This window comes from Pectinophora gossypiella, chromosome 16 (assembly GCF_024362695.1).
Source record: "Pectinophora gossypiella chromosome 16, ilPecGoss1.1, whole genome shotgun sequence".
Taxonomy (NCBI): Eukaryota; Metazoa; Arthropoda; class Insecta; order Lepidoptera; family Gelechiidae; genus Pectinophora; species Pectinophora gossypiella.
In genome coordinates, this window is record NC_065419.1 from 10,244,941 (window position 1) to 10,821,656 (window position 576,716).

Consider the following 576,716-nt stretch of genomic DNA (forward strand, 5'->3'; position numbering starts at 1 on the left):
TTGTCTTCTTATTCTTTATGTGAGTTTGTTTAAGTTTTTTAGATAATAAAACTTACTGCTGTTTGTATAACGAACGAACTGAGGAGACTGGTACCTAGACAAATCGTATTGTGGTTTAACGGTATCAGTGGCTTACCTAACTATGTAATACTTTAATTTAATAATATAAAAAAAATACTAAAATGAGAATTTATTTTTTTTTTTTTTAATTAAGATGGGTTTGCTCTTGACTTCGTTCTTCTACAAGAAGAAGAGATCGAGATGAATTTCATTTCATCATAAATGATATGCTTCTTCAACGTATCATGATTTAGTACTTACTTACTTATGTTTATCTAGCAAGATGATCGTGTTAAAAAATTCTCGAGGACTGCGTTTACATACAAGCGACACTCGGTTGACGACGTCATAGCCTAGCGTTGGACACGTCTACGACACAGTCACTTTGCTGACGTTCCTTATGGCGGCGGCGTCGGTCGCCGAACCAGTATCATTGGTTAGTAAGCGCCTTGTTAACCGTTTCATTATTTAGATGTTATCATAAAGTCGTAAGACCGAATGTCCTTTAAAATCCAAACCCTATTCTTTAACAATTGTATCTGGAAATCTCGGCCTACTAACCTCTCAGGTTAAAGACTAGTCTTAATAATATAGCTATATAATCACGCCTATTTCCCACCGGGGTAAGCAGAGACTATGGACTTCCAATTACTTCGATCCTGACACACTTCTCTTGCTTCCGCCACATTCATAAATCGTTTCATACACGCACGCCGGTTCAGAGTAGATCGTACTGAGCCTTTTCTAAGGACATCTCTAATTAAGTCAATGTACGTCCTTCTAAGTCTTTCTTTCTTAATAATAATTGTGCTATTTGGATATAGGTTGTAAACTATTTATACCAGCAATTAAATCGTTTTTGTGTGTTTTCGTGTTGATGCGCCGGAGTGTGTGCCGCGGCCTAATCGCTGAGAAACGTGAAAACGTACACCCACCGCGACGCGTGCGCCGTGCGCTCGATCAAAAAAGAATTGATTTTTATATCTGGAAATTATATAGAGTTGCTACTACCTATATAATTTCCTGATTATAATGGTGGCGGAATTTCAATTTTTACGCTAGTTGTTGCAACGTATTGCAAGTTACTTATTGTGGTTGTAAAATGCTTGGAATATTCTATATGGGTAGTTGTACTATTATTAATGCCTATTGTATAGAATACCTTACACCTTTTCCCCCTTTTTAGAATCTGATATGTGACATAGGTGAAATTTAACTTAAACTAAGTGTCTTTATAAAATTCCAAAAAAGTACTAATAAAAATGCATAGAGAGCTTTCTTGCTAACTATGAACTGACTTGTACCCGTATTTACACATACAGAGTGTTAGTGACACCGTAACGAATACTAAAGGGGGACGTTACAAACCATGATTCTGAGGTGGTATTAATTAGAATCATGGTCAAAATCATCTCTCAAAGTTTTCGTTATGATGTTACTAACACTCTGTATTTTAATAAAATAATATTGTTTAAACATGTTCAAAAAACGAGACGTGTTAATGGGAGATGTGTTATTTTTTTGGATGTGGGTGGAAGGAGAGCAAGCACAAACTTTAATTTTCCATTAATTTGTATTTTTTTAGAAATTATTTCCCATTTTGTCCGGAAATCTTCTTTCCAGGAAAATATGACCACATTTGGTCGGAAAAAGTAAGTTCTTTTTAAATAAGGTAATCTTTTTGTCGTTTTAACAGCTCTATACAGTTACAACCACGATCCGCTCTATAATCGACATTGTGCAGTATGCGTCCGGCCAAATTTTGTGGAATTTGTTTTCTTATTACATTGTTTATTGCGAATATTTCCCACGCCAATCAGAGGTCCATTGATGGTCATTTTCAAACCATCAGGCAAAGGGTAAATACATTTATTACCTATACGGTCATAAAATAAGGAAAAATCTGAAGTCAACTAATTAACCTATATTAGGTTAATTCTAAAGTGAGAAATGAAGAGTGATTTAAATTCTTGTAAAAACATAATTATAAATAGTTTCTTTCGTCGTTATAGTCACTTTTAACACATTAATTTAAGGATATTTTGGAAGAGTTGAGTTTTAAATGCAAAGACAGTCTGAACGCAGAAAACATAGAGCTTATTAAAAAGCACTAAGAAAGGGCATTCATTTATTCATTCAATATTTAAGAGCTAGGCTCTTGGCGGTGGAGTTCTTTCTAAATTTGACGATTCTTTGTAAGTTCCTTGACTTCCTTATACGACGTAACATCAGCGTTTTCTTTTATCTAGTATTTACCTTTGCCTAGGCCTTCCTCTACATCGTTTACCCTCTAACTTGCCCTCTAATATAACTTGGATCAAATTATCATGCCGTACGAGGTGACAAAATATTTTACTCCGTATAAAAGACTGTAATAAAAAAATGAGTTTCTTTTTGTTTTTTTTTTGATGACTTATTGCAGATTTTGAGCGGAAGGCAAGAGGAAAACCACTGTTTTTCTCTAGAAAGTAGGATGGAGAATGCTACATTGACAAGAGCGTGGCTCTTAAACTAGTGATGATAATGATGATTGTAGATTTGCCGCAAATTCCGGGACATGCATAACGTGATTAAGCTATTTAAATAAGCAAAATCAATGTAACAGTCAACTAAACAGTATCACCTCCAACTCAACAATGAACAGTCAGAAACAATAAAATAAATCATCTCATCTAATGACAGCGTACTCCAGTGGGAATGATATTGATTGTACAGTAATCGGAAAACCATTAGCATAGTCCGTTTGATTGAAGTTCTCAGGGTATTGTGAGAACAGGCTAATCGGAAGCTTATTATGTTGTGAACTGTATTTTTATTGCTGAGAATCTGTGGTCCTTTGTGATTGGAATTGAAATAATTTAATGCGACAGACGTCTTGGTATGTCGGTTTTAATATTTGTGGAAATGATTGTTTGATCCTTCTTGTATATGTGGACGCTTTCAGTTACTTTAGTTTGCCAAACGAGGCTTTAATGGTTTCGATATTAACATACAACAAGTGGATCTGAGCGCTTACAACTATAGTATTTTAAAATAAACATACATACATACATAAACTCATGCCTATTTCCCACCGGGGTTAGCAGACGGGGCGCGGGGGGCGGGGTATTTTAAAATAAATTAGTAGTTAATTTATTTTTTTACCAAAATTCTTCTACATTTTACGCGCAATCTTTGCATGGTCAATTTGAAAAAAAAAAATAATAACATAATGACATCATTAGAAGAATTTGGCGCGTAATGTCTTTTTTGGTGCGTAATGTAAATTAACACAATAAAATTAACATTTCCTATTCTATGATAGTGATAATAATTTTCTTTGGCTGTCACCTTTATACCAGCCATAAAATCTTTACTATCTTTTCAAAATTCCAAAATAAATTCGACTTTTCAGTCCCAGATTTAATTTGTCACAAACATTCTTTACTTTCTAAAGCTTACTTACTACAGGGCATAATTTCTCCTTTTAATGCCATTATACAAGTTAATGCGTTCGAAAGAACCGAAAACAGCTCGGGGGCGTTCAAAAACGTTGCGTGCGAACACGAGTAGCGTTCAAAACACGCAACTAGATGGTCAGAGTGATTTAAACACTGCTTTATATGACTAATAGCCTATATTACAGCAATCAATTCGTCAGCTTCATCGATTGAGATGTCCTTAAGGATGGCGATTTACTCAGTTCAAAGTTGGAAATTTTGTTGAAATCTTATTACTTCACATGTTATTCAAAATTGTTAATAAAACACATTGACATGTCTGCCGTCGCCAACAGGCAACTTTGCAGCCAAGTTTTGGTACGTACTGTGAATTACATTTGTTTCGATCCTGACATACTTCTCTTGCTTTCTGAACACTCGTCAATTCGTTTCATATAAGCATGCCTGTTCAGAGTAGATCGTGCTGAACCTTTTCTAAGGACATCTCAAATCATTTAAAGCTAAGTACTTAACAATTATAACGATCTAAATTCAGTTGTATTCAGTATCCGATTTTAGTGTGGCTCTACCTTTAAGCCTTCTTCAGAGCCTGTACGAGGTAGCGTTTATTAAGTGGCGACAAACACGCAATCCAATGCCTTTTTGACCCTTTTTAATATACAATAAAGGTTTAATTTAATTTTCTCTGCTAACAAATTACGATTAATGTGTGAAATTTGTTTAAGCCAGAGCACAGTAATGTTAATTAATTATTTATTTGTAAAAGGTATAAAGTCGTGCGTGTGCGTCTTATAATGTATTGAACATTATTATTTTATAAAATTATTATTATTGCTTGTGATGTACTTAATTAATATATTAATTTAGGGTAAGGATGTTTTTTTTTGACGTGAATTATTGTTGGTTTGTCTCAGATGGAATGAATTACTTGGCCAGATAAAGGGGAGGGCTGAGGACTCTCATCACGGTTGCGCCATCAATAATATGTATGCTGATATATAAAGAGTGAATATCCTAGTTGCGCAACCAATTTATTTCTGGCTACGGAATCCCGAATATTTTTTGTTTCTCAGTCAGATACGGCTACCTTACGGGTATCAACCCCTAGTGTTCTTACCTGGATAGGATATCCCTTTTGGAGCTCCAATATCTGGATCTTCTGATGGTTTATCGGATTGAATAGAGAACCTTGAAGAATATATTAGATTCTGTCTTTCAAAACTCTTTCAGTCAGCGTTTCTTTTTGTACAATAAATTAAATTATTATTTATTGTACAAATTTATGGTTTTTGTACAATAATTATTTATTGATGGATTTCACTACCTACTTGGCAGTAGTTGCCAACCAGCGAAGCGTGCGTAGTTTCCATTAAAAACTGCTTTACACTTATCTCTACGCACCTAGTTCGCGTGCTATAACGTACAATTTGAATTCCGAATGCGAAGCCCGCCCCGCGCCACGCCCCGCGGTAGGACTGTTATCTGATCGAGCTTATGTAAGACTGATTATGCATTTTCTGACCCGACTGTACTTTTACGATGATGCTTAGAAGATATGGGTTAGGTAAGGGGAATAATAAGTAACTATTGAAGGTTAGGTTGTGGAGTAAAGAGGTAGAAAGCGTTAAAGGCAGTGGTTTTAAACTCATACCATCGAAACTAGACGAGTTATTAAAAATTATGTACTTAAATGAATAAACTGATGATGTCGTATTTAGTCCGTTTGACCTAAAGACAGGCTCATGAAATTTGCGCTGCAACCTTTGAATCTTACGTACTAGGGTTACTTACAACTAAATTGAGAACCACAGACATTGTCTATGAGTAATCATGTTCCCAAAGGTTTAAACTGTGATGACTTAAAAATAACAAAGTCAGAAATAGGCCATTTTGCACCCTAGTCAAACGAGATAGTTTTTATGTCGCGTTTAAACGAAAACTCTAAAACTAAAAAAGAAACTAATTAAAATTCGTTAAAAAATCATAAAAAATGGGATTGATTTTTGATCATTTTAAACTGGCTCTTATTTCTAGATTATCATTTTCTCATTTATCTTTGACTCAGTAAATACTCTATTAAAGTAGGTACTAAACTTCTTTAATAGGGTATTGACTATCAAAATCAATCTCATTCACTTATGGTCTTATTTTAGAATTTTATTTACATTACATAACAATATTTTTTCTATGCTGCTTTTCTAATTGCTTCTATGCTGTTCTGGGAGCATATAAAAAACATAGAACACGTTCAGCTGCTTCTCTTCCCGGGCATGTCGTAAAAACCGACAGAGGGATTGTGTCCTCTAACATGATGGACTAATGTTATGGGCGATAGGCTGATCCCTTATCACCATAAGGTTCATCATATCCATCTTTGGACTTCGTATCAACAGTGGCTGCAAGTTGTCTTTGATTACTTGTGGCTCTGCCCACCCCATTAGGGATTACGGGCGTGAGTTTATGTATGTATGTACATAACAATAAGAACGACGTATCACCGGTTTTATTGATGACGTCACAGGACAGAATTTTTATACTAACTCCAAAGAAAACTTTCGTTTTTACGTTCCGTAAAAAGTTTCTCATTTGACTAGGTTTTTCAAGTAGCCTATTGTTTACACATTGGTAAAACGACTCCAAAACAAAACTATTCCGCTTGTCACTTCAAAAATCATGAGGCAACAGAAAATGAAACGTCCAAAGTGACCTTTTACCAAAACTGTCATTACAACACAGTACGTATACATGATGATACGAAAATTACTGTCAAGCGCCACACGTCCGATGCCGACTTGTAATTTGTGCATAGAAGTAGACGTGACGGGCCCGGGTTCGAGTCCCGGCGAGGCTTTCCCATGGCTCCATCGGCTATTAACAGTAATTTGACTGCATGATTTCTTTATTTGCCAACTTAAAACGTCTCTCTCACCTAGATTTTTTGTGATGTATTGTGACCTCTTGAAAGTGATAAGTTTATTATATTCGGTAAGTTGGAGATAAGTACTTAGTTTTATGATGATTTATCTTGATATGATATTATTTTGAAATGAAATTCGGCTTTAATATAGGTCTTCTTCTATCGTGTGGGTTGTGAGGTGGAGTACCAACCTCATCAACCCTGGTGTCAGGGTTACTTTTGAGCCGCCAAGGCTTCTGACATAGCTCATGTATCGACTACTTACTTACATCAGTAAGTAGTAACCGGGACCAACGGCTTAACGTGCCTTCCGAAGCACGGATCATCTTACTGAATAATGTTATGTTATGTTTAATATAGGTAAATACATGCCAGGTTTCACTTCACTCTTCTCCAAAATAACGTAGGAAGAGTTTAAAAAAAATATGTAATAAAAATGTTCTCATAAAATATATAGGCTTTACTTGGATTGCTTATCTAGACACGCGGTAGCGTGCCAAGCCAAGTTCTAGAAACAGAACTGGCGAGCCGCACCGTGTGTAATATTACACGAACCATTTGGAGCCATTATTATTACGTATTTAGTTAATTAAGTATGTAGATCCACACGGACTAAGTCGTGGAGTGGTTGCGGACATCATGGGCAGCCATTTTGTCATCATCATACTATATACGTATATACATAAACTTACGCCTATTTCCCACTGGGGTAAGCAAAGACTATGGCATTCCATTTGCTGCGATCTTAACACTTCTCTTGCTTCCTTCACATTCATCAATCGTTCCGTACACGCACGCCGATTCAGAGTAGATCGTACTGAAACTTTTCTAAGGACTCCAATTTGGTCAATGTGAACCGGCGAGCATCCATGAAGACTTTGATGAGAGTGGCTGATACGAAATAGACGTGTCAGGATATTAAGAAGAGAGAAGAGATTCCGTGGTCTCTGCTTACCCCAACGGGAGATATCTGTGATCTTATGTATACATATACGGCACGAACATTAATATGTATACACTTTGGTACCATGTCACATTAACTTTTTTGACAAATTGAACTGTAAGTCTCACTAGATGTCAAATATGTTAGTGCGACAGAGTCCTAATGTGGGTACATTATATTGCTCATGACTGTACATAACACTCACACTTCATGCGCTTTCTAAGCCCCACATATGTAAAACACATAGTTTACTAGATAAGCTAGTATCAGATCGGGGTAAGGGGCGTAGTCGAGCTGTGAAATGTAGCGTACTTCCCCTCGTTACTGCGCCTAGCCGCTGTGACGGGAGCTCTGACTTATCTAGACACGATCTACTTTCTAGATCTATGTTGCAACCCGAATAATGCTTTCTGAGTTCGGTTTTTATGTTTAAATTCATATGAAGTCTTTAGTTCATATATTTCTTAGATTACGTTAGAGTGATTCAGGATCTTTAGTCTTTTGTTCTTATATTTCTTTAAATCATTATTTTCTTAGAGGACGTTGTTAAGAGGAGACATTCAAAAGTTTATAAGGTAAGCTTGCTCTAACATTATCACGAATAACATTATTGTGATATTTTAGAAAGGCAAACACATTTTGGGTAATAAGTAAAATCCTGTACTACTGTCTACTAAGTATATAAAATAAGAATGTTTTCATAGAAGTCCACTGAGTTACGTTTGTAACAACTAGCGACACCTATTGAAAAATAGCTTCAACTTTATAATAAATAATGTATCATGTCTGAAACGTTTAACAAAGTTGGTAAAAAATGGTAAAACTTGCCGTTAAACAGTGCTTCGTAATACTTAAATGTATCTAAGTAATTAAATTTTTTGAGGGTATCACTCACTCTTTAAGTACTTTATTTTGAGTTTCACGTAGATACTACTGCTGGTATGTAAACTTTATTTTATAATCAGTTAAAACACATCAATAAAATCACAAATCCATACCGGTTACTGACTTTGACAAATAGTTTCTTAAAATTCACATCCAAACGTAACTAGTAATTAGCTACGCTCTTAAAAGCATATCCCTCAATTGAACTTGCGAAACAAACCGTCAGTTTGACACTAACGACGTGTCTCTAAAGCGCAATGAATCAATGCGTGCGCGCACCTATAAATACACGGCATAACGTAATTGGTCGGTAAATATCCGAACCAAATGAGCAATAATGAGGCGGCTTCATTCTCAAAATATTTATGTCCTCATTTTGTAAATTTTCAGGAATGCGACGCGAATTTCGATTTGAATTATGCATTTATTGTTGTTTCTTTTTGGATATTTGTGTAATTTGTGTTAGAGTTTGAGGAACACGAGATATGCAAGAATGGATTTTTCATTACTTCTCGTAGGTTAATACGCGTCAAAAAAAAAAACAATTGAAGACCGAAAAGGATTATAATATGACTTGGGTATTTTCAATTTCAATTGTTAAATTATTATTTTTTTGGGCGGAAGGTAAGAGAGTAACCACTGCCCTATTTTTCCCTAAAAAGTAGCATAGAGAATGCTACACCGACAAGAGCGTGGCTCTTAAATTAGTGGTGAATATGTTTCAGGCGACAGGCTTCATAATATTACCAAACTACCTTGAAGACTGTTTTGCAACGTTTTTTTTTTCATACTTATTATTTCATTTAAACCGTTATGTATTTCATTTTTTATTGTGTAATAATTATTCCTAAATATTAAACTGGCCCATTATACAGTCGAATAGTAGTGATTTTTTGTCGTGGCATCTTTTGACCCACGTGTCCTCAGGCGAAACAGTAAATAATGATCCCGCTGCGTGTATAAATTACGAAATGAAATCATAAAACTTAGAGCCATTATCTGTATGGAGCTGTTGATACCACATTTTTAAAACCCATGAAAATAAAGCACCTTAGAAATAAATTAAAATATGTCAATTTTATATTTTGCCTACTTTTTATTTTGATGAAATATTGCCCGTTAGTTAACACATATTTCGTAAAACTCTCATTCTAAAGTATAGTTTTCTTTCTCCATGCCCGTTATTATCAAATAATATTATACACTCAATTATTCTATTCTTTTTAAGAACACACCAATTCAGCTTTCTGATATTCTCAATTTTCCTTTCCACGTGAGATATTTTATAAATTTTCAAATGTTTTCTTTCTTTCGTTCTTTGATACTTTTTCATATAAGTATTGTTTTATATTGCACCTAATTAAAATTACTATTTTCTTACCAACTGTTTCTATCTATCTGTACCCTTTTCTGACACAATGTATTTTCCATAAAAAGTATTTTAAATTTTTTCAAGTACTTTTACGTTTTGCTTTTTCTATATTATTTACACAGACACACTAATTTACTTTTCAGAGCTGATATAACCAGCTCTATATAGTATGAGATGGCAGCGTGTCAGCGTTTTGCATAAAGGTCGTTACGAGTCTGATGGATGGGTATCACACGATCTCCTTTACCGAACGAAAGGAATAGACAAACCCTGGGGCAAGTGCTATCTTCGTTCCAAATATTAGGAAAATGAGTTAATTGGAACTTTTTGTTTTTCTCGTGAAAAATCTCGACGGAGTGCTATTCCATACTATTGGCTACTACACACAAGGGTAAAAAGACTACGGAATCCGCAATTAGTTTCCAAGTTTCATCGAATTTTACTTCTCTTAGCTATCAAATCTAAATTTCGCTTTCCCCAAAAAAGTCTTGATATTTTATTTGTGAGAAGTTTTGACATAGACATTATTGGCGATTTACCAATAATAAACCGGTTCTCGTGCAAAAGTCAAAGCCGTTATTAAAAATACAAAGACAATAAAAGATTAAAAACTATATCAAAGAGGTAAATTTCTATAAAAAATTGTGCTTTCTTGCACTATGGATACCTACCATCTTCAAAAAGGCGAGCGTAAAAACAAAACACCACCGCCCGCAGCCGCCACGTGGAATGCAATAAAATCGTGACAATCATCTAGAGGCAGAACGTAAACGATGCCTTATAATAATACCTGATGATACCGCCGTAATATCCATACAAACTTCAGCCCCAAATGTCCTAAAAAACCCGCAAGGCACAGCGTGAGAAATCTGCCGTCGGCGTTGCAGTGACTCTCCTCCTCATGATATATGGTCCTAAACGTGCCATTTAGCGCTTACGCGTCCATTCTTAAGTATAGTGGGCTAAATTAGAAAAAAAATGTAAACATAACATTGTACGAATTCAATAATTAGATTAAGTTTATAATGAGGGGGTTGGCGGCCTGCGGCGACGGCGCGTCGCGCGCCTCTCCCCGCCCCGTGGCGCCTCGGGCGGGCCCTTTTTTGACCCTATTTGTTTTAATTACCAACCAATGATCTTTAGGACAACACCGAACTTTTGTACTAGCCGAAAATTGGCCCTAATTGGCGGTAGGCTGCAACGAATCGAGTTAATCGAGCCGCCACGACTGAGGGTGGTAACGCGCGCCTTTTAGTTAACGATTCTGTGAACGGACTTGACTTTCCTTGAAGAGGGTAAATTTTATATAAAGTGGATTCGCAAAGTACAGAAAAAGAAAAAGAAACTTCATTAGGTGAGTAACGCATAAATGACTGGTTAGATAAACAGAAAGTAACAATCATTTTCGGGCTACGTTCTGAAAATTACATTATAAAAAGTAAAATTATCATAATGAATGTTCGACAAATAACGTACCTAATTTAAAACGGTCTACCTTTAAAACCGCGCAATTCCCCGAGGAATTTTTATTGAGTAACCACGATTTAACATTAAGTGCGGTAAATACTATATTTACAACAAAGAATCTCTTGACCCCGTACGGTCCATTATTACTGTCGAGGCTGACGTTCCGAAGGAATTCTTTAAATTTCGTCCCTGTGTTCCCAAGTATTCCCGATTCCCAATATTACCGCGTGCCCGATTACCGAATGATCCGGTAAACGCTTGTAATCACCTCTGTGGCTTAGTATCGATTACCGTGAACGGTGCTATTACATGTCGAATTATGTTTTTACTCGCCAGGAATCCGAGGAAAGGAAATAAAACAGTGTTGGCCACACCAAAATTGTTTAATTTTGTTTAATTTCTTTACGAAGCCGCATTGAAGCATTCCTTTGCGAAAACATATTATAGCTAATAAATAATCTACGATTGCTAACACTTCTGCTTTGATTGGACTTGTGAAGTGGTGCGGTCTTAGCAAAGTTTCAAAAGATAAAACGATCACAGACCTAAATTAATCAAACAAAGATTCTAGACAACGCCCAACGAAATTTCACTTATCATTAACGAAATCTTTGATACACTTGGGTATGGTCAAAATCCCACGGTCATAAAAGGCTAAGGTGAGAACCAAGATCTCTTGCCTGGAGCAAACGGTAGATCCACTGAAGCAGCCACGGCGTCCGTATGTGTCCTTACACACTACAAAGGTACCATCAAACTTAAAGCCACAGCCTAAAATAATAACATAGATTCGGTCTCTTATACCGGCGAGTTTGAAGAGAATGTTTAGGAAGTTAAAATGAGGTAAAGGTGTTGATGAAGTAGGAGTGGTGTGTACAATCATGGTTGGTAAGAGGTCGCACGCAATCCAAGCATTCAGAGCACGTGGGAAAGCCGTAGTCGTCGAGGCGGGGAGCCCTAAGGCAAACGCCACGGTTGACGATCACCCCGATAAATATACCAGACATTAGCGCACAGAGCAGCGAGTCGGATTTATGTGGGATCATCAGGTTGAGGATTGTTTTTAATATCAATCTTGGGTTGGTTGCAAGGAAAATTGCAAATAATACGCCTTATGAATGCGTTGGGAAATTTAGCTTTTGAGTCGGTGAGTTACGTTGGAGATATTATGTTAGTTCGAGTTTATTTTGTTGAAATTTAGTTTCCGAATCGTACAGAATAACATTTACTTTTAAAACCTAAGTATTTTAATAAAATGTTCAGTAAAACGAAAATATTATTTAAACAACTCCAGCTCCCCCATCTTAAAATCTCCATTACGATTTTTTAATAATAATAATAATAATAATAATAAACGTTTATTGCATGAAATCAGGTTAGGTACATTGCAGATTACAGTGCATAAAAATAGTATCACCAAATTCTACTTTTTCAAGCATACACAATGAAAGAACGGAACAAGTTACATTACGTTAACTACTGCCTATATAATAAATAACAATTTTCGTCGTAATAATATCATAATGAGCAACATGATACTACTCTGTGCACTTTCATCTCGGACTCGGGACAGGATGGCCGGAGGGCGAATTCTCCAAAAAACTCGGGGTCAAATGTCGAAGAATTTATTGCCTCCGCAGTAAAGCCTCAACCGTTTGGCTTTCGGTCCGCTTTGGGAAGATGTGCAAACCTCTAATTAGGAGGATTATGGAAATATTCACACAGGTGCATGGTACATCCTTAATAAGCGACTTGGCTTCAGGCAAAATCGTGCAGGACCTTCGGCCTAATGTTTTGGGTGTTACTGTTGCAGGTGATTTTTGAGTCGTTTTTGGGTCGGCGAGGTAATCTAGGATCGGTTGAGCTTGTTTTTTATTTGTACTGCCGTTTGTAGGCATTTAAAGGAACATCTTTGTATAATTTTAAAAGCGTAATAAATCTATGCCACGTATACGTATTAATATTTACTCGAATGATATACTTTTTTACAATTAATGAAACCTTATAGATACATATTTTTTGGATTCACATTCATTTCAATATTCAATCGACTTTACAGCTTGCATCAGTGACTTTGTTCCTTCTCTAAGTTCTTCCTTTTAAGGACTTCCAACAATAATTATTATCATCATCTGTCGCGTGCTATTAACATTAAAATTGTTATCGCTGAAAAGTAACCGTTTACGGTAGTTAGGACCACCGATGTACCCTATCTCAGCAGTTTATCAGTCATATGAATATCCTTAGAGATGTGACTTCATAATGGATGATGCTACCAGATGTGAAAGTTTATTTTATATTCGTGACGGTTTAATGTGTGTTTGATGTGAGTATAGTATGGATGAAGACATTTTTCTTTGTGCCTATTTGTATTAGTACTTATAAAAAGTTGTAACGTGTTCTAAAAAACTTTTGTTTTCTATGGACATAGCATAAAAGTCGACTATTGATACTGTTTAACATACATGACATAAACATTCTATTATACATGTGCACGCCCAACTGCTGCGCACAGGATTTCCCTCAATCTACTGTGGGTTGGTGGAGGTATTTTCAGCTACTAGCCAGGATCAACAGTTTAACGTGCCTTCCGAAACACGGAGTCATATTACTTTTCCAGATAATGAAGTGATTCAGCCTAATATCACGGAATTATATTCGACGAATTTAAGTAGGCTTCATTAGCAAAAAACAGCAAAAGTGGATGCATAATTATCTATCACAATCAGGATTGGGGTGTAAACCATAGTAAGTATATATAAAATACTCTAATAAAGTAAAATACCTTTTATTATCATATACAAGGAAACAAAAAATTAAGCTTCCCCAGCCCAATGTTAAATTTGAAACGATTTCATTTAAATCTAATTTCTAGTTTTCGCATCATAAAATACAATGAAATGATATTTGAAAAAAAAAATTGCAACCGAAACTATGAGAGTCATTCATAAATATGGCACAAAAACTGCGACTTCTCGTTTTAATGATAGGTGGTCAGTCGGAATGGATACCACAAATGAAGGACCGGCAAAGGACTCCATAATTTTTGACATGTCTAACGTAAACACCTTACGTTTTGGCAAAGATTCAATATAGGTATTTGTAGAGGGGAAATTGTGTTTGAATGATACATAAGTAACTGAGTGCAAAGCTTGAAAAGCGTTATTAGTGACTTATATATAAGTATAAATATTTCAGAAAATCTAAAATGTTGCACATGCTTTCATCGAGGTCAAAATGAGTAAAGAAGATTGTTCAACTCAATTACTAGTTCCTAATAACTTTGTAACAAACAGGTAGACCGGATCTATTGAATTCTATCGAAGAAGTTTGAAATCAGTATTTTTTTCCTTAGTTTCTATTTTTTGTCTTTTTTTTCTTTTTTTTAACATCGTGAGGAAACCCACATTCCCGAGATATGTGACCTAACCTGTATTGGGCTGGTTTTTCCTTTGCTCTCTCAGAGGCTGGTAATTTATAGGCAATATCTGATACTTATCAAATATTTTCCCCCTGAAATCTCCTCGCAACTTTTACTCGACTTCATTGTCTAGCAGGGTCGTCATTTCCAAAAATGACGGTATAATGACTGGTTGTTTGATTAGTTTGCGGTTGGACAGTGGGCCCAAACTGGGGCCACACGGCCCAAATGGCCGCCAACCCATATCGGTGGCGCCAATAAATTAGTCATTACTACTGAGAACCGTCGGCTTTACTCAGATCTTCTCAAGCTAAGTTATCTAATTTTAACCACTTGATTTTAAAGATGTATAAGACTATAAATTAGTAAAAAGGATAATAAAGTTGAAAGCAGATTTCTCCCCATCTTGTTGCGGACTGATTTCCCTTAACATTACGTTGTAGGTCTACTTAAGGTTTTACGAGTGAAATTCATCTTCGATAACATCGTAACTTTCCTTCCACCAAAATAAATTATGACGAATATGAAATACAAGCTACGCACTGTTGCATAAAAGCTATTTACCAAGGGAATTCGAATTCAAGTATCAAAAATATTTTTTTTTGGATGGACGGGACATAGTTTGCCGTTGTATCCGAAAAGTGGGCTGAAGTGACATCTGATGAGACCTCACAGAACTGAGGCAGACCTGGATGACCTTGATTGTCAGACCTTCCGGAACACTTGTTAAGATTACGCACAGAACAGGGGTGGTTGGAAAGAGAAGGGGAAGACCTTTGCCCAGCGGAGTGACGTATAAAATCATCATTGCATCACGTCTATATCCCTAAAGGGCAAGCAGAAATGTATAGTATATACATCCAATTTTCGTATAAAGGCTAAAAAAATAGTTAAAAATATCAAAAAGAAATTTTTGACGAATGCCTGCAACTACATAATAACATGGTTTTATTACTAACAAATGACACTAAAATTGGCTCATAAATCTTACATTCCACCAAAATTTTGAAACATTAAACTGTCACAAACCTCACATTATTGTAATGAAAACGTCCTTTTGGGATCCCATAGAAAATAGCAACCGTAATTGCAGAGAATGCAGCCGATAGCTTTTTTCTGTTTCTGTGGTTGCAACCGTAAAATAATTTGACATTTTATTTGCAACAGAAGGAATATAATTAATAACAACAGCTGTTTATTGAATAGTAATTTGTCAAACAAGGTTTATTCAATTTACAATATAACTCATTAATTGTGCTATAGGAGACAAAATACAGAATTATATAATTAGTACCTAAGAGGTATAAAAAGAAATCTGCAAGTTACAGACAGAGTGATTCCTAGAACAATACATTCTTATTATAATAGAAGAAATACAGAAACTTCAAGAAACATTTGCGAATTCTGTCTAGAGTCACAACAAAATTACTATCTTTCAATCCTATATCACTGGGGACCATTATAACCGCATTTGGACCATTTAATAACTGCTTCCAATGTAGCTCAAGTTTTGATCTTCTATAATTATAGCTTTGTCAGTGTTTCGGTTTTGAGTTTACCTGGTTTTACTCGGAAGGATTTGGATTCGATTCTGATTGAGAGGTTGCTCTTATATTTTACCCTTCCGACGATTAGGTATCTGTTAATTGTTGGGTCTAAATCTTGGTGATTACAATAGACGATTTGATAAGTAATTAAGTGCACGCGATATGATTTCTTGTCCTTTTTGACCCAGGATTTGCTGCTGATGCTATAATCGCAGTCTTCTGCCATTTCGTCTAAAAACTAAATACGAAAAAGTGCTACTTTTAGGAAAAAGAAGACAGTATTTTCATATACTTACTGCTCCAGTTGTTGATGGAACTAAAATAGAAAAAATATTCTCTAAGTTAAAAAGAAATACCTACCGTTCAGTCAGATATAAAAACATACGATAATCTTTAATAGATACGAATCATTGTAATCACGAAAACTTGCTACACATATCAAAGTGACTGACGGCATAAAATTTTAATTTTTATCTCATTTTTATCCCCTTCAATTATAATAATTCAAACCGCAGCTGAATCCTTTATAATTATTGCATGGAATACCCAAAACTATGAGGTAAACGCACCAAATAATAACCCTTAGAGCGTTTCTGTCAAACTTAACTATTTATATTTTATTTTTATTTGTTTGACGGGCCCGTGTCAGTAGTAAACACCGTTACCTTATGAACAAGGTTTCTTTCCTTTCGTTTCAAATTAAGAAGTTTTTATTCGGTTATATTTAGATTTCAAAATGCAATGGCGATGGTTACGGTAACCGCACCAATCATGGTCACCCGCTTGTCAATCTATTTATTTGACAGGGGTACAGCAACGTATTCTTGTGGTCAAAGATTGTTTGACTTTTAGTTTTGAATGAAAGCTATCTTAGTCATCGATTCGATAGTTAATAAGTTTTTATTTCTATTTCTAAATAATACACATAGGATTTTATTATTTGTGTGTGTAACTTTAGCTACCCTTAGCGTAAAACTACCATTTAGGCTAACCGTTAGTTCCTTTTTACAGCTTTTTACAGTACTTAAGTTTTAATATTTTTTATTAATTGCGAAAAATCGAATTTCATAAATATTATTTTCTCAAGTAAGAATTTTAATTTTATTGCACTAAGTAGGTATTATTTTATGAACATTGGTAATATTATTCGATAGTTTAATTTGAAAGTCTATTAAAATTGTCATAATCAGTGTCGTGATCTTTATGTTTTTGACTGTAAACGATTTTAATTACAAGTAACTTAATAGTCTACGTCTACTTAACTGATTTCCGGAAACAGAAACCAAAGATGAATATACTGTACTCTATACAACCATATCTCATCGTTTTCGTGCAATGCAATTATTAAATAAATACCATTTCAGGAAGTACAGTTACCTACTTCACGCCGACCAATTATAAAATCGATTACAACCAATCAATTGGGAAGGCTATCGATGTGAAGGAAGGCAAACATCCCAACATCAATCATAACAGAAGTGACTTTAGGAAGTAAAGGAATCACGCAATCTGTCAAAAAAATGTTTTTAGTCCCTCAATGTAAATGGTATTGCGTGAGACACACCAGCTTTGAGAATGAAGAGCATGCAAGTATTGCTAAAATAAATAGTACTGTAGTACCTAGTCAAAGTTTCTTGCCTATCATGGACCTTTACTTATTCTAACGGTATTTTCGTTGTAATGGCATTAACTTTTTCGGTCTAGTAAAAATGCGAAGAAAATGTACGAGTCATATGAAAAAAAAATACCTTTAATTTTTGAGCAATACATAATATAATCTAACATTCATGTTGGTTTTCGAGTGTTTACTCCTTCCGAAGAACTTAAGTTAATTTAACGAAAATCGATTTGATTTGATAATTGTTCGTTTAATTTTCAAATAAGCATTGCCCGTCATCCTTTCCAGCCTTAAGTCCGATCACTTACCGTGTATTAGCCATTATATCGTCTGTTTTAGCTTTTCATCGTTCAGTGGGTGCGACTGAGGGTCTAATTGGCCGAAATGAAACCTATTATACTCGATGATTTGTGATGATTGACAGCTGCCAATCAAGGTTGCGTGTATGAACCTCCAGGTGGCGCGTGCGCGGGATTTGAGTGGCTTTTTACGCATAATATCGCATCGATTGTTTTTTTTTTATTGGCTAAGGCTTTTTAAAGATTGTTTTGGATTGTGTTGAGATTTTTACCATACCCATTATAACATGTTGGGTACACTACCTATTTTAGAACTATGACTGATAAATGAAGCTCTACATTAAGTTTTATTTTATGTAGAATTTAAAAAAAAATATGTAGTAACGACAAGGGAAGTTGCCGAAACCCAAGGTGGTAATAATTTATACAATTATAATTATTGTGCTAACCGATTTAGGACGATTGAAAAAAAATACTAATATGCTTATTGTTGTATTTATACGTTGCAAGGTTGAAAAAATAACAGCAGACAATACAGGTGTAAGAAATATTAATTTTCCAAACACAAGACATCGGTTTATTATTTTACTAAACAGGTGCATCAAGAGCCGAAACGAAATTTATTATCTCTAATTAATAGACACTGCAACTTCAGCGCATCGAAAACGATAAATCATTTTGTTCTCATCCCAAAAACGCGATCTTTGTTTCAAAAATATCCCTTCAAGCGGTTCCATAAATCTCCTTCAAAAATATCAGTATGGAAGACAATTACATCGTCTAAGTAGTAATAAATCTCCAAATAATGCCCCTAAGATTTAGCTGTGCTACTTCAGATGGTCGTTACGTTAGTCTTCGCTTGGGGCCAAATGCAATCTTCATTATAAGATTTTTATTGTTCACCCACGCAATAGGTCTACACTATGTCTGGTGTTTGGTAACGCTTAGTGTACAATCTCTAAATCAAAAATATCTATCTCATTTCTTTTTTGCGAATGACATTTTGTTGGCTGTGGATATTTTTTGGCTGAAGGCTGATCTGGCTGGTCATACTTTTCAGTGATATAAAGTTTATAAAAGTATATTATTCATTTCCTTGAGAATTTCAAAAATCTCTAAATACAATCGTCATCCTATATGAACAATAGCGACAAAATCCAACGTACTCTGAATGTGCAAAGGCAATTGAGATCAAGGTAAATTGTGTTTACAATGAAGCAATACCAGATTTCTGCAATTAAGCTTTAAATTTACTTAAGTTGGCATCGTTTGCTAGTCTTAGTAGACTTAAAAAAGAAGATGGCTTTAAAAATATTTTGAGCTTAATCAAGGACGAAGGAGCATTCAAACATAAACCTTGTGGTGGCCTTACAACCAATTTGAAGGAAATAGCTGCTACAATAATTACAATACACTATTTTCTATTACCAGACTTTACTATAAACTAATTACAATAAGGGCTACCGGAACTATCAATTACTAAAACTAAAACGAACGCTGTTAATTGAATAGAACTGCCTGTATTAACATCGATAAATCAATGCATCATACTCATAAATCAAACAAACTCATTGCACTTCTACTGACATAGAAAATCACTCGAAATAACATCGATTATTCTCCCAAATTCAACTTTAATACCCGAATTGCTTTAATTGGTTCAAAAAGAAGATTTGGAATCAAACGATTTTGGAATAGTCATGGGAAAGTCTTTGGTGCGATTAGACCTCAATCAGAAGGAATTTGTTGCAATTTTCATTGACTGGCAAATTGCAGCTAAACTAAGCTTCGGTCATCAATCGCGGAGTCGATCAATTAGGAAATGTTTCTGGTAATCGATCCACCGATCCTTGTGATTCGTTTGAAAATAAACAACATGTTATTCTAAAAGTTTTAGTTATTTTGGTGATATGAGGCAAAAATGTGTTCGAATGATGTGACCAACAGAATAAAGCAATAAGTTATAACTTATATAAATGAAGAAGTTATATGAATTACCATAGGTATCTAAAAAAATATAATGGACGATATTGTATTCAGGGTTCAAGATAATGATGAAGATGGAAATAATGATGAATACGGATTATTCAGAAGTGGTCCCGAGAGATCAAAGTTGAGCACAGCCGCTTGTTTGCTACGGGTGGCGACATCGCGTTGCGACAAGTGACATATCGAAGTTCCAGCATTTGCGCCTAGATGGCGCCACTTTATCCGGATGAGGATGACCAAAAATAATTTGGACGGAATTTTATAATTTGAACGATAGATGTGAACATACTAATTTTCGGTCCTATAATAGATTAATTTGAATAAAGCGCTGCTCTAAGGAATTTTGAATTTCTCTTTATAGTTAACAGCATTCGTTTTTTGTGATGAAATCAAACATTTAGACGCTGTTAAACTTTCCGTTTTATTTCATTAGATTACCAACCATTGGACGAAACAAGTTGCCGATCCCAAAATTGCTCGTCAGATCATCATAGCAAACCTATAATTACAATTAATTTTGTCCGTTACATTATCTCTGTATAATGAGTGTGTTGGTATAGCACGAACTATGACGCCATACACCATATACTACTCTCTAATATTAGTGGCCAAAACACGCTATCTTCATACCGTTATTTTATTATTGCTTGCAATTTTTCCATTCGTCTTTGTAACTATGATTACACTCAAGTAGGTATTTGTTTATAACCGTTTCGTCGTGTGCATGAATACTGACAATACTTATGTAAGTAGTTTTATGTTTGGATGTTCTATTGTATGATACATTATTTAACGGTGCATCTGTTATTGTTGTGATCATTCATTGCTTACAGTTATAAAGTTTGAACTGAATAGTAGGTAATTGAGTGTCAATTGTGTTACTAATACGCATCTTTCTCTAATGTAGGTTTCATAAATATCTTTCACTACGTTGGTATTGCTGTTATTGACTGCCTTGGCAATTTTATACAGTAATTTCTTTAATCTATTCTATGATGTATATAATGCCTTTGTAATCGTAAACAATATACAGGGTAATGAAACAAAGTAGTAGTATTCATTTCTCTATTTTCTTTAGTATTTATTTTTTATAAGTAGCCTCATGAAATTAACTTAATATAACTTACAGAAATATTATTTACAAAAATTTACATGTAATCCTTAAATTAATTATACTTAACATTTACATAAAGTTTCTGTACTGTGAATATCTGATCGATGTCATAGCCACAAATTTGGAATGAAATGACTTACAAATACAGGTAATACTTTTCGGTAACTTTAGTCAACCATTAACATAAGCCTAAAACAACAACTATCACAATAAATAAAATCTTTAAAAAACATAACAACAAAATAATAAATTCAGTCTTTACAGCATTGACAGAAGATCGAACTATGTAATTGTAAATTTTGAACAAAATCTTTTAATACTGAAAGGAAAAGATTGAGTAAAAAAAAAAATAAATTTAAAGCATACTAATCAAAAGTGAATCATTATGAAAATGTGTCAACATTGGCATGTAGATAAAGAAATTCTAGTAATCAGTCGATGATATAATCTTTGGCAAAATGTAAATAAGTAGCACAGCATGACAAAATATGATGTATCGTTTAGAAAATTATTCGAATATTTGATGATTTTAATGAAGTGCGATTTACTGTACTGTATTTACAAGTCTAATGCATATCAAGATCAAAAGTGAACCTAAAATGTATTTAGCCCTACGACTAACGTTTCATAATATCTTCTATTGAAAACCCTAAGGTTCTTTTGGGTCCATCAACAGGTGATTGTTGGGGACTGACTTCTGGTTGGGGATAATGTTGAGCCGGGGGCGGCGACGGTTTGTGTGAGAGATCCAAAAGAGAGCTATCGGCAACCTGACTTGTTGAAGAAACTTCTTGACAACCTTCTAGATGGTCCAAGTGATGTTTACTCGCTTCACTGTGTGTCAGAAGGTGTGTCTTCAAGTTAGATCTTTGGTTGAAACTTTTGTTGCACACCGGACATTTGTGCGGAGATTCTTCCATGTGCAAAATTTTGTGCACCGCCAATGTCCTGGATTGGCAGAACCCTTTGCCACATTCCGTACATTTAAACGGCTTCTCCTTTGAATGGATATACCTGGAAAAATAGAAAACTGATATTAGATAGATATGAGCAGCTTTCACTTGAAGAGAAAACGGCTAAACGCGACTAATGTAAACAAGCACCAAAACTTGTCGTTACGGTTCAAGATGATCACGAAACAACTTCTAATGAAAATTGAAATTTAGCCCATAGTAACACCACATTAGTAGGCTAATATATACTGAGGATAATTCAAGAAAAAAGTTTGTCTCGTAAAAGTGAAGAAATATAACGTGTAATTTGTTCGACGGCGGAGCAAGACAGATATGGTGATCGTAAAGAACCAAACCGGTTGTCAGGAGAGCGCGTGCGGCCGCCGCCTCGCGACCTCACAAAAAGGTTTACACTTTTAATTTATTTTTTTACTCTCTTATCGTCAACAAAGGCTCGTTGAAACATGTACTAAATCATGTTGTAGGTGTTAGAAGAAAAAAAATAAAATCTCTACCTGATAATACCTAATATTTAACATCAATCAATGACTTAAAAATGTTTGGCTCTATCACTAAACTGAATATCGTTTTAGTATCGTGTGACTCAAGAACATTATCCAAGCTCGTAACACTGTCACCAAATACTTAAGTGACAATAAAATATATTTACCTGTGATCTCTGAGGTGGTCTTGTCTCCTGAAGGCTTTCCCGCAGATGTCACACGAGTATGGTCTTTCGTCCGTATGCGTTCTTTCGTGGATCAATAGATTATAGGATTTTGTGAATTGTCGATTGCAATATTTGCAAATGAATTGTTTTTTCGGTCTAGTGCCAGGAATTCCAGGGGCACGTAAAGGAGGTGGGTTGCGTCCAGGCATTCTTTGGGCCATTACGCCGGGGTATCGTAGGGAATGATGATACAGGGCAGCGTTTCGGATCCACTGATTGACGAGCATCGCGTGGTAAGGGGCGGACGGTGGTAGCGTTGCGACTTGAGCTTGGACGTAGGCCGACATCGCAGGGTGTGAGTAGTTTGCGACTGGGACTTTGTCGTAGGGGTAGGGTTGCATGGCGGGTCGGGGGTACGGGTAGGGTTGAGGAGGGGTCCAGGGTTGGTGGCGGGAGATGACGACGGCGGGGGGCGTGTCGTCTGTGGGCGTATGCGGCGGCGTCGGCAGCGGCGGTGACGGACGCTCAAGCTTCACCAGAGCTTCGATCGGGAAGTCCGGTGGATAGCCTGAGGAGGAAAGATTGTAACCTATAATATCCTATTGATTAATACTGTTGATTTTTTATGATTTAAAACTGGTCCGGATGTAGCGCTAGAGATTGAAAAAAATGTAACAGTAACAATAAATGTAGGCATAACAAAATTTATATGTAAATTAAATTCAAAAGCCTAGAATACGCAAAGAATGTCATAAAAATTACTATAAATTAAAACAAATTACCTAGTAGTAGGGAGTAATAATCAAAATTAATATGTGTTTCATTTATATGATCTAAGATTTACGCCTACTTTGTGTGCATTCATAAGATAGGCAAAGGAATCAACAGAGCTAAGTTCAAAAATATCAAATAAACAAAACTTATCAAGAAAGCAAAATAAAAATATAGGTATATTTTTTCATGATATGTACCTAAAATATATTAATAATACAAATACTTACTGTGGTTCTCCTCAACATGTTCCTCTTCTTCCTCCTCAATGTTGATATCATCAGAACTGTCAACACTGTAAGGCTTCTCCTCCATTTCACTCATTATAGTACAATCCATTGAAAACTAAACACTACTCAGCACTTTGGTATCACTGGAGCTGTCGTCACTGCCAAACCGGTTTGTGGACTGACAACCGGCTTGAGAGAGCGCACGAAGCGTTATGAGCTTGTGTGCGTTCGTTATCGAGGCTTGCGCCTGCGTGCGGAGCGGGGGGAGGACATCAAACGCGCCGCTCCGTTCGGCGCCTGTGTCGGCTCCCGAGGCAGCCGCGCGCCTCCCAGAAGGCGGGGCTTACCGAGTTCTGCCTTCAGTATCGATCGGCAACAATCGCGAATCGCCCCAACCAGCTCTACTCTTTACACCAACAAAGTTCTATCCTTAAACTGTTGTCTCAACTTTTAGAACCCTGTCAAATTTATCAAAGCTTACACTTGGACCGTTTTGGTGTTGAGTTAGGAGAGTAACTTAATGCAAATTTTTGGTGACACAGCGTCCCTGGTGAAGCTATTAGGTGAGCGAATTGCTCTCGTAATTGTGTTTCGTAGGCAAGTCTTTGTGCTGTCTGTAGTTGGCTTTGTTCGGTCTCTTTGTAATTTGTATCACTCTATAGCGAGTAGGTATTACAAGCAGTTTAGATAACGTCTATTGTGTTCTATTTGGAATTGGTAGTGAAAGCTGGATCTGTGGTTTCACAGGCTTTATATTGGTCATGTGAACCAAGACGTGCTTGAGTTCGTTTCATTTCGTTTCTAGACAAAAGATGTCTGTTTGCAGTGTGAGAAAAAAGATTTGTTTCTTAATTTTATTTCAACTTACCTACAGCACAAAAAGCTTCAAACTCTTCGTCAAATGCTCCTTAAAAAGTAGCCTTTTAAGTGGGCATTTGTTATTATTACCCACTCACTTGATATAAACAATACTTGCGGCAGCAAAATGTGGTAGGTAGGTATGTTAGTTTGCTTATCATGTTTAGTTTGGTACCTATCTAAATTAATTTATTTAAACGAAGAGCCTCCTTGATGGACGATTAGAGTAGTTTTGTTCTATTATTCTATGATGTTTCATTTCGATGTTCAATATTAAATACTCTGCTGTAACTTTAGCAATTTTTCAAAAATGTTACTATATAAACAACCCGACGTACCTAATATTTTTTGTTACTTTCGTCGTACTTAATTTGTTTTTATACCTTTATACTTTTAAAGAACTCATAACTATCATCATCATTATAGAGTACATAGAGTACTAAGTAGAAACTCATAGTTATAATAGTCTTAATCTCTGTTATAATAAAATTATACTTTACGCAAATAAAGTGATAACATATGCAACCAAAACGCCAATTAGCAAGATGTCTGATGATAAATAAATTATGTACTTACTTATTAACATATTTAGGCACTGACTCAGTCATTATTCTCTTCCATCAGGTAATTACCCCATTTTGTAACAATTACAATATTGTTTATAATTATTGTGACTACTGCTAAGCACCTGTTATTTAATAAATATATTAGATTAATATCATTATAGGTGAGTACTTCATTAATTTGCCATTAAATGATGTGTCATTTTTGCAAAGCTACAACGCCAATTACCTATACTAAATCACATTGTCTCTACCATTGACACACTTCTTTTGTGTCATTAACTTTCATGTAGATAACACAAAAAAAATACATTGATAGGTTATTTTACTAGTAAATTTCAAAGCTTCAGCTCGTAAACAAATTAAGAAGGGGAAAAGACAAAGGTTGTTACACCACAAAAGATAGAAAACTTATCAATTCGATACATCCTCTAAAGGAAAGAAAAGCAGATGCTAGAGAAAATTATAACAAGGATGAGTCACCAGATAGTTAAGCATCCATTGATGAACCAGCTGTGAGCTGACCGCACACAATCGTAACGACCTCATGCTACAAATGTAAACAACGAGTCTTGTTTCTATAAACCACATCAATAGCCAATTGAAACCTGAATAAGAAACAATCCTAAATAACAAACTTGACATGTAGACATTCTGGACGTATGTCATCACGTTCGAGCATGTTGCGTGCGCGCAAACACCGGTCAGGTGGGCGACACACGTGGCGGCGCCCTTTGTGCTACGATCAAACGGACCGACACAAACATTGACCCCTCGATGCAATAACGACGTAACTCAAACAAACTCAGTTTGACATTCATATGTAGGTAAATCTTTCTAACTTATGTCAGTTGTCGGTTGTCGGTTCAGACGTTTTATCAACTCAAAATTGTTGAGTTAGAGCTGTTTTAATACGCATGTTAATACCATTGCAATTGCATTATCGATTGAGCTGAGATTAGATTCTGCAAGCAATGGTGCTTATGTCTTTCTGAAATCAGACACCGCGACTTGCGTATTGCCACTAGACACCTTGTTAAGTCTAGAGTTAGCAGTATTGCCTGTTATGTTGACTGACCAAAACAAATCATACTCAATGGTTGATAACGAAGCTTTTGTATGTATTTATGTGACTGGTTAGTTGTTAATAATGCTGTACATATTTATTTCTAGATACTTAATTTTATAGTTCTGTGTATTAACGTTTTTACTACTTTTAAACATAACGTTGTGATTATCTATTAATTCACATTCTTACATAAACAGCCTATATACGTCCCACTGCTGGGGCACAGGCCTCCCCTCAATCAACCGGAGGGGGTATGGAGCGTACTCCACCATGCTGCTCCAATGCGGGTTGGTAAAGGTGTTTTACTGCTAATAGCCGGGACCAACGGCTTAACGGGCCCTCCGAAACACGGAATTATCTTACTTTTTCGGACAATCAGGTGATTCAAGCCTGAAAAGTCCTTACCAAACAAAGGACAGTCTCACAAAGTGATTTCGACAATGTCCCCATCGGGAATCGAACCCGGACCTCCAGATCGTAAGCCTAACACACATCTTTTGGACGTTGCTTGCCTCCCACCGTCACGGCAACATCAATTTATAACCGCTCCGCGCTAAGAAATTCGTTAAAAATAGTAAAAAGTGCGCGAATACCAATAAGCGATATATCACCGGATGCGGGAAGTGAATAGCTACACAGTGGTGAAAAAATTTTGGAAATCGGACCATAAATAGTGAAACTGTGAACAAAAAACACCCACCGACACGTGGAAACAACGTGTCGAAACACGTTTCAGCGTGCGGCGCCTGAAAGTGATCGGTGACCCAGTGATTTTCAGTGTTCAACCTGTCAGTTTTTCGGTGCTCCACGTTCCAGCCGAAAACCGGATTTTTAGCGTCAAGGAATAGGGAGTTATTCCTTATAAACAATTCGTCACGTGGCGGCTGAAAATCTGAAAACAAGGAGTACCGGGACCTCAACACTGGAAATCGACAGCCGGGACCCAGCACTGACGATCGCCGTTTACCCGGGATTTTTAGGTAGGACAGTTCCCCTAACAAACACTTTTTGCGGTTTTTTGTCGACCACCCCAAACTTCAGAAAATTCTGGAGCGTGAAAGCGATCGGTGACCTACTGCTTTTACCCCCGGGAAGCCTGGAGCACATCTTTGGGAACCAGACGACACCAACCGAAACCGCCCGCAACCACAGCTTGAATTTTTCCGAATTTATTTCGAGGGGTCTGCCAGAACCGGCATTACCGAATAAGTTGGTTTTGCTTATAACTCGAAAAGGGGTGGGTTTTTCGAAAAAATAAGCAAATCCCGGTTCAGTCATCCTGAAACGATCATTTGGACAACCAACCTGTGGACACCCCCAAAAACCACCCCCTGCGAGTTTTTTCGGAGAAACTTAAAAAATTCGGGACTTCCGAATTTCCGGGACGGGATTTTTTGGGCTCGTCTGTAAATTTGGACCCCAGCGAAACACAGAAAATTGTTTTCGAAATTGAAATCGAAAAAGGGAGCACAAAGCCAACCTTCCGAAGCTGACAAAGAACCACCCCCTAGACTTCGGGCCTCCCCGGAACCGCCCTGGGCAAGCAACCCCCAGCACAAAATTTTGTACGTCTAGCCCAGCTAGTGACCTGTCCGGAACAGTTTTCAGCATCCCCCTGGTGCGCGCCGTTTGCGAGTTATAGCGGCCACCCCCCCTCACCCCTAACATTTGCGTTATCAATAAATTTGCCTCTTTTCAAAATTAATACCTACCCTTTATAACTAAACAAAATCCCAACCCCCTACCCCTAGCTTTGTAGGACGGCCAGCGTGAGTTGAACTCTCAACCCAAACGGGTTGGGCAGCCCTACAAAGTTGGAGATTTCACGGTAACCATCCCTCATCTTGATCCCATATTAACATCACCTAACCCACAACCCCACCCTACACCTTCCCTTAAACCCTCCCCCCCTCTCCTCCACCCCCCCCCCCCCTCAAAAAATTTTTGTTATTAGTAAACCTGTCTTTTCCAAAACTAAAACCTGCACCTTTCATAACTTATCATATCCCAACCCCCTACCCCTAGCTTTGTAGGACGGCCAGCGTGAGTTGTACTCTGAACCCAAACGGGTCGAGCAGCCCTACAAAGTTGGTGTTTGTACAATAAGTATCCCTCACCTTGATCCCATATTTACACCACCTAATCCCACAACCCTCCCTTACACCGACTTCCTAGAAGCGGGACAAACGACACCGCTCTACATAGAGTCCCCACAACACAAACTTGTTTTTTGTTTTTATTTACTTGTTGTACCCTCATTCTCTTAAACTGTGTTTTAAAACGTGTCTGTTGTATAACTCGGAACTCTACATAGAGTCCAAAAAATTTTACTTTATCTCCTTAATTTATATATTTGTTGATTTAAACTTATCCTTGTTCGACTGTGCATAATTGTGCTCTACTGTGCACTGAAGGACTCTACATAGAGTCCAAAAATTTTATTTTTATTTCTTAAACTATAGAGTGCGTTCACGTTGTTCCTTCGAACATACATTTATTGTGACACCTGACTGCTCCATCTCTGTTGACCTAACTCTTCTAGCGACGACCTGGAAAAGAATTGAAAGCTGATAAGTTGGTAGCGTTAAACACAGATACACCCACACGAGCCGCGCAAACACTCACATACACGTAATAAGCGCACACACAAACACGTACACATACACGCACACACACATATACGCGCACACACACGCGCACACGCACACACACACACACGCACATACATACGCGTACACACACACACACACACGCACACACGCACACGCACACACACACACACACACACACACACACACACACAGACACACACACACACACACACACAAACACACACACACACACACACACACACACAATAGAAACTTACCTTAAGGGCCGTCATCCCGACCCATATCCTACCTGCAGCTGGACCGGAACTGACGGCTGCTGAGCGGCAAATCTGAAAAAGAAAAATACGTAGGTTAATAGAATAGAGCATAAAATATACACAACGACCTCCCTATTGGAGTCTTAATTTAGTTTTACTTTTTACTTTACCTTATACTATTTACTGTGTTAAATTATTACTTGATAGCATTTCTTCTTATTTTTATATTCTTCGTTTACTTTATCCTTACCTTTTACGTCTTTTTATTTTATTTTACACATTTACTTGACGCGATCCGACAAACATGTTTGGATACAGGACACCCATAAAGGTGCCAAACTCGGGTCCCCAACCTCCAAAGGCGCCAGCAAAACCTGGCACCACCGACACCAGTCCCAAGCCAACGACGTCAAGGGTGAGGACGAGTATCGAAGCCTGGGATTCAGGTGACCTCCCCAACTTGGCTCAGACCACCCCTTCCCCCAAGCCAATAGTAAAACAAGCTCCGAAGTCCACGCAACGTAAGAGGCCGGCATCGCAGGCGACCCCAGCGCCGTACAAAAGTGCCTCCCCGACCTTGCCTTCTTCACCCGCCAGTCGAGCGGCGAGCGCAAGAGCCTGGATCACGAAAGGGAAGACATACCTAAGTGAGTCCAGGAATATCAAAACAGAAATTAAAAACGGTCTCGTAACTGCTCTAGACAGCCTATATAGGCTGTACAAGGAAGCCAAAGCAGGAGGGAGAGCAGAGACTAGTGGCTTGGGTGGAGCGGACGGAAACGCAGAAAGTGTGCCTAAAACCGACAGGAACGCACAAGACCGTCTGCTGTTGGGCAGGATTGAGGAGCAAACCAGACTTATCCAGGAACACGGTCGGAAGCTCGATGAATTGAAGGAGACCGTGGAAAAGAAAGCCGAAGACGTGCAAAAACTGTCATACGCGGAGGTTGCAAGATTAAACAAAAGCGTCGCAGACCTCAAAGACGAGATAAACAGCCGGGAGTGTCCGCGGCCTGAACGCGTAGAGGCAGAACATCCGCCATATCAAAACCACAGGTCACCAATGCACTCCATCATAATAACATCGGAAGATAAAGAGGAGAGCGGACAGGAGGTGCTCTCAAAAATTAGGAATGCATTGGATGCAAAAAACACTGGAATACGTGTGGACAGGGTGCGGAAAGCAAAGGACCAGAAGATCGTCCTAGGCTGCCACAACAAAGCTGAAATAGAGAGAGTTAGTGAGGCGGTGAGATCTTGCAACCTTCACGTCCGTGAGGCACAAAATAAAAACCCGCTGGTTGTGCTGCGTGACGTTCTGGCCATACACACCGACGAGGAAATTGTTAAAGCCATAAAAAACCAAAATGGCCACTTACTTGCGGGAATCGAGGACAACAACCTCAAAGTAGCCGTAAGGTACAGGCGAAGAGCTCGAAATCCTCATGCCAGCAACGTCGTAGTGGAGGTATCCCCCACGGTGTGGCAGAGGCTCACAAAAGCGGGTCGGCTGCACATTGATTTACAAAGGGTTCGCGTCGAGGATCAGACGCCATTAGTGCAATGCTCGATGTGCCTGAGCTACGGTCATAGTAAACGCCTTTGCAAGGACACAGTTGAGAAGTGCAGCTACTGCGGAGGCCCTCACAAGTGGGCAGAGTGCGAGGATCGATTGGTGGGGGAAACACCAACCTGCTGCAATTGCAGCAAAGCGGGTCTAACGGCCACCAACCACCACGCCTTCAGTACCGAGTGTATCACGCGACGCAAATGGGACGCGTTAGCACGCGCAACCACGGCATATTGCTAAGGGCGACCACGATGGCCAAGTGGTGGATGGTGCCAACACTCCACCAGCTAAGAAAACATACCGCGTCTTCCAGGCAAACCTCCAACGAAAACAAATAGCCACGGATGAAATTATGCTCGAGGCAAGTAATAACAAAGTGGCATTTGCACTGCTCCAGGAGCCGTACGTGGGCAGCACAAGTAGCATGAAAGCGTATAGGGGCGCGAGGATCTTCCAGAATACTGAACAGGAAGAGGGAAACGTGAAGGCAGCAATTGCAGTCTTCGATCAAGACATGAGTGTCACACAGTTCCCAGAACTCACCACAAACAACATCTCTGTGGTGGGGATCCGGACCAGCGCCTGGGAGATTGTCGCGGCCTCATGCTACTTTGAGCCAAACCAGCCCATGGGGCCATACTTGGAGCAGCTGCAAAATATCTACAACATGTTAAAACCCAGATTGTTTCTCGTGGGAGGTGATGCCAATGCGAAGAATACCTGGTGGGGTGGTGGCACTATAGACGATAGGGGCAGAGAAATGTCTGGGGCAATCGAAGAAATGGGGCTTCAGGTGCTCAACGACGGCGAAATCCCCACTTTTGACACCATCCGGGGCAATAGGCGTTTCACGAGCTACATCGATATCACGGCCTGCTCAGCGGAAATGCTGGACCTAGTGGAGGACTGGAAAGTCGACGAAAGGATTACGAGCTCCGACCATAATACCATAGTCTTCAACGTCAGGCTCGCAAGAGCGAAAGGCACGGGCATCCAACGAACAACGCGTGTCTATAGCACCAAAAGGACCAATTGGGTTCAGTTTCATGAGAAACTGAAACAATTGATAACCGATGGTGCTATAGACAAAGCTAAAATCGAAAGCATCAAAAATACAAGGGAATTGGATGACTTTTCGGAGGAGTACACTGGCATAGTCAAAAAGACATGCGAGGGTGCTCTTCCGAAAAGGAAGTCCAATCAAAAACTTACCCTGCCGTGGATGTCCGAGGAGCTTGACGAGCTGAAGAGGAAGGTCCTTACCTGGAAACGTAGAGTCCGTTGCGCAGCGCCAATCCGTAGAGCCCGCGTCGTCGATGAGTACCTGAAACTGAAAGAAGAGTATGAAAGGGGGGTGAAGAAGGCACAGATTGAAAGTTGGAAGGGGTTCTGTGGCAAGCAGGATAAGGAGGGGGTATGGGAAGGTATCTACCGAGTCATCGGTAGGACCGCCAAACGACATGAAGATCTACCCTTGGAAGTAGACGGAAGGACTGTAGATATGCGCGAGTCAGCAAGGATTTTGACCGAAACCTTCTACCCTGAGGATTCGGCGGGCTGTGATACGGCATACCACCGACAAGTGCGAGCGGAGGCCAACAGAGTGAACGGTGATTCCCAAGGCGAGCCTCGGGACCCACCGTTTACAATGGAGGAGCTCCGAGCAGTGGTGGAAGGTTTCAATCCCAAGAAGGCACCGGGAGCTGACGGTCTTACGGCGGATATCTGCAGTCAGGTTATCTCCTGTGACCCAGGAGTTTTCCTATCACTGGTCAACAAGTGTCTGGAGCTTGAGCACTTCCCGACCATCTGGAAGGAGGCCACAGTAGTGGTCTTACGCAAGCCGGGGAAGGATAACTACAGGACCCCCAAGGCATACAGGCCGATAGGACTGTTGCCAGTGATGGGAAAAATCTTTGAAAAACTGGTCGTAGGCAGACTGAAATGGCACATTCTCCCCAGGATTAGTACTCGCCAATATGGCTTTATGTCCCAAAAAGGCACTGAGGACGCCCTCTACGATCTAGTGAATCATATACGTCGTAAAATAGAAGCAAAACTGCTTGTCACGTTAGTCTCGCTAGACATAGAGGGAGCCTTTGACAACGCCTGGTGGCCAGCAATTAGAGTCAGATTGGCTGAGGAAAAGTGCCCTGTAAACATAAGGAGAGTGCTTGACAGCTACCTACGGGACAGAAAGGTCACAGTGAGGTACGGGGGAGTAGAATACTCAAAGAGTACAACAAAAGGTTGCGTGCAGGGGTCGATTGGCGGTCCTATCTTGTGGAACCTTCTCCTAGACCCTCTTTTGAAGCAGCTTGAGGAACGGGGATACTATGTCCAGGCATTTGCGGACGACATAGTCCTCGTGTTTCATGGGCACACGGCTCTCGAAATAGAGAGACAGGCCAATGCTGCACTCGCCCATGTCCGGAATTGGGGCATTCAAAATAAACTACACTTTGGTCCTCATAAGACCAAAGCAATGACCATGACCAGGAAACTTAAATATGACAACCCAATTCTGAGCATGGGTGGGGTCGGCATTGACATGTCTGTAGACATTAAGATCTTGGGGCTCCACATCGACAGAGGACTAACCTTTAACAAACACGTGGCTGAAGTCTGTAAAAAATCAATTGGCATATATAAACAACTTTCAAGGGCGGCCAAAATCGACTGGGGTCTTCATCCTGAGGTCATTCGGACCATATATACCGCCACAGTAGAGCCAGTAATACTGTATGCCTCTAGCGCTTGGGTCACAGCAGCCAATAAGCTAGGTGTGCAAAAACACCTAAACAACATCCAGAGAGGCTTTGCGCAGAAGATTACTAAAGCGTATAGGACTGTCTCCCTCAACTCTGCCCTTGTGCTGTCCGGGCTACTCCCTCTTGATCTCCGGATCAAAGAGGCAGCCGCCCTATTTGAGGCCAAGAGAGGGGTGCCTCGGCCAGCGCAAGGGGATAGAGAAATCGAGAGAGTCGTTGCATATGCCCAAACTCCACATCCGGCGACGCATATAAACCAGGAGTTCACTTGTCTGGTAAACCAAGAGCAGGTCGAATGCCAAAACAAGCGTGCAATTCGAATATTTACGGATGGGAGTAAAATTGACGGCAAGGTCGGAGCAGCCCTATCCGTGTGGGATGGAGATGCTGAGACTAAAGCCGTCAAGTTGAAGCTCTCTCCGTATTGCACGGTTTATCAGGCGGAGCTTCAACTTGACGGCTTTAGTCTCAGCATCTCCATCCCACACGGATAGGGCTGCTCCGACCTTGCCGTCAATTTTACTCCCATCCGTAAATATTCGAATTGCACGCTTGTTTTGGCATTCGACCTGCTCTTGGTTTACCAGACAAGTGAACTCCTGGTTTATATGCGTCGCCGGATGTGGAGTTTGGGCATATGCAACGACTCTCTCGATTTCTCTATCCCCTTGCGCTGGCCGAGGCACCCCTCTCTTGGCCTCAAATAGGGCGGCTGCCTCTTTGATCCGGAGATCAAGAGGGAGTAGCCCGGACAGCACAAGGGCAGAGTTGAGGGAGACAGTCCTATACGCTTTAGTAATCTTCTGCGCAAAGCCTCTCTGGATGTTGTTTAGGTGTTTTTGCACACCTAGCTTATTGGCTGCTGTGACCCAAGCGCTAGAGGCATACAGTATTACTGGCTCTACTGTGGCGGTATATATGGTCCGAATGACCTCAGGATGAAGACCCCAGTCGATTTTGGCCGCCCTTGAAAGTTGTTTATATATGCCAATTGATTTTTTACAGACTTCAGCCACGTGTTTGTTAAAGGTTAGTCCTCTGTCGATGTGGAGCCCCAAGATCTTAATGTCTACAGACATGTCAATGCCGACCCCACCCATGCTCAGAATTGGGTTGTCATATTTAAGTTTCCTGGTCATGGTCATTGCTTTGGTCTTATGAGGACCAAAGTGTAGTTTATTTTGAATGCCCCAATTCCGGACATGGGCGAGTGCAGCATTGGCCTGTCTCTCTATTTCGAGAGCCGTGTGCCCATGAAACACGAGGACTATGTCGTCCGCAAATGCCTGGACATAGTATCCCCGTTCCTCAAGCTGCTTCAAAAGAGGGTCTAGGAGAAGGTTCCACAAGATAGGACCGCCAATCGACCCCTGCACGCAACCTTTTGTTGTACTCTTTGAGTATTCTACTCCCCCGTACCTCACTGTGACCTTTCTGTCCCGTAGGTAGCTGTCAAGCACTCTCCTTATGTTTACAGGGCACTTTTCCTCAGCCAATCTGACTCTAATTGCTGGCCACCAGGCGTTGTCAAAGGCTCCCTCTATGTCTAGCGAGACTAACGTGACAAGCAGTTTTGCTTCTATTTTACGACGTATATGATTCACTAGATCGTAGAGGGCGTCCTCAGTGCCTTTTTGGGACATAAAGCCATATTGGCGAGTACTAATCCTGGGGAGAATGTGCCATTTCAGTCTGCCTACGACCAGTTTTTCAAAGATTTTTCCCATCACTGGCAACAGTCCTATCGGCCTGTATGCCTTGGGGGTCCTGTAGTTATCCTTCCCCGGCTTGCGTAAGACCACTACTGTGGCCTCCTTCCAGATGGTCGGGAAGTGCTCAAGCTCCAGACACTTGTTGACCAGTGATAGGAAAACTCCTGGGTCACAGGAGATAACCTGACTGCAGATATCCGCCGTAAGACCGTCAGCTCCCGGTGCCTTCTTGGGATTGAAACCTTCCACCACTGCTCGGAGCTCCTCCATTGTAAACGGTGGGTCCCGAGGCTCGCCTTGGGAATCACCGTTCACTCTGTTGGCCTCCGCTCGCACTTGTCGGTGGTATGCCGTATCACAGCCCGCCGAATCCTCAGGGTAGAAGGTTTCGGTCAAAATCCTTGCTGACTCGCGCATATCTACAGTCCTTCCGTCTACTTCCAAGGGTAGATCTTCATGTCGTTTGGCGGTCCTACCGATGACTCGGTAGATACCTTCCCATACCCCCTCCTTATCCTGCTTGCCACAGAACCCCTTCCAACTTTCAATCTGTGCCTTCTTCACCCCCCTTTCATACTCTTCTTTCAGTTTCAGGTACTCATCGACGACGCGGGCTCTACGGATTGGCGCTGCGCAACGGACTCTACGTTTCCAGGTAAGGACCTTCCTCTTCAGCTCGTCAAGCTCCTCGGACATCCACGGCAGGGTAAGTTTTTGATTGGACTTCCTTTTCGGAAGAGCACCCTCGCATGTCTTTTTGACTATGCCAGTGTACTCCTCCGAAAAGTCATCCAATTCCCTTGTATTTTTGATGCTTTCGATTTTAGCTTTGTCTATAGCACCATCGGTTATCAATTGTTTCAGTTTCTCATGAAACTGAACCCAATTGGTCCTTTTGGTGCTATAGACACGCGTTGTTCGTTGGATGCCCGTGCCTTTCGCTCTTGCGAGCCTGACGTTGAAGACTATGGTATTATGGTCGGAGCTCGTAATCCTTTCGTCGACTTTCCAGTCCTCCACTAGGTCCAGCATTTCCGCTGAGCAGGCCGTGATATCGATGTAGCTCGTGAAACGCCTATTGCCCCGGATGGTGTCAAAAGTGGGGATTTCGCCGTCGTTGAGCACCTGAAGCCCCATTTCTTCGATTGCCCCAGACATTTCTCTGCCCCTATCGTCTATAGTGCCACCACCCCACCAGGTATTCTTCGCATTGGCATCACCTCCCACGAGAAACAATCTGGGTTTTAACATGTTGTAGATATTTTGCAGCTGCTCCAAGTATGGCCCCATGGGCTGGTTTGGCTCAAAGTAGCATGAGGCCGCGACAATCTCCCAGGCGCTGGTCCGGATCCCCACCACAGAGATGTTGTTTGTGGAGAGTTCTGGGAACTGTGTGACACTCATGTCTTGATCGAAGACTGCAATTGCTGCCTTCACGTTTCCCTCTTCCTGTTCAGTATTCTGGAAGATCCTCGCGCCCCTATACGCTTTCATGCTACTTGTGCTGCCCACGTACGGCTCCTGGAGCAGTGCAAATGCCACTTTGTTATTACTTGCCTCGAGCATAATTTCATCCGTGGCTATTTGTTTTCGTTGGAGGTTTGCCTGGAAGACGCGGTATGTTTTCTTAGCTGGTGGAGTGTTGGCACCATCCACCACTTGGCCATCGTGGTCGCCCTTAGCAATATGCCGTGGTTGCGCGTGCTAACGCGTCCCATTTGCGTCGCGTGATACACTCGGTACTGAAGGCGTGGTGGTTGGTGGCCGTTAGACCCGCTTTGCTGCAATTGCAGCAGGTTGGTGTTTCCCCCACCAATCGATCCTCGCACTCTGCCCACTTGTGAGGGCCTCCGCAGTAGCTGCACTTCTCAACTGTGTCCTTGCAAAGGCGTTTACTATGACCGTAGCTCAGGCACATCGAGCATTGCACTAATGGCGTCTGATCCTCGACGCGAACCCTTTGTAAATCAATGTGCAGCCGACCCGCTTTTGTGAGCCTCTGCCACACCGTGGGGGATACCTCCACTACGACGTTGCTGGCATGAGGATTTCGAGCTCTTCGCCTGTACCTTACGGCTACTTTGAGGTTGTTGTCCTCGATTCCCGCAAGTAAGTGGCCATTTTGGTTTTTTATGGCTTTAACAATTTCCTCGTCGGTGTGTATGGCCAGAACGTCACGCAGCACAACCAGCGGGTTTTTATTTTGTGCCTCACGGACGTGAAGGTTGCAAGATCTCACCGCCTCACTAACTCTCTCTATTTCAGCTTTGTTGTGGCAGCCTAGGACGATCTTCTGGTCCTTTGCTTTCCGCACCCTGTCCACACGTATTCCAGTGTTTTTTGCATCCAATGCATTCCTAATTTTTGAGAGCACCTCCTGTCCGCTCTCCTCTTTATCTTCCGATGTTATTATGATGGAGTGCATTGGTGACCTGTGGTTTTGATATGGCGGATGTTCTGCCTCTACGCGTTCAGGCCGCGGACACTCCCGGCTGTTTATCTCGTCTTTGAGGTCTGCGACGCTTTTGTTTAATCTTGCAACCTCCGCGTATGACAGTTTTTGCACGTCTTCGGCTTTCTTTTCCACGGTCTCCTTCAATTCATCGAGCTTCCGACCGTGTTCCTGGATAAGTCTGGTTTGCTCCTCAATCCTGCCCAACAGCAGACGGTCTTGTGCGTTCCTGTCGGTTTTAGGCACACTTTCTGCGTTTCCGTCCGCTCCACCCAAGCCACTAGTCTCTGCTCTCCCTCCTGCTTCGGCTTCCTTGTACAGCCTATATAGGCTGTCTAGAGCAGTTACGAGACCGTTTTTAATTTCTGTTTTGATATTCCTGGACTCACTTAGGTATGTCTTCCCTTTCGTGATCCAGGCTCTTGCGCTCGCCGCTCGACTGGCGGGTGAAGAAGGCAAGGTCGGGGAGGCACTTTTGTACGGCGCTGGGGTCGCCTGCGATGCCGGCCTCTTACGTTGCGTGGACTTCGGAGCTTGTTTTACTATTGGCTTGGGGGAAGGGGTGGTCTGAGCCAAGTTGGGGAGGTCACCTGAATCCCAGGCTTCGATACTCGTCCTCACCCTTGACGTCGTTGGCTTGGGACTGGTGTCGGTGGTGCCAGGTTTTGCTGGCGCCTTTGGAGGTTGGGGACCCGAGTTTGGCACCTTTATGGGTGTCCTGTATCCAAACATGTTTGTCGGATCGCGTCAAGTAAATGTGTAAAATAAAATAAAAAGACGTAAAAGGTAAGGATAAAGTAAACGAAGAATATAAAAATAAGAAGAAATGCTATCAAGTAATAATTTAACACAGTAAATAGTATAAGGTAAAGTAAAAAGTAAAACTAAATTAAGACTCCAATAGGGAGGTCGTTGTGTATATTTTATGCTCTATTCTATTAACCTACGTATTTTTCTTTTTCAGATTTGCCGCTCAGCAGCCGTCAGTTCCGGTCCAGCTGCAGGTAGGATATGGGTCGGGATGACGGCCCTTAAGGTAAGTTTCTATTGTGTGTGTGTGTGTGTGTGTGTGTTTGTGTGTGTGTGTGTGTGTGTGTCTGTGTGTGTGTGTGTGTGTGTGTGTGTGCGTGTGCGTGTGTGCGTGTGTGTGTGTGTGTGTACGCGTATGTATGTGCGTGTGTGTGTGTGTGCGTGTGCGCGTGTGTGTGCGCGTATATGTGTGTGTGCGTGTATGTGTACGTGTTTGTGTGTGCGCTTATTACGTGTATGTGAGTGTTTGCGCGGCTCGTGTGGGTGTATCTGTGTTTAACGCTACCAACTTATCAGCTTTCAATTCTTTTCCAGGTCGTCGCTAGAAGAGTTAGGTCAACAGAGATGGAGCAGTCAGGTGTCACAATAAATGTATGTTCGAAGGAACAACGTGAACGCACTCTATAGTTTAAGAAATAAAAATAAAATTTTTGGACTCTATGTAGAGTCCTTCAGTGCACAGTAGAGCACAATTATGCACAGTCGAACAAGGATAAAAGGAGTAAAATTGACGGCAAGGTCGGAGCAGCCCTATCCGTGTGGGATGGAGATGCTGAGACTAAAGCCGTCAAGTTGAAGCTCTCTCCGTATTGCACGGTTTATCAGGCGGAGCTCCTGGCCATATGCGAAGCCACAAGGATGATCCTGGCACGCCGGGAAACGAGTTTTGGCATATACAGCGACTCTCGCTCCGCCCTAGAGACAATCACAAACAACGCCTCTACGCACAACCTAGCCGTCCAGACCCGGGCAAACATTCAAGCCGGACTACTCCAAAACAAGGAGATATCACTGTTTTGGATCAAAGCACATGCAGGACTAGAGGGGAACGAAAGGGCTGATTACCTGGCAAAAGAAGCGGCCCAAAGGATGAAGACAAAACCGGATTACGACCTGTGCCCACAGTCGTATGTCAAGCGCCAACTTCGCATGGAGTCACTGGAGGTGTGGAGCGCAAGATACAGAGAGGGCGAAACAGCCGGCACAACTAAAATATTTTTCCCCGAGGCCATAAGCGCGTATAGAATAATTAGAAAAATAGAACTGACAGGAGCGCTAACACAAATACTAACGGGTCACGGTGGGTTCTCTGAATACTTGCACAGATTCAAGTGTAAGGAGAACTCATCGTGCATCTGTGAACCTGGTGTCGAGGAATCAGTCACCCACCTTCTATTCGCTTGCCCCACGAATGCCCCACTAAGGTACGAAGTGGAACAGGAACTGGGCGAAACAATTAATGTCGATAACGCAAACCAGCTTATCGCTAGCAATAAAACAAGGACGCTTTTCTTGAGATACTGTAAAGTAGTAGCAGATAGAGCAGTCAAGAGAAATAGTACTAAATAAAAAGCATGTTGCTGACATACACTTCTCATCAAAAAAATCGAAACACCTTGCAAGTTTACGTTTTGTCAGGATTATCAGAAAAATGTGTACATTTAGGAATAAATGTTAAATGTCGTTTAATAGTGAGTAATATGAGCTTATCAAATCTTAATGTTAATGTTCTAAATTTAAATGAATTTTTCATAGGTTTCGTATTTTGTTAAATGAGTCATTTTTATTCCGTTTGGAGTATAAAGGAAATGGATACAACAACACACGTAAATGAAAAAAAAAGCTAAAAAACGTTTATTTAATAACTTGTATTCCCTCCCCGAGCTCTAATTACTGCTTCCATACGGTTCTTCATCGATCGGATGAGAGTCACGATCACATGCTGTGGTATATTGTCCCATTCCTCTTGGATTGCATCTTGCAGCTGGCTAAGTGTTTCTGGGGCAAGATCTCTTGCTCGAATTCGTCTCTTTAATTCATCCCACAGATGTTCAATGGGATTCATGTCCGGGCTTCTTGCTGGCCATTCCATAATAGAGATATCGACTTCGTTAAGATAATCTCGTACGACGCCCGCGGTGTGAGCCCTAGCATTGTCGTGCATGAATATGAAGCCGTTGCCAATAAAATGTGCATAGGGCATCACATGAGGCTCGAGACACTCTTCGACGTACCGATGACAGTTTAGTGCAGGCAGACGTGGCCCAGACACGAAAGCAAGCTCTGTCTTACCGTCGGCGCTGATTCCTCCCCAAACCGTCCACGAACCGCCACCATAGCTGACCTTTTCTTCAATGCAGCATTGTGCATAGCGTTCTCCGTCTCTTCTGTAGACCTTGTTCCTTCCGTCGTTACCATACAGCATAATTTTACACTCATCAGAAAAGAGAACTTTGCTCCACTGTAGGTATGACCAATTTAGGTGCTCACGTGCAAAGTTAAGGCGCGCTCTTCGATGGTCTGCAGTTAATTTCGGCCCATTTGCTGGCTTATGCGGTACCAGTCCACGATCCTTCAACCTTCTTCTAATTGTAGAGTCACTTACAGCCACCCTTCGTACAACACGAAGCCGCTGCTGCAGTTGAAAAGCGTTAAGGCGTCGATTTCTTAAAGAAGTTGTTACAATAAATCGATCATCTCGCTCAGAAGTGACCCGATTCCTGCCAGATCCTGAACGGCGCGTGAACAAACCAGTCTCCCGATAACGTTTATAGACTCTATGAACAGATGACAGGCTTAGATGCAGTCTTGCAGCCACAACACGCTGACTAAGGCCAGAATCCAGCAATGCCACAACTTGGGCGGCTTCTGTGGGCGAAGTATCCATACGGTTTAGAAAAAAAAACCTTTTTTCAGACGTCCCAAAGTCACAGTATTGAAATAAAAAACAAAAAGTTTAAGGATAGGCGCCAATTTTTAGTTTTTAAACGCTAAATGTACTCCAACCCTAAACACACATTTGTCTCAAAACAGTGATTCATTTCGTTTATAAGATAAACAAATGAAATTCTAATTTTGAATTTAGAATTTTCGCTTATTACTGTAATGGCCAAACTGCCAGCTATACATTTATGTATTTTTTTTCATCGTATGAATTCTTTTTTGTGTTAAATTCGGACAGAAACAATGAAAACGGAAGTGTTTCGATTTTTTTGATGAGAAGTTTATATTGGGTTATATGTCAGCCAACATACACTATGTACAATTAGATAGAACTAATTAGTAAGTAAGCATGTGGTGTCAAATAGAATTTAAGCTACCTGTTAAGCTAGAAACATAAGAAAAAAAAAAAAAAAAAAAAAAAAAAACAAGGAAAAAAAAAAAATTGCTATAGCAGCCCTACGCACTATATTAAGACATTAACACAGCCCAAATAAAAAACCCCACCACATACACCATCGAATAAAAAACATAACACACAAATCCGAGTTGACGAAAGATCAATACAAAATTGTACTGACTCTGGATCAACTCTGTAGAGCAAAACGACCGATTACCATTGTGTAAAAAGTTTAATTTTCCGCTTGACAAAGGCTCTGCCGCCCTATGGTAGAGGATAGCCAGCGCAAAATAAAAAAAAAAAAAAAAAAAAAAAAAAACACACATCTTTTTAAAAACCACAGGTTCCTTTAGAAAGCAACGCTCTGTTATTTCTGTAATTGCATTTGCATTATCGATTGAACTGAGAATAACTAACTGAGATTCTGCAAGCAATGGTGCTGACAAAGTCAGTTTGTGAAATCAGATACTGCGACTTGCGTTTTCCACTATACCTTGTTAAGTCTAGAGCTTTTGCAGTACCGAGAATTAGCTGTACAATTTAGTCCTTTGCTATATTTCGTCATCATTCATCATTAGCTAGACATCAATTATGTAAGTAGGTTTAATAGGTACTTCGGCAATTTCTAAACCACAGACGTAACTCAAATAATTAGCGTACAGTAGTAGACAGCTGTTTATATTTGTAACACAATCGTTAAATGCTAGGATAATCATTATTCTGAGTCTACACTCAAGGTCTTAAATACAAAGTCCAACGAAATGCTTCCACGTTCTTTTTATTGTCTTTGTAGGAGGAAAGAGAGGAAGGCGAAGACCAAGAAGAGCTTACATGGAACAGATTATAGAAATAGTTAACGTCATGTCTTATAGGGAAGTCAAGGAGTTGGCCTTTGATAGACTGGAATGGAAAATGCTACACCGACAAGAGCGTGGCTTTTATGATGATGATGTAGGACTTTCCAGCTAGCAAAAGAAATCCTCGAGTTCGGACGCGCAGCGAAGAACAGGCCTACAATTAGTAATGCACTTGTATAAAAAAGATCTAAATTAGGATAGTCACCGTACCATGTGGTACACCGTCTTGCTTCTCAGTCGTGTTGCACCCCCGGTACCGGACTTGAACCAATGAGTTGTAAATTGTTCTCAGTACAGTTTCGGCCTCTGTGGTCCAGTGGTTGAGCGTTGGACTCACGATCCGGAGGCCCCGAGTTCGAATCCCCGTGGGGACATATCACAAAAATCATTTTGTGATCCCTAGTTTGATTAGGAAATTACAGGCTGATCACCTGATTGTCCGAAAGTAAGATGATCCGTGCTTCGGAAGGCACGCTAAGCCGTTGGTCCCGGTTACTGTTTGCTGATGTAAGTGAGTAATCGTTACATGAGTCATGTCAGAGGCCTTTGGCGGCTCAATCATAACCCTGACACCAGGGTCGATGAGCCTGGTATTCCACTTCACAACCCACATGATAAGAAGAAGAAGAAGTACAGTTTTGGTCTAACAGAAAGCTCGGCAAGGTATGGGTATTTCTCTTTCTTGCCATGGATGTAACTACCTCTGATTACCCCAATTGGGATATAGTCGTGATCTTGTGTTTTGTTATAAATAAATAAATAAATTTAAATAATTTTTTATTAGGAACTCCAACAGTTTGTTACAATTATTATTACATACAGGTTTTAGGATACTGTGTCAAACCAATTACAGGCGTTCACTCTTAGATACACTGGTCTGCGCAACCAAGAATCACACCTTCAAGGTTACCTATAATATTTTAAGTACAAGACATATAAAAACCACAAAAAAGAATTTATTTTTGTATCACTAGTTTCAAAGAGTTCTGTAAAATATTCTAAATAAGGCCCTACTTTTTTACATTTCATTTCTGAGGAAATACCAGATCTGCGTGAAAAATACATATAACCTGAATTTTATTATGTATACTACTTATTAAACAATTCATCATAATATATTATACCAGTGACTGTTTTTATAATATTTACATATGGCTTCTGTTTCAAAGACAAGATATTTAATAAACAAACTAACTATACTACCTAAAGAGATAAGGGCGTTCACAGCTGAATTATCTACTGTTTTTTATACTTTGTTACCTAGTAAAATGATATATAATGATAATCTTTATAGACACTTGTTTTTCTCATGTTTTTCTATATCTATACGTAAATAAGATATGGTTTCCTAGGCAGTAGACTTAGTTAGCCTTGAAGTAAGTCACCCAGTTTTCTGAAGGAAATACCTACACTATTAGGTAGACAACTGAATCAGGTTGTACTCCTTCAAATCTAGCCAATTAAACATTTGCGGCAAATCTACGATAACTCTCATCAAAACAAATATCTCAATCGACTACAATAAAATGAAGGTTGTTTATGTAAAACACAATTAATAATATGAGAGGATGTTATGATCCTCTCAAAATCTAAAATGTTTACTATAAACACTTTAGATTTTCACCAACTTAATGGTTTACTTATGTGATGAGTGAATGTAGTCGCTAGTCACAGTCCTCTTTTACTAACATAACTTTGTCACCGTTTAAACAGATATGATCTGAATAAGTAGGTACTTCACATTTACTCGTAACTTTTGCATCAAAGGACACTGGCAAAATACAATTTGTGTTTAAATTACTTTGTTATGCATGCAAATGTACTTTTCATTTTTAAATAATACCACGGGGAGGGTAGTTCTTTGATATTCACGATAAACAACGTTACGACAGTTTACAAATATTATCAAATTAGCCAAGCTCGCAAATTAATACTTTATTGCACACACAGGAAATACAAATAAAAAGAGAAATAGTAAATACGTACAATAGGCAATCTCTTCCACAGCCAACCTTTGAGTTTAGAAGATCATCATCCCCTTAGCATTATCCAGGTTTTTACAGGGTCCGCTTACCTAACCTGGACTTATTCTAAGGTGGGCAAAGGCCTTCCTTTTCGCTAAGAGCGATCTCTTCCAGACAACTTTCCGCAGAGGATATAGGTAGTACACTTGTACAGCTGTGCAAGAAAAGGAAAAGAAAATGGTAAAGATAAAGATAATTTATTTGGTTGCGTTCTAATTAATTTAAAGAGATACAGTATTACTACAAAACAAAGACTAAAAGATAAACTATGTTTAAAATATAATCCGTACACGAAAGAAGTCCCACAGGCCGCGGCGCTACTGTCGCAGACTCTACATAGAATTATTATGACTTGTCAAGTTAGTTTCATCAAAATCCGCCGACTTCTTTCGTGGCGCGAAATACTATTTTAAACCTAGTTTATTTTTAGTTTATGTTTTGTAGTAACACTGATAAAGTTTATACATTGTTTAAGGTTAACGCGGTTATTATCATAATCAAAACACATAATACTGGGTTTCAATAGAGAAGACAGGTTTAAATTATCGAGTATGGGAATCCAGTGATAGGTATTGTAAAAAACTTAAAACGGTCTAATGTGGTGAAAAAACGCGAGGACACAGTGAGTGCCATTTTTCGTACTGAGTTTTGTGCTAGTTCAGATGATTCCGTACATTCCGACATCAAATGTAGAAACAAGCGACAAAGAAAGAGGGTAGACAGATATGTTTGCCCTTATAAAATTATGGATCTACTTACTCCAATATCATTAGTCGTCCCGTGATCATAGCACTTGCAACAGTGTTGAAATATCGGGTGTCTCATATCCCTGATTAACGCGGTAAGAACCCGGTATTATGTGTTTTAATTTAGATAAAGTTTCCTTCATTGTCACTTTAAAATAACCCAAATATTTTACAGACGGATTAATCAAAAACCTTGGCCTCTTATCACAATTAAGACAAAATGTTCTAGCAGTATTGTAGTAGTAATTACAAGATTAAATTAATCGTTATCTAACTAAGTAAATTAGGAAGTTTAATTGTTTTATAATGAGTTTATTACTGTCTTTATTTGAACTCCAGTTTTGATAAGTGGAATCACGATGACACATGATATGATAATCTCACTCTCATCAAGTCATCACATCAGACACCAGGTTACTTGGATAAAAAAAGCAGGATGACACCATCTAACTTTAAGTTATACCTGTCCTTTTCTTATCGGCCAAAAAGGAAAGGGACGGATATTGACAGCTACATAAAACTATACACCTAATTAAATAAAAAAAAAATATATAATACTATACTAATTAGAGATTATTTATTATGTGCAACTTTTACTAACAAAGTTTGCACGGTCATTTTGTACAGACGGCGATACCGCTTATCACATATCACATGGCTCTAGCAGAAAGCTCGGTAGAAGCGTACCGTACTTTGGTCATCTTGCGATGAATGTATCTCTGACTACCCCAATTGGGTTATAGTCATGAGCTTATATTACGTTTTTATAAGATGAGAGGAGAAAAATACTTTTAATATAAATATGAAACTTTTATAAAATGTAATTTTCGCCCAATTCACGCTGTTCCAAAACCGTAGTACGTCTTTAAAAACCCGAAAAATATTTACATACAATCTGCTCACAGGTAATGTTACTCATCTAAGCACACAGGAAGTTAAATAGCTATAGCAATTGGCCCAGATATGCTTCAAAGGCACCGCCGCACAGACTCACAAAAAAAACAATTGCTAAGAATGTAAACAAGCTTTTTGTTTACTGCGCAAAATAATAGCATTAAGGCGCCTTACTTGCCACTGTTCTTCTTTCAACTCGCCGACACTATCCTGCCCTTGGCAACCTTATCAGAGAATATGTTCAAACAAAGAGATCTATTTTGACCTCTCAATATCTAAAGGTACTTTGACACACATACCTTTCGTTCCTTCCTATTGTTTCCCATTGTATAGCGTGACCTTTGGGTTAAAATTAAATCTGCATTTTTATAAATGTGTTTTACTTCTATGAATTGTATGGAAACAAACGTGCGCACAGCTAAAAATGCACGTGTAAATTAATTGTTATTTTAAATGTTTTCTTGGTAAAGTTGTTGCTAACGACTGTGGAGGTCTTAGAGAATCCTAGAGTTAGAATAAATTTTATCACATTGAAAAGCCAATTTAAATTACTTATTTAAATTTTATTCCATTAAACTGTCGCTTTTCGTAACAAGATTAATATTCGATCATTTGAAGATATTCAGGGACACTTTGACATTTATTTGAAACCAACTTAAATTATACCTAATATTTCAGAAACTCCTTTCTTCCATTCCACAGTAGAAGTTCCATTATAACGTCATCGAGAGCGAAAAACCTACAAGTTAGCAAAAAAACACAGTCATTAATTTATTCTATATCTTAATTCATATTCTGTGTTTTATAATTATTATCTTCTGTAATCACAATAAATAAGTGCATCAAAATCAAATAAAATTATTATGTAATAAGTACTTAATTTGAAATATTTTATCCTTTGCATTACGAGTATAATGGATATAGATTAAGACCTTTCTAGATAATACGTAATTGTAAATTAATTTAATTGATTTAAAAATAGAACTTCACTTTACATAACCTGTGACGTGTGTAGACACTTTTAAAGATTCATGTACATACGTAGATACGCTGCATATTCACTTATTAAAAAAATTGTATGTGAGGAGGTTGTGTGAAAGATATCTTGTATCGATGCGCGAAGGACTTAATATACGATCCCAATCAGCTCGCAACAACAAACACTTAAAAACCCCAATACTGACCTCGCCAGCGTGGTGGACGTTCCCTCATTCAGAGCTTATCGCTATCGACCCACTAGGGTCGGCTAATTCTTTCAAATATTATCCTCTCTGACGACGCCCTGAGCCGAGGTTCGCGCCCAACTGGGCATCCTCAGGCCTGCTGTCTTAAATTTTCTTCAGCGCTCCCCAAGTCCGGTCAAGTAGTTAATGCCTTTTCCGGTAAATCTATAATAAGTCACTAATGAAAAGAAGGAAAAAGAAAGATCTTAATGGCAAAAATAATATTTTCAGGTACTAGGTAAGTACCTATTAAGATTAGACAGATTATAGTAAGTTATCCTACTATTATATTGCTTTGTTTACGAAGAGCGTGCTGTCTAAAGAGCTGATAAACTATTTTTTTAAATATCTGTAGACACCTAAAAATATAAACATTATAACATAAATAGCGTACCTACATATGCCCCAATTGAGCACAGACCTCCCCTCAATCAACCGGATGGGTGCTGCTTCAGTATGTACTAACATTGCAGGTTAATGATTCCGTGAAATTTTAATGATGTCTTCGTGGTCTAGTGGTTAGAGCTTTAGGCTCACAATTTGGAGGTCCGGGTTCGATTCCCGATGGAGACATTGTCGAAATCACTTTGTGAGACTGTCCTTTGTTTGGTAAGGACTTTTTAGGCTTGAATCACCTGATTATCCGAAAAAGTAATATAAGCCGTTGGTCCCGGCTATTAGCCGTAAAAACACCTCCACCAACCCGCAGTGGAGCAGCGTGGTGGAGTATGCTCCATACCCCCTTCGGTTGATTGAGGGGAGGCCTGTGCCCAGCAGTGGGACGTATATAGGCAGTTTGTGTGTTGTTGTGTGTTAAATCAAGAACAGTCTCATAAAGTGATGTTCGATAGTTTTCTCATCAAGGTTCGATCTCGTACCTCTAGATCGTGAGTATAATGTTCTAACCACTAGACCAAGGAGGCCATGAAATTAAAGTACAAGTACTAATAAAATTGTTCAAGATTTTTCCCTCTACTAAACTAAATATGGAGCGTTAAGAGCGTTTGATCAAATCATAAGTCTACATAGGTATTATTGTATATCATACTATAACATTACACACATCAAACGCTTATCAAAGTACATTATTATCTGATATATATTTGTAGTGAACAATACACAGGTAGTCACAGATATGACTTCAAAGTGATCGATAACAGATTAAAGCGTACCGACAGTGATAACAGAAGATCTGAAGCGCCGACAATCGTTACAGTAGCCGGTATAAAACGAACATTATTTTTATTACAAACCTTTGATGTCGCCGATTTGATAATAACACGTTGGTTAATAGAAATCAATCGTAAATTGTGTGACTATCACGGATTTGATAAGCAGTTCTTTTAATCCAGAATACTTTGTTATGTTGGAAGCGATAGATTCGTAGATTTCACTATGGCCAAACTTGATAGGAAGTTTTTCAAATCAAATCAAATCAAATCAAATTTTTTATTCAGGCAACTAGGCCCACACATTGCATTACATTGTTTTTATACCACAGAATTCATTTTGCTGCGATTCTAAATTGAAAACAAATTGTCTGTAGACAATGTGAGGCTCTACGCGAATAAGGTGGTTCAACCTCGAAAAGCCCGGATTTCCAGGTACAATAATTAATAAAAAATAAATAAAAATAGTTTATTTCTGTTAATTTTAACGAAGTTTGTTGTCGAGACTTCCCAGTAAGTAATTAGAGTACTTTTGTTGGGAATGACTCGCAACTCCCCTTTGGTATACATAAGATTTTAAAACATGGCAAATATATAGTATATAGTATATATAAACACATTAAAAAGAAAAAAATGAACTAAAAGAAAATGTGTGAGAGCAAATGATCAGCGTGGGTGAGTGTGGTATGTATGGGGGTGTGTGAGAAGGTGAGTGTGTACTGTGTGTAATTAAACAACTCGATTACGATTTAAAAATGGATCTGGGCCTTATGACCTAAATGTGTGTATGGTCGAGATCCAAGATACAGCAATCCAGCACTGACTATTTCCCTTACATTGCACTTATGCTAAATGTACACTCATCATTTGGCATTATGTTATCACTATCACAAAAGACAGTTATAAAAATAACAGCCGTGTCAAGTCTATTGTGACAGCTGTTATCAAACCGGCGTTTATCAACATTATGAGGATGGTGTAAGTTATAAGATTCGACACTTAAATATAGGTAGAATGTGATGTGGTTTAGTAGCTGTGATTTAGTTTATGGTGGGTTTATTTGAAATTTTGTATTTTTGAATTTTTTGACAGGAGCCGGTTGTTTTTGCTGGCAGAAAGCCCATTTTCTGTATTTATGTAATTAAACAAATATATATGCCTTTTTTCATTTCATTTTTCAGATTGAAACCCGCGACACCCGAGGCCGAACATACAAATTTTCTCTCAGGCGTTTACACACAAAAAAAAGTTTCACTCTTACAAACAGTCGTTACAAAAGCCATGTCCCGATCAGTAGCAACCCTGACACTAAGGTTGCTGAGGTTGTTCATCTAGCTCTTAAAAGTAATATTATATAATAGCTGGAATTAAACAAAACTCAATACGTTAAGCTGTTTATAGTCGCAAAATGGTCGCAACCGTGTAGGTGTGAATTGTGTTTTCTGTAAATACCTACGTATAGTTATGATACTCCAAAATAAGACAATACACTTCGTACGAAATACGACGCGACTTAATTTATGAAATATTAACTCCAACATATTACGATAGAACATTATAATATAAATATTTACAAAGACACGGGACTGTGACGTACCGCACTCACGCATTCTAAGTATTCATCACAAAATAAGATTCGTGTCAGAATGTTTCGATTCTATTTTTCTCTATTTAGTACGAGTAAACAAATGTACTTCTTACCTGTATAATCCGAAGAATTTGATTGCACTGATAATAAACATTTTCGACGTTTTTACTTAAGTTTTCGTTTTAATTTAATAATTTCTTTGAGAATATTACAATAATCATCACCTTTTGACCTAGAACTTTTCCGTTTTGGCATGATAAACGCGAAAAACAACATAATGGTGAGCGAATTATGTGTGAACTTGATGACACAAAATCACGTAATGATCGGGACGCATGGGCCGCTAGGCGAGGCGGGAGCGAGACGGGAGATCATAGTTTTCTTTCTAGGCTTATACTCTAAATGTGTGATGAAGATGGTACATGCTCATGTACTGCTGCAAGTAAATATGTAATCGTCTTCGGTTGACACCCTCGCATAATTGGAATCAAACATCACTTAACAGGTAAGTTCGTTTGAGTCCTAATTATATGCCTTAGACAAGTTTTTATCATCATCATTAATTTAAGAGCCACGCTCTTGTCGGTGTATCATTCGCCATTCTTGTCTATCAAGGGCCAATTATTTCACTTCCTTATAAGACACTGGTCTTCCCTGTCCTCTCTTTCCTTGTAGCTTCCGTTCTATGATGTATTTAATAAATTCTTCAAGTCTTGTTATGTGTATTTATAGTATATGAAAATCTCGACAACGAAGTCCAAACTAAGCCTTTAACTCTGTTGTGATCGTTAATCGCTTTCTCTCATACCTCAGACATCTCGTACATGAATGGCAGCGCCTAATGCGTCGGTGTCGCAATATAATGGATAGCCGCAGTAATCAGCACACTATTACAGCTACGAGTGCTTTTCACTGTGATATCACACCAGCAATAGTAAAGCCTAGTATAGATTTGTAGAAAAAAGTTATTAACTCAATCGTACAAAATTATAATCATCATCTCCAGCATTGTCTTGCTTTTCACAGGGTTCGCTTACGTAACCTAAAGATTTGATAGGACTGGTTTTTTTACAAAAGCGACTGCCTATCTGACCTAACCCGCGAAGGGAAAACCAGCCTAATACAGGTTAGATCACATACCTCCGAAAATGCATTTCTCGGGAATGTGGGTTTCCGCACGCTGTTTTCCTTCACCGCTAAACGTACTTACATCAATATCAAGCATAATAATATGCTTCTATGAATCATATAATGTATGGCCTGTATTTCCTGTTGGAGCCTAGAGCCACAGAACAGGAGAATAAGGGCCATATCTAACTATGACACCATAAAACGTATGCAGCAGTATAAACGTTAGGTACCAACTGCATACATTTTGTTGCTGGCTCTACTCCAGTAACGCTACCATGGTTTCTTAGTGAGATATATTATGGTCTTAAGCTAATATAAGATGGGCAGAGCCAAAAGTCATCGTAAGGAAACGTGAAGTCCTTTTTGATATTCAACGTGACATAACAAAACATACATAAACTGCCTATAAATATACGTCCCACTGCTGGGCACAGGCCTCCCCTCAATCAACCGGAGGGGGTATGGAGCATACTCCACCACGCTGCTCCACTGCGGGTTGGTGGAGGTGTTTTTACGGCTAATAGCCGGGACCAACGTCGTGCCCTCCGAAGCACGGAATCATTTTACTTTTTCGGACAATCAGGTGATTCAAGCCTGATAAGTCCTTACCAAACAAAGGACAGTCTCACAAAGTGATTTTGACAATGTCCCCATCGGGAATCGAACCCGGACCTCCAGATCGTGAGCCTAGCGCTCTAACCACTAGACCACGGAGACTGTTATATATATTTAACGTGATTAAGTTCTAAATTTACAGATGACCAATGCCTAAATAAGTTCAACATATTTGGCAGGACACTCTCAGAAATATTGACAAGTCTACTTAAGACGTGTATCGGACAAAACCCCTAACTGCTTTTTCTTCATATTTTTTTTAAACTGTTCTAATTTAATTCATCAACATTCCTAAAAAGATATTGCTGATAGTTTGCTAGACTATCAATATTTTATTTATGTGCATGAACCTTTAATCACCGACTCAACCTTTGTTGTACCGACCACTACCGAAAGTGTTCACTGACAAGCTTCACTGACAGGAGAGACGAGTGTGGCGTAATCTGTTAATTGTCATATTTTATCATGAACGGTAACAAGAGAGTTCAATCAAATGCAAAATGCAATTTTAGCGCCTACTGCATCACTTGTTGAAAAATCCGGACTATACTGCTTAGCGAAATGAAGTAGATACCCACATGAATCATGTCAAGGACCTTGGCTTTGGTTAGTAGGTAGGCCTTTGGTTCAATCCTAACACAGAGGCTGGTAAAAAGAAGATCAGACAGAGAAAGAGAAGCAGTTCAGCGTGCGCTGAACCTCTGCGACTTTTAAAATTAAAAACTTTATTTTGGTAAATCCAAACTCAGTACCTACTTCCTTAACTATAAAAAAAAAACTAAAAATGCATATCATTTTCACAGTGTCCTCTAAAATTTTGGGTTTGGAAATTTCATTCATAAAGACAGTCGAAAAGTAAATATTTGCTTACGATGTTGGGTCAAAACAATGTCGTATCTTGTTCGAAACCAAACCTTATTTTAAGAGCTTCAAAGTGGAGTTTCGTGTCGAGGTAAGTGTGGTAAAAATGGTAAGAATAGTTAAATATACAAACCGAATGTTGCATGGTCTGACGCCACTTAGGACCACCCAGGGTGTGGTTTTTGCACACGGATTATCTTACAGTTTGCTTTTGACCAGAGCAGTTCTGAAAGTAAAAATTGGCTCATGTTTACTATTACTAGTTTCACGTGTTAAAATTGAACTTTTTTCTTTTATTTACGACCATGTGACTTCAGAGATGAATTGAACCAAATTAAGATTTATAATAAGGATGTAAGTGGTAGGGTTGGAAGAGAAAGGTCTAGGCGTACATACCGCAATCAGATCCAGGATGTTTTAAAATAGGCCAGATCAAGAGTACTCTAAACCGCCGAGCATGCATGAAGTCTTTGATGAGAAGCGAAAGTGGCGTGTCAGGATCGTAGTAAGATCGTAAGGATTCCTTGATCTCTGCTTACCCCGGCGAGAAAAAGGCGTGAACTTATGTATGTACCTAATTAATATAGGTTAGGTATCAATATTTCGAGTGTATATTTAACAATAAAAAACACATTCGATAAAATCTATGAACATGCTCACGCGAAGAATAATCACAGGTAGAACCTAGTAATTGGTATGACAGTAAAAAAGGCAGAAGAAACTGCCTCTCACGTCATCCTGGAATGCGTGGGAGTTGCTGCACATCGGGCACAAATCCTACAGCAAATAAGGTGCCAGGAGGCTTCTGAGCTTCTGGAAGGAGCTTGGTTGGCTGGTATAGCCAAAACTTATTATACGCATTATGGGCCATCCATGTGGCCATCCATCCACTACCATACCATACGACAGTAAAAAATAACATTCAAAAGTAACACAAACCGTACTTTTCAAAACACTCTTCCGCAAAAACTACTAAGTGCTTCACTCTAAAGATGTGGCACAAAATCGTCAAAACAACTTTCACACTCAATTGCTCTAAGAAGTGGAGCGACACTGCGTTTGAATGCGTTCGTCACTCAACGCACCACATTTGACACTCGTGAAGTACAAAAAAATAATACCCATACAATAGTGACGCAATTTCATGCAATTTTCATTTCAATTGTCGTTAATCGTTGCCACTGACATACGTAGACCACACAACGTATGACAATAAATAAATCGGGAAATCAGGAGTCCTGCTAACATTAAAAGGGGTCCGTACTTTCAAAATTTGTGCTTTATTTATACATGAGTAAAGAAGTATATTTATCGCATATTTTTCTACAAATAATTGAAATGGAGTAACTGCCTTAATCTCTATGAAATAAAATCATTGCGGAAAAACGTTTTCAAACATTGTTTTATTAATTACTCGACGGTTTGCATGCAATTTTCATAAAACTTACCGAAACCGAAATAGATACGTTGTACGATTTGTATTAGCTGACTTGTTTTTTCTACATTGTTTTAAGTTTACGCGGTTATTATCATAATTAAAACACATAATAACGGTCATCTCATCACTCATCCCGTGATCATGGCACTTGCAACAGTGTCGAAATATCGCGAGTCTCATATCCCTATTTTAAACGCGGCAAGAACCCGTTATTATGTGTTTTAATTATTTTTTTCTAGTTGAACATTTCGCAGACGGATTCCTAAATAGTTTAACAAATGAAAAATAGTACTTACAATCCAAACTGCTTATCACCTGAACGCTTGATCACACTTGGTTTTTAAGTCGTCGCAATAGAATTGAATACTGCTCAAAAGGCAAGCGTTAGTTCGTTGATACATGACAGTATTGACAGTTCACAGTAGTGCGACACTCCAGTGAATAACATCTATTGACACCGAATATTGCGGTATTTCTGGCCATTTGTCAGTTTCGATTTATTTTTCCATTCATTGACTATCGAAAAATATTTAAAATGCATTGCGAATAAAAACTATTTTTTGTTCAATCATTGAAGTCTGAATCTGATATTGCGAATGATAAAACGTGGTGTCAGCTGCCTGCATTTGTAACTGTAAAATGTTTTTTATACGACTAAATCCACGCTACATTTACTAATGTCAAATTGACAAGTAAGATAAATTGCAGCCACTCATAGATAGATAGATTTATAAAATACTTTATGAGCACAATGGACACAAGATACATAAATAAGGACAACAGATACAGAAGTGCACAACAGGCATTTGGCTTCAACGTTGATGCCAACGTATGAACTTCTTGATATTCCTGCGATCATCCATTTCTATTTTCCAAAAATATTTGAATTCGTTAAAGCCAGTACGCATTATATAAAACCCATCTTACAATAATTACTCAATAACAATTAAGAATATTCAAATCCCGACTAAATCCGAAAAATCAGAACGAAATCACGGACTTTTGATACTACTTTAGCTTGCCTTTGTGTTGACAATGAAGCAAAAGTGACAATTGGGTTCGGTACATGTCAAACAGAATACCCTGCAGTTTTGCTATTGACAAAAACATTTGCTGTTGCAGAAATACGACTTTTACCAGAATTGGTTCTTATAGTAAGAGGGATAAAACTGTAGTAGATGTTACTAGGACGAATGACAGGGTCTGTATGAATAATGTTTGTGTATACAGAACCCCTGTTTGAACAACAAATTAGTTCCATTATACGCTTATAACCGGGGAGGAAGTGTAATGGCGACCAACTTGGGGTGAGCTTAATTCGGCTGAAAATATTGCTTGTTACTTAATAAAGGGAACCTTGAGTACATAGCTATTGCAAACTGGGGAAAATTAATGGTTCTTCCGACCTTCAATAAGAATATATAAAAAATGTACTGTATTCATGTGTTATGTCTGATTGTTGAAATTTAGTTCTGTGCAATAAAGTATATTTCATTTGATTTGATTTTGATATAATTAATAGAATTTAATATTTGAATATAAGTAAATTAGTTAGGTTTAAATAGCAGTATGTATTAAAAAGGTTTTTTCTCGTCGTTGATAATAATCGTTTTTATATTTAGAAATAATTGCCATTTTAAAATTTTCACGTTATCAGTAAGCTTCAGCGCCTATTAATAAAAATGGGTGCAAACTGGCACACGCACTACAAAAAATCGAGCTCATCGGCACCTTTACATTATTCAGAATAGAAACATTAGACAATCGAACAAAAGGCGATCGTAAACCTCTATTTTTGCCTGCAATAAAACAATTGTGTCCTACTGTTGCGTAGCATTGTAAACTTCCGAAATTTTTAAGGTAATTCAAAAACGCATTAGCGGCTTCTCTAAAAGCGAAGGGAATCTTAAAAATTGTTATCTATGATTCAGCTTTTTGGCAAAGGCGTTGCGTAAAGTTTTATTACAGAAGGCAATGCGAAAAGAAATGTTTATTGCGTAAAAGGTACCGGAGAAATTTTAATATGATATTTTATGCTGCGTAAGATGTTTGTTTCCATAGTAATAACTGGTTATAAAAAAAAAATCAACTTGAACAGAAGCCGTTTAAGAACACATTTTGTGAACTTTTTAATTTTCAAAAACAAAGCGATTCGTATTCCCAGTCGGTTTGTCATTCGTAACACGGTTACAAACTTATCTGGAATGTACTTTATTTTATAGTCTGAAGTTTTTACTATAATGACGAATGTTAATATCATTTGATACGACCTTCAAAAAAATATTCTGTCATACGTTGGCTAAAACTCTATTTTTGTGACATGCCCCCACCGGGATTTGCATCCGGGGCCTCCGGATCGTGAGCCCAACGCTCAACCACTGGACCACGGAGGCCGTTGATAGACTATCGATATCGATAGTAATGCTGTGTAACGATAGTATTAATCCTAATGAGCTATCGATAATATCGATACTACTGGCTTTTAACCTATCGTATTTCGATTGTGGTCTAAGGCCACAAAAACTCGCATGAATGTAGAGAAGAAGCTTTGTTAGATACTTGTATACTTGTAAGTTCAATTTCCAAACATCTCTTTTATGAAGGCGTATTATAACATCCATGAATATCTAACAGATAATAACCTTACATAATAGGCAGGTATCCTTAAATGGACATATTTGCTTAAAATCCTATTGTATAAAATTGCGAATTTTTATTAAATAAGTATTTAAATAAAAAAAAAACAACAACTATTTGTATGCCTGCATAGACTATAGAGCTGAATACAGAGATCAAATAATTTAACATCTTGGTGTACATTGTTTTAAGTTTACGCGGTTATTATCATAATTAAAACACATAATAACGGGTTCTTACCGCGTTTAAAGCAGGGATAATGATCGCGTGATCATGGCACTTGCAACAGTGTCGAAATATCGGGAGTCTCATATCCCTGCTTTGAACGCGGTAGGAACCCGTTATTATGTGTTTCAATTATCTTGGTGTACACCTGTGTTCACAAATAAAGAACTTGATTTGATTTGAAGCAATATAAATCTTAAATATGTAATTATGACTCTTTTTCATAGTATTCGCGGTGCTACTCGTATCTCATAATGAGTTTTTTAATGAATGCAACGTCAAGCAAACAATTACACAAAAACATTTCCAGTCTGCACTTTTTTTCAAAAATAATATCTCAATTTCTTTTTACGCAAATTGCTTCATTTTTAACTAACTTTCTTACAGGGCAGATGCAGAATAACTGTAATATTTGAACCTCACAGACCTTAACAGTTAGAAAGCGTTACGGTAACAGCAAAGGATCTTTATGGTTGTTACAATAGTTTTATAACCAGCTACTTTCTTCCGTTAGTCTAATTATACTCTTTGAAAATGCCGCCATGCCGTTGGGAGCAGTGTAACAGTATCTATAGTAAACAAACACGTCATTGCCTCTTCGCATTTATGGTAGGTCAAAATATGAAACTCTGCTATGATAAAATAAAGTGCCTACCTATTGAGATACTGAGTCAAGACAGAGAAAGAATACATAATATAGGTGTTGATGTTCGAAGACAGCGTGTTTTGTTTCAGTATTTCCAACTATATTTTGTAATTATTTAAATTACTCAGACTTCAGACCTTTTAAGTGGACTAAGAGAGTGGTTTTGCAAATACATATAAGTGTTGGAATGGCTGGCTGTTAGGATGTCAATGACTTTACAACGTTGACAGCCTGCAGACAGATATTCAAAATTCCGTATAATTTCTCACTCTCGATATAAGCGCGATACGGTGAACATATAATTTTGTTTATAGTGCACAGGGAGGGTCGGAGCCCTCCCTGCTTGTATGTTCCTCATGTGATCTAATACACCTCTTTACATTCATTCGTGTTTCTTGTAATCAAACCCTGCCTGTCCGAACAATAAGTACCCGTACTATTTTAGACAAAGTTCGCGCAAAAGATGCGAAAGCATTTTTCAAATTTAAATCTAACGAAAAGATGTAAAGGTCATAGATATAGAAAGCATCCAATACTAGTCGCGAAACGTGAATCGCATTTCGCGAGCGATTTATGGACACCTAAGTGCAAAATATTATGAAGTTAGCTATTATTTTGCACATACAACCTACAACATCACATCTCCATGATGACACACACACATCTACATGATGGACTAATGTTATGGGCGATAGGCTGATCCCTTATCACCATAAGGTTCATCATATCCAGCTTACGACATCGTATCAACAGTGGCTGCAAGTTGTCTTTGATTACTTGTGGCTCTGCCCACCCCATTAGGGATTACGGGCGTGAGTTTATGTATGTATGTATGTATGTACAACCTACAACTTAATCCTTTTAAAATAAAATATTACAAAGAGTTTTTTTTTTGCGAAATTAATTGTATTTATTTCAACACTTTTGTTACTAACAGTTATTTTTACTTTAGTAATTTTTTTACATAACTGTGGTAATCAAATATAAAACAGTAATTATGTAAAAAGCCATTCTCAGAAACTGCAAAAACTTTAAAAAGTACCGTTCAACCCTTTTCGCAATCCTTTCGCCAATTGTCTTCAAACCTTAATAAAAAACAAATAGTTTTTAAGATATAAAAAACGCAATTTCTTTTTAAAAAGTAACGTGTTTAAAAAAGGTTTTATAGCCGAAGGGGTTGCTAAATTCCGAAAACTCGAAGGCCAAAACTGTGCAATATAATCGCATAACTGTTAGCACTATTGCTAAATTACATTAGAATCAGCCATTACGGAAATCTCCGACAACTCAGCTTTACAATTTTCCAGTGTTCTGCTAATAATTTTGCTTCTCTAAGGCTCAAAATAGTTTGGAACTTTGGAAGCGTCTCTGTAGTGGTTAACTGTTTCGAAATACAATTTCACCCTTTTCTTTCCGTAACTAAGACCGTTTAGTTTACGGTTCCTTTCTTGACAATGAGCAAAAGGGACCGCTATGTGAAAGAGTTACTTTAGTTGCATTAAATGAGATGGCCTTGTGTTTCGACATTGTGCCTTTTGCGCGAAACGGTGTGATCATAAATCGTATTCTGCACCCCTTTGTGGAAGAAATTTGTTAGAGAAAGGGTAATTAGGATGTAAAAGTGAAATTCTTGTATTCAGCTACCATTAGTAACGGTCCATTATGTTAGAGAATATAGGAAGAGTTGTAATTTATTAACTTTCACTGGGAATACCAAGCGACATTGTATTGTCTTTGTGGATTTATGTTAAACTAGCTTATGCTCGCAGCTTCGTCCATGTAAAATTTCACCCCGTCTTTGAAGGAGATGGGGCAGATTTCCACAAAGAAAAAACATTATTATTTTATATTTATATTTGTAATTTAAATTAAATTTAATGACAACAGAGAAAAACTTTGGCTGTAGTAAGTTAAATGAGGACATATTAAATATAAAATGCAATAAGAAAAATACAAATGTAATCAACCTGGTACACCAAAACATACAAGGAATATTGGGCAAGGAACTTGAAATTGAACTTTTTTTAAACAGTAATTATGTTGATATTATGTGCGTAACTGAACATTGGCTAAAAAAACATGAGTTCGTTTGCTTCAATAATCACCAGGTTGCCAGCTCGTACAGCAGGGAGACGGCTATCCGTGGCGGTTCATTAATATTAGTACGTAATTGTTTAAAATATAAGGAACGAACGGATATTGTAAGTCTCTCAGTTGAGCGAACTGTTGAGCTAGCCTGTATTGAACTCAGCCGGCTTATTGTATTGAGCGTATACAGACCCCCCGCTTCATCTTATGATCTATTTGAGAAAGTTATTGATGAAGCTTTATGCAAATTATGTAATAAAAGCAAACATGTTATCGTCTGCGGTGATTTTAATATTGATATTCTGGAAAATTGCTCATTAAGTACTACATTCAAATCTTTATTTCTGTGTTATAATCTTGTAAATCTTTTTTCAGAACCAACCCGAATCACGTCACAGTCCGCGAAATGTATCGATAATATTTTTAGTAACTTAGAACCTTGTGATAAATTAATAATTAATAAATTAAAGTCAGATCACTGTGGTCAACAAATATCTTTCAACTTATTTGTTGACCGCTCACTGAAAAAGGATGTTACATGCAATCCCATATCAAGTAGTCGTTTAGAACAATTCAAAGATAATATGTCAAACAAACTACCAGAACTTCCTTACTGTGATGACCCAAATTTGTTATATAACTCCCTATTTAATCTAACAAAATCGGAATTTAATAAAGTATTTAAGGCAAAAACAATTAAGAAAGCAGACACACCAATTTTTAGTGACTGGGCGACGGTAGGAATTTATAAGAGTAGAAACAGGTTGTATGAACTTTACGAAGAAAGAACATACAATCATAGCGTAGCTTTTCACGACTATGTAAAACAGTATTCAAAAGTTTTCAAACGTGTTTGCGTTACCGCGAAGGCAATGTTTGTTAGCAGTAAAATTAAAGGTAGCTCAGATATTATTAAAATGACTTGGAAAGTTATTAATAGCGAAACTGGGAAAGTCAAAGCACGCGATCTCGAGTATCAATTACAAATTGACGGTAAACTACTCACAAATGATAAGCAAGTTGCTGAAGCTTTTGAAAAATTCTTTACTGACATTCCATTTTCGACTACCAAGGACTTGAAGTCATCTCCTGCACTCGCTCAATCACTTGTAAGGGAGCACATAGATACGTCCAAAGTAGATAAACTAACATTTACACACGTGAGTCCTAGGGACGTCTTAAGAGCTTTTAAATCTTTAGAAATCAAAAAGACTGCAGATCTTCATGGTCTCTCTGTTAAAGTCATTAACTCCGTGATTGATTGCATAGCTCCCTATCTATCATGTATATTTAATAAATGTGTAGACAATGGTGTGTTTCCAGATTTAATGAAGCACAGTAAAGTCATTCCATTGTTTAAAGCTGGTAGTACTTCTGACCCTACTAATTTTAGACCAATATCTATACTACCCACGCTTAGTAAAATATTTGAAAAAATTTTATTACTGCAATTACTTCAACATTTCAATTTAAACAATTTAATGTCTAATAAACAATTTGGTTTCACAAAGGGTCGCTCAACAACCGATGCTGGTGTTGAGTTAATAAATCATGTTTTTCAGGCTTGGGAGGAGTCCAAAGATGCTATTGGTGTCTTTTGCGACCTTTCCAAAGCCTTCGATTGCGTTTGTCATGATATCTTGATCGCGAAACTTCGTCACTATGGAATAACTGATAATGCCATCGCTCTTTTGGAGTCATACCTTAGTGGCCGCGTTCAGAGGGTTGATGTGCATGGCTGCAGATCGTGTGGATCTAACGTCACTATAGGCGTCCCGCAGGGCTCAATTCTAGGTCCATTTCTATTCCTAGTTTACATAAACGACCTACCTAGTCTTGTAAAACATGAGGTGGTGCTGTTTGCAGATGATACCTCCTTACTTTTTAAAGTAAAGAGACGACAAGATTCCTTTGACGATGTAAACAACGCCATTTCAGAGGTAGTGGATTGGTTTACTGTAAACAACCTGCTACTTAATGAAAATAAAACAAAATATGTTTATTTTACGTTATCGAATGTTAGTAGGCCCCTCGATTCTATTATTGTAAAAAATAAGGAATTGGACCTCACGGATACTGCTGTATTTTTGGGAATTACTTTGGACGCTAAGTTGCAATGGAGTCCTCATATTGATAAGTTGTCCAAAAGGCTCAGCTCAGCAGCATTCGCGGTCAAAAAAATTCGTTTAATAACCGATGTAGAAACCGCGCGATTAGTTTATTTTGCCTACTTCCACAGTCTAATGTCGTACGGCATCTTGCTGTGGGGTCATGCTGCAGATATGAACAGCATTTTTGTTCTGCAAAAGCGAGCCATTCGGGCGATTTACAAATTGGGACCCAAGATGTCACTTAGAAATAAATTTAAAGAAATTAATATTTTAACTTTGGCATCACAATATATCTTTGAAAACCTAATATATGTAAAAAAACATATAGGATTATTTGCAAAAAATAGCGATCGGCACATTGTTAATACCAGGAATAAAAATAAACTTGCTTTACAAGTCAGTCGATTACATAAGATTACTAAATCTTTTAAGGGGCAATGTATACGTTTTTACAATAAGATTCCCATTGACATTCAGAATTTGCCTTTCAACTGTTTTAAGACAGTAGTTAAACAAAAACTTTACAAAAAAGGTTATTATAAAGTTAGTGATTATTTAGAAGATATGAATGCATGGGATTAACTGTCTGAGAACTGATATTAGGCAGCTAAATTACTCAATTGTATACCAATATTTTATGTTTATTTTTATTTTTTTAAAGAACGTCTAGGGCCCTGTGCCGAGGTTTTTCTTGCAGCTTCTTTTCCCCGGCTATACAGGTTGTGAGAAGCTGCAGTAGTTTTAGGCGGATGAGACGTTCGTTATGTAAAATTGACGATTCAAAGTGTAACTATGTTACCTACTGAATAAAGATATTTTTGAATTTGAATTTGAATTTGAATTAGTTTCAAATGGTCCGCATACCAATTATTAGCTTTCTACCTTGAAAACTGAAACATATACCTCGGAAACATACATACAAACTTTCACTCCCCCATTAAAGGGTAGTGGGGGGATAGAAACAGAGAAAATATAGCCTGTGTCACTCTCCATTCCTTCAACTATCTCAATACTAAAAACAACTATATCTACTCGTAAAAACATCACATCAATAAATTCGTCTCTCCGTTTTGACGTGAATGGCTCAGCCATAACACATTGCGAAATGACGTAGGTGTTTTTTAAGAATGTCCTTTAACAAGTTTATCCGAGATAATTACGTCGTTATTTTTTGTTACTTATTTGAACCAAAAATTAAACATTTTTACAAATAACATTCTCTCGCCAAAGTGACACCGAAACTGATGATTCTGATTTTGAAAAATTATTTTACTTAATCGACCCAGAGTGAGGAAATTGTAATAAGTATACTGTAGTGTGTGATTGTCCGAAAAAGTAAGATGATTCCGTGCTTCGGAGGGCACGTTAAGCCGTTGGTCCCGGCTATTAGCCGTAAAAACACCTCCACCAACCCGCAGTGGAGCAGCGTGGTGGAGTATGCTCCTTACCCCCTCCGGTTGATTGAAGGGAGGCCTGTGCCCTGCAGTGGGACGTATATAGGCTGTTTATGTTTATACTGTAGTGTCCTACGAAACTCAGTTTCCGAAATTAACATTTTGTACGTACGTTTACACATAGCTAATCATTTTTAATTCGATTCCTAAGAATATATATACATTTTACACGAACACGTGGTTTCATTATAACAGTTATACTTCTTCTTTATAATATTTGTAATTACAAATACCTATGCGATGTTTTAGGGAGCTTAATTTAAAATATCTATAAAGCATTGCTGTAAATTGTCCGAGTACCGTTAAGGTACGCTATTCTTCAGTGAGTCATCCCAAAATTCCTTAATTCTCCACGACCTATAAAAGCGAAACTATTTATTCAAAAACAAAGCTTTACTTCTTTTGTCGAACAAACATTTCGTTGAAAGTAAGAACAGTTATTGACTACCATGGGAGTCGTCTAATAATATGTTCTACTTTTGAAAAATTTATTGGTTCCCATAAAGTGCAGTTTGAAAAAATCTAACTGTCGAAAGATGCTTGGGATTTGGGAGTTGTATAACGGGGCGTCAGGACACATTATGAATGCCAAGAATCGTTCTAAGAAATGGAAACCGAAATTTTGACAAACTGCGGTGCCAAATCTACCGTGAAGTGTCACAATAGGGCACAGGACATAAGCGTGCCTGTTTTGACCATTCCAATAAGGGTATGAAAAGAATAGTTACCAGAGTAATTATGGTCAGAATGTCTTCGTAACTGTGACTTAGCGGGGAGTCGAGTTTGTCAATATGGGACTGATACACAGTGCAGTTTGGACTATGCCTATTTGTTTCAATTGGACACGTTAGTGGAAGTACAATTATGTTATGCACAATAGTAATTATGTATTTTGGTGGAAGGCAAGAGTGATTGCTGTTAAAAGTGAGTTGGAATCGTTTTTTCAGGAAAAAATGCTTAAAACTGTTAAATTTTATTTATTTAACACCTCTTTATTGTTAGTTTATTAATAGTAGTAAAGTGTACCTAATGCTGCAGATATTAGAATACACCCGCAAAGCAGCATCGATGGTCATAGGTACTCGTAATATTTAAATTTACGTTAAGTACATAAAGGTTGCATAAATAATATGGTCGGTAATTTGTTTAGAACATAATATATTTAGGACTCAAACGAACTTACCTTTTAAATTATGTTTCATTCTAGTTATGCGAGGGTGTCAACCGAGGACGATTACATAATACTTGCAGCAGTACATGAGCACGTACCATCTTCATAACACATTTAAGAGTATTAGCATAGAAAGAAAACGATGATATTTTATCCCGTCTCGCTCCCACCTCGCCTAGCGGTCCATGCGTCCCGATCATTATTTTTTTAAGAGCTGAAGAGTTTGTGACGTAATTCATAGACAATTTATTATACTTAATAGTTCTTTTGGGGTTTGGGAAGGTTTGGACGGTGTAATCGTCTTCGGTTGACACCCTCGCATAATTGGAATCAAACACCAAACAGGTGAGTTCGCATGAGTCTTAATTATACTTCAGGTGTCAACCGAAGACGATTACATATTACTTGCAGATGTTTAGGGTAACTTATAACTTGTCCAAGTTCAAATTCACTATGAAACTTCATCGGCCTAAAACTACCGTAGCTTCTCACAACCTGTATAGCCGGGGAAAAGAAGCTGCAAGAAAAACCTCGGCACAGGGTCTTAGACGTTCTTTAAATAAAATCATGTCGTAGGTACCACTGTATTTCCCGTAAAACTCAGTTCCTTCACATGACCATAATTAGCACCAGTGTATTACGGTAGCTAGACAAATTCCAAATACCCGATGTCCCAGCAAAAAAGCTTTCCGAAAATTCACAAGAACACACGCAGCATGTCACAAAAACATGCACATGTGACATCTATTTGAAATTTGACACGTGGGACTTCTGTCAATCGGTAGTTTTGATATTGCGACGGAATTCAGCGAAATGTCGAACTGATCGGTTGGCCTTTCCAGTGCCAATCGCTCGTGAAATTTGTGTCATGCAAAAACACTTGTTATGAGTTAGGGATTTTGCAAAGTGGAATTTTAGACATCTGGAATCGATAATTTAATAGAAATGTGTCAGTGTCACTTATTGAGCATGAGTAATTTATCTGAAGCAAATGAAAAGGTGATTCATGTTTGTGTGCTATTTTTTCCTGCCTTTGTGGTCTACTGATTCTCACGATCTGGAGGTCACGGTTCGATTCCCGATGCGAACATTGTAAAATGACTTTATGAGGCTGTTTACTGAGGACATTGCAAGGCTTGAATCACCTGATTGTCCGAAAAAGTAAGATGATTCTGTGCTTCGGAAGGCATGTCAAAGCGTTGCTCCCGGCTAGTTAGTCGTAAAACAACTCCACCAACCCGCAGTGGATCGGCGTGGTGAAGTATGCTCGATATCCCCTCCGGTTGATTGAGGGGAGACCTGTGCTCAGCAGTGGGACGTATATAGGCTGTTTATGTTATGTTATGTAGGTATGTATACCGATTCAAGTGAAGCTGATATTTATCTTCTAATTACTAGAAGCTCTCTGGCCATGACTTTATATAAAGTCAAATTTTAAATCTGTTCTAACAGACGCAAACTCATTCAATAAAAAAATACATTATAAATAATCTAAAGTAACTCTACGATGACAAATACCCTCAATAAACTACAAACGTCCAAACACACTCATACACAATCTAAACAACCATCGCAATCAGTGAAACGCGATCAGTGGGCGGAGGTCTGATGAAGGCAGCCATCTGGTCGATCTGGTCGTTATCTGCTCAGCCGCCCAGTTGTAGTCTCTGCACTGCAGGCGGTCAACGGTTATTAGTGATTAGTAACTCTGATATATGCGTATGGGAAGTACTGATACGTGAGTAATACTACCGGCTAAACGAGAACTCAGTGTGTCGTTAATGAGGGAGACAAAATATTTTCGCGTTTCATTACAAATTTTACCCTTCAGCATGGAATAAAGAATAATACTACGTATAAGTAGAACGGAAGCGCCCTGCCCCGCACCGTTTCGTATAGGTATCGAGGTAGCCCTGAGTCTCACTTTTGTCATAGAATAAGGAATAATTAAGAGATTAAACGAACATACCTGTAACGAATATCCCAATTATACGAAGCTCGTTTTTCGAGACGGGACTACGGTTTCTGTGACAATGCTGGAGCATTAGACGTGGACTACACTGTTAATCGTCTCGAACAAGGAGCGAGTATAATACTACGTATAGAGTGGTAACTCTCCACTCCTCATCAGCGTCTGAGCTAGGTTTACCTCACCGCCCCGCGAACTTAGTTTAGACTTGAATCGTAGGGTGTCAGACGTCACACACACAGATGCGCGTGTACGATAATGTCAAATGTGTCTGTGTAAAACGAGGTTTTTTTGTATGAAGTGTCCGGGGTGTGTTTTAGACTAAATAGCCGTAAGACGTTAAGGAGTAGGAATCTCGTGCGGCCTGTCTTTTTATTGTAATAATATAGGCCCGCGTTTGACCACAATCTCACCTAATGACACTTGTCTTTCTCGCTATCACGCGATAAGACGGCACACGGTAGAAAAATGTTGTATGGAGTTTCGGGGCTGTGCCTACGTCTATAATCTTCTACCGCATGCAAATTCTTTCAATCGTTCTCAAGATTAGTCCAACTGCTTATACTGTAGTCATTCTCCTTTTATATAATGTATAGATTGATTGAAAATAAAAGTGATTTCCAGTTTGAAATCTTTACTGGATTTGACAATCCTAAGCGTTGTTGTAGGGAGGTAGGTTAGTAAACTATTATTGGAATTAAAAAATAAAAAGTAAAATCAATCAATAAAGGGACTATCTATGTAAGTTTAATCGACTTACATATATACTCCCTTTGTATTCTCTTCGGGCTATGCTCTTTCGCTACTCACTTTGTAATCGATTAAAAAGTTTAATCGCTATTAATACATTTATTATTAAACTTTAAAAGAGAGAGAGAGAGAGAGAGAGGCATAGCCCAAAAAGGATATAATCACTCCGTGGCATAGCCTACATTATGACACTGATTTTCAGCTAGAGTCGGTTTAAACTTAAAATAGCAGCCAAATTTAAAAGGAGTGTCTATCTCCCTTGTTTAAAAGATAAACCAATGAGCAAAAACTGTGAACGTATTCTAACCAGTTCTCGTCTTGGGCGTTAAAAATATGCACTCAAAAACCAAACACCTTTTCTGTGAACTTTTTCACTCTTTTATCGCGCTTTTCTAAAATAGCTGTTATGTGACAATGAAGTGGGTGAAATTGTAATACAAAATTCAGCAGATGTAGCCGCTTTAAGCACTTTGAACAATTCAAGCAGATGATAAAAACTGTTATAGCATCGATAGTTACCGGCTGCTTAGCCCGATTAGGTTTTTATCGTATGCTTTTTCAGGTTTATAGAAACACTTACACCGCAATCAATCATGATAAAAATAACTAAATTTAATATAATGTTGGTGGCTGATGGTTTACAAAAAAAAAAAATTTTTTTTAAAGAAATTGTTTAAAATATAAACAAGCTGATTGTTCTTATTATGTATCTAAAAGCTACAAATCGGAAAAAATACACATTCAAAAGTTAAGTGGGTCATTCTTCTTTTTTATCGACAATAAGAAGTCATTTTCTCGTTATATCGGATTTAACATCTTTCATTATAACGGCAATAAATATTTAAAAAACATCATATAGAGATGTGTCTGTAGAGGAGTATTTAGTGTTTCTCTTTATCTTGGTAATATACTGTTCCTTGCAGGCGCATTGCAAAATATATTGTGACAGAGTGGCCCTTTTCATCGGAGACAGCATTTCGATTTACCACTCTGTCACAGAATTTTGTGAAAAACAACCAAGCTACGTTAATCACTAATCGAGGAACCGATTAGTATTTCGCTAGTATTTTAAGTATAATAAGATAACTATATTTTTGGACAATGGAAAGAATAAATAAAATTCTAAAACATATAACATATCAGAGCGAAGGACAGATCATTGTCGATAAAAAAGAAGAACGACCCAAGTATAAAATATGATATAATGACACTTTTCAAGCGCTTAAAGCAGCTTAAAGATCTCTACATTACTAGTGCGACTGTTCTCGCGCGAGAGTGGATATTATCAGCCCTCCTAAGTGTAAGTGAGTTGCAGATAAGATGGTGTAATGGTGAGATGACTGTCACTTGACATGTGTTTCACATTCCTGAAGAATTCTAAGTAGTTCGATGATTACATGTGATGCTACTTGAGTGGTTCAGTTATTTTTTTATCCTATAATTTAATTGTTAGAGTTCGAAGTGTTTTTTTTCACCTATGCGCCACGCTCTTGTCAGTTTATGTCTAAAATTAATTTGTGGTAGAAAACATTATTTATTTAATATTAATTTTAAATGATCTGTATGAAGTGGTATTGCTATTTTTTTTTGTAAATTGCAGAAATTGTTTGCTGGTAAATTAAAGACACGATGTAATTATCTCCTAAGGAAGATCAGAAAGAGGATACATCGTGTCTGAAAGCAGATAAGGATTCTTCCGAATCGTACGCGATGTCAGAATTTTCAAAATGTGCGGTGTAAACTCCGCGAATTCGGCGCATAATGTCAAAAACATTCATATAAACAAAGCAAAACTGTATACTTTCTGTTGTGTGAAACTGAAAAATCAAGTAGATTTCGCGTAGACTTTTTAGACGTCTGACAATATCGGATGCAAACCTACGTTTTAGAAGAATCGATGAAGTGCTTTCAGAATTTTACGGCTTCTACAACTACGTAGATCCAGATGAAACATAACACTATATGTTCCAGGAGTTTCATTACGTCCCCGAACATTTATTATTTTACCGCTAACTTACGCAAAGCGGCTTGTATGTTACTACAACATAATCGCGCGAAATAATCGATTTGGAACAAATAGTTTATTTAACTGTAACCTATTTTCCAAACATCAGCAGGAGGCGTACAGTCGAAAAAATGTTTTCAATACTTCGTAACACGCGTTAAATGTTCGAAATCACTTTGTATGTTTCGCATAAACGGACAGACGGCCCGCCTATTACCGTGGACACATTAACGTTAAACAATGTAAACAATTGTTTACAATAAGTTGCTCGTGTCGTCTCTTTGTTTAGCCAGGAAAACCATTAAAAATTATTGGGTGGACAAGTAGAAACATTGACAATTATTTTGCTGGTACTCGGAATTTGCTAGGTGTCTCAAATAGTCACAATACGGCGTAAAAAAGAAACTGATCGTTAAGGCCCTGCGCAGACGACAGACTATCCGTGACGCACTTTTTAGTCTGTGAAAATATAACCTATGCAGTAACGCGCCGGACTTTTTGCGCGTCGTGTGCGTTACTGCATATAATTGCATAGGTTATATTTTCACAGACTAAAAAGTGCGTCACGGATAGTCTGTCGTCTGCGCAGGGCCTTATTATGAGATTTGTCAGTGTATTGATAGATAGGCCTTTTTTATTTTGTATAAAAAGTACTAGACTCTTGTGGACAGAAACGTATTGTTTCTATAAGGTTAGTTCATAACTGAAGAACTTAATCATCATCATCAATTTAAGAGCCACGCTCTTGTCGGTGTAGCATTTTCCATTCCAGTCTATCAAAGGCCAATTCCTTGACTTCCCTATAAGACACGACCTACTTAATAACTTAATAATGATTGTTGAATGAACTTAATAATGGATATAAAAATAATTTTCAATTTCAAAGTAGAATTTCGAATGCAGGTAGATCTAGGATAAATATAAAAACTTAAGAGTGTTCTGTGATAAGTAAAATGCTTTTCAATAAAAAAATAAAAGTTGGCTGCAAGTGGCTTGACTACCCATTGAGTACTATTAGGCAATACTTTATGTAACTGACTGTAAATGTAAAAATTCAAACAAAACACAAATTCTTGAAAAAAAAAAGTTTATTACTTGAAAATTCGTCCTACCGTTTTTACAGGCATACCACCTCTTCAGTGTTTATCGTAAATAAAATCGATTCCAAATTTCGGTTCGGTTTTATAACCGAGCACTGGAGAACAATTAGTTCCTCTTTTTGCTCTTAAAATGTCAAAAAAGTTTATAGTTCGATTTACTTAAACACATTTTGTTAGCTACCCTTTGATTTTAGCAAAAACTTGACTAGAAATTCGGCTACTCAAACCAATTTTGAACTTTAAAAGCATTTATATAAGGTTGTGTTACGAGTAAAGCAGCGGAATTACTAACTTTGTAAATTAATTCACGGTGTGCTTACATGATTGACATTTTATGGCTCGTCCTAAACTTAATTTATGGTTTTTAAGTTCGCGGAACATTTTCGTCGTAAACCCTTTTCCGTAGGTGTTTTATAACTCGTTTTGTTAATTTTATTCTAAATCGTGTGACAGATGACAACGATTGTGTAAAAAGCTGGTTAACTTAGGTCTTTACCACATTGGTTTGATATACTGAGCGATTCGATATGCCATGACCAAGTGAAATAAAGCAAATACAAATGGCATTCTATAGTCTCTGCTTCATCATCATCAATTTAAGAGCCACGCTCTTGTCGGTGTAGTCTCTGCTTACCCCGGTAGGAAATAGGCGTGAGTTCATGTATGTATGATCATGTGAAAAATATTGTTCAGACGTGTCCTTCTTTGACACTAAGTCATAAAGTCTTCTTCTATCGTGTGGGTTGTGACTGTTGTAAGGCTGATTACCAACCTCATCAACCCTGGTGTCTTGTCCTGGTGGTTGACATGACTCATGTAACAACTACGTACTTACATCAGTAAGTAATAACCGGGACCAACGGCTTATCGTGCCTTCCGAAGCACGAATCATGTTACTTTTAGGACAATCAGGTGATCAGTCTGTATTGTCCTAACCAAACTAAGGATCACAAAGTGATTTTTGTGATATGTCCCCACCGGGATTCGAAGTTATAAAGTGAGATAGTAAGTATATTTTATTTATTTATTTATTTATTTAGGTACACATACAGCAATACATATTAAACTTTTACAGACAACATTATAAATAGAAAGAAATACTTGGTATATATGCTTGCCAATTACATGCGTACACAGCATTCACCGTAAATGAAAACAAACAAACTATATTAATACTAAACTATATAAATTATAAACTATATATATATATATAGTTATAACACATTTTTCAACAAAATATTAGTGTACTTAAGTACTGTTTAACGCTTATAGCGACAACCAAAGTGATTTAGCACTTTACTTTTGTAGCATCGAGGGGAATCATTAAAAATATCTATGTTTGGCAATTTGTCATTAACTTCGTTGAACGTCGCACACATCCTGGCAATAGGATAGTGTAGGCCCAGATTAGTACGGTAACGTGCTATATTAAATAATTTAGATATGGGCTTCCGAGGATAGTTATATGGTACGGTGAGATTTATTGAACTTAACAGATTTGGGCATGCTATTTTAGTGTTGATGATTTTGTAAAGGAACACAAGATCTTGTAGTTTCCGTCGAGTTCTCAGAGTGTTGATTTTGAAGAAAGACAGCCTTTGGTCATAGGTCCTCTTGTGAGAAATACCTATTCGTATGTTGATAATTTCACATATAAATCATTCAAAATTATTTTAGGACGGCAATATTCCTCTTCTTCTATCATGTGGTTTGTAAGGTGAATTACCAACCTCATGAAACTTGGTGTCAGGGTTACTATTGAGCCACCAAGGACCCTGACTTGGCTCGATGACTACTTACTTAGATCATTAAGTTGTATAATACTAAGAGTCTCAAAGAGTGATAACAAATTAGAAACCGTAGTTAGAACTGAAATGAGATCACAGAGAATATTTTTCTATTGTGAATTATATCAGAACATTCTTAAATATGTAATTATTTTAGTAGAAAACATTTAATTTACTATGTCAGGGGGCTCTCGACAAATACAGAATACCATTCGGGATTTCCAGACTTACTACTGATAAAATAAGAACTTCGTGGCTTACAAATAAATCTTACTTTATCCATTGACGCGATGACGTTTATTGTTGCAGTTGCAATGTGTTAGAGCCCTTATATCGGTTTTATAGTGACCATGTTAAAGATAACAGAAGCATACGCACATGTGTAAATTTATAGCGACTTTGAATTGCATTTCATTGTCGGTGTTATAAAACTGCAAAGTGCTTTTAAAATAAACGATGCCTACTTACTCGTAGATGTATAGAGAAAATGGATTTGTCATATTAGTGATGCTTTTAGCTTCTAGGAAAATAAGCATGTTGAAATCGTTATTGTGTTTTCGAATTAAAAATAATTTTGTACCGATTTACTTTACATTATTAAGAATAAAAACAAAAAAAATGGTATAAAAGAAAATTAAAAAAAAGTCTTTTTTTATTGATTTGGAATGGAGCAAATGGAATTCTATAGTCTCTGCTTACCCCGGTGGGAAAAAGGCGTGAGTTTATGTATGTATGTAGGCATGTATTACGAATATAGACTATAATTTCAGTCACTTCTTTGAGAATACTCTCAATAATCATCACCTTTTATCCTAGACCTGTGAACTTTATGATACGAAATCACGTAATAATCGGGTCGCATGGGCGGAGGCGGGAGTGAGACGGGAGATCATAGTTTTCTTTCTAGGCTTACTCTAAATGTGTGATGAAGATGGTACATGCTCATGTACTGCTGCAAGTAAATATGTAATCGTCTTCGATTGACTGAAGTATAATATAGATTATATTATAATATAGACTATATAGTATAATATAGATTATAAGTTAAGCATATTTATTTTGAGCAGCAACAATAAAACGTCATCTGATTGTGGCTTTGATGACCTACCCTGAGGATTATGAACCTTCAGATTTTTGTCTGTGAGCCTATTAATTAATGTGTTCAGTATTTGGCCGTGGTAACTATTTATCAGTAACTTGTGGTTTGGCTTTGACTGACTCGAGTTACTTAGTAGGTACCTAAGGAAAAACACAGTGCCCAGAAAGTTATGTGTTTCTGGAGGATTACTTACGTAAAATATAAGTTTATTTTAGGAACGTCTAGTATAAGATTACAAAAGTAGCATAACGTCAGATTCATCTATCGCCAAATATAGCGAAACTCCTTTTTAGTTGAAGTCCACCTAAAAAGGACATACACTATACAGGGTGTTAGTGACATCGTAACGAAAACTTTAAGAGGTGATTCAGACAATGATTCTGAGTTGACATCAACTGGAATTTTCCGTCGCAAAAGTACGGAACTGAAAATAATTACAAAAAACACTAAAATTTTCATGATTTTTTTGACAGGTTATTCCACTTGATATCAACTCAGAATCATGGTCTGAATCACCCATATACCCTGTATCACTAACACTAATTGTATGGCTTCTGTACGTACTTGTAAGGGGTGTAAGTGATATCATAACGGATACTGAGGGTGGTGATTCAGCTCATTATTTTGAGTTTTAATAAAAATAATTGAAAATACACATCAGATGCATGAATTTTGCGACGGAATATTCCATTTGATATTAACTCAGAGTCATGGTCTGAAACATTCCAGTCAGTATTCGTTACGGCGTCACTAACAACCTGTATACAGCTGGGATGTGATGATCGATAAGCAAATGTTTTGAAATAGTTCATCTTTGCACCTCTATCTGTTACCTACTACTCCAATTTGGCGAAAGTCGTGACCTTATGTATGTATCTTTGTAGATATATTATGATGCTGTAATATTCTGGATAAACAAATGCATGTTGCAACAAAGAGGTTGCAACGTTGGAGGAGATTGCTTTTGTACCTATGTATAATATCATAGACCCTAATGGACAAGTTGCTGTACCTAAAGTACATCCTGCTACATTGACTTTAAAGCATAGTTTGAAATAACAAAGCCAAATCAGAACTCATCACCGGGATAGGGAAGTTTAAAAGTATCAAAACCTATACGAACTATGCTACTACACACAACTACAACTATATACTATTGTGTTGTTATATAATATTCATAAATTGATAGTCAAATGTGAAAACAAATGCGAAATTCGTTGAAAAACTAAATATAGCAATAAAACGAGTGACGTCACTTGTTCCTGGCATCATACAAGATACAATTGAATGTCCAAAAAAAAATAGTCAACTCCTATTATTGATCTCTGAGATATAGGTAAGACTATTCAATTTTGACTGAAGAAAAAGCTTAGCGACCAAAAAATAGAGTATGAAGATGGTATATGCTCACATATTGCAGCATGTAAACATATAATCGTCTTCGGTTGACACCCTCGCATAAAACATCACTTTACAAGTAAGTTCGTTTGAGTCCTAATTTGTACAGAGCACACCCTTATGCACTCTTTACAAATATGACCAAAGCTGCTCTTAAAGTTAATTTGACAAAATGGTTGCTACAACATTGAATTTCTAGATTATAAAAACTAAACTTTGACTTTATTAATTAGAGTTTTATTAATTATTTTATTTTTATCAACGATCTCCGTGGTCCAGTGGTTGAGCGTTGGGCTCACGATCCGGAGGTCCCGAGTTCGATTCCCGGTGGGGACATATCGCAAAAATTACTTTGTGGTCCCTAGTTTGGTTAGGACATTACTGGCTGATCACCAGATTGTCCGAAAGTAAGATGATTTGTGCTTCGGAAGGCACGTTAAGCCGTTGGTCCCGGTTATTACTTACTGATGTAAGTATCAGTAGTCGTTACATGAGCCATGTCAGGGGCCTTTGGCGGTTCATTAGTAACCCCTGACACCAGGGTTGATGAGGTTGGTACTCCACCTCACAACCCACACGATAGAAGAAGAATTATTTTATTTTATGATTGATTTGTATGATATAATTATTATTTAATTGTAGATGCATGTGTAGCACAACAGTATAAATTTGCATACTTAGTTGTAAGCTGAAAACACGGACTACTGTATACAATAACATCTGTAAACACTGTTTTCTGGCAAATAAATTATTCTATTCTTCTTCTAAAAAATTACTTGCAAAATTAATTAATAGTAATTTTACTAGTCACGTGGCTAAAGTAAAAAAGGTTTTAAAACTGAAAGTTGCAATAGCCTCCTACCGAGAATTGCAAACCGACATTATGGTTGTTTTGCAATTTTTTTTTACGAAATCTTTTTTTTTCCTTTCATGGTCAAATTAGGTGTATTTTGGTTTATTGTTTGCACTGTGCATTGTAGCCTTAAGTTATTTAAGGATCTGACTTATTTGTTACTTAATTGTTTTCATGTTTTTTTTTACACTACAACATTAAAGAAATCATATAAATCATACGGTTGTAATATTTTTTACGTATTATAGAGCTTACGTATTATTTTTTTACTTATTTGTTAATTTTGTTCATATAAAGTATAGTACAGTGCAATACAATGTTTCATAGGCTAATAACATATTTATAACAGGTAAGGTATAAGCCTCTGCAGCCGAACTAGGTGAAACCTGTATCTCAGCATGCAGCGCCTGTTCCCAACGGATAATAACAACTTAGCCAAATAAATTGTCTTTATGTAGTACATACTTGTTTAGGTAATTATAATTAAAGCACATAATAACGGGTTCTTACCGCGTTTAAATGGGGATATGAGACTCCCGATATTTCGACACTGTTGCAAGTGCCATGATCACGGGATGACTGATGAGATTGGAGTGGAGTAGGTAGATCCATAATTTTCTACGGGCAGACATATCTGTCTACCCTCTTTCTCTGCCGCTTGTTTATGTTTTTGATACCGGAATGTTCGGAACCATCTGAACTCGCACGAAACTCACTACGACAAACCGCACTCACTGTGTCCTCACGTTTTTTCACCACATTAGGCCGTTTCAAGCTTTTTACAACACCTACTACTGGATTCCACATACTCGACAACTTGAACCCGTCTTCCCTGTTGAAATTTTTTATTTTTTATTATGTGCTTTAATTATGATAATAACCGCGTAAACTTAAAACAATGTATAGGTAATTATAGGCTAAAGTTTGAGAATGTATCACTTTTGTCCGGCCAAATAGTTAATGTTATTTGCGGCAAAACTACCATAAGTCACGTCAAAAAAAGTATCACTACTCAATTCCTATTTTATAATATCGCACCCCCCGTGGAAAAACGCAGTAAGTGGACTAGCGACATTTTTTTTTTATTGCACCATTCAATTCAGCGTACACGAATACACCTTCTCACAAATTTTCATTACGATATCAGTAAAAATGAAGAAAATATAACAAAAATAATGAAATTGTGCAACATTGATAAAAATATTTTTCCCCCATAATAAGAAAGTAAGTATAAATACATGATTTTTTTTTCTAATTTTCCCATATAGTAAAGTCATAATAACACTTACGTCGATTTTACACGAAAGTTTTTTAGGATGGTCGAGTGGTAAGTAAACGTACTGACATGTTTCACGACATTATACGACACGACTGTGGTTGTATGTCTAGTTACTTCGTTATTCCACGAATCTTGTAGCGTTACTATTTGGTGTAACTCCAGCTACTTGCCTATTCTGCGAATCTTTTAGCGTAACGGTTTGGTGTAACTATAATCACGTAGTTTTTTCCAAGCAAGGTTTGATATTACTATTACGTTATTTCATTTAACTTCATTTTTCGATGACATATTTTACACTATACTCTTCGTAAATATGAATACAACTCTTTTAAAGGCAATAATTTGAATCATTTGTCGTGTTATTCTAATTACCTACAAATATAGACTACTTATTAATGTCCTAAATAAATATACTTACTAATCACTAGCGTAAATCCCTACGTTTTATTTGGTTACTGTACTTGCGCCGTGCCGGCGGCGGCGGGCTGCACACTCAAAGAGAGGTATTAGAAAGATATTAGAGAGGTATTACATCTATCCACCAATTTTTCGTCAATCTCGACTTTTTATTCAACCAAAAATCGACCCTATCATTATTGCACTGTGATCGTTATTTGTAGAGTGAAAGCTGATTGTCTATTTGTGATCGTAGTTTTACCACGGTATTCCGTCAGTCAGCATACGACCCTACAAATAACGATCGCATTGTAGTAATAATAAGGTCGATTTTTGTTAGAATAAAAAGTCATGATTGACGAATGTTGGATAGATGTAATAATTATCTCTCTATTTAATTTGTTCATGGTGGCTACTCGAAGCGTGCATATCTTTGTGTGAAAGTAAAAAACCCAAGGATTATACGTATGCTCAACTTGGACAAAATCAAAGATGGTGAGTAATTTACTTATAAATAGACTAGCTAGATTTTAGGTAAGTACCTATTACCTTACCTACTTAGTATATTACTATTTATTAGACTATTAATATTAAATATTTTGTGTTGTAAGGTTTACACAGAAGTAGATACCTACCTACTCGACGTAAGTTGGTTTGGTTAATGCGTGATGATGATTGCACTGCTCTGTACTAATTATTAAAGTAAACTAAGCATGCCTATGTGCCTATTCGGTGCTTTTAATCTATAAACTTACTACCTATTTAAATTGGGGTGTGCCGTTTTTGTAGATTCGCTATCACCTGGCATAGCACCTGGTATATGAATAAAATAAAGATATTTTAACAAAAAACTGTTACGTGATCAACTGTAGTATTTCGGCGTGGTTGTGAATTATCTACCTAGGTATATAAGTTAAATTTTGCAAAAACACCCTTGATTTTGTTGTTATTTGTTCGCTTAAGTTTGATATGCATTTTATTATTAACGCATTGGTACTAACCTTCTATTTAATACCTAAATAACGATAAAATATCTAGGTTTGTGTCTAATTATTAGGGTGATTTGGTAATGTCCTTTTTATTGCTTAACGTCTATTATGTACCTACCTACAAACAATGTATTTAAACCATTATGTTACAATTAACAGATTCCACTAATACTGCAACCCAATCCAGTACAACCCAGTGGAAGAATGACCAGAAATGCAAAAATATTTCAAGAAACTATGGGATATCTTCTCGTCGTAGTCAACATGAGACACATTCTCTTGAAGGTTCGTATGTACCTATCCGTATCCTACTAAAGTCGAGTAAACTTCTTCTTCTCTCGTGTGGGTTGAGACAATAATTGACTGACCTCATCAACCCTGGTATCAGGGTTACTACTGAGCCGCCATAGGTCCTTGACATGCCTCATGTAACGACGACATACCTGCATACTTAATTAAGCCGCAACCGACTGCCTAACGTGCCCTCCGACGCACAGATCATCTTACTTTTGGGCAATCCGGTAACCAGACTGCAATGTCCTAGTGATCTCGCCGCTCGGCTGCGATATGGGTGTCACTTTGACTACTTATGTATGTCGGTAATTAGGAAATAGTACTAATATTAAAATTAATATTAGTACCATTTCTGATTTACGACTTGGCCGGGAAGATAAGCAGCTGAAAACGTTCCATGTTTTGTATGCCGAAATATCCTTTCAGTATTTGTATTCTAGATTGATATAGGTATTTACCTACTAACCTGGAAGCGGCGCGTGGTAAAGTTTCTCTGAAATAGTCAGTGCCTGTGTATTTGTGGTATAATTATTCTGTCATTTTCCTCTTATCATAACAACCACAGATATATTTTTGATTTGCTTAATGTAGTTTTTTCTAGAGTTATCTCTTATGCAAACCAACTGGCTTTTATGGGGTTTTAGCCAAGTTGCAAACGGTAAAGTACGTAAAACGTCAGTGACAGTGATTTGAGAGATTGACATGTAACCTTATGTCAATCACATACATTTTTATCACTGACACTGTCGCTTTTCGGATACGTTGGAAAATTGGCTCATCTCTAAGCTTACTATAATAGGTATTAATGGTTGTTTTTCTTTTTAGTAATTTATTATCATACTTAATTGTTTTTTATATTTTGTCATTTGCAGGTTCTACCGAAAAGCAAAGAGGGGGTGATCGGAAAGGAGCAAAATGTTCAAGAAAACTCTTAATGACTAACTGTAATAACTGAAAATGAAGGTTTTTCTAATAAAGGCAAGTGCCATACCGTATTAATATATTTTGTGATTATGCATGTAATAATTAATAAACGTTTTAAAATTAAAAGTTGGATTTTAATTACAAACAGAAATAACTCCCTGAAAACTAAAAACCCATGCGGGTCTAACGGCTTTCGGCACAGCTAGTAAATAAATATTCATTTTTTAAATACAAATTACTTACTATTACACTTAATTTAACACTGATTTAATTTATTTCAATATACATGGTGGCCCAAAAATTCACGTTCAAAATGAAAAAATTGATAGAGGGGCTCATTAGCTACCAGAAACACCCCCATGTATGTTCAGCGATTATTTACGGTTTAGGAGATATGACCCATTTTACACCTTTTTCTTAATTTTCTATCTTACTTCAGAAATCATCATTTTGTCGCTATCCCTTTCTTAATAATTCTATTTTTTTCTTTCTAATTTCTAATTATTTTGCTTCATAACTATGCCTAAGGATGTGTATCGCTAGGTGAAAAAATAAAAACAGTCGAATGAAAGATAAAAAGTCATTGGAAGTTGGAAGTCAAAGTGAGAATTCGTCTAAAATTGTCACAGTTGTTAAAACTTCGCCGAAGAATAATAAACACATGAGATTTTCATGAACCCTGAAAGTATTTTTAAAAACTGCTCCATTTAATAGGCTTTTAGACACATCCAAAAAAGTACTAAAAAAAGGGCATAAAACTAAGTAATTAGCCCTCAAAGATTGCAAGACAGACAGATTTTATTTTAGTATCTCATAGTATGAATCACCAACAGTGTTTGGGGATAACTTTTTCCTTCATTACAATATGAATACCAAAAGTGGCTGCAAGTTTTGTCTTCAGACTGTTGCTATGTCTACCCTGTTAGCGATTATGAGCGTGATTTTTTTTTATTGAAAATGTGTCTTTGAGCACCTTTAACAACGTTAGAAAGAAGCAGCTACCTAAATTGTATGAGAATGTAAATTTTTCCTTCAAATCTGTCTATCTTGCAATCTTTGAGATCTAATTACTTAGTTTATTGCTTCTATTAAGGGTACTTTTTTGTATTTGTCTAAAAGCTTATTAAATGGAGCAGTTTTTTAGAGATACCTACTTTCAGCGTCCATGCCAATCTCATGTGTTAATTATTCTTCGGCGAAGTTTTAACAACTGTGACAATTTTGGTCCAATTCTGACTTTGACTTCCAATAACTTTTTTTTGTCTTTGATTTGACTGTTTTTATTTTTTTACCTAGCGGTATATATCTTTAGACATAGTTATGAAGTAAAATAAAATAATTATTAAGTAAGGGATAGCGACAAAATGATGATTACTGCAGTAAGTTAGAAAATCTAGAAAAAGGTACAAAATAGGTCATATCTCCTAAACTATAAATAATGGCTGAACATACATGGGGGTGTTTCTAGTAGCTAATGAGCCACTCTATCTAATTTTTCATTTTGAACTTGAAGTTCTGGGCCACTCTGTATAATGTATGAGCATACATACTTCTACTTTCTAGACTAACCCCTGCAACAAACAAGTATTTAAAGATACATACAATTATTTTGAGATATTTCCTTATTAAAAAAGCAATTTCTATAGTTACACTATCAAAGATCATTTACTTTCACGTGGAACAAATAGGTTTCTCAACTTACGCAAAACATTTTGTTAAAATTTTTCGTGTAAAAACGAAGTAACTAATACTTACAACATCCGAGTAAGGCGAAATCGGAAGGTGAACAACGTTGTAGGTAAAGTTACAACTGTCAATGTTGTTTGCACTACGTAATAATAAAGCAGTGTCTGTACTTACAACGGAACGTTTGATTATAGTTTCGTGGAATATCTACGCAATCGTGTTTTTTTTATTTTTTTTCAAATATACACAATTAATTAAAAATTAATAAATGTGGGTCGATCCGGGCTACTTTTTGCTATTATTTTCTCTTTGAAGGTTATTTCCAGGACTTATAACTAATTAGTAGGACAGTTTTTTTTAGCTCCTGAAAAGTTGATAAAATCAACTTACTGCGTTTTTCCACGAAGGGTGCGATATATTTAAATAATACCATGCCACAATCTCATTCGAATTTGGAGTGCATTTTTAATAGCTTGACAAAATTATTAAAAAATGTTTAATAACTCTCCGTGGTTTCATAACTTAGGAGCTATTACCGCTTCCTCGTCGAGTTAATATTTTAATACCATGGAGCAACACGGCCCTTCCCTAATCCACATTAAAATATTAGCCATCATTTTAATGACACTTTTTTACCCATAAAAATATAATTACCTATTTGCACCAAAAATAATGAGCACTATGGGAAAACAAACATCGCCATAAACATCGATCTAGTAAACTAAAAAAGTTTTTACTGGAAGGTCCAATAGACTTCTTAGACCTTCCGAAATCATTGTCTCCAGTTATGATCCGTAAAGAATTACATTTTGTGTCATTTTAAGTATTATTTTTGGAATTATTTTATGACAGCAGCGGCGCGTGGACGGAGCACGCCAAACGCACAATGAAGAACACAAGTCACTCCAACTTTGAGAATAAGCAACTCTATCACTTCATGACACTGTCTGTAGTTTAGCTTAAAACTGTCGGTGCACACTTGGGTTGGTTACCGTACCTAACGGGGAGGATTCGTTCAAAAGCTTTTGTCTTGTGTAATGTTTTGCTGTGACATTGGATGTTTCTCATAAAATGACAGACATTACTGTTACAATGTACTGTACGAAAAAACACCCATTTTAATGTGTAACGGGTGTACGCTTCTACAGTTCAAGGAACTTAAAAATTTCGTGGGTAAAATACTAGTTAGCAGGTAGTGTTAGACATTATCTAGTCCGCCTACTTCACAATTCATATTTGATTTTGAATAATTTAAATCATGGTTTTGATAATTTAAAATTAATTTTGAATTTCTCAAAGCTATTTTAATGAAAAATATTTCAAAATTAATAAAGAAAAAATATTTCTTTTGAATTATTTTTATCTGTAACATTGGTGAGTATAAAACAATTAATACCTACTTAAGTAACCAAATAGAAATTATCATAACTAAACAAACACTCATGATATTAAATTTCCCACAAGGTAATCGGATTAGAACGATAATAGATGTTACCTATAATTTGGTCGTAGGTAAGCGTAATAATTCTCACGATAGAGAAATTATGTTTGGTTTGTAAATATTTGAGATGATTATCAAATAATTTCGAGGCTGATAACGCACACAAGCTGAATAGTGATTCGTGTGGACATTTTAAACAAGAAAACTTTTCATAGGTATTCTTCTTCTCTTCTATCGTGTGGGTTGTGAGGTAGATAACTAACCCCATCAACCCTGGTGTCAGGGTTATTATGGATTATTAACATGACTCATGTAACGAATACGTACTTACTGATGTAAGTAATAACCGGAACCAACGGCTTAACGTGCCTTCCGAAGCACGGATCATCTTACTTTTGGACAATCAGGTGATCAGCCTGTAATGTCATGCCAAACTAGGGGTCACAAAGTGATTTTTTCTGATTTGTCCCCACCCGGATTCGAAGCCAGGACCTCCGGATCGTGAGCACAACGCTCAACCACTGGACCACGGAGGCCGTGAAGATAGAAGATACGATAGAAGATAGCGCGGTTGATGATTTCCCTTTCAACCCTCATTGCTATCGGTCCGCTGGAGTTGATTAATTGTTTCAAATATACAAGGTGTTAGTGACATCGTAACGAATACTCAGAGGGATGATTCAGACCATGATTCTGAGTTAATATCAAGTGGAATTTTCCGTCGCAAAATTCATGTTATTTTTTTAGTTTTTTTAAATTATTTTCAATTCTATACTTTTGCGATAGAAAATTCCACTTGATATTAACTCAGAATAATCAGCTGAATCATCCCTCTCAGTATTCGTTACGATGTCACTTACACCCCATACTAGTACATACAGTAGCCATACAAGTAGGTATGGGTGTTAGTGACACTGTAACGAATACTGAAGGGGATGATTCAGACCATGATTCTGAGTCGATATCAAGTGGAATTTCCTGTCGGAGAAGTCATGAGAATTTTAGAGCTTATTTAAATTATTTTCCGTGCCATACTTTTGCGACGGAAAATTCCACTTGATATCAACTCAGAATCATGGCCTGAATCATCCCTCAAAGTTTTCGTTACGATGTCACTAACACCCTGTATATCCCCTCTGACGACGCTCGGAGCGTCGGAGTTCGCGTTCAACTGGCTAAAGCCTGTTTGTTGCCTTAAATTTGTGTACGGTCACGAGTACTAATATGTATACACTTTGAAACCATGTCACATTAACTTTTTTGACACATTAAACCGTAAGTCTCATTAAACATTAGGTTTGGACGCTGCTCGGATGCAGTTAAAATAACCCTTTTTAGAGCCTACTGTACGTCCTTTTATTCCAGCACCCTATGGACCAATTATACCAAGAAAGCCTACAGTGCCCTACGAATTCAATATAATAACGCATTCAGGAGGTTGTTGCGGCTGCCGCGTTTCTGCAGTGCATCGGCAATGTTTGCGCTAGCGGATATCGACAGCTTTGAAGCTATTGTACGCAAGAAGTCAGCATCATTGATGCGCAGACTGCGCGACAGCAGCAACAGCGTCCTGAGGGCGGTAGCCGAGAGTGGGGATTGTCCACTGATCGGCTGTTTGATTAATAAAACCTTATCGATATTTAAGATAATTTACTAACATAGTTCTTAAGTTTGTTACTAACCAAATGGATCTAGTTGTTCGATAATAAAATATTTTTATTTTTATTTTTTTTTAAATGTCAAATATGATAGTGCGACAGAGTTCAAAAGTGGGTACATGATATTACTTATGATTGTACCAGGTGAGAGCCTTCAGCGGTCCCCATTTGTACGCCTAAGTAGTTAATTTCATCTAAGGCAAACCTAAAAGTCACATAAAAAAATATTTTTTCCGAAGAATAAAGTATAACATTAATACGTACTTAATTGATCTTATCTACAGAATTTAATAAGAAGCAGATACTGGAATGTAAAAAATGGTTTTACAGAGAATAGACTAAGTATATTTAATTAAATCTAAAGAATTTTAGTTTTAAATCCAGGTGCGTGGTAAATACAACGATCATTTCCGTCACCATTATAGACAGCGATACGGCTCACCACCTATCACGTTGGTCTAATAGAAAACTCGTCGAGGTGTGGGTAATTAGTTCATCTTGCGATGGATGTAGGTACTTACTGGGATAGTCGTGAGTTCATGTTATACGAGGTACAATTTTGAATATGATTTTTAAGATTTTATGTATTTTTTTTAGTTTTTTACGTAAAATGTGTAAGTAACTGACACACGTCGGAGCCTGGGAACTGAATGTTTATCATCAGCACCTTATCAGTCAAGTGGTCACCGACGCCGAAACGAAGACGTGACTTCTTCAGATTCTATAGGTTATCGCCATGGGAATTTGGTGTTAGTAGAATGTGGAAATTTGACAATTCTTTCACTCATCTGTTAACTAAAACCGAACTCCGGACACTTCATACAAACAACACAGACACTACACATTGAGATTAACGTACACGCGCATCTGTGTGTGTGACGTCTAACACCATACGATTCAAGTCTAAACTATGTTCCTATGTTCGAGGGGGGGGGGGTGAGGTAAATCTAGCTCAGACGCTGGTGGGGGGCGGAGAGTTGCCGTTCTATACGTACTATACTATTATTCCGTATTATATTACATAAGTGCTTGCTTCGTGCACATTATCCAGTCTTTTCATACACGCACGTCAGTTCAGAGAGATTATAGTTGCTCCTTACTAAAAAAATATTAGCGCTATCGAAATTACGTATAGAAGCACTTTCAAAAAGTAATCCAACTAATTCACAGAACTGTTGACATCATAACATTACCTATCTAAAAGGAAAAGGATTTCTAATAAGTTTTCGTAGTCAGCGTGTCTACCAACCCATATCTTTAATGCAGGTAATGATAAGTAAAATGTTATCAACAGTTGAAACAATAGCGAATAAGTATATGTCATTCTGAATCATAGAGGAAACACTTCCTTCTTACATCAATAACGTAATAAGCGTTGAGGAAAAACAGCGATAAATACGAGATTGCTAATACAGGGATTGATTGTCAAAAATCGATAATAAGTAATAATAAGAGAGTTTTTCTAACGACTCTCTAGTCGTTCTACAGTTATTATCCTCTTAGGTACTCTTACCTAGGTACTCTTACCTCACACTTACACGCATCTTTTCACTCTCTCTTTCTCTCTCTCTGATAGCAAAGTGACAGGAATTATAAACTTCCAGAACAGGGGGGTAAAAAATGCCACATCGAAGGAATTCATTTAAATAAGCAATATTGCTGTTTGACATTTGTTTGCATTGCGCACTTACTTTTATACCTGTGCGCAAATGTCAAATTGTAATATTGCTTTTTTAGATGAATTGCTTCGATGTAGCTTTTTTAAACCCCCAGAACTTCAGACATTGAAGTTTTAAGATGGTTACACGTAATGGTGGCAGATTAATAATCCATCGCCCATATTGATAGAGTTCACGTAGATGTAATTACGTCTCACCCAAATCAGCCGATTAATGTTAACGGCTGATTTGGGTAAAGACGCTTGCAAGACTTTCTATCATTTGAAAGGCAAACTAAATCTGATCGGGCATTTTATTTCTAGAACCATTCTTCTTAAAAAAGAGAGAATGAAATCGAAAGAAATTCTGACTCTGACTTGACTTGAACCCAATCGCGTTGGCTTAATTACGATACATAGATCGAAAGAATTTCGAATGGACAGGAGGAAGACCCGGTGGTGTAATGGTTACACGCTCGTCCCAGCTTGAGAAGACCGGCAGGTTCGAGCACGGGCGAGTGCTATAAAAATAAAAATCATTCTACCTAAGTATATAATTACAGCCTCCGTAGTCCAGTGGTTGAGCGTTGGGCTCACAATCCGGAGTCCCCGGGTTCGAATCCCGGTGGGGACATATCACAACAATCACTTTTTGATCCCTGGATGATCACCTGATTGTACAAAATTCCGTGCTTTGGAAGGCACGTTAAGCCGCTGGTCTCGGTTACTACTTACTGATGTAAGTAAGTAGTCGTTACATGAGCCATATCAGGGGCCATTGGCGGCTCCATAATAACCCTGACACCATGGTTGATGAGTTTGGTAATTCACCTCACAACCCACACGATAGAAGAAGAAGACCTAAGTACATAATTCTATATTTACATTAATAATACACAACTACATTTCCTACACTCATCTAGATTAAGATAATACTCCCAATTTATCTCCACGTAAAGGGAGCGTGAGAAAACGTATCAAATAGTATTTACATAGTTTTATCTTGACAAATTCTCATCGAATAGACTACCTCCATAGATAATACATTTATGGTACTTCTAATCCTACGAATGTGCGACGAGTTATACACAAGTCACCTGTCAATCGGATGTCGATTCAAAGGTTTATCCAATCTGCTTGTATGATTTGTATAAGATAATATTTGATAGGTAGGTGAGCAAGTAGTTTATCTCTTGTCTACAACACTTTAAGTAACAAATATTTTTCCGTGTTTACAATTTGAAATAACAAATACATACATACACATACATAAACTCACGCCCGTAATCCCTAATGGGGTGGGCAGAGCCACAAGTAATCAAAGACAACTTGCAGCCACTGTTGATACGAAGTCCAAAGATGGATATGATGAACCTTATGGTGATAAGGGATCAGCCTATCGCCCATAACATTAGTCCATCATGTTAGAGGACACAATCCCTCTGTCGGTAAATAACAAATACTTAACTATTTTCCTCTTAACAATTTGACATTTTGACTTACCTATAAGACTTATAAGAGAGCTTATGGTCAAACTTGGGCCAATAATACATAGTGACATCGTTACGAATACTGACGGGGATGATTCAGACCATGATTCTGAGTTAATATCAAGTAGAATTTTCTGTTGCAAATTTCTTTTCCTTGTGTTCTTTTAAATTATTTTCCATTCTATACTTTTGCGATGAAAAATTCCACTTGATAATATTTCAGTATAATGTACGTAAATCACTTCCCTCAGTATTCGTTACGATATCACTTACATCCCGTATAAGTACGTACAGGTAGCCATACAAGTACGTATGGGTGTTAGTGACACCGTAACGAACACTGAGGGGGATGATTCAGGCCATGATTCTGAGTTGATATCAAGTGGAATTTCCTGTCGGAAAATTCATGAAGATTTTTTAGGTTTTTTAAAATTATTTTCTGTTCCATACTTTTGCGACGGATAATTGCACTTGATATCAACAAAAACCCATGGGCAGAATCATCTCTCAAAGTTTTCGGTACGATGTAATAAACGCAAATACCGATTACAACCCGTCGCGGGTAAAAATGTAATTATAAAAACATTAGTAAAAATGTAATTTAAATATATATTAAAAGCTTCTTAAGACCAGCCCTTCGTCCATGAAAAGTTCATAAGATTATAAACATTTTGTAATCTGAACGTAGATTATTTACAGTCAAATGAAACATCCCTTCATTTGTGCTCTAATTGACGCAAGGGCAAATTTTAGTTCGACACGGCGGGTGGTTAACGATATAGCGCGATACGCGATGTTTCGCGATATGGCTGTTCAGTGATGATTTGCGATATGCCGTGGCGTTACAGCGATAAGCGATAACGCCAGTGTAACGGGCATCTGTTGTGACGTCATAACACATGCTGTGATTTGAAGGGCGTGAGGTGTGCTCGAGAATTCTTAACATGTGGGATGGGGCATGAAGAAAACGATTACTATTTCTAATAAACTTTGTTTATTTTGCAACGTTGTATGAGTTTGTACTTTTCCGTTATTCAAAAAACACCGTCGGCCATTTCTCTGTCATTCTGCCACCCCTTTTTCTCTCGCTCACTCCTCGCTCTCTTTCACACACTTTGCGTTACGTTTCATTCAGCCTACCCTCTCTCTCCTTGGCATTTATTATTCCCATCTGATGGTGGGGTCTGCCTTCTTCGTACTTCTCTTCCACTTCGCTCTATCGGACGTGTCGTTCTCGGAGACATTGCACATACACAGGTCCTTTTTGACCACATCCGCCCATCTTGTTTTTGGCCGTCCTCTTGGTCTAAGCCCTGGTATGTTTAGATTGGCTGTAACGTTACCCACATAATCTGGAGGTCTTCTTTTTACGTGCCCAAACCAACGGAGCCTGCTCTCTTGTAGCTTTTCGGAGATGTCGCGTACGCCGAGACTGCCGCGCACGTATTCGTTACGGATTTTGTCGAGCATCATTTCGAGTTTCATTCAGCCTACCATTCCCACATAATGATGTTGCAAAGTTTTACGCCGTGTTCCCTGTCAAAGTAACATGATTCTTTGGATTTCGCTTACTAGTTCAGGTATTTTATATACATCAAAGTATCTACCCACTCTAGACAAAGCTACTAGGAAAAATGGGGCAGTTGTTTCTCTCTTTCCTTTCGCCACGCAGTACTCTGTTTAAGGATGAGGTAGTCTTATAAATATTTTGTTACTTACCCAGTTCACCCAAATGATTCATATATTATATTTACAGAAATTATAACATTGCTTAGTACGAAAGAGATGAGAGATAAATGGCATTCTAATTATGCTACGTTAATTAGGAAGCTGCTAATCTCAACTCTACCTTCTATCCACTGGGATAGAGATAGGTATAGAACTACACCTCGACAAATGCGAACGAAAGTTAAACTCCCAGTCGAACCACTTTATAACCATATAGTCTGTTCACTGACTCTGAAATTCTGAAAGCAAAAGATGGCTGGCGGCTACCAAAACTCATTCACCGGTACAAAATCGAGTTAAACCACCCCGGAGTAACCCCGCTTTCGAAATAAACCAATCTTAAACCTTCCCTGGTTCCAGAAAGACTTACCATCCAGATCACAAACCTACAATTTCAAGCCGAAACATCTATCAACTAGCGATCATTTTTGTTTGAACCACAGCGATTTTCTTTCATAAAATTGGGGAACAATTTTATGAAAGAAAATCGCTGTGAAAATGTAAAATTATTTTGTAGCGTATTGTCTGGAGCTTAGAGTAGGTTTTCCAGCGGATACAAGGGGTATGACGGGAATAAATGTGAAAGAAAAGTAGTTATCAACAGTGAGCCTTTGAAGTGGCGCTTCTGCATGCAAATTTTGCGAAACAGCGCGCTCGGTGAAATAGCCAATTTTATCGTAAACTTCCAGGGATATTGAAAAAACAATAATGTGTATACCTACCTATATAAATAGGTAAATGATCGTAACTTTTGTATACGTACAGTAGAATTTCCGCAAAAGATTTCAAACTAATCAGCGCCATCTACCCTTTTCCAAATGAAGTAAGTACGCAGCGACTGTTAAAACTGTGTATTGATCCATAGCTCGTAGTACTCATAATAAGTGACAGCTTTCGTGATGCTATTTACTAACGATGAAACAGTATCAGTTAACACCGCTAGATGGCGGTCAAAAATAAGCGCCACCTGTGAATTTTTTCTTACAACATTATCGATTGCGTGCCACTTGCTGGGTTAAGGACTAAGTAATAACTACTAGAAACGGTAGATGTCTCTGTTGTATAAATAGCAGTTTAAAAAACCAAAGTTATACTTAAATAAACGTACCTACACCTACAAACCGGAAGATAACTTGCATATAATGTGATGAATTAAGTTACTAAATGTGAAGAACCGTATGGCGAGCCTGTCCAAGCGCTCATGTAATGTTCCTATATAATATTATCATGTTAGAAAGGACAATAATTGGGGGACGCCTATGCCCAACAGTGGGCGTCATACGACTGATGATGAAGAAAGGACACAATCCCTAAATAACATAAAATAAAAACCTATTAAGTATCCTTCGTTTGTAATTTTGAATTCAAAAGTCAAAATCAATGTCAAAAAAAAAGCTCTTTGGAATCAATATCTATTTATAAAAGTTTTATTATGACTCTACATACCTTCATATCTTTTGGGAAATACCTATAGGTAGGTAAGTTTTTGTGTGGATATCTATTTAAAGATATCATAAGTTAGTAATAAATACCTAACCTACACAAAAAAAGCCAAGAAAAAAAAACACCTAAAAATCTTTTTTAAATTTAAAATCAGGTACAATACAAACTAATATTTAAATAAACATTATACCTACTACATGAATATTACAAGTACCTAAGCTTGTTCACATCAACAAAATTTCACTTCATTTATAATTTACATAAATTCCGAAACACCACCGGCCATCGAAATCGCGCATCACAAAATCACAACATAATTATCTCGCGCTAGCCAATCAGGTATCGGGTGAATCCATCAATTATTGTCATCCATGATTAATACTCGCACCAAATTACCTCAGTGTCGCTCGTTCTGAGGCTACTTAATCAGGTTCATTACAGAGGTCGGTGTAGCTGACGAGGAGATATTATCTTTCAAGTGTGACAGGATACGCTGCATTAGGTTCGATGGTTTGTAGATGTTCTAAATATGCATAGGAGTCATAGCAGCAAATCCTAAAAGAAATGGCAGCGTGACGAACATGACGCTTATCGGAAAAAAGAGCCTGAGTACGCAAAAGGTTGCCAAAAATGAAAAAAAGGAGCTTTTTGTCGAAAAGTAGGGATCTTAAAGCGCGTCGATCATGATCAAGAATACCTCCAAATAGCATATAAGTATGAAACAAAATGACAAAATGAAATGGAATAGAAAGAAAATGCAACAAATCAATGACGATGGAATATATTGCAGGCAGTGATCTGCTAACATGGTGACCGACTATCAAGAGTCGACTAGTGTCTATACTTAAATACCGATTCTATCATCCAATGCTTACATACCTCCGAAACGCATGTTTCGGGAATATAGGTTTACTTACGATGTTTTTCTTTAACGTTGAACACGTGTTAATAAATTAACATCCAAACTTGTATTTGTGTTTTCAAATAAATTATTTAATTTCGATAAATAAAAATTGGTTTAGTTTCACCACCTGGGTAACACATTGATGATGTGTGGGTACTTAGTTCATCTTGGATGGATGTACCTCCGACTATCCCATTTGAGATATAGTCGTGAGCTTAAGTTATGTTTGTTTGTTCAATTTTCTGTTATCCATAACTAGTTATAATATAACATTAATAAATAAACGTTGTTGTGTGTTGTTTTTTAACGTACTACAACTTCGTCCTATCCAGTTACTACACGTCACTGTCGGCAAACGGATCAATCTGTTTACATTACGCTGTAGGCTTTATTGCCAAATCGATAGGCGGCTAATTTTGGCTGGCAGTGTAGTCGCAATAGCCGGGGGACTGAATTACTGTTTAGATAGCGTTAGTTAGGTAGTGTTTTAGCGCGATTACTTTTTTTCCAGATGCATTTTTTTATTACAGATAAAAGTTGTCGTCGCCTTAAAATGAAAACCAAATAAGAACTTTTTTTGAAATACCGGAAATCAGAAATCAGAATACTCGTAATTTATGCAACGTAATTATCATGGATAAACTTGTTGAAGGTAAATGTAACATTTTTGAATTTATTATATTAAGTCATTTCTCAAGATGTTATGGCTGAGGAGAAGAAATGACAAGAAACTGCAACAGCAACACATCTTTTAAATCAATGAGGCATATACATTACAAGTTATTTAGTAACTAGAGGAACACATTTAATACGAAGTCCAAATAGGTACCTTCAGGCCTGTTGTCTTAAATTTTGTAGGTACTGGGAGAGCCTTTAGCGCTCCCCAAGTGGTTGATGCAATTTGTGACAAATCTGCAATAAGTCTAAAATACGTAAAACAATAAGTAATCAAAAAATAGGTACGATTTTTCCATAAGGAGAGGGAGTATAATTATTATGAGATCTTTGAGGCATCATCCTAGCTGGCTCAATTTTCGTAATTTTGAAAATGATGTCAGGTGAGAGAGTGTCGATGCCATGGCGCCGTGCTTCGTGCTCAATATTTTCTATACAGCTTCCACCTTTTTATAGTTAATGTTTGATAAAAACAAGAAATGGAGCAAGTAAACACAATAAAAGGACTCCACATCTTTGATTCGTAAGTTCGGATCGGTACATCACAGTACCTATCTCTCAAAATCCACAGCCCTTTCACAATAGGTAGTTAGGGGATGAGGTACCTATCACCCTCATCCCCTATCTCGGGGTGAGGCGGGGCGGCGGCGCGGCGGGAGGCGGTCTGCCCTGTAATCTGGCAAAGATGGCCGCCCGAGCAGATATTTTGATGGATTGACGCACCGCCAGCGCGCAGCGGCGGGGCGTTTGACGACGATAATTTTGTTTTTTTTTATAATCAAAAAGAAAATATTTTTACTTATTCTTTTAATTAAAACACCCCTGACACCAGGTTTGATGACATTGGCAATCCACCACACAATCCACACGATAGAAGAATTATAAAACACACAAATATATAATTCAGATTATCTGCTTTTTTGGAAAATAAATCTTCTTCTTCTATCGTGTGGGTTGTAGTGGAGTACCAACCTCATCAACTTTGGTGTCATTATTGAGCCGCCATAGGCCCCTGACATGACTCATGTAACGACTACTTACTTACATCAGTAAGTAGTAACCAGGACCAACGGCTTAACGAGCCTTCCGAAGCACGGAAAATAAATAATGTGTATTTTGAGAATTATTCCACAGTTTATTTAAATAATTTAACTTTGGAATATTACACAATTAATAATTGAAATATTTAAGTACTATTATATTTTATAACTATAGTTATTATGTACAAATGAGGTCTTCTCTCCTGCTTAGTGGACAAGATATCTATTAAATAAAGGTAAAAAGTTGAAATAAGTAAGTGAATATTTTGTCTAATGCCAAAAGTATAAGTAGGTAGTTAATGGTACCTACTTAATAGTTCCATACCTTTAGAAAAAAAAATAGGGTCAGTAAGCTAAGTACCTATTTCATAATTAATAACACTTTTAACATAAAATTTCCTTACTTTTTACGTTACTTACGTTAGAAATTAATATAAAAAGAAACAAATTCATTTTAATAATACCATTTTATTTGGCCTGATATTTTGTCTGCCATATTTGTATTGTCTCCGGCCCATTTTACTGATTGCCTGAAATTACATATCTTCTTATAACTTAATGAAGGTATACGACTATGTTTCATTGGCCGATGTAAGTCTGTAATCTTTTACAATTTCGTATAATATCATGTCTGGATAAAATATGGATAAAATGTAAGTGAATTAGTACCAAGAACGTCCCTAAAATCAAGTTTTAAAATTTTCTTTCCATCTTTTTGCACGATTAGAAACTTACTTCGAACTTAGGTCTTCCGGTTTGGTAATATACGTTTTTAGCGATGTTCGTCATTTTAGTACTTATGTAGGTTTCATTATAACAAGACTACCTACCGATCTTCTTATTTTGTAAGATCGATGAACGACCTCGTCAACTGTGGGTCAGAGTTACTAATGAGCCGCTAAAGGCCCATTCGACTACATACTTACTTAAGTAAATAGTAACCGGGATCGACTGCTTAAATCCTTAAGTGTTAGGAACCTCCGAAATATTTTCGAGTAATTTACATTCTTCAAAGAGATTATGTTAGATATTCCAGTCTGTCATAACTTAAGTTAAACGGAAGAAAATTTGGTAATGGCGCTGGGATAGGGTTTCAAAAACGCTCAAATATGCGCCCTCCATACTTGCCGGGCGCTGGTGCTCAACCTTTTTAATGTTTCTTAATAAATAAACGGCCAAAACAATCTTAGGAAATTATGTTTATGGAATGTTTGATAAGGTTCGTTCCATGTTTTGTGAACTTACCATGCATAACCATGCATTCGTCTCTATAACCATAGAAACGAAAAAAAAGTTTTTGAATGTTCAATGTAGGTATTGCAATCCCGACTCGAGATCCCGGGATGGGAAATATCGAACTCGCGAGATCCCGAAATTTTCGGGATCACGTCTAGTTCATAAACATATTATGTAAAGTTAGGATGGCTGAAAACGAATAAAACTGCTTGTTTGTGATAGTGAGATTAATTAAAACAAAATATTTTGTGAAAGGAAAAAAAAACATTTAGTCTTCAATATTATTAACTGAATAATTAAGTTTTCTTTCAAAATAAGCATAATCAAAATAAAAAGTATAACTCAAGGAGATTAGAAAGTAGTTACGGGTGATTTCGAAAGTAGCCACATAAAAAACAAAGCTGCCTACGTAAAAAGTCTATTGCTGCCCATTCCCGTCAATCTCGAACGGGATCTCGTCATATTATGCTTCAGGATTGATCCCGAAAAATATGACGAGATCTCGCAAGATCGGAAACCCGCGGGATCGGCATTGCATTCTTTAGTTCTATGCCACGTTTAATCATAATATCATCCCAGAGAAGACGTAGAAACCGACTAAGGGAATGCGCAATGTCGAATTTAATGCACCTATACTAAATACAAATAAGATAGAACTTGTCGTTAGGTATGTACAGTCATAAGCAATATAATGTACCCACTTTAGGACTCTGTCGCACTAACATATTTGACATTTAGTAAGACTTACAGTTCAATTTGTTAAAAAAGTCAATGTGACATGGTACCAAAGTGTATACATATTAATGCTCGTGACCGTAACTGCCTCTCTGTTACTGTGACAAGCAGTTCACCATTGGACCTTCTTGACAGTAATTTTAGAGCGAAAATAACAAAACAGGTTATTAATTACTTATGAAAGTACTTAAACTAAACTTTAAATATTATGGCTAAGCATAAATAAAATTTCCGGCCGTGACACTTTGAGATCCCCTGCCGAACCTCACAATACATTGACCGTCCGGCCGTTCTGTGACAAAAAAATAATAACTCGCTCCGCGGCAGTGACTTACCGACCGACAGTTTTTTTAGGCTGCTCGTGCACGATAAAGTATTTTTTGTGGCAGTAGCCTGGCCTAGAGCAAGGGTTGGCTAGTTGGCTGCTTGTCGATGTTGTTGGTTTAAAATGGGTTTAAGATAGCGAAGATCCGCGCTGGATGTGTACTGGCGACATAGAACGACAAGACAAGAGCGTACGGAAAATTCCACTTCATATTAACTCAGAATTATGGTCGGAATCATACCCCTCAGTATTCATTACGATGTCACTAACACCCTGTATTAGGTATATAAAAAGTATAAATTATTTATTAAATAAAAATACATAAACAAGTACATTCCATCCAACTACAATTGTAACAACACACATATTATTAAAAACAAAATATAAAAAAGGATAAAAAGCTATAAATAAAAAACGAAAAAAAAAAATTTAATGAAATGAAATATTAGGTATATTAATTTAATGTGTGTATATTTTAATGTTGTAAATGTATACAGGGTGTTAGTGACATCGTAACGAAAACTTTGAGGGATGATTCAGGCCATGATTCTGAGTTGATATCAAGTGGAATTTTCCGTCGCAAAAGTATGGAACGGAAAATAATATAAAAAAGGTCTAAAATTTTCATGACTTCTCCGACAGGAAATTCCACTTGATATCGTCTCAGAATCATGGCCTGAATCATCCCCTTCAGTATTCGTTACAGTGTCACATACACCCATACCTACTTGTATGGCTACTGTATGTACTTGTATGGGGTGTAAGTGACATCGTAACGAATACTGAGAGGGATGATTCAGCTGATTATTCTGAGTTAATATCAAGTGGAATTTTCCATCGCAAAAGTATAGAATTGAAAATAATTTAAAAAAACTAAAAAAATAACAAGAATTTTGCGACGGAAAATTCCACTTGATATTAACTCAGAATCATGGTCTGAATCATCCCTCTGAGTATTCGTTACGATGTCACTAACACCCTGTATGTGTGTCGTAGATTTTACCTAAATAAACTTTTTTTATTATTATTATTAAGTACTACTACGTAATGGAACGGTAACTCTACGCCCTTAACTAGTATTGCACGCCCAACTCACCCCCCTGGATCTTACTTTATTGTTAAATGGCTAAGGAGTAAGGGGAGCGAGCAGACTATTTGTCTTGCTCGCACTTAAAAAATAGGTTTTGTGTTGTGTCCGGGGTGTGGTAAGAGTGCGAAGTTGAGCGAGTTCTTTTCTAAAAGACTGCGAGACAAAATAAATAAATAATGACAGGGCGCTAATGATTTTTGGCTCTAATATAATTACATTAACTACCTGTATCTATCTGTATAACTATCTGTATAACTATCTGTACAATGTGTGTGTGGCGGAAGGCAAGAGGGAAACCACTGCCCTATTTTTTCCCTAAAAGTAGCATGGAGAATACTACACCGACAAGAGCGTGACTCTTAATTTAGTGATGATGACCTATAGGTACATAATATAATGTGTCTTTTAACGCCAATTCTTTTACATGGTTTAATTCCTTAGGATACTTATGCATAAATTAGGAGAATAAATCATATCTACTTACTTAACTATTTAGTACGTAGGTATGGTACAGACTAAGCAGATTTCGTATGGTGCTACATTTAGCTGTAACTATCGACTGTCGATATTCCTCCATAACAAAACTCGATACACTATTTCCGACTTTTCTTTTTATTTTACTACGGCATTGTTTGTAGACAAAGACAGATGATACTTGCGATAGTAGGGTTAGAAAGAGACAAACACTGTACCAGGATTGTCGTCTGTTTTCGATTTTATATATTTGAATACTTACTATAAGGACTTTTCTTCTTGTCGTAAGTACTTAGAATAAGAACACTTTGAACCTGCAAACATTCGAAAGGTGAGTATTTTTAATATTATTTTAATGTTGTATTAGTTCTATTCACTATGTTCTATGACATAAGACACGATACGAAGATGAAACTGGAAGTAACTTTGCTTTTAATTTGTATAATAATAATATTATATAATTTGTATTATGATTTTGTAATTATGGATTTGTGAATTTAGAATTAGGAATAATAAATATTTGAATTTGAATAAATTTTATTATTATAAAATTTAATTATTATAAAATTTATACTACCATAATATTACCATAAGTCTATTAAAGATACTAATAACAGAACTACTGATGGTGGGTTCGCTTGCCCCAATAAGCGGGTGTGAGTTAATTACATACTGTACCTACTATTCTTTCAAAACCATTTTATGTACTAAATATATTCTAACGAAATACTCTTTCTTATAACCATAATTTACAAAATAATGAACCAACAAATAACTAGGCCCATTAATATTATCTATCTCCTATTTAATTCTAAACCGCTTGATAGTAAAGCCTAGGTTAGGAAAATAGCTTATTTTAATTCATTATAGTAGTCCCTACATGCACTGGGCGTTAGGGTGACCATGTTTAAGATTTATACTGGACTAGATTTATACGTGACGTAATATTGTGTGTATTACTTAAAGAAAAAAACTGGTATTTTGTCCCTTAAATCTTTTGAGTTGACATTTTCATATCAGAATATTCTTTGCAATATTATTTAATATTCTTTGTAACGAACAAACTGTTTTTTTTTTATTTAGATAAACTACACACTCACCTTGCATTATGTTATAATATAACAATCCTCGTTTTTATTCCGAAAATCGTGTACTATAATACTTTTCAATTTGTCCGCATAACACTTTAACAGAGCAGTGGAGCTGCGGGATAGAGTATGCTATGCACCATGTGATAGCCCAGATCGGAGAACGCATAACTTTCATCGGTCGATCACGGGTTCGAATCCCGACTTGGGCTCTAAACTAAAAATTCATGCTTGGATCATTAATAATTGGTATCACGGGGTTTCTAGGATTTATGCCCGATTGATGGCAATAGGCTCGCCCCTTATTGCCTTCATGGGTCTTAAACATAGCTGGCGACGAGTGGGTGTCTATACTATACACCTATACCTACCTCATCAGAGTCATAGGCGTGATGCTGATATGTTAAGTAAGATTTATTGTTTAAAAAAGTTATCCTTAATCATCGTACACGGGAGGTCCACTCAATGACAGTCATATACATTAAATACATAATTGTATACATTAGCATACACATGACATAACTGTCTTTAATGTAACATAATCTAATCGGGGAGTGAAAAGTCAATCAATCAATCAATAACACTTTATTGCACAACGACATATACACAGGACATAAACATACGAATAAAAATAAGCACAATAGGCCCAAGAGTTATATATTACAGTATAGTAAAATGTGCATTTTGTCCCGTTTACCACATGGCCGATGGTCACTATAGGCAAGCTGCAGCGCAGGCGGTCTGCACCATAAAGGAACCAAACTGGTTTCCAGCCAGAACCCGGCGGTGTAACTTGTCTGCAGCCATACTATACACACCACGAATATATTGGCTATTGTTTGAGTATTACTTATTGGTTAATGGCCTCCGTGGTCCAGTGGTTGAGCGTTGTGCTCGCGATCCGGAGGCCCCGGGTTCGAATCCCGGTGGGGACAAATCACAAAAATCACTTTGTGATCCTTAGTTTGCTTAGGACATTACAGGCTGATCACCTCATTGTCCAAAAGTAAGATGATCCGTGCTTCGGAAGGCACGTTAAGTCGTTGGTCCCGGTTACTACTTACTGATGTAAGTACGTAGTCGTTATATGAGTCATGTCAGGGGCCTATAGCGGCTCAATAATAACCCTGACACCAGGGTTGATGCGGTTGGTAATCCTCCTCACAACCCACACGATAGAAGAAGAAGACTTATTGGTTGAATATTTCCTGTAGAATAGAGTAATATAACAAAATACAGCATCATCCAGGTGTAGATAGAGGTGTATAAGTACACTCACTCCTTGCAGCTATGTGTAAGTACTAATAGGAGGTGAGAATATTGCCAATAAGAAAAAAAGAATAAGAGTCACTTACCTTGTTTACGCATCACAAACTATACTTAGGTACTTACCTAATAATACCCTTACCTTATAATTCAATTCGGCTTCTAGTTGAGCTTATTTTTGAACAAGAGATTTAATGTGCAATGTTTTTTAAATGTGATTTTTTTGAGTCAGAATGCTCGTGTAGTTATACGTATTACCTACACATACATGTGTAAGTGTTTGTGTTTTGTTTTGTGTTTTGCATTTTGTCACTAAGTTCTTACTGAAATAAATTATTTTTAGAACACAAAAATTAAATTAAAAAATAGTTGCAAAGTTCTATAATCTACCTACGCAGAATCGATAAAAATGCTTTCGGGGAATTACTCGTATATTTTCGGCTGCGTAAACTTAATGGGATTGAAATAGATAACAACATTATAAAAGGAAGACAGTTTGTTTACAATCTATGACAATCTTATCTTTATATCAGAATCTAATCTGAATCTGATGAGGATTTCGCAATAAAATAATAAAACAGTATAATAGGTTACCTTTATGCCGTAATTCCTGAAAAATAAACTAATCAGACTAATAAATATTTTATCTGTTTATTTCACACTAAAACTGCGCCACATTCGTCATATTTCGTTATTTTATTACTTTATTACAACATCAAATATGCCGATTTGTAAATATTTTTTTAACATGACCACTAGCCAATTCAATTTAAGATTACTATATGGATTATTGAATGCATTCTCTAGAAGTCATAAAACTTTATTAAAACTTAAAGTTATAAATGCAATTAATGCTATATTGTTAGAAAAATGTATTACAATTTATAGTATTTAATTAAAAGTATACCTTTTTTCTAATAAAATGAGAAAATTTCTATTAGACCGGGCACCTGTGAAGTTTCGGCCGTTTTCAATAATCTATCTATGGTTTTCGCTTGGGTACCGGCCTCTGTGGTCCAGTGGTTGAGCATTGGACTCACGATCCGGAGGCCCCGGGTTCGAATCCCGGTGGGGACATATCACAAAAATCACTTTGTGATCCCTAGTTTGGTTAGGACATTACAGGCTGATCACCTGATTGTCCGAAAGTAAGATGATCCGTGCTTCGGAAGGCACGTTAAGCCGTTGGTCCCGGTCACTATTTACTGATGTAAGTACGTAGTCGTTACATGAGCCATGTCAGGGGCCTTTGGCGGCTCAATAATAACCCGGACATTAGGGTTGATGGGGTTGGTATTCCACCTCACAATCCACACGATAAGAAGAAGAAGCTTAGGTACCAAAGTTACTTATTGACAATTATTGATTGTTGGTTAAGTTACTTCAGTAACCAAAAACCATGGATAGTAAAATTATTAAAAACGACCGTTAGTAATATAAGTAACCTAAATATACGAAAATTTAAAGGACTTTTAATCCATTCTTCTTTTGATGACGATGATGACGACACGGTTATACGGCTCACCGACTATCAAGTTGGTCTAACATAAAGCTCGGTGAGGCATCTTGGGATGGATGTACCTCTGCCTACTCCAATTGGGATATAGTCGTGTATATGTACAGGGTGTTAGTGACATCGTAACGAAAATTTTGAGGGATGATTCAGACCATAATTTTGAGTTGATATCAAGTGGTATTTCCGTCACAAAATTACGGAACTGAAAATACTGAAAAAGACTACTTTTCATAAATTTTCAAACAGGAAATTCCACTTGATATCAACTCAGAATCGTGGTCTAAATCATCCCCCTCAGTATTTGTATAGAAAAAAAATATGAGTATAATTTGTGTAAGTAATTGGAATTTGATCATTTCATCAAACCTCAATCAAACCTCATTGGTTTTTAAAAGATGTGTTGCTGTTGCAGTTTCTTGTCATTTCTTCTCCTCAGCCATAACACCTTGCGAAATGACGTAAATTCAAAATGTTACATTGACCTTCAACAAGTTTATCCATGATAATTACGTTGAATAAATGATTCTGATTTCTGATTTCTGATTTGTATAAATAATTTAAAAACCAAAAAGAAACATGAATTTTGCGACGGAAAATTCCACATAACATTAACTCAGATGTATGGTCTGAATCATCCCCCTCAGTATTCGTTACGATGTCACTAACACCTTGTATGTATGTCTTCACTTGAACGGAGGTGTCTCTCCAGTAATTGAATTGACTTGTAGACGTTGCACAATAACGCTTTATACTGTCTACGCAAGCGTGTTTTCCACCACTTCGAGCAAGCGTGAAGAAAACCATAAGGTTTACAATATATTCAACATATTTGATAAATATTACGCATTCCTATTGGTAACGGATGGATAAGATATATTAAAAAAGTAATTTCATTGCGTTGCATTTTAGAACGATAGTTAATGATAGGTACAAAACTTATTATCAAATGATTAGGACGACAAATAGTTCCCCAAGTAATACATTACAAAATTTGATTAAAGATAAAGCGGCACTTTAAATGTCAATATCATATTGTCGCAATTTTCGATTCCAATTTTAAAATTCGCAGCAGCCTTTCACGAGTTATATCGGATCGCAGCGGACTGCTAAAACATGGGGTATGAAAAGTGAGAGAGTCCGTATTAATCGTTTTTGGGTTTAATATTTGCTTTAATTTCGATTCTCAGGGCGTTCAGGTATTTTTTTTATTAAAGCTAATTGGTTTTCGTTGACGTAATAAGCAACCTTTTTATTAAAATAAGAATCTACATTTTATTTCAGAATACAATATTATCTTAAAGTTTTCATTATACATCGTACTATAGATATAGTAAGCAAGACCGTAATTCCTATTGGAAAAGGCTGAAAATCACCTGAAAAAAGATAGTAAGATGAAGGCTCACTGCTTTCAAAATTAAGCAGCTTTTTCTAATGCAATAAAAATAAACATTTTATTTTAAAGATTTAAAATATTAAAACTCCACCAAACCCGCAGTGGAGCAGCGAGGTGGAATATGCTCCATACAACATCCGGTTTATTGAAGGTGACGCCAGTGCCCCCAGCGGGACGTATATAGGCTGTTTGTGATGATATGATATGAATATCATATCACACACACATACATACACATAATAATATCATAGACATACACACATACATATACATACATACACATATGATACATATAAATATCTTTCAGCTTACTCCAATAAGGCCGATTCAGATCACTCGACCGAACCCGAACTCGCCCGAAACAGCCCGAGTGTTCGCGTGTCACTCGGCAGTAACCGTATGTTTGAATAAAAGGGTCTCTTGGACCGTTTTAATTAGCCCGCGTGCACCAGGGTTGCAGGGATTATGCACTGTTGACATTACACTCGTTCGAATTTACATTAAGCGATTTAATATAAATTCCATAATTCAATTTGGCAAGAACTAAAAAGTTGAGCTTATTTTTGAGCAGGTATTTTTATGTGCAAGGGTTTGTTGCTTTCTGCACAAAAAGATTTTTTAAATATGTTTTTTTTAGTCAGAATGCTCATGTAGTTAAATTAATTAATTAATAACCGGAAAGTTCGTCACGTTTTAAATAAGTTTGATTAGAAATTCTCCCTTAATTCAACTATTAATTATAACAAGCTTCATAAGACAAAATTATATCTGTTAAGTTAATGTGTGTCAAAGGATGTAGAACTTAATTCAAATAATGGGACAGTTTCTGGACACTAAAATCTCTGCACATTCTAAGTCTAAAATTAAAAAGGTTTTTCATTGACTAGATACTTAGGTATGTGTTTTTTTTTTTGTTGCAGGCGTATTTTTATCTTCAGAAATAATACATTTATGGTAACCCTAGGGCCCGCAAAAGCGGTCCACAAACGCTTGCGATTCACCGACCAGCGCCGTTCAGCTAATGCGTACCTACCTACCTACTATAAACTGCTCTTGTATAAGCTGTGGACTTGATACAAGAAAGTTTCAGTCCAAGCTATAAGCACCAGATCTCATTGACTTATTACTATGCTTTGAATGACACAATCGACCGCACGGTTACCTACCATGTCGCATTGATTGAGAAGAGTTAATTTCATGAACTATGCTTTCCCTGTTAAGCGTGTCTTCCGAACGCATTAGGAACGGTAAGGAATGGAATGATCTGCCGTAGACTGTTTCCTTCTCACTATAATCTTGGAGCCTTCAACTCTAGTTGAAGGTTCTCGCTCATTCTCTCACCCACTCACTCGCTCACTCACTCACAGTCACTCACCCACTCACTCACTCTAGTGAATAGTCATTTTACTTGACGACCACGTCACCTCCTCATCCCATCATGGTATATACGCTTACCATCAAGTGATATTGTAGACAAAATCAAGACTATTTTATAATAAAAGAAAATTATATGTATAAGTATGTTTACAATTGGACCACCGAGGCCGTTACGTAATGAAAATACTATTAATAGATAGAACGTATCCTATTTTTGAGGATAAAAATTCTTACTGCCACAGTTAGCGCAGTCAACCTCACTTCACCACAGTTGTCTGGTTTAGCCCTCCTGGACAATGTAGTCTAGATCCCGCGATAGGAAGCAGCGAGCGATAGAATTTGCTATTGTGAGCCAACTCTGAGAAATCAACTGTCTACTGCAAATATTTTGAGGACCTTACTCTGGTATTAAGTTGAAATTGGGTTTACGAGGTTACCTAATGTTCCTAGAAGCTTGGTATATGAGGACGATACATGACTAGCGAGGTGGAATGACGTAACTGTAGTACAGTGACTGCAGTAAAATATGTTTGTTTTTGATAATAATAAATCGTTCTTGTTGGATCAAACAGCTTAACAATTATGGGTACAGTTTTGAAGTAAGAAAACCAACAGATATGAAACACTGTTGCTTCTTACAATAGGTAAAACCTGTGCTTAATCTACTCGCATTTACAGACTTATTAAGGCATTTTTAAGGCAAATATTTGTGTGTGTTATGGTAAATTACCCATCATCATCTCTCTAGCGTCATCCCCTTTTTCGCAGGTGAAGTACAAGTCTAATCTTAAAAACCACGGGATGTAAAGTTGCATTTTACAAATATTGTTTGAACTCTTTAATCTACGTAGTATGAAACTACTTAATAAGGTAGTTTCCGTCTAGTCAAATCAGTTATTTTTTAGTAAACGTCAAGACACGAAATTACAATGGAATTTGTGTGAAAAAGCAACCTGTGACGTCATAGAAAAACCTGACAAAATTACATTTTTCTTTAGGTACTTATTAAAATTAATAAATTTGTTACATAGAAAAAAGAATACGGTTTTCATCAGGTCTGTCTTTATTTAGTATTCAGAATTTCATAATTTATATTTGACCTAGGAAACTACCCAATTATGCAGCTATGTTTAAGTTCCAGGTACAGCGAACCTATCGCCATTAATAGGGCACAAGTCCTGGAAACAAATAAAGATAGAACTTAAGGATGGTAAGGGGCAATCAGAAAGACATCTCCGGCCAAGTAGTTAATGCCATCTGCGGCAAAACTACAATAAGTAACATCAAAAAAAGAAAAATCTAAAAGACATCAGTACATGGCGTACATGCATAATAATCTAAGATTAAGAAATTTCTTCTAGGGGCTGCGCAAGGTCTAGGGTTAGATTGCCGTGTGTAAACTCATGACCGACTTGTGGTTACAGCTTATTTCTTAGGATAAGCCGTAAACTTTTACGACTACAGATAGCATATGCACATGATTGGGATTTGATTACACCTCATAGTTTATTGTAATTGTACTGGAAACGCCGGCAATTTTATTATTGAGGCGTTTTCTTTTTGTAATTAAAGTCAAACTTTTTTGAAATACTCTGCCTATTTTATTAGATTGGCCGAGATAACATGTAGGTACCTACGTAGTATACAGTAATGCTAGAGAATATACACCCCTAGAAACATCACTATGTACTTATGTTCAGCGACTATTTGAAGTTTAAGAGATGTGATACCTTTTTTACCTCACTTCTAAAATCATTATTTTGTCGCTACTCATTGGGTAAGATTTTTACCGAGTTTAAGAATTATTGTATTATATTGTATTGTAATAATTATTATAACAATATAGTTTATAAGTAAGCAGATACACCTCTTTCAACGCGCCAGGAAGCAGGTGAATGGAGATGGAGGTGAATGATCCATACCCTATGCAGTCAAGGAGAAGAGCCATGTCAGGGGCCTTTCACTCAACTAAAACTTCATATGACAGGCCCCATAACTCCCCAGAAGCCGCCAGATATATACCCTTAATAAGCATATTCAAATTCAAATATCTTTATTTAGTACGCAACGTAGTTACACTCCGAGTATGAATCGTCATTTTTTACATAACCAACGTCTCATCCGCCTAAAACTATTGCAGTTTCACACAACCTATAGGTACAGCCGGTATACACACACCACACCTGGTTTGACATACTGGCGAGCAGGAGAATGAAACGCCATCAAACAGACAACAATCCACCAGTCGGAGACTTCTCCTGCAGAGTGTGCGGTAGACTTTGCCGCTCTAGGATTTAAGTTAGTGATTATTTAGAAGATATGAATGCATGGGATTAACTGTCTGAGAACTGATATAAGGCAGCTAAATTACTCAATTGTATACCAAAATTTTGTTTTTTTTTTTTTTAAAGAACGTCCAGGGCCCTGTGCCGAGGTTTTTCTTGCAGCTTCTTTCCCCGGCTATATAGGTTGTGAGAAGCTGCAGTAGTTTTAGGCGGATGAGACGTTTGTTATGTAAAATTGACGATTCAAAGTGTAACTATGTTACCTACTGAATAAAGATATTTTTGAATATTGAATTTTGATTGGCTTGCACAGCCATCAAGGAAAGTGCATTTCTTCGAGGCAATGACGTCATAAATCGTCTGAAACTGACGTATAAGGCCAATGATTAACGTTCTTTCTTTATTATATACCTATTTTTCTTTCCGATCGGTCTATTGTCTTTTAAAAAATAAAGTGGAAATTACTACACCTCTTCATACACATTAGGTGAATCATTGAAATAAAAACTGCGTATGTATTCATCGCGAGTAAGTCGGCAGTTGAAAAGTATAGGACTTGTGACACACTGTTAGAAAAAACTGCTAACAATTTGTTTAACATATAATTAAAAATTTGTTTCTTTTTTCTATAGAAGTCGTCTTATGCGGGAATAATAATGTTGGAAATAATCCTTTTTAACATTATAATAACTTAGAAAACGGATTCAAATTCTTGGCTAAAAATTCTTTGGTGCCAGCGAAAAACTCCATCTACCATAAAAAAAAATCAATCGACACAACGTAATCGCGCGCGTATTTTTAAACAAAAAAACGTTATAAAAAATGAGGAGGATAAAATCTAATAATCTCATCTAAAACAAATTGACAGTGAACAATGCTGCTTCCCAGAATATCCAGGGGTCAGAGAAAACAACATACTGAAGAAATCGTGTAAGTATCTATCTTTACATAATTATTACATGTAATGGGCTGTCAACCTGTCTCTGCGTATGTTAGAAAGCTAAATAAAATAAATATCAAAAGTAGATTCAAATTGTCTTCTCACGTTTGGTTTGAGTTGTATCTGATATATTAATTCTCATCCAAAAACATTTTTAAATTTTTGTTCCACAGAAAAAAATTTGAATTTGGAACTGCCTCTAAACGTAATTTATTTTTTATTCCTTATAAATTCTCCATCACAATTCTTATTTAATATTTTTCTTCAATCACTTTCTTTTTTACTTCTTTGCGTGTTCCATTTTCAAATATAAGACGATTTTATTCGCATTTTTGAAATGTCAATGTGTATTAAAGCTAAAGTTTACGTTATCACTAAGTTTTCTGATCACGTCCTGAGCAGTGGTTTAGATTGCCTTACGGGTTTCCCAGACGACAACGTTTCTTTGTAAATTTCAAGACACTCATAGTTAGTAAGGATTCAGTGCACGTGGTAGATGTATGATTACAAAGAAATGTTTGTTGGGTTTGGTTTCGTCATAAAATTTCGCATATGGGTGTATCATTTACATTTAGGATAGTCATATTATTACTCCTAACAATCTTAACGTACCTGAAGCAGTTTTATTGTATCTTTGTGTTTTCTTGTACCATTTTTTATTAATCTGTATAGCTATTTTCTCATCTTCTTCTATCGTGTGGGTTGTGAGGTAGATTACCAACCCCATCAACCCTGATGTCAGGGTTACTATTCACCCGCCATAGGCCCCTGACATTACTCTTGTAACGACTACGTACTTACATCAGTAAGTAGTAACCGGGACCAAAGGCTTAACGTGCCTTCCGAGGCACGGATCATCTTTTTCTTCTTATTTTCTCATATACCGCGAGATAACGCGGGTTTTCTTATTTAAAAGAAAAAAAAAAAACAAATGAAGAAAACGTAAGCAATCTTGTGTAATCGATGTTAAAAATGAATGATAAATACATTAAATTAACTTATTCCTTTCTTTTTCAAAGATTAAATAAGTGGGTAAGTATTTAATTGATCAAGTAATCTTTTTTTTTTTTTTTTGACGTGACTTATTGTAGATTTCCCGTAGATAGCATTAACTACTTAGCCGGAAATTAAGTAATCTATTTGACCCACAACTTAGGTAAGTAGCTTCTAACAAGAGAGCAACTACTCTTCCAACTCATGTCGCCTGTAAAAGATCCATCAGACTACCTATATCGCGTGCGGCAAGGCGCGTGAATTCTCGCTTCTCAATTTCAAGCCACTAATAAGATTCCAGCCAATCCATTCAGACGATGATCGGATGCTAAAAACAATTATTCACAGTCTTCAAAAACGCGAGCACTAAATTTTTGATTGCCACTGCGCTAATGCTTTCACTTCGATGCCGGATTAAAATATCGACTGACTTCGGTCGTAAAAAAAATCTTAAAACTTTTTTTGAAGGTTTTGCATAAACTTAAACTCCCAAGTAGCCGTCGGAAAGGATCAGAGGTTCGGAGGAGTCGTAAAGGAGTGGTCGTAAAACACACCATTCTGTAAAGGCGCTTTTGTTTTAACAGAATGGTGTCAAGGTTCGGAAGAGCAAGGGTAAGCGAAGTACTTAAATGAAAAGTGGAATTGACGTTCACTGATGTACTGGAAAAGTCAAGATTCCTAGCTAATAAATAAACCTATTGACGATATATACCATAACACCATAGTTGAGTATTTACGATTGCTTAAAAAGATAATTATTGTTTCTGAGATTTGACGGAATGCAAAAGGGAAACCACTGCCCTATTTTTCCCTAAAAGTAGCATGGAGAATGCTACACCGACAACAGCGTGGCTCTTAAATTAGTGATGTGAGAAAGATACTCTGATAACCGTGTGGTCTCATAAAGCTTTAAATTAATGAACTTGTTGGGTGATAAGCTAAGGAAATGTATTTTTTTTGTGTAGACAATCAGTATTATGTATGTTACTGATAAAATATTATCAGACGAGACACATTGAGCTGACCTGGCTCTTTGGCTTGTCATCTTTACGTAGGCAGGGTTTTCTCTGCCAACGTATTTGCACATTTAGTTTTAGTTTGCACAAATTTTGTTTTGGCAACTAACTAGTTCTGGATTGATAATTGGTACAACTACAAAGTGACGCGTTGAAGTGACTTAGTCCTAAATCCAAAATTTACAATCGCTTTTGATAATGTTATTTTGATATACTTACGAATCTATTTTAAAACGGCCATCACAGCGTACGGCACTTTAGTTCATGTTAAGCTTCCTGTGTTTTGAATAGAGCGGATTTTAAATGAAAAAGAAACAAACATATTTTTTCTCATTATTTATTTTAATAAAAAATACGAATGTTTATTATAATACATTAAGCAGTAATACAAAAAATATCTGAGCAACAATTATAACTAAACATTGTGTTTTCTAGTAATCTCTGCTATTTCAAGGATCATATCAATTTTAGTAACAGTTTATATTATTTTAACATTTCGAAGGTGTGTCCGAACTTGTTGGTAAAAAATAAGTTATGAATTTTGAAGTGAGAACAGACCTGATTCTTGGTAAGTTTATATATGTACTTAACGACTTTATTATCGAAAACTGGAAACCAGCGATGGGCTGCATATTCATGACATCAATGATTGAAAGAATCGATTTTACTCAAGTTTAGTTACATTCTGTGTATTAGATTTATTAACACCTCCACCACTGTTGTTCTCCAGTTCGCTGCCTTAGTTCTGCTTACCACAGTAGGAATTACGCGCGTAAGTACACGTACTTACCTACTTATGTAATGACGACGATAATATCAATAAAGATTATTATGAAATAAATGGCTTAGCTAATGCGGCTCTACGCACATTATTAAATTAATTCAGCTTCGAAAATATACATAGTTACAATATTCAAGGCGTGAATTGCAATCGTATAATCAACAAAAATACTTAATTTACTTAATTATATGTTCAATACATAAGAACTTAAATGATAAATACCAGATCTACGTTACTTAAACTACTGAAGTAAAAATGAGTGACACCAAAATAAAATTATCGCACTGTGTATATTTTCCTAGCCGATTACAATAGCTTTTAATAACGAAATTCTTTTCCATAGATACAAGTAATTATGGTCAAAAATATAAACTGATACTAAGTACTAAAATAATTTTTAATATTTACAAGATGTTGGCTTTAAATTAAATCATGATTCATATCGTCCTAGAATAAAGTTCTTACTTAAAACGTCACTATTATGAAATACATAATAACTAAATAATAAATAACATTTCTTAATGCATAAACTTATGAACCAGTCACATTTTAATTTACTTAATGTGGAATATAAAATTAAACTGCATACAAACTGTTCCTTTCTAAATAATACTATTACATCCAACAATAACATAGCGAATAAAAATAAAAATATTGCCTAAAATTTTGATAAACTAATTTTTTAAAATTTGGAGGTAAACAAAACACTGCACAAACAAACCTTATGAGATCTTTACGAAAACCAAATCCACATTGCAATACGTACAAATGCAAACATACCTCTAGCAACTTTAAAAATGTATCCAAACTTGCACTAATAATACTTTGCGAAAGTAACACTAACCTTAAATACATTTACATGCATTAATTGTAGCCTATACAGTAAATCTATCTAAAACGCACCGTTAGAACTAAACTTATCATACTTAACGTCTCATTATGTCTTCTATACTGAAGCCTTTCTTAGGGCCACTTGATTGGCTCCCTCCTGGTTTAGGGTTTGCATTCGGTTGAATGCCAACAATATTCTTTATCCCATTAGCAATAGAACTCGAAGTGGCTTCTTCACTTTCTTTTACGTTACTCTGAGGACTGTCCTTGCAATTTGTCACACAAGTCGAAGTACTCGGAGCAGTATCCTTAGGAGGGGCATGTTTCACGATCAAGTCCTGAGCACAAGTCTGTTGCGGACCTAATACAGAGTGAGACAAAGGCCCATAAGGAATCTGAGGATGAGGTGGAGGCATTGGCAATCCAAACTTATGATACGAAGGCATCCCCATTATCGCTGGAGTTATTCCAACCACAACATCTCCATTACCAAGTGTTTGTCGCGGCATAGATAAATTCGTAGGTTCTGGTGATCGACTTCTGTATATGGCAGCACATGATCGCACGTTATCTCCAATATCTGGCGGATGACTCCTCTTTCTAAATGGACTTATGTACATACCAGATGGCCCGGGATCTATAGGTGGACTACTCATCTGATTCATTTTCGATGGATCAGGTTGAGGAATTTGATGCAAATCTCTGCGAATCTGAAGTTGTGGATGTCTTATAGGTTGCTCTGGTAATTCAGTATAACGCATTTCCTTTTCAATAATTTCATCAGATGTGTACCGCCGCTTTTCATACGGGTCTGATGGCAAACGATGCTTATCTGTATGTTGTGGACGCATCGTGTACGGGCTGGCTCTGTTAGTAGCCTCATTGTGGTGGCAATGAGTGCGTTCCACTGCAGAAGGTGAAGACCGTCTTGGTCTTTCTTCGCTTTGCTCTCGTCCAATACTTTCAATAGATGACGATCTCGCACGTCTTACAGGAGAGTGCTCAGGAGAAGAGAGCTCTGGATCTTCGTCGTCGTATCCCGGCTCGATAGGCGAACCTGGTCTTCCGATGTCCTCTTCGCCTACGTCTAATACATCTCCAGGAGGGACGTCTCCTACAGCGTGGGTTAAAGCATGACGCCGCAAATCGCAATTTCTTCGGAACACTTTTCCACATGAGTTGCACTCGTAGGGTTTGTGGTCCGTGTGAGTAAGCAGATGAGTCTTGAGGTTTGACCGCTGATTGAAGCTCCGGCTGCAGACTGGGCATTTGTGTGGGGACTCCTCCATATGAAGAATCTTGTGAACTGCCAGAGTTCGCGATTGGCAGAATCCTTTCCCACATTCCGTGCATTTGAACGGTTTCTCCTTGGAGTGTATGTACCTGTAACAAGAAAAGTGAAATTGAATTCCTGAGTTATTTTTAGTCTGATGTTGGAGATAGAATGAATAATACCTTATTACTTTATGAACGTTCGATGAAAACGATTTAAATTCGCACCATAAAATATCGCGGTTTAATTAAATGCCTGGGGAGGGGCGGGGTGAAATCGAACACAAGTTCTGCAGATCTTTAAATGAAACGTGCCTTATTTATGAATCTTCGTTGCAACACGTAGATAGAAACGCAGCAGGGTATAATTGAGTTTAACAAGTGGCCATTTAGCAATTATCTTTACAATAGTGTCTGCTAACGAAGAGTTGGTCGCCAATCAATTAAATAACTTATTGACTTTATTCGCAAAAAGTTAGCTGGACGAGGAGACGCACATTTAAGTGTCAGTAAAAATCTAAATATTGGCAAAATTTTAGCGTTATGGCCACTATCCTGCGTCGCCGCACCTTGAACGTGATCCGAGTAACTTGAGCCTTCAGTCTCAAGGCAAGACCGACGACGCATGCGCGAGACTCGACAGTTAACCAGTCAACTTAGACCTTTGCAAATTCTTTTCGCTCCCCTTCTTATCGCGCCATTACCGTATTGAAGACGAGATGAAGAGGCCAACTTAAATTGGTTCCGTTCCACAAGAGTTCCAGTTCAGCCGAATCGAATTACGTTAAAAGCATTTTGTGGCCAATCGCTGCGATTAATAATTACTATTAACATCGACTGTATTGAGTTTCTAGAGAACAGCTTGAGTACCTACACGAGTAATATCGTGAAAGGAGACATCCAAGTACTTTAAGCGTGATTGAAATTCTATAGCAATGATGCAAGTTTTTGTTTTTAGATAACTCTTTAATACCGGACTGGGCCGTTTCTTTTCATGCCTTAACACATTTTGAGGTGGTAGTAAGGTCATTGACATGAAAATGAATTTGTACGTATTTAATTTGCAATAAACGATTAGCCGGTAAACTTTGCAACTACATGCCAATCGGTTCTACTAACTTAAACTGACGGGTACTTTAACTACAAGAAAAAAGTCTGTAATAACTCTGTTTATCGCTAAGCACTCATTTAACTATATACTAGATCATTAGCGTTTGTAGCTATTATTTTTTTACTTCATCAACATGAGTACCTATTATTCGACGATATTGAACTTTTTTTGAAGGAAACGAACCAAGTCGAAGGTAGTTTGCAAATTAATAAAGGAAGTATGCAAGAGTTGTGCCATCGTTATAGTGATCGTGAGGATGATAATAACCTGTTCTAATGTGTTTTAAACATTTCATATGGAAATTTTATGCGTTATACGCGATATTGCGCTAAAGATGAAACTACATCATCATCTAATTGCCTTTTTCACTGTACCTAATATCAATTATTTACTTTTGGTTATGAAGTTGTTTCTATAATTATTTTTTCGAAAGGTATGTGTTTTCGAAGGGTCTACTTTATCATGGAGTTTTCTAGAAGTTTGTTTACTATCGTAGAAACATGTTTAGCATTTTTATGAACACGAACGTATAGAGCGGTTTGTAATCCTCGTAAGTTCAAGTGAAACAAGTCAACAGATTGAGCAAATATTGTAAGTCCTAGAGAAGTCCAAGAAATGTGAACTAGTACTATACAGTATTTCTTCGAAACCAGAAGTCGTTTTCCTTAAACTAATTCATTTAATTCATAAAAACTAAGCTCATTTAACGCTGCTTGCTAATCCTGCTATCATGTAAGTATCTTACCTGAAATTATATATTTATTTTGGAAATACAGGATTGAGATTTTTAAATTGAATAATCCCAGCAATGCGGGACCAACAACTAATGATGATGACTCCAGACATTCCTGTGCTTGTCATGCAAAGAATGCTCAGCATAAATATATATCATTACCCTACGAATAAACACAAAAAGTTGTAATCAACGTGGGTCCCCTCATATTTTTCAAAGAATTTTGTACTGGTGCCTGTAAGGAATTTTTATAATTACTTATTATTATTATGATAAAATGAATTACTATTTCTACCTTAGTATACATTAAAATAATCCTCCTAAAGGCTTGTACCAGAGCTTTTGTGGTTATTTCAAAATGGATTTTTTTAATCAGTGTCAACGTTACATTGTATCAAATACTACGTTTTTATTGCCCACGGAAGACTAAGATTCATTTTGGCTTTTATATTTTTTATGCATGTTAAGGTTAAAAGTTCATATCAAGATCGTACACGATATAATATTAAAGATATTATATATAATTATTGGATTGCAATACCATATTTGCCTGTCTCGTCTTTTCAAATATTGACTCTAGGTGATTTCCGCAAATTAGCGGACGGCCTTATGTTTGTTTTCACGGATGATTTATGCATAATTGATAAAAACTGCTGACATCATAGTTCACGCAAACAATTGCATTGAAATTAAGAGAATGATTAAAGATGCAAATGAAAGGTAATAAGGAAGAAATATTAAGTACTTATAAACAATTTCCGCACATCTCAAAAGTATGACTGCATAATTCAAGAAGTAAAAAAATAAGATTCGTGCAGTACGAAGATTTTAAATACAACGTAAGTAGTATAGACCAGTATATTGTAAAAATAGTTAACAATACTAAAACTAACCCATATATGCAAAATGAAAGTAAACAATATGATACGAAATAACGAGGCGACAGAAATTAAAATCCACAAATCGATGTAAGAGGTAAAGGGAAAGTTCATTTTATAACCAACAAAATGAATGAATGGAATCTACTAGCTGGCACGAATCGCGTCGCTGCGTCACGCAAATATTGTGACGGACAGACAGACCGGTTTACAAAGTACACATAACTTGGTCTGTCAACTCACGAAGGTTGAGAACATGGTAACTGGAGATTTTGATCAATGTTGGTGGTATTTTTAATAACACACATAGATGGAAATACTTAAAATAGACACGTATATACGAAATAATAATAATGACTACTAACTTAGTGCTCTATAAATTAAAGCCGAACATAAAGCTAGAGTAATATATAACTTTTGATTTAATTAAATCGATGCAACAACTATAATCAAAATCGTAGTACAAATTAGTGACTATAAATAAAATGAAGACGATAAGTTTTAATTTTAAAATGAAATTGAGAACTCTATCAACGATTGACTAAGCTCGATGACGGATTCGGAAACACCCGTCAGACAACTTCACTAAGACATCAAAGCAACCGCCAACGGATTCAAATTAACAAGGCAATTACAAAGTTACTTTGAAACGTTTGCTTCGAGCCGGCCGAAACTATAAAATCTACAATTCACACTGTTCAAACAGTAAGAAAGCCAAGCCGTGGAAGGCATAAAATTGGAAGAAACATTTTATAAATGTCACTTAAATAGTGATATTAATTGTAAGTTAAAAAGAGGCAACGTTAAACATACAAAAAAGTTAGGATAATCGTAAAGAATACACATAATTAATGACATAAACAAATCTTTCCCTCCCAACTGTCTTATCGTACCAGTTTGATCAATTCTGACGTTAAATAAAATATAAGTAACGTCTGTCTCTTCTTATTATACACTGAGATAAAGATCGCGATGGACAGTCGCTCAGAATCCCATCAAGACACGGAGCAGAGATAAAAAAGTGAAGTTCAAAATTACAGAGAGGACTGAGGTCCGGCGCTAATGGGCTACATTAAAAAATATTTTCCATTACGGTTGCCGGTCAGATAATGTGTTTTGGTGGAAGAAACACTTACTGAGGCGCCAGTAATGAAAATCGGGAAGTGACTCATGATAAAATAACGTATAAAAATGTTACTGATATTGATAATAAAGTTGGAAAACCTGTAACAAATAGTTTTCAAATTACTCGTTTAAGGCAAGAACTGAAAAATACTGCAATAGCAAATAGAAACGGGTTCCGAAATGTCCCCGTTTCATTTGACAAACAACTACAAGCATTGTGACAAAACGCGAATAAGCACTAAAATATCTCAGAAAATCATTCGCATCGGTCAACGTTCATAGACACCCGACACAAATAGCTATCTCGAAAGATATTAAGTCCAAGAGACTGAAGATTAGTATTTCATCTATCGATTCAGGTCAAAATCGATGTTTTTTTTTTCCAATCCAATCGTATGTTCGATATTGCCTATCGACTGGCGATCAAGAGCTCAGTAACAATCATAGAGCGAAGATCGATATAGAACTGTCAAAAATTATTGAAATAGTCGTAAGTCATGAAACGTAGGTTGAAGAATGTTATCATAAACTTGTTTAAAAAAAGAAACAAATGATGAGAGCATTTTTTTTGTCCTCGCCACATTCATGTTAAGTAAATTACGCAAGTTTAAGTTTTTATCAGTCTTGAACAATTATACAGAAGTTTAAGTACTTCTTAATGCGACAATTCCCCAGTTAATAATAGAATTGATTATTGGACTGTAACTATCTAAATTTATAATAAGTCTATAAAGCATTCGGTTCTACGAAGCAAATCAATTTCTCTCAATAGTTTTTATTGTAGCTGAATGGTAGGTAGACTGGACACCATACGTGTACCGCGGTATTGGTAACTTGATAATATAATATTGTGCATACATCAACTCTTTGTGTTTGGTCTCTATTAAAGCTTAGATTATCACTTTTATTAATGTGTATAATAAATTCAAGCATTGTCTCTTTTTCTGACATAGAAACATTTATAGGACTATTTTTATTGTATATCTTGCATCTTAACCAGTTTTATAAAGCGTTTGAAATGGAATTTGATATCAAAATAGAAAGAGGATTTCTCATTTTCAATCTCATATGAAGCGTTTTTCTACTTAAAAGTAAAGAGAGCAGGTCCGTCGATTGCGCGCGTTGGAATGCTGCGGCGTGGGTCACTGCCCGATCTCCGTCCCCCGCCGCTCCTCTCGCAAGCCCATCTCAACATCTAAGCCTCCTATCACCTAGATTAATCGTCCCAAGTCTTTTCTCATTAAAACTACTAATAATTACTTAAGAAATGATTTACGACATGACATGTCTTTTACTAAAATCCGGCTTATCAGTTGAGGACCAACTCCAAATGTAAATTCCATCATTTAACATAAAACCAGGGCAATACACTTAAAACACAAAGTTAAAACGAATATTCAACGAAATGACATCACAGCAATTAAATAAGGAAACTTAAAATTTAAAAGAGACAAAAGCACCGTATTTATGATAATGTTTGTTGCAGCTTTAATTAGGTAGGTATTAGCAAAACCCACACAAGTGCAAAACGGTAGCGACAGATAATACATTAAATTTATTCTCAGAAACGGCTACAAGTCCAATACCACTTGTAAGTAAATCAAAACCGCTTATAAATAGCTTTTATTAACATAATCTCGCGATTTGTATAATGAAGTGGCGGATTTTGTTATTCAAAATCACTCGGTTTTCAGGGAGATGCATTGGAATGTGATTTTATTGCTCATTAACAATTTTCTGTTATTGTTACTATTTTTGTACCTACATTTAGACTAAAAGCTTTAGATTTTATCTTTATTAATGCAAAGTTTATTTAAATTGTGATTGTGTTATATACAGTGTTTATGAATTTTGCATTTATGATTATAAAGTGGTATTCATGGCATATCTGATCGTGGTCTTTTGAAACAAATCATTCTGATACGGTCAAAAGTCTTCATTCTTAACCCGAATCCGTGGAAGGAAAAATGCCGAAAGGACTGAAATAAAGATTGGTATAAAAAATGTTGGATCCCGCTGCGTTTGGTGTACATTTAAATCCGTACGGTGTCTCACAGAAGACGCGTATGCCGTATTAGGGTACATAAAAGGTGTATTTAAGCAACTGCGCTTGGTTGCGCTGTCGGGCCCACGCAATGTTTTATCTCTTTACAACCAACTGAGCTGGTTTCCTTTAAGTCGATTTATTGTTATGCTACTAATATCTCAGCCTCAGTACAAACGCCAACGCCTCGGTTGCTCTCAGCTAATTAACATTAGAATAGCAGAATTTAGTGGGAACTGTTGACTCAGAAGCTTTACGAAAGAGCCTTTGTGCTTTTGCCTTTGTCGTTATAGCTAAGAACAAACTAGGTAAGTATAACAAACCTAGAAATGCTTATATAGTACTTGAGGTAACTACACAGTATTTAACACTTAATTGGAAATTGTATTGTATAGTTTAGCTTCCGTTATATATTTTTCCAACTAGAAATAGTCTCTCCGGTTCCATAGGAAAGCAAACCTTAACACCTTTGCATCAAAGCCACTTGAAAGTTCAAATAGATCTTACTTGAACAACAAGGTCTACATTAGCATAAAAGCTGTACGGCATAAGCATAATGTTTCTAAATTCTCAATATCGGAACCCGTATTGGCAGTAGCTAAACATTTTCATGTAGTATATGACAGAATGCAAATGAAGCAAAGTGTCGTTCACATGAGTATTTTCGCAACGGGTCGGCTGACATTAGCATTCTCATTAGACACCGTTTTTTGCAACTTAACAAAATGGAGATGTCAATACACTTAGTTCTGTTTTTATTTTTGATATTATAACGCTGTGCAAGACGGTTATTTGAATTAAATCAGTCTAAACGTATTCTCGTTTGTTGGTGTCTTTAAAAAAGGAAGAATAGTAGTCCCAAAATACAGCCTTGAGGCGTAAAGCTTGATTGGAGAAATCATAAAGATCGGGCGTTTTTTCTTCAATATACAACGTACTGCAACATTTTAACGCTATAATCAACTAATTGAATATGATGCGACCGAAAATAGTACGTCGTTAATGAGGTAGTTTCGTCTGCGTACGTTTAATAGATTCTACGTGGGCGTGTTGCTTTCAATCGTTGGTAGTAGTACAATGAGTCATTACCGTGCTAGACGGTGGGTCTCGGTTATAATGATCTGGGCTACCTACGTCGGCGAGAGTTGCTCTTTATGTGTGACAATGGAAGCTTGCTTTGACTTAATGAGCTTTGCTGATTTTCGAAACGGTTTTGCTAGTCTAACACCGTTAAGACTTATGCTTGATTGCTATGTGAAGATCCTTTGCTAATGCCATTAAAAGTATGTAATTTCAAAAGAGTTTGTATACACGACACAAACTGATTTACGGATCAATAAAGAAGAGGAATAAAAATTACAAAGCTACTTAATTGTCAAAGGCTTTTCGGTACACCCTTTTGCTGCAGCCCCAAAAAGTTAATGGAAAAATAATACAGTCCACGTAGAGTTGCATAGCTCCACGCAACATCATTTATTTTCTGTTGTTATACCAAAGAAATTTTGTATTCGTCGCGCGGCGGTATAAAAAGTTGACTCCCCAAAAGTTGGACAGGTACGTGGACAAAAAATAAATGAAAAATACTAATGGAGCGACGCGTGGAGGTTGGAGGCCGCTCAGAGGTAAGTAGCCGATAAAAAACTAAATGCTGATGTTAGAAATAGGTTTGGAGCAAAGCCTTGTCAGTGTAAATGAATAGATCCGAAAATGAAATTCGAAATTTTAATACAAGAAGGATCATTAACTTCGGAATTTCTGCAGCTAACGTTTAATTCACCGCCTTAAAATAATGACTAGGCGTAGGTATTCCATCTATTTGTGGTAATTGAAAAACAATTGCGCAGTAACGATAAAAAGGTAGTAAATACAGAAAGGGGTAATAAGTGTCAACCATTTATTGCAAGACCGCTTGCGGGCAAATTGCAAAGTGTTTAGTGGCTGCTTTAACAGACTTCCCGAACCAAAGATAATTTATTAAGCTTGCATTGAATTAAATATCATATTCAATACTTTATTACAACAAAAGAACTCATATTCAGGGAGTATCTACATTTAAATTATCAATGTAATTCAATTACATTTTGCATACTATGGACATTGTGTCATAATGTCGGGGAAAACCTTGACATACACTTATATAATAATATTACAATGTATTAACAAGGTGCAAAAGTAATCCTTCAGGAGGCGCCAGAATCCAATTGGAAAGACATAATGTGTTTCATTGGCTCGAGTTTATGGCTCGAACATTCACTGACACTCGGCAACATTAACCCACGTGGCAATAGCCTACTATACAGCGTCTGTAGCCGGTTTGCCAGCGCTGGCGCAGCCCAAGCGACGTATTGGGAGCGACGGCTAGCCGCTGCCGCTTCACACTCAATTTCACCTCTGACTGACGCAAACATTCATTCTGCTGTGTACTTGACGTCTTGTGTTGGCGTGTCAGGTGCTTTAGTCTTACCTACCTTCATATAAACCTTTTTTGATACTTCCAAGTATGATATAAATCTTATGTCTGTATCTCCCGCTTCATTCCCTACACAACTGGTTCGAAAGCCGACACAGCAATTCAGCCTTCCTTATCTGCGATCAAGTACGCTCTGTAAGTGCTCTATATAGCCTTTGAGCTCGGACGACTAGTCATGATTACTTCACCTGACATTTCCTAATTGATTAACTCTTCTTTTTATATCTATAATTAAACATGCTTTTTTATATACGTTTTACCTGTTACGATATTATCGAATTTCTATTATAAAAAATTGGCGCCTCAATTTTGTAAAAAAAATATAATGAAATATAATACTTGATCGCGCTTGAATAGTTTCAAAAGACGCTCACGGATCACGTATTGTTTGATGATATTTGATACCTAGATTGGTATAGACGTACATTTTGAATATGAAAAAACTGAAACCTCATGTACTTTTAACACTTGCATTTTAAGATTCATACGTTGAACACGGGTAGGTAATTTATTTTTACTGTCTCTAGTCCCGTTCCGTATACTCATTAAACAAGTTGATAAGATAAAAATATCAAAACAGATAAGGCTAACACAGACAGTGTCGGTGTAGACGGTAGAACAGACACGAGACTGTCCCACGAGCGAGTAGCATAGGAAGCAATATTATTCAACTCGTTCAAACTAGTCCTACTATCAGATTTATAACTCCGGCTTTTGATTCATGACGGTCTCGGCTGGCAATTAAGCTGAGGTCTCCGATACCATTAATCAAAGCATATTGATAGGTCCAGTCTATGTACAAATCCAATTAGAGTCTGAATCCTTGCTACAATTTAGTTCCATCTTCTTATATGATTTATGAATGTGTAAAGGTACAATTAGGCCGCGGAGGCGAGTGTTAATTTTGGTTTCGTCGTAAATTCACTTTTAGTGGTGTATGTAATTGGGTGTAATCGTCTGTAATCGGTCCGTATAGGCGATGCTTCGAAGCTTTTCATGTGGGGAACGTAACGAGTTTTCTTTGCTTATGTTTACTGTGGGAGATTAAGATAAATCGTATAAGTCATCATGGGTTACTCTACTTGCTTATTTACCAGAACCTATTTTTATTGAGCCTGGGTGCTTTGCCAGCCTTATTTAATTTTCATGCACTGTATCACTGCGACAATGGGAAGGAATTTGTGATCGCTGCCTTATACTATACTAGTTCGCTTTTAAACCCTACCTATTGTACATTTGTGTTAACATTACATTGAATTAGTTGAATATTTTGGTATAAGTATAGGATATTTCTGTTCTCTTGAACGGGTGAGAGCCCTCAGCTCTCCCCATTTGTCCGGCCAAGTAGTTAATGCCATCTGCGGCAAATCTACAAGAAGTCACGTCAAAAAGAAAAAAATACTGTTCTCTTTTTAAACAGACCCTTTCAAGTGAAGTATATAAATTTTAGTGATTCCGCATTTTAATATGTCTTTACTTACGTAATGATTAATTAATATTATATGTAAGCGAAATGCTGAATGCAAAATGTTTCCCATTCTGTTTACAGAAAGACAGTACAACCTAAGGGCATTATAAATAAGTCGAATGCATCTAAATTCAATAAGAAACTGGTTCAATACAACTTCGTTTTATGATCATTCGTTAGTACACAACGTTTTTTATGTTATAACATTTTAGTATCACTGAATTTCTTTATGATATTAATAACGGGCAAGTAATCTAAAGTACACAATATTATACGTATAATGATGTTATTATATTTGATATAATTATTATTATAGTAGGTGTATAATATATTATTAGTAAATTAATCATGAGAAAGTTGCATCATAAATTCTAGAATTCTATCAGCAAACATTTTTCTTTTTTATTTAACTGTAGCTGGGGTTGTGATGGAATACGCTCCACAATCTCTCTCCTTCTCTCTCTTATTCTCTCTCTCTCTCTCTCATAATCCCCTCCGGTTGACTGAGGGGAGGACTGTACCCAAGGCACATATGTGGGCTATTTATGTATGTAAGTACGTATGCTATGAACTTATAATTGTGATTTTCTGTAATATTATTTTTTTCCCCTACTGTGTTTGTATTGTTACTGTGGTGTCCTCTAATAATAAATACTTTCTTTCTTTCTTTCTTTCTAAAATTATTACTATAATATATACTTTAATGCGATATAGCCTAATGATAACTCAATGTGATATTATGTTTTCAAGTATATGATATACATAAATTAATTCATAAATTCTAATTTATAACTTTCTAATCATTTCTTCTCTGCATCGTAAGATCAGATAGATGTCAGCGTAAATGTAAGTGTGTTCTCCGGCATTCGTCTATAATTAATTCTATGATTGGTTTCTAAGATGACTAATCACTAGTAATCACTGTCGATATACTTGTACACTTTTAACTATTAAATAATACATCATTTTTCGACGATTTGCACATGAAAACTGTATTTTTGGCATGAATATTCGTAATATAATACGAGTACATAATCATATGCATACCTAATACATGAAATGATTGTACCCATGCCATAAAGAGGTACCTAGCCATAAAAGAATATTGAGTAATTATTGTTTGTTTTAAAGGCGACCTTATCTTCTAAGGTTCTTTTAGAATAGAAAGAACAGGCGGTTTAAAAAGGTCATATTCATACAATTCACCTAGAAAATACAAAATTGCTATTTGACATAATTTGTTGACTTTGCAAACTTACTTTTATACGCCAAAAGACAAATTGCAATATTGCTTTTTAGACGAATTGCTATAAACTTTGTAAGTCTCCTAGAATACAAATATAATCACAAAGCACAGAACATGAAGCTCGGTGAAACGTGGATACTTAGTTCATCTTGCGATGAATGTATATCTGACCGTTAGTATTATATGATCTGTGATCTGACTACCTTTTGGGATATAGTCGATGTTGATGTTTTCGAATAGAATAACACAACAGTTTGTAATTGCTTTTCTACAATGAGATCCCTTTGCTGAGCGAAAATTGAAATATTATGCATTAAGTACCATTATATGAAGTTATACACTACTAAATATATAGCGACTATCCATTAAACACTCGACCCGAACTTTTTATCACAACAGATTAGTTCAGTATAGCATAGTAATTGGTCTCATTAAGTCAGATATCGACTCAGTCTCGACTAATAAATGTTTATGACTATTCGAAAATCTTTTAAAAAGTCGATCAATGACTTTAATCTCTCATAAAATCTGGCTATACGTGCTTAGAACAGATTAAAGATGTTTCAAAGCCCGTTGTAATAAATAATATGATTATTTCCTTTTGAAACTGGCTTGCTCTGACATTTTTCGTGTGAAATCAACCGAAAGAGGCTCTTTGTTAAAGGATTAAGATGAAATGGGCTCGGGTTGCCTTCGATTCGTAAAGCTACTTGTCATTCGTGTGAAATTTAAAAAAAGGCAAGCAATGTACTATTCGAGAAGCTATCGAAATAGATCTGTACTAAAGAAATAATTATTTTATTACTAAGTTCAATTAAAGGTACTTAATACAATTAAAAAAAAAAAACATTCACTCATTGTACTAACACTATACTTCATAGGTAGGTATTACTTTTTTTGTTGCCAAGTAGTTACATTGTGAAGTGTTTTACCTATTTATACAGATTTAACGCTGCATAACATTGTATTACACTTGTTAATTATATTAAGTATAATAAATTACTTACTCTTACGTAATTAATCAATGCGACACCACATGGTGTTTTAAGAAGAAAGCAGACCAAAATTCTTAGGCATTGTACGTGCTCTCAGAGTTATTATCAATGCTAAATGGAATTTTAATCACTAGGACAAAACTTATGAAGTCTAATTTTGTTTTCTTAAATTGAGAAAGTCCGATGACGTTATTAGATGAATTCGGCGCGTAATAAGTACCCAGTTCAGTGACTAGGATTATCATACCCGATTTATTACGCAGCTCGGTTTTATTGTAAGATTTCCTTCACAAGAAAATGCAGCGAAAGGTACAAAAATCACAGACTATGACAATAAAAAACTACCTTTTATACCCTCAGTTTTCGAATCGAAAATCAAAATAAACGTAAACAACACCATATGCGGGAAAGCCATGGCGAGTCAAGGGTTCAGCTCAGCCCACCAAGGACAACCGGTCTATAGCGTATGGGTTTAGTCCCGTGGATAGCGCCCGTAGAGATGCGTACGATTGTTGCTGCAGTAACTAGTATGGGTATCTGTTATCGCGTATCTATCTTAGTATTAAGTTTATAGGGTTTAAAATTTCCAAGTAAATATATTATATACCTTAAATGAAGACAGTAAGAATAATGGTTATTGTCGTAAAGTGTGATTTTATCAGTAGGTAACTAGATAATATGTTCAATTCTATTTATTTATTTAGCTTATTAAATTCTATGGAAGAGAATGTGATGGGTACCACTTAAGTTTGATTCGATTCGATTCGTCACTTTTGTTACTATGTTAATATGAGTAAAATGAAGAATAAGGTGTATAAAAAAAATAAACCTTTTGTATCTTTTCAATATAATTGGGTTGAAGTTCTCATTCTGAAGTACCTAACCGATTAAAAAGTTTAACTACGATTTATTTAATCATTTTATTGAGTACGTGTAGTAGCGAGCAAACATTTTTTACTTATTTTTTATTTAACTAACCATATACTTAGTAACAGGTATAGTTGACTCTATCCAAAGCAGATAGCATCATCAACTCCGTACCGCTTTACTGTCCTTCCTGCGAGTCACGTAGGATTCCGATGTTTGTACAGATCTTGATGCAAGTGACATATGATTTATAATGTTTGTTTTGTATAATTTGTAAGTCAACAACTTGTGGAGTTTCTTGTAATTTCTCCTGTTTAGGCAAAGTGCTTTTCGAAATGGCAGAGTATCATGTTGGCCTTTGATAAATTTATCGTTGATGAAAAAGAGATTGGCAAAACCAGTGAAAACGAACCAAAACCTTGTCGATCCAAAGTCATTATTAACAAGTTAGAGAAATCACATCCGTTTGGATAGAAAACTGAAAGAAGAAAAGGGAGATCTTTGCTAATAGATAAATAAGTAAGAGAAATGCGTAGTTCATATTAATTCATTGGTTTAATTGATAACATCAAATATAATTTTTATTTTCAATGTAAAAGATATTCTTCATAAACTCGACGACAGGGTTAAGACAAACAGTACCTTTAAAGCTGCAAGCTATTAAGCTAATCAAAACTTTGCGAAGCTCAAACAAAAATTTTGTTACGACAAAAACAGTTATTTACTAAGAATTCCAAATAAGGCAGTTTGAGGATCTACCTGGCATCAAGCAGGTTGTGTGTGTTCACACACACATACGCACATGATCATACACATTATGGAGGCATTGAATGTGTGTGCCTCCACGGATTTTATCTGAGAGACGTCGTCCTATGATTAATGAACGGAAAGTCTCTGGGACCTTTCTTTCCATATGTTAATAAATAACAATAGCGACTTAGGAATACTTTCGAACGAGTTTTGAGCATTGTCTCGTGGTCGTTTCGGTGACAAATACTACGTCACAGGTCAAAGGATTGAATTTCAAATTAGTTGTGCCTATATAATATAAAAACGAATATTCAGTGAAGTGGACGTAAGTTTTATATTCTTTGTCAGAAGTTTTAGAAGTTTTTATTACTCCACGATATTGTACTATAATAATTGATATTATTTTAATAATAGTTTTTGTTTGGCCTTAGTCTTATTTTATCTTTGTAACATGATTTTATCTTAATAATATTTCATTTATGTTCTTAGATTTATAAATAGTTAGATAGACGTTATCATGTTGCTGCAATTTATCATGAGTTTATCGTTAAAGTCTTCGCCGTTCTTGTACTTTCAGTATTTTCAGCCGCTCAGTATTTTTTACTCTAATTATTTCCCAATATAGATCTTTTTATGCATGTTTTGATTCTATTTAAGAGAAAACTTCAAGAAATCTAAGAGAGATAGAAGACTCATTGTGCTTTATGTTTTGTTTTGTTAATTATTTGTTAAACATTGTTATAAATATTTTTTTCATTTTCTTTTTTCATGTTGAGAATCTGATATTTCTAACATGAAGTCAAGCATTTCTTCTCAAGAGTTAGTGTATGAGAGGATTCTTCACATATTGTGAGTGTGCGTAGAACCCCGATGTAAAGCCAACAGTGTAGTCACGTACTACTCAACTCCGTATGACTTTGTACTTAAGAGGACACTGTGAGGCCACACAGATAGTGCAGCCAACTGTAAAAACTAAGGTTCGATTGTCAAAAAAGGGATTTCACTGTTTATTGAGGTACAAGAAGCTTCGTGAATTGACGTTGCAGTTCAATTTAATAATTGAAATATACCTACACAAACCTAATAGCTATTTAAATTAACTAATTATTAATTTACAAGACATAGAATACGTTCTGCTTGTAAAGCTGGTAACAATAAAATGTTATTGGTCCACAATCTACAATAAACTGTTCATTTTAGGAATCTCTTGAATAATCGTCAAAGCGTTTGCATAATTGACATCAATGCTTTGCATCTTACTGAATCATTATTAAATACGATTTGGTAAACACCTGTTGTTTTTCCACAATCAGGCTGTCCTTCTACTACCTATGTCATTGTGCAAAAAACGTTTCCAATTCAAATTGCCTGATTTGAAACTTCCCAGTGAACACAATTATTGGCTAGGACCCTCAAAAATTCCACCTCTAAGTGTTGACTATGGCACAGTCGTTTGTTTGGACAACCGACCGGTCACTGTTTGCTCTGAGCTCTTCGAAACCTCTCGGGAAATATTTTAAACGAAACGGTTGAGCAAGCGAAGACGAGTGCCGCCTGCGCATATGAATATTAATGGAAACGAAATGTACATAGCGGGAATTGGGTATGTCTAGGTTCGATTTTTTTGAGGTAATAATAATGTTAGGGTTATTTTCGAGGAGAAGGACTGTTTTTTTTTAATAGTGAGTTTCCGTTTTGGTTCATTTTTTATTGCCTACAGCAGTATAATAAATTTTATTGATAAAAAATTAATATGGAAAAAGAAACAAAGAGAAACTGAATACAAGCGTGTGTGTCTCATGGTTTTGAGTTTGAATTAAAACTTACTTAAAATATAGACATGACTGGTCAAATTAAAATGCTGCCGCTAAAATCATACAGTAATCTATCCACCCAAAATTCAATCAATGCATTCAATGTCAATATATTGATTTTAACTTGTTAAACAACTTATATAAAGCAAAAATTCATGATCACCATACCGTAAGTGAATACCATAAACCAAGTGGGCCACTAAATACGTGACCATAATAGTAATACAAAACAACATATCGCTACTACAAACTTAATGGCTTTAAAAACTGGATTAGTAGCAGAGAAATGCTAAATCGACGATAAGCATACATCTTGTCTGCCCACGCCTCAACGAACAAGACACGATAGTAATGGAAATGTGAACTCTAAAGTTGTTGATATTGCAGCTAAAGTTGATAGCGAAGACTTTGTGAGATAAGTAAAAGACTTGACATTAGACGAAGAGTTAAAAATCCCTATTGTTCCGAAGACCACTGTGGTCTAACTTGACATGCAAACATTTGTTATCAAACTCAAAGATATGAGAATGGATGGTTTTGTCTTTGTTATTTCCTAGCAATGGTAGATTAATACTAATCATAACTCTGATATATGAAAAAAACTATTGATTGATATAAATAACTGGGCTTTTCTACAAAATCTTTTTGAGTGACTTTAGTTTTTAGCTATAAGAAAGAAGTCATATTTGATACCAGAATAAGCAACAGGAGATGCATGTAATTAGTAATTCCACCAACATGAAGTAAAGACACACGCGTAGCGTTTTAGTAATTTACTAAAGGAATGCGAAGGACGAGTAGTCGGATTATAAGATTCCTCTATAGATTACCACGCATCATGTAATGAATAACCTATTAAATGTCGTGTTGGTAACACGTAAACTTTGCGACCAAGAATAATTGATTTACTCTACAAAACGATAAGGAGTTTTTCTTTGTTATTTTCATTTGTTAGTACTACAAAGTTTCTGATATTGTTTTCTAAAATTTATGGTGGAATTTGTTTATTTTCACGCAACTAATTGTCTAGACAGTAGACTGTTTTGGTTCTCGTTAACTATGCACTTATATTTCAAATAATATAAAAGTAGGTCGAGGGTATGACTTACTGAGGACTGTCTTATTATTATATTGAATATTAAAAAAGATTGGAAAAGAAAGATGACAAGGTAAAAAGAAAATGCATATTAGACGTGCCCACCGGGCAAGGGAACGAATAAATGAGATTATAAGGCCTCCATCCCATCCCACGGAACTCTGAAAAGACCACAACGATAATGCCGCTCCGGCTTAAGAAGACAGGTTCTTGGATTAAGCTGAATGTTACTTTCCGTTTTTGCGATAGCTAAAGTATGATTAATGGACGCCATCGTATCGAAGGAATTTTAATTGAAAATACTTCTTATAATCTGATTATAAATTACAATTTACATTTGAATAAACATATACAAAAAGCACGGGTAACGCATGTGACGTCTTAAAAGAGTATCAAGTACCAAAACGTAATGCGTAAATCTCAAGTTTCTTTGAACTTCCAACGTTGTTGTAATCAGATATATGTATTTTTAAATTATGCCAGTATTATACATAACGAGCCATGTGTTGGATTAAAAGCATATCTGAGAATCCGAATCACGCGAATATTTAAGTTAATTGGCTGTATATAAGGACAAAAAAGTGTTTTGCAACCAAACACGCGAACTCTGGGAGTATAATTTGAATAATTCCTTTACCTGTTCGCATCGTATCGATGCGAATAATGGCATCTGAATAATCTTTGCTGGAACGGCAACTGGTAATATACGAGATTGTTTGAGATTAGACGTTCAGCAAAAGGTTTCAATAATTAGTACTCTTCTACAACGAGGTTATATTTTATACGAAGTTGAATAGATGAACCAATTTGCAAATTACTTCCATATTTTTGAATTCCATCGCTAAAAGATTGCCCTTCAGATATCGCGTTGCCTTCAGCGATATTTTGACTTATTTCTCAATAAATAAACAACCGACTTTATATTGAAGCCGCAGGTGTTTGCAAATAAAAATGCGTCCTCAGTCAAAATGAGTGTTTAAAAATTGCGCAAGACTTAGCACGGTCAGAAACTTTCAAAAGCCAATAAGATACTGTGAAATCGAGCTTGTACCGCAGTGTTACTAATTATTCTACAGGCTCAGTCACGACTATATTTAAACACACGCTTAAGTTTAAGAAGCACACACAGCGATTAGTCTAATCAAAGCTTTTTCTATATGAAAACGAACAACCGTTAAGGCGGATCAAATAGACACTTGAAATGTTGAAATGTTATAGATAAATTAGAATACTTAAGGTTCTTTAAGAATATTCTAAACAGATTAAATCTAAAAGATCCGTAATTCAAATTCTCGGAAATTGTAACATACATACATAAACTCACGCCTATTTCCCACCGGGGTAAGCAGAGACTATAGAATTCCATTTGCTTCGATCCTAACACACTTCTCGGAAATTGTAAATTTTTGATTATTCAAATTTCCCTATCTTCTGGACCCGTATCAATGAAAATAAGGCATTTAGAATGTCACAAACGGAACTCATTCCCGTGATATTAAAATTGCTGTGATCGCGTGACAATTTCTCGGTCGCCTGCAGCAAAATTGGAGGAATATCTGTAGCGATTCGAATATCACGAATTCTTGCCACCAAATTAGAATATTTTGTATTGGAATTTCTAAACAGACTTACGATTGGTCTGAGCACACCAAAGATGATAATTTCTAAAGTTGTCCGTAGGCAAAACTCTTGTTCTCGCGACCGCGTCCACCTGCCCGGGTTGATTTATTATGGATTCAGTATTAATTTGATATCCCTTTTTGCTGTAGCCCCTTGAGCGATTGGAACGAGTAGAGGTTTGCCCGGTCTCCATTATATGTGGTCTCGGTCGAATCATAATTGCATATGAGCTCTCCGATAAAATAATATTCAATGCAGAAATTATTCTTCTTTAGACTTGTTTGGTAAACGACACTGTCGTATTTGATAAATTGTTTTTAATTACCAACATCAAAAACAAAACAAACTAATCGAGAGATAAAAAGGTATGCTTACAAATTAAAGCTATTGCGTTTTTAAAGGACTGCTAGAGAAAGGTTTGTAGTTGATTGCAAGATCTTATGTTCGAACCAGTTTTTCATAAGAAATTGCTTGCTGTATACACTCGATTTCTTAGTACGTCTATGTGTGTATGTTTTTATAGCTCGCAACTTGTAACAGGTTTATGGTGTGAATGTTGTTGTTCGTACGTTGTGTTTGGCCACATCTCATTTCTTATGGGAAACGGCTCGTGATGGTCTTTTTATTAATGGTCGGATTTTTGTAAGCCCCGTCGATTGGAGGCGTATATTACTTCACCGTAGTAATGGGAATATTTTTGTGAAATTACATGAGATTTTTTTCTGTTGATAAGCTGTATTTGTATGAGTAATATAATTGATGTACTTACATTGATTGACCTTTCATTACACGTGTTTTATTTAAAAGAGATCAAGAACCTCGAGCGTTGTAAAGGAACTTTGCTGTTACAATGGCTTTTTGTGGATAACAGATATTTATGTTTCTTACGTCTATTTATTTAATGTTGTTATGTTCTGAAGAAAAGTCTCGTTAACATAGTCCTCCTTATTTAATTTTTATTAGCTGCAATAAATGTAAATGAAAATACATTAAGCGAAGCTCTTCTACTTCCACGACGTATAACTGATAGGTTCCAACCAGTTTGTGGTAAGTAAATTGTCAGGAATGAAGTACAAGCCCTCATTTGCGTACGAACATAATTACACATACATTTGGCTCGGCGCATCTCTCAGACGCCATCATTACTTCGTGGTCAGTTTTTTTCTTAATTTTCGTTAAAATTATTCCGATCACACTCTCCGATCGATTTCGGATAAGCTGTTCCCCAGTTATTTATTTACGTAAGATGGTTAGTGGTTATCTTAATATTCATGGAAAACTTTTTGGCAGAGAAAATGGTCATGTTTAATAATAAGTTTGGTCCTCAGTCGGATATTTTGTTACGGTTTTTGTAGAGTGTTTTCGGGGAATCGCGAAATAAGCGTGTGAGGCTGTCCTCTTAAGGTCAAAGGCGGTGGAGTTTCTTTAAGGCTGTTAATTACAGCTTGCAATATAATAACCCAGTATTATAAAAATATTATGCAGGTCTTGTGCAGCAAGTTGGTCTTGGTAATCAAAATAATGATTGCGACAAAAAACTGTAACTGCATATAATTACGATAGGGTGATGAGTGGTGAAGTCATATCGGTGCTATTAGATTTAATTATGTTTCCAAGTAATCACCCAGAAACCTTAACTCACAGAGAGTATAAACTCAAAGTTATTTCAGTGAATTTCCTGTTACGAATTACTTTGCAATCGCCAGACCAAAAAAGCTAAAGCTTTTTATAGTGCTCTATTCAATGCCTTTATCGGCAATTTTAAAATGATAACACGGAACAATTGAGAAGAGATGTATTATAAAACTAGTCTAATGTACAGTCGACGACAAACTAAGTAACGAACTATACTTAACAATTTTTGAACCAAATAATTTCGTCAACAAAATAGAACTTGATAATTCTGAAAATGTTTTTAAACAGCTTAATTATACATAAAAACTCACAATTTAGAAAGTAACCTTTAACCTGTACATTATTACGTGATTGGCTGAAATAATTATATGATATAGATAAAATAAAGTCATTCAGCAATGAGATGTTTAATAACACATTTAAAAAATAAAAACCTTTGTAATTATTTTGAACCGATGCTATAAGTCGAGATGCTCGTGTTAGTATATAACTTCAATGTAATATAATTGCAAATTATTTTCATTATCCTTTATTTAGATATCTTCAAGCCAATAATTGCGGACTTGGAGCTCTACCTATCATTTTTGTATATGTTCTAAATGCATTTTATACAGTGATTTATATATTTCTTTTATGTTCTGAATCTAGTTCGGCTGGTAAAATATTAATTACGTTATGTAAAGGGAGACATAAACCATTGTGTCATCTATCATTCGAGCCAAGCCTATTAGTTCAAAAGATTTTTACTTCCCCAACTGTACCAGTTCTTTTCCATTACCGGCCAGGCAATAGATTCCGATGAGTCATCAGAATTTAAACTAATTACGGGCCAGAGTAAAAAAAAGCCTCGTAACTTAATGTGAGACGAAATCCCACTCAGGCATTTTGGTCCATCAAAAATTACAGCCTTTTTAACACGATTTTGGTTAGTTTTAGATTTGATGAGATTTTTTCAATGCTACTTTCGGACCGGAAGTAAAAGAAACAGTTGTACCATATGGTGGTTTGAAAATGGTCTATATTGTACATAAACTTTAGCAACAATCAACGAGTCTATTCACTGAACGCTATTGTCCTGGATTGCAAGTTTTAAATTGCTTCGCTAGAGAAGTAACATTAACGTTTTAATTAAACGTAGTATGCTATATGCAAGCATGTTATAACATGGGTACAACGTTTATGTCGATACTCTATGTATACAGTTTGTAATTTTCGTTAACAAGATACAATATCTTCTAAAGATTTTTATGTAAATAATCTTTCGTGGGAATATAAAAAGATGCACCTTGTAATGATGCAGAATCAATAAACTGATGATACAGAGTAGGAACGCGTTCTGTTTTCTATTTAATAGCCCCTTTCCTTTTACAATCACACACTTCCTCTCACACGCTACATGTTTGTATTCAGTCAATATTTGGTAGCACTAATTCTTCGATCGGCACCAACATATCGACTCTGACCAGTTTTATGGCATATAATAAAATGGTTCAAGGCGCTCCAAAACCCGTCGATCCAACGCTCTTAACGCACGTTTTTAATGTGTTATATTTTATAGGATTTAGTCAGATTAGAGTCAGCTGAATAGACATTTAATTCCAATTCTATAAAAGACTTGAAGCTTCAATCTTTTGAAATGAAATTAGAGTTTCAAATGAGTCAGAACTAAGCTACGAATAGGAACTCAAAATATATTTTATTATACTTAATTTCAAATCAAATTTTGTTTTGTCCGACTTCAACGAATCGAGACGCGAATATATCATTTGGCGCTTATCTTACATCGGAATGAATGACCAGACATTGCCCGCATGTCGTGCGGATCACTGTGCCGAATCACCTCTTCAACATTTTGAAGTAATAGAACAAGACTCATGCCACTCTAATGTCCGACCTTTTTTCAATCTTATCAATCAAGGTAGACTAATTTCTGGGAAGCACGTACTAGGATCAAGAAACTTTATAAATATTCCATTTCCAAGTAGCCGAGCGGATGCGGCCACACTCGGCTTCACATCTGCAACTTGAGTTACACCGGCTGCCTGTTAGTTGCATATAAATTAGGTCTTTATTCTACGATCAGCGTTGTAGAAAATTAAAATGTGCAAGAAAGCGGATGCTCCATCAACGGGTGCACTGTAATTACTGGCTATTTGTAGATATGAAAATTAATGCATTATAATGTCTTACCTGTGGTCTCGCAAGTGGTCTTGTCTCCGGAACGCCTTGCCGCAAATGTCACAGGAATAGGGCCGCTCGTCGGTGTGTGTGCGTTCGTGGATCAGCAGGTTGTAAGACTTGGTAAATTGCCGGTTGCAGAATTTGCAGATGAATTGCTTTTTAGGCCTAGAAGCACGTCCAGGGGCTCGTAACAACCGCCGGTCTAAGTGTGGATGCATTTGATGGGGACCAGCCCCCGGTGGAAATAATCCGGCTCCAGGAAATGTAAAACTACTTGTAGCTGTCGGTGAAGGACCTGGCGCACCTAAAAATGCTCCAGGTGGCCCGTAAATAGGGGGTTGCGATGAACCATCAGACATCATTCCTTCAATAGATGAAGTTCTATGATGAGGAAGTAACATAGCTGCCGCTGCTTCGCGCAACGCCACTTCTTTTCTCTTTTCAACCATCATTGCCATTAAATCAAAAGAGTTTCTTTTAGGGAAGTTCCCAGATGCTCTATCAGGGGATCCTTTTGCTGGTTCTGCTCTGTCTCTGTCAAGCATTCTTTCTCTTTCTATGATTTCTGATGGAATTAATGCTGGATGCATTTCATTAGGATACATGACAGGATGCATAGCTCTAGTAGGTACAACAGGAACAAAAGCCGAAGATTCTCGATGAGTTGATGTAAGTAGAGAGCCTGTGGTCATCTGTCGGTGGTAAGATATTGGCGGGGATTCGAAATTGCCGCTCGGATTTCGACCATTGGAGGATGGTCTTTGCTGACCTCTCTCAGCGGAACTTGCAAGGAACTGATCATGTCTGGACCTTAAAGGCGCAGTCACTGGAGCGTCGTTGACAGGGCGTGGCGTAGATGCCCTGGATACTACAGCTCCAGCGTTGTCGGACATCGCGGTTCAAAATACATCTGCAAAGAAAACGAGTCGTTACAAACTTCATACTTATTCTTTTTTTACTAAAGATTATTTTTATAAAAATGTAAATTCTCATTTATTAAAGGGCAAAGAAATGTCGACCAACCGTACAGTATCGAATTAAATTGTACTCGAAAAAAATAAATTTTAAATTTAAGTTCACCAAACTGTAAGTGCGTCGATTCTTATCTTAGTGCCTTTCACTGCATCGCTTTTGATTGGCTCAATCTGTTGCACAGTCTACCAGCGTTCAAGCGCAGGTGCTGAACATTCAGATTTATGGATCGAGAAACATGCTTAATTAAGTAGCTCTACATTGTTTCCACTTATCTATTAGCATAAAATACACATTATTCTCACGCAATCTACCTACGCTTCGACGAAACTTCACAAGTTAGTGATATTTTGAAAGTGATCGAGAAATTATTGAAATCAGATCATTATTTGAGTTTAGTGTGATCTTTTCAAAGCGTTGTTAGTATTTGACTTTAAAATAATAGACGGTATATAATTTGGATATTACCTTTAAAGGTAAAGACTATTTTATTTTAATGTTATAATATTACAATATCTAATACAATATCGCATTTAAAGAATATATGTCTCATGAATCATTCATTGGTTTACAATCGCATCGTTTCTTAGCTTCTGGTGATATCAGAAATGTTAATAGCAACCGGATTTGGTTTCAAATCGATATTAACGTCAATACTTGATAAATTATTATCGATAAATCGGATACAGCCAGTTGCATGCATTAAAGAAGTGCTTGATACAGCCAGTTTGAAAAAACATTAGGTGAAGTACATTGACCGTATAAAAACTTCACTTTAGAAAACACCTTGTGTGTCACTTCTCAAGAGTGCTTATAGAGCTCCATCTACTAGGACACCATGATTGCCCCGGTAGTGGGAAATTAATTAGGATTCGGCAGACGGCAGCAAATTAGTTGCGCAACCAAGGTACCCTTTGTACAACAGCACCATGCCACCATGGTTGCACTACCGTTGTTGCCTTACCTTAGTGAGATAGGACCCTAATTAAACAAGGAAAATGGAACGGTATTGTAAATAAAGTACATGTGTTCTTTAGAATAAAATACAGCCATAGTAGTTTCTTATATTTGTATAATAGTAATAACATCACTGAAAAGATTATTATTCTAAGATTTACGATGCTCTGACTATTTCCAACTGAAATCATGGACAATAAAACTGACGTTTTGCTTTACTACCTCGGTTGTTAGCGTGTGTTTTCTTAAGGTTTCCGGTGCCTGCAACTTGTACAGCATTTATATCTGTCTTATGACTCTTTTTTATTTCGGACTTGTACGGCTCTAAAAGCAAACCAACCAACTTTTTTCTTAATTGGTAAAAAGATTAAAACATAACACAAGTCAGTTACAGCAACTACAAAAAGATTAATCTTAGAATCAATTTATTCAAGCGAGATCGAAAAGAAGGCGAGCGGCCGGGCCCACATTTCACTACGCGTTGCCCGTTCTACCGTAAAAGCCTTCTGATCTCTCGTCTCACTCGCACGCACCTGCAACATGATGTCTTCTCGCTTGCTCTTAGGTTGAGCCTGATCGAGTTTCTACCATCTTACTTGCTCCGAAGCTGTAAAACTAATTTTATCTCTCTTTTGGTTCGAGAATTTAGAGATATGAATATGTATGCAAGCACTGCAGTAAGTAATGGACTCTGGGATATAATACCGGTCATTTCAATAATATAAACTTTTAAAATAATGTGCAGTTCCTTTATTTTATTCTCAACAGTTTTTAACATCGTCTTACAGTAGGTAGGTATGTGTATCATAATTCAAATTTGTTTACAGCAGTTTACTTCATTAGCACCCGTGTTTTAATTAAGATGAATGAGATGAAAATGTATTAAAATTTATAGACCGAGATCTAAGTATGCTAACGTGTGTAAACTGCTTTCATTGCTATTCACACTGAATATTTCATTTTGATCTCGATATTATTCAAACAGATCAAACTGCATTAATGTATGTAAGTATCATTACATTATGAAACGCACACCTTCTGTACTCAAACCCATATGGATTCTACTTAAACAAGATTTATACTAGAATAGGTATTGTTCAACTTTTTCTAACTTATTAAAACATTGATTTTGCGAGGATGTGTGTATGTCTCAGATTGCATAACGTAAGTATAAAGCACTGCAGTTTCAATTTCAATTGTTTGGTCATCAGACAATCGATTTGTATTAGAAAATGCAAAATTTATTATACATTGTCCAACCAAGTCTCACCAGCTAGCAAGCACACAGAAGAAGTTGCTTATAAAACCTGTCAGCAAGAACGATGGGCTGTTTAAATACCAGAAAGATATTTTCCACTTGAAGTAAGACAGCTCTTGGAAGTTTTCTTTACAGTATTATGATCTGTGTCTATTATGTTTGTTGAAGCAGTAGATTCCTCGTTTGACATAGCAATCTTCCCAAAAATAATACCTCTATTTCAACTTAGAACATCCATCATCCTGTATTGGTCAAGGAAACCGTACTAACGTATATAAAGAAATTACTGTACCCATGTTTACACATTTCTGTGAAAAACCAATACCAGTATGCAATTAACGATATCAAAGCATTTGAAGCGGCAACGCTTTGTCTCGATAACAATCATTCGGCTCGCATGTGATAAGATTGGTGTTATCACTTGATGGCGAAGATTAACTACTATTTGCTCAGCAATTATACCGCAAGCCGCTTCTACAGTGTCACAGTTACCCTTTGTTGTTGTCAGTTGAATGATAAAAGCTGATATTGGATGTATATCGTCGAGGCCTTGTTGATGTTCTACAGATATTACTGTTTGTTTTAGCAATGCAACCGTTATGTCCAAATTCGAATCGACCTTTTGGAGAATTAAGGCAATTAAGGGAATTTTTTGATCTTCTACAATCATTAGGCTTTTGATGCTGCTGCTCATTAGGGCTCACACTTACTCCCAAAAGGTGCTTTGACAAATTAACAATGTAAGAAAATTATGTCACAGTTTGGCTAAAACTCTATCAACATTAATGTATACCTAAATTATTTTAAGTTTAGACAAAGGAATTCTCATAACTAAGTACTTCATTAATTTTGGATTTTCGTTGTTTATATGTTGACTGAGGAGAAGGGGTCATCAGTAGTAGTCGACGACTGTACTAGAAACCGTCATCACAACATTGAGGTTGCTGTTTGGTTTACAACATGTATCGTTGTTTAAATATGAAGTCGCTTTTGCTTTAAGAATTTCAAATAGTTTTTCATAATTATCGTATTAGGGTAAGTATACACTTATTTTTTGTTGCCGTTAGCTGTGAAGCATGTAGGTATGTCATCAATGATGCAAACCATGAGTGCAATAGCCAAAGAAAACTATTGATAGAAGTAGAGTTTTCAAAATCAGTAGTCTTTAAATTTTAAGACCCTACAAGTAGTCCAAATAAAACAAAACCGTGACTAAATTGCAAAGGACATTTACCTATTTAGGAAAGCTTGTAAAACCACATCTTAATCTAGCATCATAAATCTCCCCACGCAGTACAATGCTACTTGATAATTACTGCGAAACTCAGTGGCAGGAAACGTTAAACACTGGCGTAAAACAGAACAGAACAATAACGCGAACCACAGGCCCGTTAGTTCTCAGAACTGTTTTATTTCTGATACATCTACGTCGAAAACAATAACAAACATAACTCCGGTTAATCTACCAGATGACGATAAAACAGGTAGCGATGCGCAAGCGCACCCAGCCTACCCAATTTATTCCACATCCGCTGTATTAAATTACTTATTCCATAAAAAAGGGAACTCACAAGGCGTCCGATCGAACGTCAGATGTGTTGTGTCCAACCCTCAGGTAGTTGGAACCCGCAAAGTTTACAAACCAGGGCTCCAACCGGGCACGTCGCAATTTTTTGTCACATTTCACAGTCCAACCGCAGGCGCAGTGGCATAGAGACAGGTGAATAGGAGATTAGTGGAAGCGCACACAACAATAGACGCACTGTACAGGCCATAAAACAGTTAATAGACACAGTGGTGAGCGAAAAAGTTATTGCCCGTTATGCGTCAATCACTGTCAACTATCACCATCCGCAGTTTGGTATGCACTGTAATCCACGGTTGTAAATTGTAATGTCACTGGAGTAATAACTGTAGTAATGTGATTAATGTTGATAGCACTTGGCGCGAAGGCTGCGTGTGCGCAGATGGCGCGCGACTGGTGGGAGTAGAGCGCGCGTACTACCGCGCCTGCGCCATCGGAGGCAGTAGCGCTCCCGTGCCGCTCCCCTCCCCCGCGCCTAACCGAAGCCTTCCATATTTTTACTTTGGAGCGATAAAAAAGGGAAGGATATCGCTGGATTGTTTATTTTTCGTGTTAGTAGCTTATAAGTCGTGTAAATTAACGCCGCCCTCGACTGTTGTAGGGACCGTGAATTTCGACTGTTCGTGCTAATTGATAAATGTTATTTTAATGTTCTTTCTATTTGCCTATTCTGAAAAATGTTAGTGTTCATTATATAGACAAGATTTTGTTTTATATTATATACTGTTGTATACAGTACAATCAGAAAGAAGGAGCTGTTTATGTAGATTTTTTACACTGTTATAAAATTATGGGTACCCATCTACAAACGAATTAAGTTAAAAGATACACATTTTTGTTTTATCCTTTATTACAACGAAGTCTATCGATACAGTCACATATATATATTTAAAAAATCGTCTATTTTAAGATTAGTTTTACTCCAATCGTCTTTGATTATTACTATCTCTCCCTTCGATCCAATAAATATTTCATTAAATTCAAATTAATAAAGATAAACAGTATATAGATACTAGTATTTAATATTACACAATGAATATAAGTTAGATGATTTAGCAAATGTAACGATTTTTGGCAATTTACTGGCTTTATAAATAAATTGTAGGGGATAAAATATTTGAATAATTTCAACTCGTACTACTCTCTGCATACTTATTTACTGAACACATTATAATGACTATTTTTATCTTTTTAAATGTAGATAAATCTAGGATTTACCAATATACTATTTTTAATAACGTGCATTTTATAAATTTGCGATATTTTAAACAAAATGTTTCCTTAGACTTTTAACACTCACTAATGTACAAGGCTACTCTAGTATAAGCATTTTAACGATTCTGTTAATATCAAGTCTTTTTATTATTTATATATACTTGAGCTTTTACATGATTATTTATATACATACCTCAATTGTATTTACTTTTTACTATTATTAACCAGTTTAATGCACACTTTTAAGTCACCTAGAATGGACCGCGTTCTAAGGGGATATATTCGTATAATATTATATAAGATTCATGAATCTCAAATACTTTCACGTGAACGACAAAAAAGTCTGTAACCCTTTCACAAAATTTATATTTACAATGCTTAAAGAAACATTAAACAATGAAGCTAAAATTACGTACAAATAAGTTTTAATATCTTTAAAATTCACAACACTAATAATAATCACATTTATAATTAAAAATACAAGGGTTACAGATAAAATTACTTATAATTATATAATTCTTTAAATTGTGCTTCCCATCAATCACTAACTACACGTATTCTAATAAACCAACTTTGGCACATCAATAATGTTTAGTTCACTATTACCTTTATCTAATGTATCTACGTTTCACTATTAGTAAATATTTTTACTAATAATAGGAATATTTTGTCCACTTCTAACTAAATAAACGCCTTGCCTCCACAAACGGTACAATTATGATTGACATTTAAAATAACACTGGCTTTTATTTGCAACTCGTGTGAAATCTAAAAAAAAAAATAACTTTCGATAGTGAATAACCACACGTATTTTGAAAAATGTAGGTACTTACTTATTTTTTAAAAGAAATGCAACTTGATTGACCAGTTGTACAGAGTTTCTTTCACAAAAAAGTAGCGAAAACAAGGAAATATTATTCCTATCAGAAGTACTTGCGAATTGTATTGTTTTATCTCTGATATGCATAGTGCATAAAAGCCAGTTCAATAAGTACACGATATATTCAGATCAGAAATTCTATTACACATTTTTAATAATTCATTTAAACGTTCATTATCTCTATCTATATATTTTACGCATTGAAGTATAATATAAGTATATAAATGGTAAAATTAATAGTAAGTAACAACCTACTACTAATTTTACCATTTACATACTCTACAGATCTTGGTAACATTTTCCATGTTTAAAACAACTTTTCGCTCTTTTTATGTAAGTATATTTTATATGCCGGAACCGTTTATTAGTTCAATAATCATCATATTCACAAGTCACATAAAATAGCACAAGCTCTATTGATGACAATTTTATTTGCTTTTACAATGTTTAGATGTCGCAATAGATACCGTAATGAGTATACAAAAGTGTAGTTTAGATTTATATATGATAGTATCTATCATTGATATATTTTTTACCTATTTAGATTTACATAGATTAAAGCTATGTATTTGTTTTAGCCTTGGATGAATCATTTTAGGGTGTTTACGTGCAACTTGTATAAATAGTTGTATTTTATTCCACATGTTATACCCATTTATAATTTGATAACATTATGATAAATATTATATTTTACTTTGAATATCTCGACCGTTATTATAACTAATAATGTTATTAAATAGAAGATCAATGTGTGTCTTCCAAACTTTTTTAATATAGGTATGATTTTGTTTATTTGTTGCTGTTTGTCAACTAAAACAACTCTTAAATAACTCTTAGCTAAAGCTAAAATCATTTGGAGTTCTAAGTCGTGAAATTATAAGATGCACATTTATTTACGTAAGTACATAAAATATACGATAATTACATTATTTTGTGGCTTAGTACAGGACCTGCCTATATCAACCAAGACTGAAAAGAAAACTCTATATATGTTTAGCTTAAAATTCAATTTTATGACATGTACCAGTAACTTTCGTACTTCCGTTCAATACCTACCATAATCTTTCCACTAAATAGGTACTTAAATTTAAACTATTAATTTTACTTAAAAAATGTAAGCGGCCATTATCAGGACGGGAATTAACGTTGTTTGAATGGTACCTAAACACTAAGAGCAGCTAACTAAATAAATATGTCTTCCTAAAATATTAACGAGAAATTGATAGCAAAATGAATGCAACATAAGTGTTTGATACAGTACATATTGAGTGGACCTAAAGGTTTTTTTATTGAACGTAATTTGAATTATCATACGAAATTTGCTTGCAAGTAGATTTGCTAAGAGTATACGATGCTTGAGCTTCCTGCATATACTTGTACACAATTAGCTCAAACATCAAAACTAAGTAAATACACAGTAAATTGTCGTCGCCTAAGGCGCTTTGATTTCGATTTTAAAGCGAAGTTCCTGTTATTTTATTTATATTAAGATTCTGTTACTGCTAAAGACCCAGCGCTTACCGCTATCGGACCTCTGGAGTCGATTATTTATTCAAATATGATCCTTTCAGACGACGCCCTGAGCCAATGTTTGCGCCCAACTTGGTACCGTCAAGCATGTCGTCTTAAATTTTGTACCGAGTGAGAACCCTCAGTGCTCCTCATTTGTCCGAACAAGTAGTTAATGTCATTTGCGATAAATCTACAATAAGACACGTCAAAAAAGAAAAACACAAAAGCCTGTTCAGCACCCATACCCCCGCGAATGTGTCCTTTAGACCCTATTACATTTCAAGTGAGCGTATAAGTCGTTTAAACTTCAAGCTATAGATAAGTTACGGGTAGACACGGGGAATTTTAAAGCTCCCAAGAACGCACTCAATATGGTTGGACAGTTAGAACAACGTCAAAACTGCAGATCCACAATTCACTTGCAATTTATTATAGAGCTTTTCAATATTATCCACAACATCGTCCATTTAGAGCCACTAAAAATGCACTGTACCTCAATATCACAAGAGTGTAGGTTGAAAAGAAATAAGTAAATAAATAAGGAATAAATTTAATGGAACTAAATCATATGAAATCAAATGAATCGTCTTTGGTAATGGTTCTTCGTCAACCGGCCTTCATCCATCTGTCTATGGAGTATTCCAAAGCTGCCATCCACCTGAAAAATAAAGAAAGTTATACGAAATCACCGTAACCTATTTTAATTTTTTAATGAATGTTCTAAATGATTAAAGAACAGACTCCTCTTCTTTCGTGTGGGTTGTGAGAGCAATGACCGACCTCATCAACCCTAGTATTAGGGTTACTATTGAGCCGCCAAAGACCTCTGACATGGCTCATGCTTAACGTGCCAATCGAAGCACGAATCGTATTATTTTCAGATAATCTTAAGCAGAGGTGTATATACAGGATATTAGTGACATCGTATCAACGTGGCAACTTTGAAGGATGATTCAGACCATGATATCAATTGGTATTTTCCGTCGGAAAAGTATGGAAAATAATTTAAAAAGACACAAAAAATTTCATGAATTTTTCAAAAGGAAAATCCACTTTATATCAACTCAGATTCAAGGTCTGAAATATTCCCATCAGTATTTGTTACGACGACTAACATCCTATCTACTTGTATGGCTACTCGTGTGTATTTGTACAGGGTGTAAATGACATCGTAACAAATATTGATGGGGATGATTCAGCTCATTATTCTGAGTTCATATCAAGTGGAATAAACTCTTCGCCAGCTACGAGCCTAATTGCCATTACCCGGGCACAAATCCTGGAATAATGGATTAATCCTGATATCAAGTGCGTATGATCCAATCATGACTCAAAAAAGTCGAATCTAGTGGTTTAGACCCCGACCCGATATCTAAGGGACGCGTTCTCCGAACAGCCACCCGGATTATCCACGCGGATTTTTGAAAGATGATAATTATCCTTTTAAAATATAATGTGATAACCGTACCGTTTCTTGTCCATTTCAGACTCAGTGTGGAAGTAAAAGTGTCGTTGTTTGGGCTCTGTGGGCATCACTTCGAAGGCGTATTTCTTTCCACCTGGTGCACACGTCTGGATTCTGTAGCCGTGGAGGCAAGCCATACCTGTTGAGGATTAATATAACACTCGTGAGGGCTTTTGAAAAAGTAATGTCTAAGATCAACAGAAGATATGATGCATATGATTAAAACAGGAACAACGTTGTTCTTAAAGAAGATAGATCCGAGAATACGCTTGTTGGGTGTGAGCTATTGAAAGATATTAAGTATAATATTATATTCTTCTATCGTATGGGTTGTGAGGTGAATGAACGACCTTATCAATCCTAGTTTCAGGGTTACATGGCTTATGTAACGACTGCGTACTTACAGCAGTAAGTAGTAACCGGGACCAAAGGCTTAACGTGTTTTTCGAATCACGGATCATTTTACTTTCGGACAATCGGATGACCAGCATGTACTTAACCAAACAAGGAATTACAAAGTGAATTTTGTGACATATCCCCGCCGGGTATGGTACCCGGGACCTCCGGTATGTGAGCCCAACACTAAACCACTCCATCATGGAGGCTATTAGTCGGGGAAAAGATATTATAATTATTAATAGTTGTATTATTTACCCAATCTTACTGTCAATGTTGCTTGACTTTAAGTAGCTAGTGCAGTAAAACGTTATTATTTTGCACTTATGACATGTGTGTGGGCTATTAGCGTCGCTGTATTAAAAGTGAAATAAAATGACGTGTATCTACGTCAATGGTGCGCTAGTAGGTAGCTCATCTACAATTTAAGAGCCACGCTCTTGTCGATGTAGTATTCTTCATTCTTGTCTATCAAAGGCAATTCTTTCACTTCCTATAAGGTACTACGTTCGCCTTCTCTTCAATCTATTCCAAGTAAGCTCTTCTTAGTCTTCCCCTTCCTCTCTTTCCTTGTAGGTTCCCTTCTATGATGTTTTTAATAAATTCGTCGTGTCTTATTAAATGTCCAATCATCTTGCCTTTTTGGCCCTCAATAACTCTCAATATTTAGTAAGTAGATACTATAATATACTAAATCGTCATTTTGTAGTGAAAACGTAAGCGTCTTTTAAAACTGACATTATGAAGCGATTGTAATCAACAAAACTCGATCTTATTTAATTAAATTCATTTCGGGGAAAAAAAAATATTACCAATTTTTACCTGAATTGAAACCAACGAAGTTTTGTTAGTAATAATCACATGCGAAAGTATTTTTTTCAAACAGATGCTTACGAGGTTTTCGCTGTAAAATACTGTGAAATACAAAATCCTTGTATTAAAATATAATGCAATACTTACCGAATGCACTCTTACTGTTAGCATCATTGTAGAAGTAAAGACAAGCATCTTTGAGGACGCAGTAGCGTTTGGCCCAGGACTTCCATTTGGAGCCAAGCTTCATCAGGTAGCCGAAGCAGTCTGGTCGAGGAATAGAAGATGGTGGCAGCTTCATGTTCCTCATTGTCACTTCTAGCCAACCGTCGCGCTGTTAACAGAATATTGACAATGTAGCAATTGATGTAGTTTTTTTTTAATTTCTCGGTAAGTGTGGGCTGGAGGTGGGAATCCTTGATTAAAGACTTGAGAGATTAGTGGGGCTGCAGTACCAACTTTTGTTTTTAGAGCTGCAGTCTCCAAAATAAGAATAGCCCTGCAGAAGAGAGGCGCGGCGCATTGATCGGCATCTATGCCTACTCGGTACGATAGTGCACTTTATGTGTATCAGAGTGCAATTGTGGTTTATTATAATTACATTAAGCTACCTTGTGTATATTGTCACGTATGTGATTCCTCTAAATGTTTTTATTTTTTTATTTGTTTTAATGCGACGAATGGGTGTCAAAACAAAACACTGTGGTTTAGAGGCATCATTCAAACCATGTACATAGATTTAGAATTTAATGAAAATAAAGCAAAAAAGAGGAAGAAAAGGCAATAAATTAATATTTTTGTTATAATTATTAGGCACTGGTTACTACTGTCAGTGGTATAACAATTAGCTTGGTTGGAGAGTGTCCCGACATTAGTTATTCGAAGTAAATTATATAGAAAGCCATTATTTATTATTAATATTCTGAAATAAATAACCTAGTATCTGGTATCCAAGTCCAGATCGGCAAGTGTCATACTTCGTTGGAAGAAATTTTAAGTCAATAGAAAGTTTGGGCAGTAATTATTGATGTATGCAGCTTGGTTGGTACCTATTTTAAAACTAAAAATTGAAAGCTGCCTATGGTCTTTTCATGGAAAACAGTAAAATATACGCAATTTTTCTTCCTATGACATAATATTTCTCTTCTAGATGGCAATTATAATGTTATCAACATAAAAAGAAGATAAAAAGTAACAAATTCGCAACATCGTTTGTCATACTGAATGTAAATTGTTGAATTTTCCAAAAACATTTATAGCTTTACGACTACATGCTTTAGCGGAAGTGCGAACCAGTATACAAATGTTCAACTCGACAATAATCCGTAGCCGCTAAAATTGGCGGCAATAAACGCGAAAACCTGTTTTAGATGAAATCTTTGCACCGGACAAGCTAAGCGGCCACAATTTTTATCTGTTTATACCATAGCAGCGCCATCTAGCGAAACTGCGTTGAACTACTTGGAGTATTTGAAAAGGAAGTGGTACACCGTAGAGTATGGTAGAGATTGAGAGAGTGTATGCTACTTCAAACATAAAATAGATGGAATTCCATTGATGTACAATAATATAAGATACTATCATAATTCAGTAACTATTAAGTAGGTAATATCAAGCGTGGCGTTGTATTAAAAAAAATGTTGATAAGTAGTGTGTAAAAAATGATATTTATTAGCTCTATCATATTGACACCTCCTATTTTACATTCCAATTAGTCTGTTAAATCTATCACATATTTTGTATTTAGTAATAAAACTTATCACAATAATATCAAAGTACTGCCTGCTTTTATAGAAGACTAAGTTAATTTCATATAAGTACCTAAACATTTACCTGGTTACTAGCATCAATAGCGTGTGCGAGCACCGCGCGCCATCTAGCGGACGCCTCGGCAGTGTCGGCCGCGAGTTGCAACCGCGTCCCGCCGCCGCGCTGCAGTCGGAACCCATGAGGCCTACCCGTATCTTCCTCTGTCAGCTGGTAGTTGACCAGCATTAGTGCTCCTACTGGATGGATACTCTGGAATTGGGAAAGAAAATTTTAGCTTACACTTTTATACGTATAAATGTTCTGAGTTTATATATAGAAATATATATAGAAAAGTAATCGTCGTCATCACCATTTGATTATTGACCTATTTACATTTACTAATTTTAAAATATGCTAGTTAATGCCCTGAAAAAGAGTTGGTATATATTTTTCAAGATCCTTCTGAGGTTAAAATGGTGATAATAAGGATGTTTACTATTAAATTAATGACATGTAAACTAGGACTTACAGAATCCGTCTTATAGTAGTATAAGCAGTTATCCCTCTTCAAGACGAACCAGCGGCGGGTCCACCGAGGGGGGTGGTGGGGTCGGAGAGGGGCCGCTCTCCATAGGTACCCGGAGTACAGCGCTGCTGGACCCCCCTCATGGGCTAGAGACGCTACCACTTCGCATGTTCTGGCAACCTGGTACGTAGAAAATGAGACATAAGATTACGAATTCAGAACATGTAAGTTAAAAAAAGAATATAAAACTAGGTAGACTTTCATCAAAGAAAAATCAATATTCATTTCGCGGCTTAGTTTTGGAGAGTACAAAACATTCGATAATTAAATAATCAAACATGGAAATGTTATAGAAAAGTAAAAAAAAGCGTGCGGAACATAATTTTTGCTTGATTTACATAAGTACATAAGTTTTCCTTAAGTGAAGTGACATGCATTAGTTATAAAGAACTAAGAAAACGTTTTATCTTATAATAGATTCGCAGAATTTTAAGAAGGTATTTCCATCAACCGTGTCAATACCTCAAGGATTAACAAATAAGTAAATACTTTTGAACAGGAAAGAGATTACAATAATATCATAATAATGATAGTGAACTCGTGACTAACCTCCAATTCTAGTATTTCCGAACCGGAATGGGCTATTTTTACCACTTCAGAATGTGTCTTATCTAAAACATTGATCCCTGTGAAACAAACAAGTCGATTAATTTAATATCTTATTAAAAAAACTTGCTACCTACCTTATCTTTATTAGCATAAAATATGTTGTGTAATGTGTATGGTAGCTATCATTCATGTAAACACAATATTCTATAAGTATTTTCTGTTTGTCAGAAGATTCTAATGCATGTTAGAAAATTAAAATTAGCTTTAGTCTTAAATTCATCTTTGTTTTTAAAATGTACTATATTGTGGTTCATAATATCTACGGAGTCAAAGATATAATATTATAATATCGTTTAAAGTTAATCACATTGTTCTATAATTACTATTTAGCTTTTTGTAACATTGAATATAATTTTCATTAAAACCATCAATTTATTATTTAAAGGTAACATCTTCTAAGGACTCACCATTAACAGCTATGACGATATCTCCGACTTCAAGACCAGAAGTCTCGGCCGGCGTGTCGGGTTCGATCGCTGACACCACGACTGGCTTGCTGCCGTGAATCCTAAACCCAAACTCCTCATTGCCTCGTCTTACCACTACTGTCTTGTCGCTTTCTGTTGGAAAATGTTAAAAAAAATATTATTTTTTAAAAACCACCACCATCAACCCGTAGTGGAGCAGATTGGTGGGAGTTTGCTTCATACTCCCTCCGCTTTACTAAGAGGAGGCCTATGCCTAGCAGCGAGACATATAATGCTACCTATATATGTATGTGATTAAGAAATTCATACATATCTGACAATCTCGAAGTTCCTTTAGTCTGTAAGATTTAGATAATTTCAAAACTGAATCCATCACGAAAGACTTCATATACGTACTCAAATGACATAATATTAATCTACTTAATGTAATTGACATCGTTTCATATCACGCGCTTTAAAAACTTAGGTAGCTTCAATTCCGTTAACGCTAACGATTTTGAAAATAAGTGATAACTGAAAGAGCCTGAGTTACACACGGAATGTACATCATTGTCGGAAAAATCTAATAAAACCCGGCTTTGAAGATTCTCGAATGATTCAAAATATATTTTCCTAGTCTACAAATCACACTCGACCTAAATATCGCTTATCTTATACTACAACGGCATAGAGAAGGTAATAAACTTTAAACACATGAGTTCGCATGACCATGACATACATTGTTATAAATTCAGGACGGTTATATCCGCAAAATTTGACTTTCGCTAAATGCCTGGCACAGTGCCAGATCGTTAAAGTTTAGTTTCATTCATGACTCCATTAGTGGCGGGTATTTACTACACGTCACGTTAATGATAATGAGACGTAACAACTATGTAAGGCACTGATAACAGGTGAAAATATACGAAAAGGAAAAGTGCATTTAAGCTTTTAAGGTAATTATCTAACTTTAAAGAACTAAAGCATTTAGTTGAACGATTTGGAAAGGAGTTTTAGTTCAGTAACCGAAGAAGTATCTTATTACCAATAGCATGTTAGAAGCTATCAATTGAAATTGCTAGCTTGATTAATTCTTGGTCTTATTTTGTTTATCCATACAGCACATTATGTGTAACAAAGTTTAGTAATGCATAATATTTCGGATAATTTATTAGTTTATAAAGTGTTCAAAATTTGTGAAAGCAGAAAAAGAAATGTACGAATGAATTAAATATTATTAGTGGCTTGGTTACTAACGGGGAGCTCTGGTTCGAACCCCGGTAATGGACGTGTAAGAATGAGTTATTAACTTATCTTAAGTGCAGTTTTGGCAAACTACTGGGCTGAAAAAAATCTGAATGCCATCGAAACGACAAGAAAAAGAAGAAGAACAGTTTTCAATAATACAGTTGGGTCGACTATTATAGACGGCGATACGGCTAACGTTGGACTAGCAGAAATCTCGGTGAGGTGTGGGTACTTAGTTCATCTTGTGATGGATGTACCTCTGACTGCCACAATTGGAATATAGTCGTGAGCTTATGTTGTGTAAAGTATTAAGTAAGTTCACTAGGTTTAATCAGTAATCAGTTGATTGATTATAAGATTCACAAGTAAATAAAGTGTCGATAGTGTGCATAAATGACTACCAATCTTCTTCTATCGTGTTGGTTGTGAGATGAAGTACCAACTTCATCAACCCTGGTGTCAAGGTTATTATTGAGCCGCCAATAGCCCCTGAAATGCCGCATGTTACAACTACTTACTTACGTCAGTAAGTAGTAATCGGGACCAACGGCTTATCGTGCCTTCCGAAGCACGGATCATCTTACTTTTTGGACAATTAGGTCAATGACTACGAATGAACAATTACATAATTCTTAGCTGATCAGGGCATGAGTACCTGTCGCTCCTGTTGAACCAGTAACTGACATGAATAACACAACATCCCGGACTCCTCTTACATTGGCTTCGGCAGTTAATATGTCATTTTAATACGATAATTTTCCTATAAATGCTTAGCATAAAACGTGCACTAAAACATCCTGCAGGCCTCACACGCTGTATTATAAGCGCGACGCGACGCGACGCGAGATAAAATAAGGTCCTTGGTAGACGCGACTACCGGGACCTCCGCGAATTTTTCAAGATGTCGTACTCCAAAGGAAATATTAATACTGTATGTTGGTTATAGAAGAGCTAAGAAAAAGAAAAAACATACCTTTTTTCATAGGTAATGAGAAAATTGATAGTTTTTAACATCATTTGTTTGACACACTTTTCATATTCAAGTCGCGATCAAGTCGATGCGTGAACGAGGAACCTTAACTTGTCAAATTTGACAACGCGCGTTTTGACATTTACTCGCTCTACTCGCGCCGTTAGCGTGCTAGGCATGCTGGTGATAAACTCGAATGAGTATCTCTACGTATTACTACGAGTCATGTTTATATACATTAGAGGGCAGTGAAGCTTAGAAATCATTTCGGGAGTTGGAGTCGCTCACGTCCTTAGGTAAACCATCGAGACCCTACACGTCACCTCTGGACGTTAGCAATCGAGCGACACATTTACCAGTGGTAGACTTCGACTGTGTTTGGTTACTTCACTTCAGACAGACTTGTCAGCAACAAAACTCATGTTCTGGCATGTGTACCAACCATAGTGCCCTGGTGTACAAACCGCTAGAACGGCATAGCCCCACTATACTTTCACCCTGCTTATTCAATCTTCTTCGAAACTAGAGCGAATAGGCAAATGTGAAAATGTGGTTAGGCAAATGATTAGTGACCACTAAGTAAATGATTGTACTTCTCTTTGTAGCCAGATTTTGAAAGCAACGTTCAAAATAAGGTGGATAAGTATTTACCACAAGGTTCTGAAGCAACTAATCTGTTTACTTCGGACTGCCGACACCAAAGCACCAGCATCAATTTGAATATCTCTTCCAACTTATCCCTCAAACTCCCTTTTGGGTTCAGTATCATTTCTTTAACTAAAAAGAAAAACAAAATACTTAAATTAATAAAATAAAAAAGACCAATTAAATAAAAATAAACAGCCCATTTAAAACACAAAAGTAACCAAAGTAATAAAAAAAATACTTACAAATTCCCATGGCGAATAAAAAAACAAGAGCACTATCGAAAGATCTTGAACTTCAGTCTTCGTGACCCGGTTTTGTCGCCAAATTCTTATTCGCGCATGCACTGTACTAAAATTACGTCATGCACAAATATCTAAGCACGTCGCCGATGTAAAATCAATACAAACTGAAACATTTCGGATGGGAAACGTAAAAATACCCGACAACAGTCGCGTGCTTCCAACAACTGGGGACTGACGTTCCGAATGCTTTGAGAATTATATTTAGTTCGGCCAGTTATATCTATCTATACATAGACGACTAGACGTAACTTTCGTTACCTTCTCTCCAGATGGCTATTAACTTATCAATCAATATGAAAATGTACAAACTGAAGGTCAACAAATTAGGGCAAATATTTTTGATACACATCGCACGTCAATTGAATATGTTGATAGTCCTGAGATGTAGCCTGGTAATGATAAAACATCGGCTAAATAATGACGTCAGAGGAAGGCGAATTTTTGTGCCAATGTCGAAGATAAACTTAAGAATTCACGAGATACTCTTAAAATAATGGGTGACGGTGTTGAAAATAGTGAGAGTACTAGAAATAGGCCTAACGTCACACTTTCTGAAAGTAGAGCAGTTAACACGTGCTTTTCGTAATGATGTAACCTGTTAACTGATGTTAAACGTAACGGTAAAATTGAAGGGAATAATGTAATTAATAATACAGAACAGTAGTTCAATATTTAGGATGCGTTGGTATTATATATTTTTTTTGTTATGAATAAGTATTTTATGATACCTACACTTAGCAAATTATTATTTTCTCTTTCACTTTTCAAAAATATTTCTAGTAAAAAAACTAAAATCTATGTAGACTTTGTTGTCAGTGCATCACTACGAATAGATATAAACATAATATGAACAACACGCGTTTGAGGAATGCAGAGAAGTTGTACAATTCTTTTTAACGCCTTTAATTCTGTCACCTTTATCAACTGTTACAAATAAATCGATCTTATTCTGTGACTCATGCCAATGACCTTCTCGACATTGGGTTTTATGGATTCTATTTCCATTTGATGGCTTTAACGTGATCTTACAAAAGTAGATGTAAGTTTTACGGATGTTACAGGCGGTTATACTTAAAATATTTATAGATTGAAAGTTTGGTAACGTATTTAGTATTTATACACGTTAATCGCTGTCTTTAACCACAGAACTGCACAACTATCTTAAAATAAAATTTCAACAATATAAATTCCTAGTTTTACTTAAGTAAGTTAAGAATATAGCTTATAAATCTTTCAAACCAACCACTTTTATTCTCATTATAAAACACATAACTTTCTGGTTCAAGGGTCAATTCTGAAATAACACATTTTTTCTTATTCTTTTTGTCATACTGCAGACCAAATTTACAGACACATTGATAGGACCCGGGTAAGTTCAAACAATCATGCCACATCAAGTCACAGTTGTGTTCACCTGTGGAACATTCATTGACATCGACACACATTCCATGACGAGAGCTCCACTTAAAACCAGGTTCTTTGCAGTGACATGTAATATTCCATCGATTTAGTACAATATCTTTAAGGTTCAGATTTTCACCGCGGTGTAGCGTACATTGCCGTTCTGAAGGATCATCTGCATTCTCCAGATAACAAGGGTTTACTTTTGCTGCATAACACTGTGCTTTGTTTTTCAAATATTTAATAGGACAACAAGGATCCGGACAAAAACTGTGCATTGCACATGCAAAAGATTGCCTGTCATCAGCTCTTATATCATGGTTATGGTAACTGACAGGTTGTATACAATTAGCAAAATTATCGCATGATTCTCCTATCATTGATAAATCTGGTATACCCAGCATGGTGTACCAACACATATAGTAGGAAGCAGTTGTTCGCCACTCAAATCTTTCTAAAACGTTTTCGAAGGGTAAACCGCTTTTTTCTGAACTAAGAAGTCCTTTTTTGCAAATATCCTCTTCCAAAAATTTTACTGATTCAAAATTTTCATCTGGTGACATAGAAAAATCTAAAGCCATGACTGTATCAGCACTCCTAGTAAAAGGAGCTGATGTAATGATGCTGTGGAGGTAGACGATACACTTGTAGAAATTATCTGCACAGTTTTCGTAAACTTGCCAATGTAAAGACTTCAGGGGAGGTACAGGAAACACATCAAAATAGCCTATATTCTCTGGTTTATCCTTATGATACCTTCGATCCCATTCATTATACTTGTAATTGCGTAGATAGTAAGCTATGTCCTTCAATGCTGCCGAAACCCATTTCTCGTCGGGAATATGAAAAGTGGTCCGAGAACCTTCGTTGATTCTGAAGGAGGTTGTTAAATCTTCTATAAAACCATCGTCAACATCCGCTAAATAGTTAGCACAACATAAGTTTAATGTAGAAAAGAGTAATAAAATAAATTGATGCATTGTATTTGCATTTTTGTATTTCATTTTGTTAGTAGAATGCTAAATGACGAGAAGAAATCACAAATTGGATATTTTTGCCAGTTTGTGTCAATGTCAAGTCGATGTCATAATAAATAAACACAAAATATCACTGGTCTCTCAAAAGTGGCTTTCATAAACAAACATGAAAATTCTTCTAATAGTTTTAAGGTGATGTGTTTCAGTCAGCTAGGTAACGCTGCGTCAGTAGATGGCGTTACTTCTGCAGTTTTCGTATTTTTTTCCATTTATTCGTTTAGTGTTGAGTTCTGACCCAGTGAAATGTTAGGTGGCGAAATCTTACATACATTATCTTTAAGTTAAGCTACAATTTTGAAGTATTTACTGAAGATATCATATTGAAACATTGCATCAAAAGTTGGTGTCATTTCAATTTGTGTACAAACACGAAGCTGTCACACACACATGCGAACTAGGTTAGCTATTAAAAGAGATGCATAATTTGAAGTCTACTTCCAACTTCTAAATGGCGCATTTGGTAAAGCAGTAGCCGCCATTCATAAAGTTCACGGTTCAAACCCAACTGCATGTTTTAATTGTTTTTACTTTTTGTATTTTTTTTTACAATTGAATTTGGCGAACCCGTGTATTTGTTACGGAATTTTCAAAAAGTATCACTTTTACCAATAATATTATAATTAAGTATACAATAATTTACTTTGCACTAAAGTACCTTCCGTAATTTCCGTATTTTTTATTTTGTAAAATTCTAACAGGCATTAATCGCATCAGTGAACATGCGGCTAACTAAAAAACTACTGAACGGATTTTCATACGGTTTTCACCAATGAGTAGAGTGATTCATGGGCGTGCTTTAGGGTTTATAATTTATACAAGTATTTTTTTTGTATAAAATGGTTCAAAAATGATGATGAATGTCAAACATAATTATCGTTACAAATATAGCCGACTTGGAGCTTTCGGCGAAAACGCTGCCTGAGCCCATTGAGATATAACAAAACAACGTATGGTTGAATTGTTCCTTTTTTGTAGGTATACCGAAAAGTCCACAATATGTCATAATAATTATATTGTGTATAAAGAATTGTGTATATGTATTGTATGATTTTACAAATAACGATCACAGTACAGTAATAATAAGGTAGATTTTTCCTAAATTGCGTAGGTTCAAACTTTGTCGCATCGCGTTTGAAAGATGTAATAGCGCTTCAGGACGTCCTGCAAGCACGGCGCTGATGTCGCAGTATCCGCATATAATTATTATGACTTGTCATTTAGTTCCAATAAAATCCGCGGGACTTCATACGTATGTCAGTGACAGCTGGTGATAGCATGCGGGACACTTAGCACCTAATCGAATTCTATGTTGTTTTCGCGCCCAGTCCAGACGACTCACAGCGCATTTCTGGACATATATTTACGCGTGGTGTTTATTGTTAGGTTAGTTAGTTCAGGTTAGGACGTCTTTTTATAACGAGGACGTTAAAAAAAGACGAGGCTGGGACGTATTGAAGTAGTATTTCCATATATACGCGGCCTGAAATGGGCTGTTTCGGGGACCTGAACTGGTTGCTGTCGAACTTATTATCACGTTTTCTTGATTAAAATTCATAAATAAGTCAAATAGAAAAAAGAAAAAAGATTTTATTTAGTTTTAGATCTGTCATGATGTCTGTGATGTTTGTTTATTATACATAAGAATTTCAAAATTTATCTTATTTTTTTTTCCCAAAGGGCAAGGCAAAGGGAACTATGAACATACAGCCATGTCTTGTGTTTTTTTTTCTTGATGATGATTAATGAAATGATGAAACCTAAGCCCCCACCCTCGGAGCAGACTCCTACTCCGATCCCCAAACGAAGTAAGCGGCTTGTTGGCGCAAAGCGAAAATAGATAGGTACACTTTGTTTATTGAATATTCCGATTTAATAATACTATCGGGAATGTTTTCCGACTAATGTGATCATTAACCACAAAACACCACTTCGTATTGATTATTTAGATTATTCAATGAAGAAAGCAACCTTCCCGTTCCTGGTCCCACCAAAAAGTCCGCGGCAAAGAGAATATAAATAAATCTGTATGTTGGATGGAAAAACAATTAATTATAAATGACTACTATTTAGGCCGGCAAATGCAACAACTTCTTTTTTGATTTGGTTTTCCCCGAAGGGTAAGGCAAAGGGAACTATGCCCATACAGCCATTTCATTTTATGTATTGATTTTTTATTATAATATATGTCCTCTTTTAAAACACGGTATTTACCCATTATTTAAAAATGTTTAAATAAGATACGTTATTACAAAAATATTTTTCCAATATTCCTTTTCTCAGATTGTAGTATTTTTAGTTTTTTATTTATATTTATTCTCTTCATACAAAATCTCTTTATAAATTGTCACTGACATTCTATTACACTTGTCAAGTAGTCAAAGCCTTTAGAAAAAAAAAAACTATCACGCACACAAACTAACATTGACACCTCTACACGCTCAGCAAATACACTGTAATCTGCACCACTACAAATGTAGAATTGATCAAAATTGAGGGTCTGAAATATGGTACTTCTCGTATTCGGACCCTAAATTTTTGTTAATTTGCGAAAATAATACACCAAAATATTACTATTTATCGGTTTTATAACAATATTCCTCTATCCGTTTTCCTGTAGCACTGCATCAACTTTTGTATGGAAAACGAATCACCTTAAATTCATTTCTTTTCAAATAAGGTTCATCAAACTGTACCTGCTTATTACCTCCATTGTCAAATACAAATAACATCCAGGATAAACATTTCCTAAAGAGTAGGACAAACAGAGCTTCCAAAATAAACTTACATAGCTATCCATCAACTGACTAACCAGAACCGTAAGTTCTTGAAGTAAATTTCCACAATATAAATAACCCTATTATAAAGACAAAATATAATATTGCTATTGAAAATACGTAGGTACCTAAAATATTACTTATTAAATTCTTCCTGGTTTGTACTTACCGAAGGTGTTGTCACCCTGTCTTCGGTTAAGCTCGATGCACGCTCTTCGGTGGACGAGTCTATGCGTCAGGGCGACGTACCTCTTGTTGAATTCTGTTTCGGACTCTGTCGGGTCTTCTTGACCTCCATCTACTGTGTCTATTACATCTATAGGAATAAATGTATCGTATGTTACCAGGGTAAAAGAAGTTAGAGTTAGAGCGTGCTCATTTAGATAATTACGGGCTATGAGTGGTCTTAACTCTCACTTTTTTGAGTATAATAGAAAATTGTATCTGGAAATGAGATTTCAAATTGTGATTGTAATGAAAATATTAATTAAGTCTGTTTCAAACTAAACTGTATGGACCTTTACATCTGCAAATCAGCCACCTTTATAAAATACTTTCTATATTCCAAAAATCTGAGTCTTCCTTCAAAAAATACAAATTAAAATGTTCTTAAACATAATTGATTACCTGGTGGAATCCTGGTCCAGTGATCATCGTTTTCAGACAACAGTATCCAGTTGCCACACCACCAGGGCGCAGCGTATACCCCCCTCTCTTCTTTACCTCCCTCAGCCCCTTCTGAGCTGTTTGAGCATTCTTCTTGTTCTGTTTAGGAATAAACCTTCGGTTTAGGAAGACTGGTAAGAATTATTCGACACCAAACATGTTAAACAACAACGCTGACGAACAACAACAACAACGTTGTTGTGTTATTACGCAATGTTGGAAACTAGTTCAATTCTATTTGTAGTATTTACCTAAAATCGGAAGTTAAAAATTTGTCAAATGTGTTTTTTTGTATTAAAAAGTATAAATACAGATTTTTTTCGGAAACCAATTAGGTACTTAAATAAGTATAACAAAAGAATACTAAGAATAATTTAAATTTAATAGACGGGTTACGTGATAAAGCTCCTCTTTTCATTATTCAATGGCGCCTACTGAAATTACCAGAGCAAACTTTTATTCTAAATGGCTTTTCTTAACTTACCGTCAGGATCGTTACTGGAGCCAGCTAACTTATCAAGGCTGTTACCAGCTGACCGCGCGATCCGAGTGTCCTGTGGTTTCTCTGTTGCTGCATACTCTTCTTTACCTCTTTCTTCAGACTGATGAATACGAATTGACGGTTTTAGAATACATTCATAATAGTAAAACAACAAATGTAATTTTAAAATAATGAAAATTATATTGTGTTACCCTTTTATTTTATTAAAGTTACTGGGTTCTTATAGAAAAATAAACTTTTAAGATTTTCTTTAATTAATTTAAGTATAAGGTGAATACACTATAAGCTTTAGCAGTGCTGGGTGAGAGCTGTCGGCAAGTAGTGAATCTGAGGCAAACCTATATAAAACATAAAAAAGGTCTTAGCACCTTAGCTCGAACATCCTGCCTATGTCGATAATGATGTCGCGTTTTGTCTTCAGAGCGGTATCTCTTCTCCAATTTTTTATAAAGTCGGGCCCCACTGGAATGCTTTTTAGAACTCATACAAGATGGCGAATCTGCAAAGCCTGCTGGTGCAGGAACTATGTCTGGTGTAGCATCTGCATAGGATTCCTGCAACCATAATAACATTTTATTAAAATAACTTAAATATTTCTGATACTAGGTACATTAAAGTTCCATTTTGTCGTCTAATCATAATATTCTTTAATAAAAAAGCATATCCAGTTCTAGTTCCTGTGTAGAATCACCTTTGTGGTCAACCCAACTCAGATAACCACACTCAGCGAAGTTTGGAAACGAATCTTCTATTTAATGTATTGCTATTTAACCATATTTAACTGTGAATACTTCTAAAATTTCCAATTCCCTCACCGTGCTAGCATCCGTGTGAGAAGTCCTGGACGCCCGACTGTCATGGTCATGGGCCGCAGTCACAATATGGACTTCTTTCCCACAGTGTAAACAGTGAGCCTTGGCTTCACACTCGGCTGTTACCATGCTGTGTTCAGTTTGTTCTGAGTAGAACACTGAATCAGAACCTGGAGATACGGAACGGAGAGATTCAGCTGATGCTGCTTTTGCAAATTTGCCATCTGTAATAACAAAGTAACATGTCAAAAAAACGTTTATATTTAAACGCTTATGAAAATTCCTCAGGTTAATTGAATCATTTTTTTATAGATTTTTCGAATTATTGGCCATGTTAACCTTTGTGAAAGTTGATTTTTAATCACATACATACAAAGACATTATTAGTAATACTTTTATAACAGAAACTAGCATTACCTTTGTCTTTCCGTTGATGTCTAGGAGAGGACGTGGGACTCTTGACATAACGTAGAGGAGTCAAGCGTGACCCTGCACTGGTCAATGTGCGGGTAGTTTCAATATCCTCGGCTTCCAGAGAACTGAGACACGGCACTGTTGGTATGGATTGCTTTCTTCGAGGCAAACTGCCGGGGAGTGATATGCTTTCGTTGGAGCCGCTTTTCCTTCGAGGTCTAATAAGAGAAAAATACATGCATTAATAGTAACTTACTTAACATTTAAAGTGAGATTTTTTTAGATTTAATTGCCATAAATACCTACCTGTAAACAGCGTGACTGTTTCCTGAAGTAGGTGATTTAGCTAATGAAGAATTATTGCCAGATTTCCTTCTTGGGCTATCTCGTAAGCGCCTATGTTTTCTGGGAGATACATTTCCATTACTTGGCCCTGGGTGTGAAAAATAAAAATGTTAATTGGTCAAAGTGTTTACTTTATTATTATTACGCGTATACGGTAACATTGTATTTATCTGACTAACCTTCTTTTCGATACTGCTCACTAGAATCATCTGAAGTTGGGATATTAAGGTGCAATTTCATGGAATTAGCACTTACAGCACTCTCCCTTCTATCGTAATGTTGTGGTCTATAACAATGTCCGCCATCCACTGTCTTACTTTGAGTGGGACTTTTCGCCTTCATTTTAGTTCTCTTAACGTAGCGTTCTCTTTCCATTGGTCGTTTCTCTACTTCTTTTTCTTTCATATTTTTTTCTTTAATAGCCTTTTCAACATCAATAGGTTCTCTTGGAGAAGATTGAACGCTCTTTGGCTTATCGGCAAAATGCGTTTTCTTTTTCCTAACCTCCGGAGCTTTTTCTTCCGACGGTGATTTGATACTTGTAGGTTTGAAAGAAATGCGCTCTGAGCGATGACTATCGGGATCTTTATCTTTCTTGACCCAATCGTCTTGTGATGTTGAAACTGAATCGTCGTAAGATTTGGAAAATTCTAAAAGAAAGGCTGTTTTCTTTTTTCTTCTTTTATCTTCTGCTAGCCAAGACTTTGGTCTTGAAGTAGATCTATATTTTTGTGAATGCTTGTAAGCTAAAATATACAATAAAATATATAACTAACGTAGAAGTTCTATTACTAGTAAAATATGCAATATAAAAACTATAAAGCAATAATATCTTACTCAAACCTCCATCATCGTCATCATCAACAGGACTTTCGTAATATCCGGAAGAAGAGTAATGAACACTTCTCTCATCATCCGAAAGAGATCCCTAAAATTTAAAATTATCATCACATAACACAGGTCATTTTAAAAGTATAAAATGATACTTGGTTAATTAACAATTCGTTATGTAAAATACTTATTATTATTATTACCATCATCTTGGGTACCAGCTGTTCTTTATCATGCATGGGACTAGTCACTTTATCTTCTTTCTTTACAACAGGTTCCACTTTTTCTGGTAGATCTTTTAATTTTTCTGTCGGCGTTTTGTCTGTATCTTCAGTGACATTAGGATTTGAACCACCTATACTGTAGCTTCCACTGGAGCTACTCTTTCCGCTTATTGTTCCCCTACTTGTGCTCTGAAAACAAATACATAGAGGTAATTATGTTGAAATAAATCTTCAAGCACAATCTCATTAATTTTATAAAATTGAACTTACAGGTTTCGGCGCTTCTTCCCTAGGTTTAATATCAGTCTTTTCTCTCTTTTTATGTTCGGTGATTGGCGTGATATCTGCTTTGACTACAACTTTTTCAGATAGCTTTGGTAGTCTTTCAGGTAATGGCAGTGGAGGTGATGATAAGTTTGGCACAATAAAATCATCGTTGATTTCTAATGGTGGTGAAAAACTTGGCACGATTAAGTCTTCAGCTATATTGTCCGTTTTTGTAGAAGAATACAAACTCGATGCGCTTTCAAAAGACGAGCCTTCTTGCGCTTTATTGTTTTCCGGAGCTGAAAGTATTAAGTCATCTGTAAAAAAACCATTTGCAGAAATTGAAGAAGAATAGAAATAGAAAATGGAATTGAATTACTTTAAGATAGGTAAGCATAAGCTTAGAAATAAGAAAGTCATGAAACTAAGCTTAGAGAAAGATATTTTTTGATATTTTTACTTACTTTGGTTCTTATTATTACTTTTCTTAGAACTATCGGAATTAGCAGTGACGTAATCTTCAGTAGTAGTCGTACTTTCAGATACGTCTGTTGTATTTATTTTGCCAGAATCAGTTCTAGCTAAACTCGTTTGACTTCCAGCAGCTTTTGCTAATGATGGTTCTGAAGGCGATTCTACAATTTGATGTGGAAGTGTACCGTTCGGTTCTTTCTGTTGTGTTTTCTGTTGTGCTTTCTTTTGTGTTAAATCCCGTCTTCTTGAAGGACTGAGCGCTCTTTCTCTTTTCTTGTTAATAAAGCTTGGAGTTCGTTTGAAAGGAACGTCGGCTAAATCCAAACTGGGATGAGTGATTGCAATTGCAGGTGTATGATTTTGTATTTTTGGTGAAACTATAGGTGATATACTTTTTGATGGTTGTTTAGTGATTGGCAAGGTAATATTTGGTACTACAGCAGGTGGAGATAATGATGCTCTAACTTGCTGTGCAGAACTTGTACTTGCTGTATCTAGTTTGTTTCTTGGAGATGTTGGTGATTGACTCTGTAAAAAAGTTCATTTTAATAAATTTCTTTAAAATTTTAATAGAATTAGTATTTATAAGTACTTCTAGTGTTCAGCTAGAACATAAAGACACGTATTGACCCGATTGTTGGCATAATAATATGACAACAATCGGGTCAATACGTGTCTTTATGTTTAATAATATAGTTTTTTTTACCTGAGAAGCGTCAAATTCCTCATCCAAAGCGTCCGTATCTAAGGAAGATCTTTGTTGGTGTTGAAGTATTAGCAACTGTTTTCTTCTTGAAGTAGGGGTCAATAGCGCTAATGCTCCAGGCGAAGCGGCAAGAGAACTAAGATCAGAAGAGCTGAAATTGGACAAAAACACTTTTGATGAAATTGCGGTTAAACGCAAACATATTTTTAATAAAAAAAAAAAATAAGTCAAAGCCCCTTTTGACAAAACTAATAATAATAAACATTACTCAATTAATGTAATAGTTACCTAATAACAGTTCCATTTTCAGTCCCGGAATCCACTTGCAAAACAGTCGTTTGAGATTCATTCCACATGCCATCGGAATGATCCCTGAAAAATACATTACTAAATTAGATTATGTAAGTGCTTTTTCGAGAGCAAATTGGATCTCTATTACAAATGGTAGGTACCTGCTATGATCAACTGTTAGCGATTCATTCGACGCACAGGGTGATGATTTTTCCAAAGGAGCGAGGATGGTCATAACGTTTTTGCATATTGTTGCTCGTTTTACTTTTGGGTCAGCTACAACGTCTAAACTGACAGGTTCGGGTGAGCCAGGACTGGATTTGGCAGTGCTGAAAGGTATTTCGGTTTAAGGTTTCATGCGATAAATATCAAATTACGTATTGGGACATGTCATTCGATACATTTATTGCCGAGTCACAAATAGTTAAGGTGTTACATGGTAGTAGGTACATGTGACGCTCTGCAAGGGCACAGCAACATAAGACATATAACTGCATAATTTTATTCGTTTAACATCGTTAGGGATAACAGAGGTAAATGAAGACATCACAAGGTCAAAGGCTTTACAAACATGGTAGTTATTACAAAGGTACCATAGACTGTTTTCAAGTTTAATACAAACTGCTGGACTTAGTGATAGAACAAAACACGATTGTTGCAGCTGTAATTATCAACTTTTCAATAAGTAGTCCCGAGTAGATATTGCAGATATTCACCGTTGCAAAAAAAAAACCTGTTGCTGTTCGTGTTGTACTTTTGTTTATGCAAATCTAACACTAATAGCATTTGAACTACAATTGCTTAAGTCTACTTCTAAATAAAAATAGCGTGCATACCTGTCTTCTTTATCGGGAGCATCGTCCTCTTTAGTTTCAGATTCTGATTGTTCTTCAAAGCTTACGCTTCGAATTCTAAATGGCTCATGCTTGAAATTAATGTACTTTTCATGAAAATCTTCATATGGACCATTCCCGTCTGAAGAACTATGAAGAGAAAATGTATGAAAATGGATGAGAGCACGGCATACATAATTGTGAAGCTAAAAGTCGACAAATGCAAATAAAAATCTAATAGTTTTTGTTCTAATAATTGTTTAATTTATGATTCAGTGTAAAATTATTGGTCTGACTGTGATTGTGAAGGGTGCATGTTTTGTGTGCAATGCATTTAGTTCCTACGTGCATTTCTATTAGTGTAAAAAAGCATCAACATTGTCATTGTTATAAATCTTTACCTAAATGATCCATCTGGCTCAAATCCAAATATACCCTCGTCTTTGATTGGCGTTTGGGTGTAATTCTGTCCAATATATTGTCTGTAAATTGCTTCTCTTTCCCGGTCCTCTCTAGTCATATTTTCTTGACTCGTAGACATAACAAGCGGGACATCTTTTCCACCATCGCCGTTGCTAATTTCACTTTTTCGTCTGAAAATATTAATATTGTTATTATTTTTTCTCATATTGGTTACAGTAAAATATACAAGTGCAATGTGTTACTTACGCATCCAAAAGAATTTCTCCCTCCGACAAAGTTTTCTGCAACATTCTTCTATTTTTCCTCCGCAATGTCGTGAACGGTATAGCTTCATCATCAGGTCTTGGTTCAAAATCTATGATTATTTCTTTTTCATTCTTTTCACTATCATCAGTCGTTGTCGCTGAAGTTTCCGTTGAGGGTTCAGATTGGAAAGTAGGAGTTTTAGAATATGGATGTGATATTGTCCTTTGAGACGCATCGCTTGTACTTTTAGATAAAATTGATCTCAAAGATTTATCACCTTTAGCTTGCTTCGCTATTTCCTGTTGTAAATATTCTAAATTCCTACGATTGAGAGCCATACTTTTTTCTATCGTTTCAATGTCGTCGTCTATCGTGTCGTCCCTATCGCTTTCGTGAATAAATTGGAAATTTTGTTGGAAGTACTCCTGAGCTTGTCGTTGTAATGCGCTAAGTTCGGAAGATTTGTCTACTTGTGAGGAAGCGACAGATTTGACTGACGACGAGGTGACGTCATCTGAGTCTCCTCTTTGCAGGAGAGGCGAGCTTGGTATCTCCGGAGGGGAGCGTGGCGATCTAGGTGGTTCTTCAGATTGGGTTCTGTGTAGTTTCTCGTGATCAGTCCCGATGAAACTGGAAATGTAAAGGTGTCATTTGAATAAAATATAATTCATTTTATTTTTTAAAAGCTACCTTTGGCTTATTAGAATATCTAGATTACTTAAGCTGCTTATTAAATCAAGGTTTTTAGTAGAAGTCGATTAATAATATTAATGTACCTAAAATGAATGAATGAAAACCTTACCTTTCAACAGTGGTTGGAATCTCACTTTGACTTTCTCGACCAGCTAACCTGTCGCCTCCAACTTCGGAGAAGGACTTCGTCAGTCTTCGCGCACCAACCGTGTACCCATTCGTCTGTACTCCTGCCGCTACCATTTTTACCTGGAGATAATAATTCATCAATTATCAAACTGAAATATAATGGAGCAGCTAACTTACAGGCAATTGAATATGAAATAGATGAAGATATCTACCTGATTATGTAATTTTTGCCAATATTTCAATGATGCTACATAATAAATAAACAGACTTAAGCGCATTACTTTATGGGGGTTCTTTGTTACCATAAGTGCTTCTTTTGTGCTTATGTATATCAGCAAATATTGAACGCTTTTTTTTAAATGTATTCGAAGCCGAGTATTTACAATGAAATAAAGGTTGGAATTACCCTTTTGATTGTTCGAGGGCTCAAAGACAAATAATTTGGCGGCAGCGGTTTCCTTCCTAAGCACACTTCTGTTTGCGTAGCTTGAGTTCTCATAACTCCTTTCTTTATTGAATCTGAAATGAGAAAGTTATTACAATTAATTTATTAACTTCATGAGTTAGTTGGCTGGCTAAGTTTATTATAACTATTGTGTCGAATGTGTTTTTTTTCTTTGACCCTAGTGGGAAAAGCAGACTGTGCCTCAGTCCTCTTGTCTACTTGTACATTTATTTATCTGAACGTGTTATTTAATTATGATACTTTTCGTGGAGTTTCTTAGTTACTTACTCTTATGTAGAGTTTTATGAGTTTCGTAGAAGATTTACGGGTAGGTGCAAAAGTAAGTTAATATTTTTATGTGTGTAAAAAGTGTGTGCCAAACTATAGATGGGTATAGATTGTCGACCTTGAAAATCATCTATAATATCCCCTATAAGTACAAATGATAGCAACGATAGTCATTACAATAGTCAGAAGCAATACTGTAGATAGTATTGCTGTGTAGCGATAAAAAAGCATAGGCACTTACCTAAAACTACGACTTTAGGTTGTTCAGTTTGAGCGGGCCTCTGCATAGGCGGGGCGGGGTGCGCGGGGAGTGGCATTGGCGGCGGGTAGTGGATCGGCGCGGGCGTCTGCGCGGATATGAACTGCGGGTAGGGGGAGAACGGCTGGAACATTATCGGAAGCGTCGCATATGGCTTCGCTTCAGGCTGGAATATAGAAAACATAAATTTATTGGAAAACCATATCGTTGACCTGAGATGCAAAGAAAATATATTATTATAAAGTTCTAATCCGCTTAACATAGAATATGAATTACAACCGAATAGCTTCTTATCAATGATGGCCTGGTAACTTATCATATAAAATTGGTTGCGTCTGTGTATGTAAACGTAGCTCCAGCTACTATTTATTTACATACAGGGTGTTAGTGACATCGTAACGAAAAAAAAAATGGAACGCCTATTTTATTGTACTAAAAATAATGGTGGGTGTTTTTCTTGTCGCAAATGTTTAATTAAGATTTTCAATTTTTACTGTGCCGCAATGTAAGTCGAACAACGCGCCACACAGACGCTAAACTTACGCGCGGCTACGTTACGCGTGCGTGATACGATGTTGATATCTAGGTAGGAGTTTTCATTCTCTTGTATTTAGATGCTTAGTGGTTCAACGTTTAAAAATGTTGTTTGTTGAAGTAGAACACCTACTGCCACGATTTTTCACGCACGGTACCTACCTACCAGTTATTAAAACGTTCCTAACTTATTAACAATAAAAACCCTACTCTTGCCTTACCTTAATTGTTATTCCTTCGGATGAAGTACCTAGGTAGGTACCCTAGAACATGTCACGTCACGTAGGTATGCAACATCGCGTTTCCTCCGCGGTAGGTAGGTATCACACGCACTCACAAACACAACACCTTGCTCTTTAATAAACATCAACAATCTTCCATACTTTTGCGCAGTAAATGGTCTATGATCTATCATCATAGTCGACACTACTCATTTACAGAATGAAACAAACACTCACAAACACGAAAAAAATATCCTCGAAAAACATCACGCGATTCGGGTCAAGCTTAGTATTCGACTGAGCGGAAGCGCGCGGCGGCGTTAGCGCAAAGCATCAAAGGCGCCGACTAAGGGCGCCGACGACGCACCGGCCGCGGCCGAGTCGAGCCGACGACTAGAGAGAGAGAGAGAAGTATGTTTATGGTGCAAGTGACAGAGAAAGAAATAGTATCTGTTCGTATCCCTACTTTATTGGCGAGCGTTGCCCTTGACCCGTGCGCCGGCTATTCACCTGCGCATAGCTGAAGTTGTAGATACGTTATTATTATTATTGATGACATTGATAAAATTTAATAATTAGTAATTTTTATTTGTTTATTTTAAATGTGCGTTCTATGCAGCTTAAAACACAATATGGGACTGAAAAAATCTAATTTTTTTATGAATTTGGCGACAGGAAACTTCACTTGATACCTATCAACTCAAAGAAATACCTAGTATCTGTTCGTAATGCCTACTTTATTGGCGCGCGTTGCCCTTGATCCGTGAGGCTATTCACGTCCGAGTATCCATCAAGACAGATCAAACAAGCCCTAACTCGGAGGTCTTGCGTCCCAGGATCCTTTAATTATGTCTTAGAACCTTCTTGGCCTATGTGGTCCAGTGGTTGAGCGATGGGATGCGGAGGGTCCGGGTTCGTATTCCGGTGGGGACATATCACAAAAATCTGTTTATAAGGCCTTTGGTTGGGACGTTACAGGCTGATCACCTGATTGTCCGAAAGTAAAATGATCCGTGCTTCGGAAGGTACGTTAAGTCGTTGCTCCCGTCTACTAGGTACTTATGTAAGCACGTAGCTGTTACATGAATATTGTACACAGAACAGGATAGGTTTAATTAGTTCTTTACTGATGATTTAACAATGAGATTTAAAACCACGAATAACTTAGTACTTAGTACCTCGGTACCAACATGTAACAAGAAAAATAAGATCACTCCTCTCGACAATTTTTTTCTTTGAACATGCCGACATTGCCTACGCGGCGGAGTTGCCGAACTATCGATAGGTAGATTATCAATTGTTGAACTTGAAAATTGTCTAAACTATCGAAAGTAGTGATAGTACATTTAGATCGATACTAGCGATAGTACCGATAGGTCTTGCTTTGTAATAATAATGGGTATTGATCTAAAAGATCTATCGATAGGTACCTACTATTGGTTTTTTTTAACTAGGTATCGATAGAATATCGATAGGCAACACTCTGGCGGAGTGTCCGCCCAATTCTAGACGCGATCTCGCTCGATTTTTGTGTAGCGAGGTTTTGCGTAGGTACTTACATACTAAGTTGGTGGATGGTTGACATAGTAGGTAACTAATTACCTAATCTGTGGTGGTTGTGTTAGTTGGTTGTTAGTTATTCTAATGACAACAAAGAATACAATTATTTACTGTTTCAACTATTTTAGGTAGATAATGGCCCCGATTCCTATGAGTAAATGAATGAATAACCCGGTCGAATCAAAAAGGTATCTCGCTGGTATGCAAACCGTTTGACGTGTGCTGTCAACTTAATTCTGTCGGTTGTTTTAGATTTCTGCTTAAAATTGACGTGTATTCCATAAATTTTATGCCTGTTGATTATCCGTCCATTTAAGAATAAGAATAAAATAAATTTATAAATTTACGATAGACAGAGAAAGAAATAGGATCGGTTCGTAGTGCCTACTTTGTAGGCCGCGCCGCCGCCGCGCCGCCGCCGGCGTGCGGCGCGGGGCGCGCGGAGCGGGGCGTGCGGAGCGGGGCGCGCGGCTCGGTGCGTGTGGCCGTTGACCCGTTCGAGCAGCTGTTGTCTCCATTACATCGAAAATTTTCGATAATTTGTCATTATTGTTTTTTTTATTGAAATTTGGGTTCTATGCAGCTAAAAACACAATATGGAATTGAAAATAATTAAAAACAAAACTCAAAATTTCATGAATTTTGCGACGGAAAATTCCACTAGATATTAACTCAGAATCATGGTCTGAATCATCCCTCTCAGTATTCGTTACGATGTCACTAACACCCGGTATATAATTTATACATAAGGCATGCAGGTACCTTTGGTAAATCGATATTAGCCCTGTCTCTTTTTAGGGTCAGTGAACTCGGTCATATTTCAGAAAATGAAGTATTATACTTCAAGTATAGTATCAAACCGACCTTAACAACTCTTCCGTCGATGAGCCTCTCACAGTCTCTTCGGAAGCGGCTGCCTCCAACCGCTGCAGGCATCACGGAGTCATCAAATGTCGTCAGGGTGTGCGACCGAGCGAATGACACGTGTTTCGTTCTGGAACGGTTTAAATTGTTTTGTGATAAAACGAAAAAGAAATGAGGAAATTACTCCAAATATACTTAGCAGATTTTTTGGAAATACAATATTAGCTAACGCTGAAATGATAATTCATAAAGCTCTATTTTCATTTATATTTTATTTAAGAATATCGAGTGAGGGATTTCATCTTCATAGTCATAAATAAGCATAAATAATAAAGCTGAAAATTATATTAAATCACGAAATTCAAATTCAGAAAAACGGAAAAAAGGGAATATAACCACTGCGTTTTAGAACGGAAATCCAACACTTAAAATACGTAGGGATGGTGATAAATTTTAATAGGAAAGTTCTACCTATATCTGCAGTCTAACGGCTTTGCAAATATTCCTAATGGACCATACTCTCATGAATACTCTAAACTGTCTCCCTAGCGTTATCATGTTTTTCACATCGTCCGCTTACCTAACCTGAAGTATTGACAAGTCCGGTTTTTTACGGAAGCGACTGCCTGCTTGACCTTCCAACCCGCGACGGGAAAATCAGCCCAATCCAAGTTAGGTCACATACCGCCAAAACGCATTTATCTCATAAATACTCCATTGTGGTTTATTAGAGCTGATAAAGTTGTTTTGAGTTTTCAAACTCTCTGGAGGATACAAATCATATATCGTATTTTCGGTACATGCTACAAAGTTTTCTCAAATAAAGAAAGTAGCACTTGTATCATGCACCACTCCCATATTTTACTCAGTGTCATCGCCTCAAAATGTAAGTAGATAATGAATCCATCAATCTTTTATTGAGTGATCTTCTCGACGTACGACTACGTATTAAAAGGACGTCAAATATTGAGGGTTGCGGAAACTTACGAAAAACTACTGAAATATGAGTGGACATATTCATACAAAAAATATTTTGATAGGTCGAACACACACAAAAAATATAAATGGCAGTTATGCAATTGTATTGTATGAATACATAATGTATCAAACATAATAATGTATTATAAGCCTAGTATTTCGCCTCCCATGGCTCCAGAGAATATTATAACGCGGTCGCAAAATAAATGTTTTCTTCATTTTTTGATTCGAAACTTTGATACTGCTTGAACTGGCACGCTATGATGGGCGTTTTGACGTTTGTTTCACTCATCAAGTTTCGTATTAATTAATAATTACGTTAAAGGAGCAAATAGATGTCGCTAGTTTAGCTTCGAGTAACGAGAATAATGAACAAATATGTTGGAGAGAAATACGAGTTCAACAAAATGAAATTGAAACGTAAGTGGAAAAAGATAATAGGTACAATATATTATAAAATATACAAGCAGCATTGTATCTCTAACTACCTGAATAACTACTTGCTTAGATCTGAAGTTTAAAATAAAATAAATTATTAAATAAATAGGGTGTCAGTGACACTGTAACGGAAACTTTTACAGTTGATTCAGACCAATGTTCCTGAGTTCAAAATTCCATTTGATATTAATTCAGAATCATGAGCTGAAACATCCCGCTCAGTATTGGCTACTGTGTCACTTACACCCTGTATTTTATTCAATACACGTACTAAACAAGAAACTACAACTAGTTCGGTACATTAACTAGAATTTCACATAAAGCCGACCTACAATACTTGAGAGACTAATCCGTTGTAGATCGTAATACATTGGGATACCCTAGGTGGTCTAAAAAGCTTTGGAAATATCTAGAAATTGAATTACCTGTGTGGTGGTATCGTTAAAGGTGGTGGCGGGGGCGGTGGGGGAATCGGCGTGTGTGCAGGACAACTGAAAGGAAAAACACTTTTTAGGATTTATGTGGTGCATCAGGTTAGACGGTGAGTGGTGACGTCATTCAAAAATGGAAACTCATTTCGGAATCGTCCTATGTTTGGAGCTCCAGTTTTTTTTGACGTGACTTGTTGTAGATTTGCCGCAGATGGCATTAACTACTTGGCCGGACAAATGGGGAGCGCTGAAGGCTCTCACCCGGTACAACGTTTAAGACAACAGGCCTGAGGGTGCCCAGTTGGGCGCGAACCTCGGCTCAGGGCGTCGTCTGAGAGGAAGAATATTGAAAGGATTAATCGACCCTAGTGGGTCGATAGCGATAAGCGCTGAATGAGGGATGAGCTCCAGCAAAAAGTAATCGCCGTGAGGTGAATAGCTAAAACCTGCTAAACATCGGTATAGTCGGAAGCAAATAGTTAGTGACAGTCAAGGTATACATATAGTTAGCACCACCCAGAATTCCAATAATTAGGGACGTTCAAGGTGACCGTATAAATAGTAACACAAAGTGACCAAAAACATTTGCACAACCTGCGTGTTTAAAAACTTTGTAACAACCTAATCGTCAAGATTCGCGAGACGCTTACAATGTCAAAAATATGTGGACAATTTGAATACGCAGGTTGTGCCGATGTTTTTGGTCACTTAGACTGTCACTATCTATACGGCCACCTTGAACGTCCTAAATTATTGGACATTCTGGATGTTGCTAACTATAATGTAAGTATACCTTGACTGTCACTAACTATGTGCTTCTGACTGTACCATGAAATAAACAATACATTACAATTCTAACACTTTAAAGGACAATTACAAAATACCACCACCTGATTGTCCGAAAGTGAGATGATCCGTGCTTCGGAAGGCACATTAAGTCGTTGGTCCCGGTTACTACTTACCGATGTAAGATGTAGTCGTTACATGAGCTATATCAGGGGCCTTTGGCGGCCTGACACCAGGGTTGATGAGGAGGAATCTCACAACTCACACGATAAGAAGAAGGAGATTACAGAATAACAACATAAGTACAATCGGTGGCCTTATTGCTAAATAGCCATTTCTTCGAAGCAGCTTTAGGGTGAAATCCCTTTAGATTTTGCATATTAATTTTATTGACATTAGGACAACAGTTAAAGTTTTTACAAAACGCTGTTCTGAAAAGCTCAAAGGATTATCTGAAGACAGTATTTTTATGAACAAACGATTTAACTTTGAGTCCACGAGTAACCTTTATCTTAGTGGAGTTAGCTTGGCAGTTAGCAACACTGACCAGAATATTAAAGAGCTATTTCTCTCCTGCTCTCTCCTAGAGACCTGAATAGTTCTCTTTCATAATTATGTAATACATAGAAAGATTGTGTTCACACAGCTCAGAGTGAGACGTACCTAATAATAAATATGTGGAAAATGAAACTTATAGACAACGGAATAACTAATATATTATTTCATATGCAGGATGTTAGTGACATCGTAGCGAATACTAAGGGGGATGATTCAGACCAGGATTCTGAGTTAATATCAAGTAAAGATTTAAAGAAAGAAAGGAAGAAACGTTTATTATAAAGGGACACTACAGCAACAGATAAAAAACAAAAAAAACGGAATAACACATAATTTACAATCAAAACACGTAATAAAAATAACTTACACAAGAGAGTACAAATAAATATAAATAGACAATAAACAGTGTGTAATTTTCCGTCACAAAATTCACGTTTTATTTATATTTTTTTTTAATTAAGTACTTTTAATTCTTTACTTTTACGATGGAATATTCCACTTGATATTAACTCAGAATAATGAGCTGAATCATCCTTCTCAGTATTCGATACGATGTCACTTGCACCCCATACAAGTGCGTACAGGTAGCCATACAAGTAGGTTTGGGTGTTAGAGACACCGTAACTAATACTGAGGGGAATGATTCAGACCATGATTCTGAGTTGATATTAAGTGGAATTCAGTTTCATACTTTTGCGACGGAAAATTCCTCTTGATCTGAATCATTCCTCAAAGTTGTCGTTACGATGTCATACCCTGTATATTTAACCATGACAAAACTAAGTATTAGGAGTGCTTGCGCGTTATTGAAAGGGATAAGGGGATGACAAGTGTGGTGAGAGCCAGTCAGTGAATAAATTCTTATTAGGTACTTATACTCCACTCCAATCTCATCAGTCATCCCGTGATCATGGCACTTGCAACAGTGTCGAAATATCGGGACTCTCATATCCCTATTTTAAACGCGGTAAGAACCCGTTATTATGTGTTTTAATTATTTACTTATACATAAATTGCTCCCCACAAAATTATACCTAAAGGTATCTTAATGAACAATTTCAAACATTAAATGTATATAATTATCTAGAAGGCTATTTTCGTGTCCCTTCATCCTAAAATCTGCCAACCTTGAAATCATTCAACCGAATACACAATGTTGATTTTAAACGTATTTGGAGCCTTATATTCTCGAATGACGTCACAGGTTCGGAGAAAATTTAATTATAGCAACAGGGTTTGTTTCGTAATTAATCATAGACGAAGAAATAATATTAATTTATTTACTTAGAGAGATTGAGTAAACAAAGTTAAATTGTAGTTAAAATTTCGTTGCGCGATGTTTATCTAAAATTCTATATACTAAGACCTTGTTTTTTTCTACGAAGTAATAAATCAAAATTAAAAAGCACAGTACCTACCTACGTACTTATTATACAGCGGAAAAAATTGAAACAATATTTATTTTTCATCTCAACAAACCGTGACATTTTGACATGCTATTGAATAAGTTGTTTTTTTCCATAATTTTTATATGAAAACATAAATGCTAAACATTTTAGTTATTTTTACTAGTTCGAACAATTTACGTGAATTAAGTAAGTACTACTTGGATTTCAGCTATCGTTCGCGGCTAGTTTTTTGTACTAGGAATGTTTTGTACGACGTAACTACCGATGCAAAACTTTACTAAAGAAACGTTGAAAAATATTAAAACGCAGTAAAACTAAAGAGAATTTTTACTCTTACTTGGTCTACAGTCGGACAAATGGGAAATAATCTCACTAGCTTGATGAACGAACTAGTGAGATTTGAAGTCTTATTAGTTCTACTGCACTTGAATACTTTTATACATCAAGTCTAAGCTGCGAGGAGAGTGCAGTAGTTGCTGTAAATACTACAAAAATGCTCCTCAAAATAACAAACTCTTCAAAACGAATAATCGATAAAAATGAGGTACAATTAAGGTACAACGGAACACACTTCGGGTGTGTCCATTAGGACCATAACACGACAAGGTTTTCCCTCGAGCCTGTAATCTCTGAGACTCGAGTTTTCAGAGAGCGTTGTGTTTCAAACAGTAGACGAGATGATGTGGCTTCGGACCAGACTAGAACAATTTTAGCGTAACATTTACTAACATTTAACATTTATCGAAGTCATTTCTGTCTCGTCTTCCATTTCTATGATCAATGTTTTTACTCGCCTATTGTGCTCCTTCTATTTCTCTTTTGTTTTGTAATTTTGTATTCACTGTGTGTGCCATAAGGTATTTGTTATGTTATGTATTGAGATATGTTTTAAAAGCTATAAAGCTTTCGGATATTACATTGTAGAAAGCGCATAAGTGAATAGATTTTTAAATAGGTTGCATCAAATACATATGAATATTTTGTATTGTTTCGCACATCAACCATTTGAAAATCTTTTTCGCATACATTCGATTGAACATTTCTATTTGTTAGCAAAACACTTTTTTAATGATTTTCAGGATCTGCATGACAACCGCTTCAACCAATAAACACAGCGAATGCTATCTATGTAGATAGACGTCGAACGACTATTCGCATCGCAGAGCAGAACACAACGACCATAACACACACATATACCATAAGTACCCATTTGTAATGCGAAGACATAGACAAGATCACCGTACTAAATCCGAAAGACTGTATCCTATAGAAAACCGTAATTGTACGTATGTAGGTGTAATTAATGATCCCATGCTGTTACGTATTGTAGCTTGTGATGTCTCCAGTTGGAGAGATTTTTTAGAAATAATAGCCGTTGTTGGTTTTATAAGCCAGTGCTTTTAGAAGATATGATGTTTCTTTATGACCACCAATTATTTTAAAACATGATACCTATAGGTTCTTTACATCGGTATTGTAGTTTCTTTTCTTTGTCATTTCTAAATTGTAATCTTCTGTTATAGTAGGTTTTATTGTACGGGTCTTGGTATCTAGCAGATTATACTATATTTGAGTATTAATAGTCTCAAATTAATTTCGTACATTATCAAAGACGATCTTCTAATGTAAATTATGTAACGGCACGGGAATCCATGCATGCGATTCGATACCGTTCTGAGAAACACAAATCATTACCCACAATTTAATACCTTTTTGTTCCAAAATGTAACTAAGTAGGTATTTGTGTACTTATCGATAATTAAAGCTTTCTATAATAATATAACAGTTGATAATTGCTTCAATTTTGTTTTGTTTGTTGCACTTTATTGTTATTATTGTTTCGAATAAAATAACAATAAAGTACATGGTTTTGAATTCAAATTCTGATATTTACACGATAAATCTTATTATTGATGAATACGGAAATTAGCATTCGCTTGAATTCGGAACACGGACATTCAGAACACAGAAGCGCTGTATAACTTTGAATTTTATGATACAAAATCCGATGAATCCGTTCTACTAAAGGTGATCAATACCTGAAAACCAATTGGAAACGGCTACATATTAAAGCTTTCAGCAGTTCAGTGGTAATATCAAAGCTGATGATACAGAATGGAGCGTTAATAATAGACGCCTCGTTAGGGTAACTGTACATTGTAACAATTTTAGACTTTCCCTGACTTCCAATTTGAACAATTTCAGGATAATGCTATTTTGTGAGCGTGGTGCAAGCTCCGGGAAAAATACCAGGAGGTTTTCGAGCCGGGAAACGAAAGTTTATGTGCCACGTCGCTGCGGTGGATTTCTGTGTGACCGGTTGCATTAAACTCGAATACCTGGATCGAATACAAATTCCCACTTCCGAAGCGCTCCCGTTACCACATCTGTGTACACTGAGATTCTCTGTGAGACTGGGAGTTAATAATATACAGGATGCTAGTGACACCGTAAAGAATATTGAAGGGCCCGATCTCCCTATCCATCCATAGGGAAGGCCCGTGCCCCAACAGTGGGGACTTTAATGGGCTGGTGATGATGATGATATCAACTCAGAATAGTGGGCTGAATCATCCGTTAAAGTTTTTGTTGCGATGTCACTAACACCCTGTATATGATACATGTAGGTATCGAGTTTTGTCGTAAAAGACGACAAAGGGTTCCTCTTCAATAATTATGATAGACCATCAACTGCTTACCCATGCATAACTAAAGGAGATCCAGTCCTGAACCAATTAGTATATTGTTTCCTATCAGTAAAACAATTCCTACAATTTCCAAAACCTATCTACATGCTTCGAAGCTAAAAGGTATCTTCATTTAAAAGGATAATTTATTCGCCGTCTCTAGAGAGTTTCCTTACAAAACGCTAACATAAATTGTCTGAACCAATTTTGTGTTGGACCTTAGAGAATTTCAAATAATTTATTAATAGTAAGTGCCAACATTTAATTAAAGAAAAGGGTTTCACTCCCAGGAGGACAACACCACATCTGAATTTGTTTTCGAATTCATATTAAATTATAGCTGAGACGTAAATAGTAAAATAAAAATGCTCATAAATATTTGTTACGAACAAAAAACCACGCTTGTATTTATCATCATCACCAGCCCATTAACGTCCCCATTGCTGGGGCACGGGCCTTCCCTATGGATGGATAGGAAGATCGGGCCTTAAACTACCATGCGGGCCCAGTGCGGATTTGTGGTTATTAACTTGTATTACTTGCGGAAATATCTTGCTAAAATTTTTAACAACATATTCTACCATGTCGAATGACTGTAGATTGCAACAGCGGAAAAGTTTTTGTTTCGTTGCTGCTAAAACTTTCATAAAAGGACTTCGTGCAACATAGTGTTTCCTCAGGAAATTTCCTTGCTCGAATATCCTGAGTACTCCTGGAGTATTTTCAAGGAACGCCGTCGTTTCATGTCCGTATCCTTGCATATTGCATAATATATATATATATATATATACAGTCCGCATTAAATCTCCGTTTAGAAGATTGGATAGCCACCGTAGCGTCATTCAAAGCGGTTGGTCTTCATTTATTATTTAATGGATTCACGGAAATGGAACGGTGTGATGTTCTGATTGAAGCGCTAAGCCTATTATGGGCATGTTTAATGGAGGCTGAATTTATTGAAAACTAACGTGCACGTGTAACGAGCTCTTTGAACAAAACTCTGATATTACCTTAGCCAAGTTGCAGACGATTATCACAATGAGGATAAAAACCAGAAGCTCAAATATAGCCGGCAGCACTGTTGAGTGTTCCTAAATTTTGTAGTCTAGCCAAAGTTCATGATAAATTGCTATAAAATATAGAGCAACGTGAAGTGTATCCTGAAAAAGAAAAGCCATCAGATGGAAAAAGGTAGGTTTGATTGAAAATAAGTTTTTCCAAGTTTTCTTCTTTTCGATAAGATAACAAAGCATAACAAATACTTTACTGCACAAACAGGAAATACAAAACAAAAGAGAAATAGGAAGAGTACAATAGGTCGATCTTTAGGGAATATATATCACACTATGATTTTGCTGACATTGACAGTGACAGTAAAGTATGTGGTTAGTATAACATTTATCTTTACTTTTAACTTTATGTCAATATGCCGCTGGTCCCGGCTATTACTTACTGACGCAAGTTACATGAGCCATGTCAATCGTTACATGGGCCTTTGGCGGCTCAATATGAACCCTGTCACCAGGGTTGATGAGGGTTGGTAATCCACCTCACAACCCACACGATAGAAGAAGACTTTATGTCAATATAACATTTGCCAACATTTTTTATCCAGCGCTAACTTTGAAACATGTAGATATCTAAAATAGTGTAGCGAAATAAAATAGCGGAGCAAATCACGAATTCTGTTTTACTGTCGCTGCAGGGGCCTCTGCTTGTATGCGGTCTGGTCAACCACAGCTGACAGTAACTAAACTGGGGTGGGTACAGAGTCCTATGCAATTCTGCAGTGTTGCAGTTTTGGTACCTACATAACCCAAACTTGTGGTCAGTCTCGTAGAACACCAGAAGCAAGTTTTAACTTGGTTAAACATTATGTTGTGACTGTTTACACGTATGAAAAGGTTAACGACAGTATTATATTTAAGTAAGTAACTAAATATGAAAGGATGGTCATCGATGCAAAAACTATCGCAGGCATTCTTGATTTAAGGATTTTTGTTTTAATAGGACTCACTCGTGCTTAGGGAAACGCCATAGAGGCGGCCAATTAGCTCGCGACAACAAACTTTTATTTTTAGAACCCCTATATCGACCGCGCCGGCGGCGTGGTTGACGATTTCCCTCATTCACCTTTTATCGCTATCGACACCCTAGGGTCGATTAATTCTTTCAAATATTATTCTCTCAGATGACGCCCTGAGCCGAGGTTCGCGCCCAATTGAAGTAATGAATGCGAATATACTTAGGTCTATTTTCCAGTCTATTTTTTCTTCACGCCTAAATCTCTAGATCGATTTAGTAAAAAAATGCCATGAAGCTAGACTGAAAACTAAGAATTGATTGAGAACTGAAGATAAAAGAAAACAAGACGAATAAAGTTGTGGACGAAAAACTACTTGTACAAAAGTGACAAATGGTCAAATCAAGGTCAATTTGACACCAGATTACATGATGTATCGCCGTGGCTATGCGGTTTTAACTTGTAATTTTGGGTTGACTTACGCGATGGTCGGTTCGGATTACGCCCCAACTTTGTTAATTTGTTTCCATAACGCATAATTTATTACGAGGAAAACATTTTTTGGAGCACTTAATTTATTTTTATGGAGAGCGCTTTTAATGTCTTTTAAAGTACGTAAGGTCTGAGTGTCGTGTCGGGATTTACGTTGTAAACGTTGAGCTCAAATGGGTACACGTGTTGATAATAATAATAATATATAGGCACGTTTGGTACAGCTAAATAATGTACCTAAGTAAAGAAAATTACTGATATTAATACATACTATATTATTCGTAATCTTAGTTCAATTCTAAAACTCGTTTTCATATAACGATAAACTGTCGAAGCATTTTCTTGTTTACTTTACTTCTAAAAACATTTATAGTTATGGTAAGTTACAACTTATATTGATTGAAGTGAATTCAAAAACGAACTCTAAAATGAAAAAAAAAAAAAAAACGGGTTTAGTCCCGTGCCGGATTCGCACCTGCGACCTCATAATGATAGTCAAGCGTTCTTCCAACTAGCCTAGTTTTTTTTTCACACTTCATCCTTCGAGATTAGCATGAGAAAGGTACTTGTAAGTATTGTATTCGCGTATGTGTGGCCGCCGGCTAGTAACACCATGCTTCACATTTTGCACTATAATTGAGGGTACATTCAGAAAAAAGACGAATATTTTTGATGAGAGTGGTAGTTCCTCTCGTCGTTTGCATCATTTGTTTTAGAGATTGAACTGATTCGATATTTCACGACAGAGAGGGAATAATGGGTGGGAGGGATGCTAATCTCTTCGGACAAAGCCACGAAGGGCTTAATGAAGGACTTCGCAGGCCACGTTCCCCAAAAAAGTATAGATGGCGCTCTACAGAGTTGCTCTCGTTTAATATTCTAATTTCATGGTTAACAAACATTATGCATCTATTATCTTTGTTTTTGGGTATAATGACAACCCTTGGTATTACACCCAGGCTAAACATATCTCCCTTCCATTATTATTCTAATCGAAATAAAGAGAAGCAATATAGCAGCAACATAATTCTATTACATATCTGATCCAAATATCAAGCAACAATTATTTTTATATACCTATGCCTCTGCTTTTACATTACATTTTTGAATAATTATGTACCCAAGCAATGACAAAATAGGTAATTATTACTTTAAATCTGTACAATGTTATCTTAATAGTATTTTATGCAACAGTTGTATAAGAAGGGTCAAAAAATGCGAGTGGCGTGAGTTGCGATGTGAGCCTTGGCGAACATCGCAATAAGAGACGCCACGAGCATTTTTTGACCTAGTTATACAACGTTGCATACAATACTTTTTCTACGACGACGTCATTTTTCCTTTTTATTTTATACTTTTTAGTGTTTTGAAACGAAACACAAAAAATTTCCAATTTATTTTCCAACGCGCGGGAAAATGGCGGCAAATGTAGACTTTTTTTTATAGTATATCTATGGCACCAAACAAAGTAAAGGTGCCAGTTTCCAGGTCAAAAAAAAAACAACAACAATGCTTTTTTGGCGACATTATATGTAGTACAGTTACACTTTGTAAACAATGCTTTTATAGGCCATAGAGCGTACACTTTTTCAAAGAGTTTAATTATGTATGTACTTATATTAGACTTTTTGGTTATTTAAATGCCAGATTAAAGTAGAGGAGTAGAAAAATATAATATCGTTTTTGGGGAACGTAGCCTGTCCCTATTATGAACGAACTTCACTTACAGGAAAGTTAATTGAATCACTAATTATAACGGGTACCGGCGTACGTGTATGCAATGATTGATGAATGTGGAGGAAGCAACAGAAGTATGTCAGGATCGAAGCAAATGGAATTTCATAATCTCTGCCATGGTATAAGACGACCAGGTATGCTCAAAACTGACAGCTAGCATTTCAACGTGAGCTCAGCTGATGTCATCAGATCCTGCGTTGCCATTTCGTAAAAAATAAATTGCCCTAGTTCAATGTTTTTAATTTACCTTGCAAGGAAACTTTGTACTTTTAGTAAAAAAAAACACGTACAGTTTTAATGATTTTCATATATGTGACAAATAATAGTAATTAAATACATTAGTCAGTAATTCTCTTAATTTTCAATAATAAAATTTACGTCATTGGAATGTTGGAGATACCAATTGAATGGTAACATTTACGTCATCAATGGGCTAGCAATGGCTAGCATAGCAATGGCGGATTGTCATAGGATTGAGCATACCTGGTCTTCATATACCATGGTCTCTGCTTACTGCGGTGGGAAATAGGCGTGAGTTTATGTATGTATCATCATCATCAGCCCATTAACGTCCGCACTGTTGGGGCACGGGCCTTCCCTATGGATGGATAGGGAGATCGGGCCTTAAACCATCACGCGGGCCCAGTGCGGATTGATGGTTATTAACGACTACTAATGCAGCCGGGACCAACGTCTTAACGTGCCTTCCGAAGCACGGAGGAGCTCGAGATGAAAACTTTTTTTTTTTGTGGTCACCCATCCTATGACCGGCCTTTGCGAAAGTTGCTTAACTTCAACAATCGCAGACCGAGCGTGTTTACCGCTGCGCCACCGAGCTCCTCTCAGTATGTATGTATATGGGTATAGTATTGAATAATACTCACGGTATAATAGAAGGTGGTCTAGGTAGGGAGCCTCCTCGGCTTACAGACGCGATTTGGTCCAGATTGTAATTCTGCGGCCAACCCGCGTTATCTTCTATTACCGATCTGAAACAAGACCGCAAAAAAATATGAGACAACCACAAAATTCAAATCATAATAAAAACACACACATTGATTACTCATAAAACATAATTCAGTTCAAAGACGTTCCTATATTTAGTACTTGCTTTTGAATTATGATAAATGCTATGAAATTCGTAAGTTCGCGATCGTCATTTTAAAATCCATACCATAAACATATTATTGTTTAACTATTGCGTCTGGAAATCTCGGCCTTAGGAGGTTAATGTAAAACACACTTTCCTAATAAGTACCTAAATGCCTGAATAAAAGTCAACAATAGCAAATTCAAAAAAAAGTCAAAAAAAGTAAGTTTGCTTCATTTGAGAAATATTCTCCTGTACCTATTTATTTATTCGAATTCTTTGTTGTTCGTAAAAGTTATGAAATGAATATTCAATGTACTAACCTTTTCTTCAACAAGTGTAAGTATGTAAGTAAGTATCATACATAACGTCTTCTCATCGTGTGGATTATGAGGTGGGCTACCAACCTCATCAACCCTAGTGTCAGGCTTATTATTGAGCCGCGAAAGGCCCCTGACATGACTCATGACTACATGCTTACATTAGTAGGTAAGTAGTAACCGGGACCAATGGCGTCACATGCCTTCTAAAGGACGGGTCATCTTACTTTCGGGCAATCATGATCAGCATGTAATGACCTAACAAAAATAGGGGTCACAAAGTATTTTTTGTGATAGGTCCCCACCGGAATTCGAACCTGTGAGCCTCCGGATTGTGAGCCCAACGTTCAACCACAGAGGCCGCTATATAACGTTATGAAATACAGACACAGTAGCAATAAATACATGTACTTTCAACACATTTTAAGTCCAAGAATCACATGGAAGGGTTAATTTATGCAACCCCACAACGGACTTTGGTTTCAGGGGTTTTGAAAGTGAAATTGTCAACAAACGGCATAAAATAGCAGTTGACGGTAGGTATAATTAAGCTTGAGTGACCATTTCGGTGTCACTGCGTCTCTATTTTTAGGTATAGTTAGTGCTTTCATAATCAAACTAGCTGTGTTCCCGCGACTTTGAACTCGACGAACTCATATTAAATCCTCTCTGAAATTGGATGAGCACTTTCGGAGTATTTACGTGCAAACTTTAGATGCCTCTAATATTTGTTTAGTCCCAAAACACTAATATTATAAATGAGAAAGTAACTCTATATGTCTGTTATCTTTTCACTGGTATGAAGAAGTTTGACACAAAAACATAGGATAGTTCTTATCCAAGAAATCACCCCCTAAAGGGATGAAAAGGGGATAGGAAAAAACATGCTGCGCGCGAGAACCGACTACTATGTGGAGAAAGTCGCGAGAGGAAAGACAGTATAACATAAGCCTAACAATATCCGGTTCACAGCTGAACGCAGATTTTCCTTTTACGATGGAATAAATTTATTCAAAAAAATGGTTTCCAATAAGCACACTTCAGTCTACCTTGAATCAACAAGGATACCTTGTTAGATAAAAAACCATTATTTTCCCCATGGTTATGTAAATTTCATCTTACCTTACGCACCTCCATATTTCGAGACAAAATAAGTCATCAACCCGTCTGCGAGCGTTTAACGATAAGTAATTTTGTTTTTCCATGCAATGTATCAAAGATTCGTACAAGTAATTACCTGAATTATTTTGGGAATAAGGGCTGTTGAAGACCTTACGTAATAGCTCCAAAGCCTTCAATTGATACATATTTGTATCTACGTTTTCTTGTAACTTTTAAAAGGAAACTATATGACAATAGTGCTCTGTAAGCCTTCAAGTCGTTTGGAGACTGCGCAATGAGAACCGGCAGATTTACCATTTTTTTTGAAGAATCATACAGCGTTTATAAACTTTGCTACACGCTTCTCGCTACAACTGGCATAATATCCTTAGGGATCCAAAATTTTATTAAGGATTCCGCTGACACGGTTATTTTCAAGGGTCCTCAAGGGAATCTTAATAACGTTCCGCCCTTAGTACAACTAATTAAATGGTTTTGTCGGTAAACATGGCTTATTGATTTCATACGAATCCATCGTACAGTTTTTTTTTTTTGACGTGACTTATTGTAGATTTGCCGCAGATGGCATTAACTACTTGGCCGGAAATCGTACAGTCATGATCAATATTATGTACCCACTTTAGGACTCTGTCGCACTAACATGTTTGACATTTAGTGAGACTTACAGTTCAATTTGTCAAAAAAGTTAATGTGACATGATACCAAAGTGTATACATATTAATGCTCGTGACCGTACCTAACACATCCTTGCATCTACTTTAAAACGTATCTGATCTATTTTGTCTGATGGTAGGCGGATAAATTGTATGTACTTATAAATAATTAAATAAGCGGTCCATGATTTTGAAGGAGCAGGGAAATCTAAAGGTATCCTGTTGAAATTGTTTAACCATAAATAAACAAGGCTTGAACAAAGGGTTTAAGATTTGTATAACTAAGAAAGTTAAGGGTGTAGGGACCCTAGTCTAGTTCCTATCCGTTACCTAGATGGCGTACGTATAGCGAATTCGGTGTAAAACGTAAATAAATTAGTCTTTTTCTCATTTACCATTATTTCTGAGGCTTCATTTTATTTGTGCCACGAGAGGTAAAATAATGACGTATTTTCTTTAAATTATTGATTAAATATAAATATAATAATTTAAATGGTGTGGCTACACTTACGCCATCTATTGTCGCCGAAAATTATATACCGAGATTCGTCTGTCAAATTAATTCTGTAGTAGTATGTGTGTGCCTTGCATTTATTGAGTTATTTTTAATTGTCTATACGTCCATGTTTGACTATAATTTAATCTGGGGCCTTAGTCAAGTTGCAAACGATTACGAAAAACGGCTATTTTCTTTTTATTAACGTGACTTATTGTACATTTGCCCTATATGACATTAACTATATATACATGCCTATGGCATTAATGCCTTGTTATTGTCAGCTTGTGGTAACTCGTCAATCCCATATATTTCATTTCGATTAAACTGTCGTGTGGCCTAAGATAGAACAGGCTTACCCAGTAAATGCCTATTCACTCTGAGTTTCTTAACGGCAATTAGACTTTAGGATGAACTTACTGTGGCCACTCCATCCGGGTGAAGTCTTCATCCTCTGGCATCCATGTGTATCGTTTGGGGTCAGGCTGACTGCACACGGAGCGTGGCCTCCGGCGAAAGTATGAGCACTCCAGGTCTGCATCATAGGCACACAACTCGGGCGGTGCTGGGGTTGGTTGGCCAAACCTGTTGGTGGAAACGTCAAATGTTGATTTTTTGATGGATTTTTGTGTGCGTTTGAGCTGGTTCTTCGATGGTTAAGAATTACATTTGATCCCGGTAGGTGGCGCTGTAAGCTTATAACGGACAACGTTTACCGGGTTCCCTAGTTTTTACTATTGTTGAAGTGTTGGTGTGTGTTGGCCAAACTTATTGCCAATAATTAATTTATTTGCTGCTTATAATCCCGTGCATGTCAGGTTTTTTTTTTATTTTTCTTTATGAACTCAATAGTACATACTTACTTGGGACTATAAGAAACAAGCCAACTAAAATGACGTGTAAAATAATAATATACTATATTTACCTAAGTACAACGAACACCGAGATACTCGAGAACATATTCATATGTCATCGACACGGCAGGAAAAAAAAGAAAACTGTTTTTTTTTTCACAAAAGGACACACGGTTCATCCTCGTAAGTAACTACCAGCTCTGCAGGGGCTAAAGTAACTTTGCTGCCCCGGGCTCATATTAGCCATCATAATAAGGTCACTGAGTAACGGCTTTCCGCTGAAATATGGCAGGTTTTCGTTGAAATATTGCCAAAATACGCCACTAGTATTCGTACCGAATATCTTGCATTATGTATGAGTGAAAAATGTTGTTGAATCGACGCGTATTAAGCCAAATGAAATGGGTCGTAAGTTAAGTTTCATTTTGATTAAACACGGGAACTGTTAAAAAATCATACATACATACACAACTTCACGCCTATTTCCCGTTGGGGTAGGCAGAAACCACGGAATTCTACTTTTTACGATACTGACACATCACTTTACATTCTTCCATTTTCATCAAAGACTTCATGCATACTTGCCGATTTAGTAGAGTAAAAAAAAACTATGAAAAATAATACTCCATTTTTACCCTTTTAATAGATGTTGGCTTATATGCTATTATATCTATCAGACAGTATGAAAACAGAATCATTTATTCAACGTAATTATCATGGATAAACTTGTTAAAGGTCAATGTAACACTTTTGAATTTACCTCATTTTGGAAGGTGTTATGGCTGAGGAGAAGAAATGACAAAACTGCAACAGCAACACATCTTTCAAATCAACAATCAATCATCATTATAAGTTATTTAATAACTTCACTACCAGCAAGAATATCGTAGCACCAACACCCTCAAGATAAAAAAAAAAAACAATTATACAGTAAGCATACGAAGCCAGCCAATCACAACGAAGAGCCAGCATCGCGCTAATGAAGTTTCCTGCCGCATAAACACGTAGTATAACTTCCTATGCACTCTAATAGAACCGAAGAACCTTCTTTTCTTTCACACATAAAACTACTGACGATAGACAAAGACAACCAATATTGCCTTATGGCAGCCTAGTTAGACTTAATGAAATGGTCATGCAGATAGAATTAATGAAAAAGGATTGAATAAACAAAAGGAACAGATTGTTGGGTAGAGTTATTGGACTGGGGAGCTCATAATAACCATAGAACATCAAAAAAATGAAAATAATTAAAATGAACACACTAACACCCTGTCTTGTTATGTAACCAAGTATTCGTCTCATTTGTATGCACCAGATAGTTTTGGAAAGCTTACTCATGTTCTGGTACTAAACTATGTTGGTATTACTAACGTAACAGTTTACCTCTGAGGGTAACTGTGAACGAGTATGTGTCTGAATAATAAATACGGAGAAACTAGTATTTGTCGGAATCTATCGGAGGAGCAATCGGCAATATATGGAAACTAAGAACCTACTGTTTTGGAATATTAATTTTGGGATGAAATGAATATTTAGCAGATGAAGGTACCGCTGGAATTCTCATTGGAATTTTAGACAACTTTTAACCGTTTGATATTTAAATTAAATTTTTATTTTAGATCAAGTTTCATATCCGTTTATTACAATCCATACAAACAGACCACCCACACACACACACCACACACAAATTGTTTTTTTATTACATTTGTACGCAAAAAATGTCAGTAAGAAAAATAATAATTATTATAATTTAAAATTTGTCGTTATAGCTACCTACTAAGACACTTGAACCCAATGTATTCTTGTCCGGGATCCAAAAAATAATAGGGTGGCTCGTCAGCAATAAAGGATAGAACAAATAGGTCATTGAAAAACATTGAACTGGTTGATATTTATTGAATTATTTTCGTTAATTTCTTATATAAGTTATATATTATTTTTGATGTTCACTTGATTATTCATGCTGTGACGACTATTGGTACCTACTGTCACACAATTTTCGCATTAATGATGTACGACACTCCATCATAGTATAAAGGAAGTTGTCATCCTAAGAACCACTGAATGGATTTGCATGCGTTACTGTTTTGTTATCCATTTCATTAAATTCCTAGGAATAACAATCCCTGAACAGCATGGTGTAGTGCTGTAATGGTGTTCTTTTGTAAAGTGATGATTTGATCATCATTAAACGCTGTAAGCTATGAGGATGGCATAACCACCAAGAGTGGCTCAAGTCTCGATAAAAAATAAAGTAAAAAAAAGTACCCAAGTGAAGCCAGATCGAGTCGCTAGTATTATACAAACTTATAATAGACCTCCCAACCTTAGCGAAATAACTTCTTCAAGTGAAAATCGCCAAAGAAAAACTTTGAGACGCGACAGTACACAAGCACAATACATTTATTATTGCATTGCGCCAACTTCTGACGGGTGTGAAGTCGAGGCGAGAGCAAACTCACGTACGGCACAGTCAATTACGTGCCATGCCCCCACTTGAACCAAAAGTTCTTGGTCCAAGTCGCAACTCAATACTAGATGGCGTGTCTGCGTCATTGAACGTCTGTTCAATTGTACTCGAGTTTCACTCTTTCAGTTCACGGGAATCAGGGACTTTCCAGGCTACATCATGGCGCTGTACAAATTTTACTTCGTTTAACCTTCAAATTTCATGGATAACAGACATATTATGCATCCTCCACCCATTATTATTCGGATTAAAATAAAAAGCAACATAGGCAGCAACATAATTCTATACATAATGTGTTCGAAATATCAAGCAACATTTATTTTTATATATGCTTTTGCCATTACATTGTAAGAAAATAGGTAATTATCACGGTAAAGCTGTACAACGCCATCTATATATTGTTTTTGGTGACAGTAATCTGGAAAGTCTATTATTTTGTAACGACATTGGTGCTAATTCCTGTAAATACCATCTAATTTTATTTTAAGTTATATCTGTCATTTTCTTATCCGCCGAAAAGGAAAGGGACGGGTAATCGACAAGCATAAAATTTATGGAACACACGTCAATTTTAAGCACAAATCTAAACCAACCGTCTAAAAATTTTACATCCGTCAATAACCCGACACAGTTAAGTAGACATCACGTCAAACGGATTGCATACCAGCGACGTACCTTTTGATTCGCCCGGGTTATTCATTCATTCACTCATTCTTCCTAAAATTAAGAGCTGTGAATCATCCGTCCCTTTCCTTTTCGACGGATATGAAAATGACGGATATAACTTAAAATAAAATTAGGCGGTGTCTGCAGGAATCGGGGCCATTACTTGACTAGACAAGTCTTTGTTTAGTCTTTCAAAGAATGCCTCCCGAAGCAAACCTACAATAAGTCATTACATAAGCTCACGACTATAATAGTGAGTTTTGGTATGTACTTACCTAAGGGTGGTATTAATAAACTATTCTCAGCTGAGACTGCTGTCAAGATCATGCTCAAGTCCTTGTTTTTATATAAGAACTGTCACATTGACATGATTTTGAGGGCATTCTCAAAGCAGAGATTATGTAGTTGTGTTTTTTTTTTTGTACTTAGTCTGGAAAATTCTTCAGTATTGACCTTGGATACCGCTGTATTGGTGCATAATCGGTGTTGAGATTCTCATCCGAGGGTACCCGACGGCGGACGCACACGGATAGAAATGATGTTCTGAAAGAAAACAGAAAAGAAATATATATTAATTTATTCGAAAATCATCTTCTGGAAGCATCTTTTATTGTGCAATAGACTATACAGGTGTTAGTGACATCGTAACGAAAACTTTGAGGAATAATTTGGACTATGATTCTAAGCAGTTACTTATGAAGTGGAACTTTCCGTCGCAAAGGTATGGAATTGTAAATAATTTAAAAAGACACAAAAACATGATTTTGCGACGGAAAATTCCATTTGATATTACCTCACAATAATTATGAGCTGAATCATCCCCCTCAATATCCTTACGATGTCACTAACATTCTGTTACTGATTTTACGAACAAATTATTAAAAGTACACACGAAAATTACAATCTATTCGTTGAAGGCTAACGATAAACTTGCAATGTTTGTAATGCAAAGATTTGTTTTCCTATGAAAACAAATCTTTGCATTACAAACATTATCCTATGATAATTATAAATATGAAAGGATCCATGGGCCTCATACGTCTTCTGAAGATAATTCAAGCAATGTTTGTTTCATAAGTACCTACTTAATTATCGTCTCTTTGTTGTTAAGAAAGAGGCAACACAACACAATGTAAGTAAGTATATGACGGCGACGTGTCGGGGCGGTGACACTAGCATTTGGTACATTTTTGTGCATTTTCGTATCATTTTATATTTTTCTAGAACTTCATTGTACCTACGAGTAGTTTATGTCCATAGTTCATATATGCAAATACTATACGGTTGATTAAACGCTTTATCCACCGACAGAGTTCTAATCGATACATGTCTCTTGATTGCGATAGAACATTTAAACATAATTTGAACAATGACTGATGAGCACGGTTAATCGGAGCCTATTAATCAGATTATGTACTGTACGTATATTGATGTCCGTTTACTGGAAAGGTCATTAGGTCAGTGCTATAATACATTGAAAACAAATTAGAATTTAAATTCTAAAGTCGGCGCACGCATCCAGCAACCTTAATTACCTGCAAACCCCGCAAATGCTTCACTGTGGTGGCGCATTGGTGGGTGGTGTGGCTCCACACAGGTTTTGTAGGTTTACTTTTTTTATTTTTGTCGTTCCTGAATTTCTGGATGTAAAAACTCTTTGGTGGGATTTAAAAGATAACTGTAAAAATAACACTAGTGCGGTAATGTCACATTAAAGCAATGTTTTAATAGTTTGATTTATGTACCTACCTAAAAGCAGTACAATAAGAGCTATCTACGAGCCAGTGTGTTGAAATAGTATTTTATGCAACAGTTGTATAAGAAGGGTCAAAAAATGCGAGTGGCGTGAGTTGCGATGTGAGCCTTGGCGAACATCGCAATAAGAGACGCCACGAGCATTTTTTGACCTAGTTATACAACGTTGCATACAATACTTTTTCTACGACGACGTAATTTTAAATGAAACAAATATTTTGCAATTTATTTTCCAACGCGCGGGAAAATGGCGGCAAATGTATACTTTTTTTTATAGTATATCTATGGCACCAAACAAAGTAAAGGTGCCAATTTCCAGGTCAAAAAAAAAAACAACAACAATGCTTTTTTGGCGACATTATAGTACAGTTACACTTTGTAAACAATGCTTTTATAGGCCATAGAGCGTACACTTTTTCAAAGAGTTTAATTATGTATGTACTTATATTAGACTTTTTGGTTATTTAAATGCCAGATTAAAGTAGAGGAGTAGAAAAAGTATATTTGTATTTGTAAGTCCCATAGAGATCTGTTAGAAGCTTTCGTAAAGCAGTTTGCACGCGTAGATAAACCATTTGCACGTGTTAGGGATTATCTATGCACGGGTCGCAGGATGTTCGTACGATTGATCGGGCAGAACCGTAGGTGATAGTGCGGTATAACGAAGTTGGTATAAAGGTGAATTTATAAAGGCAGATAAACGAATCGTTGGGCAAACGTTTGTAGATGAGATTGTAACAGAAATTGTTTCAATTGGGGTTTTCTTAGTAGTCAATACCTTCTGAGCGTTTAAGCATTTACGCGTGAAATAAAATATACACAGTGTACCGCTTAATGAGATTTTGTGGCACCAGAGTACCTTCAAGACACTAATAAAGTTAAAAGCTATACAAAAATCGCTGTCTCATTTGTACCTTCTAATACGATTACAAGGGTGCAGAATAATAAAATGCTCGATTTGTTACCTTTACCTTAGCTAAAAGGCATCCATTTATCGCGGAAATCAGGTTAGGTCGCCGGGAGTTAGAGAAGCCATTTCATCTGATGAAACCTTTGATGAAAGCTAGAAACGAATTGGACAGACGTGACCCACTCGAAAAGGCAACGATGTATATAAAAATAAGCGTACTTTCCGGGATCAGTGAACGCGAAACTGTAGAAATTGAACAACAATGTGTCTTTAAAATTTCTACAAAGCAATTTTCTAAAGAAATAAAGTCGTCAACACAGTTTTCCGTTTACGACCGCGTCCGCGTTCCAATGTATGAGACTCTGAGGGCCCGGTGCGAACGTCGAAACCATGTGACATTTAATATTTTACACATGGATGGTGTCCAGTGAAGCTCGGAAATGCGAAACAATATGAGAGCGAAATTGTGTTCCAGATCCAACACGGGCAATTTACAACGCAGAGGACCTATTTGTATTGTAAATTATAATGTCACAAAGGCGTGTATTAAATAAACAGCCAGGATCTGATATTAGCGGCGTGGGAGTAATATTTCGACTCGAATTGAAATGGAAATGTAAACGTGTGGGCTCGTATCTTTTGGATGGCTGACGATAGGTCACAGGGGAGTGACCCAAGACCCATAGCAGACAGACTCCGATCACGAATGTCCAATAAGTTTTTCGGGACCATCCCGGCCAAATTTATTAGACGGTGAAAATATACGTTGGAGGAAAATCGTCTGGAGATGAGCGCGGCAGTCAATAGATGGATGCCATTATATAAAATCAATAATCAACGACCAATAATAAAGAAAGGTCAGGAGCTTTTGACCTCGAGTCAATCAGCTGATATCTTAATCTTAAGTTTAGCTTCTATTAACATGAAAACGTATCAGAGAATTCCATTTCCAAACGTTGTATTACTATTTAGTAGTTAGTATTCTATATTTATTTCAAAATTATTTAATTAATTGTGGAATTATTATATTGTGTTATAATTTCTAACAATTATTTATGAATGTAAAAATTGCTAATCAGATATACTAAGCCCTTCTAAAATACGTCTTTAAAATACACTACAGTTGAGACTACAAATTGTTACAAGTTTTTTTTATTATTATAAATGAACTTTACATTATGGTATACATTACCAACAAGTAACTATCGAGTTCGCTAACTGCATCTAAGTTCTTTCCACTAACTTCAAGAGCAGATGCTCTACTAACAAGTTCTCAGTATGCAACTTCGTACTTTGTTCTTGAATTTATAATTAAGATCGTATCCGGGCTTTTAATAGTGTATAGGGTGAATTGCAAAAGCGAAAAAAAAAGTTGTCTTGGCTGAGAACGGTAGTGCAAAGTTCTGCTAAATGATTTTGAATATTTTTTCTGGGTAAAGTAAGTAGTCCTCTACCTTGGCAAAAAAAATCATTCAGTTTCAGCAACTGTAACACGCTGAAAAAAATTTTTAAAGTGTCATTTTATCATTTCGGTAGCTTGTCCGTAACCCATTATCGCTTATAAAATGTCTTGCTCTACAATTATTTTCTATTATTGGGATTTAAATTGATAGAATTTCGTTAAATTATTAAATAATCTAACAACAAAAACTATTTCTGTCTGTTTACCTTCCTTCTCATACATTTGACAGGCAGTTAAATTTTGTCCGAAAAAAAGTTATTATTTCAGAGGACAGTAAGTTTTGGTAGAATAACTCCGTCAACATTGCGTCTATGACACCTCCTTACCTGCCAACACCTTGCATTGGTTCGGCTCGACCGCTAGACGTGAACATACCCGTCACAGCGTGTAATGGTTTCCCGCCAAAAAAAGAAATTTATCATTTCGGTGATAGGGGGACAAAAAAAAATCAGTAAAAAATCATTTCGGTAGCCATTATAACTCGTGTTAGATTAGTTCAATTTATTTCATATTGATGTGTTAAATCGGCTGCAAGTACTGTTTTGTTTGAGAAGTGTCGATTTTTCGATAGTTATTTAAATTCACAGTTTATACAAAAATAACCTGTTTTTTATCATCTCGGTGTTATCATTCCGGTGGATTCGGTGGACTGAAATGCCAATAACAGTCCATGGGAATGATAAGTAACACTGAAATGATAAAACCGTTAAGTTTTAGAGATCCGTGTGTTAAATTTTAGTTTCGAATTAGGTATTGTTTTAAGGGCCTTTTTAACAGTTCTGTGGAGCTATTTTATTTTTCCTCGAGATGATCTCATGGTTTTCCAAAACCATTTTGGGTGATTGGAAAACGTCATATAACCTTCTATCAAACTCCTCTTTCTGCTTTTCTCGGTAACCTTGAATACCCAGACTTATCCATTCTTTAGATCCTGGTGGACACTGGCCTGGATAAAATAGTTTACACCAGTGTCTACCGATCGCACAGCGGTAACTCTGAGACAAGCAGGTTATTCACCTACCTCAGTAGGACAGTGGAGTTGGCACGGCGGAGGTATCTCTCAGCGCAACTTGTTCTTCTCCGGGACTCCAACGCCCACCAGCAAGAGTGGTTGTTCCCATTCCAGAAGACCAACCATGCTGGCAAAGAGGCGCTAGCTTTTGCCATGTGTGGCAAAACCTCTCACATCTGGTGAATTGCGTTACAAAGATACCTGACGTTGCTAACTATAGCGCCAACTGCTTGGACTTTTTGCTGATAACTGATCCGGACCAATATCAATCTCTATCAGTGACTTCCCCCTTGGGAACATCCGACCATTGTCTGGTGAGATATGTGTCTGTCTATTCCTCACCTGATTCTAGCCCCAGAGGATCGAGGCAAATATGGTGACACACGCTAGCAGATTGGGATGAGATGCGGCACTTCTTCGCAAACCTATCCTTGGCGTGAGGTTTGCTTTTCTTCAGAAGACTCGACGAGCTGCGGAGATGCCATATTAGTTGTCAGGAAATGGAATACTCCCAATCCCATTTTCTGACATATCATCTGACGATAAGGCTCGCTCATGGTACATCGCGGAGTATGCTAGTGCAGAAGCTCTAATATGCCTCCGTAGTCCTGATGATATCCCAGCAATAGTACTGCGGAACTGTGCACCTGAATAGTCTCCTACTGACACGCCTCTACCTGCTCTCTCTGGGTTCAGGACAATTCCCGAAACCATGGAACCTTGCCAATGTGCAGTGTATGCCCAAAAAAGGCACTCATACCAACCCTGCTAACTACCGCCCCATCTCGGTACAACCGCCGCTCATCCTGAACAACCGCCTCCTGGCGTACCTTGAAGCCAACAATTTACTCAGAGATAGGTCAACTGATGTTCTTCTTGTGTATGCTACACGCTTATGGAGTGAGGCAATCTAGAATCAAGGCGAGGATCTTGTTATGTCCTTTGATATATTCAGGATCCCTTCTAGCCTATGTAATTGGATAGATAGGGATAGATTGATTCGGGTAGTAGTTGATGGGTGCTTGTCTGATCTACATGCTATTAATGCCGGACTCCCTCAGGGATCTGTTCTCTCCGCCACGTTTTTTCTATCAATGATCTGCTGATTATGCCGGCATTATCATTATTTATAAGCATTATTTAGGCATGCAGACGATAGCACAGTGACGGAGAGATACATGTCCAATGCACGCGTAAGCACCAGAGATGATAGTGCCCTCAGAGAGGATCTTGTGAATCGTGTGAAACTGCCCCTTAAGTCCGTCTCAGACTGGGGTGACAACAAGTAGGTTGGACTCAACGCTTCCATGACCCAGGCGTGTCTGTTCACCGCAAAACGGAGTCCTTTCCTCCTGACTGGGACTTTCCGGAGTGAATTACCAACCATCTCGAGCTCTTGGGTATGGATATAACTTTCAACTCGTTATAATCTAGGAGACTTCAAGACTAGGGTGAATAGGCATTTGCTAGGTAAGTGTGATCCACCCTACACCACATCGTCATTTACCATCAGGTGAGATTGTGGTCCTACGTGAACCTATATTATTTAAAAAAAATGTAGGTAAGTAATAAAGAAGCAATGACAATAGCCACAAAAAGACATATTGACAATAAGCGTCATCCCCCTAGCATTATACCGATTTTTCACAGGGTCCGCTTACCTAATTTGAAGATTTGACAGGTCCAGTATTTTACAGAAGTGACTGCCTGTCTCACCTTCCAACCCACGAAGGGGAAACCAGCCCAATACACATTAGGTCACATACCTCCGAAAATGGAATTTTCGGGAATGTGGGTTTCCTCACGATGTTTTTCTTCACCGCTGAGCATGTGACAATCATTTCTGATCTAAACATGAATTACCTTACCACCCACCCATTAGCTACCACGGCTCCACATATTGACAACAACTAAATGCATTTTTTATTGCTCGATGAAAGAAACGAACAACAATCTATTACTATTAGTAAATAGTATTAAACTATTTTTTATTTAGCAAGTATTGAACTATTTATCTAAGAATGTATAAATCGATCTCCACCAACCCGCAGTGAAGCAGCGTGATGGAGTATGATCCATACCCTCCGCCCCCCCCCCCCCCCCCCCCGGTTAATTGAGAGTAGGCCTGTGCCCAGCAGTGGGACGTATATAGGCTATTTATGTATAAATCTAACTTCACTTTGTACGGAACCCTAGCTAAGCAGCACAATTTTTCTTGACTGTATCATTTCCGTGGGTTAATTTCATTTCAGTGGACTCATTATCATTTCAGTGTACATTTATATCATTTCGGTGTATATTTATATCATTTCAGTGGGTACTTATCATTTCAGTGGACTCATAAAAATTCAATTTTAAATATCTCAGTAAGTTTCGATCGTATTTGATGCCCACTCACGCACATAATTCAAAATAGGTTAAAGTTTTATTTGTCGTCAAATATGTGAAGAAAAGTATTGAAATAAAAAATCTCACCGAAATGATAAAAAAATGAGACTTGTTGAAATTCACCCTATAGCGATTAGTCAATATTGGAGCAAAGACTAAGTAACTTAAGTGCTGGAACACTTTAAGTTAAAAGCACTTTTAGATTCAGAAATGTTTGTATATATAAAAAGACGATATATTTCCAAAGATTATACTTTGGAAGAAGCATGAAAGTAGGAATAAAACTGTGGAAATTAGCTCATCGCGTAACATCTGCGCTGTTAACTTGAGTGACAGAAAAAGAAACGAATAGAATAAAATTTAGGAGATAAAATAGAGAATAAACTTAGAAGGGCTTACATTGGGCAAATTGGGGTTGTCCTTAAAGAAGGATTAGTGGGATTTATTTTGAAAGTCGCGCCTATATCGCGTCGGGGTAATCAGAGACTAAGGATTTCCATTTGCTTCGATCCTGACATACTTCTCTAGTTTCCTCCACGTTTATCAATCGTTTTATACACGCGCGCCGGCTCAGAGTAGACCGTACTAAACCCTTTTTAGGGACATCCCCAATTCGGTCTACATATATTTTAACACAGGCGATATTGAGATTCACCGCGATATTTTATTCTTCACATATTACCGGTTGACATCATCATAAATACCTATACCTACTTATATACCTGATATTTATCTTTATTATTTAGCTTATTTTTTTTTCAAAAGACACACTTTCTGCTTAACCTTGGATATGAACGTGACTTCAAAAACTCTTTTAGTTTCAATTAACTTTTAACCTTATTTTATACCTACTCCCTCACTCTACTCATATTCTATACAGAAGAAGGTTTATTTTATTCCATTAGCTGTTTTGTATTATAATTTTGTATTGTTAATATCCACCATACTATTAACTCTGAAAAGTTTCGTTTGTACTTTGACCAAAACACCATCAGGGTTAATGAAAGTTTTAATGGACTCATTGTGAATTCTGATGGATCCATTATTCCTAACATTCTTACTTCTGAAAGGTTTCTTTCATTTTTGTGCTGGTGTTGCTATTTTAGGATTGAACTTTTGGCACAAAGATCGATCATTCTTTTATACGCTGGTTATCTTTTATGATTGATAGACGACAGATCATTATTGCCAAGCTTAATATTTGTAAGAATTTGTTACCTGTATTATATTGTCACAATCGAACATTACAACAACGTAAGGGCATAACTCACCGAGACGCCATGGCCACGTCGCGAGCAACAAGTCATATTGAAATGTATGCCGGTAACTCGCTTGGCGACGCTTTGGAAACAAAGCCATTTATATCAATAAATGAACCAAGAAAAACCCAATACAATATATTTTTTTTAAAAGCAAATGTTATTCACCCAAATTCAGTCCAAACTCTATGCATTAGAGAAATTGACACATTTTCACTGAAGAAATGTAAACTCGATATAAATGTAAACAGGCGACATTAGAATTATAATTGGACAAAATGATGATTGGTCTGGGATTTAAATTGCAATCTAGATATATGTATAAAATCATATAAAATCAAATATTTTGTACATATATGTATTTTTGATTACGTTTGATTATCTTGTTAAATTATGACGTCATACCAAAGTATATTTTCATAGACATTTTTCATATTTGGCCTAGCCTATTGTCAAAAGTGTGAAAAATACAATACAATACAAAAACGCTATATTGCCTATATAAACACGACATTAGAAACAATTACAAAATTGACAAGAAAAGCACAATCGGCGACCTTATTGCTAAAAAGCAATTTCTTCCAGGCAACCGCAGGAAAAAATCTGGCTGAAAACAAATGGTGCATGGATATAGCATACCTATTGGCTCTGGAGCAGGGGCTCTCGATGTGGTACTGTGAGAGACATCCGAGGAATCTGTCCTTCTTGGACTTCTCCAATTCCAGCAGATCCAGTTGTTTGTTGTTGATGCAATATTGCTCTCGGAATTCCTGGTGAGAAAAAATATCAGTGATGAGCAGTGATCGCGATAGGTAGTGCCATTTGCGAGATTTGTCGTAACATGGATATGCCTCCCAAATGTTCGATTTTTTATTAAACATTTATTTTTATTTGTCCATAATGTTTTATCACGTCTTAACTGTTTGGCTGGATCAACAAAATTTCGGGATGTTAAGATCGTTATAGCTGAGCACAACCCTCATTGAATTCTACCGGAGGAGGTTTGTATCATACTCGACTACGCTGCACCATTGCTGATAAGTGGAGGTTTAGGATAAAGATACTACTTCATAAAGGGTGCCCTAGCTGCTTCCCAGGTGAATATTTTGTTTCCAGCAAAGCGATTAAAGAGTGTTCTGAAAGTTTTTCTGAACTTAGGGAATTTGTTTAGGTTTAAGGTTTACAAGTACGAACATTAGCAAAAGTTTTAAGACTCCGATTTAAGTTTGAAAGAACCAGCTTAAACTTGATAGTGGATATAATGATATAAGTACTTAAAATTAATGACAAAATCCACTTTCGTAAATGAAATTATCGTAAAAACTTGCACAGATTTCGAAAGTGTGAAAAATTTACTTTGGTAACATTCGTTATGTTAGATCCTTGAAAATTAATGGGACTTTTTCTGCAAACTTGGATTCTCTGGAACTTCAAGCGCACGAAAGGTATTAGTTACTGTCAAAGGCGGTGATTGAAGATCTTCACAATACTTTCTAAGAAAATACATTCCTACACACGTCAGGGCAGTGTTATAACAAAATTGTTCATTCAAAGTAGACAACTAGTTTAGGTGGGTACTTAAAGTTGGTATTGCTGATTCTGATCCACAGATTAGAATTTTAAAACAAGTTCGCGTTTGACCAAAAGATGTGGCCGAAGGCACACTCTTACGTAGTAAAAGCCTATCCTTTTTAATGTTGATGTTTCTAAGAATATAATGAAGCGGAATTTCAGGTTCAGTACCGTAGTCTGTCAATTCCATACCTTAGCCGTTTTTATAAGGAATGACCATACGACGCGCTTCACCCGGATTGATAATTTCAAGTTTACATAGTGTAGTGTCGAGTATTTAACTTCAGAAATAATGAAGTATAGTTTTACTTATTGCAGATTTGCCGCAAATGGCATTAACTACTTTGCCAGACAAATCGGGAGCGCCTTAGCTCTCACCCGGTGCAAAATTTAAGGCGACAGGCCTGAGGGTGGGTGCTCAGTGCTCAAGGCGTTGTCTGAGAGGATTATATTTAAAAGATTATATTTGAGGGAGTAATGAAGTATAGCGTAAGCATATAGTAAGGAATAACACCACGTGTAGAACGGCAACGCTCCGCACCAGCGGCTGAGCTAGGATTACTGATCACCTCCTCGGTGATATCGATCTTTAATCGTATGGGCGTCAGACATCATGTCGTACACACACAGAGATGCGTGTGTACGACAACGCCAATGTGTTTGTGTAAAACGAGGTTTTTTTGTGTGAAGTGTCCGGGGTGTGGTGTAAGTACAAACCTGCTTGGAGTACATGGTGGTCCGGCTGGCTGGCCGCTCGTCGGTGGCCCTCTGCCGCTTTCTGCCTGCGTTCTCATCCTCTGACTCGTAGCCTTTGGCCGAATGTGCTATGTCAGCCTGCAACAACACACATTTGAATTGTAAATCAGTATGGAACAGTCGTGGGCGGCACTTCACGCTACGCTGCACATGGTTTCAAACTGCGCTAAGAGTGACTTAGATTCACTAGGAAAGAATGAATCGGACGACGATAGATGGAACTGGTAGTGTTGTAGTGGAATCGTTTCGATGCTAAATGATGAATATTAATAATAAAATTATTTTTAATAACATAACATAAATATAACATAAGCTCACGACTATAGCCCAATTGGGGTAGACATTCATCGCAAGATGAACAAAGTACCCATACCTTGCCGAATTTCCTATTAGACTAACTGGTTGTTAAACTCATTGGTGCAAGTTCGCTACCGGTACCTCGTATTGAGAAGCAAGTCGGCGTACCACAGTGGACAACATTATTATTTGGTGAAAACATTTAATTATTTTTTTACGGAAACTCTTTATTTTTCGGAACGTATTGTAATTTATGTTGTATGAAATATATAATTTTAAAAGCTTATAGCTTATAGCTTATAGCTGGTAACAGTCTGCGGACGGTTTAGTCGGTAACGCAGACTGGCCGATCCTTTCACCACGATGGCGAACAAATGTGGCTCACCTTTTGTGCTGTCCTAAGTGCCCTAACACCTGCACTATTGAAGACCTGGTCGAAGCCACTGACAATGCCGTAAGCGTGGCCAATTATTGGTCAGCAAAAATTTAGCTTCGATCGCCATCGACTCGCAAAGAAGAAGAAGAAGAAAAGCTTATAGGTAACCGTAACCGGCTTTAGAATTTCACGTGAACAATTTAACCGTTCCATGAATTATTATATTGTTTTTGCATCCAGCAGCATTAAAGGACTACCAAGGAATTAAAAAATATCTAAATTTTTTTGGCTTTAAACAGAAAGACTTATTTACATCTAGAGTCCCGGTAAAAGAGTATGTTAAAATAGTTTTAAGGGTGCTACCGACTTACTTAGTCGTGGGCAGAGAATAATAATAAGGAGCGTCTCGACTTATGATAGACTTTCTCTGGCTATAATTAGTACTTTGGCAGACAAATGGGGATCGTTAAGTGCTCTTGCCCGATAGAGGTCAACATCTTTCACGGTCTAGTGGTGAGAGCGTGCGGCTCACATACGATTTTAGAGGTTGGATTTTTGGGACATTGTCTAAATCACTTTATGCCTGTCCTTTGTCGCAAGCTGATCGCTTGATTGTTTGAAGAGTTGCAGATGTTTTTTGTATTTCGAAAGGCATTTTAAGCCGTTAGTCCTGAGTACTATTTTATTTACTTCAATAAATCTTTTATTGTTACATAAGTCGTATCAAGGGCAATTACCCAGAATCTACAATTACTACTAGAACCTATAAAATTCAATTGCAGAAATCATCAGCAGAAAATCGATTCAAAATAAACACAGCATTAACAGATGCCTTTGAACTTCTATAAGGTGTTGGTGACACCGTAACGAGAACTTTGGGGGACGATTCAGAAGATATTTTGAGTTGATATGAAGTGAAATTTCCTGTCGGAAATTTCATGAAAGTTTTTATGTCTCTTTTTAATTATTTTCCCAGTCCCATATTGTGCTTTCAGCTGCATATAAACCAAATTTAAAATTGAAATGATAGGATATTTACAATCGTCAATGTACAACAACGTACCTACGAAGTCTAGCGACTGTAAGCGTTGTTCAATTTACACTCCGGTGCACTAAAATCACAAAATTTTAATTAGATATTTCCGACAAGAAAAACATCAACCATCGTTAATGACAACTACAATCAACTAAACATTCTACTATTTTTTTTTCGTTACGGTATCACTAACACCCTGTATTAAGAAGAAAGTGAATGATAAAACGTAATGTAAAGTTTATCTTAAATTTTCACTAACACAGTTGGCTCGACCGTTATAGACGGCGATACGGCTCACCACCTGTCACATTAGTCCAACAGAAAAGAAAGCCCGGTGAGGTGTAGGTACTTACTTAATCTTGCGATGGATGTACCTTCAATTGGTTTTTTTCGTTATGGTTTCACTAACACCTTATATTACCTACGGAACAAGTTTAACATAAGTTAAGTTCGAGCACGCTTTCCATTTTGAAGTTGCACCAATAATCGCATGCCTGGAAGTTTCTCCATTTGCATTTTAGATTGCAACTATCGGAGTCTTTAGTGCCGGAGTCATTGCGACTCGAGCCTCGATAGACGAAGTTTGGGAGTTTGCCGGAGACGCTTTGTGAAAGATAAGCATCTTTCACAAAGTGTGGTTGTGTTGTGTGGATGGAGGTTTTATTACTTGAGAACACGAGGGCGAAAGATTCATGGAAATAGTTGGAAGTAAAAGGAAATGGCTTCTTAGATAAATAGATCAGATGACATAAATAACGTCGATTGGTTAGTATAAACATACTTTATTTATATAGGAAAATCTGAAATAAACAAAGTACTGTAATAATGTCATAAAGTACCTAAATCAATGTCATCATCCCGTTTTTCTCAGCGTCCGCTTGCCTAACCTGAAGACTTGGCCGGTCCGTTTTTTTACAGAAGCCACTGCCTGTCTGATCTTCCAACCCGGGAAGGGATAACCAGCTGAATGCAGCATACATATACCTCCGAAAATGCATTTCTGGAAATGTGGGTTTCTTCACGATGTTTTCTTTCATCGCTGAGCACGTGATAATCATTTAAGATCCAAACATGAGTTCGAAAACAAATTCAATAATTATTGAATTCGAAAAGTGAGAGGCTAGCGTTCTACTCACTGGGCTACCACGACTATTCAGTAAGTAAATCAATCTTAAGGATATCAAGATGAGATAAAACTTATCCTTCTGAGGCCCAGATTTCCAGATTCAATATTTAGTTATTAAAATTTTAGTAGGATTTTGATTTTAATATGACTCGGGCCTTAATACCATAAAAAGAAAGATATTGCTTTACACTTAGTTGTTTAAAATAGACAGAGACAATTGTAAGAGGCAGTATTGCGACCATAAATAAATGTTTCACATATTTAATAGGTAAGTAATGTTTATTATTGATAAATAAACTCACACTTTACACGTTAGCATCGATGAAAGACAATAACTTGTTTCCAGGTCAAGAATTAAGTGTGCTATCACTGACTTTCAGACAACCCATTACTGTTTTAAAACAAAAGACTCAGTAATTCTTCTCGGATGGTATTACCTATCCTATGCAAATAGTAATGGATCCCAGGGAAGTCATTTAAGTTAGGTCATTGAGTGAACTTAATTACGAACTCGTTTGCTATCTTGGTAGTCTTATTTTAAGTTCCATTTTGGTCCTTGATGTTCTGTTCGCTTAATTTCGCTTTCATTTCCTTGTTTAACATAAACTTCTAGGGGTTGAAATGGCCACATCGAAGCAATTCATCTAAGAAAGCAATATTGCTATTTGAAATTTGTTTGCATTGCGCACTTTCTATTATATGCGCTTCGTTAATACCCCACCAGCTCGTACGAAGCGTTTCGCTTCCTCGTTTCTTATACGAACGGCTGAGGTTTGGAATTCGATGCCTGCGAATCTGTTACCCATTAAGTACGATCTGGACCTCTTCAAGGCAAGAGTAATAATACTTTTTGGGTAAGCACGTCCTATCTTCGGCCACATCACCAAGTGGAATATTACGTCCAAATATTCATGTATTTTTTTTTAATTATATTCTGTTCCATACTTTTGTGACGGAAAATTCCACTTGATATCAATTGAGAATCATGGCCTGAATCATCCCTCAAAGTTTACGTTACGACGTCACTAACACCCTGTATAATAACATCTTCATCTTTTTCTAATCTTTTCAACTGTTAGGCTGTAAGGCACAAATAACAGATTTCCACTTCTCGCGACCTTTTTCGGCTTCTGTAGCTATGTATCTATATAATAGTATTTTATACAACAGTTGTATAAGAAGGGTCAAAAAATGCGAGTGGCGTGAGTTGCGATGTGAGCCTTGGCGAACATCGCAATAAGAGACGCCACGAGCATTTTTTGACCTAGTTATACAACGTTGCATACAATACTTTTTCTACGACGACGTCATTTTTCCTTTTTATTTTATACTTTTTAGTGTTTTGAAACGAAACACAAAAATTTTCCAATTTATTTTCCAACGCGCGGGAAAATGGCGGCAAATGTATACTTTTTTTTAATAGTATATCTATGGCACCAAACAAAGTAAAGGTGCCAGTTTCCAGGTCAAAAAAAAAAACAACAACAATGCTTTTTTGGCGACATTATAGTACAGTTACACTTTGTAAACAATGCTTTTATAGGCCATAGAGCGTACACTTTTTCAAAGAGTTTAATTATGTATGTACTTATATTAGACTTTTTGGTTATTTAAATGCCAGATTAAAGTAGAGGAGTAGAAAAAATATATTACGTGTATATTATACGTATATTGTCCTAACATAATATACTGCACTAAACTGTAGTCCCACAACACTCTTTAATTGCAGTGATCTATCACTCAGTGTCACTGTTTACTTACGTACTTACCTAATTAACTACATTCCCATCCCTTTTTGGGCTGATAAGGAAAACGAAATTCGGTACCTACAAGTAAATGTATTTAGTAGTTTATTGTACTTTTTTATTTCATTAACCGTATGACTGTCTCAACGTCGTCGCTAAAGTCTTAGTGTTTTAACTAAGTAAAAACTCTCTTGGGAAGTAAGAAGCGATACGTCAGGCGTAATTTAATGCAGATCTATCTTGGACGGCATTTGCGAGTCCACTTGAGCTGCTAAATAGGCCCCTGGCCTAAACTTATGCAACGACTACGAATTTATATAATATCAGTAAGTAGAAACCGGGACCTCGGCTTAATGTGCCTTCCGAAGCACGTGAAATGTTCAAGCTAACATAAATATCTATACTTTCACTATATTACCTATGTTTTTAATTTACGTTTTCTAGCTTATTTCCAGTTAGCCAGGCACTCGGCCCGATTGATGACCTGTTCAGTTAATCTTGGAGTATTTCTTCGTAAACTCAATTTAGTGCCAGGAGAATTTACTGGGGAACTGTTTAATTCTATTTCTCGGTGACTTTTACAGTCTGAAGGTTATTTACAGACAAACCACTGCAACTCTCGTTGATTTATTTTGGTTGTTATTTGAATAAAAGATATAAGTAAATATAATATTCTTCGGTATATAATTTTATGTTGAAAGAACAGAAAAATGTACAACGGTTTGGTATGACACAAAAAGGAGGGAAGAACAACAGCGCCACACGTGACGAAAATAGGAACTAAGATTGCGTTCCATTTCAACAATTTTATGCATTTTTTTTTATTCAAAGTAATAATAAACATTTTACAATCAAAAACGGTGTCTCATAAACCAATGAACGTGTATATAAATGTAGAAAGTAAGTTACTTTCTAGACAACAAGAACAAGGTTCTTGTCTGTTTTACTTGGTGTGTCTCTCATACATAAGTACATACGTGATCATCCCCCTAGCACTATCCCGTTTTTCACAGGGTCCGCTTACCGAACCTGAAGATTGGAAAAGTCCAGTTTTTACAGAAGCGACTGCCTGTCTGTCCTTCTAAACCGCGAAGGGAAAACCAGCCCAATACAGAGGTCACATGCCTCCAAAAATCCATTTCTCGGGAATGTGGGTTTGTCAAACCGCTGAGCAAATGATATTCATTTATGATCCAAATATGAATTCCAAAACAAATTCGACAATCATTGGTTTAGGCCCGTGCTGGATTCGAACCTGCGACCTCAAAGTGGGAGGCAAGCGTTCTACTAACTGGGCTACCACGGCTCCACATACATACATAGCAGTACAACCTTTATACGTGTCACTGCTAGGCACAGGCCTCCCCTTAATATTACGTAAAAATCATAAATTATAAGATGACCTGAGAAAGGAACGATACGGATCTTTATAAATTTTGTGTATGAATTTTGTACATCTTATAAATGGTCGTTTTAATTGTAACTAAAGTTGTTAAATAAGCACCTAATGAGCCATAAGATCCTTCGATTAAATATAAAGTGACGTAACCTACCTTAATCCCATTTCAACGCGGGTACTGCTCTCATATAAATTACATTAATTTATATCCTTCACTTTAATAACAAGCGCAATTTGTCACCCTTTTGAACCGTGTCATCCTTAAGGATTTAATTTGTTTCGCCCTACAAAGAGAGTCATCTCCATAACAGAATTAATAACAGAACTTAATTGAAAAATCCTCGCCAGTGCACTGCAAATTTTCTCCAAGAAAATAAGCTTGGAATAAATAAAATAGCCTTATCTTTTCACCCGATGAAATGGAAACTAGATATCTCAAATTAATTCAAAGAAACAGCGATGCTTGAGTTTTGAATTACAGTTGGATAATAGTTGAATGACAGTTGGGTAACAGTTACATTGCAGTTGAGCTGAAGTTTCCCAAAGGCCTGCAGCTCGTTCTTAACTTTTTGTTCTGCTACACAACAATGCTTTTAGCTTGCATTACAGGCTTTTACTCGTCATGATTGGTTGTGTTGTTTGAATCCTGTTTGTTGTGTTGAATTCTCGTTGAATTATACTAGCTGAGAATTTTTTAAGTACTTAAGTAACAAAATTCAGTTTTAAACAAATTATTCGTCATAACCATATTTTGTTTATAGCTAATGTTAAACCATAATTGTTTCGGTCATTTTAGAACTTTTTGACTGACATCAAAATAAACAAGATGTTCTCGATTTGTAATTTTTGATACAATGTCGAATAAAACTTTATATCTCATATCAAATAAAAACAAATCAGGCTCCTTATCTTTATTAACAGAAATAATAAAATGTTTTATATAGCCGGCACTTACCAAATTCTAAGGCCCAAATTAGCCAAAATATGAAGATAAACTTTCGCCAATTATTCACTCATTTAAGCGACATTTTTTCAACAAATTCCGCACGACTTTTTACAAGATTATTATGACAAGGAAAGGTACAGAACGGTGAATTCTTTCAAAAAATTCCTAACATTTTGTTATGTAACAATATCTATTACATAATAATTATATAAAAATTAATCTTAGAAAACAAACATAAGAGACTCTAGCGTTGGAGGCGATGTTAGCTCAATGTAAAATAAAACTCTAAGTTGTGGTGATAAGCGGGCTGTACTGAATAAACTAGGATATTATTTACATTAGTAAAAGATACAAGAGAAATGTTTGCCGTCGGCAAAGTCCATGGCTTTAGTGAAAAGTTATTGCCAGAGCAAAAAAATAATACTTAGTAAAAAAAAATTTTGACATTAATGTTTGCGACATCCAATATATAAAAATGTAAGTGTAAAACTTACTGAGATTCAGAAATTTACTTCTTCACTGGGATTTCAGATATTTACTAATTGCCACATATGAGCCACTAGCGTGAGCAGTGGCAGATAACCTAATTATTCATCATATTATTAGTTCACTAAAAGTAGACACGTGTTTCCTTGTCAACTTCCAAAATAACAATGTTTGGAATAATCAGCGTTGTGCATTCTTATTTTTTATCGTCTTTCAAGTTCATTTTGCGATGAATGCACGTCTGACTAGCATAATTTGGAAATAAATTCGTGAGTTTATGTTACGATTATCATATCCACACATGAACCGTCCCGGGTGAGAGCCTTCAGCGCTCCCCATTTGTCCGGCCAAGTAGTTAGTGCCATCTGCGGCAAATCTACAATAAGTCACGTCAAAAAAAAGCATGAACCGTCGAAAATAATTAAAAAATCAAGAAAACCCAAAAAAGTGGTGTTATACTTTGGATTCTGTTGGACGAGATATTAAGGAAGTTGCAAAAGACAGTTTGACCAGATAGGTATACTTTGTAGTGAAATAATTGTAAGAAATTCAGCCTCATTGAAAATCGCTATGGAAAATTCCTATGTAATAATGAATAGTAATTAAAATGGATGCAAGAATGGAAGCTTCGCTCAAACTCGAACGACCTTTTTACAACGGTTTAAGTAAAACAGCTTCAATATTGAGTTTTATGCAAAGCTGTTCTTTAATCCCTTTTATTAAGTTGTAGGGAAGTGCCGATAAAAAATGTTACTGTTCTCATATGCTTCAAATTTTTCTCGTTTTTTTTTTCCTTGAAACTAAGATTGTGAACGGAATGTTAAGTTGGTTTGGACACGTAGAACGAATGAAGAATAGGATTATAAAAGCGGTCTAAAAGGCGAAGGTTGTTGGTGGGACTGGCAGAGAGGAGGAAGACCTAGAAGGAGGCGCATTGACCAATTCGGGTAGTCAAAAGTACATCCATCGTAAGATGATCTAAGAACCCACACCTAACCGAACTTTCGGATAGACCAACGTGATAGAAGGTGAGCCGTATCGGTACAAAATTGAAGACGACAGGCCTGACGGTCCCCAGTTGGGCGCGAACCTCGGCTCAGGGCGTCGTCTGAGAGGAAGCATATTTGAAAGAAGACGAAAAGCAAGCAGATATTTATGTGTTGTTCGCGAAAAACTTTGACTTCTATTTTTCAATCTTGCGCGATGTTTAATAAAACCGTATATAACGTTACGAACGATAGAATGGTGGTAACATAACAAGGCACAGAAGTTTCAAAGTGGATGCTATTTTACAACAATACGAGTATCTGGTGCCACCAACCCCAATAACTTTATACAAATGTTCAAAAATCGGTTATTCGCGTCTCGTCTCTTACTTAAATCTCCATAAGAGCAAACACCTGGGGCCTTGGAACAAAGGGTTTCACTCTTTATGCGCTAGACGGAATTTCATTAGGACGAAATCACATTTTAATGGATTCCAACAACAGCTTCAATAAAGCCTTAGAGATTAAGAATTCTTAGTAAAATTGAAGAAAAGGAGGAGACAAATGTTCGCTATATCTTTCTACTTTTGTATAAGTTTCTATGAGTATGTAGATAGGAACTAGTCTACGGGTCAGGGCAATTGTCTGAAGGGAGGTCCTGGGTTTGATTCCCGGTGGGAACAATCACAAGGTGAAGGTAACCCGTTAGTCTCGGCAACAATTTCATCTTTTTCTTATCGTGTCGATAGAAAACTAAATAGTATCGACCCAAAACTTGGCAACACGTATGGCGCTATCTGCAGCGCTCATCAGATCCTCCTGCGTGCAGGTGTTCGGGCACGCAGGACACGATGTAAGATGTTCCATCGTTTGGAGAATAGTGCCGCACTTGCACTTTAAGTCCGAGCCATCCGAGAAACGCCACCTGAACAAATTGTCCTTACTTCGGCCCACCTGAGTCCGAAGTCTATTAAGAGACTTCCAGGTAAGCCACGGCAAATCAAAACCTGGCGGAGGTCCCTCGGACGACGAAACAAAAGGGTTTGGGTCCTGCCAAATACCTGAATCTTTCTCGAAGCGGTCATTATCATGTAGAGACGACACAGAATTTAATTACTCAGTAAATACATAAGTAGTAGTTTTCTGCGTAGAATATTATAAAATGTGTTACTGTTCTTTGAGTATTGTTATTTTATAGAATAACATCTTTTTAAACCTTACCTGAGTGGATACCGATACACCTTGGCCTCCGCCACCGCCACCTGAAACAAAAAAAATAAAAATTTGTAGGTATTTTAATACAAAACCAAGGAAATATAATATAAAAATGAGGTAATGAGGTACGGTCTACGTTATTTTACTACTAAGTGAGGCGAATATTTCACCATTTTCACCGTTTCAATAGGCTAGTTTCCAACTAGTCAAGTCAGCTACTAAACTTACTAAACGTCAATTTTTGTTGATTAATATTCATAAATAAGTTAAATAGAAAGAAAAAAATAATGTTTTCGTTAGTATTAGACGTGTCTTTATTTAGTAATCAGAACTTCCTAATTTATCTTGAATCTAGTACAGGACTCCATTTTTAGTTTTTTGAAATTATTTTTGAAATTATTTTATGTATAAGTAAATAAAAAAAACAATATACTTAAGCAACAATGTAACAAAGTCCGAGATAAGCCAATTCATCATCATGAATTTAAGAGCCACGCTCTTGTCGGTGTAGCTTTATCCATTCTTGTACCAAAGGCCAATTCCTTGATTTCCTTATAAGACACCACGTGCGCCCCCTCTTTATGCTCCAAGTAAGAAAATAAATTAAATTATATAAGTACCTATGTAAACAAATGATCAAAGTTTACAATCGATAAAGGAAATAACCTTTTATGAAATTCAACTCAAAATTATAAAACTTTTATCAGCGTTGAAAATAAGTATAGAAAGTCACTAACTAAATTAAATGAGAAATCACGCTTCATGAAACTTAAGTAAAGTTCATAACTCGAAAAAACTAGCAGGCACTGAAATGTTCACTGGTAGATTTTTAATGACCGAAAACGTTTTCTTCCTAAACTATTATGCTCAGTATGAGCCTTCTATTAAAAAGTTTCCCTGCGAATAAAACATGAATGCAGATGAATTCATATAAGCACACCTTGGGTATACATAAATAACCTATATACGTCCCACTGCTGGGCCCAGGCCTCCCCTCAATCAACCGGAGAGTATGGAGCATACTCCACCACGCTGCTCCACTGCGGGTTGGTGGAGGTGTTTTTACGGCTAATAGCCGGGACCAACGGCTTAACGTGCCCTCCGAAGCACGGAATCAACATATTTTTTCAGACAATCAGGTGATTCAAGCCTGTAAAGTCCTTACTAAACAAAGGACAGTCTCACAAAGTGATATCGACAATGTCCCCATAGGGAATCGAACCCAGACCTCCAGATCGTGAGGCTAGCGCTCTAACCACTAGACCACGGAGGCTGTTTACTTACCCTGGGTACTTCATACCAAAAATCTCGCTTGGCACAGACACTACACATTGACGTTATCGTTCGCGCATCTGTGTGCGTGACGTCTGACGCCCATACGATTAATATAAAGTGAGACCGAGGGGGGGGTGAAGTAAACCTAGCTCAGCCGCTGGTGGAGAGCGGAGAGTTGCCGTTCTGTACGTTGTATTATTCCTTATTCAATGATAAGAGTGTTACTTCCACCTAAAGTTATTAAGTCTCGTCTCCAGTAGGCAACATTTCTCGAGTGAAATGTGTCTCCGGAAACATAGGACGACGTGGCCAGACTTCCCCCGACATCTAATGAGGAGTTTTTCAGTAGTTAAGAAGAAGAAAAATACTACTTATAAATAATTTACTTGTATTTAAAATATTCTTGAATTGTTAATTTATAATTATCTCTCTCTGTGTTATAATTATATTAATATTTAATTTGTAATTTTATTAAAGAAATTTTTGTTTAAAATGTTTACTAAATTATCCTCTTGCGGCTCATTTCCAGACACAATAGTTAAACAATGGGGTTTGGTTTTTAAACGGACATTCTATTATCGGACAACTGCCCTTGAATATGGGAACGCTAAATATTATCAAAAGTAGTAGAGCGTGGCTCTTAAATTGATGATGATAAAATAATTATCATGCCATAGAAAATTCCTAAAGTGATGTGAGCCAGCTCTGTATAATAATGAAAATCACTGGAAAACTGCTCATTGTCATACAGTTAAAGCCTTATTTGGCGACGTCGTCGAATATCAGCCCACATCTCCGGGAACATTTATAGCTCGACTGGTGTCGCCTAGTTGAGAGGTTTCAGTCAATAATTTTTCTTTTCTTGAATTCGACATTCTTAGTACGTATTGAGTAATGAGTCTGAATTCCTAATAACATAATTATATACATACACACATAAACTCCCGCCTATTTCCCACCGGGGTAAGCAGAGACTATGGAACTCCATTTGCTTCGAACCTGACACACTTCTCTTGCTTCTTCCACATTCATTAAGCGTTTCATACACACAAGCCGATTCAGAGTATATCGTACTGAACCTTATCTAAGGTTTTTTTTCTTTTTTTTTCCTATTTGGTCAAAGTACATCCTTCTAGATCTTCCTCTGCCAGCCCTACCACCAACTTTCGCTTTATATACTGCTCGTAATCCTATTATCCTTCATCCGCTCTACGTGTCCAAACCAACTTAACATTCCCTTCTCAATATTAGTCTATATTGTCTTTAACACCACATCTCTCTCTTATCATGCTGTTTCTCACTCTATCATTCAATTTAACACCGCAGATGCTACGCAATGACCTCATTTCTACTTTTAAATATGGATGATTTAAATTAGGATTCGTATTGCCGTAATAGTTTATTCCAGCAATTTCCAATTTGGAATAATAATAATTCGTCTTATGTAACATAGCTCCTACGTTCAATTTGAATTCCATATTGATTTGTGGATATTAGGTTTCAAACTACGAGTAATTTGAACCGTCGCAGAATACCAGTGTGATTTAGTTTCAGTAAACTGCAACGAAAATTCTTTCTAAATACTTTTATGAGCCACTTGTTCTATCTTTTATATTTCTGTTAATACGAGTACCCAAGGGAAACACACCATAACACTTTATGCATTTAAAAAGAAAACTAATAATTAAAAACTTTTTACTTTCGTGTGTGTGAATCCCGACGGTGATAGTGACTTTTGTTTTTTATGCTTTTATCGCTAATACGTTTTTTTTTCCGCAAATATTTAAAATAATCCTAAATGTACCGCCGCCGCTGAATAATTGCAAATGAAAAGACTGCCGTCATTTCTACTTGTGCTGTCAACAAAAAACAGGCCTGGTGAGAAGAATACAGAACCTGTTCACGTGAGTGATTCCTTTTTTCTTTAAGCTGGGCTATTTTCTTATTTTTCATTCTGCATTAATGTATATCATACAATACTTCTTGAGCAATACATGATTGGAAACTCAATAGAGTGTTTAGAAAAGAACTTGAAAACATTGATCGTAACTAGCACTAGTTCCGTAACTCAAGAAACTAGGAAGCACGTATAAAGGTTTATAGAGTTACAAAAAGTTGAAATCTAGGAGCAACAACGCTTTTGTACTACAATAGAATAGTGTCGCGTAATTAAGAGCACAATGAAAAAAGTGTATTGTACCTAACTTTCGTTTTATTTTCGCGTAAAGCTTCCTTTTAATTAAAGTATTAGTTTTTCAAAGCATTTACCTAATGCAGAAGCGCCTTTCTTTAAACAATTTTATCTACGTTACACCACTTAACTTGATAAAATTACCTTTTAATACTTCTAATCTAATGTAGCGTACAAGATCCCACTGCTGGGCAAAGGCCTCCCCTTCCTCTTTCCATTTTTCGTGGCCCTGTGCGTACTTCGTCCCTTCGGCAAGCGTCCAAGTCGTCACGCCATCTCTTTCGAAGTCTACCACGACGCCTGTACCCGTCATGAGGCACCCAATGCGTGACGATCCGTGCCGACCGCTCAAGGTGCATACGACAAACATGTCCGTGTTTTAATACTTAAATACGTGACTTATTTTTATTTGTGTTATGATACAAAAACCATTAACTCAACATTTTTTTGACATACTTTAATAACTTTTTTTGTACATTTGCTGCAACCGGAGCGCTGTGCTCTCAGCGCCCGAAATTTTAATAACCGAGATCTACAGTTTTTCATAATGTAGGTGACACTTATATCATCTTTGATATTTTTTAAAACAAAACTTGACAACAGATCTATCTGCTCTTTGCCGTACAATCAAACATCGAGCAAATGCACTTAAATAACATTTCCCGCTTTTCCAGACCTCTGCACGCAGTTGAGCAAGTTAAAGCAGTTTCAATGCATTTTACTTAGAACATGTGGTTGAACACGGCCAAAGACTAAGCTAAGGCTGTATACTAGATAGCGGACGGAGGCGACAACGATAATGTGGCCGCGATTCGTGTGATTCTCTAAAGACCTGTAGTCAGTCAGCGCTCCCCATTTGTCCGGCCAAGTAGTTAATGCCATCTGCGGCAAATATACAATAAGTCTCGTCAAAATGCGGCGACTCAGGTTTGACAATTAGTCGTTGACGGTTCGTCGACGGATGGACAGCGACTTTGCTTTTAGAGAACCGCCTAGCTGGATAAAGAGACAGCTGGATCAAATGCACCTATAAAACTATTCTGGACGGCAACGGGCGAAACGAGCATGTCGAATGCTGGCATTCAGTTTAGCCTAAATGCACACCGTCATAACGCCGGTGGGTTTGTTACAGGCTGGAGGTGTAATTCCCTAAGCGGCCTAAAGTAAATGCAGGTAAGCATTCACACCTATACGGTACTAATAGACTACCATAAGTTAACAAGTCAGCGATGAGAGTAATTATGGAGTAGTTTTTTTTTAATTCTTTTATTTACTTAAGGGCTTTTAACAAAGATTGTTACGCCAGCCCTATCGATCAAGACTGACTAAAACTGATATAAAATCATATTTAGTTCATGCCCCCACCCACAACAGCCTAAGATGTGATGCTGTTCTGAATGAAAGCAATACATCAATAATATGATTCTCTGCTCGTAGGCTCTGACGAAAAGGCCTACAAGATAGAATAAATTATTACTACTCTGACTCCTAATTTTTAGTTGTTTAAGTAAAAACAGACTTTATGGGGCATTCCAGGTACATATTTGGAGTTGTTAGAATCATGTACTTATCTGGACGACAGTGGGGAACTCAATGAAACGATTTATAGTTTCAAGCCCCCAGAGCGACATTACTAGCTGTAACTTTTAACTACCAACACCTTAGTGACAACACGCTAGCACCCCATAATAGAATAGACCATCATTCTACGTATAGAGGGGATACTCTTCCCCGCGTCGGTACGTGCTCGATTACCCGATCCCTATTTGCGAACCTACTTCATCTGTAAGACGTACCTAAGGAGTAAGGACTGCCTCTCAAGATACAGGTCTCGTAGTTTGAGAGACAGGGTTACCTTTTGCTTTTAAATAGCCACCAACAAAATTTTATTTTATTGTTAATGTAATGTTTAAAAATATGTAAATTGTTGTTGTTGTGTGAAATAAATTTATTTATTATTTATTAAGGAGTACGTGTGAACAGTCTGACCTGCTCGCATGCACGAGTTAAGGCGGCATGCTTATTTGCGTCTATACAATACTGCATCATGTGTAGTGTATGTGCAGAAACGACATTTGTGTATGTAATAATCGCAAGGGCTTTTCATATCGCCCCGCTTCCCGCTGTGCTCCTACTCACACCCTTACACTAAGCCAACTTGAACGTGGACAACCACTTACCCCTAATGACGTTACAGACTCGCTCTAGAACATTCCACGCCTATTTTATTGTGCTCAAAGCTAAAATTTTAAGACAGATCATTATAGTTAAAATGCTGAAGCACTGTGTTTTAGACCGTCAAGAAAATACGAAATAACTGCGAAGAAAATGTACCTACGAGGCGCAATGAGACAAAATGCTTAAAACGACATAAAACATCTATCTTAATTGAAATCTTCTTCTGGTGTCAGGGTTATTATTGAGCCACTAAAGGCCCCTGACATGGCCCATGTAACGACTACTTACTTACTTTCCCGGGTTTAACGTGCCTTCCGAAGCACGGATCATCTTACTTTTTGGACAATTAGGTGATTACCCTGTAACGTCCTAATTAAACACAAAGTGATTTTTGTGATATGTCCCCACCGAGATTAGAACCCGGGACCTCCGGGTCGGATTTCTGCAGCATTGAAAGGGTACTTTTGTTCTGAGCTACTTATTAAATGTTACTTAAAATGTTTTTCACCATTATTTTATTACCAGTTCGAACCCTGTTGTGTAAAGATTGACACAATGTCTTCAGTTCCTCGACTGCACTAGCACAATAAACAGCCAGCAGCCATTTCCTTATCATAAGTATTATTCTCTCAGATCATTTACTTAGCATCATCCCTCTCTTTAGTTAATTTCCATCCTTATTTTTCCACACTCTTCCTTATATCCTGCAAGTAAAGCGGCGTTATATATCTTCATTTGGTCGCGCAATGTATGGCGTTATAACAGAGACAGCTTCTCATAATGTTTCTATGAAAATATTATGCTCTGTCAGCGCTTTTGCCTTAGTAGTATTAACGTGTGGAAAATATTAGCTTATGTATTTAAGAACTCGATTTCTTGACGACACTAATACACATATATACACAAATTCACGCCCGCTATCCCTAATGGAATAGGCAGAGCTTCAAACAACGAAAGCCGACTTACAGTTGATACCAAGTCCTAAGATGGATATGATGAACCTTATGGTGACAGGACACTTGCAAATCGCTTATCATTTATACAGGGTGTTATCACTAACACCCTGTATAAATGATGTTATTAGCGATTACGGTGTCACCACCGTAACGAAAACTGAATAAGGGGGATGATTCAGAAATTTCCCACAGAGAAAATACCTACTGTCGTTTTTAATAGATATAGTCAAATAGACGTACTAACTTTTTTCATTACGGTGTTACTAACACCCTGTATATAAGCTGTAAGAAATATCGATCAGATCTGGTTTTGACAGTATTTGCTTCTTGGCAGTTACGCCCATTATGTTATACAGTCATGCGCAATAATCATGTTCCCAGTTAGAACGCTGACGCTTTAAGATATTTGGTATTTAGTGAGACTTACAGTTCAATCTGTGAAAAAGAAATAATGTGACATGGTACTCAAGTGTGTACATATTAATATGGTGACGACATACATTCAGGATTCGCACCCCATCAAATGAAATCAAATCAAATATACTTTATTACACAGAACTAAATTTGAACAATCAGACATAACACATGAATACTGCACAATTTGGGCGGCATTATTGATCTAGAGCAATTTCTTCCAGGCAACCACTACCAGGAAACAAACATTTACCAAACTTTAATGCGGATTGATGCAACAAGACATAAGTAGGCTTGGTACCTACCTAAAAATAAACTAAAGTTTATATAATACATACTCTAAACGTACATAACTATGCCATCTACCAGGCCAAGTTTGTATGTAGTTCATGCCATATGTAAAAAATCTACGATAAGTCACCTTAAAAAGTATGCCATAAGATTCATAAATGTCATCATCATCATCATCATCATCATCATCATCATCCAAGCCGTGTCCGGCGACGGCGACTCCTAAATGTCTATCCCAGGTCGATGTTATGGTAGGCTCTAATGTGGCTAGCAAAACCGAACTTCGATTTGAAGGTTTGGCCACATGGCGCACTGAATAACTGGCCAGCAGAATTAAACGTACCTATAGTTGCAGGAGGGCTTGTAATTCGTAATTCTGCTGGCATGTCCGGGATAGAAGCGCTCATTATGAAGCACCAGCTGAGATGGTGTGGGTACGTCTTGCGAATGGATGACAGCAGATTGCCGAAAGCAGTTTTCTATTCTATAAATGTATTATGGGGATGTTTAACGTGTTGTGTATATTATCCACTATCAGCTTAAGCTTTCAGTTTCCCCGTAATAGCTCAATATTGTTATGAAACTAAAAGCAAAATACCACGTACCACTTTCATGACCCTTTTAGCAGTTATTTGCCGTGTCATTATATTTATGCTTCTAATGCATTACATGGGGTAAACGTAGATTGTTCAACAGGAAGTAAATATTATACGACTATAAAGTTTTATAACGGGTTCGGATTTTGTATGAAAAATCGAAATTCCATATTCGAAATTAATTCTTTCAAATATTATCCCCTCAGACGACGCACCCTCAGGCCTGTTGTCTTAAATTTTGTACCGGGTGAGATCCCTCAGCGGTCCCCATTTGTCCGGCCAAGTAGATAATGCCATCTGCAGGAAATCTACAATAAGTAACGTCAAAAGAAAAATGGATTTAATAAATAAGGATAATAGAACTCGTGACAAAGTTAAAAAGTGACTTTTAAGTACTGTAATTTACGACATACGAAACCGTAAAAAATACGTCTAGCTAATACTTCTAAGTCACCGTGGTTCTATAGTTTACCGGCTTGATTCTCAAATGAAAAACGCCAGTTTGATACCCGGTACCGGACTTGCACCAATGAGTTATTTTCACTAACACAGTTGGCTCGACCCTTAAAGACGGCGATACCTACCTGTCACGTTGGTCTAACAGAAAGCTCGGTGAGGTGTGGGTACTTAGTTCATCTTGCGATGGATGTACCTCTGTATACCCCAATTGGCGTATGTTTATTGATTCCTACCTCGACCACAAGTGGCTTGTAATTAATTATTCCGTTTGTATTCAGCAAAGAATACCTTAATCAAAACACATAATAACGGGTTCTTACCGCGTTTAAAGTAGGGATATGAGACTCCCGATATTTCGACACTGTTGCAAGTGCCATGATCACGGGATGACTGATGAGATTGGTGTACAATGGTAATGGGTAGAATGGGATTGGAGTAGATTGGTTGTGATTGGTGGCTCATATCCCTACTTTAAACGCGGTAAGAACCCGTTGTTATGTGTTTTAATTATGATAATAACCGCGTAAACTTAATACAATGTATAAATAATACCTTGTTTGGCGACCCGAGTTTCCTTATTGTATATCAGGCACGGTCTTAATAATATCGAAAGTTATTTGGCAAATATTTTCTGGGCGAAAAAGATGATTGTAGCCAATAATAACATGTATTATGTATTTGATTTATTAGGTATGTGTATTAGGTTAGATGATTTCGGTAAATCGGATGAACAAACAAACATACATTTATACACGAGACGGGATAATTATGAGAGTTGTCTGTGAGAGACGTCTGTAGCTAATGATGTCTCGATGCCAAATGGGTAAGCGTTGGGCTCACAATCTGAAAGTTTTGGGTTCGAATCATGGAGGGACATATCACAAAATTCACTTTTTGATCCCCAGTTTTGTTTGGACAGATTGCAGGCTGGTCACCCGACTGTCCGAATGTAAGATGATGCGTGTTTCTGATGGCACGTTACCCAGTCGGTTTCAGTTACTATTTACTTAAGAAAGCATGTAGTTCTTACATAGAGCCATGTCAGGATCCTTTGCCGGCTTAATAGAAACCCTGATACTAGGGTCGATGTATCGGTGATTGATCTCAAAACTCACAAAAGAAAAGAAGTAATGATGAACATGATGTATACATGATAATATTCTATTCTAATCTAGCCAACAAGATCCCACTGCTGGGCAAAGGCCTCCCCTTCTTCTTTTCATTTTTCGCGGTCCTGTGCGTACTCCGGACAGTCCCTCCGGCAAGCGTCCAAGTCGTCACGCTATCTCTTTCGAGGTCTACCACGACGCCTGTACCCGTCATGAGGCACCCAATTCGTAACGATCCGTGCCCACCTGTGAGGATGCATGCGTTAATATGTCCGGTCCAATCCCATTTGAGTCTGGTGGCTTTTCGTCCCACATCAGCGATTCCCGTTTTTGAACGCAGTGTTGTGTTTCGGACTCGATCAATTCGTTTGACACCTAACACACTACGCTCAATCGCTCTTTGGCAGACCTTGAGCCTGGAATTTTGATTTTCTGTCAATGTGGTCATTGTGGCCATTAGACCTGGTGGTCTAATGGTGTCAATGGACAGGTAAGGTAATATTAATACTAATATGTTGACTACCGTGCAGCTACGTGGGTAACCGTGTAATAGCTACAATTCCGCATACAAAATTTAATTCCATTCCACATTTTCTAAACATACGTCCCCGACATTATTTCTCGTAACATTTCAGAAGGGACTCATCAACATTTTTATCTCACATTTTCAGCGTTATTGTGAAAAGCTGGGAAAGGCCCCACTCACCACTACCTAACAGTTCCAGCACAAAAGATTGTGAAAATGCTTGAAATGAGGACTAGGCAAAATACGCTTTGATCAAATAGAGATTTGAGAGAGGATAAAATCTCGAAATGTTATATTCCGACTCTGTGACTGTAAAGTTAATAAAAGGTAACATGGTTATCGTTATGGGTAAGTTCCTAAAGAAATAAGTCGATGAAAAATAAATATGCTTAGAAAGACATATTCATATATTTTTTTTCATTGCGTGATACTGACAGATTTTTGATCAAACCAAAGCCATTAATCAAGAACTGAATTGATATTGATAATTATGATAATGATCTCTAGTATGAAAAAAAAACCCATAAAAAATTAATTTAAAAATTCAAAACACCGCTGATCAAAAAAAAAGTAAGTACGCAATTATTATTATGACAAAAGGTTAAAAATGGTAAACGCTATAAAAAGCAAAAATAGCTAAGAACACTCTCGACTGATATACCTTTTAAACAAAAAAACCGCATTAAAATCGGATCATCCCTTTGGGAGCTACGATGCCACAGACAGACACGTACACATTTACACACACACAGACACGTCAAACTTATAACACCCGGTCGTTTTTGCGCCGGGGGTTAAAAATGAACATTAAATTCGTAAAAATATTGCCACGTGTATTTAAAGGAATCTCACAAAATTCTCTAGTTTACAATGAGAACATGCCTTTCTCAATATCCAAAATTTTAGGGAAACATGCCTAAATTAAATACATATTAAATGAACTATGACAAGTATTCCGAAGGCTAGCTCGAGTCCAAGGCATGTCTAATATCGGCTTCATAGACATTTTGTGATAAAAGCCGGCTTATAGCGAAATCGTTCACATTTTTCGCCAATATACCTGAGAGGTTTACGAAAGTCCTTTTTATGTCCATGCTGGACCTTTATACAGACGACAGGCTAAAATAAAGTACCTGCCACCATACGGTGATTTCATATCCATCTATCATCATTACGTCATCGTAACGAATACTGAGGGGAATGATTGAGACCATGATTCTGATTTAATATCAAGTGGAATTTTCCATCACAAAATTCAGGTTTTTTTTTTGTGTTTTGTTCAAAAAAAAATTGTTCTTAATGCTATACTTTGACGTGATGAGATGAAAAAAAAAATGATATTAACCCAGAATCATGTTGCTTATACCATGTACAAATACTAACAGGTAGCCCCGGGTACGTATGAGTGTTAGGGACATCGTAACGAAAACTTTGGGGGATGATTCTAACCATGATTCTGAGTTGTTATCAAGTGAAATTTCCTGACGGAAAATTCATGAAACATTTTTTTTATAATTATTTTATTAATTTATTTCAGTTCCATACTTTTGCGATGGAAAATTCCACTTGATATCAACTCAGAATCATAGCCTGAATCATCCGTTAAAGTTATCGTTACGATGTCACTACCACCTTGTATACTATAGAAACAACAATTTAACAGTACCTATGGTTGAGTAGCTACTATACATTGACAATCAAAACTAATTGCTCGAACAGTGTACAGACATTAAACTGTGAAAGCTGTCCAAATAATTTATGAGATCTATACTGCAGCAATGGGGCTTATCAACCTGTATATTGCTATCGTACTAGATAATTAATCAAGTTCAATTTGTTGCCCACAATGTATTAGATCCCAGACGATCGGTATTCACATTGAATTTGTAATTAACATAACAGATAATGGAAATTCGAATAGGTTTACCATTATACAGCATAACTTTCAACAACATCAAAGCGCGCGGAAAATAGAACTGGCAATGTGAAAAGTAGCGACAGTACCATGGTAACTATTATAGCGTGGTTAAAATTAATTACATAATGGTCCTAATTCCTATAAATTCCATCTAATTTTATTTTAAGTTATACCTGTCATTTTCTTATCCGCCGAAAAAGAAAGGGACGGTCGATTACCCAATCGACAAGCATAAAATTTAATACCTGTCATTTTCTTATCCGCCGAAAAAGAAAGGGACGGTCGATTACCCAATCGACAAGCATAAAATTTATGGAACACACATCAATTTTAAGCAGAAATCTAAACAATCGTCTAAAAATTTTACACCCGCCAATAACCCGACAGAATTAAGTTTACAGCACACGTCAAACGGTTTGCATACCAGCGAGATACGTTTTTGATTCGCTCGGGTTATTCATCCATTTACTCGTTCTTCCTAAAATTAAGAGCTGTCAATCAACTGTCCCTTTCCTTTTTTGGCGGATAAGCAAATGACAGGTATAACTTAAAGTAAAATTAGGAGGTGTCTGCAGGAATCGGGGCCAATTCATACATACATACATACATAAACTTCCGCATATTTCCCGCCGGTGTAAGCAGAGACTATGGAATACAATCACGATCCTCAGCAGTGAGGGAACGACAAGAAAGAAGAAGAAGCAGAGACCATGGAATTACATTTGCTTCGATTCTAACATACTTCTCTTGTTTCATACTCGCAAGCTGGTTCAGAGTAGATCTTACTTTTAAAATTAATTATGTTAAAATAACATAGCATCAAGGCTATAGGTATCCCCGAATGAAGTAGGAGAAGTATGGTAGTAGTGGTATGTTTATTGCACCAGCCCGTGCTCCAATGAATAAACTTCTTTCACCTTAAGGTTGCCTGGCAGAAATTGCAGTTTAGCAATAAGGCCGCCTATTGTGCTTATGTTTTATTCGTATGTTTATGTCCTTTGTATATAAAGTATTATTGATTGATTGATTGAGAATTTTAGCGGTTATTACATTACTCTGTCCACCGGGCTAGATGCGTAATATAAACTATAGCCATGGTCCTACTTATTTGTCCTATTAGTAGGACCATGTGGGAGACCTACTTCTGTCTGTCCTATTACGTGAAGAATCATAAATTTACTTCCTGTATAGGTTAGAAAGAAAGTATTTATTCGTTAGGTACTTATGATAAGAACTACTTAGGTCTCCCTTGTGGTCCTACTAATAGGACAAATAAGTAGGACCATGAAAAAACCCCCGTACCTCTGACTACCCCAAACTGGAATATAGTCGTGAGATTATGTTAGGTTATTTGCAATTCACGCTTCTCGCAGGCTGTTTTATTTCATGGCGATCCGAAGGCTACGAAACAGTAATACTCGATACTACGAAATGAATATTGACTCTTAGAATACGAGATTGTATTTGGCTATGAAATAAAGTCAGTTTCAATATACGCGAGCCAGAGAAGTGGATTCAGCGGGTTATTGTCTAACTTCAACATCTATTATAATCTCGATACTGCAATTTGTGACTGACGTACACATGCACCAGTGTAAAAACATCATTTATTTTTCTTCTCACTTTATTTTCTCACTTTTAGGTCGCAGGTTCGAATCCAGCACAGGTCTAAACCAATTTTTTTTGACGTGACTTATTGTAGATTTGCCGCAGATGGCGTTAACTACTTGGCCGGACAAATGGGGAGCGCTGAAGGCTCCCACCCGGTACAACGTTTAAAACAACAGGTCTGAGGGTGCCAGTTGGACGCGAACCTCGGCTCAGGGCGTCGTCTGAGAGGAAAAATATTTGAAAGAATTAAGCGACCCGAAGGGGTCGATAGCGATAAGCGCTGATTGAGGGAAATCATCGACCACGCCGGCGGGGTCGGTATCGGGTATAAACCAATGTTTGTCGAATTTGTTTTTGATTTCATGTTTGAATCATAATGATTATCACGTGCTCAGCGGTGAAGGAAAACATCGTGAGGAAACCCAAAATTCCCGAGAAATGCATTTTCGAAGGTATAATGATCTAACCTGTATTAGGCTGGTTTTCCTTCGCGGGTTGGAAGGTCAGACAGATAGTCGCTTCTGTAAAAAACCGGACCTGTCAAATCTTCAGGTTGGGTAAGCGGACCCTGTGAGAAACGGGATAAGGCTTATTATAGAATATTGACAACTTACCTAATTATATACGTCTCAAATTATTAAATTTAAATACTTATATTATTCACAAGTCACCAAAAGCACAGAATAAGGAATAATACTAGTATAGAACGGTAACTACCCGAACCGCACCGATTGGTACCGGGCTCCGAACTAACTATTTTAAGTCTAGGTAATTCGACCACAGCTGGTATTCAATTACTCAGCAACAACTCCAAGCAATGAAACGAACATGCCTCCTTTTTAACAATGACAATGAAACGACGACCTTTATGGTAAATTTTACTACGTTTTTATTTGCCCTCGTAAGTGCTAAAATAAACTTTATTGCTTTAACATTAAACCGTGAGTTAAGGGAACAAAAACTTAGATTAGTTCAGTTTTCGAACTCATTCTAAGCCTTAATTAGTTTGTAGTTGAAGACTTATTATAATGCAACAATAGGGCATTTACCGGTATCTATGTGGCAATTAGAACTATAATAGCGAACTTTGAAAATCTGAATTATAAGTTTAGGGATAGCTGCCTGTTGTCAGCCTTATGTGGGTGTGTTTAGTTTTCAGTATGTTTCAAACTTCATGCTTTCATAACATTATGTTCTATATTCAACCAGAAAACTACTGCCAAGAACTTCCTGTGCTCCTGTCTCATTTTGTATAGTTTATTTATAACCTTAATCCTCTCCAAGAAAGGTTTAATCTCTCTTACCTGCGAAACAATAAGCTTTAAAATAAATCTTCAATTTCAATAAGTGTACGTATCTAGTATGGAGTAGTGAAATTCCAGGGTCTGCCTATACGGGGAAATATGTGTGATGTTTAATTTGATAAAATTATCACCTCTGTTATAATATTATACATATTCTCATCAACCCCAAAGGTACGCCCCAAACGGCCGAGTAATCAATCTATTTAACACCCGCGCCGTCGAATTCATTTCAAGCCTACCCACCGTTACATCTGACGTCATCAGTCCACATTTCGCAGTACATTAACTGAATATCCTCCTCAAATTGGAGAGGAAGACTCATCAGGATCTAGATAGACACGGGACCGAAATGAGCCCGGATATTACAAGTCACTTCTCAGATAGATGTTGCATTCAATTTGCGCGAATTTCACGCTTAACTTCATCATGGGTATTTCTGAGATTGAAACTATTGAGCCATGATTTAAATTTCGATAGAACGCAGACGTGGTGTAGCTGGCTAGACGTTCCACAATATTTCATAATAAGTGTACAAAAAAATAACTCCACTTGAGTTACTTTGGTAGCATTTTCACAATGATGTGAAGGCCTATGAAGGCCTATTCAAAACAATAGATACAATCGGAAAAGATATTACTCTGTTAAAGTATATTCTTCTGGAAACTAAACTAACGGATAAAAATAGTGCTCGTTTCAGTTTTGCACCACCATTGTAACATAATACATGTAAGGTTTTGTTTGCAATGGTGTAACTTTCAATTAGTTCCTTTTAGTGTAAAAGTTGTTATTAACTGTAAGTAAATGTTATATAAGAATATGTCAGTCTGAGGACAGACTGAGAGCAGGATGGCTGAGAGTGTAGGATTGGAAGGCTAAAGGGTAAATGTGTGTGAAAGAGATAGCGAGGAGTAAGCGAGAGAGGAGAGAGGATTGCGGAATGACAGGGAAATAGCGGTCGGTTGTTTTAAAATGGAAAATGTAATAAATTAATAAAACGTTTTAATAAACAAGTTTTGAAGAAATATAATCGTTTTTATTAGGCCCAATCCCACAAATAAATACTAAAATTTTCTTGGCGGAAGGTCCGAGGTTGCGCCACCATTGTGTTCTAGTGAGTTAGGTGTTTACCTACTGTTGTGATCCATCATGTGTCCCCGTCAGAGGGGAGTGATTCATTCGGCAGAGTGTCTTCCGTTTACCTTATTACTTTTGACTCCAACAAAAATAGTTGCCTAATTCTTACTTTTTACAGATATTTGCCTGTTACCATCAACCCGTAGAGCAGTGGATAGATTATGCTCTGTACCCTTTCCGGTTGATTAAAGGGGGGCCTGTGCCCAGCAGTGGGACGTATATAGGCTACTTATGTAAAAGCAACCCCGATGTAAATGCAGTCTTCGCAATTCAATTTCAAAGATCAAGTACAAATGTTTGTTCGCAAACAAATTTCGAAATGCCACAAATTACGTAGGCATCGAAACCCAATTATCTTGGTGAGCCAACGTTTTGGTAGTCAAGTCAGTCAGGGTCTTATTGCCCGAGGTTGTTCCCGTAACGACTGTAAATGTTCCATCACATCTTCAAAGAGAACAATTTGTATCCACTTGCGTCTGCCTTCGTTATTGACTCGTGAGCACATCTTACTTAAAAAAATAAATACTTATGTTGATATTTACGTTTCGTTTTCTTTCCCTTAAAAGGTTTCTTCTGTCTCGTGCATGTGATCCGATTGTAAAATTTGGTTCTTATCGCCAACTTTGTTGCTGATTCCAGCCTATTATTTTCTTATCCGCCAAAAAGAAGCGAGAAAAAATCTTCATAAATTTCCTTTCTCGATTTCTGTTACACGTGAACAAGTTACACGAGCAACTATCCTTTGTCTGTAGATATCATTGACCTTTGCGTTTATAACTTTGTAAATAAATATATCTTTCTATCCATACAAAAACATGTACAATTTAATTAACTTCTGTTGTGTCTGTCTACAAAAGCATGATGTATGTAGAAAGAAAATGCCAAGATTTACGCTCGAAAGCGTTCTTGGAACGTTTTTATTTTTATCTTTGTGAATTTTATTTTTCATCTTGCCCTTATGTTAAAGGTCAGCGACCCAATAGAAAATGCGTAAGGTTATTCAAAGGTCACATACTTTCCTAACCGTGCATTATTTCCACTTTTAGCTTGGGATAAAGGGCGTTAAGAGGTATTATGAGAGAGTTCATGCGTTTTGGTTCTTTTAGACAGGAGTTCGTACCAATGTAGGGTTGAGCTTACGTTAGATACATTAATCCGTATACTTTAGCGTAGGTACCTAATCAGAAAGTAAGCAAAGTTGCAAATGATTTCGAACATCCACAGTGACAGTGATAAAAATGTAATGTGAATGACTTAAGATGACATGTCAATCCTATGTAATGATTATTACCGTTAATAAAACACTTGACAAATCTTATGAGCTAGGTATAATCTTTAAATAAATCTGCAAAAAAAATAACGTATAAGAAAGTATCAAGATTTACCGCTCCGTTGCACAATTATTTATCCTATTATATGATAGAGAGAGAGAGAGAAAGAAGATATCCTATTATGTTATAAGAATTAAGACGAATAATAGTATTGTTAAGTAATTACTTTTTTGCCTGAATGCGAACGAAAGTCGCGTAAGATTGGTCGGATTATGAAAGAAAGCTTTTTTTTATTAATATCAATAAATCTAAAAAGCTCAATCAATCATGAGTTGTAGTAAGTAGAAGAAAGAGCGATTATTTACAGCTGCGAAAATGATATTTGATCATCGCTTTTTGCGTCTAAGACTTTATAAAATAATAAATAATAAGTCTAGATAATAGTATATACATACAAATACACACGCCCAATATTATTATTACAGATCATCATCATCTCCCTAGCATTATCCCGTTTTTTTTCACAGGGTCTGCTTACCTTGCCTGACGATTTGACAGGTCCAGTTTTTACAGAAGCGACTACCTGTCTGACTTTCCAACCCGCGAAGGGAAAACCAGTTCAATAAAGGTTAGGTCACATACCTCTTCTGGGTTTTCTCACGACGTTTTTCATCACCGCTGAGCACGTGATAATCATTTATGATCCAAACATGAATTCGAAAACGAATTCGATAATCATTGGTTTCGGCCCGTGCTGGATTCGAACCTGCGACTACTACCATTGCGACTGCCAGCTAGAAAATTGAAAAAAGACGAGACAAAAGAGGGGAAATTCCAATAAATGTCTAATCAGAGCCATAGTCTGAATCATCCCTCTTAAGTTTTCGTTACGTTCCTTCAGTCGCATAATGTACCTTTCGCAAAATGCACCCCATACACAAAGTGTACCATTCTCACAATGCACCTTTCTCAAAAAGTACCCCCTTCTCGTAACCCTGTATATGTTAATAATAACTATTTAATTGGTAACAACGTATGACCCACGTGGTAATCTGTAAACATATTTAACGGTATAAAATAAATATGAAAACACCACCAAACGAAACATAAACAGCCTATATTAGTCCCATTGCTGCGAACGTGACTTCGCTCTATCAACATTCCGGCAAAGTAGTCTAGTTCCGGCCAAGGTTAATGTCATCTGCGGCAAATCTACAATAAGTCACGTCATTAAAAAAAAATCTATCAATCACCCTGCTCCACTGCGGGTTGGTCGAAAGAATCATAATTATGAAATCATATCTCACTTATTATATTCTACCGAAAAACTTAGCCTTATAAAATAACACCTTACATACCGAAGACCTGAACATTATTGTATAAGACACCTTAATGGTTCATTAAATACCGCGATAATTAGGGACCCTCGGAAAATGCTGTTATTATCCTTTTATTACGAACATATAATATAACGGCCTCTGTGGTCCAGTGGTTGAGCGTTGGACTCACGATCCGGAGGCCCCGGGTTCGAATCCCGGTGGGGACATATCACAAAAATCACTTTGTGATCCCTAGTTTGGTTAGGACATTACAGGCTGATCACCTGATTGTCCGAAAGTAAGATGATCCGTGCTTCGGAAGGCACGTTAAGCCGTTGGTCCCGGTTACTACTTACTGATGTAAGTAAGTAGTCGTTACATGAGTCATGTCAGGGGCCTTTGGCGGCTCAATAGTAACCCTGACACCAGGGTTGATGAGGTTGGTACGTCACCTCACAACCCACACGATAAGAAGAAGATTACGAACAAAATTTAAAGCTAACATTATCTCTTGTAATAATTTCAACACGTTTGAAATAGGTATTTTCGGTCAGGTCGCAATGTTAGTTAAACATTTAAGAAAGTAACGGCCCCCGTGGTCCAGTGGTTGAGCGTTAGGCTCACGATCCGGAGGTCCCGGGTTCGAATCCCGGTGGGGAAATATCACAACAATTACTTTGTGATCCCAAATTTCGGTAAGAAATTACAGGCTGATCACCTGATTGTCCGAAAGTAAGATGATCCGTGCTTCGGAAGGTTCGGAAGGTCCGTGCACGTTAAGCCGTTGATACAGGTTACTAATGTAAGTGAGTAGTCGTTATATGAGTCATGTTAGAGGCCTTTGGCGGCTCAATAGTAACCGTGACACCAGGGTTGATGAGGTTGGTAATCCACCTCACAACCCATACGAGAGAAGAAGATTTAAGTAAGTAATTTCTAGCGTGGTATGTCCACAAACTTTCATTCTTTTTTTTTTCATTATATCCTTAATCTAAATACATGGTTTGAATGATGCCGTTAAACCACAGAGGTTTGTCTCGGCACCCATTCGTCGCATTAAAATAGAAAAAATAAAAAATAAAATAAAAATATAAAAATACAGAAAACATTGAAAGAAATAAACTCAAAAACACACACAGTGCACTGTCGTACCGAGTAGGCATAAATGCCAATCAATGCGGCGTACCTCGTATACGAGATTCCCTCTAAAACCAGTTTGTCGCTTCCTCGATGCTTCATATACATCATAGAAAGTCACTATATTCCTGAGGTTCATCGGCTTGCTTTTCAAACGGCTTGCACCAAGGTGTTACCAATTTATCTTAAGTGCAGTTTTCACTAACATAGTTCGAATCCCAGTGGCGACACATCACAAAAATCACTTTGTGATCCCTAGTTTGGTTAGAACATTCAAGGCTGATCACATGATTGTCCTGGTTACTATTTACTGACGTAAGTTAGCAATCGTTACATGAGCCATGTCAGGGGCCATTGGCGGCTCAATCATAACTCTGACTCCAGGGCTGATGAGGCTGGTATTTCACCTCACAACCCACACGATAAGAAGAGACTAATATAGTTGACTCGACCATTATAGACGGCGATACGGCTCGTGGTACTTAGTTTATTTTGTGATGGATGTACCTCTGACTACCCCTTTTCATGTAATATTAGTTCTTTTTTACATTTTCATATGTAGAGCCACAGGTAATCAGAAAACATCTACATTGTTGCTGATTCCAGTATACACCATACAATTTTATTTTTAGTTATATCTATCATTTTCTTTTCCGACGAAAAGGAAAAGGACGCATGATTGACAGATATTAATTTTAAAATAAGCGAATGAAATATTCACCCGGGTGAATTATAGGCATCCCGCTGATGTGCAACCCGATTGACGTGTGGTGTCAACTTAATACTCTCGGGTTATTGACCAATGTGAAATTTTGAGAACGTTGTATAAATTTCTGTGTAAAATTGATTGATGTTCCATTTTTATGCCTGTCGATTACCCGTCCCTTTCCTTTTCGGCGGATAAGAAAATGACAGGTATAACTTAAAATAAAATTAGGTGGAGTGCACTTGTGTCACTGTCAGTATTATTCAGAGGCGGAGGACATGGTTCCTAGTATGGCTTTGTAATAGACTACTCTGGGCGCCATCCCACTTGCGTCAGACAGAGTACTGCGGGGCGGAAGGCAAGAGGGAAACCACTGCCCTATTTTTCCCTAAAAAGTAGCATGGAAAATGCTGCACCGACAAGAGCGTGGGTCTTAAATTGATGATGATGTACTTGTGTCACCACCATTATCCACTATTAAGTATTATAACTATGCCAATGACATTACGTTCCTATACTAACAAATACAAAGTTTATATATACGCCTATATATATTGATTTAAAGATCTCCTCGACTCGTGGACCCTTCACATGCGATGCACAAGCAAATACATTAGCCCCGCTGAGAGTTTAATCGATCGGAAGTAGAGCAATATCCGCAAGGATACTATCCTCCGTAATATATGCTCGACCCTCTTTAGGAATTTGAAATTGTGTTCACAGCTTCGCTCTTCATTTGTTTCTTGGCTCGCGACCACGTTTGCGGATGACATATTAATTTTCCAGCCAGTTAGTATCGAAATGATAAATTGGAGAAGAAAGTTTGGAGTAATAGCATAGAATAATTATATAATACTACTTATAGAACTGTAACTCTTCACCCCACACCAGTTCATAATGAAAAAGATAAAATACATACATAGCGGTCAAAAACCCTCCCGTTTTGCTTTGCTACAGTCGGGTAATAAATATTATTTCACTTAAGTAGGATTGCGGGTCAGATTTTTTCGATAATTTCCTCTTTGTGAGTTTTAATAAGCACGAGTGAGTGTTATAAAAGCAAAAATCTTTAGGTACTCAAAATGCTATATCGCAACTCAGTATTTCCACGTTATAGCGTGATAAAAACAGGAATCCTTAATCTCTCATTACAACAACTAACGAGACTATTATATTCAGAAACAAACTGAACTACAGTAACAAAAAACGATAGACAAGTGCAGGGTTCTAGAAACTCGTTCCAGAAAGTTTAGTTTTCACAAAAAGTACCGGATACGACCGGATTCTGTCGCTAAACTAAGCGATCTCTCTCACGGCGCGATGCAATTAGTACCTATTGTCCTAAGTTAAAGATACATTATTAAAAACATCTGATTACTAAAAATGACAACAACAACAACAGTCAACAGTAGCTGCAAGTTGTCTTTGATCACTTGTGGCTCTGCCCATCCCATTAGGGATTACGGGCGTGAGCTTATGTATTATGTATCAGTAAAAAAAGACCTACTAATCTAAAACTGACAAAAACATTAGTATTCTTATTTACAGTTCACTTCACAGTGTGCTTTATCGTGTTTTGACTTATAGTAAAAAGTAACTAATTTGACTAGTTGGAAACTAGTCTACTGATGCGATATCAGAACAAGGTGACCAAGGTGAAGATATATTTTGTGCTTTTCAGAATGTATAAAATATTTAATAATGATGTCAAAGAAATTTTTGTTAATCGTGCCACATACAATACATAAACTGACGCCTGTTTCCGGGGTAAGCAGGAACTATGGTGACCATTTGCATCGATCCTGACTCTTGCTTCCTTCACATTCATCGTTTCATACACACACGCCAGTTTAGAGCGGCTATTACTTGTGGTCTATTAAACTAGCAACCATGTCTTAAACTTGCACATTCATGCGATATCCCATCGCGTCGTGAGGAAGGTTCCTAAACTAGCAGAAAACAAACGCTGCGAACTATCTTATTATGCGAACTGTCATAGAAAGGGGATCGTAAATCAAGCAGAAAGTTATGCTTGTTCATTTCATTGTTCTGAATGGACAAATAACTTTTTATGTATGATTTGGATAACTGTCTCCTGGTTTTTCCCAACGGCTTTTAGTTGTTGTCGTTTTATCTGGAAGGCGATATAATGGCTACACTTAGCCAGCTAGCTACTATCATAATAATAAAGAATAATGTGACGTTTAGAACGGACATTCTCCACCTCGCACCCATTCGTATAGGTATCGAGGTAAATTTACCTCACCCCCCTGATGGGAGCCGTAAGTCGTTAAGGAGTAAAGCGGATCGCGTAGGATCTGTCCGTCTCGCTCGCACCCACACGGTAAGGCGGCAGTCATTCAATACGAGATTTGTGTATGGATTGCCCAGGCTATACTACCGTATCTTTACATTTGATATCGTTACTTTTTATGCGATAATGAAGTCTTTTAAAACTGTCTGCAAAAACAAAAGAACTCGTAACAAATATTATGGACCACAGCTATCTTTTTATTATGGTCGTCATAAACGTAAAAGTAAATTGTTTTAATTCGACCACTTTACGAAATGAAAACAAAACATTACAGGATGTGTTTTAGGTTTTTGCCAGCCATGGTAAAAAAACTTCATTACAAGTATCATTCTCGTGGTAATATTCTATATTTCTTTCAAATTTTCCGGGAGAAAATTAGTATTCAGAAGAATTTAAATGGAGCGGTGAATAAACATTTGCATTTCTAACTGATTAATCTAATTCGATAATGGAAAGTAATTGGAAAACATCCACACAAAACATCTCTATATTTTTATATGCTAAGGATTTCATGTAATTTTATTTTTTTCTTGATTTTGATAAACAGTTAACTTATTGTCACTCTATACAAAAATATCGTCTAACGCGTAAATGCAAGAGAGACAGTCCGTGCGCACTCTCTCTCTCTTACTCCATAACGGCTTACGACCATTTAAGACTAAAGTAAGACCCAGAGGGGGTGAGGTCAGCGCCTCATACGAACTAGTGCGGGGGCGGAGAGTCACCGTTCTATGTATACGTGTAGTATTATTCTTTATTCTATGCTAGTACTACCCGCGCAACATTTCATCAGAATTGGTTTCGGATGACTATTAGGCACTATTACGTGTGGTTTTCTTTGACAAAACCTCTTATTTCTTTCAATTAATACTATACTAAAATATTTCTATTTCTATCGGGTTTCAATTGAGACCACATAATTTTTACCTGGAATGAACATAATGTGGCTATTGTGATGTTTTGTTCAAAATTCTAATTCAAAAATATCTTTGTTCAGTAGGACTGTCTCGGTACACTTTGAATTGTCATTTTTTACATAACAAATAAATCTCATACGCCTAAAACTACTGCTTCTGACAACCTGTATAGCTTTGGAAAAGAAGCTGCAGGAATAACCTCGGCACAGAGCCCTAGACGTTCGAAAAAATACATAAAATATTGTTATAAAATTTAGTAATTTGGCTGCCTAATATCAGTTCCCAGACAGTTAATCCCATGTATTCATAATTATATTCTAACTAATCATTCTATTTCTTTTCTTTTCTAAAAGTTCGTTAACGAGCATCACATCAATCAATAAAAAATAAAATAAAGTGCAATACAGTATATTTGTATTGTATCGATTTTCAAAAACGCGCATACCTGGTTTCCATTATACGGCATCGTTATACCATAGAATAAGGAATAATACGTTATTACTTCATTGATTTTAATCCAATTTGTAACAACATTACTTGCGTCTTTGAAACAGCGACACAAGAAACTCATTAGGGTAGAAAAATTAGTAAAAAAGTAGTAAGGTGTAAATAATGTATCATCTGTGCTTGGTACAAACATGTTCGTTGAAATAGAAATAAAGAATGGCCTCAAAAGAATAGTAGACATAATGCTCCATTAGACTCTGTCCTTGTCCAATGAGGATAAAAACTAGATGCTCAAATGTAATGTGTAGCGACACCTGGTGGGAGAAATAGATAGTTTTTATCCTAATTGTTGCAACATTATGAAGTATTCAGCACGTCGTTGCTGCCTGTACACACCTTTTTAAGTGTATACATGTCATTTTTTTATCCGCTAAAAAGAAAGGGACGGGTAATCGACTGGCATAAAATTTATGGAACACACTTCAATTTTAGGCAGAAATCTAAAACAAATTTTACATCGGAAAATAATCCGACAGAATCAAGTTGACAAGCACACATCAAACGAGTTGCATACCAGCAAGTTTACCATTTGATTCGCCTGGGTTGTTCATTTCTTTTTAAATTGACAGTTATCAATCATCCGTCCCTTTCCCTTTCGGCGGATAAGAAAATGACATGTATAACTTAAAAATTAGATGGGGACTACAGGAATTAGCACCATTATGTTTTTAGAGATACGCGATTAGCATAGAACTCTTAGCTTCCTCTTGACTGCAGGGTAAGAAGAATTTGAACGTTATCCTACGTGAGAACCGAAACAAGATTTTTTTTTTAATTTAGCCTCGAGTTTACCAATCAAAAAACGAAATTGAAAATTTAATAATATCCATAACGTATTTCTTATCAAAATTGTTTTTTTTTATTTCAAATTCAAATTTAAAAATATCTTTATTCAATAGGTAACATAGTTACACTTTGAATCGTCAATTTTACAAACCGAACGTCTCATCCGCCTAAAACTACTGCAGCTTCTAACAACCTGTATAGCCGGGGAAAAGAAGCTGCAAGAAAAACCTCGGCACAGGGCCCTAGACGTTCTTTAAAAAATAAATAAAAATAAACATAAAATATTGGTATACAATTGAGTAATTTAGCTGCCTAATATCAGTTCTCAGACAGTTAATCCCATGCATTCATATCTTCTAAATAATCACTAACTTTATAATAACCTGCAAATTCTGAATGTCAATGGGAATCTTATTGTAAAAACGTATACATTGCCCCTTAAAAGATTTAGTAATCTTATGTAATCGACTGACTTGTAAAGCAAGTTTATTTTTATTCCGGGTATTAACAATGTGCCGATCGCTATTTTTTGCAAATAATCCTATATTTCATTGCGTAACTACGAGTTAAATAATTAAAATAATTATATACGTAGTAAAGTAAAGATGTAAACATATTACAATGTGCTGTGCATGTATATTGTTACCAACCGGCTAGCGCTTGACTGCTTTTTCCAATGAACCTTCGTCGATTTTAGCTTGGATTATGTATTCTGAAGGGTCTCTTGGAGCGTTAAGTGTACCCCAGAGATTCAGGCATTCGCAAGAAGCTAATAACGTTCAAGTTTGGCTGCTAATTGAATCGGTATTCGTTTGCGGTGTGCGTTTGCGGAACTTTTTGTTCAACGAGTTGAGGGTAACGCGTCGGAAAATTGGTTGTTGCTCTTTTCTTTTTTGATCCACAGAGTGGCAGTTAAAGGGGTAAAGTTGTTTTGATTTTGGTTGTGTTTACATTCTGAGGCTGAATGTTTTATGCAGAAGGAACAAATTGTGCATAAAGCTAAAATACCCAACTTCTTTATAATGGCCAACTTCAACTTCAACTTTATTCTTCTTTATGGATACATCGTTCAGAAACGATGATCCTGCCAACCTCAGGTTACAATGGTCCATAACCCGACAGAATTTGATTAAGTTGACAGCACACGTCAAAAGCGTACATATCGGCGAGATTCCTATTTTATGTGACCGGATTATTCATTCGTTTTATAATTAACAATTGACAATCAATCCGTCCCTTTCTTTTTCGGCGGATAAGAAAATGACGGGTGTAACTTAAAATAAACTTAGGAGGTGTCTGCAGGAATAGGGGCCTAAGAACTATCAAACTAAAATTAAGTTAACTTAAAGTTAGGTGGAATACACGATGATAGGGTTGTCAACTTGATCACTTTTAAAACATTTTGTCTAACAAGTTTTATAGGAATACTTTGATATTATGTATAAATTTAAATTTTAGCATATTTTAGCTACTAACTAGAATGTTATTACGTAATAGTATTAAACTTATTGTTATTACCCCGGTACTGGACTTGCACCAATGCAATGAGTTAATAATTTGTCTTAAGTGCATTTTACACTAACACAGTTGGCTCGACCATTATAGACGGCGATACGGCTCGCCACCTATCACGTTGGTCTAACAGAAAGCTCGGTGTGGCGTGGTGACTGGGTTATTATTCTTAAAATAGAACTTATTTTATTATTATTATTATACGGCCTAGCGATCAGAATACTTATGAACTTATGTTAAACGCTGACCAACTGCAAAGAGTACCATATTTGTTTATTGCATTAAATTCACTTTTAATGTTTTGTTTCCTTTTGGTGGTTGCCTGGAAGAAATGCTCTAGAGCAATAAGAACGCCCAAATTGAACTGTATTCATGTATTATGTCTGATTGTTGAGTTCTGTGCAATAAAGTATATTTGATTTGATTTGATTTTGAAATAATTTTCTAATTCATCTACCTGAAAATGACGCTGAAATGACGATAAAATATTCAAAGTTTACCAGAAGCTAGTTAGATTGCCTCGATAAGAAATTGAATTAATGTTTGCCGTCAAGACTTAACTAAGTTTCCTAGCTTCTGTAGTGTTATTTATGATTCGTTTATTGAAGAGAAAATTAAATTGATAACGTCTAACTCGGACGGGATTTGAACACTTTGTGAACCATTTGTGAGTTTCCCTTATCACGGTTTCATAAGATCGCGTTTATTTCCCATGGGTTTTAAACGTACTACGATCTTGTCATACCACTTTTGCTTCTTCCACTCTCTTCAAAGACTTCATGCATGCTTTAAAACAACTTTGATCTGTTTACGGTTCGTACGCCTTCCGCTCCAACCCTATCATTCACACCCGCATCATATTTGGTAAGTCTGCTTTCATTATTTTTTCCATTGGTATGACCAAACCATCGGAGCATTCCTTTTTTAATTCTAGTCACTACGTTTTCTTTCACACCAAAATACTCCCTTATCACAATATTCAACACATATTCTTCAATGCTCTCATTTCCACGCCATTTATTCTACTCTCATGTACACTTATGTGTCTAAACATGGATGAGTGTTTATAAAAAAACAAAATCATTTACAAAGATAAATTTAAAAATAAAAAATCGGACTCGGTCGGGTCTAGAACGTTTTTTTAAGTACGGATGAGTGCTACAATAACAAAAATTCTTCAATATCTTTTATTTCATTGAAGTCCACTTTTTAATTTTTGTTTAATACTTATTTTTCATAGTTCTTTTCATGATAATCCTTATTACTTTCATATACACATCGATAATCGATAATCTTCGATATCGATAGCCATATCTTCGGTATGGCTGCTAGTTGTCTTGTGACTTACGTCTGTCTGGTTTACTTATTTTTTTTTACATTCTGTAAAGTAAGCTCATTGCTTCGATAATTATCATTCATATCATAGTCCGCCTATCTGAATTTTACACACTTCAAGGAGGTTTTTAGCAACTTTTCTGTAGTCCGTCTGAAGACAACTTGCAGACTCTCTTGATTATACTTTTTTACTATATTTCCCTATTTCCGATTCAAAATAGTTAATATTTATATTTATTGATACTTATTACGCCGATATCTTGTCAATAAGTTATCGGATCATCACCTTCTTTAACATGAAACATAAATTCCATTCTGCGAAATGTTTTATATAAAAAAGAGTAAGTGCTTTCAAAATTCGAAACGCAAGCATATTATATTTTTAAGAAGACACTCACTCTTCAAACATCCAAAATAATATGTTTACTCGTATACTTGATGCAGAGAATTGATTCTGGCATCAAAAGAATATTGAAAATGTGAGGATTCCCAGAGAAGCGAGGTGCGTGAATGATTTAATCTATAGCCTATGTGGGGTCCTATAAATATTTACGATGCCAAAACAGCTCTGATATTGAAGCACATTAAATACGCCATATTCTATCGCTTTACGTCTCAAAAAGAATATTGGAGGAGTCTGAATTGATATTCATGGAAATTGAGTTTTAATTTAGGATGAAGAATTCGATTTTGAAAATAGTTTTCAATTGACATGTCTGTTGTTGTATCCTTTCACCTGCTTTCCCTTTCTGCCAAAGCGTTTATTTATTTGCATACTTATTAGTCCAATTCAAAACTAGTTTATATCCTAGGAACTGTCTGTTTGTATTCTAGCGACTGATATTGTTACCGAGCAATAGTCCTTACTAGTTTGTGGATATTGGTATCGATAGAGTAGTTACAACATCTGCGGCAAATCTACAATAAGTCACGTCAAAAAAAATTATCGATAGGAATCATTGTCTCGCTAGCGTTGTCCCGCTTTTTCACAGGGTCCGCTTACCTAACCTGAAGATTTGTCAGATCCGGTTTTTAATAGAAACTACTCCCTACCAACCCGCCAAGGGAAAACCAACCCAATATAGGTTAGGTCACATACCTCCGAAATGTATTTCTCGGGAATGTGGGTTTCTCCACGATGTTTTCCTTCACCGCTGAGCACGTGATAGTCATTTATGATCCAAACATGAAATTGGAAAATCAATGGTTTATGTTGTACCTGCGAGCTGAAAATGAGAGTCAAGCGTTCTACCAACTGGGCTGCCATGGCTCATAGGAATCGATAGGAATATCAAAGAGAAAAGATTCTACATACAGCCATGGCTCTCCTGCATTTGATCCAATATATAAACATGTTAAGTTATTTTGCCAAATTATGATAATTTAAGTCAGGTTCGTATATTTTCGTACCATTTTCTGTTGAGACGATGGGTCCTTAGGGTCCTGAAGCGAAACTGTTTGTTAAGGATCTTTCAATAGGTCTTATCGGGGCTTCTGGGGAAGCGAGGGCTGGTAGTTATTTTTGTCAAAGGGTAGCTTTGGCAGTTCAGAAAGGCAATGCTGCCAGCTTATTGTGTGAATATATAATAATAATAATAAAATAATAAAAACACTTTATTGCACACAAATACACAAAACATTTACAGGATAAACTTATTCTAAGGTGGGCAAAGGCGGCCTTATCGCTAAGAGCGATCTCTATAAAGATATAAAGGTTGTTTGAGTAATACTTAGTCCTATATTAGTTAGATTGACCACGTTATCATATTTGAAACATGATATTTCTTAATTAAAGCACATAATAACGGGTTCTTACCGCGTTTAAATGGGGATATGAGTCTGATATCCCGATAATCATATATGATAATAACCGCGTAAACTTAAAACAATGATATTTCTTACTTTTCAAAATAGATAAATGTTTCTTAGTACAAGGTGACGTGTCGCAGATCCCCCGTCCCCCGACCCTATCCTCAAAAAGTAGCTGAAAAATTAGTATCGAGAAATAAACACTATGTCTACTCCCATCCGGAATCTCTATGCTTAATATGATTATAGTAGCATGCATCGCTGAACTTCAATAGGTGTGTAACTGCGGACTTTGGCTATATGTTGCTCTGGTGACTAACTAACTAACTGTAATTATAAATGTATAAGAACCTAACTAGTGCCACAATAGGGCAATCAAACCGGTCAAATCAATGCAATCAAATTCTGATTACTGAAAGTTCTCAAAAGTACGGATTGGTATATTCAAAGCGACCAAAACTAAAGTATAAAAATATATATTTTTTAAAGCTTTCAAAAACTAAAACTGCATATATGGAAGCTGAAAAAATGACTCTTTTACGTCTTTTTCTACATTTACAAAAGGGATTTTCACCTTTTATTTGAATGTTGTATTATTTCATGTGATTCTTTTTCACACGACTTTTTGACACGGTTAGGTATTATATTGTCGGCAATTTGCCGTTCCCCTGTGCGACAATAAATAAAATGGGTATCTTTTCACGCACCATGACAAATCTCCACCAGCCAAACAAGTGACTTTTGCTTTCCTCCTTCCCACCTTTTATAAATTCGTCTGCAAACGTGAGACAAGACGTGATAAATTGGCTCGCAAGGAATGCCCCTAATGTATGACAACACAATTTTTCACGATCGTAGCGAAAACACCGCCAATTTGTTGGGGAAAAAAACAAACACTTGTGAGATTGGTTGGATCTATTATTTGAAAGGGGAGACCGCAGTGAAGTCAATAAGTTCTTTTCGTCTATCGCGTCGATAAATTATAATACTTTTTGGCGCCTGTTTTTGGCACGGTCTTGTATTAGTAGCTTTCGTTTTGAAGGTTTAGCCAAGTTGCAAATCGATTTTTAAAGGCGACAGTAACAGTGACAAACATATTTGGAATTGACATTTTTAGTGACTTAAGATGGCGTGTTAATACCATATATTTGTACCACTGATACTTACTGAGCTTTTAATGTTTTTTGAAATGTCTATCTTGACTGTCAACGTTTCGTAGGTAGTTACATTCTCTAAGATCAATTTTAAATTTGCCTTAAATTACCTTAGCCATTTTGTCAGTACGAAAGGTGTACCGTGTAACCTGTTCGTACCTCATCGTCATTAATTAAACAAAAAAAGCCACGCTCTTGTAGGTGCTGTCTATCAAGGGCCAATTCTTTGACTACCTTATAAGACACGACGTTCGCCTCCCCTTTAATATGATCCATGAAAGCTTTTCTTGGTCTTCCCCTTCCTCTATGTCCTTTTGTCTTCCCTTTTATGATGTTTTTAATAAATTCGTCGTATCTTACTTCTGTCTCCAATAACTCAATATTTGTCTTCTTCATTAGTAACTCTCCAACACCACACACACACGGTTCGTGCCCGTAAAGCCAATATATGTACGTAAAATGTAAAAACCTTTTCTGTTTTTGAATAAAATGTTCGCTCCAACTATTTTTATATAAAACCGAAATAAATAGCGTCATTTAACTATACATGTAATACCGTAGCGAATGTTTTATAGCCGTACCTATATTTTACGAGATCCCAACAATGTTAACAAAATACCCGACAGAGTCCGATTACTTTTTATGTAATTTGTAATAGATATTGCGAGGTCGTACAATATTTTTATTAGTGACTATCAATATAATTTTATGGCTTTATAACGTTTTGTTGGATCCAATACTTACACCGACTTTAGGTATCAAAATGTTTGGTGGAATCTTATGACTGTTACCGTTTTGCCGATTGATCAATGAATATTGATAGTGTAATAAATTTGATTATAATGTTACACTATCAATATTTATTGATCAATTGGCGAAACTTATAAGTAATATGATTATTTTTTGTTAAAATTTATTTATACAATCAATAAAAAAATCAATCTTCAATCAATCTTTTGTTTTTTTTTTTACAAATCAACTGAAGTAAAACCAGTTAACAATGCATTTGGATCGAAAAGCGCGAGCGGTAGGCCATCTTGGAAAAAGGGCTTTATTGTGGTAATGGAGGAATATTTTGCTGTAGGTAATAATTAGGTTAAGTATTTTTTGTTGGAATAAATAATCACAATTCATTGGTGGAGTTGTTCATATGTGTAAAAGGAGATTTTTATTTTTGTGAATATCCAACAGGCACATATCGTGTAGCGTTGCTAAAATATGAGTGTAGTTGAGACTGAGTAAAGCAATGTATGTATCGACATATGGACTAGCAGTAATTGTTTGTCATTTAAGACATCATCATCACTAATTTAAGCTCTTGTCGGTGTAGAATTCTCCATTCTTGTCTATTAAAGGCCATTTCCTTCACCTCCTTATAAGACACGACGTTCGCCTTCTCTTTAAAATGTTCCATGTAAGCTCTTCTTGGTCTTCCCCTTCGTCTCTTACCATGTAGCTTCCCTTCTATGATTCAATACAATTCGTCGTGTCGTGTTAAGTGTCCAATCATCTTGCCTCTTCTATCCTCAATAACTCTTAATATTTGCGTCTTTTCCCTTACTCCTACTAGCACTTCCTCACTAGTAATTCTTTCAGTCCAACTTATTCTTTCCATTCTCCTCCAACACCACATTTTAAAGGCCTCGAGTCTCTTTCTGTGTCAGCGTCCACGTGTCACATGGGCTATACTCCATACGAAAGTTTTGATGCATCGTTTTCTGATTGCTTTGTTGCAACACATTTCACAAAAAAATAAATATTTTCAAATAGCTAGTGTTGATAGGTATAATGCATGTTACACTCTATGATTGTTCAGCACTGCAGTTATTGTTTTACCTCCGTGATTTATGACTCCAATATGTTTGCCTAGTTCTTTATGATTAGTAGGTAAATTCATATTATTTGTTTTGTGAAACGTTTTCACATCGTGGTCATAAACAATTATTTTATGTGGATGTAGCTTGAATGTAGGTACCTAAGTCTTGATATAATTTGATAATATGGCGATTACTTAAGTGTACGTACAAACCTTTCTGCTTTTTGTAACTTATTTTTTTTCTATGTGTTTTGTATATGCGTGCATAAATAAAAAAAATCTGTTCAAAAAAGCTGTTAATTTATTTCAAACTTATAATAGCTCATAACTTATTATATGTAGATAAGAGTACCCAGTACCTGCACGAAGGAAATTCATGTTTAGGCGTAAAGCTATAAATACAATGTTGTCGACCCTATTTAGTTGGCAATAGATAGCTACTTGCTATGTATCGAGTCATACACTCACACCATACATGTCACAACCGCGATCCAATAGCATATACATACGACACACTCTCTGCTCATCCAACTCACTGCATTCAACCGACATCCTGCTAATATCGTAATTTTTTTTTTGACGTGACTTATTGTAGATTTGCCGCAGATGGCATTAACTGCTTGGCCGGACAAATGGGGAGCGCTGAAGGCTCTCACCCGGTACAACGTTTAAGACAACAGCCTGAGGGTTTCAAAGAATTAATCGACCCTAGTGGGTCGATAGCGATAAGCGCTGAATGAGGGAAATCGTCGACCACGCCGGCGGGATCGGTATCGGGGACCAAATATTGTTACAAATACCATTAATTGCGAATTAAAACCACATTTCTAAATCAAGAAGATATTCACTAAAAAAAAAGTTTTACTTTTATACTAGGTAATGTATCATTTTAACTAATAATATCAAGCACAACAACGAAACAATAACACAACAAGAACAATCTGTAACAAATATCAATGTACAAAAAAAGATATAAGTAATTTATCTTTCCTCATTGACTGTGACTGATATGATATGAATCGACCAACTAAAGAATACTCGTTCATTACAATTGCAATGTTTGTTGAACGAGTCGGTATTGGTAAACCAAACAATTTGTTCAACGGCTGGTGTAAAAACGAACTCGATGAGTTATTGCGGTTTACCAATAATATTCAACGCAAAAACTAGATGGCGCTAGCGTTCGGCCGTTGAAATTGCATTCTAGCAAAGCGGTTTTTATCGCGGAAAATTTTACGGAACTTTTAGCTGTGATATTTGGAATACCATTTATATTTTCATGCTCTATTTTGTCGTTAGCGTCGTTTTAATTGGGGTCATCGTGGAATACAAAGCCTAAGCTCCGTTTAATAGCGAACTGGGGTTTTGCTGAGCCTCTTCCTGAACCACTACTTGTTAGTGGTTGAAAATTAAAGCGGCTTAGACTTATTCGCATGCCGTTGCGCCGTATTGATCGATAGTCCACGATAGATGGGATCGAATAAGTTACGTGATTTAGTGAATATTGTGTAGGTAACTACCTACTACTGTGACGTCACAAGTCACAATACAAAGTATGTACTTGAATATGAGAAATGTATAACTGGCATCACAAACATACTGATAAATCTCTGAAGTATATTTATTTTGTAAAGACTAAACTATTGATGTCTCAGCAATTTTAAATTTAATTCGTAAAAGAACAAAATAATTTATTTGGTTATTTAAAACATCCTTTGTTCATTTGGCTAAAAAGTTATCAAAAAGGTCAACCCACTAGAATATTAAGCACTTATCGTTCAACGAAACCAAATTAAGTTGAACCTCGCGAATTTCACATTCAGGATCAAGTTCCATTAAAGTGTTATTATTTGCGGGGTCTTTTCCATATTGAGTGGGCCGGAAAGCAATTATTATGAAGAATGGCAGCTGGGATCTAATTGTTTCGAGATGAACAATGCTTCAACTCGCACGTTTCGTGGTTTCCTTTTCATAAAATTAAATGTGAGTTGAAATTTTCAATAACTTTTTGAAGGAAAGTAAAGAAAAAACGTCAGCATGTGCATAGAAGTTGATGAAGAAGAAACTAACTCGATAAAATATCTACTTATACAGGATTCTAGGATTTGGGGTTAAATATACATATATGGCAATAGGATTGCCCCTATTACATGGGACTTATACATAGCTATAGGGCTAACAAAGCTGTAGTAATTTTATCCATTCGGACGATATAGTCGTTTTGTCGATTGGTGCTAATATGTGAACTTAAATAAGTAATGTTACATACACATACATAAACTCACGCCCGTAATCCCTAATGGGGTGGGCAGAGACACAAGTAATCAAAGACAACTTGCAGCCACTGTAATAAGTAATGTTGTTCTGTCAAAATACGAACGATCAGGTGCCACGCAGTTATTGTGATAATCTGAATGCCAATTTAATTTATATTGAGACAGTAATAGTTTCAAATTAATTGCGGTTTCCATTTACCTGCAAATTTTCAGAATAAACAACATACTCATTGTGTTTAGATTTACCAACCGCAGAATCCGCTGACGCAAATATTGAATTAAGTTAAATTCAGTTATACCTGCACGTACTTCCGAGAATAACTCAAAATTCCATGGATTTTGTTCTTTTGTGGACAGAACGTCTGTTGCAAAGTAAGTTTGTCCCTCTGTTGGTTCGAGCTAATATCGAAGACCCGACCGGTATTTCCCGTATTTCGTGCACGAGATTAAGGCTGCGTTTCCATTGACGCGGAGCTGTGCGGAGATGTGCAGGAATCGACCAATCACCGTGAGGGAGAGAGTGACAGAGCGTCTTCGTTTTTCGCTCTCTCGAAGGCTGTGATTGGTCAAATCGCACATCTCCGCTCATCTCCGCACAGTTCCGCGTCAATGGAAACGCAGCCTTAAACATAGCTGGCGTGGAGTTGGTGTACTCGTACTGTATACCTCTGTCTACCCTTTAGGGATACAGGCGTGTTGCTATGTTTAAGCACGTGAGAGTTTATCAAATTTAGCAGTGCGTAATAAAAAAATAATTATGGTTCACACGGAGTTTTTAATTTAATTTGACGTTACATAAAATGATTCTTAGGTATATTAGTATTTACTGTATACTCGAAGTTTAATTACGTAAATAAAAAAAACATACATACATACATAAACTCACGCCTATTTCCCACCGGGGTAAGCAGAGACTATAGAATTCCATTTGCTTCGATCCTGACACACTTCTCTTGCTTCCTCCACATTCATCAATCGCTTCATACACGCACGCCGGTTCAGAGTAGATCGTATTGAACCTTTTCTAAGGACATCTCCAAATATCATACATCATCATATATCATCTCTAAATAAAAAAAAAATAAAAAAATAAGTTGCAAAACTGCGGGGCAGAGACATTCGACACATGTTACAATACAAAAATGCTTCATTACACATACCTATAAACACAATATTAAAAATAATTAGTAAAAGTGACAAGAGATGCACAATGGGCAGCCTTATTGGTCCACGCCCGTCCGGAATATGTACGTGAACAAATCAAATCAAATAGTCGCTGTGTGAACAAAACCGAACTATCTCGAACGATTTTTTCCTGACTATAATTATGGTAGACACGACGAATTCATTAAAAACATCATAGAAGGAAAGCTAGAAGGAAAGAGAGGAAGGGGAAGACCAAGAAGAGCTTACATGGAACAGATTAAAGAAAAGGTTAACGTCGTGTCTTATAGGGAAGTCAAGGAATTGGCCTTTGATAGACTGGAATGGAAAATGCTACACCGACAAGAGCGTGGCTCTTAAATTGATGATGATAATTATGGTAAGAGAAGTACCTAGTGGAAGCTTTTTTTTAAACGTGACTTATTGTAGATTTTCCGCAGATATTAACTACTTGGCCGGACAAATGGGGAGCGCTGAAGGCTCTCACCCGGTTAGCGGAAGCTGAAATACAGGGTGTCAGTGACACCGTAACAAATACTGAAGGAGATGAATCATACCATGATTCTGAGTTGAAAATTTTAGTTTTTTTATCAATTATTTTCAGTTCCATACTTTTGCGACGGAAAATTCACTTGATAACTACTCAGAATAATGGTCTGAATCATCCGTTAAAGTTTTCGTTACGATGTCACTAACACCCTGTATAAAGAATGTACGTAAGTATATTATGTATGTGTGTTGTATTTATATTTTGTCATTCGCTAGTTTTGATTTGTGTGTGTTACTATCTACAATAAACGATTGTATGGGTATACTATTATTAAAAGTTTTCATAAGCAGAATTGTGCAAGAAAATTATTCATTACTCATAAAGTTGAGGAAGCTGTAGGAAATTTCAAAGGTAATGGAGCAAAAATTTCATTGGTTTTTGGAGAGGTTTAATAAAACGGAGGTCTTTATTTATGCTCCTCCAGTTTTTAACAAAGGAAACTCATTCATTATTTGCACTACTTGATAGTGATTAGTTCGTGGCCACTAGAAGGGAGTTGGTATCAACATTATTTTATGTACTAGCAAAGAATCGTTAAGTCTTTCCTTACATTAATCCTGTCTATAAGTAATTGTTTGTGTTGTTTATGTCATCATCATCAGCCGTACTTCGCCCACTGCTGGGCATAGGCCTCCCCCAAGGATCTCCACGACGATCGGTCCTGCGCTGCCCGCATCCAGCGGCTTCCCACAACCTTCACCAGATCGTCGGTCCACCTTGTAGCGGGCCTACCCACTGAGCGTCATCCGACACGTGGTCGCCACTCCAGAACCCGCCCCAGCGGCCATCGGTTCTCCTCGCTATGTGTCCTGCCCACTGCCACTTCAGCTTTGCAATTCTCCGAGCTATGTCGGTGACTTTAGTTCTCCTGCGGATCTCCTCATTATTTATTATTATGTTATTATGTTGTTTATGTAACGTATTAAAATATTACATTGTATTGTATTGCTTTTAAGTTATATGGAATGATTCTTATTAAGATTGTATTTGACGCATACGCAACGTAAAGTATGTTATTTCTAAATTTAAAAAAGCAAATTGACAAATATTCGACCCACGACCACGACTAAGTAGTTAATGCCATCTGAGGCAAACCTACAATAATGTCACGTAAAAAAAGGATGTCTGGCAGTGGACTTCCTTATTGTAAAGGATAACAGTATGTATACGTAATTAATATGATAATAATTAAAGTACTTGTTTACTTATAATCTATACCTGTATCTAGTTAAAGATAAAGAGAATGTTTCAGAAGGTCATAAGCCTATTATAAAATTAAAAATACGTAGGCAATCAGCAAACTTTTGTCCGATCAAAAAATTAAAATAAAAACAAAATATTTGAAAAAAAAATATTGATTCGATTTTTGATTCGAAAAAGTATTGTCACGCCGAAAAAAACCAAGCGGTGCAGGGTTCTTCACGGGGTAGAAAGTTAATAATTATTAAAAACTCCCGCTTTCTACCTCAATGGAAAGGAAAACTTACGTAAGCACCAAAATATCCTAAGCAGTTCATGTTATGATTATGTATTGTATTGATAGACATAGAGAATGAAAAAAAAAATATGATGATGTAATCTGTATTGGGTAAACATTATCGACAAACAAATGAAAATAACTTTGAACGGCTTTTTCTCTTTGGGCGTTTACGTAATTTTGCCTTTCCAGTCTTTTTCTATCATGTGGGTTGTGAGGACGATTACCAACCTCATCAACCCTGGTGTCAGGGTTATTATTGAGCCGCCAAAGGCCCCTGACATGGCTCATGTAACGACTATTTTCTTACATCAGTAAACAGTAACCGGGATCAACGGCTTAACGTGCCTTCCGAAACACGGATTACTTTTTGGACAATCAGGCGATCAGCCGGTAATGTCCTAACCAAACTAGGGATTACAAAGAGATTTTTGTGATTAGTCCCCACCGGGATTCTAACCCGGAAGCTCCGGATCGAGAGCACAGCGCTCAACCACTGGACCACGGAGGCCTTTCCAGTGATGATTAGAAACTGCGCCACGTCGTATCTATACCTATTTCAATGTGCACAACATTTCAAAACTCCCCCCACCATTCGTTCCCGGCACCTCCTCTGTTGCTATGTATATTGTTCTGACCTTTCCGCTTTTCTACTCGCTCGTCTCCGAGACTTGCTTCGTCATGTCGTTTATTACTGACCCTCACGTGAGACCTAATATAGATCTTAGTTTACAGCACAACATTATTTACGAACTCTACCAACACAAATAACATAAGCTTACGACTTTATACCAGTTGAGGTAGTCAAAGGTACTGCGATTTGAGCCTAGTGAATGGCAATGGGCGCGCCCCTATGCTATGTTTGTATCTTCATTTTATATTTAAACTAGCGAAATTTAATTTAAACTTACGCTACCTATACACAGAGGAATCCTCTTCATAATTGCTAAGTATAATCAAGTCTTGCTTAGTGCAAAAATATGTACATGAATAAATTCATGCTCGTATTTCATTTGCTAGAATCTGCTTTTGAAATAGGACGAACACGTTCAAGGAAACTTTTAATGCATAATTCGATTTTTCAAAATCAAATCAAATCAAATCAAATATACTTTATTGCACAGAACTAGAATTTCAACAATCAGACATAACACATGAATACAGTACAATTTGGGCGGCCTTATTGCTCTAGAGCAATAATTAATCTTCTTCTTCTATCGTGTGGGTTGTGAGGTGAATTACCAACCCCATCAACCCTGGTGTCAGGGTTATTATTGAGCCGCCAAAGGCCCCTGACATGGCTCATGTAATGACTACTAACTTACATCAGTAAGTAGTGACCGGGACCAACGGCTTATCGTGCCTTCCGAAGCACGGATCATCTTACTTTTTGGACAATCAGGTGATCAGCCTGTAATGTCCTAACCAAACTAGGATCACAAAGTGATTTTAGTGATATGTCCCCACCGGGATTCGAACCCGGGACCTCCGGATCGTGAGCCCAACGCTCAACCACTGGACCACGGAGGTCGTTAATAATTAATAAAATAAAATAATAATTATAATTTTTCCTTTTATTTCCACTTCCTGTACTCCGCTCAATCAGCTTTAAATTATTCAAAATCATTTATTTATTTAATGGAATCCTATAAGTTTTTACCGCTAATACGGCGTTCGAATCTTGTAAACGAAATTTTAGATTACTTCTCTCTCTCTCTCTCTCTCTCTGTCTCTCTCTATTTAAGAGCTGCGCTCTTGTCGGTGGAGTAATCGCCGCGATACTTAGATTACTTGCGTTCGAAAAAATATTTAAAATATCCTACAATACGGTATATTAAACAAAAAAAATTAATGTTTGTTGTTGTATATAAGTTATGTTAATTCTTAAAGAAACCCAAAAACCTTTAGAGATCTTCTCTATAGTCTTAAACTGTGTTGTAGGTATGTGGTTATTATGCTAAAAACCTAAAAGAATAGATTGCTAATAGCAACAACGTCGTATGCTTGGCTTGATAATCAGTCTCCCACTAGCACATTACTCTTCGTCATCATCTCCCTAGCGTTATCCCGTTTCTCACAGGGTCCGCTTATCTAACCTGAAGATTTGACAGGTCAGGTTTTTTACAGAAGCGACTGCCTGTTTGACCTTCGAACCCGCGATGGGAAAACCAGCCCAATACAGGTCACATACCTCCGAAAATGCATTTCTCGGGAATTTGGGTTCCCTCACGATGTTTTCCTTCACCGTTGAGCACGTGATAATCATTTATGATCCAAACATGAATTTGAGAAACGATTTCGAAAATCATAGTTTTAGGCCCGTGCTGGATTTGAACCTTCGACCTTACATTGAGAGTCAAGCGTTCTACCAACGGCTACCACGTCGTATCTTTGGCTTGAAAATCAGCCTCCCACTAAAACATTACTCTTATCTAACCAATTATCGGTTTATGAGTTATAGTCTAAGTTGAAACTGTCTAAGAATCAATATCGATCATAAATTGATTACTAAAGTTTAACGAGTCGGGAACTAATGAACTGATGTCGACGATCGTGTCATTTCTGTTAACAGCTTCCGTTGTAGGTGTCTGAAGTTTGCGCTCGGTAGAGGGTGCAAACTAATTCGTTTAGGCCCTTTACACACTGCGACTTCTTGCAGCGAATCTGTCGCGATTCAGTCGCGGCACAGTATTGATACAAACGCAAAACCTCAACCTTTATACACACGCGCTTCTAAAAGAAGCGATACAAACGCGATGCATTAGTGATAGGACAGCATCGTGACTGTATCGGTCACACATGCGGTTTTTGTATTGTATTGTGTGTTCCCTACACCCGCTTCCATTGTTTTTTTATATGTTACCATAGTAACAACGCGTCTGTATCGCTACTAATGCTCGTCTACATCGACGCAAACGCAGTAAAGCATCGTTACTACATAGCGATTGATTCGCAAATGCTTGTTAATGCAAGTGTAACGATGCTGTCTAAAGATTACTATTATTTATATAAGAAAAAAGCTTTAAAATGTTAAAGTAAGCAGAGTGGCACTCTTAAGTAAACTATTATAAAGGGTGACCAAGATTCTGAGTTGATATCAAGTGGAATTTTCCGACGGGGAATTCCATTTGATATTAACTCAGAACTATGGTCTGCATAATCCCTCTCGGTATTCGTTACGATGTCACTAACACCCTTTATAAAAAAAAAATATTTCAGACTAAGATTGTCCATAAGAACACACTTAGTATCTATGTTAGTTAGTAAGTATGCAATAAACAAGTATAGGCCCCTTTACCGATAAGATCACGAAATCCGAAAGGATTTATAAGACTAAAAAAATATAACATAATATTGTGGCATTCTCAATCTCTATTAACTTCACTACGCTTCGCATGCTACGCTACGTAAATAAATTAAGCCAAAATGTAATTTCAGAAAACTACATTATGACGTAATTATTCATTATGAGCTGTGCGGTAGAGCATTCTAGTTTCTGGTTAACCACAGAGTAAAGAAGACTGCTCAACATTACGGAAGTATTTTACTAAAAATGTACAATTTGCTTACAAACATTTTTTTTTGACGTGACTTATTTTATTTTTGCCGCAGATGACATTAACTACTTGGCCGGACAAATGGGGAGCGCTGAAGGCTCTCACCCGGTACAACGTTTAAGACAACAGGCCTGAGGGTGCTCAGTTGGCCTCGGCTCAGGGCGTCGTCTGAGAGGAAGAATATTTGAAACGATTAATCGACCCTAGTGGGTCGATAGCGATAAGCGCTGAATGAGGGAAATCGTCGACAAAACAAACAAAACAAAACACCACATTGTCTGCAACATAAACGCTTATTTACCATAATCTAGTTTTTGCGCTGAAACCACGGTGACCCCGTTGAAATAGGCACCGTATAAAGTGGTAATTAGTTAGGAAACTTCGCTAATTGCTTAGTCATTTCCACGCAACCGCCAGTTGGTGACACCGGCTTATAGGGGCCTGATAGGCATTTAATAGCCAGTGAAACGTGGCTTGGAAATAATGCATGATATTAGTGCCTAGTGCTGTTGAGTTGAGAAGCTCGGTGGCGCAGCGGTAAACGTGCTCGGTCTGCGATTGTTGAAGTTAAGCAACTTTCGCAAAGGCCGGTCATAGTATGGGTGACCATAAAAAAAAAGTATTCATCTCGAGCTCCTCCGTGCTTCGGAAGGCTCGTGAAGCCGTTGGTCCCAGCTGCATTAGCAGTCGTTAATAACCACCAATCCGCACTGAGCCCGCGTGATGGTTTAAGGCCCGATCTCCCTATCCATCCATAGGGAAGGCCCGTGCCCCAGCAGTGGGGACGTATTAACGTCCATTAGGGCTGGTGATAATGAGTGACTAGTGCTACTTGTGAAATAACAGTCTCTGTCGTCTAGTAGTTAGAGGAATGGGCTCACGATCTGGAGGTCCGGGTTCGAATCCCTGTGGGGACATATCATAAAATCACTTTGTGATCCTTAGTTTCGTTACGACATTACAACCTGATCACCTGATTGTCCGAAAGTAAGATGATCCGTGCTTCGGAAGGCACGTTACGCCGTTAGTCCCGGACTACTTGCTGATGTAAGTGAGTGATCGTTACATGAGCCATATCGTGGGCCTTTGGCGGCTCAATAAAAAGCCGGACACCAGGGTTGATGGGGTTGGTAATCCACCTCGCAACCCACATGATAAACGATACATGTAAGTGTATGTATAATGTTTGTGTATATTTATCCTTTATCGTAGGTTGTGTGGCAGAAATCGCTTTCAGAGATAAGGCCGCCTTTGGCCACGTTTAGCTTTTAGTTTTTCCTGTTGTCTGTGCATAGTGTTTACTCACTAATTTATTCATTCTTTCATTAAATAAGTTGTTTTGTCCAAGTCAGGCCCCAAGTAGAACTGGCACAATGTTTTTCGTTCACAAGGCACGAAGTTAAATTTCCGCCACTTAAGAGGTCAACACAATATAAAGGGACCTCATTTTGGAGAGGCAATTTCCTTCTAGGCTAATATACTTCAAGAATACTAAGGAATATATATTTCGATTAACCAATTTTGGTTAACGGCCTCCGTAGTCCAGTGGTTGAGCGTTAGGCTTACGATCCCGATATCCCGGGTTCGAATCCCGGTGGGGACATATCACAAAAATCATTTTGGGTCCCTAGTTTAGTTAGGACATTACCGGCTGATCACCTGATTGTAAAAAAATAAGGTGATTACTGATGTAAGTAAGTGGTCGTTCCATGAGCCATGTCAGGGGCCTTTGGCGGCTCAAAAAAAAACCCTGACACCAGGGCTGATGTGTTTGGTAATTCACCTCACAACCCACACGATAGAAGAACCAATTTTGGTGAAATTTTGTTGTCGAAAACCTGACTTCAATTGCATTTTAAACCTGAGAAATGTAAGTAGGTGCACTGTTATTGAAGCCATGAAGCATATTTTTAAATATAATTGATTTCGTATACTTAATCTTGGGCTATGTTGTTCACGTTTGATTTGAATCTCCATCTAGGCACTGAATAAAGAACAATACTACGTGTAGAACGGTAATTCTCCGTCCCCCGCACCTATTCGTTACGGGAGCAGACCTCGCCCGCTCTGGGTATTACTTTCATGTTAAATGGCTGAAAGCCGGTGAGTAAAGGGGAGCGCGCGGATTCTCTGTCTCCCTCGCACTTACGCGTTAGGCCGCTTACGGTAAGAATGAGATTTTTGTATAGAGTATCCGGATATTCTACTCCGGGTTGTGAGTGACCCAGATTAGAAGGAAACCACTTGTGACACAGGTTACAAGGAGACCTTATCTGTTGATAGAATTATGAATTAATTTTGTTAATGTGAAAAATTCTAATAACATTATCGTTTCCAACTAGTCAAATCAGTTACTTTTTACTAAACGTCAGAATACAAAAATACTAGGTATGGAATTTGTATGAAGAAGCACACTGTGACGTCATAGAAAAATATGATTAAATATCGGACTTATTATTACGTTTTTCTTGATTAAAATTCATAAATAAGTTTTTCATAAGATTTAGGTCGTGTTTATTTTGTAATTACAAGTTCATAATTTATCATGCATCAGTATTTTTCAAACTACCAATACAAAAATCGACCTTATCTGTTTTGTAATAGTGACTATAATTTCATGCCAAGCAAAAAGTTCTAACAGCGCGCACGATTCTTAACCAACCTTGTTGTATTATTTAAGTTACCTACCTACTCGCACTGTGACTTACTAAAGGATATTTCAAGCTAAGTGAACGCTCCCATAGAAATAATACATAAGGTTGCGGCCGTGGTCATTCATTATTTATAGTAACGTTCCTTTTTGCCTTAAAGTATTTATGTTCTAATTCTCTCTGTATCTAGGTAACTTCTGACGTGACAACTATGCACCGCAACACATCCGTTCGATGCGGCGTCGCACCAAAGAATAAGGAGTAATACTACGTATAGATAGAACGGCAACTCTCCCCTCCCCACCAGCGTCTCACCCCCCCTCGAACATAGTTTAAACTTGAATCGTATGACGTCAGACGTCACACACACAGATGCGCATGTACGGTAACGTCAATGTGTGGTATCTGTGTAAAACGATATTGTTTGTATAAAGTGTGCGGGGTGTGGTCGCACCGCAAAATTTACATCGTATGTTGGAATAGATAACTGTGACGCGCAATGCCCATGAATTGTGTGATTTATAGTCAAAACATTGTTACATACCAAAAATACAGTTCTTTGTTTTCTTACTAGCTTCCACGAGTTTGTCTGGTAGACTTCGGTTATCGCGCACGGCGCGTTGTTTCCACTCCACATACTAAAACAATTCAGCTAAAAACGCAATAAGTATCGCAATTTGAAATTTGCGTATAAAAAACAAAAGTCAAATAGCAATATTGCTTTTTCAGATTTACCGTACGTGGATTCTTACTTACTTACTAATGTATTTATTTTTCCAATGTGTGGTTCTTTTTCTGAATAAAGAAATTATATTATTATTTACCACGGTTGCAGGTTCGATAAGCCGCACGAAACATTCTAAATTGTCTTTTTCAACTTATGGAGTTACTTTCACATACACGAGTTAAGATAAAACGCTGACTTGCAATTGTGACATCTACGTATATAGGTTGGTTTCAATGTCGCTTGAGTGCCATCTGGGTTGAAAGAAATAAAAAGTGGTGGAAGAATTGGATAGTTGCCAACGCGGTGAACTAATGGTCAGGATCGCGGCGGCAAGTTGCTTTTCCATTTATTCAAGACACTGTGGAATGCCATTACAAGAAAATAGGAACTCTGAGTATCAAACAACACAAAAAAAAACACTTTATACGATACATTTTGAATGTGATGCTCCCTGGCCGGAACACTATTACACAATTTCTAATTATACCAATAAAATATAGCTTATCTCTATCTTAGTATCTCCTATACTTCGCAAAGGAGAAAAGTTTAAGCACTTTTTTCTATGCCCTTATTGCTGGATTGAGATTGAGGAGCTCGGTGGCGCAGCGGTAAATGCGCTCGGTCTGCGATTGTTAAAGTTAAGCAACTATTATTTATTTCGCAAAGGCCGGTCATAGGATGGGTGACCACAAAAAAAAGTTTTTATCTCGAGCTCCTCCGTGCTTCGGAAGGCACGTTAAGCCGTTGCTCCCGGCTGCATTAGCAGTCGTTAATAACCACCAATCCGCACTGGGCCCGCGTGGTGGTTTAAGGCCCGATCTCCCTATCCATCCATATGGAAGGCCCGTGCCCCAGCAGTGGGGACGTTAATGGGCTGGTGATGATGATGATAATTGCTGGATTACATACTATAATCTCTGAGACTCACGGCTGGGCTACTCCATGGCCGCACCATTTTCAACATTCATTACTTTGATGTACTATTTATTTCTTAGAGTACATGTGTACACCAAGAAATAAATAGTACATCAAATGTAGGTAGTGATTAGGCAGATTTTATTAATATAATTAAAAATTGTGTACTGAATTTTGAAGACGATTTGATTCATTTACTATAGTGGTGACACTCCGTCTTTCTATATTAGGAGTTAAATCTGTCAAAGTACAGATGCGTATGTCGTGACGCGAGATTAGGCCAATCGATTCTATTCTATCTTAACAGTATGTAGCTTATCTGCACTACCAGATAAATACCATGAAGCCTTCAGTGTCTGATCGCCGTGGCTTGATATTATTATGATGATGATGAATGAACCTTTCGCTTAAACGCTTTTTAATATAACTAACCTAACCTATAACAATTTATCAAATCCCAGTAAGTACCTAAGTACCAATATATTTCATTGTTTCCTTCTTTTACCAAGTGTCGGCATGTCACTACAATACACACTGAAGTAGACAAAGATACATGGAACTTTTATCGTAAAGGTTGCGAATAATGCATGAAATTGAATGTGAATTTAGTCCTCTTCATCAATCATCGCGGGATCCATTTGCGAGTTCACACTGGGATATCCGTCATTGCGATGGAACAGAGAATTCTATTGTCCACGGTACAATATACAATTTTGAAAATTTATAGGAATATCTTCTCGTTTCGACGGCATTCAGATCTTTTTAGCCAGGTATTTTGCCACCCGGACAGCATTTTCGGCAGCATTCATAAGGTCCTCTCGCGTCCTGACACCTGGTCAGGGCTCACGGGGCAAGATGTCAGATGAGCCATAGTCTTCGGCGTAACACGACACTCGCACCTCAGGTCCGTTCCGTTCAAAAGCCCCACCTGGACTTATAGAACATAACGAATGATGATAATGTCGCCCCGCTGATTTCTTCCTGCCTTATCACTCTTCTTAATTAGACTAAATAGGCAAAACTTCCACATTTTTTTCATAGACACGTTAATAAATACCTAGAATTCAAATCATTGTTGCGTGGCTGAATAACATACATACATAAACTCTCGCTTATTTCACACTAAGGTAAGCCGAGACTATGGAATTCCATTTGCTTCGATCTTGACAAACTTCTTTTGCTTCCTCCGCCGGTTCAGAGTAGATCGTACTGAGCCTTTTCTAAGGACATCTCCAATTTAATTTTGGTCAGTGTACGTCCTTCTAGCTCTTCCTCTGCCAGCTCTACCACTTACATTCGCTTTATATACTGCTTTCGTAATCCTATTATCCTTCATCCGCTCTACGTGTCCAAACCAACTTAACATTCCCTTCTCAATCTTAGTCACTATTATATTATCGTCTTTTACACCACACCTCTCTCTTATAACACTGTTTCTCACTCTATCACTCGATTTAAAACAGCAGATGCAACGGCCTTATTACTACTGTATTAATCTTAGATTCATGCTTTTTCTGCCACACTCAACATTCACTATCTAAACAAAACAATATTTTAGCTATTATTTTCAAATAAAACTATAAAAAGTAGTTTTTAGAATTTCCACGACGTCGGTGGCGCGCTCAGTAACAAAAAGCTGATTGCTTGTTAGCTTACATAAATTGAAAAGAGAAATATCTCCAGAAGTGAAGTAAAATCCTATAAAGTTAATTAAAGAAGCTTATAGTCGTAAGAAGTAGTCTGCAGAGATGGCAGATTTCCAATCTGATTTAATTTCATTTTCTTTTCCAATAACTCTGCAATATATCACAATTTTCTTTGAGTTGAAACATGATAACAAGTTTTCAAAACACTGAAATTATATAAGATTTTTTATATTACGAAATCACTTTGTGAAACTGTCCTTTGTTTGGTTAGGACATTATAGGCTTGAATCTGCACGTTAAGCCGTTGATCGCAGGCTAGCCCCACACAACTGCTCCATACTCGGTCGATCAATATGCGTATATAATACTATTTTTGTGAATGTCACTGTTGATTGTTCTGGTCAAGTAACCCTTCAGGACCCCGATACCGACCCCGTCGGCGTGGTCGACGACTTCCCTCAATCAGCGCTTATTGCTATCGACCCAAGGGTCGATTAATATTAATTCTTTCAAATATTTTTCCTCTCAGACGACGCCCTGAGCCGAGGTTCGCGCCCAACTGTACAGGGTGAGAGCCTTCAGCGCTCCCCATTTGTCCGGCCAAGTAGTTAATGTCATTTGCGGCAAATCTACAATAAGTCACGGCAAATAAATGATCATTGCAACTTGGCTAACCTCCCAGGCCTGAAGAGAGAGACGCATAAAATCACTACCGTTTTTTTTACCTTTTAAGTACGAGTATAAGTACAGTACAGTTGTCAAAGTAAAAGGGAAGTCATAAACGACACGAGGTATCCCCGGGCTAAAAAAAACTAAAGCTGAACCGAATCAACCTTTAAGTTTTACCAAACTTATATTTTATTGTCCTCCTGGGTACGACAGGGGAAAAATCTGCTCGGTTAGTAAGTATATTTTATTTAAGTGATGGTACCAAATGGGCTACTACGGAAAAGTTTTTGGGCAATCTTTTAGCCATTAAATAGCACTTGTTATTGCGAAAATCTTATGAAGATTTTGAAATTGGAAGAAGTGGATATGATACGATGACGACGTCGCCCCGCGGTAGTCAGCAAATCGACAATTTCTTAAACGAGAGTCGTTAGTCAGTAAGCGCCCATATTAAATTTTAAAATAAAGTTTATGCATTGGTTTTGACTCGAATCAATGTTCTGAGGCGCGCATACAGTCATTTTAAATGATAAACACTTTTTACTTTTTCTTCCAGACTATTCAAAGAACGTATTTCTGGCAGAAAAGGAATGAAAATCGAATTGCCTCTATTTGTTTGAGGTTACTTTACTCTTTTTAGCCTTTGTTGGAGTTTCTCTGTCTGGTTTATCTTACTTGAAAAACTTTGGTCTTCGAAAGCGTTGTTGGTAAAACAAACTGTCAGAATACCCTAGGAGTTCTTAATCGATTTTGAAATGGAAACCCACTGTACTGGGTCCCGTTGCGGTATGAAAGGTACCCTAAAATCACTATGCGTCTATAAAATCTACTTGACAATAGTAAAACAACCACCAAACAGTAATAGTAGCCATTTTTGTTAAGAAATACAACGTGTTAAAAGTATTCAGATAAAATACTTACTACTTTAATCTTCTTGAGAGAAGCTGAGAATAGTTTATGTATACCACTCATTCATAAAATATTCTCAGCTTTGAGATTGCCCTTCAAGATCATGTCAATGTGACAGTTTTCATATAAAAACAGGGACTTGAGCATGATCTTGAGGGCAGTCTCAGCTGAGATTAGTTTATTAATACCACCCCAAGAAAGCCTATTTTAAGAACCACACGACCACAGACACGGATTACAAGTACATTACAATAACATCACATCACAAGACAAAGAGCACACACAGGATGTACCTAGATATAACAACGGATTGTACTTAAATAAGTATTTAAAAATACGCAAATAGTCAACAATCTCTAGTTACTAACTACTCATTTTCCAAAGCCCACCCAACTACTTTAGGTACAAAAACTTCTAAATTACAAGTGAAATGAAGCGTAGGATCTCTTACACTATCAGTGTAAATCCTCTGAATAGGAAAACTTTTCTAATTTGATATATTGGAGTTATCTTCTCTATCTATAAGAACTTTTTTGCTTCCTCATAAGTTAGCTGTAGTCCTAAGTAGGTGATATATCAAATTAGTAAAAGGAAGAGAGTTTTATTATTATTGTCATATTATTTATTAGTCAAGAAAGGCTTTAGTACTTATTTAAGTCTCAATAATATTCTAGACTATTCTACGCTAGCGAGCAATACCAACAACCTACGGCGCATACACTATACGTAATAAATCCAAAGCTCAGAGATTCTTAGAATTTCCTGCATTGAAACTTATAAGAGCGAAAAACTTGGATTTTAACACAGGCACGCCTAGTAGGACGGCGCAAAGACCCTGATATTGGACTTCGCACGCCTTTGCGAAGTTTCAGCTTTCTTCCAGTTTTTTTTACACTCGGCACTTTTAGTTCAAAGGCAGACTTATGCTCGAATAGCTGCCTCATATTGCCATAGAGTCACTCGTTGGCTGTTTTTTTATGGATGTGATGCGAGAATAACTGTGAGAATCTGTAAGTTATGGAGTTGAAAGTGCGCTGTGAAAGTTTTTTATAAACCTCTATCTTAGATTTTCATCACTTATTTATTTACGTTATACTTATGTATTATTTCTTTACGTGAATCCTTATTAAAAATTACATAGTCAATAATAAACCATTATAAATTAATAAAAGTATGAAATCAGGGTGAGTAAAAGTGAATGGACACAATACAAAAGTAAGGTGTCATCATCGTGGACACAGAAGAGAATAAACAAGACCCCATTCTTGTAAATGCTGAAGACCAGAAAAAGTGAAGAACCTAAATCAAGGAAACGTACAAACTGAAAAATATGCCCAAATTTCTCAACCACATGCCTCGAGGGTTTCATCTAAACAGACATCATATTCTAACAAGCTATCTGGAACACCTGGCCTTTGAAAATTCATGCTGCCCTGCTTAGAAAAGTACTGGCAAAAGCCAGTCGTCAGAATCGTACGTGCTCCGAATGAAATAAACTACTGAGAAATTACTACTACTGTGTAACTAGCTTAGTTCAGTACACCTGGAATGTTTGATTGAGAAATTCTAGCCTCTATTATTACTGTTGGTATTCGTATATCGCTTAAAACTATTTTAAACATATTATTATGTGATTGATACGTTTAAACATATTATTATGTGATTGATACGTAATGAGTACTTGATTGCTTAAAATCACTTCATGTTTACGCATGTTCGCTCCCGTTCGTTCCCGACAAACTCGTATATGTAAGTTTTTTATTTTATTAACTAAGATAATAATTATAATGTACCAGGTAAAAGAGAAGTCAAGCAAGAATATCCCACTTCATAAAAATAAATATAGCACGAGAGTGACTACTAGTCCGTACAATGAATTTAAAATGCTATTCAATCCTTTCAAGCACATCGGCAAGTGATGTGTGGAGATATATTTACGCAAATCCTTTCCAAAACATCTAACCCCAAGTAGAAATTCAGTATGGCTTTCTACCGAACATCTGGTCCTGACGTGTTCTGAATTTGAATCCATTTTCGAATACTGCCATTTTGTAACGATTCCTACATATAAAGGCTAGGGTAATTCTGCAAAGTGAACTTCGGATGCCGAAGTTTAAACTTGGGTGGGAAACCTGTTGGGATGTTTTGAAGGGTCCGGAAAAATAATGTAAGAATGTTCACTAACAACAACAAAATTGTCTGGAATAAAAATAAACTTAAAGACTATCTATACCAGGGCAGTTAGTACCTACCCTAAAGATGGTGCCCGCTAAAGCTGGTGGTGGTGTAGTGGTGGTGGTGTTGGTGCTTGTGTTGGTGCTGCTTGTGTTGGTGCTGCTTGTGGTGGTGGCATTTTCCCAGTGGTTTAGTTTCAAGACGCAGTAGCTGGAGTAGCTGGCCTCATCGTACGCCGTAAAATGTCAGCCTCATAGTACGCCATAAAATGTCAGCTATTATCGTCGGAATTGCCGTTTAGATATTTCTTATAAATATTACAAATAAAATTGACCAACTTGACAAAGAAGATTTTTTAGCAAGGACTCTACTAGCCACACTTCCAGTGGTGACCTTTACAATTACCGGCGATGACTTAGGAAAAAACTGTTTGAAATTAACGTTTTTTATAGTTACATATTTGCTTTCGTCTTATAACGGGTGATGTACTGCTATTAATCAGAATTAGTAGATACTTATGCAATTTATTTTACCCCAATCCAAAAATTCTACCGTGAGTGACGTAAATCATAATAGAACTTCGTAACACCGAAGATATTCCAAATTGTTGACATTGTTTGCCTCTTTGGGATCACACCCTAAAGTTTCAGTTGGAGAATCATTAATAACAAATTAAATTACCCGAGTGATAATATGGCTCATCATGATGAGTATTTTCAAGATTCTTTATCAAGTCATATTTCATGCTTACTTAATTGCTTTTGTGACTTAGTCTTTGAACTTCTAAAAAAGTCATCACGGCGAATAATAACCTAACTCTTTGATAAGTCGTTCTCGACTAATATTCTCTTGGCCAAAAAAATCACTTGATATTCCAAATAATATCAGAAGGAGGTCTTACTATACTGAACTATCTTCGTTACGAGTACGTGAGTCCCAAACTTTTCTTTAGAAGTGAACCGAAATGTCCCACATATTCGGAACAATCTTTTTATTTCAAAACATGTACAAAAACGTTCCACTTTTTACCACATCCAACTTTCGTGTTTACGACATGACACGTAGCCTAGGGCTTGGCTGAGTGTCCTTTACTGCGAGTCTTTCAAAGACACTGTATGCAATCGCAACCAGTTGTTTCACATTGCCGACTTTGTTTTACTCTAGCAACGAGATAGCTGAGCTTTGCTAGTAATGTATACTTACATGTTCTGTGCAGCTAATGTTCTTTCGTTTGCGAAATGTTTGCTTACTGAGAACGACTTTTACACTCTTGAATCCGCTTACCTGGAATGAAAGGAAAGTCAACGTTAACATCAAAGAATTTTTGAATGAAAACTAAATAGTTATTTCATAGACCTACTTATTCATTGTATATATTCTTTAATAATTTTTTGATTTTTTATTGTTATTATTATTATTATTGATTTCTTTCTCTTATGTTATAATGAAATATGGTGTGAAATGAAATATCATTGCCTGTGTAAAATGTGTATATGCCTGCAAAGGCAAAATTTAGTGAGACGTAATTTGCAACTATAACTGCAACTATTATCTATAACTGTACCTAAATTTATGCACAATAAAAATCTTTATCTTTATCTTTATCTTTAATGTTATGCAGTGAAACTTTAAGCACCTTAATTTATAAGCAGCAGAATTTTGCATTTTAGAATGCATTCCCCGGTGTGAAAACTAATATATTATATTTTATCGCAAATATGTCCTTCGTAGTAATATTTAAGATTTGCTTGTGCTGTAGCTTCAACATTAGAATGTTTCGACAAAGTATCTAAAACGGTTTAGATACTTATTCGTAATTTTTAGAATGCCACGTTTACATTAAAACTTCGTCTAAACACAAACGAATAAGATACCATTTTGTACACATTCAATGCACACATTAAACTTTGATACAGGAATACAAGCATGTTTTTATTGATGCTTCGCTACCAATAAAAAAATATATTATTATTTAGAAATAAATTTTATCGTCCTAAAATAAAAGAATCCCCTACAGATGATACTTACAGTGTACCCAATAATATAGTTTTTAGTAAGTACTATCGCTTTAGACAAAAGGCTATCATCACCACGCTTTATTATAAGAATAGGAGAGCCTACAAAATAAAGGACTAAGGAAAACAGAAAAGGAAGAGTAACCATAAAGAGCTTGCATCTGTGTACGTGTTGGGGCATAATTTTGTATCACAAGCGTTCTACAACGTGGCGTGGTGCCAAAACTTTAATGAACGTACATTTGGACTGTAACGTTTCTGCTTTATATGGGGCCTTAGGTCTAAAGTTCCGGAATCTGGACTAAGCCTCTTTGATTTTACAGCCTACTTTCAAAAGCAGTAAAAATTTTAGCGTGCGAAAGATTGGATCACGTCTTCTAAATAAAACATCTGTGGGTTTTTGTCATCAAAGACTTACTCATCTAATTTTGTGTAAGTACTAGTACTTAACTAAAATATTTGTATAAGTAATAAGAGAAAAAGTTAAAATTCATTTATATTATAAAAAAACTACTTAGGAATGACTGAAAATACTATGATTTTCCTATTAGAACTATATAGAACAGAGTATAATAGAAAAACAGTCGAGATTTGAAAGTGTAACATCTGCGCTATGACATAATTATGTTTAAATTTTATAATTTAGGATGTATATATACAATTTATAACATAGACTTGCATGTATTTAGTAGATAATCAATATTTACACACAAATATAACAGTTCTATGGAGCGTAGAAATATTGTACTAAGCATATCGATTACTTTTTCTATGCTCCATAGGTCTGTTATATTTGTGTGTAAATATAGATTTTATCTACTAACATGTAGATAACGAAATTTCCGCTCGTACCGGATTTTAGAGTCGATCCGATTGGGAATTCAGTGAGCCATACAATTTTGTAACAGTATTACTGGTGTGCATGGCAACAACGTCATTTGACTTTAGAGCATAACATTAGAAAAACTAGGTTGAAAATGTATTTATTTCATGGATCACTTACAGCTATGCATATTATTACATTAGTTAAGACGATTAAACTAAGTAACGATAAAACTTATGTGTAAGTATGCCAACTAAGTCTACTTATATTTAGAGACATGCGTAATCAACATATTATTATATTTGCGTTGTATTTTTTTATGAAATATAAATAAAACTGCTATGGTACGACACACTGTAATCAAAAACAAGCAATATTTTAATATTTGTGTGCCGCTGTATTTTCGTACTTTAATATATTTTTGTTTTGTAAAATGTAGTTCACAATACCAGAGCTACAGCTTCTTTAGATTCTTTAAAGTCTTAGAAGGTTCCTTCTTTATGTATCTCTAGTAGGTATCTCAAATTCTCAATCCACTTCAATTTCTACTGTAAAAGGAATAGTTTCCATTAACGGTCCACTTTAAATATAGATTGGAACGCTGACGTCAAATGATAGATTCACTATTTAAGTTCTTTGATATAGAAGTAAATGTAGGTATTCATTACTAAGTTTTGGATAATTAAAGACCTTAACTTTTGAAGTAACCCTACGTCAATTTAGACGATCCTTAAAGCTTTAAGAGATTCCGAAAATGTAATATTTTAGTTCCAGCATATTTAATAAGAAACAATATTTAACTTATAAAAGTGGAAAAGTGTACAACAGTCAGTCTTAAAGCATACAAGGCCAGAGTGAACAGGCATCTCCTGGACGAGCTCGCTCCATCTTAGGCCTCGTCAATGCCTTCGGGCAAGTCTAGGGCCAAAAGCAAACCCATCAAAGGTAAACAAAATATATATGAGGCGGTGCACATTCCTAGGTCACGACGTCGCAATATTCTGTTTCACGATGTCGTGACGTGGACTTGTTGTAAACAAGGCCCTTTATCAGGTGTTGTTTAGTTACTTTTTAAGAAATAATAATATTTTCTTTCCTGCTACTCTCATTTCAGTCAATGTCAGTCCCTATGACCCATGACCCATCCCCATAACTGTCAAATTGTCCCCAGATTGCAAGTTGTCACCTATTTAATTTATTATGGCGTAAATAAAATGTGGTTCGAAGTCACCATCAAAAACTCATTCCATTCCTTTTTATATTCATTGAAATATTTTCCTCAACCGTAACAGAAGCGTCAATGGCAGATGTAAACCATTCTTACTTGATGGAAATTTCAGAAATGGCACTTTGATAAAGGCGATACTTTTACGCTGTTGAAAAAAAAAACAAATTGGATAGGCCCTGGAGCTGTTAACATCCCAGGCTATAACGTTTAATAGACTCATAAAATGCTGTAGAAGAGAGTGACGAGAAAATAACGTTTTATGATGGAGATGGCCGTACAATAAAATGACAATATCGTGATATCCAATATGTCAATATTGAAAACTAATGGAGAAATTGAAGTACAGGTTCGATGAGCTATTATGAAACTGGTTAAAGAAAAATTGTATGTAGAAGTTAGAAAAGCACAACAGATGCTCCTAAATGCAGATCAAAGTAACGTAAATACTATCAATCTGCTTACAAAACTAAAATCTGCCAATTCACATTATTCTAAAAACCTTGTAGGCGCGTTTTGAAAATTCATTTTTCTACAACAAAACCTCGATTTCTCTCAATTTCAATTCGGCAAAAAAATCAAACTACATTTTTTTTCCGTATTGAAACTATCGTGTCTATTGAGGGATTTTGTTCACAAAAAACATATCGGAACATGATTTTTCAAAAAAGCGCTTTCGAAGGGTTTTATATAAAGCAAACACAATTTTGTAGTGATCGCCGTATCAACTGACAAAGGCAGCGATTTGTACCCGGCAGTGAAACGGGTTTGCTTACTAAATCAACAGTCCTAATTAAACTCAAGTAAGAGCAGTAGCATTCAATGCAAAAGCTTAACAATCACAGAGAGTCTCTGAATAGGTACCGGCGAATAACTTTCCAAAACATTTATAGGAATACTAGTAGTACCTACGTATAAAACAGAAATACCTGAATTGATATTTGCGTAAGTACCTGCTTTTGCAAATGGGTTATCATTGAAAAGATTAATATTTATATTCATCATCTCCCTAGCATTATCTCGTTTTCCACAAAGTCCGCTTACCTAACCTGAAGATCTGACAAGACCGGTTACAGAAGCGACTGCCTGTCTGACCTTCCAACCCGCGAAGAGAAAACCAGCCCAGTACATGTTAGGTCACATTCCTTCGACAATACATTTCTCGGGAATGTGGGTTTCCTCACGATGTTTTCCTTCGCCGTTGAGCACGTGATAATCATTAATGATCCAAACATGAATTCCAAAACAAATTCGAGATACATTGGTTTAGGCTTGTGCTGGATTCGGACTTGCGACCTCAAAGTGACAGGCAAGCGTTTTACCATCTGGGCTGCCATGGCTCAGGAAAATATTAATACAATATTATTTAATTATAATGACTCCATAATGAATGCCTTCGTGTCATTTAAATTTATTACCCCTTCACATTGAGTAAAAGTTTATTAGCAACTTACCTTTACAAACCTCAAAGTCATCTATATTATACACTCTTGTTTGGAACGGGAAAGCTTCTAATCTCTGTCGCATTATCCTTTAACTATATTTCGCGGGTTGGATTGATTTATGAGACCAATAAATGAGATTAGAACCCCGCAAACATTATACTGGAGCTCGTTAATCAATCAAGGTTTAGGCTGATAGCTTAATAAAATCGCTGGGAGAGATTGGATACACCCACTCCAACAAAAAGAGGGCATGTGATTTGTTCCTTACAATTTTTGTCGTGTCGCCGCTGTGAATAATAAAGTGAAATCCTGTCCTTATCGACAAATATTATGACGGCCAAATATTTATCGTGGTCGGTAATCATTCGAGTTAAAGCCGTGGTAGCCCAGTTGGTAGAACGCTTGCTCACTTTGAGGTCGCAGGTTCGAACTCTTTTTTTTTGACGTGACTTATTGTAGATTTCCCGCAGATGGCATTGGCCGGACAATGGGGAGCGCTGAAGGCTCTCACCCGGTACAACGTTTAAGACAACAGGTCTAAGGGTGCCATAGTTGGGCGCGAACCAGATTGTAATCTAACACCTATTTGTTTTGGACCATAAATGGTTATCACGTGTTCAGCGGTGAAGTAAAACATCGTGAGGAAACCCACATTCGCGAGAAATGCATTTTCGGAGGGATGTGACCTAATCTACATTGGGCTGGTTTTTCCTTCGCGGATTAGAAGGCCGCGGAAGTAAGGTAAGCGGACCCTGAGAAAAACGGGATAATGCTACGAAGATGATGATGATAATCGTTCGAGTTACACTTTAACTATTATGTAATCGGGTTTTTTTAAACGCACAAATCAAATCAAATATTCTTTATTTCACATACGTACATGAAACATTGTATATCATACAGGGAAAGATTACATAACATCTGACGGCGATTTTGCTCTACAGCAATTTCTTCCAGGCAATCAGTGGTAGGAAGTATTGATGTTATATTTAGGTGCGGGTTGGTGCTACAACAAGGATTTATACTTACATAAAGTTATAAACATTGTTAAGAAAACACAAGTAGTGAGCGCGGACGCCGAAATACAAAATACTTGCAACCTACATAGGACGAAACCAAAATCGTATATGAAATACGCTGGTCCTTGCTGAAAAACGGAGTTGAAACATAATTTGCTGTTTACTCTCCATCTTCCCATAATAGTTTAAGCAAACCAAACTTAACCAAGTATGTTAGGAAACATACACCATCTGTTTCACCTGTGACCAACAGTTTATATTTTCTTTCACTAGGGACCATAATTCCGCTTATAACGAACTCGAGAATCGAGTGGTTGCGGTTTGACGCTATTGAGCTAAAATAACTTTCATTCATAGAGCGGATGAAGGATAATAGAATTGCAAAAGCGGCATATAAAGCGAAAGTTGATGGTAGGGCTGGCAGAGGAAGACCGCGAAGGACTTACGATGACCAAATTGGTGATGTCCTTAGAAAAGGTTTAGATCTACTCTGAACCGGCGTGCGTGTATGAAGCGATTAATGAATGTGGAGGAAGCAAGTGAAGTGTGTCAGGATCGAAGCAAATGGAATTCTATAGTCTCTGCTTACCCCGGTGGGAAATAGGCGTGAGTTTATGTATGTGTGTATGTATTATTTATGGCGATACGGTTCGCCACCTATCCTATCTATCTATGTTAACCTTCATTCAAAATAGTAGACGTCGTTCAAAACTACACCCAGACAATCTGCTGAATAATGATAGGATAATTCTACCCAAATCAAACCATTCGTTTGATACAAAGGGAGTCTGAACAGTAGCACTTACAAAGGAAATTCAACCCAACTAACTTGTTCTACCCGAACCCTTTTTCCACTCATTGTATGTTTTGTACCCAAATTAGGTTTACGCTATAAGAGTTGTTGGTAAAACACTGAGCTAAGAAATTGTTATTTTGGATAGCGGCTTCTGAGCGTCAGTATGTGGGATTTCTGTGTAGCTTTTCATACAACATTTTTACCCTTCTTTTTGTTTTGAAGTTACGCTGATTTATTAATTTATTGAGTACAACTACATCATATAAGTATATAAAACATTCACAAGTAATACAATTACTAAAATTAAGACTTATATATATGACAATTACAGTGTACATAGCATCTACAAATTAGTAATAAAATTAACATAGCAGTCTCTACTTATTAAAATATGAATAAAAATGCTGATTCAGACGGATTGTCAATAAATAACGTCATTTACTCGTAAAATAAACGCGCTGCGACGCTGAAAATTTCATTTTATTTTATAGAATATTGTAAATTTGAAACTTTAGGCTTATTGCAGCTGACGATAGAGTAAATCTAAAGGGATGTAATTCAACATGAAGGTAGAGAGGTACATTATACACCTACTTAATACTTAGGTCTTATGGGATACTGGTGCTAATTCCTGCAGACTCTATCTAATTTTTGTATTTTTTTTATTCGCCGTAAAGAAAGGGACGAGTAATCGACAGGCATAAAATTTATGGAATACACGTCAATTTTAGGCAGAAATCTAAAACAACTTTTATTTTATTATCTATTGATATCAATCAATCTACAGATTGAACGCAGTAGGGAATAACGAACGATGAATGTCGTTTTCAATACGATTATCGTTCTATGCAGCATCGTATCGAATATGACAGTATATATATATTATAATGAATTTGTTAAAACAACTGCAGTCCAATTTTATAGGTTTTATGAAGGATTTTTTAAGCAAACGTTTTCTTTAATAAGATTGGCGTCTAAGACTATACCACCATCCCCAATGAATCTCTCGTGACTGCATAGATTCATTGAATTTGCATTGGATATATGAATATATATGAATATTATATATATGAAATGAATTTTCTTTTTATTTTTTGAGAATATAATAATTTTATTGTACGTAGCCTATGAATCTATGCAGTCACGAGAGATTCATTGGGGATGGTGGTATAGTCGATAATCGTATAATCGATAATCGGTATCGTTGGTGGATAATCGTATTGAAAACGACATTCATCGTTCGTTATTCCCTACTGCGTATATATATATATATATATATATATATATATATATATATATATATACGTACAGCATTGTACTCATTATATATTAAAATTCTTTACCAATGCAAAGTGAATACAGAAGCGATTTCCGTAGGAAATTGATTCTCGAGCAAAAGCTTAAACTTGGACAGAGTTCAGTAAATCCTTTACGGAACATCGTTTGGGTAAAGGAGCTGTTGTAAATTCAATATTGTACCTTAAACCAATTCAAATTAATCCTTAAAAAAATATTCGTAGGCAAAATAGGGAAGCATTTTGTTTAGCCTTTTTGCATACTTATCTGCAAAATTTTGCTTCTCTTTGTTGCTTCCTGCTTACAAAATACACAATGGTGTTAGATAGAAATGCTTAATGTAGTGGGAAGATTTACAAGCAATGATAGAAGATAACCTATAGCCACTCTTGATAGGAAGTCTTGGAAGCACCCTAATGTAACGGTCCATTATGTTAAGAAGACCACAATGCTATCTATTCTAGTCAGCTTCAGCTGTGTCTTGAAGCTTTACATTATTGTAAGCAAGTAAGTAAGTTATGATAAACATAATTTCTATTTTTCGCCACAAATACAATGTAAATTGTCTCTATTGCCGTCTGAAACTATTTTGTCTACATTACAAGAAATTGTAAAAAGCTGATTTTTTGCTGATGTTAGCAAAAAATGGCGTGCTGTTTGGGCAAAAGGTAACAGCTATACAGCCATTGTTACCAACATCTGTCAAGATGTTGTAGCCAATAATGATGACATAAAAATATAAGTAATTACTACTTCTCATCAAAAATATCGAAAAACCAGCACGTTTGTGTTTTGATGAATAATTATTCTTGTTGTGTAGACAAAGAAGCTTCAGACGGTAATAGCAATACAACTGTCTCACTCACAACAATGCTATCTATACGAGAAACAAAAGCTAATCGTGAACAATCACTCGACTTCGAAATACGAAGTTGTACATTTCAATCAGTAAATCGTAGCCATTTTGTTACACCAATCTTTGTGAAAACCCGACCCAACGCTGTTTGCCGAGCACTTAGAAACACTTGTGCACCCGATTATACTTTATCGTTTGAACTTTGCAATAGGACACTTTCTGTGTGACGAAGCCTTTAACAGCGAAACTAGAAATTGGATTTTATTCCGTCGCACAAGAGTGTGTTTGCGTTTGATCGTAGAATAATACCAATATCGCTGTTTTCCTATCAAACGGTTGTTTTGTTTTATGATTCGCAATATTTGTTTTTGTCTGCGTTTTAGGTAATATTTTGAGTGTAGGTAAGTATCATAATCTCCTTTGCATTCGGCAAATCCTGGGAAGTTGCAAACGATTACGAAAAATGGCAGTGTAATAAGCTAACATGTTACACTGTTGCTTTTCGTAATCGGTTGCAATTAGCAAAAGCCCCTTGGTACAACGCGAAAAATTACATCATCCCTAAATCCCCCATGGGGCAGGCAGCGGTGTAAAAAGTAAAATAAAATGATGACGTTATGGTAAAAACAAATTCATGACTAACCTAACAATATTACTATTATTATTCTGTATTTTGTGTCCATTGTGCTCAATAAAGTATTTTATCTATCTATCTATTACTTTTTTTACGAACAATTATTTTTTTTTATTAAAAGATTTGACTGCGTTTCACCATGAGCCAACCAGTTAAGCAGCAATGTGGTCTAAGGTGAAGCACGCAAATTCAAACAGTGCTTATTCACTCTTGCCCTACAAAACCCCAAATTATATATGTATCGGGGAACAATGACGCAGGAAGATAATTCCAATCTTTAGCAGTTTGCATAGTGGAGGAAGCGAATCTAGCGGTTTGAAGAGAAGGAATGTCGACATATGGATGGAATCCTCACCCGCGTCCTGTTGTCCGATGGTGTAATGGTCCAGGTGGAATCAGCTCGTACAATTCCTAAGCTCACTCACTGAAATACAATCTGTAAAAAACACGAAACCGTTTGCCAATGTTTGAAGTTTTGGGAAGTTTTGGAGCTCCACATATATGAGTTCCTCATTGCCAATGAGTTTTCTGGCACGCATATCAACTCTTCCAATGAATTTTAAAAGTATTTTACCACTATACAAAGATCTGAAATTTTCCGTCGCCTGCTCAAGCAATTGACGATCTTAGACGCAATCAAAAGGGTCTTAAATTTTACTTTGTCTTGTTAGTCTTGTACCGTTTGAGATGCTTCAATGTTAACAGACTTCCATTACTTAATAATACTAGGTATATAATAATATTACAAAAGTGAAGAATGAACTAAGGCTGGTAAATTACAAAATGTACCTATTTTAAGACCAAAATGTGTTTAGAAAATGATTTCAGTTAACATTATTTTTAAATTTCAATTATTCGTAGGTAGTTACATAAAGTAGATTCAAATTCAAATTCAAAAATATCTTTATTCAATAGGTAACATAGTTACACTTTGAATCGTCAATTTTACATAACGAACGTCTCATCCGCCTAAAACTACTGCAGCTTCTCACAACCTGTATAGCCGGGGAAAAGAAGCTGCAAGAAAAACCTCGGCACAGGGCCCTAGACGTTCTTTAAAAAAAGTGGTATACAATTGAGTAATTTAGCTGCCTAATATCAGTTCTCAGACAGTTAATCCCATGCATTCATATCTTCTAAATAATCACTAACTTTATAATAACCTTTTTTGTAAAGTTTTTGTTTAACTACTCTCTTAAAACAGTTGAAAGGCAAACAGTTGAAAAGAATTGTCTTGTTGTTCTTGTTTATGACGAAAGAAAATTTTGGTACTCTGGGTGGTATTAATAAACTAATCTCAGCTGAGACTGCCATCAAGATCATGCTCAAGTCCCTGTTTTTTTATGAGAACTGTCACATTGACATGATCTTGAGGGCAGTCTCGAAGCTGAGATTAGTTTATTAATACCACCCTATGCTACTGAGTAGATATGAATGAATGAATGAATTATTATTATTTCAGATGTAAATCCATATTTCAACAACAAAAATAAAGTGGAATTTTCAACAACTCATAATCATGGTCTGAATCATCCCCTCAGTATTATATACGATGTCACTAACACCCTGTAAGATAAAATAAAGTACCTATGACCGAAATGCCTACTCTGGCGTATCGACACCTAATTAGAGGTTCGTAAATCTAAATTAAACTTGAAATATTTTAAGTTTAACAAATCAAAACAATCATATAACATAAGCTCATGACTATTTCCCAATAGTTAGTCCTGTCAGAGGTACATCCATCGCAAGATGAACTGAGTACCCACACTTCACCGAGCTTTCTGTTAGATCAACGTGATAGGTGGTGAGTCGTATCGCCGTCTGTAATGGTCGAGCCAACTGTGTTAGCGAACAATGCCTGGTAATAATTGTGTTTCTCTAGTTACTAAATAACTTGTAATGTACATAATATATACCACATTGATTTAAAAGATGTATTGCTGTTGCAGTTTCTTATAATTTCTTCTCCTCAGCCTTAACACCTTGCGAAATGACGTAGATTCAAAAATGTTAAATTGACCTTCAACAAGTTTATCTATGATAATTACGTTGCACTGGTAAACTAATAACTCATTGCTGTATGTCCGGTGCCGGAGATTGAATCGGCGCTCCTCGTTTGAGAAGCAAGTAGGTGACACACAGGACCACAATGACTTAACGTCAAGCATAAAATTTATGGAACACACGTCATTTTGAGCACAAATCTCAAACAACCGTTTAAAAAAATACATTAGCCAATAACCCAACAGAATTATGTTGACAGTACACGTCAAACAGTTTGCATATCAGTGAGATACCTTTTTGATTTGCCCGGGTTATTCATTAATGTACTCGTTCTTCCTAAAATTAAGAGCTGTCAATCATCCGTCCCTTTCCTTTTCGGCGGATAAGATAATGACAGCTATAACTTACAGTAAAATTAGGAGGTGTCTGCAGGAATCGGGGCCAATGACTTGATTAATTCACATCCACATAATACCTACAATGTATTAGTAATATCCATACCGTGTTCAATTACACGTCTTATATTAAACTAATAGCTTAAGAATATGAGCTCCTGTCTAGTCAAATCCAGTCTAAACCAGATATAATTTAACGCGAGATTAAACGAACGTCATTCTAAATATTAACTCGAACGTGTCCATCATAACGCTCTGTCACAAAATGTAATTTCATTACACGAGCTTTCCTTTACACATTGAGTTTGATTACGAGCCCAAATAGCTACTTGGTGTTACAAATAAAACGAGTTTTTTTTATAGGATTTTGTTTTTATAGAGTCCCCCTTCCTTAGGGAAACTAGGGTTCAAGTTCGAGACTTTTTCGATAAAATTTTCTTTTTGTGATTTTTTTGTAAGTATTCGTAATAATTTCGTTTTTGAATCTGAACCTCACTTGATGGTAGCGACACTATTCCCAGCACTTATCTACGTAGTATACGTACGCTAGTATCTACGGTAACTCACTTTCAATGTCGCTAATACTATTAGGTAGTATGCGGGGGGGGGGGGGGGGGGAAGGTTCGAAGTAAATGTAATTCCATAGTATTTATGCTTACCCCGGTGGGAACTAGGCGTGAGTATTTATATGCATGTATTATTAAACAGAACGACCAGTTCAGTGCATTTTATAAAGATAACATTTTACAATAGACTCAATGCGCGGTAAGAATTAGATCTGTCAAAGTACGTCAGCTAGTGTTGTGACGTTCATTAGTGATGTATCAGTCGAGATTAGGTCGATAGATTCTATTTTATAACAGTATGTATGTATGCGGTGTCTCACAGAGCGGCAATAAACGACAGGGGCGAAAGCTTTGACCTCTAGTGAATACAAAAAAATAACATCTTTTTCTAAATTAAATTTCAAGAAGTACCTACTAAAGGTCTTCTCGTTAATCAAAATTTTCAACAAGAGATATTAATGTAGGTAAAAGTTTAATTTAATTTCTGCTCGCCTCACCTTTAAATGTCAACAAACCATATTAAATTTTGCAAAGTAAATTAAATTGAATAGGTATGTAAATATATTCGTGTTCATAATACTGTGAAGACAAGAGTTTAGGTACCTACTCTTAGTATGAGGATAAAAACTGCCTATTTCTCCCATCAGGAGGGTTAAAAAGGCCACATCGAAGCAATTCATCTAAAAAAGCAATTTGACATTTGCGCATATAAAAGTCAGTGCGCAATGCCAACAAATGTCAAACAGGAATATTGGTTTTTAGAGGAATTGCTTCAATGTGGCCATTTTAACCCTCCAGGTGTCGCTACTGTTGAGTGTTCTTAAATGTTGACAGTTCCTCATATTATTTGAGTAAATAAACACATAGTTGTAGTTTTTTTTATACACAATAACCCTATGCGCATCGTTTATTTGCAAAATCATCTTCTAAATATATAAAAGGAGAAACTGACTGACAGACATATCAACGCACAGCCTAAACGGCTAAACGTAGGCACTTGAAATTTGGAAGAGACGTAGCTTAGGTACCGTAGAGGTGCACTAAGAAAGGAATTCTCGAAATTCCCACGGGAATTAGCGGGAAAATCCTTTTGTAAGAAAAATCTAAATCGCTTAAGTTAGACGCTTTATATTTGGCATGCAGGTACCTTAGTTAACTTAAAGCTTAGTTGCAACAGGATATTGAAAAATTCCCACGGAAACGAGAGTTAGCCGGAAGAAACATTTGTATGAAAAAATCTAAACTGCATAAGTTAGATGCTTGAAATTTGATATGCACTCCCACACACAAAGATCTCTCTTTTATAACACGCCACGCGGACGAAGTCGCGGGCAAAAGCTAGTAATGTTATACTTATTTATTCCCTAAAGATCGGAAAGAGGAAAACTTATAAAAAAATATTTTCAATCAAAAGTGCCTTTTTCCAACTGGCTTCTTTTCGTTTTCGTAACTCACCCTTCAGATGTGATACACTCCACGTTGCTCCACATTTTATAGCAATTTATCACGAATTTTAACTGGACAGTACGTTAACGGCCTCCATGGTTCAGTGGTTTGAGCGTTGGGCTCACAATCCGGAGGTCACGGGTTCAAATCCCGGTGGGGAAACATCACGAAAATCACTTTGTGATCCCTAGTGTGGTTATAGGACACAGGCTTACCACCTGATTGTCCGAAAAAAAGATGATCCGTGTTTCGGGCACGTTAAGCCGTTGGTCCCGGTTACTACTTACTGATGTAAGTTAGTAGTCGTTACATGAGCCGTGTCAGGGGCCTTTGGCAGCTCAATAGTAACCCTGACACCAGGGTTGATGGGGTCGGTAATCCACCTCACAACCCACACGATAAGAAGAGAAGACGTTAATAACTTTTCAAATCTTAAACAATGTTTGCATGAAATTATCCTCATTCCATGTTAACTTGTTTATTAAGAAGAAAGTGTCTAAGTCATACAAAGTTTTAAGAAGTTGAGATATTTTACAAAGGTATTCGTTTACTGTGCAAGTCGATATAAATATTTAATGTGATATTTTGTGTCTAGTCTAGTGGTTAAAGGTAGCTCCCTGAATACCTTAGTTAGAGTCTGATAAAAGTACGTAACGTACATCTTAGTAGCACAGGTTTGAATCCCAGGTCGGACTCTAATCCACTGAATACGACTTTGTGAGTTTGAATTCATATTTAGATCATATTCAAAATGAATACCTCCAAGTCCCCACGGTTCTGTAGGAGATTGAACGTCGAGCAGAAAAGCACAGGACTCGCATTCAGCACCACATAAATCCTCTCGCAGCCCAGCTGACTAACAAGGAGACGATAATGTCACGGCTTAAAAGACACCATCCACCACCATTCTGCAATTGTGAAAAAGAGGATTGGCTTCTAGTAAGGAGTGTTGCGATTCGTGAATCCTTATGCTCCTCATCCGACTGATGAAATAAAGGAACGCACCTGCTTATGGTCCTCGGACCGATTGCGAGTGGTGAAAAAATAAGAAAAAAAAATGTTTCAAATTCAAAAATATCTTACTGCCTACGTATAAACATGGCAACTTAATGAAGAGAATAACAATACCCCATGAAATATCTAAGTACCCTGCACACATTGCAACATAACGGCCCCGTCGCACTCACATGGTTTATGTTGCCATTATCCGGCCAGTAATGAAATATGTTTGTTAATTTCAGTTAGAAGCGCCCACAATGGGAAGTACCAAACTGGCTCAATTATACGCAAACAACGTCTGAACTAGGTCGCGATAAAGTTGTAAGATAAACAGCCTTTAAACCCGCATGCATTTTGGTAATTAAAAACTTAAATTAGTTATTAACGTGTGGGTATAAATTTGGATGCGAGCAGCGCAGGACCGATCGTCGTGGAGATCCTTGGGGGAGGCCTATGCCCAGCAGTGGGCGTCGTACGGTTGATGATGATGGGTATAAATTTCCAGGATGTCATCACAAAATGCGGGAAATGAATTAAGGCCTTTGCTCTGCAGGGGGATGACTAAAAATTAAAAATAATAAAGGTGTAATTAGATGCTTATCGTTAGGGTGTTGAGCGGCAGACCTTGCGGTAAATTCAAACACAAAGCGATGTATGAGAGCGTTCACGGAGAAGCGTTGTTCTGTACGTTTGTTTAATATGCTGTGAATTTATATTTGTTAGTGGCAACTTAGTTTATTGGTATTTTTTTATAATGTTAAATATAGTATAATATGTAGTTTATATACATATTTGTATGGGTTTTTGTTACCTGATATAAATGAAGCGAATAAAAAAATAAAATAAATAAGACTCTAGAGACTTATCAACAACAAGTCACGTTCGAATACATTTTTCCTGTCCCATATAATTTCTTAACAACTTATCTTAACAATAGAATGTAACCGACAACTCCATGTATTTTCCTCGTGGTCTTTTGTCATAAGAATTCTTTCAAAGATTATTAAGCTGCCGAAATTGGAATTGCCAAGCGAAAAACCGATCAATCATATTATACTTATATGATTTCGATATGGAGTCAGCGGATGTTTACGAAAATCCCTTACGTCGATGTATTGCTGGTTCTGTAAAACCGCGGGTTTTCCTTTTTTCTTACCGCTCAGATTTGCAAAAAAACCGAATAGATTTACTGGGAATAAAGACAAATGGCAGTTGAGGAGCTCGGTGGCGCAGTGGTAAACGCGCTCGGTCTGCGATTGTTGAAGTTAAGCAACTTTCGCAAAGGCTGGTCATAGGATGGGTGACCACAAAAAAAATAAGTTCATCTCGAACTCCCCCGTGCTTCGGAAGGCACGTTAAGCCATTGGTCCCGGCTGCAATAGTAGTCGTTAATAACCACCAATCCGCACTGGGCCCTTGTGGTGGTTTAAGGCCCGATCTCCCTATCCATCCATAGGGAAGGCCCGTGCCCCAGCAGTGGGGACGTTAATGGGCTGGTGATGAAAAAGACAAATGTGTCAAAAAGGCAAGGTAGTGATGGCTCTATTCTCCGCGTTTTTTTGCCTATAAGCACTTAAATTTCAACTACGCTGGTGGTTTAAAAACTTGATCACGTTCTGTGTTCTCTAGATCTAAGCTTTTCTTTCAAACATTGTCAATTTCATTACCATTTCCATTTGTTTGCCTAGACCTTCTTCTCTCGACTCTACCACTCACATTAACATACATACATATATAAACTCACGACTGCCCTGGAAACTTAGTAACCCAGTTGGAAGATCAATTTACTCGCACTGTGAGGTCACAGGTTCGAATTCGAGCACGGGTCCAGAAGCAATGATTTTCGAAGACATTACTTCGTAAACAAAATTGGCAACAAATTTTGTTTTAATTCATGTTTGGATATTAATAGTTCTCATGTAATAGTGATGAAGGAAAACCTACATATGCAAGAAATTGGGGTGGTCCCTCCACTGGTTAGAAGGTCAGACATGTTTGTCGCTTCTGTGGAAAATCGAACCTGTATTCTCACGTTAGGTAAGCGAAATGTATGAAAAATGGGATAACGTTTGGGAAATGATAATTAATAAACTATGGACAAAGCTACAACTACAAAACAACTTCTGATAGATGCCTGCTTAAAGTATCATAATGATGTTTCTCTAGACAAGATTCAAGGTCATCGTATACATATTACATGGCATTGTTATTTATAGAAAAAGCCACACTCTGGCTTCCCGCATGTGTTACGTAATTAACTCCAACCGCAGAGATTCACTGATATTAAATTTCCCAGTTGTTCGTTTTGCGTTGTTTTGTTACTTTATGTGTGTGCCAAACAACCGTTAGCTGGTTGTGTTTATTAGAAAAAAGGCACCTATAGGTTTTTTTTTTACATGACTTATAGTAATGAATCCATCAGCAAACAACTTTCTAACGTTACAATTCATTAGAGGACTACGCGACAATGATATAAAAACAAAAATAGTAGAAAAACAAGCAACCACTAATTTCGCAGAACTCTTGGATGGCAACTGCAACGGAGATAGCAAAATGTGACAATCAGTTTATAGCTCAACCAGCACACTCCTCCAGAAGCAACTTCCAAATTAATAAGCGGCCTAACAATCCGATAACGAGCGATAAAGCCTACAACCATACCCTTACCCCCACGCCTACAACCATCCAAGGCCTACAAGGCAAATGTATTCGCAGGTTTGCCGCAAATGGCGTTAACTACTTGGCCGTTCAACTTGGACGTGGCTGAACTATGACCACGATAGGTACAGGGAATGGAGGCCACGAGAAGGGAAAAGGTCGGTCCCCTTCGGCCGCCATCGCAACCACGTTTCGCAACCAGTTGAAAAGGAAGAAAGAAAGGTTAGACCAGCGGCCTGGTGCGCGGAGGTCGGATGACATCGTTGCAACGGTGCGACGAAAAAGTGGTGGATGAGGTAAGCACAGGACAAGAAAGTGTGGTGTGAAAATGGTCGAGGCATACGAGTATTCAAATTCAAATTCAAAAATATCTTTATTCAATAGGTAACATAGTTACACTTTGAATCGTCAATTTTACATAACGAACGTCTCATCCGCCTAAAACTACTGCAGCTTCTCACAACCTATATAGCCGGGGAAAAGAAGCTGCAAGAAAAACCTCGACACAGGGCCCTAGAAATTCTTTAAAAAAATAAAAAAAAAATAAACATAAAATATTGGTATACAATTGAGTAATTTAGCTGCCTAGTATCAGTTCTCAGACAGTTAATCCCATGCATTCATATCTTCTAAATAATCATTAACTTTATAATAACCTTTTTTGTAAAGTTTTTGTTTAACTAACTGTCTTAAAACAGTTGAAAGGCAAATTCTGAATGTCAATGGGAATCTTATTGTAAAAACGTATACATTGCCCCTTAAAAGATTTAGTAATCTTATGTAATCGACTGACTTGTAAAGCAAGTTTATTTTAAGTACTTCTCCTCCATTCAGGCTGAGTATACCCAGCAGTGGGATGATGCGGGTCGATTGATGATGATGACAGGAGATAAAATTGCAGAGACATAAAAACTTATGTAACAGCCTTATAGAAAAGTACGGAAACATATTTGTTGTTGAGATAAATATTTCATAACTTCTTCAACAATCTTGTTCAAGATTAATTAATTCATTACAGTCATTATTTTTTAATTAAAAAGAATGTATGGTAACCATGTGATTCCAAAAGACACAACGTAATGATCAACATTCAAAAATAACGATACCTGCAGCCACTTTTGGGAAGAATATTATGAAACCGAACCGAAACAGTAAGTACGAAAAGAAACCGAATCGAACCGTAAGATGGTAAATTCACTTCAAAATATAATTATGTAATAAAAAGTAAGAAATATTTTTTTGTTGTATACTTACTTAATTCAATATTGGAACCTAAATTCTGGAGTCGACGCAACCAGCAACCTATAGTTACCTACCCGCAAATCCTACAGATGTTCCACCGCGGTTGCTTATGACAACTAGCGGAAAATCCAGTTCGACCATCTTTCTATTTGCGCCGTATATTTATAGAAATCGTAATAATTATTTCTATTTTATTTTCCATTATATTCTAAGGATCCAGATAATTAAGGAAACCCCGAAATAAATGATATACGATTCAATTATATTACAACCTATTGTTAGGCATATCGTTAGCAAATTACAGTTAATAAAGGAATCATTTAGAACAAGATATTAATTTTGTAGATAGCTACTGCTATTTGTAAGGAAAAATAAGATTAAAAATAAAATAGCTCAAATTAATACAGGCTCTTACAAATAATTTAGTAAAGTATTTAATTTGAATAATTGTTAGTGATGGAAAATTTCATGCAAACATTGTTTAAGATTTGAAAAGTTATATACGTCTTCTCTTCTTATCGTGTGGGTTGAGAGGTGGATGACCAACCTCATCAACCCTGGTGTCAGGATTATTATTAAACCGCCAAAGGCCCCTGACGTGACTCAAGTAACGAGTACGTACTTACATCAGTAAGTAGTAACCGGGACCAACGGCTTAATGTGCCTGTCGAAGCACGGATCATCTTACTTCTGGACGATCAGGTAATCAGCCTGCAATGTCCTAAACAAACTAGGGATCACAAAGAATTTTTGTGATTTGCCTCACCGGAATTCGAACCCGGGACCTCCGGATCGTGAGCACAATGCTCAACCGTTTATAGTTATTAACATAATAGTTGTTTAACGAATATTGGGTTGGGCAGAGCTAGGCAACTTGCAACTACAGTCCACAAATATTGATTAACTAAGGTCTAAGACGCATGTGATAAACGGTAAATGGCATACCTAGACAACTAACGACAAGTTATCGGTCTTTCATTTATATACATACATACATACATAAACTCACGCCCGTAATCCCAAATGGGGTGGGCAGAGCCACAAGTAATCAAAGACAACTTGCAGCCACTGTTGATACGAAGTCTAAAGATGGATATGATGAACCTTACGGTGATAAGGGATCAGCCTATCGCCCATAACATTAGTCCATCATGTTAGAGGACGCAATCCCTCTGTCGGTTTTTACGACATGCTCGGGAAGACAAGCAGCTGAACGTGTTCTATGTTTTTTATTTGCTCCCAGAACAGCATAGAAGCAATTTATATATAAATGAATATAGTACCTACAGCAGCAGCGCAGTTGCAGCAGCGTGGTAGAGTGTGCTCCATACCCCCTCCGGTTGATTGAGGGGAGGCCTGTGCCCAGCAGTGGGACGTATATAGGCTGTTTATGTTTATGTTATGTTATGTGGTACCTACAACATGTTGAACCATGCACTATGTATTTATATTAGAATAAACATATAGAAGGGATTCTCCGCCCCGCACTATTTCGAGCTTGGCGTGAAATTGATTTACCTCACCCCCGATGGAGGCCACTTTATTATCTTTAAGCCATAAACCGTTAAGGAGTAAAAGAGCGCGCGTGACTATCTGTCTCACAGCCCACGGTAAGAGCGAGATATTTGTGTGTCAAAGTCGTCTGTTTTTCTCTACCTACTCAATATTCACAGTCCAACAGAGAAGGAAAATAAACAGTATCCAAGCAAATATGAAGCGTGTTACAGACTCTTAAAATGGGTATATACATTTGGTATATTTCATAGCTTTCCAATGTAAACAGTCTGAGTGGGGTTTCGAAGCAAAGCCTGAATATTAGCTGGGTAATTGAAAGCAAACACAACTTGGAACACGACCGATCGCATAAACACGGCATAAGGTTTTTAATTCTTGGGCGACATAAATTGTACTAAGTATACATAGTGTTAGTGACATTGCAACGAAAACTTTGAAGGATAATTCAGACTATGATTCTGAGTTGATATTAAGTTGAATTTTCCGTCGCAAAAGTATAGAATTGAAAATAAGAATAAAGAAACCACTTGATATCAACTCGGAATCATGGTCTGAATCATCCGCCTCAGTATTCGTTACGGTATCACTAACACTCATACCTACTTGTATGTACTTGTACGGGGTGTAGGTGACATCGTAACTAATACTAAGACGGATGATTCAGCTCATTATTCTGAGATAATATCAAGTGGAATTTTCCATCGCAAAAGTATAGAATTGAAATTAATTAAAAAACATAAAAAAATCAATAATTTTGCAACGGAAAATTCCAATATATCTTTAGTCTAAATCATCCCCCTCAGTATTTGTTACGATGACACTAACACACTGTATATAAAAGTAGGTACCGAAATTATCTGTGCTTATCGAAAAGGGAGCCATGAGTTTAATTATTTTCCTTTTAACCACTTAAGTTAGATTAATTATTATAATTAAAACACAATATACCGGGTTTTTACCGCTTTAAATTAGGAATATCATACTCCCCATATTCCGACAAGTGAAGTGCCATGTCATCCCGTGATCGTGGCACTTGCAAAAGTGTCGAAATATAAAATAAAAACCCGGTAAGAACCCGGTAATTTGTGTTTTAATTATGAGAATAACTGCGTAAATCTCAAACTCATTATTGTACTTAATATTTTTTTGAACCCCAACCTGCAGATTGTGACCCCCAGCGCTCTAACCACTAGACCACAGAGGCCTGTGCCTAGCAGACGTAGCTGATGTATATAGGCTATTTATGTTTTATGTTATGTTATGTCCATTTTGTTTTTTTTTTCGAGAGCGCTTTGACCTATCTCTTTATTCAATATACCTAACATGAGGATATCTAGTTACTACGAACCGCCCCGCATGTATGAAAGAATTGATGAATGTTGAGGAAGCAAGAAAAGTATGTGAGGATCGCAGCAAATGGAATATTATAGTCTCTGCTTATACCAGTGTGAAAAAGACGTGGGTTTATGTATGTATGTACTTAATTAAATAAGTAATAAATATATATTTACTTTTAATTTTCTAAAATAAAGTAATTATCGTTAATCTTATTCAATTAAAGCACATAATTAATATCAATTTACTTATTTAAGCAAGAATAATCTGTAACAGATTTCTTAGATACATTAATTAGCGTAGCATTCAATTAGCGACGTTAAAATAAAATGAAGGAAAGTAATGGAAAAGTATTGGATTGAAGGAGAGATTTTAAAAAAGCTTACGGAAATTGTCTAGGTAATAATTGTATTATGAAATAAACTGACAATTGAGATAAGGTTAAATATAGTATCAGGAAATAAAACAAACACGGTGTGAGTGACATCGTACCGAATACTGAGGGGAATGATTCAGACCATGTTCCAGAGGTAATATCAAGTGGAAATTTTCGTCGCCTACTACCTATTAGATATACATATATAGTTTTATTATTTATTTATTTATTTATTTATTTATTTATTTCACTCACAACAACTATCTTTACAGGATAACCTAATGCGACAGAGTTGGGGACTTATTGATACATATTTAAAATTAATCATTAATTATTTTTAACTAGCACAATATACGATTTCCTTAATTAAGTATAACAGATCACACTCATTGCTATTTTTGCGAATTCATTCTTGGAACACGAAAACAGATCCACTCTCCCGGCTATCTCGTTTACTGTGCGCAAGGTTCGAACAAATGGGTCTTTTGACAGAAGGTTGGTGCGGGCCGTCGGTACTGCCAATAGGCGCGGGCGCCGTCGCCTCCATATATACCTGTCTGGTACGCATAGCTGTAAGCGTAGTAATATTTCCGCATTATGTTGTAACCCTCTTAGCACTTTCACTATGTACTCCGTCAATGCATAATTTCTTCTTGCTTCCAGCTTATTGTATCCCACCATACCCAGAACGAATAGAGTTGGATACATGAGCGGATAAAAGGGATAAATGCCATAGAGTCTCAAGTACAGATATCGGGTGAACTTATTCTGAATACGCTCTAACATTGACTTGTATTTGTCCTCGTGAGGGGACCATATCATCGAATTATACTCCAAATGACTTCGCACTAAAGAGTCATATAACGCTTTAATTGCTTGAATGTTTGTAAATTCTCGCGTCTGTCTCAATACAAACCCTAAATTGCGGAAAGCTTTCCTACATACTTCCATGATATGCTCCTTAAAGTTCATTTCGGCGTTGAGTTTAACCCCTAAGTCTCGTACTTTGTCTACTCGCTTCATCTGCACCGCATTTATGACATATTCGTACTGCAAGGGAGAATGAGAGCGACTGAAAGTGATCACTGAACACTTAGACAAGTTAAAGTGAAGATTATTTGTGTTACTCCACTCCACTACCTTACATATATCATCCTGAAGTTTTTGGCAGTCTAAGTAATTCTTTACTGGGAGAAGAAGTTTTAAGTCGTCAGCGAACAATAAACACGTTGCATGTTTGACGACCTCTGGTAGATCATTTATCATTATAATAAATTCCAGAGGCCCCAAATTGCTGCCTTGACTTACCCCAGAAAGGGTGCAATAGGGTTCAGATTCATATCCTCTGTAGTCCACGTACTGCCTTCTATCCTTCATGTAGCTTGCGAGAAATTTTAGCAGATGTGGAGTGCAACCGATATCTGCCAGCTTTTTAAGTAGAATGTCATTGTCTACCGAATCGAAAGCCTTTTTAAAATCAAAATAGGCAGCGTCTACTTGCTCCCCTGCATCCACCGCTGGTACTACGCAGCCCATGAAGTTCAGAAGATTGGTGGCTGTACTACGAGACGGTCGGAAGCCATGCTGAGCTTCTGACAATGAGCTACACATCTGTTGGTATATGCTACGATGTATAGCGGATTCAAACACCTTTGCCGGAGTCGACAAAATGGCAACCGGTCTGTACCCAGTCACATCTTTACTAGCTTTTCCTTTAGGAACTGGAATAACCCTGGTAATCTTCCAGCGAGCCGGAAAAGTTTCCTCCGCAATCAATTTATTAAAGATGTATTGCAATGGCCTAACCAATACTCTACGACAATCTTTGAATAGAAACGCTGGTATTCCATCCGGCCCAGTTGATTGTTTTGGTTTTAAACGTGATAGGGCTTCTGCCACTTCTTGCTGCGTCAATGACTGCAACTGGACCCTCGCGCTGTTCGCCCTCCCACTTTTTATAATAGACTCCACATCTAACTGCGCTGGTTTTTCGCTGTAAACAGAATGAAAGAAACTTGCAAACTCCTTCGTACATTCTTGATTTTCTATAATTCGCCCATCCCTACCTATTATTTGTTTACTTTTTGAGCTTCGCTTCGACCTGATATAAGCCCAAAAAGATTTGGGATCTTTCTTGAATCTAGATTGCAACATATACTGGTTCTGCTTAAACAGATATTTTATTGATTCCTTAATACGTGCCCTACACTCGGAATAGGCCCTATAGTCAGCATCAGATTTAGTCATTTTGTATTTTTTATGCAATGAAGCTTTCCTTTTAATGTCTAATATTAAATCACGTGTATACCATTCCGGATACTGATACTTCGTCTCCGTGGACTTATTAAGTTTACGGGGAACACAAGCGTCTAAAATATCGTAAATAGTCTTATAAAAATAATCTAATATTTTCTCACTCTCGTCCAATTCATACATCAGTTGCCAATCCACAAAAGCTAGTCTTGAGTATAATTCGAAATAATCTGCCTTATAAAAATTCCAACGAGGTCGCGAGTTTCGTGGTACGTCTTGCCTAGCGGAAGGTGACGCAGGGGGCGCGGGGCACGCGCGCGCAACCATCGGCACCGCCACCACGAGCGGCGGGTGCAGCGGGTCCACGCGCACGATAGCCGAGCCCGCCGCTGTCACCGTCACTCGCCCCTCCCATCCCGCACTTAGCACCTGGTCTAAATAACGGCCCATACTGTTGGGAATGTTGTTGCTCTGAGTGAATTCGCAAAACGACATAATGTATTCGTAATAATTAACTATATTTATAGAACACGAATACAAATTAAAATCCCCTAAAACTATAATATCTTTATACACACTACATAATTGTTCTATGATTCTAAACAATATCAAGTATTCGTTTTCCCTGGTACCCGGTGGAATATAAACACAACAACATACAAATAAAAACCTATTATTTAAATGCACTGACACGCACACTAGTTCAAATGCGCAAACATCTATTATAACATTACCCGGTATAGGTAATCGTCGTAACTCGAACCGTTGTGTGGCCACGAGAAACGCTCCTCCCTGCTTGCGACCATCCGCTCGATCGCAGCGTACTATTTTGTAATCCGACGGTACAATTTCGGAGTCGTGTATATGTATGTATGTATGTGTATATAGTGATACTTACACAATTTTCCGTAATTTTCTGTAGCATCAACTGTCAACTCCACTGTATAATTGAAATTTCCAACTACATTTTTTTAAATTGCCGTCGTTTATTTTAGACAACTTCCCCAACCTACCTTCAAAACTTGTTATATGCAACACCGATCGGCGTGGGTTGAAAATCAGTGTTGCCCTCTGAGTAAATTTTCACTGAACCCTAGCCTTTTCTGGTGAGCTGCAACACCCATATACCTTTATGTTTTCCAACTAAATATTAATGTGTGTATATTTTAATGTTATAAATGTATCATTGAGGGTTATTAATAATAATAATAATAAATGTATCATGTGTGTCGTAGGTTTTACCTGATTAAACTTTTTTATTATTACTATTAACACCTAAACCACATTATTGAAACAAAGCTAAAATGAAAAGCTATATGAAATTAACGAAAAGCGTTTTCCGTTAACTCTCTCTTCTTTGAGATTGCTTCAAAAGATTTTATCAAATTGGTTCTAGATTTATCTATCTGGATCTCATCGTGAACTGAATCAGGGTATTTTTCTGTCGCTATGACGGACAGAGATAATAGGTATAATAGAGCTTAGGCGTTTCTGATCCGGAACTCTTAATCGAGTTTTCGAACGCTCTTTGAAAATTGACGATAAAAACTTGAAGCTCAAATGTTGACAGTTCTCCGTACTGTCCAGCTAAAATTCGTGATAAATTGCTATAAAATGTGGAGCAACGTATATTCCGTTTGAAGGATGAGTTAAAAAAGCAGCTATCAGTTGGTAAACGGCAGTTTTTGATTGAAAATTAGTTTTTTATAAGTTTTTTTTTCTTTCCGATCATTAGGGAATAAATATAACACTATCATTTTGCAGTTAAATGCCGCGCAAACAATATGTTTGTTTACTCAAATAGTATGACAACTGACAATATTTAAGAATAATCGACAGTAGCGACACCTGATGGGAGAAATAGGCAATTTTTATCCTGTTTAAGAATAGGCGACAAGTAGTGGAGCCGATTTCAACAGATAACAACATTTAAGTAAGTAGGTACCTATTGCAATACCTATTGCTTGCCATTGTATAATCCATGGTCGTATTATTTATTCTTTTCCGGGCCAATCGAGGACAGCTAACATCTTGCAGAAGAATAAATTTTGATTCGACTATAGATCATTGTCAGCTATTCAAATCACAGTACCTAGGTACACACATACATTTAAGTACGCATTTAATACTAATAGAGCGAACAGTATCACAAGTAAATCAGAAAACATTTTTTCCTTTTAATTCTCTCCGTCGAAACCGAAAAAAGGAGCTACTTATATATTAAAAAAAAACTGAAATGTCATTTACAGACGGCTATCAAAACGTTCATTTCACGAAACGTTGTCCCGTAAATTACCATAACAGAATTCATTTTGTAGGAAAATCTGACTTTTTGCTGTTTACGATTTCGTAAATGAGTACCAAATGAGATGGAATTCCGCTCAAACTTGGAATATAAATCATTTTAAGTTACTTAAAATTATACTTGGCTTTGAGACGTCAAAAATACTAATTTGGTGTCCATTTTAGATGGTTGTATTTTAATTTTGTTGCATTATAATGAACTGTTTATCATATTTGTGGATTCCGAATTAAAAGTGCTTGTAGCTTGTCTTCTCATTACTTGTAACTCGACTTTGAATTGCGATAATCTTGAATTCAAAACGCTACTCGTATTAATGATAAGAATGATAACCAGTGATCGACCTTCGCACTTATTTACCTAAACTTCATAAAATCCCTCAAAATCATCCCCCTAACGTTATCCCATTTTTCACAAGGTCCGCATACCTAACCTGATGGTTTAACAGGTCTGTTTTTTTACAGAAGTGACTGCCTGTCGTGAACCAACCCGTCAAGGGAAAACCAGCCCAGTATAGGTTAGGTCACAGACCTCCGAATGCATTTGCATCTTGTATTAAAATCCTTTTAAAATAAATTATTTTCATTATCAAGATCCGGGTACGAATAAAAAATAAATATTTAATTTTATAGTCTTTTTAAAACAAATTATTAACTTAGTTATTCGTTCTTGTCCATCTCGGTTTTGGAATTTTTCAATACAAACGTGCTATCCATTATTAATTAAGCAGCGAACTTTAGGTGAAATAAACGCGCCAATATCCGACCAATAATGATAAACCTGACATAAGAATGTTAAGTAAAAACTTAGTCTTATAACACAATGGTGCTAATTTCAGTACACACCATCTAAATTTATTTTAAGTTATACTTGTCATTTTCTTATCCTCCGAAAAGAAAAGGGACGGACAATTGACAGGCATACATTTTATGGAACACACGTCGTTTATATGCACAAATTTAAAACAACTTTCTAAAAATTTAACATTTGTCAATAACCCGACTTAAGTTGACAGCACACGTCAAACGTGTTGCATATGAGCGAGATGCCTATTTGATTTGCCTATGTTATTCATTCATTTTAAAATATACAGTTGTCAAATGTCTATCCTTTTAGGCGGATAAGAAAATGACAGGTATAACTTGAAATAAAATTAGGAGGCGTCTGCAGGAATCGGGGCCAATATACACACAAAATATATGTTTGTGATGTCCAAACTAGGTAAGTGAAGTTTAAATAAGAACCTAAACGAGGGAAAACTTTATTAGGATAATTTTCTAGGAATTTGTAAGTATTTAATTTATAATAAAGTACATATACGTATAACACTTACAAACAGACGTAACACTTAAATTAAGTTAAGGGTAGGAGTAATCAGTCTAACTCCATACAAGTGAAAAAAAAAATAGATTGCTACTGAAAATCCTTGATCGCTCATTTCGCCGTTTCATATTTTATAACAAAAATTAAAAAGTCTTTTTGACACCATTTACATAACCCTTCGAGAAACTTTTGTCATTTCCAATTTTTCCCTCCGACAATCACGATACAAACTTTGTTGCATAATTAAAAAAAGAAACTCAATTTTCGTAACTTTTATTTTAAAAGTCATTTAACTTAAGCGACACGTAATTACCTATATTACATTATTCTCTTCATGATATTACGGTCGCTATGGTACACTCGTTAAGTAACTCAATTAGTAACTCTTGAAGTTTCGGGTTCAATTTCCGCTCATGGTAAGTTATAAAATGAATGTTAGGATTTTTCATTTTACTCTTCTGATTATATCGTATCAAAAGTAAATTACAAGTTATATTCTGATTTTGGTTCTGCTCGACCCTTTAAGGAATTTATTTGGATATCATGTTATTATATTATGTTATAGTGGCATTACGCGCAGATTTATTTTGATTACGTCATCATAATTATTTTAAGTTAACAATCCGCCACGCTTGTGCACTGTAGATTAGATGAGATACTGTGAGTAGAATAAGTGTTTGTTTGCTTGTAAGTGTTATGTTATGTTACGTGAGTATGTTTGTTTATTTTTATTACTGTAGATTTGCCACAGATGTTGTTCACATTGCGATGGAAAATTTTTCTTTATAAAATAATTTACGCAATATTTTTTTACAAAATTATGGTGAGACAGAATTTGGTTTGTATTTACTTTTAACTTAGTTATTCTTTTTCTTCAGATGCCATTAATTCAATATTAAACAAATAAAAAAGTCTGACGACGGAAAAGGGATTAAAGAAAAATATGATTTGCATTCTTCGCTTAAGTGTTTTAAATTTAAATGTCGAATAAAAAAAAATGCCTGCTGAGGTAACATCGAGTATAGATTCAGAGACGTATGAAGCATATTCCGCCACGCTTGTGCACTGTAGATTAGATGAGATACTGCGAGTAAAATAAGTGTTTGTTCGCTTGTAAGTCTTATGTTATGGTACGTGAGTATGTTTGTTTATTTTTATTACTGTAGATTTGCCACAGATGTCTTTAACTACTTGACGAAGAGTTTTTAGAAAACGCCTGTTCCTGTACCTATTTAACCGTCTTGTACCCGCATGGTGGCCAAGAGCTGTTAAAACACAGTACTTAGCAACGAAACATGTAAATAGGTTTAAAAGAATAAATGATCAAAGCATAAAATACCTATAACGCATTTAAAAAAGAAATAAAATAAAAATCTCACACGTATAAAAATATTTTATGTACGTAGCACCCTCCACTTATATTAAATTCCAGCAAGAGCTATTTCGTTTTTAATAAAAACAGTTAGCACTGGACGTTCAGCGTAATTATAAAACGTATCTGTGTAACTTTTACTGTCGTTTGTTTCATAAACTTTTTATTTTCTGTGGATTTTATTTCATTGCAATTTTTTCTTCGTACCATTTTTTTACTTTATATTATCAGGACTTAAAAATAACGACTTAAGGTACTTGTTATATCCATTTTAAGAAAGTGACATACTATATATTCCGTTTTAGCTTGTCTATAATGCACCTTCAATCTATAAAATATTCAATAAATACAAAGAAGTGGATCATTTCGCTAAGAAAGAAAAATATTGCACAAACATAAAACGACTATTTAGATTACAATTAATGTTCAGTTTTCACCCCGTCTTTAAGAAAAACAAGTCTTTGTGCTTACTCCAATATTTCCCTTACAGTAAATAAGCTTCATAATCAGCTTACTTGTTCACAGTTTCTAATGGTTGTTGTCTCTAAGTCCACCAAACTACCAAAGAAATACATTGACAGAGCAAGGTTTAGTTTGGGAATTTTCCTCGTGACAATTTGTTCCAAGTTTTATGTCAATTTGTACTTTCAATCTCGAAATAAAGCCTTTGACAAAGTAAAGTTAAAAGGAAGGAAGTAGAATATTTGTATCTTTATGTATCGAGGGTTAGAAGGCAAGTGGGTTTAAGCGACATTTTGGGCGAAAAATACTTATACTTATGGCATTTACTATTTGGCAGAATGAATAAAGAGCGCTTAAAACATTCGTTATTATGAGACGTTTATTTTAAGAACTACGATCTACTCTGAACCGGCGTGCGTGTATGAAACGCTTGATGAATGTGAAGGCAGCAAGAGAAGTGTGTCAGGATCGAAGCAAATGGAATTCCATAGTCTCTGCTTACCCCGGTGAAAAATAAGCGTGATTTTATGTATGTGTATGTTATTTTGAAGGAGCGATAAGGAACTCTGACCTGAACAGATTCCTATCAAAAATTAGAATCTACAGCAAAAGATCACTGTAACTCTTCTGTAGTAAAGTAATTGACGTTTTCACTTGCAACCTTATTTATTATTAAAAAAGAGTCAATAAAAAGTGAATTACATCAAAAGAACAATGGCCACGGTTTGTTTGCCAAATAATCAAAACCTTTAATTTTCAGACATGTAAAATAACTCAGTTGGTAAACAAAATTTCATATCATCAAAAAGCAACCCCATTCATATTTTATTTTCACAAATTAAAACCGGGGGTGGCACGCGAAACTTTGACCATTGTTGGTTTCATTTAAACACTGCTCAGTCACAGTTTACTCACTGAGCTAAAAACCATAGACAATGACCAAGATTTTTTATCCGCTGGATTTCATCTACGCATACAGAAGCCTTAGAAACTTCATTGCCGGAAATTGTTTCTTCAAATTCCGAATTGAGCCTATACTTACCATAATTTAATTGTTTCCTAATTTTAAGTTAAATATTTAAATTAAAAGGAAATCTGTCCGAATTTATATTCGAAATATATTCGAGAACCATTGAGTTTTAAAACTCTTGAAATTCTTCTTTAAACATATAAAAGTATGAGTGGTTAGTTGGTATTCCACCTCACAACCCACACGATAAGAAGAAGAAGTGGTTAGTTAAAAACCAAGTTAAGTCTAGTAAGCTCACTGTCTCTATATAATATGCTCAGTGGCTCCGTGTTTCCACTTGTCATTTATCTTTATCACGCTGATACGTGGGGTTTTAATGTAATTTTATACAGAATTCTCCCGCCATAGCAACTTTGTAAATTTCGTCGAGTAATTCTGAAATTCAATTCGCCAGATTTTGCTACACTAAAATCTAGTGCTTGGCGCCGAAACCGCTTTTAATAAATGCCACTTTATATCAAATCCGCGTAAAGGCTATAAAAATGAAAATATTTGTCATGAAATAAATGTACAAATAATTTCCTATTATGATGTTTCATTTATATTAGTTTCAGTATATCTTTCTTAGTTGATTCGCATTTGTTACGGTTTAAAAAAGAACTTGAAGTCAGTTCTCAGTGTACTTTTGAAAAACTATTTATCTGTGGTAATAATGTGTTCAATGGTGCTGATTCTTGTACTCACCATCTAATTTTATTTTGTTATACCTATCATTTCCTTATCCGAAAACGAAACGGGTAATTGACAGGCATATTTTTGGAACATACGTCAATTTTAGGCGCAAATTTGAAACAACCTTCTAAAAAAATACATTGGCCAATAACCCGACAGAATGAAATTGACAGCACACGTCAGACGGTTTCAATTCTATAACATACCGACTACGCAAGTACAAAAAACGTTACAACGATAGTATATTTATCTCTTTTTAACTTATGACGGCTCATATGAGTGCGAAAGACAGAACCTATGTTTTTCTTTCGTCTTAAATACGCTCCGTCTATTCTAATACTTGGTCTTTTGACGGTTTCCATAAGAACGAGATACCTATTTGATTCGGTCGGGCTATTCATTCGTTTTAAAATTAACAGTTGTCAATCATCTGTCCCTTTCGTTTTCGGCGGATAGGAAAATGACAGGCAAAACTTAAAATAAAATTAGGAAGTGTCTGTAAGGATCGGAGCCAGTGTATTGATAACCGAATCAACCCACAGTCACAATACAGGGCACTGAGTGCACTGTCAGTTATTTCAAACCCTTTCAAAACTTTGTCCAAGGAATTCTTAGTATTGCTGACTAAAGTGATTCTATCTAATACGAGTACAATCACAATTACATTGCAAGAAACAAGGAACGGCAACCATTTCTCAATTTCAACCCGAATGAAACGCAACGTAAGCATTCCACTACAGAATTTGAAAAGAATGAATGGAAGTAAAGGAATGAAACTTGTGGGAAATTTTAAAAAGCAAGATGGTTGAAAGAAAAACCTAGTTTTAAATGAGTTGGAACACGACTGGCTCTTCAATGGAACCGTGCATGGAATATCCGCAGCCTATTTAGGCTGTGTAGCTTGTTAATAAATGAAAAAACTTGAATTAAAACAAAAAAACATGTTTTGGAAAAATGTATCTCTCATATACCTAGTATCCTTTGTAGAAAAAATCCTATTCAGGTTTTACAGGAACCATGTCGAAACAATCTTTTAAAACATACCATTCCGACGACTATATTCCAAACGGAGCAGTCGATTTTGTATTCGAACCTCGAATAAAATGAATAAAAAAATGTGATTTAAGAAATCTCAAACGTAAATTATAGGCGACGGTGACGGACAAATCTAGTTAGAAGATTTTCCCGTGCACCGGTAATTCGCCGATTGAAGCGCTGGGTACAATACGCTGTATTATATCTATAGTTATATTATTCTGGTCGAAGCCTGTAGCTAAGGTATAATATACCTAAGGTATAACACACGTTCAAGCGCTGCAGTAGCTAAGTTTGCAACTTAATAAATAAAATTAATCTCTACGTGTCACGAAAGGTGTGTCAAGCTCCAGCACGGGCCTAAACCAATGATTTTCGATTTTTTTTGGAATTCATATTGGATGATATATGATTATCACAACTTAATGTTGAAATTAAACATCATTCCACACACATTCCCGAGAATGTTTTCGGAGGTGTGTGACATAACCTGTATTGGGCTGGTTTTCCCTTCGCGGGTCGGAAGGTTAGACAGGCAATCGCTTCTGTAAAAAACCGGACCTGGCAAATCTACAGGTTAGATAAGCGGACCCTGTGGGAAACGGGATTACGCTAAGGAGATGATGAAGGTAGGTATGTCAAAACAAGACATTTTTTTTAATTTGATTTTATAAAAATATCTAAGTACTAAGTAACATGTTAGACACATATATAATAAGAAAAATATAAGCATACCTTTTATTTCATATCTAAATAACTAGCATCAGAAAAGGTCCCTGAATCAATAATTAAAAACATAACATAATCTTTTAATTGATCCGATAATTCTTTAAATAAGATTGCGGAAGCTACCAAAATGAAAATAAAAAGGCGATTCAACGCTTTGAAGTAGCAAATAATTGAGCATTTATTTGCTGAACAGGGAATTAAGTTAGCGCATTTGAATAAACATTCTGATGCTCGTAATAGATTGATGAAATTCAATGGAATGCCTTTGTTTCCATTTGGAGATCCAATTGTGTTTCGTAATCGATCCGATTTACGTGTTTTGTTATAAATATATTTACTATTGCCTACATTCCTGAGCAAGGAAAGTACCTCATCGATTGACACACTAATAAATTGCGTTAAGTCTGGCGTAACATTTGCAATCAAAAAAAACATGATAACATACTGATACATACATAAACTCACGCCTAATTCACATCGGAGTAAACAAAGACTATGGAATTCCAGTTGATTCAAACCTAACACACTTCTCTTGCTTCTTCCACATTCATCAATCGTTTCATACACGCTCACCAGTTCAGAGAAAATCGTACTGAACGTCCTTCTAGGTCTTCCTCTGCCAGCCCTACCACCAACCTGCGCTTTATATACTACTTTCGTAATCCTATTATCCTTCATCCGCTCTACGTGTCCAAACCAATTTAACATTCCCTTCTCAATCTTAGTCTATATTGTCTTTAACACCACATCTCTCTCTTATCACGCTGTTTCTCACTCTATCACTCAATTTAACACCGCAGATGCTACGCAACGACATCATATCTACGGCATTAATCCTTTTTAATGCTTCTTGTCCCTGATAGGAAAAATAATAATATATTTTTGTACAAAAACTTAGTCTATTTACAGATAGGTACAAAATATATTTAGGAAAATTAATAAAGTGTTTTGTGATGCCTAAACTAGTGAAACTTATCTGTATCTTAGGCATTGGATGGGGGGGTTTAAGATAGTCATAAACATAGCTGATTAGGATACCTCTGCCTACGGGCGTAATGCTATAATATTTGTTGTTATAATTTTTATTATAATTGTCCGTCAACGACCTCCGTGGTCCAGTGGTTGAGCGTCGGGCTCACGATCCAGAGGTCCCGGGTTCGAATCCCGGTGGGGACATATCAGAAAAATCACTTTGTGATCCCTACTCTGGTTAGGACATTACAGGCTGATCACCTGATTGTCCAAAAATAAGACGATCCGTGCTTCGGAAGGCACGTTAAACCGTTGGTACCGGTTACTACTTAGTGATGTAAGTACGTAGTCGTTACATGAGTCATGTTAGGGGCCTTTGGCGGCTTAATAGTAACCCTGACACCAGGGTTGATGAGGTTGGTAATCCACCTCATAACCCACACGATAGAAGAAGTCGGTGTTTACGACACGTCCCGTTCCAAATTAGGTAGTTTCTTAAGTAAAAGATAAATTATGAAATTCTGGTTACTAAATAAAGACAGATCTAAAGATGATAAAAACCGTTTAAAGTGAAGTGACGGTGACGGAGTTATGCGGGAACGGATGAAGCCCTGTGCGGAAACGGAACCGTGTGTTAAGTGAAAGAAAACGTTTCTCCTTGGAGTCATTAAGTTTCTTTCCAATCCCGAAACCCACTTCCGTAAAATTTCTTATTCTTCTTCTTCTTCTATCGTGTGGGTTGTGAGGTGGATTACCAATCGCATCAACCCTGGTGTCAGGGTTATTATTGAGCTGCCATAGGCCCCTGACATGACTCATGAATTATTAATGAATTTTAATTCAAATCCAAATTCAAAAATATCTTAGTCAGTAGGTAACATAGTTACATAAATTTGTTTAATAATAACAATAAAAAAATGTAATAATAAGTGTGACATTTTGTCACATTTTTCTATGACGTCACAGGTTGCTATTTAATTTCTTGTTTGTAATTTCTTGTTTTGACATTTAGTAAAAAGTAAATAACTGTCTAAGCAACTGTCGAGCAAGTAACTGTCGAGGCAGACCACCAGCCCGGAGGTCGGATGACATTGTGAGGTATGCTGGAAAGCAATGGATGAGACTTGCACAGGACCGGAAAGGATGGCGTGAAAGAGGGTAGGCCTATACCCAGCATTGGGTGGATACAGGCTAAGTAGATATAGAGAAGTAACTGATTTTCGAATCGTTAACCGCTAAAGTAAAAACTCTAAAACAGCTTCCAGTTTCCAATATCTTGGAACTCTGGTTTTAATCAATTTAGGTTACGTGATTCGCCTTAATTACATTCTTGATTCAATCGCTTCTGTCGAATTTGTGGTTTTATTGGCTGTAACATTTGTGATTGAATCAATTAGAGAAACTGGAAATCGGAAGCAATTATTCGACTTCTAATGTTCAATTAAATGGTCTTACACGGACATTTTAAAGATATACTTTCTTTAACGTAAAATCTAATTAATTGAATTGAAGAAAGATCCTTTATGTAAAAGAAAGAACATTCAATAATATATTATTTTAACATTGTTATTCAGGAATGATCCTTATCTAGTAATCTGTCCTTTGTTTGGTAAGGACGTTACTGTCTTGTTCAGTGATTTGGCGTTCCTGACAATGTTCCCACTTTGGGAACATTCCCGGCAGTAAAAAGGCGCAAAACTTGTGTAAAAAGTGCTTTATTACCTTACCTAACCTTTAGGCAGATAAGACCAGAGTATAAGAAAGAACAACTTTAAAAAGAAAAGCAGCCTTAGGGCTCATTACACCTACCTGTCCGACAGGCTACATGCGTCAATGTCACGATGGTTGCCATGGTTACTACCCTCTAACTCCCATCAGATCATGTAGTCTAATAGCAAATCGGCGAGTCGTAACCATGGTAACCACGATCTCGAGCGCGTTGGTTGGGAGTAACCATGGCAACCACCTGTGACCTTGACGTATCTAGCCTGCCGGGCAGGTAGGTGTTAGTTAGTTGGTCTGTTTTCCGCATTTAGACTCTAAGAATGGCCCATTATGCGTGTAATTGTTGACTACGTAAGCCAACCTAACTCCTTCGAGAAGCTCAGAAGCCTCCTGGGATTTTCACAAGCTTCGCGACCCCATTCCTTTGAGGATTTTTTTTACCCGTTGTGCTGACACTCCCGTGCATTCCAGGATTACATGGGGGGCAGTTTCTTCTGCATCTAGACAGCCTCTACAAAGTGGGCTGTCCGTTATCCCTAAATTACATGACAGGTAGGTGTAATAAGCCCTTTAAGCAAATAATACCAGAGACCAAAAGAAAAGCAGCCTTACTATTAAAGGGTTTTTACCACTTTAGGAACATTCTTGGAAACGGAATTCTGAATTCTATGCTAAAACTATGCTTCATTGTTTTATGTGGGCAAAAATATATAAATGTATTATATAAATGTAAATCAATAAGTAAAAAAGAAAAAAATAACGCACCTGTTGAGAGCAACAATTGCAAAAGTGATAGCATTTCACATAACAAGTGCCTTTTTATTAGTTAGTTCTTATTTAGTTAGTTAGTTAGTTCTCTGATGTAAATAAATAATAAATAATCTGGCATTCAGTTTGCGTCACATTAACAATGTAAATTCCTGTTTGCAGTGTAATTTGCTTCATATTTATTTATGAACAATATTTTGATTATCACATTTTACATAAAATATTGTTACATAAAACTGTAATCATTAGAATGTACATTCTTCCATTAAAATAACCCATTATTTGACGCTTACATACATACATAAACTCACGCCCGTAATCCCTAATGGGGCGGGCATAGCCACAAGTAATCAAAGACAACTTGCAGCCACTGTTGATGCGATGAACCTTATGGTGATAAGGGATCAGCCTAGCGCCCATAACATTAGTCCATCATGTTAGAGGACGCAATCCCTCTGTCGGTTTTTACGACATGCCCGGGAAGACAAGCAGCTGAACGTGTTCTATGTTTTTTATTTGCTCCCAGAACAGCATAGAAGCACACACCACAACCCATCCCACGCATTATTTGAATTAATGATAAAGTGAATTTTGATAATTTAATTAATGAAGGACTTTCTAGGCGATGTTCCTCAAAAACAAAATAGATGGCGCTGCACAGATTTTCCTTCGTTTAACCTTCTAATTTTATGAATAACAATCTTTTATCTTTGTTTCTGGCTATAAATGATGAAATTTTCGGGATCTGGTCTAGTTCGTAAAAAAAATGTAAAGTTAGGATGGCTGAAAACGACGAAAACTGCTCGTTTTTGATCGTGAGGTTAAAAAAAATATTTTTTGAAAGAAAACAAAAACCTTTCTTCTTCTATATTACTAACTAAATAATTAAGTTTTGTTTGGAAATCATCAAGGAGACTCGCCCGATCCCGTAAATCTCGAATGGGAATTCGTCACAATATTATGCTTCGGGATTCGGGATTGATCGCGAAAAATAGACGAGATCTCGCAAGATCCGGTTTATATTCCCTAGACAGTTGTGAGGTGTAGTTTACACACCCACTGCTCGCCAGCATAATACAGTCAAATTCAAATAAGGGGTCGGATTAAAATTACCAACAAATTTAGTATTGGAATACAAAAAATAGTCTTACTTGGCTCTTTGACTTCAGTCGGAATCGTTCGAACAATGTGAGCATTTAATTCCCTAATCCTTTGCTCATAATTGAAAAACTTTGCCCAACGTTAAACTCGCCGATTTAAGGATCCTGAACTTCATACAAATTAACTGACTTTTAAAGGAAAACGGATTTTCGAAATTTATATTGAGTGGATTTTTTAGTAGTTAAGGTAATACTTTAACTTTCTAAGTCAGAGATTTCCAGAAACAATAGTTAACCAATGGGGTTTGAATTTTAAAAGAACATTTGGTCTTACGATAATAAAGCTATTAAAATTTAGGCTTATAATTTTAGTACATTCTTTTTGGGTCATACAAAACATTACCCAACCACAGGAATGACAGAGTTATCTGCTCTGCCCTCCACTGGAGCAATTCCTGTTCGACGCGTTCAGTAGGCTGGAGTGAGATGGTGGCAGAGTTCGGATAGGGACCTAGACCTACGGGGTATAACGTAGAACCCTTATCCAGGGGTACGGGTGAAGACCTCGGCGGAGATGAGAGCCATCGGTATGGCAATGCAAGGTCATACTACAAGTAACTGTCAGTGTTATTTAGAGGCAGAGGACAGGGAGTCCTAGTACGGTTTTGAAATAGACTACTCTGGGCGCCATCCCACTCGCGTCAGACAGAGTACTGCGGGGCAGGAGGCACGAAGAAAACCACTGCCACAATACCATACTGATGTCACAATACTAGACCTAGGACTCTCTTCAATCAATTTCCGTTGAAATGAAATAAAAATTGGAAATGGAAGTGATGCTTATAGTGCTCAGCACATTTAGTCATGTTGTGATATGCAATAATAATTACATAAGGTACTTATAAATAATTACAAAAATACTTATCTATATAAAAAAAAAACCTATTTATAAACTTAAAAACTCACTTAAGCTATAAAACTGCTTTCCCTTTAACCAGTTTTTGATTTGGCATCGAAACTTTAGATGGGGTACCTCTTTAATATCGGATAGAATGGCGTTATATGTTCTCACACACATAGAATGTAAATTTTTCGTATTATGGATTAGGTATACAATAGATTGAACGGCATACGTCACGAGCGTAGCATCGATATTTCTTTCTTGGTAAAAATTCACGAGTAGAATGAACATAGGTATATAGATTACCTAAACCATTCGCATTATCTTTTGCTAATGTTTTTAAGTAAATATGCAAGCAAAGTTTGTATCGTAGAAAAGTAAATGAAATTCTGTTACAGTTTCAGATGCTACTAAAGAAAACTAGAAACACTTTGGTGTTAACTTTAGATACCGCAGCGAACTTTGTTACAAGAAAGTTTTCTAAGAAATATTTTGCACGTATTAAGAATTTTCTTCAAAACATTTTTTTAGTAAAGGAGATAAAAACGTAATTTATTTTATCGTAAACTAAAGAATTTTATTTTGACAACAATCTCACTTTATATTTATAAAAGTTAGACCACACGATGCTTTACGACATCAAGTCTCGTCTGAGGTGACTATTTTTCGTTCTATATATAAACTATAATATAGTATAATAGCACTCATTAGGTCTATTTTCGGCCAAATAATTCAAATTCAAAAATATCTTTATTCAGTAGGTAACATAGTTACATTTTGAATCGTCAATTTTTACTCTCATCCGCGTAAAACTACTAAAACTACTAATTAATGTAGTAATTATGAAAAGTACGTTTAGTACGGTTATTAGTAAATGACACAACTGACCGACACTGCCCGTGTAGCTTCCCTCTAAGATAGAACACGGTTACCCGGTAAATTCCTAAATCACTCCAGAGAGTGAATAAGCAAGACGGCAGACGGGCAGGTACTACACAATACATTTTAATAGCACTAGCACTCGGACCCCTTTCCCAGAATGGCTCCTCCAGACATGCAATCGAATCATGACTCACGTAGCTAGCTTGATGGAAAGCTTTGTCTTGCGGAAACCTAGACCTGCAGGTCCAGACATGCTCAAATACCTGAGCTGCTTTTACAATCATCTGATTGTAGTTCAGGATCATACAAGTTTGTGTATGCATAGGTTTTGCTGTAGGTTACCGGAGTGGAAAATTAAAGATAATTTAACACTTTTCAGGCACAGAAGGGAAGTACAATTTCATCCCAAAACAAAAAAGGTCGAATCCTTTTTGAATATAAAGGAAAATAAGTTAAAAACGAAAATAACAATTAATAAAAATTACCGAAAGTCCGTCATGCGAGCAAAAAATTCTCAGCAAGAGATAAAAAACAAAAGACAACCGTGCCATAAGGAAAAATAAAACATTGTAATTCTTACAAATTAATGAGATTGTATATAAAATTTAAAAAAATATAAAAGCCTTATAAAATGTTTGTGAGTCGTTTACATTATGGTTTTCCTTAACCGTTAGCTTGCAGCACTAATAGCAGCCAGCGCGTAATATTACACGATGCACCGTTTGCACTTCACGATACAATTACCTATAATAACATAAGCGCGCCTTGCTTGGCGCCTTGCGGTATTTTACATATTGCATTTTGGAGAGAGTGTGCGGAATATAATTATATATATACACTGCTTTGCTGTTGTACCTTCCGAAAACTACATGAGAGTTTTCACGGGTTTATTATTAACGTCCATCTGAGCTGCTATCTTTTTTATTCAGCTTTCCGCGTCCATCCAATTATTTAAAACCATCCGTAGCAAATCTACAATATATATTACGTCAAAAACTCTCCTAGAATAAGACGTCCTCTTATATTTGGGGGGGGGGGGGGGGGGGTTGTACAAATCCTTCACCATGCTTCTTCGTTGTGATAATACTTCTTCTCTCTTCTCTAGAATGACTGTGAAACCAATGATCGACCTCATCAGCTCTGGTGTCAGGGTTACTATTTAGCCATCAAAGGCCCCTGTCATGGGTCATGTAACGACTACATACTAATGAAGCAAATAGTAGCCGGGATTCAACTTCTTTGACTTACGGATGATCATACTTTCGGACAATCGGGTGATCAGCCTGCAAGAGCCTAATCACTAGGGATCACAAAGTAATATATCCTAACCGGGATTCAAACCCGGGGGAACGAATCGTGAGCCCAATGCTCAACCTCTGCACCAAGGAGGCCTTTCCGAGGGGAAGTATTCCCCCAAAAACGCAAGACAATTTAAAACAGATTTCTGTATTGCAAACATGTTACGATAATAAATATTATCATAATGGTGTACTTAATTACAGACGTATCGACCACTAGACCAAAAGTCTCAAGTTACAAAACATATGTGGTCGTAAATACTATTTGGTAGTAAACATATATGTTTTGTAACTTGTAACATATGTGATGTATGTATTTGTATGTATGTTTCTATATGCTTACTTTGATGATATCCTTTACAGTATTATTCTGAAATATACTAAGGTTAGAGTGCATAAGATTATATCAAGAAAAACGCGATCCTTTCAGAACTTTATCATCGCTATCCATCAGAGTAGATAGCGGTCAACACGAATCCATTTGGAAAATAGTCCGAATCCGGACCAAGTTCGCTATACGATCGTGTATTGTTCTTTTATTTCCTCCATTTGTTATACTCGTGGAAATATATGAACTATTTTATATACCTTACTTGACTACGCATATCTCCAACTAAAACATAGTCAGAACAAAGGATAGAAGGAAAAAGAGGAAAGAGATGACCAAGAAGAATTAACATGAAAAACATTAAAGAGAACGCGAACGTCGAATCTTAAAAAGAAGCATATATTTTATAACTTTATATACGTTCGTAATTTCCGATGCCATATCAAATTCATGATTTTTGGCTGGAGAATAATGATTTCCGTCCTACAGCCACGCATTTCGCGGCAAAGTTATAGTCACAACAAAGCACCCGTTCGGTACAGCCAAATTCAATTTCCCCACTGTCAATCTCTTCTGGCGTTTCGTACATTAACTTGCAAAATAGTCAGTGGTAATCGCTTCAGGGATAGCTTATGTAACTAGTTAAGTACCAAATCATAATAATATTATTGCTGGATCAAATAAACCGATAACATTAGCATATATTATAACTTCTTTAACCTCGTAAATCCAACGACCTTCGTGGTCCAGTGGTTGAGCGTTGGGCTCACAATCCGGAGGTTCTGGGTTCGATTCCCGGTGGGGACATATCTCAAAAATTACTTTGTGGTCCCTAGTTTGGTGAGAACATTACAGGCTGATCGCATGATTGTCCGGAAGTAAGATAATCCGTGCTTCTGAAGGCACGTTAAGCCGTTGGTCCCGTTACTACTTTGATGTAAGTAAGTAGTCGTTACATAAACCATGGCAGGGGCCTTTGGCGGCTCAATAGTAACCCTGATACCAGAATTGATGAGATTGGTATTCCACCTCACAACCTACACTATAGAAGAAGAAGACATTGTAAAGCCGAGACTTCCAGAGACAATAATTATACAATGGGGTTCGAATTTTAAAAGAATATTTGGTATTAAAATCTCTTAAGTGGTAGGGTTGGAAGAAGAAAGCCTAGGCGTACATACAGCGATCAGCTCCAGATTGTTTTAAAGTAAGACCAGGAAATCAGAAATCAGAATCATTTAGTCAACGTAATTATCATGGATAAACTTTTTGAAGGTCAATGTAACATTTTTGAATTTACGTCATTTCGCAAGGTGTTAGGAGAAGAAATTACAAGAAACTGCAACAGCAACACATCTTTCAAAAACCAATGAGGGTATACATTACAAGTTATTAAACAACTAGAGGAACACATTCAATACCAGACATTTTCATAATTTAGGTAAGTAGTCATTAATCTTGTAAAGTCAGGTCAGTAGTACTTTAAACCAGCGAGCATCCATGAAGTCTTTGATGAGAGTGGAAAAACGAAAGGAACGCTCCTGACTCTACAGATTAAGTGAAATTCCTTGGTCTCTGCCTACCAGAACGGGAAATAGGCGTGATCTTATGTACGTGTATTCGATTATTATGTAATGAATATTACATTACATTGTTTTAAGTTTACGCGGTTATTATCATAATTAAAGCACATAATAACGGGTTCTTACCGCGTTTAAATGGGGATATGAGACTCCCGATATTTCGACACTGTTGCATGACAGTCATCCCGTGATCATGGCACTTGCAACAGTGTCGAAATATCGGGAGTCTCATATCCCCATTTAAACGCGGTAAGAACCCGTTATTATGTGCTTTAATTAGAACATTACATTGTATATTCAGCTACTTATTGACAAAGAGAAGGGGTAGGTACGATGTTTCAATGCGTGTGGAGAAAGTAATACGCCACTATGAATAAATAAAAACAAAATACGGATGGATTTTTGTTAGAAAAAAGTAAATAATTAAATTAAGTTGAACAATGTTTTTATTAGGTAATGATAATCCTCTAGCGAGCAAAGGCATACTCGCTTATTTTTTTTCATGTCTCTTGAGAAAAAAAGTTTAATTCCTCCAAACAACACTAAACGAGTCTCATAAAAACAAACGATTTTTCTGAGCATTTCGCTTCTTTGGCTGTTTATTTAAATTACGATGAAAAATTCACGCCATTTTGGTTACATTTTCCTCATTTTTTTTAAGGCGTTCCAAGTACCTATTATTATGCGATTAGCGAATATTTTAAATAAGAAGGTAAGTATTTGTGTTCACGACGTTGATGTGTACTTTAAAAAAAAAGGTTATTTACTAATATATATGATATATAGGTTATTTAATAATATATATAATATATATATAATACTATATTTTAATTAATTGCCTTCCATATAAAAAGACATTCAATCCTTAATTTTATTGTGTTTATTTATTCACCATTAATTTAAGAGCCACGCTCTTATCGGTATAGCATTCTCCACTCTAGTCTATAAAAGGCCAATTCTTTGACATCCTTATAAAACACGACGTTCGCTTCTCTTTAATTTATTCTATGTCAGCTCTTCTTGGTTTTGGTCTTATATTTGTTGCACACCCAGAAATAATGACTTTAGAATTAATATTCTAAGTACGTTATCCTGTAGGTCCCGGTTATTACATACTGATCTAAGTACGTATTCGTTACATGAGTCATGTCAGGGGCCTTTTGCGGCTCAGTAATAACCCTGACACCAGGTTAGATGGGGTTGGTAATATACCTCACAACCCACATGATAGAAGAAGACAAATATTCTAATAATTTCTATACAGGGTGTTAGTGACATTGTAACGAATACTGATGGGAAAATTCCACTTGATATCAACTCAGAATCATGGCCTGAATTATCCCTCAATGTTTTCGTTACGATGTCACTAACACCCTGTAGTTATAAATATTTAAAATTTATAAAGTGTAAATTAAGTAAATTAAAAATAATAATCTCACGCCAAGAAAATCAAGTGAGAGAGAAGTCAGACAGCTCTAAAGTATCAAAGTAATCAGACAGGGAAAGTTTCAGTTGAACTGAGAAAAGTTCTGTTTTGAGAGGGACTCTGTAATAGAAAACTGGTAAGAAAATCTTTATTTTAAAACCAAGTAAAATTAAACCTGTAAAATTTTAATGAGATTTAAAATTCGTGAAATTTTAATGGAAATTAAAATTCGTGAAATTTTAATGGAAATTAAAATTTCAAACACCGAGAAACTCCGTTCAATACCTATCCGTTCGAATAGATAATTTTGAAACAGGATTTTTGGAGTCAGTTCAAAAAGTAAGAACAACCAAATTATATGTAAAATATGAAACATTAACCGAAATTCACAGTCCCATATCTCGTAATCACTGACACCGGATTTCATACCTACACAAACAACATTAAAAGAATGTTTTTATATTCTACAAAAAATATTAAATAGCACCTACCTTTTATAGTTAAAAGTTTTATGACACCTCACATTACATAGTTCTTTTTTTAATAATTAGGACATTTTACACAAAATCCAAGTCACTAAACCACACTCATTAAACTATTTACAAAAACTATTCGTTTAAAACTATTTCCAAATTTAAAAATTGATTCATTAAGATCTATAACTAATTATAAATACTTCGGAATTTAAAAATCAATTTCTAAAAGTTCCAAAGCGTTCTAAATTCGAATTAACCGTTATAGAGATTCCAAAGTACTGGATTCAACAGAGCGCAGCGTTTTCCCGCTATTCCGCGCCGCGGTCGCCGTGCGACTGAGCTCGTCAAGTTGACATCCTGTACGAATACAATGGCCTCCTGAATACAAGTATACAGAATACAGATACATACGATCCGATACAGTCAGTTACATAAGAGCTGACCATGTACTTTTTCACTTTAGATAAAGTGATTCATTACTCATGGAACAAAGGAAATTTGTTATAGCAGAAAGATTAGGTAACATTAGTGGTGGCAAGGAGGGGCGATTTGATAGCCAACACTAACTTAGAAAACCTAAAATTAAGCCAATTGTACCTACAATATTCATGTGTTGTGTAAGTTTGAATGTTTCTTTACAATTTTTACTGTATAATCGATTGACTATGTTGTCTCTGATGAGTTCGAATTCCGTAATGAGATATTTACAGGCTATATTTATAATTGAGTAAGGTTTGAAGGTAATGACGGTACCTTGCCGACTTCTAAGTTTAAATTGTAACATTTTATTTAACAAAACATTATTTCTTACTTTTTATTTGGTAGATTTTTTAAATTACTTTATATCATGTATTAAGCTGTCGAAGTATTTTAAAACCTCAATAATCATAACAGTTTGTCATATAAATATTCCGATCCTAATGTCAGTACTCCACCAACCGATAGAGGAGTAGCGTGGTGAAGTATTATCCCTACCCTCTCCGATTGATTGAGGGCTTGAGCCCAGCAGTGGGACGTATATAGGCTGTTATGTAGACTAATTGTGAATTTGTTTTAAGGTACAAGTAAATATATAATATAGGTGAGGCTGGTCGTAAGGATCATATATCATGTTTTTTTCCAACTCGCAGTAAAGCAACGTGGCGAAATATAAATTCTCCACACTTCTCCGAATTACTAAAGAAAGTATCGAGTATACATAATTGGAACGAATTGAATTGAATACATATATACATGTATGATCACGCCTATATCCCACTGGGGTAGACAGAGACCACAGAATTTCACAAACTACGATCCGGACACACCATTTTCACTTCTTCCATTCTCATCAAAGACTTTATACATGCTCGCCAGTTGAGAATGATCTTGACAAGGCGTTCCTTTAAAAAAAAACTTTAAAATTATTATTTTGTCGCTTTTTTGTTTGTTTTTTTTACCTTTCATGAGTTTGCTCTTGGCCCCTGACTTTGAGGCATTGACGTGGAGCTCGAGCTCGCCCAGAAGGTGCCTGTTCACTCTGGCCTTGAAAGCACCCGGGTTATATGTATTCGGAAGTAAGTACAGAAGATGGCAAAGAATTCCACACCCTAGCAGTGCGCATAATGAAGGTCGATGCGGAGCGCTTCAAGAGAAATCTGATGCTGACTGTAGTACTCATTAGAATAAACAACTGAATCGTTAGTAAGTATACTTATGTTCTGCGTCACAATACATATTTTCAAGTGTGCAACTCGAAACTAGGTTACGCGGCGGAGCTTAGAAATGACGTCTGATTTGTGCTTTATGTACTCACTTTTCTCTCTTATAAATTGCAATAAGTACTTATTTAACTTGCAATACGATAAATACACAAATACAACAACACGTCTGTATTCACTCCTATCTATTTATATTTGTAGTTATGTAGATTTTGGCTTCAGCAACTTTTTTACCTTTTAAATATATAACATAACATAAGCTCACGACTTTATCCCAATTGGGGAAGTCAGAAGTATATCCATCACAAGATGAACTAAGTTAATTAAGTACCCATCGAGCTTTCTGTTAGACCAACGTGATAGGTAGAATAGAAAAGAATAGAATAGAATAGAAATAGTTTATTATGAAAGGACGCCACACACAAAAAGAAAGACAACAATATCATATCTTATTTCCACTAAAACAATTACAAAAAAGCAAGAAGGGTGTTAGTCGATATGATCATAAGGTGGTGGTGGACGTTCTGAGATAAAAGGGCCTCACTCAGCACAAGTCGCGGCGCGAACCACGACGCTGATATTAAGTGGACCCTATAGGTGGTGACAGATATCGCCGTCTATAATGGTCGAGTCAATTTTGTTAGTGAAAACTGTACTTAAGATTTTATAATTCATTAGTGCAAGTCCTGTGAACCACAACACTACATTTACCTTTTTGAATACGTAAGTGTTTGCAAGTTACCTGTATTATACCTAAGTGTACACCGTCATCTTTGATATTCAAAACGCGCCGTCGAAATTATGAAAGTATTTTTTTCGGAACAAAGCTGCTAGGGCTTTAATTAAAAACTTTCGGAATATTAACAGTGTCTAATTAAAGTCGTGAACTTGAGCCACTGGTTTGGGACGGCCTCCTCAGTTTCGGTTTAGTTTTCTTTATAATTTTCTGATGTTCGACGGTAAAGCTACTATTATAGAGATCCCCCACACCAGCTGGCCACGCTGACGTCGCGTCGCCGCAGCGGTGTCGTCGCGTAGACGTCGCTGTGATGCTGGCACGATGACGACACTCGAAAGACGCTAGTGTGGGGGGTCTCATACATACATAAACCAACGACTATATTCCAACTGAAATAGGTACAGAGACCAGGTACATCCATCGCAAGGTGAATTGAGTACCCACACCACATGGAGCTTTAGACCAATGGTCGAGCTAACTGTTTGTGACAATTGCAAACATATTTACTTACTAATACATACATACATACATAAACTCACGCCCGTAATACCTAATGGGATGGGCAGAGCCACAAGTAATCAAAGACAACTTGCAGCCACTGTTGATACGAAGTCCAAAGATGGATATGATGAACCTTATGGTGATAAGGGATCAGCCTATCGCCCATAACATTAGTCCATCATGTTAGAGGACACAATCCCTCACTTACTAATCTCCTTACAAAAATCTATTTCATACACGGATACAACCGAGAAATGCCGCGAGAGCATAGTCAGTGGGACTGAATATGCACAATACGAAATATTTTACTGAAGCAACGATCGTATTATTAAAGTTTCCACGTCATTTTTAGTATCGCGCAAACACAATTTAGCGCTTATGTTACTAGGCAATGAACGGTAGTTTAAGCGATATAAAAAAATATAGATGGCGCTGTACAGATTTGCCTTCGTTTAACCCTTAAATGTCATGGATAACAGACATTTATGCATACATGTAATAAAGAGTTTTTGTATTGTATTGTAAGAACGATAACATATTACAAACATAGATTGCGTGTAACTATAACAATGAACTAAGTGCATATAATAATAGAATAGAAATACTTTCTATATTAGTCTAATGAAAACCGCTGGTTATTTTAGCATTTTACGTTTTAGTTCCTGAAATGTTTTGACATAATAAAGCACAACAATTCTCTCCGTTAATATAGTTAGAAATGAATACAAAACTCGATGAACACAATGAAGTACAGCTATTTGCTCCTTTAACGTAATTATTAATACGAAACTTGAGCGGGACAAACGTCAAAACAGCCATTATTTAAATATTGTATTTCTGTTTTGATTTCCAGTACAAAAGAAAAGAACAATAAAGTACTAAGTTCTGAATTTAAATTCTGATTCGTACACGAAAAATCAAATTGATGAACATGAGTATTTGCATTCGTCTGTATTCGGAAATGCGATAATTGCCGAGAACCATTTTGAAAATAGAAGCACTGCATTTGAACGGCGAAACCAGAAAAACCATCGAAAATATTTTAATAGTTTGAAAAAGTCCTATCGTATTTCGTTCCACGTGTGTACGGTAACAGTATTTGTTTTGCATTGCCTATCCTTTTTTTTTGCCAATATTTTTATATTACGGATTCTGTTCAGTAACAAAAGAAATTCTCTCTTCAATTTCGAGATCAGGTACCTATAAATTATTACGAGCATCGATAATATTCTGAAAGCGGAACTGCATTGTTTTACAATGAATCGCTTATCGAAAGTGACGTTAGAATTGTAGAATAAAGATTCAGGTGATATTACATTTAAGTATATTAAAATTTTCTTCTTTCACTTTTAACATGACCCTGGTAGTTATGGTTATAAGATTAAGCGACCCATTGCCATAACCTAATAAAACACTTTTAACACATTTTATATTTGTCACCATGGGCCAGTGGTTGGGTTGTTACCAGAGGTCTCGGATTCGAATCCCGGTGGGGATTAAATATCACAAAAATTACCTTGTAATCCCTAGTTTGGAAAATTAGATTTGTTATTTTGGTTAGAAAATTGCAGGCTGATCAACCGATTGTCCGAAAGTAAGATGATCCGTGTTTCGGAAGACACGTTAGGTAGTCGTCCGGGCTATGTAATGTAGACGTTAAATTAGCCATATCTTCAATAGTAACCAATAGTAACTTTGTTACCAGTTGATGAAGTCGGTCGTAGACCTTACCCAACTCGAGAGATCATTACAGTTAGTACGACCAACAACATTCTAATATCAGTGTCCACAAAGGCGTGAATTTGGGGACAGTGCATTCCACTAAAGAATAGGTCCCAGTCCTTAGAACAATGGCAGCCACCGGGACAAATAATCACCGTCTAAAACAATGGACTGCAATTTTTTAAATTCTTCTCCCCCTTTTTCACTCCTAGAGTAATTTCTTTGGTGATTTAATGACTACGCTAGAGACAAAAGTCGTCGAATCTATATTGAAAGATTCACAATTTTAATAGACAATAAAATAAAAGATTACAATACGGATATTACAGGTTTTAAAAAGGTATAATGAGACAACAATGAAACGATAAGTTCATTTCTTGGCTCGGTAACGGGTGAATGGTTAAACTAACATGTATTGTGATTGTGATTAATATTGATTTTTGAATTTGTGTTCACCTTTTGGACTGGTTTCGCATCTTAAAGTACACTCCGATGCACGGGTCATCTTACTTTCGGGCAATGGGGTAATCAGCCTGCAATGTCCTTACCAAACTAGGGATCGCATAGGATTTTTGGGATATGTTCGCATCCAGGTCCAGGAATTTGAACCCGGGACTTCCGAATCGTGAGAACGCTCAACTACTTTACCACAGAGGACGTAAATCGTAATAAAGAGTATATATATATAATAGTGATAAATACTTTAGAATATGCAAAAAAGTATTGTGTGTATTGCTATGTTTAATAACAATTTAGCGTTACGAGGACCAGTATTCGTTTTTAATCTAATTATGCATTCATGAATTCCGTAGTCTGTTATTCATGTTTTCATAATGGACTCCGCAAAACCGAAATTAAGGCTGACGAACGATTTTTGAGCTTTAAGTCCATTGTGTTTGTTTTCATAACAATAACTCCGATAATATTTTTTCATCTTGTTCAAAGATTCTGTTATACAAACAGTTTTGTTTTTGAAAGGCAGGAAGGGTTTTTGTAATTTGTAAATTATACTTACATCCACGCATAAACTAACACCCATAAACTCTAAAAGGGTGGGAAAAGCCACATGTAATCAGTGACAACTGTTATTACTTGTGGCCACTGCTGGTACAAAGTCCAAAGATGGATGTAGTGATACGACGACAAGGATCCAGCCTATTTTTGCATCATCATCAGCCCATTAACGTCCCCATTGCTGGGGCACGGGCCTTCCCTATGGATGGATAGGGAGATCGGGCCTTAAACCATCACGCGGGCCCAATGTGGATTGATGGTTATTAACGACTGCTAATGCAGCCGGGACCAACGGCTTAACGTGCCTTCCGAAGCACGGAGGAGTTCGAGATGAAAACTTTTTTTTTGTGGTCACCCATCCTATGACCGGCCTTTGCGAAAGTTGCTTAACTTCAACAATCGCAGACCGAGCGCGTTAACCGCTGCGCCACCAAGCTTCTCCAAAGGAAACATACTTAACTAGAATATTTTCCACCACGATGCCCTGCTGCAATTTAGCAAGGCATGTATGCTAACACAAACAGCCCACACCTCGCGTCGTCGGATGCAAATCTCCGGAATTTTAAATTCGCAGAGAGGTACATTAGTTGCAATGTTGCTTCTGCTTTCTAGCCAAGAATTGCTTTAAATAAAAATAGATAAATTTCCCTTCTCAGTCGCGGCATTACCAGGATTCCCTAGTTTTTAGCAGACTTTCTAAAAGAGTTATTTTTATTTTCTATCCCCTGTGTTTTTTTCTATCCCCTACAGTTTAGTCCAGTTGTGTTTTCGCAGGTATGTGACCTAACCTGTATTGGGGTCATTTTCCTTTTCATGGTTTGGAAGGTCAAACAGGCAGTCGCTTCATTAAATAACCTGACCTGTCAAATCTTTAGGTTAGGTTAGGTTAGGTTAGCGGACCTTGTGCAAAACGGGATAACGCTAGGAAGGTAGATACATAGATATATGTATACAATTCAATTGCAGACCATCTGTAACTTTTTCTGGCACCAAACCTCTGTAAGTAGCCTTAGTTTTTGTTCCTTGTGACAGTTATCAAGAAGGGGGTCTACAAAGGTCACATTGTGGCAATTCAAGAAAATAATTTATTTAAGATTATTAATTTAAGAAAGCGTTATTGCTATTTGACATTTTTGTTGACATTGCTCACTTACTTTTATATGCGCAAATGTCAAATTGCAATATTGCTTTTTAGATGAATTGCTTTGATGTAGCTTTTAAACACCCCTGGTAATTAGTCTTATTTTATTGATCACATAGAAGAGACTCGTGCTCCAAACTATGCCGAATTAGCTTGAAACAGAGTTCTAATGGGAACACGAATTACCACACAGTCCTGGAGTTGACGGATAGTTTCCAAAAGTATGTTCCCAACATGTTAGCAGAACAAACTGAATCAACACTGCCTCTAACAACGACTCTAACTAGTGATTTCATTAATTAAAATACCAAGCCAAGTGCGAGTCGGACTCACGCACGAAGGGTTCCGTACCATTCACTAGGTAAACAACAGTAGGAATACAAATTTTATATTGCGTACCTGTTGCCATTATTGATATTGAGTCAAAAAAGGGCAATAAATAACGTTTGTTGTATGGGAATAAAATTTTAATAAAATACTAAAATATTTATTTTATTTTGTTTTTAGTATTTGTTGTTATAGCGGCTGCAAAAATACATAATATGTGAAAATTAAAAAAAATTAAAATAAAATAAAACCCTAAAAACAAACGTTGGTGTTAATTGTGAATTCTCGTACACGTACAGCTGTTTTCACGAAAGAGGGACTATTTTTTCTAACATGTATATCTTCTCTCGTGTGGGTCATCAACCTTGGTATCAGGTATCAGGGCCGCCGACTCATGGAAGAACTTCTTACTTGCTTAAGTAAATAGCCGAGACCGACTGCTTGTGTCATCCGAAGTGCAGATTTCACTTCTACCTGCAATCATCATCATCATCATCAGCCGGAAGATGTGCAATGCTGGACATAGGCCTCCGCAAGACTTGACAAAATGACCGGTCCTCTGCTGCCCGGCGTTTTCCCGCGACCTTCAGAAGGTCATTGTTACACCTTGTGGGGAACTTACCCACGCTTCGCTTTCCGGTCCACTGTCGCCAGTCTACAAGCTTACGTCCCCATCAACCCTCCGTTCCACGAGTAATGTACATAATAAATTTAATATTTCATTATACGGGCGATGAGCTAGCTGGTCGTACCACCATAATGGTTCATTAATTTCATAATCATCGAAGTTATTTAAAATTTCTTATGTATATAGTCGAATGACAATTATTGGACTTGGCTTGGTTTCTTCATAACCAATATATGTATGTAACGTTTTTAAAGCGAAGTCGCTTTCTAGAACGATGTAATATATTTTCTAATACCTAACGGATATAAAGTATGAATTATCCTCAAAATTTTTATGCGGTACATTGAAACAAAGGAAAGTTGAAGACGGAAAGAAATGCTTGGTGTTACTTCAATCGTAAATTTTTGTGGTCCTCGTTCCACTCGTCAGTCTTAGGAGTGCCTAATATATATGAAGTGTCACATATTCTCTTTGACAATGATATCATACATAACGTATCGTGAATATTATTTGACAATAGTGTTTGTCTCACATATACCTACTAAAAATATTTAATCTAATCTAGCCTACAAGATCCCACTGCTGGGCAAAGGCCTCCCCTTCCTCTTTCCATATTTCGCGGTCCTGTGCGTACTCCGGCCAGGCCCTCCAAGCGTCCAAGCATGCAAGCGTAAAAAAGTGTAATACTTTCTTCGCTTTGAGCTACTATTTTTGCAAGTTTTTACCACGCACTTCCCGGCGTTGCCAGTTCGGCGCCTAATCGCGCACTGAAGTAAAGTACTGTCAACGTCGCTATATTAACAGTAACTTTGCGTCGCACTTTTTGAGCACTGATGTTCAATCTACGATTGTGGTAAATCGATGTCTCCAAAGATTAATAATGTCCAAGTTCAATACCAAGTATAAAATCAATAATAGAGTACTTAACAAGAGGTTAGAGACAATAGTACAACCCAGCAGTAATACCCACGATCCTATCAAATATCCTCATAAAAGGAGGACGAACCCAATGAGAGGCTTATGTAACTATTCTCTCCTGATCGTGGTTAACCAAATCCCCTATAATGGTTCAATTTAATTAACCCAATATTGGCAATTTCAAGATTATGTGTCATTTTCTAAATCCGTCGGATATATCCAAAATTATTAATATGGAGATTAAGAGATTAATTGTAGTTTCAAATTGTTGTTATAATGACTTTAAAGGTTCCCTTTTTGGGTATTATATTTCATATGGTAGTGGTAAATAAAACGTGTTTAAAACGGTATTTAATCAATCTGAAAGGGTATGGATGGATCATACTCCACCACGTTTACCTAGCAGTGGGAGGTATGTTAAAACATTATTCGCGGCATAGCCATCTGAAGAAGATTAAATTTGCAAGAAGAAAACTTATCTCATCAACCCTGGTGTCAGGTGTACTATTAACCCGACAAATGCCTCTGACATGGCTCATGTCAACTGCTTAACGTGCTCTCCGAAGCACAGATCATCTTACTTTCAGACGATCGGGTAATCACTAATCAGCTCGGTATATCCGAACCAAACTTGGGATCACAAAGTGATTTTTGCGATATGTCCCATTTGGAATTCGAACCCGGGACTTCGTGAGACGAAAGCTCAACATTTAAAATATAATTGTCCTGTTTTAAAAAGTTGATAACGTACTATTAAATACTTGGCGTGCTTTTTTCTTAGTTCCCATAAGTGGTTAACATTCATTTATTTATACCCAACTGCACCAAAGCAAAAAGAAGGGTTATTAAATATTCATATTTAAATCACAAAAAGGCGTATATAAAATGATTTTATGATAAGCGTTGTGCTTTAAAGTAAAGCCCCATATCCACCGCTTCGCTCTGGGATGATAGGGGTAGCAAATTACCTATACTTATAAACTTTGCACTTGATCCACTGTAGAGACGCAGATGTGGCTTGCGAGGCGTAATGGATTGAATCAGCTAGTTGGGGAAGTTGCTTAAGAATGTGTAGTTGAAGCTTTATACAAAATTAAGTTTCTGCTTCATACCGGTCCATCTGGCTGGACTAATTATGTCCATTTCTTAATGTCGCGAAGTAAAATCTTTATATCCTCTACAAAAATACATGTTAAGTAATGTTTGTAGACGCTGGAGTACCCTGTGTTTTAGGACTCCAGGCCTCCACCTCCAGAAAGTCATTGTCTAGAGAAATTAGGAAATAAAAGTAATAATTAAATTAAACTTGTCTAATCATATAAGTAACGAAAAGAAACATTCTTTTAAAACAACTATGAATAACTAACTATAAATTAATTCTCATGCATTAGTCTTGTATTTGTGTGTGTCTATGTGCGTGAAGGAGTGTGTGTTTATATGTACCAGATACACAATTTTTTTTTGCAGTTTTACCTCAGATGACATAAAAGTACTTGATCAGAAGATGAGGTACAGACGGACAGGACTCCTGCTGGTAATTTCATCCGGAAAATAACTTGCCACTCGTGATATTGAAAGGCTCCGTCTAGAATCGGCGAATACGATAGTTTGCATAACAATAAAATTATTATGTATGTTATTATTTAAAATGTTCTAAATAGTTGCAAATGCTACGCGGTGCTACTGTCGTGCACATAGTCATAATTAAGGTGATTCGTTTTCCATACAAAAGTTGATGCAGTGCTACAGGAAAACGGATAGAGGAATATTGTTATAAAACCGATAAATAGTAATATTTTGGTGTATTATTTTCGCAAACTAACAAAAATTTAGGGTCCGAATACGAGAAGTACCATATTTCAGACCCTCAATTTTGATCAATTCTACATTTGTAGTGGTGCAGATTACAGTGTATTTGCTGAGCGTGTAGTGGTGTCAATGTTAGTGTGTGTGCGTGATAGTTTTTTTTTTTCTCTAAAGGCTTTGACTACTTGACAAGTGTAATAGAATGTCAGTGACAATTTATAAAGAGATTTTGTATGAATAAATAAAAAACTAAAAATATTACAATCTGAGAAAAGGAATATTGGAAAAATATTTTTGTTTTAACGCATATTTTTTAAACATTTTTAAATAATGGGTAAGTACCGTGTTTTAAAAGAGGGCATATATTATAATAAAAAATCAATACATAAAATGACATGGCTGTATGGGCATAGTTCCCTTTGCCTTACCCTTCGGGGAAAACCAAATCAAAAAGAAAGTTGTTGCATTTGCCGGCCTAAATAGTAGTCATTTATAATTAATTGTTTTTCCATCCAACATACAGATTTATTTATATTCTCTTTGCCGCGGACTTTTTGGTGGGAACGGGAACGGGAAGGTTGCTTTCTTCATTGAATAATCTAAATAATAAATACGAAGTGGTGATTTGTGGTTAATGATCACATTAAGTTAGTCGGAAAACATTCCCGATAGTATTATTAAATCGGAATATTCAATAAACAAAGTGTACCTACCTATTTTCGCTTTGCGCCAACAAGCCGCTTACTTCGTTTGGGGTTTGGAGTAAGAGTCTGTGTGGGGGCTTAGGTTTCATCATTTCATTAATCATCATCAAGAAAAAAAAACACAAGACATGGCTGTATGGGCATAGTTCCCTTTGCCTTGCCCTTTGGGAAAAAAAAATAAGATAAATTTTGAAATTCTTATGTATAATAAACAAACATCACAGACATCATGACAGATCTAAAACTAACGAAAATCTTTTTTCTATTTGACTTATTTATGAATTTTAATCAAGAAAACGTGATAATAAGTTCGACAGCAACCAGTTCAGGTCCCCGAAACAGCCCATTTCAGGCCGCGTATATATGGAAATACTACTTCAACACGTCCCAGCCTCGTCATTTTTTAACGTCCTCGTTAAAAAAAACGTCCTAACCTGAACTAATTAACCTAACAATAAACACCACGCGTAAATATAAGTCCAGAAATGCGCTGCAAGTCGTCTGGACTGGGCGCGAAAACAACATAAAATTCGATTAGCTGCTAAGTGTCCCGCATGCTATCACCAGCTGTCACTGACATACGTATGAAGTCCTGCGGATTTTATTGGAACTAAATGACAAGTCATAATAATTATATGCGGATACTGCGACATCAGCGCCGTGCTTGCGGGACGTCCTGAAGCGCTATTACATCTTTCAAACGCGATGCGTCAAAGTTTGAACCGACGCAATTTAGGAAAAATCTACCTTATTATTACTGTACTGCGATCGTTATTTGTAAAATCATACAATACATATACACAATTCTTTATACACAATATAATTATTATGACATATTGTGGACTTTCCGGTAGACCTACAAAAATGGAACAATTCAACCATACGTTGTTTTGTTATATCTCAATGGGCTCAGGCAGCGTTTTCGCCGAAAGCTCCAAGTCGGCTATATTTGTAACGATAATTATGTTTGATATTCATCATCATTTTTGAACCATTTTATACAAACAAAAAATACTTGTATAAATTATATACCCTAAAGCACGCCCATGAATCACTCTACTCATTGGTGAAAACCGTATGAAAATCCGTTCAGTAGTTTTTTAAAAAATACGGAAATTACGGAAGGTACTTTAGTGCAAAGTACATTATTGTATAATTATAATATTACTGGTAAAAGTGATACTTTTTGAAAATTCCGTAACAAATAAACGGGTTCGCCAAATTCAATTGTAAAAAAAAATACAAAAAGTAAAAACAATTAAAACATGCACTTGGGGTTTGAACCGTGAAACTTAAGAATGGCGGCGACTGCTTTACCAAATGCGCCATTTAGAAGTTAGAAGTAGACTTCAAATTATGCATCTCTTTTAATAGCTAACCTAGTTCGCATGTGTGTGTGACAGCTTCGTGTTTGTACACAAATTGAAATGACACCAACTTTTGATGCAATGTTTTAATATGATATCTGCAGTAAATACTTCAAAATTGTAGCTTAACTTAAAGATAATGTATGTAAGATTTCGCCACCTAACGTTTCACTGGGTCAGAACTCAACACTAAACGAATAAATGGAAAAAAATACGAAAAATGCAGAAGTAACGCCATCTGCTGACGCAGCGTTACCTAGCTGACTGACACGCATCACCTTAAAGAAAAGGCAAACTACGTAGCACGTAGCGCTACGTGACTCGTAGCACTACTACGGAGCTGGATTGTAGCAATAACTGTCAAGTTTATGAAAATCAGGTTCGCTTGAAATATCTGTGTCAAAACGTCCCCTGCACCACCAGATTCCAGACATATCTCATTCGAAGCGTATTTGCGAGTCGATATTTTTGTTATATGGCAACTTTCTCGAAATACGCGGGGTTTAGCTGGAATTCGGGTTTTTAAGTATGATTTAGGGTACATAACATAACAATACATAACATAACATAACAAATACTTTGCACAAACAGGAAAATACACAAAACAAAAGAGAAAAATGAATTAGTACACTAGGCGTCCTTATTGCTAAGTAGCAATAGCAACACACAGGGTACCTCCTGGTACATAATTTTGGTTATTTTAAGCATGATCTTTTTTATTTTATTTCTAAACCCCATGGATTTTGAAGCTATAACTAATTGGTATTTTTTTATACGCACTAATGAAACTACTTACACGTATAAACTATCTATTGGAAGGAGGGACGGGTCTCATACAGTTACGGTCATTGTCCTTTAGCTTTCTGTATGTTGTACAAAAATTGGAATAATATATGGCTGCAAGTTGTCTTCTGCTTCTTTTAGATCTGCCCATCCCATTAGGGGTTACGGACGTGAGTTTATGTATGTATTGCATTAAATTACAAAAGCACTTCAGAAGTGCCTAACACGTAACATAACACATGTTATGTTGTTATGTGTGTAGTGTTAATAATGGTATTTTAAAACAATCAACTCGGAGTAAGTAGTAGTACTAAAGTAATATTAGTACTCAATATTCTAGACAGATGGCGCCGGTGTCGACTTAATGACGATAAGAAGAGAATAAGAAGAATCTTTATTTCGCACCACAACTCAACATAAAGAAATATGACAATATAAGTAGATGACAATGGCAAATATAAAACTATTAACTAAATGTTCAGTTGTGGCAGACTGGTGCCCGAGCTAGGCAGTGAGGCAGTGTTACAGGTCACCAGACCACCACTCCTGACCGCGTCATACAACACGGTTTCATCATCAGCCCATTAACGTCCCCGCTGCTGGGGCACGGGCCTTCCCTATGGATGGATAAGATCGGACCTTAACCATCACGCGGGCCCAGTGCGGTTTGACGGTTATTAACGACTGCTAATGCAGCCGGGACCAACGGTTTAACGTGCCTTCCGAAGCATGGAGGAGCTCGAGATGAAAACTTTTTTGTTGTGGTCACCCATCCTATGACCGGCCTTTGCGAAAGTTGCTTTACTTCAACAATCGCAGACCGAGCGCGTTAACCGCTGCGCCACCGAGCTTCTCAACACGGTTTAGTGCATACAATTGATGACATTCGCATTTACATTGTGATAGATGTCCAACCATTTTAAAGTGCGAAAACAATATTATTATTATGATAATATAATATAATACAATACATAGATCGAAAGAATTTCGCATGGACAGGAGGAGATCCCAGTGGTGTAATGGTTAACACGCTCGTCCCGGGATGACAAGAGGTGGGGGTTCAAGTCCCGTTTGCATCAGATTTTTTTTTTATCTATGTGATCACGGGTAGTGCTATAAAAACAAATAATGACGGAGTAAGTTTAATAAACCTTATATTTAGTGAAACTAAATTAATATCTTATTTAAAACAGATAAACCGCAATCCACACGCGATATAAATCTAAGTACTTAATTCTAAACTGACAGTCATTCCCAGTATATAAGGCTTACCAGCTAAGGCTCTTAGTTCAAATCTTTTAAGCGTTTAATTGATACAAGCCTATCTTTTGAGCTCGACATGACACAAATGGCGACTGTTAATTTGGGAGGTCCCAATTTGATGAGTAAAGCCGTCTAATTTTAGAAAAAGAAAACACGCGTTTATTTTTGTATTGTATAAAAATGTACGTATCCCTGCAAAATACTTAAGTACCTCTATTATTACCCAGTAGTAGTTCCTACTCTAATACCATGAAGCATTATTTTATCCTTCACAGACATACATAAACTCACGCCTATTTCCGACCGGGGGGGTAAGCAGAGCGTATAAAATTCCATTTGCTTCGATCCTGAAATACTTCTCTTGCTTCCTCCACTTCATCAAACGTTTCATACACGCACGCCGCTCAGAGTAGATCATACTGGGGGGGGGGGATGTGTGTTATATAAATTTCTGTCATGTTATAAGTCAATGATTCTAACAAAGTAAATTCTCAGTTTAATGAACATCATCCGCAACCTAAACACCATGTACACTTCCCATTGCTGGGCACAGGCCTCCCCTCAATCAACCGGAGCAACGAATAGGTTAATACGCTAGTTTCCAACTACTCAAATCAGTTACTTTTAACTAAACGTCAAAACACGAAATTACTATGGAATTTGTATGAAAAAGCACACTGTGACGTCATAGAAAATCGTGATAAAATGTCGGACTTATTCTTACGTTTTTCTTGGTTAAATAGAAAAAAGAAAATGTTTTACGTCAATTTTGGATCTGTCTTTATTTAGTAAAATCAGAATTTCATAATTTATCTTGAATCTAGTACACGACCAAATTAAATAGACCGAATATTTCTTAACTTTAGTATTAAACCGCCTCTCTACCTAAAATTTATTAAAATATTTTCCACATTGAAATAGCTACGAACTTTGCTCATTCTGAAACCTGTTTATTAGAAAACTGAATACCTAGAAATTATTAAATTTTAATACAATTATTCCAAAGTTGTTTTTAACAGGAGTTAAAATAATAATTCAATACAGACATTCACGCTGTCCTAACTTTTAATGATGAGGGTCTGGACTAGTGATGTGCCAGTTTCGAGACTTCTAAGTCATATTCACAAACAAGTGTTGGCAACTAACAGTGCCATTTTGAAAGTCCTTTCGAGAACTTATAAAGTGTCTCGAATCATCGTAATGTACATAACATACATAAACAGCCTAAACACATCAGGCCTCCCCTCAATCAACCAGAGTGGGTAAGGAGCATATTCCACCACGCTGCTCCACTGCGGGTGGTGTTTTTGTACGGCTAATAGCCGAGACCAACGGCTTCAAAGAATCATCATGCTTTATCGGACAATCAGGTGATTCAAGCTTGCAGTGTCCTTAACAAACAAAGGACAGTCTCACAAAGTGATTTAGACAATGTCCTCACTGTTTCGTCGTAATCTATGAAGTAACATACTACACAGCTTGTCATTTTCTTCTTTCATGTGGATTGTAAAATCAATTTAGGACCTCTTCGATACAGGGTTTCTCTAGTGAGGGGTCCGCAAGTAATATAATTATTGTTTTATTTGTTTTTTTTTATTTATAGTATTTATTATTTTATACAAAATGTTGCACTGCCCCGCACCAAATTGTAATAATGTTTCCTATCCACTGGTTGCCTGGAAGAAATTGCTGCTTAGCAATAAGGCCGCCAGATTGTACTGTATCTATCATCATCTGTGTTCATTTGTTTTGTATGTTGTGTGCAATAAAGTATATTTGATTTGATTTGATTAATGTAAATGTATTGAAGTTTTTTAATAATTCCTTAAGTACATAAAAATATTCTATTACTATCGTATTGGTTCAAAAGTACATATATGATATTGCTCATGCATGACTGTACATCACTATAGACCCAAATAATTTGACCTTAGTCAAAAGTTCAGTGGAGTTTTAGAAGTGGGACAAGGGATAAGAATAATAGCCGACTTTAATAGTTTCTAAGTCCCACGTTATTTGAGAAGATTGAACGGTTCGCAAAGTTATTACCCTTTCCAAGCTTTGCCCTATAAGAACAGGTTTGGAGTTCATCTTTTTTTTTTAAATTATTTTCTTAAGTTACACCTACAGACCTACGTCATAATTTTAATAAAGGCTATTGAGTATACTCGGGCGATTTTAAAACTGATTGTTTTTTTATTTCATATAAAAATTGGACTCATTATACTTATTGTACAACCCACGTCCGTACAGACTATTAATATAATATAGAACATATACATTATAACTGATTTCGTGGAGCCTTGGTAGCGCAATTGGAAGAAATAAATAAATAAACAATTGACTCTTGCTGAGTTTGCAGGATCGAATCTCAGCACGGGCCTAAACCAATGATTTTCAAATTAAGTTTGGATCTGAAATTATTATGACGTGCGCAGCGGTGAAGGAAAACTTAGAAAACTCACATTCCCGAGAAATGCGTGTCGGAGGCACGTGACCTAAACTTTACCGGGTTGGTTTTTCCTTCGTAGGTTGGAAGGTCAGACAGGCAGTGGCTTCTATAATATATCAGACCATTCAAATCTTCAGGTTAGGTAAACGGACCTTGTGAAACACAGGATAACCCTAGGAAGCTGATTATTGGTTTCATGAAACCATTCGGTTTAACCTATTCTACAATACCCATCAATTCAAAAGTAGCATCAAACGTCCAACACACTGGTATTGAACAGTTGGAGTTGAAGCAGTCGCCGTAGCCGAAATCGGCTGGATCATTATCGTCATCATCATTGTGGTATTGTTACACAAATTATTTACGAAGCATTCAAAATATACTAAAACAAATGAAAAGGCACCAATCAGTCAAATATGTGTAAAGTGATTTAAGCCTTTATTGGATTTATTCAAATTCCTCGCATTCAATTACATAAAGAGAAATGATTCATTTGAAAGCATTTGTCAGTCATAGTAATATTACAATCAGGGAGAATCTAGCGCGATATAATTTCGAAATGTTGCTATTAAGTAATTTTAATTATGTTATATCATGAGGAACATTCAGTGTAATATAAGTAGATAACATAACATAAGGTCCTGTAGTACACCGGCTTGCTTCTCAAACGCGCGCTAGTTCAATTTTATTATTCGGACTTGCACCAATGAGTTATTAATATATCTTAAGTGCACTTTTAACGAACACAGTTGGCTCGACCATTACATACAGGGATACGCCGAGCTTCTCATCAATAATAATTATACTTAAATAAGAAAGCCTTTCGAAGCAAATCTACTATTCAATAAGTAACATCAAAGAAAAATATAGCATTAATAAGGAATGACATTCTGAAATAATCAAATTTTATTTTATTTATTATTTATTTTATTCATTTATTTATATTAAGTAATGTCTTACGTTATTATCACCACCTATCACCTTTTAAGCTAAAAGAAAGCTCGGTCAGGTGTGTGTACTTAAATCATCTTGCGACGGATGTACCTCTGACTACCCCAATTGTGACACAGTCGTGAGCTTATATAGTATATACATCATATGTTGTAAGTAATTACTTCCACATCTTGCTTGCTTCCCTTTATATATTTTATGTCGCTTCTATGCCATTTTCTCGGTAATGTGGATTTCTTTCAACCGAAAGCTTTCGAGAATAATAATATTCATTTTGCCGCAACTTTATATAGAAAGTTGAGCTTGGTCTCTCGTCCGCTAAATAACAAAGTTGTGGATAACTTTGCAATGTTCATCCTTATAATTCAATACTTACCAATAAACTCAGGCAAAGTTATAATTTTGCGGTATCACTATCGTAGTAGAAAGTCTCAGAATAGAAAATAAAGTGGAAAGTCAAAATTAGTTTGTTATTCCAAATCTTAATTTGTTGACTTGAACTAAATAACTTGTCAATTAATTCCATTGAAATGCGTGACCTTTAAACCCGACTGTGGTGCTAATTCTTGTAGACACCATCTAATTTTATTTTAAGTTATACTTACCTGTAATTTTCTTATTCGCTGAAAAGGAAAGGGACGGGTAATTAACAGGCATAAATTTTATTTAAAACACTTCAATTTCAGGCGGACTTCAGCTAGAAATGGGACAAGAGAGACGTCAATTTCAGGCAGAAATCTAAAATAACAAAAAAATTACATCGGTCAATAGCCCGACAGCATCAAGTTGACAGCACACATCAAACGGGTTGCATAGTAAATGAATGAATGTTATTCATTCATTCATTTTAAAATTAACAGCTGTCTCATCCATCCCTTTTATTTTCGGCGGATAAGAAAATGAACGGTATAACCTTAAATTAAATTAAATCAAATCAAATAGGTATACTTTATTGCACAGAAATAAAATTTCAACAATCAGACATAACACATGAATACAGTAAAAAAAATAAATAATACTAGATGGTGTCTACAGGAATTAGCCATTATCTTTTATCTTCGTTTTCTAATAAGGTAGCAATAGTGTTCAATCATTGCATCTTATTAGTGTGCACGTAGGTATGAATTAAAAACACCGACCTTGATTAAAAAGTTCGCGTGAATTAGTGACTTCCTATCGGGGTGGGCAGAGCTATAAATAATCAAAGACAACTTGCAGCCACTGTTGATACAAAGTCAACAGTTGGGATGACAAATGACAAAATTGACTCATTGAAAAATTAAATAGAGCGATGGAAAGGGTCCGCTACCCGAACCGTATCCATTAGGTAATGATAAGTCTGGAATGGTATCCAATTTCATTTCTAAATTGAATAAATTATCAACAATTCACATGCATATGAGTTCTCTCAAATTAATTGCTATTCCTGAGTACTTTTCACTCGAACCCTCAATTACAAGTGGTCGGACGACTCATTCATTCATTCATTCATTCGCTCAAATATTGCGTCACAAAACGACTTATTTAACTTTTTCACTTAACGGTGGAAACTCATAAAAGCTTTTTGAGCTGTTTTATTGAAATATAAATTGAAATCGGGTCTGCAAACGACATTTATTCACAGGTAATGTTCTAACATTACCTATAGAACGGTTCTATCTATAAAACGGAATCGATCAGCTTAATCTCGACTACATCACTATGCACGTGAATGTCACAACACTGGCTTCGGAACTTTAATAGATCTAACTTATATCGCGTATTGAAATAAAATAACTAATTATACTGAAATTGATTTTTTGTTTAATAAATATAACCAATTAAAATACACGATAGGTTAGTTGACTAACCAAATCTAAATTTCCGATTTTTTTTCCGTGCTATCTGCACCCGTACAGTCATGAGCAATATCATGTAGCCACTTTAGAACCCTGTCACACTATCATATTTGACATTTAATGAGGCTTACGGTTTATATTGTCAAAAAGTTAATATGACATGGTTGCAAAGTGTATACATATTAGTACTCGTGACCGTACCACGGCCATGGTACACGCGATCAGTAAACTGGACAGTAAAAAAACGCAAAATTTATCTAAAAAGAGCTTTATTACCTAGCTTTTTGAATCCCTCCCCACACCGTGTCATATGGTGGTGGAATCATTGTACTGTATTCATGTGTTATTTTTTCTATGCAATAAAGTATATTTGATTTGATTTTGGAATCAGTTCATGCAAATCCAGAGACCACTCACCGAAATGCAATCTGTAAAAACATAAAGATACGCAACTCTTCGACGAAATTCGATATTTATGTAATGTTCCCTTTGTGCCATAACATTACTGTATGGATTTGTATATGTTGTAACAAAAGTTTTAAACTAACAAAAATAGCTTTAATATATGCTAGCAGTAAATTAATTAAACGCCGATGAATGAGACTTTGTTTAGCACAAGAGAGTTTACAGATTCTTGAGATATTTCTTGTTAATTACATTCCTTAATCTAATGAAATAAGCTTGTAGATCAAACCATAAACTTTTATTTAATTATTAATCGCATTTTGCGGTAAGGTTGCACAGTATGTACTGATGTGACCGAGTTTTCAGTGTGGTTATGGTTAAATTTTTGTAGAGTAAAAAAACAATACATCCCTGTATCAAACCAAAATATTTGCAACAATAACAACGCAATGTAAAAATAATGTATGATAATGTATGTAATGTGTATGTGTAATAATGTAAGTATTTATTACGTTGGCTTGGACGCGAGAAAAAGAATTATTTCAATATATTATATCATTCTTATTTGTTTATTACAGACTTACATAAGAACATGGAGTTCGAGACTATCTAGGTTAACTGCCTGAAAGTGATTCGCGAGTGTTCGCAACTTCGCAAGACCCATAAGTTGGATAAATGCTAATACTTAGCGGAAGCATTTTCATGTGATGTAACAGTTCACAATCCCATTGTGATCATTTAAAGCGTTCGATGCGTTTACCAACGAGCATTCGCTTTTGAAGTAACAGTTGGGCTCTTGATCCGGAGGTCCCGGGTTCGTATCCCGATAACGACATATCATAAAAATCACTTTGTGTTCTCTTGTTTGCTTAGAACATTACAAGCTGATCACCCGATTGTTCAAAAGTAAATCGATTTCGGTTTGATGAACTGCTGCTACAATTCGTTGCTCTTTTGATCGACTTTTTGATCGTCATTGTATGGGTGCTAATCCACATTCCCGAGAAACGTATTTTCGGAGGTGTGTGCCCTAACCCGTAATGGGCTGGTTTTCCTTTCGCGGGTTGGAAGGTCAGACAGTCGCTTCTGTAAAAAAACCGGACCTGTCAAATCTTCAAGTTTTAGTAAGCAGGTCTTGTGAGAATCGGGATATTGCTAGGGGGATGTGTGTGTGTCGTATGGGTGCTAATACAATGTTGGAACTAAACAGTTACAATACAAGCGAATGCTCCCAGCAGGTGATCATTTCCAGATATAAACTGTTTTTGAGCTGTCGTCTCTTATACTGTGATTTAAGACTTGCCATTTGTCTTGGCGCAGGCGTTTGCAGGTAAAATGGCAGAATTATTGCGGGAAATTCAGCGAATTTTACATCTGACCAGTTTTATAGCTTGGGGTTTTAAGTAAAAGACATCAATTGAAACTAATGTTGGTAGTAAAAGTTACAAGCGTAACCTGAATTCGAATAAGTTGCTATTTGATTTCAACATAAAATGGCATAGCACCACGTCATATCATCATCGTGGCAGAAGATAAACGTACTTTTCGCCAGCTGTTTAATTTTTTTTTAATAGGGCAAGAGCCTATTGCTATTAACCGGGTAAAAATCTTGTAAACTGCATGATGCCAATTATAATAATCCATTTTTTGTTGTAGATTTGCTGCAGATGGCATCAACTACTTGGCCGGACAATTGGAGAGCGCTGAGGGCCCTCACCAGGTACAAAACTTAAGACGACAGGCGTGAGGGTGCCGTGGCTCAGGGCGTCGTCTGAGGAAATCATATTTGAAAGAATTAATCGACCTAGTAGGTCGATAGCGGTAAGCGCCGAGCTGACATCCCTCTTAGTATTTGTTACGATGTGACTTACACCCCGTACAATTACGTACAGGTAGCCATATAAGTAGCTATATGATTCAGACCATGATTCTGAGTTGATATCAATTGGAATATCCTATCGGAAAATTTATGAAAATTTTAGTGTTTTTTGTTTATTATCATTTTCAGTTCCATATTTCAACTCAGAACCGTGGTCTGAATCATCCTTTAAAGTTTTCGTTACGATGTCACTAACATCCTGTATAGAGTTCTATAGTTTAGAAAAAAAAAAACAAAAGGGTAGTAATTACTTAGTTTTGCAGGCCAGTGTACTTATAACACATACTTATTGTACAATATAGTCAAGCGGACTAAGTAGAGTTTAAAAAGAAAAACTTCGGCAATCGGATTGAACTTTAAGCCAAGCAAAGTTTACGGACCCAAATTGGGTCGCAACAAACGGGAAGGAAGAGTGAGCCGCATCGTGCAAAGTAGGAACGTACTGAATGTTCACGCGTTATTAAATTTGGACAAATACAATGTGGAGTTGGTGTCGGCCTCTATTATCGAGAGCTTAGCAGAATGTGGTACACGAATAGAATATAATATTTATTTGCTTAAAACATGTTAACTAATGCGTATACATTCAACAGTCCCCAGCATGTTCTGCCTATAAACTAAGACAGACATGCAAATGTTACAATAATAATTTATAGTAATATTTTGTCAAATAACAATATTTAAAGGTACAGTTACAATTAATTAAGAATATAAAAAATCACGCGCTCGGTCTGCGATTGTTGAAGTAAAGCAACTTTCGCAAAGGCCGGTCATAGGATGGGTGACCACAAAAAAAAAGTTTTCATCTCGAGCTCCTCCGTGCTTCGGAAGGCACGTTAAGCCGTTGGTCCCGGCTGCATTAGCAGTCGTTAATAACCATCAATCCGCACTGGGCCAGCGTGATGGTTTATGGCCCGATCTCCCTATCCATCCATAAAGAAGGCCCGTGCCCTAGCAGTGGGGACGTTAATGGGCTGATGATGATGATAAAAAATCATAATAACTTTCTTTCACAATAACAAACAGTGTTCAATATAATTATAAACACCCGTCATCCGTCATATTTTCAGGATACCTAATATAAGTGCTTAAAGTAAAAATAAAAGTTATCTGTCTTCAGTGTCATTGTATAAATCGGGTTATTCCAAAGTTCACTTACACAGAAAAATATAACAGGCCCCGGTTTAACTTTCCCATTACTTATTAACTTATAATTCCCAAATCTTCTAAGAACGTGCGGACGTGTCTTTCTGCCTCTCCATTATGCACGTACAAACCACGTACTCAAGGAATGGATACATGAGTTGGTTCTGTTTCCCCCAACTTGTTGGGACGTGCTGTGGTCACGTTCCCGCAGGGGAGGATGAACCAAAAGCCAGAGGATAACAGGATTTCCTGCTTACCTTATTTTATTTGGGAACATCAGGAAATTAACCCGCGTTTCTGCCTTTCTATACCTATTCCCTTTAACAAAGAATGTTGGTTTTTTTTGTTTGGATTTTGGGTCATCGCTTTTTTATTTATCTTTTCTATTTCAGAATACAACTTCAGCGAAACATACACTGTTGATGAAAGATATCGAAACTCCCCGCAAGTTTGTGTTTTGTAAAGATAATCAGAAAAATATTAAATGCTTGCGAGTGTTAGCACTAAAAAATCTAATGTTGTTTTACCACTGTAAAATGACATTTATTTAAAAAAAATAAGACCCACTGGATTTATAAGATTTGTAATTTTTAATGTTAATGTTCCAAATTCAAAATACAGATGTAGAGAAGACTGGTGTCCAGCAATGGGACACAAAACAATAGACTGCTTATCTTTATTTTAGAAAAAAAAAAGAAAATACATGCGACAGACGTACAGAAATGAAAATCTAGTCATAACGTTGAAAGTGGGGACCTAGATTTGCTTTATGAGAGGTTCTCTTGAAGCAAGAGGCAAAAACTTGGCCTCAGAGAACTATAATAATTCACGATGTTATAATAAATCACATTGATCGCAGTTCCTGAGCCCAGTTTTTACTTATGAAAGTTATGACTTACAAAAACTAAAACCAGGAGGTTTAAGTTTATTTTCTTTTGGATTTACTTATTTTTTTATTTTTTGCTAAGCTTATTGAGTTTTGATTAAAATACCTGTTTTTTTTTTCAAATACAGGGTATTCTTAATAACGTAGCTGGTTTCAAAAGTAAATAATCTAAGATTAAACAAAAATATATCTTCTAAGTGACCAAAATCCAAATAAAAATAAATAAAATACAAGGCCATAAACTTGAACTCGAAAATTCACAATATTGCCAATAAAATCAATCACATAACAGCAGCTACCCGAGAAATACGGGTTTATTAGAAAAAAAACCGTTTTTTATAAGTATATTTCACACCTTTTCAACCACCATTAATTGAACGATAAATTACCTGCTTTCGTAATTACCCCACGGGGAGCAGATGTTCTAAATTATATTGACAAGAACACCACACAGCCCCACCTCATTTACCCTAATTTTCTACTTACACCCTTTTACCTGCAAACGTTTTCAAGTTGTCCCAAAAGACTTGTTAATAACGCGTGAGGAGAATACCTACCTATATCTGAAGAGTAATTACTTACGGAGTAGTTTAACTGAATTTCCGTAAACAAACTTATTTCACCCTAAGGTTGCCTGGCAGAAATTGCTGTTTTTCAATAAGGCCGCCAATTGTGCTTATTTTATGCGTCTGTACATATCCTGGGTTTGTGTTTTTGTGCAATTAAGAATTTTTGGGTCCTAAAACATACACATAAACAATATACGTCTCACTGCTGAGCACAAGCCTCCCTTTAATCAACCGGAGGGGGTATACAGCATACTCCACTACGCTGCTCCACTGCGGGTTGGTGGAGATGTTTCGAGGCTAATCGCCGGGACGTGCCCTCCAAAGCACGGAAACATCTTACTTTTTCGAACAACCTTACTAAACAATGACTGTCTCATAAAGTGATTTCGTCAACTTTGCCTTTTGGGGATCGAACCCAGACCACCAGATCGTAAGCCCAACGCTCTAACCACTAGAACACGTAGGCCTGGGGCCTTACCGGATATAATGTTACTCTTTGGCCTTAGCGTAGTCGCAAACGATTATATTATCTAACAAACGATAGCGTAGGGCTCACAATCCGGAGGTCCCGGGTTCAAATCCCGGTGGGGGAACATATCACAAAAATTACTTTGTGATTCCCTATTTGGCTAGGACATTACAGGCTCACCTGATTGTCCAAAAGCAAGATGATCCGCGCTTCGGAAGGCGAAAGGCTGCCGTTGGTCCCGGTTACTACTTACTGATGTAAATGAGTAATCGTTACATGAGCCATATCAGGGGCCTTTGGCGGCTCAATAATAACTCTGACACCAAAGTTGATGGGGTTGATAAAATTTACCTCACAACCCACACGATAGAAGAAGATCAACGAATTGAAGTATTTACGTTCTTAATTAATTAATACGACACACTTACCGCCATTATAATAATTAATGGCAATGAATAAAGTACATCTTCATTATTTAATCAGACGAACGTTTACCTGAAACAAAGAAAAAAATACCAATTAAGTACTTTATTTTTTTGAATTATCCATTTACTGTTATTGCATAATTTATTTCATAATTTCTCACAGCTGGTTATGAACTAGTATTGAAGACATTTATTAAACAATTGCGAGCGGTTTAAATGAAACCGTTTTATCAAGGTCGCCGTCTCCTCCAATATTTAATAATTTCTTAATCTAATCTAGCCTACAAGACCCCACTGCTGGGCAAAGGCCTCCCCTTCCTCTTTTTGACCCCCGACGCAAAAACGACGGGGTGTTATAAGTTTGACGTGTCTGTGTGTAAATGTGTATGTGTCTGTCTGTGGCATCGTAGCTCCCAAACGGATGATCCGATTTTAATTCGGTTTTTTTGTTTGAAAGAAATCGGTTCAGGTCTTCAAGGTCATCAGGTCGTTTGTTAGGTGTGATAGGAATGTTACGCTCAGTTTGATCTGACATTTGAAACACTAATGTCTTCTGGAACCACTGAGCTGGTCTGCTGTTAGCGTACTTTGTTTCTGGTCGGGGGTTATTTAAATTTTTGATTAAATTTTTCGTGGTTCTGTACGTACTCCGGCCAGTCCCTCCGGCAAGCGTCCAAGTTGTCACGCCATCTCCTTCGAGGTCTACCATGACGCCTGTACCCGTCATGAGGCACCCAACGCGTGACGATCCGTGGCCAACGCTCAGGGTTCATGCGACAAACGACAATGTGTTTTGTTTTTGTTGTATGTATTAGCAAATTGGAATATGTGGGGAAATATTTGTTTTTTTTTTTTTAATTAGTTTCGTTTATTTCTGAAATGGGAAATGGGAAAGTGGATCATTCTGTACGCTTTTTTCCTTAAAGATTGAGTAACATTTTATCTTTCTTTCTGAAATGGTTAATGGGTCATTATGTGTTATATTATTTTCCTATAAGATTGAGTATAATTTTAGCCATTTATCCTAGTATTAACGACTGCCTCCTTGGTCATTTTAAGTTTTTTTTTTACATATACTTCTCAATTTCAGTACTTCCATTGTTATTTTAAAATGTCTGTAAGTTTTTTTTTTTTTTTTTTTCAATATAAAATAATAATGTTTTTGCTTTCGATAATCATTTCGTATGTATGCACTCTCAACAAGTTGCCTTACGGTTTATAAGCAACCAGTTCCCATCTATATTAAAAGATGTCAAACCCGGTCAAGTCTGTATTGAAGTCGTAGAGTGAGTGGAACAAAATGGCCGAAGTTCTGCATCAAGTGATCGGTCAATACGCGAGCTGTGAAGTGCTAAAAATGTGCCGGGAAGTGCCTCCTTCACTTTCACAAGCGCACGACTGAGAACAGTATTGGAATCGAGCACCTACAAGTTTTATCTATAAACAGATAGTTATTTAATGCATTATGATTTTAATTTTGAATTTCGAAGAATTTCTCTATAACGCCGTAGCAGCAAATGAATGGTTTCCCGCAATATAATGTCATTTAAGTGCTTGTTCTTAATAGCTACTTCTTGCACCAAAGTCGCTCATTGCTGCAAAAACCATGGCCAACCGTGATGAGGTCACATAAATCAGGGGTCAACTGGGCCGTGTAGTTAGTGGTGTGACCACATTCACATCTGATATTTTAGTAGGTTTATGGGAGCTATCGAATGCTTGAACAAAATAGAATTTGAGGATACCTTAACTACCTCAAATTAAAGTTATTAATGCAAATATTGATTGAAGAAGTGTTTCCTTCAATTAGGCTAGACACCAGACCATTAACAAATATGTGTGGCTAAACTTATTGTGTCTTTTACATTAAACAACTTTAAAATTACAAATTAAATTCATTATATGTATATAAGATCAGAATCAACATATGAGGAACATGTTGTTTAGAAAAAAAAAATTCAAATGAGGCTTCTATGAAATGAAATGAAATGAAATGAAATGAAATGAAATTTATTCTGTGCATGGTATTCAGGTTACAAACAGCTGTTATTTTTCCTTGAGTATCACCAAAGACTGCCTTTTCAGGCATACACACAGATTATTTAAAAACAATAACAAATAATAATATCAATTTTACAAATAATCTACACACTTAATACATGCTTTAAATTATATACATAAAACCTGTTATTTGTAATCTAAATATTCTTTTACGCTGTAAAAGCATCTATCTGCAAGCCAGAGTTTAACTGCTACGCGAAACTTATTGAGTTTGCAGTCCTCTATAAAATTTACATCTGGTAAATATTAAAAAAAAAATGTGGTGCCAATTTGACGAATAGAGAACATACTCTCATAAACAAAATACGGCGCAATCACAAACAACGCAATAATATATTTAAATTCGAATTACAACCTTTTTTGAAGCTAACCCTTTGTCGCGATGCAGTTTGTCATAATTCCTAACAATGAAATTTATTTGCTGTAAAATGTGGAACTGAGGAATAAGTTAGATCAAATTCTTTTTAGAATTCTGCAATGTAGATATTCTTAGTAGTCTTCTCATCCTGTGGGTTGTGAGGTGGAATACCCAGGCTCATCAACCCTGCTGTCAGGGTTAAGATTGACTCGTCAAAGGCTTAGCAGTTTACCGCTATTACATAATATACTATACTACTGTGATCTGTTTACATTTGAATTGACTGTATTGAAACTGTAAACTGACCGGAATCCAACTACAGCTTTACAACCGTGCAGCTTGCCTGCAGCTCGTACGCAGTATTTGGAACTGCAAGCCGACCTCAAGCGAAGTGCAAAGTAGGTTTGCTGTTTGATGCAGTTATGTCAAATGTAGACTCAATTGTGCATCTGTGTGGTTTGAATGCAGACCACTTCATCAACCCTGGTGTCAGAGTTACCATTGAGCCGCCAAAGACGTCTGACATGACTCAAGTAACGATTAGGTACTTACATCAGTAAGTAGTAACTGGGACCAACGGCTTATCGTGCCTTCCGAAGTACGGATCGTCTTACTTTCGGACAATCAGGTGATCAGCCTGTAATGTCCTAACCAAACTAGGGATCACAAAGTGATTTTTGTGATATGTCCCCACCGGGATTCGAACCCAGGACCTCCGGATCGTGAGCCCAACCCTCAACCACTGGACTACGGGTACCGTCGCAGACCACCCAAAACAGGCCTTATATTTGCCACAGTGTTGAACGTAGGTCTGTTAATCGATTGGAGGTGTTGCGAAACATACTCCTCCATATAAGTTGTTAAGGAAGAGGCGACCAACAAAATTGATAGGTCATTAACCCTTTTTCGTAATGACCTTGTGAAATGATCTGGAACTTTTCTGAATATTCCTTCCGTTCAGGTCCAATACCCAATTAGCCGAGGTCAGGTTTTATGAATATTTTCCTTCCGACTTGTTTTCTGGATCCCATTATTTCCCGTTGGCAAAGGGTCGTTTCCTATAAATGATTCAGCGTTTCCACAGCGGTAGATATCGAGTGTTGATTTTTATTTCATGTTGTATTTTTGTCTACTCTACCTTTTTAATGAGGAGCTATGTTGATTATATATTTAACGCAAGACTGCTAAACTCCAGCACCATTTTGTGTCTATTTAGTTTGTAGCTGCTCAAAGAGCTCTGATTCATATTACTAAGTAGCTTATCCACTAAGTTCTTTCGAAAGAACTACTGCCTCATATGTGGTGTATCATGAAAAAATGAAAAATTTCCATTTCCTAATCTTCTTTTATCGTGTGGATTGTGAGGTGGATTAGCAACCTCATCAACTCTGCTGTTAGGGTTATTATTGAGCCGCCTGATGACTCATGTAACTACTATGTACTTACATCAGTAAATAGTAACCGGGACCAACGGCTTAATGTGCCTTCCGAAGCACGGATCATCTTACTTTTTGGACAATCACGTGATCTTGTAATGTCCTAATCAAACCAGGGATTGCAAAGTGATTTTTGTGATTTGTCCCCACCGGGATTCGAACCCGGGACCTCCGGATCGTGAGCACATCGCTCTACCACTGGACCACGGAGGCCGTTATTTCCTGATTCTGATTTGCTACGCAGTTTTGTAAGTGAATTGGTTCGTAGGCAGTCTTTTGTCAGTCATTACTCAAAACCTTGTTAAAAGAAAACAGCAAAGTTGTAGTATGCTCCATACTCCCTGTGGTTGATTAGAGGGATGCCTATGCCCAGCACTGGGACGTATGTACGCTATTTTATAATGAAAACAATCGCCTATTGCTAACTTATGAACTTACAATTCTCTTGATAATTTCCAGTCAACAAATCAAACAATAGGAACGCCTAAAACGAACTCATTATAAATTGCTTTTATGTAACTAGGTGACAGAGCGAAGCCAAAGCCAACTCTAGGTATTACGTAACGAACTAAAATGTAGCCCATTCTAAGAGCCAATTCCGTTGCTCGGTTTACATCGTAGCAACGTGAAAATAGGACTACTATCACTAAAATACGAGGGTGGGATGGCTTTAATGAAGCACATCGCAATTTTATATTTAAGCCCGGGTTTTAGTTGTTAGTTTGCGCTATTGTATTGCAGTGACATCTAGTGAGAATTGTAAGTGAGAATAATGTTGGTACATTATTGTGGGTTGTTATAAATTATACACTATCTACATTTACACTAATTTTATAAAGAGTGTAAGCTTGGGTGTAGTGTATGGTAGCTTCTGAAATTTTGTAAGCGTATTATGTAGTTATTATGTAGAACGGACATGATGAATTTATTAAAAACATCATAGAAGGGAAGCTACAAGGAAAAAGAGGAAGGGGAAGACCAAGAAGAGCTTACATGGAACAGATTAAAGAGAAGGCGAACGTCGTGTCTTATAAGGAGGTGAAGGAATTGGTGTTTGATAGACAAGAATGGAAAACGCTAGACCGACAAGAGCGTGGCTCTTAAATTAGCGATGATTTAGAACGGACTTTGTGGTTGGTTGTAAGTTTATAACACGAATTTCTGCTGTGAACACAAACTGTTCTTTTATCTATATAGGCATAAATAATATAACATAAGCTCACCACTATATACCAATAGGAGTAGTCAGAGATGAATTAAGTACCCACACCTAACCGACCTTTATGAAAAAAATAAAATAATAAAAAAGTTTATTTAGGTAAAACCTACGACACACATATACATTTACAACATTTATGTTATAAATAATTCTCACCGTGATATTTGGTGAGCTAAAAATATATAAACATAAATGTATATTTAAAAATAATTCAATAAAAAAACAAAGATCACTTCAGCGCACAAATCAACCAAAATAAAACCAAAGGAACTTCAAATGACAATACTTCTTTTATCAAACTTCCACTTGATTTGACACGTTCTTTTGTCTTCGCGTGCAAAGTTTATAACTTTTTGATTCCTTTTCATAAATATTTGATGTCTGTCACATAAATTGATTCAAAAATATTATTGGTTTGTTATATTTTGCGATAGATATACTCGAAATGCTGTTAAAGCTCGTTATTGTGTAGAATACTAGCCGTTACTCGAGGGGCGTGTGTGTATCAAACGATTTCCTCCACATTCATCCGGTGGAGGAAGCAAGAAAAGGGTGCACAGACCTCCTCTGAATCAACCGCAGGAGAGTATGGAGCATACTCCACCACACTGCTCCACTGCGGGTTGGTGGAAGCGATTTTACGGCTAATAGTCGGGACCAACGGCTTAACGTGCCTTCCGAAACACGAAATCATCTTACTCTTTCGGACAATCTGGTGATTCAAGCCTGCACTGTCCTTATCAAACAAAGGGCAGTCTCATTAGTGTTTTTGACAATGTGCTCATCGGGAATTGAACCCAGACCTCGAGATCGTGAACCCAGCGCTCCAAACACTACATGTTTTTATAGGCCTTATGTAATAGTAACCTTTTCACTTAAATGTGAAATATATGCATAGATTTTGATTTTATCGTCATAATGTCATCCAAGCCGCATACAGCGATAGCAAGTCCTATTAATATCTGTCCTGCGTCGCTGTTGCGGTGCTTCTGATATCTGAGTGTCCGACTAGCGAAACCAAAATAGATTTACGACGATGTAGCTTTTAATATAGGGTATTTGGAGAGTGCTAAGATTGAGAAGGGAATGTTAGTTTGGTATGGACACGTAGAGCGGATGAAGGATAATAGAATTGCGAAAGCGGTATATAAAGCGAAAGTTGATGGTAGGGCTGGCAGAGGAAGACCTTGAAGGACTTACATTGACCAAATTGGAGATGTCCTTAGAAAAGGTGTATGAAGCGATTGATGAATGTGGATCGAAGCACGCCTATTTCCCACCGGGTGAGTTTATAAGTAAGTATTTTGCCTAAGCCGTATATGGGCAATTCTAGTAACACTTATCTAACTTATCTTCGCCTTATAGTCATAAGACCGGGTGTCCTTTTAAAATCTAAACCCCATTGTTTAACTATTGTGCCTGACAAAGGCCGCAAGAGGTTTATAAAGAAAACCACGCAAGCGCCTCTTTAAAAAAAATCATTTTGATGTGATTGTCTGCAACAAAACCTCGTTTAAGTCCACAAATTTTTACCTGGATTGAAACTAGCGTATCCAATGCAAGGTTTTGTTATCAAAACACGCACCCAAATGTGCAAATGTGATTTCGAAAAGGTACTTACGTGATTTTACTATAAGACGACGTTATGTAAGTAAATTAGGTAGCTACTTAATCAAAATTAATCATCTCAGCCCCAAAACACACTGTCAAACTTCATAGAATAGCGGTTCTCGAATAAGTAATTTCATGGAATCGATCGTAACAGGTTTCGGGAACACATATTGTGTTATGTACGTTATTAATTTTCAATTTAGCTGGTATTACTTGTTAACATACATACATATATAAACTCACGCCTATTTCCCACCGGGGTAATCAGATACTATAGAATTCCATTGGCTTCGATCCTGACATACTTCTCTTGCTTCCTCTACATTCATCACCATTTCATACACACACACCGAATCAGAGTAGATCTTACTGAACCTTTACCATTAGGTAGTTGGATACTTCATTCTCTACCAACATAATTATTATATAAAAAAGTTGTATTTTGCATCCAAAAAAATATTTTTATACAAACAAATGGAAAAGCGCAAAAGTTAGAAAACTATGATGTGTGTAATTAACATACAGCATTTTGCGATATATATTTCAGTTCATTCGCACTGCAAATGATACCTAAGTCATATACAACAACAAGTTATAATAAAAAATATATCAAGATATATTTTAAGGAACTTTCATCTTTATAATGATGGTAATGCACTTTGCATTTCTTTCAGAGAGGAGGAAAAATGTGCAATACATTTACTAAAAGCTTTGTTGTTACTTCAAAGAAATGTAATAAGTAAGTACATTTAGGAAAATACAAAAAAATGTAAAATGAACCGTAATGCTTTTCAACGTCTACCTAATACACTAGTGTGCAAAACTAAATATCACACTTTTAAAATTATAATTACTTTTAAAAAAGGACTTGAAAAAGAGTTTAATTCTGTATAAAAGTTAAAAATAAAGCTTATACGACAAAACACACGGTAAAACGTTTTTCATTTTAAATCTGTAACTTCTATAGTTTAGGAATAAATGTTCTTCGTTTTGCAGACAATATAGTTGTTGTCATTGTCCGCTCTGTTCACACAAATGGTATTACGAGCGTAAAAAAAATAATACATGTACTTAAAATGTACTAAACAAGTCTAAATGCACTATAACCTTCCCCCTACTCCTTACTATCTTTGCCCGTGCACTGCACCATAAAACTTTATGTTTCTTCGTAAAAATAATTTGTTCCATAGAATACCGTCCCCAAATTTGCGAAGTAAAGCACGTAGGCGTCATAAAGATGCCTAAAAAACAAGTTATGATGAAAAAAACATCGATCTTCATGCAATAACAACAAGAGGCATAAAAAAAGAAACGTGTCTTGTCAATCCGGTCGTAGCACGTAGTAAGCTACGAGGAATGCGAAATCCCACACGGGCGTAGCCATAACGTTACGTCGGTGTGGTCTCGACACGCGACAAAACATCGCTTTGACTAGTAGATATGTGTCTTTGCGAAATATGTATAGACTGACGCGTCATCGGTCACGCGTCGTACCGTAGATACCCATAATTCATCGTGATGCTTGTTTGTAGTAGCGGGCCTACCGTTAGTGATGTATAGGTACGTAGCTATAGAGGTACTACCGAAGCGGTCGCGTTTCAAGAAAGTTTTATAGAAATTCGAATCGACCCAATGAAATGAACAAACTTATTACTTCTGGAAACGACTCAAAATGCCGCTAAGTTTTGCTCAATATTTCCGGGCTGTTAAATCTTCAGCTGCACATTGAAAGAACTATAAGGCTCAGCAGAGACCTAGAGTAGCGAGTTGAAGGCTGAATAGCCATCTTCTGGGGAAGCTCGCTACATCGTCAAGCGGAATGGTGTCAAGGGCAAACCCATTTGTTTAAAAATATATATTTCTCATAACACAGAAAAAACAACATTAATATTTATTACCATTCTCATAAAATGCAAACTTCCGCCTCCCAAATATCTGCTCGCGGTGCCTCGAGCCGACGCGAACAGTTAGTCGTTGTCGAACAATATTGCTTTTTACGAGAATCGTACTTACTTATTTCTTGTTTGTTTTTTTTGTCCTTATATTACTTTTTGAATGAGTATTATCAGAAAGTGCTCACCTTACTGCACTTAGGCCGGGCTTCCAATGACGCGGAGATGTGCGGGTTTGACCAATCACAGCGTTCGAGAGATCGAAAAACAAAGACGCTCTGTCACTCTCTCCCTCACGGTGATTGGTCGATTCCCGCATATCTCCGCACAGCTCCGCGCAACGCAAGAAACGCAGCCTAAGTCTGCACTGACCCTAAGGAGAAGACTAACTTCGACTATTGGAGATTCGCCCGCACAAACAATTTTGGAATGTGCTTCGCATTGCATTTTTCATAGGTAGTTGAGAGAGAGAAACTGGACTTCTAATAACTTTGAAGTACGAGTACTTACTTGTATTTTGATGACATAACCTAACACAAGCTCAGAGGTACATCCATTGCAAGATATACTAAGTAGCTACACCTCACCGAGCTTTCTGTTAGGCCCACGTGACAGATAGTGAGCCGTATCGCCGTCTATAATGGTTGAACGAACTGTGTTAGTGAAAACCGCACTTAAGATAAATTAATAACGACGAAATAAGATAAAGTTTACTCTACGTGGCTATATTTGTAAGTTCCACCAAGTATGTGTGCCAAAACATGTACGTACAACGATGTTAGTTAAAGGAGCCGGTTTAACTAAAAGCGACTACTGAGATAGAATATTTTATCACGCATGACTTACAAAAGAAATCCAAACTAAAATTGTATTGCGTTCCACAGTGTGGTATATACAGTGTAGCCCTGAGGTTCACGTTCAAAATGAAAAACTACATTGAGGGGCTCAGTGGCTACCAGAAACACCCCCTGTATGTTCAGCGATTATTTACGGTTTAGGAGATATGACCTATTTTTTTTTGCACTGTCTATTTCGCTACATTTTTCATTAAATTCATAATATCCTATACCTAAAGGTTGCCTGGAAGAGATTGCTACCTTAGCAATAAGGCCGCCTGTTGTACTACCAATTTAATTATAATACTAATGTATTTTAATGTGATTCAAGTGCAATAAAGAGTTTTTGTATTGTATTGTATTGTACTTTTGGCCAGATATTCTACCTTACTTCAGAAATCATTATTTTTGTCAGTGTCACTAAGGAAGTTGACTACTAGCTGAAAAAATATAAAAAAAACAATTATCTTTAACGTGAACTTCTGGGCCACTTCTGTATAAAAGAACCCACAGCAAAGTTAACTTAAAATAACTGCCCTGTAGCTGATAAGCAACTTAACATAACAACCATAAACAGCCTATATACGTCCCACTGCTGGGCACATGCCTGCCCTCAATCAACCGGAGGGGGTATGGAGCATACTCCACCTCGCTACTCCACTGCGGGTTGGTGGATAAGTAACTTGTACTTAATAAACTATACAATGAGGGACTACACAACATCGGAGTGCACAAGGTCACTGAATGCGACTTTATGACGTTGAATTCATGTTTGAATCATAGTCTGAGAACATTATATTTTAAATAATCGGCTCTAGTGTGTCGATAGCGGTAAACTCTGAGTGAATGAAATCATCGACCACGCCGGAGGGTCGATATAAGGGTACTGGAGTGTTTCTTGTCGCGAGCTGTTTGGCCGCTTCTGTGTCTAGAGTAATCGTGTCGTCAGAATCACCTATCACGTTCTTAAAGTTTTTAAACAAATCTTTAGAAGCTTATAATGAATTCGCTTTCCGTTATTCGCTAGCAATGGGTGGGTGACTTAACATACCAGCTTAGTGGTTCAAACTTAACTAGCTAGCGTAGTTGAGGTTCTGAGTAATCTCAGTTAAGTGTTACTTAGGCTGATGCGCTATTTTATGGGGAAAGCGTACAGAACTTGGTGTGAACTCATCATTCGACTGTTTACATTAATAATTTCATAAAATAATCATGATTACTACACTGTTTCTGTGTGTGTATATGTCTTACCCCATGCCGATTACCTCGCTCGGAAATAGGCGTGAGTTTAAGTATGTATGTACTGTTAGATAGAAAATAATCGATTAGCCTAATCTCGACTATAATACATCACAATGCTATTGAAATATTATCAGTTCTATCCTTTTTGCCACGGAAAATTCCACTTGATATCAACTCAGAATCATGGTCTGGATCCTCAAAGTTTTCGTTACAACCCTGCATTGTACAAAGAGTCTAATGCTGCATTGTCAAAAATGTAAACTAAAAATTAATATTATAATGTTAATTATACTAAAATGTTCTATTTGAGTTCACGACCCCTCACTGAACTGATAGTTGAATGACCTTAACGGGTGATTAACCTAGTCTTTCTTACCCCTAGCCTTTCTTAGCACAAGCGCCATCTAGCGCAGATTGTAGGAACAAATTAGTTTATTTCATTCAGTTCAGTTTCAGGTTATTTCAACATCAGTTGGTTGAAAAAAGGTGAATTCGTTCTGTAGGTATTTTTTATTTGGCCTGAAGGTAGGTATCAAACAATGTTTTATGAAAAAAGCAAAAAACAAAATGATTCCTGGAACAGAAACCATTCTCTAAGGACGTCAAACTGCTGTTTTAAAATACGGTAAGTACCGAGATTTTTGTCAGTAAACGAGCACTAATACCTACTTTATTTTTCAAAAGAAAAATGTTGGCGTTCTCTTCAAGGTATTAAGTTATTCTTTTTACTTAAAACAGTTTTGATTTATTTACGAATTTAAAAATAGAATCCCTAAAAAGATAAGAAAAAGCTTGAAAATTATAAGGATTTTGTTTTTATAGCACTCACCCGTGCTTACTACAACTTACAAAGAGAAAATTAATAATTATTTACTATTATTTGTTTTACATTAAAGTGTATTTGTGTTGTATTGAATATTAAAACGAAACAGTCAGACTCGTGCGTCGGCGTAGTGGCGATATAGACCGAAAGATTCTCACGGACAAGACAAGGACTGGTGGTGTAATATCATAGAATAATGAATAATTTCTACTACGTATAGAACGGTAACTCTCCGCCCTGCATCAGATTGTATCAGGCGCCAACCTCATCCCCTCTGGGTCTTACTTTATTCTTACATACACGTAGGCCGCAAAAAAATAAGAGAAAGAGCACGCATACTATGTCTTGCTCGCACTTACGTGTTAGGCGGAACACGCTAAGAATAAGATTTTTGTATGAAGTGTCCGGTGTGTGGTAATGGTTAAATCCCGTCCCAGTCACTTTTTCGATTAAAACTTCCCTTTCTTTAGATTTTCTTTTGTATACTTAAGTATCCATCGATCATCATCACTCAGCCTTTGTAGCAAAAAACAGTATTTTCCAAAAAAAAATCCCTTACCTATATTTTTCCTGCGTAAACAAGCAAGGAAAACACTTTCCTTTAACATCGACGAAGTGAAATAAAAAAGCCGTTGACATACCTAGCAGCCACGATCCATGATAATAATGACGTCAGCAACTCGGGAAATCGGAAGAAAAAAAAACCCTTTTGAAATTGGAACGCTTTTTTGTTTGACACAAATGTCAAACTAGGGTTTGGGAAATCGGATATCGAATCTGCCCACAGAACATGCCTTTTTGAATACTGTGTACATGAGAATAGCTACACGACTAGGTATGGATAATCTTTTGTAAAGCCACGTAACAAATGAAAATGGCTACGTTTTTGGAAATATTTTTAATTAAAAATGTTTAAAGAATTGAAATGAATTAAACGTCTTTTGTATATTGCGACTGTTGAAATATTTACAGTGACGGATGATCTGAATTGCTTAAAAACAAAAAAAAATACGTCGTCATAACGGTAACATCCTTACAAATCTTTCAATAATGGTACATTATGTGGTCAGCCAAAGTTTATTAATTTATTTTATATCTCAACTTTATCGTAAACAAAAAACACATCAACAATTAAATTAGGAACTTGGCAGACAAAACGAAAACTTAGGCGAGCATTTCTAAAATAAATTTCCACGAGGAGAGGGCAAATAGGCGTAGGTATTTCCATTTTAAAACAAAAACATGAAATGCCTTTCAGAAATGCATTTCGGTTATCCTGCAAACTGATTTGTTTCGTAAAGTAAAGGTATTTGATCAATGCCACGAACAGTATTGCAGCTTTGTGTCCGCAGATAATAAATTGTCCTCGTTGAAGTATCGATATACTTTTATTTTTTAACCTGCCTTTGTTGGACGCTGCAGTTTGTTGATATTTTCTATTATATTTTCAAAGTACAGGTAAGTACATTCATAATATATCTCTAGTTATACCTACGACCGCTAAGAAAAAATTTATGATTACCTTAACAGTTGTTCACCTAGAGATTCGCATCGTGAAATGTAAATAAATAAATAAATAAATCGCCGGGCTAGGCAATCGGATTAGTGATGGGACCACCTAATCTTGATTATGAATAAAACAACGGGTGAAATTGAGAACATTGGAGTCAACCCTGACTTGAATTCAACGCAAAAAAGTGTCTTACTTTCAAACTAACACAATACGTTTCGCGTTTTTTTATTATTATTATAAAATAAAATAACCATTATTTTTTTACAAATAAAGATATTCGTCGAAGTGATCATTGTAACGGCAATTGTGGTTTTTCGACGCTACGGAATAAAATAAAAGAGTTCATGACATAACGTTGTGGAGTTCTACGTGGCTAAAGTATAACAGTGTTATTACAAAACACAAACTAAAAAAAAACTAGGTTTGAAATAGTATTTTGCACCACGAAAGAAGTCGACGGATTTTAATGAAACTAACTTGACAAGTCATAATAATAATTCTATGCAGAATCTGCGACAGTAGCGCCGCGGCTTTCGGGACCTCTTTCGTATACGGATTATATTTTAAACATACTTACTTTATTTTTTTGTCTTTGTTTTGTAGTAATACTGCTATAGTTAGATGGTATTTTCGTAAAACACTGTCTGTAAGAAGTGGTAAAGTAACCCTACCGGAGTGCCAATGGCACACTCTTGTTTCTACCAATGTTTATTTAGCATGCATATGTTCTGGAATAAACAATATATCCCATTTTATTTATTGGCTGAACCAGCGCGCGCAAACCTGACATTATTATTCAGAAAATACATTTCCTTTCTTTCAGCTTGGAAAACTTTTCACTCTGTAGCTTAAGGTCGGGGGGTATTGGTGGCTGTCCATTTTCTCTGTGGTAACTGGGGCGTAATAATGCTCTTTATTGCGAACAAAGTTTGTTGGTACATCCCCCCTTAATCAGATAAGTGGCGTTCCTTATCTTACCAATTCTTTTTGACGTTTAGCAAGCAGGCGTGTTCTTTTGTTTTCTTTCGACGTTTGGCTTTGGCTTGTCCGCTTGGTGTTTACAACTTTAGATTTTTCTGCAGTTGAATTTCGAATTTAACACATCATAACATAAGCTCATGACTATACCCTAATTGAGGTAGCCAGAAATCAGAAATCAGAATCATTTAATTAACGTAATTATCATGGATAAACTTGTTGAAGATCAATGTAACATTTTTGAATTTACGTCATATTTTCGCAAGGTGTTATGGCTGAGGAGTAGAAATGACAAGAAATTGCAACAGCAACACATCTTTTAAAAACCAATGAGAATATACATCACAAGTTATTTAATAACTAGAGGAACACATTCAGTACCAGACAGAAGCCAGAGGTACATCCATCGCAAGATGATCTAAGTACCCACGCGTCACCGAGCTTTCTATTAGATCAACTTGATAGGTGGTGGTATTAGCGTGTCTTATTATTATATATAAGTTGTAACGACCTCCGTGGTTCAGTGGTTGAGCGTAGGGATCACGATCCGGAGGTCCCGGGTTCGATTCCCGGTAGGGAAATATCACAAAAAAATACTTTGTAGTCCCTAGTTTGGTTAGGACATTACAGGCTGATCACCTGATTGTCCGAAAGTAAGATGATCCGTGCTTCGGTAGGCACGTTAAGCCGTTGGTCCCAGTTACTACTTACTGGTGTAAGTAGTCATTACATGAGCCATGTCAGAGAAGGCGCTCTCCTGATCGACTCAGGCAGAGAATTCCATAGCCAAATAACCTGCGAAGAATAAGAATGAAAATCAGTTGAGTGGACAGGGACATTTCGGAAAGGGTATGTGAAGATCGCAAAGTACGATGAAGGATAGAGACTTTTAAGGTAAGCATGACTTAGTGGAGAGATTAAGGACGGATTTAAACCTTCACTTTATTAAAGATTCCTATCAGCCCGTAGAAATTCTGTCTGTAGCGCGGTGGTACAAAAATGCGCAACGTAATATTTCCGCACGTACGAAACACCACTAAGCCATTAAGGTCGTCCCACTAATTCCCACTACCATTTTAATGCATTATATCTCACAGAAGCCTTACTCAAGTAGGTATAACAATTCTGGATAAACTTTCAGTCAGTTTTAGAAGATGTTTACTCAAAAAGAAATATATACTCTTAAAGATATTATAGATAACGGTCTCCGTGGTCCAGGAGTTGAACGTTAGGCTCACGATCCGGAGGTCCCGGGTTATAATCCCGGTGGGGAAATATCACAAAAATTTAGTTTTGATCCCTAGATTGGTTAGGACTTTACAGGCTGATCACCTGATTGTCCGAAAGTAAGATGATCCGTACTTTGATAGGCACGTTAAGCCGTTGGTCCCGGTTACTAATTACTGATGTAAGTTCGTAGTCGTTACATGAGTCATGTCAGGGGCCTTTGGCGGCTCAATAGTAACCCTGACACCAGGATTGATGAGGTTGGTATACCACCTCACAACCCATACGAGAGAAAAAAACTCTAACAGATAGACGAGAACCAGTAATAGCCCGCGACGCGATATAGAATAGCTTTGAAAAAAAACCGTCATAAACCTGTTGGGAGAACGCGTGCCTTATCGCGCTGTCCCTGGTTCGAATCCCGATTCAAACTCTAAACCATTGAAGTAGATTTTTTGAATTTTAATTCATGTTTGGATCGTAGATAATTGATACCACGGTGTTTCCAGGATTTTGCTGTCAATGGTAATAGGCTCGCCCCCTATTACATATCTGGCAAAAAATGGGTGTACTACACCTCTGCCTACCCTTTTAGGGATACATGCTATGTCGTGTGTCAGTTGTTTTATTGTTAGAATAGCGTTGAATGGGAATACATTGTTTGCAACCTATCGTAGGATTTATATGAAATAATACTTTCGAATTGCTTATTTTAAATCCATCGTGCTATGTTTACAAGCTATTGGCTTATACTTACCCAAAAACGCTGAAATCTTTTGAAAATAAGATAGCTGTCACTGCAATTATGTAAAGCACAGCTCTAATTGTGTCCACCTCTAGTATAATAATTGCGGTGCATTTTCACGGAAATTCCGTTAAAGTATAATAATTACACGGAAAAACTTGCTACCGCTTTTAAACGAATTTCTGCGAGACTGCAAAAGGTACGAAGTTTACTTACTCTTGCAGGTATTTTAAGTAAATGCTTAAATTTTAAGTAGGGTTTACGATGGTTGCAAATAAGGGCCGGCTTTACTGGCATATTCTAGGTACTTACTCCTGTAATTCTGCTAAGAAATTTGTAATTTATAACTTTTCCTGACGGCTTTCAGAAGGTATTTGTTAAAATTCTCTGTGGAGATGAGAGAAATGGATCTTTGAAGCGATGCAGCTGCGATCAGCTGACTTGAAAACTTTATATTATAAATTATCTATCATCAATTCGACTTTATGAGTTTGAATTCAGGTTTGGATCCTATGATCCAAACCACGATAACCACGATAAATCAAAACCACGATATATCAAATATCTATATATTTGATGTATTATTATCGTGGTTTCAAGGTCTTGTATCCGATGAGCGACAATAGGTTCGCCCCTTATTACATTTTCTATCGTGTGGGTGGAGAACCAACCTCATCAACCCTGGTGTCAGGGTTACTATTGAGCCGCCAATGGCCGACGAACGGTAACGACTACCTACTTACCCTTATTATATGGGTCTTAAATATAGCTGGCGAGGAGTGGGTGTTCAAACTTTTGCCTGTTCTGATTGTAAGTTGATCTGGGAGGGAATATTATAAAAAATAGAGTACGTTCAGCTTGTCTTCCATTGCTTTCTGTTGTCTTTGTGTTGGTGGTGAGCCGTATCGCCGTCTATAAAGCTGGAGTCATTTATAGGAGTGTATGTAATAGGTTCATCAATAAAAAAATCATCAAAAAAAAAAACACTTCTTGTTGAAAGTTGATGGTATGGCTGTCAGAGAAAGACCTAGAAGGATTTACATTAACCAAATTGGAGATGTCCTTAGAAAAGGTTTAGCATGATCTACTCGTGTGCGTGTATGAAGCGATTGATGAATGTGGAGGAAGCAAGAGAAGTGTCAAGATCGAAGCAAATGGAATTCTATAGTCTTTGCTTACTCCGGTGGGAAATACGCGTGAGTTTATGTATGTATAACATAACATAGCATAACATAAGATCACGGCTATATCCCCATTAGGGTAGTCACAGGTACATCTATTGCAAGATGAACTAAGTACGAACACCTCACCGAACTTTGTGTTAGACCAAAGTGATAGATGGTCAGCCGTATCGCCGTCTAATGGTCGAGCTAACTGTGTTAGTAAAAACTACCCTCAGGGTAAATTAATAACTCATTATTGCAAGTCCGGTACCGGAGTTCGAAGCGGCGCTCCCCGTTTGAGAAACAAACCAATAACAACAGATTCATAGTGACTTCTTAATACATATAAATATAGTTGATTATTTATTACATTGTTCATGGACTTTATTAAAAAGATCGCTAATTTGTCAGATATTTGTAATTCAATATTTCAATTACGATTCTAATACGATTCTAATTAAATATTCGCTCAGCAGATTCTTGTTTGAGTTCTGGAGTTTGATATATTATATAAATTCATTTTATTTATACAACAAATTATAATTAATACATCACCCACATTCTTCCAACCTAATTCCTGTCGTGTAATTTGTAATTTATATTAATAGATTGTTAATATATTTTGATACTAGCTTTTAGCCCGTGACCCTGTCTGCATGCATTTCATATATCTCTCGCGGCATGTTTATTCCATCCATAAGTTATAAAATAAAGAAATTAACAAAAAAAAAAACGATTTCAAAAGCAAAACTAAAAAACAGTAAATAAATTTACTTCGCACAAAGTTGTAAGCACGTATTTTCAATTAGTTATAACTCTGAAGTCGGTGCCAAGTAAATGCTGCGAATTGAGAACCTAATCCTTTTATGAAGTCGGTAAAAAAGGTGTCCTATACTTAAAATCTTTTTGCAAAGTCTTATCTATCTCTGAACCAAATTTTATAAATTGGCGTGAAAACGTAACAGATTGACATACAATTTATTTAGAATTAAGTTCTTAGGTATAATATAAGTAACCATAAGCCAAAATTTTTAAAAGCAATAGAAAACAAACAAATTTCTTAAATTTTATCGCGGCCTGATTAAATTTTATTGCTGGAAGATATTTCCTTCAGTTTTATAACCGTTATAAAGTTTGACATAAAAGCTACGTGTTAGGGCAACATGTTATCACAAGAAAGACATTTGAATAATATGATAATGAAACAGGATAGTAAAAAAAATACTTTTAACTTACCTACGTAATGGTAAACAATCATACCTACTATAGACAACTTATCACTAACACAGTTGGCGGAGATTTTGGTAATAAAAAATACAGAGCATAAAGTTAGACCAACGTCATGACAGGTGAGCCGTATCGCTATCTATAATGGTCAAGCCAACTATGTAAAAATTCACTTAAGATAAATTCCAGATTGAGTCAAGACCAAACCCATCTAAATTAAAAAAATAATAATAACTCATTAGTGCAGGTGTAATACCTAAAGGCGATAAACAAAACTGCTAATTCTTGTCTTTCAAGGGCCAATTCTTTGACTTCCTTATAAGACACGACGTTTGCCTCTTCTTTAATTTGTTCCATGTATGTTTGTTGTATTTGTTTTCTCTTGGTTTTCCCCGTCCTATATTCCCTTCTATGATGTTTTTAATAAATTCGTCGTGTCTTATTTCTGTTTTCAATGAGTGTTATAGCTAAAGGCGATAAACAAATCTGTAAAGAATAAAACTTTATACTTTAGAGACTAAAAACCAGAAAATTACAGCAACGACCTCATTTAAATTCTTAATCATTACCCCGCCTAGACACTTCATACAAACAACCTTGTTTCACACAGACACTACACATTGACATTATCAACACGCGTAACTGTGTGTGTGACGTCTGAGGGCTGCCAATAACATTACCTAATTTTACCGTCATTACTTACTTACGTAGGTAGTACTTTTGACGAAAGATGCTTTATAATAATCAGTTAATTTTTACTTATTAAACCCAGCTCAGACGCTGGTGGGGAGCAGAGAGTTGCCTTTCTATACGTAGTATTATACTTTATTCCATGCCATTACCCAGGTCTTTAAATATCGCATCTTCTACGTACATCCAAATCCTTAAAGCGTTTAAGCAGACTCTTCAAAATGAACATCCAGTCTTCAACTTACGCCATTAAAGAGGCTTAGGAAGGTTTGAAGTACAAACGATCTTGTCTATAGGGGATTCCTTTCCATCCATTATGTGGAGTCTGCTGAGTCCTTTGGTGGATTGAAGAGTAAAGCTTTATCGCACGCGTAACATTGCCTTAAAGTTAAAACTTCGAAAGCGCCTTTTATTAAAATTTACAAGTACCTAGATAACTCTCCCTAATTAGTACCTAATTGTTTCCCTTTTGGTGCAATAAAGTATTATATTAAACTATTTCTACCCATTTAATAACTCGTATTTATTGCAATAATAATTATTCTCGCCTCGCCGCCTGTGTAAAGTGGGCCCTAGTAAATAAACAATGCATATAAACCTTTTAACTCGCTACATATTCGCAAATTCTATAGTTTATTCCGCTTACTGTCTGATTTGTATCGCTCGTGTGGGTTATGAGAGCAATGACGGACCTCATCAACCCTCAGGGTTACTTTTGAGCTGCCAAAGGACATATTGTCTCATTCATAATTGTCAGGTGACACGCTCTGCCCAAAGGCCAAATCAATTATTATTAGGCGCATATAGCGACTGTCTGGCTGACCTTCCAACCCGCGAAAGGAAAACCAGCCCAGTACAGGTTAGATCACATACCTCCGAAAATGCATTTCACGGAAATGAGGGTTACCTCACGATGTTTTCACGACAATCATTTACAATCCAAACATGAATTCGAAAACTTATTCGACAATCATTGGTTTAGGCCTGTGCTGGAATCGAACTTGCGACCTTAAAGTGAGAGGAAAGCGTTCCACCAACTGGGCTATTACGGCTGCTATTTATGCGCATATTGTAAACTTAAAAAAAAATATCTTAACTAATTTTTCCACCAACCTCTGTACCTACTTAATTGTTTTTGATCCTCCAACTTTTTCTTTCAATGTCATTTTTTAGGTTACCTGTAACAATAAAAATACATATTATTAAAATACAACTCAAAACTAAATCACCTAAAACGGGTTAGTGATGTCAATGCAATATAAAATTAAAACAAATGCAAATTTTACTTAAAAATTCAACGAGGGACTTTCACTACTACGTTCCCAAAAAAAAATAGAGATGGCGCTGTTCAGATTTATCGTGATAATTACCTATTTTCTCATTGCTTGGTGTACATAATTAATATTCAAAAATATATTGTAATGGCAGAGGCGTACATATAAATAATTATTGCTTAATGTTTCGATCAGATACGTAAAGAATTATGTTGCCACCTACATTGCTTCACTTTATTTTGATCAGAATAATAATGGATGGAACATGTGTTGTTGCTGGGTGTAATAACAAGGGTCATCATTTATACCCAAAAACAAATACCTATAGAAGTTACTTATGTCTGTTATCCATGAAATTAGAAGGTTAAATGAAGATAAATTCGTACAGCGCCATCTATTATTTTTTTTGGGTGTGTATTTGTGTAAGTGAGTGATTGCTGCAGGTGCTGATGACACCCAGCCGGGAAAGCGGGCAGCAAAATAGGTAATATACTAAGTACTCAGTACTTGTGACAATAGGTACTTAGTGATATTTTTGTTACTTAGCGATAATATCAGGTCGAAATATACGCCCGCTACTTCGTCCGTGTAATAATATTAGTGTGGATGTGGTAGAGCCGTGGTAGCCCAGTTGGTAGAACGCTTGCCTCACACTTTGAGGTCACAGGTTCGAATCTAGCACAGGCCTAAACCAATGATTGCCGATTTTTTTTTTCAAATTTACGTTTGGATCATAAATTATAAGCACGTGCTCAGCGGTGAAGGAAAACATCGTGAGGAAACTCACATTTCCGAGAAATGCATTCTCGGGGGTATGTGACCTAACCCGTATTGGGCTGGTTTTCCCTTCGCGGGTTGAAAGGTGAGACAGGCAGTCGCTTCTGTAAAAAAGCGGACCTGTTAAATCTTCAGGTTAGGTAAGCGGACCCTGTCAAAAACGGGAGCCTAGGGAGATGCTGAGTGTGGAAGTGGATTAATATACATTCATATACCTATGCATGCAAGTTTTCCTATAAAGGTATATGTGTAAACCGTTTGTTCGTACCGAAATACGATGCACCTGAATTTCGAAAAGCAGGCACGAGTAACAATAAATTTTGCATGGAATTATGCAAATATAGAAACAAAAGGTTCCGTTCGGAAATTCATTTACGTCATTCTGATGTAGATGAAAATTTCAGGTTGGTAAACTGAAATTTGCACACAGTAAACGTATAAACATAGCGATTATTTACTGATACTAAAAATTACTAAGTAAATAGATATGTTTGACACAATTCACGACAGCTAGAATATTTTATTAAGTAATGTGTAAATGTCATTTATTTTGTAGATTAAATATAAGTGATTCATTGTTTTTGTGGTTTGTGATTTTTTTGAAGTTTGTATTATTAAGTAAGATAACATCACCGACTGTTAGGGTGATGATTTTCACTATCTAAGTAAGTTCTATCTAAGTTAAATAAATAAATAAATGTTGACTACGTTCAAAATACCGTTTAGTTAGCTGAGGCAGTTTTACAGAATTCAAATTCAAAATTCTAAAGTATCTTTAAATTCAGTAGGTAACATAGTAACTCTTTGAATTGTATTTTTTTTCGTAATAAACGTCTTTTCCGCCTAAAACTAAGCAGCTTCTCACAACCTGTATAGCCGGGGAAAAAAGCTGCAAGAAAAACCTCGGCACAGGGCCCTTGACGTTCATTGAAAAACATAATAATTATATTGCTATACAATTAAGTAATTTGGCTACCTAACATCAGTTCCCAGACTGTTAATCCCATGTTTTCTAAATAATCACTAACTTTATGATAACCTTTTTACAAAGTATCAAGCAAGCAAGTATTAAACAAAAAAAATTGAATCCAGCCTCTACTCTTATTTATAAGCCCAATTTACACTATCCAACGGCAGCTCATTTTACACCGTACCACAAATTAACCTGAGTCACAGTTCATTAAGCTCCTTTCGCGGTTACGATATCAGGCTTTTAAATTCCCAAATTCTACCCCGAACTCACCCAAATCCGACCCTGGACAAAGTAATTACGAGCCATGGAATGGCTGACTTCAAACAGAATAATAATATTTTACGAACTATTTTCACAGAAACTTAAATTAAAATACTGAAAATTGTTGTTATCAAGTTTATAGAGACAATAACATATATTATTTCTTTTAGGTTTTATCGAGAATTGAATTATTTTCCTTAATAAAATAGCAAAGCATCACGCCTGTATCCCCGAAAGAGTAGGCAGAGGTTTATACATGTACTCCTCGCCAACCAACTAATGTAGAAATAGATTAAATTAGAAAATAATAGATTAAAGAAGAAAAGAAAGAATAATATATAAAATTCACAATACAAAAATAATATTCACCAAGGGCTTCGTTAAATTAAATTACTTAATTATTTTTTTATAAATATAATATAATAATATCACTGAAAGCACCAGCAATTTATTAATTTTAACAGATGTCTGTAAAGAAGATAGTAGAATTAAATTTATAAACTGACTTTTGAGCTTACAAACTCAAAGATCCAAAAGCAAATCAAATTTGGTATTCATCGGACAAATAATTAAATTTCTGAAATATCCTTGAAAAATCCTGTAAATAAACTGATTTATAATTGAATTAAAAAAAAGTTTCAGACTTCGATATAAAAGTAATTTCAACTTGAAAAATAAAGTGCAAAATTTTCTAGGTTGCTCAAACTTTTCGCACGTATAAGCTATAAACAAAACCAAATCTCGAAAGAAGATGGCGACTGCAACTTTGGTAATAAACCGCAAAAAGCCGTAATACAAGTTTGGTGTAATCTGGGACGTTACTCCCTTCCCGTCAGTGAGAGTTGCAAACAGCTTAAATCTAAGGACTTAGTTGCTTTTTAAGTTACAAGCGTCGTCTTCTAGGCATGTGTAACTAGCCTAGCCGAAAACCTTCCACTAGTGAAACATAACGCTCAACACAAGGGTCATTTTTGCTACGTTTTTGTCCTTTTCTATCACTCAGAACCACCATTTGCTAAAGCGAGATGCTAAAACATGCTGTCGGAGAACTAAGCGGTCGGAGAATCCGGGCGCGTAAGATGTCCTTTGAAATTTTAATCAATTAAGATGGCTATAAAATGGATAATGCTAGCTGAAAGAACATTTTATTTATAAGTACAAAACTCATCATCATCTTCCTACCGTTAACGCGTTTTTCACAGGGTCCGTTTCATCATCAATTTAAGAGCCACGCTCTTGTCGGTGTAGCATTTTCCGAAGAACGTTTCTTTTCTGTAAAATACTCTCCATGCTACTTTTTTAGGGAAAAATAGGGCAGTGGTTTCCCTCTTGCCTTCCGCCCCGCAGTACCCGGTCCGTTCCGGCGGGTCCGTTTACGTAACCTGAATATTAGACAGGTCCGCATTTCTTATAGAAGCGACTGCTTGTCTATCTACACTCCAGATAGGGGTATCATTTGAAAAAAAATTAAAGCCATTATGATACATAATCCCATTTTTTTATAAAAAGTTATAACAAAAACATACGTACTTACATAAAAGTGCTTCTTAATTTTCAGTGACAACATTTTACGTAGTCGGGTTATTTTCACGCTCGCCTCTTATAATTTCCCCCAGACAACGAAAGTTACATCCAAGTCCAAGTGCTAATCTCTTTCAATTTGTTAACACGACAAATTGTACTGTTTTCGTTTAGCTTTCTGTCACCCCTTTCTGTAGCGGGTGATGTAACGGGTGCGGTATTAAAAAGTTGTCATTTATCTCCCATTTAAACTTTCCTTTCAAAACAGCCCCTTGAAATTGGGGCAATTTGAGACGACACAGAAAAAGGAAGGAAAAAACATGTTCCAAAGTTTGAATTGAGTGATATAGCATTTTCCATTCTTGTCTAACAAAGGCAACTTCTTTCACTTCCTTACACACCAATAAGAGCGTGGCTTTTAAATTAGTGATGTCATGAGTGAACAGAATTATAAAGGTCAAAATACTTTATTTACACCATAAACAAAACAGTTACTCACAGAACAAAAACATCAAACAAAACGAAAATAAAATTAAAACAAAACTCAAAATAAAATAAATTATATACAATTAACCCTAAAAAATGAATGAAAAAGGAAAAATAAATAAAATACGAGATAAAGGGATAAAGGTGATATAAATGTGATTATTATTATTGCGTATGGCAGGCAAAAATAAAATATCCTGCGTGGATCATATGTCCAGCTTAAGCTCCCCTAATAAATGTGATACAGATGATAATATATAGGATAGCTGAATTTCAGGGATGTTATGGATATGAAATTTCGGATACGGATTGGATACGGACATAAGAATGATTATTATACCGGATACGGTTGCGGATACGGATAATAAATTATTACGGATTATCCGTTAGTTTCGGATAATTTCGGTTACGGATATATTTTTTTTAGAAAATTTCAAAAGTAAAATACTTACAAATAAGTAATATTATATAATGCACTTACACAAGTTATATAATGTTATATAATTACGACAAAAGAAGAAAAAAACAAATAATATGCGACTTGTGTGTCGGCATTGGTAGCGGCCGCTAACCGAAACTTTTATTTCGGATTCGGTTACGGTTACAGATGTTTTTTTTTATCGGACATCCGATAGCTTCGGTTACGGTTACGGTGCTCCCTAACATCCCTGCTGAATTTGTTATATATGTTTGTGTTAGTTCTGTGAAAAATGGCACCTGTCTATATTCTTTAGGTAAGCGGATCCCCAAATAATAGGATAAACGGTAACGGGACATAGTACCGGAAAACCAGATGTTTTTTAAAACAGTATCCTTATTGTAAACGTCGAGTTATTAAAGTATCTCGACAAAAAACCATGTGAAATGTTTATGGGATGACCCTTTTCCCGTTAGTAAGGATAAACCCGGATAAAAATACGCAATACGTGCTTATGATATTTGGACCTTTTTTAAAAAAATATCTTAATAATAATTGAAAATGGTTCTTTTTTAAGGATGAGGAAAAATAGGGGGAAATTCTTATTATTTCTCTTAGCTCTTGTCAAGTCGTATTAACCGTTACACCTTCAGCCAGGCGAATATTTTGATGAAACAATCCGATGTACGCAGTCTTATAATTTTTAACATTCTTTCAACAATTCGCTATCCAATGCTTTTCAATAAGTCACATCAAAACAAAAACAATCTTCTTATCGTGTGGGTTGTGAGGTGGAATACCAACCTCATCAACCGTGGTGTCAGGATTATTACTGAGCCGCCAAAGGCCCCTGACATGGCTCATATAACGGCTACATATTTAAGTACATGAGTAAGTAGTAACCGGGACTAAAGGCTTAACGCGTCTTTCGAACCGCGGATCATCTTACTTTCGGACAATCAGGTGATCAGCCTGTAATGTCCTAACCAAACTAGGGATCACAAAGTGATTTTTGAGATATGTCCCCACCAGGATTCGAACGCGGGGCCAAAACACAAAAGAAACTCCTCTTATATTTTTTAAACGAAATTGAAGTACTTACAAATATTGGAAAGTTCTTGGCATTGTTTATTCTGTACTTGGCATATTTTCTCCTGTCCCGATATGGATAGGTTACGAAACGTCCGGCTGGACTTAATATAGGTCACAGCAATATTTGTGAGTTCACAAACCAGTAGATATTGTGGTCTGCAGTAAGTATACTTCGATTGCTAGTTAGACAGTTTGTTATTTATATATTTACAGAATTCCTAAGTTGGAATGTAGAAGTTTTTATTTGTACCAATCTTGTACTTATTTTCTTGAAGTAACATTGCAATTTCTGTGATGTAATAGTGAAGATATCCCAAACCAAACTAGAACAGAGAACGATTTCTAGTCGGTCAAAATTAGGAAATGTACTTATCGAAATTTTGATGTGCACACAATTCCTTAGTCATCTTTTACGACATATGAGCACTAGTTCTTAGATGAATCGTTTCTATGAGGCCTTTTTAACTCCATCATCATCTCCCTAGCATTGTCCCGTTTTTTACAGACCGGTTTTTTACAGAAGCGACTGTCTGTCTGTCCTTCCAACCCGCGAAGAAATATCCAGCCCACTACAGGTTCAGTCACATTGAAAACTTGAAAAGATTCTGACAATCGACAGTGACAGTGATAAAAATGTATAAGATTGACATTAGATGACAAGTTAATATAATATATTATGTTTATCACTTTCAATCTCGATTGTCATAATCAGACTGTCAGACTATTCTTTTAAACATCCTGCATTTCATCACATTGTATTCTCCTGGGCCTTTCTCTTATAATTTAATAGAGAACATTTATTTTAATAAATCTTCTTCTCGCATGTCTATTAATAAGGAGCATCTCTGGATGGCAAATGCAGGGGATAGAGGGATCAACATCATGCCGCACTTAGAGGGGATATTCAGTAGTTTGCTCCTGTCTCTACGGGGTTATAAATGATAGCACGACAATGTCGGGGTTAAGTCGTAGACAAAACAGAACAGTAGGTACATAATAATATACATGCACACAAATACTTTTATATCTTCAAAATGATCACTGATTTTATTATAAAATGAGAATAGAATCTCTGGTCTCTCTGGTCTGGTCTGGTCTGGTCTGGTGGAAGTCTGGGTCACGCTTTGAGCCGCTAGTTAGTTAGATAGAAATTGACAGAGAGCTATAGAACGAAACCTTAGAGACAAACATAGAACATTTTCTAAGAACATAGATACTAGGTATTCCTGCAACGTATAAGTTCGACTTTCGTCTTGTTTATTTTGAAAACTTTGGATGTAACTCAGTGTGCGGTTTTTGATATCACGCGCCGAATCCTAAAAGCGCTTACAATTCGGAAGAATCCTGATGTTTTTTTCAGCCTAAGTATTCCTGTTTACCACAAAAACTCCACGCCGATGAGTCATGGGCGAAATACCAGTATTATAATCTTTAAAATTCACGTAAACGAAATATATCCCTATTAGTACCTATTCATATTTCCTCATTAGTTTATATAATCTATCTTTGAAACTACTACACCGACTAGTTGAACGCTCGTTTACATGTGCTAATCAGGTATTTATTAAGGTATGTTCCTACTGATAGTTTTTTACTGTGGCACCGGGTCTTGTCCGAACCCTTAGCTTACGTAGCCCGGAATATATTATATAAATAGGCAGGCCTAAATTCAGATTTTAATAGAGGCTTCCAGGTTATTACGGGTGATATGTTTGGATGACTATGCCGCCCATGGAAGTGGGTAATTTATTATGAGTAGCGTCGAGTGTCTCTATTAATTATAAACTTGTATATTTTAATGTTATATCATTTACGTACATATACGTATATTTTTTTTGTCATTAAAGTATGTATCATTTTTGTACGTCATTTCAAAAGGTGTACTCGCGGTTTAAGTCTAACGCCAGTACCTAAGTACAGTCATAAGCAATATGATGTACCCACTTTAGGACTCTGTCGCACTAACATATTTGACATTTAGTGAGACTTACAGTTCAATTTGTCAAAAAAGTTAATGTGACATGGTACCAAAGTGTATACATATTAATGCTCGTGACCGTACCTACCGACCTAATAATATAAAAATTCAGTGAAGAACTAGATCGTACGACAAAATCAAATCAAATCAAAAGTATTTTATTGCACACAACATACAAAACAACACAAATGGATGATAGATACAGTACAATCAGAACTAAGTATATTTATGTAATGTTTATCATCAATTTAAGAGTCACGCTCTTGTCGGTGCAGCATTTTCCATTCCAGCCTATCAAAAGCCAATTTCTTGACTTCCCTATAAGACACGACGTTAACCTTTTCTTTAATCTGTTCCATGTAAGCTCTGCTTGGTCTTCCCCTTCTCTATTTCCTTCCAGCTTTCCTTCTATGACGTTTTTAATAAATCGTCGTGTCTTATTAGGTGTCCAATCATCTTGCATTTTCTATGCCATGCCAAGTTGCTATGTTGTTTGCTATGTAAAGTTAGTACGAAAAAAAAACTAAGCTATTTAAAAAAAATCTTCCACTAATTAAATTTTAATAATTTCATTGTAGTTTTTTTAAAATCGGCAATGGATTTTTGACTTTTTTTAAAGCTACGGGTGGTCGCTTGTTTTAGATAAACAGAAGCTCTATTCGTTAAACAATAGACCCAAAAACTTAAATTGGTTTCAGTATAAAAAGTTCGAATAGTTTTTAGTTTCCGCCTTGTGAATTCTGTAGAGAAACAAAGGAACATGTCGCTTGGCTGGCGCTTCCATCACCACACGAAAATCAATAGGTAATTAGAACTGGTTACAATGGTATCTAGGTTGCTGACTGACGGTTCGTTAGGCCTCCGAGATTAGCCGTTCATTACATACTTACTTACATATATAAACTCACGTCCGCGGTCCCTAACGGAGTGGGCAGAGCCACAGGAAACTATGTGTGTTTGGCCACAGACGTACGGAAAAGGCCCTCACCACCCTCCACCGATTTTTTTTTATTATTCTTTAATAATAAGCTCACGGCTGTATTCCCAAATGGGATAGTCAGAGGTAAGTTGCATTCATTGCACGAGGAACTAAGTACCCACACATCACCAAACTTTCTTTTTAAACCAATGTAATAGGTGGTTATCAGTATCGTCATTTATAATGGTCGAGCCAAGGAGGCAACAAGCCAACTTTCCAGGCCACGCTCCTCAAACCCAATATAAATGGCGCTGTATAGATTTTCCTTCCTTTAACGTTCTGATTTCATGGATAACAGATATACGCACCTTTTATTCTTGTTTTTATTTAAGAATCTACAATCAATAAAAATATATAAATCTATCCTATTTTCTTCAGGTTTACTCTATGACAAAAAAATAAGGAGGGATTTTCATTTGTTTTTTTTTTATATTATTATATAAATTAATTTATTATAATTTATTTAATAGATGGCGCTGAACTTGGTAGGTTACTGCATGGAACGGAACGTTATATTATTTGAGTTTTCCTGTTTGAAATTATAAAATGAAAAATACGTGTCACCTTGATTATGTTTTGAAATAAACAAATTTATTTATTACCTAAATTAAATAAAAGTTTTTTTATCTATCATTGGCATCTTGGCAATGGCCCAGTAACGTAGTTGATTAGCGCCATCTAACGAGTTCTTAAGAACTATTTTTTGATTAATTCAAAAAAAGAAAACCTCTCATTTCGATCACCGCTACACTTACGCCAACTATTGTTGCTGAGCGAAGGTCCCAACACCCTTAATGTGTACAATAAAAACATTAATGAGTTTATCATCCGTAATTTGAAATGCTCAATGCATTAATAATGTCATGCATACGCTTTAAACCCATCACACGGTAGCCTTATGAATAACCAATAATTTTAATAGTGTTAATTACGAATATTCCGTCCTTGCTCAATATTCACCTTTGTAATAATGGGCTTTATATTAAATTGTAATAAAATGGCGAAATGGGATCATTATATTGTCAGAACTGAGTATGCATTTTATTCCAGTTGTATAGTAATTGAGAGCTATTTCACACGACCACCCGTATTTACAGATTCACTTTTATCCCATATGGGTTATATTAGATCGCGTATGTTTAAACACAAGACAGTAAGTATTTTTGATCCGGTAATAAGCATGTGATTCCTGCATGCGCAATAAAGCCGCCTTTTGTGCCTTTCTGTATCAGGGGGGTTAAAACACCACATCGAAGCCATTCATCTAAAAAAAAATCATTTATCTAAATAAACTAAAATAAATAAATAAATCTAAGAAAGCAATATTGCTATTTTATATTTGCGCATATAAAAGCAAATGTCAAATAGCAATATTGCTTTTTTAGATGAATTGCTTCGATATTGCATTTTAACCCCCTTATTGTCCTTATTTCTGTATCTTGTGTCCATTGAGCTCAATGAAGTAATTAAACCACAATAAGATCAGCTGTTTATCAAACAGCACTGCCGACGCTCTTCGAATAGTGTAAAATAGTGACTAAGAATCAAAACTAGTGTAGCCAATGTAAATACGAGATACAGTGGAAACCATTAATAGTAACGTGGAAATTCAAAAATGGAATGAATGGAACGGTGTCCGAAAATAAAATGGGATTCACACTTCAAAAATGGATTTGCTCCCGTGGCTTTCGACAAATTGGACAAATGGACAGAGGATGCTTTTTCGATACTGCTACATATTTATTCATATTACTCTTTACTAGAAGTAAATTGAAGCTATCAGAGGAAAAACAGGATAAAAAAAACATTTTTATTCACGCAGTCAGAGCCACAAGATGGATAATAATAATATTATCATGCACTTTATAGGCCATATATCACCAGAACACCAACTTGGCGCGACTTGTATGCTATTGTATAAACGCTTGCTACCTCTCCTGCAGGGCTAATATGCGCAACGTGATAAAATTATCGATCGATTCAATAAAATGATCCGTGCTTCCGTGCTTCGGAAGGCACGTTAAGCCGTTGGTTCCGGTTACTACTTATTGATGTAAGTATGTAGTCGTTACATGAGCTATGTCAGGGGCCATTGGCGGCTCAGTAATAACCCTGACACCAGGGTTGATGAGGTTGGTATTCCATCTCACAACCCACACGATAAGAAGGGGCCATTATTATGTTACAAAGGACACAATTCCTCTATCGGTTTTTATGTCATGCCCGGAAAGACAAATCAGCAACAACAAATCAGATGTATGCATTCTCTGTTTCTTATTTGCAGACTAGCGTAAAAGCATCTTATACGCCTTGCCCAACACAGCTGGCTACACTACAAAGGTAAAATCCATAAAGCTGGCACAAGTAGGTACACAGGCATTGTTTTCCAGAAAAATCCACGTCGAGCGTCATGGAGTGTAAAATTAATGACGTCATAATTTCCGGGTCGACGGTCACCCCGACGGCGAGGCGTGAATAATCGCGCCGGTGACGTCATGGGTTTTTTAAGCCCCGATGCATTATCCCCAGTTGTGCGTGATGGGTTCACGATGTGAAAATTGTAGGTCACAACTGCGTAAATAAGGTATTTTTTTAGGTAATATAGGCCAATTTTTCCCTAAAAAGTAGCAAGGAAAATGCTGCACCGACAAAAGCGTGGCTCTTAAATTGATGATGACGAAAATAGGCTCGCGTTTCACCACAATCTCACCACGGGTGGATCACGCTTAACTAACAAATGCCTTTTCACTCTAGCCTTGAAAACTCCCAGATTATAACGAGTTAGAAAATCGAATCAAAAAGTAGGTGAAGCAATATTGATCGCTATATTATAAAAATAGCTAGATGGACAGAAATATAGTATAAAAGGTAATTATCAGGCATTGATGTGTATATAACATGTTATCAGAAGCGTTAGCCAAGTTGCGAACGATTACAAAAAGCGATACTGTAATCGAATTTTATAGGATTGACATGTCATGTCACCTTATGTGTTTTGGTATAAGTGCGTAATTTAGTTTACTTAGGTATGTACAGCGTCCGTAGAGTATTGGGGTCACAATACTCTGGGGTTCGACTCCCGATTGCCGAAATCATTTTGTGAGACTGTCCTTTATTTGTTAAGGCACATCACAGGCTTGAATCACCTGATTGTCCGAAAAAACAAGATGATACCGTGGTTTGGAGGGGACGTTAAGCCGTTAGTCCCAGCTTTTAGCCATAAAAAACACTTCCACTAACCCTTCGGTTGATTGAGGGGTGGCTTGTGCCTAGCAGTGGGCCGTAAATAGGCTATATATTATTATGTTTTATGTTAGATATTTACAACTTGGAAACGGTAGAGCGTAATTATATTTAAAATTGATTTCCAGTTTCAATTATTATTTATTTTTGTTAACAAATTAATATTATTAATGTAATGTATAATCTGTAATGTTGTATGTACCTTTATAAATAAATAAATAAATAAATAAATAATAATTATTAAATAATATATTAAACTTAAAAAAAAATCAAAAAATTAAATCTAATTTAATATAATTAAATTTTACATTTATTTTATATATTTTTTTAATTCCTGTATACGCAGAAATTAAGACTAAAAATAAAATACTTAGAATAAGTGGAAAAATGCAGCAAATCCGTCCCATTTCCAGGAAGGGTCTGTTTTTCATCCGGACCCACCTATTATTGGAAGTCGATAGTCATTAGCGGTAACAGCCGATGCTTTCTTGTCAGCTTCCTGAGAAAAATGGAGTGCCGATAGTTAATGGCATTCTCTGAACAGATATAGCTTAATACGGTCTGGAGAATCTAAGTTTCATTTAGTTTCATTTTGATTTTTTCCAAAAAATCGTTGTCTAGGAATTATTTAGGTAGGTACATAAAAACTAAAATGTATGTTTATAAAATAGTCTAAATGTTTTAATGTTATTTATAGTTGGTACGCAAATAACCCAGTCATACATTATTCCGCTGATTGCTATCAGCGAGTATCTCATTTATTCCGTGTTTGATTATAATCAGGAACGCAGGAATCATCCACTGAACATAGTGTCTACCTGAGTAAATACCTCATTGTTATGTTGCGAGTGTTTGCCTCACCATATTAATAATACACTTGGTATAACAGTCTGCAAATAACTCTAGTGTATGAATGTACATTGTCTTTGAGTGAAGCGTGTTTGCTTCAGGTTGTACCTTAGCATTGTGACATTTAAAAGACGTGAATTGAGTGTGACTAGATTGCAGTTCAAATGAAGTCCGCATGTAATAGTTCTCATCCCTGAAGTTATATATACTACAACTCTATCATGTGTATTTTCAGTGGCAACTAAATCCAACTACAGAGACGTGGTAGCCCAGTTGGTTGAACGCTTCCCTCTCACTTTGAGGTCGCAGGTTCGAATACAGCACAGGCCTAAACCAATGATTGTCGAATTTGTTTTTGAATTCATGTTTGGATCATAAATGATTATCACGTGCTCAGTGGTGAAGGAAAACATTGTGAGGAAACCCACATTCTCGAAAAATGCATAATCGGAGGTATGTGACCTAACCTCTATCGGGCTAGTTTTCGCCCAGCGGGCTTTGCGGGTTAGAAGGTCAGACAGGCAGTCGCTTCTGTAAAAAACCGGACCTGTCAAATCTTCAGGTTAGGTAAGCGAACCCTGTGAGAAACAGGATAATGCTAGGGGGAAGAACTAAATCTAACTACAATAATAATTAGCAAAAGTGCTCGTAGTGGAATTTCGTGGTCTATTTCTACCCCAATGAGAAAATACCTGATATTATCTACCTACCTAAGTAGGCATATTAAATTTATTTCTATATTTAAAAGCTACGGTCTTGTCGGTAGAGTAATTGTCTTTCCTCTCTTTTTCCCGCTAAATCCTTCACCTCCTGATACGACACGACCTACACCTTCTCTTTTATTTGTTTCATAAATGTTCTCCTAGGTCTTACCCCTTCCTCTAAGTCACGATGCTGGAAAAAAATGAACAATAAAGAAGCTTCGGTTTACAAAAAGTTAACTGTCATAAATTTTCGTCGTTAGAAATTTAATACGGTCGGCACTGTCACCTTATTTTCTTGCATCAGTCGACCCATCTCATGTTAGGGTCCAATGAATTTCATTTTTGAAGGGAATTTATGAGTTTTTTGTATAAATTTCCTGTCTATGGAAAATGTTTTACACAATAAGCATTTGTTGTGGTATTTGCATGCGAAATTGGAACAATATTAGCATCTTAAATTGGCTTTCCTTGTTTGAACACAGTCTGTTGTTTATTTCTTTTACATTATAAGCTTACAAAATTATATATAATAAATGATGAGGAAAGTTAGATTTTGAAATTCGTTCTATGTTCTGGTGAAAGTCAGAATGGCCGCTCACTTGGGGCAGATATTAAAATGGTAATGATGCTCAATCTTTACTTTCTTATTAGTGTATTTTAGTACCGATCACTATAAAATTGTTTCCAACGTATTTAAAAAATAATAATCATATTTAAAGGTGACCATTTGTCCGGCCAAATAGTTAATGCCACCAGTAGGGCTAATAATAAAATTTTATCACGGTCATTTTATCGATTATGATGATATAATTATGTTGTTTTGTTGCTAATATGTGAACGCAAATCAGTCACGTCGTTCTGTCAAAATACGAACAAAATAACTTGACACACATGTTAGGGGATAAAAATTAACTTATCGATTTCGACAAAATGTATTGAATCGATCGATAATTTATTAGGTTGCGCATGTCAGTCCTGCTGGTGAACGAAGTACCCACGTCTCATCGGTCTTTCAGATAATGTTGTATGCTGACATAGGTACTTTTACAAAGAAAAACCACAGGAAAAAAATATACCGATACTACCTGCTGAAAAATTACATTTATCGCCTGGTGAACAAAGTATGTTGTTAATGCTAACATAGTTATTTTTGTAAAAAAAAATCACAGTCAGAAAATATACCGATATGCCAATTGAAAAACCGGAATAACTACCCGATTCGTTTGCGAAGACTCAAAGCAATATAAATACGCCGTAATATAAACCGTCCGCTCGTGGAGAAGCGTTACAAATATGAACAAAAAAGTATAAACAATTCGATTAATAAAATGCTACAGTTTCTTAACCCCATTACCCCAAAATAAGTGGTTTGATGTCTTCCCAAATTGTACAATGCATCAAAGGAATAAAAACAACGACAAGGGTTCGAAATATGATTCCTTTAGAAGTTTCTTTTTTATATGAAATCTGTAGGTTTGTAAACAGACCCAATATAACATAACATTACGTAGCAAAACGCCTGTATACCCAAAAGGGTATGCTGAGGTGTGTGTTCGGTCACGAGCATCATATGTATACACTTTGGTACCATGTCACATTACCTTTTTTGACAAATTGAACTGTAAGTCTCACTAAATGTCAAATATGTTAGTGCGACAGAGTTCTAAAGTGGGTACCTACATTATATATTGTTCATGACTGTTCACCCACTCCCCGAATCTCTCTCGAATTTGGGATTAAACATAGCTAGCGGAGAGTGGGTGTAAAAAGGCTCATTAATATAAAATGTTAAAAGAATACAAGTTTTATACCTACAATTTTCATAAAAGTATCTAAAAATCAATATTGTCATTATCGTAGGCCTCACGCGCCTGTTCCAGACGATTTATGACTATCAATGTCGCGAAGTGAGCCGTAACAGCAGTGTATTTAAAATGTACAGTACAGTGTAATAATAGTACAGTAGATGAAATCACTAGTGTCTACATGTTAATTACAAATAGTCACCTATAGGTTCCAGTACAGTTACTTATTAAAACAGTAGATTAACTGAATAAATGAAAAAACGGAATCTCAAACCAATAACAATTACTTCTATAAATAGTGCCAATATATGATGTTAAAATAACGTTGTTTCGGTAGTCTTCTCATAGAGGAGAGTTTGGATAGGGACCCTGACCTACGGAGTATAACGTAGAACTTTTGCCCAGGGATACGGGTGATGACCCAACGGGTGCAGGGGCGAAGATGGGCAGCACGGAAGGGACCAGTCACAGGGACTGTAACCTGTAACCTGACCGAGGGCAACAATAACTGTCAGTACTATTCAAAGGCCGAGGTCAGGAGTACAGCTTTGAAATAGACTATTCTGGGCGCCATCCCACTCGCGTCACACAGAGTACTGCGAGGTGGAAGGCAAGAGGGAAACCACTACCCTATTTTTCTGTAAACCGTTAAATTAATGATGATGATAGGTACACAGAGCTATCAGATATTAATTCCTTTGCAACCACAGGCACATCCGTCTATTTGTATGTCTATATTATTCCGTTAGATGTTCTAAGCCTAGCATCGTACTTGTCAGTCACGAAGACGAACAAAGGCCTTTTAGGTAACGTTTGATGCTACACAGGAGCTAGTGATTGTGGAACTGACAGCTCATATCGTCTTACTCGTGTCGATTGTTTGTCTTATAAGTACAGAGTTTTAGTGAAAACTTTTTTTTTGACGTGACTTATTGTAATCTTTCAATTATTATTTTTTTACATTTTACCTCACCTTATGGTTGCCTGGAAGAAATCGCTTTAAGCGATAAGGCCGCCATTTGCCATGTACTTAATTAAGATACTTTTTGTAATTATTTATTTTTAGTTTGGTGCAATAAAGTGTATTTGTATTGTATTGTATTGTATTGTATTGTATTGTATTGTATTGTATTGTATTGTATTGTATTGTATTGTAGATTTGCCGCAGATGACATTAACCACTTGGCCGGATAGATGGGGAGCGCTGAAGGCTCTCACCCGGTACAACGTTTAAGACAACAAGGTCTGAGGGTGCCCAGTTGTGCGTGAACCTCGACTCAGGGCGTCGTCTGAGAGGAAAAGTATTTGAAAAATTAATCGACCCTAGTAGGTCGATATCGATAAGCGCTGATTAAGGGAAATCGTCGACCATGCCGGCGGGGTCGGTATCGGGGTCTTGAAGTGTTTGTTGCGAGCTGATTGGCTGCCTCTATGGCAAGAATAATTGGGTCGTCGGGATCGCATATTACGTCTTTCGGACGCCGATACTTTTCAGTACCGTCCCTAAGCGGGATGTATTCAGAAGCCGCAACTACCAGGGGATTTGGGTGGTGCGGAGCAGAATCAATAGAAACGGATTGAAGCTAATTTAAGCCATTGGGCAATGGTTGGCACGAAAAATTTGGGGGATAATTCCGTTATTCTGAGTTGATGATTTCTGACAGAAAATTCATGAAAGTATAGTGTTCTTTTTTGTGACAAGAAAAGTACCAACCATCGTTTTTAGTAGGTACCTATAGTAGAAGTTATTATTTTCAATACGGTGTCACTAACACCCTTTATACCTAATCTAGCCACATATTTAGGGTCATATAACGTAGGTACATAAAAACACCTGAAAGTAAAATTGTTGTATAGTCTGAAATATAATAGGGCAACACTGTGCCGCCAATTAATAAATAGATGGAATACGCTCATGTACGTTTTTCCCGCCTTTTTGAAATAAATAAACAACTCTAATATATTTTGGTTGTATTAATTAATTACACCAGATATAACATTGGCGACGAGCAAGAAACGAATCAAAAGCGTGTGTGATAGTAAAAAAATAATAAATAAGTGTGTTCTATTGGTAAAGCCATAAATAAACAATTGTGCGAAAATTATAACCTAACATTTTGTTTTCTGAAAACAGAAATGTTTAATGGATTTAATTGACCAATTAATTAAACAAGGGAAAAAGTCGTGGATACAAGAGAAAAGTAAAGAAGAATTAATAGTAATCGCTAATAGAATAGCGCAAGAACAAAGATTTTCAGATGTAAATACTATAAAGGAGATAAGATTTTTTTTACGACAATACGTAGAAGAAAACAAAACTGAAACCAACACAGCCGGCAATAATGTAATAAAACCTGTAGCATTTGCAAGCAAAAAGTTGAATGACACTCAAATGAAATACCCAATCTTAGAGAAAGAAGCATATGCAATCATTTTTGGAATAAGTAAATTTTACGAATTTTTATATGGTAAAAAGTTTGTCTTACAAACCGACAATGAGGCATTAGCGAAAATATTAGGACCAAAGTATGGAATACCGAAAATGGCAGCAAAGCGATTACAATATTGGTCAATTTTTTTAAGTGGATTTAATTATGAGATTCAACATATAAAATCCAAAAACAATCCAGCAGACTATTTGTCACGCGTAGTCACTACAGTACAAGAAGATAATTTGAAAAACTCCGAAATAATTGAAAAGACTTTTGAATCTAATGTAGTAAACTATATAAATAAATCAAATCTAACTGTACTAAATATTTGGTTGTATTAATTAATTACACCAGATATAACAAAAATGATCCGTGCTTCGAAGGGCACTCTGTAAAGCACTGGATCCCGACTAGTATTTAGTCGTTACATGAGCCATGTTAGAGGCTTTTGTTGGCTCAATAGTAACCCCAACAATAGGGAACGCATGAGTTGAATAATATTCTCCAATTACCAACACAGTTGAGTATCAACTATTATACAGATGGCGCTACGGTTCACTGCCTGTGTATTGTTAGTTTAATTAGTTCATCCTGCAAAGACTGTTGTATCTCGGACTACGATTCTTCTATCGTGTGGGTTGTGAGGTGGATTACCAACCTCAATCAACCCTGCGTGTCATGTATTTTTGAGAGAATATTTTGACCATACTTGCGAACCAATCTGCTCTGGATATTCAAACACGTGCCACAATCATCAAATATTAAAAAAATATAAGTTAAAATTGCAAAAGCTAGAGCCACTCAAATGCTTAAGTCATATTTGATGAGCTCGTAAAAGAATAATTTCCCAGGAAATTTAGAATTTGAAGCAGGAAAAGTGCGATACAAATAAATGAGAGCAATAAGGGAGGAATCGGAAAGTCTAATAACATAAGTACGCCTTTAATCGGTTTGGCGAAACTTAATTTAAGTTTGAAAAGTTAAGAGCAATATTAGGACAAGCCATCTCTTCAAAAATCGGAAACAAAATTCTTCTTACTTTACTACGTGGCCGGTAAAGATAGTACGTACCTATGTGGGCCCCTGATGATGATTAAATTAGATACTTAATATCACAGCCTCCGTGGTCCAGTGGTTTGCGCGTTGGGCTCACGATCCGGAGGTCCCGGGTTCAAATCCCGGTGGGGACACATCACGAAAATCACTTGGTGGTCCCTAGTTTGGTTATAGGACTTTACAGGCTGATAACCTGATTGTCCGAGAGAAAGATGATCCGTGCTTCGGAAGGCACGTTAAGCCATTGGTCCCGGATATTACATACTGATGTAAGTTAGTAGTCGTTACATGAGCCATGTCAGGGGCCTTTGGAGGCTCAATAGTAACCCCGACACCAGGGTTGATGGGGTTGGTAATCCACCTCACAACCCACACGAAAGAAAAATAACCTGACGTAAGACCCGCTTCAAAATTAAAGAATAACAGAGAGTGTGTCGATAAATTTATATTACCGTGATGGATGCGGCAGAGACTTGGTTAGGGGAGCTTCAGGTGGATATATGATCCACGCAGGATATTTTATTTTTGTCTGCCATACGCAATAATAATATATTATCTTTTTTTTTCTCGGTCACTTGTTCAGAGCCCTGAGTGCGGCCCTCGAAATTTCTATTTTTTCATGATAGTAAGAGATATGAAATTAAATTTATTGTAGTAAATGTGGTTATACATAGTGATGGAAGTAAATAATATGGTTCAGCACATTCAGTCATATTCTGACATCATCATCATCAGCCCATTAACGTCCCCACTGCAGGGGCACGGGCCTTCCCTATGGATGGATAGGGAGATCGAGCCTTAAACCACCACGCGGGCCCAGTGCGGATTGGTGGTTATTAACGACTGCTAATGCAGCCGGGACCAACGGCTTAACGTGCCTTCCGAAGCACGGAGGAGCTCGAGATGAAAACTTTTTTTTTGTGGTCACCCATCCTATGACCGGCCTTTGCGAAAGTTGCTTAATTTCAACAATTACAGACCGAGCGCGTTTACTGCTGCGCCACCGAGCTCCTCAAATTAGTATATTATTAATCTAATCCTACTCTAAATTAACTAGTTATATTTACATCAATGTTACTGCCTATTACAATCAAGAAAAAAAAATACATACATGTACACACTCATATACATACACACAAACATATTATACGTATATGTAGATATATGTATTGTGAAGTGTTTAGAAAAACATTTAGTTTTAAAGAGCTTTATTCTCATTAAAAAAAAACTATACATTATCACTTACCATGAGAACTAAATATTTTATTATTATTTACGTTTTTAACAGGACGTACAAAAATTTAAGTAATATGCGAAACTGTCAACGTGTTAAACAATTCCTAACTATCTAGTTTAAAACCAATTTGGTTGATTCAGAGACATTAATCCTCTGTCGCAAATTTAAGTGACAGAGGACTGCCCACATCTGTCCCGAATCGATAACCAATAGAGTAAAGGGGTTTCTAAGTGCACCTGGTCATTATGCCAACATCGTCTATAATCTCAAGTTGATGTAATAACAATCTATAGAATTGAAACTCTGGGAGATGGAATACCTACATATAGGTAATTCAGTACAATTAGTATTTAGTAACGACCTCTGTGGTCTAATGGTTGAGTGTTGGGGTCACGATCCGGAGGTTCCGGGTTCGAATCCCAGTGGTGGCATACCATAAAAATTACTTTATAATCCCTAGTTTGGTTACGACATTACAGGTTGATCACCTGATACACGCGTTCAGCTGTTGGTTCCGGTTACAAGCATGTACCCTCGGTACATGCTTGTAACCGGAACTCGGTAATCGACCGATCGATTCTGTTGTATCTAAGAGTAGCAATGAAATGATAATTTTGGAGGCTAAATAAAAAAGACAATATAAATACTTATTATAAAAAACATAACGTAGCATAGCGATTGTATTCCCGAACGGGTCCGCAGAGGCTTTTTAACATAGGCTAAGTCTGTTACTAAAAAAAATTATGAATCTTGTAATCTGATTCACGTAAATAATAATAAAATAATAACAACAATATCCCACTCCTTGTCAGATACTTATATTCAAGTCTCACGTGCATCTGTAGGCAGCAGATAACCAAAGAAAACTAGATTATTATTCTAGACAGTAGCTAACCTATGCGTATGGATCGTACTAATGTGTATTTATTGTACAATTACAATTACACATTAATACGAACACACAACACAATAACAATTTATAATTTTGTAATATTAAATAATTATATGTAAGTAAGTTTAAGTAGTATGTATCTATGTACATATATACCGCGATGTCCGTGGCCTCACTCGGCAGGGCCCGCAGAATACCAGCGTCGCGGCTCACGCCGCGACTTATGCTGAGCGAGGTCCTTTTATTCCGGACTCCACCGCAGATGATCGGGCCGTCAGTGCGTTGCATTTAGAATACTTAGTTTTATTATTATTGTTTTTATGATTTTGGTTTGTTTTTCTTTTTGTTTTGGTATATTTTTTTATTTTTTTTGTCTATGTAAGTACTTATTGATTTCCGTGTGGTTTCTGTCCTGTGTTAAATGTAATGTACCTGTCTGTCTGTGTCTGTGGTGTCCGGAAGTAATAAATGTTACTTTCTTTCTTTCTAACCACTATAGATTGTACAATTTCAAACTCAGATACGGATGCATGTGTATTTACGTAGTTGCTCGTTACTAACCCTATCTGAAATTGGAATGGGGTTTCTCTTTTTTGTTGGAAGGTAAGATTGGCAGTCGCTTCTGTATAAAAACAAAGACATGTCAATACCATCCGGTCAAGCAACCAACCCAGAAATAAAATAGGGATACACGCTTAGGTAGATGATTACACGGATATACGCGTGTGTCGTAACAAAAGTACATAAGTCGCATTTTATAAAACCTATACCGTTCAATATCTGAATTGAAGCATATTTTAATACATACATAAACTCACGCCCACAACCCCTAATGGGGTGGACAGAACCACAAGTAATCTATTGCTGCCACTGTTGGTACGATGTCCTAAGGTGATAATGATGAACCTCTTGGGGTTTGTCGACGTCATATTAATAATGTTTTTAACAATGTTCTGTAACAATAAATGTATAATTAAATAAAACAAATAAATAAGAGTAACAGAGCCTATCGCCCATAATATTAGTTCACAATGTAAGAAAGGGCACAATCCCTTTAATAATATCCTCTTGTAGTATTTTGTCTTGAAATAAATAGAATTAACTCTATAGTCACTTTTTATAAATTCATCACTTATACTGTTATTATATCAGAAATCAGAATCATTTATTCAACATAATTATTATGGATAAACTTGTTGATGGTCAATGTAACATTTTTGAATTTACGTCATTTCGCAAGGTGTTATGGCTGAGGAGAAGAAATGACAAGAAACTGCAACAGCAACACATCTTTTAAATCAATAAGGGTATACATTACAAGTTATTTAATAACTAGAGGAACACATTCAATACCAGACATTTTTATCATTTAGGTAGTCATTAATCTTATAATAAGCTTTTTTACATAAAGTAAGCTTCACATGAGCTTTAAACTCATTTTCAGACAAACTTAAAATATTATCTGGTACTTAAATATAATATGGTAAATACAGGGTGTTAGTGACATCGTAACGAAAACTTTGAGGGATGATTCAGACCATGATTCTGAGTTAATATCAAGTGGAATTTTCTGTCGCAAAATTCATGTTATTTTTTTAGTTTTTTTAAATTATTTTCAATTGTATACTTTTGCGGTGGAAAATTCCACTTGATATTAACTCAGAATAATCAGCTGAATCATCCCTCTCAGTATTCGTTACGGTGTCACTTTCACCCCATACAAGTACATACAGTAGCCATACAAGTAGGTGTGGGTGTTAGTGACACTGTAACGAATACTGAAGGGGATGATTCAGACCATGATTCTGAGTCGATATCAAGTGGAATTTCCTGTCAGAGAAGTCATGAAAATTTTAGAGCTTATTTAAATTATTTTTCGTTCCATACTTTTGCGACGGAAAATTCCACTTGATATCAACTCAGAATCATGGCCTGAATCATCCCTCAAAGTTTTCGTTACGATGTCACTAACACCCTGTATGAAAATCTTGACCATTTGGAACATATTTTTTTATGTTTAGCCCAAACCAGACTAAAAATAATTCAGTAAAGTGCAAGGTAATGTAATTATAAAGAGCCTGTCTGTGTGACGAGACAAAACAATTGTAATATTAAACTAATTAGGCGCCATAAATTAGTGACAACGGGTGAGGCTGAAAATTGTAGCAGTCGCTACAATAAGAGAGAGAGAGAGCGGACGCGGGAAATAAATATATTTATGTTTTTGATGGGATAGGTTTATCGTCATGCCGATTGAACATTCTGTATGTGGAAAGGCCTGTCGTGGAAAGTGACGTAGATGAAAGTTTCTGACGACAAAATGTCCATAGGTTAAAGGCTCTGCTGGTGAAACGGAATTAAATGTATCGTCCTGTCGACGAATAGTCTAATGGCGAATCGAATGAAACCGCTCAGAACTAGTTGGAACCGTTCGAATTGAGAATTGTAGAAGTTGAAGTTTTGAAAGTGGATGTTTACAATAAATAGATACTACTACAAGATTCTCATAATATGATTAGCTAGAACTCTAATAACAATCTTAGAGTTTGTTAAATATTTTTTTAATGTTTTTATAATATTTTTTAGTAGTTATTATTGTATGTCACAACATGACTAAATGTGCTGAGCGCTATAAGCTTTACTTCCATCGATATACTTACCACATTTATAACAATAAATTTCATTTCATTTCATTTCAGAGCTATGTGGATTTTCAATCATGTGCAAAAGTCAAGGTAATATGGAACTGTTAAATATCATGCCATATACCTAAAGTTTTCCTTAAGTGATGTGAACGCCATCTCTGTAAAATGATGGAACAAACTGAAAAGCTGATAATTGATATTCCAAGGCTCCACAGCATAGAAATCCTATTAGGTAGTAGATTTTTTTAACGGCCTCCATGGTCCAGTGGTTGAGCGTTAAGCTCACAATCCGGAGGTCCTGGGTTCAAATCCCGGTAGAGACGTACCATAAAAATCACTTTGTGATCCCTAGTTTGGTTAAGACATTACAGGCTGATCACCAGATTGTCCGAAAGTAAGGCGATTCGTGCTGCGGAAGGCATGTTAACCTGTTGGTCCCGGTTACTACTTACTGATGTACGTTCATAGTCGTTACATGAGTCATGTCAGGGGCCTTTGGCGGCTCAATAGTAACCCTGACACGGATTGATGAGGTTGGTAATCCACCTCACAACCCACACGATAGAAGAAGTAGATTTTTGTCCGCTCACCGCTCCGCTCATTGTCTTAGCATGAAAGGCAATGACTGTGGTAGTAATTTGATTTGATAGAAACCTTGGGTGATGCTGACGCTCACACCGAACCGCCGTAACCTAGTTAGGTGAAACTTCCGCGAATTGGTAGTAGGAACGTTTGAGTTTGACTGAATATTATTATAAAATTACTAACCGATTCATAACTTCTTTAAGTAGTTTCTCGCTCTCGGGTAGTTAGCACGCATAAATTGCACACAATTTAAACAACAAAATAATAATAATATTATCTCATCAAAATCACTAATTTAAGAGTCACATTCTTGTGTTGCATTCTCCGTGCTACTTTTTAGGGAAAAATAGGGCAGAGTTTCCCTCTTGCATTCCACCCAAAATTAAAATAATAATAAAATCTAGTTGTTTTTAAATGACTAGTATTCAAATACGCAATTTAATATGATTTTACCAGCGAGATCTGCAACCGCGGGTATCGAATAGGTACTCAAATGAGCATTTTAATTTGCTTCCAACAGCGTTGTAGCATGCGGTGCATGCCAACCACGGGCGCACACGGCGCGAATTATATCGACGGCTTTGACCAATAGCCAAACGACATTTTATCCGGGTAGATAACAACACTGCGTCTATTGGTCGAAGATCTGGGGCCAAATTGCATGATCAGATTTCGCAACTCACTAACATATAACGCGATTCGAGATGCCTTTCAAGTTTTTGACGTAAAGTGTTCAATTAGGCGGGTTATACTTCATCGATTACACATATACAGGGTGTTAGTGACATCGTAACGAAAACTTTGAGGGATGATTCAGGCCATGATTCTGAGTTGATATCAAGTGGAATTTTCCGTCGCAAAAGTATGGAACGGAAAATAATTTAAATAAGCTCTAAAATTTTCATGAATTCTCCGACAGGAAATTCCACTTGATATCGACTCAGAATCATTGTCTGAATCACCCCCTTCAGTATTCCTTACAGTGTCACTGACACCCATACCTACTTGTATGGCTACTGTATATACCTGTATGGGGTGTAAGTGACAATGTAACGAATACTGAGAGGGATGATTCAGCTGATTATTCTGAGTTAATATCAAGTGGAATTTTCCATCGCAAAAGTATAGAATTGAAAATAATTTAAAAAACTAAAAAAATTACATGAATTTTGCGACGGAAAATTCCACTTGATATTAACTCAGAATCATGGTCTGAATCATCCCTCTGAGTATTCGTTACGATGTCACTAACACCCTGTATATCACCTATCACGTTGGTCTAACAAAAAACTCGGTGATGCGTGGGTACTCAGTTCATCTTCCAATGGATGTACCTCTGACTAGCCCTAGGGAATATAGTTGTGAGTGCAAACTAAAATGTTACGAGTATGTTGACTATACATAATTATACAAAAGTTTGCAACTTAGCTTACTTAAGTCCTCAGGAGGTGAAACTTTAATGGAGAATAAATTGAAATTCACATTCACGAAGCAAATAATATTCGATCATATTTCAGTTCCATCCAAATAGAACTTCCTCGAAACTTAAACTAACTGAATGTAGACGGACTCATAAATCAACTTAGAAATTCTGTATGTGGGAGTCTCTGGATTCGCAGTATGTATTTGGTTACACGACTTTTGGTTTAGATTAATAATAATAAGTAATTGTAGGGACTTAAACAATGATCTTCGTTAAAACCCGGTAATTATGCGTAGGTAGTCAACAAATCAACTCGAATAAGTATCATTTTCGAAAGTCATTCAAGAAATTAGTTCGCGTAGTCCCTATCCTACGCAACGTAGCAAATACCGCCTACGCGCTACGACGGGGTGGCACATGGCGTATATTTGCACGTGCTTTCTATTATAACGTATTTTCTACTTATAATAATTTTCTCTCAAAATTATATTGCATATTGTATTAGATATTGTGTCAGAGTTTTTTTTTTCTATGTATATAATTTGTGACACTTGAACCCAACATGAAAATGTAATAAAATGTTATATAACTGGCTTCTTTATAGCGTCAAAGAATTATTACCACAAAAATTTTCAATTGGAAAAACATAAATACATAAACTCACGTCCATTTCCCGGGGTAAGCAGAGACTATGGAATTCCATTTGACACGATCCTGACATACTTCTTTTGCTTTCTCCACATTCATCAATCGTTTTATACACGCACGTCGGTTCAGAGAAGATCGTACTGAACCTTTTGGCAACGTATTTACTTCTAAGTCTTCCTCTGCCAGCCCTACCACGAACCTTCGCTTTATATACTGCTATCGTGATTGGAAAAAATGTGTTCATAATTGCTAAAATTTTGTTGTAAATAATGACTTGACCGACAAGAGCACAGCTCTTAAATAGAGAGAGAATGACTTAATGATTAATTAACTAAATAAATTGATTTGATTATTATAAATAATGACTAATACCTAGTCAAATTACTAATTGACAACCTAGTAAAATATATTGACCAAGACAAATTTCGTTTTCGAAAACGAAACGAAAGCTTTCTTTGGATTTTGTTTAGAAATTCTGTCCTGTGACGTCATCAATAGAAGCGGTCAAACGTCGTACTCATTGTTACTTAATTACTAAATAAAATTTGAAAATACCTCGTAAAGTAAAATGAGATTTAAACCCTCTTAGACTGGCTTCCATTTCTAGATTTTCATTTTACATATTATCTTTAACCCAGTCAAATACCCTATTGATGAATATAGGATATGACATTCGAGTATACATAAATTGTAATATTTGCATGCTATTGTAGAAAGCTTAATAGGAGTTTTTTTATGTACATCCAAGTAATGTACCCTTTTTAAAGGTAAATAAAAAAATGACTATTTCTGTATTTCTATTTCTTAGATTTTGAGCAGTCTATGTTAGGCATGTTCTCAACAATTTCTGACTACCTATACTTTCTATTGAGTGAAATTGCAATCTACACAAACCAATTCCAAATGGGAAAGAAAATTATTAAGGACATTTCTCACTCACGCGCTAAGTTCGTTAAGAGTTTATTCAAAGTACCTACGTCGTATGTCTTTCGTAATTAAATTCACTTTGATGCGACACGTTACGCAACCAAATTAGAGAAATTCTATGAGCGCGGGGTGTTAATTAGTGTACTTAATCTTCAAGTTTAAAGGGGACGAAGTTATCAAGGAAAGACCGATATTGTAAAAGCCTGCTGTGATAACGTGATAGTCTTCCGTGCTAGTAAGGTTTAACTGTTTAAAATTCAATCGCCCAAATAAAATGCTGAATATACAGAGTGTAAGTAACATCGTAGCGAAATCTTTAACGCATGACTCGGACCATGATTCTGAGTTGATATCAAGTGGAATTTTCGTCGCAAAAGTACAGTACAGAAAATTATCTCATTCCATTATACCGTTTTCCACAAGGTCCGATTACCGAATCTGAAGATTTGACAGGTCCATTTATTACAGAAGCGACTGCCTGTCTGACCTTCCAACCCGCGAAGGGAAAACCAGCCCAATACAATATAGGTTAGGTCACATACACCCGAAAATGCATTTCTCAGGAATGTGGGTTCCTCACGATGTTTAAAATAACGCGTGTTGCCAGTGTGTCGCGACTCGCGATGTTTTTTAAGAATGGAACAGAAAAAAATACACTACAATTTTCATGAATTTTCTGACAGGAAATTCCACTTGACTCAGAATCATGGTTTCAACTCAGTATTCGTTACGGTGTCACTAACCTATACGTACTCGTATGGCTACCTGTACGTATTTGTACGGGATGTTAGTGAATTTATTAAGCTCATTATTCTAAGTTCAAGTGTAAATTTACATTATTTTTTTTAAATAAGTTTTTTTTAGTTTAAATGGAAATATAATAAAATGCGGTCACCTGCGTATCATCTTGGATATGTACTAATAAAAGTCGCCAAGGTTATCACACATGATAAACTAAAGAAGTCATCTTTAAAATAATAGACTAGCGGAATTATTTTGGCATGAAGCACACTTTCATTGCGTTATTACGTACTTATTAATAACTTTAAAAGTATAAATCTTACCGACGACTTTAGAAAAAGCAGATCTTTGTAAGTTAGTTTAATAAAATGAAAAAGCCACATTCGGGTACTTAAGTCGAATTTATGCCTCTCTTCATTCAATTTATTCGTATAACTCGTATTTTATCAGGCTTAAGTCCTAAGTTACGTTTCGTAGTCCTCATATATTATAAGGGGTGAGATATATTATAAAACAAGACTTGCCAAGTAGCAAGGCGAAAATTCAATTACATAAATGCTTTTATATTACCTATTATAACCACTCTTATAACCTCTTTTATTTTATTTTATTTGGTTAACTTACAGCGATAGTAGGTATACTTAAATAACAGAATTACTTAAAAATAGAACAGCCTGTGACTGATAGATTCCGTAGTACGGTTAAAGGCATAACATAAGAAACCACTTGCCCGCAATCTTTTAATTTTTACATTATTTCCTCACCTTATGGTTGTCTGGAAGAAATCGCTTTAAGCGATAAAGCCACCGTTTGGCATGTACTTAGTTAAGAGTTTTTTTTTTGTAAATATTTCCTTTTATTTTGGCGCAATAAAGTATATTTGTAATGATCAGTATGTAGGTACACATTAATAGATTTTTTCTTATTTATTTTTACTACGAGTATCTTCAAAAAGACTATAAAAAGGAAAAAGCTGAAACCTTTGTTCGTTCACTGGACATAAGCTTACTTGAACACTTTGTAAAAAACAGGGTAAAAATCTTAGTATCCACGTAAATTTGTAAAAGGGTGTACCGAATATTATTTCAGGCTAAGTCTACAAGGGAAAAAACGCTAACAATTTCGTGTCTTTCTATAATGTAAAAAGAAAACGGCACGGAGAATCTTGGAAATTATTTAGGTAACTAGCAACATTTACTTGACGCTAGGAACGTTCTGGATAGTCATTCGACAAAGAATCTGTGTCATTTACGAGAATGTATGTTCATTTTCATGAATTTCATAACTTACTTAAGCTCATGACTATATCGCAATTGGGATAGTCAAATGGAATATAAATTTACTATCGTAAGATGAACTAAGGGTGGTATTAATAAACGAATCTCAGCTGAGACTACCCTCAAGATCATGCTCAAGTCTCTGTTTTTGTATGAGAACTGTCACAATGACATGATCTTGAGGGCAGTCTCGAAGTTGAGATTGGTTTATTAATACCACCCTAAGTATCTGTTGTGTAATGATCCCAACAAAAATATTTTCATTTAAAATGTAAAAAACGAGATCACATCGATCACAATGTCAAAAAGTTATCAGGGGGGTTAAAATGGCCACATCAAAGCAATTCATCTAAGAAATCAATATTTTAATTTGACATTTGCGCATGTAAAACTAACTGCGCAATGCAAACAATGTCAAATAGCAATATTGCTTTCTTAAATGAATTGCTTCGATGTGGCGATTTTAACCCACCAGATTTCATGTCGATTTTATTTGACGTGGCTTTTTGTTGAATTGCCGCAGATGGCATTAACTACTTGGCCTGACAAATGGGGAGCGCTGAGGGCTCTCACCCGGTACAAAATTTAAGACAACAGGCCTGAGGGTGCCCAGTTGGGCGCGAACCTTGGCTCAGGGCGTCGTCTGAGAGGAAGAATATTTGAAAGAATTAATCGACCCTAGTGCGTCGATAGCGATAACCGCTGAATGAGGGTAATCTTCGACCACGCCGGTGGGGTCGGTATCGGGGTTTTGAAGTGTATGGTGTTGCGAGATGATTGGCCGCCTCTATAGCTAGAGTAATCGGGTATCGGGGTTAACTAATACAAACCCAATGTTTACAAATTCAACATGTTAGGTAAAATATGTGGTTATATATGTGTAACTATGTCCCGTGCCCACAGATTAAAATTACATACAAAACTGATAATTCTGACAGCGCGGCCGATGTCGAAAGGTTGTAGTGAGCATTATCCTTTATTGGTAAAATCATTTTAGAATTTGTAATTTGTGTAGGCGGCTTTTACGTACGTCACTTAACAAACACTTTTTCAAAAAAAGGTATATACTTATTGAATATGTATCCTTTTCTTTTGCTTCAAAATAAACGTAGCCTTACACTTCTCCATGAATGAATGCCAAAGAGAAACACTCAATATCGTTATCGACAACGACAGGACAACCCAGAAGGGAATTTTTGTACACAATAACAAACGCAGCTAAAGCTAATCCTGTCACAAATCATGAATCAAATATAACCTCTCCTGCGACAATGTTCTGCTCAAAAAGAATTGGAGCACAAAAGCATCTCAGAGGATTTGTCGTCTTGACGGTTTCGCCTGAATTTTAGATTGCTTCTCGAGATTTTTTACTCGCCGTAATATACGTGCCTTATACGTTTTTAATGAGAATGAGATACCTTAGGGATTTATGCTACGAGCGAGGCGATATAGCCTTATTAAAATAATTAGTATGAAAAAGGTGAATTTCTAATACTAGGAGGTAAACTGGGCAAGGACGTCCTTTCATCTTGCAAGGTTATAACATTATTTCTTTTGTAGCAAAATCATTACTTGGCTTTATTCACCGTGTCCAACTATGTTTTCATATTTTTGAAACAGCTCATCCCTTTATTTCATGTTACGACAATTATTTTTTGGGTCCCGTAACGAGACTCCACTAATTCAATGCGTCAATAAATAAAAAATAAGTAGTACTACAAATAACCAAACCGTACTGCTGCAAATAATTACATATATAGGTTCTTTATATATTTGAAACAGATACGATCAGCACAATAATATCATCAAAATTTGGTAAATAGTTAATAATGTGACATTCTGAGGAGTTAAAAAGGCCTCATCGAAGCAATAAATTCATCTAAAAGCCAATATTTTACGCATAAAAGTAAGTGCGCAACTCCAACCAAATTTGCTTTGATGTCCCCTTTTTAAACCCCTTGTTTTCGTTAGCTCCAAAATGGCAGGACCAACGGCTTGGTACCTAAAATAAAAAAAATTGTACCTACTTTTTTACTCAAAAGATACACTAAACTCTGGTGGTAATGTTTAAAAATAGCGCATTTTGACGCTTATCTTGTTCTAATCAACTTCACTGCCTACAATTCGTAGTTAAAGCTCAACGGGAATACGAACCGGGAAAATGTTTTTCTTGGTAAAAAGTCACTATTTCAACACAGACTACTTTTTATCCGGGGAAATTAAAAGAACTCCCTTGGGAAGAAAGAAAAACCGAGCGTACTTGGTTTTGCAGATATTTCCTCCTTAAAAGATTCTTTATCTAAAAACTTTATCAACAGTTTTAAGAAGTATATTCGTATGTATATACGCGACAGGAAAACATGAATTACCTTACAAAGAATCACGCCTGTGTTCCCGAAGGGGTAGAGAGAGGTGTATACCATAGACACCCACTCCTCGCCAGCTATGTCTAAATCCCATGTAACAGGAGGCGAACCTATTGCCGTTAACCAGCCTATTGCCACTGACATATGATAACAATTTATCTGTGATCCAAACATGAATTAAACCTCACCATCATCACTAACTTAAGAGCCATGCTCTTGTCGGTGTAGTATTCTCCATGCTGCTTTTTAGGAAAAAATAGAGCAGTGGGTTACCTCTTGACACTAAAACTAAAAAACTTCAAACCTAAAAAGAACTTAACTTACTTGATCTTGAATTAAAACTTATAAAGTCGAATTCAATGGTCAGAACACATGCTGGCTTTCCATTCGAACCCATGACACTACACTTCAGAAGCCAAAAACGATAAACAAATTCCCTAAAGTTTGATACATTTTAAGTGTGATGTATTCCTAAGTTAAGGTATTTAATGGACCTCGGATGCAAAATGTCTGCAATTCCAAATCAAATCAAGCTCTTTATCACCTTGCACGTCCCAATGAGTATAATATATCTTGAAAAAAGCTGCCTTCCAAGTCTATGGCCTCTGTCAATCATAGACAACCGATGGTTTCAATTTTCTTAGCAACCGTGAAGACGGTTGGGCTTATTGGAAAACCTTCACTTGAATAAAGAATCTTCCGCAGTTTTTCGTGCCTAATAAAAATTTGAGATATTGGGCCCTGTGATGATATCAAACACGATATCACGGCGTAATGAGCGATATATATTATATTGTTTTTACGTAAAATAACATAAAATAGCCTATATAATGTCTCACTGCTGAGCACAGACCTCCTCTCAATCAACTGAACGAGGTATAGAGCATACTGAAGTATGCTCCACACGGCGAGTTGGTGAAGGTGTTTGGGCTAGAAGCCCGAGACCAGCGCCTTAACGTGCCTTCCGAAGCACGAAATCATCTTACTTTTTCAGACGATCTGGTGATTCAACCTGCAATGTCCTAGCTAAACAGGACAGTCTCACAATGTGATTTCGATAATATCATCATCGAAAATCGAACCAGAACCTCTAGATTGTGATTACATGGTTCCTTATAATCAACAACTAACAGATGGCGTTTAGTGTGTACGAAATTCCAAAAAATTCTATTGCCATTATCGTGTGAGCGTATTTTTCAGGCAATCCAGCGAACAAAAGCGAACCAATCCATTCATCGCAGGCAAGCCATCGTAAGAAGATAAGGGATATCGTATGATTTTTTTTTCGCATTCTTTAATATTCCAATACGCACGAATAAAGAATTTACTTACGTATATTGTCCGACAGAGGTATAGTTCTCTAACATAACGGACAATTATTATGGGCGATAGGCTGATCCCTTATTACCATAGGGTTCATCGTACATATCCATCTTACGGCGGATGCAAGTTATGACTCTGCCCACCCCATTAGAAATTACGGGCGTGAATTTATGCATGTACGAATGTAAATTAATATTGTTTGAATTTGTTTTCTTTTGTACTATTAAACAGAAACTCTAGTTCAGTACAATTAATTTGTGATTACATTTCAATATGGATAAAGTTTTACAATAGCTGAAGCATCTGACAAAGTTCAGAAGCCAGTGTTGTGACGTTCATTAGCATAGTGATGTCATCAGTCGATATTTAGCCGATTGATTCTGTTCTATCTTATTATAAATATACTTACTATGATTTCACTTTTTAGTACTTTTGTTTTATTTATATGTGTTTGTTATTTGTCCAATAAATATTATAATTTAATACTTTTATGTACTCAAATTGTTTTGTTTTAGTTACAACGCAAACATTTATTTCTCCTTTTTGATATCATTTGTTTTGGGTTCCACACAGCAATCAGCTGGTTATACTTACATACATTTGTAGTTGAAGAAACGCAACGAAGAACGCGAAGCAGTAAGCTTACTAATTAACTTAATTTCTTTTCTAGAGGTAATTAGACCCAGGCGCCTTTTGTTCGGGGGATCTTCCGTCACAAAAACAACCGAGGGGATTTGATTCGGAGGTACAATGTTTTAGATAGGGTTGGTTCAGTGAAGCAATTGGGTATTTTCCTAGGTCAAAGATAAATTATAAAATTCTGATTAAGTACTAAATAAAGACACATCTAAAGGTAGGTATTTTTAAGTAAGTAAGTATCTTTATTTTCTATAGGAGACCTGAAAATTAACACAGATTTGGTTCATTGGGTTTGTGAATGCCTTTGAAAGGGACTGACAAAAACGTTTTCTTTTTTCTATTTAACTAATTAAAAAAAAGAATAAAGAAAAATGTAGTGATTCGTGCAATATTTTGTTACGTTTTTTATAACGTCAGAGGTTGATTTTTAATACAAATTCCATAGTAATTTCGTGATTTAACGTTTAGTAATTTCAAATATTCGCGCCCAACTGGGCACCCTCAGGCCTGTTGTCTTAAATTTTGTACCGCGTGAGAACCCTCACCGCTCTCCATTTGTCCGGCCAAGTAGCTAATGCCGTCTGCGGCAAATGTACAATAAGTCACGTCATAAAAAGGCTGCTTTTAACACGAAGACCTTAGGTAGACATGATGAACCGTATGATTGACAGGTAACCCGCTATTGCCCATTTCAATGGTCCACTGTGTTAGAAATAACAAACCCTCTGTCAATTTTATGACGTAACAAACAAAGACATTAAAAATAACTCCAAACAGATCCGATTCACCAGTCCCTCGTCACGGAGCACCACGCGTGGGTGAGCTCAATACCTCCCTTCAATCAAACGTCCCCACATCGTTTTTAAAGGGGAAAATTTGGGGAATTTCGAGTGAATTGGCTAACTGACAGAAGAAACCGCGCCCCAATCGGAAAACACCCGTATCACTTAGCCGCGTCAATACATCCGACACTTCATCTTCCCTACGCATCATTTTTAAAGCTTGAATATACAGGGTGTTAGCAACATACACAGGATGATTCAGACCATGATTTTGTTGCTCTCAGTCGTGCATCTCCGGGCTACATCCGCCCAATCTGCACCAACTCAGAATTATGTTCACACATTCGCTCTTTCCACACTAAACACCTCTTTTGCGGCACTCACCAACACACTCAACACACAAACTCACAAACACACACGCACACGCAAGTGGCTTTCATTCTATTATACTTAATGTTAATTTGCATGCTATAATCCATTACAATATAAATCATTATATCCATATTCCCAAATAAACAGAATGTATCTAGTTGGGAATATGTTTGCAAATCTAGTAACATAGTGAGATATTATGCCTTGTCACGTTACATACGGGAATACGTATTGGTAGCCTGTCGCGCTTCTGCTTCCGCAATACAGGTTAGATCCTAGTGCGAATGGGGGCCGTGGTCGGCCGTCCGATGGTATGCCTGTAGTACTACCGTGAACATGTTGTATCTTATTATTGTACTTCTACTATAGTGTTACAACGCAAATAAAGAATTTTATCTTATCTTATCTTATCTTATCATGATTTTGTGGAATTTTGGAGCCGAGGTAGCTCAGTTGGTAGAACGCTTACCTCTCACTTTGAGGTCGCAAGGTTCGAATCCAGCACAGGCCTAAACCAATTTTTGTTTGAATTTCTGTTTGGATCATAAATGATTATCACTTGTTCAGCAGTGTACGAAAACTTCATGAGGAAACCTACATTCCCGAGTAATGCATTTCGGAGGTGTGTGACCTAAATTGTATTGGGCTGGTTTTCCCTTCGCGGGTTGGAAGGTCAGACAGGCAGTCGATTTTGTAAAAAACCGGACCTGTCAAATCTTCAGGTTAGGTAAGCGGACCCTGTGAAAAACGGGATAATGCTAGGGAGATATTGATGATCAAGTGGAATTATCCGTCGCAAAAGTATGGAACGGAAAATAATTAAAAAACTTACTGACAGGGAATTCCACTTGATATTAATCCACAATCATGGTCTGAATCATCCCCTTTAGTATTCGTTACGAAGTCACCAACACCCTGTATACGATATACATAAGTGGATTGGCAGATGTGCTTGTTAAGCAATATGAAGGTGTAATATTCTTTTGACAGCCTCTGTGGTCCAATAGTTAGAACGTTAGGCTCAGGATTGGGAGGTCCGCGTTCGAGTCCCGTTGGGGATATTGTCGAAATCACTTTGTGACAGTGTCCTTTGTTTTGTAAAGACATTGAAAGTAGTAGAAGAAACGATTCCGTGCTTCGAAAGGCAGGTTAAGCAGTAACTCCTGGTTATAAAACACCACCACTAACCAGCAGTGGAGCAGCGTGGTAAATAGCATGCTCTATACCTCCTCCGGTTGGAGAGACCTGTGCCCAGCAGTGGGACATAAGTATACAAGGTGTTGATGAGAATGATGATTTCTAAAGTAAGGTAGAAAATCTAGAATAAATTACAAAATGGGTCATATCTCCTAAACCGTAAATATTCGCTGAACATACATGGGGGTATTTCTAGTAGCTAATGAGCCTCTGTACCTAATTTTTCATTTTGAACGTGAACTACTGGGCCACCGTGTATACTGTTATGTAATATTCTTTTACGCCATAAAATTGTCACTTTAGTTTTACTTTTAGGTATTTATTTTTTATTGCACCATGCCGCATCCAAGTCGTTTGTAAATGTTTGTTTCCTTTTGGTGGTTGCCTGGAAGAAATTGCTCTAGAGCAATAAGGCCGCCCAAATTGTACTGTATTCATGTGTTATGTCTGATTGTTGAAATTTTAGTTCTGTGCAATAAAGTATATTTGATTTGATTTGATTTGATTTGAATTGTCTCTTCGTAATTTATTTGGTTTGGTTGTTATAATATGTAGGTACGTGGTGTGTTTTGTCTGTAAGTATACATATTTCTATATGTAGGGCTCTCTCGGGACTTGGTGGTCGAGAGGGCCCTCAATGCTGGCCATTTGTCTGCCCACTATTGAAAGCCAATCGCTGCACATCTGCCGTATAACATAGCGACCCATCCCGGCTTCGCACGGGTAGCTGGGGCATAACGCATACATTACAAGTCTTGAAATTCAATTTGTAATATCTTTTGAACGTATATCCGACTTTAATCATTCAAAATGTAGTCTACAGGTATTTAAACAGTTTTGCATATAGTATGGTTTATTTGATTAATACAAAGGTATGGATAACGTGGTCTGATTTTGGTCGGCAATTCTATCTTAACTTTCAAAATGTAAAGTTTTTTGTAGACTTTGATCTGTTCTATAATATTCTACATTTGTTTTTGTTCTATCATCAATAGTTTTCGCAGCGCATGCGATGAAAGATATTTTACACCTTGGGTTACATTGATGTTTTAGTCATCATCATCATCAATTTAAGAGCCACGCTCTTGTCGGTGTAGCATTTTCCATTCCAGTCTATCAAAGGCCAATTCCTTGACTTCCCTATAAGACACGACGTTAACCTTTTCTTTAATCTGTTCCATGTAAGCTCTTCTTGGTCTTCCCCTTCCTCTCTTTCCTTCTAGCTTTCCTTCTATGATGTTTTTAATGAATTCGTCGTGTCTTATTAGGTGTCCAATCATCTTGCCTCTTCTGTCCTCAATAATTCTCAGTATTTGTCTCTTTTCCCTGTTGTTGTTTGTGTTGTGATGTTTTAGTACGGAACCCATTTTTTTTTTGGAAAAAAAAATAGTCTGTTAATGTTAAGAATAATGTAGCATTATAATGGTGAAAGATTTTTTGAAATCGGTCCTGTAGTTTTCGAGTTTAATTAATACAAACACACAAATATACAAAACTTCCCTCTTTATAATATTAGTATGAATAAATATTAATTATTTGCTTCGGATAGACACGTACGGTCACGAGTACTAATATGTACCTATATACTTTAAAACCATCTCACATTAACTTTTGTTGACAAATTAAACCGTAAGTCTCATTAAATGTCAAATATAAAAGTGTGACAGGGTTCTAAAGTGGGTACATGATATTGCTCATGACTGTACAGATGTCAAAACAAGTATAATGACCTAAACAGTCTATATACGATCAACAACATTATAATTACAAGTCATAATTAACATAAATCATAAACAGCCTAAATACGTCTCACAGGCACAATCAATCACGGTTGATTATACAGTATGCCAAAAAAATATCTTTCATATTTCAGCAGGCTTTTCGTAAGCTTGAAATATAATTCCAAGGGCGATGTAATATATAAGGTAGGTAAAGGCGACAAAAAACGTTTTAATTTTTAACTTATTTAAGAATTTCCATCCAGCCATCTGCGGCAAATCTACAAAAAAAGGGTACGATCTGTCTAACAGCGAATCTCTTATCTTTCGAACGACTTTTCTTCCATTACACCTCATCCTCAGGATCAGGCGAGAGATCTGTTATGTAGGTACCTGTACACAGAACATAAATAGTGAAATTTAAAAATTCAAAAATATTTATTTTCCAAAATTGTCTTAAATAGTCAGCGCTTTTTGAACGTCAAAAATTAAATTACATATTATGTAACTAGCTGTAAAAAATATTAAAAAGAAACAGCCAGACAGAGTTATCTTCGCTACGTCATAAAACAGCCTGATCAAGAAGTGACCCATGATCCCCAGGGTAATGGCATTGTCATTGTATGGTGACGTAAGGTTAATGATGTTTATTTTGTATCAAACTAACCTTGTAGTCAGGATATTGCGCGGAGATTGTCTCGCCAAGTGTGGTGACCAACAATTTAAAAGAAAAAAGGTGAATTTCAATTTCAAGACCGACCGACAGAGGGATTGCGTCCTCTAACATGATGGACTAAAGTTATGGGCGATAGGCTGATCCCTTATCACAATAAGGTTCATCATATCCATCTTAGGACTTCGTATCAACAGTGGCTGCAAGTTGTCTTTGATTAGTTGTGGCTCTGCCCACCCCATTTGGGATTACGGGCGTGAGTTTATGTATGTATGTATGTTCAATTTCAAGAAGCAAGAAGCCTACCCTTTTGGGGACACAGGCGTGATTCTATGTTACGTTATCGAAAATAGAACGTATTTTTATCACATGTTCTGAACTTACTGTAGTGTATTGATATTGCTATCCTTGTCTCGGGCGCATACGTCATCTGAATACAGAGCAAGACAAACAGTCAGTTAAGGCAGGACTGTCTGCCTGTACGGTCACGAGCATTAATATGTATATACACTTTGGTACCATGTCACATTAACTTTTTTGACAAATTGAACTGTAAGTCTCTCTAAATGTCAAATATGTTAGTGCGACAGAGTCCTAAAGTGGGTACATTATATTGCTCATGACTGTACAGAGTGACGGGGTGTTGGCGAGCCAAACCATTGCAGTATACAAAAGGTGTGCTCTACATTTTGAAATTTAATTTACTACCAAACAGCTATAACTGAAATAGTTATAAAACTTTCATTTAGCAACTTTAACGTCGCCTTATAGGTAAGTATTTTATAGTGTGCGCAGGAACTTCACGAGTTAATTCCACCCACTCCACTTCATCTGCGGACAACTAGAAGTCGGCGGGCATTTCACCCTTATGTTGTGGATATACCACCAATCTGCATTAAACGTTTTGTCTCTTACTTTTTAATGCGAACAGCAAAGGACTGGAACTGTCTGCCGTCGTCTGCTTTTCTAACACGTTATAACATGAGAGTCTTCAAGGCTAGAATGGATAAGCATTTGCTAGGTAAGCGTGATCCAGCTTAGACCACATCGTCACATCATCATGACCTGAGATTGTGGTCAAACGCGAGCATATTTTATTTAAAAGATAAAGTATTCCTTAATGTACACTGTACACGTGGGCGATATTTGAAAAACCACATTCTGGTGAAATTTTCGTCAACAAAACCCCGATTTCTTACAATTAATTTCATTCCGGGCAACAATGGACACCACAAATTTTTACTTGGATTGAAACCATCTTGTCTATTGGTGTTGTAAAAAATCACATTCAAATGTGATTGCTAAAAGGCGGTTACGTAATAAATCTCGTTAAAACCTTGTAAATGTTTATTTCCTGGTGGTGATAAGGCCGCCCAAATTACACTGTATTCATGTGTTATATCTGATTGTTGAAATTTAGTTCTGTGCAATAAAGTATATTTGATTTGATTCGATTTGAAAACCGACAAATCAATCGCATTTACTAAAAACTTTTCAAAACATTACATTTGAATGAGATCCAACTTCGCGATTCAAAATCATGGCAGCCCTACTATCGCACTCGACTAAATGGGTGGGGAGTGAGCATCTAATGGTATTCAGGCTTCGACATACAATAGCCCATAAACAACTAGATTGGATTCTCGGATGCGCCCGCAATTATTGTGCGAGGATATCTGATGCCAGGATTCTATCAGCACTTTGCTAACACTCTAGTTAAGTGGAATGAGAAGAAATACAGGTGTATTGGATGAAGAATAGATCCTATTTTTATTACTATTTACATACTTTTTTTTCCTTTGATGGATTTGCTCTTGGCCCCAGACTTGCCCAAGGCATTGACGAGGCCTAAGATAGAGCTCGCTCGCCCAGAAGGTGCCTGTTCACTCTGGCCTTGAAAGCACCCGGGTTATATGTATTCGGAAATACAGAAGATGGCAGAGAATTCCATTGTCCTCATTGGGGAAGTGGGGAATCTGAAGAACACCTAGCAGTCAAGTTGATTCAAAGATGTACTTCCAGAGCACTTTACAAAATAGAACCTATTAGACGGCACAACGCGTGTTGTTGTAATTATATCGTCGTCATCACACCCTAGCGTTATCCCGTTTTTCATAAGAACAGTTTTTTACAAACCTTCCAATCCATCATATATTTAAGTCAAATACCTTCGAAATACATTTCTTCGGAATGTGGGTTTCCTTACGCTGTTTTCCTTCACCGCTGAGCACGTGATAATCATTTATGATCCAAACATGAATTCGAAAACAAATTCGACAATCATTCGTTTAGGCCCGTGCTGGATTCGAACCTGCGACCGCAAAGTGATAGGCAAGCGTTGTACCAACTGGGCTAGCACGACTCCACGACTCCGGGTAATTTATATCGGGCTCTTATAGTGAAAAACTGATGAGTACCCTTTTACATTCTTCGGGCTTAGCACCGTAAGCGCGCGACTCTTTCTCGTCTCGACATACGTCACCCGTCACTCTCTCACAGTACTGCACAGAAAGAGACAGATGAACGCTCTCACGGCGAGAAAGAGTCGCGTGCTTACCGTGCCCGCATGTGATTTTCTTCCACAAAACCTCATTATTTTTCCTTCTGGGTACTCGCCGTAGCGAAAGTCGCCGTTAGGGGAGTCGCTGTCAATGCCATAATTCGATTGTACTTAGCGTGTCTATTGTGATTTGTGTTAGCTAACTCTACAATAAAACGTAAATATTAGTAACATACCCAGTTTTAATCAGTAAATGTTAAGTAAGTAGCTCAAATATCACTCTTATTACGGAAACCAAATATTATTACTACAAATTATAATAAGAAATATTAATACAAAAGAATACAACAAATAGTCTTTCAGTTTTCGCTTCTCTCCACCATAATCGTCTTCACTTGTTTTTCTTTCCTCGAAGTCGCAGACGGAACACCCGCCAAAACGTTTTTCTCTTAAAAAGTGACGTGACGTTCCTTTTTTGAAATTGCCAACATTTGTTGTAGACAAAAATCACATCCAATGCAATTTTGCAAAAAAATCAAAAACAACTGCCATTTGTCGTTCCAACCTGAGGGAGAAATTCAACAAGCTACTACTTACTGTCACGTAGGCTAATGACTTACCAAACATCATGTATATGTATGTAAGTAATTTGCATACAAAACGACATGCAAATTGACAGAAAAGCGGACATTGCAGTTACATCCACAGCGCTTTAATTCTATGCAAATTTTAGTGCAGCAAAGGAAGGGTAATGGACAAGTGACAAATGTAATCATTAAAGGGTACTTATTTGGCAGCTAAGAGCTATTTATGTCTTAACTGTAGCTAAGAAAGCAAGAATTAATAGTTAAATAGCTCTTAATCCAATGAAAATTATTGCTGCCTAAGATTTGCCTTTTAAAAAAGAACTATTTATTAGAAAATCATAGTCCTTTGTTGCACAAAATAGAACGGAAAAACAAACGATTTTCAATTTTACTTTAAGTCACTCAAAATCTTTATTTATCTAATACCCAAGTTACGAGGAAACAACGAGGAAGTATTCGAGAGTCTCCGAGTCAAAGATACTATTGTCATGGGATTTCAATTTGACGTACAACCTTATCATGTTACCCTTAACATATAATAATCCTTGTAAGTTATATATCTTCTATTGTCCAATGTGCAGTACGGTCACACGGAGTTGTGTTTTGTGAAGTTTCAACAAAGTCTGTTATTTTTTTTTAAATGTTTGAGTAGTGACAAACATCGTTTGTTTTTGTTATATTCTTTTCTATTGCATGCGGTGCTCACCTGTAATTAGTTACGCAATTAGTTTTAAGTCCTTTGAAATTTAATTTATACATGAATTATTGTAGTAACTGTTGGTGTGCCTAATAAAATAAAATAAAATATACACTTTGAAACCATGTCACATTAACTTCTTTGACTAACCTTAAGTCTCATTAAATGTCAAATGTGATAGTGCGACAGGGTTCTAAAAAGGGTATGACTGTACCTACTTCAACTTTTCATAATATATATAGACCTCTACGATTACCTATATTATATTTTTGAATAATTATGTACCCGAGCAATGAGAAAATAGATAATTATCACGTTAAATCTGTACAGCTCCATCTATATATGTTTTTGGAAATTCCCTCATTAATAATTTCCGACAAGCAAAACACATACCATCGTTTGTAGTACAATCAAGTAGATGTTCTATTTTAATTTTCTTTACGTTGTTACTACTAACATCCTGTATAATATATTATATCTTCTTCGTTATTTATTAAATTCTTAAAAAAAATAATCTGAAGACTTTTTTTACTTTTTAAACTAAACATATTCTTGCTGCAAAATATATCTAAATAATCTCAGCGCAAACAAATGTAGTCAACTAAAATTCTTGCTATCTCTTTGCAGTTCTTTGCTTATAGTGCTTTCTACTCTTGTCTTATCAAACACTTGCTAAAAATCTGTGGCAAAAATAGAAAATACTTAAGATTAAAAAATTATTATCCAAGAAATTAACGTTAAATCTGGGCAGAAATAGCCTAGGGCTGCCCCTTTTTCACAGATACTTAATTAAATAGACTTTTTTTAAATCGAATAAGAAATATCGTTTCTAAGTCAGATTTTGATAGTCTATAACGGTTTATGGGTAACATTTAAAATGATGACATCGTTCTTTTCTTTTTCATTTTCTAAGCGAAACAAAATGGTAGATAATAAACATTTTTATAATTCCCACTCCTAGATCCTGGGGAGCGTTTGAAAGAGTCGTAAATCTCAAAAGGGTAAAATTCTTAAGAGTCAGCGGACCTCCAGTGCGTTTGGGTGACCTCATTTTACCCAATTTTACGTACCACTGTCGTTTGGACCGTAATGTTTTAATTCTAACATTCCTTTGACCACGGTTCGCTTTTCTAGGACAAAGTTATTATGGTATGTTTTATCGTGCTTTCTGTACAGCGGTGTATTTTTATAGCGCGTTTTAGCTTTGTTTTTGTTACTATCAAAACAGGAAACAAACATAACTAGGAGTGAGTCTATATAACATACCTCTTTCTACCCTTTCAGGTGTGTTGGTGGCGCCACCGTGGTGTCCTAGTGAGATATGTTCCTTAGGGTGCCTTTGCCGCTCGCCTAGCCTTCCTCTTAGCTAAGCCGCTCTCTTTAGCTACAATTAAGACTTAAATATCTCTTAACTGCCAAATAGTCTTTTACGATTACATTTGTCTCTTGTCCATTACCCTTTCTTTGCTGCACTAAAATTTGCATAGAATTAAAGCTATGTGGATGTAACTGCAATGTCCGCTTTTCTGACAATTTGCATGTCGTTTTGTATGCAAATTACTTACATACATGTACATGATGTTCGGTAAGTCATTAGCCTACGTGACAGTAAGTAGTAGCTTGTTGAATTTCTCCCTCAGGTTGGAAGGACAGGCAGTTGCTTTTTTTTAAAAATCATACATAACATCACGTCTGTAACCTCAAAGGGGTTGGCAGAGGTGTATAGTACTCAATCATCGTCAGCTATGTTCAAGTCCCATGTAATAGAGGGCGAGCCTATTGCCATTAATAGGGTACAGACGTTAGAAAACACGCGATATCAATTATCTATGATCGAAACATGAATTTGAACTCGCCAAGTCGAATACAGTGGCTTAGACCCCATGCCGATAATTGAGCCCGCGACACTACGATGTAAGTCCCGCGTTCTCTGAATTCAACTCTGATTGATTGGATAAAACTTAACACGCACACAAACACACACACACACACATAAACATCCTATATACGTCCCACTGCTGGGCATAGGCCTCCCCTCAATCAACCGGAGAGGGTATGGAGCATACTCCACCACGCTGCTCCAATGCGGGTTGGTGGAGGTGTTTTAACGGCTAAGAGCCGAGACCAACGGCTTAACGTGCCCTCCGAAGCACGGGATCATCTTACTTTTTCGGACAATCAGGTGATTCAAGCTTGCAGTGTCCTTAACAAACAAAGGACAGTCTCACAAAGTGATTTCGATAATGTCCTCGCCGGGAATCGAGCCCGGACCTCCAGACTGTGAGCCCAACCCTCTAACCACTAGACCACGGAGGCTGTTACAAAAAAACTTAACACAAAAAGAGAAACATTAACATGATTTTTCTGAAACGAAATACTAGAACGCCCTGCTCCCTCTATCAGAATAACATAGTGTGCTCCTCTAGTTTCACACAATTGAGGGGGAAACCTCCCCCCTACCATCCCACCAAGCATCAACCGCATTACGCTAGACTGTACCCAATGTCGAAAATTTGTTTGCCCACAGTACATCATGATTGAGCACATTCCTTAACAACTTAACAGGGTAACTTTGTTTTCTATAATAACATACATACACAAATGTTGATTTCTATAATGCACATAAACACACATACACATGCCCGTGGGTAGATCCACAAGAAACCGGAAAACAACTTGCAGCCATTTTGATACGAAGTCCTAAGATGGATATGTTGAACCGTATGTTGATAGGATGGTGGTAAACCCATCGTCCATGTAGTGGTTCCCAAAGTTGTTTGGGCCCATGACCCATCTACGAGTAATACATACATACAGCCTATTTCCCACCAAGGTAATCAGAGACTATGGAATTCCATTTGTTTCGATCCTAACACACTTCTCTTGCTTCCTCCACGTTCATCAATCGTTTCATACACGCACGCCTGTTCAAAGTAGACCGTACTAAATCTTTTCTAGGGACATCTCCGATTTGATCAATATACGTCCATCTAGGTCTTCCTCTGCCAGCCCTATCATCAGCCTTCGCTTTATACACCGCCTTCGTAATCCTATTATCCTTCATTTGTATTACGAATAATACAAGTCTACAAGCTCGGGACCGAATTGTAGCGTTGACAGCGACTCCCCGAACGGCGACTATAACATCAAAAGTCGCTCGACGTAGAGGGAAAATAAGGCCACTCGCCGTAAAGAGACTCGCCGTAGCGAGAGTCGCCGTTCGGAGAGTCGCTGTCAACGCTACAATTCTCGGGACCTACCTCTAGAATATTTAACCGTTATCAATATGAATTAAAAGACTTTTCACACAAAATTTATCATCGGCCGTTGGTTAGGTTGGTTGTCGTGTCGTCGTAAGACCCTCCAGTGGATCGCGACTCATAGTTTGGGAAACCCTGATCTTTTCTATCATGTTATAAAGGTCGCAATCCCTCTGCCAGCAAAAGCCGACATGCCGGGAAGATAAGCAGCTGAAAGCTTTTTATATTAAATGGCTTTTGTTTTTTTAAGTATAGGATTCACACGTGCTTACGTGTCTCGCGATGGCTTCAGCTTAATGACGATACATAAATCGAAAGAATTTCGCATGGACAGGAGAAAGACCCAGTGGTGTAATGGTTAACACGTTCGTCCCAGACTCCCAGTTTGACTGGAGCCGCGGGTTCAAGTCCCGTCCGAGTCAGATTTTTTTCGATTTAATTGTCTCTTTATGTTTTATGTTTTTCATTCGCTTTAGAACTTACATAAAACAGCCCATTTTATATACTGAGGTGTCTACCCTAACGATATTCGTCTAACAATGACCATGTAACATTATAGGAATGCGAATTAGGGTATGAACAGTACATAAATTTTACCAGTCATCGTATAGGCTACATTCTTGTCCTCAATTTGAGTGCCCCTTAACAAATACAACGCCAAAATGCCCTTTAACACTAATTGCTTGTAACAGGGTGTTAGTAATATCGTAATGAGGTGGATGATTCAGGCCATGATTTTGAGTTGATATTAAGAAGAAAATCCACTTGATATCAACTCTGAATCCACTGAATTATCCCCATCAGTATTTATTACGATGTCACTAACACCGTATCTACTTGTATTGCTACTTGTATGTACTTGTACAGGGTGTAATTGACATCGTAACAAATACTGAGGGGTATGATTCAGCTCATTATTCTGAGTTAATATCAAGTGGAATTTCCCATCGATTCTACACTACGATTTAAGTAATGCGTTTTCCGAACAGGACAATCGCGGTTTACATAATCATAATCACCATCTAATTTTATTTTAAGTTATACCTGTCATTTTCTCATCCACCGAAAAGGAAAGGGACGAATAATCGACAGGCATAAAATTTATGGTACGCACGTCAATATTAGGCAGCAATTAAAAAAAAACCCTCGCACAATTGTGTATATGTAATAAATCGAGAGAATTAAGTTGACAGCACACGTCAAACGGGTTGCATATCATTCATTTTAAAATTAACTATTATTATTGTCAATCATCTGTCTCTTTCCTTTTCGGCGGATAAGAAAATGACGGGTACAACTTAAAATTGGGAGGGGTCTGCAGGAATCCCGATTCCTGTTGATGCCAAAGTGAAGATGTATGAATATGTTAAATCTATAGGTACTACAATCCTTTTATTATCATGGTATTAAGTAATACCTACCGCTTCGGACGCTGTCTCCAAAGAGTAAACGCGACACAAGAAACTCTTCAGCAATAAATATAATTTATTTAGGTTTGTGCCGTATAGTAGAACTAGTAGAAGTCTTGTCTGTGTTACTTACATCGGAATGTACAAGTATAAACTCAGCAGAATAATGTATGATCTACAGTGTACTTCCTCGTTCCTTTTATAAATGTTGTGGTACACGATAGCTGTCAGTCTGCACATGTTAAGAAAGAAAAATAAATGGATTTGTCTGTTTTGAGATATTTTGCGGTAATTCTTCTAGTTTTCTTTTCTTTTTTCTTAAACCTTTTTATAATATAATAAAAAATATTTGTGTGTTCTCTGTTGTTACAAAAACAAAATAATTGTATTATTATAAGGCGCGTGAACTAAATCACATTTTGTATTTTGTTTATTATTCCTCCTACTCTTTCCCTGTTTTATTTTTCTTATATATTAGAATAGAATGGAATGAAATGGAATGGAATGGAATGGAATGAAATGGAATGGAATAGAATGGAATGGAATGGAAAGAAATGGGATGGAATGTTTATTTATCAAAAAACTTAAACATGTATACATTACTGGCCGACCCCACACTAGGGAAAACCTGTATCGCGGAAGTCCTGAATATTTGTTATTAGCAAACACTTTTAAATACACCGTCGAGCTAGCCTTTCATTATTGCGTGTCCCGTCAAGCTTAGTTAATTTCACCAAAAAATTAATGTGCCAGGTACTTTCCCATTACGGTACGGATTAGCCGCTAACTTCCCACTGTCGTCTTAATTGCGCAATTTTTGCCGAACAAAAGAAGCTCACCAACTTAAATTAGGTTTGGTTATTCAATTTTGTATATTTAATATTTGTACTCAAGTTATTTTGAAATGTTCTTGAAATACCTATTCTTGTTACTACATTTTACTCGTTTTTACATTTTAAAGTTGTACAAGAACGAAATGTTAGAGGGACTTTCTTTGGATGGACCTCAGTCATGCATAGCATCACGCCTATTTCTCACTGGGGTACGCACGCTACGTAATTACATTTGCTTTGATTATGACTTATCTTGCTTCAGAGATGTATATTAAACAATATTGTCCTCAACACACAAATTCTGGAAACCACCTGATATCAATTATCTTTGATCACAACATGAATTCAAAGTCATAAAGTCGAATTCAGTGGTTTACAGTCTGAGCCGGAATTTGAACCCGTAATTCATGCGTTCTCCAAAGAGGGTTATCATGGTTTTAGTTATACTGATGTCCGATTCCTGCAGACACATCCTAATTTTACTTTAAGTTATACCTGTCATTTTCTTATCCGCCGAAAAGGAAAGGGACGGATGATTGACAGCTCTTAATTTTAGGAAGAATGAGTAAATGAATGAATAACCCGGGCAAATCAAAAAGGTATCTCGCTGTTATGCAAACCGTTTGACGTGTGCTGTCAACTTAATTAGGTTATTGGCCAATGTAAAATTTTTAGACGATTGTTTTAGATTTGTGCTTAAAATTGACGTGTGTTCCATAAATTTTATGCTTTTCGATTACCCGTCCCTTTCCTTTTCGGCGGATGAGAAAATGACAGATATAACTTAAAATAGAATTAGATGGTGTTTACAGGAATTAGCACCATTGACAGCTTTCAGCAGTCTTTTAAAAGTCGTTTTGGTCGGTTTTGCTACCAGTGACGTATAGGTATTATATCCCGGCTGACTTCACTAACTCACGTATCTTTATTTTTTTGCTAAAGTGATTGGTGTTTTATTGACAAATACGAAAGGTGCAAATTAGTTTCGGCAAAATTGATACTTCAGTTCGCGACATCAGCGATGGTTTGTGATTCTTTTCATTCAGAGACCAAGGGCGTCTGGCGTTACTTGCGTCTTTTTTTCTTTATTAAAAGGCTTCGCCTTCGCATTGTCTCTTGCGTCTGTTACAAATTCATATACATACATAAACAGCCTATATACGTCCCACTGCTGGGCCCTCAATCAATCTAACTTTTTCCGACAATCAGGTGATTCAAGCCTGCAATGTCCTTACCAAACAAAGGACAGTCTGTGTGATTTCGATAATGTCCCCATCGGGAATCGAACCCGGACCTCCAGATCGTAAGCCCAACGCTCTAACTGCTCGATTACGGAGGCTGTAAAAAATCACAAACAATTTTATTATTATTCATTACAAAAAATCCGTAAAATTCTTTTCTATTGCGATATACCTAGTGATAAAAGTATTTTCATATTGACAGTCCATTATTTCTGTCCAATGAAAATACTAAATTGAATTGTCAGAAAAAAAATCACTACGCGTTCCAACGACCAGTTTGTTTATTTTTACCCAAAACAAGAACGTTTGCCAACCCGATACAAATATTTATGCACGAGTAATCAAAAGTAAGGGCCTTTATTGGTACCGTAATAAAAAATCTTTATGAATATCATAATACGTTCGCATATTTTTTGTAAATATTATTAGGATTCCTTTCACGCGTAGACAGGAAAAAAAAAAAAGATTATGTTCCATCTATGAGTTAGTACGAGTATCACATCCTATCTACTATAAGTGGTACAGCTGATGGTATACAGGGTGTTAGTGACATCGTAACGAAAACTTTGAGGGACAATTCAGGCTATGATTCTGAGTTGATATCAAGTGGAATTTCTCGCAAAAGTATGGAACAAAAAAAAAACATTAATTTTCCAACAGGAAATTCCACTTGATATCAACTCAGAATCATGGTCTGAATCATCCTCCTCAGTACTCGTTACGATGTCACTAACACCCTGTTTAGCATCAGCTATACTACTTATAGTAGATAGGATGTGATACTGCTGCTGAATTATAGCAGCATGGAACATAATCTTTGTTTTATTCCTGGCTACTGGCACTATTACTGTATACTGACACCACCCCCCCTGAAAATAAAAAACACACAACACAACCGTTTAGTATCATTTCTTGCCGTCTCCAAATAATAGTCCTACTGTTATTTTGCGGTCTTGAAATTCAAATTGAGCAGCTTAAAACTCATACGTTTTATTTATAAGTAAGTAAGTAATACACAAGAGTGACTGCAAAGCAAATTGGCATTTGACAACTTCTAATTATGGATAACTGCGAAGCTGGGTGATTAGTAACTTGGCATTAAGTATCTATATTATTACAATTTCGGAAATAACCGTCTATTTTGAATAAACATCATAACATAACGGTATCTATTTCAGAGCATGAACTTGTCTTATTTGCATGTGAAGTAGTGAAAAAATGTCTGTAGATTTTCCGCAATGAAAAGAAAATTCTATTAGATCCGTAAAACTTCATCTTATTTGTTTTTCGTTACCTTTTTCCCCTACGTCCACGCGCAGCCACGCCTTTAATACCTAAGGGTCCTATCTCACTAGGACACTATACGTATAGTAGTTCAACCACTGTCGCGCCACCAACAAAATATATGCAGTTCTTTATACGCAACCTCACCAGTTTTCTAGTTCAAGGTTTTGTGGTTACGTCCCCGGCTGGTCGCCAAACCCTATGGCTATAAGGGGGTGGGAAAGTCACCAATAAGATAACGCGCAGCCACTCTTGATAATCACTAAGTTAAGAGCCACGCTCTTGTCGGTGTAGCATTATCCACCACTGCCCTATTTTTCCCTAAAAAGTAGCATGGAATTCTCAGTCAGACATTCGCCACTGAATGTATGATTTACACAAAAATGTATGATAACCTACAAGCTACATTACCAATAATATTAGACTTCCAATTCGCTAACAAAGCAACTTACTGAATTTAAATTTCTGCAGTTTGTAATTAAGTACCTATTGCATGTATGCAGTATTATTAGTAAATAACTGATAACGCCAACATAATAAATAACTCATACTTAAGTTAGATATACTTATATCGATAACTCAATCGTTTTTAGGCTGGACGAACAAAAAAAAATTTTTGCCCTTTCCTTTCCTGTACATGGACTATTGTACCTACAATGCCGGTAACATGGTGAGACCGCCTGCCACCAAACGGTTCATGTAAAAAAAAAAACTCAATAATCGATAACAAAATGTCAACGTATTAGGTAAATATAAAATTATAAACCAATTTCATGGGACGTGACAGCACGCGCCTCATAAAATGAACGTTTCGTATGCCATTAGGACGTAAATAACCAAAGATTGAAAACGTCAAATGTATAACATCACATTATAAGGTGCGCGTGCCCTATTCAGCTTGGTTGGGTTAACAGGGTTGACACTTCGGCGGAGCTATTGGGAAATATGTTTTATCTATTTAAGATGATCATAGTGTTCTTCACGCAACGCAGTGTGGTCGACCCCTGGCAAAATGACGGCACGACTTGCAGGTGGCTGGAAGCGCCTGGATACGTAAGGCTATGTCTAGTAGTGGAGTTCAATGAGCTGATGCTAATGATGATGATGATTTATGTTATTTAGCTCACCTGTATGTTTTGGTGGTTACGCAACCAACAAGACAACTTTACAGGTGAGGTAACGGTAACTTTATACATATTGGTGGCGCTACCGTAGAGTTCCAGTAAGATAATGGCTCTTATCGTGCTCAAGCTACCACCTTGACAGACCATAGATAGAAATGTGAAGAGTATATTTGTAAATAAATACCGTAGGCTCACTGAAGCCACGTTCGTCACCTTAGCAGGGTTATTCTTACCCTCCGGAGATCACGTGACGTCACAATGTAACTTTGCCCTAACATACGGCGGGGGTGGAGTGCAAGGGGGGAACTAATTTGTATGTGACTTACTCAGAGACGTTTCGTTGAAATGTTTTTTGAAATACGCTTGAATTGTTAAATCTTTTTGAGCGAAAACGGAATGCTAATGTACATGTGAAATCAGGAAAGTGTGCGGTTAAATGCGGTGGAGTGTTTTGGGTGCGACAGTCTTTTGTTTGGAATGGATGTGGGATGGGGAGACTTTACTGCGTATAAAGGTTTCAGTTTCGTTATTTAATTAAAAAAAAGACTAAATAAGAATCTCATAAAAACCAGTTAATTCCGGATTTACTTTGAATTAGGCATCTCTCACTTATACCTATTCTAAAATTAGTAAATTCCTAAAGCATAGCTGCAAAGCAATTAAACTTACAACTTTTTTCTGATTGCTGCAGTACCAAATAGTTCAGTTTGAAACAACAATTCTCGACCCAATTCACCAGATAAGTTTAGATGTTGGCGGGATAAAGAAATGGAGCTGAGGCATGTGGGCGCTTCGAGTGCCAGCTAACCTATACGGCAATAGTGTTGCCCCTACATAATCGAGTATCGATATCAGAAAAGAATAACACTGCGTATTGAACGGTAACACTCCGCCCTCACCCCTTGTGGGGCTTACTTTAGTCTTAAAAGTCTATAAGCCGCTAAGGAGTAGGAGGAAAAGCGCGCGAACTGTGTCTCGCTCGCACTTACGCGTTCGACGGTACACAGTGAGAATGAGATTTTTGTATGAAGTGTCTAAGGATAGCAAACGATAAACTATCGACAGCAGAAATAATACATACAAAAACTCACGCCTATTTTCCACCTTCTTCTTTTATCGTGTGGGTAGTGAAGTGGATTACCAACCTAATCAACTCTGGTGTCACAGGGTTACTATTGAGCCGCCAAAGGCCCCTGACACGACATCATATTATATATATCATCCCATGTATATCATGACTACGTACTTACATCAGTAAGTAGTAACTAGGACCAACGGCTTATCGTGCCTTCCGAAGTACGGATCGTCTTACTTTCGGACAATCAAGTGATCAGCCTGTAATGCCCTAACCAAACTAGGGATCACAAAGTGATATTTGTGATATGCTCCCACCGGAATTCGAACCCAGACCCACCGGGATAAACAGAGACTATGGAATTCCATTTGCTTCGATCCAGAAACACTTCTTTTGCTTCCTCCACATACCTCAATCGTTTCATACATGCACGCCGGTTTAGAATATATCGTACTGAACCTTTTCTAACGACATCTCCAATGTGGTCATTCACCCACCACCCTTCATATACCACCAACCTTCTTTCGTAATCCTATTATCCTCCATCCGGTCTACGTGTCCAAACCAACTTAACTTTCCCTTCTCAAACTTAGAAACAATACCTACCGATAAATAGCAATATTGAGTAGCAATACTCTATAAGATTTATACTATCGATTGTAAAACTATCGATTCTTCTTCAACACTATACGACATTGATCAAGCAAGACCGACGCGAAGACACCGTTCCTATACTAGAACTGAATTGAAATCTAGTCTAGACAAGGTTACGCGGCAGTGAGGAGAAAACCGGTTAGAATTTCTTGCGAGGGAAAATCTAAAAATAGTAGCGACGGGTGGGGGTTGAATTTCGGTTGGCTTGATTAAAACCTAAAACTAATTGGGGTACAATCGTATTACAGTTTCAGTCAAGTAGAAATTGATTGATTAAATAAATTGTTTTCAGATAATCTATACTTATAATAAATCTGTAGAGAGGTCAATTCTGTACATTAAATATTTTTTCAAAATAACTATCAGGGGGTGATAAGTGATCGATACTGATGCCAAAAATGCAATCAGTAAAATTTTTGTCTGTCTGTCTGTCTGTCTGTCTGTCTGTCTGTCTGTCTGTCTGTCTGTATGTTCCTTATAGAAACAAAAACTACTGGACGGATTTTAATGAAACTTGGTACAATTATTCTTCACACTCCTGGGCAGGTTATAGTATACTTTTCATCACGCTACAATCAATAGGAGCAGAGTAGTGAAGAGAAATTTTGGGAAAACGGGAGAAGTTACTCCATTTTTTAAGCTTCCGTTACGTGAGCAGTCTTAATGGTTAAAGTTACATAGAAATCATGTATGACGGAAATAAATATCTAAATAATATATAAAAGGAGAAACTGACTAACTGACATATCAACGCACAGCCTAAACGGCTAAACGTAGGCACTTGAAATTTGGAAGGAACGTAGCTTAGTTACCATAGAGGTGCACTAAGAAAGGAATTCCCGAAATTCCCACGGGAACGGGAATTAGCGGGAAAATCCTTTTGTATGAAAAATCTAAACCACTCAAGTTAGACGTTTGAAATTTGTCATGCAAGTACCTTAGATACCGTAGAGGTGCACTAAGAAAGGAATTCCCGAAACTCCCACGGGAACGGGAATTAGCGGGAAAATCCTTTTGTATGAAAAATCTGAACCACTCAAGTTAGACGTTTGAAATTTGACATGCAGGTACCTTAGATACCGTACATGTGCACTAAGAAAGGAATTCCCGAAATTCCCACGGGAACGGGAATTAGCGGGAAAATCCTTTTGTATGAAAAATCTAAACCACTAAAGTTAGACGTTTGAAATTTGGCATGCAGGTACCTTAGATACCGTAGAGGTGCATTAAGAAAGGAATTGCCAAAATTCTTACGGGAACGGGAATTAGCGGGAAAATCCTTTTGTATGAAAATTCTAAACCACTCAAGTTAGACGTTTGAAATTTGGCATGCAGATACCTTAGGTACCATAGAGGTGCACTAAGAAAGGAATTCCCGAAATTCTCACGAGAACGGGAATTAGCGGGAAAATCCTTTTGTATGAAAAATCTAAACCACTCAAGTTAGACGTTTGAAATTTGTCATGCAGGTACCTTAGGTACCGTGGAGGTGCACTAAGAAAGGAATTCCCGAAATTCCCACGGGAACGGGAATTAACGGGAAAATCCTTTTGTATGAAAAATCTAAACCATTCAAGTTAGATGTTTGAAATTTGGCACGCAGGTACCTTAGATACCGTAGAGCTGCACTAAGAAAGGAATTCCCGAAATTCCCACGGGAACGGGAATTAGCGGGAAAATCCTTTTGTACGAAAAATCTAAACCGCTTAAGTTAGACGCTTGAGGCATGCAGGTACCTTAGTTAACTTAAAGCTTAGTTGCAATAGGATATTGCAAAATTCCCACGGAAACGGGAGTTAGCGGGAAAAAACATTTGTATGATAAAATCGAAACCCCGTAAGATAGATGTTTTCAATTCAAATCAATTAAATTATTTATTGCATTCCATGTAGTACAATGGGGTGTTACATAGGCATAGGAACTAAAACATGGACCCTGTAGGGCACAGCAACGTTGAAGGGAAGAGAGGAAGTGTGTATTAAAATTAAAACTCAATGAACAATCAATTCAAAAAAAAATCAATTCAATCAATTGATTCAATCTAGCATGTCTTAGTAAATATAAAGTTTATTTATGGCTGTATTTTGAAAAATGGGAGTTATTGGGAAAAAAAATGTATGAAAAAATCTAAACTGCATAAGTTAGATGCTTGAAATTTGATATGCACTCCCACACACACAAAGATTTCTCTTTTATAACACGCCACGCGGACGAAGTCGCGGGCAAAAGCTAGTACTTAATAATTGGATTGATCAAGACCGTTTCAATAGTATTCTTGTAGACGATAGTTTATGTGCATATTGATGTTAAATTAAACGGAGTATTAAGAAAAATAAGAGTGTTAAGTAGATACTGAACAGTGCACAGAATGGTCCTCATACCACAGGCATATAACTGTTTCAGTAATCTGTGCTTTGTGCTGTCACTAGTAAGTAATTCGACAAACTATCGCCGACAATGTTCGCATTTCTTACAAATATACCTTTTCTAAGTTTATTTAATTAGTATTCCTGTGTTGTATGTTTTCTGTGCAAGAAAGTATCGTGTATTGTCCCGTTTTGTAAAAGTTGTATGTTTCATTCTGAACTAGAAACGGTTACAAAATGTAAACCATAAAATTCCATATTTTCGCCCCAAAGGGATGCTTTTTATAAACATATTTTTTGGTCATGCTTAGATTACGACGGGCCCAAAAAACAAACAGTGGAAAGGTCCGTTGTTTACAAGAATGATTTTTTAGTGAAAAAACGTCCGGGCATGGTAAAGCTGTTGTTTTGGTGTCGTAAAAACGTATGTTAGGAAGTTAAGGGAAGTGCGAAACAAAACAATATTGCTTGTCGCAAAAGTTGGGACTAAGTATATCAACAAATATTTATACATTGTTTTAAGTTTACGCCGTTATGACCGGGATCATCCCGTGATCATGGCACTTGCAACAGTGTCGAAATATCGGGAGTCTCATATCCCCATTTAAACGCGGTAAGAACCCGTTATTATGTGCTTTAATAACAAATATTTAGTCGTATTATCTGTGTTTTATGAGAGTACTATATATATATATTTTTTTTTTATATTTAATAATTTATTATACACAGGGTAACACAGAAATACAATATGACAACATCTACTCTTCTATCGTGTGGGTTATGTGGTGGATAACCAACCACATCAACCCTGGTGTCCGAGTTATTATTGAGCCGCCAAAGTCTGCCTGCCATGGCTCATGTAACCACTATGTACCTACATTAGTATACAGTATATTACAACAGGACATTGCATTTAAACTAATGTTATACTTAAGGCTTAATAATAATAAATAAAAAAATAAATAATGAAGAGAGACAACAGGCACAACTTTTTTCTAACAGATTTTTTTTCCAGAAAGCCTGTGAGAGTGAAAGATTAACGAGAGAAGGGCAGATAACGTGTACAAGTATACATATTAAGACATACACTGATAAAAAAAATACACTAATTACAATAATGAATATAATAGATTTACTTGTCATCATCATCAGTCCATTAACGTCCCCACGATGGATAGGGAGATCGGCCCTTAAACCATCACGCGGGCCCAGTGCGGATTGATGGTTATTAACGACTGCTAATGCAGCCGGGACCAACGGCTTAACGTGCCTTCCGAAGCACGGAGGAGATCGAGATGAAAACTTTTTTTTTGTGGTCACCCATCCTATGACCGGCCTTTACGAAAGTTGCTTAACTTCAACAATCGCAGACCGAGCGCGTTTACCGCTGCGCCACTGAGCTTCTCATCCACAGTTTAAGCATAGATATTTTTAGTTTTTAAAACCTATATGGTTTGGCCCGCCTAATATAGATGGCGCTACGTCAGACTACTCATTACGTTGGTCTAACAGAAAGCTCGGTGAGATGTAGGGACACAGTTCATCTTTGAATGGATGCACCTGCGACTGGCCTAATTAGAGATATAGCAGTGTGATTATGTTTATGTGAAATACCTACGTAAAATGAGTCTAAGGGTGGTATTAATAAACAAATCTCAGCTGAGACTGCACTCAAGATCATGCTCAAGTCCCTGTTTTTATATAAGAACTGTCCCATTGACATGATCTTGAGAGCAGTCTCAAAACTGAGATTAGTTTATTTATACCACCCTAAGTATCTCCACAAGGACTTTTTTTTCTATTGAGTTAACACGTTCACTGTGTCTGAACCACATATAACGCAACTTTAAAAGTTATACGTGAATGTCCCATATGTGGGGCACATCTTTTCTTGCCACACTGTTTCTATGTACATAAATTCCAATATAACATAACATAAACTGCCTAAATACGTCCCACTGCTGGGCAAATTCCAATATGTTTATCTAAAAATAACATTGCACGTGAGGGTTTGATATCTTATTTTCTGTTAGGTACACAGTGAACGTGTTAACTATCCACTGCTATTAATAGTCTGTGTTGATTTTATGTTCATTTAGCTATTCCGCAATACATGTTTCTGCGCTAGGTTTTGCGTTTTTTCTTTATTTTACAATGTCAGGACATTACAGGTTGATCACACGATTTACTGACAAAAGGAGGAGGCACGTTTAAGTACTCGTTAAATCATTTCCGATGAACTTTCACATATCACAATATTTTATTTATATTAAAAAAAAAAAACAAATAAAAACTAGATTTTCACAAAAATCGGACGCTCAATTTTCACAGATCGAAAGCTTTTGTTTAATTTTACGAGTATTCTTTCTCTCACACCACGGGTTGGAAGAGATCTCATTTTGAGATAAATCCACCCTTTGTAGCTATTTTTTGTATTTTGTCATTAATAACAACATAACATAACATAACAAATACTTTATTGCACAAACAGGAAAAAACAAAATACAAAACAAAAGAGAAATAGAATTAGTACAATAGGCGGCCTTATTGCTAAGTAGCAATCTCTTCCAGGCAACCTTTAAGTATAGGAGATATTGAATATTAAGTAATATAGCGGGATAGTGCAGCATAGGAATACTTGTGCATATAAAAATAAATACACTACAAAATACTAATAACACTAATGTGTACAATAAAGAATAAAAAAGTATTTTCCTGAATATTTGGTAGAAGATTCAGTCATTCGTTGGCCGGTTTAGTGGAATAAAATAAATCTCCAAACATTATCCCTTTATTGCCCAACAAAGTGCGTTTGAAGCGGATATGAAGTTACGACGCTAGAGGTAAATAACGTACATAAATTGAGTTTTATTTATTGAGTTTGCTTTTGTTATTTCTCGTTGTTGATTCTCCTCTGTATTTATTTAGCTACTTTATTTAAGGAGCCGTGGTAGCCCAGTTGGTAGAACGCTTGCCTCTCACTTTGAGGTCGCAGGTTCGAATCTAGCACAGGCTTAAACCAATGATTGTCGAATTTGTTTCCGAATACATGTTTGGATCATAAATAAAGGAAAACTTCGTGACGAAACCCACATTCCCGAGAAATGCATTTTCGGAGGTATGTGACCTAACCTGTATTGGGCTGGTTTTCCCTCGTTGGAGGGTCAGACAGGCAGTCGCTTCTGTAAAAAACCGGACCTGTCAAATCTTCAGGTTAAGTAAGCGGACCCTGTGAATAACGGGATAATGCTAGGAAGATAATTATTCTCCTTTGTATTTACTTGTACATACAGACATTAAAAAAGGTTTAGTACGATCTACTCTGAATCGGCGTGCGTGTATGAAACGATTGATGAATGTGTTAGGAGCAAGAGAAGAGTATCAGGATCGAAGCAAATGGAATTCCATAATCTCGGCTTACCCCGGTGGGAAAATAGGCGTAAGTTTATGTATGTATGTATGTTTTTACTAGTACATAATTACGTCATGCATGTAACCTATTTGGGGTGGGCTGAGTAACAAATTATCAAAAGTTATATTTCAGCTACTTGGGCCTGAGCCAACTGGTAAACGATCAAGAAAAACGAGAGAACGTATAATCCATGGTCACCTTATGTGAATTCCATACACTATAGACGATTACACTGTCCTTTTTGTCAATCGTTAGCAACTTATAAAAAAAAAACATTTATTTTCAGACTACAGTCCATAGATATGTTAGTATGACTAACTTACATGCTATGTTAGTAACAAGTAATGTGGATAATACAATAAGCAGATGGGCAACCTCACCGTGCGCTCGGGCGCAACACGTGCAGCTCGGTGAACCGGCCCAGCAGCGCGGAGTCCAGCCGGTCTCCCACCATCCTAAGGACGCTGTTCGTGCCCCTCGCACTCTGCGTACTAATGAGCCAACTTTTTTGCGAATTACCGCGTAAAATTCGTCGACTCCAGCATCAAGCATCATCCAGTTGGTATGTAAGGCCGTAATAAGAATAGCAGTATTTTCATCGACATATAAAATTTGTGTCTATGTTTTAAAATAAATTAAATTTCGTTAGCTTCTATGTTGGACTGAGAGCAAATACAAAACAGAACACGTTCAGCTGTTCGTAAAATCTGACAGAGGGATTGTGTTTCTAACATGATAGACAATTGTTATGGGCGATAAGCTGATTGATCCCTTTTCAGGTTCATCACATCCATATTAGGACTTCGTATCAACAGGGTCTGCAAGTTGTCTTTGATTCAGAAATCAGAAACATTTATTCAACGTAATTATTATGGATAAAGTTGTTGAAGGCCAATGTAACATTTTTGAATCTGCGTTATTTCGCAAGATGTTATAGCTGAGGAGAAGAAATGACAAGAAACTGCAACAGCAATACATCTTTTAAATCATTGTAGATTAATGTAGAAGAATTACCTGTGGTTCTGCCCAACCCATTAAGGATTACAGGCGTGAGTTTATGTGTATTATGTTTGTATTAAGAGAAAGCTTGTGCGCAATTTATCACTTTAGCTTCTTGATAAAAATACCTAGTTGTGACTGGGTCACGATACGTCTCAAATCAACGCGCATTATTCTCTTCTTCTTAAGAGAAGAATGCGTAATATTCAAAGATGTCTGCTTTAATCCGATCAGTTCTGAAAACAGGACCCTCCCTCTCGATATTAACTCCATTGACTCCGTCCTGAACAGCTAACTCAATTTGTGTGATTGATTCATTTCTGCAAATGTGCTTGACTCACACAAATATACACAAAGAGGTATGGCTTTCGTTTGATAATAACATTTTTTGTTTCTATTTTGTTTATTCTGTCGGCAACATAAGATTGTACGCTAGCTATGATTCTGTGTCTTATCGCCAGAATAGAGGCATCATGGACTGAAATGCAATTATTTCTATACTTAGCTATTCAATATATTACCTACTCAATTACATCGAGTATGTAAAATTTACTACTATATGCTTAATTTAAGGAAGACAATGGTGCTAATTCCCGTAGACACCATCCAATTGTATTTTAAGTTAAACCTGTCAATTTCTTATCCGCCGTTAAGGAAAGGGACGGAAAATCGACAGGCATTATTTATGGAACACGCATAAATTTTGGGCACATATCAAAAAAACCCTCCCAAAATTTAATATTGGCCAATAACCCGACAGAATTAAGTTGACAACACACGTCAAACGGGTTGCATATCGGCGAGCCGCCTTTTTTATTTGCCCAGGTTATTCATTCATTTTGAAATTGACAATTATCACTCATTCATCCCTTTCCTTTTCGGTGGATACGAAAATGACGGGTGTAACTTAAAATACAATTAGATGGTGTCCACGGGAATTAGCACCATTGCCTTCCTTAAATTAGGCATATAGCTTAAATTAAACATAGCTAAGTATAGAAATAATTGCATTTCAGTCCATGACGCCTCTCTCATGGCGATCAGACACAGAAACATAGCTAGCGTACAATCTTATATAGGTCTGCAGGAATGGGGGCCATTGTACCGACATTTATTTTTTGTCAATAAAAAATATTGTTATATTAAGTAATATAAGTACTAATAAACACTATGAGTTAATGAACATCAACGAATCAAATAACCACGTATACCAATGTCAATTGACGCGCAATAAACATTTCGCAGCCGATTATTAAAAGGCCGTACGAAATTGCGCTGGCACAACATAATTCAAAATTTCCCAGCATTTTGCCCCAAACTGCGGTTCCAGATATCGATTTGCGCTGCACTGAAATTTATTGTAGCCCTGGGAACCGGTTGCAGGTAGTTTTATCTAGCTTTATCTCGTTTTCTGAAATGTCTGCCGCAATGCTAATAAAAATTCCAGGCTTACTGTTCGGCATCGATAGAACAAACAAATAGACGCCTGGTTTTAATTTTTCACACAGAAATCTGTCACCTGCAGGGCTAACATGCGCAATTGATAAAATTATCGATCGATTCAATAAATTTTATCGAAACCGATAAGTTTTTTTCCCCTAACATGCATGCCACGTGTTTTTGTTCATATTTTGACAGGACGACATGACTTACTTAGATTCACATATTAGCACCAATCGACCAAACGACATAATTATATCATCAGAATCTATAAAATTACCGTGACTAAATTTGCACATGTTAGCCCTACTGGTTTAGGTAAGCAAGGATTAAGGAGGTGATATGATTGGTTCTCTCAAGATCGCAACGCGTTATAAAGTCACTGAAGCGGTAACGATTGGTCGAACGTTGTCGAGCGGAATCTCATGACCTGTTTGTCGTATATGTTGAATGAACTCTTTCGTCTATAATTAGGAGTCTAGAAGTCACATTGCTGATGCTATTCGGACTCGGAAATATACAGCGACCTCGCCGGTTTTAAGTCATAAACCCTCCATTTTTAGAATCTCCACAATGTGTAGTCAATGTGGTACTTGGCTCTCAGACTTGCATCTCAAGGGGGTGCCAGTTCGATCACAGGTAGCGCGCCTTGAGCGCGACTTGCTTAATTTTTTCTTTCATCATCATCTCCCTAGCGTGATCCCCTTTTCATAGAGCTCACTTACATAACCTGAAGTTTTGACAGGTCCGGGTTTTTACAGAAGCGACTGCCTAAGTGACCTTCCAACCTGCGAAGGGAAAACCAGCCCAGTACCTTCGAAACGTATTTCTCGGGAATGAGAATGATGATGAGTATTAAGGGATTCAGTTATACATTTATAATGTTTATTTTCTTACTAAACCAGTTGGCTATCGACCATTACTGAGAGGGATACGTATAACTTTAGTCTTACAAAGTCTAGTGAAACATGGGTACTTTAGTTCATCACGCGAGGCAATATCTCTGATTACCCCAGTTACGAATACAGCCAAGATCTTATAGTATACAAACTGTGCTTAGTGCGGCGGCCACTGATGATCTACCCACATTTACGATGGTCCAAAATATCACTGTATTGTAATCAACTTTACTGTATTTGTATGCATAAATAAGCTGAACTGTTTGTCTGTCACTGTATTGTTATCATCTTTACTGTATTCGTATCCATGAATAAGCCATTTGTCTGTCTTTTGTTTTGTCTAATTGCTAAATAAAAATACAAAAAAATATATTTTTAATATTTTTTATTATAGTGTCTCGTAAGTAACGGATCAAACGTAAGTATATTTCATGTTATTATTATGTTGTGTTGTTGTTTATAAATTTAATAATGTACTTTAAAAAAATACAATACGTTTAGCTATCTATGGTATTAAAAACAGAACGGGCTATAAAAAATCCTGATAAGTATAAAACTTAACAACCAAAATGATTTTTTAAAAATGGAATCAAATTAGTTTTAGGGAAGTTCTGTATACTCGGGGATATGCAATCTTGCCGGTTTTGTGTTACAATCCCTCCCTTTTTAGAATCTCCACAATTTTCACTTAATTCCATTTCCGAGACGAAAACCGTCGCTTAAAATTCTTCGCAGAAAATTCTTGGAATACCTAACAACGTTGATTCTGTTTGTATTAATAAATTGGCTGGTTCTGAATTAATTCCCAGTTTGTTTAGATATTTTTTTGTTCTCTTGTTTTACAGAGAAAAAGAAAGATATATTTATTAAGTGAGGACGCCGCAGTGCCAAAAAGAAACATAAGAATATAAAACTTACAGTTTTATTAATTGTTATTACCTTTATATTTTTTTAAAAGTGGAAGGTGTTTGAAAGTGAAGAAATTCGAAGAAAAATTCCACCTCATTTAATTAACTCTTAAACACTTTTTATGTCGTGCTACTAAATTTTGGAACATAGTATCAAATATGCATAAAAAGAAGCCTTTTATGTATGTAGGCAATTTCTATACCGCCGGGTGATGAAAATGGCAAATCTATAAATATTATAAATATTATATAAAAATAGTGAGAACATGTGAAAAATACTACTAAGTATGATATTAATAATAATGCTGAAAGAGCTGCGCTGTGAATCGTAGCAAATGCTACGCCGAGCCACGTAGCGTTGAGCTACACCATGACTACGTTGCAATGTTCCGTAGACAGTCTTACTCACGCTTCGATTAGCAAAGCTAAGGAACTACGTCTTACAAAGGCTAGAATTTCAAATAAAGACTACCTTTCCTTTAGACTTATATTACTTTTGAAGAAAACGGATAGATTTTGCACACCAGTAAAAAATATGGATGAGTGATAGTAATTTAAAGATACAGTGAGGAATTAAGGAGCTCCATGGCGCAGCGGTAAACGCGCTCGGTCTGCGATTGTTGAAGTTAAGCAACTTTCGCAAAGGCCGGCCATAGGATGTGACCACAAAAAAAAAGTTTTCATCTTGAGCTCTTCCTTGCTTCGGAAGGCACGTTAAGCCGTTGGTCCCGGCTGCATTAGCAGTCGTTAATAACCATCAATCCGCACTGGGCCCGCGTGATGGTTTAAGTTCTTCCTATCCATCCATAGGGAAGGGTCGTGACCCAGCAGTGGGGACGTTAATGGGCTGATGATAATGGTGACAGTGAATCACTATGGCCAGTGTAATCTGCTTGCTTCTCAAATGGCGGGCGTCGCCGATTCGATTCCCAGTACAGGACTTGCACTCAGAAGCCATTTTCACAAACACTGTTGGCTTCACCATTACAGAGGGGTGAGGTAAATCTTTCTAAGATTCGAATTGGTGCGAGGCGGAGAGTTACGTCATAGTTCTATTCACAATATTATTATTTATTCTATGGTTGTAAATTTTACGGGGTAGAAAGCAATACTCTACCACCCTACTACTGCAAGTTGAGAAAGAGTCGGTAACTGAAATAACCTGAAGATAACAGCTGGATGTAAAGGCAAATGTAATTGAAGAACATAATCATAAGATTAGCTGTTTAATTACTAAATTGAGCAGTAGCTAATGCTCCATTTTGTCACCTTTATCTGGCTAAAATATATGGCTAATAAATATAAAGGATAATATACGTATGGAACGGTAATAGGGTAGTTTCCAACTAGTCAAATTACTTTTTACTAAACGTCAAAACATGAAATTACTATGGAATATGTATGAAAAACATAACAGCCTCCGTGGTCTAGTGGTTAAAGCGTTAGGCTCACGATCTGGAGGTCCGGGTTCGATTCCCGATGGGGACATTGTCGAAATCAGTTTGTGAGACTGTCCTTTGTTTGGTAAGGACTTTTCAGGTTTGAATCACCTGATTGTCCGAAAAAGTAAGATGATTCCGTGCTTCGGAGGGCACGTTAAGCCGTTGGTCCAGGCTATTAGCCGTAAAAACACCTCCACCAACCCGCATTGGAGCAGCGTGGTGGAGTATGCTCCACACCCCCTCCGGTTGATTGAGGGGAGGCCTGTGCCCAGCAGTGGGACGTATATAGGCTGTTTATGTATGTTATGTATGTATGAAAAAGCAACCTGTGACGTCATAGAAAAACGTGACAAAATGATGTAAGTACTTATTATTTCATTTTCTGTACTAAAAATCATAAATTAGTTAAATAGAAAAAAGAAAACATTTTTGACAGTTTTAAATCTGTCTTTATATAGTAATTGTAATTTTATAATTTATCTTTGACCTAGAAAACTATCAATTCTCCGTCCCTCACCAAGTCTTTTCGGACTTCAACCTTACCACTTTTCGTCTTTACTCTAAAAAGGCGGTCTGAGGTCCTCAGTGTCTGCATATTATGAGGTCTAGACGCATGTCATCATTCATTTTCACTTTTAATAAAACTTGAGACTATAATTGAAATGTCTAAACGCATAAATTTTAAGTCAACTTCGAGTCATTTATCTTTGTAAAGGACGGAAATTGAAGAATAATAAAACGGGAAGCAGCACTCCAATAAACAAAACGTAGAATGGCGGGAGGGGGGAGTGTCACTTAAAGGCAGTGGTTCTCAACCATTTTGAGCAAAGTTTACAGCGGGGTCTGCACGGAGCGAATTATATCGAGGGGTCGAAGCCCAATAGAGATAGCCAATGCTATCTGCGGCAGATAGACGTCGCACGGTTATTGGTCGAAACACTCCTAGTATAATACCAGGTATAATACCAGTATATAATCCCTCCTGATATAATACCAGGCGCGCGCGGTGCAATTCCCGTGCCGTGAAGACTGGTATATTTTTGTTCAGTGCTTTCTATAAGGGCCATCTTTTCAACTTGCAACTACTGACTTGCACCAATGAGTTATCAATTTATCTTAAGTGCAATTTTCACTAACTCAGTTGGCTCGATCTCCGTTTACCACCTATCACGCTGGTATAACAGAAATCTCGGTGAGGTGTGGATACTTGGTTCATCTTGTGATTGATGTACCTCTGACTACCCCAATTGGGATGTAGTAGTGAGCCTATGTGTTTTGTCCCTAAGTTTTAGTTTCTGTAAGTCTCATAAGTATTCCCTTGACCACAAGTTAAGAACCTCTGCTAGAAGAAATTTGTGTGAATACCCACAATGTTGCTAAAAGCGATAAAGTATTTACACGGTCAATGTTTATAGGTACTCTTTGAAAGCGATATCTTTATCTACCAATAATATTATGCATTAGATGAAAAGATATTCTCGTAAATGTAAGATGGACCAACTTTTGGTATTGTTCAAAGAGATAATATGATGACATATAATTCCTCGTTCTTTTGTGTTGATCGATCATCCCGTCAGGACACCAATCGACCTTCAACTCATGGCTCATGTAACGACTACATAAGAACTTTAGTAAATACTCAGACGCTGGGACCGAAGCATGAAATCATCTTATTATTTAAAAAATCCGACACAGCCAATGTTCTAGCCAAAAAGAAGAGAGTCTCACGGTAATACACGACCAGTATACTTGAAAGGCAAGCATAAATTACTTATGCAAATTCGTGCGATATCGAAACAAGTGACGGCGATTTAATAAATTTATTTTCGTGTTCGTGTTTGTATGAAAAAATTGTGTTACGATTTCATCGAAAAGAAGTCGATATTTATGTTAGATGTATTTTGTACTTACTGATTAACTTACGCTTAAACCGCGTATCCTTGCCAGTCTAAGTAATCAAAAATAAATCTCATTTTTCTTTTACGTTTGACTGTGCTTAGAACATATTTGTTTGACGTTTCGTAAATAAATAAATAAAAATTCATGTTTATTATCATGAGTCATGACGGACAGACAAAACAAGCAAACACTATTATTGTTTTATTATATCGACCAATGTCGTTCTTGTTTGTCGTGTTATTTTGTGAGAGTTTTATAAAGAAATATTATGTTATTGTATTGGTCTTCAGGACTCCGATACTGAGCACCCTCAGGCCTGTTGTCTTAAACGTTGTACCGGGTGAGAGCCTTCAGCGCTCCCCATTTGTCCGGTCGTATGTAGTTAATGCTATCTGCGACAAATCTACTATAAGTAAAAAAATATATTTATATATTTCTGCTGTGGCATCCTGTCAGTGGTGGCCCTAGGGCGGAGCGAACGGTGCGGTCGCACCCTGACAGGCAGCCCCAGATCTACAGGGGAGTAATTGGATTGGGCACACCTGCCCTGTGATTAGACCTCTTAGCGGTGACATAAAACTCATACATTCAATGGGTAGCCTTAAACGACATTTTTAAAAGATTTCATTCGGTGGCCGTAAGCTAATTGAAAAAAAAAACTGTATTTTAAGGGGCGCCACTGCATCCTGTAATAATACATATTATCTTACCTTCTTTCTTTCTTTCAGACACTGTATTCACAATAATAGACTAAAAATAGAAAACGACGCTATCAGTCTACGTCCGTCTGTCAGATGGTCAGCTATACAAAGGAACGGAGGCGAATGAGACATTGAACAAAATAAAAATAAATGGTTTAATGGAATGAAATTAAAACGTAACAATTTTCTTGCAGATAGAAGGAAAAACACAATTGCTTGTAATCCCGCAGAACAGATAAGGTCGATGTTATACCTATATCAACAACATTCTGAACAATTGTTATGGACCCTTGAGCCATAAAGTTCATCATATCCATCATAAGACTTGGTATCAACAGTGGCTGTAAGTTGCCTTCTAATTACTTGTGGCTCGGCCCACCCAAGTTTGTAGACCTATGTACCTACTTATGTGTACTAAATTGTAATCACTAATTTAAGAGCCACGTTTTTGTCGGTGTAGCATTCTCCATTCTTGAAGTGAAAGACAAAAATGGAGAATGCGACAAAATTGTAAATAATTGAAATTTTCGAGTTCCTTCGGATTTTAATTGGGAGTCTCTGTCGTAATACACATCTTAAGTATATGAAATAGCACGCGAATTTGAACACTAAATTGAAAATTCTCTATAATTGATCGATTTTACAAACTCTTTGACAGTGACAAAGTTGTTCGAGATTTCTTTTTTAGTTGAAGGACGAAATCGTTGTTGCCGGGTGATAGAGGGTGATTAGATTAAGTGAAGTTTGGAATTAGTTCGAGCCGATCGCCTTTCGACGGGTGATCGTTTTATTGCATTCATTTTGAGTTGCCCGAGTTTAGGGGAGCGAATTTCTTGTTGTTTTCTTTAGGTCAAATTCCTTAAATTCCTTCCTTAAGTAAGGGAGGCAGCTTGAATAATGTGAGCGATTACGCTTCATTAAGGACTCACCCAACTTATCCAGAACAATGGGAGCAGCTTTATGTCTAAGGCATAAATGTGTAAATTATAGAGCAGATACATACCATTGTAACGCGCCGACGTCGTCTTTTGTGCCTTTATATGTACATCGAACAAAAAGGTGATATTGATCGTCTTAGGTCGATAAGTAGACTGTGTACATAATGTTATTCAACACAGTATCTGGTGACATCAGAACTCCCCACCGATAAAAATAGACGTAAATAAGTATATTTTTATCTGTGCTTAGTGTTGAAACGAGTATCGACTTCACATAACGCAAAAAGTTAGGAGATATTGCGAATCTTCTTGAATATTTGCTCGAATTTCACAGAGAAGACAATTTCAAACCTTTCGCTTTTAAATTTAAGAACAGTTTTCACATCTAAGGTTTGTACAGTTGGCTCCCACGCAGCCACGTAAAGAAACTCAAAAATGTTTTTTCAACCCTCAACCGCACTTGGAGAACTCGTAATACTAAATTGTCTATCAACGGTCATCAAAGTGAAAATATACGAAAAAATGTTGAGGCGTTCCTTAAAGAGTGTTTTTAGGGATTTTTATTTATTTTGATGAAAAAGTAACGTTATTAACTGAATAATTTTCACAAGGGCAATATGTACAATGTAGGTGGTGAGAGTAACATTTCTGTTTTGTTTTTTTTTTCTTTTGTGCCACCTAGCACCTAAGCACCACCACCATCACCACCACCACCATCTACTAGAGGTCTAAGGACAAAAACTCAAAGTGTTTGCCAAAGAAAATTGAATTACTTAGGAAGATACATCTGTACTTTTTTTCTTGTTTCTTGTAGGTACCTACTACTTAACATAACATAACATAAATAGCCTATATACGTCCCACTGCTGGGCACAGGCCTCCTCTCAATCAACCGGAGAGGGTATGGAGCATACTCCACCACGCTGCTCCACTGCTACTACTACTTAGTACAATAAAACTATTCGACGAACCTGAACAGGTCCTTTGACTTTGATATTTCAGACTATTTTCGTCATTCTTACACGCAAACCTTTCAATTATTTTTTTCTGAAAATGCAAAGGTTTTCGTTTGCAATCGAGACGAAATGATAATGGGTTTATTGATTCTGCTTCTAAAGCATTATTCTTTTACAATACAATACAAATACACTTTATTGCACCAAAATAAAAAGAAATAATTAGAAAAAGACTCTTAACTAGGTACATGGCAAATGGCGGTCTTATCGCTTAAAGCGATTTCTTCCAGACAACCATAAGGTGAGGACAAATGTAAAAAAAATTTAAGATTTGTACCCACAAACTATAAGTACAACTTACTAATAAATATTTACATACAAACATATATACCTAACCGACTGAGAATCTCAACCAATACCTTCTAAAGGTTGCCATAAAAAGGTTTGTCTAGACAGGAGGAGAGTACCTACCCCTATTATATTGTGACTCTTAAAATATAAAAGTTGAACAATGGCCAATCTCTATGGAAATCAAACAATAGCCATATTTTCCTTCACTTTAAATCTGTAGCTCGACAAATGTAGGAAAATGTGTAATGTTGCATTACTTTTAGTTATCATTGCGGGCATATCTTAGAACCCATTTAATAAACTACATAATGCTTAAAGTCATAGGCCCGAATGTCCTTTTAAAATCCAAACTCCATTGTTTAACTATTGTGTCTAGCAATCTCGGCCGCAAGAGGTTAATGTGATGGATGGATTTTGTAAACAATAGACCAGTCTCCGTGGTCTAGTGGTTAGAGCGTTAGGCTCACGATCTGGAGGTCCGGGTTCGATTCCCGATGGGGACATTGTCGAAATCACTTTGTGAGACTGTCCTTTGTTTGGTAAGGACTTTTCAGGCTTTAATTACATGTTTGTCTGAAAAGGTAAGATGATTCCGTGCTTCGGAGGGCACGTTAAGCCGTTGGTCCCGGCTATTAGCCGTAAAAACACCTCCACCAACCCGCAGTGGAGCAGCGTGATGGAGTATGCTCCATACCCCCTCCGGTTAATTGAGGGGAGGCCTGTGCCCAGCAGTGGGACGTATATAGGCAGTTTATGTTATGTATGTTAGACCAGTCTATACCCTGCCATAAAGGAGACGTAAAGGAGATGATTGGATTTTAAGTGATTATCGTGTACTCAATGGTGAAGGAAAATATCGTGAAGAGAATAACCATAGCACTCCAGACCATAGAGAACTTGTAGAGCATGGCCAATGTACGCGGACGATGTCGATGGGCAGGTATGTTGTACCCCGAGTTGCCCGCTACTTCGGTGACAATATAAATAAATTCAGTAAATCTTTATTTAAACATCTTGCAAAAGATCTCTTAACTATAAGTTAATTGTAAGTATTTTAAAACATAATAACTTTAAGCGAACTCCACTCACACAGAAAAACCGAGGAATTGATTTGTGGGGTTTTTATTGTACTAATATTTTTTGTATTTTTTATGAAAAATAAACATTTTACTTACTTACCCTATAATAAGTGACTTTATGTATGTACCAAATTTATTTATGATCTTCCAAATTATAGCAAAGACGACCTGTTTAGCTCTCTTCTTCAACATGAATTATTACAGACCTTAAAGCTTACGAAGAGAGTGTTTCTGAGTGCAGCGTAGATTTTATCTACCACTAGATTTTATCTAGTCTATAAGACCCACTTAAAGCTTAGGTATAAAACTGCTAAGGCCATAAATTTTCATGACAAGCTTTAAGTATGTACTGCTCATCATATTTTATCATAAAGACTATACAAGTTCTGTAAGTAATTGATTTTCTATTTTCGAAAGGGTAGAGACTAATCAAATGAGAATAGAAAAAATAATAAAGTGTTATAGGTACCTATACGTATCGAGCGTTAGGCTCACGATCTGGAGGTCTGGGTTCAATTCCTGATGGGAACATTGTCAAAATAACTTTGTGAGATTGTCCTTTGTTTAGGAGCACTTTGGAAGCTTGAATCACCTGATTGTCCGAAAAAGTAAATCCATGCTTCAGAGAGAGAAAACACCTCCACCAACCCGCATTGGAGCAGCGTGGTGGAGTATGCTCCATACCCCGACCGGTTTATTGAGGGGAGGCCTGTGCGCAGCAGTGGGATGTATATAGGCTGTTTATATACGCGTAATAAAAATTACTTAAACAACACCTTCTAGACTCGTGTCCTAGCTAACTTATTATTCCTAGTTAACTTATGTTATTAATTGACTATTAGATATAAGTTCATATTATTAGTAGAGACTCTTTCCTGCAGACAAACTGTTTAAACAATTTTGCAGGGCATTGACAAATTGTATTTTTAGTATTAAGATTTAATAAATAAATAATAATAATAATAATAATAATATTTTCAGTTTTGGGTTCTATACAATAAAGGATTTAGGTATTACTTACATAAGATCGCTCTATACTCGCTATACCTAACTGGCAAGATACTGCCAAGTCAACACCAAGTCACTCGCCAAGTCTATAGACTATGTTTACTCTAATAATACTACATCCTACATTGTATGTGGCCTTCACCACATGTTTACTGGCTCATTCTACAAGCATTCTTACTAGATTCAGACCGTAAGTACACTTACTACTTCTGATAGTGTTCTAAGGTCATTGGATAATGTAATATATACATAATATTTACACATAATATAGAAAATTTACACAAATTTACCCTTACAAGTTGAAAAATATTCACTTAAAGTTTATAAAAATAATAGTTTTAAGTTATTGTTAAGATAAATTATTATTAGTATAAATTACGCTCTCTCACACAATGACTAATTATAATTTTGCCGTGCCCTTACTGGGTGTCACATGTTTGTACATATTTATCTATAAGAACTGTAATACCATGTGACATGCAATAATAAATAAATAAAAAAGATTCATCATCATCATCAACTTAAGAGCCACGCTCTTGTCGGTGCAGCATTTTCCATGCTACTTTTACTTTTTTTTCCATGGTACGGCAATGCAGGACGGAAGGGGCAAGTCACAGGGACTGTCACCTGGAACCTGACAGAGGCAGCAGTAACTGTCCGTACTATTCAGAGGCGGAAGACAGGAGTCCTAGTATGGCTTTGTAATAGACTACTCTGGGCGCCATCCCACTTGCGTCAGACAGAGTACTGCGGGGCGGAAGGTAAGAGGGAAAACACTGCCCTATTTTTCCCTAAAAATATTACCGGCTCAAAAAGTTTGCGGTCTTAGCGAGAATACATAAACATAAATATAATCCTATACACGTTACGTTACGTCCCAATCTAGGATCAGGCCTTTCCTCAATCAACTTGAGGAGTTATGGAGTGGAATCAACCATGCTGCTCTAATGCGGGTTGGTACAGGTGTCAAGCTAAAATCAAGAATAATTATATAAGTACGTCATTTCGCGATATGACTCACCTATCACGTTGGTCTAACAGAAAGCTCGGTGACGTTTGGGTATTTAGTTCATTTTCCGATAAATACCTCTGACTACCCCAATTGAGGTATCATCATCATCATTAGCCGAACGACGCCCACTGCTAAGCATAAGCCTCCCCCAAGGATCTCCACAACGATCGGTCCTGCGCTGCCCGCATCCAGCGGCTTCCCGCGACCTTCACCAGATCGTCGGTCCACCTTGTAGCGGGCCTACCCACTGAATACCCACACATAATTATATAAGTACGTCATTTGGCGATATGACTCACCCATCACGTTGGTCTAACAGAAAGCTCCGTGACGTGTGGGTATTTAGTTCATTTTCCGATAAATACTTCTGACTACCCCAATTGAGGTATAGTCGTAAGCTTATTTTATACTCACGCTCGTTATTCCAAATGTCTATGCCCAGGCAGAAACAGTTCTTTCAGGTACAACTTACGAGTTATAATCATCATCAGCCCATTAACGTCCCCACTGCTGGGGCACGGGCCTTCCCTATGGATGGATAGGGAGATCGGGCCTTAAACCATCACGCGGGCCCAGTGCGGATTGATGGTTATTAAAGACTGTTAATGCAGCCGGGACCAACGGCTTAACGTGCCTTCCGAAGCACGGAAGAGCTCAAGATGAAAACTTTATTTTTGTGGTCACATCCTATGACCGGCCTTTGCGAAAGTTGCTTAACTTCAACAATCGCAGACCGAGCGCATTTACCGCTGCGCCACCGAGCTCCTCGAGTTATCGGCCAACTACTTATTATCAATTAGTGTAACAATATAATTATATTGTTAGCAGTAAATAAATTCTAAGTCTTTTTGAAGAAAAAAGCTGCGATAACATACCATAAATAACCGTTAGCATCGTATGTACAGATAAGGAGAAAACATTTAGACATGGCAGAACCGTTCTTATCTCTCTGAGTGAAACCATTTTTTTCGCCAACGGGAAGTAAATGTTTCCCTTCTTCCTTTCCAAAATGTCAGTTGACGAACGTGGAGATTTTCGAGAAATAACCCACTTTAGATAATAATAAATCTGAATCTGAAAATGTCGCCGCCGTCTGCCGGCATCTGATGATGCCGGGCAGCAGCGGTATCAGTACTGGTTGGAGGCCGAGGAAATGGATTCTGGTAGGGCTCTAGTTAGAACATCACCGATTGAGAAATTGGTCGGTGTACTGCGGAACGGAAGGCGATTGGGGCAACCACCGTTCTACACGCCCTATCTATGGAGTATTGAAGGCGATTACTCCACCGACAAGAGCGCAGCTCTTAAATAAAGAGAGAGAAATCTGAATGTTGAATGTTTATTCTGACAATTGTTACTTTATCATCCGGAGCTGAGGAAGAAATAGCCCCCCTATTATTTGGAGAGCTGACAATATTTTACACTCAATGATAATAACTATATATCGTAAGGAAGCACACATTCTCGAGAAATGCATTTTTCGGAGGTATGTCTCCCAAACTGTATTAGGCTGGTTATCCCTTCGCGGGTTGGCTAGTTGTTATGGGCAATGGGCGATCAGCCTCAGATCTTGTAACCATAAGGTTTACCTATATCCATTTTAGGACTTGTCAACAGTGGTTGCAAGTTGTCTTTAGTTACTTGTGGCTCTGCCCACCCCATTAGGCATGACGGCCGTGAGTTTACGTATGTTATTGGACATAATGACTACTTCCGTACAAATAGTGATTTTATTTCAATATAAGTAGATAACATTTGACAAAAGGTATAAATTTGATCTGCCAAAGTACAGAAGCCAATGTCGTGACGTTCATTAGCATAGTAATGTATCACTCGAGATACCGAGAAGGTTCGAATCCCGGTGGGGAAATATCACAAAAAATATTTTGTGATCCCTAGTTTCATTAGGACATTACAGGCTGATCACCTAATTGTCCGAAAGTAAGATGATCCGTGCTTCGGAAGGCACGTTAAGCCGTTGGTCACGGTTACTACTTACTGATGTAAGTAGTCGTTAAATGAGTTATATCAGGGGCCTTTGGCGGCTCGATAGAAACCCTGATACCAGGGTTGATGAAGTAGGTAATCCACCTCACAGCCCACACGAGAGAAGAGAAGATGATGAGATTAGACAGATTTTTATTTTCTATCTACTAACCTTTAACAATAACAGTAGTTATATTGGTAAGCGAAAGTTCTCCAATACGATTATCTATAAAGAAAATCCGTTTTTTTTCTTACAAGTCCACAACGTACCTTCAATCTTTTGGTCCTTTTCCACAATCTCCCTTTTTCGGATAGATGGGGAAAAAATAAACGAACAGAAGCTACATTTTACAAAATTCCCAACCGGACGCTTGGGGATGTTTGAAGCGAGGAAACGTAATGGAATTTTGGATTGGACGGAAGGGAACATCTTGCATGATCGATCTTTGTCATGTGGAAAATTTATCACTTGATCTAACCCTGTTTCCTTTTCAAATTCCTAAGATAAGGATAGTTGATTTATCAAGACCGAAAAGTAGCCGTTAACTTGTTTCTTGAGAGCTATCAACAATGTAAAATCACTTACAGTCAAGTCGTTCACAGAATGGGGGACTATTCACACATACGCACACATATAATAAACGTTTGATAGGTCTTACTAAGTAATTGTCTCATATGTTTAAACTGATTGTGGTGGTCTGATGGGAGTGACCAAGATCCCAAGATACAGGGTCATCCTAGTTTGGCGTCGTATCTTGCACACGGTCAAAATGAATGAAACTGGTATAAAACTGTATACTTATTAGTAGCTAATAAAATAAAAGTGTTTGATTTGTTTGTCGTGCATTGTGAAGTACGCCGAAAGCAATAGATGAGACTTGCACAGGAACGGAAAGGATGGCGTGAAAGAGAGGAGGCCTATACCCAGCAGTGGGCGGATACAGGCTGAGTAGATAGTGGATGAAGATATAAATTATATTTTTTATATGTACTAGCTTTTGCCCGCGACTTCGTCCGCGTGGCGTGTTATATAAGAGAGAGATCTTTGTGTGTGTGGGAGTGCATATCAAATTTCAAGCATCTAACTTATGCAGTTTAGATTTTTTCATACAATTTTTTTCCCAATAACTCCCATTTTTCAAAATACAGCCAAAAATAAACTTTATATTTACTAAGGTATGCATGCATGCTAGATTGAATCAATTGATTGAATTGATTTTTTTTTAATTGATTGTTCATTGAGTTTTAATTTTAATACACACTTCCTCTCTTCCCTTCAACGTTGCTGTGCCCTACAGGGTCCATGTTTTAGTTCCTATGCCTATGTAACACCCCATTGTACTACATGGAATGCAATAAATAATTTAATTGAATTGAATTGAAAACATCTATCTTACGCGGTTTCGATTTTTTCATACAAATGTTTTTTTCCCGCTAACTCCCGTTTCCGTGGGAATTTTGCAATATCCTGTTGCAACTAAGGTTTAAGTTAACTAAGGTACCTGCATGCCAAATTTCAAGCGTCTAACTTAAGCGGTTTAGATTTTTCATACAAAAGGATTTTCCCGCTAATTTCCGTTCCCGTGGGAATTCCGGGAATTCCTTTCTTAGTGCACCTCTACGGTACCTAAGCTATGTCCCTTCCAAATTTCAAATGCCTACATTTAGCCGTTCAGGCTATGCGTTGATATGTCAGTCACTGAGTCAGTCAGTTTCTCCTTTTATTTAGATTTGATTTTTTCATACAAATGTTTTTTCCCGCTAACTACCGTTCCCGTGGGAATTTTGTAATATCCTGTTGCAACTAAGCTTTAAGTTTACTAAAGTACCTGCATGCCAAATTTCAAACGTCTAACTTGAGTGGTTTAGATTTTTCATACAAAAGGATTTTCCCGCTAATTCCCGTTCCCGTAGGAATTTCGGGAATTCCTTTCTTAGTACACCTCTACGGTGTCTAAGGTACCTGCGTGCCAAATTTTAAACATCTTACTTGAATGGTTTAGATTTTTCATACAAAAGGATTTTCCCGTTAATTCCCGTTCCCGTGGGAATTTCGGGAATTCCTTTCTTAGTGCACCTCCACGGTACCTAAGGTACCTTCATGACAAATTTCAAACGTCTAACTTGAATGGTTTAGATTTTTCATACAAAAGGATTTTCCCGCTAATTCCCGTTCTCGTGAGAATTTCGGGAATTCCTTTCTTAGTGCACCTCCACGGTACCTAAGGTATCTGCATGCTAAATTTCAAATGTCTAACTTGAGTGGTTTAGATTTTTCATACAAAAGGTATTTCCCGCTAATTCCCGTTCCCGTGAGAATTTTGGGAATTCCTTTCTTAGTGCACCTCTACGGTACCTATGGTACCTGCATGCCAAATTTCAAACGTCTAACTTGAGTGGTTTAGATTTTTCATACAAAAGGATTTTCCCGCTAATTCCCGTTCCCGTGGGAATTTCGGGAATTCCTTTCTTAGTACACCTCTACGGTATCTAAGGTACCTGCATCACAAATTTCAAACATCTAACTTGAATGGTTTAGATTTTTCATACAAAAATATTTTTCCGCTAATTCCCGTTCCCGTGGGAATTTCGGGAATTCCTTTCTTAGTGCACCTCTACGTTATCTAAGGTACCTGCATGCCAAATTTCAAAAGTCTAACTTGAGTGGTTTAGATTTTTCATACAAAAGGATTTTCCCGCTAATTCCCGTTCCCGTAGGAATTTCGGGAATTCCTTTCTTAGTGCACCTCTACGGTATCTAAGGTACCTGCATGCCAAATTTCAAACGTCTAACTTGAGTGGTTTGGATTTTTCATACAAAAGGATTTCCCTTCACTACTCTGCTCCTATTGATTGTAGCGTGATGAAAAGTATACTATGACCTGTCCAGGAGTGTGAAGAATAATTGTACCAAGTTTCCAGTTGTTTTTGTTTCTATAAGGAACATACAGACAGACAGACAGACAGACAGACAGACAGACAGACAGACAGACAGACAGACAGACAAAAATTTTACTGATTGCATTTTTGGCATCAGTATCGATCACTTATCACCCCCTGATAGTTATTTTGAAAAAATATTTAATGTACAGAATTGACCTCTCTACAGATTTATTATAAGTATAGATTTAGTAGTGTTCATCTTCTTTTTATCATGCGGGTTGTGTGGTAAAATACCAACCTTATCAACCCTAGTGTCAGGGTTTATTGAGCCGCCAAAGGCCCCTGACATGACTCGTGTATCGACTACATACTTACGTCAGTATGTAGTAACCGGGACCAACGGTATAACGTGCCTTCCGAAACACGCATCATCTTACTTCATTCTTCTTCTTACTTCTTCTTCCTTTAGTGTTCATGTAAAGCCGTCTAACAGCCGTCGTAGCCCAGTTAATAGAACGCTTGCCTCTCACTTTGAGGTCGTAGATTCGAATCCAGCGCAGGCCTAAACCAATGACTGTAGAATTTGTTTTTAAATTCATATTTGGATAATAAATTGATTATCACGTGCTCAGCGGTTAGTGTTCATTTAAAGTATGAATATACTTCTAAATTCAAACAGTAACAAATAACTTCTTAATTCCAAACACCAACATTGTAATGAAAAAAATCCAACGCATTAAGCTAGCCCAATCTTAAGTAAAACCCGTAAGGGAAACCGGCTTACAAAACGAATATAAATTACAAGGTAAACTGAGCACACGATATTTAGTGGCAATACTCGAGGAAATCTCCCAAGTTATTGCTAGCGTGGAGGTTTTTATTGGAAAGGAAAACGTGTTCTTTTCAACATCAAAGCAGCGTTTATCGTAGCCAATATGCTGTGTAAAAGCTTCATAACTGACCATGCCATGCGTAACTCTTTACCTGATAATGCTTGTGGAAAACATTTCATGTGGGTTGTGAGGTGGATTGCCAACCTCGTCAACCCTGGTGTCAGGGTTATTATTAAACCGCCTAATGCCCTAATATGACTCATGTAACGTGTCTACTTACATCAGAAGTAACCGGAACTAACGGCCTAACGTGCCTACCTAAGCACGGAATCATCTTACTTTTTCGGACACTCAGGTGATTCAAGCCTGCAATGTCTGTACCAAACAAAGGGCAGCCAAAGTATAATGCAGGAAAATAACAAAGTATGCCTTCCACCTCCAAACGATGTGGGAAAATCACTGCCCTACCGCGCGATAGCTTAACAACTCTTAAGAGAATTGAACTATCTTGCGATTGCGAAGTCTACAGAGCTCCCGTAGGTCCTTACTATAAATAAGCTTTATACGAGACATTTACTATTCCTGTTGATATATCCTTGGTAATCGTAATGCAATAGTCGAAAGTAAATAACAGATACTGTTACTTAAGTGTATATAAACATAATTAGAAACTTAATGTGTTTATTCCAGCACACACCGTCTAAGTTTATTTTAAGTTATACCTGTAGTTTTTAATATCCGCCGAAAAGGAAAGCGATGACCCTACTGGCATATTATTAATGTAACAAATTAATTCTAAAAAAAACCTAACCACAACTTCGTATTAGCCAAGAACCCGACAGAATTAAGTTGACAGCACACATCTCTATCTTTGCCTGATGATGCCTATCTTATTCGCTCGGGTTATTCATTCATTTTGAAGTTAACATGTCAATCATCCGTCTCTTTCCTTTTTGGCAGATAAAAAAATTACGGGTATAACTTAAAATAAAATTAGGAGGTGTCAGCAAGATTCGGGGCCACTGTTATATTATTATCACTTATGATCATATTTTGAATGAGCACATACTGTTCAAAGCACGGAATTGATTTCATGATACCTTAATCTATAATAAGATTCATAAGTAGCTTGGAAATTTTCTTTCAAATACTTTTGTGGCTCAGCCATCGCTGATAGGGATTCAAAGCAAGTCCTGGTAACTTGTTCCGCGAAATATCATACTTAACATTAAAATTTGAAATGTTTCACCTATACAATTATCTATACTTATAATAAATCTGTAGAGAGGTCAATTCTGTACATTAAATATTTTTTTCAAAATAACTATCAGGGGGTGATAAGTGGTCGATACTGATGCCAAAAATGCAATCAGTAAAACTTTTGTCTGTCTGTCTGTCTGTCTGTCTGTCTGTCTGTCTGTATGTTCCTTATAGAAACAAAAACTACTGGACGGATTTTAATGAAACTTGGTACAATTATTCTTCACACTCCTGGACAGGTTATAGTATACTTTTCATCACGCTACAATCAATAGGAGCAGAGTAGTGAAGGGAAATTCTTTTGTATGAAAAATCTAAACCACTCAAGTTAGACGTTTGAAATTTGGCATGCAGGTACCTTAGATACCGTAGAGGTGCACGAATAAAGGAATTCCCGAAATTCTTACGGGAACGGGAATTAGCGGGAAAATCCTTTTGTATGAAAAATCTAAACCACTCAAGTTAGACGTTTGAAATTTGGCATGCAGATACCTTAGGTACCGTAGAGGTGCACTAAGAAAGGAATTCTCAAAATTCTCACGGGAACGGGAATTAGCGGGAAAATCCTTTTGTATGAAAAATCTAAACCATTCAAGTTAGATGTTTGAAATTTGTCATGCAGGTACCTTAGATACCGTAGAGGTGTACTAAGAAAGGAATTTCCGAAATTCCCACGGGAACGGGAATTAGCGGGAAAATCCTTTTGTATGAAGAATCTAAACCACTCAAGTTAGACGTTTGAAATTTGGCATGCAGGTACCATAGGTACCGTGGAGGTGCACTAAGAAAGGAATTCCCGAAATTCCCACGGGAACGGGAATTAGCGGGAAAATCCTTTTGTATGAAAAATCTAAACCACTCAAGTTAGACGTTTGAAATTTGGCATGCAGATACCTTAAGTACCGTAGAGGTGCACTAAGAAAGGAATTCCCGAAATTCCCACGAGAACGGGAATTAGCGGGAAAATCCTTTTGTATGAAAAATCTAAACCACTCAAGTTAGACGTTTGAAATTTGTCATGCAGGTACCTTAGGTACCGTGGAGGTGCACTAAGAAAGGAATTCCCGAAATTCCCACGGGAACGGGAATTAACGGGAAAATCCTTTTGTATGAAAAATCTAAACCATTCAATTTAGACGTTTGAAATTTGGCTCGCAGGTACCTTAGATACCGTAGAGGTGCACTAAGAAAGGAATTCCCGGAATTCCCACGGGAACGGAAATTAGCGGGAAAATCTTTTTGTATGAAAAATCTAAACCGCTTAAGTTAGACGCTTGAAATTTGGCATGCAGGTACCTTAGTTAACTTAAAGCTTAGTTGCAACAGGATATTGCAAAATTCCCACGGAAACGGGAGTTAGTGGGAAAAAAACATTTGTATGAAAAAATCGAAACCGCGTAAGATAGATGTTTTCAATTCAATTCAATTAAATTATTTATTGCATTCCATGTAGTACAATGGGGTGTTACATAGGCATAGGAACTAAAACATGGACCCTGTAGGGCACAGCAACGTTGAAGGGAAGAGAGGAAGTGTGTATTAAAATTAAAACTCAATGAACAATCAATTTAAAAAAAATCAATTCAATCAATTGATTCAATCTAGCATGCATGCATACCTTAGTAAAAATATAAAGTTTATTTTTGGCTGTAAGTATTTTGAAAATGGGAGTTATTGGGAAAAAAATTGTACTTATGAAAAAATCTAAACTGCATAAGTATGCACTCCCACATACACAAAGATCTCTCTCTTATATAACACGCCACGCGGACGAAGTCGCGGGCAAAAGCTAGTTTTTAATATAAGTTTTAGTACTTACTTATTTTACTTATATTTCCTTAAAATGAAGGATATTTGTAGATGTTCATATTTTTTACTGCGACATCCATTCCTGTCTCGCAATTCATCTTAATGTCTTGGAGTGATGTTGCCTATCGATAGACTATTCAGATAGTTTCGAAAAAAGTACCAATAGACTATACAAATCGCTAATATACATGATTTTAAGGTCAATTATCGATTGTCAAACTATCGATAGTTCGGCAACAGTATCTTGGAGCAATATTGCAATAACTATTAACGGACGAGAAATGAACCATCAGCCATCTGCTCTCAACGACAATCTGCGGTGTATTGGAAGCCTTAAAACCTCCGTTCGGGGTCAGTCGGTCACACAGATAGCTATAGTTAGCCTTTGTTCCGTCACAAGGGTCAAACGTGTCACTTGCTATTATTATCTCTGGTCATTTATACACACGGCCTCATGATGTCCTTATGGAGTGGTAGAGATTTTTATGTTTAATAGTGATACAGGATTGAGGAGCTCGGTGGCGCAGCGGTAAACGCGCTCGGTCTGCGATTGTTGAAGTTAAGCGACTTTCGCAAAGGCCGGTCTTAGGATGGGTGACCACAAAAAAAAACTTTTCATCTCGACCTCCTCCGTGCTTCGGAAAGCACGTTAAGCCGTTGGTCCCGGCTGCATTAGCAGTCGTTAATAACCACCAATCCGCACTGGGTCCGCGTGGTGGCTTAAGGCCCGATCTCCCTGTCCATCCATAGGGAACGCCCATGCCCCAGCAGTGGGGACGTTAATGGGCTGGTGATGATGTGTTTGCCTATAATTGGACGAACACTAGTCCAGTATTTGTAAATAGGTTAAGTTACATGTAAAAGTGTTTTTTTGTCTGTTGGCAAACCTAATAAAATAAATAAATAAATAAATGATGAGTGATACAGGAATGTTTCAAATGACCGGAGGTTTTCAAGTCTGCTGCTATTCCCGTATGTCCGGCTAAGTAGTTAACGCCTTTTACAATCACGGCACAAAAAACCCGCATTTAAAATCTTGGGGTAATTTTGTGGGGGGGGAAGCGAACTAGTGGTGGATTTTAAAAACTTGGGGTCTAAAAGGCCACATAGGAGCAATTCATCTAAAAAATCGATATTGCTATTTGAAATTTGTTTGCATTGCACACATACTTTTATATGCGCAAATGTCAGATCGTGATATTGCTTTAAGACTTCGATGTGGCCATTTTAACCCCCTTGATATACATTTTATAAATAAGAATGCGATGCATAAAGCGCCCCCGGAAGAACGAATATAATCGTTACAGAAGTGACCAATAGAATGGTAGCATGCAATCCCTGCATTAGATGATGTGACTTCCAGTTTTATGTTCGCCAAACTTCGGCTTAAAGAGATATACGAAGAAGAAGAATTTGATGAATTTTCATCAATCAAAAAATCAATAAATGGGTTTATGTGATATCGAGCTTGATGAAGAAAGCGAGGAAATAATCCTTTTCTGTCTTACAACAAGATAAGCTACTTATAGCATTCGCAAATTATCTCACAGATTCCATCAATATTAGAGCAACTTTAATGGAAACACTACCTACTGATACCTACTAAAACAAATTCATCCTTAGCAAAGTTAAACAATGGCCTCCGTGGTCCAGTGGTTGAGCGTTGTGCTCACGATCCGGAGGTCCCGGGTTCGAATCCTGGTGGAGACAAATCACAAAAATCACTTTGTGATCCCTAGTTTGGTTAAGACATTACAAGCTCACCTGATTGGCCGAAAGTAACATGATCCGTGCTTCGGAAGGCACGTTAAGCTGTTGGTCCCGGTTAATACTTGCTGATGTAAGTGAATAGTCGTTACATGAGCCATCTCAAAAAATTTGGCCTTTGCCGGCTCAATAGCAACCCTGACACCAGGGTTGATGGGGTTAGTAATCCAAAGCCCTTCCAATACGTATTTTATATTGGCCAATAACCCGACAGAATCAAGTTGCACACGTCAAACGGGTTGCATATGAGCGAAATGCCTATTTTAATCGCCCGGGTTATTCATTCATATTAAAATTAAAAGTTGTCAATCATCCGTCCCTTTCTTTTTCGGTGGATAAGAAAATTACAAGTATAGCTTAAAATTAAATTACCATAAAAAGTTATTTATTTATTCGCATAAAGATATGTCATAACTCGCATATATATTTTATTATAATTTTATATGGAATACTGATACTTGTCCTAATATTAGTTACACACAATATTAATTTGGCATAATATATTTTATTAAGCATTATAACAAGCATACTCTTCTAACGCATAAAATTACTGACGCATAATGATAGTTAAGCTTAATAAAAGTATAACTATATTACCCCCAAAAACTGACTCCTGAAAGTAATAAAGACATTATCACACAATTATTAACATTGCTCTAATAAAATATGAAGGCGCTATACATCGTGGGTAGAATGTTGTCATTCTTATATTTCCTAAACTGAGGTAAGTATCACAAGTTATCATCCGCCGAAATATCAGACTCAAAAGATTTTGTATTATTAGATTTGCGTCGATTCTGTAAAAAGATAAAAATGGAAAATATAGTAAAAACTTTTATAACCAAAAGAGGGGCAGCCAAATTAAATGTTAACGGGTTTATATATGAAAAAAATAGGCAATGTAATTTGAAATATTACTGGACATGTGAAATGCGGCGTAACGACGATTTCAAATGTAACTCACGGCTCATTACGAATCTGACCGCTGGCCAGCATGAAGTGGTGTCGAAAAAAATAAGGACCTTTAATCATGCACCAAGTGCACCTGGAGAAAAGGTTAGTTTTGGAATTTTCGTTTTTGTAATTACTTTTTGTGTGTAAAATAAACATGTTGGCGGCTTAGAGGTTGTTTCACCTTCTCATTTTATGGATTTCTGACAAATGCATATTTTGTCTTTGCTCTTGTTCTTCATCCCAAAAATAATCTCAAAAATATATATAAACTGATCTTCATTTGTATACAGCTGTTCCAAATCCCACGTCCAACTCCTTTGCCTTTCAATGACCATGACTAATTCAACAATTTGTAAGGTCTCTAGAAAGCTGAAAGCTCTGAAACCAGAGGTCTGCTTTGATCTTTGGTCTAGAGAGTGTGGTCTAGTGACTATACGTTACATAATATTGACAGAAGTTACTGTATAGATAGATAATATCTAGCAGCTCTATACGTGTCTAAGTATATAGTGTTATAAATCTGTATTGATTCTCCCGTTATAACACTAATCTGATATTCAAGTACCTAATCGACGTTATTGCCTAGGCTTGTAACATAATAGTTGTTATAGATAGATTCTACATTGCGTACATAAATCTAAATTTGTACCCATCTCCCCTATAGATACTAAAATAACCTTGCTAAGGTCGCTGCTACCAGACAGTTTTATTGCATTTTAACGTTATATTTCTAGTCTTGTAACTATGACACTGGATTCTGAGCGAATCTTCTATCGTGTTGATTGTTAGATGGATTATACCAACCCCATCAACCCTGGTGTCAAGGTTATTATTGAGCTGACAAGGGCCCTGACATGACACATGTAACGACTACTTACCTACATCAGGAAATAGTAAACGGGACCAACGGCTTAACGTGCCTTCCGAGGCACGGATCATCTTACTTTCAGACAATCAGGTGATCAGCCTGTAATGTATTGTCCTAACCAAAAAATTAGCGAATGAAAACAGCGCAACTCCATCTTCCTGAGCATATCGTAGATACAGAGAGATGGTGACCTAACATGATGGATCATCATACGGTTCATCATTTCCATCTTTGGACCTCTTATTAAAAGTAGTATTTTATGCAGTGTTGTGTTTATGTAAATCAGCTTTGGCGCTATCTCTAAGATCATGACTATGAAGACATAAGTAAGGGTCAACGAAACCCTTCTACAAATTGGATAAATCGACAGCTACTGCTACTGGCAGGATGTTCGATCTTGACATTAGTTTAAAATTGTTCCTTTTGAATGTTTTGAAAATGTGTAAAGAATGTTTTCATTCACTCATTCATTCATCCATTCATTCATCTCCAACTTTTCTTCAAAGATATATTTAGTTAGGGATTCTGGTAGCGGTGCCATGTGGTAATACGTTATACCTAGATCTATATTACTATATTAAATTCTAGGCTTTTCTATTTGTCATGAACTAAAGTATATTTAGCTTCTGTACAGCGCCATCTATCGGTGGATCTGACACCGTTGTTGTTTACTTTTACATAAAGTTTTTCCCAACAATTTTCCACCAAAATCAATTGCTTAAGTAAAAAGTTTTTCACGTGTATTCAAATCAATATGAATATATGGACAGCGTTGGTTGACTGTTCCTCATAAAATCTTGAACAATTTTCTTTTTTACGTTGTTATAAACTGGCAAATCACACCCGCTACGAAACCTGCACTTTTACGTCAGTAGGGAGTGAAGATAATAAAAATTTATGATACAAACGCGAGGTCAGTTTCATAATAACGAAGATTTTACGACCACCAAATGAGGACGATTCGTAGCTAACAGCATTTCCTGATACTTTCACGATATTTTTATTCCAGATTCTTATTTACAACCACCAATAAAACTCATTTCAAGACAGAACAGGTTATAACTTTTGAAAAGCACGTTTTCCTCCAAATAAATTCGTTAAACTTTCTCTATTGTTATCGAAGTAGCTAGACGTCGAAAGACGCCTTCAAAGTGGAACTGTCCGCCTGAAAAGCTTACCTGATCTCAATTCGAAAGGCATGATCAAGCGTGAAAAGCACCCCTCCCCTGCAACGTGGCCCGGTCACAGATACGTCCCACCACCCTGCGACATTGCACGCTAGTGCATTCACTCACACACACACGACACACACAGCACAAGGTAAACAACACGCGCTTCGTTGTATCGAATTGCACTTGTAAAGGTTAGCTGTCAGTTGAATGGCATGACGGTGTTGTTTCGTTTCGTGAAGTATGTTTGGGACGGTTTGGCGCGACGCAGCGACCGCGACGATGGCGGGGTCACTTCTGCCGCCTCGAGATGCGGCGCGCGCCGCCAGCGCCCCCCGTTTCCATGACAACAGTCCCGGGCGATATCTGCCTCGTCCTCTTTCGCGAACAAAAACAAAAATAGCAAATTAATTGCGTAATCGCGTACCGTGAAATTTTTGCTTCGTTAATTAGTATATCAAAGGGGTGACTGTGGGTACAGTGGTAACCGATCGGCTGTGACGAGGTAACATTTAATATACTCGCTTAATTTAAATATCTGTTGCGGCACGTCCCTAGTTGCTCGGCATGTTTTATTAATGAAGGAATTGATGTTGGATTACACGTTGCTTTTAGTAACTTAGAATTTTCCCAACTCTCGTTGAACCACTCAGTAGTCGCCATTCTGAATTTGCGAAATGAATTTTTCAGTCTGACCCTAATATTAGAACGGGTATTACATAACCCCGTAGTACTTAAAGCGGGTTAAGTTTGAGCAGGTTAAGCCGAACGCTTTTGAAGACGGAGAGAAGATGCATTTACGTTCTAAGTAAATCTGGTATATTTCCTGGCTGACGTTGCTAACTGACGTACTTGTCTGTAATTTTTTGCTAAAGTGATTAGTCTTATTGCCAATAGGGTAGTTTCCAACCAGTCAAATCAGTTACTTTTTACTAAACGTCAAAACACGAAATTACTATGGAATTTATATATTATGAAAAAGAAACCTGTGACGTCATTGAAAAATGTGACAAAATGTCACACCTAGTAGGTATTAAATTTTTCTTTATTGAAATTTATAAATAAAAAAAACACAAACAGCCTATACACTTCCCACTGCTGGCCACAGGCCTCCCCTCAATCAACCGGAGGGGGTATGGAGCATACTCCACGACGCTGCTCCACTGCGGGTTGGTGGAGGTTATTGTTTTAACGGTTAATAAAGAAAAAGAAAAGAAAAGAAAAGAAAAGAAAAGAAAAGAAAAGAAAAGAAAAGAAAAGAAAAGAAAAGAAAAGAAAAGAAAAGAAAAGAAAAGAAAAGAAAAGAAAAGAAAAGAAAAGAAAAGAAAAGAAAAGAAAAGAAAAGAAAAGAAAAGAAAAGAAAAGAAAAGAAAAGAAAAGAAAAGAAAAGAAAAGAAAAGAAAAGAAAGAAACATTTATTACTTCCGGACACCACAGACACAGACAGACAGGTACTTTACATTTAACACAGGACAGAAACCACACGGAAATCAATAAGTACATAGACAACAAAAAAAAGCACGGAATCATCTTATTTTTTCAGACAATCCTTACCAAATAGGACAGTCTCACAAAGTGATTTCGACATTGTCCCCATCGGGAATCGAACCCGGACCTACAGATTGTGAGTCTAACACTCTAACCACTATAGACCACGGAAGCAGAATAAATAAAAAAGAAAAAGGAAAGGTTTTTGTCACCTTAAGATCTGTCTTTATTTAGTAATCAGAATTTCATGATTTATCTTTGACCTAGGCAACTACCCAATTATAAAAGGTGCAAATTAGTTTCGACTTTCGCCAAAAATTGCAAATTCGTCAGTTCACGACATCAGCGACGATTTATACCACTTTGGACAAACCAGCATTATATCCCGTTTGTCACGGGATCTTTTACTTAAACTAAAGATTTGACAAGTCTGGTTTACAGTAGCAACTGCCTATCTGACCTTACATCCCATGAAGGGAAAACCTGCCCAATTCAGGTTAGGTGTCATACCTCCGAAACGCATTTCTCGGGAATGTGCATTTCCTCACGATGTTTTCCTTCACCGCTGAGCACATGATAATCATTTATTTATTTTATGTTCCAAGCAATGATATATCTAATTACATTGGTTTAGGCCCGTTATGAATTTGAACCTGTGACCTCACAATGAGAGTCAACCGTTCTTCAAACTGCACTAAGGCGCCACGGCTACTACGGAGAAACTAAAAGTAAGAAACTTATTATTTTCAAATAATGTACAGTCTTGAGCAATATAATGTACCCACTTTAGGACTCTGTTGCACTTAACATATTTGACATTTAGTGAGACTTACAGTTCAATTTGTCAAAAAAGTTAATGTGACATGGTACCAAAGTGTATACATATTAATGCTCGTGACCGTACCAAAGGACTTTTGAATTTGACAATACACGTATTTTTATTCCCGTCTCGTTACGTACATATCTCTTAAGTACCATAATAATGGAGAACGGTACATAGGTACCTACTCTACTTTATTGCTTTTTCTTCTTTTATGGCTTTCGTCTGTTTTTGTATACATACATTATACCTATTTCTTTGTAATGATCAAAGGTTGTCGTATCAGCTTTATCAATGAAAAGTCGCAGTTAACATGTATATTTTTAAACTGTCTATTGTTATATCACATTTAATATAAATGTTTAAAGGAGTAAGCTGGATAGAAGACAACTCCCCCCCCCACCCCCCCCACGCCGCCGTCGCCCTTCCCTTGTCAACTTACATCTCTTTCAAAGGACGATGAGTTAAAACGTCCGCCTCCAAAATCCAGACATATTATTATCTCATCTCAATCTTTTAAGGGGCAATGTATACGTTTTTACAATAAGATTCCCATTGACATTCAGAATTTGCCTTTCAACTGTTTTAAGACAGTAGTTAAACAAAAACTTTACAAAAAAGGTTATTATAAAGTTAGTGATTATTTAGATTTTAGAAGATATGAATGCATGGGATTAACTGTCTGAGAACTGATACTAGGCAGCTAAATTACTCAATTGTATACCAATATTTTATGTTTATTTTTATTTTTTTAAAGAACGTCTAGGGCCCTGTGCTGAGGTTTTTCTTGCAGCTTCTTTTCCCCGGCTATACAGGTTGTGAGAAGTTGCAGTAGTTTTAGGCGGATGAGACGTTCGTTATGTAAAATTGACGATTCAAAGTGTAACTTACAAAGCGTCTTAGTGTGTTGATATTTCTTTTCTATGGTGACTTTCTCGAAATTGGTGATAAACCCCCCCCCCCCCCCCCCGGTTTATCCGGAATTCGGGTTTTTAGTACTTTGGGTACCGCCTAGTACACCATTGTTTCAACCAATTTCGATTTTCGACAAACTTATTTTTAATTTTATTTGCAAACCCCATGGAAACCAATAAGTTATCTTTTTACAGATACTTACTTATAAAACCACTAACACGTATAAAGTATCTATAGAAGGGGGAGACGGTCTCATACAGTTGCGGACATGGTTCTTTACGAATAACGCGCCAGCTAGAAATATGTGATGCCTCAAAGAGGCGTCATCATCACAGTACTCATACCAACCGTTTATATTAACAAAGTGTAACAGAAAAGATCGATTTAGTGTCTCCGATAAATGCTGGGTTTTGAATTCATGTGGTAAATGTGTACGCAGTTTTACTACTTTTACCCGAATAATTATTTATTTAACACCGTAAGTAAGATCGAAAGTTACTAATCTGGTTAAATGGCGAAAGTTCATGGTAGGGCTGGCAGAGGAAGACCTAGAAAGACTTACATTAAACAAATTGGAAATGTCCTTAGTAAAGGTTTAGTACGATCTACTCTGAACCGGCGTGCGTGTATAAAGCGATTGATGAATGTGGAGGAAGCAAGAGAAGTGTGACAGGATCGAAGCAAATGGAATTTTATAGTCTCTGCTTACCCCGGTGGGAAATAGGCGTGAGTTTATTTATAAAGCATAAACAAATTAGTTACTTACAGTAAAGAAATAGACTAATGAAACAAAATAAAGAATACAAACCTGGCTGTGCGCTATTGATAGAAAACAGAACTCAGAATCATTTATTCAACGTACAGGAAACAAAGGAATTATCATGGATACACTTCGAACACTTTTGAATCTGCGTCATTTCGCAAGGTGTTGCTGAGACTGAAACTGCAACAACAACACATTTTTGTCTGTCAGAAGACCTATTCAGAGACACCGATGGTTACAGGAGCAAATCTATCCAAGTGTGAAAACGATTTCACTGACGCGCCTAATGTGATATGTATCATACCAAGCTCAATGAACTGTTTATCTGACTAACAACCATTGATAACGTCATATAAACTTATATAGAACTGGAATTTGGTTGAGTATAGAGACACAGAACGCCAGGAAGACACTCGAAGCTTTTGAAATGTGGCGTTGGTCGAGGATTGAAATAATAGGTTAGACAAAAAGGATTTTAATGAAAAATTTATAATTTCAAAAAGGAAAAGAAAAGGAAAATAAAGAAAAAGAGACAAAATAATTAAAGTTCAGAAGAGGTAAAAACATAATCGAAACGTTAAGGAAAGGGAGATAGAAGGAAAGAGACGAAGAGAAAGACCCAACAGGGCTGGCGTAAAATAATTTAAAGAGAAGGCGAACATCGCATTTTATAATGAAGTCAAAGAATTGGCCTTGAATAGGAATGGATGGAAGGAAAGGATGGAAGACATACAATTCAATTTAGAAAGCTGCGTCTCTGGTAATTAGCTTCTGTTACTTTTTCTTGCTTAAAAGTTAAACTACGTCTTATTCTGCCCGACTCGAGTGTTGTTCATTATTTTTCATTAATATTGCCTACTACACGCAGTCTGATAAGGTAAAAAAGTTTCAAAGAGGACGCTAGACTGAATAAATTCTAATTGAATACATTCTAAAACAGAATGTCAATTAGATTTTATACTTGGATGGGTTTGAATTAACAACATGAATTCTGAACAGAGACTTTTGAGTCTTAATAAAGTATTATTTATTTAAACTTTCGAAAAGATTTTGATACTGAGATAGGTCTTAGAATAACGTTATTTGCTTAAATATACATTTTAAAAGAGGTCTTTAAACTTTTATGTAATGATTTTACATTTTAATTTTATACCTACTTACTTAGAACACGGTGTGCGAATATTGGTACCGATTCAGACAAAACATAATTTGATTTAGTTTGATAGCTCTAAAAATAGTGGCGTCATTCATGGCTGATGATTCTGAGGGCCTATTTCACTAGGATACCATGACGACCGATAAAATTGATGCAGGAGGTATAAGCGCACGTTAGTCTGATCTGCAACACCAACCCTCGCTTCGCATTTTATTGGTGCCGTTATGTTATAGAAGAATCTTCATTATTAGATTCTTCACCTTCTGTATACCTGTATTCACAAATAAAGATTTTGATTTGATTTGATTTGATTTCTTTACTATCCTCCACCTGAAATTCAAATGTTAATTGAAAACTTAACCAAGTGGAAAATGAACACACGAGGCTTCGTCCCACTTTAATAACAATTAACTTCAATATAACATGAAAACGTTCTTTGTAAAGTGAACAAAGGCACCCAAAGTTTTTGCTGAAGTCACAAGTTGGACATAAACTTCAAAATTACTTTGAGAGTTTTGAATAATACTAATTTGGACCACGTTGCTTTCCTCGCCGGTGCAAAAGTGTCTTAAAATTATCTCATTCAGGATTATGGAAATGCTAATCTGGATTGTCTTTCAAATCAGTTACGGCTAGGAATCCGTACATCCTTGATTTTAAACTAAAGGTCTTGAGTTTGTTCCCGATCAATTTAAATTCCAGAAAATATTAAGGGAATGCACTTCCAAAATTGAGTCATGTCTGGGTGTCTCTAATAAACAATAGTTGAGCAGATTTTGAACTGCATCCTCTCCGATTGATGAAAAATAACTGTTTGATACTGTGGGGTGGGTTTATATGCCATTTTTTTCTCTAGATTAATTTATGTCCAACTACTAGGCAACCATCTCTGTCTTGGGCAACATTGTGCCTGGTCTTCCGGTAGGCATCTATCGTCTCTCCATTGTCGTAATATTGTTCTGAAATATACATAGCGGTCAAACACAATAACACAACCCTCATTTTTGCTTTATCGTACGCAGTCCGGTAAAAAGCAAAAGTAGAATAATAAAAAACCTTGCCTTTTATAGAATACTACTGAATACAAGTTTCGTATTTTTTTTAGTTTTAAGTATATTTTGTGGGGATATTGCTTACTTAATTTTATCCAACGTGAAATTTTAACAGCTCTTTTACTGCTACTTCATTAACGACGCTACGCCAAAAATGGTGAGCTCCGTTGGAAGGTAAAACAAAAAAGTAGTCAGGAGCCCATTTTGACGATGAAAACTAAAAACTAACATTAAATACACCGAGTTACAATGTTGTGAGTGCATACATCGATATCGGAAAGCAAAAACCAATTCGTGCTGAAACTATAGCTGAATTTATTAAAGAATATTCTTTGCCGGCTTCTGTATTTCAGAGTGAACAGGCACCTTCTAAGCGCACTCGCTCCATCGTAAGCCTCATCAATGCCTTCGGTCAAGTCTGGTGCCAAGAGCAAACCCATCAAAGGTAAACAAAACGATTTAACAATACAAGGAAAAGAACAGAAAATATAATATAATGTCATATCAATAAAGAATAATATGCCAATGGGGTCGCTCCAAACAGCGAATTCTTATCGAAATTTCGAGAAAGGAGTCATTACAAAATAACTAGCAGCTACCCTTGGTCCTAAAACTAAAATCCAAAAAAGGATTAGTATAGTCTGACGAAAACTGGACTCTCATTCAAATGCATTACAGATGTTTTTCGAATTTGTTTTCAAATTATACGTAGTTTGAATCTTTAATTATTATCATGTCAGAAATAAAGGAAAGCATCTTAAGGAAACCCATATACCCGAGTAATGTGTATTTCGTAGGTACTGTGCGATCTAATCTGTAATTAGCCTAGTTTTTCCTTCGGGTTGGAAGGTCAGACAGGAAGTTGCTTCTGTAAAAACCGGACATGTCAAATCTTCAGATTATGTAAGCAGACCTCGTGAAAAATGGGATAACGCTAAAGAGATGACGATCAACTATAGTACCACTCCAGTGTAGGATCATTGTGATGAACAAAATGTACCTAAAGATAATTTAGTGTCTATTTAAAAAAACCTGAACACTGACCCTTTAGTTTTTAAAATGAATTGGCCAAATGGACGTTATAGCTATAACAAACAAAACATGAAATCCTGATCGATTCTAAACTATGTTCGAGGGGAAGGAAAACCTAGCTCAGACGCTGGTGGGGAGCGGAAAGTTACCGTTCTATACGAAGTATTATTCCTTATTCTATGCCTATGTGGTGCGACTATAAATTTGTATGCAAAGGGCTGGTGCAGGGGAAGCTATCTGCATAATTGGTCTCGAGTGAAGGTCTTTATTTGATTGAGTGACTGAATAGAACGCAACCGCAAAACAATCTCAAAACGGGACGGGTGGCGTTTATCTACCTTTTCAATATAAAAGGGCTAGACAAAAAATAAAAGGCTCACTCCACTCACGTTTTGTCCCGGGAGCGAGGCACTTCAATCCAGGGTATTATTGTCACAATTAACACAAGAACAGTAATTTTCTTCAATTAATCAGCGGGAGCGCGAACCGCGGCCGGCGATAGTTTTTTTCCAAGCTGACGGTGGCGACGCGTTGCGGCGGATTTGAGAACCGCGCGGCTCCCGCGTCAGGTGCGCGAAATTTGAATGGTAATTTCACGCGTTGAAGGAGGGAGGAGCTTGTAGTTAGATTATTAGCCCAAAACCCAACATTAACCCCCACCGTGAATCGACCGGATTCACCAAGTTACTAAACCAGGAATGGTTGAATATGATGTAAAAGTGGACTGTATGGATGTATTGAAAAAGTAATTTGATATGTTGTATGATGTTTGAATTATTGTTAAGTGTTTTGAATGTTTAAGCTATTTATAGTCTAATAAATAAAGCTAAAGTAAGTTGTCATAAATCAAGACTACTTGAACGCATTGCGATCTATGACAACAATTTTAATGAGGTAATGTGAAAACTAATGAGAGTTGGCGTCCGAATCCGTAGGGAGCGGACTAAGCTTCACGACCGGCCGGGTGAACTCACCCGTGCGGGTGCGAACTTTGACTACACGCACTATCCCGTCGGGACCGGGGTGGAGCTGAGTCACTCGTCCGAGATGCCACTGCAACGGAGGGGCTTCGGAATGAATAAGAACTAGTTCGCCTATACGAAGGTCACGAGACTTGTTGAGCCACTTTTGCCGTTGCTGTAAGGTGTGTAGGTACTCTTTTCGCCACAACTTCCAAAACTGCTGCGAAGCCTGCTGCACCAACTGCCATCGCGTAAGATGATGTACGGGTTTATCCGACATATCGTATTCAGGAACGGCAAGTAATTCGCGACCAATGAGAAAATGTCCTGGCGACAACGCTTCAAACTCACTAGGATCGGTGGACAAGACGCATAAGGGTCGAGAGTTAAGCACAGCCTCGACTCTAGCAAAGAGCGTGCCTAGCTCTTCAAAGGTAAGAGCTCTGCCACCTGTCACTCGCTTCAAATGTTGCTTGGCAGACTTAATAGCACTCTCGTACATGCCACCGAAATGAGAACCAGCTGGGGGATTATACCGCCAGAGTACCTTACGACTAGTCAGTTCGTTCAATATTTGATCAGAATTTTGTTTGAAAAACTGCGTAACTTCAGCGAGATGTTTTCCTGCTGACACAAAGTTGGTACCATTGTCAGACACGACAGTGTGACATAGACCACGACGAGCTGTGAATCGATCGAAAGCCGCCAGAAAGCACTCTGTGGAAAGCGAAGTAAGTACTTCAAGATGTACAGCACGTGTTGAAAAACATACGAATACACATAAGTATGCTTTGAAAACCTTCGCATTACGACGATTACTTTCCTTAGCAAAAAAAGGTCCGCCTATGTCGACACCAACGGTGTGAAAGACATGGATATCTTCGCATCTGAACCTGGGCAAGTTACCCATTGCAGGCTGCAAGATCGTGGGTTTAACTTTGAAACACGAAATACATTGAGAAACCACGGATCGAATTATGCTGCGAGCTGAAATGATCCAGTACTTCTGGTTAAGCAAACTTTGAAGCGAGCGAGGGCCGACATGTAAGTATATTTTATGAAAATAGTTTATTAATATTTTGGTAAAGTTTCCTTTTTTTGGAAGAACTAATGGATGTTTCTTTTGATAAGGCAAGGTTGACTGACTCAACCGGCCCCCCACTCTGAGAAAACCAAGGGGATCGACGAATGGGCTAAGCTTTCTCAAAGGTTGACTACAGCAATTATCTTTTTGTATTGCGACTATGTCGTTAGAAAAGTGATGATGTTGAACACATTTTAAAATGACGTCATGTGCTTTATTAAAGTCCGATAAACAAGGGCAACCGGTATTACGCTTTGACTTTTCAGTACGACAATTATGAAAAAATTGATAACATCGAGCGATTACGCTTTGAAGTTTAACGAAACTAGAATATTTTTCTGTCAAATCGAATACAATGTTTGTATCTGTAATAACGTTTGTTTGTTGCGACGACTGAAACAGAGTTACATTTTTAAGTTCAGGGACGACTTTAGATTTGAATTGGTCCATAGCTTTAACTGGCCACTCCGACTGTGCTGCATAAGCCCACTGCGGACCACTCAACCACTCTGGCATAGAAAGAAGAGCAGAAGGAAGCGCGCCACGGGAACAAACATCCGCGGGGTTGCATGCACCCTCCACGTGATACCATCCTTCGACTGGCGAGAGATCAAGAACTTTTGAAACGCGAGTAGCGACGTACGTCTGAAGTTTGTACGTGGGCGTATTCAACCACGCCAGCACGACGGTGGAGTCAGTAAACAGAAAAGTCTCGTGAACAGGTATTCGCTGACACAAGATGGATTTAGTGTAATCGACCAGTTGAGCTAATAAAAGCGCACCCTGTAACTCAAGCCGCGGGATAGACCTAGTCCTTGTAGGAGCAACTCTAGACTTTGCTACCACAAGACTGACCTTGACGTCTCCAGCATCATTGAGTGAGCGCAAGTATACTGCAGCCGCATAACCTAAGATTGAAGCATCACTAAATCCTAGAATTTGATAATAGGAATGTTGTGACACAGTCACCTGTCGCTCGTGTCTGAATTTTGATAAAAGTTTAAGCTCCGACACATATTTCAGCCACTCAGTCTCCAGTTCAGGGGGAAGACTGTCGTCCCAATCTAGTTCTTGAAGCCAGAGTTTCTGCATTATGCATTTTGCAAAGAAGACACAGGGAGCTACGAAGCCCAGAGGGTCATACTGACGGCCTATCTGAGATAGCACACTACGTTTGGTAACCCTGTCAGAAGGAGGACTGATGGTAAAGGAGAAGACATCTTCAGCTGGCATCCACTGCAACCCTAAGACTTTAATTGACAGATCCTTGTCGTCCTGGAATTCGACGTGTGTCTCACGATGATCGACTGGTACGCGCTGTAAAAGCTGCGGGCAATTGCTGGACCATTTGCTAAGATCGAATCCACCTGCTTTTAACAAGGCAATAATTTCGTCCTGTAATTGAATAGCTTCATCCACTGTGGCTACAGACCATAAAAGATCGTCGACGTAGTACCCCTTCCTCAGCACACTAGCGCCGAGCGGATACCTGCTTCCTTCGTCGTCAGCGAGCTGATGCAGCACACGGATGGCCAGGTAAGGACTGCTAGCAACACCATACGTTACAGTGTTGAGTTCGTAAACTTTGATAGGTTGATCTTGAGAAAACCGCCACAAAATATGTTGAAAGTCGCGTTGAGTTTCATCGATCATAATCATTCGAAACATTTTACGTATATCACTTGATAAACAAATCTCGTGCAACCGGAAACCGATTAAGACCTCATTAATGTCCGCTTGAAGCTTAGGTCCCGTATATAATACCGAGTTCAAGGAATTCCCATTGGTGGTAGCACTGGAGGCATCAAACACGACACGAAGTTTCGTGCTAGTGCTTGATGGTCGCAAAATACAAAAGTGTGGAATAATGTATTTCGACTCGACTGTACCTAACTCGCCTAAGCATGTCATGTGACCCATACTTTCATATTCGGACAAAAATGCGTGATATTCTTTTTTCATTTCAGGGAGACGATTCAATTTAGTTTCTAAATTAATTAAACGACGTTCGGCTTGCGCGCGGGACTCCCCAAGCTCGAATTCGGGTTTAAATGGGTATTTCACTACATACCGACCTGTATTATCACGACTGTATTCTTTAGAAAACAATTGTTCGACACACTCGTCGTCCGGGTTCCGCGGCAAGTCGCACTCGATGTTTTCAATCTCCCAAAACGAAGTCATAATTTTCTCGATATTGTTACATGTTGCTAACAAATTGCATGACTCTTGTCTGACACTAGGGTTGTCATCTAGAAATGTCTGTCCGGTAATTATGTAACCGAAAATAGAATGCATCGCGACGGGTAAACCAGGTTCGCGAGGCAGTATATTTCGTCCGTCGTAGATATACGGAAACAGATCGCTAGCTAACAACATGTCGACTGGCGCAGTAGTGTAATAACCAGGGTCCGCTAACTGTAAATTTTGAAACTCGCTAATGACTTTGCTTGATAAAGTCATGGTAGGTAGGTTGCCGGTAATTTCAGGCACAATCACCGTTTCCGATTTTAGGATAGGCCCGGAAGAATTTCGTGGTTTAATAGAGGCTGTAACTACACCGAAATTTTGCACCGAAGCGCCACCTAAACCGACAGGTTCAAACGTGCATTTACGTCGAGGCAACCCTAACCGCTGAGCACACGCGCTTGTCATATAACTCGACATAGCTCCGCTATCAATCACCGCACGCACCGAGTGATAATGCCCGAAACCATCGGCAACCTGCACAACCGCAGTGCCAAGTACAACGGTGGAGTTGGAAGTACATGTCAGGGCAACGACCTGATCGGATGGAATACGCACAGCCTGACTTGCCGTCTCCTTTTGAGTCTCACTCGAGTCTAAATGCAGTGTGTGATGATGCATTTGTTTACATAAAGTACAACGAATCTTCGAAGTGCAATCTCTCAATGAATGACTATCGCGTAAACAATTTTCGCATAGACGGAGTTCATTGACCTTAGCTAGCCGCTGCGCAGGTGTCAAATCCGCGTATTGATAACACTTGTAAATCGAATGTGGTTTGGCACAATACAAACATTGTTTTGATTTTACGTTATTCTTATTATTAGACTCCTTTTGTATGTCGACACTGACTGCAGAAAGACACGGTTTTTGAGATTGTTTATTTGAATTATTTCCCGGTTTCGAAATGAACCTACTCGCGTTTGCCACGGAATTAGTACTCGTTTGTTTTTGAAAAGTGGCTTTATTCGTTTGTGTTTTAGAATCAGACATTTCTAAAACTCGAACATGTTTTTCCACGAACGTAATCAACTGTGTATACGTAGGCATATCGTCCTGTTCTACGCTCTGCTCGAATTCACGGCGCGTGGTCGCATCCAAGTTACGTAAAGAAATATAGAACAAAAGAAATCCAGATAAATCTGGTAAATTAAGCACATTCAGAGCTTTCACACATTCTTGAAATGTTTGTAAAAATGCATTTAAGCCGACGGCTGATTCGGTTTGCAATGGCTTGAAGTTGAACATTTAGGCCAAAACATTCAGGCCAAAACACGCTTATTTTCGTATCGTTTTACTAATAAACTCCATATGATCGGATAGTTATCCGCTGTGATAGGCATACTCTTTACTAGAGTCTGTGCTGGCCCACTAACTGCGGACAACAAGTAATAATACTTTTCAATGTTACTGATATCCTTATTAGAATGTATTAAGCTGAAAAATGTATCGTAAAACGTTTGCCAGTTCTCCAATTTACTGTCAAAATGAAATAGATCAAGTTTAGGCAACTTGGGCTTCACACAACGCGAATCACCGCCTTCAAGTTTAACTAGTACATTGTTGATATTTTTTCTTTCCGCGCATCGATTCTCAGCTACACTCAAAATATAGAAATATAACTGGTCAAAACTTTTTAATTCTTGATAATTTGTTTTGTAAGTAGGTTTATATTCTAAATTCAACTTGTTTATTTCAATTACAGCTTTTTGAAAGGTATCTCGACATTGATGTATTTCTCGAAGGCGGATCTCGAATTCGGTTAGAATAGAAGGATTCGTATCAACAGTTTTAGCGATTTCATATAAAGATTGAATACGCATGAAATCTACTTCTTTTTGAGCTTGATGTGGTCTCAACAATTCTTCCACGTCTATAACTGATTCCGCCGACGCGACCGACATTTTGAATTTGGAACTGACGCTCACTCACGAAATAAATAAGAAAATTTTCCCTTTTAAAATTAGATTGAAATCACAAACTTTAGACTCGAAATAAAGCTTTGTGTAATCTATAATGTTAGAAAATGAATATGTATTGTACTGTGTAATGTTATGTTATAATAACCTGGTCTAATAAGCTGGTAAATCCGGCCGAAGGACCAATGGCGTTTATCTACCTTTTCAATATAAAAGGGCTAGACAAAAAATAAAAGGCTCACTCCACTCACGTTTTGTCCCGGGAGCGAGGCACTTCAATCCAGGGTATTATTGTCACAATTAACACAAGAACAGTAATTTTCTTCAATTAATCAGCGGGAGCGCGAACCGCGGCCGGCGATAGTTTTTTTCCAAGCTGACGGTGGCGACGCGTTGCGGCGGATTTGAGAACCGCGCGGCTCCCGCGTCAGGTGCGCGAAATTTGAATGGTAATTTCACGCGTTGAAGGAGGGAGGAGCTTGTAGTTAGATTATTAGCCCAAAACCCAACAACGGGTTTGCGTTTTTATCCGATAAAACGCTTTGGGATAAAACAATTTGCGATTGGTTTTTGTAGGTATTCCCTTGTTGGATTTAAAAAGCCGTGGTAGCCAAGTTGGAAGAACGCTTGACTCTCACTGTGAGGTCGCAGGTTCGAATTATTTATTTAAATTGTTGTAGATTTAATTTTAAAATCAAATCAATTCAAAAAAAAGTCTTTACGTATAAAACACTTTTTACCGGGTTCTTACCGCGTTATTATCAGGGATATGTCGTCCCGTGATCATGGCACTTGCAACAGTGTTGAAATATCGGGAGTCTCATATCCCTAATAATAGCACGGTAAGAACCCGGTATTATGGTATTGTGTTTTAATTGTGATGACCGCGTAAACCTCAAGAACATTGTATTGAAAACCTTTATTCATACCATTTGAAACTCACTAAGGAGAAGAGTTCCTGGAAACTTTTGAGTAGGCAACGTACGTAAGCTTCATTCATAGCTTTACGCGCGTAACATAAACTACGCCGAAAATAACCCCTGTCAAAGAGAGAGATAAAATAACAATGCATTGACGAGGCATCTGCGAAATACTCTCGCCAAGGGGTTTTAGAGGGCGTATCGATTTCAGGGTTGTTGGCATTCACACCACGTTGTCTGAGAAGCCTACTCTAACCAAAAATCCGACATTCGTCACCTCACAACACGGAGCAAGAAAACATGGCAATAAAATGAAAAGCGTTTTTGTTTTGTTTCTACACTGGAGTGGGGGCGAATAAAAACATAGCAACTATATGCTTATCTTCTTGGGCATATCGAAAGAACCGACACATGAATATAGTCCTTTCCATATACTCTCTACTTGATCTATTTACAAAATAGAGCTCTGTATCTGCTAAGTTATTGATGTTATTGTATTATGAACTAAGAAGAAGACACTCGCTTTGATATAACGTAGATAAGTAACTTACTCGGCGTTGAATCATTTTGATCATTTTGATAAATCGAACAACCTCAAGTAAAACACCGCAACGTCCTTTTACCGTAACTTAATTTCTAACATTTTTATTTTAGTATGCAAATCTCGAAACGCCTGGGAATAAAATCATAGCAATAAATTATTCTGCAAATTTTGCTAAAAAATACTGAAAGGCGTTATCAAATCAAATCAAAAATTATAATTTATTGCACACAAACGAAACATAAAAACATTTTTAAAACACTTATCAACAATACAAATGAGCGGCCTTATTGCTCTCAAGCAATTTATTTTGTTCGATTGTCACAAAGTCTTTCAAAACGAACCATGTATCTCCGGAACTATGCTCAGCAGGATACAGGAAGTAGTCGTGGAAGGTTCATTTGTTCCGTCTCTATGGACTAAAGGAGAAGGTAGTTTATATTCGACAATAGACTTCCAAAATCAAAGAGCGTAGGCGGGTAAATCGAAATAGCGACAGGGTATTATGGAATTAATATTATTATTAATGTTGTTATTCATTATAAACGTAAAGTTTTATTTATTATAATTAATCATTTATATATAATAAGTAAGTAACTAGGGACTTAGGTATCGTTACAATAGCCTTTTTATCTATTATCTTTAGTGAATTATCATATACATATACCGACCCACATTAAACTATTGAGGAATTAACGGCCCCAGCAGCCGTATACCAGTGGGAGATATATAGACTGTTTATCATTCCGAATTGAACTCCACACATCGGTTAGAGAGGTACGGTGGTATACTCCACCACTTTGTTCCACTGCGGATTATATGAGGAAAAGCCAGACCAGACAATATAAAAAAGTTCGTTTAATTCTGTTAACCCGATCGGGAATCAAATCAGCCACCTCCGTTGTACTGACCAAGGAGTCTAACCATTACAGGGGATTGCCAAGTTGCTACTTTTCTAGGGAAAAATAGAGCAGTGGTTTCCCTCTTGCTTTCCACTTGTATGGAGAATGCTACACCAACAAGAGCGTGGCTCTTAGTGGTGATCAGCCAAGTTTCAAACGGTTACGAAAAGCGAGTTTTTTTTAGGCATGACTCATTGTAGATTTGCCGCAAATGCTATTAAATATTCAGCCGGACATAGAAAATCTACAATGACAATGGTAAAATGTATGGAATTGACATAAAGTGACACGTCAATTCCATACATTTTTAACACTGTCACTGTCAGTAATCCCCCTGGTAGTCGCGGCTTCCGAATACATCCCGCTTAGGGATGGTACCGAAAAGTATCGGCGCCCGAAGTACGTAATATACGATCCCGACGATCCGATTACTCTAGCCATAGAGGCAGCCAATCAGCTCGCGACAACAAATACTTCAGAACCCCGATACCGACCCCGCCAGCGGCGTGGTCGACGATTTTCCGCATACAGCGCTTACATCTATCTACCCACTAGAGTCGATTAATTCTTTCAAATGTTTTTCCGACGACGCTCTGAGCGGTTCGCGCCTAACTGGGCACGCTCAGGCCTGTTTTCTTATATTTTGTACCGGGTGAGAGTCCTTAGCGCTCTCATTTATCCGGCCAAGTAGTCAATGATATTTGCGAAAAATAAGTCACAAAAAAATCTGTCAGTATTCCTAATCGTATTTAACTTGGCTAAGACTCGTTGTTAATAAAAAATAAAATATATAAGAACTGGCTATCACAAACACGTGAATAAAAGTCACCACAGTAATACAATAAGTGCAACAGAACAATAACTGAACATGAAGAGGATCCTAAATCGTAAATAACTTGAGAAATGAAGGGCCATTGTCTCCTCAAGAAGCTGACAAAAGGAGTCGCAAAGAACAGCACGAGGGTTATATTGTTTTCTGATTGTCTATTTGTCTGGCCATGCAGTGTTTTGTAGAAGTCGGAATGGTTGAAAACATGACACTGTGGTGCAGATTCCTTTGAATATGATGGTTTCATCCATTTATGAATATGTATTTATTGATTTACACCATCTTATATAATAAAACATTACACAAAAAAGTTACATCAGGCGTTAGACTGTTATATAAGCCAATTATAAATGCACACAACATTTGCAGTGTAAGACAACGTAATCGTTTAGGTAGATGACTAAATGATACAAACACAATTATATACAGATAATTTAAAAAAGTATGATTGAGTAATAAGTACTTACAATAAATTTCTCTAGATAGAAAAGAATCGATCGAGAATCTCGATCATCATACGCTAATCAGCATGCTAATGAATTTCACAGCACCAGCTTACATACTTTGGCAGATCAATTTTTTACCGCGCATTGAGGCTAATACTAATAAGGCTAATACGGCTATACAGGTTATGAGAAGCTGCAGTAGTTTTAGGCGGATGAGACGTTCGTTATGTAAAAATTGACGATTCAAAGTGTAACTATGTTACCTACTGAATACAGATATTTTTTAATTTGAATTTATTGTAAAATGTTATCTTTATTCAAATATAATGACAAATTTTACTGTACTAGTTGTTCTGTTTATTTGTAGGTATTATACTCGTCACGAAGGAAACATAATCAAAAACGTCTTTAGTAATGGAAATTTAAGATATTTGACTCCATTTTGGACATTGAAGACGAATCCGAACCACGTTCGTCTTTACCAAAATCTCCATTGGCACAATACGCTTATTTTCAGTATAATACCCACAAGTCAGTCCTTAAATCTATCCCTTAAATAGAGGGACCTTGTAATCCGAAGCATTAATAAAGGATTCTATTCATTTGTAATTAAGTAATCTCTCTAGATACGATGGCATTCGAGAAACGATTTATCAAATTCTATGTCATTTAAGTAAATCCAGTATTCAAAGCAACACAGTGTTTTAGTAAGTAAGTGTCAGGATCGAAGCAAATTGACTTCCATAGTATCTGCCTACTTCGATAGGATTTCTTTTTTTATAAAGGGCACCACTACCCTTGATAACCAGTCCATACACTCAATTACAATTTGCCTTAATGTTTATTGTCTATTTATTTGTACTCTCTTGTGTAAGTTGTTTTACTGCGTGTTATAATTGTAATTTATGTGTTATTCTGAGTTTTGTTTTATGTTTGTTACTGTAGTGTCCCTTATACACGTTGTAGTATCCCTTATATACATGTTTAATTAAGTAGCTTGAATCGATCAGAATTGTTTTGTTCGAAATACTTAGCGGGCAATGAAAATATTTTAGAAGAAACAGCTCGTGAAATTTTATAGTCTTCGATACCTACCAATCCCACCGGCGAGGCCGACTATTTCCCTCTATCACCCCTTATACATTGATACATTATATAAACCCTTCCAGATGACGCCCTGGGCCAAGGTTCGCACCCAACTGGGCACCCTCACGCCTGTTGTCTTAAAGAACAATGGCGAGCGCCCATACAAGTTTTTATTTAAGTCCAAATTACAGCGTCTATTCATCAAAAATGAGTCTATATGTGTTCTTAAACATATTAGTCCTAAAATAAACACACGGGAAACCCTAGGACTGAAATTATTATTAGTTTTGTTTTGAGGTTATGTTAACACGCCATCATCTTTATCTTCAGTAATAATACCTACCTGAGAGCCCTCAGCGCTAAGTAGTTATTGACATTGGAGACAAACCACGTAAAACGAAATATAGGAGCGGAATAATAGGCACCTAATTATTTATACTTATCATTTCTTTTTCTAGTTCTTAACAATAAACTTTCTTAAGAAACCAATACAAACTTCATTGCTCTCAAAAAGTTTACTAATACTGAAAGGCTTCCGTGGTCCAGTGGTTCAGATCACGATCCCGAGGCTCCGGGTGCGAATCCCGGTGGAGACATATCACAAATTACTTTGTGAGGCCCTGGTTTGGCTAGGACATTGCAGGCTGATCACCTGATTGTCCGTAAGTAAAATGATCCGGGCGTCGGAAGATATATTAAGCCGTTGATCCCAGTCCCATAGAAATAATGATTTCTATAACATCTTTGATCTGTCCCCAGATTCCAGTATCTATCTCACTTGTCTATCGCCACAATCGACTTCCAATAAACCGCCTTTGATGATCTATCAATATCATTTGCAATTTCACAGGAATGCCGTCTCCGACGCCGCGCCGTTCAAAAGAATTTACTCAATGAATGCCAAGATAAAATGGCGAATGTCCAGGTAAAATCGAGACTTCGAGTATTTAGTTTTTTTTGAGAAAGAAAAAAGTTGTTACGTAAAGCCGAAGACGATCCCAGTTCCCTTGAGGAATTTAGAGTTGCATAATGTAGCAAAGTATTACTTTAACTATAGTCATAATTTGGTTTTTTCCGTCAAGTTGGTAGAGAAGACTCGATTCATAATTTAAAAAGTATGGTTTATTATTATCGATTTGTTACCTACGTCACTAATTATTTGGTGAGCGTCAGAATGCCCGGTCTCGGCCCGGAAACGGTGCTCAATCATTGCTGCCCTATTGATGCCGAAACATTTGCTTCCAACGTCCTTTAGAAATTAAATAACATTTAAAAGTGATCGGCCATCCCGATTCTAGCCATAGAGGCAGCCAATCAGCTCGCGACACCAAACACTTCAGGACCCCGATACCGACCCCGCCGGCGTGGTCGACGATTTCCCTCATTCAGCGCTTATCGCTATCGACCCACTAGGGTCGATTAATTCTTTCAAATATTTTTCCTCCCAGACGACGCCCTGAGCCGAGGTTCGCGCCCAACTGGGCACCCTCAGGCCTGTTGTCTTAAACGTTGTACCGGGTGAGAGCCTTCAGCGCTCCCCATTTGTCCGGCCAAGTAGTTAATGCCATCTGCGGCAAATCTACAATAAGTCACGTCTAAAAAAAAGCCATCCCGACGTCAGGATTGTTAAATGGCTGTGGAGTCCAAAATGCGTGTAGTAACTGAAATATTTATCAGCCATAAATTGCTTCTGCATTACTCCCTTCAAACTTATAGAACGTACAGTCTGTAAGTAACTATATTGCCTTCACAGTTAGTATCCATCCATACTATTACCACATCCCGGACACTTCATACAAAACACCTCGTTTTACACCGACACTACACATTGACGTTATCGTATACGCGCAGATGTGTGTTACGTCTGAGGCCCTACAGATGAAAACTAAAGTAAGACCGAGGGGGAGTGAGGTAACTCAGCTCAGCCGCTAGTATTATTCCTTATTCTATGGTATTATGAAATCCAATATGAAAAGTGGACGACGACTTTTGTCTCTGCGCGCAAAATTTTACATTAAAGATGAATTAGAAAACTGCTCTTACCAAAAATAAACGTTTGACAAACGATTTCAGCAATGATACTTTAAAATATAAAAGTAAGTGCGCAATGCAAACAAATGTCAAATAGCAATATTGTTTTCTTAGGTGAACTGAAACAATGTGGCCTTTTTAGACACCCAGAATTCTCAGTGTACCCACTAAAAATGTTTCTAAAACCGGGAGAATAATTGTACTGTTTTCATGTGCTATGTCTGATTGTTGAAATTTTAGTTCTGTGCAATAAAGTATATTTGATTTGATTTGAGAATACTTATGTAGGTACCTAAATAGCAGGTGCAAGAAAGGAGCCTTCCGAGTGACGTACCTATTATTATGTATTACCCCACTATCTCTGGAGCGCCCTGGGCAATCTGCCAATAATTACCACGCTGATTGGCAAATCCTTTCACCACGATGACTAGCCAAAATAATCACACTACATCACTCCGCTCTTGAAACCTCTTTCCAAGAATAATCTATACGTGGTGCCATCGATACTAAAATGGTGCCAATCTGGCGGACACAAACTTAACCTAATTTTAATTTGACATCTCTAAAACTAGCGCCGTCCTTCAGTCACAGTAAGTGCAAGAAAAAGAGAAAACTAGTTTCATTCCTGTCTAATTAAGTTTGTGGTTGCCCGAATTGGCACCAATGTAGTCGTAGCCTACAGCTGCGGGCTTAGCACCGTAAGCGTGCGGCTCTTTCTCGCCTCGACATACGTCACCCGTCACTCCTCACAGTAGGTACTGCACAGAGAGAGATAGATGATCTCTGTCGCGCCGAGAGAGATTCGTGTGCTTACGGTGCGAGGCCCGCTGATCGAGGAAACTAGGTATCGAGTTGTAAGTTGGAGCACACACTGGACGCTCCATATAGATGTATAAAGATCTCATTCTTACGCTGTACCGTTTAGCGCGAAAGTGCGAGCGAGGCACAGTCCACGCGCTTTCTCCCTTACTCTTAAGCGGCTTACCGTCATTAAGACCTAGAGGGGGTGAAGTCAGCGCCCGATACAAATTGGTGCGGGGCGAAGAGTTACCTATTTTTACGTAGTATTCTATGAGGTTGCAGCTACGAAGCCGCAGCGCAGCTTAACCGCGTCGCGCTATACTCGAAATTCAGTGTGATGTGAACGCGTGAATTCAAGCGCGAACATTACTTACAAAAATGCCTGACCGCCTGTGTATATTGTGCTTTAAATGCTAAAATGACATCATGTTCATGCTGTACAATGCATTGAATTGATATTATCATGTGACACTGGAGGAGTATTCTGCCGTCTGCGACACAGATTCAACTAAGTAATCCAAGAACTTAATGTGGCGTTGTGTTATACCTAAGTTTGCAATACCGAGAGGAACTCTGCTAATGACTTTACGCTATTATCTGCCTATTTACTACGAACGAAACGATTTACTGCATTATTTCTTCGAAAACCCTCCGGTGAAAAACATTTTGAAAACATGGCATTACACGTGTAACTCATATTTGTAATAAACTTTACACCGTTTTGTGCGCAACTTTTAATAAGTAGACCATAAATATCAATTTACGTTCACCCGACCATAGTCACTATTTACAATGAGGCTTATATTGAGTTATATCAATTAACGTCACTAATGAGTGACCACAAATAGCAAAATATGAAAGCAACTTACTTATATATTAGGTTATGTACTTAATGCGTAAAATACCTATGTTAATACACATCATCACAGCCAAGACAGACCTTCGGTTACAATACATTATCTTATGTTATAAGAAGATAATATGATATGCTATACTGTTACTTATAAATAAATTTCAGGACTGACCGTTGAACTTGGCACCCATTTAGATGTCACTTCTTTTGTCGTTGAAGTCGACAACCAAGGCATTTAACATAATATTGAACTTGGCTGTCATTTCACATTTATGTTTTTGATTGGATCATTGATTACTTCATCCTAAGGCGTGCGTGTATGAAACGATGAATATAGAGGAAATATGTCAGAATCGAAGCAAATGGAATTCAATAGTCTCTGCTTACCCCGGTAGGTTTCAGGCGTGAATTTATGTATGTATTAGGTATCAAGTTGTATGGGCATTGACCTCTATTATCTAATGGACTAGCTACTTAGATCTCAGTGACACCCACGTAATGATCAATAGGATAAATCCAGCTAGCTACAGCTAGCATTTACATCTGCCAAACCTAACTCACTGTTTCATCTTGTAATGGAGATTTGTTACCAACCTACAAATACTGAAATACGTACATAAAGTAACAGGCGCATCCTTATCCATTATGGGTAGAAACACAAGTTACCTACTTGCCAATAAAATAATTCGCAGCCACTTCTAATTACCTACTTCATCACAAATTTAAGAGCCACGCTCTTGTCGGTGTAGCATTCTCCATGCTACTTTTTTAAAGAAAAATAGGGCAGTGGTTTCTCTCTAGCCTTCCGCCCCACAGTACGCGCAAATGCGAGTGGGATGGCGCCCAGAGTAGTCTATTTCAAAGCCGTACTAGGACTCCTGTACTCCGCCTATGAATAGTACTGACAGTTACTGCTGCCTTCTGTCAGATTTAAAGAAAGAAAGAAAGTATTTATTATTAGAGGACGCCACAGTAACATTAATACAAACACAGTAGGAAAAAAACAACACAGTAGGAACAGAAAAATAATAATAAAATACAAAATATTGGTCGTATCAGTCATGTGGCGGTGGTGGACGTCCTCAAAGATTTCACGTTACAGTCCCAGTGACTTGCCCCTTCCGTCCTGCATTGTCGTACCGATGGCTCCCATCTCCGCCTCTGCGACCGTTGAGCCTACTTACATACCTAATTACGTACTTATTCATTCTAATTTATTCAATTATCTTTGATAGAAAATTAATAAAGACCGGGACCTTTCCTGCGTACTTGTCACACCTACTTCCGCATTCCGTTGTGTTGTGTACTCTTTATGCTGTTGACGTACTTTTTAGTGGGTTATACATTATGATGGGGTATTGGGTTAACATACTTTTTAACCAACGATACGCGCGCGAATATGGAAACTTATAGTCAATTTTATGCCAGTTTCCATTCACGAAAGACCCTTATTTTCATCTTAGGATCCCAATCAACGTCCCCAATGCTGGGGCACGGGCCTTCCCTACGGATGGATAGGGAGATCGGGCCTTAAACCATCACGCGGGCCCAGTGCGGATTGATGGTTATTAACAACTGCTAATGCAGCCGGGACCAACAGCTTAACGTGCCTTCCGAAGCACGGAGGAGCTCGAGATGAAAACTTTTTTTTTGTGGTCACCCATCCTATGGCCTTTGCGAAAGTTGCTTAACTTCAACAATTGCAGACCGAGCGCGTTTACCGCTGCGCCACCGAGCTCCTCACTCGAGGCTATACTCGTTATTGGGATCCTAAGATGTAGTGTGAAAGAGGCAGATAATCGATCACGTTGACAATTACTTCCGCACAATATCCAGGAAAAGCAAATGACTGAAAACCAGCGCAGGTGTAATAGCATCCAGCGGTCCATCACAGCATAAGCCGAGCCATTTCCTTTTGCCCCGTATTCGTTATATTCATTACTAATTAAATTACCTAGTTCTTAAAGAAAAATATAAACTATTACAGGCAATATTATTTTATTCTTATTCTTCGATCAAGTTCTATTATGTTAGTGTAAAAGCAAAAGTCCGGTAAATCCTGAGATTGTAAGAGGCCGTGTTGTGTAATCTCTATATACAAAATATTCGCTTAACATCACCATGATTCTGAGTTTCTACAGAAAATTCCACTTGATATTAACTCAGAGTCATGGTCTGAATCATCCCCCTCAGTATTCGTTACGATGTCACTAACATCCTGTATACTAACGTGCAGTGGGGCAAAGTATTCATTTGACAATGGGTGGCCCACGGTTGCTCTATGTTGTGTTTGAAGATGACATTTGACATATCAATCCCATACATTTTATTCGATCCCGATGTCGCCTTTTGTAAACGTTTGCAACTTAGCTAAGACCCCTAATGACAAGTTCTAAAAGTTAAGAATCCAAATGGGAAGATAAAGACGGTACAAAGGCAAATAGTACAGTCTGTACTTTAGGTAGGTACGTACCACCTTTTTGAAGTTACTACTGTACAGTCATGAGCAATATAAAGTACCCACTTTAGGACTCTGTCGCATTAACATATTTGACATTTAGTGAGACTTACAGTTCAATTTGTCAAAAAGTTAATGTGACATGGTACCAAAGTGTATACATATTAATGCTCGTGACCGTACCTTATACGTTAGTAGTGGTACTACTTAATCTAACATTTCTATCTCAAATATCGAATACTCAGGAGTATCTTCAAATATTCAGTAGCTATCAGGGAAGCGACCAAAAAAAAACGGACCTCCACATTCCATAAAGGAACTAATAATTGCGTTTCGAGTGGATAGTCCTTTTTTTCCCGTGCCTTTTGGAGTGGGTGTAGAAATCTTTTGTTTGTATTGTAAGCCCTGTTCACAATGATGTAAGTTTGTCTTGTTATTTTTTGAGTTCCCTCTCTGTTTACTAAGAGAACTAAGGAACAGGGGAACCAATCTGCATATTTTGAAGTTGAATGAGATTTTTTTTGAAGTAAATTGTTCGAAGTTTTGATTCAATGAAAGAGGTTTAATCTTGCAGAATGTTTTGATTGCAACAATTTTGTATGACAATTTATTAAAAACGAACTACTTACTTCTACATTTTATCATTTTATGTTACAGCATTCAGAGACTAAAGAAACATAAAATCTCTCTTCCTTTTTTTTCACGTGACTTATTGTAGATTTGCCGCAAATGGCATTAACTACTTAAATGGGGAGCGCTAAGGGCTCTCACCATGTACTAAATTTAATAAAAAGTGCTTTTCAAGTAAGTAATTCATCCATCCATCCATTTTTTACTTACCAATAACTGTATACGTGATTATACCTACCTACAATCTATGATATACCGTAACACGGCGGGTCCTCGTAATATTTGCCTTAGGAAAGTCCATCCTGAATTACAGGCGAGACTTCTGAGAGTTCTGTGTTTATGTCAGTAGGTAGGTATATAAGTAGATACTATTAATAGTAAGGGGAACCCGACTGGGTTAAAGTATGTAGTTAATCACAAAATTAAATGCTCTATAACTTAACCGTCACAATAGAATGAGGAATACTAATACGGTCACGTCACCGTTCTTTACAAATCCTCGAGAATTTTCAAAAATGGAAGGGAGCGCACACTAGCAAGGTAACTTGTAGCCCACTCACCTATTTTTTTTTTTTTGGTTTGGTTTTCCCCGAAGGGTAAGGCAAAGGGAACTATGCCCATACAGCCATGTCTGACGTATTTTTTTTCTTGATGATTAATGAAATGATGAAAGGTGATGATGATGAAACCTAAGCCCCCACCCTCGGAGTAGACTCCTACTCCGAACCCCAAACGAATTAACTCAAAAGTCCGCATAAACTTTTGAGTTATGAAGCGGCTTCCTGACACGAAGCGAAAATAGGCAGATACACTTTGTTTATTGAATACTCCAATATAATAACACTCGCGAATGTCTTCCGACTAACTTAATGCGATCATTAACCACAAAACACCACTTCGTATTAATTATTTAGATTATTCAATGAAGAAAGCAACTGTCCCGTTCCCGCCTCCCGCCAAAAAGCCCCCACTCACCTATTATTTCACACCAAAGACCAAGTATAGAATCTATACTTGGTCTTTGTTTCACACAAACATATTTTTTTCAAGTAGTCTTCCAGCCAGTTGGAAGCGGGTGTTTTTTCGTACCCACTTGTCTGGCTCCACGTGCTAGGTTTTTTATAGCACCGACACTCTTAATGAACCGTATGCTCGGAAATGGTTCGGGACGCCCGGCCAGGATATCCTGTTTGAAAATAAAAGAGCTACCCCCACACCTTCGCAATGTACATAAACATGAAGAGAAATGTTTAAAACGTGTGTTGCAACTTGCAAAGGAATAGGTAGAGTTTTAAATTAGAGCGGGAACGAGTTTGGAAAGTGGAATAAAAAATGTGCAAACCAACGTAAAGGTTGTACAGATTTTTAACTGTAACCTAGGTATATACTAATAGTAGGATCGTACCTACTAAGTAGGTACTTATAGTTAATTAGGTAGGTATCTACCCCGGCGCTTACCTACATACCTACTTGCTTCTGAAATTTATTATTAAATGTACTTACAGTGTAATGGTACCTACCTACCTATTGTAGAGGTAAGTTAGGTAGCGGTACCTAGTAGGTAGGAGGTTTGAGGAATGTGACCTACCAAGAGTACTTACCTACTAGGTAGGGAGGTAGGTACCTACCCATATCTTTTATTAAATTTCAGAATCAACCATGCCAATAAAACAATAATAGTGAATATAACGAAGGCAAAGCGAATAATATTATTATATGAAACAAATGAGAGTATCGATATCAAACAAACAAAACCCTTTTTTCATCAACTCGGTAAACAGATCAAGAAAGAAAGAACCACCCTTCCACGCGCATCATTCGTTCATTGCACCGTTTCATTCACTCGCATCGATTTGTGCAGTTCCGCTCTCATTCATTCAGTCAGTTTTGCGCCGGCCGTGGAGAAGGGGAGTCGCTTCGCGCATGCGTCCTAACCTCGAACTGTCAAATCCCGAACGTAAATAAACAAGTGAAACAATTTTGTGCCAAAACTGTGTCGTCTATTATTTTGTTTTAAAAACAATTATATTTCCAAAAGTGACTTTATTTGTGTATTTAAAAATATTGTGAAACGAATTTGCGAGTGAGTATTGTTTTGTGTTTTTTGCATGCCTTCGTGCAGCCGGCAGCGACCGGCACTGATTTGATCTTATCCAACAGGATTTCTTTAGAATTTCTTTAATTTACTTTAATCAGAGCTAAGACTATTCGTGTTTTATTTTGGAAGTCCAGACGGTTATCTATTTTTTCACATTTCGATCTTTCGGCAAAACAGGACGCTTGAAAAAAGAAAATGTTGTCTTGTTTTTGTTCGAATATAGGTAGGTACTTACCGGCAATCATGGGTTGAAATATTTCTTTATATATATTCTGGCTTCAATTAATAATTAGATTATAATATACCTACTAGGTGCTAAAACAGTATAAGCAGTCCGGTCTAGTCGTTCAAAATTACCTACAAAACATTGTGTAAATTATTTATCATTCATATCTATTATTATCTTATAACCTACCTACCATACTGTAATGTTGAATAGCTAAAAGTCTTATAGGTAATATGCTAAATGAAAACTTATCTAAAGATGACAGTTACAGTTAGATGGATAAAATAGGCGTATTCCATACCTAAACTCTCAAATTACAGTTCATTGACCTGTTGTTTGTGCCAAACATAGCAAATCATCAATAAATCTTACTCAAAGAGGATAAAATGAATTGTTCTACCTAAGGAATATTTTCTAGTTTATTACTTGTTATTGATATTTTATAGTTATCCACACACATTATCCACTAGATTGGTTAGGTATGTTTTGAATATCAGAAACCTTATCTTGCAGATATGCTTAATATTTGACAGCAAGTAGTGATCCAAACTGGCCCTTAGTTTACTTCCAATTAGGTATATTTTGTTATTTTATCATAATGATTTTATTATATTGAGTAAAGGTTTCAAATATGGAAGATGTCAACTTAAGCAAGATATTCATGAATTGTACTTGATACAAAGATTAATAATGGAAAGTGTATCATAAAGTGATCAATACAAAGCGCATGCACGCTATTGTTGATAGCTGATAGGGACTTTTTATATACATCCATCTATTAATGTAGCAAATAAAAGGTATTTAATCTAATAACCTATCTACTAAGTCAAAAGTTAGTTTAAGTCTGTACTGAGGTGTCCAACAATCTTTTTATTTCTGTTTTAGAGGATGGAACCGAATACTGGGACATTTTAGAAGAAAATGTCATGTTGTTTTATATTCTATTAAACAATAATCTTAACTAACTACTTATAATGTCTGATGAGGCAGATAGTTCAAACTGTCACCTTCCTTAATTTTGAATGATTTTACATTTGTCAGAACTCCTTGGTGGCCAGAATTAAACAAATTATTTTACTGTTTTGTAAATGCCTTCTACAAGTTCTAATGAGTGTGAAAACTAAGTTAATTTATGAAGGAAATTGCAATTAGGTATGGACTGTACAGAACTGTTTAAAAAGCAGGTAAACAGTCGGTCTCGTCGCGCCAACCAGATAAGCTAAACAGCGACTTCCTCCACGCTAGGGTTACCATAAAGTTATGATTCTCATGAGACTGTCCTAAAACTGTCAAAGTTGTTTTTCTTGGCGATATTGGGGGGAATAGTGTGTGTGCGAGAGAGATAGAGAGAGAGGAATGTTTATTTCGCAAAACTGCACACACAAAAATCAAGCAAAAAACAAAGAAGAAAAAAAGTATAACATTAACATAACATAACAAATACTTGTAACATTATCCCGCGATTTTTGTAAATCGCGACACATGATTACTTTTATTTTTATGTCCGTTTTCTGATAAGTGTTTTCTGACACGTTTTGTAAAATACGCTGAAACCGAATCTTGTTTGACCTCCAATAGTAAAAGACATGGTGACTCAGACAGTACAAGATGTACTTAAATGCCACCTTATGTTTTTTAGAATTATTACAAAACATAGGCTCACGAGTATATCCATTGCAAGATGAACTAAGTACCCACATCTCACCGAGGTTTCGAACGTGAACTTTAGAATTTTAAGGTTGGGACCTACCTAGTTATTTAAAATTATAAAAGTGGTGTAAGTTAACGTATTATTATGTTACGCATAAGCAAATTCCAGCACGCAGCATATTTTAATTCTTCTTCTTATCGTGTGGGTTCTGTTGTATGAACAATTCACAAGTCGCTTGAAATACACGATAATCATAACCCATACAGTAAAGTAATTAATTATAGGCTCACGTAGTACGTTAGTTTGCGTAGATATCACGTATTATGCCACTCCTTATTCATTTAATTGATCTATGGCGTCCGCACTTTATGGCCTTCTAAATAAAGCTGCATGGAGACTTTAAAACGTAAATCCACCTGTACAATACAACATTTATTTTGTGATTTTTTTTAGTCTTTCTTCAATCTCGACAGATGGAGACTGAAGACGAGATCGAACAAGATATTCCTAGGACACACAGACCTAGCAAACAGCTAATATTTTTTTAAATTACACATAAATCATAATTTCATTGTAGGTACCCGTTGTATAAAACGGTAACGAAATAGTTCCTATTTTCACTAACGCAGTTGCAGCCTCGCCAGCACGTTGGTCTAACAGAAAGCTCGGTGAGGCGTGGGTACTTAGTTCATCTTGCGATGGATGTACCTCTGACTACGCGAATTGGGATTTAGTCGTCAGCTTATGTTATGTGTTATGTTATTTTGGTATAATTCGTAAATTTTATTTGTTCATTCATGTTGAATGATTTGTTTGGTCACCCTACTGTTGGAGTGGCGTTGACTACACAGTATGGCCTCGACCCTCACCGCTTAATAACATAGAATTTTTGACAGTACTGTAGTAGGTACCTACTAATGCGTATACCTAACTAGACTAGACAGTGACTCATTCGTACGCAAGCGGCTATTTTATATATTTTATTATACTTGAAGGGTAAACTGACTAATCACGAAGTAGTATTTGCTCAATGACTGGATATAGTATTTACAATTCTACTGCTTCGTCATACGATTCCTAGCAGGTGTTAATGTTGTATGTAAAATTTTGGTTTTACTTGTGGTTTCACGCGAATGTGCGTTGTAATACTCGGAAATGCAATTCATTCATGCTTATAAGGCGTATGTCGTACGTAATGTCGACCCTAAGTATGAGTTCACATTGGACGGAAAATAAACTGCCGATTCGAAACAGCAACGGGAATTAAACATCTAAATTAACTTCATGACCTCTGCAAAGAACCCCAACCAATTATTGTCCAAAGCTTAATTTCCAATTGATTTCACTTAGAAAGGGCAGTTTCTGAATTTGGTTTTGGATAGGGTGTTCCTTCATTAAACCACATGGAAGACATTTTGTAGCATAGACATGTAATTGTAATACCTGCCTGTTTAATGTAACTTGAATTCAACTGAGACTAATTACAATGTTGTACCATAATATTTGCAAGTAGATTATCTGCATTCCGTTACTCTGTTAATTCTTGCATTTTCTCGTAATACTAGTAAGACAATGGAGCTGAGATGAGAGCTTGTCGTTCCGTTTAAGATAATGGCGCATTGTAGGTTTGTCGTGGACGTAGTAGGTAGCTCTTAAGAGTATAAAAAATATATTGTCGCTAGAATTAAAGGCAGTTCTTGGCGGAAATGTTATACTTAGATATACCGTCTATGGTATGGCTTCTGTATCTGTGCTACAATTTCGCAAAACGCAGCGCCAAACGAAACATTTATTTTGTTTCTTTATTTCCACACTTTTAAAGGCGTTCTTGCACTCATGCGATCCAACTCCAAGAGTGATGGATAGTAGAAAATTACTTAGAGATATCCGATGACGGATATCGGATGTGGTGCGTAAGCTACCATACGAAATAGTTCCACGACCACTTCGGATCCGTCATTTGACGGACTCGGATCGGATGTATTAAAACATGGAAAGAGTATGTTGGCTGATGGATAACTTAAAACTAGAAGTTTTCCGACTGTCTGTCAGATTGTTTATCAGTAACTGGCGAAACAGGTCCTTAATTTCTCAGACTCAGGGACGCCTGGTGTTGGGCCGACTAAAGATATTCTAAAGGCTACTTCATGTAAATATCCTAATAATGCTACACTAACTCTGGTGATTCATTTTACACGTTACCATATATAGGCGTACCAAGACTACGAAGTTCTCGTATCGAAACGCAATTATGTGGTTGTAATTTGGTAAAATTTGTCTCAAGTGTCAAATTGAATTCGCATTAGGTACACATCAAAGGATGGAAAACGACAAACGTTTGCTCTTGTCACAGTGTGAGTACCAATCGTACTTGACTTTTGATAAGATGTTTACTCGATTTAGTCGTGAGTTGTTGACTGATGTTTGGTTTGAAATTGGCTCTATGTTTAGCTGTTTTGCTTCCTTGTTAATGAAATCTCCTTTGACAGAGTTGGTTGGAGGAAATGTCTTTTAGATACATCTTATGACAGTAGTGTTACATTTTATCGACTATTTTACGTGTTGTACAGGATATGTCCATAAATTAATTCCTGTATGAATTATATTAAAGCAAAATGAGCTTGACATTTTAATACTGACTAGACTACTGTATTTTTTATTGAGTCTACTGTTTACTTTTAATATAAAATCAGTTTCCAATTTAATGTTCCGTAAAGCGATCTAGGATAAAACCAGAAATACAATTATGTTGACGACAAATTCAAATTCAAAAATATCTTTATTCAGTTGGTAACATAGATACACTTTGAATCGTCAATTTTACATAACGAACGTCTCATCCGCTTAAAACTACTGCAGCTTCTCACAACCTGTATAGCCGGGGAAAAGAAGCTGCAAGAAAAACCTCGGCACAGGGCCCTAGACGTTCTTTAAAAGAAGAGACATGATAAGAAGACATTACAATAATAATACAAATCTAATAACTAATAACATATTATAAACATCAACAAACACTAGTTAAACTACTTAAGTATAAAAAAAAAATTCATTGTAGCGTTTTGTTTACAACTTGTTTGTCCAGATTTAATAGGCTTTAGCCTGCTTTAGCTACTTTATGCACTGGATGCGGTTAGTATGTCTCCCTCTCTAACGAGATAAGAATTGTGCTAATGAAGCAACTAGGTAGGTAACTGATACTATAGTTTCGTGTGTTTGGTAATTAGCAGAGAAGCTTTCCTTGAATTTATAATCGATTCTTCGAGGTTCGAAATTAGTTTGATCTAGTTTTATCAGCGCATATCGAGCAGCATGACGTAATCAATGAGGAATTTGTTTTTTTTTGTAATATTTTTATCGAATGCAGTTTTTTTCTCTAGCCTATCGTGTCTCACTGCTGAGAAGAGGCCTCCAGTCTTCTCTTCCACAGTGCCTTATCCAGCCAGATAGATGTCTTTTCAATCTTTCCATCTTCTTTTGACCCAGCTCTTGCCGCGACGTTCATTAAGTAAATAATACTCGTTTAATATAATATCGGCAATGGTAAATGTAGGTTATCTTTGTGACTTTTAAGACTATTGTTCTTTGGACAAGTGTAAGAAAAAATAATTGGATGAAAACATGTTTTAACTTATCGAATATCCTATTACACTCTGTGCGGATGGTACGAGTTCAAACAGAATTTTTCCCATAGGTATTTCCAAACATACCTTTTATGCCGTGGGAGCAGCTAAGGTGCTAATGATAACAAGGACCAAGTCAAAACGTTGCTATGCAGGAATTTTACTCTCCCAACCATTTTACGATGCCGAAAGAACTTTGCCTATAAAGACAAGATGGCGGAACAATTTTACAAAATGGCATCGTTCATTCAATCAACAACTATACATAACATAACATAACAAATACTTTATTGCACAAACAGGAAAAAACAAAATACAAAACAAAAGAGAAATAGAAACGTTGAATTTTAATCTATAAAAATAATAAATTAAAAGATTTAAAACTATAAATTAGATAAATTAAATTAAAAATAGTTAATAGACTACACGACTGGTAAATAATAGTCTTTACACGTAATTTGTGTCGTAGGTAATAAAATTAGGTTGGCGTAGGCGGCAGCTTAATGATGGCTCTAAAAGTAGAGATACGTGTCTCAGATTTAACGAATTTCAAGTTACGTTATCTTACAAATGTCGACTTGAGGAGAATCAGATTATCTCCATGAGTTAGGAACTAATTTCCTTGGAAAGACCGAATAAAATCGGATTTATATTATTGGAAACGCAATCCGTCGTTGTAGAAATTGAAGACGAATGCTAACTTAATATTTAGGGAGGTAATTATTCTAAAACGAAAAGCATTTTCAAAGTCGAAGTTTTTGTGTCAACTAAAAAAGTTATTTTATCAAAATAGACAAACCCAGAACGACCCAACGTCAATAATTGTTATTTTTAAGTAGATTCTTGATGTAGTTATTTGTTTTGTAAAGAACATTTGTCCGTTTTCAGACGATAGCTAACCTGAAGTAGTACCTAAGAATAATAGTGGAAGACAGAGAGAATGGCGGTAATGAACTTTTCCATCGGATAGTCATGCCTTTGCTTTTTTTAATGCCTGCAACTAATAGTAGTTGCAGGCTAAGTAAGTTATAGAACTTACTTAGTCTCCCAATGCTTGTCTGGAATTCTGCCGCAAATTGAGAACCTCTTTTATCGAAATAGCTTACTACATACCTTTGCAAACTTCACCGTGTTTCCCATTCACTGAAAAAGTTAACAGTAAGGGCTCAAAAGGTAAAATTGCAAACGTTCTCGCCTGACCTCCATTATGACTCCCTGCAAAATTGGTAGCGAAAAAAACCCGCTAATGTCAGACATTGAAGGGTCCAATCCCTTCTATCCAAGAATATGAGGCATTATAATAGGTGGTTGCGGTGGAATATTCTCGAATTTTGGTATAAAAATAATTCTTTTGATGAGCCCTGAGCCCTTCGTATCCCGATCTGGAATAAAAGGCAAGTTTTAATGTAATCGCCCTGAACATCGTATTTGAATATCAAAGCAAAATAATAATTATGCGGCCGATAAAAAATCCACCTTCATTTATCTTGAAAGTGCGAAAACAAAAACAAATTCTTCAGTGACACTCCGTCTTACATTATGTACATATCAAGCTAGCAGAATTTCTTATTTATTTTACATCCAAGTCATTAAGAATCTTTATTGCTTACTATACGACCTTCGTTAATTCTTGCATTTTCTCATTAAAGCTTACATATAAATTGTTTGACGTCCTTTCTTAGTAGCATTCTAATAAAAGTTGCTATTAAGAGGAATTCTATAAGAGACGACTATAAAAGACTTAAGTAAATAATCTTTGAAATGGAAGACGTTTGTCTTGTCCTGAGAGCAATTAAACTAAGATTTAAATCGAAACATGTTACTTATACCTATTGATTCTGTTACTTTTTGCAGACTTCGCTTTTAATTTACTTAAGGGGAAGAACTCGTGATTTGTATATCAAAACAATTGTCAAAACGCATGAAATATTATAACTCATTCGGTCTGTGTGAGTATCTGTTCAGACGAGTGCAGTAGGTAGGTACTATACTAAGCAATCGCTTTCATAAATTAGCAAGCAATGAACTTACATTAGTGTCAGAGTCTGAATCATCAGTTTATTTCATAACATCATCTGTTCTACGTCTTTTGAGACATGTCGTGACCGGTCGCGTCGTGTCACGAACTTGACTGATCTTATCCCATTTGTTAGTCGGATGTTGCTTCTATAAAACTGTATGGATTGGAATAATTAGCTTAATTAACCGTTGACATGAGACTCGAGTAATATTAATGATGCCAACAGGAAGTGTTAGGCGTGTGAATATTTTAACAGTTGTGTACATATTCATTAAACTTACTTCGAATATAGACTTAAACTTTGCGTTTCTTCACATTATACGTACAACTCTCGAAGTCGAAACTTGTTTCATTATGTTCTCATTCGAAATTAGTCGAACAATTTATTCTCTCGTGCGAGTTTTGATATTCTTCGAAGGAAGTCGGTTATTAACAGGTTGCTTTAAAACTTTTTTTATCTGTAATATGACTTGGCCCCTGATTCATAAACGGTTAGTAATAAGTGGAACAAATTTTAGGTTCTTTGGCGTAAGATAGTGGAATTATGTTTATTGAAGGTGTTATTAATAGCTGTTATTATCCTCATTAATACAATTTAAGTTTACTTTGTATTTAACCTTTGAACCCCTAAATAAATTGTAAATTCAAGTCGCTACGTGGATTATATTAAAAGCCGTAGATGATAGCAGCTACAGGTACAGTTTACCCAACTATTTAATACGACTTAAAAACTTAAGTGAGTAATTTGCGGTTTGCTAATGGGTCCGCTAAGCCTATACTTATTGCAATGAAGTTTTTTCCATTCGGCGCCTCTGTTTCAACTAGTTCTCAAAGACTGGCTGTAACAGATGATTTTAAAGACATAACAGTATAAGGAATATAGAGGTATAGATTACTTCGCTCATAATGACCCCTTGTGGCTGAGCGGATATCCTCTACATATGTCAGAGGAAGCAAGGGCAAAAAGACGCTCATGTTTAATGTTGGCTACCGTTTACATTTTTTGCCCAAGGGCTCATTCGCGTGCCGAAAATTGCTGAAAAAGGAAATGTACCAGATACCCCTCAATTCATTTAATCATAGCCCATTTTTATTGAAGCTCATATTTTATAGTCTAGAAACGAAGAGAGAACTCAAGGACTTTGATTATTTCACGATCGGATCCACGTACACGAAGACTACACGTCATTTTGTTACTTCAAATTGAATATTCTGTAACAAACTGATTATTAGAAGCCGACGTTTCAATTTTAATATGTACGTGCGTTTTTTTCTCAATAACTACCGAGCTTTGCCTCCTGGCAGGTTAACCGCTGGTCAAATCACGGTTGATGATGAATGATTGCTGAGATTTCATTTAATGACTGCTTCGGACGGCGGCTTCCAACTGACAAGATAAAACGACTGCTTCAAATGGTTCGAAGGCGATACTTTTTTTTACCGTACACTGTACGTTCTAATGAAATGTATAATCTTTCTTTGTACTATAGTGGTCGTATTTTGAACGTCTCCTAGAGATATCTACTACTACTACTACTGTCTACTTTCATCACACCTACGGTCGTATATTATTCATCAATATCGCGATAGAAATCTATAATGAAACGCTAAAAGCAAACTTCGTTTTTTGTCCTAGCTAAAGGCTTTTAATTTGATTTGCCTCACCACGTCGTTTCAAAGCTTATCAAAAAGTCATTAATTTAAATTCCATGTAAAGATAATTCAGAATCAGAATAAATTAAGTCTCAGATTGTTTGGTCTAGGATCTTATTTCCAGACTATATTAGTTTACAATTTATGTTTGGAACTAAATATTACAAGCAATAATTACTACCTAAGTATAAATATTATTGTCGCAGAACAGTCTCGGAAATAATAAAATTTGTTTTATTTTCTCTGGACTTGCAAGTAGTAAACAAATAGAGTAGAAAATAAGAACAACGAAAATAATAATTGCTTATCAAGTTATAAAATAGATCAAGACAGTTTTAATATATAACATTCTAGATAATGTAGCATATATTATGGTTTTAACAGACGTAAAGCACATATGCAGACCAGGGCCCAACAATCAAATCGTTACCCGAAACGCATGCCACAATAACACAAACACGAAAACTGATTATGGATTCCCTTCTGTTCTCCAGAGGTAAGCTTTATGCAAATAATCTTTCTCGTTGGACGGATGCGGAATACGGTAGCAGTATGTTAGGCCTTCGAAAAATGTGATGTCGCTCTTAGAGATCTATAAGCTTAAACAAGATTGCATCAATAAACGATTCAATGTAAATTGTCATAATAAAATTTCAATAACCATAGATTAGTATCAGAAATGCCTGCATCAATGAAGACGAAATAGTGCATTGTTCTTTTTAATTATGCCTCATTATATTCAACGTTTATTTGAATTTGGTAATATGTCTCCATAACATCAAAGTTACAAGGTTTCAAATGTTAAACGTCACAAATTCTGAGCGCAATCGATCGTGGGCGCATGAATGGCGCTGAGAATGCGCAGGAGTTTGTTGACTGATCTGTCACCGAACTGGTTATGATGTAACGTCGGGATCTATGTGAATGACACGGCTATTACGTGCTGAGACGTTTAAGTTCCCTTAATGGTCTAGAAGTCTGCCCCCACTGAGTTTGCGGCGCTTAATATGTAAAGCTTTACTAATAACGTGTTTGCAAATATACAAATCGCTTTATGTTAATGGGAGTCTTCCGACGTGTTAAATATTTTTCGCATGATTCGCAAACTCGTTACGAGTATGGCGACATCAATCGCGCTGGAATTCATTGTTCAAAAATAAAGCTTGTTTTGTTGATGACTTAAATGGAAACGAGTCGTTCGTTCAAAAAGTACTCCAAATTCGAATTTCAAAAAGGCATTGTACTGGCCACCATTCACCCGTTCTCTTCAAAAACCGGCAACACTACTGACAGGTGTGTTCCCGTCGTGCCCCTTTTTTTCAACGTCCGTTCCCGTATCAACCTTCTCGTCAACAAAGTCTTACCCGACGAAAAAGCGCTAGTTCAACTTCATACTTACGGGCTTTACCATTAAAGCCGTAAGTTCACTGACGCGAAATCAAAATGTTGCAAGAGTAACAATGAATGGATCATTTCCCTTACAATATGTTCCAACGGTTAAAGTTTCTCGTTGTTGCAAATGCAACTTTAACGTGTCAATTTTATGGTTTAATTTCATAATGTATCTAAATGGGTGTATCATATATCCAACGTGATTGTGTTAAGTTAGTTTTAATTTATTTTGGGATTCACAAAATCGAAGTCTGAGGTCGGTTATTAGGGATTTTCGAAGGAAATAATATTTTTGTAACTAAGATGATATTGACGATCAATTAATAATGAAATTAGCGTAGTAACAATTTTACAGCTTTATACTTATAATGATCATGATCTTATTTCAAACTCATTTTTGGTTTATAGGAGATTATAAGTATGTGTAAAACATTCTAAAAACCAATTGTGGTTCTTCAGCTTTTTTTATAATCTAATCTTGTTTACGGTATGATCTCATGCTCGAAAACAATAATAAAATTGCATTTTTTATGGCTTGAGTGGAATAACAAAGAAAGTAGATTGACATCGGATAGCGAATACACGGTTTCTATCGATTGAACATTTTTTCGCAGCGAAATCTAACGCTATTTTACACTTCGCACACGCTAATTGCATCTTACCTTATTGGATTCTCACGATCAATATGCTGTAAAATTTTCCAATTGATCTTAACAGCTTTTACTGTTACGTGCTTGTTTTTATCCAATTCTTACTTAATCTTAACCATAAAATAATCGTTGTCGTTTTAATATTGTTCCAGATGTTGGTATGTTCAAAACGGATATTTTTGTTTGCTTTGAATTGTAAGCAAACATTTCAACTTTGTATATCTATCGGTACAAATCAGTAGTACAAATATATATCAAGGAGCAATAGATTTTGACGTTGATAATACATGTATCTTCATGGTTGTCAATGACCCTGAAATGTGTTCTGACGTTTTTAATTTGAACGCTGATGTTAAAGAAGATGATTCCCGTCATGTAGATGAGCGATCGACTCATACATTTGCATTATGCGAACAAAAAAGAAAGGATGTGAAGCATTCGTCGGTATTAGATGTATTGGAGATGAGGTCACGGGGCAAATAAAAACAGTCATTGATTTATAAAAATAAAACTATAGCGTCCATCAGGTAATAAAAATATCAGGAGTTATGACAAGCCGGTATTGTGACGTAGATGGAACTCGAGATGTTTTATGCATTGCACTTCCTATAGAATTGTTTATCGATCTTTGTTGATAATAATTAAAAACTATAGACACTGTATAAAATTGGTGGATTCATTAGCCTTGACAATTTTTATTGAAGTAATCTTTAAATCATTCATTTGTTGGCACATACGTATAATACATCTCCCTGAGGATTATCTATAATCCGAGAAGTAGATAAATTAAATATCATCTTCTAAGCTTAAATTTTAGATTAGGCAAATGATCAAGACTACAATCAGATCACGGTCGTCGTATCAGAGAATTTCCTTTAGGGTCCGAATCTTGGAATTATCTTGATTTTTGTACTGCTCTCTAACTGTATCATAGTATAATGTATTATGCGATATAAGCTGTAGGTAATATGACAGGAAACAAATTTATTTAACATTTCTTTTGATGATGAGAAATGTATCTGAGTCATTCACAAAGTACTTTGAGTCGTTTGCGGGTTCGTAATTTAGTATCAATGAGTTCGTTTAGTACACCGGAATCTGTGGAGCGTCCGGTCTCACCTGCCCATAAAACCTGATCTTTCTATGATGCGATAACCGATTTACGATACGAAGCAGGCCGAATCGGAAACAAGGCCGTCTTGGAAGACTGGCGTGATCCGTATAGTGTTAATTACGGAACCATGGTGGTACCACGGAACCACCGTGACGTCGTTAACGGTGCCGTGAAGAATGAGAGGGATTAGAAGACAGACCGCATGCGAGCAGCTGCACGAACCTCGGCAGAACTCGATAAGTTTTATTTTCACAAAGTCATTGGCTTGAGCACCTCACAAAAACCGAGAACAAAGGCCCGCTATTACTTGGCGACAGTTTTTTTTTCCGTTTTGTGATTTGCGGATCTGAGATTAGATGAAGTGGTTTTCGATATATTTTGCCCAAACTACGTACTAAGGATCATTAACTTTTGCGTTTGCCTTTCTCTATTCAATGATTGTCTATATTTTGGCATACTTGCCATACACTGATATATATATAAAACGGTGGTTTAAATAGTATATGTTAGCCAGCATTGACAGTAGGTACGTTTATTAGCATAACACTATTAAACGAAATGTAGAAGCGTAACAAAAGGTTCAATAGTATCTCTCCTGTCCATTCATATTTAAAGTTCCTGTTATGGAGAAAGCTTACCCAGATAAAAGGTGTTGTATCGTTTTTGTCTGTTCCAGTTGGCTCATGCGCACTGGCCGGTGGAATGTTCACGGTCCGCAGCGTCTTTCGTAACAGTCTTCTTGAGCCAATGCGAATGTTTTTGTGTGGATGCGCAGTAATGGATTTGTGTCGGCGTCGACGTGTTGATTGCTCGAATTTAAGAGATGCGCTGGATTGGTTGGATCTGCTTTATATTGGCTAGACACGAAGTTTTTATCGAAGCAAAAAGTAGATTGCAGATAGCACCATTTCGTCTCCGCTGACACAGATCTAGATGATTATCCGAAGCTAATTGAAACAAACATAGGTGAGATCAAGATCAATTCAAGATTGCATTTCGAAATGAAAACCAGTCACGTAATTTATTATAAATCTCTTAAAAGCAATAAAATTATCTGTAAAAGTTGCTGAACTTTCATTCTCAACAAAATTTTGATGCCGCAACGTTTTATAAAACTGTTAGGCCTGCGCTACCATTCAACAAAGTATTGAACGAATCAATTTCGTGGATCTAAAAGAACGAATTCGCAATCCCGAGAAGCGAGGCTGCTGGAATGTCTGATCGTGATGGCATCAGCTACAGGTGCAGGGGCGTTGCTCTCGAGGAGATGTCGCTCGTGCCGCACCGACGCGCGACGTGCGCTCGGTCGCGTCCGTGATTTTCAAATTAAGAATGTCCTTTTGATTGGCCGCCTTGACGACGCAAGTTCGACTTAATTTCGACGGAACCTCGACAAAAAACTGGGGACAAGTACTGGGATATTCAATGGGCAATTATTTTGCTTATACATCTTTTTATGAAATGCAGGCGTCCTCTCATCTACTGGAGGGCGTGTGGAGTATACTCCACCACTTAGCTTCGTTTTAGTAGAGGACTTTAGGGTCTGAAAGTAGCGCTTCTGTGAAAAGCTAGGAGATTACTATTTTGTGAGTAACCTAATAAAAATAGTTCATCAGTATTAATTTAGTGAGTTACGAGATTTAACTACAAGCAATCCTTATTTTATAGTTTCTTTTTTTATTGTTTATTGCGGTACGTAACTAATTTATCAGTTTCACAAAAAAATCGTGACCTACAATTAGCGAATCGGATCAAATTATTACAACCAATAATATTCGTTAAATCGAATTGACCTAACACTTTCCCTTATTACGAAGTGGTACGTGATTTTAGTTTATTTGTGGCTTTTGTTAAATGAAATAAAAACTTTATTTTTCACTTTATTGTTATTGTTCTTATGATAGACAACTTGTTCGTTTTTTGGTTAAGTATGCATTACTTAATAATGGTTTTATGCTGTTTTTATTCATAAACAGAACAGCCTATGTCACAGGTGTCGCACAGGCCTCCCCTCAATCAATCCGGAGGGGGAATGGAGCATACTGCAACACGCTGCTTCACTGTGGAGGTGTTTTAATGGCTAGTAGCCGGGACCAACGGTTTAACGTGCCCTCCGAAGCACGGTATCATCTTTCTTTTTCAAACAATCGGGTGATTCAAGCCTGTAAAGTCCTTACCAAACAAAGGACAGTCTCACAAAGTGATTTCGACAATGTCCCCATCGGGAATCGAACCCGGACCTCCAGATCATGAGCCAAACGCTCTAACCACTTGACCACCGAGGCTGTTTTTATTCATACTTAATAAAAAATAATATTTATCCTTAAATAAACACAGCATAATCAAATCACAGTCATCTGAGCTACATTCTAAGCAAATTTCTTCACTTAAATCTACAGCCACGTCAGCTGCAGGTGTGGAATATGGAATTAGTTTGCATGAAATATCGTGTTCGTAAACTACGACTCTGTTACGCTGAGAGTGATTCTTAGAAAACAAACATTGTTTTATGCCCGGAACAAAACTAAGTAAATTATGACACCGATTCCTGCAGAAATCTCCTAATTTTATTTTAAGTTATTCCCGTCCTTTCTTATCCGGCAAAAAGGAAAGGGACGGTAGATTGACAACTGCTAATTTTAAAATGAATGAATAACCCGGGCGAATTAAATAGGCGTCTCACCCATATATATGCAACCCGTTTCACGTGAGTTGTCAACTTAATTACAATTTTGGGAAAGTTTTTGAAATATCTGCCTAAAATTACAAGTATTCTATAAATTATTGCCCGTCGATTACCCGTCCCTTTCCTTTTCGGCGGATAAGAAAATGATAGGTATAATTTAAAATAAAATTAGATGGTTTGTTCTGGAATCAGCACCAATGTTTCTTTTGTTGGCTAATTTAATATCTGCCAATGTTAATAATGGTGAATAAAATGATTGGCAGACGGTAAGCACTTGTCAATCTATTTGGGCAATGATGGACTGATGACTCACCATGTGGTTCATCATGTCCAGCTCAGAACGAATCAGCCGTGGTGACTTCTCTTCCCCCTGCGTTAGGGGTTATGATCGTATTTTTATTGTGTATATTGATTCCAACTCCAAACAATGTTTGCGAGCCGGGAATCTAACCCGAAGGTTTTTCGAAACTTACTTGCTCTTTAAGCTAAGCAGTGTACGAAACTAATTAGTTTAGTTTCAAAAAAGTCTATTTCAAATAACAACTAATTAACAATATTCTGATAACAAAGCTTGATGCGTGTTCAATAGCCTGTTACAAATTGAGCAGCGCCGGCTATTAACAAAATCTGCAGCACGAATTATAATTTAGTTTCGTTTAACAACTGCGTGAGAATAAAGTTTTTATAATGAATTGGATTGTTAATAACACCTGCTGAATTTAGTAAATCTCTTCTCCAAATGCTGATGAACTGTAGGTTTTACATACCTACCTATTTCAACAATTGCTCAAGGTTAGATCTTGGCAAGCACATTTAGATTATTTAAAAAAAAGGCTGTTATGTCTGCCGTCACTTAAATGCTTACCTATGTATTCCTTATTCTATGCCTATGTATATTGTTACCTATTGCATTTGTTTTATCTATGATCTTTGTCTCTAAAAAAAATAGTGAAAATCTCAATCGTGGAGTCCGTTTCGGTATTTGTGATTTTCTGTTTGCATTTTTTTAGTAAAATAATAATTAAATGTGTCATGTCAACGTTATCATTGCCTGCTTTATATTCACACGGTCTTAACATTTATTCAAGCACGAATATCTTGTCAAGGTTGTTTGATTGTTTCGCTTTAGTCCCATTTAAAAAAGTAGGACTTTAACATGTCGACTGACCGAAATCAGATGCCCTAAGCTTTACAACTCCAGGGGCATAAAAGATCTTTTATGACATTGTATCTTGGGAACAGGTTATAATTCATTTCTTATGCGTCCCTCATTAGCCCACATAGTGAACGTTTCATAAAGGATTTGCCCCAGTTCGTAAATTACAAAGTCAGTAGTTAATAGCGGTTTTCTGTCCATGTAGTCATCTAATTAAAGAGGTATTGTATTTGTTGAAATAATTTGTTCCACAATATAACGTTTTGTTTGTCGTTATGCTTAGTTAGATGATTCGGTCTTTGTAAGTTCCAAGTAGTTGAGTCAAAAAAGTTGTATCAACAAATTCAGTCAGGATTGAATATCACACTGGTCCACTTTTCTAACAAAAACATAGATGTTTTGATAACAAAGACGATTATTTGCTTTGTATTAGAGCGTACCTAAATATTTTGTGGGATCCTTCTTATAAGGACAACAGAACCCCATACGGCCTTTGCTTATTAAGAAAATAATGTTATTTCTTTTCTTCATCCCTTTTTCGTTTGCTTATTGGATATTGAATTGTTTTAACAGATATATTGAATTACTGACTCACTATGACGTCACATAAATGGTTTTACTATCAACGTTGGACCGGCGTAATTTTACTTAGGTTTTGTCCTCTATTGATGCCAATTACCTATTTGTGACATGTATTTCTTTAGCAGGATTTAGAGATGGATGACGTGGAGTCTGACGTGATAAAACTCCCAGTCTATTCTGTACTAATAATTATGAAAAAAAAAACCTAGGAATAAATTGAAAAGTTACCAGAACGATAACAAACCTAAAGCAGCATCCATTCATCAGCCACAAAAGTGCCACCATCAATTTACTGTAGAGGAACTTCCAACCATTAAAAATTTCTCTTTCCGTAAAGTGTTCTGCGAATACAAAGCGTTGAATGCACAACTTCCAAATATTCTGACCGCGTATGCTGTTCGTTGGGAGCAAAAAACATATCCGCAATTAATCTCTGTGAACGTTTACTGTTGCAAATTGAATGCAACAGTCATGGACCGTTAGGCAGTTATTCGACTGCTGACGAGCGTAGGGGCCAGCAAGTATCAAGACTGTTTGTAGAGAACGACGCCGATTGTCTGGTAATAATTGGCCATGGTCTTGGAGATAAGTATAGATAGTAACAGTACATCCCCACACTAGGGAAGCCATCAGGGTAGCACTTAATTCTACCTATATGCTGCATGAATGGTTGTTAAAACGTTCCGGTCCGATAGAAGTAGAAGAGCTCTAATCCGGAAAAAAAACTTCAGGGTTTCGTTCACTTGTCCGTTTTATGTATTTTGTGGACTTAAAACTTATCAACTGAGGCAGTACTTTTACCCGACTACAGCAAAGCTAAAAAGCAGGATCATGATTTTAGCAGTTCTATGCTGTATGTGTTTGAAGATGTTCCATCACAGCCCCTAAATTACATATTCGACTTTAATGATAATGAGTATAAATCAATTAAAAAATGTTTATAATATCGGCTAGTCACTTCACTGGAACCACACACCATATGACGAAAATTTTAATGTCACTAGCAAATTAACATAAGTGAAGTCCGTTATATTTAGACATACGTCAGGAGTGCAATATAAATAAATTTAGAAAATCTTTATTTAAACATCTCATGCAAAAGATCTCTTAGCTGTAAGTTAACTTTAAGTATCTTAAGCATAATAACATTAAGCGAACTCCACTCCCACAGACAAACCGAGGAATTGGTTTTGTGGGGTTTTTATTGTACCCATATTTTCTGTATTTCTCATGAAAAATAAACATTTTACTTACTTACGTACTTACTTACTTATTTAAAAGCTGCAGGGAGGAGTAGGTATAAAAACAAAGTATCTACAAAAAGTCTGTGTACCTTCATAAAAGGGACTGAAACGAATTCCTAATGGCATACATCAAATGAATGACAACTTTCGGTGGCACCGTGAGAATTGAACACATATTTGTTGAAATTTAATTTGTACTCGCTACACACAACTTTGCTTGTTAGGTGAATTCAACTTTTTTCTATACTAACGACGGCCTGGGAGTTTGTCTACAAACACCTGTTCAGCTTCCTCCTTCTATATTTATTCCGTATCAATGCCCTGGAGTTACAATATCATATTCATTTCTCGTGCTGATTTCACCGTCAACGTCATCCTCCCTCTATCTCTTTCTCTGTGGCTCTCCTTGGCATTTATTATTTCCATCTGGTGGGGTTTGCCTTCTTGGTATTTCTCTTTTAACAAATATAATTATTGACCAACTTCACAAGATTGAAATTCTATGTATCTGATGATACTGTTTTTAATTATCTACTCGTATGCGACCATTCCTTGCGAAATATTGTAAAGGCTGTTCATTGTCCTTTGTTGATCGTCAGAAATTTCATCAGTGGTATTTAACTTGAGCTTTATGGGTGGAATAAACTAAATACGAGTACTTGCGTTGGACTTGTAGTTATACGTAAGATAAATCGTGAATTTACTTCGTGCTCATTGTAATGTATGCATAGATGTACAGATAAAGCCTTTTTATTTCCCGTGATGAGAGATTCTCAGACGTGATTTACCTTTTTATGTGTTTCGGTCCAATGGTTGTGGGTGAAGTAAGCCAATCAGTTTATAGCTAAAAAACGTAAACGGTGCTTCGAGATCCAAAGAAAGGCTTAAGAGTATGAAAACCGCAAATTGCAATTGGAAACTAATTTGAGGCCTGTTATCTTTACACTGTTTTCTTTAGATAAGTTTGTTTTAGTTTGTCTGAATTATATCCAATGCAATCCAGAGGTACGGAAACAACAATGTGGTTACGTCCGCAATCAATACTAAGGTAGGGCAAGTTGACAAAGTTGCAGCTACTATTGCATTTGATATAATGCAATGTACAATTTGACAAAGTTCCCATTCTAGTTCCAACAGTTATGTAGAAGGGACTTAATATTCTTAGATAATAAACGCCACGGAAAGGTCACAGGTGATAAACAGTTAAATAGTATAATAAAATTGGTTCGTTCGCAATCTTTCTTTAATCTTATACCGTGCATTTTTTTTACACTGATATAATATCTTTCTTTAGGTATACAATACGTTAAAAGCCAATCTAATTTTATTTTGCCATAGATATCTGTTCTTCCGGCCGGTACTGACCAAAAAGTAACCTAACAAACTACAACTATCGTCCAAAGTAGAGGTGTGGTTTCTAACTCAAATATTCTTGTCATAAAAAATTGGTGTGATTGTTTTATGACGACCGCAGTCGCAGTGGTCTCGACTTCCTTTCGGTAATTGGATAATAATCTGTTACCTTGTTTGGGTCGAAGACTTCAATGGGCTCATTTTGTTCTGATTTTTGAAACAACATGAAGATTTGTAGCAAAATTCTCGTAATATTTTTAATAAGTGTGTACCTAAGGTATGAAGCTTGAGCCGACTTCGGGAAAGTCACGTTTGCAATTAAGTACAGCGTTTTAGGTTTAATAAAGTTTACGAGACGAGGTAATCGCGCGACTTTTGGTAGGCAGGTATTAGTAGGTACGTGTAAGGAGCGTAATGTTATACATAACACAAAAAGTGTTGTAGCATCGATAAACGTATTCTCTACTCTCATGCGCCACTGATTTCGGTCTGTCTTTTAAAATTTTTATTTTAGGCGTGTAGGATCTTTCAAGTGATTTATTCACAGATTTGCTCGTAAATTTCGATATCCAAGACGCTTCGGGACGCAGATGGCGCATCCCACTTTTTGCCCAAAGGGAAATTCTCACGTATATTTTTAATACAATTTTTTGCATAATACAATTTTTGCCTTACGTGGGAATCGGTGTACATTTCCGATTGTATTTGTATTTAACAACGGGATCTCTGAGTGTTCGCTAATGTTATCACGATTTGAAGTACACATAATATTTGGTAAGGTAGAATACCTTTTGCTGTGGGTAATGCATGCAAATTTTGATTTGCATTTAAATTCATCATTTCGCGTGTTTTCGCCGTCTAGCTGTTACGGTGCTTGGCTTCATATTATTTCACTTAAATTCAATATCACTTAAAAAGTGAAATATGAAATATTTTGTTTTAAGTTATTAGCTATGAAATTGGAATGAATGAAATCTTATAGAGATTTAAAAAGACATCATGCTTATTTGACGCAAATACACTAGCTTGATATATAAGCTTTTAAAGCGTTTTATGTTACACCGGAGGTGAAAACTGTTACCTAGAGCGAAAAACATGACCATGTTGCTCTCACTATACTGCACACATCCCTACATGGCAAAGATACTATGCAACTTAAGCACCTGATATAAACGTGACAAAGACGTCATATAACAGCGTGTAAAGTAATCAAGTAAGTACGTAAATTACAGGCTCTATCTCGCTAGGACACAAATGTTGTTCCACCAGGGAGAATTCGGAATTCAGTTGCAATCAAAGTGGATGCAGAACCAAGTGAGGTACCCTATTATAGACAACTGAATATATCTTCTTGGTTGCGCAGCAATGGTAGCGCCGGTGGTGTAGACAATGTCGCCCTAAAACAAATTAAACACGTAGGTAGGTAGGTATTGACATAAAATAGTCACAAAAGTATCCACATAAAAGTAATGGTCAACATAGTGTTGCTAGTGTCCAAATATGGCATTTTACGAATAATTATTTTTATGAGACCATTGACTCGTTTTAAGCATTGGCGCCAACCGTGACTAGTATAGCAATGAGGTCATACCTACCTATTCAACAGACTACCAATTTGCTCATACTAATTGCTAAAGAGGCGCCTGCCAAATACAAACGAGTCCCTTATTTGTCTTTCGTTTAGGTTGTAATTAAAGAATTGACAAGGCAAAGACGGGATGACGAAGTAGGTACAGTTAATTATACGTATAGTTACTTTATAGCGAGTTGCATACGGTAGTGGTTCTAAAGCGGAAACAGAACCTGTTTTAAATAGTACGTGTTTGTGCTTCACTTTTTGTGTTTAATTATACTTAAGATTTTTCTTATGGGACTCTTTTACATTCTAAATGATCATCCGTATTTAAATTTTGTGTAATAGCTTACTAAAGCGTAATTTATTCTCTGTTGCAGGTGTTCCAAAAAAGTAATGAGGCAGTAACACTGAATCGAAAACGAGAAGATGCATTTGCAAACAGTGTTGGCTCTAGGCGCAATTTTGCTCTGTGATGCAAAACTACCGAGGAAACAACACATACAGCCAAATGAGTTACCATCGAACCCTACACAGAACTCACAAGCTCTACGACTATTACAAATCGAATCAAAGAGTGAAAAGACCAGTCGAATAGTCAACCAATACAGAAGAAATAGACGAGAATTATTTGACTCAAAATCGTATGAGTCAAGTTTAACGTGGGCCCATTCAGAAAAGCTAGATGAAAACGGAGACTTTGTACTACGGTGGGTGAACTCTGATTCGAGTATCACGTTCCGTTTAGAAGCGAAAACCCTTGGTTACGTCGGCTTAGGGTTCAACTCTGCGATGAATATGAGAGGAGCTGATTTGGTCGTCGCTTGGGTGGACGACAGGAATGGAATCGCTCGGGTTTTAGTAAGTTGAGCAAATTATTTTTTGTACTTGTTGCGTACATATAACACACTCGTCGTCACTTTTAGAATGGTTAAAAGCCAGACTATGTGGTAAGGGTTCTGGGTTGGGTTTTTAATAAATATAATCCCTGTAAGATATACTACTCGTACGTTGTTGGCTAAGGACATTTTAAATTCTTGCATTACTAACTCTAAACTTAACTTTCAGAACAGTACCTAAAGTATATATTTTATGTAGAATTTCAAGTGTACTTAGAGAGCGAATACGGTTTTCTTTGAATTTGAATAATAACATTTACCTCTGCGAGGAAAGTGCTCAGAATCTGCTTGTTTCCGAAGAAAATACTATTCTCTTGAATTTTCGTTCACGTAGAGGTTCTCTGTATTTTTAGAATTTACGAATATTGTAGTCTTTTTCAAATTTTTAGGTTTCTTCAACCAAAGTGAGAATCATCTGATAATTCCGTGCATTTCGTTCTCCAAAGTCGAACGTTAGTATTTCTAAATTAGCATTCTGAAGTGGGTACATTAATCATAAGTGTTTTGACTTTGTTTAAGGTCGTCTGCGATTTCGTTCAAAATTTAGATGTTCAAAATCTGCAATAGCATTAGAGAGATCTTATCGTTTAAATTGGTTCGTCTTATTTTCTGAAATCATTAGCACTGGGCTGTAACTTGACTGCTTTAACACAATCGCTCTTAGAAAAATGTGTTTTCAAAGTATTTTCACCTCAAGTGCTCATTTTTCATGGTGTAAAAAGACAATGCTCTGCGGTTTTCGTAACGTCAACGTCCCACGAACCGAAGCGTGACGGCTGACACCATGGCTGTCTCCGCATTCATTCTGAACTCAGATAATGTTTGTAATTACCTATTTTGCAAGATTATGATCCATGCTTTTTTACTAATTGACGTCATACTCGTAGATAGGTTGATAACACCGATTATAATTATGTACTTAATTTTTAGTGTTTCGGTTGACTTCGGAAAAGAATTTAAGTTACGTTAATTAGTTACAATGGACAGGCTTTACAATTTAAACTATATCAATTGATAAGAATATTCACTTAGATTTATTTGCGAATGACCTGTGGAACATTAGGAATGTAATATCGTATGTTAATGACAATTCAATTAATTCCGATCCATAATATCCATAACTCAGACGCATCAGACATGGGATAATATCATACTTTCTGATACCTAATAACACATTAGTTATTCCATTGAAGTTTTTCATCGGTCGATATCGACATTGGACTATGAATTTCGTAGGGAATCGGCGGGTGTCAAGAGAAATATCAACACAATAATTTTAATCACTGGCGCAGCCGCACAAATAGTTTAGGATTAATTAATTTAGGATTTTGACAAATTGAGATCGTTAGAAAGACATGGGAAATGTAAATAGTCGGAATTTGTTTTGTTCAATGCCAACTTTATTTTTCGTTTCCAGAAACTCGTGGAACGAACCTAAGTTCAGAAAAGCGGTAAGCGGTTTTTGACGGGTCTCGGTAGATATAATTTGTGACACAAGAGAATTACCGAAGTTTACGAAAATGAAGTAGGAAGACAAAGGCGCTATCGCCAGTCATTTGAATCCGAAAGGCTAATAAAGAAAAACGTAAAGCGTCGCATTTAGAGCAGTAAGTTTATACTTTATAGCAAGACGTTCCAAACAAACCTCGTTGAGTTTGCATACTGATGCACATTTCTCTGCTAAATTTATTCCAGATGTTAGATTGTTGGGACTTTGTCTTTGTCATCTAATGAAAGTTCGTCCCTTGTTTCCGTACATTGTTGTTTGTTCTATCTTATATCTTAATACGACATACGGGTATGTGAATTGCAAATTGACGGTAAGTGTACCTTTAGTACCTATTGCTAGTTTAGCAGACATATAAAAAACCTTTAATAGGGCTTTGTTTGTATTTAGTATATTCAATTTAAAATGCAGAAGATAATAATGACTTAAAAGTGATAAATATCGATATGTGCTAACGAACAAACTAGCAATGCTATTATGAGTAATATGAATAAGCAAAACAAAATACACGGTTTAATATTTGGCACTTATCTCTGGCAGAACAAAATTGTGTTTCAATCGACCATTTCTATATTATTCATAGAATTATACCACACAACCGAGCAATTCTACTTTCCACACCAGGCCCCTTGTGTCTGCAAACTTTTAATCGGATGCATACACGATGAGCTCTATTCACTCTGTAGTCACTTGTTCCTTGTTGAAATGACAATTGTTCTATCTGTTTAAAGGCTATTAATATAACGTCTTGTCTAAATCGATTATCTCTATCGGATCTGTCTGCTTATTGATTAGAGTATTTCCTTTCGGAAGCCTTTCCTGTTCTTTGACGGGTTGATTTGTGGTTGTTTCGATATCGTTTACATGGAGCGTTCAGTGTTTTTGTTTCGACTTATCTGTTGTCTTTTGTATTACTTTCGGAAAACGATTGGCGAGATGACGATCGGCAGTCGCTGAAGCCCTTGAGCATAATATATATTTTTTTCTTTTAAAGAGCTAATGTTTCTCGAGCAGTCTGCTTTTCTTTAACTTGTTTTCATAATTGTGTAGTTATATCTCTACCTTCTTCACCTTGCAGACATAAATAAAGTGAGTCACTACTAACATTTAACTTTAATACCTACGTCTTAGTAGATGTAATGAATAGAGGAGTTTTTATATCCTTATGCATTATAATTGATTTACCTTGGTTCACAATTTTATGAATCGGATAATCAATATAAAAATGGTTATGAAGCAAACATAGCTATGTTTGCTCGATTCAATCTTCCCAAGTCATTAGAGACAAAAATAACATGACAATAAGCATGAAATAAGTTACATTTGTATGTTTTTCACTTCAATATTCGACGGATTTAACATAACTTTCTAAGTATTAAGTTGCTGTATTCCACTTTGAAGAAGCGGCTTAAGATATTACAAAGTAAAATTTAGTCTTACTAATACGGACTCATTTTAAAGCCATACATATTCGAGGCGTAATGTAGGTATGTAGCGAATGGCTTACCACCTTTGAACTGAATCCGTGCTTAGTTACCGGTAAGCTTGAGTGCACAAATGCAATAGGAACTTTAAAGTTTAAAAAAATATTAGGTATCGTTTCCGAAATAAGTATCGTAGGTAGATCCATGACCATAAGACAACTTTCAACAACCCTTAAATTGGCGTGCATATTAATGGCGTGCATAGGTATATCGGCGTGCTGCGATAGATATCAGAAAATAAATTAAATTCTCATTTGAAGCTTACTTTATGTAAAAAAGCTTATTATAAGATTAATGATTACATAAATGCTAAAAATGGTATTATATGTGTTCCTCTAGTTATTAAATAACTTGTGATGTATACCTACATTGATAAAGGTGTGTCGCTGTTGTAGCTTCCTGACATTTCTGCACCTCAGCCATAACACCTTGCGAAATGACGTAGATTCAAAAATGTTAAATTGACCTTTAACAAGTTCTTCTATCGCACATTATATCGCATATTATCACGTCGGACATGTTAGATGCGACGTGACTTCATATCACACCTATAGATCGTCATGTCATTGTGATCCCTTAGTACACCTAAGTACAATCTAAAACATTCAAACCTAATGTGAATTCCATTTCTATTCTACGCACGAACCCACTAGAGGTTCGCCGAATAAAGAAATAACGCACATCGTCTGTCGTCACAACAGTAACATATGGCTTAGACATTTGTATTCTAACAAAACGCCAAGTTATCGCAGTTTTGGGAATTGCTAGCGGAATCAATTTTGTTTGCGACTGTCGTGTACATAAAGCTCCTGTTTTGGCTGTCACCTTGTGCCCTGCAATGTATAGTCGCGTTCATAATACCTACATAAATAAACTCACGTTTGTAATGTGGTGTCACACGACACTGTTTACGCAGAGCCACAAAGAAACATAAGATAAAGAGAAAATTTAATCGAAAAAGTTCTACTCGGACGGTATTTGAACCGACAGCGAAAGCTCTTGTCAACTCAAGCCATGCTTGTCTTCTCATGACATTTTCGATTTAATTTTCTCTTTGTGAGTTTCCCTAAGCTCAGATGGGCGCTATAAACACTTGAAACGAAGATCTGAGATGGTATCGTTTGGTGACAGGGATTCAGCCCATTGCCCCTATAATAAGGTATAAGTAAGGTATGATAAGGTATTTCACAAATACTAATAATAATCTAGAAATAGAAGCCAGTATAAGATGACGATAGTTTACTTTTTGACTTATTTTCGAATTTTAAATACGAATTAACTCACAGTGAGGACGAAGATTTACTGCTTTTAATGATGACGTCACTAATACAGTATTGTATTGTATACGAAATAGAAAATTTCGATTTCACAGGTCGTAAGAAGTACTTATATCTCATTTGACTAGGGTATAAAATAGGAAACAGAAACCCTCTGTCGATTTTTACAACATGCCATGTGCTGTTTTGTATTCGCTTCTAGTTCAGCATAGAAGTAATTTCGTTCGCAACTGTCATGTCGTACACGTAAACCCCTGTTTTTGCCAGTCGCTTGTGCCCTTCAATATACGTATATTCGCGTAGTGACTCATATGTCGTATCCTATTGTAGGTATATTATATTCCAGTGTGTTATGTTGTCTCTTTGTCACGTAATTTTAAATCTAGTCAGGCTTGCTTCGTCAGTTTTATTCTTGGGTTTTTTAACGCAGGTTAACTGCAAATGTCCATTTTACATCATAAAGCTATGACATATTGAGAATTGAGTGATTGTCGTCAATTGCTGGGTATTAGTCACATCTAGTAAATCTTTTGTTTCAACAATGTTTATTACCTTAGTAATGTTATCGTAATACTAGAATGGTACTGACATTACTTTTGGTATTTGTGTCATAAAGAAACCAATCAATTTTAGCTTAAGGAGCCTGTCATGTCTTATTGCTGGGCAAAGGTAGCCTTCCAGTTTCTCCACGAGTCAATGTCCTGTGCTTTTTCCGGCCAGCCGTGCAGGAAGAGGTCGACCTCATCTGATGCTAAATTACCAACTTGCAAGCATCTTTTAGGTAGGTAGGACTGTGATGTGTGTTGCTGGCCATTTTGGAATCTATGGCCGTTTTAAATTTATGTTATTAATTCTTTTGGAACGCGTTCGTCCTCGAGCATTTTGATTGCGAGGCCGTGGAAGAAGACACTAACATTTTCATTAACACCCGTAGGTGACACAGAATTAGGGCACAGAACCGGTTTTTCGTGGTTCCAATATTTTCCCGGTTATTACCGGGAATTCCTGGTACTGAGGGTTACGAAAAAAACCGGTTCCTAAAATATAGGCCGGTTCTCGACGCCCTACGTAGAATGTCCCATTGCTGGGTGAAATCTACCCCTTACTGTCATTTGTTTCCAGGTCTTGGGCGAATTTCGTTCGTTGTGAATTACAAGCAATTTGGGTGGTGGGTAGATGATTATAACGCACGTGTACAACTGGCCCTTTTATCCCAAAATCAGCATTACTTTCTCGCCACTTTTTCATGACGCCTAAACTGTTTCAAATTCGAGTCACAACCAAACCACAGTGGACTATTCAGGGCCCCACACCCCACTCAATATGTGAAATGCGTTGACGACTAAGTAATAAAGTCGCCGTACTGTGTGACAAATTATTGTGTCCCGTCGTCCATTTGAAATTGGGCTTATACGTGAGTAGGCTTATTAGTTTGATGAGTTCATAGCAAACAAACTTGATGGTTGTGAACCTTTTTTTGAATTTGTTTGTGGAACGAACTCGACGAACTGTGGTAGTTATGGACTATGTTTGTGAAGTAATAACGATTTGTTCTTTGAGACAAAACTGTTTCTACTAGCTATTCTAGTTACCTACAATTGACTAGTTTCACACGCATGAGAATTAGTCACTATTATGCATAATACCTACTGAATTTTGAAGTAAAATGTGTTCTCAGTATATTAAAACTGTTGCTCTAAATCACATTTTCATTGTCCGAGCGAAAAGATGTTTTTATATAGGTACTATAGTCCTCTTGTTATAAAAAAGAACAATGACTATCGATGCTCCACGCTGTATTATGGACACTTATTATTTAAATTTGATTAGAAGCAGGAAGTGGAGCTAATCAATAATTGGTCCTTTTTTAGCCTATATTTCTTAAGGTGGTAATAACTAGTGTAGGTTTCGTGGTCGATTTAATATACCCTATCTCTATACCCTTAGGGTGTAATTAAACATACCATCATTCCAATCTATCCCTGAATGGGTCTAAGATTCCTGTGATGCTATTCGTCATACAAATTCCTTTTATAACCTGAAGTTCGGAGGTAATACGACTAGCTTTTTGTTTTTATGGCCTCCTAGCATTTCGGAGTTAGTAAAGGCTTTGTAAATGTGGATTGGAAAAGTTAAGGTAGCCGTTTTGTTCAACGGTTTCTTTTGGTACTCTGAGTTAGTTTAAGTTGTTGTTGTTTCGTTACTACATGTTTTAAGAATAATATAAGTTACTAGGGAATGCAATCCCGACTCGAGATCGCAAATTCGAGATCCCGCGGGATTAGAAGTATAAATCCCGAAAATTTCGGGATCTCGTCTAGTTCATAAAAAAAATGTACAGTTAGGATGGCTGAAAACGATGAGAACTGCTTGTATGTGATAGTGAGGCTAATTAAAACAAAATATAAAAAACACAGAATCATGGTCAGAATCATCCCTCAAAGTTTTCGTTACGATGTCACTAACACCCTGTATTGAATCAAATTATAAATCGTACTGAACTAATCGTTCTGTTAATTATAGGTACTAAAATTAAGTTGTGTAAAGGCTAATCAGTAGTTTGCATGGACCAATAAATAGACTTCTAATTCTACATAACTCCTGTAGACACCAACAACCCATGGTGGTAGCACTATAGAATCCATGTCACGTCCTCTTCGGTCGCCTTACTTAAAATTCCTCAATGCTGCAGCATTTTAAACGAATTCAGTATTAGTCTCTTCATGCAGAGTATCACTCTCTTATAGGTGGAACGTTCGTTGAATCATTGATTTCGGGGATTTTTCTCGAATAAAGTCACATTCGTAATGTCTGTTCGTGGAACTGATTCACTGATAGTTTGAATTGTAAATGTCACTATAGCTTGTTGCTGACTACCACGCGAATGTACAACCACAACTCACGCCCGTAGTTCCTATGAAGGTGGGCAGAGCCACTAGTCACCTGACGACATCTTGCAGCCACTCTTGGGAATGAAGTCATACCTACTTATTAGTTTTAATATTCAACTTTAACTAGACAAGTTTTAGATTTATCTATTTCCGATATTATTGCAATAGATGACGTAATTATGACTGCATCTTATGCCCAAGTGACTATGGCCTAGCTATGGCCCTTGTAAATTCTCCGCATTTCGCTGTAACCATAATAAATATTTAACAGATAATAAGTAGTACATTAAATTTTCTTGACAGACTTCATAATATTCATGGTTGAAGCTAATGCAATTATCTGATCAAGAATCTTAGATGTCTTTACCAAGCATACCTTAGTTTACATCATCGATATATCCAGATCTGTTTATCTAAAGCACTGGTATGCCGTGGAATGTCCCACTGATCATTGAAAAGCGATTACCGAGTATTTATATATTTATAAGCAATTTATTTCGACCCCGATTGGTTTAGATAACGTAAATGTTGAATAGGACATTTATTAACGTCAAAACATTCGAGTTTTGAATATTTCTTCTTCGGGAGAGATTTTTAAGTATCTATGCCTCTGATGTTGATCTAATGATTGAAAACACACATAAATCTGACTATGTTTCTGGTCTCAGGGTTACTATTGAGTCGCCAAAGGCCCCTGACATGACTCATGTAACGACTACGAACTTACATCAATAAGTAGTAACCGGGACCAACGGCTTAACGTGACTTCCGAAGCACGGATATTCTTCCTTTCGGTCAATCAGGTGATCAGCCTGTAATTTCCTAACGAAACTAGGGATCACAAAGTGATTTTTGTGATATGTCCCTACCGGGATTCGAACCCGGGATCTTCGGATCATGAGCCCAACGCTCAACCACTGGAGCACGTGGCAGCAGTCGTTACATGAGCCATATCGGGGCCCTTTGGGGGCTCAATAGTAACCATGAAACCAGGGTTGACGGGGTTGGTAATCTACCCCACAACTCATACGATAGAAGATGGGTCACGCCACGTCATGAATTGACATTTGTGAATTGCAATGTGCATAAAGTGTTGTACTAATATAATAATAAGTTTTATCAATAATTGATTGACGGTTTGCGTTAATGCATTCTTGATATGTTGTTATAGCTCTAGAATAGGTAGGTACGTTGTACAAGGGCGTACCCATGGGGGGGTTGGGGGTGGGGGGGTTCCTGGGGGTCGTATCCCAGCGAGAGGGGTTGGGGTCATCGGTGGCCACATTCCAATTTTATACATTGTTTTAAGTTTACGCGGTTATTATCGTAATTAAAACACATGATAACGGGTTCCGTAAATATGAGGAGCTCGGTGGCGCAGCGGTTAATGCGCTCGGTCTGCGATTGGTGAAGTTAAGCAACTTCGGCAAAGGCCGGTCATAGGATGGGTGACCACAAAAAAAAAGTTTTCATCTCTAGCTCCTCCGTGCTTCGGAAGGCACGTTAAGCCGTTGGTCCCGGCTGCATTATCAATCCGCACTGGGCCCGCGTGATGGTTTAAGGCCTGATCTCCCTATCCATCCATAGGGAAAGCCCGTGCCCCAACAGTGGGGACGTTAATGGGCTGATGATGATGATGTAAATATGAGACTCCCGATATTTCGACACCTCGTGATCATGGCACTTGCAACAGTGTCGAAATATCGGTAGTCTCATATTTCCCTGATTTTAACGCGGTAAGAACCCGTTATTATGTGTTTTAATAACATTCCAATTTGTCTAATTCTCTACGGTGATAGGCTGTCTGCGACCTGGTGACCCCTGACATAAAACCTGGATCCGCTCCTGACGTTGTATTCAATCTGTTTGTCGACGCTACATATCTGACATCTGTCATGTTCCGTGTCAATAGATATTGGTAACGTAATGCATGTTGTGCGTAGGAAGTCAATACAAAACATTATTAGCTATTACGTGCACGACTTCTTACTTACCTACTTAGATAATACTATTGTTGAGAGTGCATACGTGAAAAATATCGAGGCAGCAAAAACATTGTAAGCTGATTTTCTTATGAACGAAAAATTGACATTTAAAACAACAGAACGTACAATATATTTAAAAAAAAAACAAAACTTAGGACGACCAAGGCCGTCTTTAACAACTATACTGAGCGAGCGAGACGTGCAGTCCGCGCGCTCCTCCTTATTCTTACCAGGTTACCATTAATTTTAAAACTACAATAAGGCCCAGAGGGGGTGAAGTCAGCGTGCGATACGAATTGGCGCGGGGCCGAGAGTTACCGTTTCTATACGTAGATTCTTTATTCTACGACAGGACGTAAAGTGTCCATACGACGCATTTAATAAAAAGTGCGTTGCCACAATGACTCAGGACAACGTTTTTATAAATAAAGATTGACGACAATATTACAGACAAAGAAACACGTTGGTACACTCCAATCGGTGGAGACAATGTATTACATTATAAACATAAGGTGTTAAGTCATTGAAGTGCAAGCTGCATGCGGGCGACACCTGCGCGTGAGCAGCCAACGCGACCGGAATTAAATGGGATTTGAAAACAGCTGACTGAAGTAAAGTGTATTTTTTATATGAACATACTTATGTAAATTAGTTTAAGCTCTATATGGGGTTGTGAACAGAATCCCATGATTTTATCCTTAAAAAACCTTATTTGCATGTGACCCTACCCTGTTGTTATTACTGACTATGGTATAGGAAGTGAATGGTGCTCTAACATAGTTGGTTAGCTTAGGTTAGGTTAGATCACAGATCAGAAAAGAAGAATGGCATAAGGGAGGCAAACATGCAAAGAGTATATAAAAGCGAAAGATCGCTTACTGACTCACTCATCACGAAATCTCAGACACTTCCAAGTGCTATGAGTATAAAATTTTGTATGAGGGTTCCTTTTAGGACGTAGGCACTAAGAGGGCAAAAAGGGTGGAAGAGTTTATATGAAAATTCTATAGTTTTCATAAATTTCTAGTTTTAGTAACTTGTAATATAATTATATTACCATCACTAATTTAAGAGCCATGCTCTAGTCGGTGTAAAATTCTCCATTCATGTCTATCAAAGGCCAATTCTTTCACTTCCTTGTAAGACACGACGTTCACCTTCTCTTTAGTCTGTTCTATATAAGCTTTTCTTAGTCTTCCCTTTCCTCTCTTTCCTTGTAGCTTTCCTTCTATGATGTTTTAACAAATTCGTCGCGTCCTATTAAGTGTCCAATCATCTTGCCTCTTCTGTCCTCGATAACTCTTAATATTTGCCTCTTTTCTCTTACTCTTATTAGCACTTCCTCATTAGTAACCCTTTCAGTCCAACATATTCTTTCCATCCTCCTCCAACAGCACATTTCAAAGACCTCGCGTCTCTCTCTGTCTTTCAGTGTCAGCGTCCAAGTTACTAAAACTAAAATATAATACTTATGTGTATAATATACTTAACATTTTGCAAAAAAAGTCCACCTATATTTCTTATGGAATATGGAAAACTCCGTGCTGATCCCAAACAAAATACATAGGAAGATTCTTATCTTCCCTTAAGTTATGGTCCCGGTTACCGGTACTTACTGATGTAAGTAAGTAGTCGTTACATGAGCCATGTCAGGGGCCTTTGGCGGCTCAATAGTAACCCTGACACCAGGGTTGATGAGGCTGGTGTTCCACCTCACACCCCACACGATAAGATCTTATCTAGTCTAAAGTGTCCCACTGCTGGGCAAATGCCTCCCTCCACTTCTTCCAGGACTCTCTCTCTCTAGTGCTTCCTCCGGCTAGCCATCCAGGGAAGCATCCAAGTCGTCGCGCCATCTCCGCCTCGGTCTTCCACGCCTGCGTCTGTCTCTACTCGGAGACCAGGAAGATTATTTTAAATTATTTTACTCAGTTCGTTGTTGGATTAGATAATAACCGATTGTTATAATTATCACAATTCACAATCAACTACATGAAATAGTGTTATTGTTGTGATCATTCTATTCATTCCCTTGAACTTGGTTCACGGTCACTGATTACCACGTGGCTATAGGTGTAATTAATTCAATGACTCGTGATCTTAACGCGGGGAAGACTAGAATATTTATAGAGGTACATAATCTTACGCCCGTAATCTCTAACGGGGTGGGGAGAGTCACAACTAATCAAAGACAACTTAATAATAATAATAATAAAAAAGTTTATTCAGGTAAAATCTACGACACACATATACATTTACAACATTAAAATATACACACATTGACATTAATATTTAGTTGGAGCTTGCAGCCACTGTTAATATGAAGTCCTAAGATCGATATGATAAACCTTATGATGACAAGTGATCAGCCTATCGTTCATAAAATTGGTCCATCCCATTAGATGACATGTGATGACACAATTATTCTCATTGTTATCTCATTGTAGAAGTAGATTTATTACCATCATTATTCCGTGACACGTAAGTTATTGTACCTTCTAGGTTATTGTTCCTTCTATGGTAGCTATATCTGTGGTAGGTAGGTAAACCTAGAAGGACATACATTGACCGAATTGGAGATGTCCTTAGAAAAGCTTCAGTGTGATCTACTCTGAACCGGCGTGCGTGTATGACACACTTCATGAATGTGGAGGAAGCAAGAGAAGTGTGTCAGGATCGAAGGAATCCCATAGTCTATGCTTACCACGGTGGGAAATAGGCGTCAGTTTGTGAGTGCATGTACGTAGGTACAATAGGTACTCGTTTACAATACAACTCAACAACAACAATATATTTCAACTCTAACATTTAGATATTTTTATTAGAAAAATTCGACCCTAATTGATCTTTCAAATCACCAAAATAACAATTTATTTGATACCATTCAACGTGGCCGTGACGTGAATATATCCGAAGCGGTAATACGGAACAATTGATTAATTTTGTTCGTCAATCGCAAGTGAATCAGCTTTAGCCAAGTTGCAACGATTACTAGTGACAATCGACGAATTGACATCAGATGACATGTCAATCCCATATATTTTCATCACTGTCACTGTTGATTTTCATAATGGTTTGCAACTTGGCTAAGGCCTCAGGGACCAATTATGACACGCCGTTTGGGCTACAACAGTTCGTTATGACGAAGCCACAGTCGCTAACGAAGCATTCAGTCGATTGTCAGGAATTATGCAATCTGTGGTTGTTTGCCCGGACACGGCAATTAAATGACGCGCTTTGGCCTAATTAATTCGATTTTGTAAAAGCTTCCGTGAAACTGGTGCTGTAAACTTAATTTCCCTTGTCGATGAAAGACCTGTTCCCATGAGTGAAAGCCGTTTAGTCTGGAATCGTTTCCAGAAAGTACCACGGCGTCTGATGAATCGTAAAAATTGCGAACGGAGCGAAATAAAAAGATTCCACGTTCTTTTTACAAAATTTACGCTTTACGCAAAGCTATTAGGGTTCTTTCCATCGTAAAACTCCCACAGTGACGAGTTTGACATACCTAGTGTGTACTAGGTATGTGACTATACTATGACGTGAGTTTATGTGTGTACATAAACTCACGTCCTTAACGCTTAAGGGGATGTTGCATGTAGCCACTGTTGTTACGAAGTTCTATTGGTGGATATGATGAACCTTATAGTGACAAGGGATCTACCCATAACAATTGTCGATCATGTTAGAAATGACACATTACCTCTGTCGGATTTTACGACGTGCCCAAGAAGGCAGCTGAACGTGCAGTCTTCCCACACAAAGATCGATTTACTTATATCTTAGTAATCGCAATTCAATTGCGACGCTACATACTGCGCCACCGAAATCGCATTCCATCACCAGGTAGACTCTTAATACCGAACACTTATTCCATTGTGTGAAAGGTGAATCTACAATGAATAAGAAAGGTTGCAAATCGACGTCGAGGTTTTACCGTAGTTGCTATTGTGTCTCGATTCTCATGCGACCATCGGGCTGATTCTCAAAACTTGTTCTTTTGTGTGAACGTAGAAAGAATTTTAATGCTTCCGCTTGAACTTGGAATAAAATTGCACAATAGAATCGCTGTTACGCAATGCCGGTCTCGTTTGATGGACGCCCGCCATTTTCCCGTCGGATTATTGTGAACATGATGCCTAGGATGTTGGCTCGCACGACAACATTAAAAATATCAAACCAGAGTTTCATAGCAAGTTCTGCAGATATTATTTTATTGTTCGCACGATAATATTATCTATGGATACGGCGCGACGCATGCAACATTTACGTAATACAACCTATCTGTGTTACACAGTGAACATTTAATATTAGAATTATCTGGAAAGTGGCCTAACAATATTTACATTTCAATACGAAGCCAAAGAAATCTAAGTATTGATTTGTAATCAAGTCTCGAAGTCTATCGCTCATCTATTCTGCCCAGGCGTCGAGAATGCCTTCGAAACGAATAGAGGAAACAATTACTAACAGCTTTACTGCTTCATAAATTGTTGTTATTGCTAATTGAAGTGTACACGTACCTATTTTGCGTAGAAGAAACCGGATTTTGCTTGGATAAGATTCATTCAGAGATTCGCGTCGTGTATTATATTCCCACGGTCAGGTGGCTTAATACGTCTACATTGAAATATTAATACCGACGACCGCCCGCGACTTTGTCCATCTATATTGAGGAACAAAGAGAGATTTATGCAAAAGCCTTTGCAGTTTTGAATTAAAAATTGACGAATAATTGATTGAAGATACATCAGCTACATCGCTAAGACAAATTGGACAGATTCTCGCCAAGCAGTTTTAAGGGCACTCCCTTTACCCCCACTGTCATTCGAGACATGCTCATTCCAATATCGGCTTTAATATGTCTCTTTTACAGCCTTTTAATTTACCTACGTCACTGTGACTGGAAACAGGAAACATCAGCGTATAAACTGAAAGAAACTTTTAGCGTAATAAAGAATAACTCTTTACGTCCAAAAGCTATCGTTTTAAAGACACTGTTTAATAACGACTTCATTACACGCATTCCACATTGCTTATACATAATTTTATTGCCGAACTCGTTAACATTAATGTTTTCCGTATACCTTTTTCACTCTCCGTGAAATGAACACACCTTAAACGTCCGGTACATTTAAATATTTGATCTGATTTGCATGTACGATTAGAAACACCAATTTATATTTTTTGTGCTCCAGTTCGAGATTTGTCGCTAATTTATGATCAATTTACATCAATTTATTGTCTGCCTATTTCCCGTCGTATTACTTTAATTAAATATTTGATGTGTGGGTGGGTACTTAACTTTTTGTAGAGAGCATTTACTGGCCATAAAACCTGATAAAACAGTAAGCCAAATTAATAAGTAAGTATTTTATAATGCGAAAAACATTCGGCCGCTTCTTGGCACACCCAAATCAAAGTTTTTGCAGGACAATAACTTTGATTTGGGTGCGCTAAGAAGCGGCCAGGTGTCCAATTTATTTTAAAGAAACATAATTTTCTTGATTTGTTAAGTTAGCGAAAAAACATAATAAATGGGTTCTTTAAGAAACTCACACCCATTATGAATGCCAATAGCGGTATTAAGAAGCTATTTAAAGAAAGAAATTCAATCAATTTTGGTATTTACGGCACCACTTTTAAAACACCTACGTATCTAAATACTACAAAATTTTGCCTCGAAGAATTCACACAAGAATGTGCCTTTTAAACACTTGAAGATAGTGAATCTTACAAACGCCCTCTAAGTTCAAGCATTTGCGACATTTCCACTTCAAAGCGGCGAAGATAAAATTCTTAACCATCAGCTGACATTTGGTTATCGACCCTATCATTACGGGTAAAGCCAGGTGCATGACACAAGGCGCGTGCTCGCGACATCTGCCGGCAAAAAAAAGGAAAAAGAACTCAAAGAACCAAATAACAATAATAATTTATCTTTATTGCACACTTTTATAACATCTGTCGGTCTATTCTTAACTAGGATCATCTGCTTCCTTTGCCCTTTGAAGAATAGGTACGATGAATGTCGCCCAAGAAATACCTCTATCTGTCATTATTTTTTATTAGGGTTCCGTATAGCGAAATGGAAACCCTTATAACTTTGTCATGGCCCTCTGTATATCACGGCCGTATAACGCCTACCCTTCTTCACCACCTATGTTCTGTTTGCGTTTGATACACGAGTAAGTTTTCATGCCAGTATGAAAATAAATTATTTTGTCTATTCATTGAGATATGTGTACTGAGTAGGTATCTAATTCTATACCTAAGTATGCGACTACACATGTGTTCTTGCACGTGTTTCTTCCATGTAGGTTTTTCAGAACCCTGACTTAGAGCAACCAGTCAAACGCTCAATCGGTATTACTCGTATTTGAATATCGAAAATTATGTGTACCAACAGTTGTGAACTTCAAAAACATAAAAGAACTCTACGCTTTTAAAACAGCTGATCACTAAAGGCCTTTGTGAAACGTTCTATGTCATATTCTTTCATCGGGACGTTACCAGGGGTCATTTTTTTCTATCAAGGCATTGCTCGTTCTCTTTGAAAGGAAAGCAATCAATTTCCGAGTATTTCTCAGAATATTCGCTTTGGCGTTTGATCGCATCATAAAAAGGTGCCAAAATAAATAAAGAATCGCTTTATGCTTTTGAGACGCCTTTTTAGTTAAACACCCATATCTTACCATTTTAATAACTAAAAAATCTCGTAGGTACTCTCTCTTTCTCTCCGACGACGTTCTGAGCCGAGGTTCGCGCCCAATTTTGTACCAGGTGAGAGCCCTCAGCGCTCCCCATTTGTCCAGCCAAGTAATGAATGCCATTTGCGGCATTTCTACAATAAGTCATGTCAAAAAAAGGTACTCTCTCTATAAAGAAGTATCATCATCGTTTCCCTAACGTTATCCCATTTTAACGGCGTCCGCTAACCTAAACTGAAGCATCAATAAAGAATATTACTCGCACTTAGTAAGCTTCAGGCGGCACATCGCATCTCTTTCTCAGATTTTGATTTTGAAAACAGAACGTTAAAAACGAATGTCTTGTCTCACTTAGGTAAATAAATCGAAACTGCATTAAAACCATTTTTTCTTTTACAGGATTGCCACGGGTTAGCCTTCGACGATCGGGCTGTAGCAGATGAAGTGCAGAACTATGAATTGATATCCGGTTATCAGAACGCCACTCATACCACTGTGGAGTTCAGAAGACAGCTGGATACTTGTGATAGACAGGACTTCGTTATTGGGGTAAGTTGGGCTTTCTTAATTCTTTCGTCTTCCATTCTTCTCTGCTGCGCTGGTTACTGCCAAGGCAGTTCTCCTATTGGAGGAAGTATAGCGCACTCCACATTGCTCTATTGCGGTTTAGTGAAGAAACATCGAAACCCGTGATAATTTCATCTATTTCATATCTTATACACCTCTTCCACCTCCTTTTCTATTCCTCTCCTGATGGTGTACCACCACCATATTGTACACCTCTGCTTTCATCTATGTTTTGTTTTTATGTAACTTTCCTAAATTAATGTGATAGGGAATCGAATACCGTACACAATTAGAATTAACAGGTGACTACAAGTCTGATTGTAGGTACCAGAGGTCAGTTATAAAAAAAATACTTACTTAAACAACTATTTATGCAATCCGGCGTCCTGTTTGTACTTAACTAGAATTACTTAAATATAATATATTAAGAATACCTAACTAAGTACCTAGTTATGTGTTAAAGTATGAACTCAATGTTTTACATCAGCATACATTAGTTATTTGGTGTACCTAGACGAGCAACAACGTTACATCAACTATGCATAACATGCCATCTAGAGGAATTATAATAAAGTTTCAGCAGGAGGAAAATGCTACTGTATCTACCTAGTCTGGTGTAGAGTGTGTGTAAATACACTAGATACTGTAACAACATTCGTGTATATATATATATATATATTTATATTATGTATATATTTATATTTAGCCAGAATAAACAAGTATTAGTCACATCGAAACGAAAACTTTGAGGGATACATAAACAGCCTATATACGTCCCACTGCTGGGCACAGGCCTCCCCTCAATCAATCGGAGGGGGTATGGAGCATACTCCACCACGCTGCTCCACTGCGGGTTGGTGGAGGTGTTTTTTACGGCTAATAGCCGGGACCAACGGCTTATCGTGCCCTCCGAAGCACGGAATCATCTTACTTTTTCGGACAATCAGGTGATTCAAGCCTGAAAAGTCCTTACCAAACAAAGGACAGTCTCACAAACTGATTTCGACAATGTTTCCATCGGGAATCGAACCCGGACCTCAAGATCGTGAGCCTAACGCTCTAACCACTAGACCACGGAGGCTGTTAAAGGAGCATAAATGACAATGGGCACTTTTGTATGAAACTTGGTCCAAGAACCTCCACTGATGAGACTTATATGTAATGAAAGCCTATGATTTCCCTATGATTCTGGCAAAGTTCTATCAGATTCTGTCCCGGGGTTCTTTTTTTACGGCCATGTTTGTCCTGGCTAAAAATGTGATAAAATACAGTGGGAGCTAAAATCGGCTCAAGATTTGTTGCTGGATAACTAAGTCTACATAAATAATTATGTATCATATTGTATATCATTTTAAAGAGGATCTTTTCCAGAATCCGAAACATAAAAAAAAAACAAAAAAAGTCTTTATGTAAGCGAATTATAGTCAATTTGCATCTGCAGCGCCATTGTTTCTCGGTAGCTAAGTTCAAGTTTCATGCCTTTTACCCCTTCCAAAAGCATCTTACCGATTTTTTTTATATTGTTTCCGGAATTTGATCTGAGTGATAATAACAAGAAAAATAAATAGACACCTCTCCGATAGAGACCGCCTAAGCTATTGCCTATTGCAAGAAATCGTCATCATTAGCAAGTCATTACGGTATTGCATATTATTAGCTTATCAGCAACTTGGAACTTGGTCCAAGAACCTCCACTGGTGAGACTTGCATGTAATGATAGCTTATACTTGCCCTATGATTCTGGCAAAGTTCTATCAAACTCTGTCCTAGGGTTTTTTACGGCCATGTTTGTCCTGAGTGTACAGTAGTGGACTGCAAAATCACCTCAGGATTTGTTGTCGAAAAACTATTTAACTAAGTCTATATACATAATTATATATCATAATGTGTATCAATTTTAAAGGGGAAGGTTATCAGAATCAGAAACACAAATAAAAAAAATGCATTATGTAAACGACTTTTAGCCAACTCACGTCCGTAGCACCATTTTTCGCAGCAGCTACGTACGAGTTTCGCGCCTTCCAACCTTTCCAAAGGAGCCCAATCATTTTTTTCCTTCTTCTGATATTGCATTCTTAACCTGACAAGTGACAACAAAGAAAAAAAAATAAGAAGAAATAAAATAGATACCATTCCGATAGAGGCCGCGTAAGCTATGGACCTATTGCAAGATAACGTACTCAAAGGCTAGTCATTATAATCCAACAGACGTAACATGATTAGAATGCGGCGGGACGGAAATGTAGTACATCGCCTTATGCGAAAGAGACGAAATATGTGTCTCTTTAACACTAACAGTATACAGCTTAGTACGAGAGAAACAAGAAATAAGTCATTCTAATCAAGATGCAATACAATGACTCTATTGTATACAAAAGAAACATATTTATTAAACAAGTTCAGGCAATAACTGGTGCAAAAGGCGGCTTTATTGCCAAGGTAGCAATTACTACCAGGCAACCTTACGTTTACGATACGTTTGTTGTACCATTCGGCATTGTTTATAAGACAAGATATAAGCCTGGATTAATAAAACAAGATTGTGGTGAAAGAAAACATACTACATTTGCGTCCTCCCGCATTCTAATCATGTTACGTCTGTTGGATTATAATGACTAGCCTTTGAGTACGTTATCTTGCAATAGGTCCATAGCTTACGCGGCCTCTATCGGAATGGTATCTATTTTATTTCTTCTTTTATTTTTTTTTCTTTGTTGTCATTTGTCAGGTTAAGAATGCAATATCAGAAGAAGGAAAAAATGATTGGCTCCTTTGGAAAGGTTGGAAGGCGCGAAACTCGTACGTAGCTGCTGAGAAAAATGGTGCTACGGACGTGAGTTGGCTAAAAGTCGTTTACATAATGCATTTTTTTTATTTGTGTTTCTGATTCTGATAACCTTCCCCTTTAAAATTGATACACATTATGATATATAATTATGTATATAGACTTAGTTAAATAGTTTTTCGACAACAAATCCTGAGGTGATTTTGCAGTCCACTACTGTACACTCAGGACAAACATGGCCGTAAAAAAACCCTAGGACAGAGTTTGATAGAACTTTGCCAGAATCATAGGGCAAGTATAAGCTATCATTACATGCAAGTCTCACCAGTGGAGGTTCTTGGACCAAGTTCCAAGTTGCTGATAAGCTAATAATATGCAATACCGTAATGACTTGCTAATGATGACGATTTCTTGCAATAGGCAATAGCTTAGGCGGTCTCTATCGGAGAGGTGTCTATTTATTTTTCTTGTTATTATCACTCAGATCAAATTCCGGAAACAATATAAAAAAATCGGTAAGATGCTTTTGGAAGGGGTAAAAGGCATGAAACTTGAACTTAGCTACCGAGAAACAATGGCGCTGCAGATGCAAATTGACTATAATTCGCTTACATAAAGACTTTTTTTGTTTTTTTTTTATGTTTCGGATTCTGGAAAAGATCCTCTTTAAAATGATATACAATATGATACATAATTATTTATGTAGACTTAGTTATCCAGCAACAAATCTTGAGCCGATTTTAGCTCCCACTGTATTTTATCACATTTTTAGCCAGGAAAAACATGGCCGTAAAAAAAGAACCCCGGGACAGAATCTGATAGAACTTTGCCAGATTCATAGAGAAAGCATAGGCTTTCATTACATATAAGTCTCATCAGTGGAGGTTCTTGGACCAGATTCGCCCATTCTCCTTTTACGACGGAAAATTCCACTTGATATCAACTCGGAATCATGGTCTGAATCATCCCCCTCAGTAGCAGTTACAATGTCACTAACATCCTGTATTTATAAATCCGTACCAAGTCAAAGTTAGCGACTATATTCAATTACTAAGTAACAAATGAAGCGTACATTTAGGCAGTGTAGTACTAACAACTCGCTAATTGACTTACCTAGTCTGAACCAAGTTCCAACTTGGTACAAACTTGATAAGTGGTCCCCTTCAAACACGTTTGATAGGGGACTAACCGCATCAAAGTGGCGTGAAACAGTCTCTCGGGACAAACTAAAATCGCAACCTGCAATAGTGAATTGTAAAGTTGCACAAACGTTAATTTTGATATTTCAGAATTGGTACTGCGATAAGGCTCACCATCTATCACGTTGGTCTTACAGAAAGCCCGGTGAGGTGTGGGTACTTAGTTCTTTTTTTTTATTAAAAGATTTGAGAGCGTTTAACCAGGATGCAGTCTAGTCTTTAGCAGCGATGTGGTCTAAGGTGGAGCACGCAAACTCAAATGGCACCTATTCAGTTTTGCCTTCAAAATCCCCAATTTATATATACCGGGGAACAATGACGCAGGAAGGGAATTCCATTCCTTTCTATTCCGTCTTGCTATTCGATGGATGTACCTCTGATTACCCCAATTGGGATACAGGTTTTTTGAAAGAAAAGAAAAAAAGAAAAGAGCTTATGTTATGTTTATGACGTAACATAGAGTTGTAGGATAGGTATATATACCTACTATACCCATCCTACAACTCTGTCTAAACCTTCTGGCACACAGGCGGCGTGATGCTAAGTCTATGTTTATTTAAGCTATGGCTATACCGAAATTACGTACAGCCATATAGAAAATACAGAACTTCAATGTTCGAAAATAAGCGAAAATAAACAGAATCCGTAGAACTAAATATGATTTAATTTAAAATGACATTTCTACCTGTAAAACGTCATGACACGTGCCGCCAGTTAATATTCGCAGCTGGCGCAAGGTGAAGTGGAGCATATTAAATTTTGCAGGTATCCAATAAAACTTTTCCGTTAAATTCGGATACATTCAATGTTTGTTATGTGTCTGTTTTGTTGCCCGTTTGCGTCGAAACAAAAAGGAGGGTTAACAAAGTATAGGTATTATGTGTTCTGAAATTATTTTTTTCGAAATCATGTTCAATGTTTAAGATATAAATAATAAATAAATAAATAATCATTTATATCGGAATCATAATCTTCCATAGTTTGTTAGTATTGACAAAGAAAAATTACTTATATATCTAGTGTTAGTAAAGCATGTTATTTTACATTATAAATAAGGGGTCTGTCCCTTATATGTATATCATTCCAGTGTCCCAGAATAGGACACTGAAACCGCTCTGCTATCGGTTGGAGGATAGTGTTGGCGCTCCGCCGCACTCTACTCAGCAATGAAGCGGATCTTTTACGAATGATTGCTTGGAAGCAATCAATTCGTGCATCCGCCATCATTTTTGAAACCATCATAAACTCTTTTCTATTCTACTCTATTTTTCTAGAAGGACGTATATTGACCAAATTGGAGATGTCCTTAGAAAAGGTTTAGTACGATCTAAGTACTCTGCACCACCGTGAGTGTATGAAACGATTGATGAATGTGAAGGAAGCAAGAGAATGTGGAGAATCAAATGGAATTCCATAGTCTCTGATTACCCCGGTGGGAAATAGGCGTGAGTTTATGTATGTCTGTTCAAGATAGCGTGCAAACTAAAACCCGGCTATGGAGGAATTACACTCTAAAAAGTATGAAACTAGAAAATATTTCTCTGAAATTCTTCTGAATAGGGATGTTTAGGATATAGCCATTTTGCGTTCTGAGGCCGTGGTCGTATGCAGTGGTAAGCAATCTCTTAGGACAGATTGGCATATGACCACGGCTATCTCAATAAGTCTCTACTCACTAGACTCAGATACTAAAATGATGTCTATCAACATCAACACAGTGCGCAACGTTTCGCGCAAGTATTTGCTTTCCCTATAATGTAAATAATTTATTCAATTGCAGGAGGACACAACCCAGGTTCTGTGGGCTATAGGTCCTGAGGGTTCCGATGGGCAACTACCAGAGCATGTTCACAAAGGATCCCGGCCATTGCGACTTCTGCAGCCAGTGTCGAAGCCTGACTCCATCCCGCTGTGGCATTGGGACGTGAGGTTGAATAATGTAAGTATTTTTTTATTATTGCATTATTATTATATTTGACCTTGAAGGTTCGTGTTTTCGATTTTCGATGGTATGAGTCGATAACCCCGATAGTATCGATAGCTCAGTTTGTCCAACACTTTGTCACAGATAATGCTGTATCGGCGATATCGATATTATATAAAGTTTTGCTGCTCGATAGTTTCAAAACTACCATTTAGTTACTACTTAGTGTGTCGACACGGTTTAGGAAAAATTATAGTATCGATAAATAGTCGTCTATCCATCGTATTCGATCGATCATATTTATCGATCTATATTGAAACCAGACAGGATGGTTAATAGGCAAATTCGAAGCAATTCATCTAAAAAGCAATATTGCTATTTGACATTTGTATGTATTGCGCACTTACTTTAAATGTGCAAACGTCATGGCAATATTGCTTTTTAGATGAATTGCTTGAATGTGGCCTTTTTAACCCCCCAGAACATAGATGCAAAATAGATCACACACGAGACAGACAAACAGTTCAGCGTATTTCTAGTAGAAATCTTTTCAAACAGACCCAAAAAGAGATACACATTATTAAAAGATTACTTCATAAACATGGAAGCAAATGTTCCATAATTTTGACTCAAACATCAAACTGCTTGAGGGTAAATTATATTCTTGTGTCGTTCGGGTACCACATAATTTGTTTTGCCATCGTAGTGGAATGGATTCGCAAATTAAATCAGCGTTTTATATTTTCGTAGGTACATTAACTTTTAGGGTTACATAACTGTACCTCCATATTAGTACAGTACGTCCTTAGTCATTCTTCTAGATGGATTTTTGACATGTTCTTTCTATCTCTCTCTATTTAAGAGCTGCACTCTTGTCGGTGGAGTAACCGCCATTCCTCTCTTCTTCCCGCCAAAACCTTCACCTCCCGATACGACACGACCTGCACCTTCTCTTTTATTTGTTTCATAAATGTTATCCTAGGTCTACCCCTTCCTCTCTTCCCTTCAATTTTTCCTTCTATAATGTTTGTTATAAATGAATCGTGTCGTATCAGTGTTCTTTCTATAATCATCATTAATTTTGGCGGATAAGAAAATGACGGGTATAACTTAAAATAAAATTAGGAGGTGTTTGCAGGAATCGGGACCATTGTGTGGGTTATTAGGTAAATTACCAACCTCATCAACCCTGGTGTCACGGTTACAACTAACAACAATAACTAGAAATCTGGATGCGAATGCTAATGCTAAAAACGGGGAATGCTTTCAGCGGCGTATCGTTTGGAATAGATAGTTATGTAAACATAAACCTATTTTTATAAAATGCACGCATAATAAGTTGATAAATCAACCCGTATATTGGTTGTGCACTGAACCGTAACATAATTAGTTATTCCGATGGCCTAACGCCTGTCATTTACCATCCTGCAATAAATTTCGGCCATTCTCTATGCTAATTAGAGCATGTTGCATTATGATAACATTGCGTATTATGCAATCGTCTTGATACAATTTTATTATAGGTTGTTGTTGAAATGTGTGCTATTGTTTTATTGCTAGATTTTTTGTTCAAAACGAATGCGATTACTCTTTCGTGCGATACTAAAATACAAAAGTATTTCCCTAGTCGCTTACTACTTTTGTGCCCTCCGATTATACATGATCGACAGAGCAAAGGAATAATATTTAACGCGGCTTTTAATAGAGGTATTAACGACTTCCGTGGTCCAGTGGTTAAGCGTTGGACTCACGATCCGAAGGTCCCGGGTTCGGTTCCCATGGGGACATATCACAAAAATTATACAGGTTGTGAGAAGCTGTAGTAGTTTTAGGCTGATGAGACGTTCGTTATGTAAAAAATGACGATTCAAAGTGTAACTATGTTACCTACTGAATAAAGATATTTTTAAATTTGACTTTAATTTACTTTGTGGTCCCTAGTTTGGTTAGGACATTACTGGCTGATCACCAGATTTTCCAAAAGAAAGATGATCCGTGCTTCGAAAGGCATGTTAAGCCGTTGGTCCAGGTTACTACTTACTGGTATAAGTAAGTAACTCGTTACATGAGCCATGTCAGGGGGCTTTGGCAGCTCAATAGTAGTAGACACCAGGGTTGATGAGGTTGGTACTCCACCTCACAACCCACACGATAGAAGATAGAGGTATTCATGTGCCTACTACTACTGGTATTAGGTAAAAATAATAGTATTTTATCCAATTTTCTTCTGTCAATAACATACATTGAAGTTATAGGCGATATAAAGACATTTTTATACTTACCTACACTTTTATTTTGTCCTCCTTTAACCAAAGTTCTGACACACTCCTAATCAGCTAATAGCACAGACGCAAACTCAGCACATTACTTAGAGTTCAGCTAGTCATTTAATCTTGTACAAATTAAAAATACATAAACAAATACAGTCCATTCAACTACAATTGTAACAACACGCACAATGCACATCTCACACACACAACTTATATGAGGGGTGGCTACGGTGGCGTAGAAATGAAGTATCGACGATGTTTGCAATTGATATATTTTAAAAATACAAAAATTTTAAGTTAACAATTTAGGCTACCTCCGATGCTAGGAGCGCTAGATCAAAAGGAAACACGCTGGCGCCTCACGTTAATAACACTCAGCGTTTTTGGGGTGCAATGAGGGCGATCGATGACCGGTGATATGCCTATTATTATTATACATAATACACACACACACCACACCCCACACCACATCACATCATCTTAGAGTTCATAATATAACATAAAATAACAAAATACTTTATTGCACACATAGCAAACAAAAATAGAAATGGAAATGATAAATAACAAAAAGTCCATTTATTTAATAATAATTTTCTTACAAAGGACGATTCTTCTCTTCCTCAGCTCACGATCCCACACGATATGGCTACTCTCTTCTGGTGCAAGATTTTCAAAGCACCGGACCTACCTTCCAAGCACCACATCGTCGGCTACCAACCCCTGATCGACAGCAGACCAATCAGAAACGGCAGACCAGTGGTGGAGAAAAACAGTCTCTCTCCCGTCCATCATATGGTGCTTTACGAGTGCGCTGAGGATCCTGATAAAAATATGTGGAACGAATGGGCGGATGGTGATGGATTCTTTGGGCCAAATAAACCGAGCGAATGGGCTGCCTGCGTAACTCCTATCGCGGCGTGGGCAATGGGGTCTAAAGGTGAGTTTTAGAATAAAAATATAATATAATTATACAATTTTCGAGGTTTACGCGGTTATTATCATAATTTAAACACACTGTGCCCTAACACCTGCACTATTAAAGACCTTTACAAAGCCACTGACAATGCCGGAAGCGTGGCCAATTATTGGTCAGCAAAAAATTAGTGTCGATCACCATCGACTCGCAAAGAAGAAGAACACAATACCGGGTTCTTACCGCGGTAAAATCAGGAATATGAGAGTCTCGATATTATAACACTGTTGCAAGTGCCATGATCACGAGATGACGGATGAAATTGGAGTGGAGTAGATAGATCCATAATTTTCCAAAGGCAAACATATCTGTCTACCCTCTTTCTTTGCCGCTGATCCTGGCGCTTGCAACGGTGTTGAAATATCGGGAGTCTTACATCTCTGATTTTAACGCGGTATGAACCCGGTTATGTGTTTAAATAAGATTTTTTTTTTAATTTTCTTAGTGTCACTGATTCGAAATCCGACTCGGACTCTAAACTCCTGAAATTGACTTTGTGAATATGATCCATCATTATTATATAGTTGATATCAAGAGGTTTAAATAGAGTAGAATATAAATTGTTTATTATAAAATGACTCCATATACAAATACAAGACAATAAAATCACAAAACAATTACAAAAAGCATAGAGGATGTTCATTATAAGGTGGTGGTGGTCGTCCTGAGATAATAGGGCCTCACTCAGCACAAGTCACGCACGAGGCTTCCACAATTGTGCCCGGTTAATAGCAATGGGTTCGCCCCCATTACACGGGATGGGACTACTTAAAACCTAGATGGCGAGAAGTAAGTGTAATACAGGGTGTTAGTGACATCGTAACGAAAACTTTGAGGGGTGGTTCAGGCCATGATTCTGAGTTGATATCAAGTAGAAATTTCCGTCGCAAAAGTATGGATTGGAAAATAATTAAAAAGAAAAGAAAAATTTTCATGAATTTATTGACACGAAATTTCACTTGATATCAACTCAGAATCATGGTCTGAACCATCCCCCTCAGTATTCGTTACGGTGTCACTAACACCCATACCTACTTATATGGCTACCGTATGTACTTGTACGGGGTGTAAGTGTCATCGTAACGAATACTGAGAGGGATGATTCATCTGATTATTCTGAGTTAATATCAAGTGAAATTTTCCATCGCAAAAGTATAGAATTGAAAATAATTTAAAAAAACTAAAAAAAAACATGAATTTTGCGACGGAAAATTCCACTTGATTTTAACTCAGAATCATGGTCTGAATCAACCCCCTCAGTATTCGTTACTATGTCACCAACACCCAGTATTATACACCTCTGCCAACCCCTTTGGGGCTACGTGGGGGGTGTTATATTATGTGTGATATTATTGCAGTAAACCATAAACAATTTACATTTTATTTTAAATTTTGACATTGGACAGAATTCCAATAAGTATTTACAGAACAAAAATATGAAACAAAACAAAAATAAAATTAAATAAAACTAAAACAAATAAACAAAACTTAAAATAAAATAAATTATGTACAATTAACACTTAACTAAACCTTAATTTTGTGTTATTAATGTTGGACTAAAGTCTGTATCACCATCTTATCATACTGGTCTAACAATAAGCTTGATGAATCGTGGGAACTTAGTTCATCTTGTGATGGATTTAGGAACCTCTGCCCACCCGGCATATAATACTTAGCTTATTTTATGTAATAACAAGTTTTCTGGCAACAACTAGTTGGTACAAAAGCGGCATTATGATTTTAAAATCCTAATTTTATTGTAATTTTGTTGTGTATGGAATTCCATAGTATCTGCTTACCCCAGTGGGCAATAGGCGTGAGATTATGTATGTATGTAATTTCATTGTAGAAACTAGCCAGGTGTACATATATTCCCACGGTAGCTGGTTACTTAGTATACAAAACCTTATGTTTTCTCAGAATACGTAAATTGGACTGTTCAATTCTACCTCTAGACTAGACTCCTACAATTATGCAAACATATTGTAAGCAAACCTTACACTACTGTTGGTGAACTATCGATAGTTTGACAATAGATAAATAACCTTGAATAGCATTCATAGCTGATTTAGACCAATACTATCATTTGAATACGATTGCTTCTGAGTTTTACAAGGAATAAGAAAAAATAATTATATTTAATGCTAGTAACAGTTTAAATTTTTTCTTTAAGAACTAGGTAATTATGAATATTATGAATTAAGGCAAAAGGAAATGGCACCATTAACGCTGGTTTTCAATAATTTACTCATCCTGGGATATTGTGTGTGTATGTGTGTGTCTGTCTGTCTATCTGTGTGTGTGCGTGCGTGTGTGTGAAACTATCGATACTATTGTTTTTTTTATTATCGATAGTCTATGGATAGGCAACACTACTTTGCACTGTTTACGTGTACACATTTACAATTCTAGTACAGTAACTTTAGGTTGCATCTCAACGTTTTTGCCTAGTACTGTTCAAAAAAGCTCTAATATTAATTATTTAATCCGTGATAACCGCTGGGTACGCCTGCGCGGCGCTTATAAATATTTATTTTTCATGGTGATTGTTCATCAAAACATGCTTATAATTTGGAATAAAATTGAACCTACGCAATTAATTAGTTCAATGATTTCTCAAGTCAAGTGTAAAGCCTATTTATTTATATTGTGAACCAAATTGTTCAAAATTTCTTGTTTATGATTTGAGTGGTAAATAAATAAATATTAACTGGTTATTATAAAAGCATATTTCGTAAGTAGTACTACCTACGTAAGTACCTAAGTAATAACGGTTAAATTAGGTATTGTAATTGGCAGTCCTCAGGCGTCACATACACAGTTGCACGTGTTGATAATGTCAATGTGTAGTGTCTGTGTAAATCGAGGTTGTTTGTATGAAGTGTTTGCTGTGTGCCCAAAGTTTCAACAGCAATAGCTTCTACTGCTTATGTATACATAATATGCAAACACTAAGCAGGGCAACTTAACACTAACCACTAACATAATATACACCTATCGCTTACCAATCTACAGTCATGAGCAATATAATGTACCCACTTTAGGACTCTTTCGCACTAACATATTTGACATTTAGTGAGACTTACAGTTCAATTTGTCAAAAAAGTTAATGTGACATGGTACCAAAGTGTATACATATCAACTCGTGACCGTACATATTGAACAGACATGTTACTTGTAAATTATGGACCGTGTTGTTTGTTACCTGGCTGACATGATCTAATTCACATACACTGGCAGAATACATTCACCTGACATGGTTGTTATGTCCAAAAACATAAGTATAGACTATAGTAAGACGGTAATAACTTAATAAGAGACTTGTCAGGTACTTACTATTTGACTGCCATATTACATGAAATGTTATAGAAAAATAACATATATAACGCCTGTGTTCCAAAAGGAATTGTAGGCGGAGGTGTATAGCATGTGTGAGGTGTAGGAATTGTTTTAACCTCGTAACGCCGAAGCATAATTACGATTTCGAAGTAATAAACGACGGTGGTACCTTGAAAAGGACCAAATTTTTGTAGTCGTAAAGGCCGAGCACTTCAAGTACAAATTTTAAAGTGTTAGAGTTATCCGATCGGGTTCAAATTAAGTGGAGACCTATGTAAGGATGAATAGAAGACATTTTTGAAAAAAAATACGTTTTTTTTTAGTTCTTCCAGAAGGACTCCCGGTTTAAGTCACTACTTTTACTAAAATCTGAAAAATATTATTATTATAAAGGGTTATGTATTTTTTCATTAACATACATACTTATTTGTACGTCATAAATATGTGTATATACTTACATATTTAAATATAAAATAAGTAACGAGTTTTAGTTTTTATGATGTAGTTTGAGATTAGTCCCTCTGGAAGTACATTAGGTTTTTATTATTAGGAAAGAAATTAATTCATGGTGTCAGTTTAGATCATCATTAGAAGGAAAAAGGAAATAAAATGAAGACGGTAGTTTTTTTTAATCATAAGATCACGTAAGCAAGTCAGTCTATATCGGTATGATTTAATCACATATAACAATTTAAAAAAGTATTTGAAAAATATCCGAACATGACACCTAAAGTCCCTTGCAAAGGACTAAAAAAGTTTGCTTTCATATTGCTAACGATATCGATACGAAATTGATAAAATAACTATGTCATGTTGTTGATTATTATCTTGCCTGCGATTTCTGAAAATAATGTGTATGAAAAACTACGAAATTCGATTATTAACTTGATTTTTTTTTTACCTCGTCGCCGTGTGCGCACCATCTTTACCAATAAAATGACAAATTACGACAAGTGATACATATTTCTTTTTTATTAAAGCCACCTATTCACGAAATTGAATGAACTAGTTCATAGACAAAATACTTTTTTTCTCAATCGGCGCAAAGGTTTGAATTAAATTGACAGGCAAAGTTTTGGTACTTTTAAAAGTACCTTCGTTGATTATTAGAACAAACTATTTCAAAACCTTCGGCCTTTATGACTACAATTATTTGGTCCTTCTCAGAGGACCCCAGGGCTTACGAGGATAATGTGGTGGTATCATAAAAGAGGTATAAAATATCGTCGCTGATACCGCTAACTGACGTAACTGCAATACTGATTTCCTGGCAAGACACAAATCACTTTAGCAAACCTAATCTTTTGACCTCCGTGGTCCAGTGGTCGAGCGTTGGACTCACGATCCGGAGGTCCTGGGTTTGATTCCCGGAGGGGACATATCAAAAAAATACTTTGTGCCCTAGTTTGGTTAGGACAGTACTGCCTGATAAACAGATTGTCCGAAAGTAAGATGATCCGTGCTTCGGAAGGCACGTTAAGTCGTTGGTCCCGGTTACTGCTTATGTAAGTAAGTAGTCGTTACATGAGCCATGTCAGGGGCCTTGCTCAATAGTAACCCTGACACCGGGATTGATGAGGTTGGTAATCCACCTCACAACCCACACGATAGAAGAAGACTTTAGCAAAAAAAATAAATAGATACGTCAATTAGCAAAGTCAACCACGATATGTCGCAGCCGGATTGTATAATCTGTCATATAACATAACGGCTATTAAATAATGGCGACGTTTTGTAATGCGGCGAGTCAACCAATAGCTGGATTGAACACGGCTGAATAAATCTCCGTCGACGTATGTTCAGCGCTTTACGTTCTTCAATGCGGCTAGCCACTGACTGGTCCTTACCACAAGTATATTTTTTTTAGATAAAATACGCTCGCGTTTGATCTCAATCTAACCTATTTATAACGAGTTGGAAAAACAGACGATATCTGCCGTCCTTTGCTGTTCGCATCAAAAAGGAAGAGTTAAAACGTTTAGTGCGGATTGGTGGTATACCAGAACACAAGCATGAAATGTCTGCCGACGTCTAGTTGTCCGTAGATGGAATTAACTTGTAAAGGTCCTGCGTTCCTCACCGAAGTGTATCCTATAATAATAAGTATAAACATTGTGTAGCAGTGTAGTGTTGGTGTATTAGAAAGGTTGGTGAGACGTGGATACTTAGTGCACATTGTGATCTATCCATGTCATGAGCAATATAATGTACCCACTTTAGGACTCTGTCGCACTAACATATTTGACATTTAGTGAGACTTACAGTGCAATTTGTCAAAAAAAATCATGTGACATGAAACCAAAATGTATGCATATTGAAGCTCGTGACCGTACCTCTGCCTACCCCAATTAGGGACATAGTCGTGAGCATATGTTATAGTATAAGACAACTTGTTACATTAAAAATAATCGCGCCTAGAACTTTCGTCCACCGACGTTTTTTCTTTTTTCAATTTATTTATTCAAAAAATTTATACTGCTGTTTCGCAAAAATTAAGTTTCGCCTAACTGCAAAACAGTTTGTTGGCGAGCTTAAACACCCAATAACAAATTAAGCAGCTTATTTATACTTCTATATCTAGTCTATTCTAATATTTATAAAATGGTAAATTTTGTGAGGTTACAGTAGATCAAATAGTCCATTCCTCCCCTCTACTTACCATAATAACCATGGCACGAGGAAATGCCTCAGTCTCTCATGCAACCAGTTCAATAAGTACTATGAAAATTTCACCACACACGACAGAAATTGCCACTAGATAGTAACTGCCATCTAAAAGCGATTGTTACATACCATTTTTACGCCACAATTTTCGCAATCTCGACTCGAGTTAGACTAGAATTTTACTCTGGAAAACCCGTGAACGTCGTACTTTGTAAGAATGCGGATTGGCGAAATTGTAGTCTTTATTGAAATATGTCGATGTTGAAGGCACGTGTTGGGTTTTGTGTACGAATTTAGACGTCTTATACGCAGTATCAGGATTGAGGAGCTCGGTGGCGCAGCGGTAAACGCGCTCGGTCTGCGATTGTTGAAGTTAAGCAACTTTCGCAAAGGCCGGTCATAGGATGGGTGACCAGAAAAAAAAAGTTTTCATCTCGAGCTCCTCCGTGCTTCGGAAGGCACGTTAAGCCGTTGGTCCCGGCTGCCCATCAATCCGCACTGGGCCCGCGTGATGGTTTAAGGTCCGATCTCCCTATCCATCCATAGGGAAGGCCCGTGCCCCAGCAGTGGGGACGTTCAAGGGCTGATGATGATGATACGCAGTATCATTCCTCATTTTACGCTAATACCTAACGTAATGTTAATTAATATTATTAATATGAACCGTCGGTATTTGCAGGCGAATTCCTCCCTGAAAACGTTGGCATACCGCTTGGTGAGAAAGCAGGCGTCTCCTACTATATGCTTGAAGTTCATTACGACAACCAGGCGTTGCATGAAGGTAAGCGTATTATTACATTCCTCTTAGGTATAAATATTTTATTTTACTCCATATATCCTCTGGTTGTTAAGCGGAGGCCTAATGAATGAATCAGATGAATCAAAAGGCACTTGAAGCCCTTGGTTCCGATCCCGGCCACTATTTGCTAAAGCAAAGTAAGCATCTAGCGCCAACCCTCTGACACCAGGGTTGGCGAGGTCAGTTATCAATGGTTGACCTCACAACTCATTAGGTATGACAAAAAAAGACTATTGATATCTGGTGGGTTAAAAAGGCCACATCGAAGCAATTCATCTAAGAACGCATATAAAAGTAAGTGCGCAATGCAAACAAATTTCAAATAGCAATATTGCTTTCTTAGATTAATTGCTTCGATGTACCCATTTTAACCCCCCTGTACATCTAAATAGAATAACCCTTTTTACTTCATAAATAATATTTATTTTTTAATTTTCAGTGCTAGACAGCTCCGGCATAAGAGTCCACTACACGCCAGCGCTGCGCGCGCACGACGCAGCCCTACTAGGCGCGGGAGTAGGGGTGTCAGCCCTGCACGTTATACCGCCGAAACAGCGCCAGTACCGCACCGTCGGGATCTGCAGCCCAGAATGCACCAATAGCGTAAGGAATATCTGTAGTAATTCTTACAATTGCAGTCTACTACGCGCTAGTACCACGCACACGACGCAATACAATACAAAAACTCTTTATTGCACTTGAATCACATCAATCCAACTAAGAGCGACAGCAGGGGTGTCAATCCGGAACTTTATTTATTTATTTATACCGTGGAAACAGTACCAGTATCGCACTGTTGCTTTCTGGAGTCATATAGGTATTTACACCGTAGTTCTTAAAGAAAGCTCACTCACTTAAATGTTTCAACTTTCATATTTTCGTAGCATATTAATTCTTAGAACATAGAAAGATAAAATACTTTATTGAGCACAATGGACATAAGATACAGTTCTTTTTAAACTTTATTGAAGAAAACGCTTTAGTCGCTTGGCGACTATTCCAGCCCCCAGACAGCCCAGAAATAAGGGCAACAGATACAGAAAGGGACAACAGGCGGCCTTATTGCTCATGCAGCAATTCAACATAGAGAGTAACAAACAGGCTGTCGCTTCTGTATAAAACTGGACTAAATACGCCGAGTGACCGGCCATTCTGATTCTCACAAATCTTTAGGGTAGGTAACTGAACTCTATGAATGCGGGATAACGCAAAGACGATAGAGAGTAACGCCATCTATTACCACGTTTTCGAACTAAAACTAAAACATTTTCCATTTTGTTTCCAGACTATGCCAGATGAGGGCATCAACATCGTTTCGGTGCTCCTACACGCCCATGGGACGGGAAGGAAAATATCTCTAAAACATATCAGAGGAAATCAAGAATTGCCCGCGATTTCGGAGGTAATATTTTATTTTTCAAAATATTTTTCCGAACAGCGCCATCTATGTAGGTACTACTAAAATATAGGTAACGCTTGTTCGGAGTTGTTATGAGGTAATAGTTACCAATGAACTGACTAGAGGTCGCTGTTAATTGGAACAACGCCATCTGTTGAGTGGTAGTATGAACTATTACAAAAGCTGTCCTCACCCTTTTTGTTTTGGGAACATAACCAGTAACTACTTACAATACACGACAGATAGTGGTGTTAATTCTTTTACTTTTCCCGGTCTAAAATAGGTTTTATTTTTCAGGAAAATAACTACGATGCACGCTACCAACAATCTAGAATAGTTCCTGGCGGTAGAAAGTTTCTCAGAGGCGATACATTGATTACGGAATGCACCTATGACAGTACGTCAAGAGAGAAACCGATATTAGGAGGCTATTCTGCTTCACAGGTATGTTTTCTGAATTTTAAGTTGATTCTTGTGGCTCTGCCCAGCCCATTGTAGGTATTGCCGGCGTGTGTTTATGTATGTTTATGCTAGAGCTTATGTGTAACAAATTGAATGAAAAAACCTGTCATAGCCCTGTCTGCATAACGCGTGACTAACATCGTGACACGGGTTCTAATCCCGGTTCGGGTTCAAAACCAGAATAAGAGTTTTTTTTATGAGTTTGAATTCATGTTTGGATATCACGTGGTTTCCAGGATTTGTGCTCGGTTAATGGGAATAATCTCGCCTCCCTTTTACATAGGACTTAAACATACCTGGCGAAGAGTGGGTGTATATACTATGCACCTCTGACTACCCCTTTGGGGATATAGCGTGGTGCATTAACGTCCCCACTGCTGGGGCACGGGCTTTCCCTATGGATGGATAGGGAGATTGGGCCTTAAACCATCACGCGGGCCCAGTGCGGATTGATGGTTATTAACGACTGCTAATTCAGCCGGGACCAACGTCTTAACGTGCCTTCAGAACCACGGAGGAACTCGAGATGAAACTTTTTTTTTTCTGTGGTCACCCATCCTATGACCGGCCTTTGCGAAAGTTGCTTAACTTCACCAATCGCAGACCGAGCGCGTTTACCGCTGCGCCACCGAGCTCCTCAATGCTGTTATGTAATGGTTGCTTTTTATCATTTTAGGAAATGTGCCTATCATTCGTCCTCTACTACCCTCGGACGGAGCTTGCTGGCTGTTACTCCATGACCCCGGTCAAAGAGTTCTTTGAGACCTTTGGCGTCAAGGAGTTCTACGGCTTGACCATACTGCAGGTTGAAAACATCTTCTTATCCAATGGGTGAGTTTTATTTTTATAATTATAGCTTTTCGCCCGCGGTTTTGTTTGTGTAGACTATAGTTATATGGCACTTTATATGTCATAGGCCACTTATACGACTCTGCTCCAACACCGCCCTAAACTTAAATGTTTTAATATACTTACGTACAGTGTGTTAGTGACATCGTAATGAAAACTTTGAGGGTTGATTCAGACCATGATTCTCAGTTGATATCAAGTAGAATTTTCTGTCGCTAAAGTATGTAAATGAAAATAATTAAAAAGAAAGCACAAAATTTTCATGAATTTTCCGACAGGAAATTCTACTTGATATCAACTCAGAATCATGGTTTGAATCATCCCCCTCAGCATTCGTTACGGTGTTACTAACACTCATACCTACTTGTATGGCTATGTATGTTCTTGGACGGGGTGTAAGTGACATCGTAACGAATACTGAGAGGGTTGTTTCAGCTCATTATTCTGATTTAATATCAATTGGAATTTTCCATCGCAAAAGTATTAAATTGAAAATATTAAAAAAAATTGCGACGGTAAATTCCACTTGATATTAACTCAGTATCATGGTCTGAATCATACCCCTTAGTATTCGTTACGACGTCATTAACATCCCTTATAATGACATAATATATTTTAGTTATCGAGTCGATACGTATAAAGCGATAAAGGTAAGGTACCCATTTTTAAACATCGATTTTTGTTTCACAAATATTATAAATAAATAAATAAATATTATATTACGCGCAGACAAAGTCGTGGGCAATGGCTAATATTAATATAAATTACCTACCTTATGTATAGTGAGTTTAATCTTTATTTTCTAAAAGAATAGTTTGACGTAAAGACGTAATTCACGCTTTTATAAGAAGCATTTACAAATAATGATAAATGAACTTCTTTTCAGGCCCATTAGCTTTCTTATTCGTTGACCTAATTTCGCTAATGTTACAGTAAAAAAGAATAAAGTAAAACTTAGTAACGTATCTAACATAGCCAAGCCTTATTAGGTTTCTTTGTAAATGCACAGTTTTTAGTATTACTCAATGAAGAATGGCAGAGCAATTACTTTTAAAAAAAAGTTTCATGTCAAATTACACTTCGTGTTGGCTTCGTTAAGTTAATAATAAAGTAGCGGGAAAACGACAAGGTGGTTTCGTGACTTTTGTAAATATATATGATGTAATAATGACGTATGTATGAGTGACCTTATATGTGTAAGTACCCTTTTCCGACTACAGCGATTAATTCCCCGAAAATTTTCTTCCCTAGTACGTATTGTAATTTACATCCATATATACATAAGGTCACGCATATTTCCCGTTAGGGTATTTTAATATTCATTCGTTTTTCCCCATTTTATCGACAACATCGATTCGGAAAGTTTACGCATGGTAAAAGATAAAATTGGGAGAAAACGAATTGGAATACTTGGAAACAAAATTTTCGGGTAATTAGCCGCTATCCCTTTTCCTACCGACTTTGCAAAAGAGTGATTGCTGGCGGAACAAATATCGGTTGTGAATTATTTGTATCCGAAACCCTTTGGTTTCATTTCTAATTTCATTACACTCGACATCAAAGCTTCGGAGAGTTTCGTAGAGAGATTTCTTGTAAATGGTTTCCAACATCTGGGTTCACTGAATTGGCAAAAAAAATCTTATAATTAATCAAATCAAATATACTTTATTAAACAGAACTAAATTTCAACATTTAGACATAATACATGAATACAGTACAATTTGGGCGGCCTTATTGCTCTAGAGCAATTTCTTCCAGGCAACGACCAGAAGGAAACAAACATTTACAAACAACTTGGATGTGGGATCGTGCACCGAAAAATAATATTAATAGTGTTAATAATACATTGTTTTAAGTTTACGCGGTTATTATCATAATTAAAACACATAATAACGGGTTCTTATCGCGTTTAAATGGGGATAAGAACCCGTTATTATGTGTTTTAATTAGTGTTAATAATGTTAATGTTAGGACTGCAGACCAAATATGGCGCCAAATGTATTTTTTTAAAGTGTCTTTGGCCTCGGACGAGTCATTTTAGCCAAATCTTCATTTTATTCAAAAAATGAACTAGACGATGACTAGAGGCTCCTAATAAGCAATACTGCGAACTTACATTTATACGAGTAAATGTCAAAATGCAATATTGTTTTTTTTTTACATGAACTACTTCAATTTGACGTTTTGAGATACCCTTATAACCTGTCACCATACGGTTCACTATATCTGTTTTCAGGAGTGGCAGAAAGCGTTCTGTTTTTATTATTCATTCAACTTCCTGCTCTTATCTTATTCTGATTGGGTCAGCACAACTAACGTCTAAGTGGAGTGGCTTTTTATTAAGTGTATGATTTCTCATTATAAGGGCGCAGGTTCAAAGGAGAATGGGCGAATCTGGTCCAAGAACCTCCACTGATGAGACTTATATGTAATGAAAGCTTATGCTTTCCCTATGAATCTGGCAAAGTACTATCAGATTCTGTCCCGGGGTTCTTTTTTTACGGCCATGTTTGTCCTGGCTAAAAATGTGATAAAATACAGTGGGAGCTAAAATCGGCTCAAGATTTGTTGCTGGATAACAAAGTCTACATAAATAATTATGTATCATATTGTATATCATTTTAAAGAGGATCTTTTCCAGAATCCGAAACATAAAAAAAAAACAAAAAAAAATCTTTTTGTAAGCGAATTATAGTCAATTTATATCTGCAGCGCCATTGTTTCTCGGTAGCTAAGTTCAAGTTTCATGCCTTTTACCCCTTCCAAAAGTATCTTACCGATTTTTTTATATTGCTTCCGGAATTTGATCTGAGTGATAATAACAAGAAAAATAAATAAACACCTCTCCGATAGAGACCGGCTAAGCTATTGCCTATTGCAAGAAATCGTCATCATTAGCAAGTCATTACGGTATTGCATATTATAAGCTTATCAGCAACTTGGAACTTGGTCCAAGAACCTCCACTGGTGAGACTTGCATGTAATGATAGCTTATACTTGTCCTATGATTCTGGCAAAGTTCTATCAAACTCTGTCCTAGGGTTTTTTTACGGCCATGTTTGTCCTGAGTGTACAGTAGTGGACTGCAAAATCACCTCAGGATTTGTTGTCGAAAAACTATTTAACTAAGTCTATATACATAATTATATATCATAATGTATATCAATTTTAAAGGGAAAGGTTATCAGAATCAGAAACACAAATAAAAAAAAATGCATTATGTAAACGACTTTTAGCCAACTCACGTCCGTAGCACCATTTTTCTCAGCAGCTACGTACGAGTTTCGCGCCTTCCAACCTTTCCAAAGAAAGCCCAATCATTTTTTCCTTCTTCTGATATTACATTCTTAACCTGACAAGTGACAACAAAGAAAAAAAAAAAAAATAGATACCATTCCGATAGGGGCCGCGTAAGCTATGGACCTATTGCAAGATAACGTACTCAAAGGCTAGTCATTATAATCCAACAGACGTAACATGATTAGAATGCGGCGGGACGGAAATGTAGTACATCGCCTTATGCGAAAGAGACGAAATATGTGTCTCTTTAACACTAACAGCAATACAACTATACAACTATACAGCTTAGTACGAGAGAAACAAGAAATAAGTCATTCTAATCAAGATGCAATACAATGACTCTATTGTATATGTTACCGGCCAAACCCGATTTTAGGCCAAACTAGTTTTGCCTAGGCTAAACTAGTTCATTCTATATGCGATCGGATAAACCGGTACAGACTAGGCCAAACTGGTCTGTCCTAAGGGTGATAGGAGGAACTAGTTTATCCTAGGAGGAACTAGTTGAGCCTAATAAAAATAAGTTCACTTCAGGATAAACTAGTCTGGCCTAGGAGAAACTGGTTGGGCCTTCTATGAATGGGTACACGTCAAGAAAGCTAGTTAGCTTAGCCTATCTTATGCTAACAGGGAATAATAAAATACCAGAAATACTAGTTATAAAATTTTTGCAATACACCATGTTTGGTGCCAATTTTGTAAAAGCCCTCATCGTTTCTCTGAAGAATAACCCCAATTATATTTCTGAGATCACCTCTGCCTTTGTCTACGTCTGGAATTGGTATAGTTACATTGTCTCCTATGTTGGCAGGTGGATGGGATTTGTCAGAAGAAGCTTTCATTCTTTTTGCTTGCTTTTCAAGATTTTCTGCCGCACTTCTTCTAGCATCTTTAATGTTTTGTGTGTCAATTTCCATAACGCCGCCATCGCCATCTTCACTCTGGTTACATTCCGAATCATCTTCGATAACTTGTCTAAGGTCATCCTCGACGACAACGACTTTACTACCGAACAATCAAAGCTTATTTTGCCATAAGTATGGCTCGACAATGAACACAACGCATAATACACTTTGTGTCTCGTTCGTAAAGACTACTTTAGCTTAAAACATAACTGTCATTCTAGTCCAGGTAAATACGGCGCCGACTTTAAACATTTCTGACTAGGAAATATTAGTATAGACTAGGCCAGACTAGTTTATCCTGAAGTGAACTTATTTTTATTAGGCTCAACTAGTTCCTCCTAGGATAAACTAGTTTCTCCTATCACCCTTAGGACAGACCAGTTTGGCCTAGTCTGTACCGGTTTATCCGATCGCACATAGGATGAACTAGTTTAGCCTAGGCAAAACTAGTTTGGCCTAAAATCGGGTTTGGCCGGTAACATATACAAAAGAAACACATTAAACAAGTTCAGGCAATAACTGGTGCAAAAGGCGGCTTTATTGCCAAGGTAGCAATTACTACCAGGCAACCTTACGTTTACGATACGTTTGTTATACCATTCGGCATTGTTTATAAGACAAGATATAAACCTGGATTAATAAAACAAGATTGTGGTGAAAGAAAACATACTACATTTGCGTCCTCCCGCATTCTAATCATGTTACGTCTGTTGGATTATAATGACTAGCCTTTGAGTACGTTATCTTGCAATAGGTCCATAGCTTACGCGGCCTCTATCGGAATGGTATCTATTTTATTTCTTGTTGTTGTCACTTAGTCTTGTCAGGTTAAGAATGCAATATCAGAAGAAGGAAAAAATGATTGGGCTTCTTTGGAAAGGCTGGAAGGCGCGAAACTCGTACGTAGCTGCTGAGAAAAATGGTGCTACGGACGTGAGTTGGCTAAAAGTCGTTTACATACTTACTTAATGCATTTTTTTATTTGTGTTTCAGATTCTGATAACCTTCCCCTTTAAAATTGATATACATTATGATACATAATTATGTATATAGCCTTAGTTAAATAGTTTATCGACAACAAATCCTGAGGTGATTTTGCAGTCCACTACTGTACACTCAGGACAAACATGGCCGTAAAAAAACCCTAGGACAGTGTTTGATAGAACTTTGCCAGAATCATAGGACAAGTATAAGCTATCATTACATGCAAGTCTCACCAGTGGAGGTTCTTGGACCAAGTTCCAAGTTCCTGATAAGCTTATAATATGCAATACCGTAATGACTTGCTAATGATGACGATTTCTTGCAATAGGCAATAGCTTAGCCGGTCTCTATCGGAGAGGTGTTTATTTATTTTTCTTGTTATTATCACTCAGATCAAATTCCGGAAGCAATATAAAAAAAATCGGTAAGATACTTTTGGAAGGGGTAAAAGGCATGAAACTTGAACTTAGCTACCGAGAAACAATGGCGCTGCAGATATAAATTGACTATAATTCGCTTACAAAAAGATTTTTTTTTGTTTTTTTTTATGTTTCGGATTCTGGAAAAGATCCTCTTTAAAATGATATACAATATGATACATAATTATTTATGTAGACTTAGTTATCCAGCAACACATCTTGAGTCGATTTTAGCTCCCACTGTATTTTATCACATTTTTAGCCAGGACAAACATGGCCGTAAAAAAAGAACCCCGGGACAGAATCTGATAGGACTTTGCCAGAATCATAGGGAAAGCATAAGCTTTCATTACATATAAGTCTCATCAGTGGAGGTTCTTGGACCAAGTTTCATACAAAAGTGCCCATTGTCATTTCAGCACGAGCCTAAACCAATGATTTTTAAAATTTGTTTTAGAATTCACGTGTGGATTATAAATGATTATCACGTGCTCAATTTTGAGGTAACCCACATTCCCGAGAGACGCGTTTCGGAGGTATGTGACCTAACTTATATTGGTCTGGTTTTCCCTTCGCGGGTTTGAAGGTAGAAGGCAGTTGCTTCTGTAAAGGACCTATCAAATCGTCGTTAGGTAAGCGGACCCCGTGAGGAACGGGATAATGCTAGAAAGATGATTAAGTGGATGATTTCTATCGTTTTAGAAACCTGGACAGCTTGCCGCCTCAACTGTTGGAGATGGCTGCAGCGAGACAAAGGAGCGCTGAAGAATCTGCCATGCAGGGCGATGACCAGGGTGTTGGCTTGATGAGTAAGTAGTACAAATTAAAAATATTAAATTTAAAATAGGGTTGATCTCTGGTGGTTTAACTATTTAATTTGGTCAATAGTTAAATTTATATTTTCTCATCCGAGCGACCTCATCGGACCTGGTTTCAGGGTCACTATTGACCCCCCAAAGGACCTTGGCGTGGCTACTGTAACGACTACACAGGTAAATAGTAGATGGGACCGACTGCTCAACATGCCCTCCGAAGATTATCTTACTTTCGGACAATCAGGTGATCAACCTGCAATGTCTTAACCAAACTAGTGATTACAAAGTGATTTTGTGGTTATAACGTTGAACCGTTGGGCCACGGAGGGCGTCATTATTTCTCTACACAGGTCTTAAAAATACTGCTTAGAGCAAAAATATCTAAGGCAAGGTAGGTAAAATATTTCTGAGCGACAGAAAAGGAGAGAAACGTTGGAAAGTGTTATGCAATTGTATACTTACTCAACCCTAAGGTGTGCATTCTGAAAACGTCTGTACACAGCTGAAGGCTAACTGTCGTCCGCCAGGGCTTTTAATGTTGTCGTGATCTATTATTCTTCACTGACCCTGGCATGTTCTTCGACAGAGGAGCTAGTGATCCTGGATCCACCAGAGTTCCGCAACAAGACGTTTATGGCACACCTCAACGAGATGCCGTGGTCGGAACCCCTGCTCACTGAGAAGATCGAGATGTCACTCTACAAGGGGATGCACATGACATTCTGCAAGAAACGGGACGATTCCTGGGGTGCTGTAAGTATTTTAACCTAATCATAATTCCTTGGGATAAGAACTCTCTTCTCGAGATTCACTTCTTAGTTCTAATCTTAGAGAGAGAGAGAGAGAATATACTCAACTATATTCATCAACTTGTGACACACTACATACAAAGCAATCACAAATAACTATTATATAGAAACAGAATTAAAAATAAGTACAATTTGGCACAACAGTGAAAAGGTCACGAACTCAGCATTGTGTCTATTTCCAGAGAAATAGACTTTTTTCAGTCGCTCCTTAATTGTTCTGAACTAATCTGCTGAACTTATGTTTTATTTTGGCCCTAAATCATTCAGTTTTATACTTAATACACTTTGGAAAAATAACTATTTTTGATATAAAGCCAATGGTGTCGATTCCGAACTCTCTTTTACATCCCTTTCTTGCACGTATTGTTTGTGAAGGACGACGCTAGTTTAAGAGCCGTCAAACTAAAATTAGGTTAAGTTTGCGTCCGCCCGATTAGGTACCAACGGCCCCGATTCCTGCAGACACCTCCTAATTTCTTCTATCGTTGTGGAGTTCTAACCTCTTCAAACCTGGTGTCAGGGTTACTATTGAGCCGCCAAAGGCCTCTGACATGGCTCATGTAACGACTACTTACGTTATTCCTGTCTAGTTCTTATCCGCTGAAAAAGAAAGGGACGGATGATTGACAACTATTAATTTTAAAATGAATGAGTAACGCGAATATAATAGGCAGCTCGCTGATATGCAACCCGTTTGACGTGTGATGTCAACTTAATTCTGTCGGGTTATTGGCCAATATAAAAATTTGGGACGGTTTTTTAAACTTTAGAGGGTTCCTAAACTTGACGATTGTTTCGTAAATTTTATGCCTGTCGATTTCCCTTTTCCTTTTTGACAGATAAGAAAATAACAGGTAAAAAATATTTTCTTATTCTTCTATCGTGTGGGTTGTGAGGTGAATTACCAACCCCATCAACCCTAGTGTCAGGGTTATTATTGAGCCCCTGACATGGCTCATGTAACGACTACTTACTTACATCAGTAAGTAGTAACCGGGACCAACAGCTTAACGTACCTTCCGAAGCACGAATCATCTTACTTTTTGTACAATCAGGTGATCAGCCTGTAATGTCCTAACCAAACTAGGGATCACAAAGTGATTTTTGTGATATGTCCCCACCGGGATTCGAACCCGGGACCTCCGGATCGTGAGCCCAACGGTCAACCACTGGACCACGGAGGTCGTCAAAAAAATAATAATTAGATGGTGCGTACTGGAATCAGCACTAATGAACCAATGTATCAAACATTCCAAACACACAAATGTAAGTCTTATGACTTAAACATCAGGTTTGCAGTTCAATCCGGTGCCAATTTGTACCAAAACATCAAGAACTAAGAAAGCGCATTTATAACTTAGATACCTACTTTGCAATTTCAAGTTTGGTACGGAGCAAACATTCAAGAAGAGCCATTATGTTAACGACAGTTAGTCGATTTCCGAGTGCAGGTGTCGAGTCAGTATGTAGCATAGGTATTAGGGCATCGTGTCTCAACCTTTTAAGCATTCCGTTTTTTTCTATCTTTTCTATCGAGTGGGTTATACTAACTCTGGCGTATTGAGTCGTTACATGAGCCATGTCAGGGATCTTTAGGCTCAATAGTAACCCTGGCAGGGTTCACGAGATCGGTCACTGACTTCACAACCCACACGTGAGAAGTCTGCCTACCCTTTTGGGGATGCAGGCGTGATGCTATGTTATGTTGCTTTATCTATTGATTTTTATAAATCTTTACTGAAATATCGACGGCAAAACTCATCTACACACATGACGAACCCCGAACCAAAACCAGCAGGGGCCTGTTTAATAAAACTTACAATTGTAAATTACAATTACAATTTGATGTACATTGCAGAGTGTGTGATCCCGAATATTTTACAGTTTCATATTAGCTACGTAATGAACACCAAATTGTCGTTGTAATTTACAATTGTAACTGTTATGAAACAGGTCCCAAGGCTAACATGCTCAACGTGATAAAATTATCGATCGATTCAATAAAATGTCGAAATCGATAAGTTTTGTTTAGTTTTGTTTTTTCCCTAACATGCATGACACGTGATTCTGTTCGTAATTTGTCAGAACGAGATGACTTACGTTACTCACATATTAGCACCAATCGACAAAACGACAATTATATCGTCAGAATCGATAAAATGACTGTGACAAAATTTTATCAGGTTGTGCACGTCAGCCATACAGGTTGAGAAACAATGTGTTAGGGAAACATTTTGCATAAATTAGTACATTAAGCACATTAAATATGTGGGAGTACCTATTAGTGGTAATTTCCAATAGTTCAAGCGTTTAACGTGATAAATGTATTATAGGCGATGTGCTGGTATCATTTACACACATACAGTCATGAGCAATATAATGTACCCACTTTAGGACTCTGTCGCACTAACATATTTGACATTTAGTGAGACTTACAGTTCAATTTGTCAAAAAAGTTAATGTGACATGGTACCAAAGCAAAGACATACATTTTAATGCTCGTGACCGTACACATCCCTCCCGGTTTAGTAGACGTATTTGAGCAATAAACGTATACAATCAAAAAATCAAAAAGTATTGGTATTTTTCCAAAGTTTATGTTATTTGAATCGTACAACTAATTCGAAATAGTTTAAAAAAAATCAAAACTGGTTAGTTTACACATTTTCCTGTAGTCCAAACTCGTCTACTTACCTACCAAACATATTTTTTGCTATTAAAAACGTTAGATTAATAATCTTGATACATTGAACGAAATGTATTAACCTATAATTTTATTATTTTTCAGCCGATTCAAATCCAGAACTATCCCAACTACACGGAACTTATGAACAACGATACAGCTGAGAAATCGTGCCACTACAAAAATGTTATACTACCCTCAACTACAGCCTCTTCAGCTCATAGAAACTTATTCAACTGGTCGGCCATTTTGGCTGTATGCTCAATAATCATCGTCGCACGGTAATGAATACCATATCCTTTATTCAAGTACAGGGCCAACGAGTTTTTGTTTTCTTTTTCGTTTAGGAGTTTTAATTTTATTGCAAAATAATGCGTCGATTTAGTTTGGAGTCGTCTGTGTTAGACGTGTGAAACGATGATTCAGATAAATGATGTCTTGAAAAAGTTGTACAGTTTGGATATTGAACCATGATTATGCTTCTACTTTTCTTTTGTTTCCTTCTTTACTTTTTTTTCTAAGGTTTTTTTATTTCTTGTTTTTCTAACATAATCAGTGATTCAATGACCAAAGTATACATTTTCTCATTTGTGAAATTCTTTTGTACATACTGCTTTTATAGCACACCAAAGGTTATGAAATCTATGCTTTCTTCAATTCTGACCGATCAATTCCTTCGTTATAATTCTAACAATGGTTGCATTCAAAGGTTGATTATGTTTTTTAATTGTATGAATGGTTTTTGTGAGTTTTGTACTTATAAGTTTTCCTTATGACGCATATGTGTGGTGAGATCTTAGATGCCGCCTTGGAAGTGGATTTTTGTAAAAAGTATAATAAGTTTCCTGTTTACGCTGTATGTTTTGTCTAATTAGGTTTTATACGTAAAAAATGGGATTCCCAGTACAAGAATTACTTATAACAATGCCTATCCTCAAATGCATCAGTTTTTAAGTTAAGCCATTTCGTTTACAAGAATTCACTTCAAATGACGATTGCGTGTGTTTACATAATGTAAAATACCAAATTAATGGTATTTCTTTTATTTACTTTGTGTTTCTTTGAACAGAGTTATATTTTGACTGATTATTGTGAATTCCCGTTTCCTATAGGTCGTCAGCATACATTTTCGTATGTTAGGTTTAGTTATATTGTTACAAACCGTCGAAAACCTCGTCTAAGAAATCTTGTAGGGTGTAAAAATATGACCAGTACTTAAAGAAGTGACATTAACAAAAATTCGCTAACAAAATTAAGTAGGTACTTACCTACTTTCCACACGATATCGACAAAATGAATTTTCATTTTTATTATTATTCGTTTTGAAAGCTTATTTGGATAAATATTTGATTCTTTTTCGATTTGATTTATTTAAAGGACTGATTTATATTTGGAACACCCTATAATAATATAATATAATATCCAATGCAATGTTTCAATTAACTTTAGTTATCCATATTCTATAATAGATGTTTTCGTTATTAGAACATAAGTAGTATTGATAATGACCTTTTCAAAATACTTAAATGTGCCTATTGTATCGAAATGTGTCTTATATACGATCGTATTGTATTCGATTCGAACAAATATAATAATAATGTATGTAAGTATGTGTAAACATTTAATTAGGGCTGTGCTTAATAGGCCTACGATGAATCTATTTCTACAATTACCACATAATATAGGGTACTATTTTTGTAGAATTTATTAGAAATATTTTTTGTACACTTTAAATGTAAAAATGTTTAGTACATACTCAAGCGCCGCTGTTTAAGAATGTGTAGTTGTAGAAATAGAAAGTTATGTTAGTAGAATTTCAAATACCCGAAAAACGACGGTGTTTTGAGTCATAATCATAAAAATTTGCTGTAGTATTGCATTTTGCTACTATTCTTTTTAATTTATACCTTTTTTTCGAGGTGATAGTTGTAAGAATACGCTTAGCTGTAATTTTAAGGTTTATTTATTTAAAAAGTCAATATAATGTGTTTTATTACATTCAAATGCATTTTTACTCACTAAATCTAAATCTTTACATTTAAAAATAGTAATCGTAGTGGAAATCTTTTGGATCCTGTTCTGATGAATCATATTTTGATCTAGATGGTTGCTTGATCTCATAATCATGTTCATGACTGTACCTGTATCCAGGGCCAGAACTATGCAGTTGGTGGAGGCCAGCGCTTCCCGAATTTGAATGTTTAGTTGGTTGTAATTGAGGTCTGTTAGGTTCATTATTAAAAACCGTATCTTTAAGAGGATTAGTTGCCTCATCTTTTTTATCATCTTTGACATCCTCTCGGTAAACAGTACCCTGTCGACCTAAAAATGGAATAAGCACATCTTTTTTGTTCTCGGATTCTTTGTCTGACTTTGTTCCTGCATTAACTGATCCTTTGTTATTGGAATTTAAATTGCCTAAACTTGATCCTTCTGAATTGGCATTAAAATTAGCAGAGTCAAGTCTTCTGTTGGGTTCGCTATTGAAAAGGGTATCTTCGAGTGGACTTCCCGCCCGATTGATACCCGGAACAACCACATCGCTTGTATTCTCATCTGGTTTGCTAAGTTTCTCAGACTTAGTATTGTCACTAGCTGAACTAACATATCCCTTATTATTAGAGCTCAAATTTTCATTTCCACTATTTGTATAGACATCACTGAATCGGTTACCAAGTGGACCAGCACCATTTGAAACACCAGTATTAACATTTGCGGGAGTAGGATTTACATTACCAGAATTACGATTGGCACTGCCAGAATTACTATTCACATTGCCAACATTATTGGCAGGAGGAAAGTTAGGACTTGCAACTACGGCACTAGGAGACAAAGGCTCAGCAAACTGACTGGGTCTTAGAGGATAAGTCTGAGGATTCCTTCTGTTAGCTTCCAAAGCTTGCCAGTTGATGAACCAGAAGGGTTGCTGGTCAATAGGCAGTTTACTCAGACGGTTAACTAATTCTCTGTCCCCATTAGCTTCGACTGGCAGCCTTTCAGTTGACGCTGGTACGGTTGAGTTGTCGCCATCTCCAAATCTGTATATAGAGAAGAAATTGCGTTTAGCTTTGTAAATTATTGTTTCTTATGATTTAAATAGTTATAGGTAACTTCCGGTTGATTAAGGGGAGGCCTGTGCCCAGCAGTGGGACATATATAGGCATTTATGTATCATGTAGGTAACTTGTTTTCTAACAGCTTGCAATAGTACAGCAGTGCAGACAGACATTCTCTACAGTGATCACTTTGTACATCTTTCACCTATATTTATTAGACAAGGTAAGTACATACTTCAAAGGTCGTAGCTCATGCGACATACTTGTGGAAACATATCATAAGTCTATTAGAAGGCCTGGCCAGTATGGGCCCGATAGCAGTTTTTTTTACTCAATGAAATGGAAAGCATCAGTTTGAAAGCATAGCATCGCTAAACCACTGCTCTGTCTGGATGCTTGGTTTCCACGAACGTGTCAATTTCTACAATCAGTGCAGTTAGAGAATCTCCATAGTAATTCTTCAAGTACTTACTAACTATTCTGCTAATATTTCTGTTCGCTAACAAAAGCAAGCAAGACACCTACGTTCCTATTTATATGCTACACACAGTTCTCACCCAAATAAAACAGCAAATAGGATTTTTTTGTTGATAACTTCGCTAGTAGGTACTTTTAAGTTGTCTTTCCTCAAGATGTTTTCCTCTGCTAAAAGCTAATTATGATTTTTATTGCGGATGGTCATGGGTAAAACCACAGGGTGCGGTTTGACTGGTCTTCGTTTAACTTGTTGCACTTATTACTTGCTTGTTTGTTATTGGTTATAATTGTCATAAGTCATTCGCCGGTGATTACTCACCGAACAATGTTCGTGTATATTTCCTACGGTTTCTAAGGTCAAAGTGTATGTAAGTTACTGTTTACCTTCTATGAGTAGGCACATAATTTATACAGCTTGTCGACCTCTTCTTTAAGTGCAATTTATTGTGCACTGACCTGTATATGACCTATATATTAGGGTCGTATTACACTAGGACACCATAGTGGCAGTGGCGACCCTAGCAAAATATTTAGGTGGTGATTATTATTAAGTGGAGACCTCAAAATGGCACACCTCAGGCCTACAAAAAACATTTATATATAATATATAATATTAATTAACATAATATAATATTAATATATAATAATTTATATATATATAATCTTTTAAAAATGTAGTTTACGGCCGTCCGGTATGAGTTTTATGTGGCCGCAATCTAACCCGATGAAGTTAGTTTGTGGCCAGGGTGGGCCTGTCTTGGTTGACTTCTCCCCCCCCATTTCGGCGTCCACAGCGATCGCATCTTTCGCACCGCCATAGGGCCCCTGCATAGTGACGTAACCACAGTCGCGTCACCAACAAAATGTATGCAGTTGTATTTAAACGCTACTTACCGATTTCCCAATCCACCAGCAGACGTAGTAGTAGGCAGTTCAGGGTACCCGATAGGTCTGGACCCCGCGAAGAAAGGTCGTTGACCTAATGCCAGTGTGACTGTGGCAACCAGCAACATGATCTGTGGTACGGCCATTGCTGAAAAAAAAACATTTTTTTAACATTTAAGGGACCTCACTAAGACACCACGGGCAAACACGGTCGCGCGGTACTCAGATGTGTAAACGCTACCCCACCTAGTGTATTGTTTGGTGGTCAACAACCATCTCTTAGTGAGATTTGGCCCTAAGAGTAGCATCTAGCTATGCTCTGATTGAGGGGTATCTACCTAAATTGAGTAATCAGGTAGTAACTAGGTAAATTAATCACATTTTATATCTAAAAATCCTAAAACATCCACCATCTAAGACACACTTAAATCATTACGCGTGCCCTAAGTATACCTGTTTAATACTTTATACTTTGTCTCACTACTTATAGTTTGTGTTATTGAAATAAAAATGAAGATTGAGCTCTGTAACTGCTCTATCCGTTGATATTCATCCCTAATCCATTACTATGCATTATTATCAAAATAATGCATAATGTTCATCGATAAAACTTATCATCTAACTTATTACACGAATACTTAAGTATAAAAACCTATTCTCAATACTCACGTACACTTTTAATCCACAAACTCAATCAACAAAGCTCTTTGTAGACTTTAAAATTACTTACCGTTACAAAAATCACTTCCAATAACAAATATTTTATTTAAATCAACAAATTGTTTGAAGAGGACACCTCCTTCCAACGGTATTCACTCGACTGACTAACAAACTTGTCCACCTGCAAAAAAACATAAATAAAAACGTATAAGGAAAACCGGCAATGCGTCAGCGAAACACCGGTTTAAAAATTAATTAAGCTTCATAAAGGTATGTAAGTAGATATATTATGTTTCTTGTATTATGTGCTAAGGAATCTGTTTGAAATAAATTATTTTATTTAGTAACAAAGTATTTACCGAAGATTGAGGACCTGTGGCCACCAGTGGGACGTATAAATAGGCTGTGAATGTTATGTTGGTAACTAGTTATTAGATTATAATGTTAAATAAAAACGAAAACCACCCCCACCAACCCGCAGGGGAGCAGTATGGTAAAGTGCGCTCCATACCCCTTCCGATTGCTTGACGGGAGGCTTGTCACGGCTTGTGCCCAGAAGTAGTAAATAGGCTGTTTATGTTATGTAAAAAAAAACATTTAAAACTCACTTATTAGGTAATCACGAAATCTCAGAAACTACAAGGGCTAGGAGTCTCAAATTTTGCCTAGGGTTTCCTTTTAGAAAGTAGGTGCTAACTAAGACGGGATTTTGCAAAATTCAACCCTTAACGAGGTAAAAAAGGTGCTAAAGTTTCTATGAAACTTCTCTAGTTTTATTAGAAGCGTTGCACGCGATCGAAGTTCCAGGTAACAGCTTGTAATGTTTATAAAACTTTATCTTAGATATTGCTTTCATAAATAGTATTTAGCTAGTAGTAAATACCTAACGAAATATTAATAAGTAAGATAAGATGAAAAAACGCAAGATTGTTAGTTAGTCGTTTGTAGAACATTTTGTCCTCTATAACTTTGCTATTCAGACTAAGGTCAGTTATAAACATATAAAAAGAAATTGCTAATTATTGTCCATAAAAAATGGAGACATTTTTCCAACATGGCGGGTGGAACGAGCGACAAAGCTGGAAACGAGGCGGCAAACTTGGAATTTGGATAGAGGAAGCTAAAATCTATAAAATCAACAATTTTCAAGACTCCCGGAAAACTTTGAAGGTCAAACTACTAAATGATTGAACTAAGTAGGTACTACCTTAGTAGCTTGCTTACATTAATTGATTAATACATCCCAAAAAAAAACATTTTCATGTAAAATGTTGCCAAGATCATGTTATCATGATCATGTTAATCACAATGTCAAAAAGTGATCAGATCTCATGTAGGGCCAAGCTTCTAACTCTACACACCCTAACTATGCAAACCCTAAGTTTACAAACTCTACATGTTAAGTAAACTATGGGGCTTGTCCATTTATCCTAAGAATTTGGTTTATATAGTATAATCTAAACCAGAGTTAAGATGGTTAAAAAAATCGATGAAACGGTTCGAGAATAGGTAGATATATTGGTGCTAATTCCTGTAAACACCATCTAATTTTATTTTAAGTTATACCTGTCATTTTCTTATCCACCGGAAAGGAAAGGGACGGGTAATTGACAAGCATAAAATTTATGGAACACATGTCAATTTTAAACACAAATCTAAAATAACCCTATAATCTTTTTACATTGGCTAATAACCCGACAGAATTAAGTTGACAGCACACGTCAAACGGTTTGCATACCAGCGAGACACCTTTTTGATTCGCCCGGGTTATTCATTTATTTAGGTACTCATTCTTCCTAAAATTAAGAGCTGTCAATCATCTGTCCCTTTCCTTTTCGACGGATAAGAAAATGACAGGTATAACTTAGAAGTAAAATTAGGAGGTGTCTGCAGGAATCGGGGCCAGTGCCTTCCTTGCCCTTGACGTTTGCTTTGCTCGTCTCTTGGGGGCACTCCCGTGCCTCCAGATAAAACGTCTTCCTTGTGAACCGGTTTAATTAAGCGAATTTTTTTAATGATAATTTACCTCTATTGTAAATCTCTAGTAACGAAAGTCAATTTCTGACGAAGTGATTCAAGTCTCAATATCCTTTTAAGTCTTACTTAATTGAGTTTTCTAAGAATACTCCATTATTCTCTGTACTCGTACCTAAGTGTAAATCCTTAAATCAATTTAGTTGAGGATTATTTTATGTTGTGTATTGGATATTCGTAAACTAGTTAGTAAAGGCTTCGGTCTATCGAAAGCAGCTCGAAAGACACAATTTGTACAATACGTACATACATAAACTCACACTCGAAACCTTTAACGGGGTGGGCAGAGCCAGCCAATCAAAGACAACTTGCAGCCATTGTTGATGTTATAATACAAGAAACTATAATGAAATGCGTCACACATAAAGCAGTCAGGCAGCACAAGCGCAAAGCAGACGCAACTTGAGCACAGACCTGCGCGGTAGCAGAGTAAATTAGCGTGCGTCATGGAATTACACGAAAAAAAAACCGACATAGTGCGTAAAAGAGTCAATATTACAGAAACACAACGTTGTGGGAGAATATTGCACGGGAATTTAATATGACGCGTGAAGCCCCTTTGAAACTGCCCCAACGCTGCTTCTGCTTCTGACTAGCTTTTGGTGTGCCGATGCCTTTAGATATTATTATACAACTCAAATACAATGCTTTCAGATTATTCAATAACTTATGTATTCATTAGATGTACTTAACGATTATAATATGTGGAAATAATTCGGTTACGAGAGTAGGTACCAACCAAGTACCATTCATAAGTCTGCGATTATGTGTGATTAAGCTAAGTAGAATAAATATTGGCAGTACAGAATAAACGTAAAAGTACCTGTCTGTTCCTTGTTAAAATATAGGTAGGTACTTACCCTACTTATTTTAAGAGCAATATTTTAACATTTACCATATTTTCCTAATGTATTTATTTAATAAACAATGTGAAAACCTGGTTCTCATATTACACTTAGCTATTAACTTTTGCTTCCATTATGGTGTCAAAATAAAATTCACGTTCAAATCCCACAGGAATTTTAAAACCGCCCTCAATATATAGGGTGTTTTATGGTACCATTTAGAAACAGTAGAATTTATAACCGATAACATTACAGTCGATAAAATACAGGGTGTTACTGACATCGTACCGAATACTGAGCGAATTGATTCACCTAATGTTTCTGAGTTAATATCAAGTGAAATTTTCTGCCGCAAAATTCATGTTTTTTTTTTCTATTCTATACTTTTGTGATGGAGAATTCCATTTGATATTAACTCAGAATAATGAGCTGAATCATCCCCTCATTTTTCGTTACCTACGATGTCACTTACAAGAACGTACACGTAGCCATACAATTACGTATGGGTGCTAGTGACACCGTAACGAATACTGAAGGGGATGATTCAGACCATGATTCTGAGATGATGTCACAGGGAATTTCTTGTGGGAAAATTCATGAAAATTTTAGTTTTTTTTTATTATTTTCAGTTCCATGATTTTGCGACGGAAAATTCCACTGTATTCAACTCAGAATTATGGTCTGAATCATCGTTCAAACACCGTAAGGAAAAAAAACAAATGAACAAAGTTTTCGTTACGGTGTCACTAAACCTGTATTATATTGCTGAAAAACAGAGAATTTTAAAGAAAAGCTTCAGTTTTCCATTGAAATTTCTGCGGGTAAAATTTATAGCTAATAACTTGCTGATGGTATAAAATATACAGTAAATTCCCCGATACGCGATGCAGTATAATTTGCCAATGCCACATTCATCGTCCTATATGGTTGACGTTCGAACAGTTAAGTTACATGAATAATGGCCGCTCGACACGAAAACTTTACCCACAATACAAACTTGAATGAAAGTAAATAAGTACGAATTTGGATAAGGAAAAATATTCACTGGAAAACCCCAAAATAAAAATAAATAAGGTAAATGCGGTTAAGTGGCTTTAATAAGGATCAATTTAAAAGAAAAACAAGTAAGTAGCTTATCTATTTTTTATTTTTGTCACTGTTATTTGGCATTATCAGATACATTTATTGGATCGCTTTTGGAAAAGGACATAACACAACATTAGTAAGTACCCACACCTTACCGAGCTTTCTGTTGGACCAACGTGTTAGGTGGTGGGCCATATCGCCGACTATAAAGGTCCAGCCAACTGTGTTACTGAAAAGAAGTTCTAATACTAGAATGCTCCATTGGTTAGGTAATATGGTATTATAATTATTATTAGGTATGCGATCCACTGTGCTGCATATCAAGCAGAAAATGGCCTCCTATTCTGATGATAATTTTGACAGAAAGAATAGATACATTTTCCTGTTGCTTAGGTATTTCGGATATGTCTTTTTCGTTAATCTTCTCTTCTTCTACTCTCGTGTGGGTTGTGAGGTGGATTACTGACCTCATGTACCCTGGTGTCAGGGTTACAATTAAGCCACCAAAGGCATGACCCTGTAACGACTACTTACTTACATCAGTAAGTAGTTGTTACAGGGTCATGCCTTTTCACCCTGACATGACTCATGTAACGACTACTTACTTACATCAGTAAGTAACCGGGACCAACGGCTTAACGTGCCTTCCGAAGCATCTTACTTTCGGGCAATCAGGTGATCAGCCTGTAATGTCCTAACCAAACCAGGGATCAGAAAGTATTTTTTGTGGTATTTTCCCACCGGGACCTCCAAATCGTGAGCCTAACGCTCAACCACTGGACCATGGGGGCCGTTATCGTCAATTAAATATACTTAGGTATTTCATGGATCATAACCTACGTCATAGTAATTCACGAACTACAAAGCAGTTTAAGGGTTAAAATAATTTAGTGTTCCAAAAGTGGCTTCGACCCCTCAAGCTTTTAACAGTTTGCTCAAGGACTAGAGTTAGGTACCGTCGATAGCATCGTCTGAGTAGTCGCATTTGTTTCAAAGGTAAAATTAAGCGTGACCATTTGACCTTGGTATTTAATTCAAGGCTACTGATAATCTAATTTTGGAGGCCATTCAACAATATCAAAGAACCCATTGAATGAAAGTATAATTCCTTGGCGAATTAGTCCCCAGTTTAAATAAAACAATGAACAGATCACAGAATACAAAGCAGAAACAAACAAGAGCCTTTTCGGTTTAAGAGTTTATTTGCATGAATAATTTTACAAAGATAAATATAACACTTTCATTGTTTCGAATCTCCCAGTAATAGTAAGTAACTTCTCATAAATAAATTTATACCTCTATTTAATGCTAAAATAGACTATATAAAAATAACATTGAAACGTTTTACGGTTTTTATTCTGTACGTTGGATTCTAAGAGATAATAACTAAAATGAAATGTAACACTAGTAGACTGCACATAACTCTTTTTTGCACAATTGAATCGGCGCCAGATTCTTCTGTCGGTTCTTTACAGCATTTCGTGCCAATTTCCACAACTTTTGGGTAAAAATCCGTCCAGAATTCAAAAGCTTTGTAGTTTATATTCTGATGCGTGCTCATAGTGAAATTTTGCCTGTCGATTATTAAATAGCCAGGCTTTTCCAGTTCAAAGGGTTCCCATTCTATTATTACCCCAGAATTAGTAGGATTAGAATACCAGGCAAAATTACTCCACATTTTCATTACAATTTCGGATATGCTTTTGTCTCTATAATCCCATTTGCTTAAGTCCTCGGGTTTTGCTAAATGTGGTAGTCCAAAAGTAAAGATTAGGTCGAAATTGTGAGGTACTCCGATCCAGCCCGGAATACCCTCATTTGCAATGTCTGAAAAAGGTTTCAAATCAAATCTGTAGAGATATACGGGGGCGTGGAGGCTGATGACTTTTGCTAACTGATAAGTCGTCGCTCCGTGAACTTTATCTGTGTACAAGTCAAGGAATAGTTTTCTCAAAATAGTTTCATTTTTAGTAGGCGGTATGGGTTTGTAGAAGAATGAGACTGCGTCCTGAATGTGGTGCTGGTTGGTGTAACATGAAGTATTGTCAAAGGTTATATCCGCTAGGACTATTTCTTCACGCATGGTGTCGAATTCTCTTTGAGTCAGGCCTGCATCTTCACCTTCTTCCTTGACTAACAGGAGCGCGTCTTCCATATTGGTGTAACCAGCTAAAACTGGAACAGGGCTATAAATCTCTTCTTTAAACAGTTTGCTTGGAAGTTCAGGAAGAAATGGCGCAGAAATGTTACTGAAACCGTCTACTATAGGTTTCCATTCGGATAAAGGTCCTCCTATATCGAGAAGGGCTTGAGCATCGACTCGTCTAAGGCACTCTAGCAATTGGAAGGTTGGTTTTCGGAAGCAACTGAAGGCCAATGCCACTTTATCTATTGTGACGGTTTCTTTCTTGGCAATGCCAACTGTTTCTGGAGCAAGAACGTTCCCGCTCATCGATATGGCTTTTTGGAAGAGTCCGGCGGAATATGGGGAGACCAAATGGAGTCCAACACTGATTGCACCGGCGTCATGGCCAAATATACAAACGTTTCCTTGGTCACCTCCAAAACTTTCTATGTTGGTTTTCACCCAGTTCAAAGCGGCTACTTGATCCATTAGCCCAAAGTTCCCTACGGCTTCGTTGTCTAATGTTGAGAAGAAACCGAATATGTTCAAGCGATAAGCGACTGAGACGAAGATAACCTGAAAAACAAAATTTTATTGTTGTTGTTTTTATGATGATGTTGTGTTGAGTACTGCGGGGCGGAAGGCAAGAGGGAAACCACTGCCCTATTTTTCCCTAAAAAGTAGCATGGAGAGTATTCGGAAAATGCTACACCGACAAGAGCGTGGCTCTTAAATTGATGATGATGATGATGATGTTGTTTTTATATACCAAATATTTTATCGATATTTGTAAACTTCACTAAGTATAAGTTTGCGTGGATGGAAAATAAATGTCAAACTTTTTCTATTTGTTGCAAATATTCAGTAGTACTGCAAAACTTAAGAACTATCAAAAATGCCATTTCTTTACACATGGCATCACGCCTGTATCGTCGAAGGGGTAGGCAGAGTCGTATAGCACATACATGCACCCATTCCTTGCCAGCTAATTAAGATGATAATTGATAGAAGTGAAATAAAATGACATAGAAAAGGGAATGGGTGTGTAGAGGAAATGATATAAAACAATCGCTTGATAGTGAAGAAGTTTTTTTTGACGTGACTTATTTTAGATTTGCCGCAGGTGGCATTAACTACTTGGCCGGAAGGTAGAGAAGGAAGGAAAATACACTGACTTCAAACAACACTTAAAATTAAGTTTAGGAATACAATAGTACGATTGTTCGTACAATTTACATACCTTTTGTTTGAGTACCAAGTGAAATGGATTCATGTGGTTGGGACTGCCTCGCACGTAGTCTCCTCCGTGAAACCACACTAAGACAGGGTACCCTTCAACTTTGTAATCTGCGGACAAAAGTAACTTAAATTATAGTTTCAGTCACAGTTACTACAAAGCTTTCCGCTTTTGTTTATAGTTTATTGTTACGGCGATAGGCGAATGTGAGTTGATATCAAGTGGAATTTCCTGTCGGAAAAGTCATTAAAATTTTCGTCTCCTCTTCTTATCGTGTGGATTGTGAGGTGGAATACCAGCCTCATCAACTCTGGTGTCAGGGTTATTATTCAGCCGCCAAAGGCCCCTAAGATGACTCATGTAACGACTACAGACTTACATCAGTAAGTAGTAACCGGGACCAACGGCTTAACGGACAATTAGGTAATCAGCCTGTAATGTCCTAACCAAACTAGGGATCACAAAGTGATTTTTGTATTATGTCCCCACCGGGATTCGAACCCGGGGCCTCCGGATAGTGAGCCCAACGTAGTGTTGATACCTATTTCAGGTTGATATTTAGAAAAATTAAATGACTTGTTATACGGATAACAACAACGTATTTATTACAGAAAAACAGACGGAATGACAGGTGGAAAAGTATTGCCAACATAATTGATTTATAAATTACTGAATAGCAGATTAGCCAACATACTCGTACTAGGCTAATAATAATGGGTGCGTTCTTAATTCCCAACATATAGGAAGCGATTCAAGGACCCTGGAAGGTGTCTATAGCTTCTGCTACCTATTTTGATATCAGGGTATCATATTGCGAAAATAAGTAAAAAGAAATACGTATCCACACTCAGAGCAATGATAATAATTATTACGATATGCAAATAATCAGATTATTTTAAGGAAAACTTTATTTAGTTCAAAAACCCAATTCAAAATCAATGTTTATAAGCACATTCAACTCAACCATATGCGCGTTAAGAAAGTCCCGAGGTATGCCAGGTAAATTCATATTTATACCTACATTATCCCTTTTGGGGTAGGCAGAGCTACTTCACTGACGAATAGACAACCTTAGAATATTCTGTTATTTGTGTAGAAATAAAAGTAGTAGGTACTACAATTATAAAACATACATACATAAACTCACGCCTATTTCCCACCGGGGTAAGCAGAGACTATAGAATTCCATTTGCTTCGATCCTGACACACTTCTCTTGATTCCTCCACATTCATCAATCGCTTCACACACGCACGCCGGTTCAAAGTAGATAGTACTAAACCTTTTCCAAGGACATCAACACAATGCAACACAATTATAAAACATTAATAGAAAAGAAAGAAATTACCACCGCTACCAATCCAATGATTATGACCCATAATATCGTATTCGTTCTAGAAAATTACCGACTGCAAAGCAAATAACTAATCATGATAGCAAAAACGAGGCACAAGTTGTAACCCAGTAATTTCCTATTCTTAGTAGGCTGGCTTTTGCAACTGAATCATAAAAATAAGTTCCTAGAAATGGCGTCAAGTTTATTATGTAGGTCACTGATATTAAGGTTAGGTCAATAATAAGCTTAAGTACACAAGTCTTTGGCACGACATTTCTGCATTAATGACAATTCAGAGACCAAAAGGTTAGCTGCAGTGACGGTTTATGTGACTTTGTAATGAGGTTAGGAGTTTTGGTATTAAACAATTTGTTCTTTACTTCTTCTTCTATCGTGTGGCTAATGAGGTGGATTACTAACCTCATCAATCCTAGTGTCAAGGTTATTATTGAGCCGCCTAAAGCCCCTGACATGGCTCATGTAACGACTATACCTTTCGAAGCACGGGTCATCTTATCAGATCAGACCACAAAGTGATTTTTGTGAAATGTCCCCACCGGGAATTGAACTTGGGGCCTCCAAGTTGTGTGCCCAACCAAACACTGCTGAGCACACAGAGAAGTGAAAACTTAGGAAGAAGGAATATACCCAGTACTGATATAATCCAGGTTATTTAAGAAAAACTTATATCAATTGCAGCACATACAAACAGTTTATTTCAATAACAAGCACCTAATAGGTTTTCACAAAGGGATGGAGTAGCGTGTCAACACTTGTGTTTTGACCCTTTCTTATTATATAATAACTTTAAACAAACCCCTACTATTATTTTTTTAATTTATAATAGTAAGTATCTGTTTTAATGTTACTTAATGTATGTATTTGTATAAACGCTATTTTTATGAATAGATTTTCCATTGACATTCAGATTTACCTCTGAACAGTTTTAAGATAATAAGTAATTAAACAGAAACTTTGTAAAGGTTATAAGTGATTGTTTAGAAAATACGAATGCATGGGATTAACCGACTGCGAACTGATATTAGTCAGCCAAATTACTATATTATGTAACAATATTTTATGGTATTTTTAGAACATATAGGGCCCAGTGCCGAGGTTTTTCTTGCAGCTTCTCTCCCGGCTGTACAGGTTATGAGAAGCTGCCGTAGTTTTAGGCGGATGAGACGTTCGTTATGTGACAAATGACGATTCAAAGTATAAGTAAGTTATCTAGGTACTGATTAAACATAAATTAAAATTATAATTTAAAATTTGAATTTGAATTTCCTACTTCACCTGGTGTAAATTGTTGTTTATGGAAACAAAAGGCACCAGGCGTTGACTGTGGTTGTGGTTGTTACAACTCTGAAAATGTGCATACGATCTATTTGGAAATGTTCACAAACTGTTGGTTTAAAAAAAAACTACGTATACTATGTAACAAGACACCCTAAGGAATTCAACTGTTATTTCTAGTTTATTAATGAAATGCAATCAGCAATTAATTCTTTAGGGACATTAGGAAATCGATTATAGAGCAATCGCTTTAGACACTCAATCGCCACTGAAGGCGTTAAGGCGATGAATAATGTAAGTAATGTTAGAAACATCGGCACATTGATCTATGAAAGTTTCAGAGGTCAAAAAATGCGAGAGATCAAGAGATCTTTAACGACAACGTGAAAGAGTATACAGGGTGTTAGTGATCGTAACGAATATCGAGATGGGATGATTCAGCCCATGAATCAAAAAAAAAGGAATTATTTTGCAACGAGAAATTCTCTGTCTGAATCTGAATCATCTCTCAAAGTTTTCGTTACGATGTCACTAACACCCTGTATAATCCTTCATACGCACCTATTGACTCAGGGCATAGAATAAAGAACGGTATAGAATGGTAACTCTCCGCCTCTGGATCTTACTTCAGGTTTAGGAAAGCGCGGACTATCTGTCTCGTTCGCTCTTACGCGTTACGCGAGGTTAGAATGAGAGTATTGTATGTAGTGTCTGAGGTGTGACTGGTCGCCTTCAGCTGTTTATAGGAGATATCAGATAAACACTTAATTTTATCGTTCTCCTCGCCACGACCATGAAGATACGCACATTGTGAAGCTTGCGGCGCGACGAATGGCGTACGCCTCGCAATATAATGTATCCGCCTTAACCGGATTGAGTTATATTTGTCTGTGTATCTTGGTAACCGCTGACAGTCACACAGGACAATCAGAAAAATATGCATTAATTAATTCTACTGCGACGATGGTAGAAGTAAAAATTGGCGTTCATAATATTTACTCTCGTTAAAATATTTGAAATACTTAGGCGAAATTTTAAATTCCTCTTTGATAAATTAGCGTAGCAAGAGACATTATATTGCCAAGTACCAAGCTAAGTGTCTTTAAATAACTCTTTCCTATTTATTTTGATACAATCAACCGTCGCCTTGAGTTTGAAAACCACTCATTTTTTTTCGAACGGACCTGTCAAACCTTCAGATTAGGTAATCGTACCCTGTTAACGAGATAACTCTACGGAGATGATAATCAAAGTGAACTAAACAAACTTACAAACACATTGATGCGAATTCCTGTAGACACCATCTATTTCATTGTATTTTAAATTCATCCAAGTCCCTTTCCCTTTCGACGGATAAGAGAATGACAGGTATAACTTAAAATAAAATTATGTGGTGTCTACAGAAACTAGTACCATTGTCGCGTTTCAAATAATATCTATAGTATGTGTATTTGCCTCGTGCTACGACATAAGCCTGACGGATCACCTCATCATTCGTATAAGCTTAATGTCAAAGAAGGAAGTGTGAAATGGATTTTATAGTTCACTGAAAATAGTGACAATTTGCCTCAGAAATGGTAAATTTATGAGCCATTCTTCCGTGGATTTTCGACGTTATTTGTTTGTCAGTCTGTATATTGTTAGTATGTTCTACTTTTGAGCATTTATATCATAAAGCTCGTCAAATCAAACGCAAATGATTGGGCCGTCAGAGCGTTGCATTTATGAATACTGTTATTACTATACCTACGTATATATGTCGTTTCCATATCTCGGGCCTATGGAGTCTCAGACTTTTGGAAGGCGTGCGTGGGGCCGAAGCCAACTCGTAAAGGCACCTTAAGACAATTTAAATATTGTGTGACACCAACCGGCGATTATCCCTGTAAACACTATGGGAGTGCACCCAAAGACAATCCCCGGTTCGTAATAGGACTATTGCAGATTATGGGAACAAAGGGAACTGGGTTATTGGGTTAGGGTAATTCTTTTTTATGTTTTTGGTTTGTTTTTTGCTTTTTCTACGATATTTTGTATTACTTTCCGTGTGTTTTATGTCCTGTGTTAAATATAATATACAATCAAAGATTTATTACTTTTCATCAGTTAATTCAATCAGTTCATTTATTACTTTGCAAGAAACTAATTGGACTTTTGCAGCTTAACGTAAATACATATACATAGCGATCAAACACATAACCCTCCTTTTCGCTACGCCGTTGTCGGGTAAAATACTCATCAAAGTATTTGTGAAGTTTCGATCCATTGACGTATTATAAGTACTAGATGTAACTGAATAAATCCACACATGTAAGTTCCCATTATGAATATTTCACTATTAGGAAGTGAGCGAAATGACAGCGCCGGCTCGGTTTGATATACTTAGAAGTCTATTGATTTATTGACTGAAGGAAGTAAGTACTTGGTGCTATTAGAAACTATGAGTGGAGTATAATCAGTGTAGCATAGCTTATACAGAATTAAATGCATAGATAGTTATAAGTAAAGAGATAATTTATTTTAAGCTAACTCTAGGCACGTTAAGCCGTTGGTCCCGGTTACTACTTACTGTTGTAAGTACGTAGTCGTTACATGAGTCATGTCAGGGCCTTTGGGGGCTCAATAACAACCCTGGCACCAGGGTTGATGGGGTTGGTGATCCATGTCACAACCCACACGATAGAAGAAGAAGAAGAAGCTAGCCCTAAGAACTTTTGTAAGTATGATATCATCACTGTCAGTCTACTAATAAAGACCTTTATTAATTTCTTTATTAAAAGTCAATTTGAACTAAAATAAAAGAAACAATTTTTACACCACCTTGCGAAATGACGCAGATTCAAAAATGTTATATTGACCTTCAACAAGTTTATCCATGATAACTTCTTCTTGGTAGTGATTGTCTGGAAAAAATTGCTTCCCATATTTGAACTGTTACTTAATGTTTTATAAATGTTTATATTTTGTTTGTGTGCAATAAAGTATATTAGATTTGGTTTGATTTGATTTGAATAAATGATTCTAGTTTTGATATAAAATAAAATAACTATTTCTTATTTGCGTCCCGGTGCAAAGAACACCAGTGTTTAAAAATAGATCTAGCGACACCATCGCACACTTTTTGTAACAACCCTGTCATCCTTATGATTAGCCCATGTTAGGACTATTATCCAAGTAAGGACGGAAATGTCCCTTCCAAAATGAACCATATCTGCCGCGCCATAACTGCTTGAACGGAGTGTACGTTTATTTTTGACGTGACTTACTGTAGATTTGCTGCAGATGGTATTAACTACTTGGCCGGACAAATGGGGAGCGCTGAGGGCTCTCACCCGGGACAAAATTTAAGACAACAGGCCTGAGGGTGCCCAGTTGAGCGCGAACCTCAGCTCAGGGCGGTGTCTGAGAGGAAGAATGTTTGTAAGAATTAATCGACCCTAATGGGTGGACAGCGATAAGCGCCGAATGAGGGAAATCGTCGACTACGCCGGCGGGGTCGGTATCGGGATTCTGAAGTGTTTGGTGTCGCGAACTGATTGGCCGCCTCTATGGCTATAAGGACGGAGTTTATGTGTGCAGAAAAATGTAGGATACAGAACAAAAAACTTGAAGCGATTTCTTTACAATGTAGAACCTTCCATCACGAAGGCACGAATTACTCAAGAGCAACATGAATGTGAATGTACAATAACTGTTTGCATTCCATTGCATGCAAAACTGTTAGCCATTTTACAGAGACACCTCATTACCCTTATACCACTCAGAGTTAGTTCTAAAGCTTTCATTTCATAGGTATCAAGTTATGCTGGTGTGTTTACAAGGCAAGATTTTCAGAGGTAATTGCGAAAGAATGTTGGCATTTCTGTAATTTTGTGACTGTAGTTTTTATTGAAATTAGGTTCAGGTTAGTATTAGAACTGCTCGTGACTAATAGCTGTTTATTTGTATAATTGTAAATGCCTGAACTCCTTGATAGTTCTGCTCGGAATATGTATGACTTACATCGTATTTTCACGGGTTCTAGGCCACTCACCGTCCCCCTAGCATTATACCGTTTTTCACAGGGTTCGCTTACCTAACCTAAAGATTTGACAGGTCCGATTTTTTATAGAAGCGACTGCCTGTCTGACCTTCCAACCTGCGAAGAGAAAACCAGCCCCATACAGGTTAGGCCACATACTTCCGAAAATGCATTTCTCGGAAATGTGGGTTTCTTCACGATGTTTTCCTTCACCGCTGAGCACGTGATAATCATCTATGATCCAAACATGAATTCGAAACCAAATCGACAATCATTGGTTGAAGGCTGTGCGGGATTCGAAGTGAGAGGCAAGTAATCTATCCATTGGGCTACCACAGCTGCTAAACATGGGTAAACCACTAAATTCGACTTTTCTTTCTGAGGGTGGGTTTGTTGGGTGTACTTCTAACTAACCCAATTGGAAATAAAATCGTGAACTTAATTATGTTAGGTAATTACTTACCTATTTAAAAGTATGAGCGTAAGTATCGATTGATTAGTTCCATTTAACTTAAGGATATCTACTACATAATCTAATATATATGGTGACCCGTATCCACATTTTCAACATGAGTAAATAATGAGTTATTATAATACGAGTAGTTTGGCTGTTTGTATAAGTAAGTAGCTATGTACTATAAACAACATTACTTGACTGCGAATTGGCATCAGTCTCTGGACTAAAGCCAGCTTAATTGTTAATAAAAACTTCAAGTTGTCCGAAATACAAAAGAAAATGTAGGTACATTGCATTTTATCCTGTTTATCTATTCATTGAACAAAGTTTACTTCATTGAATAGCTTATTTGTTTTATACCTGATGTACGATCCAAATACACACATAATATAAACAGCCTATATACGTCCCGCTGCTGGGCACAGGCTTCCCCTCAATGAACCGGAGAGGGTATGGAGCATACCCCACCACGCTGCTCTACTGCGGGTTGAAATGAACCAAATGAATTACTTAATTTATCAATTATCGAAAATTCGTAATATGATGCAAATAGCAGCTATATTACTTTTAAAAGAAATGCCGTAGAATACATAAAAATGTTCGGAATGGGTATCTCTACAGATGGACGTTGCATCAGAGGCAGGCACAAAAGAAGATAGAAAGACTATTTGGATGCCTTTTGAAAGGGATAGGCAAACCTGGATAAAGAACAGTAGAATAGAGAAGAGGTCGGCAGTAGGGTAGGTTAGAGACAAAAATAAATAATAAGTACAGGTTCACAGACCACGCAATCAACTATCAGATAGATAGATATCATCAGATCAACTATCAAATAAAATATATGATGAAAATGAAAGAAAAGTCGAAGAGGGATTAAAGTTTCTAAAGAATTGTTCTCTTGCCATCAGAAATGTAAGTCCCAAAAATTATCCATTCATCACAAAAGATTTCGAACGACGAACGAAATTGAACCTACTGATTTATTGTTGTTAGAATTTTCTGGAAAAAAATGGTCGGTAAATTAGGTTAGGTTTAATTTTGTTTGAAGCTCTAAAGTAGTAGAGAGGTATGAAACGAGAGTGGAGTGAGGAAAGCAACTTAATTATGACTGATTATCCTAACACGTCAATCTTTTCTTTGTCTGGTAGATAGTGAAGGTCATACAAGGCAACAATAAGGTGAAGTTAAAAATAGGCAATTTACCGGCACGTGATACTCATTGTTATTAACGAGGTTTTGGTGTTCGACTGATCAGTGAGTGTTATAAATAACCAACATTCAGTCATCTTTATAAGAGGGTGGATTCTATAAATAACTCCCAAAAATAAATAGTAAGTATACTGTTACATTACACTGATCAATGAACGGTATCAAATGGTTGGTGTTAGGCGAGTTGCCGGCGAAGACTGTGGAATACATACATCATCATTACTAATTTAAGAGCCACGCTCTTGTCGGTGTAGCTTTCTCCATGCTACTTTTTAGGGAAAATAGGGCAGGGGTTTCCGTCAATACATACATGGCAACCTCAAATAAAAGATCAAGAATTTAAAACGAATATAACGAGTATATTCTCATATCTATGAGAAACTTCATCAAAATAAACAATAATGGAGAATGCTACACCAATATTGGTGGTATTGTTTGTGGTGGTTCCCAATTCAAAAGCAATTGCCAATTTTGTTTTCTTTATAAGACACGACGTTCTCTTTAATTTGTTCCATGGTCTATGATGGGAAACTTACTCCACCAATAAAAGTACAGCTAACATTAAGAACAAGAAAATTTATAATATAGATAGGTACAAGGATATTATCATCCGTATGATGTTCAAATTCAAATTCAAAAATATCTTAATTCAATAGGTTTTTACATAACGAACGTCTCATCCGCCTAAAACTACTGCAGCTTTTCACAACCTGTATAGCCGGGGAAAAGAAACTGCACGAAAAACCTCGGCACAGAGCCCGATCTTTAAAAATAAATAAACATAAAATATTGTTATACCTACAATTGAGTAATTTAGCTGCCTAATATCAGTTCTCAGACAGTTAATCCCATGCATTCCTATCTTCTAAATAATCACTAACCTTATAATAACCTTTTTGGCAAAGTTAAATGTTCTGCAGCTACAAAGAATTATCGCTATCCAAGTGTTAAATCACACCATTTGCCAAAGTCTAAGTAATCCAGATCGGCTGGGATCCCATTTTTGTGTAGGTACAGCAATCATTTATCAGACTTATACAACAGTTCAGTCCTCTAAGATTTTTTTATCGATTTTTATCAAGATTGCGACAGTTTCAGTATTAAAGCCATCACCGTTCGCTGCAGTGCAGTTGCCAAGAAAACCGGGATGTGTAGCGTCAGCCTTATGTCTATGCACCTATCTAACGTTATCCCGTGTTCACGGGGTCCGTTTACGTAACCTTAAGATTTGACAACGTCTATATTTGTAGCATCATTCCAATGGACGAGTATTGCAACGTTACTTGCATTCTACTAACTGTGAACATGTAATGCCACTCTGTAGTAATAGTAACACACTTCAACGGTGTTAACGGTTACATCGTTCTTTTTTTTGCTTTCACATAAACCACAGTTGAGCCTATTCACTTCCCATGTGGATAAAATATACCTTTGAGGCTAAGTACAGTCGCAGTCTCTTATGATACTCCTATTTCATTTATGTGTGTTCAAGTGAAACAACGACCTGGGGGTTATCCAAGTTGCAAACGATCATGACAATCGCCAGTGACATGTAAAATGACAATCCCATTTTTTATGACTTTCACTGTTGAAATGTCATTATCGTGTGCAAATTGGCTAAAGCCTCAGTTACTTTAAGACTAATAAGTATTTTTTCCTATTTAGACTGTGTCATTTAATTTATATTTTTCAGCTATTTTTGACCAGTATATTACGAACATGGAAACTTATGCAAAACAGCAACCAAATCAAAACTGTGCGTGCTAGGGTCGCGATGTTACTCGACAAATTTGAATAGACCGACGCATACTAATTACTTTCATGTTAGGAGTTTCGGGTTTAATTTGTATTATAATACGGAGATTAGGATACCTTAAAACTTTGATCGATGGTGACAATTAGTGGAGCGGAATGATATCCTTACTAATGCAATTTTGATCTAAAAATAATTAGAATTTACTTCCATTTATGACCATCATCCCCTTAGCATTATCCCGTTTTTCACAGGGTCCGCTTACTTAACTTGACGATTTGACAGGTCCGGTTTTTTATAGAAGCGATTGCTTGTCCGACCTTCACATCCGCGAAGAGAAAACCAGACTAATACAGGTCAGGTCACATACCTCCGAAAATACATTTCTCGGGAATGTGGGTACTTCAACTTTTGATATTAATCTTAAAATAGGTAATAGGTAAACATAATTGTAAGATGACGGGGAGTCACACAGCCTATCATCCATTTATAATGGCCACAATCTAGATAGAACGGTGTCTGTTTTAATTTAATCTCAATACAGCAAACTAATTAAATTATCTACTATATTAAAGTTTGTCCCGAAAATTTCAAAAGTATGCTAAAATATTATCGCGTAAAATTGCGAAGCCTGCAATTATAAAGTGGTTCATGTTAGCTTAGTAAGAAACTTTCCAAGATACCCGAACTTAATAATCTCTAAAAGATCAATTTATAATATTTGTACCGCGCTAAAGAAAGTTAAGTGTTAAGTAATTTTGAAACTTAAATAAATTGTTTTAAGAGAAAATTTCCACTGTAAACCACGTTTTGTATTTCTTAAAGATCCGTGTACTTGGATATTTTTGACACAATGCTCAAATATAGCAATTGGTGCTGTAAATGCTATTATATTTTATAAAAATGTTTGTGAAAAATTTTTCATAACGTCACTCAATCTGTAACCTAATAGCCAACGGCCATTTTTTATCCAAACGGCCCTTACTCCATATCCGTCGGTACGACTACCAATGCCCGATCGTATATCCGATCAATGAGTGAAGGATTGTAAGATATATTTATGTCACTTACTCGTGGAAATACTTTCCATTGGGTGGAAAAAAAACAGTCGTTTGGAGGGTAGATGATATCATTGTAAAATCGCGATAACTCGAAAAGGGTTACCAACAACTGCTGTCGAAGGCTAAAGGAAATTGCCTGTTACTTATGCTAGGTAGGTATTACATTGAATGAATGTATTAAAGGTCACAATTCAAATGCACACTAATAATTATACAACGCAACAAAATATTTTGACAGCTGATACTTACTTAAAAAAGGTACCCTGAGCTTTAACCACCGTCAACCTTCCATTGGATCAGTAATTATTTACACATATTTACACACGTATTTGTTTGACAGTTAGTACCTTAAAAAAAACTAATAACACAATTGTTCAGCTTATATAATCTACGTAATAAACACATAATGTGCGAAAACAATGATATACTTAACATGTTTTATAACTTTTTGTATAATATTTTTAACTATTCATCTTCTATCGTGTAGGTAGTGAGGCAGACAACCAACCTCATCAATCCTGCTATCAGGGTTATTATTATTAACCGATCACTTACATAATATAACATAACAAATACCTTATTGTACAAACAAGAAAACTCAAAGAAATTTTAAGAGTACAATACAGTAATCAATCAGCAATCTCTTACATCAGTAGTAGTAATAATAAAGTAGTAACCGGGACCATAGACCAACGGCTTAACGTGCCTTCAGAAGCACGGATCATCTTACTTTTGGACAATCAAGTGGTCATTCTATAATGTCCTAACCAAACTCCCTAGTTAGGTAAATCAGAAAGTAATTTTTGTAACACTTCCCCACCGAGATTCGAACTCAGGACCTTCGGATCGTGAGCCTAATGCTCAATCACTGGACCACGGAGGTTGTTTAACTATAAATATAACATAATATATATACAGGGTGGCCCAGAAGTTCAGGTTCAAAATGAAAAATTAGATAGAGGGGCTCATTAGCTACCAGAAACACCCCCATGTATGTTCAGCAATTATTTACGGTTTAGGAGATATAAATAAAAATAAAATAATTTTTATTTACTTTTAACTGAAAATGTGTCTTTAGTTAGAAAGAAGCAGCTACATTGTATGAGAATGTCAAATTTTCCTTCAAATCTGTCTGTCTTGCAATCTTTGAGGGCTAATTACTTAGTTTTATGCCCTTATTAAGGGTACTTTTTTTGGATGTTTCTAAAAGCCTATTAAATGGAGCAGTTTTTAGAAATACTTTCAGGGTCCATGACAATCTCATGTGTTTATTATTCTTTGGCGAAGTATTAACAACTGTAACAATTTTGGTCGAATTCTCAATTTGACTTCCGATAACTTTTTTTTTATCTTTGATTTGACTTTGATTTATCTTTGATTGAGCGGTACACAGCCTTAGGCATAGTTGTGAAGTAAAATAAAATAATTATTAAGAAAGGGATAGCGACAAAATGATTATTTCTGAAGTAAGGTAGAAAATCTAGAAAAAGGTACAAAATGGGTCATATCTCCTAAACCGTAAATAATTGCTGAACATACATGGGGGGTTTCTGGTAGCTAATGAGCCCCTCTATCTAATTTTTCATTTTGAACCTGAACTTCTGGGCCACCCTGTATAACAATTTATATGTATAACATTTATAAAGTGTCGTTGAAATCTGTTACTTCACGCTGCAAACACTAACGAACTGTTTTAACAATGATAAACTGTATCATTAACAAGTTACTGAAAAAATATCACAATCCCTCTGTCGGTTTTTACGACATACCTATGGGAAAATGATCAGTTGAACAAACTGATTGAAAAACTGACAGCGGTGTGCCGTTTTTATGATGATCAATTTTGTCAGAAGCTGTTAAAACAGGTCCACCGTATTTACGCTATTGTGAAGGTTGTAAGTACTGGAAGTATATAGATCTATTCCCAACTCCAATCAAGCGACGCGGAAGTACGTATGTAGCCAGAAAGTTGTGAGGAAACTTTAACTCCTTAGGGCTGCATGATTAAATTAGCTTCGTTAAGACAATTCCACAAGCGATAAATTACATTGAGGTGTTAAATCAGCTTAACAACCCCGTTTTAGGGTGTAGCAACTCGTTTAGACCCGGCCAGAGGTCACGCGTCGAGGGTAAACCCACGTAACGAGCAATGGCGACCCCCAAGAGAACTACTGATGCGGTACGGTTTAAGTATGGTGCGCGACACCATGGTATAAGAAGACCAGGTATGCTCAATCCTATGACAAGCCGCCATTGCTAGCACATTGATGTTTTAAGTGTTACCATTCAAGTAGTATCACCAACATTCCAAAGGCGCGAATTATTGACTAATGTATTAAATTACTAATATTAAATTTCTCACGAATACAAAAATCATCAAAACTGTACGTTGCAAAGTAAATTAAAAACATAGGACGTGGGTAATTTATTTTGTACGAAATGGCAACGCAGGGTCGGATGACGTCAGCTGGGCTAACCATGAAAATGCTAGCTGTCAGTTTTGAGCATATCTGGTCTTATTATCCTCTTAAGACCGAGATTTCCAGACACAATAGTTAAACAATGGGGTTTGGATTTATAAAGAACATTCGGTCTTAGGAGGATAAACCATGCATAATACAACGTCATAATCCATATACATACGCGATGCACAAATTCTATAGGTGCTAAGGCATATTGGAACGTACGATTAAAGGGTTTAAATCACATTTTTTTCGCGTAATTGCCATAAAGCATGCGCCTGTAATCTCTAATGGGATTGGCAGACTAAATAATCAAAGACAACTTGCAGCCACTGTTGATATGAAGTCTTAAAGTCGATTATGATGAATCTTTTCGTGTTATACCCATCAATATCAATAATCTATCCACAACATTACTTCATTTATAATAAATATCTTCTTCTTATCGTGTGGGGTGTAATACCAACCTCATCAACCCTGGTGTCAGGGTTATTACTGAGCCGCCAAAAGCCCCTGACAAGACTCATGTAACGACTACATACATCAGTAAGTAGTAACCGGGACCAACAGCTTAACATGCCTTCCGAAGCACGGATCATCGTACTTTCGGACAATTAGGTGATCAGCCTGTAATGTCCTAACCAAACTAGGGATCACAAAGTGATTTTTGTGATATGTCCCCACTGGGATTTGAACCCGGAGCCTCCGGATTGTGAACCCGACGCTCAACCCGTTAGATTACATCATTATTATATTAGACATAAAACAATCGCTTAGTCGGAATTAAAACATGCCCGGGAAGACAAGCAGCTAAACATGTTCTATGTTTTTTACAATAATATTCCCAATTGAGCTGGTCAGAGATAAGTAAGTATATCCAACGCAAGATGAACTAAGTTATGAACTTTATTGGTAGACTGGCGTGATAGGTGGTGAGCCGTGCCCGGGTTCTCAGCCTTCAGCGCTCCCCATTTGTCCGGCCAAGTAGTTAATGCCATCTGCGGCAAATCTAAAAAAAAAAAATAAAAAAAAAAGTGAGCCGTGTCGGCGTCTATAATGGTCGAGCCAAACTGTATTAGTGAAAATTACAATTAAGTAACTTATTTCTAAATGAACTATGGCTGTCCGGGTGGCAAAATACTGGGCTGAAAAAACTGAACGCCATCGAAACGTTTTTTTTTTAATTTCAGTGTTTATTGGTCAATAGTCCACGATAATTTGTCGCAATTACGTAGATAGCATGTACCGTGCCGCGGAGTTTTATAAGGTTTATTTCCTTCAAACAAAGCTTATTTTTAAAAAATATTTTTGATTCTTTGTTCCTTGTGCCGATCAGTGACAAATAGTCCCAATCAGGTATCGCCACACCCGATAGCTTGCTAATCCTCGACGATAAATTGGCACATGATGTCATTTGGCATCTGAGCTCAATGGATTTTTACAGGATTTTTGCAGGTATAATTTTGTTTTTATTTAGGGTCTACATTTTTGGTCTAAACGCTGCATGTGATGGTTACCTCCTTCTGCATTTTACATAACTAACTGATTAATTAATACCTAACTTTTATCGCTGTATATCTTCATACCAGCTTCACATACCTACTTATTGTTATTATTATTATTATTTTATATTATTTTGGTTTGTTTTTCTTTTTTTTTTGTTAATGATTTTATCTTGGTGTTCGGATCTTTTGTTGTGTATTGATTTCCGTATGGTTTCTGTCATTGTTCAATGTAATGTACCTGTCTGTCTGTCTCTCTGGTGTCCGGGAGTACTTTCATTCTTTCTTTCTTTACATTTTCTAACAACCGGTAAAAGTACAATTGTAACTACACTACTACACAAACCTCCTAGGGAAACTTTTTTGTTTTAAGTCATCGCAAAAGTTTTATTATTTTCTATCCCTGGTATTCAACATCCAAAGAGCAAGTACTTCAAATGAACAATTCTAAGTTTTCCTTACTTACAAATCTGTCCATTTGTAAAAAGAAAAATCAAAACATTTCACACTTTATTAATAAGTGGCTTTATTTTGCAATACTTAGTAATTAAGAAGGACTTCAAGCTAAATGGCTCCCAGCCGAAAACCTCCTTCTTCTTCTTCGTCGTTCCCTCACTGCTAAGGATCGCGACCACAGGTTATGGTTTTCCACTCGGTACGGCTATATGCTGCGTGGACCGCCCTCTGTACCTTCTAGTACCTAATTAATTTGAAAAATGGTACTAATTCCTATAGACGCCATCTAGTTATACAATAAGTTATACCTGTCATCTTCTTATTCGCCGAAAAGGAAAGGGATGGATGATTAACAACTCTTAATTTTAAAATGAATGACTGAATTAACCTCTCATATGCCGAGATACTAGACACAATAGATTTTACATTGTGTCTGGTCGAGATCCGCGTTCCGGCGTTCGAAAGATTAATGAATAACCGGCGAATCAAATATCTCGCTGGTATGCAACCCGTTTGACGAGCGCTATCATATTCTGTCATTGGCCAATGTAAAATTTCTAGAGGGTTGTATTAGATTGCTGGCCAAAATTGAATAGTGTTCCATACATTTTATGCCTGTTACCCGTCCCTTTGCTTTTCGGCGGATAAGAAAATGACAGTACAACTTAAAATAAAATTAGATGGTATGTACAGAGGGGTTAAAATGGCCACATCAAAGCAATTCATCTAAGAAAGCAATGTCGCTATTTGATATTTGCACATATATATTTATAAAAGTAAGTGTGCAATGCAATCAAATGTCAAATAGCAATATTGCTTTCTTAGATGAATTGCTACGATGTGGCCATTTTAGCCCCCAGGAATCAGCACCATTATGAAATTAAGCCAAAGCGTAGGCAGTTCAGTAGGTAGTTTGAAGAAAGTGGGCGACGCACACGTGCGTATTGCTTTCGTGAGTTAGTTTATGGTCGGTTTATTTTAGTTTTCGTATATTGAATTCTTTGAGAGGGGTCGCATGTTTTGGCTGACAGATTGAAACCGTCGCCCGAGGCTGAACACTCACTTTTTCTCAGCAGATTAAAACACATAATAATGAGTTCTTACCGCGTTTAAAATAGGGATATGAGACTCCCGATATTTCGACACTGTTGCAAGTGCCGTGATCACGGGATGACTGAGTAGATGTTCAGAAGTTTGTTTCTTTGTTGTTATACATAAGTATTTACTCTTCTCATTAAAAAGTGATTGCTACGTAATATGTACCGTTTTCTTGTTTGATCTGAGCACATCTCAACCATAGTAAATTCTTAGGTACCTACAATAGACCCCCATAACCTTACATCCATCACAGTACCTATGTAAGTACGTACCTACATTCTAGGTACCAAACTAGCGTGTTACTAACCTAGACCCTGTGCCTCGTAACAAATTATTAGCTAACTCCTACTCTATTATTCTAGAATGAATAATGAAAATATACGCGGCCGGAAAAATAAATAAATATGAGGTTTTACGGAAGCCAGCGGTCAATTTGAACAAGGCAGAATGGCATTGCCGCCTTTGCCTCCCCCTGGCAAAGAAAATGACTTTCTTATCTGATTGGGAGCCTTGGATCCCGAAGTAGGTTAATGAAGGGCCCACATGCCTTTATGTAGTGGCCAGTTTTATTATGACATTCATTGAATTTTATTGTATACAGGTGGAATTGTCCATTTGAAATTCAAATTCAAATTATTTATTTCAGATTAATATCCATAATTATAAGTATAAGTACATCAGATTAGATTAGATAAATTAAAATTAAATTATATATAAAATCAAATAAAATTAATATTATTATTAAAAATGAAATTACACGAAATAAAATAAAATACATTGGTGCCCATTCGGGTGCACACAAACCCAACCCAATTTCAGTTCGACAGCTCCCAAATGAGTGCCGTCCTAATAATAATAAGTGCAAGAAAGGGATAGAGCTAATTTTAGTCCTGTCACCAATGATAACATTTTCATTGAAATGAGATTAGTTGATACTTTGGAAATTGTGCTCTGACATTTATACATTTATACATTTTCACAGCCCGACCATTCGAGGGACAATCTGTCATCTACTTGAAAGGGTGATAATAGACCAGGCGGCCCCTTGGCTCTGCCGCCGCTGGTGGTTTTGTCCAGCCATCACCAGGATGAACTAGTGGTTCGGGGTGGACCGCTGGGAGGTACACCTGAACCACTCCAAAATTGAAATGTAGTGATGACGCGGACGGATTGCTTGTTTTTTTATACAGGGTATTAGTGACATCGTCTGATGGAATCAGACCATGATTCTGAGTTAACATCAAGTGGAATTTTCTGTCGCAAAAAAATCATGTTTTTTTTTAATTTTTTTTATTTCCATACTTTTGCGACTGTTTTCGTTACGTTGTCACTCTTCTTCTTCTATCGTGTGGGTTGTGAGGTGAATTACCAACCTCATCAACCCTGGTGTCAGGGTTATTATTGAGCCGCCAAAGGCGCCCGACATGACTCATGTAACGACTACTATATCACACCTTGTATAAATCTTATGCCCGTTTAACTATGATGTAACTACCAACATTCGTGTTTTAATTATGAAATAAATAAGTAGGTATATTTTAGATTTCAGATACGTATCATAATGGTTTTGCTAACATTAAATAAATTTGTAAGCTTACATTATTCGCAAAAACGTCGTAGTTTCGAGGTTTCCCTAAACCCATACAAAATCGAAAGTACTTACGTAGAAATAAAAACCCTACAGAGGTAAAGTTTTATAGGTACTTACTAAGTATTTCGAATTCGAGAAAATTTTGAAACTTTCTTTTTTTGTAAAGCTAAGAAAATGCTTTTCATTTAGTTCTTTTACGTTTCTCTAGGTACCCGAAGAAATTACAGATAATGTTATTACAGAACAGTATTATTTTTAAACTGATTTGTTAACAAAATAGCACACACGAATATATTCCCAATTGAGGTAGTCAGAGATAAATCCATACATGCACTTTTAAAATCCGGCCGAGTGCGAGTCGGAGTCGCGTACGAAGGGTTCCGTACCAATAAGTATGTGAGCCATTGGGCTCAATACTTAAAAATAGAATAAAATAAATATATAAGGGGGCTACCATGCAATAATCACGACTTTTCTTTTTGGTCAATTTGGCTCGATATTAAGAATAAGAATAATTAATAGTAGTAACAGGTAAACTCTTGAAATATTCACAAAATATTTAATTATTATATTCACTTTAAAAATAATTGTAAATAATACCTATTTATTTAATTACCACGACGCTGGTATTGTGTGGAACATTGTGTTTTGACGTTTAGCAATTAGTGAACCTAGCATCGAGACAAACCATTCCTGGTTTAGCGATGCTATGCGTCAAAACTGTATACTCAAAGTTTATCAAATAAATAAATTTAAAAAAAAATTGATTAGTTGGAAACTAGCCTATTATAAAATTGTATTGTATGCTGATAAACGGAAACTAATAGTAAAAAAAAACTAGGCGTTTGATTGTAACTACATTTAGAGGAGAAATAATGTATGGTATAAAACTATCAAAGGTGATTTTTATTATAGTAGGTAGAGGTTGACTGTATGTACCCAGCTATGTTGAAGTCCCATGTGAGCGCGAGCCTATTGTCATTAAACGGACACAAATCCTGGAAATCATGTCATTTCAATTATAGAATAGAAATTATTTATTGTAAAAGGTCGCCACACACAAAAAAAGTCAACAACATCATATCGAAATTCTACTAAAACAATTACAAAAAAGCAAGACGGATGTTTTTCGAAATGATCATAAGGTGGTGGTGGACGTCCTGAGATAAAAGGGCCTCACTCAGCACAAGTCGCGGCGTGAACCACGACGCTGATATTATGTGGACCCTGTTGGGTCTTTCTCATTATCTATTATCCAAACACCAATTCAATCTTATCTTATCTTATCTTATTTAGCCTATACGATCCCACTGCTGGGCAAAGGCCTCCCCTTGATTTTTCCACTCCTCTCGACTTTGCGCGATCTCCGGCCAATCCTTGCGATAAGCATTGAGGTCGTCACACCATCTTTTACGCGGTCTGCCTCGACTCAAATGCTCCAAGATCTAAGCACAGCGAGCCTTGAGGTTGGACTAATGATGAACAGGGAGAAAACCCAATTAATGACCAATTCAATCTCCAAAGAAAATTCAAACTAAATAGAAAACAAATCAGTGATAGCCTTGTTCGGCGAACGCGTGTCCTACAACCCAATGTCACGGGTTTGAATCCCGGCGCGGGCTCTGTACTACTGAATTCGACTTTACGACTTAGAATTCATGTTAGGATCATAGATGATTGATATCACGTGGTTTCCAGGATATGTGCCCGATTCATTGCAATAGGCTCGCCCCCTATTATTGAGACTTAAACATAGCTGGCGAGGAGTAGGTGTACTATACACTTGCGTGTTCTATATTTAAAAAATACACAGTATTTTTATTTTTCTATTGTTATAATATACCTCATAAACTGCCTATATACGTCCCACTGCTGGGCACAGGCCTCCCCTCAATCAACCGGAGGGGGTATGGAGCATACTCCACCACGCTGCTCCACTGCGGGTTGGTGGAGGTGTTTATTACGGCTAATAGCCGGGACCAACGGCTTAACGTGCCCTCTGAAACACGGAATCATCTTACTTTTTCGGACAATCAGGTGATTCAAGCCTGAAAAGTCCTTACCAAACAAAGGATAGTCTCACAAAGTGATTTCGACAATATCCCCATCGGGATTCGAACCCGGACCTCCAGATCGTGAGCCGAACGCTCTAACCACTAGACCACGGAGGCTGTTATAATATACCTAATCAAGTATTAATTATCGATCTGAATGAGGTAATATGTACTTACAGTGAAGTACCTTTTACCTTACAGTGAAGTGAAGTGAAGTACCTTTTTATATATAAGAAAACGTACATATACGTACCTATATATATTATAACACCTAATGATTAATATTCGGAAATAAATTAAGAAAGGATCTACAGTGTTATCCACTTTGTCATTCCATAAAAATGGTTTACTTACCATCAGGGACATAAACGTTCAGATAGAGACAATCTTCAGAATATTCCTTTCTCCTCGGTTGTTCGTCTAGCTGACCGTCCAACAACTTCATAAACAACTCATCGTGTTTCTTCAAACTATTCTGCACATCATCCTTCTTAGGGTCCGTCTGCATACAATCCGGTGCATATATCGTCGCGTTCCTCACACCGTCCCATTGGGGCAGATCGGTAAACTCGGGTGGGGTAAATCTCCTGAACTCTAATGGAGGTTGCGCGTAAGGAATACCAACATACGCTGCTACCCTCTTAGTTCGAAACCTTGTTATGTACATCCCAGCTATCGTCCCCTGGTTAGCCAAGTTAATCTGCTTCGGTTCCCTGGCCGATAGAACCAGTGATGTAAGAAATAGCAACACAATCACTCTAATCATTTTTCTGAAATGCAAACCGCCACTAAAGTTCTTTGTTCGACAGTCAAATTCAAAATAACGAACACAACGATAAGTACTTTCTAAATATGAAAATCTAAATTTATTTTTCCGCGGCAATAACTATTTTCTTCTAATTTGAAAAACGAATGTTTACTTTTGAATTTTTCTTTTTTTGTTACGTGTATTTAAATCGTTCAGCCGCTGGGTGGTGGGTGTTCGGGCTCAAAGGTGGTGCGTTACTGTTTCTCGTGCAGACTTCGGCTCGTAAACAGTGGGGCTGTTGGTCGTTATAGCGACCAAGGAATTGCTTTTGTGTACTCGGAGTGGTTAGAAGTGACTAGCAAGAAAGTATTTGTTTAAGGTACAAAGGAAGTATCGCTGCGATGTCACTTTCGAGTGCTTTTCGTTAAAACCGTGAATTACGTGTGAAGTGACGGTTTGGACGAAAACTCGAAAAATTATTTTTGCTCTATGTTTTACATTTAGAAGATATAAATATTTTTTTGACGTGACTTAACTACTTGGCTTGGAATTATTGAACCAAATAATATTTGCAGTAGTAATTTTCTATTTATATTTTGCTTGAGACTCTCAGGAACAAACTACAGTAACTTGAATTATGAATTAAAACTTGTTAGTACGAGTCTTGAAAGCTCTACTAGAGTTTAATTAATTTAAACAGGGTATACCAAACTTTTCTTCTGAGAGAAATTATAACTGAAAACTAGTTTTCTCTTAGTCTCTTTCCTGCATTTAAACTTACGTTTAAATATACTTACATTACTAGTAAAGTAGTAAGTTAGCGCTTAGCTTAAGTTTTATTTAACTAGACATTTCCAGTTATATTATTATACAATTTAATTATTATTTATTTATTTTTGTAATGTGGAATTTAAAAGAGCTAAATCAATAAATCCTACATTCCAAATGCAGTTCAAAACCTAGTGAAATTTTAACAATTCAGAATAATGTTAGTCCGAAGAAAAAATATAAAAAATAGGTACCTACCTACATATATATTTATTATGTTTTAAGTAGTAAGCATTAAAATTTTCAGTAATATAAGTTTGTTTCCTTATAAAAAACTAGTAACCAGACATATAAGCAATTAGCGTTTATTTCTTCTTAAGTTTAAAATTTATGTAATATGGAATATTATTGCACGTTGTAATTAGCCTTAAAAACAAATGTGTTCGGGCAATAAAATAGTTAAGACACTTATCTAACCAAAAATTTAAAAGTTAGTCATGTGCACCATCACTGGAAATATTGGTATTTATTGAAGTGGGTTAAGGTATTTTTTGAAATGAAATAAAATAAATGAGAAGTAGAATAAAGACACCGATAAGAAACTAAGTAAAAACAATTTTTCGACGTAGTAACCAAGTCTTTAGTAATCTGTGATATTGCATAATCTTATTAGCATTCGACTTTGTTTTCAAAAGATTAGTCTTAAGCAGAATGACTAGGTAAAACTCATTATATTATAAGTAAAAACATACGTAGTCAGGTACGTATGATAATGGCGAGCTCACCAACAACGTCACCAACACATTATTTTTTTGTTAATAATCATTTAGGAGATCGGTTCACTAAACAAATATATTTGCGCAAGACTAAAAATTTATGTTCATAATTAGCAAATGTAAATATATGAGATTTTTTCACACATTATAAAAAAGATAAATATGTGACTGCTATCTTTCATACAGATACCTACCTGTAATTTGAGAATTTATAAATTGTTGGTTAAAGCACAATGTATTTGCTGAACAGGGAGCAAATAAAAACACAACGGTTTTAGTTCAGCTGCTTATATTCTCACGCAAGGCGTAAAAAAACTTACAAAGGGATTGGGTCTTTTTAACACGATGGACCATTACTATCATTTCATTTCAAAACTGGTTGTAAGTTTTCTTTGATTACTGGAGGCTCCACACACGTGTGTGTGTGCCTATCCTACTAGGGATTAAGGGCGTGAGCTTTTGTATTTGTTTTCAGTCTGGCATAGAGGAAAAACAAACTAAAAGTCATATCTAGCCGATTCTAAAGCCAGCAAATAGTAGGCAGGCGAGCTTGCGACGGCAAGGATCGCGTGACTTTAGCTAAGCATTGGAGTCATTGCATTGGCTTCTGGTTGTTTTTACCGCACATCTCCCCTTATATGGGTCAATGCGACTTCAATATCGATTTTACTCCACCAACGACTATATTTAAAACAACCACCTTATAATTATGTAATTATCTGTTCAGGAATTGTGGGTAGTGTACCACAGGGGACTGTTTTAGGTACCACGCAATTGCGAGTGGACAAGGGATGTAATTATGTTTTTAGAATATTCATTTTGGGGACGGTCGGTGTTAGGGTAGCATATTCACTGTTAAGCAATTATAATTCATAACGTACTTTATAAATCGTAATGTACAAGTTCACACGAATACGAAATATTACTATAATAACGACCGATATTTGGGAGATGTCGGTGTGTCCGGCGTTTCTAGCCAGCGAGCGGTGGCGATTGACTGGAGTTTTAATAAACAGATACCTTCGTCACCGCCACACTTACAATAACAGTGTTATGGTGTTTTTTTTTACAACGACGGGTTGCAGACAGACCTGTTCAGGTGCTCAATTAAATATTTCTAAGCTCTTTTTTGGCTTATTTATGCCCATGACACCACCACACAGATTTATTTCAGTCTCTGGCTATTTCATGTACCTAGGCTATATAATATATAATTTAACACCAGCGCTCTTGTGGCGCGCTTTTTATTTTCTATAAAGTATTTTTTTCTTTTTTTTGTTATCTGTGTAAATGTGATGTTATTTGATGTTTTGTGGCTTCCTAATATAATAAATGTATCTTATTTTAAATGCTTAAAGTTCAAGATTAAACCTTTTTATAAATGTAATTCTATTAATTGTACAAAAACACATTTCAACTTGAATTGAGTTGTAGACAAGGCAGAACATTTAATAAATCATTAGCAACCAATCACTGCGTTAAAAGGGCGAGATTGTATTTATAGAAACCTCAACAACAGGGGTGGAAAATAGCCAAGTAGTATCTAACGCAATCGTTGCAAAGCTTGGCTTGGTCAAAACGATCAGCTCACTATCCAGACGTCCTGGGTTAGATTCTCTTTTTCATCATAAAAAAAAAAATTGTGAGACTGTCCCAAGTTGCGATTACCACAATGTTAATCAATTTATCTCTTATAAACATCTGATAAACAGAAACATTTTTTTTATAAAGGAAGCCATGATTATATTTCCAATTGAGCGGATTAGTTACATCTATTCAATACAATAAAAAGTTAATGGGTTGGTCTCAAGTTGTCTAGATAGCAGTAGGACTAACTCCATTAAAGACTATATCGCGAAGAGCCTAGATATAATTTCACCTTGATCTTATGTTGTCGTAAATTTACTTGTTCGCACAATGACTACATAACCATAAAAAAATCAATTTAAAAACAGATTTAAAAACTCGCTAATACGTTAAATTCACAGTAATCGTCGCACATAGAAACCGTAACAGCCTGTAGCACTATTTTTACCCCAAATTTGCATAGATTACCATCGTGTAAGCTCCATACGACTCGACTAGAAGGGCGCACTTTCGATACCTTTCGATTTTACGGCCCCATAACACGGAACATGACCGCAGCACTTATATTTCCATAGAAAATTGGTGTTTAAGCCATCTTTATAAAGCATCCCTCCGATAGTAAAATGAGGGTAAAATAGCTTTTATAAATGTTCATTTTATACGTCTTAGCACTTAGGATATCTGAGTGGTCATTCATTTTCCTTTAAGTGGGTGAAGTTGTAATAAAATATTATTTTTAAATGACGCAAATCCTCATATCTATTCGGCCACATTCAAGTAAGTAACTAGACCATTATTTTTCAAAGAGAATGGTTTATTTTTTGGTATGCCATTTATGTTACGAAATTCTATGAGTTTGTCCACTTTGTAGCTGTGGATTTCGTAATACAACATTAAATATTAATAACTATTATTGTTTCTGGTAAAGAAATAAGTATACCTGAGTAGATCTTCGAACACCGATGGTCAATCACCGTTAACGCAGACATGTCTTTCGTTCTTTGGTCTTTTACCAAATATAAAGTTAGGACTTCCGTAAGGTCGTTGGGTAAGTTGGTAATTTAACACTAGATATATGCAAATATAAAACAGTTTTGTGTAGTTTTATATGCATGTTAAGCTAAAATGTTAAAAGCAGACTTCTTTCACTGTCAGTGATTATTATAGACAAATGTGTGATAGTGATTACGATAATTCCATATGAGACTGAAAATGCTGGCAGCGCGGACTATCAAGATGAATTTTGATTTGCTAGCACGTTTAGTATGTGAAATAAACAGAATAAAAAATACTGGCCTTAGTAAATAGTTTTTGTTAATAAATTCGATACAAATATTATCAATATTAATTTGCTCATTATATTAAACGTAACACTTTCATCTATTGAATTTATAACACCAAATTGAAGAGAGAGAATCAGATACTTTATTAATAAATAAATCACCCATTCTGCCCAAAACAGCCGTAAACTAAGTGTGGTTTAAATTAGTAAATAGTTAGATACAATTAGTTATTAATGTGAGGTACCTATTTTAATAACATAAAATTCCAATAACGTAAACACAAAATCACATTAAGCCCCAGGCTATAAACTTTCAAAATAACATGAAAATTTTACGCAAAAATAACGGACATTTTCATTTAGCCTGCCGTGGCGCTAATTACTCAGTGATAGAAAATAATTGGCAAATTTTGTGGTACTTTGGTTTATCTTGTGGCATAATTTGTTTTCAATAAAATTTGAATAATAATGAGTAAATTGATATTACATAAACAGCTGCCTAACGATAAAGAGCTGAAATATTTTGCTGCAGTCTGTGTTCAACAATAGGCTACTTGACAACCTAGTCAAATTAGATACTTTTTTCGGAAAGTTAAAACAAAAGTTCTTTGGAGTTTGTAGGTATGGAAATACCATCCTGTGACGTCATCAATAAAAGCGGTCAAACGTCGTACTCATTGTTACCTAATTCATAAATAAATTTCAAAAATATCTCGAATAGTAAATTGAGACTGACTTTTGATCATTTTAGACTGGCTTGTATTTCTAGATTAGCATTTTATAATTTATTTTTGACCCAGTCAAATATCAAAATTTGTGACCCAAAACTATAGTGAACAGGGCATTTACTAGCGTTTCCCATCGAAGACTTCGTTTACTACATAACATAAGCTACATCCCAACTGGAGTAGACGATGTGGCAGACGACATATTCAAAACAAAAATAATTAGAATCCGGCCTATATAGTTAAGCGTCCAGACTGCCTGGAGAATGCGCCACGTTGCACATTCACCAAGATAAGCTCATGAAGCGTCTAGACTGCCTAGAGAATGCGCTACGTTGCATAAGATAAGCCGTGATGAGATCAGACGCTTGGTCCCTTCCCATTAGTTTTTAAAGTAGTCTTAAGCTGAACTTCTTTTAGACAATACGTGTGTCTTATTCTAAATAAATAGTTTTAAATTCAATTAAATTGTCTTTTTAAAAACAGTCCTCTCACCCCGGGTGATTTATCTGGCGCAGCCGGTAGGATATTTGCATTAAGGCTGCACCTGAGGACTAGAAAATCGGTCGTCGGGTCAAAAAGTCGCAGATATCCACGAACCAAATAAATAAGTTAAACACAAGTGAGTGAGCGGACAGAGTGAAAATCGTTTTCACATAATACGAGAGACACATAATTCTACGAAGTTCAGTGCAGCTTTATCGTGGAGGATATGGCAGTGAGCAGATTGTGAGTGACTAATTCGCATTCCACTTCTTATGCTTATCTATTCCTGTTAGTTGCGGGCTCAATTATTAATAAGTGAACTCTATAGCTCTATATAGTTTGTTTCAGTTAACTTCACTGAGATAAAGAATATCTGATTTTCACATATCGCACTAAAATAGGTGATAAGTGAACTTTTAAGTATTTTTATTACTTTTGTTTGTTACATTTATTTTATTTTGTGTGTGTTTCGTTATAAAACTAAATATGGCTCAAGTAACGTTAGTTCCCAAAGAAATGCTGTGTTTGATACCGAAGTTTAGTGGTCAACCTGAACAGCTTAATTTATTCTTATCTAAAGCTCAATATGTACTAGATAGTTACACGATACAGGGTAACCTTGCTCAGAGCACATACCTTTTCCATTGTATAAGTAGTAGGCTTGTAGATAGAGCAGCTACCCTTATCAGTGAGAGACAAGACATAACGTCCTGGGATGCATTGAAATCTGTGTTACTTCAGCATTTCGGTGACCCACGCTCAGAGGAGTGCATTAGTATTGAACTCGAGAGCATGAAAATAAAGTCGGGGGAGTCCTACAATGAGTTCTGTAACCGCATTCAACATGTTCGCAGCGCCTTATTTGCTAAAGTAAACCGGTTGACCGACGAAGGCGTAAAAGCAGCCAAAATGATCATTTACAATAACAGCGCGCTCAATGTTTTTCTATATAACCTTCCGGAAAACCTAATACGTATTGTTCGCCTAAAAGGTTGCTCCACTCTCGAAAATGCGTTAGGCATCGTAACTGAAGAGGTGAATTTCCAGCACCAATATAACTCTAAACACAAACAGTTAACTTCAACACATAATGTACAACCACAAAATTCTCAAAATGTTCAACCCCAGAATTTTAAATTTAATATTCCACAAAATACACCTGTCTTTCGACCAAATGCTTTACAACAGTTCCGGATGCCATTACCTGGAAATCCTCAATTTAAATTTGGGATTCCACAGCAGATGGGCTATAAGCCAAACCTGACCCAAAACCAAAATAATTTTAAACCAAACCCTCAATTTAAATTCGGTATTCCCCAACCTCAAGGTTTTAGACCCAACTTCAATCAAAACACACAGGGTTTCAAATTCGGGATTCCCAATCAGTATCGGTTCGGGATTCCACCCCAGCCTCAGGGATACAGACCCCCTGTAAACAACTCCAAACCATTGGACACTGATGTCTCTATGCGAACAGCAACAAGACAGTACATGTTAAATGAACCTGAAGGTAATAATAACCTTTTCTATAACTATGAACTTGCGGAAACTTACTGTCATCCAAATGAAGGAGATTATGAAGCATATTACGATCTGTATGAAGAGCCGACCAGCTCGGAAACAACCAAAAACTACCCCGGATTTTCACGAGCCGGCCGCACCCAACAACCCGAGATAGTAAATCTTAATTGTGATAGCTTATTAAAATTACCACACATCAACTTACCTGAGATAAATGCTCGTTTTATGATAGACACGGGAAGCACTCGATCGTTTATCAGCCCAAGGAAAGTTGACGAGTTCTTCGCCAACTATAAGTTCTTCGAACCCTTCGAGGTTGTAAGCACTCACGCTCGTAGCAGACACGACGAAGTCATCGTCATACCCCTTCTGAAAACTTTTAAGAGCATGTTACAACATAAGTTTTATGTTTATGACGTCGATAATCGCTACGATGGCTTGATCGGTTCCGACCTTCTAAAACAACTAGGCGCCACAATCGATATGCAGAATCAAGTTCTCCGAACGAAAAATGTAGAAATACCAATAATATATAACCCACCATACGAAGTGCAGCTTCAACCACGTACTGAAACACGCGTGACGATTCCTGCGGACCTGAAAGATGGAGAGGCGATTATTAATTTCGTAGATTTCGGTAAAGACGTGCGTATGCCGAGCGCAATAGTGACATACAAGAATGGCAAGCAAAATATCAACGCGGACGCGTTATCCCATATAAGGCTAAATGCTTTAGGTAAAGACGATACTGAATCCATGCAGGTGAATGTAGACGAATCTGAAAGACGATTACATTCTTACTTGGATGATGTGGTTTCTGAAATTGAAAGGTTAAGTAACGCGCAACCAAATCGGAAAGACGAAGTAATATCAATAAGCAGTGGAGAGAAAGAAGAAACAACAAAGCATGAGTTAGAAACTGAGTACCCTATATTATCGCCTTCTGAAAGCACCATTACAATACCAGAAGGAACGATGAGTAACATGTCTCTATCACAAACTGTTCATTCGGCACCAGACATGGACACAAATGGCATACCTATTCTAAACGAAGCCATAGACTCTAAACCTAATCAGATGTTAATTTATACATGGAACAGAAACGAAACGGCTGTAAAGAATATCTCTAGTAACAATCAAAAGATATTAGAAGCACATTTACCAACAAATAGGCCAGATTTGGTCACTCAATTCCTAAAAGAATATGTAAAACCGAAAACTAAGCATTTCATATATTTTGAAAATGAAATTCACCGTAAACAGTTTACACAAGCGGCTATAAAACTTTTTAGAAAAGGGACAGTCAAACTATTTGAATGCACTAAAAGAGTTATACATGTAGAGGACGAAGAAGAGCAACGACAAATTGTTTTAAAATACCACGAGAGTAAGACATGTCATCGAGGAATCAACGAAACTCTCATGAAGCTGAAACGCGTATACTACTGGAACAATATGAACATAACAGTCAGTAGCGTGATAAACGCGTGTGAAATTTGTAAAGCAATGAAGTACGACCGCAAACCATACAAACCTGAATTGCAGTTGACACAGACGCAGACAAAACCTTTCCAAGAATTGTTTATGGATTTGTTCTCAATAGAAGGGAAATACTTCCTGACCATCATTGATGCGTTTAGTAAACTAGGACAGGCTTTCGAAATTCCTAATCGCTCTACACCGGAAGTAGTAAGAGCTCTGATAAAATACTTTTCATTCTACGGTGTCCCTGAGAAGATAAGCGCTGATCCCGGATCAGAGTTCAATAATACATTAATGAAAGAAACGTTAAAATTTTATAAAATAAACTTACACATAGGGACACCTCATAACCCGAATTCTATGGGCATGATCGAAAGATTTCACTCTACCATCCTAGAAATTTATCGCCTTGCGAAATACGAGCAGAAAATTACGGACGCAACTTCGATCATGACATACGCAATAATGGCGTACAATCACACCATACATTCGACAACAGGACTTACACCTTTTGAAGTCGTATTTGGACATACCGACTGTACTAATGCTTTTAACGTCGAGTTTGACAAATATTACACGCAAAAACTGGTAGCCGAACACGCGAGACGAACCAAATATCTGTATAAATATATGACGGAGGAAATGCTAAAAAAAAAAGGAAAAGGTTAAAGAAAGACGGGGAGGAGAGACAGGGTTTAATCTAGCAGAAGGAGACACGATATTTATAAAAGGGGTAAACACAAGACGCGGTAAAGATAAGCCCCGGTTTCAAAAAGCAGAAGTGGTTGGAGAGATAAGTAGGAATGTAGTACCTGTCGATGTTAGGAACCGTAATACCAATGTACCTATTAAGGACATTCGTCGTCCTCCACAGGGTCGTGCTCCTGCTGGTGGTCCAGTTGAGCCAGAGCCAGGAGGAGGCCAAGCTACAACGGATTGAACACAATCCCGGGATACTTCCTGTAAAAGAGGGAACTGCTATTATAAGTTACGATAAGTGGATAATAATTAAGAATCTAGATTTAAGTTTAGTATACGATGATATAGAGTTTAATTTCAACCGCTATGCGAACCTCAACAAACACGTCCTAAACCATTTTGGCAAGAATGTTTTTAATTTCGAACTCGCGAATGTCAAAAGTCAAACTGATCACCTAAAACACATAACTTTCACTAAACTCAGACAATTAAATCCATCAAAAAGAATAAAACGTGGACTACTAAACCCTTTAGGGTCACTTATAAAAGTAATAACTGGCAACTTGGACAATGAGGATGCTGTGAAGTATGATAAAATGTTAAATGAACTCAAAACTCGACAAATTTCAGAATTAAAGAAAATGAGTCTGGTCACTGAAATGTTGGGGACATTTACGAATAACAGCAATGTAACAAAAAATAATTTCATCCAATTGGATAGGGAAATTTGGGACATTAGAAAAATACTGAATGAGTCAATGACAAATTTTACAAACAATAGATTAATTCATATTTACAATTTATTTTTACATAACTTCCAAATGTTGTATATCAGATTGGATGAAATAGAAACAGCAATAGCATTTAGCAAAATGGGAACTCTCCACCAGTCAATATTAGACACTGACGAATTTGTAACTGTTTTAGGAAAAATTGAACGTAAAGAGAGCCTTGCATATCCCGTAAATTATGTAAATTTAATTAAAATAGAGCAGTGTGTAGAGATTAAGGCATATATCAAAGAAAATCAGATAGTCTTTATCATCGAAGTTCCCTTGGTCAAAAAGGGAATATACGATTATTATCACGTCTTTCCTCTACCTATTACAAACAACCTAAATCAATCCGTCCTAATTATCCCAAAACAACCTTACCTTATTGCGAATGGTTCGAACACATTCTCACTCACCAAACGCTGCAAAGAGTTGGAGAGAGGCTTCTTTATTTGCTACGAAGAACACATTCCCCCAAGATCCATGGAGGATACCTGTGTGGCGGACTTAATGAAGTTTACTATGAATATTACCACCTGTTATCCTATCCTGGTGGAAGTGAAGACAATTAAAGTAGAGCCCATACAACCTAATCGATGGATTCTCTACTCTAAAGCCAACATCCTTTTGAAGACACGCTGTGGAAGTGAGATGAGCAGAATCTACATCAGAGGTACTTACCTGGCTGTGATCGATGATAACTGCGAACTAAAAATCGATGACGTCACACTGAGGCATCATAGTTCCGAAGCATCTCCAATACTATATCCCAAGTTACCTCTTATAAATTTTCCGGAAATCCCAACTTCAGCAGCAGCATCGCCCTGGAAGCCTATCAACTTGGATGAGGTCGACCTGCGACATCTCCAAGTGTTGTCGTACGCCCTAAAAAAAGCTGACAGTGTTGTGCTAAGTGAAAGTGATAAAAGTGTAAGTGCGGTAAATATAAATAGCATTAGTATAGGAACTCTATTTTTATATATAATCTTAGTTTTAACAATTTTTATCGGTATCTTCATAACTTTAAGAAGACGTCGAAATTCTCAGTCTCAAAAATCATCCCCTGAGAATTTCGAAGTTATGGAGGGAGGAGTTAAGCGTCCAGACTGCCTGGAGAATGCGCCACGTTGCACATTCACCAAGATAAGCTCATGAAGCGTCTAGACTGCCTAGAGAATGCGCTACGTTGCATAAGATAAGCCGTGATGAGATCAGACGCTTGGTCCCTTCCCATTAGTTTTTAAAGTAGTCTTAAGCTGAACTTCTTTTAGACAATACGTGTGTCTTATTCTAAATAAATAGTTTTAAATTCAATTAAATTGTCTTTTTAAAAACAGTCCTCTCACCCCGGGTGATTTATCTATATACCGGCCGGGAAATAATAATAATAATAATAATAATATTTTTTACCTGATTCCCACGAAGCAAAAAGGAGGGTTATGTGTTTGATCGCTATGGATTATCAATAAAATACTTACAAAAAGTCGATCTCCGTTTTTATTTATGTAGGTAGGCATCTGAAAAATAATTGCGTCGCGAATTTTCTCACTTTCCAATTAATTTTTGAACGATCTAAAATGCTACGGCAGTATCAGTAAAATAAATCATGCATTTACTTTTAATTTCAATACTCGTAAATTGTCTTTGTGTGGAATTGTTTTTAAGATTTATCAGGCGTAATATATGAGATCTAATTTGACGATTTTTTGTAAGAAATACCTTCGTTCCTTTATAACTAAAATATTGTTATATAATTGACTGTTAGAGACAAATAAATTAACGTTGCTGTAAACGTTAATTTTACATTGGTCATCGTCATCAATTTAAGAGCCACGCTCTTATCGGTGTAGCATTTTCCATTCCAGTCTATCAAAGGCCAATTCCTTGACTTCTCTATAAGACACGACGTTAACATTTTCTTTAATCTGTTCCATGTAAGCTCTTCTTGGTCTTCCCCTTCCTCTCTTTCCTTCTAGCTTACATTGGTATTCAACAAGAAATATGGATTAAATATAAGAATTCGGTATTTTACTGAAAGAGTTTCACAAAAAGAATAACCCTTCTTTGATCAATGTAAAAATTATAGTCTACAAAACAGTTGTTCTTATCGTATTTTATTACTTACTACATACTACATCAAAGTGCCGATCTAACCTTGGGGTTTGGCTACCTAACCGTCTACCACATTTACATTGGCTACAAAATAAAACCTTATTTCTGAAGGATTCCAGATTGAAACAACATGACAAAGATACAACTTTTTTATTGTCCCTTGAGTCCAAATTACACGGCCCCATACATCTTTTCCAGGTGATTTGTAAAGCGTCTAGGAGGCACTTTTTTCATAACCATTTATTAAGCCAATGTGAGAACAGCAGCACTGCTACCTGGTATATGAATGCGACTATCGAAGAAAACTGGGACAATGTCCCGACTAATGTTTTATATTTACTTTGTAAGGAAATTTTGAACTTTTAGTAAAAGAGTTACTTACAGTTTAATGATTTTTATAGATGTGACAAGTAATAGTAAATAAATACATTAGTCAGTAATTCACTTGATTTTCAATAATAAAATTTACGTCCTTGGAATGTTGGACATACCAATTTAATGTTAACACAGTGGTAACACTTACGTCATTAAAGGGCTAGCAATGGCGGCTTGTCATA

At 36.8% G+C, this 576,716-nt stretch overlaps 6 protein-coding genes across 13 annotated transcripts; 1 reads left to right on the plus strand and 5 right to left on the minus strand.

The window, feature by feature from the left end:
• Nucleotides 1-21,058: 21,058 nt before the first annotated feature.
• LOC126374087 (protein odd-skipped) lies at nucleotides 21,059-23,892 on the minus strand. The gene is made up of 3 exons (XM_050020562.1): nucleotides 23,697-23,892; nucleotides 22,696-23,263; nucleotides 21,059-22,086 (listed from the first exon to the last, which is right to left on the minus strand). The coding sequence occupies exons 1-3, from the start codon at nucleotides 23,803-23,805 to the stop codon at nucleotides 21,690-21,692; spliced, it is 1,074 nt and encodes a 357-aa protein (XP_049876519.1). The 5' UTR covers nucleotides 23,806-23,892; the 3' UTR covers nucleotides 21,059-21,689.
• Nucleotides 23,893-109,216: 85,324 nt separating this feature from the next.
• LOC126373782 (protein bowel) lies at nucleotides 109,217-139,004 on the minus strand. Its single transcript, XM_050020068.1, has 3 exons — nucleotides 138,563-139,004; nucleotides 133,814-134,714; nucleotides 109,217-111,882 (listed from the first exon to the last, which is right to left on the minus strand). Exons 2-3 carry the CDS (start codon nucleotides 134,695-134,697, stop codon nucleotides 110,595-110,597), a joined length of 2,172 nt encoding a protein of 723 aa, XP_049876025.1. The 5' UTR covers nucleotides 134,698-134,714; nucleotides 138,563-139,004; the 3' UTR covers nucleotides 109,217-110,594.
• A 3,713-nt stretch (nucleotides 139,005-142,717) lies between these two features.
• On the minus strand, nucleotides 142,718-436,913 carry LOC126373752 (uncharacterized). 8 transcript variants are annotated; one of them, XM_050020002.1, is made up of 37 exons: nucleotides 436,660-436,913; nucleotides 208,561-208,601; nucleotides 198,904-199,020; nucleotides 197,254-197,384; nucleotides 188,282-188,371; nucleotides 184,256-184,420; nucleotides 181,039-181,143; nucleotides 170,457-170,522; nucleotides 168,616-168,745; nucleotides 165,419-165,602; nucleotides 164,851-164,963; nucleotides 164,425-164,564; nucleotides 163,623-164,252; nucleotides 163,355-163,546; nucleotides 162,957-163,103; nucleotides 162,282-162,449; nucleotides 162,118-162,216; nucleotides 161,830-161,980; nucleotides 161,114-161,651; nucleotides 160,653-160,966; nucleotides 160,362-160,571; nucleotides 160,171-160,255; nucleotides 159,507-160,073; nucleotides 159,289-159,415; nucleotides 158,986-159,200; nucleotides 158,572-158,792; nucleotides 158,125-158,310; nucleotides 157,739-157,856; nucleotides 157,216-157,353; nucleotides 156,758-156,904; nucleotides 148,209-148,361; nucleotides 147,742-147,818; nucleotides 147,136-147,312; nucleotides 146,691-146,876; nucleotides 145,005-145,191; nucleotides 143,652-143,787; nucleotides 142,718-142,841 (listed from the first exon to the last, which is right to left on the minus strand). In XM_050020002.1, the coding sequence occupies exons 1-37, from the start codon at nucleotides 436,679-436,681 to the stop codon at nucleotides 142,790-142,792; spliced, it is 6,525 nt and encodes a 2,174-aa protein (XP_049875959.1). In that variant the 5' UTR covers nucleotides 436,682-436,913; the 3' UTR covers nucleotides 142,718-142,789. The 8 variants fall into 8 exon arrangements, with proteins under 8 accessions (XP_049875959.1, XP_049875958.1, XP_049875962.1 ...); XM_050020001.1 differs by having other exon boundaries at nucleotides 160,165-160,255; XM_050020005.1 differs by having other exon boundaries at nucleotides 160,165-160,255; nucleotides 160,653-160,948; nucleotides 162,118-162,201; nucleotides 436,660-436,912.
• LOC126373840 (uncharacterized) lies at nucleotides 151,323-154,542 on the minus strand. Its single transcript, XM_050020176.1, has one exon. The coding sequence runs from the start codon at nucleotides 153,779-153,781 to the stop codon at nucleotides 152,573-152,575; it is 1,209 nt and encodes a 402-aa protein (XP_049876133.1). The 5' UTR covers nucleotides 153,782-154,542; the 3' UTR covers nucleotides 151,323-152,572.
• A 26,553-nt stretch (nucleotides 436,914-463,466) lies between the features above and the next one.
• LOC126373780 (MOXD1 homolog 1-like) lies at nucleotides 463,467-532,499 on the plus strand. Its single transcript, XM_050020065.1, has 13 exons — nucleotides 463,467-463,668; nucleotides 484,984-485,464; nucleotides 501,756-501,905; nucleotides 507,688-507,846; nucleotides 510,726-511,038; nucleotides 517,757-517,858; nucleotides 518,316-518,479; nucleotides 519,162-519,278; nucleotides 519,573-519,719; nucleotides 520,414-520,568; nucleotides 526,897-527,003; nucleotides 527,596-527,762; nucleotides 530,607-532,499. Exons 2-13 carry the CDS (start codon nucleotides 485,033-485,035, stop codon nucleotides 530,784-530,786), a joined length of 2,193 nt encoding a protein of 730 aa, XP_049876022.1. The 5' UTR covers nucleotides 463,467-463,668; nucleotides 484,984-485,032; the 3' UTR covers nucleotides 530,787-532,499.
• Nucleotides 532,447-563,981, minus strand: LOC126373909 (carboxylesterase 1E). Its single transcript, XM_050020266.1, has 5 exons — nucleotides 563,555-563,981; nucleotides 542,910-543,016; nucleotides 540,968-542,245; nucleotides 534,929-535,050; nucleotides 532,447-533,539 (listed from the first exon to the last, which is right to left on the minus strand). The coding sequence occupies exons 1-5, from the start codon at nucleotides 563,964-563,966 to the stop codon at nucleotides 532,540-532,542; spliced, it is 2,919 nt and encodes a 972-aa protein (XP_049876223.1). The 5' UTR covers nucleotides 563,967-563,981; the 3' UTR covers nucleotides 532,447-532,539.
• Between the last annotated feature and the right edge of the window lie 12,735 nt (nucleotides 563,982-576,716).

What these genes read in the sequence shown, in the direction of transcription:
- LOC126374087 (XM_050020562.1), bottom strand. Translation starts at nt 23,805, where the DNA reads ATGGATTGTACTATAATGAGTGAAATGGAGGAGAAGCCTTACAGTGTT. An exon ending in ACATGTTGAGGAGAACCACA is followed by an intron (nt 23,264 to 23,696) that starts GTAAGTATTTGT and finishes TTTCCTCCTCAG; the next exon opens with GCTATCCACCGGACTTCCCG. An exon ending in GACCACCTCAGAGATCACAG is followed by an intron (nt 22,087 to 22,695) that starts GTAAATATATTT and finishes CTATTTTTCCAG; the next exon opens with GTATATCCATTCAAAGGAGA.
- LOC126373782 (XM_050020068.1), bottom strand. Translation starts at nt 134,697, where the DNA reads ATGTCCGACAACGCTGGAGCTGTAGTATCCAGGGCATCTACGCCACGC. An exon ending in GACCACTTGCGAGACCACAG is followed by an intron (nt 111,883 to 133,813) that starts GTAAGACATTAT and finishes TTCTTGTTACAG; the next exon opens with GTACATACACTCCAAGGAGA.
- LOC126373840 (XM_050020176.1), bottom strand. Translation starts at nt 153,781, where the DNA reads ATGAAATACAAAAATGCAAATACAATGCATCAATTTATTTTATTACTC.
- LOC126373752 (XM_050020001.1), bottom strand. Translation starts at nt 436,681, where the DNA reads ATGCCTTTCGAATTGAGATCAG. An exon ending in AGGAATTTGACGCTTCTCAG is followed by an intron (nt 161,652 to 161,829) that starts GTAAAAAAAACT and finishes ACTTTTTTACAG; the next exon opens with AGTCAATCACCAACATCTCC. An exon ending in CTGGACCAGGATTCCACCAG is followed by an intron (nt 156,905 to 157,215) that starts GTAATCAATTAT and finishes TTATTCCTATAG; the next exon opens with ATGTAATAGACACAGTAGAT.
- LOC126373780 (XM_050020065.1), top strand. Translation starts at nt 485,033, where the DNA reads ATGCATTTGCAAACAGTGTTGGCTCTAGGCGCAATTTTGCTCTGTGAT. An exon ending in ATGGAATCGCTCGGGTTTTA is followed by an intron (nt 485,465 to 501,755) that starts GTAAGTTGAGCA and finishes TTTCTTTTACAG; the next exon opens with GATTGCCACGGGTTAGCCTT. An exon ending in GTGGGCAATGGGGTCTAAAG is followed by an intron (nt 511,039 to 517,756) that starts GTGAGTTTTAGA and finishes CGGTATTTGCAG; the next exon opens with GCGAATTCCTCCCTGAAAAC.
- LOC126373909 (XM_050020266.1), bottom strand. Translation starts at nt 563,966, where the DNA reads ATGATTAGAGTGATTGTGTTGCTATTTCTTACATCACTGGTTCTATCG. An exon ending in GAACGTTTATGTCCCTGATG is followed by an intron (nt 543,017 to 563,554) that starts GTAAGTAAACCA and finishes TTTTGTCCGCAG; the next exon opens with ATTACAAAGTTGAAGGGTAC. An exon ending in GCTGGTGGATTGGGAAATCG is followed by an intron (nt 533,540 to 534,928) that starts GTAAGTAGCGTT and finishes CTCTATATACAG; the next exon opens with ATTTGGAGATGGCGACAACT.